General features: G+C 49.7%; 8 protein-coding genes, 1 long non-coding RNA gene and 2 pseudogenes across 115 annotated transcripts in view; 4 read left to right on the top strand and 7 right to left on the bottom strand.

The window, feature by feature from the left end:
* Positions 1 to 3,522: 3,522 nt before the first annotated feature.
* NR2E3 (nuclear receptor subfamily 2 group E member 3) lies at positions 3,523 to 9,316 on the top strand. The gene is made up of 8 exons (XM_051821800.3): positions 3,523 to 3,759; positions 4,054 to 4,180; positions 4,260 to 4,363; positions 4,448 to 4,666; positions 4,744 to 4,901; positions 5,342 to 5,588; positions 5,700 to 5,805; positions 8,158 to 9,316. Exons 1-8 carry the CDS (start codon positions 3,666 to 3,668, stop codon positions 8,288 to 8,290), a joined length of 1,188 nt encoding a protein of 395 aa, XP_051677760.2. The 5' UTR covers positions 3,523 to 3,665; the 3' UTR covers positions 8,291 to 9,316.
* Positions 9,317 to 11,976: 2,660 nt separating this feature from the next.
* Positions 11,977 to 293,548, bottom strand: MYO9A (myosin IXA). 36 transcript variants are annotated; one of them, XM_089310964.1, is made up of 45 exons: positions 292,802 to 292,936; positions 249,416 to 250,326; positions 242,018 to 242,112; positions 233,862 to 233,924; positions 227,778 to 227,877; positions 224,803 to 224,859; positions 212,271 to 212,371; positions 208,765 to 208,891; positions 196,898 to 196,987; positions 192,880 to 192,996; positions 183,359 to 183,493; positions 175,859 to 175,980; positions 172,069 to 172,210; positions 164,631 to 164,826; positions 158,023 to 158,142; positions 149,492 to 149,567; positions 129,664 to 129,807; positions 127,145 to 127,184; positions 110,207 to 110,329; positions 103,129 to 103,209; positions 101,074 to 101,184; positions 100,234 to 100,356; positions 97,856 to 98,005; positions 96,784 to 97,103; positions 94,280 to 95,887; positions 88,558 to 88,657; positions 87,978 to 88,047; positions 87,832 to 87,896; positions 77,425 to 77,537; positions 73,972 to 74,084; positions 70,006 to 70,229; positions 69,065 to 69,181; positions 66,398 to 66,586; positions 65,147 to 65,194; positions 51,713 to 51,824; positions 47,627 to 47,688; positions 43,021 to 43,213; positions 40,440 to 40,568; positions 39,616 to 39,721; positions 38,780 to 38,911; positions 37,974 to 38,097; positions 36,740 to 36,793; positions 18,167 to 18,369; positions 15,920 to 16,062; positions 11,977 to 14,283 (listed from the first exon to the last, which is right to left on the bottom strand). In XM_089310964.1, the coding sequence occupies exons 2-45, from the start codon at positions 250,253 to 250,255 to the stop codon at positions 13,844 to 13,846; spliced, it is 7,818 nt and encodes a 2,605-aa protein (XP_089167090.1). In that variant the 5' UTR covers positions 250,256 to 250,326; positions 292,802 to 292,936; the 3' UTR covers positions 11,977 to 13,843. The 36 variants fall into 36 exon arrangements, 32 of the variants coding, with proteins under 32 accessions (XP_089167090.1, XP_089167092.1, XP_051677728.3 ...); XM_089310966.1 differs by having other exon boundaries at positions 87,832 to 87,878; XM_051821768.3 differs by having other exon boundaries at positions 87,978 to 88,044.
* Positions 62,406 to 63,308, top strand: LOC108178328 (small ribosomal subunit protein eS26-like; annotated as a pseudogene).
* LOC149123236 (double-stranded RNA-binding protein Staufen homolog 2 pseudogene) lies at positions 160,161 to 161,838 on the bottom strand (annotated as a pseudogene).
* Positions 293,429 to 313,856, top strand: SENP8 (SUMO peptidase family member, NEDD8 specific). 4 transcript variants are annotated; one of them, XR_016218485.1, is made up of 3 exons: positions 293,429 to 293,567; positions 300,353 to 300,472; positions 302,310 to 302,650. XR_016218485.1 is itself a non-coding variant. In XM_070054751.2 (3 exons), the coding sequence occupies exon 3, from the start codon at positions 311,413 to 311,415 to the stop codon at positions 312,049 to 312,051; it is 639 nt and encodes a 212-aa protein (XP_069910852.1). In that variant the 5' UTR covers positions 293,429 to 293,567; positions 300,353 to 300,472; positions 311,394 to 311,412; the 3' UTR covers positions 312,052 to 313,856. The 4 variants fall into 4 exon arrangements, 3 of the variants coding, with proteins under 3 accessions (XP_069910852.1, XP_069910850.1, XP_069910851.1); XM_070054751.2 differs by lacking the exon at positions 302,310 to 302,650 and adding an exon at positions 311,394 to 313,856; XM_070054749.2 differs by lacking the exon at positions 302,310 to 302,650 and adding an exon at positions 311,337 to 313,856.
* A 16,149-nt stretch (positions 313,857 to 330,005) lies between these two features.
* Positions 330,006 to 360,542, bottom strand: GRAMD2A (GRAM domain containing 2A). Its single transcript, XM_089310954.1, has 12 exons — positions 360,168 to 360,542; positions 338,458 to 338,546; positions 337,826 to 338,009; positions 337,458 to 337,533; positions 336,884 to 336,987; positions 336,147 to 336,245; positions 335,876 to 335,947; positions 335,394 to 335,456; positions 334,062 to 334,206; positions 333,814 to 333,916; positions 332,229 to 332,333; positions 330,006 to 332,020 (listed from the first exon to the last, which is right to left on the bottom strand). The coding sequence occupies exons 3-12, from the start codon at positions 337,937 to 337,939 to the stop codon at positions 332,017 to 332,019; spliced, it is 885 nt and encodes a 294-aa protein (XP_089167080.1). The 5' UTR covers positions 337,940 to 338,009; positions 338,458 to 338,546; positions 360,168 to 360,542; the 3' UTR covers positions 330,006 to 332,016.
* A 129-nt stretch (positions 360,543 to 360,671) lies between these two features.
* PKM (pyruvate kinase M1/2) lies at positions 360,672 to 387,962 on the bottom strand. Of its 8 annotated transcripts, none has more exons than XM_089309086.1 (12): positions 380,723 to 382,378; positions 377,431 to 377,547; positions 374,708 to 374,889; positions 374,299 to 374,390; positions 369,215 to 369,346; positions 368,658 to 368,844; positions 367,815 to 368,085; positions 366,826 to 366,976; positions 366,594 to 366,746; positions 364,514 to 364,680; positions 361,964 to 362,145; positions 360,677 to 361,267 (listed from the first exon to the last, which is right to left on the bottom strand). In XM_089309086.1, the coding sequence occupies exons 1-12, from the start codon at positions 380,767 to 380,769 to the stop codon at positions 361,161 to 361,163; spliced, it is 1,788 nt and encodes a 595-aa protein (XP_089165212.1). In that variant the 5' UTR covers positions 380,770 to 382,378; the 3' UTR covers positions 360,677 to 361,160.
* On the top strand, positions 384,544 to 390,503 carry LOC138844766 (uncharacterized). Its single transcript, XR_016218480.1, has 3 exons — positions 384,544 to 384,683; positions 387,528 to 387,688; positions 389,983 to 390,503. It is a non-coding gene; the product is annotated as an uncharacterized LOC138844766 (long non-coding RNA).
* PARP6 (poly(ADP-ribose) polymerase family member 6) lies at positions 390,151 to 422,730 on the bottom strand. 50 transcript variants are annotated; one of them, XR_016218467.1, is made up of 25 exons: positions 422,574 to 422,730; positions 421,161 to 421,396; positions 414,787 to 414,973; positions 414,181 to 414,258; positions 413,527 to 413,621; positions 412,750 to 412,810; positions 412,431 to 412,521; positions 411,926 to 411,992; positions 408,989 to 409,138; positions 408,078 to 408,288; positions 407,509 to 407,562; positions 405,197 to 405,292; positions 404,594 to 404,686; positions 403,982 to 404,107; positions 403,115 to 403,180; positions 401,916 to 401,983; positions 401,066 to 401,174; positions 400,493 to 400,541; positions 400,189 to 400,301; positions 399,492 to 399,564; positions 398,779 to 398,848; positions 391,337 to 391,416; positions 390,961 to 391,024; positions 390,723 to 390,807; positions 390,151 to 390,523 (listed from the first exon to the last, which is right to left on the bottom strand). XR_016218467.1 is itself a non-coding variant. In XM_089310945.1 (25 exons), the coding sequence occupies exons 10-25, from the start codon at positions 409,126 to 409,128 to the stop codon at positions 390,421 to 390,423; spliced, it is 1,530 nt and encodes a 509-aa protein (XP_089167071.1). In that variant the 5' UTR covers positions 409,129 to 409,138; positions 411,926 to 411,992; positions 412,431 to 412,521; positions 412,750 to 412,810; positions 413,304 to 413,374; positions 413,527 to 413,621; positions 414,181 to 414,258; positions 414,787 to 414,973; positions 421,161 to 421,393; positions 422,574 to 422,730; the 3' UTR covers positions 390,151 to 390,420. The 50 variants fall into 50 exon arrangements, 35 of the variants coding, with proteins under 35 accessions (XP_089167071.1, XP_089167077.1, XP_089167072.1 ...); XR_016218468.1 differs by having other exon boundaries at positions 408,138 to 408,288; XM_089310945.1 differs by lacking the exon at positions 398,779 to 398,848 and adding an exon at positions 413,304 to 413,374 and having other exon boundaries at positions 421,161 to 421,393.
* A 7,998-nt stretch (positions 422,731 to 430,728) lies between these two features.
* Positions 430,729 to 464,660, bottom strand: CELF6 (CUGBP Elav-like family member 6). 11 transcript variants are annotated; one of them, XM_070054717.2, is made up of 13 exons: positions 464,212 to 464,648; positions 461,866 to 461,948; positions 451,247 to 451,295; positions 434,753 to 434,881; positions 434,588 to 434,667; positions 434,320 to 434,463; positions 434,105 to 434,237; positions 433,847 to 433,996; positions 433,684 to 433,743; positions 433,431 to 433,505; positions 433,206 to 433,349; positions 432,484 to 432,633; positions 430,729 to 431,923 (listed from the first exon to the last, which is right to left on the bottom strand). In XM_070054717.2, exons 1-12 carry the CDS (start codon positions 464,465 to 464,467, stop codon positions 432,506 to 432,508), a joined length of 1,431 nt encoding a protein of 476 aa, XP_069910818.1. In that variant the 5' UTR covers positions 464,468 to 464,648; the 3' UTR covers positions 430,729 to 431,923; positions 432,484 to 432,505. The 11 variants fall into 11 exon arrangements, with proteins under 11 accessions (XP_069910818.1, XP_051677749.1, XP_051677748.1 ...); XM_051821789.3 differs by having other exon boundaries at positions 430,729 to 431,927; positions 464,212 to 464,631; XM_051821788.3 differs by having other exon boundaries at positions 430,729 to 431,927; positions 433,431 to 433,508; positions 464,212 to 464,615.
* Positions 464,661 to 474,893: 10,233 nt separating this feature from the next.
* The window catches only part of HEXA (hexosaminidase subunit alpha), a 17,126-nt gene continuing 4,432 nt past the window's right edge, over positions 474,894 to 487,587 (bottom strand). The window contains exons 2-14 of one of the 3 annotated variants that reach the window (XM_089309547.1): positions 482,622 to 482,714; positions 481,963 to 482,028; positions 480,650 to 480,781; positions 480,168 to 480,278; positions 479,528 to 479,629; positions 479,067 to 479,199; positions 478,229 to 478,409; positions 477,488 to 477,574; positions 477,232 to 477,304; positions 476,664 to 476,847; positions 476,456 to 476,546; positions 475,605 to 475,709; positions 474,894 to 475,117 (exon numbers count right to left, since the gene is read on the bottom strand). In XM_089309547.1, coding sequence (XP_089165673.1) covers positions 475,054 to 475,117; positions 475,605 to 475,709; positions 476,456 to 476,546; positions 476,664 to 476,847; positions 477,232 to 477,304; positions 477,488 to 477,574; positions 478,229 to 478,409; positions 479,067 to 479,199; positions 479,528 to 479,629; positions 480,168 to 480,278; positions 480,650 to 480,781; positions 481,963 to 482,010 — 1,311 coding nt within the window. In that variant the 5' untranslated portion in view covers positions 482,011 to 482,028; positions 482,622 to 482,714 and the 3' untranslated portion in view covers positions 474,894 to 475,053. The remainder of the gene's footprint in view (positions 475,118 to 475,604; positions 475,710 to 476,455; positions 476,547 to 476,663; positions 476,848 to 477,231; positions 477,305 to 477,487; positions 477,575 to 478,228; positions 478,410 to 479,066; positions 479,200 to 479,527; positions 479,630 to 480,167; positions 480,279 to 480,649; positions 480,782 to 481,962; positions 482,029 to 482,621; positions 482,715 to 487,587) is intronic. The other 2 variants (XM_002717700.6, XM_017347918.4) reach the window with 2 other exon arrangements.

Genomic DNA, 487,587 nt, shown 5'->3' with positions numbered 1-487,587 from the left:
GCCGCCTCCCAGGTGTCACCAGCAGGAAGCAAATTGGCAGTGGAGCCAGACTGGCACCCACAGGTTCTGATCGGGGTGTGGGTGCCTCTGGCAGCACCTTGGTGCTGTCAAGTCTAAATTACCCATCTGTTCTGGAAGTGGGTAGCGTTTCAGTCTCCCAAAACACTCCTGACTCAGCTTTGGCCTCTTAGGACTCTCCGAAAAGGTGGGTAGAGTTTTCCTTATTGCCAAACTCAGCTCATACTCTCCTTGAAATGTCTGTCTTTGCTTTTGGTAACACTTCCTGTTCTGCCTGGCTTGTCCTTTCATTTTTTTTTAAAGATTTATTTGTTTTATTTACTTGAAAGGCAGAGTTGAAGAGACAGGAGGAGAGACAGAGATCTTTCATCTGTGATTCATTCCCCTAATGGCTGCAAGGTCCGGAGTTGGGCCAGACCAAAGCCAGGGTCTAGGAGCTTCTTCCAGGTCTCCCACATGGTGCAGGGGCCCGAGGACTTGGGCCATCTTCTACTGCTTTCCCAGGCCACAGCAGAGAGCTGGATCAGAAGTGGAGCAGCCAGAACATGAACCCAGAAGAAGCTCCTGGATCCTGGCCCCTGGCTTCTGTTCAGCTCAGCTCCAGCCATTGGGAGAGTGAACCAGCAGATGGAAGACTTCTCTCTCTCCTCTCTGCCTATAACTCTGCCTCTCAAATAAATAAATACTTTTTTAGAAAAGAAGGCACTGCTTTAAACACCTGCATCCCATATTGGAGTGCCTGGTTCAAGTTCTGGCTCCCGTTCTAACTCCAGTTTCCTGCTGATGTGCACCCTGGGGGCCTGCAGTTGGTGGCTTAAGGTGTCCCTGCCACCCATGTGAGACCCAAATGGAGTTGCAGGCTCCTGGCTGTTGTGGGCATTTGAGGGGTAAGCCAGCAAGTGGAAGATGGCTCGCTGTTCCCCTGCCTTTCAGATATAATAATCGTTTTTGAAAAGAAAGATAAACCCCAGAGGAAAGGTGTTCCCAGAACCCACTCTTGCGAATGGTGCCAACCACGCCAGGAGCCGCGGTGGTGGCAACAGAGCTGAGCCATCAGTCCAGCCAGCCCCAGCCCAGCATCCCAGGAAGGACTCCTGCTCCCTCTGGCAGGACCCTGGTGGCGGGGTGTCGCCGGCCCTGCACAGTGGGCAGGCCCAGAGGGAGCAGGTTCTGCAGGCTTTCCCCTCCCCTCCCCTCCCCCAACCCCAGCCTGCAGGGAGTCAGGGCAAGTTGCTGACCTGTCCCCCGGGGAATAACTGCATTAGTGATAAGGTGGCCTCTGCTGGCTTCGTCAGCACATTGGAGGCTTGGGGCTGAGTTAATCCTTTGGCGTCTGCCCCAGCAGCTGGTGATCACAGACTGGCTGCGGGCGGGGGAGGGGCCCCAGCACAGGGCGCAGCTCTGAGCTGCTGTGGATGGCCAGGCTCAAGGAGGAGGTGTGGGGAGTCCAGGAAGTACAGCAGGCAGCGGGCGATCAGGCAGGCCAGACACTGCAGGTGTCTTATATGTGTGTCTGTTTGCCAGTGTAAGTCTTGCACGCTCACTGGAGTGTCGGAAACAGAGCAAGATTAAAGTCCACGTGTTACCGGAGAAGCAAAGGGTCCTCTTCGCTCAAGAACGAATTCAGGCGTGAGACACAGAGTAGTGGCATGCAGAATAGCGAGGTTTATTAGGGTAGGAACATCCGTAAGAACGACGGGCACCTCTCCAGACAGGACCTGAGAGAGAGTGCGCAGTGCACATTTAGGCTGGGATTTTTTTAGGGGATGGGTCTTGCCTTCCCTCCTCCTCTCCTTCTCCTCCCCGAACAAAGGACTTGTTGGATGTAAATACAAAAAATTCCCTTCTGAGTTTTTCCCATTGAAATTACCAGACAGGGGAAGCCGGGGTGGCATCCCCTGCCTTCGAGGAAGGATGGTTATTGGGTAGAAGGGGCGGGACGCCTGGAAGGTCATCAGGACGTTTGAAGTGCAGGTACTGGGCTGCACCTGGAAGGTTATCGGGATGACTGTGAGACGCTGGACGCTGTAGGTGTCAATTCCTTAGGCCTTCGTCACACACACATGGCTCATTTCTGACTTCCTACCTAACACATGTAGTGCCGGGGAAGTCCCCTGCCCAGCTCAGCCGATACCGAAACCTCGTCCGTGCAGTCTCCTGGACTGAGGGAACCTAACCCAGGGTGAGGTTCAGCCTTCAAGAAGGCCAGAACAGGTGGGCTGGGTCGCCTGGAGGCCGTGAGCCCTGAACAGGCTGGGCAGGAACGGCAGGAGGGGCAGGCCCTTCCCCACGCAGCTGCCTGCAGGACTCCTTCCCGGTGCTGCTGCAAGAGGATCCCAGCCCTGGGTGCCACCCTGTTGATGAACCGGCCTCTTGCCCAGCTGAGGTGTCCTGAGCCTGCGGCCCCCCAACCCATGCCCCCGTCCTCGGGCACGAGCAAGGAAGGGGCTGGGCTCTGGACAGTGACCGCAGGAGCCATGGAGAGGCAGGCAGTGGTCAGGGGCTGGAGGGTGCCCTTGCAGCCGCACACTTGCTTGGTCGAGGGTCCTGAGTGCTTCCTGGTCGGGGGGGTGGGGGGGGCCTCAGCCTTGGCCTCTATCTGCCAAGTTCGGCTAAGCGGATCTCCCTGCACAGCCGCAAGCTGACTTCCCAAATCCCCAGTAGTGCTGCCCTGTCACAGGCAGGGTTAGCCCCACCCTCATCTCTCCCACCCCTGGGGCACATGATCCTTCCGGAATCTTCCAACTGCCCCGACCCCAGCTCACCCCAGCAGCAGCGTGGGTCTTCCTGGGATGCCTCTGAGCCCCAGTGGGACTGGGCTGCAGGGGGCGCTGTTTCCCGAGTCCTCTGTGTTCACCACCCTGGAGGTGGCAACAGCAGAGACAGCCACAGCGCTTGGAGATAGGTGCTCGGGCCTCCCTTGCCCTGGGGAGGGACTGACGCTCAGGAGCCAGGCCTGCGATGGCGCAGGGGATGCAGTCCAGGCCCCCTTCCTCCCTCCTTGCTCCCTGCCCACCTCTCCTGGGAGTTTTGTCCTCGGCCACCTCCTAGCTGTTCCCCTCCGCCCCTAACAGGCTGAAGGAGCAAGGCCTAGTGCCCCGATGGCTCCTCTGTGCCAGTGGTCAGGGGGGCTGCTTGCTTTCCAAGGGGCCCAAGAACCCCAGGCGTGGTCCCCAAGTAATCCCTTATCAAGCCACCCAGGACCCAGAGCAGGAGCACCCAGGCGCCCCTGCCCCCGCTGCAGCGCCGAGGGAGGCAAGCCTGGTGGCAGGGAGTGGACAGCGGCTGAGGAACAGGGCAGAAGGCCCCGGGCGTGGCGCAGCGGCTCGGCGGGACTGGCCGCTGCAGGGGCACCTTGGCATCAGCGCAGGTGTGGCCGGCTGATCCCCCGCAGAGACAGTAAAGATTAAGAGGATCATAAACTGCGTCCACACGGCTGCCCCGGGGGAAATCTCCTGGAGCCAGAGCCGTGAGGGGCCCTGGAACGTCAGGGAGGTGCCTGCATCCTGCCAGAGAGCCGGGGAGGGAGAGGGACAGGAGAGCCAGGGACGGGGAAAGGCAGAGGCGGAGAGGTTGGGGCAGAGGCTGGGCCTCCACTCAACCACCCAGGAGCCCCCGTCACTGCGCAGGGCCCGCCTGCAGCTCCGATGAGCTCCACCATGGCTGCAGCTGCACCTGCAGCTGTGGCTGCCTCCAGGAAGGAGTCTCCTGGCAGGTGGGGCCTGGGGGAGGATCCGACAGGTATGGCTTTGCCTGGAGGTGGGGTGTGGCGCCTTGGGAGCCGTAACAGACTGCATGGGGTGGGGCCTGGGCAGGTACACAGGGCAGCACAGGCCCCCTGGGACTGAAGGGCAGGAAGAACAGGTTGTTCTGTAGGAGTAGGAGCGGGAGGTGGAGGCACGCGGGCCTTGGGGGGGGGTGTGGGCTGGAGCGTGGATGCCAGGAGAGCCGCCCGTCCTGGGTCCTAAGGGGCGTGGGCTGGGGGCTGGGGGTGGGGTCAGCTGCCGGCGCCCAGCACTGCCCGCCCTGCCCCAGGCTCGGGGCCCTCGCTGCAGTGCCGTGTGTGCGGGGACAGCAGCAGCGGGAAGCACTACGGCATCTACGCCTGCAACGGCTGCAGCGGCTTCTTCAAGAGGAGCGTGAGGCGGAGGCTCATCTACAGGTGGGAGGGGCGCCGCAGTCCCGGGCTGGGGTGGGGTGGAGGGACAAGGGGCCGAGCCTGGGCTGGACCCTGCCCGCAGGTGCCAGGTGGGGGCTGGGATGTGCCCAGTGGACAAGGCTCATCGCAACCAGTGCCAGGCCTGCCGGCTGAAGAAGTGTCTGCAGGCGGGCATGAACCAGGACGGTGAGTGGGGGACCCACAGGGCGGGGGGGCATGACCAGGGTGGCCACGGTGCCCACTGGGGTGCCCTGACCCCCGCCTCCCCAGCCGTGCAGAATGAGCGCCAGCCACGCAGCACGGCCCAGGTCCGCCTGGACAGCATGGAGGCGGACAGCGAGGCTCGACCGGAGTCTCTGGCCGCACCCCCGGGGCCGGCGGGTCCCAGCCCCCGGGGCCACCCACCCTCTGCCGCCAGAGCCCTGGGCCACCACTTCATGGCAAGCCTCATCACGGCCGAGGCGTGTGCCAAGCTGGAGCCGGAGGACGGTGAGCTGAGGGCGGCAAGGCCTTGCGCCCCGTCACGGTGGGGTGGGCGCTGAGGTCACAGCCTCCTCCTCCAACAGCTGATGAGAACATTGACGTCACCAGCAATGACCCGGAGTTCCCCGCTTCCCCCTGCGGCCTGGACAGCATCCACGAGACGTCAGCACGCCTGCTGTTCATGGCCGTTAAGTGGGCCAAGAACCTGCCCGTGTTTTCCAACCTGCCCTTCCGCGATCAGGTGCGGGGTGTGGGCTGCAGCGCAGGTGCCACCGCAGTGGGGACGCACAGGCTCAGGGATGGTGGCCGTGGAGGGCAGCCGGCTCCAGGGCAAGGGCAGTGTGGGGTGCACACCTAGGGGCGATGCTAGCTGGGATCGGTGGGCTCCCTGAGCCCACCTCCTCCTCACCAGACGCTGGGGGGGGGGGGCAGGCTGTGCATTGCACAAGGGCCCCACCTCTGCGACTCCGCCCGGACCCTGACAAATCCACCGAGAGGCACAGTGCGGTGGGCGTGGGCTGAGTGGCTGGCTGGTGTCGGGCTGTGGCCAGGAGGACGTTTTTGGTGCCCAAGGTCAAACTCTCCGCTCGAGGGCACCCAGGAAGGTGCGGGGCAGGCGGGCTGCAGGCTGAGCGGAGGCCTGGGTGCGAGCCCTGACGCGCACGCCCTCTCTGAGCGCAGGTGATCCTTCTGGAGGAGGCCTGGAGTGAGCTCTTCCTGCTCGGGGCCATACAGTGGTCCCTGCCGCTGGACAGCTGCCCACTGCTGACCCCGCCCGAGGCCCCTGCCAGCGGCAGCGCTCAGGGCCGGCTCGTGCTGGCCAGCGTGGAGACGCGGACGCTGCAGGAAACCATCGCTCGATTCCGGGCGTTGGCGGTGGACCCCACGGAGTTCGCTTGCCTGAAGGCCCTGGTGCTCTTCAAACCAGGTGGCTTGCAGGGGAAGGACCAGGCGGCGCCCCTCCCCCACCCCCCAGGCGGGCGGGCGGCGCAGGCGGGCAGGCCGGGCCGGCGGGCTCTCACTGCGCCTCTCCTCGCAGAGGCGCGGGGCCTGAAGGACCCTGAGCACGTGGAGGCGCTGCAGGACCAGGCGCAGGTGATGCTGGGTCAGCACAGCAAAGCGCACCACCCCAGCCAGCCTGTGAGGTGAGCGCGCCCCTGCCCGCCGCTGCTCCCGCCAGCGCTCCAGCCAGGCACTGGCCTCACTGCGCAGCTGCCTTCTGGGGATGCCAATCCTGGGGGGGGGGGGGGGGCAGGGGGCAGAGCTGGGAGGGCTTTGCAGAGGCGGGGCTGGCTGTGGAGGAAGTGTGGGCCTCCGAGAGAAGCCACTGTCACCCACAAAGACAAGCCAGCACCATGTGCTCCCCGGACAGGCTCAGGGTGAGAGGGTGGAAGGTCATTCCAGAGAGGCAGCCAGGCCCAGCCTGGCAGCAGGCGGAGGGGAGCCACTGCAGGGTCCTGAGCCGCAGAGCACCCAAGCGGCACTGGCCCCTGCACAGAGCAGCTGGAGCACCCCTCCCCTGGTCCCTGGGGGGGGGGGGGGGAGATGGTGAGGGCAGGCACTGCACGAGCTGGGACGCGTTGGCCAGGGCGGGGTGTAGGAAGTTTCCATGGGGAACGGAGGGCTCAAGCCTCAGTGGCAGGGCAGGAGGGAGCAGCAGCGAGGCGTGCGAGGGGCAGGGTCGGAGGGCGTGCACTACACGGGCAGCAGTGCCCAAGCCAAGCAGCAGCTGTGGCTGGAGGGGTGGACGGCCCGGGCAGCCTCCGCAAGGTGGAGCGCTAGGCCTCCAGCAGGTGCCTGCTATGGTAGACCCAGCGCCTGTGTTCCTGGCCTCTCGGCCGCTGACCACCAGGGGTCACCCGCGAGTCTGACTTGAAACATGGAATGGACGGCTGAGACAGGGGTTTGTGATACCTGAGTCACTAGCTGTCAGGTTATTTATTTTTTTAAGATTAATTTTCTTTATTTGAAGGTCAGATACAGAGAGAGGGGTAGAGACAGAGAAGGAGAGAGGTCTTCCATCCACTGGTTCACTCCCCAAATGGCCACAATGGCTGTAGTTGAGCCAATCCAGAGACAGGAGCTTCTTCCGGGTCTGCCTCCTGGGTGCAGGGGCCCAAGGTCCTGAGCCGTCCTCTGCTGCTTTCCCAGGTGCATCAGCAGGGAGCGGGATCAGCAGTGGGGCCGCGGGGATTCGAACCAGCAGCCATTTGGGATGCGGCGCTGCAGGCCGGGGTTTTGACCTGTTGTGCCACAGCGCCCGCCCCAGCTGTCAGGTTTTAAGAACTGCAGTGCAAGGAAGAAATCCAGGTTGCATCACAGCCCAGCACACACAGACACCACGACCGGCTCCCACCAGATGATCAGATGATGCCTAGCCTTACTCTTCATCATCTACTCTGTTTCTGTTGTGTGTGAAAGGCAGAGTTAGAGAGAGAGAGAGAGAGAGAGAGAGAGAGAGAGAGAGAGAGAGAGAGAGAAGATCCTCTGTCTGCCGGTGCACTCCGCAAATGCCCACAACAGCCAGGGCTGAGGCAGGCTAAGCCGGGAAAGCCAGGAACTCCGTCTGTGTTTCCATTTGGGTAACAGGGACCAAGTACTTTGAGCCATCGCCTGCTGCCTCCCAGGTGTGCCCCAGCAGGGAGCTGGAACGAAGCTGGGAGTTAAATCCGGGCACTGGGATATGGGTGTCCCAGCGCCCTCCTTGCAAAGGGCTCTTATCTAAAGCTGTAGACAGCCACTGAAACTGTCCTTAACCTTCAGAACATTTTAGTACTGGCTGCTGTCATTCTACATGGCTTATAGATTATCTATAGAAATATATATACACACATGTATATAAATTCTCATGACACGTTCATACATGAACGTTCTTCCAAAAGTTTGTTAAAAGAGGAATTTAAAGGTGAGTCCAGAGAGGGGGTTGAGCTGCAGCAGGGTAAACGTTGTTCATGCCTGGGACACCCGCGTGCCGTATCGGAGAGCCAGAAAGCAGTCCCACCTCTGCTTCCATCGCCTCCCTGCTAGTGCACCCCGGGAGGCAGAGGTGACGGCGCAAGTGCTTAGGTCCCCATCACCCAAGTGGGAGACCCACAATGAGCTTTGGGCCCCTGGCTTCGACCCAGCCCGGACCTGGCTGTTGGGGGTACTTGAGGAATGAACTAGCGGATGGAAGCCTATGCATTGTTTTCCTAACGTTTTTCCCCAGACTCTTCGAAGACCCCCTAATATATGACTAATAGTAACATATCCGTCTGCAGGCTTAGAGCAAGTTTGAACTCCTCGCCTTGTAATCCTTAAACTTAACAGCCAACATCTGCTAGGCGTGGTTCTCATGGCCGGTGGCTGGAGGCCCGTGCCCAGCGTTGAGGCAGTCCCCGGAAGTTCCCCCGCTGGCCGGGCCCTCCTCCTCCTCCCAGGGCCGCCGTTCCGGGAGGCCCAGCCGGGGACCGGGCTCCGAGGCTGTCGGGAGCCTGATGGCGCCCTCTGCTGTGCAGGTTTGGGAAGCTGCTGCTCCTCCTGCCGTCCCTGCGGTTCCTCACTTCTGAGCGCGTGGAGCTCCTCTTCTTCCGCAAGACCATAGGCAACACCCCCATGGAGAAGCTCCTCTGTGACATGTTCAAGAACTAGCCGGAGGCTCGGGGACGTCCCCGCCACCCTTTCACCGAGCAAGTCCCCTCAGAGGCCCGCACACCCCGCAGAAGCATCCGCGCAGATACCGCGAGGATATTCCCATCAGCCCCTGGGCGCACCCTGGGAGAGCGGACACGTGCACCGCTGTAGACTCAGGATAACACTTGGTACCCGGACACACCTCACAGGCAGAAAAGTCGAATGCAGGGGGCCAGTGCCCCCAAATCCCAGAACAAGAGCTGAGAGTGGCGGCCGTGCGCATCACGGTCCCCTTTATCTCCCCCACCCCATGTGGGCGGTGGGCCCACAGATATCCTCATACAGACGCCCAGTGAGCCATGCGTGGTTTTGTTAGACTTCAGTCTTCTAAGAAACAACACAAAGGAGGCTCTCCTGCTGAGGGGCGTGGAAGGTTCTGTCAGCAGGTCAGGTTACGGGGGCTGCGGTTTGAGCTCCAGGCAAGATGGACGATCTGCAGGGTTCTGTGCGCCCCACCCCCACCCCGCCTTGTCGTCCTCGCGCTTCCCCGCCCCTTCACAGGGAAGGGGAGCACAGCGCCCTGCTCCCCAGCAGCCGGTGAAGGGGACCCCGTCGGAGAAGCCGAGGCTCAGACAGCCGTCCTTTGCAGAGACAGACCCCGTGGAGGTAGAAGATGATAGTTAGCATCTAGGGGCTGGCGCTGTGGCACATGGGTTAAGCCTGTGAAGCTGGCATCTCACATGAGCACCGGTTCAAGTCCCAGCTGCTCCACTTCCAATCCAGCTCCCTGCTAATGCGCCTGGGAGAGCAGCTGAAGATGGTCCACGTGCTGGGTCCTTGCCACCCAGCAAGGAGACCTGGATGGAGCTCCAGGCTCCTGGCTTCAGCCTGGCCCAGCCCCAGCCATTGTGGCCATTCGGGGAGTGGACCAGCAGATGGAAGACATCTCTTCCCCCACCCACCTGTGTGTGTGTGTGTGTGTGTGTGTATAACTCTCCCTTTCGAATAAATAATTTATTAGCAATTAGCAATTGCTAAAATATCTAGCAAGCAGTGAGCTAAGCGCTTAGTGTGCTTCGCTACTTAATCCTCAGCTCAGTTCTGGGGAAAGGAGCAACCATCCCCATTTATAGATGAAAAGCCCTGAGGCTGAGAGAGGCCACACACCTTGGGGGGACTCCGCCCTGTGTCCCGTCCCTCTGGTCCCACCCTCTCCCCACACAGCACAGACCGAACCGTTCTGCGTTTCCTGTCTTCGAAGAATGCTGGCAACCAAGGGAAAGGCACCACTGCGCAATCCCCAGGACCCCAGGCGCCCCCACATGCCCTGGCCCCCAACCCCGCCCCAGCCCGAACTGGAACTCCCCATGCTGCACACGGACCCCACCCGCCCCGGGAGAGACACAGCCGGGCCAGTGCCCAGACAGAGAGCACGGCGGCTGCTGCCCAGCCAAGCCCCTCTCGCCTGAGCACACACAGGCTCCCGAGAGCACCAGCCCGGCCTCCACGGCTCAGGCCATCCGAAGTCTGAGGCCACTGCACTGTCCAGTTCCCCCCGAACTTTTAGCCGAAAGTCCAAGCCTGAGCAAAGACGCCTCAGCAGGCGACGAGGCTGCAACAGGGCCAGGCGAGCGAGCCCTGCACCTGCCGCAGCCCGCAGCCCGCCAGCCGGCGCCTCTGGCGTCTCCGGGGCATCTTGGCGAATTCGCAGAGGCACACTGCTGCCTGTCCGCTGCCAGCCTGGCATTGAGCCCGTCTCAGCCTCTGCCCCGCTGGCTAAGGAAAGGCACCCACCTGCCACTGGGAAGGTGAGAGAGGAGACGCTACCTCTTCTGGAGCCAGCCGCAGCCCCGCTCCCTCTTCCTCAGCGCCGCAGCTGCTCCCAGGTCCTCTGGAGCGCTCGGGGCTCCTGACTGAGTTTGTGCGGGCTTCCACGCCTTCTCCGGAGGATCCTGGCCCGTGGCTCCCCCGCTCCTTCTGGTGCGTGTCAGCTCCGATTTCTACATTCAGTCCTCGCCTGCAAGTCTTCCTGACTCCTGCGGTCCAGCTGCCTTCCCGTGTCAGTCCGCCTGGCTGACACTCAATGGCAGGGACGTCGGCGAGCTCTTGGCTCTCAGGGACAGGTCACGGGCAGAACAGAAATGACAAACGAGGACGAAGTCCCGCACCTGCCACATGTGAGGGGACCCACAGGGCCTCCCCTGTGGATCTCTGCTTCTCCAAGGGCTGCTGCAGGGAGGACCTGCACGCGCTCGCGTCGCCTTCCCTGCCCGGGAGCCTTACCCGGTTAAACCAAGTCTCCACCGCTGGCAGCTCACATCCCAGTGCCTCGGGTTCAGCAGACTTCCAGCCGCTCCTGCCCCTGCTCTTGGCCAGGCTGGGGCTGGGTCCCGTCCTTGAAGCCCAGCGTGTAGTCCCCGCTGCCCTTGGGGCTGGGGCTCGAGGGAGCCAGGGCCAGAAAGCCAAGCTTGGATCTTTCATGCCCGGCCAGCTGCTTCTGTGCACGTCTGGGAGACAAAGCCACACCCCTCCTCCAACCCCCACCAGAACACGCATGGAGGTGACCGTGGGCCTGCTGACCGCGTCTCCGTGGGAGAGAATGCTCTCCTTGCACACTTCACAAGGATTTGTCCTTTCACAGCACGCACTCCTAACCAAATTTACACCAGCTTACTTATAAATCACTTTAAATCCATTAAAATCATGTACAAATCTGCGGTCCAGATTCTACCTTTCCCAGAGTAAATACTAAAGGTGCGACTCTGACCTGGGCCCAGAGTCCTGGCCACCAGCCCCGGGGCGGGGGAGGGCGGTGGAAGGCGGGGCCTTCTGCAGCCTCAGCCGAGTCTGCGCTGGCCATCAGCCTCTTCCTCCAAACCCAGCCTGCGAGGGAAAAGCGGCTGAAGGAGGCAGTGCTGAGCCCTCGCAGGCGCGGTGCGAGGTGGGACGTGGCTGCCGGCACGGAATGAGGCGTGAAGAAAGCTTCCTGGGAAACCTCTCAGCTCTGCACCCCCCTCAGGACCCCTTCTCCAGCTCACAAGTGCTGGGGACGGGAGCACCTTGTTAGTGCCAGTGAGAAGGCGCGGCCTCCAGGACTGGGATGGCCCACGTGGCAAGCTCCCCACCCCCCCCTGCAGGGCTGAGTGTCCTGGGTGTTTCCCAGCCCCGAGAGGCAACGTGATTTACATGGCACTAAGTACTCTGCAGACTGACCATGGCTCACCTCCCTGAAGCCTGCCTGGATTTGCTGCCAGCCTGCTTTCATCTGCGACACACAAACCCTTCTTTTCTTCTGCTACGTTTCCCACAATACATACGCAGCGTGGAGAGAGAACAGCTTTGTCAGGAGCAACCAGGGCTGGGGATGCGGCATGTGACGGCCGGGCCCTGAGTCTCTCAGGGTGGGCTACAAGTGTGGGGCTGCCCCCCTGCTGCTGGGAGACCAAAGAAAAGAAGGAATAGGAAGCCACAAACGGGACACGTATCGAGGTCAAAGATCTCAGCCCTAGGAGATCACAACGCAGCGTCACTTTGGGGGGACCTAAGTGACAACTGTTACCACAGGAAACAAGTTCTGGGGTCCCGGGTTCGCTGCACCTGCCACCCACAGGACAGCGGCCTGCTCTCCCTCAGAGGGGGCCCCACCTGCTGGACCCTTCCAGCGCTCTCCCACCTCCCAAATGACTGGAAGTCCACAAATCTACTGGAGAAAACATTAGCTTTTATTTAGTTTTTATCCAAATTCAGGTTTTAGGTCCCTGAGCAAAATTATAAAGTCTCTTAGCATCCATCACCTAGTTCCTATAAAGTGACCTATAGTGTAAGTAGTTTTAACTGCCGAAGCCCACACACATTTTACGAGGGAGGACTGGGTGCCAAGAGGTGTTCTCGGGCCAAAGCAAAGCATCCAGCAAGGGTGAGCCCTCTGTCCACGGTGCTTCAGCAACACTGTGGAGCGAGTGGGGAGTGACAGCGCCGGGCAGCACGTCACTGTCCCCGCAATCTGCCACAGCACAGCTCAGCTGGGGTCCCTCGCAGAGAGGCTTCCCACGCGAGGACTCCCCGGAACACCACGGCAGGACGGCAGGCGTCGGTGGGGCATGAACTCAGCACTGACCCGGTTACCATCACCATCTGGAGACCAGGGGGCTCACCTTGCCCAGGCCCAGCTGGCAGCCGCAGCCAGGAGAGCTGCCACCCAGAGGGGCTCCCAGAACCACCGAGCAGTGGCGAGAGGCTCGGTGCTGGGGCACAGCGGGGCTCTGCCTTAACAGAAGACAGGATTCCCCTAACTTGCAAACAGGCAAGTCGGGAAAGCGGAAAAACCAAAACTCGGGTGAGAGACGGCTCTGGCTCTGGCTGAGCAGTGCGTGTGGTGGTTAGACAGATGCATTTAGTAACTTTACAAATCAACATTTCCATGTACTTATCTCCAGGGTATCATGTTTCATTTTTCATAATCATAAATAGCAAAAAACATGTCCAATCCCACAAACGCTAAGATGCTTACAGCATTATTATGACTGAGGTGTATGGGGACCACCGGCGGTTACCAAGAATGGCCTTACTCCTCCTTCAACCCAGCCACAGCCCCCACCTGCGGGAAGAAAGTCCGTGAGGAAGGAGGGAAGCGCACGGTTAAAAAGAAATATGCATCCTATACACAGATATTTACAGTAAACTTCAGTCACAGAATATTAACAAAAATAGCTTCAAGTCGTCCTGGATTTCTTGTCTCGTCTACTTAATACTGCCGGTCTGAGGAAAGGAAGGCGGAAGTTAGAGGGGTCACATTAAAAACTCAGGGAGATATTTTGGCAGCTTTCTAACATTTGTTCATGCAGTGGTGTGCGTGACTGTTTGGGGACGTGACAGGAGGTCGCAGTCTGTGTGGACCTGTGGTGGGCGGGGCGTGGCTGCAGCTCGGTCTGCACAGAGGTAAAGTGGGGGTCAGGGCAGAAGCTTCCTGTGCTGGGACCCTGGGTCTCTGAGAGGCATCTGACGCTGGCCCAGGGAGCAGGGTGGAACGGGGCTGTCCGGGAGCTGAGCCAGCAGTGCTGGACACGCCAGCAGCACAGACAACACGTGTGCTCTCATCCTCACGCTCCAACGCCTCATGGACACACTGCATGTTCCTCCAGACTACACCACGGAGTGCTTTTCAAAAAAATCTTAAAATAGAGGGCTTACATATTATGTTTATAAACCTTGGGGAAAAATTAGATACACCCCAGCTCCTAACCATCCCAAAATATACCCAAAGGCTTTGCTTTCATGGTTGACAAAGGTGTCTACATTTTCATCCAATGTCAGAAGTCCGAGGGTCCCTCAGGCTCCGAGAGGGTGGAGGAGAGGAACGCACAGCCAACCCAGGGCCCAGGCTCAGGTGGCTCGCTTTAGTGTGGTCTCAAGTCACGCATAGCAGCCGCGGCTGGCTGGCACTGTTCCCAGCAGGCCTCGAGAGGCCTTCCCCTTTGTACAAGAGGTCGCAGCCAGGTGCTCGGGCAAGAGGCGGGGCTGCACGCAGGAGGGACTGCCGTGGATGCGCTGACAGGACACACGGCCACCAGGTCACACCATGAACTCGTGGTTTCCAAAGAGCGCTACCTGTGGTGTGGAGCTGCCGTCGGGGTCCCCAGGCTTCCTGCGCCCCTCTGGGGTCTCTTTGGTTTTCTGAGGTGAGTTTTTCACATTCTTCAACTTTTGTTTGCCCTTTTCAGGGTTGAAAGTGCCTCTGCTGATGAACTGAGGCCTGTCTTCCAGGGATCTGCTCGGGCCCGGCGCTCCTTCCAGGGCCTCTCCGGCGGGGGCAGCTCGGTAGAAGGGAGATTTGGAATAAATCTGAAACCGCTTTCTGGTCCCATGAGATGATGCGGTGGTGGACGGACAGGAAGGGGCCGAGCAGTCCGCTGAAGCCACAGAGGCCGGCTGCTTCCTGAGCGGCTTTCGCGACTTGCCTGAAGGGTCGAGCTTGCCGGAGGCCTTCAGGGAGCTAAGGGCGGAGCTTCTCTCTGAAGAAAAAAGACACCAGCGCTGTACCAGTCCCCTCCGAGGACACCAGCACTGGGCGACGCTTCCCTCTAAAGCAAATCATCGTGTCTGTTCACATAGCAGATGGACTGGCTGGGCCAGGATTTACAGGGCTCAGACGGACCGGCTTGGTGCAGGTGTCCCTGAGCAAACAGCCCACCACCCACTGCTGCAGGCACCACTTCAGAACTGGCGCCAAGGAAGTCTGGCGTTTGACAGTGTCACCAGGAGAGGCCATTTCAAAAATGACCAAGATATGTGGTGAGGTCTGTGTCTCCCTGGGGCATGGGCCAGTTTAAACTCCTTCCAGGGATGGCACTGTGGATGCCAGGTAAAGTCGCCACCTGCGATGCCAACATCCCATGTGGCACTGGTTCATGTCCTGGCTGCTCCGCTTCCAATCCAGCAGTGGAAGATGGCCCAGGCCCTGCACCCATGTGGGAAACTCAGAAGGAGTTCCAGGTTTCTGGCTTCAGCCTGGCCCAGCCCCCACCACTGTGGCCATTTGGGGAATGAACCAGCAGATGGAAGATGGAAGTCTGTCTGTCTATCTGTTTCTCTCTCTCTCTAACTCTTTCAAATAAATAAATAAATAAATAAATCTTTAAAAAAAAAAGAGCTTCCTTCTGTCTCTGGTCCCACCTCACAGTGGGTCCCATTCCTGCCACTACCCTCAGGAAGTGGTCCTAGGTCAGTTAGACAACATGTACTGTGGTTACAGGCTTTTCTCTGGAACAAGAGAAAATATGAAATTCCAAACAAAATAAAACTGCATTACACTAATTATCAGTCTGAAGAACATCTTAATCTGCGATTTCTCAGGACCTTGGCACCTTGTCAGGTAAGGTTAGCGCACTCCCAGAGGGGACCTTACTGCAGGATGTTTGGCCTAATGCTTAAGACACGCACAGCCAACCCAGGGCCCTGAGCTGTGGCACTGTAGGCTAAGCCTCCACATGCGGCACTGGCATCCCATAAAGGCACCAGTTCGAGTCCCAGCTGCCCCTTTTCCTATCCAGCTCTCTGCTATGGGCTGGGAAAGCAGTGGAAGATGGCCCAAGTGCTTGGGTCCCTGAGCTCACATGGGAGACCCGGAGGAAGCTCCTGGCTTCAGACTGGCCCAGCTCCAGCCGTTGCAGCCATTTGGGAAGTGAATCAGCGATGGAAGAACTGTCTCTCCCTCTCTCTGTCTGTAACTCTACCTCTGTCTATAACTCTACTCTACCTCTCAAATGAATAATCTTAAAAAAAGAGAAGAAGATGACACTGCTTGGGACACCCACATCCCACACTGGAATGCCTGGGTTCCACTCCTGCTCCACTCTCAATTCCAGCTTCCTGCCGATGTGCAGCGGTGATGGCTCAAGTACTTGGGTCCTTGCTACCTATGTGGGAAACTGGAGGGAGTTTCTGCCTCCTGTTTTTGACCTGGCCCAGCCCTAGCTGTCGTGGGCATTTGAGAAGCAAACAAGAGAATGGGAGCTCTCTGTCTTCCTCTCAAATGAATAAAATTCATAAATTTTAAAAAAGAAAAACAAGGAATCATGTCTTCACTTGGGAATCCTCATTCCTCCTTGCAAGACAAACCTGGAGGCTTCTGCCTGTTGCGTGGCTCACCTGGTTTCTCGGAGACAGCACCCTCGGCCTCCACGTTCAAATTCTCTGAGCTGTCGGCTGTCCCGACGGAAGCTTCGGACTCGAGGGTCTCATCATCAGAGGCACGGGGCTCCAGCACGAGCATCTCAAACGTCAACTCCTCCCTGCCAGGAACAACCGAGAAACCATCAGCACTTGAGAGCAAGTGAAGGCGGCAGTCACACAGTGGTGATGAGGGCCCACTTGCCAAAGTATGGGCAAAGGCTGAAGCCAAAGGACTGAAGACAAAACGACAGCAAATTTAGGACCAGTAGGGCAAAGACGGGGTGAAGACAGACACTGCAGCAGTGAGACCTTTATGTGGTGGAATGAGGTGAAAAGGTCATGCCAAGATGGCCGCTGAGGTGAAAAGGTCATGCCAAGATGGCCACTGACAACAGAAACTGCCTCGCAACAGGCCGTGATTGGATGGCTTCGGAAACCACGTGACAATAGAGGAACCCACATGACAACAGAGCCTGACTGACAGCAGGCCGTGATTGGATGGTTTCAGAAACTGCCTGGCAACAAGAGCCTGATTGGCAACAGCTTGTGATTGGATGGCTTTGGAAACTGCCTGGCAACAGGCTGTGATTGGTTGGGGCATAGACTGCCCCTTGACCGGATTGGCTGGTCTTGACTATATAAGCTGTTGTACTAACTGAAATAAACGAGTCTGCGGGCTGCTTGCCTCAAACCCACTTTCACCTGACTCCCGGGGTCTGTGTGATGACTCTGCGCCTCTTGCCCCCACTACGCTCCTCCTCTCAGGAACGAATCCACTGCAACATTATTGAGAAATCAACTGCAACATCTGGGGTAAAGTCAAGTCCAGGCTGGCGTCAGGAGGCACCTGCCTCCTCTAGACTCTGGCCTCATCACCCACAATGACGAGATTAAACCAGCTCATTTTTACGACCCCTTCCAGCCCCTGCACAGTTTTCTGTGGAGCTGGGCTCCCTGGAGGCTTCTGGACGAAGTCAAACGCTGCCTCATCTCTTCTGGTCTTTCCGCTGAGGCCACCTCCAGCTACACAATTCTCCACTCCTCAGCAGCTGCCCTGCATTTGCTGAGGTCCCTGGTACTTGGCTCCTGTCCTGCTTTCTCACTACTGCCTGACATCACCCCAACTGTTCAACTAACACCTCTGAAAAACTCGCTCCAGACCCTCCTGACACTGCGGTCCTTCTGCTGTTCCCACGCTTCGAACGAGACCCTCGGATGGGCAGGCCCTCCAGCATGTCCTCATTTCCTTGTGTGAGACCCAAGGGCCGTCTTCCCACGGCAGTCTCACCAAAACTCACTGCTGCCATCACCTGCCACAAGCCATAGCACCTGCACCTCTTGGCCTTGGCTCATGCTTTTCCCTCACTCTGCAAATTCCCTTCCCAGAGAACTCCTGTTCATCCTTCCACACCTCCAGAACCTCCGCAACAAAGCAGTTAGGAATTCTGTCCAGACCTCTCCCTGGCCAATGCACACACCTCTGCCTTTTGTTTTTCAAAGCCAAGCTCCAGCTGCATCCTTGCTTTCCTAAATGCCAATCAGTCTTGACAAACAAGAAGCACTTTAGAATCTCACGTCCCCCTGTAAGTTCAAACCCAGACTCCAGGAACTCATGAACAAAGGTCCCCTTAAGACTTTTAAAAATGTAATTAATTTATTTATCTGAGAGGCAGACAAACAGAGCTCCTAGCATCTGGCCCATTCCCCAAATGCCCACGACATCCAGGGCTGGTCCAAGGCTGAAGCCAGGAGCTGGGAACTCAATCTGGGTCTCCAACAAGTATGGCAAGGACCCAGTCATTTGAGCCATCACTGTTACCTTCCAGGGTCTGCATCAATAGGAAGCTGGAGTTGGGAGCTGGAGCCAACACACCCAGGACCTCTGATATGGGACCCAGGAGCCAACTGTTGCACCTGCCACCGCTGCCAGTCTTGAGAAAGATTCTGTCTTAGCCTGGGAATTGCCACTCTGCACCTGGCGGCTGGCCCCCAACCTGTGAGGACTCCACACCTCAGCAGGCCCTGACTCAGACTGCCACCCCGTGGAAACACATCCTCCTCCCACTCAGCCTGTCCTCCCTCCCCTGGCAGCAGGGAGCAGGACTCGACCTCCACGTCCCTACATGTGCGACACCCACGAGCCGTGGAACACACAGGAGGAAACCAAGGATGGAGGGAGGAAGTGAACAGTGACGGGCCTCTGCGTGCCTCCTGGACACTCACTTCTCCTTCTGCAGGCTCTCAATCTGCTCCGTCAGTACCCTCTCCTCCTGCTGCATGGCTGCCTGCTGCTGCTCGGTGAGCTCAGTGTCCAGGGCTGCCTCGCTGGTCAGCGGCTCCTCTGGGACGTCAGACACAGAAGGCAACCGAACCACCACGGGAGAGGATGGGCTCGGATGGTTTCCTCGACGGATACGTCCCTTTCCCTGCAGAAGACGACTCAGGTCAGAAAGTCAATCATTGGCTGCACACGTGTTTCACGTGGCCCAGGTAGGCTAACGCGCGCATGTCCGCCACACCAGGTGAATGGCAGGAGGCATGGGAACATTCTGTGAGGCCTAGGGAAGGCAGTCAGCCAGCCACCTGGGTGAAAACACACCTGGGTGAAAACGGACACTTCAGCCTAAGGGCTTGGTGTGTCCTGGTGTGTGTGTGTGTGTGTGTGTGTGTGTGTGTGTGTGGTTCTTCTTTTAATCTAAACTGATTTACATTCAAATTAAAACCAAAAACTCAGTTCTATAGGCCCAACAGCCACATTTCAAGTGCTTAGTCACCACTGGCCACTCATGGCTGCCACTCTGAACAGGGCAGACTCAGAACATCCAGCACCACAGGGAATTCTGTCGGACAACAGTGCTCAATGACCTTGACCTTGGGCTGAGGAAGAACATGCAGTATGTCCTGAGACTCTGTTCTGTGAGAATTTTCTCGAGAAAATTCTACTCTTGAGACTGGGGTTGAACAGAGGAATTGCACATGTGACTCAGCTTCTGATAGTGGCACACTGGGTTTCTGGATTAAATCTTCAACTAAGAACAAGACCAACACACAAAGATCATCACATGCTTGAAAGCTCTACAGGTCGGCCAGGCAGGCGAGGGAGAGGCTGGGCCCGCATCCTGTCCCAATCCAGATTTCAGAAGAGGCAGCCACAAGTCTGAGCGAGCTTTCGACAGACTACAGCTGAGGGTGGCACACTGCAGCCTGTGAGCCCAATCTAGCCTTGTTCCAGTTTTGCAAACGCGGCTTTCCTGGAACACACTCTGCTTGCTGCCCTTCCACAGCTGCTTTTGTAGAACAGCATGGCTGACGGCTGCAACACAGACTGAAGTATTTTACTCTCTGGTCAAAGAGTTTGCCAGCCGTGGGGTATAAAACTCAGTTGGAAGGCAGACCCACTGAAGGACGTGCGCTGCTGCCTGGCAAAGCCTCCACGCCTGGCACTGGGATCGAAGGCCTGCAACCTAGACATGAGAGCACACTGAAACTGCAGCAGTCCTGCAGATACCACACTCAGCCGCAAGCCATTGGGATGATCCGGAAAGCTGGGTTCAAATAATCCTCATTGCTAATGCCTTGGGACCTGGTAAAAGTTAAACATACTCCTTAGAGGAAAGTAATGTCTTCCCCAGGCCTCTAAATATTTTTACCAATAATTTTTTAAATACCACATCTGACACACAATCAAAGGTAACCCGGCACAAAAGAACAGAGACAATGTAAATAACAAGTACCACAACAAAAGAAAACGCGGCCTCACTGACTCAACACTGGCCACCCAGCAGACCTAAAATAAGCACACTCAAGGGGACGGGAAGACAAAACTGAACTGGAAAGTCAGGTCAGAAGAAAACAAAAGAATGGGAAGAATTCATGAAAGAAGGTGACAGAGAGGCCCCAAGGAAAACCAGGAGAGGAGACAGTGCGTTTAGAAGAAACAGTGAAGAGATGAGAAGGCATTTTTAAAGACCAGTAGAAGACACTGAGACACTGATGCAAGAAAGCCTATAGCTCCTGAGAAAGTCTGACGACCAAGGGCCAGAGAATTCCTAAAAAGGTCAGAAAAAGCAAACTCCCTGCAAGAACAACCACTAGACTGAACACCCAATTCTCAACAGAAATAATGGGGGCTGGAAACAAAGGGATGAAAAGCAGAAGTGATTGTCAATTCAGAATTCTGTGCATTAACAAAAATAACCCTCAGGAATGAAGGTGAAATAAAGACATTTCAGACAGACAAAGACAAGAATCTGACAGAAGCAGACTTGCACTAAAGAAATATTAAATGGAAGACAGGAAAAGACACAGATGCTTAGAGAAATAAAGGCAATAAAAATGGTATAAGTACGCACAAGTAAATACTGACCCCATAAAACAAAATGATGTGTTGGGTTTAATATACACAGATGATTAAAACACACAAAAAGAAGAATTAAGTCACATAATAGCTAACACATATGAAAGGCCTTGCATTATCTGGGAAACAGATATAAGTACCAATTAACAAACTTTGATAGGTCATAGATGTTGCTATTTTTAGGTTAACTACTAAAAACAATAGAGTGTAGAACTTCTAAACAGAAGAAAAAATGCAATCATAAAGTACTCAAAAGGCAAGAAAGAGAAAACCGTAACAGGGAAGACAAACAAAAATAACAGAATAGATTAAAAATCCAGATGTATTGGTGATAACACTAAATGTAGATAAATTAAATGTTTCCATTAAATTCTGAAGATTGTCAGAATGTGTTAAAAACAGAAAACGAGATGAATGACACAGCTGTTAAAACACCTCCTGGTGCCGGCCCTGGGGCATGGCAGGTAAAGCTACCACCTGCAATGCTGGCATACCATATGGGCTCCTGTTCAAGCCCTCCACTTCCAATCCAGCTCTCTTCTATGGCCTGGGAAAGCAGTAGAGGATGGCCCAAGTCTTTGGGCCCCTGCACCCATGTGGGAGACTCAGCCCAGCTCAGGCTGTTGCGTCCAAATGGGGAGTGACACAGCAGATAGAAGACCTCTCTCTCCCTGCCTTTCCTTCTCTCTCAGAAACTGACTTTCAAATAAATAAATAAATCTAAAAAAAAAAAAAAGCCTCCTGGGGGGGCTAGTGCTGTGGCATAGCTGGTAAAGATGCCACCTGCAGAGCTGGTATCCCATATGGATGCCATTTCAAATCCTAGATGCTCCACTTCTGATCCAGCTCTCTGCTGTGGCCTGGGATAGCAGTGGAAGATGGTCCAAGTCCCTGGGCCCCTGCACCCATGTGGGAGACCTGGAGAAAGCTCCTAGCTCTGGGCTTCAGATGGGCCCAGCTCTAGCCACTGAGGCCATTTGGGGAGTAAACCAGCAGAGGAAAGACCCCCCCCACCCCCCGCCGCCTCTGCCTCTCTGTAATTCTCCCTTTCAAATAAATAAATCTTTTTTTTTTTTTTTTAAGCCTCCTGAGATGCCTGCATCCCATTTCAGAGTGCCTGGGTTCAAGTCCCAGGTCCACTCTCAATTCCAGCTTCCTGGTAATGCGCACCCTGGGAAGCAGCAGGTGGTGGATCAGATAACTGGATCCCTGCTACCAACACAGGACACCTGGAAATGACTTCCTGGTTCCTGGCTTTGGCCTGGTGCAGCCCTGGTTATCAGTGGGCATTCGAGGAGTAAACTGACAGGAAATATCAGTCTTTGTCTCTCTCTGCCTTTCAAATAAAAACAAATAAACAAATATATGCTAAGTATTTATTTAAAATATAAAATATTATTAAATATTCATTTAGTTAGTTAGTTACAGAGAGGGAGAGGCAGAGAGACCTTCCACCTGCTGGTTCACTCTCCAGATGGCCGCAATGACCAGGGCTGAGCCAGGCTGAAGCCAGGAGCCAGGAGCTTCATCTGGGTCTCCCACATGGGTGCAGGGGCCCAAGGACTTGGACCATCTTCTGCTGATTTTCCCAGGCCGTAGCAGAGAGCTGGATGGGAAGTGCAGCAGCCGGGACTTCTGCGATGCAGAATGATGTGAGCTTAATCTGCTGCACAACAGTGATGGCCCCCAAACAAAAGGATATTTACAAGGGACACATATCACTTAAGAATCCAGAAAACATGGAAGTAGGGCCACAGCTGCGGCACAGCAGGTTAAGCTGCTGCCTGTGATGCCGGCATCTAACACGGGTGCCAGTTCGAGTCCCAGCTGCTCCATTTCCAACCTGGATCCCTGTCAATGTCACCCACAAAGGAGACTCAGATGAAGCTCCTAGCTCCTGGCCTCAGTCTGGCCTATTGGGAATGAACCAGTGGATGGAAGAGATAGCTCTCTCTACCCCCGCTCCCTTCCTACCTCTAACTCTGCCTTTCAATTAGATAAATAAATATTTTTTAAAAAATCTCTTCAGAAGGAGATCCAAGATGGTGGAACAGGAGGGAGCTTACTGCTAGTCTAGGAGAAGATGGTTTACAGAGGGTGTAGACACAGACAACTCAGGACCCCAGCAGCCGAGAGCCTCAGCATTAGCTCTGGAGAATGTGGTGAGACCAGACTGCAGTAGCCTAGGCCACTGGCAATAAGGTGTGGGAAAAGCCTAGCGTGAGTCCAGCTTGGAGCCCTAGGCAGCACAGCGTACCTGCCAAACTAGAGGAGGAAAAAAATGGGCATGTTTCTTTCCCAGACTACCCTGCACCACCATCCTGTAATAAGCTGAGAGAGGGCAGAGGTCACTGCAGACATATGTAACGGATGCACCAGCTAGTTTCCACACACCCAGCACCCAGCTAAGCAGAGAAGCCTGAGTCTGGCTGGGAGAACTGACAGGGGGCTGGGTGCTGCTGACTGTGGGAGGTTTCTGCGAAAACACTGTGGCTGTGTGGGAGAGTGCAAGGGTATGACTGGGATCTTAGGCAGTCACTATGGGAGGCTCCACACTTGGGGCTCCCTGATCCCCTGTGCGGGTCACTGCTGTGGGATCTGTACTTACTCTAAGGACGGTACCGATCCTTTGGTACTTGAGGCAGCGCAGATGAATATTATATCCACTGGGGCTAGTGCCCAGGCACTGGTCTCTGTTGAGGAGAGGAGGTGAGGGGGAGACTACACCAACAAACAGAACAAACCCTCTCTGATTAAAAAAAAAAAAAGAAGAAGAAGAAGAGATTCACCACGCCCAACCTGGGTGTCACCTTGGACACCCCCCTCACCCTGGAGCACTGAACAGAAATCCTTGGCCACACCCAACACATGCCAGCCTCTAGACGTTGGCTGAAAAATCATACACTCCACTAAGCCAAGGAGGCACAGTCCAAAGATAAAGCCATCACAGGGGAAAAACAAAGCAAAACAAAAAAGAAACCAATGAGGATCTGCACAAATGCCAGATAATAAATGCAGCAACTCAAGAAACAAGAATAAGGAAGACAACATGATGCCCCCCAAAGAACACAACACTTCAACACTAGAATGTAAAGATGAAGAGACTGAAGATGCCAGAAATGGAATTTAAAAAAAAATTCATAGTAGGATTACACAGAAGTCATCAGAAGCAAATCCATGGACTAATGAAATCTGTACATGACATGAAAGAAAACTTCTCCCATGAAATTGAGATCTTAGAGAGAAATCAAAGGAAATCTTGGAAATAGAAAATGCAATGGAAAGGCTTACAACAGAGTTGGTGAAGCAGAAGAAAGAATATCTGAGTTAGAAGACAAATCATGGAAATTTTATATTCAGATCAAAAAAAGAAAAAGAAATTATGAAACTAAAAAACAGTGTCAGAGATCTAAGGAATCTAACGACCCAACATACAGTTCTTAGGAGTTCCTAAATGTGTGGAAAGACAGAATGGATTAGAAGGCCTTTTTTTGAAATAATTACAGAAAACGTCCCTAATTTGGAGAAAGAAAGGGACACCCAAGTACAGGAAGTACACAGAACTCCTAATAGACATGACAGGAAAAGATCTTCACCACGACATACTGTAGTCAAACTCTCAAGAGTAAGACATAAAGACAACATTCTAAAATGTGCACAAGAGAAACGCTAGATTACTCTCAGAGGATCTCCAATTAGACCCACAGCTGACTTCTCATCAGAAACCCTACAGGCTAGGAGAAAATGGTAAGATATATTCCAAGTCTTAATATAAAAATACTGTCAACCCAGAATACTGTACCCTGCAAAGCTCTTATTTATGAATGAAGGTAAAATAACGACCTTTCCTAACAAACAGAAATTGAAAGAATTTGTCATCACCCGTCCAGCCTTACAAAAGAGGCTTATGGATGTGCTGCACACAGAAACATGGTCACCACTGCTAAAGAAGGGGAAGGCAGACAATCTCCCAGTAAAAGTATAAAGGAAATCCCAAGTAAATAATAGGAATATTTTTGGGAAAATGGCAGGCCAAAGTCATTACTTATCAATAGTCACCTTGAATGTAAATGGCCTAACTCTTCAGTTAAAAGACACAGACTGAGGGCTGGCACTGTGGCACAGCAGGTTAATGCCCTGGCCTGAAGCGCCGGCATCTCATATGGGTGCTGGTTCAAGACCCGGCTGCTTTACTTCTGATCCATCTCTCTGCTATGGCCTGGGAGAGCAGTGGAAGGTGGCTCAAGTCCTTGGGCCCTTGTACCCGCGTGGGAGACCCGGAGGAAGCTCCTGGCTCCTGGCTTTCGATTGGTACAGCTCCGGCCATTGTGGCCAACTGGGGAGTGAACCAGTGGAAGGAAGACCTTTCTCTCTGTCTCTTCCTTTCACTGTCTGTTACTCTATCTCTCAAATAAATAAATAATTTTTTTTAAAAAAAGGACACAGACTGGCTGAATGGATTAAAAAACAAAACCCATCTATTTGCTGCCTACAAGAAATACATCTCACCAACAAAGATGCACACAGACTGAAAGTGAAAGGTTGGAAAAGATATTCCATGCTAACAGAAACAAAAAAAGAGCTCATGTAGCCACCCTATTATCAGAAAAAATAGACTAATTCAAAGATGGCTAAAAGAGACAAAGAAGGGCACTACGTAATCAATTCAAAAGATGGAACTATTATAAATGTATATGCCTAATTACAGGGCACCTGGCTATTTAAAAGAAATGGTAACGGATCTAAAGGGAGACATAGACTCCAATACAATAGTACTGAGGGACTTCAACACCCCATCATCAATGGGCAGATGAACCAGACAGAAAATCAGCTAGGAAACAACAGAGTTAATCAACATTACCGACCAAATGGACCTAACAGTTATCTACAGAACTTTATATTCTACAGTTGCAGAACACATATTCTTCTCACCAGTGCAGGGAACTTTCTCTAGGATTGACCACATGCTAGGCCATAAAGCAAGTCTTAGCAAATTAAAAAAAAAAAAAATCGAAATCAAACCATGTATCTTCTCTGACCACAATGGAATGAAGCTGGAAATCAACGCAGGAATCTAGAGCATATGCAAACACATGAGACTGAACAACACGCTCATGAATGAACAGTGAGTGGGTCACAGAAGAAACGAAAAGAGAAGTCAAAACATTTCTAGAAACAAATGAAGATGACAATACAACATATGAAAACTTATGGGATACAAAAGAAATGGTGTTAAGAAGAAAGTTTATAGCAGTTGGTGCCTACATCAAGAATTATAAAAGCAACAAATAAATGAGCTATCAATGTACCTCAAGGACCTAGAAAAACAACAACGGACAAGACCCAAAACTAGTAGGAAAAAAGAAATAATTAAAATAAGAGAAGAAATGAACAAAATTGAAATAAACAACAACAAAAAATTACAAAAGATCAGCAAAACGAAGAGCTGGTTTTTTGAGAAAATAAACAAAATGGACACAGCATTGGCCCAACTAACCAAAAAAGGAGAGAGAAGACCCAAATCAATAAAATTAGAGATGAAAAAGGAAATGTAACAAGAGATACCACAAAAATAAAAAATAATAATCAGGAATTACTACCAGAAGCTGTAGTGGCACTAACTGGAAAACCTAGAAGAAATGGACAGATTCCTGGACATGTACAACATACCTAAATTGAGCCAAGAAGACACAGAAAACCTAAACAGACCAATAACTAAAATGGAAATTGAATCAGTAATAAAGACCCTCCAAACAAAAAAAAAGCCCAGGACTAGACGGCTTCACTGCTGAATTCTACCAGATATTTAAAGAAGAACTAACTCCAATTCTTCTTAAGCTATTCAAAACAATTGAAAAGGAGGGTATCCTCACAAATTCTAGGAAGTCAACATCACCTTAATTCCTAACCCTGAAAAAGAACAGAGAAAGAGAACTACAAACCAATTTCCCTGAGGAAGGGATTAATATAAAAACCTAAATCTATGACCTGATACCATTAAATTATTACAGAACATTGAGGAAACCCTGCAAGACATTGGCATGGGCAAAGAATTCTTGAAAAAGCCCCCAGAGGAATAGACAATCACAGCCCAAACTGACAAATGGGATCACACCGAATTGAGAAGCTTCTGTAGTGCAAGAGAAACAGTCAGCAAAGTGAAGAGGCAACCAACAGAATGGAAGAAATTATTTGCAAACCATGCAACTGATCAAGGATTAATAACCAGAATACAAATAAGATCAAGAAACTCAACAACAACAAAACAAACAACCCCATCAACAAACAGGCAAAGGACTTAAAAGATACTTTTGAAAAGAGGAAATCCAAATGGCCAAGACACATGTGAAAAAAATGTTCAGGATCACTAGCCATCAGAGAAATGCAAATCAAAACCACAATGAGGTTTCACCTCACCCCCATTAGATTGGCTTTCATACAGAAATCAACAAACAAAAAATGTCAGTGAGGATGTGGGGAAAAACATACCCTAGTCTACTGTTGGTGGGAACCCAAACTGGTAAAACCACTATGGAGGACAGTATGGAAACACCTCATAAATCTGAATATAGACCTACCAAACGACCCAGTAATTCCATGCCTGGGAATTTACCCAAGGAAAATGAAATCAGCCTATTATTATTTTTTGTTGACAGGCAGAGTGGACAGAGAGAGAGAGAGAGAGAGAGAGGTCTTCCTTTTCTGTTGGTTCACCCCCCAAATGGCTGCTACGGCCGGCGCACCGCGCTGATCTAAAGCCAGGAGCCAGGTGCTTCCTCCTGGTCTCCCAGGAGTGCAGGGCCCAAGCACTTGGGCCATCCTCCACTGCACTCCCAGGCCACAGCAGAGAGCTGGACTGGAAGAGGAGCAACTGGGACAGAACCAGTGCTCCAACCAGGACTAGAACCCGGTGTGCCGGTGCCGCAGGCAGAGGATTAGCCTATTGAGCCGCAGCGCTGGCTGAAATCAGCTTATTAAAGAGTTATATGCACCTCAATTTTTATTGCAGCTCTAGTCACAATAGCTAAGATATGGAATCAACCCAAATGTCCATCAACTGAAGAATGGGTAAAAACATTGTGGGATATGTACACCATGGAATACTACACAGCAATAAAATACAAAACAAGACAAAACAAAAAAATGAAATCTGGTCATTTGCAACAAAATGGATGAAACCTGAGAACATCATGCTAACTGAAATCAGCCACTCCCAAAGGGACGGATACCACATGTTCTCCCTGACCTGTGATAGCTAATAGAGCACCTAAAAGGCCATCTATGGAAATAAAATTGATACTCTGAGAAGCAATGACTTTTGAACAACCCTTGTCTCCACTGTTAAGGAACTTTTTTTCCCCCACACTGTTTGCTGAAGTCTACTTAACATAAAGTTAATCATGAGTATAAAGTTAACTGAAAATAGATCTTAGTAAAAAGTAAGAGTGGGAATAGAAGAGAGAGGAGGAAGAGAGATCACAGAGTGGATGGGAGGGCGAGTATGGTGGGAAGAATCACCATGTTCCTAAAGTTGTAATTATGAAATGTATAAAGTTTGTATTCCTTAAATAAAAAAATTTCTGGGCCAGTGCCACGGCTCAATAGGCTAGGCTAATCCTCCGCCTGCAGCGCCGGCACACCAAGTTCTAGTCCCAGTCAGGGTGCCAGATTCTGTCCCGGTTGCCCCTCTTCCAGCCCAGCTCTCTGCTGTGGGCAGGGAGTGCAGTGGAGGATGGCCCAAGTGCTTGGGCCCTGCACCCGCATGGGAGACCAGGAGAAGCACCTGGCTCCTGCCTTCAGATCAGCGTGGTGTGTCGGCCGCAGTGGCCATTGGAGGGTGAACCAATGGCAAAAGGAAGACCTTTCTCTCTGTCTCTCTCTCTCATTGTCCACTCTGCCTGTCAAAATAAATAAATAAATAAATAAATAGAAAGAAAATTTCTGGGGGAGGGGCCGGCGCCATGGCTCACTTGGTTAATCCTCCACCTTGCGGTGCCGGCATCCCATATGGGCGCCGGGTTCTAGTCCCGGTTGCTCCTCTTCCAGTCCAGCTCTCTGCTGTGGCCTGGGAAGGCAGTGGAGGATGGCCCAAGTGCTTGGCCACCTGCACCTGCATGGGAGAGCAGGAAGAAGTGCCTGGCTCCTGGCTTCGGGTGGGCGCAGCGCCGGCCGTAGCAGCCAGTTGGGGGGTGAACCAACAGAAGGAAGACCTTTCTCTCTGTCTCTCTCTCTCACTGTCTATAACTCTACCTGTCTAATAAAAAAATTAAAAATAAAAAAAAATTTCTGGGGGAAATTTTTTTTACATGTCTTCAAAGATTTAAACTAAAATACTGACAAAAAAGAAATCAACATAGCTATAATCAACACAAAGAGAACATGTACAATTAGGTACAGAACTGTACAAGGCATGGAATGACTGGGTCGTTTGGTAGTGATCTGACAAGACACTGGTACTTAACAACTACAGAACAGTATTTTTTTTTTAATAAATTTTGAAAGTTATTTGAGAGAGAGTCAGCCAGTGTTACCAACTTCTAGTTTACTCCCTGGATATGCACAATAGCTAGGACTGAGTTGGCCAAAGCTGGGAGATGGGAACTCAATTCGTGTCTCCCACATGGGTGGCAGTAACAGAATTACTTGAATCATCATCACCAGTGTTGCCCAGGGTCTGCCTCAGTAGGAAGCTGAAGTCAGGAGCCAGAGGCACTCCAATATGAGACACAGGTATCCCAATCAACACCTTCATTGCTAAGTCAAATAGCTGCCCCCAAATACTCATTTTATAGCACATAAGCAAGATAAAAAATTCCCAAGGATTGAAATAACTTACCTGATCACAAAAGTGATTTAGAACAAATGTTCTGACTGTGCAATTACAGAGGGAAAATTTAAAAATCCCCATATATTCATAAATTAAGAAGTCAACTTCTGGGGCTGGCACTGTGGCACAGCGAGTTATAGCCCCAGACTGAAGTGCCAGCATCCCATAGGGGTGCCAGTTCAAGTCCTGGCTGCTCCACTTCTGATCCAGCTCCCTGCTAGTGTGCCTGGGAAAGCAGCAGAAGATGACCCAAGTCCTTGGCCCCAGCACCCACAGACACAGAAGAAGTTCCTGGCTCCTGACTTCAGATCAGCTCAGTTCCGGCCATTGCAGCCATTTGGAGAGTGAACCAGCAGATGGAAGATCTCTCTCTCTCTCTCCTCTCTCTCCACCTCTCTCTGTAACTCTGTGTTTCAAATAAATAAAACAAAACTTAAAAAAAAAAAAAAAAAGACAACTTCTAAAAAACCCATGGTCAACAAAGACAGCACAGTGGGAATTAGAAAATGTTTTGAAATAAACAATAATATCAAAACCTGTGTGAGTTCTGTCTACCTTCAAGTCATACCGTAAAATACATACACATTAGAAAAGAGGAAAGGTTAAAAATGAAAGCAGTATTTATTTAAGCATTAGATAAAGAACAATAAAACAAACCCAAGGAAACAAAGAGTAAACAAACATTAGGAAAAATGATGAAAGCCAAACTGTAGCTTTTGGAAGACTAATAATAACTTACAACACTCTGCCGAGACTGATGAAGAAAAAGGGCAGTAGTCATGAGTGACCAAGGGCAAGGTGAAGAAGCAGACACTACTACAAATCCTGTAGACATGAAAAGGAAGACAGACTATTATGAACAAGAAATCTGAAATTTTAGAAAAGGTGGAGGAATTTCTACAGAAATCCAATACTATCAATGAAGGAATAAAATAAGTGTGAATACTATTAAAGCAATAATCAAACTCTTTCCAGAAAGAAAACTCAGCGCCTAGATTCCACTGGTCAACAAAAATAACATCCAGATTCTTCTACAAATTAAACAAAGAACAACCCCCAACTTGCCTTCAGAGGCTGGCAAAACCGTGACAACAAACACAGCCAATACTTGAAAAAGGAGGACTTCAGAGAAAGCGTCTAATCATGAACACAGGTGCGTAAAAGTCGAACAGTATACTACAAACTATGTAAGACATAAAAATACCTAAGCTGTTGGATTCATTATAGTAGTTAATGCTTTAATGTTATAAATTCACTCAGTGTCATATCAATAAAAAAGTCTCACATATACCTCAACATTCAGTACAGGCACTTCACAAATGTCAACATTGCGTCACAGTAATAGCTGTTAGAAAGCCAGGAACAGAGGGAAGGTGCTTATCCTCACAAGGTATCCACAAAAATCTCACAGCAAACTTCCACACTCGGTGGTGAAAGGTTTCACTTTAGGTTGGGAACATGCCAAGAATGCTCACTGTCACCTGTGGGGAGCAACTCGGACTAGACTAAGTTACTGGAATTAAGACTTATTCTATGCATCTGCTCTCCCACAATATGGCGCTGGGAGAGAAGAAAACAGCTTCTACACAGCTGCCTCCAGTTCAGCCAATAAACTGTGGGACTTGCTCCTGATTGGAGGAGAGCAGCGTACTCGGCGTGTGGGCAGCCGAGTTAGGATTGGCAGAGGAGCACTATAAAGGAGGAGAGAGACGGCATGCACCAGGAACATCTAAGGGGAACATCTAAGGGGAACATCTGTGCAGCCCCCGAGAGAGCCGGCCGGCGGTGTGCCGCTCCCCTGCGGAAGTGGGGAATGCGGCCAGGGGGAACCGCCCTTCCACGGAGGTGGAAGGGACAGTAGCCAACCCGGGAAGAACCAGCAGCAACCCCGGGGAGGGCCGAGCAGACGAAAGAACAGCGCAGGGTCCTGTGTCGTTCCTCCACGAAGAGGGGGAGCGACATAATGGTGCCGTGACTCGGATAGGAAACCTATGCAGGGTTTAGTGTCGTTCCTCCACGAAGAGGGGGAGCAACAGTCACCACTGCTACTCAACACTCCAGTTCCCATAATCAAAGAAATAAAAGAAAAACAAGTCAAACTATCATGATTTCTGAATGATGGGCATGTAGGAAATCCAAAGGAATTCACAGAAAACTTGTCAGCACAAATGAGCCCAGACAGGTCACCGAATGAACCAGGTGAAAACCCGACAGAGTTTGTGAACTCAAAAGGCTTCCATAGCCTTGGCAGCTCATTTCAAGAGCCTCGGGTGATTACTGACTTCATAAATAAGAGTGTCAATTGTTAAATCAACAACGGGAGTCACTGTGCACTTGCTCCCTACGTAGGACCTCTGTCCTTAATGAGCTGTACCATGAGAATTCATGGTAAAATTTGTCTTCAAACTGTACTTTATATTTGTGTGTCTATGTGGCTGCAAACAATTGAAACCTCTCCTTAGTAAAGAGTAAGTCTTCTGTATTTAAAGTCAATTGAAAATGAATCTTGGCCGGCGCCGCGGCTCACTAGGCTAATGCTCTGCCTTGCGGCGCCGGCACACCGGGCTCTAGTCCCGGTCGGGGCGCCGGATTCTGTCCCGGTTGCCCCTCTTCCAGGCCACCTCTCTGCTGTGGCCAGGGAGTGCAGTGGAGGATGGCCCAAGTGCTTGGGCCCTGCACCCCATGGGAGACCAGGAGAAGTACCTGGCTCCTGCCATTGGATCAGCGTGGTGCGCCGGCTGCAGCGCGCTGGCCGCGGCGGCCATTGGAGGGTGAACCAACGGCAAAGGAAGACCTTTCTCTCTGTCTCTCTCTCTCACTGTCCACTCTGCCTGTCAAAAAAATAAATAAAAAAAAAATAAAAAAATGAATCTTAATAGAAAATGGAACAGGAAAGGGAGTGGCAGGTGGTATGGGAGTGTGGGTGGGAGGGGGTGGAAGAAACACCATATCCCTAAAAGCTATACATATGACAATTTATATGCATTAAATAAAAACCTTAAAAAAAACCAGATGAGCAACAGAAAACAAGAATCTTAAAGTACTAATCATAATTACATTTAAAAATATGAAATACCTAGTATTAATTCAAACTGAAGATGTATGAAATCTGAACACTCAAAACATGCTCCACATGGATGTAGAGATATCTCATGTTCATGGATGGGAAAAACTGACCTTGTAAAAATGTCAATTCTCAGGGCCGGCATTTTGGCATAATGGGATAAGCTGCTGCCTACAATGTCAGCATCCAATATGGGTGCCAGTTTGTGTCTCAGATGCTCCACTCTGATCCAGCTCCCTGCTGTAATGGCCTGAGAAAGCAGTGAAAGATGCCACCCACACGGGAGACCCAGAAGAAGCTCTAGGATCCTGGCATCAACCTTGCCCAACCCTAGCCATTGTGGCAATTTGACCAGTGGATGGAAGCTCGCTCTCTCTCTCTCTCTCTCTCACTGTAACTCTGCCTTTCAAATAAATAAATCTTTAAAAAAGGTCAATTCTCCAAAAAGTAACCTATACACTTACTGTAACCCCAATAAAAATGCCAAGACAATTTTTAAGAGCCTGATTAATCACTTATATGGTACTATAAAGAGAGTAACCAGCTCTCTATGGAAAAGGCAGGATGCGGTGTGTCTCCCAGAAAGCGGTACTAACGGGATCACAGCAAGAGAGCTAACAAGCAAGCTGAGCGCCAGGAAACAGAGCCACACGTGCAAAGGCTCCTGACTCACAACTAACAGGGAACCTTTTACACGAAGGATGCTGGACAACTGTGTGCAAATGTAAAACCTCCCCATCTCTGTTATACCACATACAGAAACTGTCTTCAGTGGGACTCCATCTCTAAACAGAAAGACAAATCAATAAAGCCTTTCAAAGATAATAAAGATTACCTTTATAACCTTGGAAGAAAAAATCTTAAACATGACCCATAAAATATTAGTCTTAAAAAGAAAAACTTTCTCTTTAAAAATCAGCCTACATTAAAAGTCATCAAGACACTTTTAACAAAGTAAAAAGCAAAGCGCAGAATGTGTAAGAAGACATTCACAACACAAGTAACCAATAAAGGCCCTGTATCCAGAATTCACTAAGAACTTTTGCAGTTCTCAGACAGGAAGACAACCCAACCCAAAAAATGAGCTGGAGCTTCAAACTGACTTCACAAAAGAGAATAACCAAGGGTCAATATTTATATATTACACACATTAGAGTCACAGCACAGAAGCCAAATTAAAAAGCAAGGACACATCCATTAGAATGGCTGCTATTAAAGAATACTACGCTGCAAATGCTTGGGGTAGGTGCGATTACTTAGAAATTCTTTTTTTTTTTTTTTTTTTAAACAGGCAGAGTGGACAGTGAGAGAGAGAGAGACAGAGAGAAAGGTCTTCCTTTGCCGCTGGTTCACCCTCCAATGGCTGCCGCAGCCGGCGCGCTGCGGCCTGCACACCGCGCCGATCCTATGGCAGGAGCCAGCTACTTCTTCTGGTCTCCCATGGGGTGCAGGGCCCAAGTACTTGGGCCATCCTCCACTGCACTCCCGGGCCACAGCAGAGAGCTGGACTGGAAGAGGGGCAACCGGGACAGAATCCGGCGCCCCGACCGGGACTAGAGCCCGGTGTGCCGGCGCCGCAAGGTAGAGGATTAGCCTAGTGGGCCGCAGCGCCGGCCCACAAACTATCTTATTCATCTCTTTCACCACATGCTAATACTCTCAAATTTAGTCACCTAGTGACACTTTGGCTATTCTTTGTAAACACTTTGGCTATTCTTTGTAGACGTTAATATACTGTTCTACTCTCCACTTTTTCTAGGAATGATATTCTGACAGAAAAGCTTTAATTATCTGATTTGGATCCAAATCAAATAACTAAAGAAAGCAGTGCATATTAAGCTTCCCATGATGTAAATAAACATACTGGAAGTCAAATGCTTTAACATGGAGGATCTAAATGAACATACCCTATTTGAAGGAATGCTTAGTTGGGCCTACAACTCCCATTTCCTCCTAAGGTTTAAGGAGGTAAAAATGAAGGTAAGAAGATGCACCATCACACATCACAATGCGTAAGACCCAAGATGAGTACCTGATTTAAGTTCCCACAAAAGCTCATCACGTAGAAAGGAGTCAGGAAAGAATGGCAAGGCATGACTGATGGGCACAAAGAAATGCAACACTACAAGTCAAAGCCAGCTGAAGAAACAGCTCAGAAACAGGCTCCTGGAGGCGGCCAAAGAATGGCTGTTCCACCCTTAACAAAGCCGGTTACTGTGTAGAGAAGGACACATATTACTCTCAGGAAGGGAGGTCATGGTACTTTAGGAAAAACCAAAGAACGTGCACACACATAAACGGGCACTGTCCCAAGGGCTGACTATGGAAGGCAGAGGAACCGTGTGCCAACTACACAGAACTGTCTAACAAAAGCACACATCTCAGAATCCTCATGAAGAAACTTCTCCCCAAATACCCAAGACAGCATGTCACTTGTGAGAAGTCATAAAAACAAGAAGGCGGTGAACTAGAGGATTAAACTTGAGGAGTCTGCTCCTGGTAGAGAGGTCCTTAACCCAAGAGTTTTTGAGAAGAGAGGTTATTTTATTTTGTGTGGAATTGTATTAGGTATCCAAGCTTGTTCAACAGTCACATCCAAGGGCCTGCAGTCATGGCTGCCTAGATAATGAGGCGCAGAAGCCCATTCAATATGGCCAGTGTGTGCGCACATATATATGTTTATATCTTGCACATAAACAGGAGTGGTCTTCACCGAACACTTGTGTGCAATGTGCTGACACAGCAGTTCATATGGACTGTAATGCAGTGGTTCTCAAAGTGGAGGGATGTGGTCGTGTCCCCAAGACCATGTCAAAGGAACTGAAGTATCAAAACTATTTTCATAGTGGTAGTAAGATACTATTTGCCTTTTTTACTTGTTGCCATTTACGTTAATTATATAGAAGTCATTGTGGGTAAAACTGCTGGTAACACTACATCAGTCAAGGCAATGGAACCAAACTCCAGTCAGTCACGCTCATCTGCGCTATCATGCACTTACAGCTAAAAAGTCCGTTCTGCTCCACATCGCTGATCAAGTGTAAATCAATCACTGATGTCTAACCACCGACCTCACCAGCTGTTAGTGCCGGTGTGACAAAGCCGAAGCACGCACAAAGCACCTCTGCTTTCTCGGGAAAGAGTATTTGTGGAACTGCAGGAATGGTAAGCTGCTACAGTAATCGAATCTGGAGTGTGGGACACATTTTCTTTGAAGTTGTGTGAAGGGAACCTATTATTTGAAGTGAAACATTATTACATTTGCTGTCAGTGATAAAACTTCAAGCTTTCAAACAAATATTAGAATACTGAAAACATGTAATTGCCCTGTGGGCTTGAGAGCTTCCCACACAGTGTGAACGCCCCAGTCAGGGCTCAGTGAGGAGGGTAATGCAGGCTCATGTCAGCAGGGCAAGCAGATCGAGCACAGCTCTGTGGTGTGTGGTGCTTCCTGCCACAGAGCACTGCTGGGCGACCAGGGAGACCAACACTGCCACATGGGATGTTGCCTCATCACTCTTCTAGCATCAACACCAGGAGGAGACAAGATCAAGAGGGAAGGCAGACACATGACACACAGAAGCTATCCAACCACCCCCAAAGTTGTACAGTCCAGATTAATAAGGTTTAGTCTGCTGGCAAGAAGTGAGAAGAGCGCTGCATCAAACCTGTGGCTGAATTTTGACTATGAAGAGAAACATTTCCAAACCAGCAAACAGTGACAAGATGCTGTTAAGGCAGCTGATAACCAGTAGGAACAAGAAGTCTGACCTGGTGGAGTTGAGAGGTCACTATTAGACAAAAAGTAAAATCACTTTGTATTTATATTCCAACAAGGTCAAGTTCCACAATGAAATGGCTCCACATAGATGGACAGTCTCTGAAATCAGTTTCTGTGCAGATGGGGTTCTTAGCTTTCTATCTCTCTACTCCTTTTTTTTGTTAAACCAATGGAATTGAAGACAGGCACCAGCAAATGAAGTCCCAGCATGAGCTCTCCTGTGGTATTTAAGTCTAGAACCAAGTGTATTCATGTGATCACTGCTACTTGCTGCTCTGTCTGACAAATGCTAAGCAGATAAGAGCCACACTTCCACATCTGAAAAGACATCATCAGGCTGTAGACACGAATGAATGGACAAATAAGCATTACTAATGAAGGGAGATGCTCCAAGTGGTAATCGGTATTTCAAATAAAAAAGTGGAGGAGACTGCTGGCAACATAGCTGACAGAGCAGAAACTAATTTGATACCTTGATGCTTTCAACTTTCACCTTCTTAATGACTTAACCAAAGAAGAAATTCAAAAGGAGGCCTTTTTGACAAAGAGGGAAAAAAACAGTATATTTTAAACAGACATTGTACAGAGGAAAGAAAATGAAGAAGCTAAAGAAAGAGACTAAGAGAAGACTGGTCAAAAAGTGAGCCGGAGTGAGGCTGAACACGGAGGGTGGACAGGCATGAATGACAGACAGGGCAGACAATTCCTGGATGAATGGGAGACGATGATGCCGAGTGGCTGTGACACATTGCAATATTCATACATACCGAGACTGAACTGCGGGTAATGCTCATAAATCTAACTGCAATTAGTACAGGTTTCTGTGTTAGGAAGGGCATGGAAAGGAAAGCAGAAGGTTAGAGTGCACACGTCACAGCCCCATTAAAAGAGAAGGTTTCATCTTTCAATGGACTGAACATGTCCATCTTCCGTAGCATCAGAACACAGCACAGCTGGTCTACCTGCTTTAAGAGGTAGCTCTATAGTAAAGGGCCTCTCAGAACTGAGCCCCCAAAAATTCTCACTAAAGACAAGTTTTGCTTTTAAATGAAGTTTCTGTTTTCAGTTTTGGGGGGTAAACATATAGATAATATCACGTGATACATTTTATTTGATGCCTTTAACGTCTGTGCTCATTCCCATGTCCAGCCTACCTTTGGCAAGCCCTTATTCTGTGTTAGGCAGCTTCAACAGCAAGGGAGGAGGTGCAGCTATTTCAGCGCCAGCCCAGCAGGGGCTGTGAAGCAGGCTGGGCTCCTGGGAAGAAGGGCCCAGGGCTGGAGAGGCCGCTTCTCTTTACGAGCTCCTGGGGCCTGAAGCAGGTTTCACTGCAACAGTCTACTTCGATAACCAAGGAGAAGGGTAGCACGTGAGCAGAAATTACACTAGAGGGCACCAGGCAGTTACCCTTACCCCACTGATTATCAGCCAGTGAGACTGGAGTGATGTATATAGGTCATGGTTACAAAAGAAGACATTACATAAAAGTGAGCAAAAATGGAGGGAATGACTGTTTATGTAAGGCTTATCTCAACAGCCTATCATATATAAAAACCTTTATTTGATGATAGACTCATACACAGAATTCTATTTCCTTATGAATAAAATTATTTAGCTCAAATTCAGTTGCAAATGACTGAGTTCTCTCCTCTCCTGGCAGGATCAACACTAAACATCTTGACTAAAGGTGGGACAGGTGGAAGGAAATAAAAAACAAGTCCAGGAAAGGATAATGGGGCAGATTATTAAACCACTCACATTGTATCCAAATGCTTGATTTAAAAAATTCTGCACCTTTCATCACACATATTCTGCACACATCCCTAAACAGAGCTAACAGATCAAGCACGTGGCACCATGAGATTTGGTGATTTTTGTTGTTGTTGTTTTTCACTTGTTCCTTATGAAAAAGATTCTGAGAATTCCTATTTACATCACAAATGCACTCTTAAACCCAGAAAGGGACCCACTTCCCCCTGTGATTTCCCCTCTTTACCTTACCATGGATCTACGAATCAGTGACAGCCTGGTCTTTGCCTTATTCTCAGCAAATTCCAGGCTGCTGATGTCTTTGAGACGAGCCTTGTATTTATTCATTTGTTCCACAACAATCAGTTCCACACAGCTGAAACAGGAGGCAAGGGAGAGAACTGTTATGAACAGAAGAAAACCACACGGAGTGTAGCACCCACACAGTACTGTTCAGCTGAGTGTGGCAGACAGCTGAGGATGAATGGAAACCTCACTCTCTGAGTTCAGAGGAAAGGTTAGAATGGTGGTTTTCAACTACAGCTCTGCACCTGGGAAGCCACTGAGGAGTGGTGATAAGTCACACAGCCACACTACATTGCAGGATCAATTAAGTAAGGCTCTCTGGGGATGGGATCCGAGCACTGGTCTATTTTTAAAGTTCTTTTTGCAGTCAACATTAGGAAGGAAAGCAGAGCCCTGAGAGGAAAGATCTAGGTGAAAAACAGGAATCCTGAAGTATTCAGACCCAAGGACCACAGTGAGCATCAATTTAAGAAAATATCACACGTATGCAATTTGGTAAAAGAGAATTTAAAAATCTATTTGAAATCTCTAAGCAGCCTTAAAGAAAACTCAGATTTGAAAATCAGATCTTTTAAAGGTAAGGATGCTCAGTTGACCCCAATCTAAGCATTTTCATCTTCAGCCTAAGAATATGCAACAATGTCTAGCAATCACTGAAAGTGATGAAGTCGATCTCTATGCTTGATATGTGGATAAAGTGGCTACACCAACTCAGTAAAAAAGTCTCTGCAGAGATGGTGGGCTGGCCTTACGTGGTGGTCTTACTGATGTCCTGCACACTTTGCAGTGGATCTGTGGTGTCGGGACAGCGGAGAATGCAGGGTGCAAACACAATGGCCAAAGCATTAGCAGACATTCGATTTGTGTCCTCCTGTAGAGCAATCCTAGGAGACAAAACCAAAACAAGTGAAAGAGGGATAAAGATGGAGAAGAGCAGCCAGAAGAGTTGAGAGTGAGGACTGCAGGGCATTAGCTGTACAGGATGGAAGGGTATCCACATCAGTTTAAGGGAGCCACCGTAGACTTGCCCCCTTTCCCCAAAGTCCCTGGCTTGAGGGGCAGGCTGAGTCAGAGAGCTTACCAAGGGGACCTGACGCTCTGCTCCAGCCAACACCACTAGACAAACACGTCTAAGAATGCAGGGTAGATGCTGTGAGGCACGTCCAGACAATCATTTTAAGATATTTAACCAAAAACAAAGACTGCTTTCTTCCCAACTACTGCCGATATTTACACACAGAGGAAGAGGCTGCTAGCAAAGCATCTCTGCTGAGTCGGCTCCCGAGCACAATCCGATCCCACCACGCACGGCGCAGGTGTGTGCTCAGCTACACATTCTGGCTCAGGAGGCAGAGAGCAGGCAGAGCCACACAGTGCCACCACGAGGCCGAAGCTACCACGTGGCTCAAGCAAGGACACAGAGACGCAGTCCTGCTCCAATGAATCCTAACCGCCAGTCTGAAGCACTGACTTCATAAACAGAAGAAAGAGAAAACACAAACTGTCTCTGTCAGTTTTCCACATGCAGGAGCTACTCATTTACTTAAAACATCCACGAGGCACCATCACCCCTGCTCGTGGAAGTTACCTGACCAGGTGAAAGATGAGGCGCTCCAGTGTGTTGAGGTGAGTCCGAGAGAGCTGGTCGATCACAGAATACACCCCACGGATCGTCTCCTTCCTCTCCTGAAGGCCTGTGAACAGCAAGAGCAGCGTGAGACTGAGTACCCCTCCCAGGTGCCATCTTTCTCCTCCTGGAGAGAGCCAGGGAGCAGGGGAAGCTGGCTCTGGAGTCTGAGTGTTTCAGGAGAGGCAGCTGTACCTGCACAACAGGAAGACAGCAACCCACTGTTCCCATGGAGCTCCTCTGGCTCGAGTTCTGTGCTATAAGCAGTCTCCTCAGTTCTAATTTATGGCCCAGTCACCCCTGACTGCAGCAGGGGACAGAGACACTCTAGTTTCTCAGCCTTTCTGTGGCAGACAGATGTCCCACTACAATTAGCCAGCAGACAGACAATGTCTAAATCCTCCAGGCAGGCCTGTCTCACAGCCTACATAGCTGCAGCACTGAGAAAACACACACCAAAACTGGTCAAGCCAGCTCTACACACGGTTCTTGCCTAGACTCAGGATTTAAACCGTGTATCTCTTATTTGATCTTCTACTCCATTTAAAAACCCTAGTTGTCCAATCTCATCGTGACAAGCAATCATGTGACTTACTCAGAGAACTTCTAGAACACTACCATCTTAACGGTTGTAAAGTGTCAGCATTTTATTGACTGTGCACAGCTTCCCTTTGGATCTATAAGGCTGAATTCTTGGATGAGGGCTTAATCATCCACACTACAGATGGCAGGCATTTCGTCCCCAAACGTGAGCCTTCCCTGCAATCCAGAAAGCCTGTGCTCACCCATAGCTCGAAGAAATTCCTCGTAGAGTTCAAAAGTCATGAGTGGATTGGGCAAGTCCCGAAGCCATTGTTTGAATACACTTGCGATGACATGTATGTTATAGTCATCTAGGTTTACACTCTCCGCATCTGTTTAGAGAAGAGAATTAGAAAACAAAGATAAAACATGCAAACTTCACTTCAGAAACTACTCATTGAAAGAAGCCTTCATGTTTCTTAATCAAACTGACTGTGTTAACTCTTCCACATTCTAACTCCCCACTTTAGAACCATGTTACTATTACAGCAAATGTTTTCTAATTTTTTTGTGGCCTAAAGCACATGCAAAATAAAAGGTCATGTGTTTTGATGCTGAAGCACTGCTGAACTGCTATAAATGTTTCTTAGTACTTGCTCTCAGCTTCTGCCTTTACCTTGCTCTAGACTGGTCTGTAGATCACTTTGTGAGAAGTGCCTTAGAAGACAAGAGTAGGTGAGAGGGAGAGAGCACGTAAGTGGGGGTTGGGGTGCGGTAGGGGGAGGGGTAGTATTGTGATGCAATGGATTAAGCTGCCACTTGGGATGCCCACATCCCATATGGGCACTGGTTTGAGCCCTGAGTGCTCCAATTCTGATCCAGCTCTCTGCTAATGCACCTGGAAAAGTAGTGGAAGATGGTCCAAGTGCTTTGGCTCTGCCATCCATGTCCGTGGAAATCCAGATGGAACTCCAGCCTGGCCCAGCCCTGGCTGCTGTGGTCATCTGGGGAATATACCAGTAAATGGGAAATCTCTCTCTCTCTCTCTCTCTCTCTGTTTCTCTGTAACTCTGCCTTTTAAATAAAATAAATAAATTTAAAAGACAGAGAGACATACAAAGGATAAAATCCTAGAGACATTTTCTGAAAGTCAGGCTGCTTTAAGTCATCTTGTTCTTAAGAGATGAAAGGACAGCGACACGAAAACTCAGGAAACCTAACGGAGCATCTTTAACCTGTTTATTTTTTTGACAGGCAGAGTGGACAGTGAGAGAGAGACAGAGAGAAAGGTCTTCCTTTGCCGTTGGTTCACCCTCCAATGGCCGCCAAGGCCAGTGCGCTGCGGCCGGCGCACTGCGCTGATCCGAAGCCAGGAGCCAGGTGCTTCTCCTGGTCTCCCATGCAGGTGCAGGGCCCAAGCACTTGGGCCATCCTCCACTGCACTCCCTGGCCACAGCAGAGAGCTTGCCTGGGAGAGAGGCAACTAGGACAGAATCCGGCGCCCCGACCGGGACTAGAACCCGGTGTGCCGACACTGCAAGGCGGAGGATTAGCCTATCGAGCCACAGCGCCGGCCATAACTTGTTTCACTTACAAACTCCTGGAAGTTGCACAGCTTAGATTGGGAAATTGCCCTGGAATGACTCACTTGCTCTGCTCCAGTCCCTACAAACCAGAGCTGACTAGGTCTGTAGTTAGCAGAACCTCCTGCCTGAGGTCATCTTCTGTTACTTCAATGCTAATTCATTTCTCAGAGATCAGTTAATAGGAAATAGTATTCTGGGTAGGTTCTAGGCCATACAAATACTAGCTTTGTATCAAAGTTTGGTTCAAAAAAGGACTATTCCTTTCTGACAGTGGTAAACAGAAGAGGTTAAGAGTGAAACCAGAGCCGGCGCCGTGGCTCAATAGGCTAATCCTCCACCTTGCGGCGCCGGCACACCGGGTTCTAGTCCCGGTTGGGGCGCCGGATTCTGTCCCGGTTGCCCCTCTTCCAGGCCAGCTCTCTGCTATGGCCAGGGAGTGCAGTGGAGGATGGCCCAAGTGCTTGGGCCCTGCACCCCATGGGAGACCAGGAAAAGCACCTGGATCCTGGCTCCTGCCATCGGATCAGCGCGGTGCGCCGGCTGCAGCGGCGGCCATTGGAGGGTGATCCAACGGCAAAGGAAGACCTTTCTCTCTCTGTCTCTCTCTCTCACTGTCCACTCTGCCTGTCAAAAAAAAAAAAAAAAAAAAAAAAGAGTGAAACCAAAGTCAGCTCCCTGCATAGAAACTTCAAGACTGAGGCCAGTCTCCTATACAAACATGTGTTCAGTTCACTAAGTATCAGTTTAAGTCACTAGTCGGCAGCCAGAGTGCCAGGTGGGTCAGAAAACTAACAGCTTACACTGTGAATTCAGAAGATACGGGATTAAATGCCAGTTTGGTCACTTCGGGCAAGACTCGTAAGCCTTGGCCTACTTTCCTGTAAGGGGACAGTACTTTCCAGCTCATAGAAATGCTGTGAGGATTACTAAGAAGCCACCGGTACAGTGTTGTGCAGCATCTACAGCTCACTGATTCTCTGGATCTTGCATTTCCTTCTTTGTAAAGCAAGGGTATCAAGATCTTACTGGTCAGTACAAGATTAAAAGAGGTGTGTCACAATGTCTTCAACAATGACAAAATCATTACGTTTGCTGAACTGCCCACATAAAAACTAAAGAAGCTTCAGAAAGCCACGACATGGCAAACAAGCACCACTGACTATAGGTGAAGAATCAACTAGTAAGGAGAACGTGAAAAGCATGATGGGGCTTACGTTAACACAAGCACTTGCAGTTGATTCGCAGGACACTGTCTTACCTGTATCTAGACCTTGCCGAAGCTCCTTGATTTTATTAGTGGAACCAGACTTCCGGTAGATGCCTTCCGTGTACAGCCCGTGCATCTCAATGTAGTTTATAAGCTTCTCCACCACCAACGGAACAGCTCGGTCTTCACTGGTCAAACGCGACAGCTCAACCCCAAACTGACGCGATGACAGTTCTGGATCATACTAAATGGAACATAATTTTTGTTGCTGAATGCACTCAAATATCTTTATAAACATGTTTAACCAATTTTTTAGGAGGAATTTTTACTTCCATAAAGTTCCATGAGGACAGTGAGAAGATCTGGGGGAGAGGGGTGGTTTGGGGGATAGCGTCGTGGCGTAGCAAGTTAAGTCCCACCTAAAGCACCAGCATCCCGTATGGGGACTGGTTCAAGTCCCAGCTACTCCACTTCCATGCCAGTTCCCTCCTAATCCACCTGGGAAAGCAGCAGAGGGTGGCCTAGGTGCTTGGGCCCTTGCACTGAAGTGGGAGATCCAGCCTGGTCCAGCCCTGGCCACCAGGGCTATCTGGGGAGGGAATCAGCGGACAGAAGACCTCCCCTCTCCGTCTCTTTCTCTCTTTAACTCTGCCTTTCAAATAAATGAATCTTTAAAAAAGAACTAGGTGAGAAGGAGGGAATCATAATTAAATGAGCGTAACTGAGATACAGTTTCAATTTGCTCCAACTGGAAATCTGCCTCCCTCCCCCCCCCCCCCCCCCCCAGAGTAGAGCATGGAGGTAGTGGCTACACACCACCGCTTCCTTTCCTGCCAAAAATGGTCCCTGCAGGCGTTTGCAGCCACAGGTGGCACCAGTGCTACCTCAGCTTCCCAAACGCCAACCAGAGGAGAAGCGGAGTGAGTAAGGAGCTTTTATCCCACGTCTCATACAAAGCAGACCATCCGCAAAGCCACTGGTGGAAAAGCACCCAGGAAGCAAGTAACTGGCTGCAAAAGCTGCTTGCAAGAGTGCGCCCTCTACTGGAAGGGCGAAGAGAATGCATCAGAACATGCCCAAACTACGGCTGTCTGTGAAATAATGGACTTCCTTTTCAGTGTCAACTTCGAGAAACTGCTCAGGACTTCAGAACGCATCAGCACTTCCAGCGTGAAGTGACAGGTGTTTTGTGAGAAGCACATGAGGCCTATTTGGCTGTCCTCTTGTATAATTTTCTTTTTAAAGGTGAGTACTTCTTTAAAAATTTTATTTTACTTGAAAGGCAGAGTTACAGAGAGGAAGAGGGAGAGGGAGAAAGAGAGAGAGGAAAACATCTTCCATCTGCTGGTTCACTTCCCAAATGGGCCACAACGGCTGGAGCTGGGCCAGTCTGAAGCAGGATTCAGGAGCCTCCTCTGGGTCTCCCACGTAGGTGCAGGGGCCCAAGGACTCAGACCATCTTCCATGGCTTTCCCAGGCACACCAGCAGGGAGCTCGATTGCAAATGGGCAGCCAGGACTCAAAGCAGTGCCCATATGGGATGCTGGTGCTGCAGGCAACTTAACTTGCTACAGCCGCAGTCCCAGCCCCTGGTTAGCCTCTTTGAAGGCACCAAGCTATGAGCTTTCCATGCCAAACATGAAACAACTGTGCCAAAAATCATCCAGCTAGCATACCGCATACACGGAGAACATGCTTTAAGAAACTGCTTCAGGGGTTAGGGTTATGGCACAGCAGGTTAAGCTACAGCCTGCAACGCTGCCATCCCATATGGGCACCAGTTCAAGTTCCTGCTACTGCACTTCCAATCCAGCTCCCTGCCAGTGCACCAGAGAAGGCAGTGGAAGATGGCCCAAGTGTCTGAGACCATTGCCACCCACGTGGCAGACCCAGGCGAAACTCCTGGCGGTGAACCAGATGATGGAAGATCTCTCTCTCACTGTTAACTCCGCTTTTCAAAAAAAAAAAAAAAAATCCTTTAAAAAAATATAACCTACTAGAATGGGAAGTATTCCATTTTCAAAATTTCTTTCTCTTCTTTCTGAACATTAAATTTTTAAAACAATTTTACTTATTTATTTTCATTCCCCAAATGGACAGACACAACAGCCAGAGCTGAGTTGATTAAATACCAAGAGTTTCTTCCTGTTCTCCCATGTGGCTGCAGGGGCCCAAGCACTTAGGTCATCCTCTGCTACTTTCCCAGATATATTAACAGGGAGCTGGATCAGAAGACAAGCAGCCAAGGCCGGCGCCGCGGCTCACTAGGCTAGTCCTCCGCCTGCGGCGCCGGCACACCGGGTTCTAGTCCCGGTTGGGGCGCCGGATTCTGTCCCGGTTGCCCCTCTTCCAGGCCAGCTCTCTGCTGTGGCCCAGGAGTGCAGTGGAGGATGGCCCAAGTGCTTGGGCCCTGCACCTGCATGGGAGACCAGGAGAAGCACCTGGCTCCTGGCTTTGGATCAGTGCAGCGCACCGGCCGTAGCAGCCATTGGAGGGTGAACCGACGGAAAAGGAAGACCTTTCTCTCTGTCTCTCTCTCTCACTGTCCACTCTGCCTGTAAAAAAAAAAAAAAAAAAGGAAGAAGACGACAAGCAGCCAGGACTCAAACTGGCACCCATATGGGATGTTGGTGATGCAGGCAGTGGGCAGGCAGTGGCTTTATCCACTATACCACAGCACTGGCCTCACATTAGATGTGTTTTCTTTCCCTGGGTGTAAAAAAAAATACCTAAGTATATGATTGTGAGTGGAAAAACCAGTGACAGAAATCAGGTCTTGGCAGTTTTTTCATTTTCTTCTGTATGCATTTTTAATAAAAAATCTGGGGATGTAAAACATTAATGCAAATCAAAATTTGTCAGTGAACAAGTCTCAGCCATTTAATTTTATAACACAAACCTGTTAACTGTTTCTGGACAATGCCAGCATTTGGATTTTTCAAAAATAACTAAATTTCTTACTGACACTAACTACTAAGTAGCACTTGTATAATTTTCATCATACAGTAGAATCTGCAAATCTTAAAAAAAAAGTATTTGGGTCTTATTCTATCAACTAAGAGAAGCCACCAGATAATTTTTTTTTTAAAGATTTACTTATTTAATTTCCTTAAAAGGTAGAGTTACGGGGGGGGGGGGCGGAGAGGGAGAGAGGGAGAGAGGGAGAGAGGGAGAGAGGGAGAGAGAGAGGGAGGGAGGGAGGGAGGGAGGGAGAGAGAGAGAGAGAGAAAGAGAGATCTTCTCTTCACCGTTCACTCCCCAAGTGGTTGCAAGGGCCAGGGCTGGAACAGGCTGAAGCCAGGAGCCTGTGGCAAGGCTCCCAGGTCTGGGCCATCCTATGCTGCATTTCCTAGGTGCAACAGCAGGGAGCTGCACCTTAAGTGTGTGTGTGTGTGTGTGAGTGCACATGCACACTTGTATGTCTCCCTCTGTAACTCTTTCAAATAAATCTTTCTTTATTCAAGATTTATTTATTTATTTATTTATTTAAGAGGTAGAGTTACAGACAGAGAGAGGGAGAGGCAGAGAAAGATCTTCCATCCACTGGTTCACTCCCCTAATGGCTGCAATAGCCAGAGCTAGCCTGGTCTTTAGCCAGGAACAGGGAGCTTCTTCCAGGTATCCTACTTGAGTACAGGGGCCAAAGCACTTGGGCCATCTTCTACTGCTTTCCCAGGCCACAATAGAGAGCAAGATAGGAAATGGAGTAGCTGGGACACAAACCGATGCCCATATGGGATGCTGGCACTGCAGGTGCAAGCTTAACCCATTAAGCCACAGAGCTGGCCACTCAAATAAATCTTTTAAAAAATATTTACATTGTCAAGACATGAACTTGCTTAGGTTATTTTATATTTGCAACAGGAATACCACTTTTCTTTATCTTTTTTGTTTAAGATTTATTTATTTATTTGAAAGGCAGAATTACAGAGAAGCAGAGACAGGGAGGCCTTGTACCCGCTGGATTAATTCTGTTGTTTCTTTGCTGATTTTTTATTTGATTGGCTTGTCCGCTGGTCAAAATGGCGTGCGAAAGTCTCCCATTATTATTTATTGGAGCACATGTCTCCCTTTAGATCCACTAACATTTGTTTTAAATAGCTGAGTGACCTAGCACTGGGTGCACACATTTACTATAGTTTCATCTTCCTGCTGAACTGATTTCTTAATCATTACATAATGACCTTCTTTGTCTCTTAACAGTTTTTACTTTAAAGTCTGTTTGATGTGAGAATAGCTACTCCTATTTGTTTCTGATTTCCATTTGCAAGGGATATCTTTTTCCATCCTTTCATCAAGTTGTTTGTTTTTTAATTATAGCCTTCCACTTGAAGGGTAACTCCTTAAGGAAGACGTAAGTCTAAAGTTGTAAACCTCTGAAAGCAGTATTTTTTCAAACTGTACCTTGTATTAGTAGCTCATCTACAGTGAAGGTAAAATAGTTCCATGAAAATCAATTCAGTTATATATACACACCCTCCTATGTGTGTGTATGTGTGTCTGTTGGGTCATAATATAAAACATATTTCTTAATGTAGCTGTAGTCAAAAGCCTGAAAGTCATTGCCCTATAAAACCATCAAAGAGGACTTGACTTCCTTCCAAAGGACACAAAACACGAGGGCTGTTGTGGACTGCTGACAGTGACGTCTCCTCACCTTCTTAGAGCACTTGGCTGAGCTTTTCAGACAGCACTTCTTATGGCAGGCATATTTACACACTGAAAAACAGGCGAGAATGCAGGGCTTTTAGGACTCTGCATACCGAGGACAACAACTTACCAGATTTACAACTTTATTTCAGAAGTCAGTTTTCTCTTTAAATCTGAGACTGTTATAAAATCATATACGTCCTTTGTGCTGTGTTAACAACTAAAAAGGATTTAAACGTGAAAGTGAAATGAAAGAGCATATCTAAGATTTCCAGTCCTCATGCCCCTTCCTCCCTTGCCCAAACTCCAGCCAAGACTAAATTTATGACTTGGGTATCTTAGTGATTTCACAAATTAGTGTCCATATTCCCCCACATATATGTGTACATAAGCCACAAACACCCATTATGATGTATTCTTAGGGGTAAGGAAAGCATCCCGGCAAACACTCTTACTGAAATGGAAAGGAAAAACAACAACAGCCTAGCACATTCAGACACAGGAAAGGTCCAGAACAGAGCTCTGAAAAACCAGGAACACAAAGGGCATTGGTTGTGATCAGGTGATGAGATGGAGAAAAGGATTTCTCTTAGGGTGGCAGATAACGAGGTGGCAGCCCAGGGTGAGCGTGGAGGGGCACACAGTGAGGATTCCTGGCAGGCTGGCTGCCACTCCGCTAATGCAGGTCTGGTCCTGCAGGCCACCACCTCAACATCCTTTCCTCGGCTTCTAGAATCTAACTCTCAGGGGCCGGCTGTGTGGCATGGTAGCTTGATCCTCCACCTGAGGCACCCATCCCGCATGGATGCCGGCTCTAGTCCCGGCTGCTCCTTTTCCAGTCCAGCTCTCTGTTATGGCCTGGGAAAGCAGTGGAAGATGGCTCAGGTCCTTGGGCCCCTGCACCAGCATGGTAGACCAGAAGAAGCTCCTGGCTCCTGGCTTTGGATCGGCTCAGCTCCAGCCATCGCTGCCACCTGGGAGAGTTAACTGGTGGATGGAAGACCTTTCTCTCTGTCTCTCCCTCTTATTGTCTGTAACTCTACCTCTCAAATAAAAAAAGAAAATCCTGGCCGGCGCCGCGGCTCACTAGGTTAATCCTCCGCCTTGCGGCGCCGGCACACCGGGTTCTAGTCCCGGTCAGGGCGCCGGATTCTGTCCCGGTTGCCCCTCTTCCAGGCCAGCTCTCTGCTGTGGCCCGGGAGTGCAGTGGAAGATGGCCCAGGTGCTTGGGCCCTGCACCCCATGGGAGACCAGGAAAAGCACCTGCCTCCTGGCTCCTGGCATTGGATCAGCGCGGTGCGCCGGCCGCGGCGGCCATTGGAGGGTGAACCAACGGCAAAGGAAGACCTTTCTCTCTGTCTCTCTCTCTCACTGTCCACTCTGCCTGTCAAAAAAAAAAAAAAAAAAAAAAAAAGAAAAAGAAAAAGAAAAAAGAAAATCCTTAAAAAAAAAATCTAACTTTCAGAGTTTCAAAGCCAAGATCAAGTAGGGAGGACATGTCATTACATTGGTGAAATCACCAGGATAATTAACAAGAAAGTTAGTTAATCCTATTAATAAATCAAATCAAACCCACCTCAGTCAAAAAAGCAAATTCTTTAAAGATTCAGGTATAAGTAAAAGAAGAAACTACAAAAATTAGACTAACAATAAACAGTCAAGCGAAATTCAATTTACTTGCCATTTTTACTCTCATAATTTTTTAGGCCACTGGTAAAAAGATGAAAGGAAAATTGCTTTGAACAAAGAGCAAGTGAACACATCCAGGAATGGTGGTGACTTTGCTTATAGCCACATGACATCTACCCTTGTCATGACACTGGACCCAGATCTTCCTAAGATTTCCTGCAGTCATTTCTGGTCATCCATTAACAGCGATACCCCACAGAGTGACTTCAAACACCTAAGTGGATGTGCAGAGAAACTGGAACAGAAGCTAAAGGCCCACTGTAAGCAAGAACCAAGCTGCATTACAAACAGTTCCTACTTACACTTTACTTTAAAATGTATTTATTTATTTATTTGAGAGGCAGAGAGAAGGAAAGATAGACAGGGCTCCCATCTAGTTTATTTCTGAAGTGCCTGCAACATCCAGAACTGGACCGGTCAGAGCCAGGAGAGGGAACCCAATCCAGGTCTCTCCTGTAGACAGTGGAAACCCAATTATTTTAAGCTACCTGCTGCCCTCCCAGGGTGCATATTAACAGGAAGCTAGAGACTAGAGCCAGAGTTAGGATTTATTTTTTTTTTTTTAAGATTTATTTATTTGAAAGGCAGGATTACACAGAGAGAAGGAGAGGCAGAGAGAGAAGGAGAGGCAGAGAGAGAAGGAGAGGCAGAGAGAGAAGGAGAGGCAGAGAGAGAGAGAGAGAGAGAGAGAGAGAGAGAGAGAGAGAGAGAGAGGTCTTCCATTTCTGGTTCACTCTCCAATTGGCAGCAACGGCCAGAGCTGCGCCGATCAAAGCCAAAAGCCAGGAGCTTCCTCCACATCTCCCACATGGGTACAGGGGCCCAAGGACTTGGACCATGTTCTGCTGCTTTCCCAGGCTATAGCAGAGCTGGATTGGAAGTGGAGCAGCCGGCTCTTGAACCAGTGCCCATATGAGATGTCTGCACTGCAGATGGCGGCTTTAGCCACTACGCCACAGTGCCGGCCTCCAGAGTTAGTATTTAAATCCATGTACATCAATAAGGGAGGCAGGCATTCAAAGCAATGTCTTAAGTATTAAGGTAACTACACACAACCCTCAACTTACATTGTAGGATTTACATAATCTAGAAAAAATACCTTTTTGGCTATAGCATAAGACATCGTTCGTTCGTTCATTCGTTCGATTGATCAATCTATCTATCTAACCATTTGCCCAACAAAAATCTATTAAACTTATTCTGTACAAGAACTGTCCTAAGATCTGCAGGTACTTAAGTTTCCTGACGTTACAGAGCCTACACTGTAGTGGTACAGACCAACAAAAAAGCAAACAAATGAATGCTTAATGTAATTTTGGATGCTGGTAAGTGCTATAAAAATACTAAACTGAGTAAGAGGATGGAGAAACAGGGTCAGTAAGCATTGTAGAACAGTAAGGGAAGCATTTTTTTTTTAAATTTTATTTTTTGACAGGCAGAGTGGACAGTGAGAGAGAGAGAGAGAAAGGTCTTCCTTTGCCGTTGGTTCACCCTCCAATGGCCGCCGCGGCCGGCACGCTGCGGCCGGCGCACCGCGCTGATCCGATGGCAGGAGCCAGGAGCCAGGTGCTTTTCCTGGTCTCCCATGGGGTGCAGGGCCCAAGCACCTGGGCCATCCTCCACTGCACTCCCTGGCCACAGCAGAGAGCTGGCCTGGAAGAGGGGCAACCGGGACAGAATCCGGCGCCCCGACCGGGACTAGAACCCGGTGTGCCGGCGCCGCTAGGCGGAGGATTAGCCTAGTGAGCCGCAGCGCCGGCCCAGGAAAGCATTTTCCAAGGAAGCGACATAAGGTGGGGATGTGAAATCACAGTAAACTACGAGAGGGAAGATGGAGTGTGCTGCACATTTGACGTACTCAGTGATCAAGTAAAATCAAGACATCTGGTTTGGAGAGAGTACAGATGAAGGACAGTATTACGAGAGACAAAACTAAAGAATTGGGCATTGTGGGGCTGCTGTGGCACAGCAGGTTAACACCCTGGCCTGCAGTACCAACATCCCATAGGGGTACTGATGCGAATCCCGGCTGCTCCACTTCTGATCCAGCTCTCTGCTGTGGCCTGGGAAAGCCGTAGAAGATGGCCCAAGTCCTTGTCCCCTGCACCCGCGTGGCAGACCCGGAGGAAGCTCTTGGCTCCTGGCTTCACATCAGCTCAGCTCTGGCCGTTGCAGCCCATTGGGGAGTGAACCAGCAGATGGAAGACACCTCTCTCTCTCTCTCTCTCTCTCTGGCTCTACATCTCTCTTTAACTCTTTCAAATAAATAAAATAAACTTTTTTTTTTTAAAGAATTAGGCAGTGTGAATTATGCCTTCATGTTAAAGAAGTTGTAAGGCTACTCAGGGAAACGACAGAAATGTCAGATAGTTAAGCAAATACTTCCAAGGTCTCTTGTACTTACATTTACAAACAGAGGCTCGGTCCATTATCCATATCAAAGAAGAACAGTATTCACAGTATGTAGGGATGCTATACTGGGTGGCCTTGAAGATGTGACCATTGTGCTCCTCCACCTGAATGAAAAATTTCAGCCGTTTACATGCAAGCCAACACAGGAAACACTGCCCTAACATAGTCAGCCAGTGGGAAACACTTCAATCCCATGCAGAGTCTTCACTAGGCACTCATTACCAGGGGGAGAATTATGATATTCTGAGAACTTAACAAAAATAAAGTACATGGTCCCTGCTTTCAAAAAGCAACATGATCAACTAATATGTACTAAGCACGTAACAGCTGTCTCATGTAACTCTGAATCAGCACTCAAATCAAAATCAGTAGTTCTCAAATCTGCTTTTTACCCTTGGGAATTTTATATACTCTTGAAAATTAATGATGGAAGAATTTCTACATACATATCTAACCAATATTTACTGTAGTAGAAAATAAAACTGAAAATGATTCACAGAATTTGTTAATTCACTTAAAATTAATAACGTTAAACATATTACATATGAACAAAATGACATTTCAATGAAAACCAAATGTCTTTAAAGCAAAAAAAAAATTAGTGACAAAAGGGGTATTGTTTTACATCTGTGTTAATCCCTTTAATGTCTGATTTAGTAAGAGAAACTCAGGTTCTCATACCCACTTCTACATGCTGTCCCTCGCAGCATGCAGTTTAGTTTGAACACATGGAGAAAACCAGCTTCACAGAGAAGAAAAGTGGAAAATGGAGGAATATGTTAGTAGTTCAGAAACGATATCACACCAAAACTATACAGAAGGTAATTTAAATGCTAATTAAAATGTGAAATTAACACCCATACCAATGAACTAACTATTCATGCTCTGAGACATTAAAATCTATTATTGTAGACTTCATTAAAACATAAATTCTAAAGACATCATTGAGAAAAAAAATAAGTCATAGACTTGGAGAACATATTTGCAAATCATATATCTGATGAAGGACTTGTATGCAGAACATACAAAGAAATCTTATAATTCAACAATAAGCTCAATTCAAAGGATAGACAAATATTAAACAGCTCACCACAGAAGAAATACAAATGGCCAATATGTAAAGGAAAATACATTTTAAAATGTATCAAATTAACACAATGATGAGGTACCGCTTCACACCCACAGAACAGTGGCACCGAGAGAAAGGACCCCTGCACCTCAGACACTGCGTGGGACTGCAAAATGCTAAAGCCACTTAAGAAAAACAGTCTGGCAGTTTCTAAACATTTCATTTTTGTTTAAAGTTTACTTATTTATTAATTTACTTTCTTTTTTTTTTTTAATCTTTTATTTAATGAATATAAATTTCCAAAGTACGACTCATGTGTTACAATGGCTTCCCACCCCATACCGTCCCTCCCACCCACAACCCTCCCCTTTCCCACTCCCTCTCCCCTTCCATTCACATCAAGATTCATTTTCGATTATCTTAATATACAGAAGATCAGCTTAGTATACCTTAAGTAAGTATTTCAACAGTTTGCTCCCACACAGAAACATAAAGTGAAAAATAATAGATGATTTTTTTTAAATGATGATGAAATCAGATCAGACCTATTGTCATGTTTAATCCCAGTGAGAGTCAAGTTGGGAATTGATAATTTCTTTTTTTTTTTTTTTTTTTTACAGAAGATCAGTTTAGTGTACATTAAGCAAAGATTTCAGTCGTTTGCACCCCCATAGAAACACAAAGTGAAATATACTGTTTGAGTACTCGTTATAGCATTAAGCCTCAGTGTACAGCACGTTAAGGACAGAGATCCTACATGAGGAGTAAGTGCACAGTGACTCCTGTTGTTGACTTTACCAATTGACACTCCTGTTTATGGCATCAGTAATCTCCCTATGCTCCAGTCATGAGTTTCCAAGGCTATGGAAGCCCCTTGAGTTCTCCAACTCTTATCTTGTTTAGACACGGTCATAGTCAAAGTGGAGGTTCTCTCCTCCCTTCAGAGAAAGGCACCTCCCTCCTTGAAGACCTGTTCTTTCCACTGGGATCTCACTCACAGAGATCTTTTTGCCAGAGTGTCTTGGCTTTCCATGCCTGGAGAAACCCTTCAAGATATTGGCACAGGCAAAGAATTTCTGGAAAAGACCCGGGAGGCACAGACAGTCAAAGCCAAAATCAACTATTGGGATTGCATCAAATTGAGAAGTTTCTGTACTGCAAAAGAAACAGTCAGGAGAGTGAAGAGACAACCGACAGAATGGGAAAAAATATTTGCAAACTATGCAACAGATAAAGGGTTAATAACCAGAATCTACAAAGAGATCAAGAAACTCCACAAAAACAAAACCAACAACCCACTTAAGAGATGGGCCAAGGACCTCAATAGACATTTTTCAAAAGAGGAAATCCAAATGGCCAACAGGCACATGAAAAAATGTTCAAGGTCACTAGCAATCAGGGAAATGCAAATCAAAAGCACAATGAGGTTTCACCTCACCCCGGTTAGAATGGCTCACATTCAGAAATCTACCAACAACAGATGCTGGCGAGGATGTGGGGAAAAAGGGACACTAACCCACTGTTGGTGGGAATGCAAACTGGTCAAGCCACTATGGAAATCAGTCTGGAGATTCCTCAGAAACCTGAATATAACCCTACCGTTCGACCCAGCCATCCCACTCCTTGGAATTTACCCAAAGGAGTTTAAATTGATAAACAAAAAAGCGGTCTGCACCCTAATGTTTATTGCAGCACAATTCACAATAGCCAAGACCTGGAACCAACCTAAATGCCCATCAACAGTAGACTGGATAAAGAAATTATGGGATATGTATTCTTTAGAGTACTATACCGCAGTAAGAAACAACGAAATCCAGTCATTTGCAACAAAATGGAGGAATCTGGAACACATCATGCTGAGTGAAGTAAGCCAGTCCCAAAGGGACAAATACCATATGTTCTCCCTGATCGGTGACAACTGACTGAACACCAAAAAGGAAACCTCCTGAAGTGAAATGGACACTATGAGAAATGGTGACTTGATCAGCATAGCCCTGACTGCTAATGGACAACTTAATACATTATCCCTCATAGTATTTTTTTTTTTGTCTGTTCTACTTAATATGACTGGTTTAATTCTGTAATTATCACACAGTTATTCTTAAGTGTTGAAAATTAACTGAAATGTGATCCCTGTTAAACATAAGAGTGGGAATAAGAGAGGGAAGAGATGTATAATTTGGGGCATGCTCGGGCTGACTTGCCCCAATTGGTAGAGTTGGAAACATACCAGGGGATTCCAATTCAATCCCATCAAGGTGGCATGTGCCAATGCCATCTCACTACTCCAAGTGATCAATTTCAGTTCACAATTGATCATAATGAAAGGACTAAGAGTCAAAGGGAGCACATAAACAAGTCTAGTATCTGCTAACACCAACCGATAGAATAAATAAAGGGGAGAGTGATCCAACATGGGAAGTGAGATACTCAGCAGACTCATAGAATGGCGGATGTCCTAAATAGCACTCTGGCCTCAGAATCAGCCCTAAAGGCACTCGGATCTGGCTGAAAAGCCCATGAGAGTATTAATTTACTTTCATCTACCTGAAAGGCAGAGCAACAGAGAGAAAGAGAGATCTTCCATCCCCTGGTTCACTCCCCAAATGCCTGCACAGAAGGCGGCTATACCTGGCCAAAGCCAGGAGCCTTGAACTCCATCAGTCTCCCAGGTGGGAGGCAGGAACTCAATTACTGACCCATCATCCACTGCTTCCCAGGATGCATCAGCAGGAAGCTGGATAGGAAGTAGAACAGCTGGAACTAGAACCGGGGATCTGACATGGGTTGCCTGCATCACAAGCTGGCTTAACCAGGTGAGCACAGCTAGTTTCTGAATGTTTTAAACGCAGATAAACCATACTATCTAGAAACACCATCTGAGGTATATCCCCAAGAGAAATGAAAAACACTTCTCCAAAAAAACTTTACACACGTGTTCATGAATAAGCCTCAAAACCTACACACCGCATGATTCTGTTTACCTGACCTTCCAGAAAAGGGAAATTACAGCCACTCACAGGTGGTGACAGCACTGTCTGTAAACTGGTACCAAAAATGCTTTTGGGTGATGCAAATGTTCTACAAGTTGGATTGAGATAATGGGAAAATACGTACATTTAGGAAAAACCACTGAACAGTATACTTAAAAAGGATAAATTTATGTAAATTTATCTCAATAAAGCTGCTTTTGAAAAGCCACTCATACATGGAGTGAACATTTTACCTATGTATGATTTTACAGAGGTATACATTGATCATTTGGAAAATATTGGTTCTTGGAGCTGTACAGCTCTTCTGAATTTTTTTTTTTTTTTTTTTTGACAGGCAGAGTGGACAGTGAGTGAGAGTGAGTGAGAGAGAGAGAGAGAGAGAGAGAGAGAAAGGTCTTCCTTTGCCGTTGGTTCACCCTCCAATGGCCGCCGCGGCCAGTGCGCTACGGCCGGCGCACCGCGCTGATGCGATGGCAGGAGCCAGGTACTTCTCCTGGTCTCCCATGGGGTGCAGGGCCCAAGCATTTGGACCATCCTCCACTGCACTCCTGGGCCACAGCAGAGAGCTGGCCTGGAAGAGGGGCAACCGGGACAGAATCCGGCGCCCCGACCGGGACTAGAACCCGGTGTGCCGGCGCCGCAGGCGGAGGATTAGCCTAGTGAGCCGCGGCGCCGGCCAGCTCTTCTGAATATTGACACATTCATTATGAACCACCACAAAGTCACATTCCTTATCCTGCAATCCACCTCAACACAACACTCTTTATTGGTAATCTGTCATAACCAAAGTGGCAAACACAAGTTTTTCAAAACTTAAATTTTTGCTTAACCGCTTAAATTGAAAACACACTCAACTGTTTTGTTGAAACGATAGTGCCATATTATTCATTTTCAGAAAAAGTCTGCAAAATACTGAAATCTATATAAGTAGCGTAAGTAAAAATGGTATTTCTATGAAAAACAAGTGGCTGGAAACATGTCACAAAAACTTGGACACAAATTGACAGAACAGCCTTATTCAAAACACACAACAAGTTGAAACAACTCAAATGTCCTTCAACTTCATCTGGTCTGACCGTGCCAAGGCAACTCAAAATTCAATACATGTACAGTAGGCTAATTTTTAAGCAGACAATTTTGTATAGCCAACAAATGAAGCTATAAATATACAAATGGCCCTGGGCAGGAAAAAATTCCCCACTCCTGAATGAGTATGTTAAATGTGATATATTGTTTGACCATAAAAAGTGGGCCAGTCCTGTGGAAAAGGAGGTAAACCCATTGCCTGCAATGCCAGCATCCAATATGGGCGCAGGTTCATGTCCTGGCTGCTCTACTTCCAATCCAGCTCTCCACTATGGCCTGGGAAAGCAGAAGATGGCCCAAATCATTGGGCCTCTGCACCCACATGGGAGACCTGGACAAAACTCCTGGCTCCTGGCTTCAGATAAGCCCAACTTTGGTCATTCTGGCCATTTTGGGAGTGAACCAGTAGATGGAAGACTTTCTCTCTCTTTCTGCCTCTCAAATAAATAAAATCATGAAGGGGGAAAAAAAAGGAATGAAGCACTGACACAGGCTACAACATGGGGGAATCTTTAAAATGCTGTTCTACGTGAAAGGTAGTAGACACAAGAGGCCACGTGTTTTAAGAAATTTTTTCCATTTATCAATCTGAAATGTCCAGAATCAGCAACTCCAGAGACACAGAGAGATTACTGTTTTCAGGGCGCAGGGATAGGGAGAGTAGAGAAAGACCTTCCATCTACTGGTTCTCTCCACAAATGGCCACAAAAGCCAGTGTTGGGCCAGACTGAAGCCAGGATTCAGGAGCTCCTTCCAGGTCTCCCATGTGGTAACAGGGGTCCAAGCATTTGGGTCTTCTTCCGCTGCTTTCCCAGGTACCTTAGCAGGGAGCTCGATGCAAAGTGAAGCAGCCAGGATTCAAACTGGCACCCATGTGGGATGCCAGCACTGCAGACACAGACAGCAACTTCACCTTCTGTGCCACAGCATCAGCCCCTTGACTTTCTTTTCTGTCTCCCTCTTTAGCACTTAAAGGGCTCATCTGTGTAATCCAAGATAAACTCTTTTGTTAAGGTGAGTTAACAGCAACTCAGTTTTTACAAGGTTCCTTCACAATACCACCAAGATTATTGTGTGAATAAATAAACCAGGTGACAAGAACCTTTGGGCAGTGTGTGTGTTGGGGCAGGGTTACTTCTTTAGAATTCTGTCTAACGGCCGGCGCTGTGGCTCACTAGGCTAATCCTCCGCCTGCGGCCCTGGCACACGGGGTTCTAGTCCCGGTCGGGGCACTGGATTCTGTCCCGGTTGCTCCTCTTCCAGTCCAGCTCCCTGCTGTGGCCCGGGAGTGCAGTGGAGGATGGCCCAAGTGCTTGGGCCCCACACCCGCATGGGAGACCAGGAGAAGCACCTGGCTCCTGGCTTCGGATTGGCGTGGTGCACCGGCCGCAGTGCGCCGGCCATAGTGGCCACTGGGGGGTAAACCAATGGCAAAGGAAGACCTTTCTCTCTGTCTCTCTCTCTCACTGTCCACTCTGCCTATCAAAAAAATTAAAAAGAAAAGAAAAAGAATTCTGTCTACCACAGATTATAGAGAGACCTCCTTAGCAAATCATTCAATGATAAAAGTAAGGCAGAGTATTATATTACTATTTAGCACACTCCATTTAGTGTGAGAAAAGGTGTAACACAAGCACAGCACGTCCAATTTACTTATACAGGAATCCTCCCTCAGCTCTGTTTTCTTCTTTCCATGATTTCAGTCACCTATGCAGTTCAAAGATATTAAATGGAAAATTCCATAAACAAACAATTCTGACATTTTATATTATCTGCTATTCTTAGAAGTGTGATGAAATCTCCCATCATCCTAGCCAGTCTCACTTAAGAGATGAGTCGGCTTTTTTTGTCTGGCGTACCCACAGTGCACACAAGACCCATTCGTTGGTCGGATAACGGCCATTTCAATCATCACATCTAGCGTCATGTTATTGTAGGGCTTATGTTCAAATAACCCTATTCTACTTACCAATGAACCTCACACACAGAGTAGTGATACCGGCAATTTGGATATGCCAAAGAGAAGTCATAAAGTGCTTCCTAAAGTGAAAAGGTGAACGTTCTGAACCGAATACGGAAACAAAGGAAAAAAACCTGTATACTGAGGTTACTAGGGTTTACAGTAAGCAGTATAGCAGAGAAAGAGGCCTACATCCATCTCTGTATCCCACAGTAGAGAGCCTGGGATCAAGTCCCAGCTCTGCTTCAGACTCAGCTTCCTGCTGATGCACACCCTGGGAGGTGGCAGATGATGGCTCAAGTATCTGGGTTGCTGCCACCCATGTGGCAAACCCAGTGGAGCACCTGGCTTGGCCCAGTTCCAGCTACTACAGCCATCTGGGGAGTGAACCAGTGGATGCAAATTCAGTGTCTGTTTGTCTCTGTCACTCTGCCCTTCAAATAAACAAACAAACAAAAAAAAAAAAAAAAAAAACCTTCTGAAATGTATCTGGTAAGAAAAGAAACCTCTACCATGAAGGAAAAGGTAATCTGTGTTTTATCCACTGTCATACCCCAAACTATAAAAGTTATGACCACAATGAGAGACATGGGCTCAGTTAAGATGGAAAGAATATTAGTTTCATGGATCAAAGACATCAAGAGAGGAATGCTTGCCTAATCTGTAAGTTAAACCTTATCACAAGTTAGTAAAATGGCACAGTCTTATTGATGGTGCAATCTACACCTTGACACCATCCTAGGCTCTAGCCCCCACCACCATTCCTGGAAGCCAGGTGGCCATTAGGCCCAACCACAGGTGTCAAGCTCCACCCCCACCCTACTGGGATTCACTACTCCAACTTCCCTGCCTGCACCCCAACAAAAGTTTTAAAAGGACCTGTGCCTGAACACGTGGCTCTTTCTTTCTGTCTCCTCATCTTTCCTGCTCTCTTACACTCTCTCTTTTTCCTTCTTCACTCCTTCCCTCCAGTCTGTTGAGTTTCCCCAATAAATCTTTTCCCTTAAAAGAAAAACCCATCACAGATGTTTGTGTACAACAAAGAGCATACATAGGTCTGCACTACATGCATCACCCTCGGCTTTGGGCACCCACTGGGGTCTTTTCCTCATGGATACTTCCAGTGTGTGGAGGCAAAGCTACACTGAAAAGCCACATGAGAAACTAACAAAAACCTACCTAATCTACCTCCAGAGGATAAAGGGCGCAGGAATCAGATTTCTCAGTATATCTACTTTACAAAAAATTCAAACAATAAAAATTTATTATCTATTAGGAAAAAACAGTACATTTGTTTCTATCAGTGTGAACTCATAATTGTTATTCATTGGATCATAATATTTTACTCACTTACGTTGATGCTCAGATAATAACAAATTCAACAGTGTTCTTTTGTACTTAATAAACAAAATACTAATTAATAGTTGTAATTTTGCTAGTTTTTAAAATTCCCTTATAGAAATCAACTATAAAAAGACAGACAGACATGTATCTCCTAATACCAAATGTTGAAAACCATGAACTCTGTGGCATGCCTTGTAGATACTCCACTGCATCACCTTAATCTAATCATGAAGAACACGGCAAACTCAAATTAAGGGGGGCCGGCGCTGTGGTGTAGCGGATAAAGCCGCCTGCAGTGCCGGCATCCCAGATGGGTGCCGATTCAAGTCCTGGCTGCCCCACTTCTGATCCAGCTCCCTGCTATGGTCTGGGAAAGCAGTCGAAGATGGCCCAAAGCCTTGGGCCCCTGCACACACATGGGAGATCCAGAAGAAGCTCCTGGCTCCAGATGGGCGTAGCTCTGGCTGTTGCAGTCATTTGGGGAGTGAACCAACAGATGAAAGACCTGTCTCTCTGCCTCTCCTCTCTGTGTAACTCTGACTTTCAAATAAGTAAACAAATCTTTAAAATAAAAAAAAAACTCAAATTAAGGAACACTCCATTTTTCGGGGGGTGGGGAGCACGAACGCAGTCTCCTACTATCACAAATTATGTAGTCGCGTTTCCTACATGTGGGGAAATGGAACATTGTATTTTTAAGAATGGCCTATCAGTATTGCGGCACAGTGAGTTAAAGCCCCAGCCTGCAGTTCCCAGATCCCATATGGGTGCCGGTTTGAGAACTGGCTGCTTCTCTTGCAATCCAGCTCTCTGCTAAGGCCTGGGAAAGCAGCAGAAGATGGCCCAAGTCCTCGGCCGCTGCACCCACGTGGGAGACCCGGAGGAAGCTCCTGGCTCCTGGCTTCAGATCAACTCAGCTCTGGCCTCGTGGTCATTTGGGGAGTGAACCAGCGGATAGAAGACCTCTCTCTCTCTCTCTCTCTCTCTCTCTCTCTCTCTCTCTCTCTCTCCAGCTCTACATCTCTCTGTAACTGCCTTTCAAATAAATAAAAATAAATCTTTAAAAAAAAAAAGCCTATGTTCAACAATGCCAATGTCATAAAAACCTAGGATAGAGGAAAAATGTTCTAGATTAGAAAAGACTAAAAGGCCATGATAGCTAAATGCAATAAGGATCTTTTGTTATAAAGGCACAACACTGAGAAATCTAAATAAACCTAGCCTAAGGGATTCGAGTAATTCTCTTGCAACTCTGGTAATGCTGAAATTAGGTCAAAATGAAAAGGAGCAAAGGGCAGGAGAGAGGAGGAGAGGGGAGGAGAAGGAGGAAGAATAAAAAGAAAAAAAGAATTGATGTAGGTAGGGCAGTGAGATCCTGCTGCTAGAACAAGTCAGGGGAGACAGAACCCTTCCCAATCATCCACACATTCACTCACTCTTGTTCTTAAGACTTATTCTATTTACTTGAAAGGCAGAATTGCAGGGATCTTCCACCTGCTGGTTCACACTCCAAATGGCCACAACAGCTGGGGCCAGGGCGAAGCCAGGAGGCAGGAGCCTCTTCAGGATCTCCCACGCAAGTGCAAGGGTCCAAGGACTTGGGCCAACTTCTACTGTTTTCTCAAGTGCATTAGCAGGAGCTGGATCAGAAGTGGAGCAGCCGGGACTAGAACCACTGCCCATATGAGATTATGGCACTGCCAAGTCGCAGCTCGACCTGTGGGCTCTCTTTTCCTTTCTGATTTCTGCAAGTGTGTTGTGAGGATAGCTGGTTTGGTATAAGCTCCAGAGCTCAAGAGAAGCACAAGAGAGGAGCGTGATGAGAAGTTTCTATGGGACAAAAGGTACCACAGGGTGGGATGTCCCAGATGAATACACAGAACCGAACAAAGACACAGAAAGAACGATTCTCAGAGAGAACACTAATTATTTCTATTTAAGCTGGAGAATATATCTTTAATACATTTTAGAGTTTTGTCTATTATGGGTATATATGTACATATATTTGAGAAAATAAAAAGTGATTTGGGACTGATGTAAGGATAAATAGATCAATGAATAAAAATAGAGACTACAAAATTAATTGAAATGTAGTTAAAACTGGGTATACCATAAAAATGTATTTCAAACTAGAGGGAAAAAAGTTATCACAATAGTGTTCAGATAATTTATATGCTGTTGAAGAAATCAAGACAATCCCTACCTTACTCTTGGGACTAAAACAAATTTCAGAATGATTAAACACTTTTTAGAAGAAAAAATAATAGGGGCCAGCATTGTGGTGCAGTACGTTAATCCTTCACATAAGGCACTGGCATCCCATATGGGCGCTGGTTCTAGTCCCGGCTCCTCCTCTTCCAATCCAGCTCTTTGCTATGGCCTGGGAAAGCAGCAGAAGATGGTCCAAGTACTTAGGCCCCTGTACCTGCGTGGCAGACCCCCAACAAGGCTCATGGCTCCTGGCTTTGGATCAGCACAGCTCCAGCCATTGTGGCCATTTGGGGAGTGAACCAGCGGATGGAAGACCTTTCTATCTGTCTCTCCCTATCTCTGTATGTAGCTCTACCTCTCAAATAAATACATAAAATCTTAAAAAAGAAAAAATAATAAATGTACCAGGAAAAGAAATGGAAAGAAATAAATTGTAGCTTTTTCTTTCGGGTCCTCAGTTCCAAGATGACACAGAAAAAGAAGGATCAACAGCTATGCTAAAAAGGGCTGCAGCCACGTGTGGCCTTCTCACTGCACTAACTGCATTCACCGTGTGCCCAAGGACAAGGCCATTAAGAAGTCTGTCATTCTCAACACAGTGGAGGCTGCAGCCATCAGGGACATCTCCGAAGCCAGTGTTTTTGACGCGTGCGTGCTTCCCAGCTATATGTAAAGCTACATTATTGTGTCAGTTGTGCCATTCACAGCAAGCCAGTCAGAAATGGATCTCATGAAGCCCACAAGGACTGGACACCACCACCCCAATTTAGAGCTGCCACTGCTGCCCCACAGCCTCCACCAAAGCCCAGGTGAAGAGTGTAATCTTCAAGGGCTGAAGAAAAATTATTCTCTGGAAAAATAAAGTGGAAATTTAAGCTTTAAAAAAAGAAACTGTAATAATTATATAATAATTTGTCTAAGATAAACAGAAATCTCAGTAGCATAAAGACAAAGACTGCTGAAATAAAATTTCTACAATACATCAAATATATTCAAAGTAAATAATAATTGCACTAAAATCTCTAGAAAAGGAATAGGAATATGTACACACATAAATACTTTCAGCGGCACAGAGTCTGAAATAAGACAAAAAAAACCGGTAACAGTGGAAGAGGTTTACTGTATAAAGTATACCATTTCAGATTGTGTTTCCATGACTATTTCACTGAAAAAATTAGTTAAAAATCTTAAAAGATTATGGCAGCAAAACAGAGTTAAATCAAAAATTCCATTAATTCTGACTGGTAGTAATGCCTATATCAAACCACATAGCGGAAGACTATTAGGAGTCAATTTTTTCCTTAAAAAATAAAAAAAAATCCCTCTGTGTCTCTCCCCCTTTTTTTCTTTTAAGATTTATTTATTTATTTAAAAGGTAGAGTTACAGAGAGGCAGAGAGAGAGAGAGAGACAGAGAGACAGAGAGAGACAGAGAGGTGACAGAGAGGTCTTCCATCTACTGGTTCACTCCCCAAATGACCACAACGGCCAGAGCCAAGCTGATCTGAAGCCAGGAGCCAGGAGCTTCTTCCGGGTCTCCGGGGCGGGTACAGGGGCCCAAGCACTTGGTCCATATTCCATTGTTTTTCTAGGCCACATAGCTGAGAGTTGGATCAGAAGTGGAGCAATCAGGGGCCGCGCCGCAGCTCACTTGGCTAATCCTCCGCCTGTGGCGCCGGCACCCGGGGTTCTAGTCCTGGTTGGGGCGCCGGATTCTGTCCTGGTTGCACCTCTTCCAGGCCAGCTCTCTGCTGTGGCCCGGGAAGTACAGTGGAGGATGACCCAAGTGCTTGGGCCCTGCACCTGCATGGGAGACCAGGAGGAAGGACCTGGCTCCTGGCTTCGGATCGGCGCAGCACACCGGCCGTAGCAGCCATTTGGGTGGTGAACCAACAGAAGGAAGACCTTTCTCTATGTCTCTCTCTCTCTCACTGTCCACTCTGCCTGTCCAAAAAAAAAAAAAAAGAAGTGGAGCAATCAGGACACAAACCAGAGCCCATGTTGGGATGTTGGCACTGCAGACAATGGCTTTACCTGCTACGCCACAGTGCCGGCCCCTCTCCCTCTCTAATACTGCCTTTCAAATAAATAAAATAAATTAGGCCGGCGCAACAGCTAATCCTCCACCTGCGGCGCCAGCACACGGGGTTCTAGTCCCGGTTAGGGCACCAGATTCTGTCCCGGTTGCTCCTCTTCCAGTCCAGCTCTCTGCTGTGGCCCGGGAAGGCAGTGGAGGATGGCCCAAGTGCTTGGGCCCTGCACCAGCATGGGAGACCAGGAGAAGCACCTGGCTCCTGACTTTGGATCGGCACAGTGCACCGATTTATCAAAAATCAAGCAACAGAGATAGATAATATGAAATGGAAATAGGAACAAAGGTAAAACTTGTTCAAAACCCTTTGGAAATGTTTTATGAATTACAAGTACATATATCTGTAAAACCCTAAATACCCCCCATTTTCTTTACAGGGTGGGGGGTGGGGGAGTCCCTTTGTAGTTCCCTCCTGAGAAGGATGACTGATGCACACGTTTCCTGAGTTATAGAAACCTTCAGGAAGCCATTTTAGGGAGCCACACTGACAGCAACAGCAGCCACTGAATTCATTTGTCATTCTCAATTTTTGGAAAGACATAACTGATTACCTCTTAAGCATCTGATTACACCTATTCCTTAACTATATCCACAGAAATAATGTGTGATGTACTTTGGGCCACCAAGCTGAAAATTGCTTTCTCATACTAGAAAAGGCAGATTACAACTTACCAAATCAGTTTCTTTTTTCCTTCTTTTCTTCCTTTCTGTTTTTGGTACCTGGCAGAGTATAGAGAGTAACACAAAAATTGTGATAACAAAGACTAACACACTTGCTGAATTATCTGCTCAACAGGTAACCGGGCAGCTCTTTATTCTTTAACAGGAAATGTACAGTGAGAACAAGCAAATATGAGAAAAAATTTGGTAAAATACATGCTAATAAAATCAACAGACTAGAAGGATGGATACTTTAGAGATTATTTTTTAAACAGCCCTGACCAAAACTAATTAAAATGACTTTTATTTTAAGCATTAACTAAATGATGATTCATTTTAAAGATTTTTACTTCCTACATTTTGGCTCTAGAAAACTATCACAGAGGTAAATACCAAAGATACTGTTTGGGACATGGACAAACTCTCTTATATGTAACACTTCCTGATAACCACAACATGGAACAATCTAAACCATTCTTTAAAACTTATAAACAAATGTTGTATATGCCTGGTAATAATCTTCTGCATAAAATAGAGATCTTAAATTTAGATCTAGTACAGAACTTTTAAGGACTAGTTTCTGTTTGGCTACTTCAAAAGTGATCTAAGATGGTTTATAAATCTAAATATGTAAAAACTAGAATAAAAATAAAATGGAACATCATCAATACAAAGGACTGATGATGATCCTGATGCAAACAGGTACCTCACTACTGCATCTGCAATGATAAAATGAAACACACTAATGACTCTGTCTGAGCCTGCTGTCTCTCCATATGGATTCTCAATGGTTATGTAATGGAGCTGAAGTAAGAAGCAAAGAAAGTAACAAACACCTCATACCATTCTCAGAGCCAAAGAGGCCTGAAAAATAAGGGTTACTTAGTACAGTTACATAGATTTCCCAAAGTATACATTTTTCTAAAGACTAATTCAAAGGGAAATACAATCTGTGGGTCCTTGTATTAAGGCCACCAAATGACACAATGAGTCACACCTTTGACCACTGCTTTTCAAAAGGAAATTCCGGTGCTGATTTCTATTACAACTGAGGGTATAATATTATATTTTAATTTCATGGAGAACCATGTTCATTGCAGAGGGTTTAGGAAACATGGTCTGATGAACTGAACTTCTAAAACAGAATGGGGTCTGGAGGGCCTAAAGGAGAACTAGGCTGATGTGTTCACGATGATGTGTGTCAAACACCAGATGTCCCAAATAGATTCTTTAACAGGATCAATCAAAATATATGACCTTTACCTTTGTGGCTGTGCAATCCAAGGTCTTGAATTCATTCATATATTCATCTAAAAACACTTTGAAAGTATTGACCCAAACTCTCACTGGAGATTCACTCCAGTCACGCTGCTCCAGCCTCATGGTCTTCTCCAGAATCTGCTCAAACAGTGCGTGGAGGTCTTTGTACCGTATGCTTTTCCCGTCATCCATCTAATAAGCAGTAAAGAAGAAATGTAAGGTTTCATCAAGGTATTCTTTGCCTCTAGGATACAGGAGTCTGAGTCGACATAATATTGGGTGATATTCAGAATGAAGATTAGGATCCAGCTATGCCATATATATATATTTTTTGACAGGCAGAGTGGACAGTGAGAGAGAGAGACAGAGAGAAAGGTCTTCTTTTGCCGTTGGTTCACCCCACAATGGCCGCTGCGGCCGGCGCACCACGCTGATCCAGAGGCAGCAGCCAGGTGCTTATCCTGGTCTCCCATGCCGGTGCAGGGCCCAAGCACTTGGGCCATCCTCCACTGCCTTCCCGGGCCACAGCAGAGAGCTGGACTGGAAGAGGAGCAACGGAGACAGAATCCAGAGCCCCGACCGGGACTAGAACCCGGGGTGCCGAGCCTCAGACGGAGGATTAGCCTACTGCGCCGTGGCGCCGGCCCAGCTATGCTTTCTAATGAGTATTTATATAAATTCCCACTCTGGTATAAAGAGATGCAGTAAGTGTTTGTGCAAATTCTGGGAACTCCTCCTCCAAGTCGGGAATTTTAATTTTATATAGCTATAAAGATGATTTGCATCCCTCTTAATTACTAATCAACCCAGAAATAAACTTAATAAGGTAGTTCTATGCTAAAACTGAAAGAATACTTGAATCTTTGCCTTACAGCACATTCAGAAACCTTGAAAAAAAAACTTTTCAAAAGACTGACAATGGTCAGAGTAACGTCATATTACTTACAAAGGAATCCAAATGGAATTTTTAAAAATTTTTAAATGAAATCTGGAGTATTTATAAGAAAGAAAGCTCAAAAAGTACTATACATGTTTAGAATTTATTTCTTGCTTCAGATCTGAAGGGTGAACTTTTTTGATCCACGGTTAGCAAACCACTATTGAGCTCTGCTTCATTGTGCTGTCTCTCCCTACCTGAATTGGAGGACCCAGCACCTCTGAGTCCCTATCCAGAACTCCAGAGAGGAAGCACAGAAGACCGTGAAAAAGTTGGGCAGGATTCAAAACATGTGGACAACCTGTCCCCTCTCCAATCTAGCAGGCTGTTATAAGTGATGATTTCTATATTTTAGTCTCCAGATTATTATTCTCTCCCATTTCTTTCTTTCTTTTTTTTTTTTTTTTTTTTTTTTGGACAGGCAGAGTGGACAGTGAGAGAGAGAGAGACAGAGAGAAAGGTCTTCCTTTGCCGTTGGTTCACCCCACAATGGCCGCCGCGGCCGGCGCACCGCGCTGATCCAATGGCAGGAGCCAGGTACCATGGGGTGCAGGGCCCAAGCACTTGGGCCATCCTCCACTGCACTCCCTGGCCACAGCAGAGAGCTGGCCTGGAAGAGGAGCAAGCGGGACAGAATCCGGCGCCCCAACCGGGACTAGAACCCAGTGTGCCGGCGCCGCAGGTGGAGGATTAGCCTAGTGAGCCGCGGCGCCGGCCAATTCTCTCCCATTTGTAAACAAGAAAAGAATCTTATGTTAAGAAAGGTATAAATGTAGAGTATACACTAAAAAGTTTTCCACAATGAAATAAAGAAAAGATTGGGGGAAAAAATAGGAAATATTATTTTACAGAATGTAACAATTATAAGTACTAGCAATTATTCAACAGACCCAGGCAACAATTATTACATACTTTAGCATCAAAAAAGAAATTTTCTAAAACATAATGAGTATTATGTGAAAGTATGAGGTAAATCTCAAATTATATAAACTGATATGTATAAATTACTGATATTAAGCTACCCTAATTCCACTGGGGGAGAAAAAAACCCTGTGTATGAAGCTCCAAACATAGAGGAGATTTCCAAATTACACCTTAGCAATGGAGCTAAAAGGATTACAATAAGTCAAAAGACTAGGGAGCCCCTGAGTAAAACAGAATCACGAGACTGGCATTGTGAAGTAGCTGCAACGCTGGCATCCCACATGGGCACCAGGTCAAGTGTGGCTGCTCCACTTCCCATCCAGTTCCCTGCTAATTTGCCTGGGAGAGCAACAGAACATGACCCAAGTGCTTGGGCCCCTGAAACCACATGGGAGACCTGGAAGAAGCCCTTGGCTCCCGGCTTTAGACTGGCTGTTACAGACATTTGGGGAGTGAATCAGCAGGTGGAAGATATTTCTCTCTCTCTAGCTCTGCCTTTCAAATAAATAATACATAAATCTTTTTGAGAGAGAGAAGAAAGAAAGAGAGGGAGAGAGAGAGAGAGACTGTACCTAGAATATCTGAAGTCAGTACTATGAGAAACATAGCCATAAGGGGGAAAACTACTCAAGGAAACTCAGGGAGGCTATCAGCCTGAGCCTTCTGATGTGCTTTTCCTCAGCCACTCCCAAAACAAAATGAACTTAAGCAGTCTCTAGTTGAATGTGGCCTTTATGTTATATTTTTTACAGTAGTGTCAATTTTCACACACTGAATTACTGAGTATGTCCTAACATAGTACAACTTACCGCCAATGCAGACGAATAAAAGCTGAAAATATTCTGCCGAAATTCTTTCAGGGCTTTTTTAAACACAACATCCACCAGTGTATCCTTCTTGCTGTCTTCATTATCTAAGTCATTCATCTGGGAACCACAGAAAGAGTTTTTAGACACAATCAACAGTGGATACTTATCATCCCTTCAATTAAGAATTTAAAAAAACATTTTAACAATTTTTAAAAAATTGTCCTAAAAATGCAAGCCACAGATTATGAAGGAACCCAGGTAAAGTATAACTAGAGAGCCCAACTACTGGGACTGAGAGGTAATGTCACAAGCCACTCCTAACACTGCAGAATTCTGTAAGAGAACAGCCCCGAGTGTGCAGCAGACCTCACCTTCACACACAGAGCACAACCTACAACCACAGTGCAGTGGAAGGCAACAGTAAAGCCTGAATCTGAAATCCTGTCCACTCAGTCTGACTTTGTTTGCCCCTACTTTTGACCCTTTCTGCTAAGGAGCACACCCTCTTACTTGCTGAAGCGTATGTTAACCTTGATCTCTAGAGGGCACATACTGATATATACAATCATTCAGGAGCCAAAGCAGCCGGCGCCGTCGCTCAATAGGCTAATCCTCCGCCTTGCAGCGCCAGCACACCGGGTTCTAGTCCCGGTTGGGGCGCCGGATTCTGTCCCGGTTGCCCCTCTTCCAGGCCAGCTCTCTGCTGTGGCCCGGGAGTGCAGTGGAGGATGGCCCAAGTGCTTGGGCCCTGCACCCGCATGGGAGACCAGGGGAAGCACCTGGCTCCTGGCTTCGGATCAGCGCGATGCGCTGGCCGTGGCAGCCATTGGAGGGTGAACCAACGGCAAAAGGAAGACCCTTCTCTCTCTCTGTCCACTCTGCCAGTCAAAAAAAAAGGAGCCAAAGCTGCTCAAAGGCCTTGCTCAGCAACCAAAATGTACCTTTTTCAGAAGAAATTCATCCATGCTCTTTAAATCACTGGCACTTGCTATGATCTGAACAGAGTCATTTTGCCAGTGCACAGAGTCCAAAGCCACACTGCTGATCTTCACACTCCGCTTGCGCTTCGCCTTTGGAGAAGGTTCTTTGTTTTCTTTGAACTCCTTCCGGCAACTGCCAGGCAGTTCTGGGCTCAAAGGAGGTGTTGGATGATACTGAGGTAATTCTACAAATCACGACAGAGTACCCAAGAAGACAGATTTAGTAAAAACACTGATAATTTCCACATCCCTCTTCTTAAGTTCCTTTGGTCACTGAAGGACATACACGAGTATCAGAAAAGCAAACTAAGGTTAATGCCTGAGGGCAGGCAGGCACAAAACCCAGAGTGCACATTTGTGCAGAAAATGCATTTCAGAATAATCACCACTTCTGAACGAGAAAAGCTGTCATGTCTCCCAAGAAGCTGAGGTACAATACTGGAAACCTGGATGGAAGCGCCTTGTGGAACATCAACCTAGATCCTAAAAACCTCAGCCCCAGACAAACAAGGGAACGTGGCCACAGTGGCACATCAAATGCTGACTGCTAGCCCCGACATAGCTTTGCTACACTTATTTGAAAGAATGTCTAGCCAAATACAAGTCTGACAAATTAGCAGAGTTGTCATGGATGCTTCAGTAACCTCACGTGATGATCTGGTAACCTGTTAGGGGGTCAGTTAACTAAAATCGGTTTTCTTTAGTATTTTCTTACACATCTATCTCTCAAATAACTGTCTGAACAACTCACAGAATTCCTGAATGGACTAGCGGAGAATACAGCTGAGAAGTTACCAGTCTTTCTCTGCAATTTACACTGGAGAAATAGAGAATGCATGTAGTTCACAGTCACCTAGAATCAGATTTGCCAAAGCCAGTTGGCCTCTGCTCATTTCAAGTGTGCTTCCCTCCTCAACAGGTATGCGCCTCTGTCCTCTGTCCAAATGTATAGCCTCACTCAGCTAAACGAGTACTCTGATAATAAAGGAAAAAGCTAACCCCTTACATGCTCAATGTCACCTGAGGTAGGAATTGAGACAACGTCTCAGAAAAGACACTGGAATAAAGAACATAAAGATACAGAATGCAGGTGTATTCAAATCAGTGTCACTCGATTCTAATGCCATAATGTAACTTACATATATAAGTATGTAATTATTGTATTCAGCAAAGTCAGTGTCTTTCTTATAATGTTACTTAAGAAATTCCCTATAATCAAAGGACTGCCTTCATACATTTTTACCTAGATATAAATAAAAAGCTATAATCATGCTACACATGTGTCCTGATAAATGAAGGCTGCTTGTAAGTTTCCAACTGAAGAGCTTTACAGTTTGGGGAATTAGCAGTGAAGAACTATAGAAAATGAACAATTCAGACTGAAGCCTGTCGATCAACTTAGTCATCCAACAGCAAGGAATTTTACTTTGTTCTTTATTGGGTTTATCCTCATCAGTCTGTCAGCTCACAAGGCACAAAAACAGGGGTGTGAATACATCCTGACTCTGTGTCCCCTGGCACGCGGTGCTGACAATCACCCCTGCTCTGGCCTCTGTCCTGGAGGAAGCCAGGTCCCTATAGCTTCCCCCACACACGAGCAGCTCTTGCTTACTTGTCCTAACCGGGTCCTTTCTGTCTGCCCCTCGAGACACCAGCTTGCCTCTTGGGGTCTCATCCTCCTTTAGTCAGTGCTGGGATTTACCCATACATCACCACACAGCCCCTGGGAGATGCATTCCTGCTGCAGACAGCTGTCACATAGCACTGCAGACCTCCAGCATGCCTAAGGAAGGGCTTGGGAAGAAGACATAATCTTCTACTACTGGGATTACTGGAATCCTTGGAGAATTAGTCACTCCTGGCATTTAGAACAGTCAGTTTTCTCAACAGTTGAGCTAACTTTAAAATGTGTTATGATTCATGCCCCAAAAGTTAAAATAACCTCTTCATTGTAAAGTGCCAGCATTTGCTAGGTATGGACATGTAATAGGTATGTAATCTTGGGGCTGGCACTGTGGCATAGTGGGTAAAGCCTCTGTCTGCAGTGCCAGCATCCTATGTGTCTGTCGGTTTGAGTCCCAGCTGCTCCACTTTCGATCCAGCTCCCTGCTAATGCACCTAGGAAAGCAGTGGAAGATGGCCCAAGTCCTTGGGCCCCTACACCTGCTTGGGAGACCCAGATCAGCACAGCCTCAGCCGCTGCAGCCATCTGGGGAGTGAACAAGTGGATGGAGGACCTCTCTCTCTCTCTCTGTAACTCTGCCTTTCAAATAAATAAATCTTAAAAAAAAAAAAAAAGTCGGCCGGCACCGCGGCTCACTAGGCTAATCCTCCGCCTAACGGCGCCAGCACACTAGGTTCTAGTCCCGGTTGGGGCGCCGGATTCTGTCCCACTTGCCCTTCTTCCAGGCCAGCTCTCTGCTGTGGCCAGGGAGTGCAGTGGAGGATGGCCCAGGTGCTTGGGCCCTGCACCCCATGGGAGACCAGGAAAAGCACCTGGCTCCTGGCTCCTGCCATCGGATCAGCGTGGTGCGCCGGCCGCAGCACGCTGGCCGCGGCGGCCATTGGAGGGTGAACCAACGGCAAAGGAAGACTTTTCTCTCTGTCTCTCTCTCTCTCACTGTCCACTCTGCCTGTCAAAAAATTAAAAAAAAAAAAAAGTCATGTAATTCACTGCACAGCAGTGAAGAATGTGGAATAAGTAGATAGCCTGACCCAGATCTCAGCTCTTTGAGTTACTGCATGTGTATACATAAATATGCACATATATTCTGGGCCTTATTTCTCTCATCTAAAACTTGTGAATAGTAATCATACTAGCCATCAAAAAACTGTTGCGAGGATCAACTGAGTTAATACATAAGCTTTAGCCCAGTGCCTTCTGGTGGCAAGCATTCAAATACTAGCTGCTTTTTTTTTTTTTTTTTTTTTTTTTGACAGGCAGAGAGGACAATGAGAGAGACAGAGAGAAAGGTCTTCCTTTGCTGTTGGTTCACCCTCCAATGGCCACCGCGCCGGCATGCTGCGGCTGGCGCACCGCGCTGATCCGAAGCCAGGAGTCAGGTGCTTCTCCTGGTCTCCCATGGGGTGCAGGGCCCAAACACTTGGGCTATCCTCCACTGCACTCCCTGGCCACAGCAGAGAGCTGGCCTGGAAGAGGGGCAACCGGGATAGAATCCGGTGCCCCGACTAGGACTAGAACCTGGTGTGCCGGCGCCGCAATGGGGAGGATTAGCCTAGTGAGCCGCAGTGCCGGCTTATACTAGCTGCTCTTATTAATTATTACCAACAACACCATTCTGTTAGGTGAATGAATAATGGCCAAATTTTTACAGTTTAGAAAATTAAGGCTAAACTGAAGCTCACAGTTATTCTTGAGATTTTCACTGTTTTGTGCCACATTTTCTTAGAATTTTCATTATGGATAAAAATGTAACAATTTGGGGCCAGCACTGTGGCATAGCAAGTAAATCCACCACCTGCAGTGGCCAGCATCCCATATGGGCACCAGTTCAGGTCTCCGCTGCTCCACTTCTAATCTAGCTCCCTGCTAATGCACCTGGGAAAGCAGCAGAAGACAGCCCAAGTCCTTGGGCCCCTGCACCTACGTGGGAGACCCAGAAGAAGGTCCTGGCTCCTGGCTTCAGATTGGCCCAGCTCTGGCCATTACAGCCATTTAAGAAGTGAACCAGTGGATGGGAGACCTTTCTCTCTCTATTTCTACCTATCTCTGCAACTGTCTTTCAAGCAAACAAAACAAATCTTTTATATAAAAAAAAAGTAATCATTTTTAGTTAAGGAATGAGTTAGCAATCCTGGCCCTGTCCCATGAGAGGACCTAATCATTGTGAATATTTCAAGAATAGCAACCCTTCAGAAGGAACAAGTAGAAATTATGAAGATAGCTCCACCCTGGTTGGTTCCTACCGTCTGGACACAGATGTGAGGAGACATCCAACTGTGGGGCAGGCTTCACTCTGGCCATCTTCCTCTCCCCTGGTTTCCCTTTGGCCCAGAATCGCATCTTAGCTCTCTGAGGTCTGTTTGAAAAAATAAAGGTAAAAACTGAAAATCAGTTTGTCCTAGTGATGACATGTGTGTATCACTTCAGGCATTAGTATGTATGAGCTCATCTAAGCTTCCAGTTTAACTTCAATCACATTGCATTTTCAACCTCACATTTCAATTCCACTTGGCAGATAGACAGCTTCTTTGTCTTGAATACTGAAATAGTAAGATCCAAAAAGAAGCAGAATAATTTTGTAATATAAAATAGTTACAAAGCAGTGGAACTAGGATTCCAATTCGGGTTTTCTGATTCACAAACTTTAAATCTTTTCATTTTTGTCCCATCCAGTTTTGATTTAGTAGGTAAGTAATTGTAAGAAATCAGAGATAATCCTACTGCTCTAAAAAACATTGCTTTACATTTTTTGGTAATTTCCTTCAAATCTTAATCCCATTTTTCTATCACTGTAGTCATGATACAGGTATAATTTTAAATCTTTTCACTGACTAATACAATAAAAGTTTTAATGTAATTTATATTCATGAGTTATCCATGTTATTAATTAACAACAGCCACTACTTATTTGACCTCTCATTTCATTCAAGGCACAATGTTAATTGCTAATACAGAATTACTTTATTTAATTACAACAGCCTTTAACAAACTACCATGAATATTGTAGAAGTGAAAAACTAGAGACTTACACATGAGATAACTTTCTCAAGGTTACACAGCCAACAGTAACAAAGTCTCCTCACATAAACCTCACACAGCTTATATGCTATCTAAGTATTTGGAGGAAGTGCCCTGACACAGTGACAACAGCTCACACATACTGGTCATGCACAGTGAGTGTAGCTAACCCTCTACTAGTAGGCTTATTTGTATATTAATTTGTTCATGTGTAGGTTCATTCATTCAATCAAAAGTTACTTGAGGATCTACTAGGTGACAGGCACTGTTTTATATGTGTTAACCCTGATTTTCACAACCACCCTCGAGGAGGTATTATTACCCCACTTCACACGTGAGCAAACTGAGGCTCAGAGAGTGACAGAAGTGCAAGTTAGAATCAGCTCTATCTGCCTCTGAAGGCCATGTTGTTTTTACTTCTGTTTGTTTCTTTTTTAAAGCTTCTGTTAAGCTTACACACTCACTAATGTAACAAGAAACTGTTCTTCAAGGCTTCTTACAACCAACAGCATCCTTGTCCCTCTCAGTCCATGTTCTGCTCCCTGGAGCAATCCCTGTGAACTGATTTCACTGACTGCTCTGATATTCCACCTGCTTACAATGCTCTCCTTGTCATGACTACAGTGATTAAGCATGGTCACCCTCCTGTCCCACACTCAACACAACATGTGTCCCCAGGAGAATTATACTGTAAGTTTATGTAGGGATATATTCTGTATTTACTTTTATTATGTAAATAATATTCACAGCTGAAGCACGTTAATTGCCTACATGATGTCTTATTCTAGAGTTGTTTTTCCTTGGCTCACTCTTCTGCACATCACTCACGTCCAGCGCTTCCCATTTGTCTGTCTTCTTCCTATATTCACACCCATCAGGTGCTACTAACCCAGTTTCACCTTCTCGAAGAAGTCTCTCTCAGAGTCCTGTTAACCTGCTCCAATCCAGAGTGGTTTCACCACCATCACGGAGAGCCTTTGGCTTGATAATGACTTGTCTTCCAGGATGAGTCTGCTTTCACCACAGTGCTGGGCACTCAGTGGGCCCATCCAACCTAGAAACTCATGTCCTCAGTTCTGTGAAATTCAGCTGATGTACTTTATTAGCCATTTGCTCTTCTTCATTTCCTACATTCTATCTCACAAGACCTCTTACCACTGGGTCACTGAACCTCCTGAACTGAGCTTCTAGCTTTCTTATCTCTTCCACATCTTTGCTCAATTTTCTGAGATTATGTACTTAACGTTCCTTCTGTGCTGTTCTTTTATGCTATTATATTTTCAAAATATTTTAAAAGTTCTTTTTATTAGGAATTTTTGCCTTTTGTATGCCCTGTTTGGTTTTATGGACGCCACTGTATTATTCAAGTGTGCTGATAGTTGTATTGGTCTATCCTGAAGTTTTCCATGCCCTATTTATTGCTTCCAAGCTGTATTCTTCCTGTTAGCGCTGGTTTCTTCAGTATGAGGTATCTCTTCTGCATGTGGTGAACACGGTATCTGTCATGATGCAAACAGGGCAAAATCCAAGTAGCTTAGAAGCTCTAGCCTGCACCAGTGTGGGGCTTCCAAAGTGCAGACTTCCTTAGAGGGTTATCTGGCTGGCCAATTTTTCAAGGAGAGCCCGTAGTATTAGTATATTCAGATCTTTATCTGAGGGCTGGATAAAGGTACCAAAAACTCTCTGAACCATTTGTTTAGAGGGTATGGGAAATGTGGGTGCTCAGCAAAGGATGAAAACTAGGGGAATCTTAGCACTCACTCTGTCAACAGTCATTAAATCCCCTGTTCTACGGGCCCCAGCCATCAACTGCATCTGATAAGCTCTAAGCCCGGAGACACTCTGCTTATTTCTCTCCAAAGAATAAATGCCACATTTCTGCTAGACCGAAACAGTTGTCACCTGGATACTTCTTTCTCAGCTTTACCCAGCTGGTCTATGATAGGCTTTCTCCTATCTACTAAGGCATTTAAAATTTAAAGTCTACTTACTTTTTGCATTTCACAAATCTATTGCAATTGTCTCCATTTATGTTTTTATTTGTTTTGTAGGTATTATCACTTTCAACAATTTGAGAACAGAAAGTGAAAATTCGACATATATATTTAACCTGCTATCTGTGGCTGTGTGTTCATTCTACTACAGCTTGTTTCTTAGTAGCTGGGTTTCCTGGAATTACAGGTCAGTCATAAAGGGGACTCCAGCAGAGTTATGAATCACAAAGATTTCAGCATGACTTTCAAGTTTTCATGGAAGGAACACATGCTTACCTAACACAACAAGGGATTAAGACATTTATTTGAAAAATAAAAACTGTACAAGCTCTTTTAAAGAAAACAGAAATTCCCAGAAGTATTTTATAGTTCTGTCTCTGAAACAACTTAGCTCAGAATGGAATCCAAGTCCAAAGCCAGAACATATTTCAATCTCATCTGGTCTACTTTCTCTTCTTTTACAACAAAAGTCAAATAATAACTCAGAACCTCTCCCCAGTCACGCTGCTAAACTCAAAGGAACATACATCGCATTATGTAGATCTGCACTACTGTGTGCCTGTCAACAGTAAGTACTTATTTCTTGAAAAATTGATAAATGAATTTTAAAAACTCAGTATTCAATTGTAATCAGCTATTAAATAAAGTTATAACACCCCTATTGACTCTATGTACACTTTATACCTTATATCCGAATCTGAAGCTTTCTGTCTCACTGCCAACTTCGTAATCTCTCCTTGGGACATAGTCTTATGAAGCTTTGCTTGTTCATCAATTGCAGAAAATCTCTGTGATGTCTGTAATAATTGCATATGTGAAAGACTTTAAAACAAAGTAAATATATGATAGCACTGTAATTAAAACTTAGGTTATGGAATTATTTGAGAATTATAGCTGTTAAAAAATATAAAAATGCATTCATATTAATAAGAGACTCACTGAAATAACAAAACCTATGAAAATTCTATTGCCTTCCTAAGTAAACATTAAATAAGAACTTGGGTTCAACGTGAGTGCTCAACAGGAACCACCTTCATTTTCTGACAATTTAAGAATCTCAAGTGGGAAGGTGAGAAAATAGGCAAGACCATGTGAAGACAGACAAAAGACTGCAGGGTCTCAAAAATCTGGAACACTAAGCACCATCTTCCACATTCGCCTTTTTCAAGTCAGAAAGTAAAAATTACTTCTATGGTTTAACTTTCTATTAACAGGTTCTCATTATATCCAAAGACTTAAAGGACCTAGAACACACATAAAAAAAAAAAACAAAGAATCAAAGAATAAAAGATCATTATCATCACTAACAGTCTTAATTACAAGCAGTTTATCAGGCTATCAAACTAGGATCGGCATCACAACCAGCGAATCTTATTCTATTTGTTTATAATGTGCTCCTCTAAAGACAGTCTCTTTCTTAGCAGAGATTTCTTATAACCCATTCAAGTCATTTCCTAGTCTTTTATTTTTCTATACTTATAAAAATCCTTTCTTTAACTGTTTGGTCTGCTCTAATATAACCTTATCAACAGAAACAGACCATCTCCCGAGTTGTCAAAATGTAAAGAAGAGATTTCTGCTTCTGGCCAAGATGGAGTAACAGAGACCTGTGGTACCCTCTTGCCTAGAACAAAACAGACAACGTGATAGTAAACACCAGTTTTCACAACAAAGGACAAATATCTCTGGAAAAAGTGAGTCTTACACCTGCCCCAGGTTACCGTCTAAAGATAGATTCTAGGCTGTGACACAGAGAAACAAACCAGGTAGAATCTAGCTGACTCCCCAGGCTGAATACATGAAGCTCAAAGTCCAAAGTAAGAAAAGTGACAAAAAACCAAGAGACCAGAGAAGGGAGAAAAGCACAAAGAAAGGACTCTGAAGACCTCCACCAGGCCCCAGGAATTCGCTAGCCGAGCACTAAGGAACTTTCTTGGGCTGCCCTTCTTCTGGGCAAAAGCTTCCCGTGGGCTGGGAGAGCCTGCTGGGACTACTTGTCACTTTTCAGCCTGCAGGTAATTTGATGTTACTGTGCACTCTTCTGTCTCGTTTTCACACTGAAAATGAAGCTTCTCTGACAGTGATTTCAGACCATTCCTAAGCCTGAGGCTAGTTCTGCTCTTTTGCACAATGTTTCTTGGGCTGCCCTTCTGCTGTACAAAAGAAAACCGTCTGTGACATTACCAAGGAGCATGAGCGCACCCTCACGCCAGCAGAGGCAGCACCTTTCCCATCCCAGGAGCCTCTGACCCCTCCTCAGCAAGCGAAAAGCGCGTTCCAGGATCAGAGTAGGTTAGGCCACATGAACAGTGTCTCGTTCTTAAGGTCAGCTGATTCGGAACCCTAATGACAACCGCAAAATCCCTTCACACAGAACCTAGATCAATGTCTGAAAAATTTACTGAGGAAAGACGTTTTCAGTAGGGCCAGGAATCTTGTGTGCCATTTTAGAATTCTTCCCATAGAGTACATATTCATTACATCTGTATGAAGCTTCTGACACTGAATGGAAGGGGAAGGCTGGGTTGAAACATGAGAGAAGTTTTCAGGTTATAGAGATCTCAACAGGACAGGTTACATGGTTGTATACATATGTCAAAAACAGTCAAACTGGGGCCAGCACTGTGGCACAGCAGCTCAAAGCCCTGGCCTGCGGCTCCGGCACCCCGTATGGCTTTCAGTTCAAGTCCTGGCTGCTCCATTTCCAATCCAGCTCCCTGCTGATATGCCTGGGAAAGTAGCAGAGGATGGCCCAAGTATAATATACCTCAGTTACAAAACAATACTAATAAATCAGGGTCAGGTCAATACCACATGATTCCTTGAAATATCTTAACATTACCAAAGACAGAGATGTGGCTGCTAACATGATCCCACAGTATAGATTCACCAACTCACATGAAGTATTTTTCTCAAAAAACTAAATCCAAATTGACCCAAATATTCTCTTTAAACTGTCAACTGGTATGTCACTTTAAATGACAATACAGGATTACAACAGGCAAAATGCAGAAATGTGGGAAACAATTAAGAAATGATCATAGCTCCTCAACAAATAAATCACTAGAGGAGAAAAGGGGAGATGGGAAAATCATAGATTAGAAGTATTCTACACACACCTTCTAGGAAACTAATAATGGGTGCTGCCTAAATACAAACGCAGTGACATACTCTGCAGAAACAATACAAAGCCAGAAGAAAAGCAAAACTATAGGAAACGCTAACAAAAAAAAAAAAAACAGAAAGAATGCACAGTAACATCAAATTATCCGTAGTCTGAAAAATTACAAGTAGTCCCAGCGAGCTCTCACAGCCCCACTGGAAGCTTTTGCACAAAAAAAAGGCAGCCCAAGAAAAATTGTGCAAAAGAGCAAAACTAGCATCAGGCTTGGGAAGGGCCTAAAATCACTGTCACTGAAGGTTCATTGTAAGTGTAAAAACAGTAAAGATCACCAGACTGCAGGGAAAGGATTTAAATGTACATTACTGTAAAACACACATGCTGTAGTTTTAAAGGCATTGCTTCTAAGGGTGGAGGGAAGGCTGAAAAGGAAGGAAGAGGTGCCCCATGGAGACTGGGCAATGAAGAGCAAAAGAGCAGAAAGTGCAAACTGAGAAGCAAAAAACAGGAGGACACACACTGCTAATGGCCAGGGCAAAGCAGCGGAAGATGGCCCACATGGGAGACCTGGAAGAAGCTCCTGGCTCCTGGCTTTAGATTAGCCCAGATCTGGCCCTTGCAGTCATCCGGGGAGTGAGCCAGCAGATGGAAGACCTCTCTCTCTGCCTCTCTCCCTCTCTCTCTGTAACTCTGCCTCTCAAATAAATAAATAAAATTTTTTTAAAAAAGAGTGATGTATAAAGTAAGTAGTAAAGGGGTCGCAAGGAACATGGTAGAAATCAAAGACTGGCAAAAAATTTATCTGTAACTGGGTTCTCTAATCAGCAAAACAATGGAATTTTCAAAATTAATTCAAGAATACAATATCTAAAGAATTTTAAAGAAATAAAAGAGCAAAGAAAACATACAACATAAACACAGCAAATTTAATGTAACACGTAATAATTACATAAAATAATGAGACTAAATCTATCAATTAAAACAATTATGTAGGGGCTGTCGCTGTGGCACAGTGGGTAAAGCTGCCATCTGCAGTGCTGGCATCCCATATGGGCGCTGGTTCAAGTTCGGTTTGCTTCACTTCTGATCCCGCTCTCTGCTATGGCCTGGGAGAGCAGTGGAAGACAGCCCAAGTGTTAGGGCCCCTGCACCTGCGTGGGAGATCCAGAGGAAGCTTCTGGCTCCCGGCTTTGGACTGGTGCAGCTCCAGCCATTATGGTCATTTGGGGAGTAAACCAGCGGATGAAAGATTTCTCTCTCTCTCTGCCTCTCTGTAATTCTGCCTTTCAAGTAAATAAATTAATCTTAAAAAAAAAATTATGAGGGGCCTGTGCTGTGGCGTAGCGGGTAAAGCCTGTAGTGCTGGCATCCTATATGGGTGCTCATTCGAATCCCAGCTGTTCCACTTCCGATACAACTCTCTGCTATGGCCTGAGAAAGCAGTAGAAAATGGCCCAAGTCCTTGGGCCCCTGCACCGACGTGGGAGACCCAGAAGGAGCTCTTGCTCCTGGCTTCAGATTGGTGCAGCTCCAGCCGTTGCAGCCAACTGGGGAGTAAACCAATGGATGGAAGACCTCTCTCTCTCTCTCTCTCTCTCTCTCTCTCTCTGCCTTTCCTCCTATCTCTGTGTAACTCTGACTTTCAAATAAATAAATAAAAACAATTATGGATAAAACTCACTTATTAAATAAAAATTCTTTTCTTTTAATTCTTACAATTTTTTGAGAAGCAGAGAGACAGACAGCACCTCCCCCATCTGCTGCTTCATTCCCCAGATGCTCACAATGGCCAGAGCTGGGCAGTGAGGAGGTCAGGAGCAAAACTCCATCCAGGGCACCCAGGTGGTGCACAGAATCCATTCACCTGAGCCCTGGACTGGTGCCTCCTAGGGCCTGCACTGTCAGCGCTCGAGTCAGAGCCAGACCCAGGAAATGCACTGGGCACACCACTAAGCTGAAGGCCTGCTCCCAGAAAGAGTATTTCCAATTTGATTCAGAGCAGGACCCAGCTACACCAACAAAAACTCACACCTAAAACAAAGGGACCCAGAAAATCTTAAAATAAAAGGAAAAGCGTAAGTATTCCAAGTAAATGGAAATAACAAGAAAACAGTCTGTGATATTATTAAGTATAATTTAAGTAAAAAACATTAAATATGACAAAGGACACTTTTCAATGCTAACAAAGAATAAGAGAAGACTTTAGCACACCATTCTCAGAACAAGACAGATCACTGTACAAAAAATAATGACAGAGAAGACAGTGAATAAGGCAGAGATTATGGACATATAGTGCAATTTTACACCCTGAACAGAATATATCTTCATACCAAGTACACACAGCACAGTTGTAAAATCTGATCACATATGCAGCATTCATAAAAGTATCAGTAAAACTGATCAAATACAAGTATTCCTTAGTTAAATACAATAAAACGAGAAATTCACAGAAGAATTGAAAGATTCTCCCTCTGAAAATTCTAAAATATTTTACTAAGCAAATCTTGGGTAAAATAAATATACATATATGGGGGGAAGAAGAGAGGGGAGCAAGAGAGGAGGAGCAAGGGAAGAAGAGAGAGACTTAGATTAAAAGATCTAGAAAACAGATTGATAAAAACCTTATATATGAGAATCCATGAGATACATCTAAAGCAACAATCAGAGGAAAATTCATTGCCTTAAAAACTTACATCGATAAAAATAAATGAATGAAATTTCCAATTTAAAACCTAGCAAAACAAGAAAGCAAGCTGGGGGCTGGCGCCATGGTGCACTAGGTTAATCCTCTGCCTGCGGCGCCCACATCCCATATGGGCGCCGGTTCTAGTCCCAGTTGCTCCTCTTCCACTCCAGCTCTCTGCTTTGGCCTGGGAAGCAGTGGAGGATGGCCCAAGTCCTTGGGTCCCTGCATCCATGTGGGAGACCAGGAGGAAGCACCTGGCTCCTGGCTTCGGATTGGCGCAGCTCCGGCTGTTGCAGCCACTTGGGGAGTGAACCAACGGAAGGAAGACCTTTCTCTCTGTCTCTCTCTCTTACTCTGTCTGCAACTCTGACTTTCAAATAAATAAAATCTTAAAAAAAAAAAAAGTAAGCTGAACACAAGGATTATTATTGTTAAAAAGGATAAAAAATTAGAAATTATTTATTAGTAATAAAGATAAAAGTAGAAATCCATAGAGAATGAGAAAAAAATAGGTATAAAAATCAAAATTCTGATATTTTGGAAAAACTTAGCAAAATAGAGAAGTAACTATCAAAGAAAAATAAACATGAATCTATAAAATAAGAAAAGATGGAAATAATAATTTCAAGATAAATATTAAAATCATTAATAGAGTATCTTCTAGACATCTGGAAAATTTTAGAATTTAGATGAAATTCATAGTTTCAAAGAATACACTGCTTACCTAAATTGAACCCATTAAATAAAAAGCTTAAAGAAACCAATTTCCTCAGAAGAAACAGAGAAAATTATCAAGGAACTCTGTCACCACAAAGCACCAATCTCAGATGATTTCAAAGGAAAATTCTACCATATCATTCAAAAAGCAGGAAGTTAAAATGCTATGCCACGGTCCCTGACTTCTGAGGGGAATTAAATACACAGGGAAACACTCGTATCTATTCAACACCCTGGTTGCTGTACAGCCTGCTGACCAAGCCTCTTACATCATGAACTTTGCTCAACACAAAGGAGCTTTCTATCTGGCAAAACTAACCTCAAAATTAGCCATCTCAGGCCCTAAATCATATATTGGTTCCTGACTTCCCCCGTGGGACACAGTCAGTGCAGGCCTTCTCTTACTGTGTGCTAGTCTAACAAATAGCTTTTCCAGCCATTTCCGTGGAGTGGACAGTGGAGAGAAGGTCAAGACTGGAGAGTAGCTCAAAATGACGAAGACATACAGTGATGCAGGTTTTATTTTGTGCAGGGTGGTTAATGAGAAAATCAGTGTCACCATGCTGGAAGCAAAGAACACTGCATTTCTGGGGGCTGGCGCCATGGTGCACTAGGTTAATCCTCTGCCTGCGGCGCCCACATCCCATATGGGTGCCGGTTCTAGTCCCAGTTGTTCCTCTTCCACTCCAGCTCTCTGCTGTGGCCCGGGAAGCAGTGGAGGATGGCCCAAGTCCTTGGGTCCCCGCATCCATGTGGGAGACCAGGAGGAAGCACCTGGTTCCTGGCTTCGGATTGGCGCAGCTCCAGCCGTTGCAGCCATTTGGGGAGTGAACCAATGGAAGGAAGACCTTTCTCTCTGTCTCTCTGTCTCTGTCTCTGTCTCTTTCACTGTCTGTAACTCTGCCTGTCAAATAAATAAAATTAAATTAAAAATAAAAAAAAAAAAAAAAAGAACACTGCATTTCTAGAGAGCTGTCTGGGAGTCCTACCCAGACACACGACTCCTTGAGGCCTGGTGAGGCCAGGAGAGTCTACACAGAGGAAAGTACGGTGTTTCCTATGCTAATCCCACAAACAGGGACAGAAACCATCTGATTACCCACATACCAGCTACAAGACAAGAGTCTAGCACACTGTGGGGAAGCCATCAGAAAACACTGTTGAGGAGAACATGGCATTCTTAGCGGGTGCATGTCAACACAGACATGTCAGAACCAGGTGAGAGCCCACACAGACTAAACCGTTATCTGACAGGATTTGAAGTAGGAAGTTAAAAACAGCAACGTTACAGAGAAGTGTTACCATCCATCTGGCTCCTCTCCCTCGACTGAGCAATAACCAACTCAAGCTGTAACCCTTATCAAATCCCAGCAGGTAATTAATTTATAACTGTCTTTATCTGACTAGATCAGTTACTTTACAACTGGAAAGGTAAGATGTCCATTTATTTCAAGATTCAATGACACACTTCTTAGCAAGTATCAGTGACAGCATCATTTCCCCAGGAAAACAAAACAACCCACCACCAACAGCAAATCAAATGTCTAAAACTCTATTTGTCTAGAAAATCATCCGTTTAAAATCTAGAAAAAATACTTGGATTTTGAGAAAACAGTAGATTCCACTTAGAAAAAGAGTAAGCCTTTCATCTTCACAGTATGAGATAATGTTAGAACATGGCACATTTTCAACATAAACAGAGAAACACATTTTAAAATTGTTTCTACCCTCCCCAGCCCCAACCCCAATAAGCATCTATTAGCATATTCTAGAAAGCAAAGTTTCTTCACACAAGTGTCCACCAGAAACAAGCACAACACCTATCCTCCGGTAGCAAGTGCTGAAAGAGAAGGGCGGTGAGGCAGCCGCAGAGGGAACCAGACACTGTGGAGGGAGGCGCTCTACAACTACTGGCATGCAGTGACCGTCAAGCAGGAGAGCGAGGTGGCAACACTGGAGAGAGCCGAGTGTTCCCAGCAGAAAACCCGACTTCCAGTTCATTTCACTAGGAACTCCCAGTGTCAACGAAGACGACCACCAGAAGAACTAAGGGTTGTTACAAAGGAAACTCTCAGGAACAAAGAGCAATTACAAATGCTAAGCTCTGTCTCAAACAATAAATCCATGTACACTAAACGAAACAATGTTTTCCTTAAAATTACTTTGTTCCATTATGTAATTTCATATTTAACTACTAATCACCCAGCAGCAGGGCTTATTTCACTATAACTCAAATACAGGGCACCTTCAGAACGGAGTCATTTTATCCTACACTGAAGAGTTTGGCTCTATACTACATATATATATGAGTGTTTCCAATTTCTGCAATCCTATGGCTTCCTTTGTCTGTTCGGGAAACTTGTCCAGCCTTTGTCTGGGTCTGTTGTTTGCTTGTTCCTTCACAGAACAGCAATATTGTCACCAATATCATACCTCTCACAAAATGTAAAACAGTGGGAGTATTCTAGAAATTAGAAATTTTAAGTAACTCAGTCTTTGACATAACTCAAACAGTTTAAAATAATTCAAAGACAAAATATTTAATGAATCAGGATGGGTATTTCACACAGCAATTAAGATGCTGCTAGAAACACGTGCATCCTATACCAGAATACCTGGATTTGAGTCCCAACTCCACTTCTGATTCCAACTTCCTGCTGACATGTACCCTGAGAGACGGTCAAATGGTTGTGCCTCTAGCATCCATGCAGGAGATTCAGACTGAGCTCCCAGTTCCCAGCTTTACCCTGCTTCACCCCTGGCTTCTGAGGAGTGAACCAGCAGACAGGAAATCTCTGTCTCTGCCTGCTTCTCAAAAATTTAAACATTAAAACAATATATAGGGCCAGCACTGTGGTGCAACAGGTTAACGCCCTGGCTTGAAGTGCCGGCATCCCATATGGGTGCCAGTTCAAGACCCAGCTGCTCCAATTCCGATCCAGCTCTCTGCTATGGCCTGGGAAAGCAATAGAAGATGGCCCAAGTCCTTGGGCCCCTACACCCACGTGGAGGACCCAGAATAAACTCCTGGCTCCTGGCTTTGGATCAGCGCAGCTCAGACCATTGCAGCCAATTGGGGAGTGAGCCATCAGATGGAAGATCTCTCTCTCTCTCTCTGCCTCTCCTCTCTCTGTGTAACTCTTTCAAATAAATAAATAAAATCTTAAAATATATATATATATATATATATATAAAGGGAGAGAGATCTTTAAAGATTTTTTATTTATTTGAATGGCATAGTTAAAGGAGGAGAGACAGACACAGACACAGACACAGACACACACACAGACACACACACACACACACACACACACACACACACATCCTCCACCCGCTGGTTCACTCCCCAAATGGCCGAAACCAGGAGCCTGGAGCTTCTTCTTGGTCTCCCATGTGGATGTAGGGGCACAAGGACCTGGGCCATCCTCCACTGCTTTCCCAGGAGTATTAGCAGGGAGCTGGACTGGAAGTGGAGCAGCTGGGTCTCAAACTGACACCCATATGGGATGCAGGTATTGTAGGTGAGGCTTAACCTGCTATGCCACAACACTGGGCCCCAAAACAATATTTATTTTAATGAGTCAAATAAAGATTGTCCTGAATTCTTCTTCCATAATAAATAGACACTAAAGAATATCAAAGAGCCAACTTACAGTTACACATGTAAGATGTATTTCACTCAACTCCATCAGTGACAACATTTTAGTTGTATCATAGGTAAGAGAGTACTTCAAAAAGTTCACATAAAATGAAATTAAAAAACACGCTTATTTTTGTGTGAAAACTCTGAAATCCATTCATGGGTTCTCTGTAACACATTTTTCCACAAACCTTTTGAAGTACCCTCATTGAGGGTCCTTCTAATATGTATTTTCTAGGACAATTCTAAAATTAAACTTTTTGCCCTAATATATCCATAGATGTACTTTTCAAACTACAGATATATCTAATTTTGATGGAGATGATGATAAGGTTTTATTATCAGCCAAAATCAGTCCAGCTTTATACAAACATGACTCTCATGTTTTAATTTGTGACAAATAAACATTTATATTATATACAGCCTTATATTTGGCTGGCTTGAGAAAGGGAAATACATTTTACTCAGCAAATTTTTCAAAGTTCAGGTTTATTTTCTATTACTGAAAAACAGACACAGGAGCAAGTTGAAAGATCCACCTTCTCCCTCTCCCCCCCAAAAAAGTGAGGTAAAATGAATATCATTTTAGTTAGAAGCCACAGGATTACATTACCTGGGCCCTTATAGGAAAAAAAAAAAAAAGGACCTCTAGCCTACACTTTCTAAGAGAGAACACAGATGTGTTCACAGTAGTGCTACATTCAATAACCTTAATTTACGGGATGCATGATTTGACATAAACCGTTCAAAGTGCCCTTTATTTGAGTTCTAAAATATTTAGATTTAGATTTAGTTTTGGCATTCACCGAGGTTTCCCATGTACAAACCATTCCGTGGAAAGAAGCTGTGAGGTTAGCTTTAGATTAGCAAAGACTATTCCCATCAATTTGCTTGCTGTCTTATTTTCTTAGATTGCTGTAAAATTACCATTTCGGAGTCACTGTGAGAGGCCTGCCCCAGGCTGGATGCAGACCCTAGCTCAGAGTGAGAAGCTTGGTCAAGGGAGAGAAGGGGCTCAATAATGTCATCGAAATCATCTTCCTCTGTATCCCCCTCCCCATCGGCAAAAGTACCTCTAGTCAAGAAATCGGAGCGCGTCCGCGCCATTCGAGCTTTCTTTTTATGGGCCGGTCTGGCAACCTGCTTGACCAAATGATAAAACAAATAACACAACAAAGTTTTGTTTTGTCTTGTTTTTTTTGGGAGATGATGCCCATGAAAGACATCAGGGGTCTCACAAACGTCTTGACACCCCCACCCCCACCATGCCCTTTCCAGTGGCAGAAGTGACAGGAATGACACAAGAGTCCACGTACATTACTACGGACAAGAGATGAGAACGGAAGCTGAATGTACTCTACTCTGCTCCACAGCCAACAGTCAGACTTTGCTGCTAGGACAGGTCACAACACTCACTAGCATGAACTACCTCCTTTTCCCCAGTAACTTCTTTTTTCTATAAATCTAGTTTTCAGACACTACTCCCTGCCTGTAGTACACCTTCCTAAGTATAACAGCCTTGGCTCATGGCTTTTTTTTCTAGAACACTTGGTAGTAAGTGGGCAGATGAGGTGTTCTACCTACAAGAATAATTTCTAAAATATCATGCATCTATTTCACACAAAACATCCATCAAGAAGGTCCCATGCTTACCTCTCCTTGGCCAGGCCCAGTTAACTTCACAGGTTTCCAAGTTGGTTCCTCTTTCCTATGTACGTGAGGGTTTTCACTGTTTAAGGCTTCTCTGTTGACACTTCAGGTAAAACAAAAGGATTACACTTCAATTCCTAGCAAATGTTCTAGGGCAGCAGTCTCAAAGTATAGCATGAATAAAGTTTTTTTTTTTTTTAAAGACTGATTTATTTATTTGAAAGTCAGAGTTACAAAGAGAGAGAGGAGAGGCAGAATAGAGAGGCCTTCCATCCACTGGTTCACTCCCCAGTTGGCCACACTGGCCAGACCTGCGCCAATCCAAAGCCAGAAGCCAGGAGCTTCTTCCAGGTCTCCTACGCAGGTGCAGGGGCCCAAGCACCTGGGCCATCTTCTACTGCTTTCCCAGGCCATAGCAGAGAGCTGGATCAGAAGTGGAGCAGCTGGAACTAGAACCAGCGCCCATATGGGATGCTGGCGCTGCAAGCAGTGGCTTTACCCATTAGGCCACAACGCTGGCTCCATCAACCAAGTTCTAACAAGCGAGGTCAAATACTTCTTAAAAATTCTGTATATATTCCCAAATCTGTCAATTCTTAAAATTGTATATTAGAAAGCCAGCGCTATGGCATAGTGGTAAAGCGCCAGCCTCCCATAAGGGCACCAGTTTAAGTCCTGGCTGCTCCTCTTCAGATCCAGCTCTCTGCTATGGCTTGGGAAAGCAGAAGATGGCCCAAGTCCTTGGGCCCTGCACCCGTGTGGGAGACCCGGAAGAAGCTCCTAGCTTCTGGCTTCAGATCAGCATAGCTCCAGCCATTGTAGCCATCTGGGGAGTGAACCAGTGGATGGAAGAACTCTCTCTCTCTGTCTACCCCTATCTCTCTGTAACTCTGCCTCTCAAATAAATAAATAAATAAATAAATCTTTAAAAAAAGAAAAATAAACTGTTTGATTTCTTCCTGTTTACCAATTAATACTATTTTCAAGAATCTCTGTGATGACTGACCTCCTGGAGATCCTCCCTTAATCATCAGGTATATTTTACTCTGATGATGTGGTTCAAAATAGCAAAATTAGCTCAAAAATGGAAGTGGATTTAGTAATGAGAAAAGGAAAATACCGGATCCTCAAATCCTAACAAGATGAGTCTCAGAAGCGGCCTTTTCTTCCAATTGTTATAAAACAGCTAATAAGCAGGCCGGCGCCGTGGCTCAATAGGCTAATCCTCCGCCTTGTGGCGCCGGCACACCGGGTTCTAGTCCCGGTCAGGGCACCGGATTCTGTCCCGGTTGCTCCTCTTCCAGGCCAGCTCTCTGCTGTGGGCAGGAAGTGCAGTGGAGGATGGCCCAGGTGCTTGGGCCCTGCACCCCATGGGAGACCAGGAAAAGCACCTGGCTCCTGCCATCGGATCAGCACGGTGCGCCGGCCGCAGCGCGGCGGCCATTGGAGGGTGAACCAACGGCAAAGGAAGACCTTTCTCTCTGTCTCTCTCTCTCACTGTCCACTCTGTCAAAAAAAAAAAAAAAAAAAGAAAAGAAAAAAAAAATCTAGTAGGCAGCCATCCAGGAAGGAAGGACCTTACTAGTGCGGTAGCTCCGATTAGTTACAAAATTCTCTTCATGAATCTCTCTCTGTAGCGTTCCTTAACTATTTTAATTTAAAACTTGAGATTATATATAACAAAATCAGTAGCAGCAAGATAAAAGATTATTATCAGGGCCAGCATTGTGGCATAGCTGTAAAGCTGCCACTTGGAATGCCAGCATCCCGTATGAGCGCCAGTTCACGTTCCAGGTGCTCCACTTCTGATGCAGCTCTCTGCTAACAGCCTAGGAAAGCAGCAGAAGAGAGCCCAAGTGTTTGGTCCCCTGCACCCATGTGGGAGACCTGGAAGAAGATCCTGGCTCCTGGCTCTGGCCTGGCCCAGTCTGGCTACTGCGAACCAGTAGGTAGAAGAGCTCTCTCTCTCTCTCTCTCTGTAACTCTGACTTTCCAACAAATAAATCTTTTTAAAAAATTATTATCAAGCAAAAAGATGCCCCAAACCATACAGATGTTATGGGCTGGGGAAAATTTGATTTCATCTGAACAGCTAGATTATGTGACTGCTTTATCATTAAATTCTGTGAAGAAATGGATATTTGAACAAAAAAATCAGAATAGAAACTGCATTTTATAGCCCAGTTACCTGTATCAGAAATCATCTTTCATTGCTACAACAGGTCCCTACAGTATCTGCATGAATCGCCATTTTTCCTCAGCAACTTTCCTTTTCTAAATAGAATCTGGAATCCCAGACAGCACTCAGCCTGGAGCGCACGTTCCTAAGCATGACAGGGCTTCGCTCCTGGCTTTTACTTCGAGCACGAGAGCGTGAGATGCAGTGCTCTACCTGTAGCAATTGTAATTTACCAAGGCCAATCTCCCTTCAGCAGGGCGGCATGCTCCTTACACCCCAGCAGGACAGTGGCTCAAGGAAGATACTAACTTGTAATACTAGCTGGCAAATTACTCTTCCTCTCAGATTCTTACGTTTAGTTTTTATAAATCAAAGTCCAGGAGGTAGACGGAGTTATCTTGAACTTCACCCCCATGCAACAATCTTTAAAGAAACACAAATAGAGGGTGATCTCTGAGCTAAAGGCTGCTCAGAGAGTTCCCTTTCGTCCAGGGTAGGACAAGCCTGGCCTGGCAATCCAGCTTGTTCACAAGCATTCCTTGCTGGCCAGGAGAATCCCTCTTGCCACAGCTGAGCCTACTGACCTGTCTCCAAAGAAAGATACAGCAATTAATGGTACCTCTAATAACTTCAACAAACTTCAAAACTTATGACATTTTCCTTACTCTTTTCTATGATTTCTTTTTCATTCTCTCTCATAAAATAGATATAAAACAACTATGTACTTATCACCACTATGGTACAGATAGAACGTTAGTCTTGTGTCACTTCCTATTTAGGAAATAAAATGTTGACACTAATTATGAAATTCAAATTCTAGTCTACACTGTTTCTCTAAGTATGTGACCCTGATATGTCATTTCACCTCTGGGGCCCTAGTGACCCCACCTATAATATGTGGGAACTGGACTAGACAACTTGGAAGCACCAACATTTATGATTCTACAGAATGCTTATATATATATATATATATATATATATATATATTTTTTTTTTTTTTTGACAGGCAGAGTGGACAGTGAGAGAGAGAGACAGAGAGAAAGGTCTTCCTTTGCCGTTGGTTCACCCTCCAATGGCTGCCGCGCTGCGGCCGGCGCACCGCACTGATCCGATGGCAGGAGCTAGGAGCCAGGTGCTTTTCCTGGTCTCCCATGGGGTGCAGGGCCCAAGCACCTGGGCCATCCTCCACTGCACTCCCGGGCCACAGCAGAGAGCTGGCCTGGAAGAGGGGCAACCGGGACAGAATCCGGCGCCCCAACCGGGACTAGAACCCGGTGTGCCGGCGCCACAAGGCGGAGGATTAGCCTAGTGAGCCATGGCGCCGGCTGAATGCTTATATTTCTAGTATCACTTACATAACAGGACAACAGTTAAAGCACAAACTTTATCTGTAGGCTTTTACTTAAAGGATCTAATGTACAATAATTTTGAAGGTTTGTAGATCATAAGCAAGGTAAAGCAAACTTCTATTCTGGGAAAATAAAAAGGGAGTAATGCACAAGGATGACCAATGGTTTTTGGAATCTACAACTAGGTCTTTCACAAAACAGACTCATAGATCCAGTAACTGCTTTCCTGTATATCTGCATACACAACGCATATCACTAACTTAATCAGAATGAAGGGAATTGTGCTTAAGGTTGAATTTCTGGCCGGCGCCGCGGCTCACTTGGCTAATCCTCTGCCTGCGGCACCGGCACCCCAGGTTCTAGTCTCGGTTGGGGCACCAGTTCTGTCCTGGTTGCTCCTCTTCCAGTCCAGCTCTCTGCTGTGGCCCAGGAGGGCAGCGGAGGATGGCCCAAGTGCTTGGGTCTCTGCACCCCATGGGAGACCAGGAGAAAGCACCGGGCTCCTGGCTTTGGATTGGTGCAGTGCCGGCCATGGCGGCCATTAGAGGAGTGAACCAATAGAAGGAAGACCTTTCTCTCTGTTTCTCTAACTCTCTCTCTGTCTAACTTTGCTTGTCAAAATAAAAATAAAAATAAAATAAAATAAAATAAAAAAGGTTGAATTTCTGAGCAACCTCCAGGATAAAGGGCAGGAAGGGGACCTCAAGTCATCAGTAAGTTCAACTACATTTCTTACTATTGTAAAAACCTTCAATATAAAGACAAAATATCGACGGTCTCTTGCCTATGTTTGCAAAAGGCTTCCATTAAGTCTGTGCGCAATTTTAAAGCCTGAAATATGTAAATGCTCAGGCTATGAGGAGAAAAAATGCATCTTCATTGTTAATGTGAAATACAATTTTTTTTAGTCCAAAGAAAAAGCATATTAAATTTTATCAAATTTTCTTTTGTAAATCACTCCAAAAATGCTTTTCTGAGTCAAGCATCTGGCACAGCAGTTAAGATACCACTTGGAATACCCACACATAGGCACTCCATATTGGATGACTTTGTTCTTAGCTTCTTGCTAATGTGCACCCTGAGAGACAGCAGATCTTGGGTCTCCACTGCCCATACTGGATAGTGAGATGGAGTTCCCGGCTCCTGGCTATGGCCTGGCCCAACCCTGGCTATTGTAGGTATTTGGGGACTAAACTAGCAGATGGATCTCTGTGTGTCTCTCTGCCACTCAAATAAGATATGAAGATTTTAAAATGCTATTCTCTGACTACTACTAGTTTAAAAATATTTAAAAAATAGAAAGTCCACATTTATAAGGTATTTAAAGTAGTCCAACTCTTAGAAGGCAGAACGGTAGTTAACAGGGGTTGGAGAGAGGGCAAAAGACAGTTGTTCAATGGGTAGTTCTCAGACAGCTACTGGACAGCAACGAGCACACAGTTAATGCTTCTGTGGTCTGCACTTGAAGATAGCTAATTCAGGGGCTGGCATTGTGATACAGTGGGTTAAGCTGCTGCCTGAAATGCCATTAACCCATATGAGTACCAGTTCGAGTTTCAGCTGCTTCACTTCTGATCCAGCTCCCTGCTAATGTGCCTGGCTGGGAAAGCAACTGAAGGTGGCCCCAGTAACTTGGGCTCCTGTCACCCATGTGGGAGACTCTGATGAAGCTCCTGGCTTCAGCCTGGCCCGGCCCTGAGCACTGTAGCCATTTGGGGAATGAACCAGCAGATGGAGGCGCTCTCTCTCTCTCTCTGTCTATATATAAATCTGCCTTTCAAATAGATAAATAAATCTTTAAAAATAAAAGAGCTAATTTTGTACCTGTATGTTTATAACAGAAAAGTATAAAGAAAACAATAAAGAGCCACCAGCAGTGACGCAAGCAAGCTAGACGTGCCACCTCAGAGCTCTGAGACAACCAGCGCTTGCTGAAGGCCTCCCCTACTCAAAGGCACTCACGGCCCTTCATAAATGCTTGTTCAATAGCATGGGAAGGAATCAAACACTCTAGCATCTAGGCCTCGTCAACGATTCTTATGGTAAAATTGTAGCCGATTTCCAGTGGTGGGTAGAAACAATGAGGAGAAATGCCTAAGTTGAGGGGCATACACGCAGAAAGTGCAGCAGAGTCAGGCATCTTAATAAACTCAGCTGTTTCCATCCACACATGAAAGTAAACACACACTCCACTCACAGGGGCATATTCACACTGTCCTTCGGTGTAAAGAAAATGGCCCTGGCGGTTCCCTCTCTGGAAGGGTCATCAGACGTGTGGCCAGAAGACGGAGTCGGCCTAAGGTGCTCTCTTTTTGAAACGCGATTATTGGAGGGTTTACAGGCTATACTTTGTTGGGTGCCCATTCTGTCTGTCTGAGATGATTCCGTGACACCACCAGATTGGCACTGGGCTCCTTTTCTTTCAAAGAACAGAGTCACAGGTCTGTCCTTCGAGGCTAGGTGAGCAGAGCAACTGTCTTTTGGGGCAAGAGCTGTATCTTTTACAGTTACTGATGGGGATCCTCCTGCACCAGGTTCTCCCTTATTTGGGACATTTGGGATGAGTAGGGAGGACGGCCTCTCCGTTCTTTGCTTGGAAAGACAGAAAGACGGGGCCAGGAAGGACTCTCCAGTTCTTGGCTTCTCCAAGGTCTGGAAGGCTTTACGCTCCTTCTCTAGGATATTTGTCTGTTGGCGGATCTGCTCCATCATCTCTTTCTCATTCTGCTGCTGCAACTGCTTTTGCCTTTCTTCCTTCTCCGAGTTCAGCTTTTCTAACTTCTTAAGCACAGTACTGGCAGATTCTGTCTTCACAAAAGGAGTAATGTGCTCTTCTCCTGAGAAGCGATGCTTTTCAGCTTCCCTGCTGACGTCGAAAGGAAGAACTGTCCCCTGCGTGTCTTCACTTTTTAACACTTTGTTTCTTTGGGTGCTTGTGTCTACTTGGGAACTTGTTTTTAGTGGGTCTTGATGGGGAATATAAAAAAAAGTAGGCAGACTACTGGAAATAAACAGGTCTCTCGGCTGTGGCTTGCAGGTAACAGGTTCAGAGCGGCAGACCGGCTTCTCCTCCCCAGAGTCACCCTGCGAGGGCGCTGAGTCTACAGGCACTCCCTTGTGAAGAGACACACGGCTCAGCTCACTGGAGGTGCTGCGGGTGTAGTCCTGTGTGTCAGCTTTTGGACTGCTAGATACTGCAGGTGCTGGAATCTGCAGATCTCCTCCATCTACAATCACAGACTCTGGTTTGCCTTTCTGGGTTTCCTCACAGCTCAGAAGCTCCAAGCTTCCTTGAGAGCTTTCACTATCAGGTGTGCCCTGCAGAGAGGGCAGGCCTTCAGGCACCAACTCCGTAGACCACCTGCGCTCCTCGGAAGGAGACACACCTCCCAGAGAACGGACTTTCAGCAATTCCAGGCTAAATATAGCTTGCTCTAGTTCTCTCATTCTCCGACTCTCTCTTTTGGCCCGGCCTGCTTTCTTCTGATGCAGGTCCTCCAAGGACTTGGGCCGTTCTCTTACCACCACGTCTCCCTGCAAGTCCACACCACTCTGGCTTCTGGCTCTCTCCTGCCGCATGTTTGGGGACTCCCTGGAGCAGTCCACTGAGCCTTCACGGCGGGGGCGATTCCTCTCTACCACAGACTTACATTCCTCCATGGCTTTCACTCTGCTGTCAAAGGAGCAATCCTCCCAGCTGGAAGGGTCTGAGCCCTGAATTTCCAGAGCTCCATATGCCCTTGTGCTCACCAATCCAAGTTCTAGCTTTGCTTCTTTAAGTTTCTGCTCTTTTAACGCTTTGAATCTGTAGAAAAACAGAATGGGTCAGAAATGACTCTTGGTTGATACCGGAAAGGATGTGCGTACTGAGAACTCAGGGAACATGGAAAGGTACAAAATCTTCTACTCACAACATCCAAGTATTTCTTAAACAAACTTGATCACACATTTTAAATTCTCTTATTTCCATTAATCAGATGATACTTTCATTAAGTGTCTTATTCCTAACTGGGCATTCTAGTCAAAACATAAACTCCAAAGTAAAATTCTCATTTTAATAATATCTTTAAAGTAAGCGTTAAATATGAATTTAAAGTTTTTGAAGATATAAATAGTGGATATTATAAAAAAACTTAAAAAAAAGATTAAGCCTAACACAAATATAGTAAGAATTGTTAACACTTAGCAATTATAACCATAGACCATGTAGGTCTTCAATCCAATTTAACACAACACTTAACTTCTATTGTAGACAAGATATAGCAGGTTAAAAACTGATAGGAATATCGTAGTATAGCAAAGGAAACACATTATACATAATCAATTGTAAAACAAATCTTGGCCAGCGCCGCGGCTCAATAGGCTAATCCTGCACCTCGCAGTGCCTGCACACTGGGTTCTAGTTTCAGTCGGGACACCGGATTCTGTTCCGGTTGCCCCTCTTCCAGGCCAGCTCTCTGCTGTGGCCCGGGAGTGCAGTGGAGGATGGCCCAGGTGCTTGGGCCCTGCACCCGAATGGGAGACCGGGAGAAGCACCTGGCTCCCAGCTTCAGATCAGTGCAACGCGCCGGCCGCAGCAGCCATTGGAGGGTGAACCAACGGTAAAGGAAGACCTTTCTCTCTGTCTCTCTCTCTCACTGTCCACTCTGCCTGTCAAAAAAAAAAAAAAAAAAAAAAATCTTAAGGCACAGATGAGGTTACCTCTGCCTTGCTCTGAATCCTCTACATGTTGACTGCAGGAGGATAATTTTGCTCCTCTGCTCTTGGTACTGCTTGCTTTGCCTGTAACCTCTCCACCTCGCCTGTATGCACACAGCGGCCCTGTGTCTGCGTCTCCGGTGCTCCCTCCACCACTGCTGGATGACCACGGCTGCAGCTCGCAGCTCTAAGTAGCGCTGCCGCTCCGAATGCGCACGCCAGGAAGCCTGCAGACGAGCAGCCGCACTGGCCAAAGCCGCAGCATCTTCCAGCAAAGCTTCACCCCGCGCCTGCTTCTGAGTGAGGCAACTCCTCCAGAAACGCTGTGGGCAAGACACAAGAACAGAAACTGGCCATCATTCCTTATCCTACACTTTCACAGGAAAAGGAAAAAGGATTACATTTTTTATGCCATGATTAGAGGTTATATGGCTAAGTAGCTAAATGGGTGAAGACTAAACACAAGTTTTCCAGATACACTGGGTTCAAACAACCACTTTAAATAACATGAGTACAACCTTGATGGAACTAAGAATTTAAAATTTAGTGGTGCTTTCATGCTGCACAAGTTAATTTTAACAAATTATATACTATTCTCTTGCTACAATTTGCCCAAATAACATTAACAGGCATAAGGTAACAGAAAACTGTCTTGTACAAACAGAAAAGTCATATGGAGAACACCAATATCCACTGACATAGATCAGTGAGGGAGATAATAAAAGATATAAATATATAAATGTGAAATAAGGTGCCTATCATCCAAAATGGGTGCTTATCAACAACACCATGCACTGACTGACACATGACTCAGACAACTGATGAAAAGAACATCAACAAAGACAAAGGCACATGGCTCCTTTACCCTACTGCTCATGCCTCTCATGACACTGCAACTGCAAATTCAATTCTATCCCGGTTCAACACAATCAATATGAACAGCTCACCAGCACATGCCAGGCAGGCTGCTGAATGGCCACCTCTGTAGCTGTCAGTAATTAAGTGCTTCGCATGAGAACAGTCTGGTTCCTAGACAAAGGAGTCCACCTTGAACCAGGAAGTCTCTGCTTCTCACCTGGATAATGATGGATGCGTGTCTCAGGCGGAGGAAGTGCTGCCTACACAGCGAGGCCCGGAGCCAGCGCTGCAGAAGCACGATCCTGCGCAGCACCTCCTGGTGAAGCAGGTCTTGTAGGTGCTGTCGCTCCTGCTCCTTTAGGAAGACCTACCAGGAAGAAGGAAGACGAGGGATGCAGTTTAACAAAAAAAGCGGAATTTACTTCATGAGTCCTCGTTGTCATACGCTGTAGAGGCAAATTACAGTGGCAAAAGTATAAACCAAGAACTGGCAAATACTTCTATCAGTTTAGCCAACATAGTTATTCTCAAACTGAAAAGGAGACATTGGAATATGGAAAAGGACATAGGATGGTCAGCAAGAGTACAAAAATTCTAGTGCCAGAGATTACGCATTGCTCCCTTGGGACAATCACTGCCATAAGCAGTCAATGTACTCCTGCTCCTACTACATTTTCTTTCTTTCTTTTTTTTCTTTTTTTAACTTATTTGACAGGTAGAGTTAGACAGTGAGAGAGAGAGAGACAGAGAGAAAGGTCTTCCTTCTGTTGGTTTACCCCCCAAATGGCCGCTACAGCCAGCGCTGTGCCGATCCAAAGCCAGGAGCCAGGTGTTTCCTCCTGGTCTCCCATGCAGGTGCAGGGCCCAAGCACTTGGGCCATCCTCCACTGCCTTCCCGGGCCACAGCAGAGAGCTGGACTAGAAGAGGAGCAACCGGGACTAGAACCCAGCACCCATATAGGATTCTGGAGCCGCAGGCGGAGGATTAGCCAAGTGAGCCACGGCACCAGCTCCCTACTACATTTTTTTTTTTTTAAGACTTATTTATGTAAACATTTTGGGCCATGTTCTATTGCTTTTCCCAGGCCATTAGCTAGGAGCTGGATTGGAAGTGGAGCAGCCAGGACACAAACCAACGCCCAAATGGGATGCCAGTGTCATAGGCAGTGGCTTTACCCACTACACCACAATGTTGGTCCCAATATATTGTCCAATTTTTCCAGGGTTTTGAAGTGGGGGAAGAGTTGAGAACTACAGATCTTGAAGGCTGATATAACATTGGGCAAGCCAATGATAACATCTCTCTCTGAAATCCAGCATGCATCTTTTTCCCCAAAGTTATTACTCAAATAAAAATTATTTATTTACTCCTTCGTTCCACAAATAAATCCTCAGGGATATGGAAGAATACAAAGATAAACTGGAACTATCCCTTTGGAAATAATATTTTTACCCAAGAAGGAAAACAGTAATCCAGCAAGGGCAAGAGAGAGAAGATCCCTAGTGAGGACAAGGAGCTGGGAACAGTTACCAGGGCACACGCAGGAGAGGAGGGAACAATACATTTGCATAAAGAAGATAACAATGTGAAGCCACAACATGGAGGTTCATGAAACACAGAAAGAGGTTTGAATATATTTAGGAGGCTACCAGGACATTATTAGTGAGCAGGAGGCCAACAAAAAGAAAGAAGTATGTGAAGATGATTTTAATATTATTGAGGGAGCCTGGGACTAGAAGCAGGCCAGACTGGCTCCATCCTGCAGCTTCCTCCCATCATCTACACAGTAAATGACCCCCGGCATTCACAGTAACAAATGTATAACCACTACCTATGTTCCTTGGAGATAACGTGATAAAGACAAATATCTCTAGACTTGGTCTCTGTCTTACTAATCTGATTGTCCTCTTTGGAACTTCTCTTTTTCTTACTTAAATAAAACTATTCTTCTCTCACAGTTGTGTCTGGTCTTGTAAATCGTCCTTAACACCAGGACCCAAACTCAGAATCTTCTCACCAGGTTTCCCGTAACATAATGGATAGAAAAAGGGTAACAGATTGACAAATATAACAGAATAAAATGAGCAGACTTCACTGTAAGAGCAGCGCAGATGGAATAACTAAGGAATAAAGACAAAGTAGAAGCAGCAGACATGGAAAAACGGGGAGAAATGTGAAAATTATTTTTAAGGGTGGGAGGAGAGAAGAAACAAAATTTTGTAAAAAGATTAAAGAATAAGCCAAAAATGATTATACAGCTCCTAGTATGAGGCACGGGAAGGGTGACAGAAAAGGAAAGTAGCTGATAAACCAAGGGCAGCAGGAGAGCCCGGACTGCGCCACTCTGTGCCAGGTAACCTGGAGATCACCGGAGAACGTGTGCAGCTGAAATTTCAGTCAGAGCTAGAGCACTGGTCAGGAGTTCTGTGATCAACACTGACTGCATCATCAAATCAAAGCTCTGCTCGCATCAACATCCTTCTGATGTCTGATATCATTTCTATAAACCTCCTCATAAGAAAGATTAACATCATTCTCATTTAAGTTTAAAAACTGAAATTAATTTTGACAAAGGTTGTATATATTATATTTACCATGGTTTTTCCAACTTGATAATTATCTGGATTAAGATTTATTTTCCTGAAGAAATCCTGAATGTTAAATTTTGATGGATTAATATTTCGGGGAAGAAGCACGTGGAAGTGGCTCACAAAATCCTGAAAAATGAAACAAACCATTGCAAAATCGCATACAAACAAGTTCTTAAACTAATTACCTTTTCATTAATTTTTCTTATTCTTTTAAATAGGATGAAACCTGTGCTTATTAATTAAATATTATAAAAGGTTAGTTTGAAAAACATAAAAGGGGGGAGATGTTGACTTTGATATTATGTTATCAAAAAGGAAAAAGAAGGGTAGAAACTAACACCAAAAAAAGTTATTTAACAAAACCCTGAGAGGTCTGGCAGGGAGGAAACAAAAGCCAACATGGCAGCTGTCAGAGGCACGCCTGGGCTTGACACTGCCTTTCCCACCAACAGCACAGACTGGCCGGCTGCTGGGAGGCAGCACTGTTACTCTGCACCCACAGCAGCAGCTGAAAGGAACAGCCACGAGGCCTCACTGCAGCTTGCTACGAGACAGCTTTGGAGCATTCTGATTGAACTAATTCAATTACTGGAGAATTGCTGGTATTAGCAAACATTCTGCTCCATTGAGAACAGCCAAGAATGGCGTCCTATTACAACATACGCTTCATGAGGCTGCTATATTCAGTGGGAGAGAACCTTTCAACTCTGCATAGAAAAGGTGTTTCTGGAAAAGAATAATAGTGGGAAATAAAGAAGTAAGCCCCAAAGAAACAATAAACACGACATATGGGACTAATGTATGTGAAGTGCATATATTGAACTATTATTCTAAAAGCATAACCTGGAAAGAATATTTGCAGCTGTATCCTGACTGACGGATTCGGACTGTCTCCAACATCCCAGTGTATCGAAGCTGTCTGAGTACCAAGGCATCACTGAATCTTAAGGGCAACTAAAACAAAGAAAATGAAAAAAAGGATTACTTTCAAATAACAGATTTCCAAATTAATATGTCTTACAAGAATGGCTTAACTGAATTATCTAGGGACTGAAGGTTGTCTGCTTAGCTAGGGTGATGGGACAAGCTCACTTGCCAGGTGGTAGCTTCAGGGAAGTTCTGAACGCCCCAGCCTAGGGAGACAAGGGAAAGCCAGCAGCCTCTAGGCCTCTCTGCTTGTGAAGGGAAAGGACTCTGAGACACTCAAAAGGAGCAGGGTTGCCCTGAGAGCCACACAGCCCAGTCCCTACAAACCTGTAACAAGGTTAACCCGCTTGCACACAGAAGAATGGTCTACATGTTTGTATGTCATGATGATGCTATCTATACTCTCACTAAGGAACCATCTGTCCCACTCCTGCTGACGAGAACAAGGTGAGGTGTAATTCATTTCCCTGTTTCTGTTGGTGACACCAGCAGGAAACACTGAAAACCAAAACACTCCTGTAGGCCCTCAGCATGGGCTGCCTCCTGCTCCTCACAAGGCACGGACAGGGGACAGGCCAGTGGGGCGGTCACTGGAAACCTGTCTGCACGGCCCATCACTCCCAGCTGCCTCAGGAGGTCTCTTTTCAGGTACTCAAAAGAAACAGTATTTGGAGCCTATAATAAAAAAGTTTGCTTTTTTATAATAAAAGAAGTTTGCTTTCATGAACATTTGTTACCCTAAGATTAATAATTTCTCTTGTTTGAATGTATATTGTATCTCTTAAGGAAGTTGCTCAGTGTTTGTTTATGGGTTTTGTCCCTGTACTTTAGGGGGGAAGATAACTGTCAATATTTTGCATTCCTTTCTCTTTTTGTGACAGTTCCCCTAATTAAATTTTTTCAAAATAAAATACATGTGAACATTTGCCATCTTTATTTATAGTCATCACTGGAAAAAATAGTTCCCTACCTGGTCAACTAAAATATATTAGGAATTATGTTTAGCTTTCTTTTTTTTTTTTTTTTTTTTTAAGTTTTATTTTATTTATTTGAATGACAGAGTTACAGAGAGAGGTAGACATGGAGAGAGAGGTCTTCCATCCGTTGGTTCACTCCCCAGATGGCCACAACGGCCGGGGCTGCACCGATCGGAAGCCAGGAGCCAGGAGCTTCTTCCAGGTCTCCCACATGGGTGCAGGGACCCAAGGACTTGGGCCATCTTCTACTACTTTCCCAGGCCATAGCAGAGAGCTGGATCGGAAGAGGAGCAGCTGGGACTAGAACCGGCGCCTATATAGGATGCCGGTGCTTCAGGCCAGGGCTTTAAGCCGCTGCGCCACAGCGCCGGCCCCTTAGCTTTCTTAATTTTTGAGAAGCAGTCTACAACGCTATGTATAACCTTTGTGATCTTAGACAAAATACTTGAGCATTCTATGATTTAAGTATTTTCATCTGTGTAATAACATAACATACATATTGGACCAACCTCATAATTGTTTTGTAAAGTGCTTAATATATTCCTTCTTACACTAAGTGGGGAATGTTAACCATTCTTTTACAGTGACATAAGAAGAAAGTTTTCTTTACAGTTAAAGTGAGCCGTGGCTCACTAGGCTAATCCTCTGCTTTGCAGCGCTGGCACACTGGGTTCTAGTCCCGGTCGGGGCGCTGCCGGTTGCCCCTCTCCCAGGCCAGCTCTTTGCTGTGGCCCGGGAGTACAGTGGAGGATGGCCCAAGTCCTTGGGCCCTGCACCCCATGGGAGACCAGGAGAAGCACCTGGCTCCTGCCATCGGATCAGCGCGGTGCACCGGCCGCAGCGGCCATTGGAGGGTGAACCAACGGCAAAAGGAAGACCTTTCTCTCTCTCTCTCTCTCACTGTCCACTCTGCCTGTCCAAAAAAAAAAAAAAAAAGTACAGAATGAAAGAAGATCTTGTTGAACAACTTTGTGCGCTCGTTTGTAGGACATACCTTTTCAGCGTTAGAGCGAATACACTTTACAAAATACGGTTCTGCTTGACCAAGTGTCTCCATCAGTTTGCTTAAGGAGGCCTGCAATGCAAAGCATTGAATTAGCATATTCTCCCATTCAAAAGTGGCAACAAATGATTTATAAATATAAGTGATAATGTTGGCAAAACATGCAAAAACCTAGCACCAAACAGAGATTTGTTTCTACAAGGCCAATTGTGCATATTCCCATTATGCTTAATTAAAGCTGACAGCATAGCAACAGTAGATACTGCAGATGTATTTCTAAGGACACTGTGTATACAATAATTGCTTCCTATTTCTTTACATTAGACAATTTTACTCAAGCTCATACATCCTAGAACAACATTGAAACTTTCACTCTAACATCTTAGGACCCTGCTTCTATTCCCAAGAATGCTCTTTTGCACCTTCATTTATCCTGATGAGTCTGGCCAGACATTTATCAGTTTTTGACATTTTCAAAGAATCTGCTTTTTGGTTTCACTGATTTTTCCTTCGTATTCTTCTGTTGTCAATTTCACTGAATGCAGCTGCTTTCTTTATTCCTTTCTCCTTGTTTTGGGATCAGCAAATCATTGTTTCCTTCCTCTCGGACTTATGTATTTGAATGTCATATACTCTGGTAAGTGCTCCACGTTTTCACCACACTTGAATATTTCACATTTGTTGATCTCCTGGCTTCAGGGCAACATCAGTATTGCTTTCTAGTGGCTACTCTAGGGGTTGCACTATACAGACCTGTCAGTGCTTTACAACCTCAAGTAAAACAACAGACCAGTGTCTGTTGTCAGACACATTACATCAACATACAAACTTTTTACTTTCAAGTGTTCTGCTTTCTTTTTATCTTAAAGACTTTTTTATTGGAAAAAAGTTACAGAAAGAGAGAGAGAAAGAAAAAAAAAAGAGAGAGAGTTTTCCATCCATTGGTTCATTTCCCAAATGGCCCCAACAGCCAAGGCAGGGCCAGGCAGAAGCCAAGAGCCAGGAGCTTCTTCCAGATCTCCCACATGGGTGCAAGGGCCCAAGTATTTGGCCAGCTTTTGCTGCTTTCCAAGGCACATTAGCAGGGACTTGGATCAGAAGTGGAGCAGCTAGGACTCAAACCAGCAACCATGTGGGATGCTGACATCAGAGGCAGCAGCTTAGCCCGATATGCAACAACTCTGGCCCCTCTTGTTTCCTTTTTTCTTTTTTTTAATTTAATTTTATTTGACAGGTAGAGTTATAGACAGTGAGAGAGAGAGACAGAGAGCTAGGTCTTCATTCTGCTGGTTCACTCCCCAAATGGCCGCTACAGACGGCGCTGCGCCAATCCGAGTATTATTAATTAATTAATTAATACAGTTTGATAAATTTTTAAAAAATATTTATTTGAAAGGCACACTTATGGGGACAGGGGGTAGAATCTATCTTCAATTTATTTATTTGAATATTCAGAATAATATTTGAATATTCAGAATAAACTGTATATTTCTGTTTTAAAATTTTATTTCATGTATATTAGAATAACATTTATTAGAAAAAAAGAGGGGGCCAGCGCTATGGCTCACTTGGTTAATCCTTCGCCTGCGGCACTGACATCCCATATGGGTACTGGGTTCTAGTCCCGGTTGCTCCTGTTCCAGTCCAGCCCTCTGCTGTGGCCCAGGAGTGCAGTGGAGGATGGCCCAAGTCCTTGGGCTCTACACCCGCGTGGAAGACCAGGAGGAAGCACCTGGCTCCTGGCTTTGGATCAGCACAGCACCAGCTGTAGCGGCCATTTGGGGGGTGAACCAATGGAAAAAGGAAGACCTTTCTCTCTGACTCTCTCTCATTATCTAACTCTGTCAAAAAAAAATTCATCTGTAATGTTTCATGTATTCCTTCTTCAGATGCATTAAGGGATGAGGGGAATTCAAAAGTTCATAGAAATGGAATTAGAACGCAGGTTTATTTTGGTGCAAAAATTCTTGAAACTTGTGCATATGAAAGATCTTAAAAAATTTCGTTGAAAATTTCAGCACTGTGGCACAGCAATTCAGGCCACCACCTGGGACACCAGCATCGCACATAGGCACCGGTTCAAGTCCTAGCAGCTCCACTTCCAATCCAGCTTCCTGCTACTATGCCTTGAAAAACAGCAGCAGATGACCAAAGTGCTTGGGCCCCTACATCCATGTGGAAGACAAGGAGGGAGTGTCAGGCTACTGGTTTCAGCCTGGCCCAGCCATGGCCATTACAGCCATCTGGGGAGTGAACCAGTCGATGGATGAGCTCTCTCTTCTTCCCTCTCCCTCCCTGCCTCCTTTCTTCTCTCCTTCTCCCTCTCTCTCTGCAGTTCAACCTTTCAAATAAATAAATACGTTTGGCTGGCGCCGCGGCTCACTAGGCTAATCCTCCGCCTGCGTTGCAGACACACTGGGTTCTAGTCCTGGTCGGGGCGCCGGATTCTGTCCTGGTTGCCCCTCTTCCAGGCCAGCTCTCTGCTGTGGCCCGGGAAGGCAGTGGAGGATGGCCCAAGTGCTTGGGCCCTGCACCCGCATGGGAGACCAGGAGGAGGCTCCTGGCTCCTGGCCTCGGATCGGCGCAGCGCTCCGGCCGTAGTGGCCATTTGGAGAGTGAACCAACGGAAGGAAGACATTTCTCTCTGTCTCTCTCTCTCACTGTCTGTAAACTCTACCTGTCAAGTAAGAAAAAAAAAAAAAAGATTAAAAGAGAAAATTTATCCTTTATGTTTAGCTACATTTCTATCATCCTGACATCATCTCTTTTGTTGAGACACAGATTTTCTCGCACCATCCCTCTATGTGTAACATTTTTGATGCTGTAGAACCTCCTCTTATCTGAGAACGTCTCCTTCATGTTAAAGGACATACTACACACAGAACTCAGTCTCATGCAGCTAGCACTGTCTCCCCTGTCTGCTGATGGGAACTGCTGAGAAAGCTGCAGTCACTGAAGAGATCCTGCTCCCCTCACTGTCTTTATGGTCCTCCCCACAACCGACTTCAGCAATCTGCCATGACGAGCTTCACAGGGCTCTGATTCTTCTGTGTGAGATTCTCTGATATAAACACACTTATACGTAAAACATATACTTATTATCAAATCAGCACAAATATTTTGGTGCTATTTCTTCAAATGTATTCTTCAATAGCTTTTCTTTCTTCTCTTTGAGATGCCAACTACCACAAGTATACCACTTGATACACCTGGTAAATGACTCACAAGTTGCTGACATATTTTCATTTCTTTTTTCTTAGTTGTCTCTCTCTGGGCTTTACATTAAAAGTAAATATGAGGGACCGGCTCTGCAGTACAGTGGGCTAAGCCTAAACCTGCAGCGCCAGGCATCCCATACGGGTGCCAGTTCAAGTTCTAGCCGCTGCTCTTCAAACACAGCTCCCTGATAAGGCCTGGGAAAGCAGTGGAAGATGACCCAAATGCTTAGGTCCCTGCACCTATGTGGGAGTCCCAGAGGAAGCTCTTGGCTTCAGATCAGCCCAGCTCTGGCCATTGCAGCCATTTGGGGAGTGAACCAGCAGATGAAGACCTTCCTGTCTCTCCCTTTCTCATCTGTAACTCTACCTCTCAAATAAACAGAATCTTAAAAAAGTAAATACGAGCACAAATCACTGGTGAACTATCTAATAGATGTTAATCCCACATAGTTTATTTTTATTGCCATACATTACATCTTTAATCCTTTTTTTTTTTTTTAATTTGAAAGAATAACACAGAGAGAAAAGGAGAGGCAGAGAGAGAGAGCAAGAGGTCTTCCATCTGCTGGTTCATTCCCCAGAAGGCCGCAACAGCTGGAGCTGCACTGATCCAAAGCCAGGAGGTCCTGGTCTCCAGGTTTCCCACATGGGTGCAGGGGACCAAGGACTGGGGCCATCTTCCACTGCTTTCCCAGGCCATAGCAGAGAGCTGGATCGGACCTGGAGCAGTTGGGACTCAAACCGGTGCCCATATGGGATCCCGGCACTGCAGGCGGCGGCTTTACCCCCCATGCCACAGAGCCCGCCCAATGCTTTCATTTGTGATTAAGACACACATTCACAGGAAGGGCAGAGTCAGAAACACCTGGATCCCATCCAATCCTACCACCTGTAATTTCCTCATCTGTGTAGGAAGAGAAATAGTAGTTCTTTTTAAGATGTAATTAATTATTATTTGAAAGGCAGTTACAGAGAGGCAGAGAGAAAGAGTGCGGAGGTTGGGGGTGGTCTTCCATCCATTGAGTCACTCTTCAAATGGCCTCAATGGCTGGAGCTGCACCAATCTGAAGCCAGGAGCCAGGAGCTTATTCTGGATCTCCTACGTGGGTGCAGGGTCCCAAGCACTTGGGCCATCTTTCACTGCTTTCTCAGGCCATAGCAGAGGGCTGGATCAGAAGTGGAGCAGCCGGGACCTGAACCGGCACCCATATGGGATGCCAGCACTGCAGGTGGAGGCTATACATGCTAGGCCACAGCACCAGCCCCAGAGAGATAGTATTTATCTTGGAGAATGCTTGGTGGAAAACTTAGATAATACATATATGTAAATATTCAGAAGTCACATGGAAAATACAGAAAACTGGTCATTATCTCTGTGTGCTAGATGATTCTGTTTTGCTCATTTATATTTTCTAAATCAGATAGTAACTCTTTTACAATAATATGACAATCTATTAGAAAAATAAAGATGACCCTTTCTGAAAAATTAAATATGATATATGAGTATCACCATTTAAGGAATTCTTGAGTTTGGGGGAATTTTAAAGGTTATGAATGGTACTGTGATTATGACTAATGTTTACTATAGTAGATATATGATACTCTTCAGATTAAGGAATGATGCTGTTTTCTAAAGCACCTGTAATAATATCAAGGTAACCAAACAAAGGGCATGCAACAGCTTCAGGATCTTTCTCATCATAATCATCATACCAATGACTCTCTTACAGATACCTATCTTACCCTTCAATCAGAATCTGACTACCTACGGTGATCTGCTGATCAAGGGAGACTTTGTTAACTGTCAATGACCTAACAATTGTTTCAGGTCTGCATATTCATATTTATCTTGTGTATTATTAAGCTTTGATTCTGTTTTACACAGCCGTGTTTACCAATCAACAGTATTTTTTTCTGCTACAATCATTCATTTTTGAATTTTTAAGTATACAACATGAAGCTAGACTTCAAGGAATGTGATGACAGTACTAAGGCAAAGGCAGACCTGTCCAAGCACCATTTCTTATTCTTCTCACTTTACAATCAAATACCATTAACCCCTAAGATACTCCTATTATTAATTAAGAAGGATATTTTGAATTCATGGCAGAGATTTTGATATGGCCAGGCAGAGAGTGAGGAACAAAGGAGATGAGAGGCTTCCAGCGGTTTCTGTGCCTTAGCCTTGCACCACTAAAAAAAAACTCGAATCCTTCCATAATTCAGCACACCTGCTTTCTCATAATGTACCTGAGCCTCCTCCATCATGAAGAGGCCATGATGAACACATGTGTACTAAATTCACAAGCAGAAGCCATAAAACCTGCCCAGTGATCACCACATATGCTGACTCCCTTCCAAACTCTATCCTATTTGTATAATCAATTAAGGAACCACTCTCTACCCAATAAAGGGGACAACTGAATTGAGTGGCACACAATGAGACTGCCACATTCACATCTGAATGTGTACTACCTCTTTTATTTAAGTAAATCCTGTTCCCACTAGTGCACTTTATCTATGTCTCTGCTTTCAATCCCCCTCCTACGTGGAAACAACAGCTTGTAATAAATACAGCTGGAGAACCCCATCCGCACAAAAATTTCACCATACTCACCTGGCTCTTCTTTGAGCTTATTAACACAGCCTTCAAGGATTTAAGATTTTCTGTAGGTATATGGTAAGGATCATCGACAACAGAACAGCAATACTAGCCTACAGTTTGAAGGACTGTGCTTAAAACTCAAACAGGATCACATGCAATGACATGGTAGTAGATACTGCATGGTCACACATCCTGGCTTACAGTGAGCATTGAAAAGTGTGAGGGTAACTTCAAAAAGTTAATAAAAAATATAAACAAAGGTAGTTTTACTTTGGTGCAAAAATTGTTTGAAATCCAAGCAGTTTTCTTGTAATACTCATTTTTCCAGAAACTTTTTGAAGACCCTCATTATCTTGAAAATTTTTCTCAAAGTTACTTGGTTAAAGGACTAGATTTCTGTATATACAAAGTTAAAATTAATACACACCAAGAGCCTACCTACAATACCACCTATATAGGGCTAACAGCAACATGAGATTTAAGTAGGGAAAAACCAACAACACTATGCGGACTCTGACCATATCTGGGTAGCAGGCCTTAAAAAATAAATAAATAAACTTCAATTACTATCTGGACACTGAATCTGCGCAGCAGGGTTTCAAAGAAGATTTTGCAGGGGCCGGCACTGTGGCGTAGGGGTAAAGCCGCCGCCTGCAGTGCCGGAATCTCGTATGAGTGCCACTTTGAGTCCCAGCTGCTCCACTTCTGATCCAGCTCTCTACTATGGCCTAAGAAAGCAGCAGAAGATGGCCCAACTCCCGAGGCCCCCACACCCTTGTGGGAGACCAGGAAGAAGCTCCTGGCTCCTGGCTTCCAACTGGCACAGCTCCCGCTGTTGCAGCCAACTGGGGAGTGAACCAGTAGATGGAAGACCTCTCTCTCTGTCTCTGCCTCTCCTTCTCTGTCTCTGTGTAACTCTTTCAAAAAAAAAAATATTTTTAAAAAATAGATAAGGAAAAGATATTACTTATTTAAAAAGAAAGATTTTGCTTATATTATCCATTTTCTGCTCCCTTTCTCCTTCCAATGAAAACAATGAATCATTCTTCAGGAAATCCACTACTCAGAAATAATCTAGATGGAAAACAAAGGCAGCTGGCTTTTTCGCATGTCTGGTACTTCTCTCCAAACACGGTTTTAGTCATGTGCATTGTACTGCACTCGAGGCCCCTGGAGACTGATCTGGTCTCTCAATGACCAGCAGAAGAGATGCACGCTTGTCTGGCATAAGCATTCAGGGAATGACCTGGAACTGGGCGCTGATGCTCGGAGGCTTCTTCTTCTTGTGCAGATGCAGCAGGGACTTGGTTATGCGGTCCTGCAGAGTCAGACTTGTCAGGTGCTTCAGAGAGCTGACCTCCAACAAGTGCTGAGAAGAGAAAAAATAAATTCTTAACATTAACTAATTTAAAATGAGAAAAACAAAATGTCCAGCCCATTTTCATCACTTCCTCTCCACAAAACCCTTACTATTTCACATAACTGTGATGGACATGAAACACTGATATTCAACACACATTCTACTCTCCTTCTACCTTCCTTCAGAAGCCAGAAAGTTAAAACAAAGGGGCCTGCAGTGCCGGCATCCCATATGGGCACTGATTTGAGTCCTGGCTGCTCCACTTCAATTCCAGCTACCTGCAAATGTGCCTGGGGAAGCAGTGGGAAATGGCCCAAGTCTTTGGGCCCCTGAACCTGCCTGGGAGACCCTGATGAAACTTCTGGCTCCTGGCTTGGCTTTACAGCAGCCCAGCTCCAACTGTTTCAGCCATCTGGGGAGTGAACCAGCGGATGGAAGACTTCTCTCTAACTGTCTCTGTAACTCTTTCAAATAAATGAAATAAATCATTTTAGAAAAGGAAGGAAGGGAGGGAGGGAGGGAGAAAGCTAAAACAAAACATTTCCCAAACTTTTGCACCCAGAGTTCTTGATGTGACTTAAGTTCACCAATCAAATGTTTACATGTGAAATTCGGAAAGCCTAACTGAGGCAGAGGCTCCGGCTGCTGGTTTTGTTTTTCTGACACAAAGGCACACAAAGGCACTTTAGTTTTCTGCAGTCCCAGCTCCAGCCATTAGCTTTCATGAGTGCTCATATGCAGAATACAGGGCATTTCTGTTGCCACCACAGCTACAGCAAACACAGCTTGGCCCTGATATGCAAAGGCAGCTGTTAGTGAGCAACTAGGAGCTGAGAGACTGCCAGCAGTCTCTGGGCCACAGCCATGCACAGCCAAAACTGCACCCCAACATGGTTAACAGGCTTGGCACGTGCAGTCTACAGCATGTACCTGAGCCTCTCTTCCTGTCGCCACACAAAAGATGTCGTGCCAACCACATGTATGCTGCACCAGACGTGGAGACACCAAGATATCTTCCTGGAGATCACCACGTGCACTGAAGTCCCATCCAAACTCAGCCCCATTTGGTTATTCAATTAGGGCAGCAAGTTCTACCCTAACAGGGGTGGGAACCTTTTTTCTGCCAAGGGACATCAGGATACTTATAATGTCATTGTGGGGCACACAGAATTATCAACCTAAAAATCAGCCTGCTATATAGAGTTAGAGAATCGGGCCAGACCAAATGATTTCACTAACCTTATGTGCTCCATGGGCTAGACATTAACTCCCACGCAGGGATGACCCACTCTCTTCTCACGGAGAGCAGCTGCCTGTACTCAACACCTGTCTGAGTGTACTTTCCTTTTAAATAAGTCCTACCACCCTGCAGCTCTGCTGACATTCTGCTTTGAATTCTTGTCTGACTCCAAGACAGAGGACTCCATCCTCTACAACAGCCCTGGAGCAAACAGCTGCCGCAGCTTCTTGCAGAGCTCGGGACCCTCCCCCAGGTGCTCTGTGCTGGGAGAGCAGCTGCACCGGCAGCACCGCCCCTTTCTGTCCTCCCACTCCCACCTAGGTCAGGTCTGCAGTGCTGCTCTAGGCTCCAGCTGAGGCTTCCGAGGTACTGCAAGCATCTTTGAATGAGGTCCTACTGTACAGTGATTCCTGTTATCGCCAGTTGAATCCTAACTCAGAGACAATCAAGTAAAATCCCAGGACTCTAGAAGGATTGCCAGTAACACAGAAGCAACCACAGCACAGGGTCCAGCCACGTTCACCACAATGTGCTACTCTAAGTTAACCAAAAGACAGGAGAAAACACACAAAGCAACTAATATGTACAAAACAGGACAGTAAAAAGGTATTTAGGAGCTTTTTAAGGAAATCACAATTTTTCAAACTGTACTATATTTATGGCAATGAGTTTATAAATGCAACAAACATCTGTACAGATGTAAAACTGTATGTTATTTAACAAGAAGTCTTACAAAAACCAAAAGATTGTGTTAACATGACACATTAAGTCTAAAGATGCTAACAATATAAGAATTAAAAGAGTATAGCACATGTTTAAATTGGAACTAAGAAAATACTACTTCTAACAAATGACATAGGCTTATTATCTGTACATAAAAATAACTTTAAATAATCCTGAAAAGAATACATAATAAAAAAAAATTAGAATAGGATCTGACCGGAAATTCTCAAATGAAGTAAAAAAAAACTGCAAGGAGCATGACAACAATCATTCAATCTCACTTGTACTGTAACAGACATTCCCTTTCTTTTTTTTTTTTAACTTTTATTTAATGAATATAAATTTCCAAAGTACAGCTTATGGATTACAATGGCTTCCCCCCCATAACGTCCCTCCCACCCACAACCCTCCCCTTTCCCACTCCCTCTCCCCTTCCATTCACATCAAGATTCATTTTTGATTCTCTTTATATACAGATCAGTTTAACATACATTAAGTAAAGATTTCAACAGTTTGCTCCCACACAGAAACATAAAGTGAAAAATAATAGGTGATTTTTTAAATGATGATGAAATCAGATCAGACCTACAGACACTCCCTTTCAAAGAGAATTTTTTTTTTTTTTTTTTTTTTTTTTTTTTTTGACAGGCAGAGTGGACAGTGAGAGAGAGAGAGACAGAGAGAAAGGTCTTCCTTTGCCGTTGGTTCACCCTCCAATGGCCGCCGCGGCTGGCGCGCTGCGGCCGGCGCACCGCGCTGATCCGATGGCAGGAGCCAGGAGCCAGGTGCTTTTCCTGGTCTCCCATGGGGTGCAGGGCCCAAGCACCTGGGCCATCCTCCACTGCACTCCCTGGCCACAGCAGAGGGCTGGCCTGGAAGAGGGGCAACCGGGACAGAATCCGGCGCCCCGACCGGGACTAGAACCCGGTGTGCCGGCGCCGCTAGGCGGAGGATTAGCCTAGTGAGCCGCGGCGCCGGCCTCAAAGAGAATTTTTACATTTTGGACTCGAAATGCAATAAAGACTGACAAAAGCAAGGATTCAGGAGGATCTAGGGAAATAGGCATCCATGCTGATAGGTGCTGCTATTAAGAATGCAAGTTAATACCACCTTCTTTTTTTTTTTTTTTTTTTTTTTTTTTTGACAGGCAGAGTGGGCAGTGAGAGAGAGACAGAGAGAAAGGTCTTCCTTTGCCGTTGGTTCACCCTCCAATGGCCGCCACGGCTGCCGCGCTGCGGCCGGCACACCGCGCTGATCCGATGGCAGGAGCTAGGAGCCAGGTGCTTCTCCTGGTCTCCCATGGGGTGCAGGGCCCAAGCACCTGGGCCATCCTCCACTGCACTCCCGGGCCACAGCAGAGAGCTGGCCTGGAAGAGGGGCAACCGGGACAGAATCCGGCGCCCCAACCAGGACTAGAACCCGGTGTGCCGGCGCCGCAAGACGGAGGATTAGCCTAGTGAGCCGCAGCGCCGGCCACCTTCTTTTTTTTTTTTTTTAAGATTTATTTTATTTATTTGAAAGTCCGAGTTACACAGAGAGAGGAGAGGCAGAGAGAGAGAGGTCTTCCATCCGATGGGTTACTCCCTAAATGGCCGCAACGGCCAGAGCTGCGCTGATCCAAAGCCAGGAGCCAGGAGCCTCCTCCAGGTCTCCCATGCGGGTGCAGGGGCCCAAGAACTTCAACCATCCTCTACTGCTATCCCAGGCCATAGCAGAGAGCTGGATCAGAAGTGGAGCAGCCAGGACTAGAACCAGCGCCCATATGGGATGCCGGCACCTCAGGCCAGGGTTTTAACCCGCTGTGCCATAGCGCTGGTCCCAATACCACCTTCTTGACAATCATTTTCACTTCAAAGTGTTATTTCTAAAAAGATCACCAAATTGGCCGGCACCGCAGCTCAATAGGCTAATCCTCCACCTTGTGGCGCCAGCACACCGGGTTCTAGTCCCGGGCAGGGCGCCGGATTCTGTCCCGGTTGCCCCTCTTCCAGGCCAGCTCTCTGCTGTGGCCCGGGAGTGCAGTGGAGGATGGCCCAGGAGCTTGGGCCCTGCACCCCATGGGAGACCAGGAGAAGCACCTGGCTCCTGCCTTCGGATCAGCGCGGTGCACCGGCCGCGGCGGCCATTGGAGGGTGAACCAACGGCAAAAAGGAAGACCTTTCTCTCTGTCTCTCTCTGTCACTGTCCACTCTGTCAAAAAGAAAAAAAAGAAAAAAAGATTACCAAACAAGTTCTCTAAATTGTTAACAAGTTCTCTAAATTGTTTATGCCAATGTACTTCAAAAAATAGTGAAAAGTTGTGAATAAGAGAGATATGTAATGATATGAAATTCTTTAAGTATGTTTCATGCATACAACTAAATACTATACTGCTCAGGGCCAGTGCTGTGGCATAGCAGGTAGGGCTGCCGCCTACAGTGCTGGCATCCCATATGGGCACCGGTTTGAGTCCCAACTGCTCCAGTTCCGATCCAGCTCTCTGCTATTGCCTGGGAAAGCAGTTGAAGGTGGCCCAGGTCCCTGGGCCCCTTCACCCACATGGGAAGAACTGGAGGAAGCTCCTGGCTTCAGTCTGGCCCAGCCCTGGCTGTTGCAGCCATCTGGGGAGTGAGCTAGCGAATGGAAGACCTTTCTCTCTCTCTCTCTCTCTCTCTCTCTTTCTCTCTCTTTCTCTCTCTTTCTCTCTCTCTCTCTCTGCCTCTCCTTCTGTCTCTGTGTAACTCTGACTTTCAAATAAATAAATAAATCTTAAAAAAAAATACTATACTAACAGAGATACTGGAAAACACTTGCAAACACTAACACTAAAAAGAGCAATGCAACATAACATACACAAAGCAAGATGGACTCTGTTCATGAACTTTGGCAGGCTTCTACTATATTATTGCTGAATTTTCACAATACAGTTCATTGTACATTCATAAAAAATGTGTACATGTTGATCAAGATTAAAATACAATAATTTATAGTTATATTTATAGTTATATTTAAGTGAAAAACAAATCAGCACTGAAGCCACATGGCTTTTTACTCCCCTAAAGATTTAAGATACTACTGAAAAAAAGGTACTGGAAATAAAGTTTTCATTTTACAATCTGTGGCTATGCTATGGTAAAACTGATTACTAAATGTTTGTGTGAAAAAGCATCATATGAACTATGGAAATAACTGTTTAAATATCTTTGCCATGAAGGAGTCCATTATAAATATAAAAAATATAAAGCAAACAAAAGAACCAAACCTGCATTCATTCCTGACTCAGAGTCTTTCCAATTATTTCATTTGCTTGGAGTACAATTAGGCAGATTTTCACAAGTCTTGGTTTTGCCTGGAATTGAACCTGTAGCTTAAATGCAATTTTCTCAAAAAAGTTCTTGCTTCATGGGGCTGGCATGGTGGCATAACAACTAAAGCTGACACCTGCGATGCCAGCATCCTATATGGGCACCAGATCGAGACCTGCTGCTCTACTTCTGATCCAGCTCCCTGCTAATGCACCTGGGAAAGCTGCAGAGGATGGCCCAAGAGCTTGGGCCCTTTCACCTACATGGGAGACCCAGAAGAAGCTCCTTGCTCCTGACTCTGGATCTGTCCAGCTCCAGCCATTGCAGTCATGTGGGGAGTAAACTGACAGATGGAAGATCTCTCCATTTCTCTCCCTCTCAATTACATTTTCATTTATTTGTGCTTGTATATTGTCTTTTTTTTTTTTTAAAGAGTTTACTTGTGAGGCAGAGTTATAGAGAGTGGGACAGACAGACAGAAAGGCCTTCCATCTGCTGGTTCACTCCCCAAATGGCCTCAACGACAAGAGCTGGGCTGATCCCAAGCCAGGAGCCAGGAGTCTCTTCCGGTTCTCCCACAAGGGTGCAGGGGCCCAAGCACTTGGGCCATCCTCCACTGCTTTCCTAGGCCATAAACAAAGAGCTACATCAGAAGTGAAGCAGACAGGACATGAACCAGGGCCCATATGAGATGCCGGTGCTGCAGGCGGAGGCTTAGCCCACTACACCACAGCACCGGCCCCTACATACTGTGACCCAGCAAATAGAAGATCTCTCTCTCTCTCTCTCTCTCTCTCTCTCTCTCTCTCTCAAATAAATAAATCTTTTTTTTTAATTACCTAGGTTAAGATATTCTTAGTAGCAGTCTGAACCAAACATTTCTCATGTTGTTGAGGAGGTCTAAAATGGGTAACAAAACTAACTCCAGGTTATGAGCCTGAGGGGAAACACACTAATATCACGTTGGGCAGGAAGCTTCAGAGAAAGCAGGGCCCCTAAGCAGAAATGGCAGGGCAATGCAACTGTCACCAAAAGGATCGAACTCAAAAAACAGGTCATCTTAGAAAAGTGGATTTAACAGAAGTGACAGCTCCACGTAATGAGAGGAAATAAAAAGAATAATCAAAGCCAAGCTCTTGTCTTGTGGAAGGATGAGTCCGAGCCCAGGAAAGCAGCCTCCTCACTGCACGTGGGCAGCTCTCTACAACAAGCCGGGCTAACCTGTGACCCAAAAGGGAACCTCGACCATGCCCTCAGTGATGAGTGGGGACACAAGCTACAGGCTGGCTGCGGCTTCTGCCCAGGGCTTTGACAGAAATGCTCCTGACAACCAGGACTTGCCTGCAAGCAATCACCTCCTCCAGCTCCTTACGCAGCATGCGACATCCACTAAGTAGAACTCAGCAAAGGCTAAACGAATGACCTGGAGGTGTCTGGGCTTCCACTGTATGCTACAGAAATCCTCAAGATAGGAACACGTCTTAGCGTACACTATGCAAATAGAGGATATCTTTAATAAAAATTTAAATGAATTAAAGCAGTAATCATACATTTAAGATATGTATTTGATGAGGTATAAAGTTCAATAATCTGTACAATTCTTAATTCCTTTGTTCCAATGACCTTTTTACCGATAACTCCTTGACACAACGTAAACTGCACGTATTTAATGTGCTGTGCACAATATGCGTTCTGACACATATGTGAACACAGAGCTCTGAAGTTACAGTGCTGCAGGAGCTGTGGAAGCAGTGAGTGGGTGATCTGTTAGAAAGCCAGGCTGCCCTTTGTTGCCCACCTGCCCTTCCACTTTGCTGCCATGTTGTAATTCAGCATGAGGCCTTCACCACGCACAGCCACCTGATCATGGGCTTACACCATCTAGAAACGCGAGCTTAGAAAATGCTCTTCCTTCAAGAAGTCTCTAGGCTCCTGTTATGACAGCAGAAGAGGGACTGAGACAGACGCCATCACTGCAGCAGAAATAATGAACACACCCACCACCTCTTTGTGCCGCTTTGCAACTCCCACCTGCTGCTTCTTGGCAGTCTCTAATTTGCTTCCTGTCACTGCATTTTTAATGTTATTTTTAATTGGTAAATAATTACATATATTAAAATATAATTACAGTGAGACTTGCAATGCTGTATAATGATTCAGTCAGGCTAAATGATATATCCAAACACCTCATAAAACATTTCCTGTGGTTAAGAGCATTTTAAATCTACTTCTGAAGCAGCTTGGAAACACATTGAGACATTAATTACAGTTGGCACACTGCAATAGGGCACCTGACCTTGTCCATTCTGTGCACCTGATATCTTCCATCTCTTCACCAGCACCACCCCAACTCCCCAGTCTCCAGAAACTACCAGCACTCTACCCTCTGCAGCATCTCCAGATTCCATTCACAGGTTAGGTCACATTACCATGTTTGTCTTTCTGTGCCTGACTTCTTCACTAAGAGTAACAACTTTCAGGGCCAACGCTGTGGTGTAGTGCGTAAAGCCGCTGCCTGCAGTGCCGGCATCCCACATGGTCACCAGTTCGTGTCCCATCTGCTCCTCTTCCAATACAGCTCTCTGCTGTGGCCTGGGAAAGCAGCAGAAGATGGCCCGAGTCCTTGGGCCCCTGCACCCACGTGGGAGACCCAGAAGAAGCTCCTGGCTCCTGATTGGTGCAGCTCCAGCCGTTGGGGCCAACTGAGGAGTGAACCAGCAGTTGGAAGACCTCTCTCTCTCTCTGCCTTTCCTTCTCTGTGTAACTCTTTCAAGTAAAATAAATAAATATTTTCTTTTTGACAGGCAGAGTGGACAGTGAGAGAGAGAGAGAGAGAGAGAGAGAAAGGTCTTCCTTTGCCGTTGGTTCACCCCACAATGGCCGCTGCGGCCAGCGCACCGCACTGATCTGAAGGCAGGAGCCAGGTGCTTCTCCTGGTCTCCCATGGGGTGCAGGGCCCAAGGACTTGGGCCATCCTCCACCGCACTCCCCGGGCCACAGCAGAGAGCTGGCCTGGAAGAGGAGCAACCAGGACAGAATCCGGCGCCCCGCCCGGGACTAGAACCGGGTGTGCCGGCGCCGCAAGACAGAGGATTAGCCTAGTGAGCCGCGGCGCTGGCCAAAAATAAGTAAATCTTAAAAAACAACAACAACAAAAAAAAAAACTTTCAGGTCCCTCCATACTGCTGCAAATGTTAGACTCCCCTTCCTTTTTAAGGCTGAGTGGTAATACATTGCTCATATACACCAGAAATTCTTTATCCATCCATTCACTGATGGGCACTTCTGCTGTTTCTGTGTGTTGGCTACTGTGTACGATGCTGAAATGAACATGGGAGCACAGAGATCACTTGGATATACTAACTTCAACACTCATAGGTAACATTATTGTCTTAATAGTTTCATTTCCATTTTGGTTTTTAGAGGAACATCTATATTATTTTCCAAAATGGTTCTTGTAATTTCAACCCCACTGACATCATGAAAGAGTCTTTTTTCGTATCATCACCACTACTTTTTATCATCCCTTTTTGAAAACAGCCATACTAACAGGCATAATGAGGTTATTTCTCACTATGGGTTTCATTTGCATTTCCCTGAATAGCGGTATTTAGCATTTTTTCATATGTTTGGTTGGCCATTTATATGTCTTCTTTGTAGAAATGACTATTCAGACTCTTTTATTTTTTAAAATATGCATTCTACTCAAAGCAACCTACAGAGTTTATGCAGTCTGTGAAAAACCCAGTGCCATTTTTTGTAGAAATAAAAACTAAATCTTAAAATTTGTGTGACTCTGCAAAAGACCTCAAATAGCTAATGAAATGTTGAGCCAAAAAAAAAAATCATATTTCCTGATTTCTTATTTTCTTACTGAGTTCGGTTTCCTATTTGAGTACTGGACCCTTCATATAACATTTGTAAGCACTTTCTGCCAGTCTAAAAGGTTACCTCTTCATTCCGTTTTCTTTGCTGTACAGAAGTTTAACATGGTGCAATTCCATTTATTTTTGCTTTTGTGGCCTGTGTTTACGGGCTCATGACTAAGAAATCACTGCCCAAATTTAATGTCATGGAGCTTTTGTAGTTGATAGTTTCTGGTCTTTAGTTTGTCTTTAATTTCTTTCAATTGAATTTTGTATACCTGGTTAAAAAAAGGGTATAATTTCATTCTTTAAAATGTTGACACCTACCTTTTCACTGATCACTGAAGAGATTTTTTTATTAACCATTCTGTTTATTTAGCACCTTTGTAAATAATCAGTTGACGGTAAAAGTATGAACTTACTTCAGGATTCTCTATTCTGTTCCATTCGTAGATGTGTCTTTTATACTTTTAATGCCACTTCTATATTGTTTTGATTACTACAGCTTCCTAATATATTTTGAAATCAGGAAACATGATTTTTTTTTTTTGGCTCAACATTTCATTAGCTATTTGAGGTCTTTTGCAGAGTCACACAAATTTTAAGATTAGGTTTTTATTTCTACAAAAAATGGCACTGGGTTTTTCACAGACTGCATAAACTCTGTAGGTTGCTTTGAGTAGAATGCATATTTTAACAGTGTTAATTCTGCGAATCCATGAACTTCTGTTGTCAAAGCTAGTGTTTCATAACTTTCCTTATCAGACATTTCACATCCCTAAACTGTCTACTAAGTATTTTGTATTTTTATCCTGCTGTAAATTGGGCTGCTTACTTAATTTCTTTTTTGGATACTTTGTTATTTATCAAAATATTACTAATTTTTATGCTGATTTGGGACTGTCAAGCTTTACTGAAGTAACCAGTTCTAAAAGATTTATACTGGAATCTTTAGGATTTTCTATCTCAGATCGAGTTATCAGCAAAGTCAATTTTACTTGTTCCTTTCCAATTTGGATGCCTTTTCTTTCTTTTTCTTGCAGAGTTTCTCTTAAGTCTCTCAGCGCTAGTTGAGCAGAGGTGATAAAGGAGTCTTCCTTGCTTTATTCTTCATCTTAGAAGAGAAGCTTTCAACTTTTCAATGAAGAGTATGACGTTGGCTGTGGGCATGGAACACAATGGCCTTTACTGCACTGTATTCCTAATTTGTTGAGCTTTTTCTTTAGTATCATGAAAAAGTGTTGAATTTTATCCAATGTCTTTTATTAATGAATTGAGTTTTTTTGTCCTTCATTCTGTTACTATAGTGAATTACATTTATCAATTTCTATATGCTGAATCACCTTTGGATCCCAGGGATAAATACCATATCTGTGGATGATCCTTTTAATGTGCTGTTGGACAAGGTTAGATAGTAATATGATCAAGAATTTCCACATTTATGTTCCTCAGAGATATTGACATATAATTTTCTAGTAGCATCTTTGGCTTTGGTATCAGGGTAATGTTCACCTCATAAATCGAACATAAAAGTACTTTCTTCTCTTCAATTTTCTGGAAGAATCTGAGAGAGACAGATTATAGTTTTAAATGTCTGGTAGAATGCAGGCCTAAAGCCAGGCTGTCTTGAGCTGCTCTTTGATGGGAAATTTCCTGCTGACTCAATCCCCTTGTTCATAATGGATTGGTTCAAATTATTATTCAGTCTTGGTACATCGCGTTCCTGGGAACTTTTCCATTTCTTCGATGCTAACCCATTTGCTGGCATATGACTGTTCATCACAATCTCTTAAGATTTTCTGTGTTTCCACCTCTGATGTATGTCTCCTCTTTCATTTCTGGTTTTATTTCTGTGAATTTTCTCTATTTCTTTCATATTCTAGCTAAGGGTTTGCCTATTTTAACCTTTAAAAAATATATAGCCTTGTATACCTTTTCAATTAAATTTCTAGTCTGTTTCTTTTATTTCTGCACTAATTTTTGCTACTTCCTTCTTTCTTCTAACTCTGCGTTTGTTAGTCTATTTCTAGTTCTTTTATCACTTGAGATATAGCAATAGGTTGAGAGCTTTTTTTAAAAAAAAACTAAATGTTTATTATTTTAAATTTTCCTCTTCTGCTGCATTCTATGTTTTGGTATGCTTTCTTTACATTTTCATGTGTCTCAAGCCATTTTTTCATTTCCCTATTTTTAAAGATTTACTTTGGGGCCCACGCTGTGGCACAGCAGGTTAAAGCCCCACCCTGTAGCACCAGCATCCCATATGAGCACCAATTCAAGTCCTGGCTGCTCCTCTTCTGATCTAGCTCTCTGCTATGGCCTGGGAAAGTCCTTGGGCCCCTGCACCCGTGTGGGAGACCCAGAAGAAGTTCCTGGCTTCCGACCAGCTCCTGGTTTCGAATCAGCTCAGTTTTGAGCATTGCAGTCATTTTGGGGAGTGAACCAGCAGAATGGAAGACCTATCTCTCTCTCGCCCTATCCATCTCTGTAACTCTGTCTTTCAAATAAATAAAACAATTATTTTTAAAAAATAAAGATTTACTTATGTATTTTAAAGAGAGCGCGCGCACGCGACAGAGAGCGAGCCTTTCATCTGCTGGCTCATTCCCCAATGGCCGTGATGGCCAGAGCTAGGCCAGGCTGAAGCCAGGAGCTTCTTCAATGTCTCCCATGTGGATGCAGGGACTAAGCACTTGAGCCACCTTCTGCTGCTTTCCCAGGTGCATTAGCAGGGAGCTGCATCAGAAGTGGAGCAGCCACGACTCCAAGCGACGCCCATGTCACAATGGCACCACAGGCAGCGGCTTTACCAACTACACCACAAAGCACTGGCCCCTTTAAAGGTCCCCTTTAATTTCTTTTTTGATCTAGTATTTGATCAGGAGTATATTATGTAAATTCTACATATCAGTGAATTCTCTGATTTTTCCTAATACTGATTTCTAGTCTCATACCACAGTGGTCAGAAAAGAAACTTGATATAATTTCAGTGCTATGTCTTGTGACCTAAAATATCACCTATCTTGCCGAATGGCCCATGTATGCTTGAGAACAAGGTGTAGTCCGTTGCTGCTGGATGGACTGTTCTGCGTACATCTGTGAGGTCCACTGGGTTTATAAATTGGTTTAAGTCTAATGTCTCCTTATTGATTTTCTGCATGGATGGCCTGTCCATTCTTGAAAATTGGGTATTAAAATCTGCTACTATTAGCATATCACTGTCTCTCTCTCCCCTCGGGTATCTCAATATTTATAAAGAAGTATTTATTTATTTTGAAAGGCAAAGTGACAGAGAGAGGGAAAGACAGATCTTCCATCTGCTGGCTCACTTACCAAATGGCTTAAAAAGCCAGGTCTGAAGTCAGAAGCCAGGAACTACAACACAGTCTCTCTCATCATCCACTGCCTTCATCATCCACTGCCTTCATCACCCACTGCCTTCCTAGGTGCATTAGCAGGAAGCTGGAGCAGAACTGGAGCACCTGGGACTCAAACCAGCACTCTGATACTGGATGCCAGTGTTGTAAGCGGTGCCTTAATCCACTGTGTCACAACACTGCCCCAGATCTCCAAACATCTGCTTTATGTATTTAGCTGCTCCAACGTTGGCTGCATTTAAATGTGTTTCTTTTTTCTTTTTAAAGATTTATTTATTTATTTTAAAGTCAAAGTTACACAGAGAGAGGAGGAGAGACAGAGAAAGAGAGAGGTCTTCCATCCATTGTTTCACTCCCCAGTTGGCTGCAATGGCTGGAGCTGCGCTGATCCAAAGCCAGGAGCCAGGAGCTACCTCCTGGTCTTCCCACGAGGGTGAGGGGCCCAAGGATTTGGGCCATCTTCTACTGCATTCTCAGGCCATAGCATAGAGTTGGATCGGAAATGGAGCAGCTGGGACTCGAACTGGCACCCATATGGGATGCCGGCACGGCAGGCAGCGGCGACTTTACCCGCTATGCCACAGCGCTGGCCCCGGCTGTGTTTAAATTTACAACTGTTATATCCTCTCCATGATCTGACCCCCTTATCCTTATACAATATTGATCTTATCTATCATTTACAGATTTTTACTTCAAGTTTATTTTCTCTGATATTAACTACAGCCACCTCTGTTCTTTTGGTTTCCATCTGCATAAAGTAACTTTTTCAGTCCTTCACCTTCATCTCTCTGTATGTTCTTAAAAATGAAATCTCTGGTAGTCATCATATAATTATGGGACTTACTTTTCAATGCTTTGAGCCACTCTATACCTTTAGATTAGTTAATCCATTTGCTTTCAAGGAAAATACTGAATAAGTAAGCAGTTACTAGTGGTGCTATTTTGTTCGTTTTTACCAGCTGTTTTGTAGATACTTTGTCCCTTTCTTCACAGCTGGGTGGTTTTCTGTATTGGTATATATCAATCTGTAAATCTGTTATGTATGTACTAAACATTTATGCTTCGTGGCTTCCTGAGGATTTCATAAAATATAATAGTCATAACTGGCTCTGTTGCACAGGTAACAACCTCACTTTGTACACACAAAGTGCTTTCTCCTCCCACCCCTACTTTATGTTTTTCATGTTACATTTTATACCTTTTTTACATTTATCCCTTAACAAGTTATCTTAGCTACAGTTTACTGTAATCATTTTGTCTTTTAACCTTTGTACTACAGACATAACTGCTTTACAAACTGCCAGTTCAGGATTAGGGTAAGTGAATTTGACAACGTTACAAATGTTTTCACATCCCTCAGTAGCATCCTTTTCATTCTGCTTGAAGACATGCTTTTCGCATGTCACAAAAGGCAGCTCTACTGGCGTTGAACTCCTTCGTGGCTGTCTGATCTTCACCTTCCCTCCACTCTTCCTGGGCAGAGCACTCAGAGCTGGCAGTTTTCTTCTGGACAGCAAGATTTCCGGGGAGAACGCTGTTCATAATTTCAGAGGGACTTTGTAGATACAAAGTTCCTTTCCTCTCATGGAATCGTAACTGAGGCAGGTCTCAGTATAGGTCACTCTGAATTAAACCTATCTGGTGCCCTTTCTCTGATCTGGTTATCTATCTTCCCCCAGGCTTGGCAAGTCTTCTGTGAGTGTTACTTTGAAACTGGTTTCTGTTTCTTGCTCTTCTTCTGGAACATCAGTAATGCACAAGTTGTTGCGCATGGTGTCCCTTAAGCCCCTCAAGTTATCTCATTCTCTTTCCTTCTTGCTACTCTAGCTGGATGACTTCAGTCACCTGTCTTGAGTTCACAGATCCTTTTTTCTGCTTGATTTACTCTCCTATTGAAACTCTTTACTGTGGCCGATGCCGCGGCTCACTAGGCTAATCCTCTGCCTTTGGCACCGCCACCTGGGTTCTAGTCCCCGTCAGGGCGCCGGATTCTGTCCCGGTTGCTCCTCTTCCAGTCCAGCTCTCTGCTGTGGCCCGGTAGTGCAATGAAAGATAGCCCAAGTGCTTGGGCCCCTGCACCTGCATGGGAGACCAGGAGGAGGCACCTGGCTCCTGGCTTCAGATAGGTGCAGTGCGCCGGCCACAATGTGCCGGCCATAGTGGCCACTTGGGGGGTGAACCAACGGAAAAAGGAAGACCTTTCTCTCTGTCTCTCTCTCTCTCTGTCAAGAAAAAAAAAAAAAAAAAGAAAGAAACTCTTTACTGGATTTCTCAGTTTAGTTACTGAATTCTTTCATTCTAAAATTTCTTTTCATTTACCTATACCTTTCTGTTTAAGATTTGTTTGAAAGTCAGAGTTATAGACAGAGGGATGGACAGACAGATATTCCATCCACTGGTTCACTCCCCAGACAGCTGCAATAGCCAGGACTGGACCAGGAAGAAGCCAGAAGCCAGGAACTTCTTCCAGGTCTCCCACAATGGGCAGCAGGGGCCTAAACAGTTGGTCCATATACTGGTTTTCCCAGGTCATTAGCAGGGAGTGTGATCGGGTGTGAAGCATCTGGGATACAAACTGCGGACCACGTGGGCTGCTGGCACTGCAGTCAGCCCCTATTTACTTACACTTTTTTTCCTCTCTCTCTTCAAATGATTAGTTTATTTAATCATGGCTCTCCTGACCTTTGTGAGCATTTTTATGGCCTTTCTTTTAGAATTTGTTGCCAGATAACCCACAGGACCCATTTCATTAGGGTCAGTTTCTATACACTTACCTTGTTCTTTTATTTAGAAAATGTCACTCTGTTTTCTCATTTTCCTTAACTCACTCCCCCTCTCTGCACATAGATAAAACACAACGGCCTCCCCAGGTCCCGTCAGATTAACTGGATGGAGAAGGATCTCACTAATCAATCTGGCTATATAGTCTAAGGTATTTCTAAACTCTTCGTTTTTCTTAATTGCTAATTGCTTTTAGTGAACCTCAAGTTTTAGAAAAAGAGAAATGTCAATTTCGCTAGAGGCAGACTAGGTGTTAAATGTGCGTTTCAGTTCCTTCAATCCCCAGTGTGAAGCTGAGAGCACTCTGTGTACACTAAACCAGGGAGAGGCTCTGTGGCTAACGCCTGTTAGTCCAGACAGCACCGTCTCGTTCCACGGAGACAGCTGCTCAAAGTGATGTAATTCAGGACCACGTCAACTCCTGGAGGCTTTCCCTGAGAGGGGAGCTCAGGACAAATGCCTTCCAGGAAGAATCTACAGACATGGGTTTTCTCATGGGAGGAAACAGGGAGAAATGGGATCAGCAGTGCCTGAGATCCTGCTCATCTGCCTATCCGCTCTGAGACGCAGGCAAGGTCAAAGACGGATCCTTAAGCAGCTGCTGGAAAACCATGCAGAAAGGCCCCTCCAAGGAGGGGCTGGAAGGTGCATTTATCCACTTCTCTGTACTGATTCTCTGGAGTGCAGCATCTAAAAATGCCCGTGTGTGGTCACAGCCACCTCTTTGATCCGTGTTACTATATACCAGATTTCATACAGAGCACCGACTCAGTGTTGTGCAGTATTGTGAAATTCATTCGTGCTTTTGCACGGATCAGCAGCTGCTCCTCTCACTGATGAGTTAAGTATTCTATTATATGGACACCTCATTGCTTCTTGATCCATTTGCCTGGTGGTGGACATTTGGGTTGCTTCCAGTTTCTGCTATTACAAAGTTGATATGAACATTAAGAAAACAAAGCCACACACAAACACACATGAAAGCCAAAGTGCAGCTACATTAACAGAGGGCCAAGCCTGCAGTTACACTTCTTGAACATTTGTCTATGTTTGATTACTCAGGATTGTGACAAAATAAAGGATTCTGAATTTTACTTACATCAGTAAGTGAAATGCTAGAGCTACCATAACACAAGCAGCTGTAAGAGGTATACAGCTGCACACAACAGTAAGGCAAACGGCAAGGAGAAAAAGAGGCTGTGATTCTCACAGAAGAGAAAAAAAAGTGCAGAATGCATACATCATGTATACAGATAAGTTGCAAATTAACTCCTGAACCTAAGGAAATTACTAAATAAAAAGGTACACTTATACTAAGAAACCTTAAAAACAACTAGGAAATGGCAGTACCACAAATATCTGATTATTTAGCTTGACTATTGCATAAGACAGTGTTATTTCTAAACTAGACTCAACAAAGTACATACAATTAATTCTTAACTTGGATACAACCAATATATCATGTTTTTTTATGTATAAACATTGTTTGCATGGTAATATAAACTAATTATGTACTAGAGTATCCCTAGAAAAAGTTTTCTCATAATACTCACCTTTGGAAGAACAGGCTTGGACTTGAAATTTCTGCTCCTCCTACAAAGATAAGTCAGTCATCAGAGAAAAACTATAGAGATCAAAGACTTCAGGGTATCTGCAGACATGGCAGATTCTAAGAATGTAGGTCCTATGTGTGAAACACTCTGACTCAACCAAGCATCCTTGGGAGGAAAGGGTAAACAGAAAAGAGGAGGCAAGAGATGCCTGCCTTGTAACGCAGGTGTGGGCAGATTTCAGCCTGACGGACGAGCAACATTGTATACTCTGAGACACAACTTCATTTTCTTCTGTGTTAGTAGGGTTCTACTTTGTAATTTCTTTTTTATTTTATTTCAAAGGCAAACAGAGAGACAGATGGAGAGAAATCTTCCAACCATGTTTGACTCCCCAGATACCTGCAATAGCCCAGACTGGACCAGGCCACAATCTAGGTCTCCTAAGTGAGTAGCAGAGACCAGAGCCATTACTGCCTCACAGGGTGCACACCAGCAGGAAGCTGGAATCAGAAGCAGAGCTGGGACTCGAACCAAGAACTCTGATATAGGATGCCAGTGTTCCAAGCAGCAGCTTAACCACACACCAAACACTGGCTCCAGGTTTTGCTTTCTTATATAGATGTATTTCTGTCATTTCAAGACATTAAATGAGATGCCTAAATTTCCTAGATTTTTTAAAAGGTAATTTTAACCAAAACATAATCTTGTCTTTTGGAAATTAAAAACCTTTTTTGGTTCTTACTCATAATTCAGTATTATGCTTAAACCAAGTCGTTTTAACTTTGTTTTAACCTGTTTTTTATAACTTAAAAATAAAACTGGGCACAGGCATTGAGCACAGCAGTTAAGGCAATGCTTGGGATGCCCACATCCCATACCAGAGTGCGTGGCTGAGTCCTGCCTCTGCTTCTCATCTACCTGGTCCTACTAATGCACACCCTCAGAGGTAATAGATGATGTCTCAAGTACTTCGATCCCTATCATCCATGTAGGAGACCCAGACTGAACTCCCGGCTCCTGCCTTCCATCTCGCCGAGCAACCCCTGATATTTGGGCAGCACATCAATAAATCGAACACCTCTAACTCTCCATCTCTGCCTTTAAAATAAGATGAGGGGGCCAGCACTGTGGCTCAGTAGGTTAATCCTCTGCCTGCGGCACCAGCATCCCATATGGGCGCCACTTCATGTCCCTGCTGTTCATTGTCTGACCCAGCTCTCTGCTATGGTCAGGGAAACCACTGGAAGATGGCCCAAGTGATTGGGCCCCTGCACCCACATGGGAGACCTGAAAGAAACTCCTGGCTCCTGGCTTCGAATTGGCCAGCTTTGTTCATTGTGGCCATTTGGGGAGTGAACCAGCAGATGGAAGACCTTTCTCTCTGTCTCTCCCTCTCACTGTCTTTAACTCTCTCTCAAACAAATAAATAAAATATTTAAAAAAGATAAAATAAAATGAGGGGCCAGTGCCATGGTGTAGTAGGTAAAGCTGCCGCCTGCAGTGCCAGCATGCCACATGGGTGCTGGTTCGAGTCCTGGCTGCTCTTATTCCAATCCAGCTCTCTGCTATAGCCCAGGAAACCAACAGAAGATAGCCCAAGTCCTTGGGCTACTGCATCCATGTGGGAGACCCAGAAGAAGCTTCTGGCTCCTGGCTTCAGATCAGCACAACTCCAGCCGTTTTAGCTATCTGGGGAGTGAACCAACGGATGGAAGACCTCTCTCTCTTTCTCTCTCTCTCTCTCTCTCTCTGCCTCTGCCTCTCTGCCTTTCAAATAAATAAATACATCCTTAAAAAATAAATACATAAAATGAAAACAAACAAATAAAAGACAAGAAAGAAAGCCTAGTGCTTACAAATATGTTTTGTTAAGTCAGAAAGACCTAGGATAGAATTGCAGGCCTATCATCACCAAAATCTGTGATTTTTACCCTTCAAAGCCTTGGTTTCATTGTATGGCAATACAGAACAAGGAGGGCAAGAGCATTCATTTCTTAAAGTAGTTGTGAGGCCTCAGAGAGTTAATGTGCATTTCTGGCATGGCCTATATGAATTGAGCCAGCCAGCGCTATTAGGAAATGATTTAGACAGGGATTAAAGAATCCATCTAAATCACACCCCAGTCACTTGATCAAAAAAACATGCTTGCGTACTATCTGAAGTGTTTCACACTGTTAGTACACACACATGGTTACAGCATGCCTTCCAATCAGTGCTGTGCTCAGGGGACAAGCAGCCGAGGGTTGGTGAGCATCCTGTGCCAAGTGTATCACTGCATATGCTCCCATTCCCCCTCACAGTGATTCTCCCATCCAATCTGTTGCCAACATTAAAATACAACTGTAGTAAGGACTGAGAATCTTAAGATTAACCCCAAGAAATGACTAGATACTTCTGAGTCTTGTTTCAAATTTCTACCCATGAAAGTAACACTTCGCACCATCTCTCTTCTTCACTACTTCACCCAGGAATTTCATAGTGGACATAAAAGAGCAGCAACATTACTGATCAACACTGACGTGAGAATCCCATGGGCTCTCTCCAGAAGTTTGCTGCTGGCTGAATTCGCAAATACTCCATCTTTATCAAGCAAAGAAGTACTACTTGACAGTCTGCTCTGGCGAATCCCAGTTCTGACATTCCAGGTAATATCAAACGTATCACTGGAAATAAAAGAGTAGAATTTGCTTTAATTAATTAAGATATTTCTAATTAACAGACACTATACTGTTAAAGTACAATAGTACCTTAAATACTAACACTGAAATTTATTTTAAAAATGCAAAACAAGCACAAAATTACTTTCTCAAAATAGTTACCCATCAGATGGGTATATTTTTATTCATCCACAACTAAAATATGCATGGGATAAGCACATCAACATCTTTAAGTATATTATCATTCAATAATCAGTAAATAGTAAAATGTACTATGATATAATAGCTTTTCTCTGGTAGATTTTAGAACCTCCAAATGCTACCTCAGAAATTCATAACCCTAATAGGCCATCCCATCCTACAGAGTATCTGAAGGTCTCATTCGTACATGCATTCACCACTCATCCACTCAAGTTGCTACTGTGGGATGAGCACTATTCTAGGCACAAGAGATACAGAAATGAACAAAGCAGAGGCCAGTGTTGTGGTATAGCGGGTTAAGCTGCTGACTGCAATGCCCACACCCTACATGGGCAACAGTTGGAATCCCATTTGCTCCACTTCCAATCCACCTCCCTGCTAATGTGCCTGAGAAAGCGGCAGAAATGGCCCAAGTCCTTGGGCTCATGTACCCACATGTGGGACCCAGATGAAGTTCCTGGCTCCTGGCTTCGGCCTGGCCCAGAACTGGCCAATGCAGCCATTTGGGGAGTGAACCAGCAGATGAAAGATCTCTCTCTGTCGATCTGTCCCACCCCTCCGCCCCTCTTTCAAAAAATAAATAAATCCAAGAAAAAAAGAAATGAAAAAACATATAAAATTATCAATGACTGTAACACAGATTTGATGGAGGGCTATCCACATAAAGAGAGGAGATGAGACATACATCGGAAACTCTCTAAACATCCATGAAAACACTAGTAACATCTTTTAAAAGAATTAACCCTTAGGGACAAGAGACTGTACTAAGAAACAATAGCAATGCATGTTCATGAAATGCAAAGCATCTTGCTTTCTCGGGCTCTGACTGTTCTTCCTTTACTAAGGCCAGAGGATGAAAAAGAAGGTCCAGGACCGGGCAGCATCAAGCCCAAATGAGCACAGGCACGAGACACAGGAGGGAGGAAACCGGGAAACACAGGTCCTCAGCCCTCTTGTCCAGGCCGCTCCCAGAATGCTGGCATTAGATACTCTAGCCAGAAAGTTGCCGTATGTTTTTCTGGGAACTATGACCAACCCAAAAGGAAAAGATACTGTTACGCTGTATGAATGAACAACACCCATGCAAACTGATCAGAAGATCCCAACACTTTTCAGCACCTCAATTCTATGAACAGTCAACCAAGATTCACTGGACAACTATGAGAAATCCTAGCATGAAACATAGAGAGTGAAACAATCAAGGTGAACAATTTGACGGAAAAATGTCCAAAAAAGGGGGGGAAAGTTTTTAAAAACTATCATTAATATATAGAGAGCAGAGAAAAAAAATTCCACTCACAAATAAGAACAAGATGCTCCTAAAAATAAACATTCAGAAAGCAAAATAACAACAAGTTTCTAAAAAATAAAAGCACAGTAACACAAATGAAATGTGGTAGATGGACACATTTGTTTGTTTAAAAATACTTAGTTAGCATCTAGTACATGTCAGTTATTTGTCTAGCATACTAAATACAGCAAACAAGGTAAACACAGAATCCTTACAAGCACAGGGCTTTCAGTGAAGCAGAAGCAGATAAAAAATAAGCAGAAAATACATCAGATAATAGATGCTAAGGAGGAAAACAAGGAAAGAGGGAAAACAGTGCAAGGCTGCAAGGCTAGACACTGCCACATGAACGGTAATAAAGAAGGAGACAGAGAAGCAAATCAATCAACTATCTGGAGGAAAAGCAATGCCAGGTAGAGAAAAGCGAGCTCAAGTCCCTAAGCTAGGACTGTCATCGATGAATTTGAGCTACACTAAATGAGAAAGCAAAGCTGGGTAGGAGACCAAGTCAGGGAGGGAAAAGTACATTCTGTTGCACATGCCTTTTAGGGTAGCATAAGGAAGGTGGCTTTACCTAGCAATGAGACAGACACAGATTTCTGCACACAACACTGACATGACTCATCTCACATACTAAAATATCATTCTGGCTATTGTATTAAACACAGTTTGAAAGGCCAAGGACAAAACCACAGAGATTACTTTAAGAGGCTATTGCAATAATCCATGTAGGAGATAATCTCTCCCTGCAGTGTCATTATTAGCAGTGGTGACAGCACACACCTCATTTTAGGGTGGAGCTAATATGACTTGCTGATGGAGTGAATGAAGTGTACGAGAAAAAGATAATTGAGAATGAGGTCAAGTTGGGTTTTTTTTTAGCAGTAATAAAAGATTAAGAGATGAGGAAGTGAGAGAGAACCATTCTTATAAAGCAAATAAACCAAAAAGGGTCAAAGATCATAAATAAAGTATTACATAAATAAGACAGAGCAAATTCCCAAGCAATAGGACTGCTGGTGAAGATCCCACAGATGCTGGTTCCAGGTGTGGTGGGGTGGGGGCAGGCAGGGAAGGTACTACAAAGAAAGGCTCAAGAGCGGCATAAAGAGCTGCCATTAACAAGTGCAGCACAAACAGCATGCTTGCTGACAAAACACTTTCCAGAAAGATCACATAAAAAGTAAGGATGTGAGTTCTTGCCACTCCTATTCTTGCCAGGGAAATCAGGCAAGAAAAAGAAATAAAATATACCCAAACTAGAAAAGCATCATATTTATGTGTACATGACATAACCTAATACCTGGAAAAGTCTAGGAGTTCACAAAAAAGAACTATTAGAATAAATGAGTTCACCAAGTTATAGAAACAACTGCATTTTATAGAATATTAATGAATAATCTGAAAAGCAAAAGTTTTTACATTTGTTAATAGTATCAAATATAATGTATTACACAGAATAAACTAAAAATAACAAACACTTATACAGAGAAACTTGAAAATACTGGTAAAGGAAAATCTAAGTGGCAAAGCAGTTCATGTTGACAACAGGAAGACACATTGTTGTTGTTGTTTTTTTAAAGATTTATTTTATTTATTTGAAAGAGAGCTGCAGAGAGAGGTAGAGACACAGAGAGAGGTCTTCATCTGCTGGTTCGCTCTCCAGATGGCCACAACGGCAGAAGCTGTGCCGATCCGAAGTCAGGAGCTTCTTCCAAGTCTCCCATGCAGGTGCAGGGGCCCAAGGAGTTGGGCCACCTTCTACTGCTTTCTCAGGCTATAGCAGAGAGCTGGATCTGAAGAGGAGCAGCCGGGACTAGGACTGGCGCCTATACGGATGCCAGCACTTCAGGCCAGGGCTTCAACCCACTGCGCCACAGTGCCAGCCCTGACACATCATTGTTAAAATGGCAATGCCCCTTCAGCTGATCCACAGACTCCTCACAAAGCCTACCAAAACCACAGCTGCCTCCACTGCACAATCTCACAAGCTGACCCTACAATACACCCAGACATGCAAATGGCCCACAACAGATAACATGATTTTGAAAAAGAAAAAAGCTGCAAGAACGGCAGTTTGAATTTCTTGACTTACCACAAAGTTTCTGTAATTAGAATAACACAGTACTGACATGAGGAAAGACACATAGATCAATAAAATAGAATTCAGAGTCCAGAAATGAACATTTCAATTTATGGTCAACTGTGCTCCTGCAAAAGTGCCAGGACACGCCACCAGGGAAGGAACAATCTTTTCAACAAATGGTGCTGGGACAGCTGGACAGCCACAGGCAGAATGAGGCTGGAGCTCCAGCTCACATACACCATCAACTCAAAGTGAATGAGACATAACAATCTAACAGCCATAACAAGAGAACAGTTCAGGAGCCGCGGGACCTAGCCGCGGAAGCCGCAGGGTCTGCGCGCCAGTGCTCGAAGGGGAGTGCATGCCACACAGACAACAGTGGGGAGACTTGCGACGTCCAGGGCTCCGAGTCCACACATCGGTGCTGGAAGGGGAGGTGAGCTCAATAACCCGAGACATTGGTGAGGAAACGGGGGTCAGAATCTAGAGGGGGGCCGGAAAGTGCAGCAAACTCACTACCGGAAAGAAGGAAAAAAGCTTGGGGGTTTCTCTTTCCCCTAACCTTGCAAAGGTTGCAAGGCTGCAAGGCTTGAAGAATTCCAAAGAGACAAAGTGCAGGCCCCTCTCTGGATTTACATATCAACGGGGGAGAGCTAAGGAACTGAGTCACTACAATTCAGTAGCCTAGGCAACCCAGTGGGAGTCCAGAGGAGCCTAAACAGACTCTGTGGGTAGAAGCCAGAGACTGGAAGCTAAATACCATCAATTCTGCACAGCCATGCCGTGTGGTGTTACTTACCCCCTGAATAAACAAAATAAATAAATAAATAAAAGAGAGAGATTTACCACACATAACCTGAGGGTGTCACCTTTGCACACCCTTAACCAGGAAGAACCAAGCAGAGCTCTCAGGCCGCACCCATCTCAAGCCTCCAAGGCTCCTCCAACAGTAGGCAGTCCACTTAACACGGACATAGTATAAAATAAAAAAAAAATAAAAAATAAAAAAAACGCACAGGGACGAAAGAAGAATTAACTATGCCAAGTAACAAACACAGAAATCGAGGGAACAAGATCAACGATGACACTATGATGCCTCCAGATAAACAAAACACCCCAAACCAAGATTATGAAGATGATGAGATAGAAGAAATGCAAGATACAGATTTCAAAAAATTTATGATAAGAACATTTAGAAGTTTTCAAAAGCAAATCCTTGAACTACGGAAATCCTTATTGGACAAGATTGAAAATCTCTCCCGTGAAAATGAAATTTTAAGGAAGAATCAAAATGAAACTCAGAAACTAGTAGAACAGGAAAGTGTGATAGTGAAGAGAAATCAAAATGAAATGAAGAGCTCAATAGTTCAAATGACAAACACATTAGAGAGCCTTAAAAACAGAATGAGTGAAGCAGAAGAGAGAATATCGGACTTAGAAGATAGAGCACAGGAAAACATGCAGTCAAACCAAAGAAAAGAAGAGGAAATTAGAAATCTAAAAAATATTGTTGGGAATCTACAGGATACTATTAAAAAAACCAACATTTGAGTTCTAGGAGTTCCTGAAGGCATGGAGAGAGAGAAAGGATAGAAGGCCTTTTTAGTGAGATACTAGCAGAGAACTTTCCAGGTTTGGAGAAGGACAGAGACATCCAAGTACAGGAAGCTCATAGAACCCCCAATAAACATGACCAAAAGAGATCCTCACCACGACACGTGGTAATTAAACTTACCACAGTGAAACATAAAGAAAAGATCCTAAAATGTGCAAGAAACGTCAGATTACTCTCAGAGGATCTCCAATCAGACTCACAGCAGACTTCTCATCAGAAACACTACAGGCTAGGAGGGAATGGCGAGACATAGCACAAGTGCTAAGAGAGAAAAATTGCCAGCCCAGAATATTATATCCTGCCAAGCTCTCATTTGTGAATGAAGGTGAAATAAAGACCTTTCATAGCAAACAGAAATTGAAAGACTTTGTGGCCACTCGCCCGGCCCTGCAAAAGATACTTAAAGATGTGCTACACTCAGAAACACAGAAACACAGCCATCAATATGAAAGAAGGGAAAGGAAGAACACCTACCAGTAAAAGAGCATGGGAAGCTCAAAGCATATACTAGAAAATATTTCCGGGAAAATGGCAGGGCAAAGTCACTACGTATCAATAGTCACATTGAACATTAATGGTCTGAATTCTTCAGTTAAAAGACACCGTTTGGCTGACTGGCTCAAAGAACACAACCCAACTATTTGTTGCCTACAAGAAATACATCTCTCTAACAAAGAGGCATGCAGACTGAAAGTGAAAGGTTGGAAAAAGATATTCCATGCCAACAAAAACCAAAGAAAAGCAGGTGTAGCCATATTAATATCAGACAAAATAAACTTTAATACAAAAACTGTTAAGAGAGACAAAGAGGGACACTATATAATGATTAAGGGTTCAATTCAACAGGAAGATGTAACTATTATAAATGTATATGCACCTAATTACAGGGCACCGGTCTATTTAAAAGATATGTTAAGGGACTTAAAGGGAGATTTAGATTCCAATACAATAGTACTGGGGGACTTCAATACCCCACTCTCAGAAATAGATCATCCGGACAGAAGATCAACAAGGAAACAGCAGATTTAATTGACACTATTGCCCAAATGGATCTAACAGATATCTACAGAACTTTCAACCTTACATCTACAGACTTCACATTCTTCTCAGCAGTGCATGGAACCTTCTCTAGGATTGATCACATACTAGGCCATAAAGCAAGTCTCAGCAAATTTAAAAGAATTAGAATCATACCATGCAGCTTCTCAGACCACAGCGGAATGAAGCTGGAAATTAGCAACTCAGGAAACCCCAGAAAGTACGCAAACACATGGAGACTGAACAACATGCTCCTGAATGAACACTGGGTCATTTCAAGAAATCAAAAGAGAAATCAAAAACTTTCTGGAAGTAAATGAAGACAACAACACAACATATCAAAACTTATGGGATACAGCAAAAGCAGTATTGAGAGGCAAATTTATAGCAATAGGTGCCTATATCAAGAAATTGGAAAGGTACCAAATAAATGAGCTTTCAGCGCATCTCAAGGACCTAGAAAAACTGCAGCAAACCAAACCCAAATCTAGTAGGAGAAGAGAAATAATTAAAACCAGAGAAGAAATTAACAGGATTGAATCCAAAAAAAACACTACAAAAAATCAGCCAAGCGAGAAGCTGGTTTTTTGAAAAAATAAACAAAATTGACACCCCATTGGCCCAACTAACTAAAAAAAGAAGAGAAAAGACCCAAATCAATAAAATCAGAGATGAAAAAGGAAACGTAACAACAGACACCACAGAAATAAAAAGAATCATCAGAAATTACTACAAGGACCTGTATGCCAGCAAACAGGAAAACCTATCAGAAATGGATAGATTCCTGGACACACGCAATCTACCAAAATTGAACCATGAAGACATAGAAAACCTAAATAGACCCATAACTGAAACAGAAATTGAAACAGTAATTAAGGCCCTCCCAACAAAGAAAAGCCCAGGACCAGATGGATTCACTGCTGAATTCTACCAGACATTTAAAGAAGAACTAATCCCATTTCTTCTCAAACTATTCAGAACAATCAAAAAAGAGGGAATCCTCCCAAATTCTTTCTATGAAGCCAGCATCACCTTAATCCCTAAGCCAGAGAAAGATGCAGCACTGAAAGAAAATTACAGACCAATATCCCTGATGAACATAGATGCAAAAATCCTCAATAAAATTCTGGCCAATAGAGTACAACAACACATCAGGAAAATCATCCACCCAGACCAAGTGGGATTCATCCCTGGTATGCAGGGATGGTTCAACATTCGCAAATCAATCAATGTGATTCACCACATTAACAGACTGCAAAAGAAAAACCATATCATTATCTCAATTGATGCAGAGAAAGCATTTGATAAAATTCAACACCCTTTCATGATGAAAACTCTAAGCAAATTGGGCATACAAGGAACATTCCTCAATATAATCAAAGCAATTTATAAAAAACCCATGGCCAGCATCCTATTGAATGGGGAAAAGTTGGAAGCATTTCCACTGAGATCTGGCACCAGGCAGGGATGCCCACTCTCACCACTGCTATTTAACATAGTTCTGGAAGTTTTAGCCAGAGCCATCAGACAAGAAAAAGAAATCAAAGGAATACAAATTGAGAAGGAAGAAGTCAAACTATCCCTCTTTGCAGACGATATGATTCTGTACTTAGAGGATCCAAAGAACTCTACTAAGAGACTATTGGAACTCACAGAGGAGTTTGGCAAAGTGGCAGGATATAAAATCAATGCACAAAAATCAACAGCCTTTGTATACACAAGCAATGCCATGAATGAGAAAGAACTGCTAAGATCAATCCCATTCACAATAGCTACAAAAATAATCAAATACCTTGGAATAAACTTAACCAAGGACGTTAAAGATCTCTACGATGAGAATTACAAAACCTTAAAGAAAGAAATAGAAGAGGATACCAAAAAATGGAAAAATCTTCCATGCTCATGGATTGGAAGAATCAACATCATCAAAATGTCCATTCTCCCAAAAGCAATTTATAGATTCAATGCAATCCCAATCAAGATACCAAAGACATTCTTCTCAGATCTAGAAAAAATGATGCTGAAATTCATATGGAGGCAAAAGAGACCTCGAATAGCTAAAGCAATCTTGTACAACAAAAACAAAGCCGGAGGCATCACAAAACCAGATTTCAGGACATACTACAGGGCAGTGGTAATCAAAACAGCATGGTATTGGTACAGAAACAGATGGATAGACCAATGGAACAGAATTGAAACACCAGAAATCAACCCAAACATCTACAGCCAACTTATATTTGATCAAGGATCTAAAACCAATTCCTGGAGCAAGGACAGTCTATTCAATAAATGGTGCTGGGAAAACTGGATTTCCACGTGCAGAAGCATGAAGCAAGACCCCTACCTTACACCTTACACAAAAATCCACTCAACGTGGATTAAAGACCTAAATCTGCGTCCTGACACCATTAAGTTATTAGAGAACATTGGAGAAACCCTTCAAGATATTGGCACAGGCAAAGAATTTCTGGAAAAGACCCGGGAGGCACAGGCAGTCAAAGCCAAAATCAACTATTGGGATTGCATCAAATTGAGAAGTTTCTGTACTGCAAAAGAAACAGTCAGGAGAGTGAAGAGACAACCGACAGAATGGGAAAAAATATTTGCAAACTATGCAACAGATAAAGGGTTAATAACCAGAATCTACAAAGAGATCAAGAAACTCCACAAAAACAAAACCAACAACCCACTTAAGAGATGGGCCAAGGACCTCAATAGATATTTTTCAAAAGAGGAAATCCAAATGGCCAACAGGCACATGAAAAAATGTTCAAGGTCGCTAGCAATCAGGGAAATGCAAATCAAAACCACAATGAGGTTTCACCTCACCCCGGTTAGAATGGCTCACATTCAGAAATCTACCAACAACAGATGCTGGCGAGGATGTGGGGAAAAAGGGACACTAACCCACTGTTGGTGGGAATGCAAATTGGTCAAGCCACTATGGAAGTCAGTCTGGAGATTCCTCAGAAACCTGAATATAACCCTACCGTTCGACCCAGCCATCCCACTCCTTGGAATTTACCCAAAGGAGTTTAAATTGACAAACAAAAAAGCGGTCTGCACCCTAATGTTTATTGCAGCACAATTCACAATAGCCAAGACCTGGAACCAACCTAAATGCCCATCAACGGTAGACTGGATAAAGACATTATGGGATATGTACTCTTTAGAATACTATACCGCAGTAAGAAACAACGAAATCCAGTCATTTGCAACAAAATGGAGGAATCTGGAACACATCATGCTGAGTGAAGTAAGCCAGTCCCAAAGGGACAAATACCATATGTTCTCCCTGATCGGTGACAACTGACTGAACACCAAAAAGGAAACCTCCTGAAGTGAAATGGACACTATGAGAAATGGTGACTTGATCAGCATAGCCCTGACTGTTAATGAACAACTTAATACATTATTCCTCTTAGTATTTTTTTTTGTCTGTTCTACTTAATACTACTGGTTTAATTCTGTAATTATCACACAGTTTTCTTAAGTGTTGAAAATTAACTGAAATGTGATCCCTGTTAAATATAAGAGTGGGAATAAGAGAGGGAAGAGATGTACAATTTGGGACATGCTCAGGCTGACTTGCCCCAAATGGTAGAGTTAGAAACATACCAGGGGATTCCAATTCAATCCCATCAAGGTGGCACGTACCAAGGCCATCTCACTATTCCAAGTGATCAATTTCAGTTCACAATTGATCATAATGAAAGGACTAAGAGTCAAAGGGAGCACATAAACAAGTCTAGTATCTGCTAACACTAACCGATAGAATAAATAAAGGGGAGAGTGATCCAACATGGGAAGTGAGATACTCAGCAGACTCATAGAATGGCAGATGTCCTAAATAGCACTCTGGCCTCAGAATCAGCCCTAAAGGCATTCGGATCTGGCTGAAAAGCCCATGAGAGTATTTCAGGCATGGAAAGCCAAGACACTCTGGCAAAAAGATCTCTGTGAGTGAGATCCCAGTGGAAAGAACAGGTCTTCAAAGAAGGAGGTACCTTTCTCTGAAGGGAGGAGAGAACCTCCACTTTGACTATGACCTTGTCTAAACAAGATAAGAGTCGGAGAACTCAAGGGGCTTCCATAGCCTTGGAAACTCATGACTGGTGCATAGGGAGATTACTGATGCCATAAACAGGAGTGTCAATTTGTAAAGTCAACAACAGGAGTCACTGTGCACTTACTCCTCATGTAGGATCTCTGTCCTTAATGTGCTGTACATTGAGGCTTAATGCTATAACGAGTACTCAAACAGTATATTTCACTTTGTGTTTCTATGGGGGTGCAAACTGTTGAAATCTTTACTTAATGTATACTAAACTGATCTTCTGTAACAAAAAAAAAAAGAAAAGAAAAGAAATTATTAATTCCCAACTTGACTCTCACTGGGATTAAACATGACAATAGGTCTGATCTGATTTCATCATTTAAAAAAAATCATCTATTATTTTTCACTTTATGTTTCTGTGTGGGAGCAAACTGTTGAAATCCTTACTTAATGTATACTAAGCTGATCTTCTGTATATTAAGATAATCGAAAATGAATCTTGATGTGAATGAAGGGGAGAGGGAGTGGGAAAGGGGAGGGTTGTGGGTGGGAGGGACGGTATGGGGGGGAAGCCATTGTAACCCATGAGTCTTACTTTGGAAATTTATATTCATTAAATAAAAGTTAAAAAAAATAAAAATAATAAATAAAAAAAAAACAAGAGAACAGTTCAAAGAAAATACAGGGGGTAAATCTGTGTGTGGTGGCTCAGAAAAGATTTCTTAACTACAACAAGAAAAATATTTGCAAAAAAAAAAAAATGGGGGGTGGGAGTAATCAGAGTCTATCAAAATGAAAACTTTTGTATTTCAAACAAGACCATCAAGAAAAGTTCAAAGAGCACTATCAGACTGGGGGGGGGGGGGGGGGCAGGGGTTACTATTTTAAAACCACATATCCAGGGCCAATGCTGTGGCTACAGCTGCTCCACTTCTGATCCAGTGCCCCGCTAATGAACCTAGGAAAGCAGCAGCAGACATCCTGAGTACTTGGGCCCCTGCACCCAAATGACAGACCTGGATGAAGCTTCTGGCTCCTGCCTTTGGCCTGGACCAGTCCTGGCCATTGAGGACTTTTGGGGAGTGAACCAGCCAATGGAAGACTTCTCTCTCTCTCTCTCTCTCTCTCTCTCTCTCTGCCTCTGCCTCTCCGTAACTTCACTTCACTGTTCCAATAAATAAATAAATCTTAAAAAAAAAACCCACATATCCAATAATGAATACAGAATATATAAAGAGCTTTTAAAGATAACAATAACATAATTTTTAAAATATGCAAATAGCCGGCACCGTGGCTCAATAGGCTAATCCTCCGCCTTGCAGCGCCGGCACACCAGGTTCTAGTCCCGGTCAGGGCACCGGATTCTGTCCGGGTTGCCCCTCTTCCAGGCCAGCTCTCTGCTGTGGCCCGGGAGTGCAGTGGAGGATGGCCCAAGTGCTTGGGCCCTGCACCCCATGGGAGACCAGGAGGAGCACCTGGCTCCTGCCTTCAGATCGGCGCGGTGCACTGGCCGTGGCAGCCATTGGAGGGTGAACCAACGGCAAAAGGAAGACCTTTCTCTCTGTCTCTCTCTCTCTCACTGTCCACTCTGCCTGTCAAATATATATATATATATATATATATATATATATATATATATATATATGCAGATCACTCAGAAATAAAAGAAATGAAAAAATGTGCAATATCTGGATGGACAAAGCACTATGTTTAGTGAAAAAAAATTAACCTCAGAAAGTCAGATACCAGGGCCAGCATTGTGGCACAGGAGGTTAAGCTACTGTGGACAATGCTGGCATCCATACTGGAGTGCCAGTTCAAATCCCAGCCATTTTGCTTCCAATCCAGCTTCCTGGCAGCAGAAGAGGGCCCAAGTACTTGTAGGAAACCTGGATGGAGCCTGGCCCAGCCTTGGCTGCTGCAGCCACCTGGAGGAGTGAAACAGCAGAAGGAAGACCCCTCTCCTTCTCCCTCTGCAGCTCTGCCTTTCAAATAAACAGATCTTTAAAAAGCTACATACTATATGACTCTATTTCTGTAGCACTCTCACGAAAACTATAAAAATGGAAAGGAAAGTAGTGGCTGTCACAGAGCAGGACAGAACAGAGAAAAGTGAAGGGGAAACACAAACAGGAAGCAGGAATGACTTCTCTGGTGACAGTGAAAAGAAGTCACTATGAATGGAAAAAAGTTTCAAAAAACCACACAAAAATGCAAATTTTTAAGTGATAAGAACTGTATGTAGTCCAGCTAATGGCAATGTACTTTTTGGAGAGACTGAGAAGCCTGCTTTTGACAATGTACTACTAATACCTAAGGTGTCACTTAAGGTAAACTGAAGGACACATGGGATTCTGTCAACTATTTTCCCATTTATACTACTATGAGCTCCTGCTTTGGGGAGAAAAAGAAATAGATCTTTAAAAGTTCTTTTCTGGGGCCAGTGTGTGGTCAGCAGGTTAAGCTGCCACCAGACACAACAGGCACCCGTATGAGTCCCAGTTTGAAACCTGGCTAGTCAACTTCTGCTCCAGCTCCCTGTTAACACTCCTGGGAAAGCAGTGAAAGATAGTACAAGTATTGGGGTCCTTGCCACCCCTGTGGGAGATCAAGGTGTTCTAGACTCCTGGCTGCGGCCTAGCCCCGCTCCAGTCACTGTAGCCATTTGGGGAATGGACCAACCATGTGAGATCTCTGTCTCCCTCTAACTATGCCTTTCAAGTAAATCAGTAACTCTTTTAAAAATGTTACTTTTCCTTCAGTTTTTAAAAATCTAACGAGTGAGAAAAGAGAGAGAGATCAGTCTTCACCTGCTGATACATTCCCCTAAATATCCACTATAGCCAAGGCTGGGCCAATCCAGTCAGGAGCCAGGAAGCCCACCCAGGCCCACCCACTGTACCCTGCACCCCCAACCACGTGAACCATCACCTGCTGCTTCCATGTACACATCAGCAGGAGGCTGGACTGGAAACAAAGCCAGCATCTGAACCCAGACACTCTGGTAAGGAGATGCGGATGATCCAAGTGATGTCTTCAACTGCTGACCAAACGTATAAACATTCATCAGTTCTTACTTAAACTTTTGAATGCTCAGGTTAATACCTTTAAAATTCCATAATGCTTTTTTGTGTCTTCATTATCAAGTCTTTAATTTTATTTATTTGAGAGTCAGAGACAGAAAACTTCCATTTGCTGTCTGACTCCCCACGTGCCCACAACAGCCAGCGGTGTGCCACGCTGAAGCCAGGAGGCAGGACTACAGTTCAGGTCTCCCAAGTGCCTGGCAGTACTTCAGCCATCATCTGGTTCCTCCAGGGTCCACGTCAGCAGGAACAGGAGTCAGGGCTGGAGCCCAGGCATTCCAATACAGGAACGGGAGTCAGGGCTGGAACACAGGCATTCCAATACAGGAACGGGAGTCAGGGCTGGAACCCAGGCATTCCATTACAGGAATGGGAGTCAGGGCTGGAACCCAGGCATTCCAACATGGGATGCAGATGTCTCAGGCAGCAGCTTCACCATGGTGCCAAATGCTCACCTCATCAGGTTGTTTAGAATTAGAGATGGACAGACATCTTCCATCCACGGGGGTTAACTCTCCAAATGGCTGCAACTGCCACAGATGAGCTTGGCTGAAGCCAGGAGCTTCTTCCAGGTCTTTTAAAGGGGAGGCAGAGGCCCAAGTACTTGGACCATCTTCTGCTACAATCCCAGGCACATTAGCAGGAAGCTGGATCCAAGTAGAGCAGCTGGGACTTGAAACAGTGCCCACATGGGATGCTGGCATGGAAGGCAGCAGCTGAACTCACTACGCCACAATGTCGGCCATCTCTCCAAGCTGTTTTACATACTATCATATCATTTTAGTTCTAAAAGACGACCCTCAAATCCACTCATATTTATAAATCATCTAAACCACAATCATTTCTAAAATAACTCAAGTAACAAATTATTTCACTATAATTCTTCAAAACATAAAGATTTTTACTTTTGTTCTCGTTGCATTCTATGATACAATGTCTGGTACTAAGCAGTCCTTTGCCCCAATCAACAGAAAAAATCGAATTTAAACAGAAACAATGCTTTAGGCTGTGAATTTTTACTTGCATTAAAAAGAACTCAGGATCCACAACGTGCTGTCTTTCTGAGGTCTTTCTCAGTCCTCACTGACTGCCTATTAAGAATGAATATAGGCCGGCGCCGTGGCTCAACAGGCTAATCCTCCGCCTTGCGGCGCCGGCACACCGGGTTCTAGTCCCGGTCGGGGCGCCAGATTCTGTCCCGGTTGCCCCTCTTCCAGGCAAGCTCTCTGCTGTGGCCCGGGAGTGCAGTGGAGGATGGCCCAAGTGCTTGGGCCCTGTACCCCATGGGAGACCAGGATAAGTACCTGGCTCCTGCCTTCAGATCAGCGCAGTGTGGCGGCCATTGGAGGGTGAACCAATGGCAAGGGAAGACCTTTCTCTCTGTCTCTCTCTCTCTCACTGTCCACTTTGCCTGTCAAAAAAAAAAAAAAAAAAAAAAGAATGAATATAGGGGCCGCCGCCTACAGTGCCAGCATCCCATTTTGGCACCAGTTCCTCTCCCAGCTGCTCCACTTCCGATCCAGCTCTCTGCTATGGCCTGGGAAAGCAGTGGAAGATGGCCCAAGTCCCTGGGCCCCTGCAACCACATGGGAGACCTGGAGGAAGTTCCTGGCTCCTGGTTCCTGGCTCTGGATCAGCACAGCTTCCACCGTTGCGGCCATCTGGAGAGTGAATCAGCAGATTGAAGACCTCTCCCTCTCTCTCTGCCTCTCCTTCTCTCTCTGTGTAACTCTTTCAAGTAAAATAATAAAAAATAAATAAAGAAAGAAGAATGAATATAATACAAACTCCCAAAAAATGCTATAACCTAGAATTTTACATGATACTATTCTTGCTTGGCAAATTAGCATGATAGTATGACACCATTTAATTTTTTTTTTTTTTTTTTTTTTTTTTTTTGACAGGCAGAGTGGACAGTGAGAGAGAGAGACAGAGAGAAAGGTCTTCCTTTGCCATTGGTTCACCCTCCAATGGCCGCCGCACTGCAGCCGGCACACTGCGCTGATCCGAAGGCAGGAGCCAGGTGCTTCTTCCTGGTCTCCCATGGGGTGCAGGGCCCAAGCACTTGGGCCATCCTCCACTGCACTCCCGGGCCACAGCAGAGAGCTGGCCTGGAAGAGGGGCAACCGGGACAGAATCTGGTGCCCCTACCGGGACTAGAACCCAGTGTGCCGGCGCCGCAAGACGGAGGATTAGCCTAGTGAGCCACAGCGCCGCCCCGACACCATTTAATTTTAAAACCTTCAATATACTGCCACAGTGTTCAAGATTCACCATGCATTTGTCCACAACAAATCCTAAGACACACACTCCTGCCTCCTTCCAGGCTACAAGCTCGCAGAGGTATTTCTTCTTCACAGGTTGGTGTGCTTTATTCTTCACACATCCCACACTACAACTATTGCCGACATGAGCCTCTCCTGCCTGGAATGAACACACTGTGGCTCCGGAGACATTCTCCTGAAGCCCTGGTGTGCACCAAATCCCTGCCTCACAGTGTGTACATACACACAGGTCCTGTACCTCCTCAAAGAGCATACAGAGACATACATACAGTGTGCCAGTTTATAACCTCTTACCAAAAGTTGACTGCTCTCTCAATTTCAGTCAAAGTTCTTACTCTTGGGAGGAATACTAAACTGGCTACAAAGTTTTAGATTTACATGATCTTTTTACAAAGACTACGTCAAATCTTAGTCATAGATTCCCACTAAATGGGACATCTAACTCACAACTTCTTAGGGTAAGTATCAAGAATTTATAAAACTTTCATTTATTTCATTAATCCTACCAGCTGAGGAGACTTTTTTTATTTAAAAAAAGAATCCTTTATCATTTCATAAGAATTAGTGAATGTGATGGCGCTAAATGACTAGCTTCAGCACCTTTCTCACTGGGTACTTACTGCAAGCTCGCTTATAAACTGGTAAGGAAGTCACGATATACATAATAACAAAGGTAACCTGTGCATTTACTGGAAGTGTTTCCCTACATGCCAGTAATATGCAGCTGATAGCTCTGGAAAGTCAAGACAGTCCTCTTCACACTTTAAGAACATGCTGACAGAGCCAGTGAGGAAGCCAGTCTCCTGAGACTGCTTGGACTCAGAGTCACCAAGGAGGAGAACCCCACAAGAAGAACCAAAATGCTCCACTCAGTACACAGCATCCGACTGGATTTTATAAAAATCTATTATTCCGAGCTCACCCCTTCCTACAAATTTTCTATAATAATACACAAAATATATGCACCAATCCAAAAAAAAAATAGCCCTATGGAACTTGTTAGGATTACTGGCCAGGGACAGCGCTGTGGCTCACTTGGCTAATATTCCACCTGTGGCACCGGCACCGTGGGTTCTAGTCCCGGCTGCTCCTCTTCCAGCCCAGCTCTCTGCTGTGGCCCAGGAGTGCAGTGGAGGATGGCCCAAGTGCTTGGGCCCTGCACCCCATGGGAGACCAGGAGAAGCACCTGGCTCCTGGCTTTGGATCAGCGCAGCACCAGCCATAGCGGCCATTCGGGGGGTGAACCAATGGAAGGAACACCTTTCTCTCTTTCTCTCTCTCTCTCTAATGCTGCCTGCCCCCCCCCCCAAAAAAAAGATTACTGGCCAGGCTTTTCCTGATAACATTACATCAGTGTCATATATCTCTGCATTGTACATGAACGAAAAGATTAAGATGCTGTGGTAAAATTCTCTGTAAAATGGTTCCTCATAAATGAGCTTAAATATAGATCTTTCCAGATTCAGTTTATCATTCCATGAGGGCCTAAATCCAGCTGACAGGAGTGCCAAAAGAGTTACAGAGCATTGCTAACACAAAAAGAAAGAGAAAAAGCAAAACCAAAATGCAGTCACTTAAACTAAGCACCAGGAACTGCCCAGACCATCCGTCAGAACAGACATAGGTGGTGAGGCCTGATAAGGACTAGCGGGACATTACATCATAAGAAGAAGCCAACCAGCTAGCGACTGCATTACTTCACCCACACTACTGCACCACGACTGGTCACACCCAGACACCAACATCTGGTTGGTGACACCCTAAAAGGTGAGTTTATGATTGGTGACACACCAGGTCATCTTCATCGCCCACCTACCCCAGAGAGGGGACAAAAAGGCAAGCCTCACAACTGCTCTTCCTCCCCTCGGGGATCATGGCTCAGGGCCAGTGAAACTCTGCCTCAGTCTCCACTGACTGAAGCTCTGCTCACCACTCTGCTGGAGCCCACCTCGCCTGGACGTCCCAGCCGCTGCCGGAACTGACATCGGAGCCGGACCGGACCTCTCAGCAGGTGACCTCTCTGACCCTTCACCTTGCTTTTCACCTTGGAACTTCGCGCTTACTGCCCTGAGTGCCAGTCAATCCAAGACTCCTGCCTGTGACTGTTCTGAGATTCACCTCTGCGAGTAGTAACGGAGACTTTGGACTCTGGACTGTAACTTTTTCGTGACTGTGACAGGAACCCTGAGAACGCAGCATTCATATTACATCCTTAGCCTTGAGTGTTTAGATTGGTTATGCTTTTACGCTTTTATGCTTTGTATGTGATAAGTAGTGCTTGCAACAGCTAACCAAGGTAGTAAAAAAAAAAAAAAAACACAAAAAAGGCCATTTTAGGTATCTAAAACTGAAAAGACAAAGATAAACAGGTGAACTAGGAGTCAGGAGACTTATCACAAGTAAACTGCTTTGGGAAATGGGGCATGGCATAGTCGTCATTTTCCAAATTAAGAAAATGGGTTTCGGGGCCGGCGCCGTGGCTCACTAGGCTAATCCTCCGCCTAGCGGCGCCGGCACACCGGGTTCTAGTCCCGGTCGGGGCGCCGGATTCTGTCCCGGTTGCCCCTCTTCCAGGCAAGCTCTCTGCTGTGGCCCAGGAGTGCAGTGGAGGATGGCCCAGGTCCTGGGCCCTGCACCCCATGGGAGACCAGGAGAAGCACCTGGCTCCTGCCATCGGATCAGCGCAGTGCACCAGCCACAGCATGCCGGCCGCGGCGGCATTGGAGGGTGAACCAACGGCAAAAGGAAGACCTTTCTCTCTGTCTCTCTCTCTCACTGTCCACTCTGCCTGTCAAAAAAAATAAATAAATAAATAAATAAATAAATAAATATAAAAAACTTGAAAAATAAAAGAAAATGGGTTTCTTAAGTTACAGATCCCCAACCAGGGTGACAATGGGGCCACCAAGGAGAGGGTAAAGCTACACTGTCAAGATTCACAACTCCTGTTGTCTTGCTTTGTAAAACTTAACATGCAAATATGAAAGCAGATTTCATCATTAGCTAGGAATCACTGGTAAGAAAACAAAGGGCATACACTGAAGATGGCAAACAGTCCAGTACATCGACACTGGAAATGAACGTGTTGGGGCCCGGCTACGTGGGATTTGGCAGCTCCTACATATGGATTGAGTGAAACCACACTTCTTAATAAGCAAGAGTCATACCAAAGGTAGTGAGCAAACAAGTGACAACACAGAAAAGAAACGGAGACACACTCAACTGGAAAAAAGATCCATACAATTATAATTCTATTCTAACTACAGACCATCTGGACATCTAGGACACTAAGAGGCTCAGTTCTGCTAAAAGGTCTGTAAGGCAGACTCCAGAAATTCAAATTTATTTTGCTCATATAATTACAGTATTTATGAAATGATATGTGTAAAAGCAAATCTTCATTTGTTAATTCTGAAAATTTTACTTGCTTCCAAACTATACTACAAAAATTTTTTTTTTATCTTTTATTTAATGAGTATAAATTTCCAAAGTACGACTCATGGGTTACAATGGCTTCCCCCCCATACCGTCCCTCCCACCCACAACCCTCCCCTTTCCCACTCCCTCTCCCCTTCCATTCACATCAAGATTCATTTTCGATTATCTTAATATACAGAAGATCAGCTTTATACTACAAAATTTTAAAAGCTTTGGTAATGACACTCACCAAGAAAAAGGTATTATGTAAATTGAACTTTTATGTAGTCAAATTATTCAATTATTACTTATCAATATGATTGTTCCAAAGAAGAGCAGAATAAACCTTAAATTTTGCAAAACATGTAAAATCCAAGATCTCAGAATGTAAGCCAGATGAAGCTCCTACGTTCTATACTCATTTTATCCAAAGCAACCCTAGACACGTTTTGCTAATTCTAACCTATTCACTTGTTGCTATATCATTTAGAGAAGCTTTAAGAAATGGAAAACAAACCAAGCCTGACTTTCTTCAAACTTTTAAAGGCACACAAGTAATAGGAAAGTGAGGCACTTCTTTTACATTCCTGTCAACATAAAGAAAACACACTCACTGCTGGTTTTTTTCATTCAGAGCATTCATGCCCTGGAGATCAGAAAGAGGTGTTCTGGGACTTTTCCGGGTTATATCTACCAAGAGAAAAAAAAAAAAAAATTCAAATGAGTACTGAGAGAAATTACACATGAAACAAGTTTACTAAAACAATGAAATTAATGTATTTTCAATAGCAAATGTTTGTGAAATATGACAGAAACATCTAAATAACACGAACTAAGTCCCATAACTGTGTTTACAAATGCTCCCAATTAGAGAACTTAATAACAAACTCTTAATTCCTTTTTCGTTATTAAAGGTAATTTGTTGATTTGAAAGACAGAGCTACGGGGGTAGGAATGGCAGGGAGAGAGATGGACCAATCTTCCCTCTGCTGGTTCACCACCCAAATAGCCAGTACCAGGGCTGGGCTAGACAGAAGCCAGGACCCAGGAGCTTCATCTGGGTCTCCCACGTGGGTGCTGCTTTTCCAGCCATTAGCAGGGAGCTGGACTGGAAGTAGATTCGCTGGGACACAAACTGCTGCCCAGATGCGATGCCAGCATCATAGGCAGCAATTTAACCCACCTAAGCCACAATACCAGCCAAAGTATTTCTTCTTTCCTTTAAACAGTAACCTCAGGAAACATGAGTGAAACCAGGAAGACGGTCTAGAAGTAGACAAACACCTTTTTTATGTTCAAATCCCCCCCACATTTTACTAAGATCCCTTTGCATCATTTTTCAGCAATAAATTTACTGACAACATGGACTATAAACTTCAGAGATCAATCGACCTTAAAGAGAAAGGCACTGTTGGAGCTATTGTTAAGGCACAGCAGGTTAAGCTGCTGCTTGAGGGGCCAGCATCCCAGAGAGGCACTGGCTCATGTCTCAGCTGTTGCACTTCTGACCCAGATCCCTGCTAATGCAGCTGGGAAAGCAATGGAAGAGGGCCCAAGTGCAAGGACCCCTGCCACCCATGTGGGAGTCTAAGATGGAATTCCAGGCTCCTGGCTTTCACCTGGTCCATCCACAGCTGTTGTGGGCACTTGGGAGTGAACCATCAGATGGAAGATATCTTTCTATAATTCTCTCTCTCGAACTCTGCCTTGGAAGGAAAGAAGAGAAGGGAGGGAAGGAGGGAAGGAGGGAAGGAGAGAAGGAGGGAGGGAAGGAAGGAAGAATCAAAGATGACTTTTTCCTTAAGGACTATGAATATTTAAAACAGGGGATGGGCATTACAGCAAAGCAGGTTAAGCCACAGCTTGCAATGTCAGCACCCACACTGGAGCACTGGTTCATGTTTCAGATGCTCCACTTCTGATCCAGCTCTGATTGTGCACCTGGGAAAGCAGCAGAAAACAGCCCTGGAAAACACCCCAAGGACTTGGACCTCTGCCACCTACACGGGAGACAGGGATGGAGCTGGCCCAGCCCTAGCAGCTGCAGCCATTTAGGGAGCGAACCAGAAGATGGAAGATTTTTCGCTCTTTGTCACTCCCTCTTGCTGTCACTTATGCCTTTCAAATTAATCAAACAAATCTTAAAGATTTAAAGATATCATTTTCACAAACTGTAAGATAAAAACTTAAGTTTTGTAATGTAAGGCTGGCTCAAGTTTCTCAACATATATATCAAGCATTTAATGTAAAGAAAAATAGGAAGGAAAAAATCTCTTTAGCTGAGATGACATAATCTACAAAAATTCTAAGGAATCCAGAAAAATCTACTGAGACTAAAAAATGAGTTCAGCACAATTCCAAGAAACAAGATCATTCTGCAAAAATCAATGATATTTCTGTAAAATGACAATAAATACAAGAGTGAAATTAAGAAAATAACTCCATCAACAGCATCAAAAGAACAGGAATAAGTTTAACAAGAAGTTACAAGACATCGACAACCAAAAATAGAAAACATCCTTAAAAAAATTTATGGAAGAGCTAAATCAACAGAATGCCATCAACGTTCATGAATTGGAAAACTAAAAGAGCAATGCTCCTCACATTAATGTCATCTCTATTAAAATCCCAGATACCTATTTTGCAGAAACAAGCAGGCTGATCACAGCATTCCTATAAAAGGCAAGAGACCCAGGAGGGCCCAAACAACCTCGCAAAGAAGGTTGAAGCATTCACATTTCCTATACAAAACCAACTACAAAGATACCAACCACGCCAGTCAATGGAAAAGAAATGTCAGTCAGCAACAAAGCTTCACACTTCATGATCCATTTCTGTTAAGACTTCCAAGACACTCAGTGGAAAAAGAGAACCTTTTCCAACAAACACCATGTGAAAACTAACCACATGCAAAAGAACGAAGGTGGAGGACAGGTATTAGGAGCAGCCTGGTTCAAGTCCTGGCTACTACACTTCTAATCCAGCTCCCAGCTGATGCACACCCTGGGAGGTAGCAGCTGATGGCCCGAGTACTTGGATGCCTGCCACCAACATGGGAGACCCAGCCTGAGCTCTGGCAAATTTCAAAAAGAACAACGGAGCTCAGATTCAAAGGTACTACAAGTCACCAGCAGGGTAAACACAAGCAGAAATTGTGATCTAGAGACCCTGAAGTCAGACTGCTGACAAACAAAAATAGAGAAAAAGTCTGAATGCATCCAGAAAGGACAAAGGTAGATTCTATGTAGGGAAATGATAACAGGATGACATTTGAGTTACTCTTTACAAATAGTAAACGTCAAAAGAAAATGAAACTTCTCCCAAGTGCCAGAAGTTTAGCAACGCTTAATGATATTAACCGTATGAGAAATAATACATGAAACTCTGTGAAACAGCAACTCCACTCAGAAAAGTACTCAGCTGAGGAATGAACACAATGACACTGACAAGAATGTTTAGAGCACCAGGGTTCCTCACAACAGCTCTGACAGTACACTATTGTTAAATTCATTAAACATTTGTTGTATATACTAGCTTGTGGCAAAAATGGCATTAAAAGGTAATGTGCGGCCGGCGCCGTGGCTCAATAGGCTAATCCTCCACCTTGCGGCGCCGGCACACCGGGTTCTAGTCCCGGCCGGGGCACCGGATTCTGTCCCATTTGCCCCTCTTCCAGGCCAGCTCTCTGCTGTGGCCAGGGAGTGCAGTGGAGGATGGCCCAAGTCCTTGGGCCCTGCGCCCCATGGGAGACCAGGAGAAGCACCTGGTTCCTGCCATCAGATCAGCGAGGTGCGCCGGCAGCAGCGCGCCAGCCGTGGCGGCCATTGGAGGGTGAACCAACGGCAAAGGAAGACCTTTCTCTCTGTCTCTCTTTCTCACTGTCCACTCTGCCTGTCAAAAAAAAAAAAAAAAAAAGGTAATGCGCCTGTTCCATGAACTTTGTGAAGTCCTTTGTACAACTGCATATACATACACAATGAAATACAAATGAGCAGCAAATTACTGATAGTCAGAGTAACACAGCTGAATGTGAATGATCACGTTGCATCAAAGAGTAAAGCAAAAGCACACATACATAGAAAAGGTAAAATGAATTTATAGCATCAAATCTTAAAGGAGGTGGGAAATGTAGAAGAGAACAAGAACACATTTTCTGATATAACTTTTGGCTAATATTTTTATTTTTTAAAAAATATTTTATTTATTTGAGATAGAGTCATAAAGAGAGGGAGAGACAGAGAGAGAGGCCTTCCATATGCTGGTTCACTGTCCAGATGGCCACAGCGGACAAAGCTGGCCAATCCAAAGCCAGGAGCCCGGAACTCTTCCAGGTCTCCCACCGAGGCACAGGGGCCCAAGGACTTGGGCCATCTTCCTCTGCTGTCCCAGGCCACAGCAGAGAGCTGGATTGGAAGAGGAACAGCAGGGACGTGAAGTGGTGCTCACACAGGATGCTGGTGCCGCAGGAGGAAGCTCCGCCTAGGGCACCATGGCCAGCCCCGGCTCTTAACCTATTCTTCTCTTTTTTTTAAGATTTATATTTTCTTGAAAGGCATGGTTAATGAGAGAGAGAAGGAGAGACAGAGATCTTCCATCTGCTGGTTCACTCCTCAAATGGCCGCAGTGACTGGGTTGGGCTAGTCTGAAGCCAGGAGACAGAAGCTTCTTCAGGGTCTCCCATGTAGGTGCAGAGGCCAAAAGCACTTGGGCCATCCTCTGCTGCTTTCCCAGGCCATTAGCAGGGAGCTGGATCAGAAGAAGAGCAGCCAGGACACAAACCAGTGCCCATACAGGATGCTGGCACCAAGGGAATTACCTGCTACGCCACAGCACTGTCCCCATTAAGTACAAATCCTATGGAAATCCTTTAATTATTGAAAAATTTCACTTTCAAGTCATTTATATTAAATAGTAGTATTTGTTTCTGGCATTGTATTTCATGTTCTTCATCTATTTCAGATTCATCTATTTAAGATTTATTTATTTATGTATGCTAAACTGATCTTCTGTATATAAAGAGAAACAAAAATGAATCTTGATGTGAATGGAAGGGGAGAGGGAGTGGGAAAGGGGAGGGTTGCGGGTGGGAGGGACGTTAATGGGGGGGGAAGCCATTGTAATCCATAAGCTGTACTTTGGAAATTTATATTCATTAAATAAAAGTTTAAAAACAAACAAACAAACAAAAAAAAGATTTATTTATTTATTTGAAAGGTATAGTTACAGAGCAAGAAGGACAGAGTAAAAGAGAGCTCATCCATCTGCTGGTGCACTCCACAAACGGCCTGAAAGGCCAGGAACCAGGAGCTTCATCTGGGACTTGGGCCATCTCCCACTGCTCTCCCAGATGCTTTAGCAGGGAGCTAATGAGAAGTGGAGCTCATCAGAACAGAATCTGGGGCCCACACGGGATGTCACTGCTACAGGCAGCAGCTTAACCCACTGCACCACAACACTGGCCCCATATTTCACTCTTGAAACTCATTTTTTTCCCTTCTTAGCTTTCATTTTCTAAAGATTTCTTATGCTACTTTAAAGATATAATTACATAATTTGTTATTATAGTTATCCTTAAAGCACACATCAAGTTTATTTACCTGTTATAGTTTTTTAAACTTAATACATAACCATATTCTGCCAATCCAGGAGAAATGTAGCTGGCTGCTTTTCTCGAAATCTTCACCAATATACATGATAGCCGCCTCTTATACTTTTCTCTGTCCATGATTTTCAAACCATTTCATGGACCACTATTTTATATATTCTTAATTTTATGAAAAATACTCTTATCTACATGTCCATCTGTGACTTTATCAATGTTACCCGTGGGAGGGTTCATTCACCTTTCCCATTTAGCAATTCACTTCTTTTTTATTAAAGATTTATTTATTTATTTATTTTTAAAGTCAGAGTTACAGACACAGAGGAAGAGATCTTCCACCTGCTGGTTCACTTCCCAGATGGCCCCAACAGCAAGCGCTGGGCCAGGCTGAAGCCAGGATCTTCTTCAGGTCTCCCAGGTGGGCAGCAGAAGCTCAGGTACTTCGGTCATCATCTGCTGCTTTCCCAGGCCACAGCAGGGTCCGAAGTGGTGCAGCCAGGACTCAAACCAGCACCCACATGGGATTTTGGCAACATAAGCAGTGACTTTACCTCCTATGCCACAACACTGGCCCCAAAAAGGAATATCTAGAGCCAGCACTATGGCATAGTAGGTAAAGCTTCTGCCTTCAGTGCCGGCATCTGATATGGGCGCCAGTTCAAGTCCCGCCTGCTCCACTTCTGATCCAGCTCTCTGCTATGGCCTGGGTAGGCAGTAGAAGATGGCCCAAGTCCTTGGGCCCCTACACCCATGTTGGAGACTCAGAAAAAGCTCCTGGCTCCTGGCTTCAGGTCAGCACAGTTCCGGTCATTGCAGCCAGCTGGGGAATGAACCAGCAGATGGAAAAATCAATCTATCAATCTCTCTCTCTCTCTCTCTCTCTGCCTCTCCTTCTCTCTGTGTAACTCTGACTTTCAAATACATAAATAAATCTTAAAAAAAAAAAAAAAGGAATATGTGATAGACTAGCTGGTAGTGAGTTTTTTAAGAACAATCTCTCGGTCAGCGCCGCGGCTCATTAGGCTAATCCTCCGCCTTGCGGCGCCAGCACACAGGGTTCTAGTCCCGGTCGGGGCGCCGCATTCTGTCCCGGTTGCCCCTCTTCCAGGCCAGCTCTCTGCTGTGGCCCGGGAGTGCAGTGGAGGATGGCCCAAGTGCTTGGGCCCTGTACCCCATGGGAGACCAAGAGAAGCACCTGGCTCCTGCCATCGGATCAGCGCGGTGCGCTGGCCGCAGCGCGCCGGCCGCGGCGGCCATGGCGGCCATTGGAGGGTGAACCAATGACAAAGGAAGACCTTTCTCTCTGTTTCTCTCTCTCTCTCACTGTCCACTCTGCTTGTCAAAAAATTAAAAAAAAAAAAAAAAGAACAATCTCTCAAACTTGAATTTATCATTCTATATATTATGAAATTTTCTCATTGTTAATACTATAGAAGAGGCCGGCGCTGCAGCTCACTAGGCTTATCTTCCTCCTCTGGCGCCACGGCACCCCGGGTTCTAGTCCCGGTCGGGGCGCCAGTTCTGTCCCAGTTGCTCCTCTTCCAGTCCAGCTCTCTGCTGTGGCCCAGGAGTGCAGTGGAGGATGGCCCAAGTGCTTGGGCTCTGCACCTGCATGGGAGACCAGGAGGAGGCACCTGGCTCCTGGCTTCAGATCGGTGCAGCGCACAGGCCATAGCAGCCCTTTGTGGGGTGAACCAACATAAGGAAAACCTTTCTCTCTGTCTCTCTCTTTCTCACTGTCTAACTCTGCCTGTCAAAACAAAACAAAACAAAACAAAACAAAAAACTGTAGAAGAAAATGGAATAAACTACATAATGGAAAACGCCAACATGCAAAAACTAGAAATCCACACATAAACACAGTCTCTTCATTCGACCTGTGCTGCCATCAGTACTTTCCTATTCTGGACCCAAACCTGGTAATCAGGCCTGGGCTCGTCAGGCTGAGCCATGATAAAAACAAATCAAATGCCCCACTTGCAATCCTATTAAGACTTGAAAGAATGTAAGCTCCCCCCAAAAGATTTATGGATTGCTTTAAATAATGTCTCATGGATTAAAACATTTAGAATGTAAGTGGGTAATTAGAATGAGGACTTATAGGGGCCAGCATCATGGCGCAGTAGGTTAATCCTCCATCTGTGGTGCTGGCATCCCATATGGGTGCCGGTTCGAGACTTGGCTGCTCCACTTCCCATCAAGCTCTCTGCTATGGCCTGGGAAAGCAGTGTAGTATGGCCTAAGTGCTTGAGTTCTTGCACCCATGTAGGAGACCTAGAAGAAGCTCCTGCCTTCAGCCTGGCTCAGCCCTGCTGCAGCCATTTGGATAGTGAATCGGCAGATGGAATATCTCTCTCTCTCCCTCTCTCTGGAACTCTGCCTATTAACGAAATATAATAAACCTGTTTTAAAAAACAAACAGTAAGGATTAAGAACTATTAAAGATGTCTTTTCTAAATTAAATACTTACCTTTTTTCTACTGAAAATGAGAAAATATTTATAATACTATTTTTCAAAATGCATTACATTTTCATCATACCCAAGCAGCAAAATAAGAGAAACTGACAAAGCAACCCATAATACTTGCTTTTAGGAATTCTATTTATGTTCTCATTTCACATGGTAGCACACTAAAATTTCATGGTATTTCAACCAAAAAATTGTGAAATTAGCAAGCTAAAAGATCAGAATATTGTGCAAGTAATTTAGGTCCACTATAAAGAAATTGCTGAGTTAGGCCTTGAGTGTTCGGAAGAATCCATTTATTCTCTTAATAGCAGTAGCCCAGTAACTGTAATCTCACAACAGGCAAAAGAACCGATTTTCATGCAGAATGAGTATAACTATGAGCAAAGAAGGAAATGGAGACCAAGGGCATCTTTTTAAACCAATTTTATAAAAAGGCAGACAAAACAGGATGCATGCCATGATTCTATTATTCTTCCTTAAGACAAACCATCAATGTGGTGGGTTTGTTCCAACCAACACAGGAACTGAATGGAGCACTACAACCAAGTGGGTTTACTATTTGCTGATAAACAACACTGTTGGTGTTCAAAATTCAGTATAAGCTAAGCATAAAAATCAGAGGGTTTAGAAAGGGGTTTGGGGGAACTTTGTTGAGTGCTTGATTATGCTGATAATTTCATGGGCACTTACAAATGTGGAAACTTACCAAATTGTTCTCTTTGCATTCACTTTTATGTCAACCAGACATGAATAAGTTTTTGAAAAAAAAAATGATCAGAAAAAAATGTTCATTTTTACCCATGACTTGCTACTATAAAGGTGAAAATGGACACAAACTCAGTGACTGTAGCCAATTATAATCCACAACAATAATCACAGGCAGACAGGAAAGTCACCAAGTTAAGAGATCATGTTTTTACTTTAGTCTCAATGGCAATATCCTGACACAGAGCAAACGATTAGGGAGGCCATGTCACCCATCCAATCGGGGTCCCACCCTGTACAGAATGCGCCTGGTTTCCATTTCCCAGTGGATGCATGATGACAGAGTTTATCAGGATTTGCCGCCTTACTGTACTTCTCTTCCTTGCACCTCTGCAGAATCTCTAAGCTCCTCTGGTGGACTGGGTGTTGCAGAAAGCTAAAACTATCCATGCTTTTCAAAACTGTACATGGCGCTGTATCATCATGTCCTTAGGAAGCAAAAGAAAAACAAAAAAAGGAGAAAAGAAAGACATTATACGAGCCCAAACCAAGAGACTCAAAAGCAATGCTGCCAACTATCTTAACCATGTAGAAAATGCATCAAATAATAGAAGTTAAATATGAAAGATTTTTCCAATTAATCTGAGGAAATTATATGAAAATAAAAGGGAAAAGGAAAGGTCCTTTTTAGATATTCAAAATGTCCTTTTAAATAAAATGTTGAATATTAACACCATATTTACATTTTTTAAATTAAAATACTAGGGAAAAATTTTTTAAAAATCTGTATGATTGAAATTTTTAGATTTCTTTTTATGAGGTCTGATATATCATTAGCATATAGTTGGCAACACCACAAGGAATACTGATGGAACCCCAAAGAGAAATATGCACAAAACGATTTACCACAAGTTAAAAAATTCTTCCACAAATCCTGCAATTAACCACACTTGTAGGAATTCCAACAAGTGTGTCAATGACGTGTGAAGTATGAAAAAAAGCACTACAGAGCAGGAAAACCCAGCAGCAGCTCTGTACTTGTCGATCTGAACACAAAGCCAGAGCGTGCTCCTTACCACCACTTCCTAGGAAAGTGAGACAGAGACCAGCTGCCAGCAGGAAAGGAGAAAGACCAAATTCCCAGATCAGTGTGCCGAAGCTGTGTGTGAGCAGCTTTAGCAAGAAACACTGGGGCAAGCAGTCAGCATCACAAACAACAGCAAGGAATGGATGTAAAAGAGCAAACGAGGCTTCCAGGCCTGGGGGGGGCTGTGCAGCATTTACAGAGAGACGCCTCCACAGTGAGGCACAGGGTTCAAGTTTAAATAGATTTTCCTTTAAAACAAAAAAGTGCATAATTTAACAATACACAAATTGAGCAACACATAAACATGAAATAAAGTTCCACTACTACATTTTACTGTGTAATTAGGAATGAGATAAAAGAGAACAGCCTATGAAGAGTTCTTAAGTCAGAATCATTTTTCAGCGGTAACAACTTTCATTTCATGTTAATAGTGTAACTAAAAACACTAACTCCTAGCTGGCAATAGATTAGAGAGAATCAAGAGCTCTGTGAAGGGGAAAAAAACAACCAAACATGAAAAAAAACCTCCCGCAGGACACCTGATCTTCCTTCTTACTTTATACCCTAAACTTGTAAATGTTTTATAAATACATGACCACTCGACACAAGACAGATCTTCTGGAGAATTTCTAAAGGAAATCATAGTTTTTGGTCGTAAGGAGTAGGACTAAGATGGCAAAGGTGAAAATAGTGAAATCTGAGGAAGCAGCACATTCTCTCTACAGATAAGCGAGCTGCGGTTCATGCAGCCAGGTTCACAGGTTCACTTCAACACATCATCTTCAGGGCAACTAAGAAATCAGGATGCATATATTTCCCATGCTCCATAAACAAGTGCTGCTTTTTGTGATTTTTTGCAAAAGTAAATGAAAAATAAATAGTGGGAACAAAGTTTCCATCCCCAAATTCACATAAACAAATCAAAATATAAGCTAGTTTTAGACCACCCAGTGAAACAGAACCGTGGATACCACCTGAGACAGGCACTACTACCTAGGCAGTTCAAAACAGGACTCAAAAAAACAAATACACATCATTATGCCTTAAACAACTAGAAAGCATTTCATTACTGTTCAACATACCAAATTTAATGAAATCCTAAGTGAACAGATTTCTAGGACATGTACCTTAATGGTGTATCTGAATCATAAGTAGCAATAAAATAACAAAATCAAAACTGCTATGAAAGTAAAATCATCATTAGAGAAAATCTTAGTGTAAAAAGGGGGAGAAACAAGTGTGAAGTACTATCGCTAACCATCGGAAGACAGAATCTGTGCTTGTGGAGGACAGTGTGAAGAAAGATGCACCAGTTAAAAACCAACTGGAAGACTGGAAGATGTTCTTTAAAAAAGAGGCGGGAAATGGAGGACAGGCAGGCAGCAGAACTGCTGGACAGACTGGAAACGAGGTGCGCATGGACAGAGATGAAGAATTTAGGGCTAATGAATTGTTCTGTTTTTAACTCACGCCTGAAAGCCTTGAATCCTTCCTAAATATCCAGCTGTTTTGAAGGTGCACCACAGAACAAGCGGAAGTAGAACTTACTTTCAAAGCTACGGCTTTGCTGTAGGAGATGTTCCATTCATAAGGAGTTCCCTGGCAGTGGTAGCTGACCTATTATTCAATGTAGGAGAGAGAGCAAAGGGTCCAAAGCCGGGTTCATATCTTTGGGTGACAAACAGTCTAGCCTGGTTCCAGAGTTTACTTTGTGGTGGCTGGCTTCCATCTCTTGATAAAAACACGAGGAGACAAAATGAAGAATCCCTGTGGAGTTCTTCCTGGTGCTGGTGGTTCAGGAAACCCAGCCCCTGGGCCCCTCCATCCTTCACTTTCCCGTCGTGTCAAGTTGATCTTGGAGACCAGTGCTTTACAGCCAGGCTATCACAGCACTGCTTCTTCTTGTCTGTTTATTGGGTCCTGTTCCCGCAGCACCATCACTGCCTGCCTCAACCACATCACAGATTCCCAACATCAAGGCATTCATTGCCTTTTCTGAAAGCAAAGCACTACCTGGCTCCTTTTCCTTTCTGGCCTCTTGAATTTGGGCTAGGCAACTAATAGGGTTCATTCCTGGACTATATTCTGATCTGGCTTCCACCATCATTCTAGGGCCTTTTTTAAAAAAATAAATGTGACTGTTCTAACTACAGGGAGAGGTGGAAGTTTTTTAGGCTCCTGTATGACAGTGGTTGCAGCTTCTCGAGAGCTTGTTATTATCTCCCTCTCCTTCTGCAGAGAAATCTCTCAGGGACACCCACATAAAAGCTTTTCTAGTGCGGTGGCCCACTTTTTTAATAACCTCAAAACAGACGGGCATATCCAGCTTCAGAGCGATTTCAAACACTAAGCTGATCTCAGATTTATGTGCATCTTTGTCATCATCCATTCCCTTTCCAGGTGCAACATTCTGAGATGATTTTTCTGGAACCGGTTTGTTCTGCAGTGCTTGGAGGACTTCCATTGCAGCATTATGTCTAGCAGCTTGTCGAGTCTTTCCCTCACCAAAAAATTCAGTAATTGCTACAGCTGGCTGAAGACAGAAGATCTTAGGCACTGGGCAATGACACCTCTCACTGTACATGCCCAGAAAGTTTATGAGCTCTGCAACGTGGGAATGGCTTTGGATCTAATGGCCTGTAGATGGCAGGCTCTCCCCTTTCACAGCAAGCCCATTCAGGTCCACAGATGGAGATACATTGCCTGCGCTGTTGATAACATCACTTTGGGGATCACTTCTGGCCCAGTTTGGAAAGTGTAGATTCAGTAAGGCTTTATTAGCAACAGCTTTCTGGGCCTTCTTCATGCTACTGCCTGGATTCATGTCTGCTCACCACGCCCCAGCTGCACTGAGAACATCTTCCAGTATGAGCAGGCTCACCTTCAACCAGAAGTCTACACTGGGGTTGGACTCTACTGAAACCAGCTAACACATTTACCAGACACACTAGGGTTTTCATTTTGGAATCTGTCGTTTTACTTGGAGAGAAACTGATATTTTCTAGTTTCAGTATAAAAGTCTTGCAATTCTCCTCTAAATTTCTTCAGAAGTATTTTATTTCTGCTGAGAGTTCTTATACATAGAAAGGAATTCAATTCTGCTTTCACATGGTGCACTAATACTGTACAACTGACTTTTGCACACTCATCCCGTGGCCTGCAGTCTGCTGACCTCACCCAGTAGCTTTCACAGTTTTGTATGAACTCCATAGCCTATTCTACATACAATGTCACATCAGCTATGAACAAAACAGTTTGCTCCTTTCAAAGGTGGATATTTTGTATCTCTTTCCTTGTATAATTGCCCTGGCCAGAATCTTGGAGACAAGCTGAACACATGAAAGCAGACATCCTTGTGTCGGTCCTGGTCTTAGGGGAAAGCATACCTTTCACCATAAACTGACAAAGGCCTTGTATCACTAGTTCTTCACAGACTCCCATATCAGGGTGAAGTTCCCTTTCATTCCAGTTCTGTTTTGTGCTTTCATCAAGAATATGTCTTGGCTTCCGCCAAATTCATCTTTCAACATCTCTGAGGATGACCACGTAGTTTTTGTCTTTTATCTATCAATATGGTTCATTACAAGAGCTGATTTTCTCTTTTTAAATTTTCATTTATCTTTATTTAAGAGAAAGATCTGTCTGGTTTAAACCTATCTGCTGGTTAAATCTCCAAGGCCTGGCAAAAGGCCAAAGCCAAAAGCCAAGCATTTAATCCAGGTCTCTCAAGTTGGAGGCTGGAACCCAATTACCTGAGCCATCACCTGCTGCACCTTGAAGGTACTGATTTCTTTTAATATGTTTTTAATTCTGTCTAATGTACTTTGGTTTTGACTATTTAAAATTCCAGCTCTGTTAAGTTTCTCTAATACACTAATGAATCTTTCTGTGTTTTCCTGAATCTCACTGAGGTTCCCATGTTCTATTAAGATTTATTTAAGGGGGCAGCGCAGTGGCATAGAGGGTAAAGCCGCTGCCTGTGGTGCTGGCATCCCATATGGACATCAGTTTGAGGCCTAGGTGCTCCACTTCCAACCCAGCTCTCAGGTATGGCCTAGGAAAGCAGTAGCAGATGGCCCAAGTACTTGGGGCCCTGCACCCAGGTGGGAGACGAGATGGAAGCTCCTGACTCTTGGCTTCAGATTGTCCCAGCCCTGGCTGTTAACATTACTTGGGGAGTGATCCAGCGGATGGAAAACCTCTCTCTCTCTGCCTCTCTGTAACTCTGCCTTTCAAATAAATAAATAAAAATCTTTTAAATAAAAAATTATTTATTTGAAAGACAAAGTCACAAACAATGAGGGAGGGACACACAGATCTTCCATCCACTGCTTCACTCCCCAGATGGCCACAACAGCCAGGGCTGGGCCAGGACGAAGCCAGGAGCCAAGACTCCATCCGTGTTTCTCACATGGGTGGTAGAGGTCCCAGCACTTGGGGCATCATCTGCTGCCTTTCAGGTCATTAACAGGAAGCTGGATTGGAAGCAAAGCAGCTGGGACTCAAACAGGAACTTTGATATGGGATCCTAGCATTTCAAGCCATGGCTTAAGCCACAGTGACCTAACACTGGCTCCTCACTGGGTTCCTGAAAACAGCTACTGTAGGGGGTTAGTCTTATAGCACAAGTTAAGCCACCGGGTGTGGCACTGGCATCCTATTATCAGAATGCATGTTCAAGACCCTGCTACTCTGCTTCCAATCCAGCTACCCACTAATGGGGAAGGTAAAGGAAAATGGGCCAGGTCCTTGAGCCCCTGCACCCATGTGGGAGACCCAGAAGAGGCTCCTGCCTCCTGGCTCTGCATCGGCAAAACTCCAGTAGTTGCAGCCATCCGGGGAGTGAACCAGTGGTTGGAAGACCTCTCTCCCTCTCTCTGTATTTGGCTCTATGTAACTCTTCTGCCTTTCAAATAAGTAAATAAATCTTTAAATAAACAAATCTTTACCAAAACAACATCAGCAACAATTTTCGGGGCAGGTATCTGGCAAGAGGCTTTACCTGTAACTTGGGTTGCCTGCATCCCACATCAGAATGCCAGGTGTGAGTCCTGGTGACTCCAATCCCAATCCACCTTCCTAACAATGTGTATCCTAAGAGGCAGTAGACAATGGCTCAAGAACACGGGTCCCTCAAGTACTATGTTCCATGTAGGAGACACAGATGTAGTTCTGGGCTCCTGGCTTCATCCTGGTCCAGCCTGGCTGTTGTGGGAATTTCGGGAGTGAATAAGCAGATGGAAGATCTCTCTGTGGCAGTCTCTATGATTCTCTGCCTTTAAATAAAATTATTATTTCTCTTCAAAGAACAGCTATTTTAAATTCTGCAACTGAAAATTTACATGGATCAGTTGCTATATGATCCATTTCTGACACCTTATTTTTTCACTGGGTGAGGCCATGAAAGTTCTTGATGCTCTCTAGACTACAGCACACATAGCTGCTGATGGAAGGATCCGGAATGTTTCCCAGGCTTCCTAATTTGGGTTGTCTGTGCCTGCCTTCCTGACATCCCAAAATTTCCTTATTGTCTGTGACCTGAAGGCAGTTCTGCTTCACCAGCAGATGGCACTCACGCAGAGGCCGGGACGCCTGCTGGGGATGCAGTCTCTGTTTCACCTTTAGAGGGCGCCCCATCCAAATCCCTGCTACACACAAGAGGCTTTGCACTTACTCCTATCATCCTGTATTAATAAAAATGCATCAATACATACACAACACACATGGCACACATACATTGCTCATGTAACAACTTACCAGAACTAAAACATGATGCTAGCATACAGTAAGAGAAAAAGGTAAACATTATTATGACTTGACTCCTTGAGATGGAGTAGAGGTACAAAGTCAAAGATAAAGCATGGCGGAACGTGAGTAACTGCTGCTTACCAGTTTTCCTCTGGATGTGTCTTTTCCCAGCTTCCCTGAGTGCAACCACAGCTCTGAAAAAAGCTCGGAGAACTGCCCATCGGAAAACAGCAACAGGATCGATGCCAATCATCCCAGAGATAAATGCATTCTTACTGCTCCTCAGCAGAGCTACAATGTCCGGGCGCATGTGGTCTGTGTTTTTCTCCCGGAAATCCTACATGAAATGTAATAGTATTATTTTTGAAAAAACTATTAATGTTAAGAAGATGACCGTTGGATTTTTGAAGCACAGGGGCATAGGCAACAACTTGTCCAAATAAAGAATGGAAAGGGAGAGCAAACTAGATACCGCAACACACCAGGGAAGAACTGACGGTGATTGGGTCTATCGTTCCCTAAGATTTTATCTATTTAATTGAAAGGAACAGAGGACAGAGGGGTGGAAGGGGGAAGGGGGGAGGGGAGAGAAAGATGGGCAAGAGATCTTCCATCTGCTGGTTCACTCTCCGAAAGCCCGCAATAGCCGAGGCTGAGCCAGGCCAAATCCAGGAACCAGGAACTCCAACCATTTACGTCACAGGGGTGGGAGAGGGCCAAACACTTGGGCCATCACTAGCAGTATTCCAGGCACATTAGCAAGAAGGTAATCAGAAGCAGAGTACCCAGACTAGAAACAGGCACTCTGATATGGATGTGGGGGTCCCAAACCGTGGCTTAACCCACTGTGTCATAATGCTACTGGCTGACAGTGATTTAAATTAGGTCAGGAGTAGTAACAGGAAGTGAAAATAGTCATATCTGTGATATGTTTTAGGGGTAAAGGTAAAGGACGTGCTGATGAATTAGGGTGAGGTAACAGAACAAGGGAATCATTCTCTGGGTTAACACTCTGGGCTTGAGTAACAAGGTGGCTGGCAACGTCACATATTGACATGGTGGCCTCCAGAGAAAGAGAAGTATACGGACAGGAAATGAAGATTAAGGAATCAGCTTTGGGGCCGGCACTGTGACACAGTGGGAAAAGCCACAACCTGTGGCACCAGCATCCCGTATGGGCACCAATTTGAGTCCCAGCTACTCCACTTCTGATCCAGCTCCCTGGCTAGTGTGCTTGGGAAAGCAGCGGAAGACGGCCCAAGTTCTTCGGCCCCTTAACCCACATGGGAGACCTGTAAGAGGCTCCCACCTCCTGGCTTTGGATCAGCCCAGCTCTGGCAGTTGCAGCCATTTGGGGAGTGAAACAGTGGATGTGAGATCTCTCTCTCTAATTCTGTCTTTCAAATAAATAAATGAATCTTAAAAAAAGAAAGAAAGAAATCAGCTTCACTGGAGTAAATGTGAGATGGTGAGGATAATAACAGTAGGCAACATTTATTATAATCTCTTCCAAACATTTTACATGTATTAACTTTCTCTTTCTGAAGATTAATTCATTTAAAAGAATTTAAAAAAAGATATCTTCCATCTGCTAGTTCACTCCCCAAAATGGCCACAACAGCCAGGGCTGGGCCAGGCCAAAGCCAGGAGCTTCAGCCAGGTCTCCCACTTCGGTGCAGGGGGCCCAAGCACTTGGGCCATCCTCGGCTACTCTCCCAGGCAATTAGCAGGGAGCTGGTTTAGAATGAAACAGCCAGAACTTGAATCGGCACCTATATGGGATGCCAGCACTGCAAACGGTGGCTTAACTCGCTATGCCATAGTGTTGGCCCCTTGTCTCAATTTTATTTAACCCTCCTTAACAGCCTTTTGAGATAAATAGTATTCCCAGTTTATACATGAAGAAACTAAGTCACAGAGGTGCTAGCTATTGCACACTAGGTACAGGAGCAGCAGCTCAGACACACCCACTCACACCCACTGCACTACGTCTCTACACACACTTGAAGTGAGAAGATGGATCGAGTCTGCAGTCCAAGGGAAATTTCAGAAAAGTATTTGAATATTAACAGAAATGGACTGTTAAACTAGATATGATCACCTAGGGATTGTATGCAGGCAGAAACATCACCTTGCAAAGCACAGGGTGGAAGGGGACACAACACAAGACAATGGGCTTAAAGTTCCAGAGACAGGAGAGGAAAGCAAGGGGCTTACATGACAGGGACAAGGGTCGAGACTGCTCTGTGTTGTCAAGGTGGCTTTAAAAGTTCACAGGGATGTTATCATTCAATTGAATTTTGCTATCAACCTTCTGAAGATCCCTTACAAGGTTAAAATTACATTCATAGCAAACAACAGGATCAGAAGTGTAGTGATAGACTGTTCTGAGTGGAAGTGGCTTCACAAAACACCTCTGTGAGGACTTGTATGACATGTACACATGTGTGCACCTACCAGCTCCTCATGTAGGGAGGTCAGTGTGGACTCATCCCATCACCTGGAGGACTTTCCTCTCATCATTATACTTTGTTCCCCAGGAACAGAGATGGGGAACGTCCAGGCCATGGGCTGTAATAAACCCATGACATCATCTGGTTCAGCCCTGCCAAGGCAACCACAGGCAGGACTCAAAATCTGATAAATCTATACAGCAGGTTTACTTTTAAGTTGATAATTTTATACGGCCTGCAAACGATGTTATAAACGTCCAAGTGCCCCTTGGCAGAAAAAAGAAAAGATTTCCCAGCCTGCTCTAGAGCCAGGAGAAAGAAAAAACAAGCCAGGAGTCTTGGTCCTTGGCTTGTCTCTACACACCCTTAGAACACAAGGATGCACTACAGAAAGAAGTCTGTATAAGTACGAGGGGTCAGTGTTGACACCAGCATCCCACACTGGAGTCCTAGCTGGAGTCCTGGGTGTCCCACTTCCAATCCAGCCCCTGCTAATGTGCCAGGAAAGGCAATATTAAGATGGTCCAAGTGTTCGGGCCCCTGCCACCCATGTGAATGAAGTTCCTAGCTCCAACCTTTAGCCTGGCACAGCCCAAGTTGTGCAGCTATTTGAGGAGAGAAGCAGTAGAAAGAAGGTATCTCTGTGTCTCTCCATCTTTCTCTGATGCTCTGCCTTTCAAATCAATGGATGTTTTTTAAGAAACTAAGAGTCTTCAAATCCATAAATGTGCAAAATGTATATAACTTATTTTCTTCAGTTCTAACAATTATTCAGTAAAGCATATTCAATTATAAACTGTAACTTATTGATAAATAAAGAAATAAAGCAAAGGAGCATGTCCAAGGATCCAAGGATAACAACATCAGTAGATAGGGCTGGCACTGTAGCAGAGTAGGTTAAGCCTCTCCTGCTGCACCGACATCCCATGAGTACTGATTCAAATCCCAGCTGCTCCACTTCCGATCCAGCTCCCTGCTAATGGCCTCAGAAAAGCAGTGGAAGATGGCCCAAGTCCTTGGGCTCCTGCACGCACGGGGGAGACCCAGCAGAAGCTTCTGATTCCTGGGTTTGGATCGGCCAGTTCTGGTCGTTGCAGCCATTTCGCGAGTAAACCAGTGGACTTAAGTCCTCTCTCCCTCTCCCTCTCTCTATAACTCTGTCTCTCAAATAAATAAATTTTTTAAAAATAAATAAATACCAGTACAAAAACTGAAACCTTAATTTGACCTACTCTAAAAACCATCCTACACCTCAGTAATAACCACATTTTACAATCCAAGATTCTAGAACTCTTTCCCATGACGACTACCACGTGTTGACTGTGCCCAAAGACCTTCATCTGACAGATAAACTGGTCTTTGTCTTCGTATTTCTAGATTTGTAAGTACATTACAAACTGACTACAGCATTCTGAAGACTCTGGCTTCTCCTGGTTTCCATGAAAACATATGGTGTGGTTTTGACTTAACTTCTTGTACTGTCTTCATGGTTCCCACTGCTAGTTCATACTAGCAATTCAAACTGACTTTGATCTTGCATCACTAATCTTCTCATGCAATCCTCGTACATCAGGCATCACATTCATGATCATTGCTTTAAACACTGTCTATATACTGAACCTTGCATGTGTATTTCCAGCTCAGGTCTCTCTTGCTATTTCTGAGATCCATGTATACATCTTAAAAGTATCTCAAATTTCAAAGAAAATAGGACAGTGGTACTTAAACTTCCGGAAGTGCTTACCAGTGAAATATAAAGGTCTGAGAGTTCCTTTGTGAGGAAGTCTTATATTACGGATTGAAGTTATTGAACAGACAAAGTTTTCTGGTTTTCCTATTTTTCCTTGATAAGTTTTGGTAAAAATACGTTTTAATAAAATTTCTGCAGTTTTGTACATGTGATTAAATTTCATGATAAGATATATTCATAGCATCCTAACATCTCTGGAGTTTGCAGTGAAGTTCCCTTTTGCTTTCTGATATCAGTACTCAGTGAATCCTTCTCCCTGTCAGTCACGGTCTACCACCCTGTGTTCTGGATCAGCTTTCCAAGGGTTTGTTCCTGTCTTTAATCTGTCCGCTCCCAATAGCGCTCATTTCCAGTCTCATCTCTGTTACATCCTCACTCTAAGTCCTGTGGGTTTAATTTTCTTTTACTTTACTTTCTTCAGATAGAAGTTTAGCTAACTGCTTTTCACCCTTCCTTCCTTTGTAATATGTGCATTTAAAATTATTAATTTCCAGCCAGCGCCGTGGCTCAATAGGCTAATCCTCCGCCCTGCGGCACCGACACACCAGGTTCTAGTCCCGGTTGGGGCGCCGGATTCTGTCCCGGTTGCCCCTGTTCCAGGCCAGCTCTCTGCTGTGGCCCGGGAGTGCAGTGGAGGATGGCCCAAGTGCTTGGGCCCTGCACCCCATGGGACACCAGGAGAAGTACCTGGCTCCTGCCATCGGATAGGCGCGGTGCGCCGGCCTCAGCACACCGGCTGCGGCAGCCATTGGAGGGTGAACCAATGGCAAAGGAAGACCTTTCTCTCTGTCTCTCTTTCTCACTGTCCACTCTGCCTGTCAAAAAAAAAAAAATTATTAATTTCTCTCTAATCATTGCATTAACTGAATCCTATCAAATTTGATATGCTGTATTTCCATTGGCAGGTTTAAAATGTCATAATTTTAATCATTTATAACTAAAATAAATAGTTTAAAATATGATTTCTTATTTGCAGTTTTATTTGGGTTATTTAGAAGAGTTTTGCTGACTCATGAAACACTCGATGATTTTCCACTTCTTCTGAGATGTCAATTCAGCTGCGTAACAGTGGTGTTTCAGTATTTCTGTTCATACTGAGTTTTTATCTGCTTATTCCATTAGTTACTGAGAGGTGGGTGTTCAAAATCTCTCACAGTGATGGTGGACTGTCGAACTACTGCTGTCCTGCTGCTTTAGCTATCTTGAATCAAGGCCATTATCAACTCCTGGTAAAGAGGTCTCCTGTTTAGTGGCTCCTTCCACCATTACAAATCATCCTTCTCCTCTCTAGTGATACGTCTCCTGGTTTCATTACCCGCCTTTGATCCTCCCTGCATTCTTGTCCTTGCCACCCGATAGTAAGGATGAATACCAGAGACTAAGTGCAGACACTATATGATTTCATTATCTGAAATGGAGGATCTAGGTACACAAAAGGTGACAGGATGGCAGCTACCTCTGAGGAGAAATGAGCTGAGAAGAGGCGTGCAAGAAATCTGTGGCGTTTAGATTTACGTCTTTACGCACATCACAATATGCTCAAGTGTTTGTTTGGTTTTGCTTTTTAAAGTGCATTTTCACTTCCTGTTCTAACACCGAGTTCTCCCTGTTTTCTGTTTCAGAAAAGAGCACCTCCAATGTACCCATCAGCTCTAGGCAGAAGTCACTCACTTCTTTAGGATGTCGAGAACATCTGGATAGTTCCAAACAGATCTCACCGTGACCTGGCTCTCATCTCACCATCGCCACTGCCACACCTGAAGTCCCACTACCCTGAACTTTTCACCTCAACTCAAAAAAGCCACCTAATTATCTCCCGGGTTCCAGTCTCCCCCAGCTGTCCTTTCCCCTCAAAGCCATCAAGACAATCTTTTAAAAAGAGAAATCACATCATCTAATTAAGGCTTTTTCATGTTTTCTGTCTTTTAATAAAAACTCAACTCCTTTATCTTGGCATAGAAGCCCTGAAGAATTAACTCACTATCTACCCTCTGAATTAATTTTACGACCTTATCTCCTGTGCTAATTCATTTAATCTAGTAGCAATGACCTGTTTATAATTATTTCAACTTTTGCCCATCTCCTGAATTAAATATCCAACATCCAATTTCCTCAGCAAAATAACATTTACATCAGGTCATCTCTCAGAATTTAATTTTCTTTTTTTTTTTTTTTTTATTTATTTGATAGGTAGAGGTATAGACAGTGAGCGAGCGAGCCAGCAAGTGAGAGAGAGAAAGGTCCTCCTTCCATTGGTTCACTCCCCAAATGGCTGCCACGGACGGCGCTGCACCGATCCGAAGCCAGGAGCCAGGTGCTTCTCCTGGTCTCCCACATGGGTACAGGGGCCCAAGCACTTGGGCCATCCTCCACTGCCTTCCCGGGTCACAGCAGAAAGCCAGACTGGAAGAGGAACAACTGGGACTAGAACCCGGTGCCTATATGGGATGCCGGTGCGGTAAGCAGAGGATCAACCTACTGAGCCATGGCACCGGCCCCTTAAGTTTCTAACAGTTGTGCTCATAGATCCACAAATTCAAACGCAACAATTTTGCCAACAGAATTCAATTATTAACAGCATGTAGCTCATCTGTCTGTATTACACACACACACACACACACACACACACACACCCCTACAAATGTGAATACAGAGTCAAGAACGTGTCTGTCTAGTTTGTCACTAGAACATTCCAAACACCAAGCAGAATGAATGACACATGGTGTGTCTCCCAATCCCCATGTCTGAGCAAGCTCCTCAGTGAATGGATGAATACATGACAGGATATTCACCCAGAACCAGTTCCTACTGCTTCTCTCCTACTCTCAGGTCATCACCACACTGCCTGGGAACTTAAGTGCCTTAAAGGGCAGGCTCCAACATCAAGTGGTAGAAAGGTAGGCTCACCAATTACAAGGAAAAAATGGCAAAAAATATGACACTTTCTCTCCCCAAGAGTTATGAGTTTCAACACTTCCATTAGGAGTGCAAACTCACAGTTACCTAAAGGCACACGATGACATGAAGGCTTTGTTAGACCTTATGGGGACACAGAAGGCAACAATACAAGAAATCATGGGGATGAAGCAACGCGTGTGAGGCGCATTCATACAGATGCAATCTATGCCTTCTGACCTACACAGGCTATTAGAGTGGACTGACGTCAGGTGTATCTGCAGAAGGAAACCAACAGAAATGTTATCTGAGACAATAATGGGCTGAACAGCAGAATCCGAATTTGGTGCGATCCTCATATAAAATAGCTCCACATGTTACTGACCAAAGGCTGCCTCCACAACAGAGTAGACAGCCAGACACTGACACAGCCAGCAATATACCCTGCCCTGAAAGCAGACTCAGGGAAAAATTTACTGACCTTTACCCCATATTTCACTTTCCCAGCATAATGTTTTATGATGAAAGCAGGCTCCATTACTGCTGGAAATTCAATGTAAGAATTCTCTTCATGTTGATGCTTAAACTTGTCTAGCAATGTTTGATTTGTAGCCTGTGGAAAGCTAAATTCAAAAACAAACACAAGAAAGACAAAGTAGTTAGTACAGTTTTTTGAAAAGCATATTCAAATAAGTAACATTTTACATATCTAGCAGTTTACAAAGTTTTCACCTATACCATCTGATCTGATGCCAAAAGCTGAAAAGTGAGTAGGAAAGGCTTGGTATTCCACAAGAGATGAGAGATCTACAGCTGTGATCTGTCTACAGGCACACTCTGCAAGCAGCAACGCTGTGACACTAACTAAAGTCACTAGGCATAGAGCTTAGGTTGCTCTGTAAAAGCCAAAGGAATGTAAAATCCAATTCATATGGTCATTGGGGCCAAAAACTTCCAAAAAAGCAAATAACCTCTCAATTAACACAAATCCTTTAATCTACAGTCACTGTTCATTTTCCTATTTCTTCATGTATAAATAGGTACCAATTTTCTTAACTATACTAATGACTACATATGTAAGTGTTATTATTTTAAACATATATCTATCAATCTCTATTCACTGATGGTACTGACTTAAACATTTCATATCAGGAATGATAAAAATAATATGTAATCAGAACTAAATGCATAATAGCAAGTAAGGCAATAAAAGTTCCGAAAGGGAGAGGGGAGGAATCATGGTGGGGGTGGGGAGGAGGGGAGCACATTTAGCCTAACATTTAAGCCACCAAACAAGATGCCAGTCCCACACTGGTGGGCCTGATGCAATGTCCAGCTCCAGCTCCTGATTTCAATGAGTGCAGACCCTGGAAGGCAGTGGCGAAGGCTCAAGTGGTTGGGTTCCTACCACTTACATTATAGACCTGGGTTAAATACCTGACTTCTGGCTTTGTCCCTGGCTAGAGCTAAAGCAGGCACCTGGGGAGTAAACCAGCAGACAGGATAGGCGAATGTGTGTGTAAATACACACACCCATGCATACATCTGTCTCTTCACCTTTCAAATAAATTTTAAAAGTGTTTTTTAAATCATTGGTGGACAGAACTACTAAAAAAACTCACAGAGTACCAGGCGGCAATTATGAGCTAGATGTCAGGCTGAGTAGGAGTTTCAAATACAGGAAATACCACTGGCAGAACAAGCAGAAAGTACCTTTCAGGAAACGGTTTGGTTTAACAGTAGCTACATCAATGAGAAATAGTGGCAAGAGGCTGTACAGAAGCTGAGCATCAAACTGAATGCATGAAAATGTCTGCAAACTGACAAGAATAGTTCCTTAGAGAAGGCCCTTGGTGTCAGATAGGAAGAGCTTAGACTACCAGTTCTGCAAGTCACCTTGGGCAAGCAACTTATATTTTCAAATTATTTTCTGTAACTTACGTAAAATGAATACTAAGTACCATAGTGACAGCAAAAGTAATTAACAGTAGTAAAAATACCTAACAGTATTTAGCTTTCTACAGGGATCGTGTCATCAACATTTTTATGTCACTGACACTGGCATTTTCCTCACACCTTGCCCTCTTTTACCATTCAAATACCTATCCCTGCCTGAAAACCTCCACAAACAGCTTACTTCCAAACTGTAAACCTACTTTAGAATGGATTAACATTTCCTTTTCTTTTCTTTTTCTTTTTTTTTTTTTTCTTTTTTGACAGGCAGAGTTAGTGAGAGAGAGAGAGAGAAAGGTCTTCCTTCCGTTGGTTCACCCCCAAAATGGCCACTACAGCCGGCGCGCTTCGCTGATCCGAAGCCAGGAGCCAGGTGCTTTCTCCCAAGTGCAGGGCCCAAGCACTTGGGCCATCCTCCACTGCCTTTGAAATATTGTGTTTATTTATTTGAATGTCAGAGTAGAAAACAGAAAGGAAGAGTGAGAGATCTTGCATCTGCTAGTTCATCTCCAATAAACTAGGAGCCTGGAACTCCCTCTGGGCCTCCCACATGTGTCGCAGAAACCCAAGCACTTAGACCATCATCATCTGCTGCCTCCTAAGCACATCAGCAGGAATCTGGATCAGAAGTATGGAGTAATCAAGACACAAAATGGCACTCTGAGATGGGAGGCAGGCATTCCAGGTGGCAGCTTCATCCACAACACAACACACCCCAAAACACTTGCAGTTTAAACAGGGACAACAGCAACTGCCTCTACAATAGTTTCACAGCTTTACCAGCTTCAGTCTTCCCTTTTGTGAGAAATCACAGCATATTATCAACATGTATTTTCCTTCAGCAGGCTTTACCTTTGTGCCTCCTCTACTCAGAACACTCACGGGTCACCAAGGCAAAGACGAACTGACGCCAGGCCAAGGCCAAGGCACCTCTGCAAACTCACGTCTCCATATTCCAGGGCAGAATGCCTCACTTTAGGCAAGACGCTCACCTTGCTGTCTCTTGGTAAGGTGTATTTACCCTCTAACCCTCTGAGTAACAGAACAGCTTACCTTTTTCTCTTACTTTTGAGTGGAGAACTTTCAAAAGAAGTAGGATAGAGATGAGAACAGCCTTATTCCAAACCAGCAAAGATGAAAACAAAAGCTCTCCACAGGCCCTGTGTTCAACAAGCAGCTGGGAATATCTGTTATATCACCAGGCAGAGGGGCTCAGCACACAGGCCAGTGAGACATCACAGCTCAGGTCAAAGCTCTAATCTGGAATCTCCGGTTCATCAGCTACTACCTATGTGATCTTTGTCTTCAATTGCTTTATCATTTCATTTTGCTACTACACATTACCGCAAACAAAAGAACTGCTTATCTTTGCATTATCAACTGCAATGGCTCTCAACTCCCAACAGCAAAATCATCTGTGATTTTGAAGTTTCCCAAATATACACAAGTGAAGGATGCCAGCAAAGTTTAAAAACTACTGTACTTAACACTGTGTAAGAATTTTAAGTACAGCAGTACTTCCAGTCCAGTTCTTTGCTATGGCCTGGGAAAGCAGTGGAAGATGGCCCAACTCCTGGGGACTCTGCACCGACGTGGGAGACCTGGAAGAAGCTACTGGCTCCTGGCTTCAGATCAGCCCAGCTCCCATTTGGGGAGTGAACCAGCAGATGGAAGATATCTATCTCTCTCTCTCTCTCTCTCTCTGACTCTACATTACTCCGTAACTCTGTTTTTCAAATAAATAAGTAAATCATTTAAAAAAAAAAAAGAATAAAGGAATATACAACAAATTCAATTTCAAAATGTGTAGAAGAAATCTAGAAAAACTTACCAAGTTAAATGGTGAAGCCCACCCTATTTATCCAGGAAAAAAGAAAACTACATATAGACAAGTACCAGTTTACTTGACAATGTAAGGATAGGGATGATGGCACAGTGTGTTAAACCGCTGTCTGTAATGATGGTATTTCTTATAGGAGCAGTGGCTCAAGTCCCAGCTGCTCTGCTTCCAATCCAGCTCCCTACCAACCCACCCAGGAAAGCAGCAGCAGATGGCTCAAGTACTTGGGCCCCTGTCAACCACATGGAAAACTTAGGTGAATTCCTGGATCCCGGCTTCGGCCTGGCCTAGCCCCCACCACTATGACCCACTGGGGGAGTGAACCAGTGGGTGGAAGATCTCTGTCTCTTCCCCTCCCTCACTCTTTCAAATAAATTAAATAAAAATTTAAAAAAAAACAACAACGCAGAACAATGTTTAATCTGAAGATGACATGAAAAGCCCAAACAGCTAGTAAGAAATTCAGAATCATACTCACTTGCTTTCTTCATCCAAAAGATGCAGCAGTCCTGTTGGTTTTTTGCTAATGAGATTGATACAACAGCTATTATCAATATAATCTATATTATGCCAGCTGATTCCTTCCATTCTATATTCCTCCTAGGAAAACCAAATAATAAAATAATTTATTCATCTTGCAGAAAATATTAAGTATGCAATAACAAGGATTTTTAAAAGCTTTTATCAGACTTTAAAGAATGATCTAAGCTTTTTTAAAAAATATTTTTCACATATTTATTTAAGAGAGAGGGTGCGACAGAATGACACTGACCAACACAGAGCAAGCTTCCATCTGCTGGTCCACTCCCCAAATGCCTGCAACACCCTGGACTTGGTAGCCAGTAGCCTGGAACTCAATACCAATATCCCATGCAGGTAAAAGGAACTTAACTCTTGAGTCATAACTGCTGCCTCTCAGGGTCTGCATTATCAGGAAGCTAAAGTAAGGCGCCAGAGCCTGGGACTGAACCATGGCACTGTGAAGAGGAACAGAGGTACAGGGCAGGTAACGACTTGGGCCATCTTCCACTACTATCCCAGGCCAGAGCAGAGAGCTGGATCACAAGTGGAGTAGCCGGGACTTGAACCAACGTCCATATGGGGTGTCTGCACTGAAGGTAGCAGCTTTACCCGCTGTGCCACAGTGCCAGCCCTGGAGAGGTACATGCTCAGTGTTTTCCTTTTAATAATGATTTCACCAATAAGAAATCGTTATAGAAAAGCCATCTTTAAACAGTTAAAAGGGGTTGGCATTGTGCTTCAATGTCGCTCCCCCATTCGCGGAGGAACGACACTGGACCCTGCGCTGTTCTTTCTGTCCAGCCCTTCCCGGTTTGCTGCCGTTCCCCTACTTGCGGAGGAACGACGCCGGCCAGGGTTAGCTGCCAGCCCCCGGCCTCCGCAGAGGGGCAGCACCCCCCACCGCTTTCCCCGCTTTCGCGGAGGAGCGGCACACCGCCGGCCGGCTCTCAGGGGCTGCTCAGGGGCTGCTCCCAGATGTTCCTGGTGCATGTTGTCTCTCTCTTCCTTTATAGCCCTCTTCCACCAATCCATGCTCTGCTGCCCACACGCCGAGCACGCTGCTCTCCTCCAATCAGGAGCAGGATCAGCTCCTGCCACTTGTTAGTCAAATTGGCGAGGCAGCTGCGTAGAAGTTGTTTGCTCTCTCTCAGCGCCATATTGTGGGAGATCAGATGCATAGAATTAGTCCTAGTTCCAGTAATTTAGTCTAGTCTCAGTTGCTCCCCACAGTTCAACAGGTGAAGTCATCCCTTATCTGAATCATCCCCTATCTGAGGGCTGCTGTGAGTCCTGGCTGCTCTGTTCTAATCCACCTTTCTACGAATACGCTTGGTGAGGCAGCAGAAGACCAGGTATATATACCCTTAGCACATCTGGGTAACAATCTTATCCTGGGCCTTAAAGTGTGTTCAGAATTATTTGGTTTTTTCTATTGCACATAAAGTGTTCAGGCAGATTGAAATTCTCTTCTTTCAACACTGGTCAAATTCAGCAGTGGAGTGTCTTGGCTTGCAATGTTCCTTACTGAAAGATTTGTATTTACATGAACTATTTCTTTAATAATTATAGAATCAGATTTTTTCTTTCTTCTGTTAGTCCTGGCAAGTTCTTTTTTTCTTTCCATATCATTTGATAAGCCTGCTAATATGTCTAGGAAAGTAGCAGAAGATGGCTCAAGTGGTAGGGACCCTGCCACCCACGTGGGAGGCACGAATGGAATTCCTAACTCCTAGTTTGGGCCAGGACCAACCCAGGCCATTTTGGCCTCTGGGGAGTAAACCAGAAGATGAAAGATTTCTATCTTTCTCTGTCACTCTTTCAAATAAGCAAGTCAATCTTTAAAAAAGAATTCCACTATGGGAACAAATATATACTGCTGCTTTTATTTTTACTGAATTTTGCTTTATGTATTTTGAGTCTATGTTATCAGATATTTATAGATTTGGGAATATACATTTCCTATTGAACTGATCCTTCTAGCATTATGAGATAATATTTTTATCTCTAGTAATGCTTAAAGTGTGATATTAAAACAGCTACAAATACTCACTTATGGTTACATTTAACCAAATCTTTTTTTTTTAAAGATTTATTCATTTATTTGAGAGGCAGAGTTATAGACAGAGAGAGGGAGAGACCAAGAGAAAGATCTTCCATCCACTGGTTCACTCCCCAAATAGCTGCAACAGCTGGGGCTGGGCCAGTCTGTAGCCAGGAGCTTCCTCCAGGTCTCCCATGTGTGTGCAGGGGCCCAAGCAGTTGGATCATCTTCCGCTGCTTTCTCAGGTGCATTAGCAAGGAGCCAGATTGGAAGTGGAGCAGCCAAGTCATGAAGCGGCGGGCATATGGGATGCCAGCACTGCAGGCAGCTGGTTAACCTGCTACACAACCAGACTGGCCCCTCAATCTCTTCTGACTTAACTTTCTTCCTGAGCACCACACGTCTCTCAGCAGCAGCAGCCGTTTACTTCTGTATTATATCCAGTCTGGCAAACCCCAGGTTCTAGTTGGAGCAACTCATTTACAATGTTTGATTTGGGGGATTTTCTTGTGCATTTGAGAAAGAGGAAGGGAAGGAAAGAAACAATAAGAAAATGCTCTCAGGCAGGTGCTGTGGTATTGTAGGCTAAGCCTCCATTTGCAGCGCCGGCATCCCATATGGGCGCCGGGCATGTCCTGGCTGTTCCTCTTGCAATCCAGCTCTCTGCTATGGCCTAGGAAAGCAGTAGAAAATGGCCCAAGTGCTTGGGCCCCGGCACCCATCTGGGAGCCCCAGAGGAAACTCCAGCCATTGCAGCTGCAGCCATTTGGGGAGTGAATTAACAGATGGAAGACATTTCTCTCCTCTCCCTCTCTATCTTTACATCTCAAAGAAATAACATCTTTAAGAAATGCACTCATCCTCAAGGCAGGGATGGGCCAGGCCAGAGCTAGGAGTCCAGAACTCCTGGTCTCCCATATGGATGGCCAGAACTCAAATACCTGAGTCATCATTCCTGCCCCCAAAGTCTGCAACGGCAGGCAGCTGGGGTCAGGATCCAGGACCCAGGACTAGAACCAGGTACTCCAATGCGGATGAAGGCACCTCAGACCACCACAGGAAACACTCAACCTGATCCATTTATTTCTAATGCAATCATTGATATTTAAGGGATTAAATCAACCATCTATTTGCTACTTACCCTTTCTCAGCTTTCATTTTCTTCTGTCAGTTATTTCTATTTTACTTATACCCTATATTAATTTCAAAAGTTTTACATTCTTATACTACTTTGTGGATATCCTAGATACCATCACATATATCCCTGATTAATTATTAATTATATTATTAACAGCAATGTCTAACAAATAGTTTATAACTTAATTCATGTAAAGATCTTAGACTACATGAAGTTCCATTTACTCCCTGCCTAACTTATATGCTATTGTTTTTATGTAGTTTAGTTCTACCTAAACAATACACTATAAAAGTTATTTTCTCCCTTTGATTTAGTTCAGAGTCACTTAGATTCGCCCCTTCTTTGTAATTTTCATCACTCTTCATTCCTTCCTACATTCTGAGCTAGAATCAGGGATGTATTAGCTACTGACTAACAACAAGTTTTAGTTTAAAGGACAATAGCCCCTCATCTTCGGTCTTGCATTGCAGAAGTCATTTTAGCACCAGGATGAAGTCTTCTTCCAGTGGACATTGAATTTTCTCTAGGCAGTCGGTGCTAAGAACGCTAGAAATCCTATACTACTGGGGCTGGCACAGTGGCACAGGAGGTAAATCCGCCACCTCCGACGCCAGCATCCCATACCGGGCACCCACTCGAGCTCCAGCTGCTCCACTTCCAATCCAGCTTCCTGCTAACTTGCCTGGGAAAGCAGCAGAGCATTGCCCAAGCCCTTGCACCCCTGCACTCATGTGAGAGACTTGGAAGAAGCTCCTGGCTCCTGGCTTCTGACCACCTTAGCTCTGGCAGTTGAGGTCATTATTCTATCTCTGTGTCTCTTTCTCTCTCTGACTCTGCCTTTCAAATAAAGCAATAAACCAAGATATATATATATATATATATATATATATAGAGAGAGAGAGAGAGAGAGAGAGAGAGAGAGAGAAATTCTACACTACTTTAACCTGACGAGGGTTGAATGACGCACACTGGAAACATCCTTGCGATGCCTGTCCACTTGCAGTTTGCCCTTCCTCCTAACATGTAACCTTTTCAGAGTCTCAGCCTAAAGCCTACAGGAGAAGCCAGGAGCCTCTTCCTCCCTGGGGAGTCTGGAGAAAATCCTGCTCATGTCCTCAGCCCCTCAAGCCTATTTCTTTTAAAAGCAGCAATCCCCTGCCCACAGAGAGAAACACCTCTAGGAACAGAACAGCCCCCAAATGATGGGCCTAGTGAGCCGCGGCGCCGGCCCTTCCATGAACTTTTTAAAAGTGTCCTCTAACAGAAAGGCAAAGAAGGCTGGCGCAGCAGCTTACTTGACTAATCCTCCACCTGCGGCGCTGGCACCCCGGGGTTCTAGTCCCAGTTGCTCCTCTTCCAGGCCAGCTCTCTGCTGTGGCCCGGGAAGGCAGTGGAGTGGCCCAGGTGCTTGAGCCCTGTATCCGCATGGGAGACCAGGAGGAAGCACCTGGCTCCTGACTTTGGATCGGCGCAGCACACTGGCCGCAGCACACCAGCCTTGGCGGCCATCTGGGGGGGGGGGGGGTGTGAACCAATGTTAAAAGCAAGACCTTTCACTCTGTCTCTCTCTCTCTCCCTCTAACTCTGCCTGTCAAAAAAAAAAAAAAAAAAAAGAGAGAATGGCCAAGAAGTCAAGAAGTAAACGGTCTTTAAGCTTCCCTTAAATTACATCAAAGACACCCCACTGTACTGTGGTGTACCCGCCACCTGCTACACCAGCATCCCATATGGGCATCACTTCATGTCCTGGCTGCTCTATGGAGAGAGAGAGATCTTCCATCCCCTGGTTCACTCCCCAGTTGGCCGCAAGGCTGGAGCTGGAGCTGCGCCAATCCAAAGTCAGGAGCAAGGAGCCTCCTCCAGGTCTCCTGCAGGGGTATAGGGACCCAAGGACATGGGCCTTCTTCTACTGCTTTCACAGGCCACAGCACACGGTCGTATAGGAATCGAAGCAGCTGGGACTTGCGAACCAGCATCCATAGGGGATGCCAGCACTGCAGGCAGCGGCCTTACCCACTACGCCACAGCGCCAGCCCCAACTGGCTGCTCCCCTTCTAATCCAGCTCCCTGCTAATGCCTAGGAAACACAGAGGAAGCGGCCCAAGTGCTAGGACCCCAGCTTCCCACAAGGGAGACCCTGAAGAAGCTCCAGCCTCCTGCACTCAGCCTGGCTACTGCTGCCACCTGGGGAGTAAACCAGCAGGTGGATGATCTCTCTTGCTATCTCTTTTTCTCTTTCTCTTTCCCTTTCTCTCTCTCATCATAAGTTTGCCTTTCAATAAATATATAATCTTCAAGAAAAAAAAAGGTATACCCCACAGATCAGAAAACACGAGAATACTGAGATTTGAGTTAGAAAAAGATGGTATAATTTAGAATCTGAATCTTCTGATCCATAATCACATCAGACAGTCTAAAATTATGACATTCAAGGTCGCAAGCAAACCAAGACTGCCCACCCCAAGTAGTTACAAGCACATTCTTCAATGACCTATGAAGCTCTTTTCCATACAGCATGATTACAGCCTAGGCATTTCTTAGGGGTCTTTTATGTCTCACCTGGACTTCTAGAAAAGTTAAGAATAACTTCAGTTTATAATGAAAGAACAGCTTTCTCACTCTAAAAGCAGTCAACCTGTCTTCTGCTTCATGATACATGGGGCAGCTGCTGCTTTACTTCATAAAACACAGAATGCAGTCAACAACATGAACTCCCCCCATTCTCCAACACCTGTACCTATCTGCAAAGGAGAAGAGATAATAATTTAACATGGCATAAAAAGCCAAAGCCATAAAAACATGGCTTAAACATGACTTAAAAAGCCATGGACAGATGGCCAACACTGTGGCACAGTGGCTTAAAGCCCTGGCCTGAAGCTCCGGAATCCCAAATGGATGCTGGTCCTAGTCCCGGCTGCTCCTCTTCCAATCCAGCGCTCTGCTATGGCCTGGGAAAGCAGTAGAAGATGATGGCCCAAGTCCTTGAGCCCCTGCACCCACATGGGAAGACCTGGAGGAAACTCCTGGCTTCTAGCTTCGGATGGGAGCACCTCCAGCTGTTGCAGCCAATTGGGGAGTGAACCAGCAGATGGAAGACCTCTCTCTCTCTCTCTCTCTCTGCCTCTCCTCTCTCTGTGTGTAACACTGACTTTCAAATAAACAAATAAATCTTTAAAAAAAAAAAAAAAAGCCATGGACAGGATCAACAGACTTAGGTACCGTGTCCAGCTCAGCTTCTGGTTAAAAGCAAGAGTTACGGAACCTAAGTCTTAAATTTTTTAAACTGGCATTAGGCACCATCTGTAAAACTAGATAAAAACAGCACCTACTTGATAAATAGTTAATACTATAACAAAGGTTATTAACTTTCAGCAGTTACAGTGTAGCAACCAGCTAAAATGTTGTGTCTAGAACTTCAGCATTCATCAGAGCAGCCAGTACTAATTCAACTCTACTTCTGTGAACAACCGTGAACCTTTAAGCCACAGACAGTCCTGAAAGCTAAGACAGAGCAAGAGCCCCAGAACCCAGCATTTGACGATACAAAGTGCTCATTTTCCCCTCTTTATAGCCTTGCTAGCTGTTGTGCACTTTCGGGTCATTTTCCATTCTTCACCATTGCCCTTGGATTGAGCTGATGAACCCTGCCACTGCCGAGCTGATGAACCCTGCCACTGCCTATGTCCTCACATACAAAATGAAATTCTACCCCAAACAGTTACTGATTTCAAAGCTAGTTTGAAGTAAAAGCCTACATTTTGTTCAACTTCACCTTTATTCTAATAATTAGCGTGGAATCTTTTTGTTTAAACTGTGAACTGTGAGATTCTCACAAGAACTAAGTGGTTACCCATCTTAGTAGCTCCAACCTTTCTGCTTCTTTGTATCCACACGCTGCGGACTTCAGATTCTATTAATTAGCTATTCAGTCCCATCACAGAACTGAGACAAATGCAATCAAAGCAGCATACTTAGCATTACAGTTCCAAAGGCCACAGAAGCAATTAAAACAGTTAACACCAACAAATCCCCCCAAAACATCCATGCCATCGTTTCATTCCAAGGAGAACTTAAACAAGCACTTATTAGCAAATCTGTGTACTACCAAAGAACACTGCAGAGCATGGCTTAAAAACTCTGCCCTGATCTGCTATTTGCTTACAATGACATAACAAACATCATATCTACTAAAATACAAGACTGAAAACGCAGACTATGACTTTGACACAAAAGTGTGTGTGTGTACTGAGGCGAGGCAGGCATGCACAGGTACTCACTTGCTCCAATTTGAAGATGTGCTGATTAAAGTAGTGTTGTAAACGTTCATTAGCAAAATTAATACAGAACTGTTCAAAGCTATTATTTTCATAATCTTCAAATCCAAAAATATCAAGAACACCAATGGACAAAGTCTATAAAACAAGACAAAATTTTGGTTTAAAAATTACACCCAGATTTATTTAATACCTAATATCCAAAATATAATTAAGTTAAGAAAATGCACAATTTTTTACAGATTTATTTATTTACTTGAAAGGCAGAGAGGGAGAGACAGGAAAGAGATCTTCCATCCACTGGTTCCCTCCCCAAATGGCCACAACAGCCAGGGCTGCGCCAGGCTGAAACCAAGAGCCAGGAACTGCATCCTGGTTTCCATTGTAAGGACAGGGGTACAAGCACTTCAGCCATCTCTGCTGCCCTCCCAGGAGAGTTAGCAGGGAGCTGGCTAGGAAGTGGAATGCCTGTGTTACAAGCTAGGGCTCAAAACACTGCACCACAACACTTACCACCAAAACGCTCATTGCTACAGCCGTGGAGAGGGGATTATTTTGGGCCCCATTCAACCATTAGGTATCACAAATAAAAAGAATTTCAGCTCTCTTTTATTATAGAAATGTGCAAAGCAGGGCTGGTGGTCCATTGTCTTCAATTCAGGAATCCCTAGGCTCTGAGACAGCAAGGAAATAACATGCTTTGGGGTAGCCTGAGGCCACTTAAGTTAAAGATCAGAAGAGCTGGGTTATTCCTGTCTATGCCAAGAGTACTGTGGGATATCTCCTATTCTGACTTTAACATCCCAATAAATAGAATTCTGCTTTAGGACCCAGACTAAAAAGGGTATTTAGTCATTCTGAGCTAGGCTACAAACGAGATACCTGAACATGCAGTTTGTTAGTTTAAAATGCTTTAATCAGGGCCAGCGCTGTGGCCTAGTGCCTCAAGTCACCACCTGCAAGCTCCAGCACCCCATATGGGTGCCAGTTCGAACCCCAGATGCTCTGCTTCCGAGCCAGCGTGCCCTGATGTGCCTGGGGAATCAGCAGCAGGTGGCCCACATGCTTCAGCCCGAGCACCCACATGGGAGAGCCAAAAGAGCTCCCGGCTTCAGCCTGGCCCAGCCCCAGTTGTTGCAGCCATTCGGGGAGTGAACTAGCATATGGAAGAGCTCTTTATCTCTGTCTCTCCCTCTCTCTAACTCTGCCTTTCAAATAAATAAAATAAATGTTTAAATAAATAATATGTTTTAATTTTACTCTGAAAGAAATACGAGATTTAAAATGTTGGATAGCAGAAATGAAAGGAAGGAAGGAGAAGGGAGGAAGGGAAGGAAGTATTATTGGAATCATAGCTAGGAAATCTGTTCTTTGTGTATTAATAAATTTAAAAAGCAATTTAAAAACTTTAAAAAGTTGACTGTGTCTAAAAGGGATATATACTATTTAAAGAGAAAAAAAGCAGTCCCTTCCTCTTCCTTAAAGTCTGCTCCCAAAGCAAACAATACTCAAATCTTTTCACCTTTTTTTTTTTTAATTTATTTATTTACTTGAGAGGCAGAGTTAGAGAGAGAGAGAGAGACAGAGAGGTCTTTCATTCACTGGTTCACTCCCCAGATGGCTGCCAACGGCTGGAGCTGACCCAATCCAAAGCCGGGAGCCAGGAGCCCCTTCCGGGTGCAGGGGCCTGTGGACGTGGGCCATCTTCTACTGCTTTCCCAGGCCACGCCAGAGAGCCGGATCAGAAGAGAAGCAGCCGGGACATGAACCAGCGCCCATATGGGATGCCATATGCCATAGGCCTGGCTGCTCTTTTGGTCTTTTGATAGAATACAGATCAACTTTATTCTTCTATTTCTTCCTATGTTACTTCTAGGAATTTTCTTTCTAACACCTTACTATAGATGAAGGGAAACCTGATCTAATACCTACATATACACACTCTTCTTACCACACTACACCATCTCTGAAATGCACACTGGCACAATGAATGATAGTTTCTTCCTAAGTCTGTACTAAGATGATTTGCATGATAAGCCCTGTTGACTGAGTCTAAGTCTTTAAGAAGACAGGAAAATACTACAAGTCCATGTGAGGGGAGGGGCTGACCTGCCAAACGGGAAGCCTGTATCCCCAGTCGGAGTACCCTGGATCCAAGTCCCAGCTCTGCTCCCAATTCCAGCTTCCCGCTAGTGCATACACAGAGGGACAGCAGTGTGATGGGTTCTGGGTCCCTGTCACCTATATGGGCAATTGGGACTGAATTCCCAGTTCCTAGGTTTCTGGACGTTTAGGAAGTGAACCAGCAGATAGGAGATCTCCGTCTGTCTGTCTGGTGTTTGTCTCTCTGCTTCTCAAATAAAAGAAACAGTTAAAAAAAGTTTTTTAAGATTAAGTCAATTTGATAAGTTACCATCTTGAATATTTAAATTTAAATAATATAACACATAATAAATTATAATTTGTTTGATCACTGAGCGATTACTTAAAACATGAAAAATTAATATAAGATCAATTTATGACAAGAATGAATAACAAATCTGACATTTTAATTAGCCTCAAGAGACCAAATGTTCCATAAAGTCTGGTGAGAAGGTAAAACTGTATTAACAGTAGTAATGCTATGGGGCCAGCATTGTGTCATAGCAGGTAAAGATGCCACCTGCAAAGTGGGGATACCACACGGACACCAGTTTGTGTCCCAGCCGATCCATTTCCCACACAGCTCCCTGCTAAAGGCCTGGGAAAGCTGCAGAAGATGCCCCCAAGTGGTCAGGCCCCTGCACCTCACATGGGAGTCCTGGATGAAGTTTCAAACTCCCATCTTCAGCCTGCCCAGCTGGGCCGTTGCAGCACTTCGGAGAGTGAACCAGCAGATGTAAGATCAATCTCTCTCTCTCTCCTTCTGTGTCTTTCAAGTTAATAAATAAATCTTAAAAAAAAAAAAAAAAAAAAAAAAAAAAACTCATGCAGCTAAGTAACTAGTTACATACAAAATATATGTGATCCTGTACATCTCCAGAACAATCAAAGTAAGTAGCTAAAAAGAAGGAATGACAAAAAAATCAACAAAAACAGTACAAGGATACTTTTTGCTCACCTTTTATCACTGAACAGTACAGTAATAAAAGGGGACAGTGTCTCTTATCTGGTTAGGAGATACGAACACTGATCATTTCCAATGTGGGTAAGGGGTTGGGCAATTACATAAATTATTGTCAAAATTCAATCTTTTTGGGAAAGCAATTTAACTGCAACACCCATCAAATGTTTTATTTTTATTTCATTTTATTTGAGAGGTAGAGAAAAGAGAGAGAAAAACAGCGAGAGGAACAGAGTTCAATCTGCTGGTTCCCTCTCCAAGTGCCCCACCCAGTCCCGCTGGGACTGGACCAGGCTGAAGCCAGGAACTGGGGGCTCCATCCAGGTCTCCCACATGGGTAGCAGGGCCCCTAGCACTAGAGCCATCACCTACCGCCTCCCAAGGTCTGTATTAGCAGGAAGCTCGAGTCAGGAGCTGACGCCAGGCCTCACACCCAGGAACTCCAATGTGGAACATGTATGTGACCACAATGGTTTCTTAACCAGCAGGCCACACACTCACTGTACTACCAAGTCTTAAAACACACAAGTCCTTAAATCAGTCATTGCATTTTGAAGATTTTTCTCCTAGAAAAATGAGCACAAGTAAGAATTTTTTTTTTTTTTTCTGACAGGCAGAGTGGACAGTGAAAGAGAGAGACAACGGTCTTCCTTTTGCCATTGGTTCACCCTCCAATGGCCGCCACGGCTGGCGCGCTGTGGCCAGCGCACCACGCTGATCCGAAGCCAGGAGCCAGGTGCTTCTCCTGGTCTCCCATGGGGTGCAGGGCCCAAGGACTTGGGCCATCCTCCACTGCACTCCCGGGCCACAGCAGAGAGCTGGCCTGGAAGAGGGGCAACCGGGACAGAATCTGGCGCCCCGACCGGGACTAGAACCCGGTGTGCCGGCGCCACAATGGGGAGGATTAGCCTAGTGAGCCGCGGCGCCGGCCTACAAGTAAGAATATTTGCTGGGGGATGGAGCCGTGGCACAGAGTTAAACCACCACCTGAGATGCCAGGCACTCATAGGAGCACCAGTTTGGGTCCTGGCTGCTCCACTTGTCCAACTTCCTGCTCAAGTTTCTGGCAAAGCAGCAGAAAATGGCCCAAGTACTTGGGCTCCTGACACAGACACAGGAGACCCAGACAGAGTTCTGGGCTCCTGGCTTTGGCGTGGCCCAGCCAGCTCCAGCTGTTGCAGCCATCTGGGGAGTGAACCAGTGGATTTAAGATCTGTCTCTACCTCTCTGTCACTCTGCCCTTCAAATAAATAATAAACCCTAAAAAAAAGGGGGGGGGGGGTGGAACTGTGGTGCAGCAGATAAAAGCCCTGGCCAAAAGCGCTGGCATCCGATATGGGCGCCGGTTCTAGTCCCTGCTGTTCCTCTTCCCATCCAACTCTCTGCTATGGCCTGGGAAAGCAGTAGAAGATGGCCTAATTCCTTGGGCCCCTGCGTGGGAGACCCAGAAGAGGCTCCTGGCTCCTGCTCCAGATCAGCACAGCTCCAGCCGTTGTGACCATCTGGGGAGTGAACCAGTGGATGGAAGACCTCTCTCTCAATGTAAATCTTTCAAATAAAATAAATCTTAAAAAAAACACACATTAAAAAAAAAGAATATTTGTTACAGCACTGTTCATATCAAAAATGAAATATCTGAAAGATTAATTTATTTCTTTGAAAGTCAGAGTTACACAGAGAGAGGAGAGGCAGAGAGAGAGAGGTCTTCCAACTGATGGTTCACTCCCCAATGGGCTACAATGGCTGAAGCGGCACCAATCCGAAGCCAGGAGCCAGGACCTTCCTCCAGGTCTCCCACGTGGGTGCAGGGGCCCAAGGACTTGGGCCATCTTCTACTGCTTTCCCAAGCCATAGCAGAGAGTTGTATGAGAAGTAGAGCAGCCAGGTCTCAAACCGGCACCCATATGGGATGCCGGTGCTTCAGGCCAGGGCATTAACCTGCTGTGCCACAGCGCCGGCCCCCTGACTGGTTTTATTTTAATACATAATTGTTTGTCCTGATTCTGAAAGACATAATTTTCCTAAAAAATAAAGTGTAATAAACCATTTTAACTTACACACAAAATAGGTAAGTTTTATGGGAGTATTTATGGTACACAACATACTGTAAACCATAAAATTACTAAAAATAAGGCATACCATATGTACAGTAATACAGAACTTACTTCAAGAGATCTTAGGTAAACCAAGTTCAAGTTTGAGACAATACAGATACCATGATTGTATCCATATGTACACCACTGAAACATACATAACTTGAGCCAGGAGTCAAGTCCTAAGCAGGAGGCCAGATGCTTACCCTGGGGCTGTGGTTTAAGCCAGTCCTGACCCAACTTGTAGCCGATCAGAGACTGTAGCAGGAAAGAGACAGGCAACTCCACAGATGAACTTGGGTTGTGCCCTCCCCCTCCAAGTTCCTAAGAAAAGATGTAGCCAGAGCCCCCAGACTCTGGAAGGGTCCTGCCCCTCCAAAGGCATTGCTCCGTGGCAGGTCAGGCTCCTGCATCAGCCTCGGGATATCAGCTGCACCTGAAGCCTGGGGAGTCTGGCCTTCGCTCTGCCAAGAGGCGATTACAGAGAAAAAACAAAGACCTTCCCCTCCTTCAGAGCTGGCATAGGGTGAGTGAGAAGGTGTTCCAGGAACTGCGGACTTCAGGTCAAGACAGGGGGCTGGGAGTCCGGCAAGATGGCGGAATAGGAAGGGAGCACACGATAGTCGAGGAAGCGAAAGTTTAATAAAAGAGGAGATACTGCAGGTTCAAGGAAGAGTTGGGGAAGAAACAGCAGAGGAAACTCTTCTGGAACTAGTGATTCACAGTGGATCTGCATGGAGGGTACGGGAGCCCACGGCTCGGGACACCAGCTGCAGAATCTACGCACCAGCGCTGGAACGCGAGGTAAGCCGAAACCTCAGTAGACCGAGACACTGGCGGGGAAGCGGGAGGAGGAGCCTATAGGGAACGAGGCTTGAAGCCCCGTGGAGGAAAGTTCACCAGGCTAACTAGAGGAGAGAGGAAAAAAAAAAAAGGGACTGGTATGGACACAAGTCTCTCTCTCTCCGCTCACCTCTCAAAGTTGAGCAAGACAAAGAGCACACGCCATTTTGGACATACATAAAAGCTGAGCAACCTCAGGGCTGCGCCCGCCCTCATCCAAACAGTAAAACCTGACTCTGAGGGGGTGAAATTACAGGAGGTTAGGACCTAGTGAATGTCTAGAACTAATGAACAGAGACTGTGAAAAAAGACAGTGGGTGAGAGAATTCACAGAGTTCACATGAGTATTCTCCAGAGGCGCTACAATTCAGTAATCTTGGCAACCCGGTGGGAGACTGCAGGAGAATTTGAGCCCACACTGAGGGCAGAACAGATTCCCTGTGTGGTCCTTGGGAAAGAGTAGGCAATGTTATACCTACAGGAGCCAGAGATCCGGAAGCTGACTACCTTCAATTCTGCTCAGCTGTGCGGAATTACTTCCCTTCTGAATCAAAAGAGAGAGAGAGATTTACCACGCCTAACCTGGGTGTGTCACCTTTGGCACACCCCTAATCCTGAAGATCCAAACAGAGCTCTCTGGCCACACCCATCTCAAGCCTCTAAGGCTCCATCAAAAGCATACAGTCCACTTAATACACTCATAGTATAACAAGAAAAAACACCACAGAGAGGGAACAAGAATCCAAAGAGTATCTCCACAATGCCAAGCAACAAACGCAGAAACTGAGGAAACAAGAACAAGGAAGACATTATGACGCCCCCAAATGAACAAGACACCCCAAGCCAAGATTATGAAGATGATGAGATAGAAGAAATGCAAGATACGGAACTCAAAAAATTTATGATAAGAACATTTAGAAGTTTTCAAAAACAAATTCTTGAACTACAGAAATCCTTACTAGACAGGATAGAAAATCTCTCGTGAAAATGAAATCTTAAGGAGGAATCAAAATGAAACGCAGAAACTAGTTGAAGAGGAAAGTGTGACAGTGAAGAGAAATCAAAATGAAATGAAGAAGTTAATAGATCAAATGACAAACACATTAGAGAGCCTTAAAAACAGAGTCAGTGAAGCAGAAGAGAGAATATCGGACTTAGAAGACAGAGCACAGGAAAGGATACAGTCAAACCAAAGAAAAGAAGAGGAAATTAGAAATCTAAAAAATATTGTTGGGAATCTACAGGATACTATTAAAAAACCCAACATTCGAGTTCTAGGAGTTCCTGAAGGCATGGAGAGAGAGAAAGGATCAGAAGGCCTTTTTAGTGAGATACTAGCAGAGAACTTCCTGGGTTTGGAGAAGGACACAGACATCCTAGTACAGGAAGTCATAGAACTCCTAGTAAACATGACCAAAAGAGATCCTCACCACGACACATTGTAATCCAACTCACCACAGTGAAACATAAAGAAAAGATCCTAAAATGTGCAAGAGAGAAATGTCAGATTACTCTCAGAGGATCTCTAATTAGACTCACAGCAAACTTCTCATCCTACAGGCTAGGAGGGAATGGCAAGACATAGCCCAGGTACTAAGAGAAAAACTGCCAGCCCAGAATATTATATCCTGCAAAGCTCTCATTTGTGAATCAAGGTGAAATAAAGACCTTACATAGCAAACAGAAATTGAAAAAATTTGTCACCACTCGTCCAGCCCTGCAAAAGATGCTTAAAGATGTGCTACACACAGAAACACAGAAACACAGTCATCAATATGAAAGAAGGTAAAGGAAGGAAACCTCACAGCAAAAGATCACAGGAAGTGCAAAGCATATATTAGAAAATATCTTTGGGAAAATGGCAGGGCAAAGTTACCTCTTATCAATAGTCACATTGAACGTTAATGGCCTCAACTGTCCAGGTAAAAGACACAGATTGGCTGAATGAGTTAAGGAACAAAACCCATCTATTTGCTGCTTACAAGAAATACATCTTTCCAACAAAGATGCATGCAGACTGAAAGTGAAAGCTAGAAAAAGATATTCCATGCCAACAGAAATGAAAAAAGACAAAAATAACAGACAAAATAAACTTTAACACAAAAACTGTTAAGAGAGACAAAGAGGGGCACTATATAATGATTAAGGGATTAATTCAACAGGAAGATATGATTATAAATGTATATGCACCTAATTACAGGGCACCGGTCTATTTAAAAGATATGTTAAGGGACTTAAAGGGAGACTTAAGATTCCAATACAACAGTACTGGGGAACTTCAATACTCCACTCTCAGAAACAGAACAATCGGACAGAAGATCAACAAAGAAACAGATTTAAACGACACTATAGCCCAAATGGATCTAACAGATATCTACAGAACTTTTCATCCTACACATAAAGCATTTACATTCTTCTCAGCAGTACATGGAACCTTCTCTAGGATTGACCACATACTAGGCCATAAAGCAAGTCTCAGCAATTTCCAAAGAATTAGAATCATACCATGCAGCTTCTCAGACCATAAAGGAATGAAGTTGGAAATTAGCAACTCAGGAATCCCTAGAGCATATGCAAACATAGGGAGATTGAACAACATGCTCCTGAATGAACAATGGGTCATAGAAGAAATCAAAAGAGAAATCAAAAATTTTCTGGAAGTAAATGAGGATAACAGCACAACATATCAAAACTTATGGGATGCAGCAAAAGCAGTGTTAAGAGGAGAGTTCATAGCAATAGGTGCCTACATTAAGAAATTGGAAATGCACCAAATAAATGAGCTTTCAATGCATCTCAAGGATCTAGAAAAACTTCAGCAAACCAGACCCAAATCTAGTAGGAGAAGAGAAATAATTAAAACCAGAGAAGAAATCAATAGGATTGAATCCAAAAAAAGTTACAAAAAAAATCAGCCAAATGAGTAGCTAGTTTTTTGAAAAAATAAACAAAATTGACACCCCATTGGCCCAACTAACTAAAAAAAGAAAAAACCCAAATCAATAAAATCAGAGATGAAAAAGGAAACGTTAACAACAGACACCACAAAAATAAAAAGAATCATCAGAAATTACTACAAGGACTTGTATGCCAGCAAACAGGGAAACCTATCAGAAATGGATAGATTCCTGGACACATGCAACCTACCTAAATTGAACCAGGAAGACATAGAAAACCTAAACAGACCCATCACTGACACAGAAATTGAAACAGTAATAAAGGCCCTCCCAACATAGAAAAGCCCAGGACCAGATGGATTCACTGCTGAATTCTACCAGATATTTAAAGAACTAAAAAAAAAAGAAGAAGAAACATAAATAACTTAGGAAAAAAGGTTTGGAAAGACAGGCCTCTGAAAACAGCAATACAAAACATACAAAAAGGTGGTTCTAATTATATGATTTTATGTTTTAAAATTTCATGAACTGACCAGTTTATTGAAATGGTTTTCATGAAAATAATATTATAATCTAAGGCATCTTTACCTTGGTATTGTGCTCCAAATCTTTACTATTCAGAAGTGCATGGTTAATTCGAAAAACTATCCAGTCAAACAGGGCACTGTACAGAGATTTAGCCATGGAGTTCCTCACCGTCACAGCCTAAAATATAAGAAAAGCGTTAGGAGTGTAGCAGAACTAGCAATAATCTAAGTCACTGAAACTAATATGGTTTTCTCTCACTTAATACAGAAAATCTACTATCCTTGTTTAGAAAGTATTATTAATAAGTAATTATTAATAAGCTGAACTTGAAGTCTTCTGTCTGTACTCATAATTCAGTCCCACTTGGGGAATCTAACCTAAAATTGCCATAAACGGTATAAGAACAACAAAATCTAGGTCAGTTAGTTAAAATTATTTTAAACTGAATTATCTCCCCTAAGAAAGAAAGCACAATGGGAAGTTGACAAACAACCTTGCCAGCTAAAAGGGGAAAGACCACTCTACGCAGAGGAATAAATCCTCCAAAGGGAGTGGGGGGCATTAGTATCATTAGTATCCGTGGACTCCTAGTCCACTCTTAGAACACACAACCCTGCCACAATGTGCTCCTAGCTGTCTTCCGCCTGCCATCCATGTTCACTTCCACAACGATTCCATCCCTGTCGCTCCCCCATTCGCAGAGGAACGACACTAGACCCTGCACTGTTCTTTTGTCTGCTCGGCCCTCCCTGGGTTTGCTGCTGGTTCTTCCCGGGTTGGCTGCCGTCCCTCCACCTCCGTGGAGGGGCGGGCCCCCCTGCCACTTTCCCCACTTCCGCGGGGGAGCGGCACACCGCGGGCCGGCTCTCTCGGGGGCTGCACAGGTGTTCCTTCAGATAGATGTTCCTGGTGCATGTTGTCTCTCTCCTCCTTTATAGTCCTCTTCCACCAATCCCAACTCTGCTACCCACACGCCGAGTACACTGCTCTCTTCCAATCAGGAGCAGGATCAGCTCCTGCAGGTCATCACTCAAGTTGGCGAGAGACAGCTGCGTAGAAGTTGTTTACTCCCTTCTCAGTGCCATATTGTGGGAGAGCAGATGCATAGAATAAGTCTTAATTCCAGTAACTTAGTCTAGTCTGAGTTGCTCCCCACACATCCCCAGACACAGTAACAACTTTTCACTCCAAGGTATGAAATTCTTCCCCCTTCACTTCATGCTTTCTCCAGTTTACGGAAATTCTCTGTACTAACCACTTTTTCTCTAAGTCTGAAAATGTTCTAAAAAGCAAAGGCTATTAAAGAAAACCCACCATTTACAGAACACGTCAACTTACAAAGCAAGCATGCATGCTATGCAATTAAGCCCTAGCCCTTAGAAGATCACAGATCCTGCCAATGTATACATTCATCATCTGGGGTCTGACTTGGAAGCTTATATAACCAGGCAGGTATTTACATCCCTGTCCTGAGGGTAGAAGAAACGTGAGAAGGCCTTCCAATTCAACTTCTCTTTCTTTTTTTTAAAGATTAACTTTTTTATTTGAAAGGCAGAAGCAGAGAGAGAGAGAGGAGAAACAGAGAGTCTTCCATCCACTGGTTCACTACCCAAACAGCTGCAACAGCCGGGGCTAGGCCAGGCCAAAGCCAGGAGCCAAAAGCTTCGTTCGTCCAGGTCTCCCATGTGCATGCAGGGACCCAAGGATGTGGGCCATCTTCCACTCTTTCCCAGGCCAGGGCAGAGAGTGGGATTGGTTGTGGAGCAGCTGGAACTCAAACTGGCGCCCATATGGGATGCCAGCACTGCAGGCAGTGGGTTTACCATTTATGCCACAGTACTGACCTCCCAACTTCTCTTATGCTACTTGGATAACCATGGACAAGGTACTTAGAACTCAGAGGCTACGGCTTATGCATCTGTAAAATGGATGTAATACTGTGGCCGGTGCTGTGGTACAGCAGAAAAGCAGTGGAAAATGGTCCAAGTGCTTGGGTCCCTGCCCTATGTGGGAGATCCAGAAGAAGCTCCTGGCTCCTAGATTCATATCAGCCCAGCAATGGTTGTTGCAGCCATCTCAGGAGTGAAACAGAAAATGGAAGACCTCTCTTTGCCTCTGCCTCTGCCTTTCAAATAATAAATAAATCTTTTTTTAAATGGAGTTAATACTACAACCTAACTCACTGATGATAAATTCACTTCTGAATTTAAAGGAAAAATATTACACCTAAAGTCTCTAGACCAAAAAGTAATTACACACAAAGGAAAGACTCAAATCAAATTCTCAAGACCCAGCTACTCCTCTTCCAAATCAGCTCTCTGCTAATGCACCTGGGAAAGGAGTGGAGGATGGTCCAAGCACTTGAGCCCCTTTATCCAAGTGGGAGACCCGAAAAAAATTCATGGCTCCAGCCCCAGCCAACCGAGCCATCTGGGAAGTAAACCAGAAAATGGAACATCTCTGTCTTTCTGTAATTGTTTCAAATAAATTAGTAAATCTTAAAGAAAAAAAAAAAAAGGAAAGTGTCGCTCCCCCTCTTCGTGGAGGAACGACACAGGACCCTACACTGTTCTTTTGTCTGCTCGGCCCTTCCCGGGTTTGCTGCTGGTCCTTCCCGGGTTGGCTACCTTCCCTTCCACCTCCATGGAAGGGCGGTGCCCCCTGCCACTTTCCCCACTTCCGCGGGGGAGCGGCACACCGCCGGCCGGCTCTCTCGGGGGCTGCTCAGATGTTATTCGGATGTTCCCCTTAGATGTTCCTGGTGCATGTTGTCTCTCTCCTCCTTTATAGTCCTCTTCCACCAATCCCAACTCTGCTACCCACGCGCCGAGTATGCTGCTCTCCTCCAATCAGGAGCAGGATCAGCTCCTGCCGGTTACTGGTCGAACTGGAGGCAGCTGTGTAAAAGTTGTTTCCTCCTCTCCCAGCGCCATATTGTGGGAGAGCAGATGCATAGAATAAGTCTTAATTCCAGTAACTTAGTCTAGTCTGAGTTGCTCCCCACAGGAAAGTAGCTCTCAGAGTGGCGACTATACAATGTGACATCAGACACATGTACTTGGAGGCACAGGAGTGGGATAAATGGATCCGTGTGAGCCTAGAACACATGGTCTGCAGCTCACTCACCACTTCCCCACTCCAGTGTCTTCTACTACTCTAAGCTCACATGACCTTCATACAGTCACTAGCAAATGCTGTTCTCAGCACGTGAGAAACACACGCGTGGTATAATAACAGCAACAAATCCCAGCTGGCAGCTGCAGGTCACACATGGTGTGTAAACCCATGCAGCCAGGCGAGCTATCCGAGAAAAAACAAAGTGGAAGAGAAAAGACAGAGACTGCATCCTGGAGACCCTGCCTGTCAGTGGTCAAGAGAAGAACACACAGCAGAAAGACCTGCAGAGGCAGGGTCAGCGGTGACAAAGCCAGGACAGTACCATGTGCCAGAAGGTCACTGAAGGCATTGCCCCAGGAAGGACTCATCTCCCAGGTCAAGCACTGCTCACGTCTAGCTTCAACTACCCCCGATCCACCCCAGGAATAGCACAAGGCTTCTCAGTACTGAGGAGATCAAGGTCCTGTGAGGAAAGTTCAAGTCTATTGCTTAAAATCACGTTCAATTTCAAGTTTCCTAGTCTACAGAAAATTCTTGATCAAATTTCAACAGCCCAGAAAATATTTTGCTGTTGTTTTCATTTCATAAAGAGAAATACATCAGTGGGTTAACGCACTGGTCTGAAGCGCCGGCATCCCACATGGGCCCTGGTTCGTGTCGCGGCTGCTCCACTTCCAATGCTGCTCTCTGCTATGGCCTGGGATAGCAGTAGAAGATGGCCCAAGTCCTTGGGCCCCGGCACCCATGTGGGAGACCTGGAAGAAGCTCCTGGCTCCTGGCTTCAGATAGGCGCAGCTCTGGCCATTGTGGCCATCTGGGGAGTGAACCATTGGATGAAAGACCTCTGTCTCTCTCTGCCTCTCCTCTCTCTCTGTAACTCCAACTTTCAGAGAAATAAATAAATCTTCAAAAAAATACATCACAAACTTTTCAAAATTTATTTCATAGAAAATGTGCTCACCTCTGCCAACTTGTACGGCAAAATAAGCTTTTCTCCCACTGTCACTGTCTTCCGTGTAACTAATGCTTCAAACAGCATCTCTTCTTTAACCTGCAGAGCAGAAAAGTAATTCCTATAAGGAATATGTATGACAACAGGCAGAAACATTTTACTGAAAAATCAGTGTCGCTCCCCCTCTTCATGGAGGAACGACACTAAGTCCTGCCTAGGCTTCATATCCGAGTCACGGCACCATTATGTCGCTCCCCCTCTTCGTGGAGGAGCAACACAGGACCCTGCGCTGTTCTTTTCGTCTGCTCGGCCCTCCCCGGGTTTGCTGCTGGTTCTTCCCGGGTTGGCTACTATCCCTTCCACCTCCGTGGAAGGGCAGTTCCCCCTGGCCGCATTCCCCACTTCCGCAGGGGAGCGGCACACCGCCGGCCGGCTTTCTCTCGGGGGCTGCACGGGTTCCCTTAGATGTTCCCCATAGATGTTCCTCGTGCATGCCGTCTCTCTCCTCCTTTATAGTCCTCCTCCGCCAATCCCAACTCGGCTGAGTACGCTGCTCTCCAATCAGGAGCAAGTCCTACAGTTAATTGGTTGAACTGGAGGCAGCTGTGCGGAAGCTGTTTACTTCTCTCCCAGCGCCATATTGTGGGAGAGCAGATGCATAGAATAAGTCTTAATTCCAGTAACAGTCTAGTCCGGTTTGCTCCCCACAGATCCCCCTTTCTTTTTATTTTTGGCGTTGATACGCGCCTGTCTTCGGTGTCCCGCGGCACACACTCTGCTCTACTTGCTAGAGCTGCCACAGGCTCTTACAAGTCCTATCAATCAGGAAAACCGAATCCGGGTCCTCTCTTCGCCATTGTGAGGAGGTTTTTAGGCGCTGATGCGTGCCTGTGTTCGGTGCCCTGCAGCGCATGCTCTGCTCGAGCCTGCAGGGGCTTACAAGACCTATCAGGCAAACCGAATCCAAGCCTTCTCATTGCCTTATTGTGGGGGAGACTTATTAGTGTTGGTTCGTGCCTGTCTTCGGTGACCTGCGGCTAGCCGCCCAGGTGCTCATCGCCTCACTAATCGGGCAGACCGAATCCAAGCCTTCTAATTGGCATGTTGAGGGGAGGCCTTATTTTTCTCTATTTCTCTATCTCCGGGCATTCCTACCTCTCCCATTTCACTTCTATCTTCCAGCATTCCCATTTCTCTTTTACTTCACTTCCAAACTTCTGTTTCTCTTATCCCCGCAGCTTTCCGGCACCTCGCCCCGCCGGCGGGTTCCCGGCTCTGCGCCGCTTCAGCCCGCGCGCCTCTCTCATCTGCGCAGCTTCCCGGCTTTGCGCGGCTCGGCTTTGCGCGCTCCGCGGTCTCCACGCTTAACCCTTTCGCGTCTGAACCACGGCCTACGCCAGCGTTCCCTATCTATTCACGCCCCGTGCTCTCTCTGCACGCGGCGGCTTCCGCGAGTAACACAGCGTAGCTTGCGTCTCCGCCACTAGGATTCAATCTAAGTTCCCCGGGCTAGCCTGGCGAATTCAACCCAGCGTACGTCTCCGCCCCACGATTTGGCTTCCCGTCCTTTGCTCCCCGGGCTAATCAGACGGATCCCAATCTGGCTTACGTCTCAGCTTCTGGTTTCAACTTTTCGCCCCCTATTCCCGGGCTAACTTGAGAATCCCAAAGTGGCTTTCGTTTCCGCCTTGGCCTGCCCCCCGCGGCTTCAATTTCCCTAACATTTTTCTCTACCCGGTATGTTTCCCCAAGCTTTCCTCCAACGATATTCCTCCCTCATTTCTCCTGGCCTCTCCCCACAGTCCGCATCTGAGTCTGTTTGTTCTAGCTTTCACTTTCGCTTTCGACCTTAGAGATTTCTCCCAGCTTCCCCCCGTAGTCCGTATCCGAGTCTATGCCTAGGCTTTCAATAGCTTCTTCCGGCTCCTTTTTCGTCCGGCTTTTCCCTAGGCTGTTTGCTAGTCTCTCTCTCCGATATTTTCCCAGTTCTTCCCGTTTCTTCCCTCCTAGGTTTCCTATCCGTCCTAAGTTTCCTATCCGTCCTAGGTTTTCTATCCGAGTCAGGTTTCCTATCCGAGCTAGGTTTCCTATCCGAGTCACGTTTCTTCCCTCCTAAGTTTTCTATCCGTCCTAGGTTTCCTATCCGAGTCACGGCACCATTATGTCGCTCCCCCTCTTCATGGAGGAACGACACTAAGTCCTGCCTAGGCTTCATATCCGAGTCACGGCACCATTATGTCGCTCCCCCTCTTCGTGGAGGAGCAACACAGGACCCTGCGCTGTTCTTTTCGTCTGCTCGGCCCTCCCCGGGTTTGCTGCTGGTTCTTCCCGGGTTGGCTACTATCCCTTCCACCTCCGTGGAAGGGCAGTTCCCCCTGGCCGCATTCCCCACTTCCGCAGGGGAGCGGCACACCGCCGGCCGGCTTTCTCTCGGGGGCTGCACGGGTTCCCTTAGATGTTCCCCATAGATGTTCCTCGTGCATGCCGTCTCTCTCCTCCTTTATAGTCCTCCTCCGCCAATCCCAACTCGGCTGAGTACGCTGCTCTCCAATCAGGAGCAAGTCCTACAGTTAATTGGTTGAACTGGAGGCAGCTGTGCGGAAGCTGTTTACTTCTCTCCCAGCGCCATATTGTGGGAGAGCAGATGCATAGAATAAGTCTTAATTCCAGTAACAGTCTAGTCCGGTTTGCTCCCCACAATCAGACAAAAATATCATCAAACAGCAAATGTACAATTTTTAAAAAAAGGAAAACAAACAAAAACTACACTGGGAAACTTTAATATCAGCCAAAATATCAAAATCAGTAGGAGTCCCACTCAACACCAACAGGATCTCATGCAAAGCTGCAAGGAGAAAACAGAAAGTAACATAGGTCTTTAAAAAAAAAAAAAAAAAAAGTTTTATTTTTTTCTACTATTTCCCCAGGCCTACTGCACGGGCGGGCGGCAGGCACCTAACCACTTGAGTTGAAGTCAGGAATCGGAGCTGCTGGGAACCAAACCCAAGTACTCCAAGGAAGGAAATGGGCATTTGAGCCGCTGTCTTAACACTTAGTCCAAATACCTTCCAATTAGGTCTTTTTCAAATTAAAAAGCTTACTTTCTGATCACAATGGATAAATGAGCATCACTGTACAGAATATAAAAAATGAAAAACTGGAAAAAAATATTTTCAGACAACCAATCATAATCCAATAATCTTAACAAAAACCTAAAACGTGATAGCACTTCTCAAATTTCAGGAATTCCAGTGGGCACCTCTTTATGTTTCAGATGTGTAATTCTATTCCTGGATGTTGAACTTCAACAGAAAGCTCTTGGCTCTCTCTGTTCAGTTTCTCTGTCCAGCGGTAACTACTAGAATGAATTTGGCAAGAATCATGTCGGTTCCTGTTTTGTGCACTTTTACATATATTAAATGTATTTATAAACATTGTTATACTCACAAGTATATTGAACTTTTCCCCGATTGGTATATTGTTAGTATATATTTTACATCTAACTATGTTGATCCTTTAGATTAAGTTTACTTACTCTAATGGCTGCACAGCATCCCAGCATGTATACCCACTACACTGTTGAATCCACTCTTGTTGACACTATTTACAAGTACATTTACACTATTTACCATTTTCCACCACTGGAAAAATACAAATGAATAGTTATATATGAGTTCAAGAGTTTCTGAGAAGAACAAACCCAAAAATGGAATCTCTAGGATGTGGTATATACATTTTCTGCTGTAAGGATACTGGCAACCTCCTGTAAACAACTTTTATCACTTTGTCCTCTTGGCTGTAAAGAACAAAGAGTTCTTGTTTCTTCAAAGTCTGACTATACTGGGTGTTACCAGGCTTTTGGATTCTGCCAAACTTCTGAGCATGAAATTGTCAAACAAGAACATTTAAAGTATCCACCACGGGGTCGGTGATATGGTGTCTTAGGTTCGAGACCCAGCTGCTCCACTTCTGATCCAGCTTTCTGCTGATGCACCTGGGAAAGCAGCAGAGGATGGCCCAAGTCCTTGGGCCCCTGCGCCCCGGTGGGAGACCTGGAAAAAGCTCCTAGGTTTTGGCTTCGGATCGGCCCAGCTCCTGCTGTTGTGGCCATTAGGGGAGTAAACCAGCAAATGGAAGATCTCTTTCTCTCTCTCTCTCTGCCTCTGCCTCTCTGTGGTTCTGCATTACAAATGAATGAAAATCTTGAAAAACAATTTTTTTCTAATAAATCTATCGACCCACAGGGGTCTATGTTGTGGCATAATGTGTTAAGCCACGAACTGCAGTGTGGGTATCCCATATGGGAGCCAGTTCAAGTCACAGCTGCTGCACTTCTGATCAAGCTCCCTGCTAATGCACATGGGAAAGCAGTGGGAGATGGCTCAAGTCTTTGAGCCCCTGTACCTACAGGGGAGACTAAGAAGAAGCTCCCGACTCCGGGCTTCAGTCTGGCACAGCCCTGGCTCTTGCAGCCATTTGGGGAGTGAACCAGTGGATGGACAACTCACTTACTCTCTCCCTCTCCCCCCTTCTAACTCTGCCCTTCAAATAAATAAAATAAATCTCTTACAAAAAAGTATCCACACACAAACACAAAACATCAATAACATTTTATATACACAATCTAATATAGAAATACAGCAGCAAAAGTTTGATTACAAGGAGAGCCTAAAATAGAAAAGGAGAGAGGTGAGCATTATTACCACTAATTTATGACAGGCATAAACTTTTTTTGTTGTTGTTGTTCTTGTTGTTGTTGTTTTTGACAGGCAGAGTTAGACCGTGACAGAGAGAGAGACAAGGAGAAAGGTCTTCCTTCCACTGGTTCACCACCCCAAAATGGGTGCTACAGCCGGCGTGCTGTGCCAATCCGAAGGCAGGAGCCAGGTGCTTCTCCTGGTCCCCCATGCAGGTGCAGGGCCCAAGCACTTAGGCCATCCTCCACTGCCTTCCCGGGCCACAGCAGAGAGCTGGACTGGAAGAGGAGCAACCAGGATGAGAACCCGGCGCCCATATGGGATGCTGGTGCCACAGGCCGAGGATTAACCAAATATGCCATGGTGCCAGCAGGTCAATTAACTTTTAAACGCTGATTTTAAAACATACTGAATGGGGGAAAACATCAGGCACATGTAGGACCATAAAATGTGTGTACAGCTTCTTCAGAGCATCAGTGACTCAATGCTTACATTTTAAAAGCTGGCTATATTTGGGGCACATGACCTTCACAAATACACTAAAACTAAAAATGAACCACCATATTTAAATACAAACACTCAAGATTCCAGATACACTTAAATCCTTTGAAAAATAAAAATGTCACCACATAATACAAAAATGGCAAAAATGTATGATAAAAACCAAAGTACTATTGTGAGGCATGAATGTTTTTAGTTTATATCTATATTTTATTTATTTGAGAGGCAGGGAAAGAAAGAGAAACAGACAGTATCACTTCCTCAGATGCCCTACGTAGGCAGGGATGGAACAGGCTGCAGTCAGGGGCAGGGAATTCAACCTGCTTCCACCACACAGGTGGCAGAGACCCAAGGATGTAAGCCATCACCACCAACTCCAAGGCTGAGATTAGCAGGAAGCTGAAATCAGGAGCGGAGCCAGACTCACACTTGGCAGGTCCCCTGATATGGGACATACGTACCCAAGCAGCATCTTGAACATGAGGGCAAACACCCACCCCTATTGTGAGGCAGACATCTGCAATAACTCAAGGTCAACATCTCAGAATAAATGAGCTCAACAAAGTTCTTAGAAGAAACAAACAATGTGAGCTAGCAAGAGCAAGGAACAATGCTCACTTCCACAACCTTGAGGGGACAGTATCAACCGGTACAACCATTGTAGAGAATAATTTGTCCTTATCAATAAGGCTCAATACATACACATACTATAACCCCAAAATTCTACACCTTTGACTAACTCCTAGAATAATTCTCACACATGTTAGCAAGGTGCAATGCACAAAAATGCCTATCGCAGTTCAATGTAACACCGACAATATGAAAGAAGAATAGAAATGATAACCACTACATTCACAATGATGGTTTTACCTTTGGATAGCACAGGAAACACAGCGGGCTTCGGTTCATGCAATACCTCACTGAGTGGGGCTGTGAGTGCCTAAGTGTTTTTATATTGTGCTTTACATGGTATGCGTGTTAGAAACATTCCCTAACTTAGAGGAAAGCAAGAAAATAGAGTAAAACAGAAATAAATAATAAAATGGTAGAAATGATAAATCTACCATAAAAATTAAGGAACACGAACAGAAAGCTAACATGAAGAAAAATGGTAAAGAATCACACTAATACATCATTTACAGGGAGGGCAGTGTTGTGGCATAGTGGCTTAAGCCACCAGCTGTAGCACTGGCATCCATTTTTGTGGGTGGCAGCTCAAGTCCTGGCTGCTCCATTTCAGATCCAGCTCTCTGCTATGGCCAGGAGAGCAGTGGAGGATGGTAAAAGTGCTTTGGCCCCTGCACCCACATGGGAGACCCAGAAAAAGCTCCTGACTTCTGGCTTCAGCCTGGCCCAGACTGGGCACCTCTGGCCATTTAGGGAGTGAACCAGCAAGGAGAAGACCTCTCTCACTCTCTGTAACTCTGCCTTTCAAATATATGAAGTAAGTAAATAATTTACAAAGAACATCAATCAATAAATTTTAGGGGTCACTGTTGTGACTTAGCACCATTTGCAAAGCTGGCATCCCATTTTGGAGTGTCATAGTTCAAATCCCATCTACTCCACTGCCAATACAACTTTCTGCTAATGTGCTCAGGAAGGCAGTGGAAAAGGGTCAAACACCTGGATCCCTGCACTCCCATGGGGAACCAGGATGGTCCAGACTCAGCTGCTGAGGCCATTTGAGAAGTGAACCAGAGAATGGAAGATCTCTCTCTGTGTGTTTCTCCCTCTTTTCCTGTTATTCTGCCTTCAAATAAATAAACTCTTTTTTTTTTTTTTTTTTTTTTGACAGGCAGAGTGGACAGTGAGAGAGAGAGAGAGAGAGACAGAGAGAAAGGTCTTCCTTTGCCGTTGGTTCACCCTCCAATGGCCGCCGCGCTGCGGCCGGCACACCGCGCTGATCCGATGGCAGGAGCCAGGAGCCAGGTGCTTTTCCTGGTCTCCCATGCGGGTGCAGGGCCCAAGCACCTGGGCCATCCTCCACTGCACTCCCTGGCCACAGCAGAGGGCTGGCCTGGAAGAGGGGCAACCGGGACAGAATCCGGCGCCCCGACCGGGACTAGAACCCGGTGTGCCGGCGCCGCTAGGCGGAGGATTAGCCTAGTGAGCCGCTAAACTCTTTTATTTTTTAAGAGTTATTTTATTTATTTGAAAGACAGAGTTAGAGAGAGAGGCAGAGACACAGAGAGAGGTCTTCCATCCGCTGGTTCACTCCCCAGATGGCCGCGACAGCCGGAGCTGCGCCTATCCGAAGCTAGGAGCCAGGAGCTTCTTCCAGGTCTCCCACGTGGGTGCAGGCGCCCAAGGACTTGGGCCATCTTCTACTGCTATCCCAGGCCATAGCAAAGAGCTAGATCGGAAGAGAAGCAGCAGGGACTAGAACCAGCGCCCATTTGGGATGTCGGCACTTCAGGCAGGGGCTTTAACCCACTGCGCCACAGCGCCGACCCAAATGAACTCTTTTAAATAATAAATTTTAAACTTGTAATACATTATTTCCCAGAAAAAAAACACAAAGTATCAAAATAAATCAAGAATATTTGAAAACCCTAAAAAGTCAGTTAACCTGGAAGAACTGGAAAAGACACCAAATACCGTTGCTCATGAGGTTGTTCTCTCTCAAACTTGTAAAGAAAAGAAACACGTGACTCTCTGCTGATGACCTTTCTTCTAACTACAGAACAAAGGGAGAACAAAGGATGACCAACCACTCCAGTCCTCTGAAGGAGAGGGCTGAGCAAAACTGAACTCATAAAGATGGCACAGGCACACACACATGCACATGCGTACACAAACACAAACACACCCATCTTGTCTATTCCATTTGACAATCATTCTAAGAAAAATATTACTGAATTCTTAGCTATCTCCATCATTTTTAAAATATTCTTATTTTATACTGTATTAAAGAAAACAAGTGGCAATGGGTTCAATATCTAACTTGTAAGATCTCATAGTTACCTGAGAAACTGATACATGTATACTAAAAACAGATTCTTTACATTGTCTCAACAGATATCAAAAATACATAAACACATAAATCTGGCAAACACTGAAAAGTTTTCCGGAATGGTGAGGATTCTAAAATCTCACCACGCCGGCGCCGTGGCTCAATAGGCTAATCCTCCACCTAGCGGCGCTGGCACACCAGGTTCTAGTCCCGGTCAGGGTGCCGGATTCTGTCCCAGTTGCCCCTCTTCCAGGCCAGCTCTCTGCTGTGGCCCGGGAGTGCAGTGGAGGATGGCCCAGGTGCTTGGGCCCTGCACCCCATGGGAGACCAGGAGAAGCACCTGGCTACTACCTTCGGATCAGCGCAGTCCGCCAGCCGCAGCGCGCCAGCTGTGGTGGCCATTGGAGAGTGAACCAACGGCAAAAAGGAAGACCTTTCTCTCTGTCTCTCTCTCTCACTATCCACTCTGCCTGTCAAAAAAATAAATAAATAAAAATAAAAATAAATAAAATCTCACCACAAAATCAGCCTCCACAGTCACCACCAATTCATCTGCTAGAGCTTGTTCGTTCACCTCTCAAAATTTAACAAAAATCCATCACATGGGCTTTCACTGCCCCCTCAGTTAACAAAAAATACCTGGAAACATTAAATTAAAACACTACTTTTAAAATACTTGTTCTTCCAAACTAATCTGTAATTACCATTGAATTGAATCACCTTGGAAAAGAGGAAAACTAAATTAAATCTTAAAGGAAGAATTTAAACTGCAATTATACCAGTTATCGCAACTATCTTTGTATTTCATATCAACCAAAGCCTTAAGGTTACAATTGCTGTCAATCTGAAGGGACTAGAAGCAATGATTTTTTAAAATAACTTCTGGGGCCAGTGCTATGGCACAGCAGATTAATTCAGCACCAGCATACCATATGGACGCCTGTTCGAGTCCCAGCCACTCCACTTCCAATCCAGCTCTCTGCTATGTCCTGGGAAAGCAGTGGAGGGGGTCCAAGTCCTTGGGAGACTGGAAAAAAGCTCTTGGCTCTGGATCAACTCAGCTCTGGCTGTTGTGGTCATTTGGAGAGTGAATCAGTAGATGGAAGACCTCTCTCTCTACCTCTCTGTCTTTCTGGCTCTATCTCGTCTATAACTCTATCTTTCAAATAAATAAAATAAATCTTTAAAAAAAAAACTTCTGAGAACTAACTACAGGCAGGATATCTTCAGCCCCTGAACCTTCAAGCAATTTTCCTTCTATTTAACACTACATCTCCACCCTAGAAATAGATCATACTACATACAAGAAGGAATTTAATTTTTTTTATTATTTATTTTATTTATTGAAGACAAAGTGGGGAAAGAATAGACAGACAGATTATCAAAGAGACAAGAGGCCTCCCATCCACTGGTGAACTTCCTAAATGACCACAGCAGTCTGGCCGGGGCCAGGCTGCAGCTGGGAATAGAGAACACAACCTAGGTCTCCCACTCAAGCAGGGAGATTGATGTAACTGAATCATTGCCAGCTCACTCGGAAGATGTGTGATAGCAGGGAGCTTCAATCAGGAGCAGAGCCAGAACTCAACCCCAGGTGTTCCAATACAGGATGTAGGCTGCGGCACATGAGCATCTCAAGTGGTCAGATGCCCAGGAACGAATTCAAGAAGCTTGGATTTAAAAGGGAGATCTGCAATCAAATCAATTTGCTGGGGGCTGACGCTGCAGTGTAGCCGAAAAGCCTCCGCCTGCAGTACCGACATCCCATATGGGCACTGATTCTAGTCCCAGCTGCTCCACTTCTGATCCAGCTCTCTGCTGTGGCCTGGGAAAACAGTAGAAGATGGCCCAAGTGCTAGGGCCCCTGCACCCGCATGGGAACCCCAGAAGAAGCTCCTGGCTCCTGGCTTCAGATCAACACAGCTCCAGCAGTTGCAGCCAATTGGGGAGTGAACCAGTAATGAAAGACCTTTCTCTCTCTCTCTCTCTCTCTCTCTGCCTCTAACTCTCTGTAACTCCTTTCAAATGAATAAATAAATCTTTGAAAAAAAGAATAAAATAGAAAGCACATGATTCATAATTACTAAAAACTGGAAAAGTCAAAATGTCCTTCAATAAATCAATGTATAAACAAACTATACATCTACATGATGTACAGGGATAGAAAGAAAGAAATTAGCTATCAAGGCAAAAAAAAAAATCCAAACCAACAACCTGGGTACATATTTTTTTAAATGTATTTATTTGGGGGGCTGGCGTGGCACGGCAGGTTAAGCCATCACCTGCCATGTTGACATTCCATATGGAGCACTGAGTCAAGTCCAGCTGCTCTGCTTCCAATCCAGCTCCCTACTAATGTGCCTGAGAAAGCAGCAGGGAGGGCTCAAGTACTTGGGCCCCTACACACATGTGGAAGACCCAGATGGAGTCCTCGATTCCTGGCTTTGTTCTAGCCCAGCCCCAAATGTTTCAGCCCTTTGGGGAGTAAACCAGAAGACAGAAGATCTCTTTCTCTTTCTCTCTCTCTCTCTCTCTCTGTATCACTCTGCCTTTCCAATAAATAAAATAAATCAAAGGCAGAGAGTTAGAAAAAGACAGAGACAAAGACATCTCTCATCTGCTGCTTCACTCAACACATGGCGGCAGCAGCAGGCACTGCACCAGGCCAAAGTCAGGAACCAGGAACTCAATCCAGGTCTCTCCCATGAACAACAAGGGACCCAGGTACTCGAACCATGACCTCCCAGGATATGCATCAGCAAGAATCTGCAATCAGAAGTGGGCTGAAACTCACACCCAGGCACTCAATGAGGGATGCTGGTGTCTCAAGCAGGACCCTACCCACTGCGCCAAACACTTGCTCTGGGAGTAGCAGGGTAGGAGATGGAGACATTGACATCCCATTAACCTATGAAGAAAAAAGTATACTACCTTTTTTGTTTTATCTCACCCAAATACTTCATTTTCCAATGAAATGAACAAAATCTTAGTATGAGAAGTGCTAAGTAAGAAGGGAGAAAAATTAGTATGGGACCATAACATTACATAGTTTAACATAGGAAGACTCATCCTCTTCAAAAATGCGGAGAAGATGGATTCCTGGGGCATATGGAGGGCAGAGAGGGAAGCCCGGGTGTTTAAAGTGCCAGCACACTCACACCAGAGGGGGCAGTTATCAGGACACAGCTGGCCTTTGGCAAACACTATGAGAAAATAGTGTCTAATAAAATCAGGATAAGTTTAAAGGTAATAACCCTTTTATACCTTATAAAGTAGGTATGCAATAGAAAAAAAGAGGCATTACCCAGCAGTTGAAATGACAACTGATGGGGCCGGCACTGTGGTGGAGCAAGTAAAGCCACCACCTGCGGTGCTGGCATCCCATATGGGTGCCAGTTCGAGTCTGGCTGCTCCACTTCTAATCCAGCTCTCTGCTATGGCCTGGGAAAGCAGTGGAGGAAAGCCCAAATCCTTGGGTCCCTGCACCTGTGTGGGAGAGCTGGAAGAAGCTCCTTGCTCCTGGCTTCCGATTGGCACAACTCCGGCCATTGCAGCCAATTGGGGACTCAACCAGCAGAACCAAGACTTTCTCTCTCTCTCTCTCTCTCTCTCTCTCTCTGACTCTCCTTCTCTCTGTGTAACTCTGATTTTCAAATAAAATAAATAAATCTTAAAAAAAAAAAAAAAGAAAAAGAAATGACAACTAAGAATTTGTCACTCACTTCTAATAATTCTGAGACAACAGGCAGAACTTCAGGATTACAGATATCAATGGAGTCATCCCGGTATGTCTTCCTCTTGTAACAGATATTACCCAAATGCAGTATTGCTGAGAGAAGAGAGAAGATCCTGTGAAAATGAGACAACAAATTACAGCTTGCCCATCTGCATTCTCAGTTTATTTCATTCCAAAATCTCAGGTAATCAAATTAAGCATGCAGATCATAAATTTCAGAGAAACAAAACTATGGGAATGCTAATTATAATGAGAATTACTAGGTACTTCCTTCACATCAAGTACCACACAGTGCTTTACAACAGCTGACTTTCAGTATTGCATCACTTGCTGCAGAGCTGTCCAGGGCACTGGACTGCTACTATTTGAATCTGCTGTACTTCTAGAAAGTCCACACGCAGGGACCAGCAATGCAGAGTAGCAGACTAAGTCACCACCTGCGACAACAGCATCCCTACGGGCACTGATTTGTGTTCTGGCTGCTCCACTTCATCCAGCTCCCTGCTAAAACTGCAAGACCCAGATGAAGCTCCTGGCTTCCAACTGGCCATGGAGGCCTTGCCTTGTGGGGAGTGAGCCAGCAGATGAAAGATCTCTTTCGCTGTTTCTCCCTCTCTCTCACTGTAACTCTGACATTCAAATACATAAATAAATCTTCAAAACATTTTTAAATTAAATCAAAACATTCCTAGTAGTAGTAGTTTATGAGGCTGCTATATAATAATAATAATAATGTGACAATAATCAGCACATTACAAACAGATGACACAACATCTCTGGCAAGAACAAATGTCAGATAAGCAATTAATGCCCTATAAATCACATTAATAAAATTTTAAGATAGAAATAAGAATCCTAATTCTCAAGAAGTATATAATCTTCCATTAGGAGATAATAATAAGCAACTATACTAAAAAGATATTTAATATACAGAAGGCAAAGAAAAGCAAAATTTAAAAAAAATTTAAAAAGGTAGAAGATGGGGCCAGCATTGTGACGTAACAGTTTAAGCCACCACCTGGCAAAGCTAGGATCCCATATGGATTCTGGGTTGTGTCCTGGCTGCTCCATTTCCGATCCAACTCCCTGCTAATGGCCTGGGAAAAGCAGCAGAATACAGCCCAAGTGTCTGTACCCCTGCCACTCAAAAGAGGGGACCTAGATGAAGCTCCTGGCTGGGCCTAGGCCAGCCCTGGCCACTGCAGTCATCTGGGGAGTGAACCAGCAGATGGAACAGCCCCCACCCCAGTAATGCTGCCTTGCAAATAAATAAATGAATCTTTAAAAGGAAAAATAAAGGCAGAATATGAATAATAGAGCTTTAAAGAAAGCGGGCTTCAACGCACATTCCAAACATTAAGATGTTTACAAGGTTAATTAAGACCAATTCTGGGAAGCTGGTGCTGTGGCTCAGCGGGTTAAAGCAATGGGCTGCAGCACCAGCATCCCATATGGGCACCAGTTCAAGTCCTGGCTACTCTACTTCTGTTCCAACTCCCTGCTGATGGCCTGGGAAAGCAACATAAGATGGCCAGGAACTTAGTCCCCTGTGCCCATGTTGGAGACCCGGAAGAATTTCCTGGCTCCTGGCTCCAACTTGGCACAGTCCCGGCTGTTGCAGCAATCTGTGGAGTCAACTGGCAGCAGAAACATCTCTGTGTGTGTTTTGGTAGGTAGGTGGGTGGGTCAGTGTCTGTATGTGTCTGCCTCTTAAAAAAAAAAAAAACCTGATTCTTAGGCAGGTCTAACTTCAATAGACGAATGCTATGATTCATTAGTAGTGTTTATTGTGGTCATGTGGTGGTGTGAGAAGTAATATCCACAACATGCTCTCTATCAAAAATATTAACACTATCTCAGGGCCAGTGCTACGGCATAGCAGATTAAGCCTCTCTCTATAGTGCCAGCAACTGATATGGCTGCTGGTTCAAGCCCCAGCTGCTCTACTTCCAATCCAGCTCTGGGTTGAATGAGCCAGGGAAAGGAGCAGAGGACATGTCACCCAAGTGCCTGGGCCCCTGCCACCCACATAGGAGACCCGGAAGAAGCTCCTTCCTCCTGGCTTCGGGTCAGCCCAGCTCCAGCCATTGCAGCCATCTGGGAGTGAACCAGCAGATGGAAGACCTCTCTCTCTGCCTCTGCTTCTCTGTAACTCTGCCTTTCAAATAAATAAATATTTAAAAAGAAAAAAATCTGCTAACTGAAGAGTCAAACCAATGATATAAGCACAAACAAAATAGCAGAGCTGTTATTCTTACTCCTAGTATAAGCTCATCAATAAAAAGCTTAAAAACTCACATCACGATCAGATATGATACACTTATTAACACATTAACCACTAATTTCCCTCAAAAAAATTCTCCCCAGGGGACATCGTTGTGGAACAGTAGGAAAAGCTACTGTCTGCAATGCGGGCATCCAATAGGGGCAGTGGTTCAAATCCCAGCTGCTCTACTTACAATTCAGCTCCCTGCTCATGGCCTGGGAAAAGCAGCAGAAGACGCCCCAAGTGCTTGGACCCTGTGGGAAACCCAAATGCTTTGGGCTGGCCATGTGGGGAGTGAAGCAGCAAATCAAATTCTATCTCTCCCTTTCCTCCCTCTCTCTCTCTCTTTCACATAAATAAATAAATCTTTAAAAAAAAAACTGTTCTGAGATTGGGTGTTTGGAACACCAGTTAAGACACTACTTGGGGGCCAGCACTGTGATACAGTGGGTTAAAGCCCCAGCCTGCAGTGCTGGCATCCCATATGGGCGCCAGTTCAAGCCCCGGCTGCTCCACTTCCAATCCAGCTCTCTGCTATGGCCTGGGAAAGCAGTAGAAGATGTGCCAACTCCTTGGGCCCCTGCACCTGCGTGGGAGACCCAGAAGAAGCTCCCACCTCCTGGCTTTGGATCAGCTCAGCTTTGGCCATTATGGCCATGTGGGGAATGAACCCTTGGATGGAAGCTCGCTCGCTCGCTCACTCTGCCTCTCCTTCTCTCTCTGTGCAACTCTTTCAAATAGGTAAATAAATCTTTTTTTAAAAAAGTGTATAATGCATAAAAGAACTCAAAATGATGCTTCAGGTCACTGAGGTACTACATCAGGAATATCAGTTAGAAAACTGCTACAAGAACCTAGGGAGAGAAACAGTTCAAAGACATATCATGATGTGTCCTCCACTGGAGGCATAAGAACACTGCTTGGGATGCCTACATCCCACATCAGAGTGCCTGGTCCAAGTCGGATTCACTTCTGACCCAGTTTCCCACTAATGCACATCCTGGAGCAACTAATGATGGATTGAGCTCTTAGGTCTCTGTCACCCACATCAAGGATCCAGCCAGAGTTCTAGGTTCCTGGTGCTGACCCAGACCAGCCCTGGCTGTTGCAGGAATGTGGGCATTGAAGCAGTGAGCAGAAGAGATCTCTTTGTCTTTGTCTCTCCCTCTTGCTTCCTCTTCCTGACTTTTAAGTAAAATTTTAAGGAATATAATAAATAAACTCACTGTCTTCGCGTCTTGGGAAGAAATCCTACCATTTCCATGGCCAGCTGTAGGCGTTCAAAGTCATGCCTCAAATCTTCCCCCTCCACCGTGAAGCAATCCTGCTTATGTAAAATAAAACAGGGGAAAATCAAATTACCTCTGAAAGATGTGAAACATTCAGAGCTGCAGTACTTGAAGACATGTAAGCCTATGTATAAATGCAAATTAGAGCTGGTGGAATATGTGAACACACTCAAATTCATGAGACCTCCCTCACTTCATGACATAGTACAAAAACTCAACACATATGCACTGGAACACCAGAATTCTACCTTTTTTCACCCTCCTGCAATCACTAGGACAAAGATCTCAAAAGTGATTTAAGACCTAGCAGCACTTACAAAGTATGCTGATACCAAGTATGATTTTAATCTGTTCTTCAGAGTTTGGGAGATTCAAAGTATTTAAGAGTTTAAATTCACACATAAATGTCATTAATTCAACATATATTTACCAAGTATATACCACAAGCAATACACTGAAGTAGATCTTAGTGACACGAAAATAAATTTCTTTTATTTGGCAGAAAGAGTTAGACAGTGAGAGAGAGAGACAGAGAGAAAGGTCTTCCTTCCATTGGTTCACCCCCCAAATGGCCGCTATGGCCAGCACTGTGCCGATCCGAAGCCAGGAGCCAGGTGCTTCCTGCTGGTCTCCCATGCGGGTACAGGGACCCAAGCACTTGGGCCATCCTCCACTGCCCTCCCAAGCCACAGCGGAGAGCTAGACTGGAAGAGGAGCAACTAGGACTAGAACCCAGCACCCATATGGGATGCCAGCGCTGCAGACAGAGGATTAACCAAGTGAGCCACAGTGCCAGCCCCATAAAATAAATTTTAAAAGAGGCAAGAATTTACTTTAAAAGTTAATGAAAAACTAAAGTATAATTTTCCTTCAGATCAAAACTGTTTTAAATCCATGGCAGAGTTTTTTCATAATGTGTATTTTTTATCAACTTTTTGAAGACCTCTGGTATAAACAGTTCCAAATGAAATCATAAGATAACATGGGGACGGCACCAGGACTCACTAGGCTAATCCTCTGCCCTGTGGTGCCGGCATACCGGGTTCTAGTCCCGGGCGGGGCGCCGGATTCTGTCCCGGTTGCCCCTCTTCCAGGCCAGCTCTCTGCTATGACCAGGGAGTGCAGTGGAGGGCGGCCCAAGTGCTTGGGCCCTGCACCCCATGGGAGACCAGGAAAAGTACCTGGCTCCTGCCTTCAGATCAGCGTGGTGCGCCAGCTGCAGCGCACCGGCCGCGGCGGCCATTGGAGGGTGAACCAACGGCAAAGGAAGACCTTTCTCTCTGTCTCTCTCACTGTCCACTCTGCTTGTCAAAAAAAAAAAAAAGAAAAGAAAAAAGAAATCCTATCTTTGCACAAGATGGCCATAACTGGAAAACATTACACTTAGTAAAATAAGCCAATCCAAAAAAGACAAATACCATATGTTTTCCCTGATACAACAGAAATAACAGAATACTTGAAATGTAATATATCACAGGGAAATAGATATTTGGAGAATGGATTGTTCTTTACAGCCCTTGTCTCTTCTACTGAGAAACAAGCTTTTGTTTAGTTTTGTTTCATTTTGTTTTCTTTCTCTTCATACTATTTGCTGACCTCCTTTACTTCGAGTAGGGTTAAGTACATGATCTCTAAGTAAACTGTTAATAGATCACTGTAAAAATCAAGAATAGGAATCTGAATGGGGGGAGGGTTGGAATGTGGGCAGGAGGGAGGGGAAGCTCCATTTTGTTCCTAAATCTGTATATCTGAAATATATGAAACTTGTATACTTAAATAATTTTTTTTAATGACATGGGGAAAGAATAAATTACATGTGAAAGTAAAAGTCTGCAACTGGCTCTGTGGCAAAGCAGGTCAAGGTACTGCCTATGATGCTGGCATCCCATCTGTGTACCAGATCATGTCCTGGCCACCCCACTTCTAATCCAGCTCCCTGCTAATCCACCTGGGGAAGTAGCAGAAGATGACCCAGGAGCTTGGGCCCTGCATCTAACAACTATGTTCAGGATGGGCATTTCACCCAGCAGATAACATGCCAATTAAGTCGCCAGGTCCCGGGGCCAGCACTGAGGCGCAGCAGGTTTAAGCTGCAGCTTGCCGGCGCCGCGGCTCACTAGGCTAAGCCTCCGCCTTGCGGCGCCGGCACACCAGGTTCTAGTCCCGGTTGGGGCGCCGGATTCTGTCCCGGTTGCCCCTCTTCCAGGCCAGCTCTCTGCTGTGGCCAGGGAGTGCAGTGGAGGATGGCCCAAGTGCTTGGGCCCTGCACCCCATGGGAGACCAGGAGAAGCACCTGGCTCCTGCCTTCGGATCAGTGCGGTGTACCGGCCACAGCGCGCCGGCCGCGGCAGCCATTGGAGGGTGAACCAACGACAAAAGGAAGAGCTTTCGCTCTGTCTCTCTCTCACTGTCCACTCTGCCTGTCAAAAAAAAAAAATAAATAAAATAAAATAAAAAAAAAAAAAGCTGCAGCTTGAAGAGCTGGGCCCCTACACACACATGTGAGATACGGAAGAAGCTCCTGGCTCCTAGCTCCAAATCAACTCAGCTCCAGCTGCTGCGGCCATTTGAGGAGTGAACCAGCAGATACAGACCTCTCTCTCCCTGTCTCTACCTCTCTCTGTAACTCTTTCAAATAAATAACTTTCCTCTCTCTGTAACTCTTTCAAATAAATACCTTTAAAAAAATATATAAAAACCTTCAACATAGATAGTCCATGACACAGTAAAGAACAGTTATGCAGTACCAGATTAAAAGTAGATATTACTTTCTAAGTGTAACCCTTGCATTTCATTACAAAAACAGTCCAACAGTAACCCAGACAGTATCAAAATTTTCAAGAAAATACTTGAGTCAGTGAGTGCCTTCACTGGTTGTTCTCATTCCTCACACTAGTGAGTTTACTAGGTAATGCTTATTTTCCTGAAGAAACAACTCACTGGACACAGGAACCTTGACTATCTTATTCACATCAGATCACCAGTAAGTAAAGGCCAAGAACACAAGCAGTTACTGAAGAAAATAATCACTGAATTATTGAATAATGCATGAATACTGAATGGAATAACTCCTTTTTGAGAAATAAACAAAATTCTCATTTACCTTCATTAATTTTTACAAAAGTTTTGTTGAGTATCAATCATGTATAAAATAACTTTTTTAGGCTCTTAAGAATGAATTAATATACCTAGACACAGGGTTTAAAATTAAATATTAAATAGAATGCTGGTAACAGTATCTTTATTCCCTATATGAAAAGGTACAACACAGTTTGAAATTTAAATTCACTGGAAGAAAAGTTCTAAGAACATGTACTTAATTTTCTAAAAAAAAAAAAAAAAAAAAAAGTTAACAATTCCAAGACACGATTCACAGATATACCAGTGTCCTACTCAAAAAACTAATTTTAATATATTTCTCTTTTAACTATAGAATTTTTGGGGGGCCAGCGCCGCGGCTCACTTGGCTAGTCCTCCACCTGCGGCGCCAGCACACCAGGGGTTCTAGTCCCGGTTGGGACGCCAGTTCTGTCCCGGTTCCTCCTCTTCCAGTCCAGCTCTCTGCTGTGGCCCGGAAAGGCAGTACAGGATGGCCCAAGAGCTTGGGCCCTGCACCTGTTTGGGAGACCAGGAGGAGGCACCTGGCTCCTGGCTTCGCATTGGCGCGGCGTGCTGGCCATAGCGGCCATTTGGGGGGTGAACCAATGGAAGGAAGACCTTTCTCTCTGTCTCTCTCTCTCTCTCTAACTCTACCTGTCAAATAAGTTAAAAAAAAATTATAGAATTTTTTGAAAAGCACTTTTGTTTCTCTTTCTTCTGCCAAAATACAAACAGCTCATTCCTTTTATAATTGCGTAAACTTTTTTTTTTTTTTTTTTTTTTTTGGAAAGGCAGGGCTAGACAGTGAGAGAGAGACAAAGGTCCTCCCTCCGCTGGCTCACTCCCCAAATGGCCGGTGTGCTGTGCCAATCCAAGCCAGGAGCCAGGTGCTTCCTCCTGGTCTCCCATGCGGGTGCAGGGCCCAAGCACTTGGGCCATCCTCCACTGCACTCCCGGGCCACAGCAGAGAGCTAGACTGGAAGAAGAGCAGCCGGGACAGAATTAGCGCCCCAACCGGGACTAGAACCCGGGGTGACGGCATTGCAGGCGGAGGATTAGCCTAGTAAGCCGTGGCGCCAGCCGTGTAAACATTTTTCTATAAAAAACAGGTAGGGGGCAAAAATCTAGCTTCTACTGTACAAACCCAATTACACATCCAAGATTCCTCTGACAGTGTTCCTATCTGGCTCAAAAATGAGTGGCAACAATTACGGCTTATAAAATACTGGCAAAGTGGGACTGGGGCCGTGGCACACTGGGTTAATCCTCCGCCTGTGGCACCAGCATCCCATATGGGCGCCGGGTTCTAGTCCCAGTTGCTCCTCTTCCAGTCTAGCTCTCTGATGTGGCCTGGGAGGGCAGTGGAGGATGGCCCAAATGCTTGGGCCCTGCACCTGCATGGGAGACCAGGCAGAAGCACCTGGCTCCTGGCTTCGGATCGGCATAGCGCACCAGCCGTAGTGTTCATTTTGGGGGTGAACCAACGGAAGGAAGACCTTTTCTCTCTGTCTGTTTCTCACTGTCTATAACTCTGTCAAATTAAAAAAAATATATAAACTGGCAAAGCAAACTGAAAGAGGCACTGAAATTTAAATACACTGGTATTCGCTGCTACCATTATTAATCAAATGATCTGTAGAAATACGAAATAAGATTAGTAATCATCAAAACATAATTAATTTCTAAAATCTAACACTGATGACCTTAGCTGTTCAAAATGACAACTATAGAAGAAAATGCTACAAACAGATGAAATCTACCAAACCAGAAATGTTATTATCTCAACATGGTTTCCCTGCAAGTAGAGCCTGAACAGACCTAGATGCAAGTACACGTAGCACAGGAGCTTAGAAAGTAAAACAGGGAAGCAAAGGTGGACCCAACAGGGAACACTCGGAAGACAGGTGCCACAGTGGGTGACAGGAGTTCAACCCCAAGGATCTCTCTGGGAAACAATGTAACACCTAGAGAGGAAGCTGCAGGATCTATAAGGTATCTCCCCTTACTCATTACTTGAGGACATCGGAGATGGGGCAGGCAGTTTTTAATTCCTAATCTCTTCTGGAGAGCCCTGCAAGAGCATAAAACATTCCAGGGTTCTGGAAAAGCCTTCAGGCTGCAGGCTGCAGGCTTCAGCCAGAGAACAGAGAAGGGAAAGGTTCAAAGGACAAGCAGAGTCACAGGAACTGTTATCACCCCTCTATTCAAACCCTGCAGCTGACTGCTCTGTGGAACTCTGCCACTGCATACCCCCAAAGCACACCTACAGGGATCAGCTTTGTGGCACAGCGGGTTGACCAGTACTTGCAATGCAGGCATCCCATCCTGGAATGCCAGCTGAAGTGTCCACTGCACCATTTTTATCCAGCTACCTACTGTGCCTGGGAAGGCAGTGGAAGATGGCCCAAGTGCTTTGACTACAGCCACGTGGAGACCCACGAAGAAGACCCAGAGGTTGCTCCCAGCTCCAGGTTTTGCCATTGAGGCCACAAGAGTAAACCAGTGGATGGAAGATCTCTCCCAACAGCTCCACCACTCTGCCTTTCAAACAATAAATAACCTTTTTTTAAAAAAACATGTCCTTTGGGGCCAGTGCTGTGGCGCAGTGGGTTAACACCCTGGCCTGAAGCGCCAGCATCCCATATGGGCGCCGGTTCATGACCTGGGTGCTCCACTTCTGATCCAGCTCTCTACTATGGTCTGGGAAAGCAGTGGAAGATGGCTCAAGTCTTTGGGCCCCTGCACCCACGTGGGAGACCTGGAAGAAGCTCCTGGCTCCTGGCTTCAGAGAGGTTCAAGTTCCAGCCGTTGCAGCCAATTGTGGAGTGAACCATCAGATGGAAGACACCTACCTCCCTCCCTCCCTCTCTCTTTCTGCCTTTCCTCTCTCTCTGTGTAACTCTGCCTTTCAAATAAATAAATAATCTTTTTTTAAAATACTCTTTGACACTATCACTTTATTCCCCTTTGTATGGATGAAAAGAATGCCTAGCATGTGGTAGGGTGTGAGGAAGAGAAAAGGAGGAGAGCCAAAATAGGCATCTTCTTTTATGCTGTTGATACTTTCTTTTTAAAGACTTCCTTATTTATTTGAAAGTCAGAGTTACAGAGAAAATCAGAGAGAGTCAGAAGTCTTCCACCGGCTGGCTCACTCCTCAAATGGACGCAAAGCTTGAAGCCGGGCCAATCTGGAGCCAGGAGTTTCTTCCAGGGCTCTCACATGATTGCAGGAGCCCAAGCACTTGGCCATCCTCCACTGGTTTCCCAGGCACATCAGCAGGGAGCTGGATCAGAAGTGGAGCAGCCGGTTAGTATACCTATTGCCAAAGCAAGCGCTAGCATACCAGTTTGAACCACTGCTTAAGACATCCCCATCAGAGTGCTGGTTCCAGTACCAGCTAGTCAGCTTCTGATTCAGCTTCCCGTTACCGCATCCTAGGAGGCAGCGGGTGATGGCTCAAGTGCTCGGAGCCCCACCAACCATGTGGAGGCCCAGATGGAATTCCAGACTGCTGGCTTCTGCCTAGAGGTTGTGGGCATTCTGGGAGTGATCCAGCAGAGGGAAGACACTCTCTCTCACTCTCTGCCTTTCAAGTAGATGAAAATAAATACACATTTTAAAAAAAGCCATCTCTTAACAACATATAGTGTAGGATACAAATCAAAACAACTGGTTGGGGCAGGCACTGTGGCTCACCAGGTTAAGCCACCACCTGCAACACCAGCATCCCATATGAGCACTGGTCGAATTCCTGCTGCTCCACTCCCAACCCAGCTCTGTGAATGTGCCTAGAAAAGCAGCACAAGACGCTCCCAGTGCCTGTGCCATGCCACCCACATGGAAGACCCGGATGGAGTTCCAGGCTCCCAGTGCCTGTGCCCATGCCACCCACATGGAAGACCCGGATGGAGTCCCAGGCTCCCAGTGCCTGTGCCCATGCCACCCACATGGAAGACCCGGATGGAGTCCCAGGCTCCCAGTGCCTGTGCCATGCCACCCACATGGAAGACCCGGATGGAGTCCCAGGCTCCCAGTGCCTGTGCCCATGCCACCCACATGGAAGACCCGGATGGAGTCCCAGGCTCCCAGTGCCTGTGCCATGCCACCCACATGGAAGACCCGGATGGAGTCCCAGGCTCCCAGCGCCTGTGCCATGCCACCCACATGGAAGACCCGGATGGAGTCCCAGGCTCCCAGTGCCTGTGCCCATGCCACCCACATGGAAGACCTGGATGGAGTCCCAGGCTCCCAGTGCCTGTGCCATGCCACCCACATGGAAGACCCGGATGGAGTCCCAGGCTCCCAGTGCCTGTGCCATGCCACCCACATGGAAGACCCGGATGGAGTCCCAGGCTCCCAGTGCCTGTGCCATGCCACCCACATGGAAGACCCGGATGGAGTCCCAGGCTCCCAGTGCCTGTGCCCATACCACCCACATGGAAGACCCGGATGGAGTCCCAGGCTCCCAGCGCCTGTGCCCATGCCACCCACATGGAAGACCTGGATGGAGTTCCAGGCTCCTGGGTTCAGGATGGCCCAGAAGCCATTTGAGGAGAGAACCAGTGAATGGAAAGCATTTTTTTCTTTCTCCTCCTCTCCATCCCTCTCTGTAAGTTCTGCCTTTTAAATAAATAAAAAAATCTATTGAAAAACAAAAGTGGTTAGTAAAGATGCACAAGAATATAGATGTAGCTGGAATCCCAGTTACACTATTAATCAACTTTACCACCATAGAGCAATTTGCTTCTTTGTGAAAGGTAATCATATTGACTACAACCAAGGGTTTTTAGAAGAATCAAACACAATAAGGATGTTAAACGCTTTGTAAAAGGAAAAACATGGAGCAAAGAAGGCCAAGTCTCCACCTGTGATGCCAGCATCCCATATGGGCAACAGTCTGTGTTCCTCCTGCTCTGCTTTCTATGCAGCTCCCTGCTGAGGCACCTGGGAAAGAAGAGGAAGATGGCCCAAGCACTTGGTCCCCAGCACTCACAAGAGAGACCAGAAGGAAGTTCCTGGCTCCTGGCTTCAACCTGGCCCAGTCCTGGCCACTGTAGCCATTTGGGGAGTGCATCAATGGATGGAAGATATTCATTCTTCGTCTCTGTCTCTCTCTCTCTCTGTCTCTCCCTCTCACTCCATAACTTTGCCTTTCAAATAAATAAGTAGATGTTTAAAAGTAAATAAATATGGGGCTGGCACTGTGGCTTAGCAGATAAAGCTGCCGCTGTAGCGCCAGCATCCCATATGAGCGCCAGCTGCAGTCTCGCCTGCTCCACTTTCAATCCAGCTCTCTGCTGTGGCCTGGGAAAGCAGTGGAAGATGGCCCAAGTCCTTGGGCCCCTGCACCCATGAGGGAAACCAGGAAGAAGCTCCTAGCTCCTGGGTTCGGATAGGCACAGCTTTGGCCATTGCAGCCATCTGGGGAATGAATAGCAGACAGAATACATATCTCCCTCCCTCCCTCCCTCCCTCCCTCTCTCTCTCTCTCTCTCCTTCCCTCCCTACCTCCCTCTCTTAGCCTTTGCCAGTCAATCTGCCTTTGAAATAAACAGATCTTTTTTTTAAAAAGTAAACAAATAAATAAGTAGAATATTTTTAACTAGAGAATGGTGTGCAGCATGCAGAGGCCTCATAGTGGACCTGCAGAGAGTGAGGAATAAAGCCAGAAAGACGCTGTCTGAAAGAGTGATCACAAACTTACAAACGCAGAGCGTGTGGAAGTAGGAATCTTCGTGCTACAGAAGTATCAGAACACAGTGAATTGTTTCAAGAGATTCTGCTTGACTGTAGCAGGCCCACCTCACGGGAAAACATACACGCCTGCATCCCTATACAGGTAGCAGTGACCAAGGCTGGAGTATGGCTCAACTCCCTGTGCAGCACACACATGCAGGGCTATAAGACTACCGCTTACTGTAACAATGACCATCAAAGCCCTACTTGACAGCTGCACCCTGCAATTCAAGGCTTGGTTCAGATGAACAGAGAATGGCAGAGACAAACTTTATACCCTGATGGTAGTCACACCAGCTTTAAGGTACAATAATAGCAGACAACAGCCAATATATTACATCAGTATTCAATTCATTGTCAGAATTATCACTACTTGAAGATAGAAAACTGATATTTAGTGAATATCTTTTATGCATCAGTCACCATAAGAGTCACTTGATATGTATAACTTCATTAAATTCTCAAAACACAAAGAGGACATTATATATACCTGTATAGGCATAAAAACAATTTCAGGGGTTAGAAAATGAGCTCATGGCCAAAAACCCTGTAGATAACAGGACTGGCCAACCCACTACTGTCTCCCATCCCACGCTGCAGCTTGAAGGGAAATAAGTCTCCATACAATGGGCAACAACAGCTTCCGTATAGAAAGCAATTTCCTCAGTATAGGTCCCCCGAGACCTTTACAATATTCTATAAAATACAGCACCAACGGAATATTCCTCTCTGCCTGCAATGCTACACATATAACTAAAAAATTTCATAAAAAAAAAACAAAGCTTAATCTGTCAGGGAACATAGAAGGAGCACCCCATGGAACACTAATTCTCCTAGGTGTACTGTGAATTCAATGTCCATCTGCTCTCCACCCCTCACCTGGTGCAGAGTGAAAGATGGAAAGGGTGAGCTTTGCAGAATGGCAGAATGGCTACAACTCGTCTATTAAAATGTACCAGAGGGGCCACTGCCAAAGATGACAGCACCCCATATGAGCACTGGTTCAAATCCTGGCTACGCCATTTCTGATCCAGTTCCCTGCTAATGTGCCTGGGAAAGCAGTGGAAGATGGCCCAAGTACTTGGGCCCCTGCTACCCAAAATATCAGAGACGCAAATGGAGTTCCTGGCTCCTACCTCTGGCCTTGTCAAGCTCCAGTCTTTGCAGCCATTTGAGAAATAAACCACAGCATACAAGATCTTTCTTTCTCCCTCTAATACTGCCTTTCAAATAAATAAATAAAGCTGGAAAAAAATTATTGGCATCAATTGAAATGCCCATTTATTTTCCAAAATTTCAATTCTGAAACAAAAAACCACTCGATTTATTATGAAAAGATAATGCAACTAAACTTTGTGTTTTTTTTTTAATTTTTGTCTTTTTTTGTTTATTTTTTTGAAAGGCAGAGTGAACAGTGAGAGAGAGAAAGAGACAGAGAGAAAGGTCTTCCTTCCGTTGGTTCACCACAATGGCCGCTGTGGCCAGCGCACTGCGCTGATCCGAAGCCAGAAGCCAGGTGCTTATCCTGGTCTCCCATGCGGGTGCAGGGCCCAAGGACTTGGGCTATCTTCCACTGCACTCCCGGGCCACAGCAGAGAGCTGGCCAGGAAGAGGGGCAACCAGGACAGAATCCGGTGCCCTGACCGAGACTAGAACCTGGTGTGCCGGTGCCGCAGGCGGAGGATTAGCCTATTGAGCCGTGGCGCCGGTCTAAACTTTGTTTTAAAGGAAAAACATACACATACCCGATTCCTACTAAACTCAGATAAGCTAGATTTACAATTAGTGGAGTTTATAATCACAAGCAGTGGAAATTAAAAACAGTTTGTGGCCAGCACCGCGGCTCACTAGGCTAATCCTCCGCCTTGCGGCGCCGGCACACCGGGTTCTAGTCCCAGTCGGAGTGCTAGATTCTGTCCCGGTTGCCCCTCTTCCAGGCCAGCTCTCTGCTGTGGCCAGGGAGTGCAGTAGAGGATGGCCCAAGTCCTTGGGCCCTGCACCCCATGGGAGACCAGGATAAGTACCTGGCTCCTGCCATCAGATCAGCGTGGTGCGCCGGCCGCAGCGCGCTGGCCGCAGCAGCCATTGGAGGGTGAACCAACGGCAAAAGGAAGACCTTTCTCTCTCCCTCTCTCTCTCTCTCTCTCCCCCACTGTCCACTCTGCCTGTCAAAAAATAAAAAAAAAAAAACAAAAAAAAAAAAAAACAAAAAAAAAAAACACAGTTTTTTAAAGCAGGAATGAATGAAGACATATAATGTTTCCAGAAACATTATCTAATGATTAATTCATTAGTTAATTACTAAGTATAGGTATCTGTGCGTATTCAGCCTTCTACATCTGACCTTCACTGAACGCTAAAGGAAAAATGTGTTTTTGTTTTTTGGTTTTCTTTAAGATTCATTTATTTATTTGAAAGCAGAGGCCGGCACCACGGCTCAATAGGCTAATCCTCTGCCTTGCAGCGCCGGGACATGGGGTTCTAGTCCCGGTCAGGGCACCGGATTCTGTCCCGGTTGCCCCTCTTCCAGGCCAGCTCTCTGCTATGGCCCGGGAACGCAGTGGAGGATGGCCCAAGTGCTTGGGCCCTGCACCCGCATGGGAGACCAGGAGAAGCACCTGGCTCCTGCCATCGGATCAGCGCGATGCGCCAGCCGCAGCGCGCCAGCCGCGGTGGCCATTGGAGGGTGAACCAACGGCAAAAGGAAGACCTTTCTCTCTGTCTCTCTCTCACTGTCCACTCTGCCTCTCAAAAAAAAAAAAAAAAAAAAAGAAAAGAAAAAGAAAAGAAAGCAGAGTTATACACAGAGAGGAAGAGGAGGAGGAGGAGAGAGAGAGAGGGGAGGGAAGGGAGGGAAGGGAGGGAGGAAGGGAAGGAGAGAGGGAGGGAAGGAGAGAGGGAGGGAGGGAGAGCAATAGCTGGAGCTCAGCCCATCCAAGGCTAGGAGCCAGGAGCTTCTTCTAGGTCTCCCACTTGGGCCATCATCCCTTGGTCCCCCAAGCACATTAGAAGGCAGCTGGATTGGAAGTGAAGCAGCCAGGACTTGAACCAGTAGCCATATGGGATGACAGCATGACATGAGGAGGCTTAACCTGCTATACCACAATTCCAGCCCCATTGTGTTTTTTTCTTTTAAGATTTATTTATTTGTTTGAAAGGCAGAGTTACATAAAAGGAGAGGCAAAGTTAGATAGAGATCTTCCATCTGCTGGTTCACTCCCCAGATGGCTCCAACAGGCTGAAACCAGGAGCCAGGAGCTTCTTGCAGGTCTGCCACATTGGTGCAGGGGCCCAAGTACTTGGACCATCATCCTCTGTTTCCCCAGGCACATTAGCTGGGAACTGGATCAGAAATGGAACAGTCAGGACTGGAAACAGCACTCTGATGTGAGACACTGGCATAACAAGTGGCAGCTAAAACCCCTGAGCACAACACTGTCCCCAAGTGGATTGGTTTTTAGTCCACAAACCACACACATACAAATCACAGAAAAAAATTAAACACTGCTTTATCTTCTTTTCTAGAAGTCTTTGTATTTCAGTGATTTTCATTCTAAGTCATAAAAGAGACAAAAATGAGCAGCGTGAGGGCCCACTAACAGGAACACAGAGTATTTAAGTTCTTGTACTGACCGGCTCAGAGTCATAGCAATAATCATCCCAGCTCTGTCTGAGGGGTTTCTTTGTTATCTGAAAGTAAGGCAGATTAGTTAGGTGAGGTGATGGTTACTAAACTTCAGTTAGCACGGCTGTTATGCAAAAAATGTTATTAAGCATAGCAACATGAAACAAGAAACAACAGTTAACATTCAGATTCTTTTTTAAAAATATTTATTTAGTTAGTTAGTTAGAGAGAGAGAAAGGAAGTCAGATGGAAAGAGAGAGAGAGAGAGATCTTCTGTCTACTGGTTCACTCCCCAAATGACTGCAATGGCCGGAGCTGGGCCAATCCAAAGTAAGGAGCCAGGAACTTCTTCCAGGTCTCTCATGTGGGTGCAAGTGCCCAAGGACTTGGGCCATCTTCCACTGCTTTCCCAGGCACGTTAGCAGGGAGCTGAGTCAGGAGAGGAGCAGCCAGGACTGGAACCGGTACCCACGTGGGATGCCGGCATCACAGACAGCAGCTTAACCTATTGCGTGACAGCCCTGACCCAACATTCAGACTCTGCCCAACCCATACACCCCAGTTTCAGTATACAACTGGCACTTGTATAAATGGAAAATCCCATATCCTATCAATGCTAATATTGGGACAAGACTATATTATACCTAGTAATTACAAAAATATCCAGACAACCAAACTCCAAATTTCTCTACTATTACCAACTATCAGTTGATTCTTGGGTGATATTACTTCATAGAAAAAAAAAAAAAGAAAATATCAGGGACCAGCACTGTGGCACAGTGGGTTAAACTGCTGCCTGTGACCATGGCGCCCCATACAGGCACAGTTGTTCAAGTCCTAGCTGATCTGTTTTCCATTCAGTTTCCTGCTAATGCTCCTGAGAAAGCAGTGAAGCATGGCCCAAGTGCTTGGGCCCCAGCCACACGTGTGGGAGACCCAGATGGAGTTCCTGGCTCCTGGCTTCAGCCTGGCACAGCCCAGGCAGATGAGGCCTTCTAAGGAGTGAACAATAGATGGAAGATATGTCTCTCTCTTTCTGTCTCTCCCACTCTTTTATCCATTTCTCTGTCATTCTGCCTTTCAAATAAATAAATATTTTAATCATCTAAATATAATGCAAGTAGTTTAAATGGGAGTGAAAATTAATAAGCTGAATTAATTTTTTTAATCTATTAAATTCTGTACAGTAAAAATTTACAGAAAGTGTAAATATGAATGACTAAAATTCTTGATACACACAGTATTTCAACACATTTGTGAAAAATGGAATTAAAAGAAAAGCTTATTTTGGTGCAAAAAAATTTTAAATCCATGCATCATTTTTTTTATAATATTTTTCATTAACCTTTTGAAGACTCCTCATAGGCATGGATTTCTAAATTTTCATAGAGGTTAGTGCTGTGGCATAGCAGGTAAAGCTACCTATAGGCAACAGTTCAAGTCCCAGCTGCTCCACATCCAATCCAGTTCTCCGCTAATAAGCCTGGGATAGCAGGGGAAGATGGCTCAAGTACCTGGGCCCCCAGTACCCATGTCAGACACCTGGAAGAAGCTCCTGGCTTCGATCTAGCTCAGCTCCAGCCATTGGAGCCATCTGGGGAGTAAACCAGCAGATGGAAGATCTCTCTCTCTCTCTCTCTCTCTCTCGATCTCTCTAACTCTGACCTTCAAATAAATGAATATATCTTTAAAAAATAATAAGTAAATATTCTTGCTCCAAAATAAACTTTTCTTTTTATTCCATTTTCAATGAACTTTTGGAAGTACTATCACTAATACAAAGGCAGGTTACTTTATATTAATAGGGTCAAAATTAAAAAATAAATAGCAGGCCAATGTGTCATAGGTTAAACCTGTGCCTGTGATGCCAGTATCCCATGTGAGCACCATTTTGTGTCCCAGCTACTCCATTTCCAATCCAGCTCCAGGCTAATGGCCTGAGAGAGCAGTGGATGATGGCCCAAGGGCCTGGGCCTCTTGACACACATAAGAGAGACCTGGAAGAAGCTCCTGGCTTCAGTCTGGCGCAGCAAAGCCACTGCTGCCATTTGGGAAGTGAATCAGCAGGTAAGTGATCTCTCTCTCTTTCTCTCTCTCTCTGTAACTCTTTCAAATAAATAAATAAATGGTTTTTAAAAAGGAAAGAAATAGCACACTATGTATCTTGGAAAAAAGCCTAAGAACTTTTAAAACCCTAAATACACACTCAAATCTTTGAGTCATCAAAGTGTCAATTAATTACAAAATCTCTGTAAGGATTTCCAGACATTACATCTTCAAACAATTTTTAAAAAGGAGATAGATCTGTTATTTAAGCAGTACCTCATACCAGTTCCATTACTATTGACTTCACAATTCTTGTGAATATGGGTAACAATAAAACTAGACAACATCACTTCATGAGAAGTTGTGGATTACTCCTGCCTGTGGAAGCTCAGGAGTAAATGCCGCGTTCTGAAGAAAGATCCAAGTTTTCTGAGCCATTTGCCTTTGACGAACTTCATGCTGCATATTTGAAAGGACTGTCAATTATATTATATAGTCATGCTCTAGGTCAACATAATAATATCAGGCAGAGGTGTGCATGCCAGACTTCAAAACATGTAAAACAAGCTTCCAAGTACTCCCTTACAGAGAAAAGCACTAATCATCAGGAACACTTGTCACCCCAGGAGTGGGGAAGGCAAATCACTCTGGAAAGCATAAATCATTGTTCTAACACTGAAGTTTGAATAAACAGCTAATAATTTTCTTAAAGAAAATTACAAAATACAAAAAACAAAACATATATAAACTAATATTTTGATATGATGATGATGATACTAATTTTTATATTTAAAAGTTGTACCACAGAAATTTTTAGATTGCATGTGTGAAAGTGCTAGTTAATACCTACCACTAGATATGGGAAACAAAGTACTAGTGAAAAAGTGAAAGTTGAACAGCGCCCTACATTTCAGAATGCCATGAACTCCCTTCTCACCTGATTGAGATAGTGATACTCTTCTGGCTGTTTAAGGTGGAATGCTAACCTCTCTTCTTCACTTGCGCCTGCCAGGAGGTAATAGAATACATGGTAGTTCCTGTTGGAAATGAAAGATAGCTTTATAATGAGCATGAATTATGGTTATCATTTAACAGTAAAATGCATCAGCTTTGTTTCATTTTCTTAAGAAAAACATGGTAAGTTCAGTAAGTATTCCTACAAAAAAAATGACCTTTTTTAGATGTGGAACACACAGAAAAGGATAAAGTCAACAAAACAGCAATGTTAAGACCTCTGAAAAACCTCTCGTCCATAGCACCAAGGGAAACCTGGCAAATTTACCAAAAGTAACTTTTTTTAAAATTGTAGAAATCAGCCAAAAGCTTGCAGTCATCCAAAGAGTTAAGTTTACTCAAGAAAAACAGCTGGGGCCGGCACTGTGGCATAGCAAGAAAAGGCACCGCCTGCAGTGCTGGCATCCCATGTGGACGCCAGTTCGAGTCCCGGCTGCTTCACTTCTGACCCAGTTCTCTGCTATAGCCTGGTAAAGCAGTGGAAGATGGCCCAAGCCCTTGGACCCCTGCACCTGTGGAGAGACCAGGAAGAAGCTCCTGGCCCAGGCTTCAGATGGGCCCAGCTCTGGCCGTTGAGGCCATTTGGGGAGTGAACCAGTGGATAGGAGATCTCCCTCTCTCCCTCTGCCTCTGTGTCTCCAATAAGTAAATGAATCTTTAAAAAAAAAAAAAGAAAAAGAAAAGAGAAAAACAGCAGAATCTTTTGCAGCATTTTATTTGTCCTACTCTATGCCCAGCTCATCAACTCCACAGGTGCCCTCGACACCAATGGTCTACAATGGTGGACACCAGAAAATGGGCAGCCACCAGAAGGGGCAGAACAGGCTGAGAGATTGAACAGAGCCTCAGTCCGTAAGACGTACCATTACCTCACCGTCTGCTGATCCCCTGAAAGAAACTATATTTAAGACTGACTTTACATGACCTGATTCAAAGTTCCCATGATGCAAAAATCTCCCACAGATACATCTGTAGCACGCTCCAGCTGTATGAAGCATTGGGTAGAATCAAGGCAAGTCACAAGCTAATCAAAAAGCTTAAAAGCTTTAAAAAGCGTATATGTTGAACTGTTTACTTAGTGTAGGACTTATCTTACATGTGTAAAGTTAGTTGAAAATAAATCTTAGTAAAAAATAAGAATAGGAATAGAAGAGGGAGGAGGAAGAAGGATGGGAGTGCAGGTGGGAGGCAGGATAGGGTGGGAGAAATCACTACGTTCCTAAATTTGTGTTTATGAAATGCATGAAGTTTGTATACCTTAAATAGAATTTTTTAAAAATTTAACTGACAAAAAATTAAAAAATTTAAAAAACAAATAAATAAATCTTAAAAAAAAAAAAAAAGGCACAGTCCAATATACACAGGGTCCCATGACAAAGTCTGGGGAATCTTACTGTTTCTAAGTACTTACAGAAATCTCTGTGCAATTGTCATCTGACAACTAAGTTAAACAAGCAGATATCTGACTGCCCCACACTCAAAAAAAGTATAGAAGTTTTTGCAAAATTAGTTCAGGAAGTCAGAAAACAACCAAACAGCAGGGATAAACAATAACTACAAGCCCTGGGAGGATGAGAACTCTTCTCTATGGTTGTCACATAATGTTACTTTAAATATTCAAATTATCAACAACAAAAATAAAAGTTACAGGCATGCAAGGAAAACAGAAAATACAGCCCATAGCAGGGAGAAACACAATCACAGTAACTGTCTCTGAGAAACCCAGATTAGATTTCACTAGACAAGGTTTGAATCAGCTCATTAAATATGACCAGACAACTAGAAGAATCATTTCTATTTAGTAAGCTAAAGAAAAGTATGAGAATTAGGTCACATCAAACAGTAACGATTAATAAGTATACAGAAGCTGTAAGAAAATGAGAAGAAATTCTGAAGTTGTGGCCCATTGGGTTAAGATGTCACTTGGGATACCCACATCCCATCTGAGTACCAGTTCCAGCTCCAGCTACTTCACTACCAATCTGGCTCCCTGATGTTGCACTTGGATAGGCAGCAGGTAACGGTCCATGTGTTTGGGAGACTGCAGCAGAGTTCCTGGCTCCTGGCTTCACTCTAGCCCAATCCAAGCTGGCCAGCTCTTGCAGCCACTTGAGGAGGGAACCAGCAAGTGGAATCAATCTCCCTCACTCCCTCTGTATGTGCACGTATGTATGTATGTGTGGGCTTGTCTTTAAAAAAATAAATTTTTTGTATAAAAGATTTGAAATGAAACAGCAGATCTGAGTAGGCACTGAACCTGAAATAAGAATCCACGGAACTTGAGGACAAGTCAACTGAAACCACCCAGCCTAAGGAACACGAAGAAAAACCAATGAGGAAAAATGGACAGAGTCACAGCGACCTGTATATACATAATGAGTGTCAGGAGAGGAAAGAATGAGAAAGAAAAAATATTTTAAACATAGTTGCCAAAAACTCCCCCAAAGCTGTGGAACACACCTGCATGTCCAAGACACTGAACAAACTCCAAGAAGGATAACAAACCTTCCAAACAACTATTCCAACTACTTTGAAATTGGAAAACTAACACAGTCTTCCCAAATCTACAAATACATGGAAATGAAACAACATACTAGTAAGTAACCAATGAGCTAAAGACGAAATCACAAGAGAATTACAAAACACTCTGGAGATGTACAAAAACAAAAATAGAAGGTCAGGGCCTAGCAAGTGAAACCACCGCCTGCAGTGCCAGCATCCCATATGGGCGCCGGTTCTAGTCCCGGCTGCTCCTCTTCCAATCCAGCTCCCTGCTATCGCCTAGGAAAGCAGTGGAAGATGGCCCAAGTCCTTGGGCCCCTGCACCCACGTGGGAGACCTGCAATAAGCTCCTGGCTATGGATTGGCACAACTCCAGCCACTGCAGCCATCTGGGGAGCGAACCAACGGAAGGAAGACCTCTCTCTCTCTCCACCTCTCCTTATTTCTCTGTATAATTCTGCCTTTCCAATAAATAAATAAATTTTTTTTTAAAAAATCGAAGGTCATCCCTCTGTACCTACTGGAGACTGGTTCTAGGGAAACCACCCCATACCATCACTAGTGGTAGAATCCACTCGTCTCTTCTGTAAAATGGCATATAATTTTGCACATTACCTATGCACATCCTTTAAATTATTTCTAGGTTCCCTCTAACACTTGGCATAACATAAATACCATGTAAACAGTTACTGACAAGGAGGAAAAACCTACACATGTTCAGTACAAATGTAATTTTTTCTTCCCAAACACTTTCAACTGCCAGTTGGCTGCTGAATCCCCAGATGCAGAACCCATGGACACAGGGGGCCACCTGTGTATCAAAACACGGAAACAGCTGAAGCAGTGCTTAGAGGAACTTTTATCCATAAACTTCTATTTGAAAAGAAATCTGTAAACTAACCACTTACCTTAAATAACTTTCTGGCAATAAATTAGATAATCTAGATAAAACAGACAAATCTGACTAAAGAAGAAATTCAAAGTCTAAACAGATCTGTGACAATCACAGTTGGCATTAGTAATCAAAACACTTGACACAAATAAACACCCAGAATAAAGTGGCTTTGCCACTGAGTTCTACCAAACATTTAAAAACAATTAACTCTTGGCCAGCACCGCGGCTCACTAGGCTAATCCTCCGCCTTGAGGCACCGGCACACCGGGTTCTAGTCCCGGTTGTCCCTCTTCCAGGCCAGCTCTCTGCTGTGGCCAGGAGTGCAGTGGAGGATGGCCCAAGTACTTGGGCCCTGCACCCCATGGGACACCAGGATAAGTACCTGGCTCCTGCCATCAGATCAGCGTGGTGAGCTGGCCGCAGCATGACGGCCGCAGCGTGCCGGTGCGGCGGCCATAGAAGGGTGAACCAACGGCAAAGGAAGACCTTTCTCTCTGTCTCTCTCTCTCACTGTCCACTCTGCCTGTCAAAAATAAAATAAATAAATAAATAAAATAAAAACAATTAACTCAATCCTGTACAAATTTTTCCAAAAATGTATAGGGAGAAAAAATGTACATCTCATCCTATGACTCAATAAAGAATGACCTAGATAACAAAACAAGACAAATACATCACAAAAAAAACCCTTACAGTAATATTTGAGTACAGAGAGAAAAATCCTCAATAAAATACTGGCAAACCAAATCCCACATATAATAAGGATTATATGTACACACATTTGTAAATCAAGTCCATCAAAGTGACAGAAAATCAATTTGTAAACTGGATTTTCACCACCCATATATTGTCCAAAACTCAGAAAATAAGGCTTACTATCCCCACCACATCATTAAAATGTGTTAGAAAAAGTTACCGGCCACCGCCGTGGCTAACTTGACTAATCCTATGCCTGAGGCGCAGGCACCCAGAGTTCTAGTCCCAGTTGGGGCTCCGGATTCTGTCCCGGTTGTCCCTCTTCCAGGCCAGCTCTCTGCTGTGGCCAGGGAGTGCAGTGGAGGATGGCCCAAGTGCTTGGGCCCTGCACCCAAGCACTTGGTGAACACATGGGAGACCAGGAGAAGCACCTGGCTCCTGGATTCGGATCGGCGCAGCGTGCCGGCCGCAGAACGCTAGCCATAGCGGCCATTTTGGGGATGAACCAACGGAAAAGGAAGACCTTTCTCTCTGTCTCTCTCTGTCTAACTCTGTCAAAAAAAAGAAAGAAAAGAAAAAGTTACCAACACCCTCTGTTAGCTGCATTTGTTTTTTTTGTTTGTTTGTTTTTATTTTTTATTTTATTTTATTTTTTTTGGACAGGCAGAGTGGACAGTGAGAGAGAGAGACAGAGAGAAAGGTCTTCCTTTTTGCCGTTGGTTCACCCTCCAATGACCGCCACAGCCAGAGCACCGCACTGATCTGAAGCCAGGAGCCAGGTGCTTCTCCTGGTCTCCCATGGGGTACAGGGCCCAAGCACTTGGGCCATCCTCCACTGCACTCCCAGGCCACAGCAGAGAGCTGGCCTGGAAGAGAGGCAACCAGGACAGAATCCGGCACCCCGAATGGGACTAGAACCTGGTGTGCTGGCGCTGCAGGCGGAGGATTAGCCTAGTGAGCCACAGTGCCGGCCTGTTAGGTGCATTTGTAAGTCCTGCAAGTCTTATTGCAGGGAGCTTTTATTACGGAGCTTTTTTAAATTATTATAGTTTATTTTTCTTAATTACAGAGCTTTTATTAGGATTTTAACATGTTTCATATAATCCTCTGAACTGCAGAATGGTCTTCATTCTGTGGGACAGGAAAAAAGAAGAAGCAGGTATCTAAAATGTGAACGCAGGTCTCTGTAACTTTAACCTCCAGTTCAGCTTTATTATGTCTCACTACAGCATACGGCACGTTATACACCTCTCTGACACTTGGCGTCTTCATGTGAAGAGTATTACAAGGATCTTCTCTACAGTCCCATATACCTGGGTAATACAACGGGATTAAACTTGTACTGGGGGCTGGCGCTGTGCCTGCAATGCCAGCATCTCATATGTGCACCGGTTTGAATGCACCGGTTTTGGCCTGGGAAAGCAGTAGAAGATGGCCCAAGTCCTTGGGCCCCTGCACCCATGTGGGAGACCAGGAAAGGGCTCCTGGCTCCTGTTTTCAGATCACCACACCTCCAGCTGTTGCGGCCAACTGGGGAGTGAACCAGCAGATGGAAGACCTCTCTCTGTTACTCTGTCTTTCAAAAATTAAAATAACTCTTAAAAAAAAAGTTTTATTGCAAACTGTCCTCAAGTTAGACAAAGAACACCAAGAAACGAATGAAAGATCCAAAGCACGCTGCTTAGCAACAAGGGGCCACCTGAGTTCTGACAACGGGCACCCATCTAAAACCGGGCAATCTGCACCTTGGCAGCCTCTGAGAAAATGTTCTACCCACAGAAGAAACAGCAATGATGCATAAAGCAATGTATGTTGCAAACCAAACTAAAAATCTTAAATTTTAAAAATATACAAAGAGCCTACATGTAAATCTGCATGATAAGTGTATAAAATTATATGAATAAAAACATGTACCGTTCATTATGCTCTTGGTAAACGAGTCTGGACTTCTCCAGTAGGTATTTTTCAACATAGGCACTAGAAGAAAAATAAAATTGGTTGATATAAATAATAAAGTTTAGTATGAGACAGAAAAGTATTTATCTAGAGATGATGCAAAAGCATAAAGAGTACTAATCCTGATCATTTCAGTATGTTTATTATTGCTAATTTTATTGTGGATGTTGTCAGTCTCATTCATGCTAAATTCATAAAGTCACAAATCTTTGTTTTCAATAAAGCAAAAAAGAAAGTCAGAAGTTCAAAACATAGCACACAAGGCCTTCCATGTCAGAGACCCTCCATTCTCCACAGGCCACACACCAGCACACATACTCCCGACATGGCACTCTGGCACGACTTCTGAAACAATGCTCAACGATACACGTTGTTCCTTTATATATTCAGTGCCAATAACATTCAAAGATACATGTTTTTCCTTTATATATTCACTGCCATCGCCAGATCCTGAAATTTACTCACTTTTAATTTACTGGTTTAGTCGACAAGCGTTCATTTACTGGGCACCGTACTAAGACCAAGCAGTGTGGAAAAGGATACACTGCCTGACCTCAAAGGCCTTGCATATTGGTAGAGGAAATCCGTAAGCCAGCAGTGACTGAGTGGGCAAGGCTTAGCACAGAACTGTGACCAGAACATAAGAGAAGCACCAAGAGAGAACCCGAGATTCAGTCCAAGAAGGAAACAGCTGTGAGCAAGAACTCCCATGGATGCTGAATACACAGCACACAGCAAACATTCATTAATATTACCTGGTACGTAAGGGACTGACTAAAAGAGTCTGAACCTGAAGGATTTACCAAAGGTCGCAAGGAGAACTGCCTTCAGATAAAGAAGTGGAGGGGAGCACAAATATCAACTTCAGGGAAAACAGTTCACTATGGCTAGAGAATGAGATGTGCAGGAGTAATCCTTAAGAAAAGCTACTAATACACTATGGGCCTGAAAAATGGACACCATCTTGACAGTGAAGAGGAACCACAACACCAACTGTATTTCTGGTGTTTTATTCTCCTTACCCAGACTGTACCCTTCACGTCTTCAGTACCTCTTACCCAATCAGGAGCAATCAGCTAGGATGCATCTGAAATCCAACAGCACGACGCTGCTCAATACAGATCACTCAACCCAGCCCTCTCTGAGGTCAGTGTCTGACTACTGAGCCGCACTCTTCCCAGCCCCTGGCTGCCACCGGCCCCAGCCAAGGCAGTCTGTTCTCCCAGGCACGCCCCTCCACCCCGACTGCAAGCTCCTGTTCTTCCCTCACCCTCACTCCCCAGCTACCCCCACTCTGCCCAGTGGATTTCAGTCCTTCATTAAAATAAAGCTGCAGTGTGCCTCCTGTGCCATCCGCTGCCACCACCACCACCAGTAATTAAAACTGTTAACTTCTTCTGAATTATCATGATCACCTTCAGTGTAAATGACCAAAACAGGCTCTCAACTGTCTAAAATGAGAGAAAGGGAACACACATTGACTAATATGTTAAATTCTCACAACCATCCTGCATAGCAGGTAATGTTGCCCCTATTTCACAAGTGTAAAAACTGATGCTCAGGGGGCGGGCACTGGGGCATAGTAGGTTAAACAGCCACCTGCGGTGCTGGCATCCCACACGGGCATTGGTTCAAGTCCCAGCTACAACACTTCCCATGCAGCTCCCTGCTGATGGCCTGGGAAAGAAGTAGAAGAGGGCCCAAGTTCCTGGAACCCTGTATCCACATGGGAGACCTGGAGGAAGCTCCTGGCTCCTGGCTTAGGATCAGCCCAGCTGCAGCCATTGTGACCATTTGGGGAATGAACCAGCAGAAAAGAAAGCAGTGGAGGATGGACCTCTACACACATGCGGGAGATCCAAAAGTTCATGGCTCCTGGCTCCTGGCTTCAGCCTGGCCCAGCTCCAGACACTGCAGCCATTTGGGCAGTGAAGCAGCAGATGCAAGACCTCTTTCCCTATATCTCTGTAACTCTGCCTTTCAAATAAAAAAATAAATCTTTTTTTAAAAATTTAAAAGAGAAGTATATCAGCACAGAAAAAGAAAAAAGGGGTAGGTAAAGCAAATTCAATGTAATCATTGAATCTGACTGGAAGTTCTTACAATATTTACTCTATTTTATATATATTTGAGACAGTTTTTTATAATAAAAACTTTTTTTAAAACATTCACATATTAGAAAGCAGAATTAAAAGAAAATGGAGGGGCCAGTGCTGTGGCATAATAGGTTGATCCTCCGCCTGTAGCGCCAGCATCCCATACAGGTGCCAGTTCTAATCCCAGCTGCTTTTCCTCAATCCAGCTTTCTGCTCTGGCCTGGGAAAGCAGTGGAAGGTGGACCAAGGACATGGACAAAATGGCCAGGGCAGCTCCAGGTAAAAGCCAGGAGCCTAGAAGTCATCTGGGTTTCCCACATGGATAGCTGGGGCCCAATCATTTGGGCCATCTTCCGCTGCTTTCCCAGGTACATCAGCAGGGAGCTGGATCAGAAGTGGAGCAGCGGGGACATGAGTCGGTGCTCATATGGGATGATGGTGCTACAGGTGGCAGCTAACCCCACTGTACCACAATGTTGGGCCCAGTAAAGCCTTTTTAGATTGTGTTTTGCAGTGCTAAAGATAACTACAAACATTAGAGCTTTATTCATAATTTGTCATCAACTAACCACTATGACTATGCTCCCTAGTCACTGAACAAACCTCCTCAATACACAAAGTCTATCATGATTCCACTCATTTGCTAGTGACGGTTTCTCAATTGATAACGTGATTTCCTACTTGTTTTGCTTGGAAATTTGCAAAACCCAACATAAAAGCCATCTCTTGATGTGAATTTCTCCAAACACATACTTCAATATTTACATGGCTCATTTACTGTAATCATGTTATATGAATATTTGTCTTCCCAAAGAGACTGAGAACATGTATATATCTTAAATCCTTAACACTTAAGACACTGTCTGGTACTCAAAATGAACTCTTTTAATTTTTGTTAATAAACTGATAAAATGAACACATTAAAAATGTTTAATATAAGGACAGGTGTTGTGATGCATTGGATTAAGTCACCACAGGGGATACCCACACCCCACATCACAATTCCAGATACTCTGCTTCTGACCCAGCTCCCTGCTAACGCCCTGGAAAGTCGCCGATGATGACTCAAGTACCCGACGCCCTGACACTGATGGAGCTCCTGGCTCCGAGCTTGCGTCTGACTGCTGTGGGCATTTGGGTAGGGATCCAGCCAATGGGAGATCTCTCTCTCAGCCTTTCAAATAAATAAATGAATAAATATTCTTATTATTTAATATTTTAATAAAAATTATTTTTAAAATATTTGGGTGTATACATATTCATCTGTGACCTTAATTAATAAAGAAAATTTTTGTTCAATGACATAAGAAAAAGCTTAACAATTTTTTAAAAGATTTATTTATTTATTTGAAAGTCAGTTATATGGAGACAGAATCAGGTGGGGAGAGAGAGAGAGATATCTTCCATCTGCTGGTTCATTCCCCAATTGGCCTCAACCATCGGAGCCGAACTGATCCAAAGCCAGGAGTCAAGAGCGTCCTCCGCTACACCACAGTGCCAGCCCTGAAAAATTTTTAACATTTTAGGTAGTCTTTTGCTTTTCTTTTTTTTAACAGGTTTTGGCTTAGGTAGTAGAGTGTAGGAATACAGTTCAGGTCAAAATTTTAAAATTTAAATGCAGGTGTAAAGTAGTAAGACTTAAGCATAATCAAACTGGCATTTAAAAAAATTACAGATGGGGGCCGGCACTGTAGCATAGTAGGCAAAGCGTTCCCTGCAGTGCCAGCATGCTGCAGCCATTTAAGGAATGAACCAGTGGATGAAGATCTAGGTCTTTGTCTCTTTCTCTGTCAAATAAATAAATAAATCTTAAGAAAAAAAAAACTACAGATCAATATCAACTAATACAGTCAAAAAATCATGAGCTAAAAGTAGCAGGCAGAACACAACCAATTTCTTTTAAAAAATTATTTTATTTATTTGAAAGAGAGTTACAGGGAAATGGGGAGGGAGGGAAGGAGGGAGGGAGGGAGGGAGGGAGGGAGGGAGAGAGAGGTCGGTCTTCCATTTCACTGGCTCACGAGAGAGAGAGAGAGAGAGAGAGACAGACAGACAGACAGACAGAGGTCTTCCACTTCACTGGCTCACTCCCCAGATGACTGCAACAGGTAGAGCTGAGCTGATCCAAAGCCAGGAGCCAGGAGCTTCTTCCAGGTCTCCCACGCAGGTGCAGGGACCCAAAGATTTGGGCCATCTTCTACTGCTTTCCCATAGCAGAGAGGTGGATCAGAAGTGGAGTAGCCGAGTCTCGAACCAGTGCCCATATGGGATGTTGGCACTGCAGGCTGGGGCTTTAATCCACTGCACCACTGCGCTGGCCACTCACAACCAAATTTTTTTTTTTTTGACAGGCAGAGTGGACAGTGAGAGAGAGAGACAGAGAAAGGTCTTCCTTTTGCCGTTGGTTCACCCTCCAATGGCCGCTGTGGCTGGCGCGCTGCGCCGGCGCACCGCACTGATCCGATAGCAGGAGCCAGGTGCTTTTCCTGGTCTCCCATGGGGTGCAGGGCCCAAGCACCTGGGCCATCCTCCACTGCACTCCCTGGCCACAGCAGAGAGCTGGCTTGGAAGAGGGGCAACCGGGACAGAATCCGGCGCCCCAACCGGGACTAGAACCCGGTGTGCCGGTGCCGCAAGGCGGAGGATTAGCCTACTGAGCTGCGGCACCAGCCCACAACCGATTTTAATAAGTATGCGTATTAGGTTGGTGCGGTGGCTCAATAGGGTAATCCTCCGCCTGCGGCGCCAGCACCCCAGGTTCTAGTCTCGGTCGGGGCACCGGATTCTGTCCCGGTTGCTCCTCTTCCAGTCCAGCTCTATGCTGTGGCCCGGGAGTACAGTGGAGGCTGCGCCGGAATGGGAGACCAGGAGAAGCACCTGGCTCCTGCCTTCGGATCAGTGCAGTGCGCCAGCCGCAGCGGCCACTGAGAGGTAAACCAACGGAAAAGGAAGACCTTTCTCTCTGTCCACTCTGCCTGTCCAAAAAAAAAAAAAAAAAAAAAACAAAGTATGCGTATTATGTCTATCTAGGTGTATGCATGTTTGTACTGACCAGCTGAGGTTCTTTCCAGGAATGCAAAATGGTTGAATCCTGGGAGAAGAAGAAACAACCACAACACTAATAAACACCTGGATGGAGCACGTATTTATCTCCAGACACCAGAGAGGCCTTTGATAAAACTCAGTACCCTCGACTAACACACACACTCACGCAAACGAAACCTGAGCATTTGGCCTGCTGGTGAAGAGCCTGGTTCAGATGCCCACATCCCCTACTGCGGCGTCTGGGTTTAATACTTGGCTCCAGCTCTGGAGCCCTCCCGCCAGTGCAGACCCTGGGAGGCAGTGGGGAAGGCTCAAGTGACCGGGTTCCTGAAACCCATGCCTGGGTTGAGTTACCAGCTCACAGCCCAAGCAAGGCCCAAAACCAACCATTCTGGCGCTGTGGCATGGTAGGCTAAGCCTCTGCCTGTGGCACTGGTATCCCATATGGGCACCAGTTTGTATCTCAGCTGTTCCTCTTGTGATCCAGCTCTCTATGGCCTGGGAAAACAGTGGAAGATGGTCCAAGTCTTTGAGCCTCTGCACCTGCACAAGGCTCTTGGCTACTGGTTTCAGACTGGTTCAGCTCCGCTCCACCCACTGCAGCCATTTGGGGAGTAAACGAGTGGATGGAAGACCTTTCTCTGTTTCTCCTACTCTGTGTAACTCTACCTCTCACATATATAAATAAACACACACACACACACACACACACACACGCCAGTCATTACAGGCATTTTGGGAGTAAACCAGTGGATGGGAACTCTCTCTAATATCCCCATCTTTCTGTTTCTCCCTCTCTTAATCTCTCCTCTCTTTCTCTGTTTTCTCTGTCTCTCACTCTCCTCTCTTTCTCTGTTTTCTCTGTCTCTCACTCTTAATAAAAAGGAAATAAAACATTTTTAAAATAAAATAAAATTCCTAAAGTTGTATGAGGTTTGCATTCCTTAAATAAAAATTGGGAAAAAAATAAATAAGATGCTTAAATGGTTAACTTGATAGAAGATCCCAAAGCCAGTATTTTACTTAGCAGAGAATATTGTCACAAGAAAATAAGACAAGATAGAAAATAGTAAGATGGGCTAGTGCTGTGATGTAGTGGTTAAAGCCTCCACCTGCAGTGCCAGCTGCTCCACGTCCAATCCAGCTCTCTGCTCTGGCCTGGGAAAGCAGTGGAAGACAGTCCAAGTGCTTGGGCCCCTGCACCCAGTGGAAGACCTAGAAGAAGCTCCTGGCTTCAGATCGGTGCTGCTCTGACCATTGAGGCCACCTGGGGAGTGAATCAGTAGATAGAAGACCTCTCTCTTTCTCTCTCTCCCTGCCTCTGCCTCTCTGTAATTCTGCCTTTCAAATAAAACAAATAAATCTTTTTAAAAAATAAATAAAACTTAATAAAAAAAGAAAATAATCAGAAGACAAAACTGAAAAAAACATAAAACTGTTTTTTCAGATGTATCTATGAGAAGCAATAAAAGAACTAACACGAACAACAAGATAATTTAGTAAGGATATAAAATATCAAAAATCTATAGCTTTAATATAAAACTAGAAAATATAAATATAAACAATGCATAATTAGAAAATATTATACAAGAAAATCATGTAATAAAAAGACATTAAAATACTTAATAAACTCAACAAGAAACACCAAAAATTAAGATATTCTAAAGGTGCCAATTTTTTCCAAATTACTATGCAAATTTAACGTTAATCCAATAAGAGCAAAGCCAAGGAAAAACATGGAGCTAAGGGAAAGACTAATCTGAAAAAGCTACCTATAGTATGTAATTCCAACCATGCAACAATCTGTAAAAGATAAAACCATGGAGATCATGAAAAGATTACTAGTTGTGGGGCCGGCACTGTGGCGTAGCCAGTAAAACCACCGCCTGCAGTGCCTGACATCCCAAATGGGCGTCAGTTCAAGACCCAGTGTTCCACTGCCAATCCAGCTCTCTGCTGTGTCCTGGGAGAGCAGTAGAAGATGGCCCATATCCTTGGGTCACTGCACCAATGTGGGAGACCTGTAAGAAGCTCCTGGCTCCTGGCTCCTGGTCAGTGCAGCTCTGGCCGTTGCGGCCAACTGGGGAATGAATCCGCAGATGGAAGACACCTCTCTCTCTCTCTCTCTCTTTCTGACTTTCCTTCTCTTTCTGTATCACTGACATTCAAATAAATAAGTAAATCTTTTAAAAAATCATTAAAAATGATTACCAGTTAGTAGGGACACACAAGATTTTGAGGAAGTGAGATTATTCTGTGCTGACCTGTAACAGTGACTACAGGTCTTTTACGTTAAGTGTCAAAATTCTCAGGATGGACAACACTGAGTGACCATGAAGGCAAATCATGGGCTTTAGAGGTAATAAGAATGTATCAGCAGTGGAGTACCAACTAGAAGAAACACTAATGCATGTTTGTTAACAGGAGACATTGAGAGGGGAGTATGCAGACACAAAGGCATGTCTGGGGCCCTGTGCAGTTACTACGTATGTCTGCTGAGAACCTAAAAACACTCTAAGAAGCAAAGTCTACCAATTTCTTTAAAAAGCTATAAAGGACATTGCTGGCACAACCAGAGGACTCTGACCGCAGACTGAAAAATAAGACTTATTCATGTAAAAAAATTAAATTTCTTGAATACAGTAATAGTGATATGGCGAAGTAGAAAAATGTGGTTGTTTTGGGAACTACAGTAATGGGGTGGGTCAAACTATATATAGTTTAACTTATCTGAAAACAATTCAAATGAATGCATGCAAAACATAAAGAGCAAATTAATAACAATAAATTTAGGGTAAAGGTGTATGAGTATTACTTTTGTGAGTTTTGACTTTTTCAAAAGAAGTTCAAAATAATTTTAATGCAAATATCAATGTCACTATCCTCATTAAAGAGTCAATGAACAGCCCACAGTTTATAAAGGGGTAATAATAATCATAAAAACATAACACTACCATTAAGTAATGTACTTACCCAAGTACTGTGCCTGTTTCCTGGTAATTGACTTGAATAAACTTGCCAAAGCGACTTGAATTGTTATTATGAGCTGTCTTCGCATTTCCAAAGGCCTGTCAAAATAAACAACTGTAGTAAGTTTTATTTAAAAGATAAATCTATATTTTTTAACTGCTATTTAGGTCACTTCAAAGAGACATGATGCCGAAGAAAGTGGAAAGACAATCCACTCTAAATTCAAACTTGTAGTCCTTGTTCAGGTAAAATTAAAGAAATGAAGTAACTGAGTGCTCTTAAAGTTCAGATTTCTCTTTCTCATTTCAGGGCCAGTAAAACTTCTTAATACAGTTGCATTTTCTAAACATCTTACCTCTTTAAAACAAACCATACTTACTACAAAAGAGTAACAATCACAAGCTCCCACAATTATTACCCAAGATAAGTGTACCATGAAAGTAATACTGCCCAGCAATGTGAACTAATGACACTAGTATCAACACCGATTAATATAAACATTTTCTAAGCAGTAGAAGCCAAAAACAGGCTACACATTATATAATCCATTTATATGAAAAAAACAAAAAGCAACAGTAACTGGAAGCAGATCAGAGGAATTCTAGGAATGGGCTGGGACGGAAAACTGTCTACAAAGAGGCACGGGTTGGGATGGGGGCGGTCTTGGAATAGCAGATAAAGCCACCTCCTGCAAAACCTGTATCCCGTATGGGCGCCAGCTGGAGTCCTGGCTGCTCCACTTCCAATTCAGCTCCCTGCTAATGGCTTGGGAAAAGAAGCAGAAGATGACTCAAGTGTTTGAGCCCCTGCCACCCATGTGGAAGACCAGGATGAAGCTCCTGGCTTCAGCCTGGCTCAGCCCTGGCAATAAATCTTTTAAACATACATACACACACACACAGGGGCACAGGGGTATTGAAGATATCCTACGCCTTGATTGTTTCATGGTGGTGACATGGGCATCAAAACTTGCCAAGGGGCCAGTGCGGTGGCATAGTGGGTAAAGTCACCACCTGTGACTCCTGTATCCCATATAGGCACCAGTTCGAGACCCCACTGCTCCACTTCTGATCCAGTTCCCTGAGAAAGCATCACAAGATGGCCCAAGTGCTTGGGCCCCCACACCCAGGGGGAAGACTCAGAATAAGCCCCTGGCTCCTGTTCCCTGGCTTCAGCCTGGCAGAGCCTTGGCTGTTGCAGCCACTTGGGGAGTGAACCCGCAGATGGAAAGTATCTCTTTCTCTCTCTCTAATTCTGCCTTCCAAATAAATAAATAAATCTTTTAAAAAAACTCATCAAGATACATTTTAAATGTATACATTTTATTGTATGTTATAACAATAAAATTTATTAAATGTAAATGTAAAAAACAAGGCAGGCTAAACCATTCACCTCCTATTTGAAGAAACAAGGCTAGAAAACAGAGACAATTCACTGCAGGGCATGTCCACTAACTCTAAAAGAATAAGCCAGGTACTTAAGATCTAAATGCAAAGTCACATGTGTGCTAAAGTGTAACTCTGCAGAGCACACAGGCGCACACAAACACACACAACACAGGTGAGGAGGTAAAATCACATCTCCCACAGTTCTCAAAGTGTGGTCAAGACCACAAGGAACAGCATCACCTGAAAATCTGCAAGAAACACAAGTTCTTATGTTCCTCAAGAACAACTGAATCAGAGTATCTGAGGAAAAGGTCTACACAACACCTTCCTATGTCTAATGTGAGCTCAAGTTTGAGAACCACTATTCTACTTAGTATGCACGCAATTACATTCCTGTGCAACTACATTTTCATCAGTATTAAGAATGAAATTATTGGGGCTGGCATTGTGGCACAACAGGTTAAAACCACGGCCTGCAGAGCTGGCATCCCATATGGGCTACAGTTCAAGTCCCAGCTGCTCCACTTCTGATCCAGCTCCCTGCTAATGCACCTGGGAAAGCAGCAGAGGATGGCCCAAGTGTTTGGGCTCCAGTACCCACATGGGAGACCCAGGATAATCTCCTGGCTCCAGGCTTCAGCCTAGACCAGCCCTGGCTGTTGCGGCCATCTGGAGCGTGAACCAGCATATGGAAGACCTCTCTGTCTCCCTGTCTCTCTCCAACTGTGCCTTTCAAATAAATAAAATAATCTTTTTAAATAAATAAAATATTTTAAAAAAAGAATAGTAAATTAATGAAAATCTCAAGAAACACCCCTCACAAAGCCTTGATTCCACTGTATTTAAGTAGTGATTGGAAGAGCCCAGGCTTTCAACCACCACCCAACCATCTGTGACTGCTATACAGAGTGTAGCCTTGGTGAGGCTTGAACAGCACAGTTTACTCCACTCTGCCTTTTCCCTCTCTACCACACGAAATTCTGAAAACTTAACACAGCAAAGAATCATAAAATGTTGCAATTTAAATTTCATCAAAGAAATACTCACTTAAATGTCGAATGTTTGTATTTTAGCAAAATAAATACATAAGCTTAGAGATAAGACATGGGTGTGTAATGAACTACTCCTATTTCCATACTGAAAGATGGATATACAGCAGGCAAGAGTAACAACAGAGGTGCTTACCACACTGAACATACAAACTGTTTTATTTAAATCTCTTGAAAAAAGATCATTCAAAGTGAGGTCCATAAAAATGGCAGAGTAAGGAGCTCTGAAGACTCCCCCGTTCATAGAAGAAACAAGAACACTGACCAAAAAATTGTCAAAGTCAACAATTTAAGAATTCAAAATTAACCAAAAGCTTCTAACAATCCTTAGGCAGGGGATTTAATCAAGAAAAACAGCTTGAGGCAGGCACGGCGGCACAGCAGGTAAAACGGTCATATGGGAATGCAGTTCTAGTCCCGGCTCCTTCACTTCTGGATCCAGCTTCCTACAAATGCATCCTGGAAAGCAGCAGATGATGGCCCACTTACTTGGGCACCTGCCATCCATGTGGCAGACCCCAATGGAGTTCCAGGCTCTTGGCCTTGGCCTGGCCCAGACCAGCCTGTGGACAGGCATTTGGGAAGTGACCAGCCGACAGAAGATTGATATCAACTAAAAGGAAAAATTCACTAGAGAGGCTCAAACTAAGACATGAAAAAGTAGAAGAATCAGCAATTGATCAAAAAGAAAATCCACAGGAAAATGAGAAAATAATCCGAGATGAATGAAAACAAAGACACACCATACAAAGTACGCACAGAACAGAGTAAGGAAAATCTCAGAACTCAATAGCTGCATGAGACTCTATTAGAAAGATTCCAAATAATAAACTAAACTGCCACTGTAAGAAAACAGAAAACACAAATGTAAAAACAACCAGAAGAAATACGGAGGGGAAGTAAATAGACAAGAAAAACCAATAAATAAAATAAAACCAAAACACAGGGGAAATAAATAGACATAAAGACAATTAATAAAATCAAAGTTGGTTCTTGGACAGTATCAGTAACAAGGCAAACTTTTAGGAACAGAGAACAAACAAAATGAACAAAATACTCAAATAATAAATTCAGGGAAAAAATGTAACACATAATATTAAGACAAAAGAATGAAAACTATATAATCATTTTACATGCAGAAAAAGCATGTAAAATCCTTTCATGACAGAAATACTCAACTAGCTGTGAATCATATGGAACTTTCTCTACCTGATTAAAGACATCTATTAACAACAAACTTAATAGTGAAAAAAATGAAAGGTTTCCCTCTATAATAAAAAAGAACACTTGAATGTCTGCTGTGCCCAATTCTATTCAATTAATGTCTTTGACTTTCTAGTCAGGACAATTAGAAATAAAAAGAAAAAGGGAACCCAGGTCTCCTACGTGGGTGACAGGGATCTAAGCACACAGTCCACCCTCCACTGCTTGCCCTGGCACATTAGTAGGGAGCTGGATCAGAGGTAGACCAGCCAGGACTTGAATGGTCACTCTGATAGGGATGCTGTTGTTTCAGATGGCAAGTCAGCTCCTGCACCATCATGCTGGCCCTTTGCCTTCGTTTTTAAATGACACCTTTTTAAAAAGTTGTTAAACTTTAAAAAAAAAATCATACAATAAAATTCTGTGAATTTTAAAACATAAATCTGTGTAACCTTCACTACCATATAAACTCCTCATGATAATCCTTGTCTTCATACTCTGATCTGCCCTACTTCCATACGTTGTGGCTATCACTTGCTTGTTCTCTACTGTTGTTCCTTCCTGTTTGAGAATGTCATAAAAATGGAATCATGTGTTTGCAAAGTTTTGAGGCTGATCTTTCCTTATTTAAAAGTTTTTCTTTGTGATTTATCCAGGTTGTTTTTTTAAGGAAACACAATAAAGCTTTTTTTATTTCAAAAAATACCGCAAATTGAAGATTTATTAATTTGAAAGGCAGACACAGAAAGAGATGGAGAGGGGGAGAGAGGGGGGAGGGAGGGAGGGAGTGAATGAGGGAGATCTTTCATCTGCTGAAAGGAAAAGTAAAACTTTCAATTCATAAATGACAGAGTCTTGTAGAAGAAAATGCTAAGAAATACTAGTGGACTTCAGGGGCCGGCGCTGTGGCATAGCAGGTAAAGCCACCGCCTGCAGTGCCCATATGTGCACCTGTTCAAGTCCTGCTGCTCCATTTCCAATCCAGCTCTCCGCTATGGCCTAGGAAAGCAGTGGAAGATGGCTCAAGACCTTGGGCCCCTTCACCCGCATGGGAGACCCGGAAGAGGCTCCTGGCTTCGAATCAGCACAGCTCTGCTGTTGCGGCTAACTAAGGAGTGAACCAGCAGATGGAAGACTTCTCTCTCTCTCTCTGCCTCTCCTTCTCTGTGTAACTCTTTCAAATAAAGCAATTAATCTTTAAAAAAAAAAAAAGAAAAAGAAAAAGAAAGAATTAAGCAACTTCAAAAACTCTGCAGAGAAACAGAATTAAAAGATAAGTTTACTTTGGGGCCAAAAAAACACAATAATTTGACATCCATGCAGGGTTTTTTCATAATATGCATCTTCCACGAATGTTTCAAAGCATCATTGGACACAAAAAAAACTATTTGAGAGGTAGCCATTTGAGGGTTAAGACGCCCCTGGGTACAGCTCCCAGCTCCAGCTCCTGACAGGCTTTCTGCTAAGCAGAGTCTGACAGGCAGTGTTGATAACTCAAGTAATCAGGTTCCTGCCACTCATGTGGAAGACCTGGATTCAGCCTGGCCCAGTCAAGGCCACTGTGGGCATCTGGGGAAGGGAACAGCTGAGGGGAGATCTCTCTGCCTCACACTCTCATTATTAATCTGCCTCTCAGATAAATAAATAATTTTCGAAAATATTCAAAAATTATCTGAGCAAATAAACTCAACAAGTGGGGAAAAAAGCAATATAAATCCATTATATTTGTATCTACTAGCAATAAAACAAGCAGCATTTTAAAAATTCCATCAACAGTAGCATCAAAAAGAACTGAAATACAAGGACTGGTATCATGGCTCCTCCGTTTAACTTCTACCTGGGATGTCCAAAACCCATGAGAGTGTCACTTCAAATTTCAGCTACTTTTTTTTTTTTTTTTGAGATTATTTATTTGAAATAAATCAGAGTTCCAGACAGAGAGAGAGAGACCAAGAGACAACATCCATTGGGTCACTTCCCAGATGGTCACAATGGCCAGCTCTGGGCCAGGACAAAGCCAAGAGTCAGGTGCTTTCTCCAGGTTTTCCATGTTGGCAGCAGGGGCCCAAGCACTTGGGCCATCTTCCACTGCCTTTCCCAAAATCCTTGCTTCCAATCTGGCTCCCTGCTAACGCGCCTGGGAAAGCAGAAGATGGTCCAAGTCCTTGGACCGCTGCACCAGAGACCCAGAAGAAGCTCTCGGCTTCAATCTGTCCCAGCCATGGCCACTGTAACCATTTGGGGACTGAACTGTGGATGGCAGATTCTCTCTCTGAGTGTCTCCTCTTGCATAACTCTGCCTTTCAAAATAAATAATCCTGAAAAATAAAAAATGAATTCTCATATACTTACCACTTTTTGTGGTCTTTGAAAGAACATTTCAAAATCTACTCAGAAAATTCCCAAGTATATAATACATTACCATAGTCACCATGAGGAAAATAGGTCTCTCAAGCTTACTCCTCCCATCTAACTGAAAGTGTGTGTGTCTCTGGCCACTCTCCCAACCTCCAGCTTTTGGTCATCACCAATTTATAATCTGTTTCTATATGTCTGATTTTTTTTAGATTCCACATATTAAGTGAAATCATATGGTATCTGCCTTTATGCATTCTCTGTCCTTACAACACTTGATAGTACTTTTAAAACCATCTAAAACTAAACATTTTTCTCAATTCCAAGAATATTTTCCCCAGTCACTTCTTTTTTTTTTTTTTTTTTTTTTTTTTTTTTTTTTTTTTTGACAGGCAGAGTGGACAGTGAGAGAGAGACAGAGAGAAAGGTCTTCCTTTTTGCCACTGGTTCACCCTCCAATGGCCACCACAGCCGGCACGCTGCAGCCGGCCGCACCGCAGCGGGCACACCGCGCTGATCCGATGGCAGGAGCCAGGTGCTTCTCCTGGTCTCCCATGGGGTGCAGGGCCCAAGTACTTGGGCCTTCCTCCACTGCACTCCCTGGCCATAGCAGAGAGCTGGCCTGGAAGAGGGGCAACCGGGACAGAATCCGGCACCCCGACCGGGACTAGAACCCGGTGTGCCGGCGCCGCAAGGCAGAGGATTAGCCTATTGAGCCACAGCACCGGCCCCAAAAGGCATCTTAACCACTTCACAAAAACACCTGCCCCTGCTTCTCCCTTCATAAGGGGACAGATATGACTCTACTCATTTTTTTTTTTTTTTTTTTTTTTTTTGACAGGCAGAGTGGACAGTGAGAGAGAGAGAGACAGAGAGAAAGGTCTTCCTTTTTGCCGTTGGTTCACCCTCCAATGGCCGCCGTGGCCAGCGCGCTGCGGCCGGCGCACCGCGCTGATCCAATGGCAGGAGCCAGGAGCCAGGTGCTTTTCCTGGTCTCCCATGGGGTGCAGGGCCCAAGCACCTGGGCCATCCTCCACTGCACTCCCGGGCCACAGCAGAGGGCTGGCCTGGAAGAGGGGCAACCGGGACAGAATCCGGCGCCCCGACCGGGACTAGAACCCGGTGTGCCGGCACCGCTAGGCGGAGGATTAGCCTAGTGAGCTGCGGCGCCGGCCCATTTATTTCTTTGTAACACTAATGATCCAAAGACAAAGACCCTCTTTAAAAAAAAAAATACTATTATCATACTCTTCAATCTTCACACTACCTTTTTGGTTTTCCCATCTTTTAGGTCCCTAAAAATTTTAGTTTTACTAAAAATTATGTCTATATTTCCATTTCAATTTCTCCCATATACCAAAAATTTTGTAAAGATAAGTTTAACAATAATATTTCTATACTCTTACCTCCAGCACTGGTCCGGCTCCAAGAATAATTTGTTCTACCCCACTGGCAAAACCTTTCTGACTTAGAGCAGTCAGATGGTGAATAAGAAAGTTCGTGCTTTGAGTCTTCCCAGAACCACTCTCTCCGGAAATGACAATGCACTGGTTTCTCCGGCGCTGGAGCATGGCGTGGTAAGCTACATCCGCCACGGCATAAATGTGCGGCTCAAGCTTGCCCAACTGGTGGTTATCGTACATTTTGACATACTTGGGGTTATAAATAGGAAGAAACTTGAATGGGTTAATAACTATTAGAATACTGCCAACATAGGTATAAATTTTTTCTTGTTTAAAGCGATTTCGTAGATTTTCTAAGAGAGTTTTCTCATTCAAATCAGGTAAACTACACAAGTCATCAAATTCTTTCTGTTGTGGCTGAGGAAGAAAACCCCGCTCCATCATCCTGCGCCGCTCCTCTGTCACCCGCAGCCATGACTGCAGGCTACCGTAGTGGATAGACCCATCGAGGTTTTTCTCTCTCAGAAGGAAACGGTAGTCCTCGCCACTCAGGCGATTTTCCAGAGCCATGCGAGGCCACAGCAGCATTCGCTGCACTGGACAGTCTGTTGGGTTGAGTATCCATTCTTCTCCCCCAAATTCCTTTACCTCGGCCAGCACGTAACATTTTGTTTTGTCAAGACGAAGTCTGTCTATAAGACAGTCGATCACCTCGGCAGCTGTGGAGCTTTTCCTAGCCGGGACTGGACAGTAGATGGTCCCTTCTGAAATGGTCCCGGGATAGACCCGTAACGTGTGCTCACTATCCTCCAGGCGTCGCCTCCCTCCATCACTCACGCTCATATTGGACCCTGTCCCATCAGCACGGGCGGTGTGTCTCCAGAACTCTGCAGACCATCTTCTCAGCACACGAGCTGCAACAGGAAAGAGGTGGATATTCAGCACCCACGGGACGCACTGCTTTCCAATGCTCAGGAAAGAAAGTAGACATGCTGATTACATCTTTTAGAACACAAACTCCTAACTCTTGCAATAGGAACAGTCTTGAAAACTGTCTCACTGAGACTACATAATATTAAGTTTTACTGTCCAAATCAAGGAGCTTTCCAAAATAACTCACCAAAAAAATATATTTCTTTTTATTTATTTTTTTTTTACAGGTAGAGTGGACAGTGAGAGAGAGACAGAGAGACAGAGAGAAAGGTCTTCCTTTTCCATTGGTTCACCCCACAATGGCCGCTGCGGCTGGCACACCACGCTGATCCAGAGACAGCAGCCAGGTGCTTTTCCTGGTCTCCCATGGGGTGCAGGGCCCAAGCACTTGGGCCATCCTCCACTGCCTTCCCAGGCCACAGCAGAGAGCTGGACTGGAAGAGGGGCAACCGGGACAGAACTAGAACCCGGTGGCCTGGCGCCTCAGGTGGAAGATTAGCCAAGTGAGCTGCGGAGCCGGCCATCATTCTCATATTTCTAAGCACTTCAGAAGTTCAGTTCATCTTCACAATGCCTCCCTGAGGGTGGTTTTTATCACCGTTATCTTCATGTTACAAATGAGAAGACAAGTGCAGAAAGATTACATAACTTGCCCAAAGTCATAACTGGAATGCGATAAGGTTGAGATGGGAAGCAAGCAATCTAGTCTGGCCCACAACATAAACCCACTGAACCATTTGGAGTAGCCTTGCCAAGGCAACCACAGGTGGGACTCAAAATTCAATAAATTTACAGCAAGCTAATTTTTAACCCAGTAATTTTGTATGGCCTGCAACTGGTATTATGAGTATCTTAAATGGCCCTTGGTAGAAAAAAGATTCCCCACTCGTGAAATACCATTGTTTCCTGGTAGACAGCAGATGGCCCAAGTGCTTTGGGCCCCTGCCACTCATGTAAGAGACCTGGATGGAGTTTCTGGATCCTGGCTTTGGCCTGGCCCAGCCCCAGCTGTTACAGCTATTTGGGGAGTAAAACGAAAGACACAAGATCTCTTTCTCACTCTCTTTCAAAAAAAAAAAAAAATCTTAAAAAAAAAAAGTTTTCCTACATGTCTTCAAAGGCCTAAACTTTATTTTGTTTGTTTTTTGAAGGCCTCACCTTTCAAGATGCTTTAAGACAGGGCTCTTAATTTCTTTTACTCCAACTCTGATTATCAATTGAAGCAGTACCACACTGAATCCTCTGCTCCTTCCCCATGAATTTCAAATGCCCCTTTGTCAATTTTCCAAGCTCTGCGTTCTGTTCCACTGATCTATTTGTCCATCCATACTTCTGTTAATTTTGTATTTTCCTGAACATCAGATGGCTTCATGTTTTGAGAACTGAAATTAACAGTTGTACTTTATTTATTGTTTGAAAGGCAGAGAGATGACAGAGAGAGACAGGCAAAGAGACAAAGATCTTCTATCTGCTGGTTCACTCCCCAGATGCCCACAACAGCTGGACCAGGCCGAACCTAGCAGCCCAAAACTCCACCCAGATGGAGTGGCAGAAATCCAAGTACTTGACCCTTTACCTGCTACCTCCCAGCATGCACACTGGCAGTAAACAGAATCAGAAGCAGAACCAGGAACTTGAACCCAGGCACTCCAATATGGAACGTGGGCTTACCAAGCAGCATCTTAATCAGTGCACCAATGGCAGCTTCCCTGTGTACTTTTAATGGGACATCGTTTTGTTTTTCATACAAACACCAAAAATGCACTGTTCACTAATTTTTAAAAACAAACACATTAGGGCCAGCACTGTGGCGTAGCAGGTAAAACCGCGGCCTGCAGCATCAGCATCCCATGTGGACACCGGTTTGAGTCCTGGCTGCTCCACTTCCAATGCAGCTCCCTGCAAACACACCTGGGAAAGGAGCAAGGGATGGCCCAAATCCTTGGGCCTCTGCACCCATGAGGGAAATCCTGGTGAAGCTCCTGGCTCCAGGCCTTTGCGGCCATTTGGGGAGTAAACCAGGGGATGGAAGACTTCTCTCTCCCTGCCTCTTCCTCTGACTCTTACAAATAAATAAATCTTTTTTAAAAAACATTCATCATAATCGTTCCTTTAAAATTAATAATTTTAATATTAATATTAAACAGTGTTCAAATTTCTCCAGTTATAGCTATTCTGGTCAAAGCAGGAGAATCTGCTCTGCAGTAACAATGAGGATGTTCCCTGGATAGTAGTAGGTTCCTCAGTGTAAAGCCACATTTGTGGCCTCCTAAATCCCGACATACACAGCTTCATACAAGCTGTGGCCTCAGACAGTAGTCAGCAGAAGCCTCACAATCAGGATGCTGTGGCCTATACCACTGCAGAAGATGACCTAGTTAACTACAATCCAATCCCTACAGCTGAATAACATGACAACCCTAGAACTAAATTCAGAATCCTGGCCTACGGTTTTCAATCATAAGCCCTAGCCCTAACTGCCTCCAAAGGCAAACCTGCGGCTGCTTTACCTGCAGGCCCCTAGCAATATCCCACTCATGGCATTACATTCTGTTCTCTTTCCAGAACAAAGACATTCATCTTCTTTTAAGCCCTACTCCTGTCAATTTGGTATTTTTTTTCTTCCTGTTATTTTATCAATCGTTTGATGTTTGAAGAAAGGTTGCCTCAAATTATCAAAAACCCATCTTGATGGCATGCCCATCCTCACTAAGTCTCTTGAAAAATCTACATTTGTAATTCCCAAGGGTAAGCACTGATAACAATCCTTTGGGGAATCTTTTTTTTTAAGATTTTTATTTTTATTTATTGGAGAGGTAGATTTATAGCAGTGAGAGAGAGAGACAGAATGAAAGGTCTTCCATCCACTGGTTCTCTCCCCAAATGGCCACAATGGTTGGTGCTGGGCCAATCTGAAGCCAGGAGCTTTTTCCGGGTCTCCCACGTGGGTGCAGAGGCCCAAGCGCTCAGGCCATCTTCTTCTTCTATTTTTTTTTTTTTTTTTAAAGACAGAGAGGTCTTCCATCCACTGGTTCAACTCTCCAGATGGCTGCAATGGCTGGAGCTGTGCTGATCCGAAGCCAGGAGCTTCTTCCAGGTCTCCCACGCGGGTGCAGGGGCCGAAGGACTTGGACCATCTTTTACTGCTATCCCAGGCCACAGCAGAGAGCTGGATCAGAAGAGGAGCAGCTGGGACAAGAACCAGCACCCATATGGGATGCTGGTGCTTCAGGCCAGGGCGTTAACCCACTATGCCACAGTGCCGGCCTGCAGGCCATCTTCTACTGCTATCCCAGGCCATAGCAGAGATCCAGATCGGAAGTGGAGTAGCCCAAACTTGAACTGGTGGCGCCCATATGGGATGCCAGCACTGTGCCATGGCGCCAGCCCCTAGTGAATCTTTTAAAAACCTACATTTCCAGGCCCAGTAATAATTCTGAGTCAGGAAAATCTAGGCCATTTCTGTTACTACTCATCCAGAGATACCATCTGGGAATCACTATATCACCAAGTGCTCGGGAACCGCTCTCTACCTCCTACTATTCTTCCCGCGTTGAAAGCTACTGGCAGGGTTCTTTGAGATAGTCACCAATTACCACAGAGTTGTCCAATCAAAATCTGCATCTTGTCCTCATGTCAACATCCCACACGCACAGCACCTAATGAAGGCAGCCACCTTCTAGATCTTGAAACTGCTCTCCCAGGACGGTTACTTCTCTTTCAATCTCCCTGATAGGTTTACTCCTTTCCCAACTCTCTAAAGAGAGCCACAACACCATTCTACAAATAAAAATACTACTCTCTATAGTTTTCAATACAGTGTTCTTCTATGTGGTTGATTTTTATTTAAGATTTTTTTTTTTTTAATTCGAGAGGTAGAACTACAGACAGACAAATGGAGAGAGAGAAAAAAAGGTCTTCCATCCGCTGGTTCACTCCCTAAATGGCCACAACGTCCAGTGCTGGGCTGATCTAAAGCCAGGAACCAGGAGCTTCCTCCAGGTCTCCCACACGGGTGCAGGGGCCCAAACTTGGCCATCCTCCATTGCCTTCCCAGGCCCTAGGCAGAGAGCTAGATCAGAAGAGAAGGGGCCGGCACTGTGGAATAGCAGGTTAAAAGCCCAGCCTGCAACGACAGCATCCCATATGGGCGCTGGTTCAAGTCCCAGCTGCTCCTCTTCCGATGCAGCTCTCTGCTATGGTCTGGGAATGCAGTAGAAGATGGCCCAAGTCCTTGGGCTCCTGCACCAACATGGGAGACCCAGAAGAAGCTCCAGGCTTCTGGCTTCGCATCAGCTCAGCTCTGGCTGTTGCGGTTATTTGGGGAGTGAATCAGCAGAATGGAAGACCTCTCTCTCTCTCTCTCTCTTCTTCTCTCTCCCTCCCTCTCTCTCTCTGCCTCTCCTTCTCTCTGTGTAACTCTGACTTTCAAATAAATAACTCTTAAAAAAAAAAAAAAAAAGAGGAGGAGCAGCTGGGACACAAACTGACACCCATATTGGATGCAGAGGACACAGGCAGAGGCTTAGCCCACTACCCCACAGTGCCAGCCCCTATTATGGTTGATTCCATTGTCCCATCTCCTAAGTACAGCTTACTCCTTCACCTGATATCTTTGGGTGCTGTCTGCACTACACTGTCAGAACTGAGTGGTTCCGACAAAGACCATACGATCCTGAGTCCAAAATTCTACCATCCAGCCTTTCGCAGAAAAGACTGCCAAACTCCATTTTAAGATAGCCAGTAAAAAAAAAAAGTGCAACATTACTACATTTTTAATACCATTAGTTGAACTTAAAAGAAAGGAAAAACAGAGAGGAAAGTCAGAACAAGGGAACAAATGGAAAACTGAATGTATCAGTAACTGCAGTAAATGTAAATGCTCCAGTTCAAAGACTAAAATGTCAAAGCAAATTATTAAAATCCAATTACATACCACTTTCAACAAGCACACATCAGCAACATGAGGATACAGAATCCAAAAGTAAAAAAGGAGGGGGAAATACACCATGTAAATACCAGCCAAAACAAAGTTGGTATCATCAAAGTATCAAGCAAAACAGAAAAAAGAAAAGCTGAATTAAGTATCTCTTAAGTCCCTTTTAGGTTTTGGGGTTCGATTTGTTTTCATTGTTTCTGAAAGGCAGAGAGCAGGACAGAAAGAGATTCTGTCTGCTGGTTCACTCCCCACATGCCCGCAAGGACCAAAGCTGGGCCAGGCTAAGACCAGAAGCACAGGAACTCCATCTGAGTCTCGCACAGAGCGGCAGGGACTCAGCACGTCAGCCAGCATCTGCTGCCTCCAGCGATGCACACTAGCAGGAAGCTAGACCGGCAAAGCAGACAGAATTCAAACCAGGCACTCCAATATCGGATGTGAGCACCCCAAAAGGTACCTTATCTGCTGGGCCAAATGCCCAACTCTCTTAAGTTCCTTTTAGCTGCTACATACTATTTTCTAGGTATAGGTCTAAGATGAGTCTTGAAGAGAAGTAGAGAACAGAAAAAAGGCCATAAAGAGTTAAGAAAAGAGGCAGTGGACACACAGTGAAGATGCCACCTGGGACACTTGCATCCTACACTGAAGTGCCAGAGTCTCTGCTCCTAATTCCAGCTTCCCACCAGTTCAAACACTGGGAGGCACCAGAAGATGGCTCAAGTAGGGGGGTCCCTGCCATCCACATGGGAGTTCTGAATTGACTTCTCAGCTTCCAGCTTCAGCCTGGCCCAGCCCTGGCTTTTGCAGTATTTAGAGAGTGAACAAGCAAATGGAAGATCTGTTTCTCAGTCTCTCTCTTGCTCTCAAATAAATAAGAAAAAAAAATTTTAAAGAAATTAAGGGAGAATAGATAAAGCAGCAAATAAGTAGACAGACCAGCAGAATGGCTATCATCCAAAAATCAAAAAACAGTAAATGCCAGTGAGGGCATGGAAAATATGGTATCCTAATACAACTTTGGTGGAATGTAAACTAGTACAACTATTATGGAAGACAGCATGAAGATCCCTCAGAAATCTGAGTATAAATCTACCAAATGAATCAGCCATCCCACTCCTGGGAATTTACACAAGGAAATTAAATCAGCATGTGAAGGAGTTACCTATGCATCCATGTTCACTGCAGCTCAATGCAGGATAGCAAACCAGATGTCCACCAACTGACGAATGGATAAACAAAGTGTGGTATATAAACCTGACGGAATATTACTCGGCCACAAAAAGAATGAAACCCTGACTTTTGCAACCAAGTAGCTGTAGCTGCATACCATAATTCTTAAATAAACCAGTCTCCAAAAGACAAGTATCATGTTTTCTCTGACACCTGGTAGTAAAATACAATGTATAACAATGAAACTACCATGTTATGGCTTGATTATTGCTTATAGTCCTTGTCTATATCCTGTGTAACAGTGTCCTTCTACTTCTTGTTTAATACTGTGGTTTCCGGTGCGTTAGGCCTGTGATTGTAAAGTAAACTGAGGCCGGCGCCGCGGCTCAATAGGCTAATCCTCCACATGCGGCGCCGGCACACGGGGTTCTAGTCCCAGTCAGGGTGCCAGCTTCTGTCCCGGTTGCCCCTCTTCCTGTCCAGCTCTCTGCTATGGCCTGGGAGTGCAGTGGAGGATAGTCCAAGTACTTGGGCCCTGCACCCCATGGGAGACCAGGAGAAGCACCTGGCTCCTGCCTTCGGATCAGCGCGGTGAGCCAGCCAGAGCGCGCTGGCCGCCCAGCCATTGGAGGGTGAACCAACGGTAAAAGGAAGACCTTTTTCTCTCTCTCTCTCACTGTCCACTCTGCCTGTCAAAAAATAAAAAATTAAAAATTAAAAGAAATAAAAAGTAATCTGAAAGTATGCAAAAATTAAAGGGAATGGGGCCAGCGTTGTGGCATAGCAGGTAAAGCCACTGCCTGCAGTGCTGGCATCCTGTATGGGCACCGGTTCAAGACCTGGCTGCTCCATCTCCAATCAGCTCTCCGCTTTGGCCTGGAAAGGCAGCAGAAGATGGCCCAAGCCCTTAAACCCCTGCACCAGCGTGGGAGACCACAGGGCACTCTTGGCTCCTGGCGTCAGACTGGCACAGCTCCGGCCATTGCGGACAATTGGGGAGTGACTCAGCAGATGGAAGACCTCACTCTCTCTGCCTCTCCTTCTCTCTTTGTATAACTCTGACTTTCAAATACAGAAATCTTAAAAAAAAAAAAAAAGGGGGGGGGGGGAGGGAACAGAAAGGAGCTCAAGAGATTCAAGGACGGGAGGAAGATTGAAGGAGGGAGGGAAGTAACGCTACCTTAGAAATCTACGAAACACATGAAATCTCTTCTCTTTACATTTATAAAACTTTTTTAAATTTAAGGAGCCAGAACTGTGGTGTAGTGGGTAAAGCTGATGCTTGTAGTGCTGGCATCCCATACGGGCACCAGTTCGAGTCACGACTGCTCTACTTCTGATCCAGCTCTCTGCTATGGCCTGGGAAAGCAGAAGATGGCCCAAGTCTTTGGTCCCCTGCACCCACGTGGGAGACCTGGAAGCAGCTCCTGGCTCCTGGCTTCAGACTGGCACAGCTCCTGCTGTTGCGGCCATTTGGGGAGTGAACCAGATGACTCTTCCTTCCTCCCTCTCTCCCTCCCTCTCTCTTTCTCTTTCCCTCCCTCCCTCCTTGTAACTCTGCCTTTCAAAACAAGTAAATTTTTTTAAAAAAATTTAATTTAAAATAAAAAAAAAACTTCAGTCCCTACCACCCACCCAAGGAGACCAAGACAGAGTTCCCAGCTCCTGGCTTCAGCCTGGCCAGCCTAAGCCATCGTGGGCATCTGGACAGTGAACCTGCAGACAAGTGCTCTCTCCCGCTCTGGAGACAGAAGCTTGCTCATTCATCCTCTCTTCCTCTCCCTCTCAAATAAATAAAACAAACATTTTTTAAAAAGTATAACTGTGGCCAGCGCCGTGGCTCACTAGGCTAATCCTCCGCCTTGCGGCGCCGGCACACCGGGTTCTAGTCCCGGTCGGAGCACCGGATTCTGTCCCGGTTGCCCCTCTTCCAGGCCAGCTCTCTGCTGTGGCCTGGGAGTGCAGTGGAGGATGGCCCAAGTGCTTGGGCCCTGCACCCCATGGGAGACCAGGATAAGTACCTGGCTCCTTCCATCGGATCAGCGTGGTGCGCCGGCCGCAGCGCGCTGGCTGCGGCGGCCATTGGAGGGTGAACCAACGGCTCCAAAGGAAGACCTCTCTCTCTGTCTCTCTCTCTCACTGTCCACTCTGCCTGTCAAAAAAAAATAAAAAAATAACTATAAAATTTAAAAATAAAGTACAACTGAGGGGCCAGCCCTATGGCATAGCAGGTAAAGCTGCTGCCTGCAGTGCCGGCATCCCATATGGGTGCCAGTTCCGAGTCTCGGCTGCTCCACTTCCAATCCAGCTCTCTACTATGGCCTGGGAAAGCAGCAGAAGATGGCCCAAGTCCTTGGGCCCCTGTACCCGCATGGGAAGCCTGGAAGAAGCTCCTGGCTCCTGGCTTCAGACTGGCACAGCTCCAGCCATTGAGGCCATCTAGGGAGTGAATCAGCAAATGGAAGACTTCTCTCTCTCTCTGCCTCTCTGTAACTCTGCTTTTCAAATAAATAAATAAATCTTTAAAAAAAAAAAAAAGTAACTGAGTAAACTTCTGGATATCTTTCACTACCTTGGTATTTGTTATCATAACTTGAGAAAAAAATAGATTTAAATAAGGAAATTATCACATTCAAATTCACATCAAAACTGAAAAATGGGATTTGAATAATGAGATGCTTAATGTTAACCAGGCAGAAATGTGGAAAGGGGTTTTCAATACTGAATGAAAAACATCCAGAAAATTGTATGTAAACGTATACACACATAAGATAATTGACAAAAACACCGGTCTTTTGATAAATCTTCAATGTTCTTTTTACAGCTTACACCAAAAATTTGAAGTATATTACCTCATTTGAGTTGGACAGCAATTCTCTAAGATGGGGAATAAAGTATTATCTTTCAAATCAGAACTTTAAGGCCTAAAGAGCCTTATCATGAAGATAAAGATATGGTAATGATGGCATTTCAAGTCAACAGGGAAAAAACTCAATAAATGATGGGGGAAAACTCATAATTTCAACACAAAAGAAGAATAAAATAATGCATACAAAGAATTAAGTATCTAAGAGGTACTTATATAGCAATGAAACATTATTGTATTTTTACAAGAAAATTTAATATTCTTTTGATTCCTCTCCTAATGCAGTTTCTACAAAAGTATACAAAGAAAGGGAAATAATGTGGTAAGAGAGCTGCTGTGGCCTGTAGGGTGTGGTCCAGGACAGGCCATCTTATGATGTGATTCACTGGACTGAGTTAGAAAGGCCTAATTATAGAGGAAAACTGTGGTGAAGAAGGAAAACAGAGTGGCCTTGAATTAGAAGTTCAGTTAAAAGACTAAAAAAAAAAAGAAAGAAAAGAAACAAAACGAAGGATTTTAATGCAATGTTCTATTTATTAGTAAAATTTAATTTTCAAGAAATATACATTAATACTTTGTTCAGATCTATTTGAAAGGCACAGGGGCAGCCAGACAGACACAGGGAGAGCTCTTCTATCTGCTGGCCTCCCTCTCCAGATGGCTGCAATGACCAGGTTTGGTCCACGCCAAAGGCAGCAGCCTGGCGCTCCATCGGGTCTCAGATACAGCTGGAAGGGCCCAAGTCATCATCCACTATTTTCCCACGCAACAGCCAGGGCTGCACAGATGGAAACCAAGAGCTCAGCCAGGTCTTCCACATGGGTATCACGGACTCAACTGCTTGAGACATCACCAGCTGCCACCCAGTGTACACGCACAGCAGCAGCAACCCAGAACCTAGACTTGAACCCAAGCACTATGATGTAGGACACAGGCATCCAAAGTGGCATCTTTATCTTTTTTTTTTTTTTTTTTTTTAAACAGGCAGAGTTAGAGAGAGAGACACAGTGAAAGGTCTTCCTTCCGTTGGTTCAGCCCCAAAATGGCTGCTACGGCTGGCATGTTGCACCAATCCAAAGCCAAGAGCCAGGTGCTTCCTCCTGGTCTCCCATGAGGGTGCAGGGCCCAAGCACTTGGGCCATCCTCCACTGTACTTCCGGGCCACAGCAGAGAGCTGGACTGGAAGAGGAGCAACCGGGACAGAATCGGCATCCCAACCAGAACTAGAACCCAGGGTGCCCATGCCGCAGGCCGGGGATAAGCCTAGTGAGCCGCAGCACCGGCTATCTCTTTCTTTTTTTTTTTTTTTTTTAAGATTTATTTATTGGCCAGTGCCGTGGCTCACTAGGCTAATCCTCTGCCTTGCGGCGCCAGCACACCGGGTTCTAGTCCCAGTCATGGCGCCAGATTCTGTCCCGGTTGCCCCTTTTCCTGTCCAGCTCTCTGCTGTGGCCCGGGAGTGCAGTGGAGGATGGTCCAGGTCCTTGGGCCCTGCACCTGCATGGGAGATCAGGAGGAAGCACCTGGCTCCTGGCTTCGGATTAGCGTGGTACGCCAGCCACGGTGCGCCGGTCGCAGCGGCCATTGGGGGGGTGAACCAACAGAAAAGGAAGACCTTTCTCTCTCTCTCACTGTCACTCTGCCTGTCCAAAAAAAAAAAAAAAAAAAAAAAGAAGAAGAAGAAGAAAAAGAGAAAGATTTATTTATTTATTTGAAATGGAGAGTTACAGAGAAAGAAAGAGGGAGAGGGAGAGGGACAGAGATGTTCCATCCACTGGTTCACTCCCAAATGGTTGCCAACAGCCAGAGCTGGGGCAATCTGAAGCCAGGAGCTTCTTCTGGGTCTCCCATGTGGGTGGAGGGGCCCAAGGAGTTGGGCCATCCTCTGCTGCTTTCCCAAGCACATTAGCAGGGAACCAGATTAGAAGTGGAGCAGCCATGACTCGAACCAGCACCCATATGGGATGCCAGAGCTACAGGCAGAGGCTTTACCCGGTATGCCACAGCACGAAGCCCCCAAGTGGCATCTTTTTTAAGATTTATTTATTTGAAGGGCAGAATTACAGAGAGGCAGAGAGGCAGAGAGAGAGAGAGAGAGAGATATCGTTCATCTGCTGGCCCATTCCTGAAGCCAGGAGCCAGAAGATAGAGGAGTTTCCGCTGGGTCCCCTACGCGGGTGCAGGGGCCCAAGCACTTGGGCCATTCTCCACTGCTCTCCCAGGCTTATAGCAGAGCTGGATTGGAAGTGGAGCAGCCGGGACCTGAACCAGTGCCAATATGGGATGCTGGCACTAGAGGCAGCAGCTTTATCAACTACGCCACAGCGCCGCCCCCCACCCCAAACTGGCATCTTATAACCACTGTGTCCCTGATGTCCTCATGTAAAACAAAGGTGTCACTGCATTTCTGCAATGAAGACAAGAAGGCCTTTTAAGTTAGCTGGATCAAGTGGAAAAATTCAGGCATTGTGACACTGCAGGTTAAGCCACCACTCGAGATGCATGGCATCCATCCCATCTCAGAGCACAGGTTAGAATCCCAGCTTCTCCACTTCCTGTCAGCTTCCTCTCACTATTGCATCTAGGAATGCAGCGGATGATGACCCAAGGATGCAGGGCTGGTGATATTAAGAGGGGACTAGGAGATATAGAGAGGTCATAAGGATTAGCCTTGCTTCTAAACTCCAAAATTGTTCACCTAATTGCTTGGTGCATATTTGGTAGTCTCCCTTGTAGTCTTGGTTAGAGAATATTTCTTGTGCTGTGCACAATTTTTGGTATCTAACAGAAACTCAAAAAAAATTTTTTAAAAGTTTAAGTAGGTGAAACTTTATAACAAAGGGTTGTACATCGTAATACCTTCATTAATAGAATCAACAAGAGATCTCTAGATAAAGGATATTTATACCTCATTACATAATTTGAGTAAACCAGTTATCAGGTACCTGAAGCAGACAAGAAAACAGGGAGAGGCTGACAGAAACATATATAACTTGGGAACAGCGCTGTAGCACAGTAGGCTAGGCCTCCACCTGCGGCGCTAGTATTCCATTTGGGCGCCAGTTTGTGTCCCAGATGCTCCTCTTCCAACCCAGCTTTCTGCCTGTGGCCAGGGAAGGCAGCAAAAGATGGCCCAAGTGCTTGGGCCCCTGCACACACATAGGAGACCCAGAAGGAGCTTCTAGCTCCCGGCTTCGGATCATCTTGGCTCGAGCTGTTGTGGCCATTTAGGGAATGAACCAGCATTTGGAAGATCTCTCTAACTCTTCCTCTCAAATAAGTATTTTTAAAAAATGAAAGAAACATATATAACTTACACTCAGAAGGAGAAATGGGAGCAAAGCAAGACAAAATGATTCCTTTTTCTGATTTAATTTACAGGTTCATAAATTTGTATCCCTCAAGTTTCTTTCAGGATAACTCTCATTTCACCAACCCTTCTCTTAACCTGGAATAAGACTGAGATCGGCAGGAGGAGGAGCTCCCCTCTATGGTCGGTCCACTTGTGGCCTCCACATGTCTGCAAACTTCAGGTTTCTCATTGACAAAACACATACCCTCAACATAAATAAAATGCACACTGCAATGCTGAGACAGCATCATGCTCCACATTCTGAAAGAGTTACAGAGGGAGACACAGAGCGACAGATCTTCCACTCCCTGGTTCACTCCCCCAAATGACCTCAACAGGAGGGGCTGGGTCAGACTGAAGTCAGGAACCTGGAATTCCTTCTGGGTCTCCCAAAGGGGTGACAGGGGCCCAAGCACTTGTGTCATTTTCCACTAAGGATTCCCAGGCACATTAGGAGGGAGCTGGAATGGTGGCAGAGCAGCCAGGACTTGAATAAGCACATAACAGCAGCTTCACCCACACTGCACCATGCCACCAGCCCTTATTCCCCATATTCTTAAACTGTGCACCAAGAATACAACATTTACTAGAATTTAGCCTAGGTGTGTCTCCCAACCCTACTACTTTTGTTCATGGAACACAAGCTTCCATGATGTGCCACTTTCTAGGTACTTAGTGGTTTTTCAGTTGTGCATACACTTCACCTGAGGTGTTGCACAAGGATACTTTATCAACATAAACGTGAATCCTTACCATGAACCAATCATCATGTGAGTAGGTATGCGCACAGACCACCCCTTCCTGTCCACTGTATGAGAAGTCTCACAGAGTCCCAAGTCATTGGCCAATACATTTTTAATTATCCTGATTTTCTGGTCTTTATGTTTTAACTTATTTATTTATTTATTCCAGAGGCAGAGACAGTCACACAGGCAGAATGCTCCTATCTGCTGGTTCACTCCCTGCTCCAAATGCCTACAAAGGCCAACTGTAAAAGGCTGGGGCTGCAGCCAGGAGCCAGAACCCAACCAAGTGAGTGGCAAGAACTCAACTACTTGAGTCATCATATTCCCAGGGTCTGCATAAGCAAGAAACTGGAATCAAAAGCCAGTGCTGGGAATTGAACTGCAGTACTCCAATGTGGGACGTAAGCATCTTAATTGCCAGGCTTTTTAAAAGCACACTGTTGACATCTTAACAATGTTCATAATGTTCTTTTATTAACTATTTTTGCTCGGTTTCTTCATTCTAGACAATGAACATTCAAAGACTCTTCAACAAATAAGCATTCTAAAGGTAGAAAAAAAAAACTCATGGAAACAAATGAGCAAATAATTTTAGATAGCCCTAATTTCTTCTTCAGTAAAGGGCCAGATATTATGTATTTTAAGCTTGAGGGTTGAGTAAAGACTCAGTCACGTACTCAGGTTTTTTGTTTGTGGTTTGTTATACAACCCTTTAAAAACGTAAAAAATATTTTTAGCTTTCAGACAGCCCAAAACTAGGCCACCTGCCGGATTTGGACACAGGCAGTAGTTTGCTATCATTATGCTCCAGAGCTTAGGTATGCTATTTTAGTTATCAGAAGCACTCAGTGAAGCTTCTCAGAGGCGCTGAAAGGATCTGTAGGAGCCAATCCTGCAAACACATGAGAGAGAAGCTCCAAGCTAACAGGGGCAGGCAGGGTACAATGTCTAAAGCAGGAACTAACTTGGCAGAGGCGAAGCTAATGTGGCTGAAGCCAAATATTCAAGGAGGAAAATGATGAAAGATGAGGTCAGAGGTAGGGAGGGGTCAGACTACACAGTACTTTGCAAACTGGAATCTAAATGTGATAGAGATCCTCTAGACTTTTTTATTAAACAGGGAATGATATAACCTCGTTTATGTTTTTAAAAGATCACTCCAACAACCTGAAAAAAAAAATAGATTAAAAGAGGTAGGGAGGAAAGAGAAGTAGAGAAACCAGCTAGAAGTGGCTGTAGCCCAGGCTAAAGACAGTGACCGTTGCAGCTTAGCAGCACTGCTGACAGAATGAAGATGGGCGGAGTGGGTATGTATTCTGGACATACCAATGGATTAGGGTTAAGAACAAGCACAGCACCTAGATTTGTCTAGCCAGAAGCAACGTGGTAAATACTGAAATGGGTAAGACTGCAAGAGAAACAGGTTTGTGTACGTTCACTGAGAGGTGCTGATTTGTTGTTTCTAAGAGGGAAAGAGGTAAGTATTTAGCAAAGCAGTTAAGCAGCACCTGGAATGCCCATATCTCCTATCAGAATACCTGGTATAAGTCCCAGTCACTCCACTTCCCATCCAGCTACCTGCTCGCACGCCTGGGAAAGTAGGAGATGGCACCAGCCTCTGCCACCCATGTGGGAGATGTGATGGAGTCTGGGCCCCTTGCTTTGGCCTGGACCAGCCCCAGCCAATGCAGCTATTTGAGTCAATCAGCAAATGGAATATTTCTCAATCTCTCTCTCTCTCTCTCTCTTTCTCTTCATCCCTTTCTTCTCTCCATCCTCCCTTCCTCTTTCGCTATCACTCTGCAGTTCAAATAAATAAATGTTTTTAAAAAAAAAAAAAAAAAGGAAGAGAGAGAGTCATCCAAGAAGCCCACATGATGGTTAAGCCACAGCCTGCAGTATTGGCATCCCATATGGTCACCCAGTTCAAGTCCTGGCTGCTCCACTTCTGATCCAGCTCCCTGCTAACGTGCCTGGGAAAACAGCTGAGGGATAGCCCAAGCACTTAGGCCACTGCACCCAAATGCGAGACCCAGAAGAAGCTCTTGGCTCCTGGCTTTGGCCTGGCCCAGTCGCAGTCGTTGCAGAATCTAGGGGAGTGAACCAGCAGATGGAAGATCTCTCCTTCTCTTTTGCTATAACTCCTCCTTTCAAATAAATAAATCTTAACAAAAAAAAAAAAAAAAAAAGTGGGACCAGAGCTGCGGCATAGCAGATAAAGCCACCGCCTTCAGTGCTGGCATCCCATATGGGCGCTGGTTCAAGTCCTGCCTGCTCCACTTTCGATCCAGCTCTCTGCTATGGCCTGGGCAAGCAGTAAAAGATGGCCCAAGTCCTTGGGCCCCTGCACCTGCATGGGAAGACCTGGAGGAAGCTCCTGGCTCCTGGCCTCGGATTGGTGCAGCTCCAGCTGTTGCGGCCAATTAGAGAATGAACCAACCAGCAGATGGAAGACTTCTCCTCTCTCTGAGTAACTCTTTCAAATAAATAAATCTTTAAAAAAGAAAAGAAAAAGAAAAAAAATGACTCAATATGTCTTTGGCCACACTATCAAAACTATCTATACAACAGTGAATGGAAACACTGTGTAAGTAAGCAGATACACAACCTGGCACAAATGAGAAAAGAGATCATGCATGTCTGATAACCCACAGTGCATGGATAGCATATTAAGCAATCAACCAAATACACTCACATACGGAGACTGCACACAGAGAACAGACACCCTAGCTAAGCCCTGGTAGCGCCAACATACAGTGGTCAAGCAAATAAAGGAGTCAAAATTAGAGCAGTAATGACTTAAAAATGCATAGTTTTAACACTACTAGGAGCAGGAATAAAGGTTAACTCTTTTTTTTTTTTTTTTTTTTTTTTTTTTTTTTTTAAAGTCAGGCAGAGTGGACAGTGAGAGAGAGAGAGAGAGAGAGAAAGGTCTTCCTTTGCCGTGGGTTCACCCTCCAATGGCCGCCGCGGCCTGCGCGCTGCGGCCGGCGCACCGCGCTGATCCGATGGCAGGAGCCAGGAGCCAGGTGCTTCTCCTGGTCTCCCATGGGGTGCAGGGCCCAAGCACCTGGGCCATCCTCCACTGCACTCCCGGGCCACAGCAGAGGGCTGGCCTGGAAGAGGGGCAACCGGGACAGAATCCGGCGCCCCGACCGGGACTAGAACCCGGTGTGCCGGCGCCGCTAGGCGGAGGATTAGCCTAGTGAGCCGCGGCGCCGGCCAAGGTTAACTCTTAAGAGTACATATTGTAGGCCGGCGCCGCGGCTCACTAGGCTAATCCTCCGCCTTGCGGCGCTGGCACACCGGGTTCTAGTCCCGGTCGGGGCGCCGGATTCTGTCCCGGTTGCCCCTCTTCCAGGCCAGCTCTCTGCTGTGGCCCGGGAGTGCAGTGGAGGATGGCCCAGGTCCTTGGGCCCTGCACCCCATAGGAGACCAGGAGAAGCACCTGGCTCCTGCCATCGGATCGGCGCGGTGCGCCGGCTGTGGCGGCCATTGGAGGGTGAACCAACGGCAAAGGAGGACCTTTCTCTCTGTCCCTCTCTCTCTCACTGTCCACTCTGCCTGTAAAAAAAAAAAAAAAGAGTACATATTGTGTGCCAAGCTACTCATTTGAGTCATCAAATCTTCGAACTTATCTAAGCACTGTTACCCCAATTTTCAAATGACGAAAATGAGCAACAGAGCTGATGACACACCTAAGCAGAGTAAAACCACCAGGCAAATGAAGGGTCATGAAAGACAGACACTGTATTCTAAGATGCAGCAAGGGAAGTCAGGTACAGACAGAGAAATCATCTATGGATTTACAGACATGAAAATCATCTATGACTGTCCTGTACTCAATTTTAAATTGTGTTTGGTTGAGTTTAATCACATTTTTCAATGTCTTCATGCAGCTAATGTTAGTGTGAGAGGTAAGTAACTTAACATATAAAAGTAACTTAAAAACAGCTTCTGGTACAGGGTAAGCAGCATGTAAGTTTGATAAGAACTATTATTATCATTATTACTGACTATTCTCTCGTCTCCTTAAGACATCTTCCCTTTTAGAATCATTCATGGGAGTTGGTGCTGTGGCAAAGTGGATAAAGTCACCACCTACATTGCTGGCATCCCTTATGGGTGCCAGTTCAAGTCCTGGCTGCTCTACTTCCAATCCCACTCTATGCTATGGCCTGGGAAGGCAGTGGAGGATGGCCCAAGTCCTTGGGCCCCTGCACCCACATGGCAGACCTGGAAGAAGCTCCTAGTTCCTGGCTTCAGATCAGATCAGCTGCAGAGTGAATCAATGGATGGACGATTTCTCTCTCTCTCTGCCTCTGCCCCTCTGTAACTCTGCCTTTCAAATAAATAAATAAATCTTTAAAAAAAATATCATAGTAATTTATTCTTATGGTTTTGTTCTCTAACAGTATGAATATTTAAGACTTTGGAGACATAATAAACCATTTATTCGCAAAAACTAAGAAAAGATCATATGATAAGAACTATACCAAGATCAACAACTCGCAACTCTCCCCAAGATGAAAATCACTTATGGGGCTCCTTTAAGAAGGCTGAATTAGGCCGGCGCCGCGGCTCACTAGGCTAATCCTCCACCTTGTGGCGTCGGCACACCAGGTTCTAGTCCCGGTCGGGGCGCCAGATTCTGTCCCGGTTGCCCCTCTTCCAGGCCAGCTCTCTGCTGTGGCCAGGGAGTGCAGTGGAGGATGGCCCAAGTGCTTGGGCCCTGCACCCCATGGGAGACCAGGAAAAGCACCTGGCTCCTGCCATTGCATCAGCGCAGTGCGCCAGCCATAGCGCGCCGGCCGCGGCAGCCATTGGAGGGTGAACAACGGCAAAAAGGAAGACCTTTCTCTCTGTATCTCTCTCTCACTGTCCACTCTGCCTGTCACAAAAAAAAAAAAAAAAAGAAGGCCGGCGCCGCGGCTCACTAGGCTAATCCTCCGCCTAGCGGCGCCGGCACACCGGGTTCTAGTCCCGGTTGGGGCGCCGGATTCTGTCCCGGTTGCCCCTCTTCCAGGCCAGCTCTCTGCTGTGGCCAGGGAGTGCAGTGGAGGATGGCCCAGGTGCTTGGGCCCTGCACCCCATGGGAGACCAGGAAAAGCACCTGGCTCCTGGCTCCTGCCATCGGATCAGCGTGGTGCGCCAGCCGCGGCGGCCATTGGAGGGTGAACCAACGGCAAAGGAAGACCTTTCTCTCTCTCTCTCTCTCTCACTGTCCACTCTGCCTGTCAAAAAAAAGAAGGAAGGAAGGAAGGAAGGAAGGAAGGAAGGAAGGGAGGGAGGGAGGGAGGGAGGGAGGGAGGGAGGGAAAAAGAAAATAAACTTAAAAAAAAAAAAAAGGCGGCGGCTGAATTAGGGGCCATTGCTGTGGCATAACAGGTAAAAGCTGCTGCCTTCAGTGCTGGCATCCCATATGGGCACTGGTTCAAGTCCCAGCTGTTCCACTTCCGATCCAGCTCTCTGCCGTGGCCTGGGAAAGCAGAAGATGATGGCCCAAGTCCTTGAGCCCCTGCACCCATGTGGGAGGCCCCGAAGAAGCTCCTGGCTTCGGACTGGCGCAGCTCCAGCCGTTGCAGCCAACTGGGGAGTGAACTAGCAGATGGAAGACTCTCTCTCTCTCTGCCTCTCCTCCTCTAACTCTGACTTTCAAGTAAATAAATAAATCTTAAAAAAAAAAAAAAAGACTTAATTGGGGCCAGCATTATGGCATAGTGGGTAAAGTTGCTGACTACAATACCTACATCCCATATGGGTAACAGTTTGAGTATCAGCTGCTCCTCTTCAGGTGTAGCTAATGTGCTAAAGTGAGAAAGCAGAAAATGGTCCAGGTCCCTGGGCCTCTGGCACCCACAAGGAAAACCCAGAAGAAGCTCCTGGCCATTTGGGGAGTGAACTCGTGGATGGAAGAGAGGATCTATCTCTCTATCTCTCTCTATCTCTCTCTCTCTCCCTTTCCTCCCTCCCTTCCTGTAACTCTGTCTTTCAAATAAATAATAATCATCATCATCGTCATCATAATGTAGAAGGCGGCTGAATTGAAAAGACTGCCTATCGTAAAATATAAAAAAATCAAAACCAAATGATAGATTCTGCAACAGCCATTATGTCTAGGCCTCAGTAAATCTGTGTCATTAGAGCAAACATTTCACTTTTATTCACATCTCAAGGGAATCTAACTTAAAGTAAGAACTTAAAAAATGGGGCCAATGCTGTGGCACAGCAGGTTAACACCCTAGCCTGAAGCACCAGCATCCCATATGGGTGCCGGTTCTAGCCCCAGCTGCTCCTCTTCCATTCCAGCTCTCTGCTATGGCCTAGGAAAGCAGTAGACGATGGCCCATGTCCTTGGGTCCCTGCACTCACGTGGGAGCCCCAGAAGAAGCTCCTGCCTTCAGATTAGCACAGCTCCAGCCATTGTGGCCATCTGGGGAGTGAAGCAGTGGATGGAAGACCTCTCTCTATCTCTCCTCTCTGTGTAACTCTGACTTTCAAATAAATAAATAAATCTTAAAAAAAAAAAGTAGCTATGTGACCTGAGACAAGTTATTTAAATTTAAATATGCTGGTATTTAATCATGATCTAGTTTTAGGGTCAGCAAAGTTTTTCACTAAAGGACCATACAGTAACTATTTTAGATTTTCTGGTGTAGTTTACATGGTCTCTGACTCAACACCTCTGTTCTGCTCTTGTGGCATGAAAGTAACTATGCACACAAACTTACCCTCAAGTCACCTGCCTTTAACTCATAAAAGCTAAAATCTACAAAAGAAACTGTAAAGCAGATCTGAGTAGGCATTCCTGTGCTACAGTAACCAAACGTAATTATGCTCCCTAGAGTCTATATCATCACCAATGAAAGCGAGAAGAAAAGCAATACTTACGTCATCTTAGCATGCTAAGAAATTTGTTCATGTAAGGACTTAGACCAGCCATATTCATTGCGGCCATTTGGGGAATGAACCAGCATGTAAAAGATCTCTCGCTCCCTCTTTCTCTGTCACTGTCTTTCAAATAAACAAATAAATCTTTAAAGAAGAAAAATAAATAAATAAAATGAAATCAGAGTTCTTCCTGTTAGAAAATACAACGTCGGGGCTGGCACTGTCACATAGAAGGCTAAGCCTCCTCCTGCAGCGCTGGCATCCCATACAGGTGCCAGTTCGGGTCCTGACTACGCCTCTTCGAATCCAGCTCTCTACTTATAGCTTGGGAAAGCAGTGGAAGATATCTCAAGTGCCTCAGCACATGCACCCATATGGGAGACCTGGAAGAAGCTCCTGCCTCTTGGCTTTGGATCATCTTGGCTCTGGCCATTGGGGCTGTTTGGGGAGTGAACCAGCGGATGGAAGACCTTTCTGTCTCTCCCTCTCTCCATCTCTTAACTCTGTTTCTCAAGTTAATAAATGGAATGGCGGGTAAAGACACTGCCTGTAGTGCCCGCATCCCATATGGGTGCCAGTTCAAGATCCAGCTGCTCCACTTCCAATCTAGCTCTCTGCTAAGGCCTGGGAAAGCAGTAGAAGATGGTCCAAGTGTCTGGGCCCCTGTACCTGAGTGGGAGACCTGGAGGAGGCTCCTGGCTCCTGGCTTCAGATTGGCCCAGCTTCAGCTGTTGCAGCCATCTGGAAAATGAACCAGTGGATGGAAGATTGCTCACTCTCTCTGCCTCTACCTCTCTGTAACTCTGACTTTCAAATAAATAATTAATGGGCTGGTGCCGAGGCTCACTTGGCTAATCCTCCACCTGTGGCACCGGCACACTGGGTTCTATTCTCAGTTGGGGCGCAGTTCTGTCCCGGTTGCTTTTCTTCCAGTCCAGCTCTCTGCTGTGGCCCGGGAAGGTGGTGGAGGATGGCCCAAGTGCTTGGGCACTGCACCCGCATGGGAGACCAGGAGGAAACACCTGGCTCCTGGCTTCGGATTAGCACAGCGCGCCAGCTGTAGTGGCCATTTGGGGGGTAAACCAATGGAAGGAAGACCTCTCTCACTGTCTAACTCTGCCTGACAAAAATAAAAAAATAAATAATAAATAATAAATGAATCTTTAAAAAAAACAGAGAGAGGGCCAGCGCCGCAGCTCAACAGGCTAATCCTCCACCTGTGGCACCGGTACACCGGATTCTAGTCCCAGTCGGGGCGCCGGATTCTGTCTCGGTTGCCCCTCTTCCAGGCCAGCTCTCTGCTGTGGCCAGGGAGTGCAGTGGAGGATGGCCCAAGTGCTTGGGCCCTGCACCCGCATTGGAGACCAGGAAGAAGCACCTGGTTCCTGGCTTCGGATCAGGGTGACGCGCTGGCCGCAGCGCACCAGTCGCAGCAGCCATTGGAGGGTGAACCAACAGAAAAGGAAGACCTTTCTCTCTGTCTCTCTCTCACTGTCCACTCTGCCTGTCAAAAAAATAAATAAATAAAAATTAAAAAAAAAAGAGAGGGTCACATGAAACACTACCACTGTAAGTAACAGTCATTTAAAAATGACTAAAAGGTGGATGAAATACGAAACTAGTATTTTAAAAGCCACCAGGGAACAGAAAATACACAATACTCAACTCCAGCAAGGATGAGCCCTTAAAAAAAGATTTATTTGAAAGTCAGAGTAAAAGATAGATCTTCCATCTACTGGTTCACTTCCCAGATAGCAACAACAGCCAGTGCTGGGTCAAGCCAAAACCAGGAGCTTCTTTTAGGATTCCTACACGTGTAGCAGGGGCCCAATTTTGTGTGTAATCTTCCACTGCTTTTCCCAGGCATTAGCACGAGCTGGACTGGAAGTAGAGTGGCCAGGAGGTGAACCAGTGCCCATGAGTGATGCTGGCACCGCAGGGAGTAGCCACAGCAGCAGCCCCAGGACAAGCCGTTACTAAGTAAACCGGCACAGGACCATTTTGAACTCTAAGGTTGGGGCTAAGAGGTGAATAACTGTACAGACACAACCAAATCCAGAGGAGCCCTGAAATAAAGCTATTCAACACTTCCCAAGAAGCCTTCCCCACACAGCTAATCTACGGGCAGTCTAGGAAGACCAAGAGAGAACTTTTACAGAGTGAAAAGCTTAATTTTAGGGCTGTATGGTAGACACTGAATCCACCCTCAAAACACCTGAAACCAAAATTAACTGCAGTTGTGACCCATCTCAAGTACAACTCAACTTCCACATCAGAACACTCTAGCTCCCAGCCCTTTTGGTCTCTGAGAAATTAGCATGATTCTTTCCAGACTAAGCAGTTAGGAATTCAGTCACTCTTCTTTTTACACATCATATTCACATACACAACAATTAGGGAGTATTCAAAGAATCATGAAAAGGTAATATGGACAAGAGAAAAAAGTCAATGCAAATCCACAGATGGCTCAGACTGGAATGAACAGACAGTAAGTTTTTAATATCTGCCTGAACTTTAATGAGACATTTTAGTACCTGCCCATACAACATTTCCATGTTGTCTTAACTAGGCTTATCTTACACATATCGCTGATATACCATGGAGTGACGGACACCTAAGACATAGAAACTCAACAACTCTCAAGAGGATAAACAGACTGATCTCCTGAGTCTACTCTGATGTTATTTAAAATCTTTACAGGATAATGACTTAAATGATTTTTTATATCACAGTACAGTTTTTGAGTAAGTTTTTTCAAATCAACACATAGTAACTGTACATATCTGTGGGGTGAAATGTGGGATTTCAATATATATACACTGTATGAAATGAACAGATCAGGGTAAACAGCAGTATCTATCACCTCAGCAATACCAGGGCCTTCAAAAAGTTTGTGGAAAAATGGAATTAAAAGATAATGCACATTTTCCATGAACCTTTTGAAGTCCCCTCATTTACTTGAGATTCAACTAGACCTTATACAAATATGAGCTTATATACAATACTCACATATACAATGCATACAATCCAAGAGAAAGAGAAATAGTGATTTAATACACTTAGAAAAGTAGAACTTCAAAACAGAGCCAAATGGAAATACCCAAAACAAAAAAATATTTGAAATGAAAACGTCACCCTAATAGGCTTAAAAACAGACAAGACACAGAAAAGATCAATGAATTCTGAAAGATTAAGAGAAATTATCCAGAGGCAGTGTGATCCAGCTTCCTGCTACTGTGACCAGGAAAGTAGCAATTAATGGCCTGAGTACCTGGGCCCTTCCCACTGACATGAGAGACACCCACCTAGAGTTTCCACCTCCTGACTTCAGCCTGCCCACCTTCAGGTATTATAGGCATTTGGGAAGGGGGAGTAAACCAGCAGATGGGAAGATATGCATTCACTCAATTCTCTTTCATTCTCTCTCTCTCTCTCTCTCTCTCTCTCTCATCAGCATCTCATTCTGGAATATCAGTTTGAGACCCAGCTACTCTGCTTCTGATTCAGCTTCTTGCTATGTCTGGGAAGACTAGGGATGATGGCCCAGGTACTTGGACCCATGTTGGACATAGTTGCTGGCTCTTGGCCCAGTCCTGGCTGTTGTGGTCATTTGAAAAGTGAACCAGTGGATGGAAAATCTCTTTTTCTGTCTCTCCAACTTAAAAAGAAATCTTTGAAAATAAACAAATTTTCAGACAAACGCAGAGAGATTCTATCAGCAGCAGACATACAATTCAAGAAATAATACTGAAGGAATTTCTTCAAACTGAAAGAAAATAATCTCCTATAGAAGTCTGAATCAGAAGGAAGCACTGAAGATTATCAGAAAATACTAAGAACATAGCAGCCACATTCACTCCTACCGCTTCTATTCACTACTACATTGGAGCAAACAGCCAATGCCATGAAGCAAAAAATGAAGACATAAACACTGGATGGAGGAATTAACTATACCTTTATTCTCGGAGAGCATGTGTTTTTTGTTTTTGCTGTAATCATTTTTAAGACATATTTATTTATTTGAAAGTCAAGAGTCAGAGAGATAGAGGTATCGTCTACCTGCTGATTCATTCCCCAGAAGGATGCAATGGCCAGGGCTGGGCTAGGCCAAAGCCAAGAGCCAGCAGCTTCTTCCAGGTCTCCCTGGGCCCAAACATTTGAGCCATCTTCCACTGAAGTCAGAAAGTTCAAAGTCAAGTACAAGGTCACCATACACAAATCAAGTATATTTCTAAATACTGCATGAAAAGATAAAAAAAAAATGAAATTTTAAGTGCAATGTTATTTAAAATAGAATCAAAAAATAAGAGAAAGGCATTTGTTACAGCAGTTACAAAGCCATTTGGGACGTCCACGTCCCAATTAGGAGTACCTGGGTTCAAGTCCCAAGTCCACTTCCGATTCCAGCTTTCTGCTAACGCACACCCTGGGAGGTAGCAGGTGGCAGATCAAGTACGTGGGTCCCTGGGGACATCACTGTGACACAGTGGGTTAAGCTGCCACCTGCTTCGACAGCATCCCATATCAGAGTGGCAATTTCAGTCCCAGCTAACCTGTTTCCAATCCAGTTTGCTCCTAATGTCACTGGGAAGGCAGCAGATAACGGTTCAAGTGCTTGAGCCCCTGCCACCCATTTGGGAGACCCAGATGGAATCCTGGCCCACGGCTTTGGCCTGGCCCAGTGCCAACCTTTGCTGCCATTTGAGGAATGAACCAATGCATGAAAGATCTCCAACTCTGTCACTCTGCCTTTCAGTAAATAAAATAAACCTTTAAAAAAAATAATAAAATGAAAGCACTTTGATCCCTGCTACACATGTGAGAGACCTGGATTGAATTCCTAGCTCTCAGCTTCCCCTTGCAGAAGCCCACCTGTTTTGGCATTTGGGGAGTAAACCACTGAACAAATGTCCTGTCTTTGGCTCTCTTGACTATCTGCCTTTCAAATAATAAATTTTTAAAAACATAGCAATGGGGGCCCAGCGCCGAGGATCACTTGGTTAATCCTCTGCCTGCAGCACCAGCATCCCATATGGATGCTGGGATCTAGTCCCAGCTGCTCCTCTTCCGGTCTAGCTCTCTGCTGTGGCCCGGGAGGGCAGTGGAAGATGGCCCAAGTGCTTGGGCCCCTGTACCCGCATGGGAGACTTGGAAGAGGCACCTGGCTCCTGGCTTTGGATCGGCACAGCGCTCCGGTCGTAATAGCCATTTGGGGAGTGAACCAACGAAGGGAAGACCTTTCTCTCTCTCTCTCTCTCACTGTATATAACTCTACCTGTTAAATTAAAAAAAAAAAAATAGCAATAAAATTAACAAAAAAGATGCAAAATACCCCTAAACTGCAAGCTATGAAGCTGCTGAAAGACATTAGGACATCTCAATAAATGTAGAAATATATCATTTTCAAAACTAGGAAGACTAAGTATTATTAAGATGCATAGTTTCCCCAAATCAATCTATAGATTCAACACAATCTTTATCAAACCCCCAGCAAAATTACTCTGTGGATATTGACAAACTTATTATAAGGTTTATATGCAAAGCTAAAAGACCCAGAATAACCAAATCAATACAAGAGAACTTCAAAAAAGCTCATGGAAAATTAACCTAAAAGATAAGTTTATTTTGCTGCAAGAAAAATTTGAAATCCATGCATAATTTCTTCATAATACACAATTATCATAAACTCATTGAAGACCCATCATATTAAAGGGATCAGAAACTAGAAGATTTCAAACTCACTATGTAACCATAGTAATCAAGACAGACAGTACGGGCAGAACAATACACAACTAGATCAATAGAACAGAAAACAGTACAGAAAGACACCTACACAAACACTGCAAGCTGATCTTTGACAAATAAACCAAGACAAGTCGATAAAGAAAGGACAATCTTTTCAAGGTGCTAAGCAATAGATATCGACATGAAAAAAATAAATTTCTGGCTGGCAACGGTAGCATGGCAGGTTAAGGCACAGTTTGTGATGCCAGCATCCCACACTGCAGCTCTGGTTCAAGTCCCAGATGCCCCGCTTCTGACCCAGCTCCCTGCTAATGTACCTGGGAGGCAGCAGAAGACAGCCCAAGTATTTGCCACCCATGTGGGTGACACCTAGATGTAATCCCTGGCTCATGGCTTTAGCCTGGTCTAGACTTGGCTATAACAACTACCTGAGGAGTGAATCAGCAGATGGAACATCCATCTCCCTGTCCTCTGCCATTCAAACAAATAAATCACTAAAAAAAATTCAATCTAAACACGGACCTTAGATCATTCACAAAAATGAACTCAAAATGTATCACAGCAGCAGGCAATATACGCCCACATTCCATGTCAGAGTGCCTGGTTTGAGTCCGGGCTATGATTCAATTCCAATCCAGGTTCCCACTGGTGTGCCTTACAGGCAGCAGATGATGGTCCAGGTGCTAGAATCTGTCATCAATGTAGCAGACTCAGATGGAATTCTTGGCTCCTAGTTTCAGCCTGGCCCAGCCCTGGTTGTTGCACATATGTAGGCAATGAATCGCAGGTGGAACATCTCTATCCATCTGTCTCTGTCCCTCTGTTTCTGTTTCTCTCCCTCTCTCTCAAGTGAATAAATATCTCTTTTTGAAAAAGGCATCACAGATCTACGCGTACAATGCAAACTATAAAACTCCTAGAAGATAATAGCATAGAGAAAAATCTAGGTTAGGCTTGGCAGTAACTTTTTATATAACAACAAAAACACAAACCATAAGAGAGATAACTGATAAATTAGACTTCATTAAAATTAAAAACTTCTGCTCTGCAAAAGATACTGTTAAGAGAATGAAAAGACAAGCCACAGACTCAGAAAATCTCTTGCAAAATACATACATGATAATATATATGCTAAATTGATCTTCTGTATATAAAGATAATTGAAAATGAATCTTTATGTGAATGGAATGGGAGAGGGAGCGGGAGATGGAAGGGTTGTGGGTGGGAAGGAAGTTATGGGGGGGAAAAGACACTGTAATCCAAAAGCTTTACTTTCGAAATTTATATTTATTAAATAAAAGTTTAAAAAAGATACTGGAAAAATGGAAAAAAATAATTCTTGACTCAGGAATTTTTTTCCAAGAGATCTTTTTCTTTTAGCCTTTTAAATTTTAGATATTAATGGGAATGGCAAAAAAGAACTACCCAAAGTATTTGATTTAAAGTTTACTCCTAGGTTTCCAAAGAAAGCATTAAGTGTTGGACTAAATTTCAAAAAAAAAAAAAAAAATACATACATGATAAAGGACTAGTTTTTTTTGTTTTTTTTTTTTTTTTAAAGATTTATTTATTTATCTGCAAGAGTTACAGAGAGGAGAGGCAGAGAGAGGTCTTTCATCCGCTGGTTCACTCCTCAATTGGTCACAGCAACGGAACTGCACCAATCCAAAGCCAGGAGCCAGGAGCTGGGAACTTCTTCCCACATGGGTGCAGGGCCCCAAGGACTTGGGCCATCTTCCACTGCTCTCCCAGGCCACAGCAGAGAGCTGGATCAGAAGTAGAGCAGCCAGGTCTCGAACTAGTGCCCATATGGGATGCCAGCACTGCAAGCAGTGGCTTTACCGGCTACCCCACAGCAATGGCCCCAAGGACTGGTTTGCAAAATATACAAAAAAAACCTTAAAACTAAACAATAAACAATCCAATTAAATGGGCAAAATGGAAGAAAGATCTGAACCAACATTCCATCAATGATACACAGATGGCAAATAAGCATATTAACAGAAACTAAAATCATACACCACTGGGGAATTTAAAATTAAACAATTAGAAAGTACTTCATATCTATTAGATTAGCAAAATTCTAAAACAATGAAAACACCAAATGAGAATGTAGAACAAGAACTCTCATTCACTACTGGTAGAAATGCAGAATTGTAGAGCCACTGGAAGGCAGTTTGGCAACAAAAGAAAGCATGTGTTTACCATATAATCCAGTACTGCACATCTTGGTATTTCCCAGATGCGCTGAAAACACGTCCACACAAAAATATGCACATGGATGGCTACGACACATTTATTCACAACTGCAAAAGGTTTAAAGCAATCATATGTTCTTCAAAAAGTTGTACTGGGACAGGCATATAGTGGCTGAAACACTGTTCGGGGTACCCATCTACCATATCAGAGTGCCTGGGTTCTAGTCCTGGCTCCACACTTGACTCCAGCTTCTTGATGATGCACGCCCTGGGAGGCAGCAGGTGATCCCTTATGTAGTTAAGTCCTACCACCCATGTGGGAGACAGAAATTGAGTTCCCCACTCTCAGCTTCAGCCCAGCCCAGTCCCAGCTGTTGCAATCATGTGGTAAGTTAATCAGAAGATAGAACTGTATGAGTGTATGGACTCTCTATGCCTTTCAAATAAGTGTTTTAAAAATAAATAAGGGGGCCAGTGCCGCGGCTCAATAGGCTAATCCTCCGCCTGCAGCACCAGCACTCTGGGTTCTAGTCCCAGTTGGGGCACTGGATTCTGTCCCGATTACTCCTCTTCCAGTCCAGCTCTCTGCTGTGGCCCGGGAGTGCAGTGGAGGATGGCCCAGGTCCTTGGGCCCTGCACTTGCATGGGAGACCAGGAGGAAGCACCTGGCTCCTGGCTTCGGATCGGCACAGCGCGCCAGCCACAACACGCCGGCCGTAGCGGCCACTTGAGAGGTGAACATACGGAAAAAGGAAGACCTTTCTCTCTGTCTCTCTCTAACTCTGCCTATCAAAAATAAATAAATAAAATAAAATAAATAAATAATAAGGGGCCGACACTGTGGTGCAGCAAGTTAAAAACCTGACCTGAAGCACCAGCATCAAATATGGGCACCGGTTAAAGACCCAGCTGCTCTACTTCCAATCCAGCTCTCTGCTATGGCCTGGGAAAGCAATAGAAGATGGCCCAAGTCCTTGGGGCCCTGCACCCACTTGGGAAACCCAGAAGAAGTCCTGGCTCCTGGCTTCAGATCGGCACAACTTCGGCCACTGCAGCCAACTGGGGAGTGAACCAGCGGATGGAAGACCTCTCTCTCTCTTTCTCTCTGTAACTCTTTCAAATAAAAGGGGGGAGGGAGGGAGGGAGGAAGTGCTTGGGCCCTGCCACCCACGTGGGAGACCTGAATGGAGTTCCCAGCTCCTGAACCAGCCTGGCTCAGCCCTAGCCTTTGCAGCCATTTGGGGAGTGCATCAGTATATGGAAAATACTTCTACCTGTACCTGTACCTCACCTTACTCTACCTCTACCTCTATCTCTATCTCTACCTCCCCCTACCCCTACCTCTCTCTCTCTCCCCCCCCATGTCTGTCTGCCTCACCCTCGCTCTCTTGCTTTGCCTTTCAAGTAGGTGAATACAAACCAAACATTATAAAAAAAAAAAAAAAAAAAGAAAGAAAGAAAAAGAAAAAAGAAAAAAAAAAAAAAAACAATCTGGGACCAGTGTTGTGGTATAGCAGGTTAAGCTGCCACCTGCAATGCCAGCATCCCATATGGGCACTGGATAGGAGTCCCCACTGCACAACTTCTGACCCAGCTCCTTGCTAACGTCCCTAGGAAAGCAGCAGAAGATGGCGTAAGTGCTTGGGCCCCCGCACCTCCATGGGCTTTGGCCTGGCACAGCCCTGGCTGATGCAGCCATTGAGGAGTGAATCTGTGAACCAGTGGATGTAAGATTTCTCCCTCTGTCTCCCTCCCTCCCTCTGTAACTCTGCCTTTCAAATAAATATAAATCTTAAAAAAAAAAAAAAAAAACTTGGGCTCTCATAATAAACATTCATTTTTATATGACATAGTGATATTCATAGAAACTACTAATATAAACAAGGTTGTCTGTCCTTTCCTATTACCAGATTGTTTTACTTTTAGCTTATAAACAAGCTTTTTGTGTTGTCAGCTAACAACCCATGTTGTCCCTCTGTTCTAATTTGCTGTTTCTAATCTATGGGGCCTTGAAAACCAAATACTTGAATTGCCAAAAAAACACTAAATAGTCTCCAAATGAAGGTCTGGGAAACTCTCATAAAAGTACAGAAATGTTAAATATGTATTTTCACAAAATTTCCATTAACCATTTAGAGGCTGTGCATGTGCGTGTATATGTATATGTTTATGTGTATGTAGTATAATTTTGAGGAAAAGCAAGGGTTTTATAGTCACACAGTCAAGAGTTGACAGCCTGCTGTTAGCCCTTACGAGCTTTATAATCCAGGATAAATAACAAACTGTCTTCCCTAAATGTTTGCTTTCTTATTAAAAGAAACTACCATCATCACAAGTGCTATACGATCAAATGTGACACTGATATAAGAAGGTATGGTTGACAAAAAGTAGGTTAACAATTAAAAAGCCAACTTTATTTAAAAAGAAAAAAACCAGATTTACTTATATAATATTTGAAAACCAGAGAGAGAAAGAGATTGGTTGATTGATTTCATTCACTGGTTCACTCCCCAAATGCCCACAACAGCCAGGGCTGGGCCAGGCTGAAACCAGGAGCCTAGATCTCCATCCAGGACTCCCACATGGGTGGCAGGGGCCAAGCACTTGAGTCATCATCTAAGGCCTTCCCAAGTGCATTAGCAGGGAGCTGGATCAGAAGCAAAGCAGTCGGGACTCAAACTGGCATTCAGTTATGAGATGCCAGTTAACCCACTATGCCACAGTAGTGGCCTCTAAAAAGCCAACTTTCAGGCTAGCACTGTGGTGTAGCAGATTAAGCATCCACTTGCAATGCCAGCATCCCATATGTGCACCAGTTTGAGTTCCTGCTGCTGGACTTCTGATGCAGCTTCCTGCTAATGGCCAGAGAAAAGCAGTGGAAAACAGCCCAACCGTTTGGACCCCTGCACCCACATGGCAGATTTAGAAGAAACTCCGGGCTTCAGCCTACCCCAGTGTTGGCAACTGCAGCCATGATGGGAGTGAACCAACATTTGGAAGATTTCTCTCTGACTTTCAAAATAAATACATAAATCTTTTAAAAATTAAAAAATAATAAAATCATATAAAATGCATGGTATGATTCCATTCAGAGCAAACACAGGAAAACTATACTACTTAGGATGTAAACCCTGAGCTTTACAATTATGGAGAAATTCAAGAAAATGACGGTCACAAAGATCGGGAAAATAGTTCCTTCCACGTGAGGATATACAGACATGAGAAAGGTGAAGCAGAAAGAAGGTACTCTAGTTTGCAGGCCTGCACAAGGACAACACAAATACTCCAAAATTTTCCTTAAACTGTATATATTTTATGCAATTCCATGTGTATATAAATAAAACGGAAAAACAACAACTGCAAATTACTATTATGGCAATAATTTACTACAATAAGACAACATAAATCTGGTATAAGTGTACATTTAAAAAGCTATCATGGGGCCAGTGCTGTGGCATAGGTGGTAAAGCTGCCACCTGCAGTGCCAGCATCCCATATGGGCACCGGTTCTAGTCCCAGCAGCTCTACTTCCAATGCAGCTCTCTGTAATGGCCTGAGAGGGCAGCGGAGGGCCCAAGTCCTTCCGCATGGAAGACCCAGAAGAAGCTCCTGGCTCTGGATCGGCCCAGCTCCAGCCACTGCGGCCATCTAGCGAGTGAACCAGCGGATGGAAGACTCCTCTCTGTGTGCTTCTGCCTCTGTCTCTGCCTCTGCCTCTCTGTAACTTTACCTTTCAAATAAATAAATCTTTTAAAAAATAAAAAAAAGAAGGAAAAACACACAAGACAGCACATTTTTAGAACTAATGCTTCATGGAGGCAGGAAACACAGGAAGAACGAGTAAGCAAATCATGTCCTGTTCCTGCTGACCCAGGTTCCAGAAAAACTGGAGCAGGTTAACAGTCAGTCACGCTGACGCCTGGCACTCAGAGGCAGGGAAAGCATACCTGCATGCCAAAATCTATCTACTTCTGAAATTCTCTCCACAACAAAGTCAAATCTGATTATAAGGCTCTCTGACAAATCAACTTCTTAATTATTTAGAGAAGAAACTTTACTTTCAGTAAATTTAATTAGTACATATTATGCACTTATACATAGTTCAGAAGATTAAACACAAATACACATCAGAACCAAACTCACTGAATGAGACTGTGGGACAGTCATATAATAGAACATTATGTCTCCATAAAGACAAATAAGAACTTTATGGACTGTTCTACAGAATATATTCAGTGGAGATTTTAAATAAGTACAAACAGTACATAGCCGGCGCCGTGGCTCAATAGGCTAATCCTCCACCTTGCGGCGCCGGCACACCGGGTTCTAGTCCCGGTTGGGGCGCCGGATTCTGTCCCGGTTGCCCCTCTTCCAGGCCAGCTCTCTGCTGTGGCCAGGGAGTGCAGTGGAGGATGGCCCAGGTGCTTGGGCCCTGCACCCCATGGGAGACCAGGAAAAGCACCTGGATCCTGGCTCCTGCCAGGATCAGCGCGGTGCGCCGGCTGCAGCGGCGGCCATTGGAGGGTGAACCAGCGGCAAAGGAAGACCTTTCTCTCTCTGTCTCTCTCTCTCACTGTCCACTCTGCCTGTCAAAAAAAAAAAAAAAAAAAAAAAAACAGTACATGCTGCCTTTGGTTTATGAAAGAAGAATGCACACATGTATCAACGTTAATCAAAACCAAGGCTCTCATTGCTAAAGAGGTAAAAACTTAACAAACCAAAAATAGTAATAATAAAAAAAGTAGAAACAAAATTGAATGTTAAATCTAAATCAAAATGATGAATACGACACCACGCTCTCCCCACCTGACAGGGTGGGAAACAGCAGCAGCCCTACCTAGTCTAGGCACTGGCCTCTGAACACAGGCTCCACTCGGAGGAAAGCTCCTCACAGAAACTGCCGACAGCAACTCCAAGGCTGGAAAAGTCCATGATGAGCCAAGACAGCATGGAGACAAAAATCACATAAAGACTAATGTGCTCAGGCAAGAGAAATCAGCAGTCTGCTTGAAGAGATTCCTACTGACCTTCCTTAAAACTCTCTGGGAGGCCGGCACCGCAGCTCACTAGGCTAATCCTCTGCCTTGCGGCGCCAGCACACCAGGTTCTAGTCCCTGTCGGGGGCCGGATTCTGTCCCAGTTGCCCCTCTTCCAGGCCAGCTCTCTGCTGTGGCCAGGGAGTGCAGTGGAGGATGGCCCAGGTGCTTGGGCCCTGCACCCCATGGGAGACCAGGAGAAGCACCTGGCTCCTGCCTTCGGATCAGCACGGTGTGCCGGCCGCGGCGGCCATTGGAGGGTGAACCAACAGCAAGGGAGGACTTTTGTCTCTCTCTCTCACTGTCCACTCTGCCTGTCAAAAAAAAAAAAAAAAAAAAAAAAAAAAAAAAAAAAGACTCTCTGGGAATCAAGTTAAAGCCCTAGCCTGAAGCACTGGCATCCCATATGGGCACCGGTTCTAGTCCCAGCTGTTCCTCTTCCGATCCAGCTCTCTGCTGTGGCCTGGGAAAGCAGTAGAAGATGGCCCAGGTCCTTGGGCCCCTGCACCCACGTGGGAGACCTGGAAGAAGCTTCTGACTCTTGGCTTCAGATTGAGACAGCTCAGGCCGTTGTGGCCATCTGGGGAGTGAACCAGCGGATGGAAGACCTCTCTCTCTGTCTCTACCTCTCTAAATCTATCTTTCAAATAAATATAATAAATCTTTTTTAAAAAGTATTGTAATTGTAATAAGTAAAAATCCATGAGATCACTAGAAAAGCACATTTGCCCCTTTGGCAGATAACGTAAAATTAGAAAGGGGTTAACCATTACTTCACCCTTTGTGGCAGGAACTGCCGTTCTCTTCCACTTGACAAAGGTTATAAAAGCCCCATTAATAAATGCAGAATGACAGCTAATAAATATAGAAAGATTAGAGAATTAGAAAAATCACCAATTTTCATCACATCTCATATGAGAGTGCCAATTCCAGTCTCGACCATTCCACTCTTGATTTAGTTCCTTATTAATGCACCTGGGAAGGCAGCAGAGGATGACCCAAGGACCCGGGTCCCTAACATATGTGGGCGAACCAAATGGAGTTCCAGACTCCTGGCTTTAGCCTGGCCCAGCCACAGCCATTGTGTCCATTTGTGTCTCATTCTGTCTTTCCCTCTCTGTGTGTAACTTCACCTTTCAAATAAATAAATCTTATTTTTTAAAAAAGACAATATTTCACAAAAAAAAAATCACCATTTGCAACCTTCAATTAAGTTAGTAAGCATCAAAAAAAGAATACTAAAGTTAGTAGAACACTGAGGAATACAATATTTGTATGGTACCAAAATTCTTACACTTGATCATAGGAGGAAAATTGTATTTTTACAATAGAAGAGCAAACAGCAACTTCAACCTCATCAAACACAAATCACTAACAGTGGGACATCTGACATTATGCATCCTCCATAGTACACAAGATGATATACAGTATCACCTGAAACTTTTCTACATGAATCTAATCAAGCCTTTAAAATGTAACTTCAGTGTTGACACTGTGGCATAGCTGGTAAAGCCACCACCTGCAGTGTCAGCATCCCATAGGGACGCCGGTTCAAGTCCCAGCTGCTCCACTTCCAATCCAGCTCTGTGCTATGGCCTGGGAAAGCAGAAGATGGCCCAAGTGCTTGGGCCCCTGTACCCATGTGGGAGACCTAGAGGGCTTCCTGCTCCTGGCTTCAGATGGGCCTGGCTCTAGCCATTGCACCCATTTGAGGAATAAACCAGCAGATGGAAGACCTCTCTCTCTCTCTTTCTCTCTCTCTCTCTCTCTCTCTCTGTCTCCCTCTCTTCTGTCTCTCTTCTCTGTCTGTCTCTCTGTCTATACCTCTCTCTATAACTCCTTCTTTCAAATAAATAAATCTTTAAAAAATTAAAGTATAGGCCGGCGCCGCGGCTCACTAGGCTAATCCTCTGCCTAGCAGCGCCGGCACACCGGGTTCTAGTCCCGGTTGGGGCGCCGGATTCTGTCCCGGTTGCCCCTCTTCCAGGCCAGCTCTCTGCTGTGGCCAGGGAGTGCAGTGGAGGATGGCCCAGGTGCTTGGGCCCTGCACCCCATGGGAGACCAGGAAAAGCACCTGGCTCCTGGCTCCTGCCATCGGATCAGCGCGGTGCGCCAGCCGCGGCGGCCATTGGAGGGTGAACCAACGGCAAAGGAAGACCTTTCTCTCTGTCTCTCTCTCTCACTGTCCACTCTGCCTGTCAAAAAAAAAAAAAAAATTAAAGCATAAACTGCGTATTAAGTATTATTAAGGAATCATTGTTGTTTCTTAGGTGTTGATTATAGCACACTTGCAATGTGAAGAATGTCTCATTTCTGGAGCAGTCATTCAGCCTATCAGTCAAGAGCCACTTAAGATGCCCACATGCCTTGTCTGGGGCCAGCACTGTGGCACACTGGGTAAAGCCGCCACCTGCAACACCAGCATCACCAGTGACCCCACATTTCATTTTCAATGAGTAGTTCTTTAGCATGGGCACCGGTTTGAGTCCTGGCTGCTCCACTTCCCATCCAGCTCCCTGATAATGTGCCTGGGAAAACAGTGGAGGGTCCTTGGATCCCTGCACTCACGTGGAAGACCCAGATGAAGCTCCTATTCTTTTCCTATTATTTCAACTTTTTAGCATATTTTAAGTCATCATAAAAAAGTTGGCAAGGGGGATAAGCAGGGAAGTAAAAGGAGATAGATTTACAAAAGAAAGCAAATATGATCTAGAGATCCTTTATAAACACATCTATACAATCACCTCAAGTCCTTACATGAAAAAAAGGTCCAGTGATTACTCAGCCTACTATCACCTGATCAATAAAAGTAAACAGATTTCAAACAAATACTTACACACTATGAACAGCAAGAGTACTACAATCTGTCAATGATTTAAGGAATGTTTGTCACTGGCAAACAGAACACATTTTGCTATGATACCTCACACTGAATCAAAATACATTCTAACATCCATTAATCTTATCTACTAAGATACCAAGAAAAGCATTTCTTTGAAGTATTTTGAACTGAGAAATATAATCACACTTGAAACACAGACACATTATCTTGATATCAACTTGTATGAGCAACAAACTGATTAGTCATTTACTCTAAAAGTCACACAATGAAATTCTTAGTCTTGTATTCAAACATAACAAGAAGGAAGACTTATTGAGTACTACGGGCTTCGTGCTTTAACGCCACAATAATCTTGTGAGGAGCTCAGAAATGTGAAGTGATGTGCACATGAGTGACAGCTCCTAGGTGATGAGGATGGAACTCAAATTCAAGTCTGCTAAATTTCAGGTTTGAAAGTCCATATTCTGGGGCCGACATTGTGGCACAGCCAGTAAAGCCACCACCTGCAGTACCAGCATCCCATAAGGGCGCCGGTTCAAGTCCCAGCTGCTCCACTTGGGAGATTCGGATAAAGCTCCTGGCTTCAATCTGGCCTAGCTGTGGCCATTGCAGCCATTTGGGGAGCAAACCAGTAGATGGAAGACTTCTCTCTGCCTCTGCCTCTGCCTCTCTGAAACTTCGCCTTTCAATCATATCAATAAACCTTATTTTAAAAGGGGGGGGGGGGGTGGAGGAGGGGTCTGAACCTATGATATTACATTTAAAAAAAGAAAGTCTGTATTCTTTCCACTTAATGGACTTAAGATTAACAGAAAGAAAGGTCTTTCTAAGGAAAAGATAGGTTTAAAAAAATTCATATTCAAAGAACTACAATATCTTAAAGTTTAAGGAAAACCAAAAATGAGAGCTACTTCTAAAACTAATGATAGCTGTATAAAAAGAAGCAACTTTTAGCAAGCCAGCTGTCCTCACTGTACATGTAAAATTACACCCCAGCTGCCCGCTGGATGACCCCACTACCAAAAAATGCTAGTAACGTAATTCACACTGAAATTCAGGAGCCAGCACCACTTGCAAAGTGCCCTGCATGTCTCCTCTACCTACCCCAGTATGTTCACCACACCAAACTAACAGGTCATCTTCAGCAAAAGCATTTCAATCTACTGAAATATTCAACTTACAAATAAGGAAACTTTCCCAAATATATGCACCACACAACTAAATATTAGAACACTAGCATTAAATGATTTTTAACCTAACTACTTCATAAAAACACACCAAAACTGTTTCTATAAATTAGGTGCGTGTTTTCTATAAGATCAAAATTCCAGTAACTATGATTCTCATATGTTTGAAGATAACACAAAAGCTAAGTCAAGAAACCTGCATGCTAAAGAGCTACTTATTTAAAATTAAATCTGGGGTCAGCATGTGGCACAGCAGATTAAGCTGCCACTTAGGATCCCAGCACCCAGGCATCAGATACTGGAGTGCCAGTTCAAGTTCCAGCTGTCCCGTTTCCAATCCAGCTTCCTATGTGGCTGAGAAGGTGGCGGATGATGGCCCAAGTGCTTGGGCCCCTGCCGTTCATGTGGGAGACAGGATGGAGTTCCTGGCTCCTGAATGCAGCCTGGCCCCACCCTGGCTGTTGCAGCCATTGGAGAGTAAACCTACAAATGGAAGGTCCATCTCTGCCTATGTAAGCTGGCTTTACTAAGAAGGAATAATACAGCTTGTAGAGTTCTAGCAATATTTTGTATCTTGATAAGGGTGTTGGTACATTTGTATGTTCATTTGTTGAAAGTCTACTGAGCATATTTTTGACCTGTGTCTTTTTGCAAACCATATGAAAATATACATGCCAAACTTAATGACAGTTCAAGTTCAGATTTTGACTTTTTGATGGTGTGAAAGCAATGTGCACTCAGTAGACACTGCAATTGTATTTGAATTGTGATCCTTTCCCACACTAGTGACAGGCAGTAACACACTTCCTCTTGGTACTGAGCAGCAGCAGCAGCCACAGCTCCCAGTCAGCCAGTCACAAGGGGAAAGAACCAGCACCCTCCAGGGTTTACTGTGCTGCTGGCCTAGGAGGTTTGGCAGGCCAGACACATTAAATGCACTTTCAACTTAGAGTATTTCCAATGTATGACATGTTTATCCAGACATAATCCCATCATAGGTCATAGACAAAGCTTTATCTTCAAAAATCCTCAATCTAAAAATCTTTATTACTAACAGTACTGATACCCATCTCTGTTACCAAAGAAAGAGCCTTAAGGAAAAAAAACAGACAAGTAATTAAGTAATTTCACCAGAGAGCTATGAAGGACTATGCACTACAGAAAGGGTACTTGACGTAAGAGGAAGCCTAAATCCACTAAGAGTAGATTAAAGAATTTAAAGAAAAATCAACATAAATTAGTATAGCCACTATGGAAAACAGTATGGAAGGTCCTTTAAAAACTAGAAGTAGAACTGCCATTTGATCCATTAATCACACTACTAAGTATTTATCCAAAAGATGTGAAATCATCCACAACGTACCTACAACTATTAAGTTCACTGCAGAACTATTTACAATAGCCAAGATATGGACTCAACCAAGGTGTCCATCAACAGGTGAATGGATCAAGAAAATGCATTATATATTTACAATGTATTATTCAGCCATAAAAAATATATAAAATGCTGTTATTTGCAACAAAATGGATAGAACTGGAGAATAATCATGTTAAGTAAGCCAGACGCAGAAAGACAAATACTGCATGTTCTCCCTTACATATGAAAGCAGAAAAAAATAAACAAATCTGAACACAGAATAGTGATTACTATACTAGGGGTGGAGGGAATTTGTAACAAGTACCTAATCAGACTGAGATCAAAGAAAGCAGTTCCTAGTACTACACAGGACAGGGAGGTGACTGTAGTTCACTATAATCTCGTATGTATTTTACTAACAAATAAAGAAAAGAGTTCTAAGCTTAAATCATAAAGTAACATCAAAAGAGAAATGCTGATTAACCTAACAGGATCAGTGCATACTGTATATCTGTACTGAAATGTCACTGTAATTATAACTAAAAATATGTACATTAATAAAAAATTCAAAACAAAGAATTTAAAGGAGAGAGAACAGAAGGAAAAACTAGAGTCAAATCACAAATGAGGGACCAGTGCTGTAGCACAGCAGGTAAAGCCGCCACCTGCAGTGCCTACAACCCACATGAGCACTGGTTCAGGTGCCGGCTGTCCAATTCCTGGAGGAAGCTCCTGGCTTCAAATGGGCCCAGCTCCAGCAGTTACAGCCATTTAGGTAGTGAAACCAGAGGATGAAGTGCTCTCTCAATCTCTCGCTCTGCCTGTCTCTAACAATGCCCTTCATATAAATAAACAAATATTTTTTAAAAATCGTGAATGAGTTCTATACATGCCTTGCTGCAACCTGAACTTTACCCTGAAAACAGTAACAAAGTACTGATGCTCTTTCCACTGGAAAGGACAAGACTTGATTTGAATTTGTCCTACAGAAGTCATTACGGTGCCTGACACGCTCACAACCCCACTCTGTGGGAAGATAGCTTATACAGTGCCCCATACTTTCCACGGTTATGATCCTGCCCTTCATCCGTATGTCCCCATAAACAGACAACTAAGTGGGCAGATGCTCAAGTACACAAGCTTGCTGGTAGCCAATGAGAACAAGAACCAACCCAAAGAAATTGTTTCTTGGGACTTGAAACCAGAAATTCCTAGGAAGAAGAAAGTTAGCACAAGGAGCCGAGGCTGAAGACAGCAGCCAGTAGGCAACAGGTTAATATAGGAGTGACACAGTGCTTACAAGGAGCAGAAAGTAGGAACTGAAGCCGTTAAGATGGGAGGAGTTGAGTGGAGAGAAAGAGCCCAACAGAAACAGTAGCTAAGACAATAACCCAGCACTACAGTGAAGTCTTGTCTTCAGCTGCTGCTAGCTCTATTAGGTTCCTTTTCTTCTTGAAATCCTGGGTTCCCTTGTGCATGTCTCCTTTCTTATTTTTAATTTAAAAAAAGATTATTTATTTGAAAGTCAGAGTCACACAGAGAGAGGCAGAGAGGGGAGGGGGGAGGGGGGAGGGGAACAGGAGGGGGGAGGGGGGAGGGAGGGAGGGAGGGGAAGGTTTTCCATCCACTGGTTCACTCCCCAGTTGGCCGCAAAGGCCGGAGCTAAGCTGATCCAAAGCCAGGAGCCAGGAGTTTCTTCCGGGTCTCCCATGCTGGTGCAGGGACCCAAGGACTTGGGCCATCCTCTACTGTTTTCCCAGGTCATAGCAGAGAGCTGGATCAGAAGTGGAGTAGCCGGAGCTTGAAGCAGCACCCATATGGGATGCCAGCACTGCAGGCAGCAGCTTTACCCGCTATGCCATAGCGCCAGCCCCTTCTTTCTTTATTTATTTATCTATCTATCTATCTATTTATTCATTAGAGAGGTAGAGCCCCAGGTAGGTCTTCCAACATCTGGTTTACTCCCCAAATGGTCACTACGGCTGGAGCTAAGCCAATCTGAAGTCAGGAGCCAGGAGCTTCTTCCCGGTCTCCCACATGGGAGCAGGGGCCCAAGTACTCAGGCCATCTTCTGCTCTCCCAGGCCACTAGCAGAGAGCTGGATGGGAAGAGGAGCAGCTGAGACACTGACTGGCACCCATACGGGATGCCAGCGCCACAGACGGAGGCTTAGCCCACTGTGCCACAGCACTGGCCCATGCATGTCTTCTAACAAGCACTCCACCCCACCACTTACACTCACTTGAGAAGCACCTCCTAGCACACTGACTGCGGCAGCAACTCACTGAGTACACACCTGGCCGCAACAAAACAAGAGGCAAGACGACTACTTAGAAAGTATTAGAGAACAGTAGACATTTTGGGTTACAACTAGGCAGAGCTAACAAACAGTAATAAGAAATGATCTGAAACTTGGTAGAAAGAACATGCAAGATTGGGACCAGCGGATGTCAGCTGTGAGGTAGACAGGAGCAGGCACTGGGGTGCAGCAGGTTAGAGGACACCCACATCCCTATCAGAGTGCCAGTTTGGTCCCAGCTACTCTGCTTCTGATCCAGCTTCCCACTTATGCATCATGGGAGGCAGGAGATGATGGGCCACGGGCTTGGGTCCTGCAACCCACATGGAACCCCTAGGAGACCCAGACTGAGTTCCAGGCTCCTGGCTTCCTTTGAAGGCAGCTCTGCCTGTTGCAGACATTTGGGAAGTGAACCAATGAACAGAAGATTTTGCTCTCTGTCACTCTGCCTTTCAAGAAGATGGAAATAAACCTTTTTTTTTTTTTTTAAGAAAGATAATTTTGGTAAAAAAAAAATTTTAACCGAGCCATGGTTTGTTCATAATACGCATTTTCCAAGAAGTTTCTGAAGATTGCTCATATTGCTATTGAATGACCTTTAAGGTCTAATAATTACTAAATTTAAAAAGCAAGCTTTATGTAAAGTAGACAGTAGCTATAGTTGTGTGTGGTGTTTGCTCTTCAGAGCACAAATGTATAAGACAGTAAACGTGGGAGCATTCCAGGAGCCACACGTGAGACGCTGGAAAGAGTGGTACCCTGATTAGAGAGAGAAAATGGGTGGCGGGAGAAGCAGAAACTTTCTACTGTTCTGAACCTTTCGACTTTCACACTAAGTACGTTTAGTTACTACCTATAATTTCAATTACGACTGTCTCCCTCCTCTGCCACACACACACACACACACACACACACACACAAAATGCAAAAAATCAGAAGTACTAACAAAGAACTCTTTATCCTTCACCGATGCCAACGTTCGCCGGCACTGATCGCCTGATGCGACAGCTCGTCTCCTTCGTGACAGCTCAGCTCCAACACGCACTTCGCCCACCACGCCGCCGCTACCGGGAAGCCCGCCACGCGCGCTGCGCGGCCGTGGAACCTGCTCCCGGCAGCAGAAACGCCTCATTCAGCCACCACCCTCAGGAAGTACGGGGAGCTGCGAACCTGAACTTCTCTACCAAATTCAAAAAACAGCAAATCCCCCCACCCACCCCCCACCCCCCAAAAAAATCGTGTCCTTCTTACTGCACCGCGCACAATCGCTCTAGCCATCCACGGTGCACTGGGACACTCGATCCAGCCCGAAGCCTCTGAAACGTCAGAGCTGGGTGCGCTCGCGCCGCGCGGAGCCCTAGGCTGGCAGCCGCCCCGCGACGCCCCGCGACGCCCTCCCGGCCTCCAGCCCGGAGCCCGCTGCCGGCCTCCGCCAACCGCCACCCCCATCCCGGCCCGGCGGGACGCGCTCCGCTCGCGCGCGACGTCTGCCCAGGGCTGCCCGGCCAGGCCCTTCCGAGGGGGCCGGCTCCACCGGGCCCACAGCGAGCGCCGCGCCCGGGCTGGCCGGGAGCCCGGGCGGAGAAGCCGCGGGGCCGCCCGCGAGCCCGAGGGCCCGCCCCGCGGCCGGGGGTCGCCGCCCCGGGCTCCGCAGCGGGGGATGCGCCGGCGCCCGGAGGCTCCGGGAGACGTCCCCGCGTCCCGCCAGAGCGCGGCGCGAGCCGGAGGGCCCTCGGGGACCCCGGCCGGGGGCGGCCCCGCGGGAGCCCCGCAGCGAGCCCGGGACGCGGCCGGGCGGCAGGGCCGCGGGCGCCGGGGCGGGTCTTACCTCGGCTCCGCCGCGGCGGCGGCCGCCTCAGCCCCCCGCTCGTCGACGGAAGCCGCCGCCCGCCGCGGCCCCCGGGGTCGAGCCGGAGGCGACGGCAGAGGCCGGGGCCGCCGAGGGCCGGACGGTTCCGGGAGGGTGGGCCCAGCCGCCTCAGGGTCCGGGAGAGCGGCCGCCGCGCATCCCCCGCCCTGTCAGACAGACCCCGCCCGGCTGGGCAGGCACATCCCCCGCCGCACCCGCCCAGACAGCGCGCGTGGACGCTGCCCCGACCGGGGCCGCCTCGGCCGCCGCCGCCCCCACGCCCCGGGCGCGGAACTCCGCAGTCGCAGCCAACGGCCGCGGCGTCACGCTCCGCGCGCCCCCCGGCCGCTCCGACCCGCGCGCCCCCGGCCCGGCGCACGCGGCCCCGCCCCGCCGACTCCCCGGCCGCAGGCGAGCAGGCGCGCGCGCACTCACCTCCCACGCCCCCTGCCGCCCGCCGGGCCGCCCCGCCCGGCCCCGCCCCCGCACGTGACGCCGCCGGAGCGTGAGGAGCGCGCTTGCGCCGGCACGCCCCCTTTGTCTCCGCCCCGGGCGGCCCCGCCCAGACTTTTTTGCTTCCTCACCTTACGGCAGAGCTGGGAACTGCGCCTTAGGTTCTGCCTTTACTGAAGAGGAATGTCGCAAAGCCGGGCAGGAAAACTCTGGGTTTGCGACCGTAGTGCTCGCTTTCCGGCGCACATTGAGGGCGCCTGAAGCCTGGTTGGGGTGGTGAGGCCCGAGGCAGGTAAGAAGCCGCCTCCCCGCTTGAGTCTGTCTGGGTTCGCCCCCGCAATGGGTTGCCTGGCCGCCTGGCCGCCGGCGCAGACTCTGGCGTACCCGTGCCCCCTCCTCATTCTGGCGCTGGACTCAGCGCCGCCCCTCGCCCGCCCCCAGCGCCCGCCCCTGCCCCCCGAGTCCCCGCCCCGGACCTCCCTTTCCATTCATTCCTTAGACTTTCCGCCGAGCGGTCTTTTACTCCGTGGGTTCCGTGAAGTCAGGGCCGCTTCCGCTTTTTGGGACGCGAGGGGGGCCCCGCAGCGGCGGCACCAGGAAAGGCGAGGGGTGCCGGCCCTTGGTGACGAGCGTGGACGCGGGGAAGCCCCCTCGGGGTCCGCGCCCCAGCACCCGCAGGTGCACACTCCGCGTCGCCCTCTCACGCACCAGTCCAAAGCGTGAGAAAGACGGCCCCAGAACGTCTCAAAGATGAGAGTCTGAGGCGTGAAAGGTCCCAGGTGCAGAAAGGCGGGCGATTCCGAGGGTCAAGGAGGCCAGCGGATAGGATCGGAGCGCTCGTGGCACGTGGGCGGCTTTCAAAATAAATAAATAAACAGTGCTGCTGTCCTGCCCTGGGCCAGGTGAACGGACGCCGGCGGGTTTTCCAAGCTCCCTGGATGACTCCGATGCCAGGGAGCCGGCTCGGGGACACGGGGACGGGGGAGGGCGGAGGTCGTTGGTTGGGGCAGGAATGAGAAGCTGAGCAGAAGGCTGAGCCTCCCGGCGCCCTGCATGGCAGCCTTGATGAGGTGCACCTGGTGACTGCTCCGGCAGAGCGCTCCGGGCGGTCAAGGCCAGACCTCGAGATCCCGGGAGTGGGCACACACTGCGCCTCCCCGCTTCGGAATCTGTCTTCTCTTGGCTCCTCCGTCCCTGAAGACAGGAGGGAGATGTAACAAGGTTTCGAATACAGCCCTACGGGGATCTTTAAATGAGGAAGCATTGGCAGGCAGAAATGAGCTGTAGAAGGTAAAAACCCAAAGGAGTGCTTAGCCGCTGTTAACTAGGGTTAGTCCCAAAACCTGTCTCTCTGCCTCCAGATAAGAGACTGTCATGGTGTTGGCTTGGCTGTGGCTCGCACAGCGTGGGGTGGAGAGGTGGGGCAGAGATGGAGACGATAGCGTGGGTGGAGCAGATCGGGAGGAGCCTTGGAGTCCATGCTGCAAGAATTTAGATTATGCCCTATAAGCAATTAATAAGTATAGATTACAAATCTTCTTAACTTCGTTCGAACCAAGGCCCTCTCGTAGTCTGGCATAGGTACCCAATCTCAGAAAAATATCTCTCTCAGTGTATAACATAAAAGACATAGAACTAGAGAGGAAACCAATGTTTTTTTAAAGTTATTAAAATACTAAAATGAAAGTATGACATAGTTATATATGGACTTCTTTATCCATTAAGTAACACCTGGTAGCAGGTCTAGTTACATAATAAAAAGTAATTACATAACAAAGTGAAACTGAATATAAATTATGTTTTGCGATACCTGTAGTAACTTTAATGGCATATGAAAGTATCAGATTTCTGTTGGTGACACAGACATAGGGACTGCCAATACTTTCATAATTTACTGCCTCTAGTAATTGAAGAAATCGCTAACTTTGCACAAGAGAAAAATCAAGACGCAGCTTTTTCCCCAGAGCAAGTTCATGGACCCTGAAATAGCCGCATTCTGGTCCACAGCCTGATGGGTTTAGGCAAGAGTGTGGCAGACCAAATCTTTGGTTCAGAAAGGTGACAGAGGCTGGTGCGGCGGCTTAATAGGCTAATCCTCCGCCTGCGGTGCCGGCACCCCGGGTTCTAGTCCCAGTCAGGGCACCGGATTCTGTTCCGGTTGCCCCTCTTCCAGGCCAGCTCTCTGCTGTGGCCCGGGAAGGCAGTGGAGGATGGCCCAAGTCCTTGGGCCCTGCACCCCATGGGAGACCAGGAGAAGCACCTGGCTCCTGGCACAGTGCGCCGGCCACAGCTGCCAGGGTGGGGTGAACCAACGGAAAAAGGAAGACCTTTCTCTCTGTCTCTCTCTCTCACTGTCCACTCTACCTGTCAAAAAAAAAAAAAAAAAAAAGATGACAGAGCAATGTCCCCTGTTCCCTTCCGTCTCCAGTTGTGGCGGGAAGAGAGCTGGCTTTTTTTCCCCTGCTGTTCTTTATGGCTGGAGCAGCAAGAACCTGCCATGCTTGAATAGCCAGGGCGACGGGGGAAGTGACCTGTGGCTGTGTATGTGCTGGAGGGGGGGTCTGGTTAGGGAAAATGGAGGAACAGAGAAGTTTCCATTGGTGCAGATGTTGAGGTCCATGCATACAAGACTTAGCAGAAATTCAAGGAAACACGGATTATGAAAACTGCATGGATTTCTAATTTAACACTTCTAATTGATTTGAGAGACACAGAGAGATTTCCCATCCACTAGTTTACTCCCCTAAATGCCCACAACAGCCAAAGCCCGGCCAGGCAAAAACGTGGAGCCTGGAACTTAGTCCAGGTCTTGCACATCAATGGCAGGGTCCCAAGAACTGGAGCTGTCGCCTGCTGCTTCCCAGGGTGTGTGTGACAGGAAGCTGACATCAGGAGGAGAGTGAACCCAGACACTCACATCCCAAGAGGTGTCCTAACTGCTGTGCTCACCCACAACATAGATGTGTTTTAATTCTGTTTTCCATGAACTTCCCCAAAGTGCCCTCATGTGTAGGAGCAGTACTAAGAAATCAGGAAAAGGAGGTTTGGGCTGCTTTTGTGGGAGTCACTGGATAGCAAGCTGTTACTTGTCCTTCAGTGGAACAATGGGAAGATGTTAAAAGTTTTGCAGCAGAGCATTGTGATTAGCGTTCTGGTTGGAAAACTAATATAGAATAATGGATGGCTAAGAAGACAGGAATGGGCCGGCGCCGCGGCTCACTAGGCTAATCCTCCGCCTTGCGGCGCCGGCCCACCGGGTTCTAGTCCCGGTTGAGGCGCCGGATTCTGTCCCGGTTGCCCCTCTTCCAGGCCAGCTCTCTGCTGTGGCCAGGGAGTGCAGTGGAGGATGGCCCAGGTGCTTGGGCCCTGCACCCCATGGGAGACCAGGAAAAGCACCTGGCTCCTGGCTCCTGCCATCAGATCAGCGCGGTGCGCCGGCCGCAGCACGCCGGCCGCGGCGGCCATTGGAGGGTGAACCAACGGCAAAAGGAAGACCTTTCTCTCTGTCTCTCTCTCTCACTGTCCACTCTGCCTGTCAAAAAAAAAAAAGACAGGAATGAGTATACTACAGCAATAAGTAAATAGGGGCCAGCGCTTTGGCATAGTGGGTAAAGCCAGGAGCCAGGAGCTTCTTCCGGGGCTCTCATGCAGGTGCAGGGGCCCAAGGACTTGGGCCATCTTCCACTGCTTTCCCAGGCCAAATCAGAGAGCTGGATCAGAAGAGGAGCAACCAGGACTTAAACCAGCCTCCAGGTGGGATGCTGGCACTACAGGCAGCGGCTTCACTCGCTACACCGCAGCACCAGCCCCCTAAAAAAATATTTTTTAAAAAAGTAAACAAATTTCTCTTTAAAAAGAGATGAACATTGAGATATTCTCTAGTCTGCTGAATTACTTTTTTCTCTCCAGCATACTGAGCAGTCTAAGGAAACGTAGACTGAAATAATTACACACCTTTCAAGGATACACATCTCAGGGTGGGAATCAATTAGCTTTTTATGTGGGCAAGAAGCTGACTCTTTTGTGTAGTGATACTGTCAGTACACGGGTACCTTACAAAGTTTGTGAAATAATGGGATTAGATTAGCGATAGGTGTCTTGTGCAGTAGGTTAAGCTGCTGCCTGCAACGCCCACATCCCCCCTCCTGCTGCTGCACCTTGAGAAGCAGCGTATGGTGGCTCCAGTGTCCACATGGGACTCCCCACGGAGTCTTGGGCTCCTGGCTTCGACCTGGCCCAGTCCTGTCCATTACAGGCATTTGGGGAGTAAACCAGCAAATGAAAGATCTCTTTCTCTCTTCATCACTCTGCCTTTCACATAGATGAAAAATCTTATTAAGAAAAATAAATGGGGCCAGCGCTGTGGTGCAGCAGGTTAAAGCCCTGGCCTAAAGTGCTGGCATCCCATATGGGCGCTGGTTCTAGTCCCTGCTGCTCCTCTTCCAATCCAGCTCTCTGCTGTGGCCTGGGATAGCAGTAGAAGATGGCCCAAGTCCTTGGGCCCCTGCACCCACTTGGGAGACCTGGAAGGGGCTCCTGGCTCCTGGCCTCGGATCAGCACAGCTCAGGCTGTTGTAGCCATCTGGGGAGTGAACCAGCCGATGGAAGACCTCTCTCTCTATCTCTACCTCTCTCTGTAACTCTGTCTTTCAAATAAATAAAATAAATCTTAAAAAAAAAATAGACATTTATTTTAAAGGCAGGGCAACAGAGAGAGACAGAGATTGCACATTCGCTGGTTCACTCACCAAACAGCCTCAACAGCCAGGGCTGGTCCAGGCCAAAAGTAGGAGCCAGACATTCCAGCCTCATCTCCCCATGGGTGGCAGAGACCCAAGTATTTGAGCCACCTTCTGCTGCTCTTCCAGTCACATCAGCAGGAAGCTGGATCAGAAGCAGAGCAGCCGGGACCCAAACTGGCAGTCCTATATGGGATGTCCCCATTGCAAGCAGTGGCTTAACCTGCTGCACCACAGCACTGGCCCCAATAAACATTTTTTTTTTTAAAGTTTATTTTGCTGCAAAATAAAAACTTGGCATCCACACATAGTTTCTTCATAATATACATTTTCTATCATAAACTAAAGACTCCCCGTACTTCTGATAAAGCATTGGCTTTATCCCACTTATGGTTTCACAGATGTTGTTAAGGCCTTCTTTGCCAATCCCTTAAAACTGTTGAGTGAGTCAAACTCATCATCAAACAAAGGTGAGCCACCTCCAATACTGATCAATAGCAGACTATATAAAAATGTATTGTTCTAATCAAAGCTAGAATCCAGATTATGTGCTTTTTACACAGATCATTGAAAAATTTAATTTGGTGTTTGTATTACTAATCCAAATGAATGATACACAGTTATTGGACATCCAGAACCAATTCTCCCCTCGCTGCCTTCCTCACCAAGACTGTCCTGTGCTAGCTTTCTGTCCAGCAGACAGCTAGCGTAGTTCGATGCAGACGGAAAACTCGGGTTCATGCAGAGCTCCAGCTCCACTGTGTGTCCCTTTCTACAGGCAAGGGGGAGCAGGAGGATCTGAAAACAGGGGCGGCAGGGCTTTCATTACTTACAGGAAATCTCTAAGAGTTCCCTTCTCTGGCTTCAGGTCAGCGGCTCCCTCTTCCACAGTTATCTTTTAAGAAGCTCTAGGTCACAGTACTGACACCAGAGAAATCTGTCTCAGTTATATCTGTTTTCTAGTGTTTTCATTTTTCTCATTCATTTGAAAGGCAGAGCGTAGACAGAGATCGTCCATCTGCTGCTTTGCTCCCCAAATGTCTGCAACAGCAGGGGCTGGGCCAGGCCATAGCCGGGAGCCTGGAACTCCCTCTGGGTTTCCCATGTGGGTAACAGGGACCCAACTACTGCGCCATCACCTACGGCCTCCTGAGATGTGTCTGCAGGAAGCTGAGTCGGAGGCAGAGCAGCGAGGCTCTGTGCAGGCGTCCTGAGCAGCGGCCTGACCTGCTGCACCACAGCCCCCACTCTGCAGCGGCTGTTTGAGCGTCTGTGTGACAGGTTCAAACCCTGGGCCTGCCCTCTCTGATGCCTGAACAAAAGCTCTCAGTGATGTGGTCCGTTAAATCCCTGGGACAGGAGCTTAAGGATTTCCAACCTTAGTTGGCTCTGATTCTCAGTGCTGTGGTCACAGCAGCCAGGCACTTCACATCAGCAACTGAAACAGTTGTTGCTTGAAATGTTCGTCCTCCTCTAAGATCATGTAATTCAGATTTGATCATTAACTCGAAAGTATTCCTTTTTGTCCCTGAGATTTATTTATTTATATAGCAGAGCAACAGGGAGAGGGAAAGAGAAAGGTATCTTTTGTCCACTGGTTCGCTTTCCATGTGGCTGCCAAAGCCAGAAGCCAGGCACTGCGTCCTAGTCTGCCACTGGGTGTTAGGTGCCCATGCTCCGCTGCCTCCCAGTGTATTAGAAGGAAGCCTGGTCAGAAGCTGAGTAGCCAGGACTCATTGCAATATGGGATTGCAGGTGTCCCAAGCGACAGCTTTACCCACTGCACCACAATGCCAGTCCCAAAACAGTACTCTTGTGAATTTACATTTAAATGCACATAGCTGTGGTGGGTATTGTGGTCGTGGTGCAACAGGTTAAACCACTGCCCACGATGCCCACGTCCCATGTCACAGGGTCCTGTTTGAATCCTGGATGCTGTGCTTCTGAACCGGCTCCGTGCTAATTCACTTGAGAAACAGAGGATGACGGCCCAAGTACTTGAGTTCCTGCCACCCATGTGGGAGACCTGGATGGAGTTCCTGAGTCCTGGCTTCAGTCTGATGTGGCCCGGGCTGTTATTAGCATTTGGGGAGTGAACCAGTGGATGAAAGGTCTCTCACTCTAACTTCCAAATAAATAAATAAATATTAGAAGACAAATTGCCAAGGCAGAAAGCTGTATGTCCCACAGACCCTGTTTTCCTGTCATCAAATTAAGTAAAGCATAAACTTACTCATTTATTAGATACTTTTTTACCTCTTCCTGTGTGCCAGGCACAATTTTGAAACCTATTAGTTAACTATTTGTGATGACAGTTTATCTCTCAACCATCTTCTAGGCTTTGAAATCGACAGAGCAAGTAAGAATAAAAGATGGTGGCTTTTTCAGATCACTTCAAACAGTGTGGTTGCGTGTAACCATCATGGACTACCGAACAGAGTGAAATTGATCTCATCAGGTGGGTTATGTCTATAGCTTGGCCATACTTTGTGACTGTATGTACTAAAATAAAATTCTGCCCACCCCCTTATGAAATATCATCTCACTGAGACCTTACTAATTCGAATGGCCTCCCTCCACACAGCCCTCAGTTCTAATCATTTCAGAGTTTCCAACTGTGTAAAGTCCTTTCTCATAAAATGAAAGACATTTCCAGAAAAAAAAATCAGTACATGAAAAATGTGCTATATGCCAAGTTTATAAGCAAACAACTGATGCCATTGTACAAAGAAGCCTTGAAGAAAAATTGGTAGAGTGGGAATCAAAATTTTCATGGCCAGTGGCGTCCTAGCCACTGACAGCCCAGCCCCCTGGCAGAGCAGTGGTGGAGACCCTTGGTGTTCCAGGAAACCCTGAGGGCTACCTGGGCCACCTCCCTGCCCCGAGCAGGACCAAGTGGGATCTGTGGCGGTCGAGGTGCCAAGCACATCACACCACTTTGTCCACTTTGAGAGCTCAATTCCTCTATTTGTTTTTTTTATTTTTTTTTTTTATTTTTTTATTTTTTATTTTTTTGACAGGCAGAGTGGACAGTGAGAGAGAGAGAGAGAAAGGTCTTCCTTTGCCGTTGGTTCACCCTCCAATGGCCGCCGCGGCCGGCGCGCTGCGGCCGGCGCACCGCGCTGATCCGATGGCAGGAGCCAGGAGTCAGGTGCTTTTCCTGGTCTCCCATGGGGTGCAGGGCCCAAGCACCTGGGCCATCCTCCACTGCACTCCCTGGCCACAGCAGAGGGCTGGCCTGGAAGAGGGGCAACCGGGACAGAATCCGGCGCCCCGACCGGGACTAGAACCCGGTGTGCCGGCGCCGCTAGGCGGAGGATTAGCCTAGTGAGCCGCGGCGCCGGCCTCAATTCCTCTATTTGTAAAATACTGATATTAGAGGAAGGCTCTTTAAACTTGTAAATTGTAAAATTAAGAACATTTCCTATGTTTAGAACAATTTTGTGTTTTTAGGAGTTTTTGTAAAATATTTCACTTCCATAATTTGCTCCACAAAAACAAGCATTTATTAATATATACTTTACCATCCACACAAAAATTAATACAGCTCATCAGGCAAACTGTTCAAGGGTAAGATCTAATCTCTGCCCAAAACAGTTCTCTAAATCCTGATGACAACTTTTATATTATTCACAGTTTACACATTACAAGCATTCCCAGTAGTTTATTCCTAGCGTGAAAAGGAAACACTTAATCGGGGGAAACTGAACCTGAGAACACAGCCTTGGACTTCCTTCCTGAAAGCACTCCTGCTTCTGTGCTGTGAAACGGAGCTCGGGCTCGGGTGTGATCCCTGAGAAAGGCAGGTGGACTCACACCAGCAGCTGGACACCATCTTCTAGTTTTACTGGACACTAAAGTATACTGAATTCTTCATGTTTGGTGGTTTATGAAAAAGAGATTAGACCTACTCTGTTATTCCTAGAGGGCAGAAGTAAGATATGTAAGCTAAAGACATATATATTTTAAGTCAGTATAAAAGTGAGAGGTGCTACCTCTTATTTTTCCCAACATGGAAACATTTTTACTGGCTGTGTGTTCATTATAAAAAGAAAGGGCAGGGAGGCAACACTGTGGTGTAGTAGTTAAGCCTCCACCTCGATGGACTTCAGATTGGTGCAGCTCCGGCCATTGCAGCCATCTGGGGAGTGAATCAGCCGATGGAAGACCTTTCTCTCTGTCTCTCCCTCTCTCTGTAACTCTGTCTTTTAAATAAATAAAATAAATCTTAAAAAAAATTAGATTGTCTTTGGGTTATTGAGTTGTGAGGTTTTGGTTTTTGTTTGTTTTTTTAGGATTTACGTATTTATTCGAATGGCAGAGTTACAGAGAGCAGAGGCAGAACAAGGTCTTCATCCGCTGGTTCACTCTCCAAATGGTCGCTACAGCCAAAGCTGGGCCAATCCAAAACCAGGAGCCAGGAGCTTCTTCCCAGTCTCCCGTGCAGGTGCAGGGGCCCAATGGCTTGGGCCATCCTCCGCTGCTTTCGTATTGCTTTCAGAAGTGGAGCAGCCGGGGTTCAAACCGGCGCCCATAAGGGATGCCAGTGCCGCAGGCCAGGGTTTTAACCCACTATGCCACAGCGCCAACCCCAACAAAACATTATTAATCCTATTAAAAATGTTGTTGCATATCATTGATTATTTTGGAGTCCTTTTATCATACACAAATTTTTACATAACTGTCCTTTTCACAGTATATCATAAACATTTTCTGTGTCAGTAAGTTTACATTTAATGACTGAGTGTCATTCCATTGTGTGAAAACTCTGTTATTTAAATTTACTAGTTTTTTTTTTTTTTTTTTTAACTCCAGGGTGTTACCAGTTTTTCTGTAACAGGTATTGCTGTGGTGAGCATCCTTGTTAAGTTTTTGCACACATCTTTAGTGTTTCCCTTAAGATAAGTTTCTGGAAGTGTAACCCCTAAATATGTACATCTCTTTTTTTTTTATGATTTATTAGAGAGGCAGAGTTACAGACAGGGAGTGACAGAGAGAGTGGTCTTCCATGCTGGTTCACTCTCCAGATGGCTGCAATGGCAGAGCTGAGCCCATCCAAAGCCAGGAGCCAGGAGCTTCTTCCAGGTCTCCCACTTGGGTGCAGGGGCCCAAGCACTTGAGCCATCCCTTGCTTTCCCAGGCCACAGCAGAGGGAGCTGGAGGGGAAGTGGAGCAGTCAGAACTCAAACCAGCGCACCTATGGGCTGCCCATGTCACAGGCAGCAGCTTAACCCGTTGAGGTACAACAGTAGCGGTTAACTTAAGCTTTAATTAAAACTAAATTCTCAGTTCCTCCAGCATATTGCAAGTACTGCACAGCCACGTGTGCCTGAGGCCACTGTACTGAGCACGGCAGGGCACAAGCATTTCCGTCCTTAGGGAAAGTCCCACTGGACAAGGGCTGTAGGAACATAGTGTCCGGTGGACCACACCAAAAATACTGGGATAATCCATAGCTTCTCATCTTCACTTGTCATGGCGCCATCACCAGATTTAAACGTAATAGTGCATGAATTTGTTTGTGCTGTTCTGCTGACCTATCTGTCCCTCAGCTCCAGTGCCACGCAGCTAGCTGTGAGTCAGGCCTTCTCCCTGGGAAGAGGAATGAAGAATTCTTCCGTGGAGTAGGAGGTTACACTGGATGGGACAGTGAGAGCCCTGATGCTGCGGAGACTTGAGTTAGGGTGTCTCTGCAGAACCTGATTTATGTTGAGGTCCACACCCCTTTCTTCTGCAGTTGTTTCTTGAGTACCTGCTGACAAGCCCTGCTTGGGCCCTGTGGTCCGCATGGCAAACAAGCCAGTCAAGGCCCTTCATTCTCTTGTTTTCACAGAGCTTACGTTTTTGCAAGGGAGGCAGGGCAGAGGGCAGAGGGAGAAAGTTAACCAGCAAGCACATAAATGAAATTATCAGTCATGAGTGCTATGCAAAAAGCTGAAACTAGAGCGATACGAAGTGACTAAGTGGCCTATATTTTGGCCAGTCAGAGGGGACTTGTGCAGAGAAGTGGCGTTTCAACAGACCTCCCCAGGGAGGATCCAGGCAGAGCCAGTCACCAGCCATCAGGAGGAAAAGCATGGCACGCGAGACCATGAAAGGAGAGTCTGCAGGGCCAGCGCTGTGGCACAGCAGGTTAAAGCCCAGGCCTGCAGCACCGGCACCCCATGGGGATGCAGGTTTGAGTCCCGGCTGCTCCACTTGCAATCTAGCTCTCTGCTAGTGTGCCTGGGAAGGCAGCAGAGGGTGGCCCAAGTACTTGGACCCCTGCACCCACATGGCTTAAATATTTTAATCAATAACAACGTATTTTACTTGTTAAAATAGTCCCAGTCATTGCAGCCATTTGGGGAATAACCAGCAGATGGAAAACCTCTCTCTCTGTCTCTCCCTCTCTCTCTAACTCTGCTTTTCAAATAAATAAAACAAATCTTAAAAAAAAAGAAAAGTGTGGCTGGGACGTGGTGGACAAGGGGGAAAGTCAAAGAGAGAAGTGGGACTGCAGAAGGAGCTGGAGCCGTGTTAGGTAGGGCGTTGTACCTGCAGGAGGATTGCTTCCCCTCCCACCCCGCCACATGGTAGGGCGTTGTACCTGCAGGAGGATTGCTTCCCCTCCCACCCCGCCACATGGTAGGGCGTTGTACCTGCAGGAGGATTCCCCCCCCCCCCCCCCGTATGGTAGCTGCTAGAGGGTTTTAAGCAGGAGACAGGCATGACCTCACAGAGCTTTAACCCTGACCTTGTGGCTGCGTGGAGAATACAGTGGAGGAGTCAGCAATGAATGTGAGGAGGCTTGTTAGGCAGAGGAAGCAGACATTGATTGGACTGAGGGCGGAGTGGTGAGGAGGAGAAGCGCCGGACGTACCCCGAACACTGCGGCTGTACAATCAGGAGGGCTTGTTATCCACTGGCTGGGAGACAGGAGAGAAAAGAAACAGAAACCCCTGGTGCGATGTGTCTGCACAAGCACCCGGTTCACTTTCCAACCTGATAGCACAGGCAGAACTGGCACAAATAAGCACCCATGTATCCAAGTCGGTAGATTCGCTCTAGTAAATGTCTTCTGTGCACTTCTAATCCACCAAAGCACACGTGTGTGCTCATGCCGCCTTTAGCTATTTGGGAGTCAGGTTCCTCAGACTTGGGGGGTCCGGGAGGGGCTGTGGATGGTGATTGGACCACAGGCCAGAGTACCTGACCCAGCAGAGCAGAGTGGGCAGAGCTGAGAAAGCTGCCTGTCAGTGGGAGAGATCTGTGGGATCGCACTCTGTTTTAATTCATGCTCATTTTGGATTTTGTGCTGCAGCATGTGGTGTTTAGGTTAATAAGTGAAATACTTTGTTACTGACTGAAATGTTTAGGTCAGGAGACAAGCTTCCCCAGCAGCTGGTGAGGGGAAGCTCCAGGGAGAAGCACTGTGACTGGAGGGGCCTGCTCTGAGTCTGTCTGTGCCGGGACTCCTGCTGGCTCCGGGCTGCAGGATTGTGAGAGTTTGTGGTTTCTCACAACTTGAAACAGCAGCCCCAGGGGCCGAGAAGGGAGCCACACTCAGAAACTACCAACTTTTACCACTTTCACTTATAATGGCTGCACTTTGTAATTTTCTAAAGATAAAACTGGGGGACCAGCGTTGTAGCTTAGCAGGTAAAGCCACCACCTGCAGCACCGGCATCCCTTTTGGGCACCAGTTCAAGTCCTGGCTGCTCCACTTCCAAACCAGCTCCCTACTAACGCGCCTGGAAAAGCAGTAGAAGATGTCCCAAGTGATTGGGCCCCTGCACCCATGTGAGAGACCCAGATGAAGCTCCTGGCTCCTGGCTTCAGCCCGGCCCAGCCCTAGCCATTGCAGCCATTTGGGGAGTGAACCAGCAGATGGAAAATCTCTCTCTCCATCTCTCCCTCTTTCTCCATAATGCTGCCATTCAAATAAAATTTTTTTTAACTTGACAGACAGAGTTAGACAGTGAGAGAGAGAGAGACAGAGAGAAAGGTCTCCCCTCCGTTGGTTCACTCCCCAAATGGCCGCCATGGCCAGCACTGTGCCGATCCGAAGCCAGGAGCCAGGTGCCTCCTCCTGGTCTCCCATACAGGTGTAGGGCCCAAGCACTTGGGCCATCCTCCACTGCCCTCCTGGGCCACAGCAGAGAGCCAGACTGGAAGAGGAGCAACCGGGACAGAACCGGCGCCCATATGGGATGCCAGCACTGCAGGCAGAGGATTAACCTAGTGAGGCACGGCACAGCCCAAAATAAATCTTTTTTTTATAAAAAATGAATAACTCTTCCATTTTTCTTTTTTATTTTATCCAACTAATACATTGGAATTGTCCATTTATATAATTTTTTAAAGTTTTTTTGAAAGGTAGAGTGACACAGAGGGAAGGAGAGAGAGAGAGAGAGAGAGAGAGAGAGAGAGAGATCGAGATCGAGATCTTCCATCTGCTGGTTCATTTCCCAAATGGCCACAACAGCCGGGGTTGAAGCAAACTGAAGCCAGGAGCATAGAACCCCATCTGGGTCTCCCATATGGGTGGCAGGAGCACGAGTACTGGGGCCATCATCTGCTGCCTCCCAGGGTGCTTGTTGGCAGGAAGCTGAATGGGATGTGAAGTCAGTATTGAAACCTGGGCACTGTGATGGGATGTAGGCACCCTCACCAGGGCATCAACCACTGTGTGCTATACGTTTTAAAAATCAAAACAACACAGAAACTTCCTGAAGGCTATCTTGGCCCTGGCTCAGGACCCTCCACACCAGGTGACATGACTGACACACACCCAGGAACTCTTCTCCTGGGAGCTCCTCTCTCGCAGGTTTGCCTGTGAAGGGGTGGGCCCGATTGCAGCGGGCAGCGTGGAGAGCAGGTCTCCAGGGGGCCACCGCACATTTGCAGAGAGAGTTGCCAGGCACACCCACAGTCATTCCCTGTGTCTTCATGTTCACCTCACTCACACTCCCAGGCTGCCGTCACTGGGCTGCTGCTGGCCTGTTTGCCGGCAGGCTCGACCCCGTGGGCCACTGTAAGAAACAAGCCTCAGAGTGCATCTGTCCTTGGGAGACGGCGGGACACCTGCCCTGACCGTACACCCTGGAGAAAAAACTGGCCTCCAAGAATGCTCTTCCCTCTCTAGCACTTGCTTGCTTTCACCTGGTGGATGTTGTGAATGTTTAACTTATCACCCTCTGGTTAGCTGCCAAAAAGCTTAGAGCCAGATTTGTGGCTCACCCATGACAAATGTGCGCTATGCCTCGTTAACCTCAGTCCTGGCTCCGGCTGATGTCTCCGCTCTAGTTATTCTTGCTTAAGGAAATGTTAACTCATGCCGTTGTTCACCTATTTTTTTCCCATAAGCAAGCAGTCTTAGGTTGTTTCCACAGTAGTTCAGATTGTGATTAGTGCGTCCATACAATCATCTTGGGCGCCTCTTAGTTACTTCATTGACTTGACCTTTTGTCCTTAAGGTAGATACAAAGATGATATAGATGAAAACAGGTTATTCAGAGTTTTGATGACATGAAAAGGGTTATGACACAAAGTTTTATTGTCTTTTTTATTATTTCTTTCTTTTTTTTTTTTTTAATTTATTTGAGAGGCAGGTCCACAGAGAGAGAGGTCTTAACATCCGTTGGTTCACTCCCTAAATGGCCACAATGGTCAGAGCCGGGCAATCCAAAGCCAGAAGCCAGGAGTCTCCTCCGGGTACCCTACGTGGGTGCAGAGACCAGACCACCTGGGCTGTCCTCCACTGCCCACCACCCCCCTCCAGGCCATCAGCAGAGAGCTGGATCAGAAGAGGAGCAGCCAGGACAGGAACTAGTGACCACACAGGATGTCAGTGCCGCAGGCGGAGACCCAGCCCACTGTGCCACAGCACCAGCCCTTATTTCATTTGTTTCAAAAGCAGAGTTAGGACAGATCTTCTGTCTGCTGGTTCACTCCCCAAATGGCCACAATGGCTAGGGCTGGGTGGACTGAATCCAGGAGCCAGGAACATCTTCCAGGTCTCCCACATGGGTGCAGGGGCCCAAGCACTTGGGCCATCTGCTGCTGCTTTCCCAGGGGCATTAGCAGGACTGGATAGGACTGGAACCAGCACCCATATGGGATGTTGGCATTGCAGGTGGCAGCTTAACCGCTATACCACATTCCAGCCCGTGGTTTAAAATTTTTGATTCACTCATTCGAGAGAGAGAGAGAGAGCGAGATGTCCCTCCTGTGTGTGTGGCAGGGACCCAACTACTTGAGCCTCCCAGAGTGTGCATTAACAGGAAACACAAGTCAGGAGTGGAGATGAAACTGTAACCCAGGCTCTCTGACATGGGATGTGGGCTTCCCAATTGGTGTCTTGATCACCAGGCCAAATGCCCACCCCATGCTGTTTTAATAGTGCACCCAAGTGGTGAAATAGCCGGTCTGCTGGCCGGAGTTGATGAAATTGATGCCGTCGTCCCAACCCTGCCTTTGCAGCAGCGTTGCTGGTTTCTCACAGTTGAGCTCTGCTTCTCACTCTGTGCTCTGCAGGTGGCCTTTTGTTGCTGTGTGGGGCTCAGGAAGTGCTACCTACAGTCAGTGTACAGCACTCGGCTCCGAGCCTTCCGTGGATCATACCGTCTGTGGCCATCAGCCTTTCTGTCCCAGAGGTGTCCTTCCTGGTGAGCTTGAGGCTGTCAGCCCTCATGCAAGAAGCCTTACCTGGGGCGGCGCTGTGGCATGGAAGGTTCCTCTGCCTGCAGGGCTGGCATCCCATGTGGGCGCCGGTTCTAGTCCTGGCTGCTGCTCTTCCAATCCTCCTCCCTGCTAATGTGCCCAGGAAGGCAGCGGAGGGTAGCCCGAGGCCTTGTGCTCCTGCACCCACGTGGAAGACCCAGAGGAAGCTCCTGGCTCCTGGCTTGGGCCTGGCCCAGCTGGGGCCACTGGGGGCATTTGGAGAGTGAAACGCAGATAGAGGATCTCTCTCCTTCTCTTTCTGTGTCTCTGCCTTTCAAATACATAACTAAATCTTAAAAGAAGAAGGAGAAGAAGGAGCAGTAGCAGCAGCCTTACCTGGCTTCTGCTCCCAGTTAGTGTCTTTGGACAAGATAATATGAATAGATGTTTATTTACATTTGCTTTAATTGGCTTGGAGCTCTGTCTGGATTTTCTGATTACCATAATAATATCTAACTGATAACTCTCATTTGTACAATTTTAACTTTTGTAAACATTTGTATCTATTTATTTGAAAGGCAGAGAGAGAGAAAGAGATGTTCCATCCACTGGTTCAGTCCCCAAATGGTCTCAACTGCCAGGTCTGGGCCAGGCCAAAGTCAGGAGCCAGGAACTCCATCCTGGTGTCCCACATAGGCAGCAGGGGCCTGGGTACATGGGCCATCCTCTACTGCCTTCCCAGCAGGGAAGCTGAATCAGAAGCAGATAAACCAGGACTCAAACCTGGCACTCAGATATGGGATGCCTACATTGCATGCAGCAGTAGCTTAAACTAAGCCACAACACTTGCCCCTTTAAACACTTTTAGTAAAATAAACTTCAAATAAACTTACTTCGCCTTTACTACAACTCTCTTAAGTTAAAGTAGGTAGGTGCCCTTTTTACAGATATTATCTGTAAAACACAGAAAAATAATTTCAGTGACTGCTGAAAATTATATTAGCAAATCAGTCGTAAAAACTAGAGCTAGGAGGCTGGCATTCAGCATTGCAGAATCCCATATGGATGCCAATTCATGTCTCAGCTGTTTCACCTCCAGTCCAGCTCCTGCTAATACCCTGGGAAAAGCAGCAGAAGGTGGCCCACGTGGTTAGACCCCTGCCACCCACATGGGAGACCTGGAGAAGCTCCTCTTGAGGAGCAAACCGCAGATGTAAGATTCGCTCTCTCCCTCTGTGTCTGTCCCCCACCTGTAACTACTTTTCAAATAAATAATAAATAAATCTTTAAAAAAAAAAAAAAAGCAAACCAGGATTGGGGGCTGGCATTGTGGCATAGCAGGTTAAGCTAACATCTGTAATGCTGCATCCCATGTGAGCACCAGTTGGAGTCCTGGCTGCTCCACTTCCAATCCAGCTCCCTGCTAATGCATCTGGGAAGGCAGCAAAAGATGGCTGGAGTACTTGGGCCCCTGCACCCACATGGGAGACCTAAAGCAGTTCCTGGAACTTGGTTTCAGCTTGGCCCAGCCCTGATCATTGTGGCCATTTGGAGAGTGAACCAGCAGTTGGAAGATTTCTCTCTCTCTCTCTCTCTCTCTCTTTTTCACTGCCTTTCAAGTCAATAAATAAATGTTTAAAGAAAAAAGAGAGAGGGAGGAAGATAATATCATAATGTTCTTAGAATTGTATCTACAAACTATATTGAATAGGATCTGTTAAAACCTAATTTAAATTAAAAAAAAGAAAGAAACCTAGGGATAGACCCAGATCTCTTGATTCTTATGCCATACTGCCTTTAAAAAGTCCAAAATAATTTCCAGCATACATTATAAACATCACAGAGTCTTTACCCTTTAACGTTGAGGATGAGAAATGAGCAGACGTGTTGTTCACTGTGCATGTGAGTGGGCAGACGCAGGAAGGAATTTCATCTGTATCACTCCCAAGATTTTCTATTCTTGAAATCACAGTTCCTTTTAACTATGATTCTCCTCACTGTCATTTTCCATTATGTAAGGAGGAAGTCATGTTTTATCTTATCTCTTAAAAATTAATGTTGAAATGGAAACTATTTCCCTTGATAATTAGTAACTTTTTCTCCAGACTCTGAATTCATATTTGGTATAAAAACAATTTCCTATTATTATTCATTAAGGAACCAAATATATGGTCAATGCTAAGGTGTTTGGTAAAACATCAGCTATAATTTATACCAATCTGTGTGTTTAAAGAGGGAATCAGTCCAGCTATTAAGACATCTGTGTCCCATATTGGAGTCCCTGGGCTTTGATCTGGGCTCCAGCAGATCCTGGGAGGCGTATTGGCTCAAGTAACTGGGTCCCTGCCACCCACACGGGGGAGTCTGCATTGAGTTCTCAGCTCAGGTCTTCAGCCCCAGTCCAGCCCCAGCCACTGTGGGCATTCGAGTAGTAAAGCAGCAACTGGGAGCTCGTTCTCTCTCTCTCTCACTCTCTCTGTCTCTCCACCTCTCAAATAAATAAGTTCAAAAAACTTTAAAGAGGAAATTAAAAATGCATGCTTACTGTCTACATGGAAAATTTCCAAAATTTTTCTAATTGTTTGCCTACAACACATCAGCTAAAGTCTCTTGAGTGTTTACGCTTAGCCAGGCATTGTTGCCAAACTGTTTCTAACTGCATCTCATCTCGACCACAGCCCGAATCTCAGCAAGGTGCCGCACTGAGCCGTAAGTAACTTCTGCCTCTCCTTCAGCTGCTGAGGTCAGGGCAGGATGGACCCCGTAGTGCTGAGCTACATGGACAGCCTGCTGCGGCAGTCAGACGTGTCACTGCTGGACCCCCCAAGCTGGCTCAACGACCACGTTATTGGATTCGCCTTCGAGTACTTTGCCAACTGTCAGTTCCGTGACTGCTCCGACCACGTCTCCTTCATCAGCCCTGAAGTCACCCAGTTCATCAAGTGCACCAGCGACCCAGCCGAGGTCGCCTTGTTCCTGGAACCCCTGGGCCTCCCCAACAAAAGGGTTGTGTTCTTAGCCATCAACGATAACTCCAACCAGGCAGCGGGGGGAACCCACTGGAGCTTGTTGGTTTATCTCCAAGATAAAAATAGCTTTCTGCATTATGATTCCCACAGCAGGAGCAACTCAGTCCACGCAAAGCAGGTGGCGGAGAAACTGCAGGCTTTCTTAGGCAGACACGGAGACAGCCCGGCCTTTGTGGAGGAGAAAGCCCCCGCCCAGCAGAACAGCTACGACTGTGGGATGTATGTGATATGTAATGCTGAGGCCTTGTGCCACGGCTTCTTTGGCCAGCAGCCAGAGCCTCTGCTGCAGCTGCTCACCCCCACATACATCACAAAGAAGAGGGCGGAATGGAAAGAGCTCATCGCCAGACTTGCTAAAAATTAGCTCATGACGAGTATCTGTGACAGGAGCCTCCTCCTCCTGCCTCCCCCGTGTGTCAGACGGCTGCAGTCTCCATGCCTGAGGGAGGAGGCCCGGCGGGGGCACCGTGACCTCTTCCTGCCGGAGAGTGGGCATCCCCCGCTTATCTGATGGAGGTTTTACTTAAACCTGACTTGAGAGCAGTATGTGCTGTGAGTTATGCACCAGAACCTTAACACCAGCTTATCTTAGCATTTATTACACACAAAGTGCAAGGAAAACTTTTCTTACTGGTATAAAATTAATCCCTGAGGTCTCCCTTACCTACATGGGCTTATCCAAAAAAAAGGCAGTGATCTGTAAAACAAATCAGGAATACATGAAGTCTGGAGGAGTGAGAGAAGAAAGCCATTTGGAAGAGCCAAAAAGCTGTTGCACCACAGCCTGCGTAATTTACAAACTCCACTGGCCAGAAGCAGATCACAGCCTGACCTCCGACCTCTGACCTCACCCCAGACCAGATATTACAAGAGTCAGTGATCAGGTCTGTGATCTCTTCCATTCACCGCGCAAAGGCTTTCCCTTTGCAAATATTTGATAAAAACGGTGTTGGCCCATCTCCCTCTGTCTGGTTCCTGGAATGCTTTAAGGACACACGGGAGGTCTTGAATAACTGCATACAATGAATGGCTGTGGTGGCCTCTCAGTGTGCTCAGCGCCTGGCCGACCGGCCCCCCCTCGTTGCTGGCCCCAGCCCTGGCTGTGGGCCACGCACGCTCCCTCCTGACGTCGAGTCCTCTGGCTCTAAAATTCATAGCTGGTAACTTCCCAGGTGTGCCTGTCGTTTCAAACACTCGCTGGTAGTTACAGTTTTTCCTCTCAATCCTTAACCTGGCACAGCTGTTCTCGGTTCAGTCACGGTGGTTTCAGGACTATTAGTGCATCTGAAACTCGGACATGATTTGTTTTTGAAATACAAAAGAAGAAAAGGGACCTTTCTCAACCCTTTCACTTAATTCAGAATGCAGAGTGTGATTTTTAAACTGGAATCCTGAGTGAAAACTCCGCCCCCTCCCCGCAGCACGGATGTGGTTTTGTAGTTAGTGCAGATCATTCACAATCACATGATAAATTGGGCATACACATCAATTCTGTTCCCAATGAGAATTAGATTACGGTACGTAGGAGACTTGAAAACCAAAGATTAGCTTCAGCCGGGAAACTTGCTCCAGCTACCTCCCCATCTCAGCCCTGCCCCCAGCCCCCAGCCCAGAGTAACCTCACCACCTCATGAGGCCAAGGCCGTAACTCAGTTCCTTTTAGCCACGAAGGGGAACACAGTACTGGTGAGTACAGGTTCCGTAGCAGGCCTGAGTGAACCGGAGTTGAAACTGGAAGTCAAAGAGAAAGCCCAGAAGTTTCCATTTCAGCCCACTGGCTTGGGAAAAAGGGAACCCAGGAGCAGGTGTTTGCCTTCGCTCGTAAGATTCCAGCATACCGGGCTGGGCGTTTGTGCTGCCAGTAAAACCACGGCTTGCAACACAGACACCACATATCACAGTGTCGGTTCAAGTCTGCCTGTTCTAGCGCTCTGCTAATGTGCCTGGGAAGGCAGATGATGCTGGCCTAAGTGCTTGGGCCACTGACACCCACATGGGAGACCAGAATGGAGTTCCTGGCTCCTGGCTTCAGGTTGGCCTGGCCCTAACTGTTGTGGCCATTCGGAGAGTGAGCTAGCAGATGGAGGATTCTCTCTCTCTCTCTCTCTCTCTCTCTCTCTGCCTTTCAAATACATGAAAACAAATAAATGCCTTTTCTAAGTAACAGAATTTAAGGTTGGTTTGTCTGTTAGTATTTCACCAGATACTGTAATAGCGCGGGAGGGGTGCACTTGCTTGTACAGCATTGTTACATGATACAAAATAGGAAGACCTTTTTGCTGGCATTGTGTTCCCTCCTCTCCTAGAGGCAAAAGGATGCAGGAAACCAGGTTCAGCTTCAAAGTCTGTAGTTGTTACGCAGGAGTATTGTGCAAGTACTAAAAGCAGATCACGCAGCACTGCTTCCAGATGTCCTGTTGTGTTGCCCTGTAGGTGCACCTCAACTCGTCCCACCTGTGTGTGATTAAGGCAGGTCACCTGTTAATCCCCACTGTAGATGGTGGCAAAAGGACAGATACCTGTGGGTTTTCTATTTATGCGTCAGTTTCCGCCCTTGGCTAGTCTCTGTGGGCATTCACAAGCACTGGTCCTAACCAGAGCAGAAAAATGTAACGGTTACGAGAGGGTTATCTTCCTGATAGAAGAAGCCTTATGATTTTGACTGCACTCTCATTTTTATGATACACATATTGACCGTATGTTTAAATAAGCACTCCACCGAAATGGCAAAGTAGAATTTCTCAGTCCCACAGTTCTTAGAATGAAAACGAAGGGTTTTTTTCTAACATCACTTAGAAAAGGAAGAATAGTTAGGGAAATTTACACGCCGTGGCGTTGGAAAGAGCACAGCTGCTTTCATCAGATCCTGGCTCTACGAGTCGCAGGCTCACAGCCTCAGCTGCAGAGTGCAGCTAGGCCTCTGAGACGGACACCATACGGATTAAGGAGCAAAGGGAAGCAAATCACAGGCCCGAAAATAGACCTGCTTCCCCTCTCTCCCACCACGTTCCATTTTAAGACCAACAGCAAATCCAGAAACGCGGTTTCATGTTGCCGTGCAGCTGAACAGCCGTGTGAGAGCAGGCCTGGGGAGTAGGGTACCGTTAGGTTCAAAGGGACACAGGAGGATGGCGAAGGGCCACAGCTGGCCTTTGTGTCACTGCCTCGCGGGTGCTGCATGACACGCGCCACCATACACGCTGCTACATATCTAAAGTGCCTTGTCCGCTGCGTTTAGCTCCCGTTTTTCCTGTCCCCATTTCCTTGTTAAATTAATCAGAAATGCAGAGATGCTGGTCACAAGGCCGCCAGCTCCATCTCATGGCCTTTCCTGCTGTTCCCTGCTGCCTCCCTGGAAGTGGCGGTGAGGATTACCTGTTTGAGCATTTCCAGTGTTTCCCCACCTCACAGAGAGCTGGCGTGGCAGAAGCCAGCAGTGAGAAGCCCGTGGTCATCTGAGCCGCCAGGCGGCAGGACCGGGAGGGCAGCGGCTCTGTTGTCTCTGGGTCACGTTTGCATGAGCTCCTCACGGCCACCTGCTGACCTGAGGAACTCTGAGAGCCCTGCACAGCACCTCCTGTGTGAGCTCCCCTTTCGTGGTCCGGGAACCCAGCCAGAGGGAGTGCAGCGAGAACAGCAGCCTGGGGAACCTCAAAGAAAGGCACGGCCTAAGGGAACCTTGTCAGTACTGGGACTAAGCAGAGGGCAGGCTTGCACAAAGGTGGGAAAATGGTTGCTACGTTCCAAATGAGGCTAAAGTTCCAACGAGGAAAAATCAAGCAATAAATGAGCCGAAATGTCCTTTCCTAGACAAAGGGTGTGGTGGCCACCTCCCGGGCCAGCGGCAGGGAACAGCTGTCATCACTGAAAACTATCACGCAGTTCCTGTTAAAATAAGGTGCCGGTGCCGCGGCTCACTAGGCTAATCCTCCACTTTGCGGCACCAGCACACCGGGTTCTAGTCCCGGTCGGGGCGCCGGATTCTGTCCCGGTTGCCCCTCTTCCAGGCCAGCTCTCTGCTGTGGCCCGGGAGTGCAGTGGAGGACAGCCCAAGTGCTTGGGCCCTGCACCCCATGGGAGACCAGGAGAAGCACCTGGCTCCTGCCATCGGATCAGCACGGTGCACCAGCCACAGCACGCCGGCTGCGGCGGCCATTGGAGGGTGAACCAACGGCAAAGGAAGACCTTTCTCTCTGTCTCTCTCTCTCACTGTCCACTCTGCCTGTAAAAATAAATAAATAAATAAAAAGACAAGATAAGGGCTGCCTCTGGGGTCTCTTTTTTCCATGTGCAACACCGAGCAAACTGAACGAGCTGAGACAGGCTTTCCCAGCAGGCTCTGCTGCTGGCCAGCTCACACCTGCCCATCCACCTGCTGCCTCGGTCCCCTCCCTTCAACCTGCAGAGCCCAGGCTGCCTCCTTCACAGAGAAAAGAGAAGCCACCGGGCATGAAAGCCAACTTCCGGGATGCCAGCTCCATCAACCTTCAAAGTGTGCACACTCGTCTCTGACCTCCTCCACTCCTGTCACAGAGACCCTGAGCTAAGGCTGAGCCCTGCTTGGTGACAGGGATCCTGAGCAAGGAGCTCCTTTGTGCACACACACACACACACACACACACACCGCTACCCTGTCTCCACTGGCTCCTTCCCATCATCACTGAAATCTGTAAAACCTCCCAGCCTCAGAATAAACGGAAGCATGAGCCCACGTCTCTGTTGGTGCTGATGTTTTGCCTTCTCCTCTTTGTGCCCAGGTCTAAAGTGTCTATGGTCAGGGTCACCAGCCGGCACCTCCCTCCCACTCCTCGGCCTGCTTTAATCTGGATTCTGCCCCATGCCCCACTCCTCAAAAAGCTCTCCAATCACTAATCATTCTGATTAGGCCTCTTAGCAACATTAAATCCTCCTCTGGGGGCTGGCATTGTGGCACATTGTGGCACAGCAGGTTAAAGCAGGTACTTGAAATATCAGCATCCCATGTGAGCGCCAGTTCCAGTCCCAGCTGCTCCACTTCTGATCCAACTCCCTGCAAATGCGCCCGGGGAGGCAGCAGAAGATGGCCCAAGTGCTTGGGACCCTGCACCCAGCTGGGAGACCCAGATAGTGCTTCAGACTCCTGGCTTCAGACTAGACCAGCCACAGGCATTGCTGCCGTTTGGGGAGTGAATCAGTGGATAGGAGATCTCTCCTTCTGTCTCTCCCTGTCTGTCTCTTTCTCTCTCTCTCACTCTGCCTGTCAAATAAATATTTTTTTAAAAAATTGGGGGGGGAGTGCTTGACATTTAGCCTACTAGTTAAGACTCCCGTGTCCCATATCAGAGTACCTGGGTTCATCTGCTGACTCTTGACTTCAGCTTCCTGCTAATGCAGACCCTGCGAAGCTGTTGAGTCCCTGTCACTCCCAGCTCCTGGCTTCAGCTCAGTCCAGCCCTGGCCCAGCCCCAGCCCCAGCCCCAGCCCCAACCATCGTGGGTATTTGGGGAGCAAACCAGCAGTTGGGATCTCTCTCTGTCTCTGCCTCTCAAATAAGTCTTTTTTTTTTTTTTAATATTTATTTATTTGAAAGGCAGTTACGCAGAGGCAGAGAGAGAGAGAGAGAGAGAGAGAGAGAGAGAGAGAGAAAGGGAGGTCTTCCATCTGCTGGTTCACCGCTAAAATGGCTGCAACAGCTGGAGCTGGGCCAGTCTGAAGCCAGGAGCCAGGAGCTTCTTCCAGACTCCCAGGCCTGTGCAGGGGCCCAAGGACTTGGGCCATCTTCTACTGCTTTCCCAGGCCACAGCAGAGCTGGATCAGTAGTGGCGTAGCCAGGACTCAAACCAGCACCCATACAGGATGCCGGCCCTGCGGCTTTACCTGCTACCCCACGGTGCCGGCTCAAATAAGTCTTTTTTTTTTTTTTTTTTTTTTTTTTTTTTTTTTTTTTGACAGGCAGAGTGGACAGTGACAGAGAGAGACAGAGAAAGGTCTTCCTTTGCTGTTGGTTCACACGCCAATGGCTGCCGCGGCTGGTGTGTTGCGGCCAGCGCCCCGTGCTGATCTGATGGCAGGAGCCAGGTACTTCTCCTGGTCTCCCATGGGGTGCAGGGCCCAAGCACCTGGGCCATCCTCCACTGCACTCCCTGGCCACAGCAGAGAGCTGGCCTGGAAGAGGGGCAACCGGGACAGAATCCAGCGCCCCGACCGGGACTAGAACCCGGTGTGCCGGTGCCACAAGGCAGAGGATTAGCCTGGTGAGCCGCGGCGCCGTCCACGTTGCTTCTTAACGCCTAAGAACTGTCGTCCTTTCCATGTACCCGAGTCAGACAGTTCTGGTGCCTGATCCTCATTCCCGTTAAACATAAGAGCCCCAGACGGCCAAGACCAAGCTGATTTGTTCACCGCTGGATCCTTGCTGTTGGGCGCAGTGCCTGGCTCAGAGACACTAACTGGTTGAAGGAATACATGACAATAAGAAGCTTTTTATAAAGCAAACAAACAGCCCATCAGCCTTCCATGGCATAGCAGAAATAGAAAATGTCCCATTAGGGGCCAGCATTGTGGCACAACAGGTGTCGCTGCTGCCTGTGATGCCAGAATCCCATAAGAGCACCAGTTCAAGTCTCCGCTGCTCCACTTCCAGTCCAGCTCCCCGCTAATACACCTGGAAAGGCAGCGAAAGATGGCCTAAGTGCTCAGGCCCCTGCCAGCCACGTGGGAGACCCAGAGGGAGTTCTGGGCTCCTGGCTTCAGCCTGGCCCAGTCCCAGCTATTGTGGCCATTTGGGGAGTGAGCCAGTGGATGGAAGATCTGTCTTTCTCTCTGTCTCGTCTTCTCTGTCTGGAAGTCTGCCTTTCAAATAAGTAAAATGCATCTTTACCCAAAATTTGCCCCCCAATAATCCATGGAACCTTCATTCTTGCATAAGAGCAAACCGGGGGAGGGAGGTGATGAACTTAAGCAACCCGACTGAAAACGAGGAACTCGACCCCCACGTCTCTCCGACCTAAGCCACTGATCTCGTTGGGACCTCCCATTTTGCATCGCTGGAACCCGCACGTAAGCACTATCTTAATTCTGCCTTGGACAAACAGCGCGCTCAATCATGGTGAACTTGTGGCGTGCAAGGGTAACCGAGGTTTGCGTCAAGTTAGCAGGTTTCGGTTTCCTGGGGCAGTTCCCCCTGGTGAGCCTCTTGGTTGGTTCTGGTCTGAGGTCGTTAGGATTAGCAACGCTGCAAACACTTCCTAAATCAGTGTTTTATTTCACATGTTCTCCTTGAGGAATAATAAAGGGGAATTAAAGCATCCAAGCACGTGAGCAACTTACATCCCTTCCTACAGACAGCCAGAGAGCTGTCGAAAAGGGAGGATCGGCAAACAGCGCCGCTGGACTTGGAGCAGATAAACCCATGTCTCATCCCATACGGCCAACAACGGGCCTTGGGGTTGTTCACTTTGGTCTCTTGCAGCCTGCCAGAGACTGTAAGGGTCTGACATGAATTTTCCCATTCACAGTCACCATCAACCTGTACGCGTTGTTCTCAGGCCTCCTTCAGAGCCAGGAAACACAGGCTCGGCATGGCCAAGCGAAGGAAACTGAAGAGGCCTCAGTGAAGAGGCTCCCAGGACCGCGCTCCTCGCCACAGCTCTGGTTGTGGTCAGTGGCTGCGTATTTTTCTATTTCGAATAAAAGCTGAGGGGCCAGTGTTGTGGCACAGTGGGTGAAGCCCCTGCCTGTGAGGCCAGCATGGGAAGGCAGCAGGTGATGGCCAGGTACCTGGGCCCCTGCCACCCATGTGCAAAACCCAGATGGAGTTCTAGACTTCTGGCTTCAGCCTGGCCAAGCCCCAGCCACAGCCATTGCAGCCACTTGGGGAATGAACTAGATGATAGAAGATCTCTCTCTCTCTCTCTCTCTCTCTCTCTGTAACTCTGCCTTTCAAATAACAAATACATCTTTAAAAATAAATAAATAAAACAAAAACGAGACCTAGCCTTTCTGATATCTGGGAGTGTGGCAAAGTTAATTCCTAGAGAGGTTGCTGTTGAGTTGAAGTAGACGTGGAGCTGGGCCTTTCTGGTTAAGGGGGGGGGGGGTCAACTCCCTGGGGTTAGCCTGTGCAGGCCAGGAAGAAACAAGGGAGACTGAGTTCTAGGGCAGGAGGTCAGCGAGGAGAACCAGCTGCCCACTCCAGCACAAGGCTCAGGAGATGCGTTTCACTGTCTCGTGAATTGCCATGAGCAACCATCTATGCATTGAATTTGATGTTTTCTGCTCTGTGGTGCAGCCTTGCACTCACTCTAAACCTCTCCTGCAGTGTAGACACATCCACCTCCTGGTGGTGGATCCCTGGAAGGAAGGAAGCAGGAGGCTTTGGGCGAGGCCAAAGAGAAGGGGCGGGGGCGCACCCAGAGGCCCAGATGCTACCTTGGATACCCTGGGAGAAAGTGGGGGTCTTGGGACTTCCCACAGTGGTGCGAAATGGCCTCAGGCCTTTTTTTATTTAGTTAGTTAGTAAATTTATTTAAGAGGCAGGCAGAGAGAACTCCCATCTACTGGTTCACTCCCCATATGCCCCCAACATGCCCCTGTCAGGGCCAAAGCCAAGAGACAGGACGCAGTCAGGGACCTAAGTACTGCTAAGTACTGCTAAGTACTCTGCTGCCTCCCGCGGAGGGCATGAGCCGGAAGCTGGGGTCAGGAACGGGGGCTTGTGTTACACCCGGACTCCAAGATGGGTCATGGGCACCTCAGCCGCCAGGACCAATTCCTACTCCTCGGGATGTTTTTTTTGAGAGAATGACTTCTAGAAACTAGTTTGGGGCTGTCCAGGTTGGGAACTTCTGGGTCACACTCAAGAGAGAGAATTTTGGCTGAACCACAGGGAAGTAAACCTGAATCCTTAGCGGCTCTTTGGGCAGTCTCTGCCTCACCGGAGAGCTGGTGGCCGGCTTCCCGGCGCCAGGCGCTGCGGGCTTTCCCCCTTCCACACCAGGCTCGGCCCAGGGTCCCTGCCGTCCCCCCTCGGCCTTAGGACCTTGATGCGCTCATCTCATCCCAGGCTCTATTTTTCATTCTATTTTTTAAAAATAGATTTGTTTATTTGAAAGGCAGAGTTACACAGAGACAGAGGCAGAGAGAGAGGTCTTCCATCTGCTGGTTTACTCCCCAAATGGCCACAACGGCTGGGGCTGGGCCAGACTGAAGCCAGGAGCTTTATCCAGGTCTCCCACATGGGCGCAGGGACCCAAGGACTTACATCGTCTTCTGCTGCTTTCCCAGGCGCATTATCAAGGAGCTTGGATAGGAAGGTGGAGCATCTGGGACTCAAACTAGTGCCCATATGGGACACCGGCATTGTAGGCAGCAGCTTAACCAGCTAAGCCACAGCACCAGCCCATATTTAAATATATACATATATATATATATTTCTCTCTGTCTCTCTCACTGTCTAACTCTGTTTATCAAATTACACACACACACACACATATATATATATATATATATTTCAAAAAATATAGAGAGCTGGATCGGAAGAGGAGCAGCCGGGACTAGAACCAGCACCCACGTGGGATGCCAGCGCCCCAGGCCAGGGCGTTAACCAACTGTGCCACAGCACCAGCCCCTCCCCAAATGGTCTCAATGGCCAGTTGGGCCAGGCCAAAGCTAGGCACCTAGAACTCCATCTTGGTCTCCCACATGGGTAACAGGGTCCCAAGTACTGGGGCCAGAAGCCAGAAGTCCAGAGCTCCATCCAGGTCTCCCACATGACTGGCAGGGACCCAAGCACTTGAGCCGTCCTCTGCTGCCTTCCCAGGTGCCTTAGCAGGGAGCTGGATCAGAAGCAGAGCAGTCAGGATTTGAACTGGCACTCCATTATGGGATGGCAGCACTGTAGGTGGCAGCCTAATGGGCTATGCCACAAAGCTGGCCCCTAGTCTCAGGATTGTAAACACCATCCTGGGGCTGGCCTTGTGGCACAGAAGGTTAAACCACCACCTACAATGCCAGCATCCCATGTGGACATCAGTTCAAGTCCTGACTATTCCATTTCCAACCCAGCTCCCTGCTATTGAGCCTGGGAAAGCAGCAGAAGATGGCCCAGGTGCTTGGGTCCCTGCCAGTCATGTGGGAGACCTGGATGGAGCTCCAGGCTCTGGATGGAGTCCAAGCAGAGAATTGGATGAAGTGAGAGGGAGAGCGCTTCAGGGAGACCATCCAAGGTGGGGTGGAGCCTGGCTCCGGCTCGGGGGAGCAAGGACGCGGCCACAGGCAGGACCAGCGCATGGAGATGAGACGGGGGTGGCACAGGGAGTCAGAGACACACAGTGAGGCCCATGGCTTTGGCTCCTGATGCAGTGGGGCGCAGAGGCTCTGCTCTGGATGGAGCTCCAGGCTCCTGGCTTTGGCCAGGGCCAGCCCCAGCCATTGTGGCCATTTGGAGAGTGAACGAGCGGAGGGAAGATCTTTTCTTTCTGTCTTCCTTCCTCCCTCCCTGTCTCTCTGTAACTCTGCCTTTCAAATAAATCAATAAACCGTTTTTAAAAAATACCATCATCCTACGTTGACAGCTCCCTAACCTCTCTCTTGACCCTACATAGCCGCCTGCCCACCTGAAATCCCCCCAAGTCTGACACCCATCCCACAGCTGTCCTGCCCTCTCCAGAACTGCACCCCTCCAGGCTGTCTCCAGCTGCACCCTTTCATAGCCAGAGCGGGAGCCTCGGTCACAGCTCCCTAGTGCTCCACGCTGTGCCCTTCAGAACACCACGGAGTGGGCCACCTCCTGCATCTCCACTTCTAGCGCCCTGGTCAGAGCCGCCTGTGTCTTCCCTGGGTGACCACGAGTTTCTCGGCTCATCTCCCTGCACCCAGCTTGCCCTCCCTCGCAGCCCTTGTAACACCTGCATCGTAAGAGGTGATTATTCACCCCTCTGCACCCCATTTCACCAGGAGTCAAAGCCATGGGCCTCACCCTGTGTCTCCAAGACTCCCTGTGCCCCACCCCCACCCCTCGTCTCATCCCCATGCCCTGGTCCTGCCTGTGCTGCGTCCTTGCTCCCCCGAGCCGGAGCCAGGCTCCACCCCACCTTGGATGGTCTCCCTGAAGCGCTCTCCCTCTCATTTGGTCCAAGTCTCTGCTTAAACATCAGCTCAGCTAGCCTCGCCCTGACTGCCCCCTGCAAAGTGCAATCCCCCCAGGCACCCCCTCTCCTCACCCGCTGCATCGGCCCCCTGCCCAGCTCCCCTCCCTCCCTCTGAGGACACAGCAGTGCCCCTGAGGGCACACCTCCATCTGCTTCCTAGCACACTTCAGAACACTCATGGAAGATGAGCACCGGGAAGAAACACGCCTGGACTTCAAAAACATCTCGTACCCAAGTAAACGTAACTGCATCTTGCACAAACTTTTTGAAGTCTCCTCACATATCCCAAGCACACAGCATAGTGCCTGCCCCATAGTGGGCACTCAGTGATAATTATTTGAATAAAAATCTGTCACTCCTGGGGCTGGCACTGTCGTATAGCGGGTAAAGTCGCTGCCTGCAGTGCCGGCATCCCATATGGATACCAGTTCGAGTCCCTGCTGCTCTACTTTTGATCCATCTCTCTGCTATGGCCTGGGAAAGCAGAAGAAGATGGCCCAAGTCCTTGGACCCCTGCACCTATGTGGGAGACCTGGAAGAAGCTCCTGGCTCCTGGCTTCAGATTGGCACAGCTCTGGCCAATGAGGCCATCTGGATGGAGGACCTCTCTCCAGTCTCTGCCTCTGCCTCTGCCTCTGTAACTCTATCTTTCAAATAAATAAATCTTTAAAAAAAGAAAAAAAAAAAAACTGTGACTCCTGCCAGCAGAGTGAGAATGCAAGTTCACCATTTACAAAGCACAGGAACCAGCGAACGGTCTCTTAAAGGGCCAGGCAGGAAACACAGGAGGCTTGTGAAACTCCTTGACCCTGTGTGGCCCGGCGCTCAGGGCAGCCAGAGACACAGAAACAGGGCTTGCAGTGTCCCCAGCATCCCCGGCCCCCAGCCTACCTGCACCCACACCTGCCTGAGACAGAGACCCAGGCTCCTAATTCAGACCTCATCCCCAGCAGGCCAGGTTATACCCTTTCCCTCCACCGACTGTGAGACAAAATTCTGCAGGATGAACACAATCCCGGGAGCGTTACAGATGAGCGACGGGGCCTTCCTCCCAGCCACCCTGAGCAAGCTGGGAGTGGGGGCGGAAACCTGAGGAACTCGGAGCACACCATAGCTTTGCAGCATCTTCCAGAGGCTTCCAGCGTACAGAACGCCACGCCCCTGAGGCTGTCATTCGTGCCCAGGAGTTCTTTGGCACTGACAACCAGCGATTTCAGTTCCATCAGCTATTTTCAAAGTCCATAGACTGACACAGCCGGTTATGAAAACACCTGAGTCCTAGGCCCTAATTCCCTGACACCTAAACCCAGGACCCTCAACCAAGGGCAGTTTTGCTTTCAAGAGGCACTTGGCAATGGGCTGGCCACATTTGTGGGTGTCACAGCCAGGGGCAGGGGGTGCACTTGGCATCAGGTAGACAGAGACCAATGGTGTGGCTAAGCATCTTCAAACACACTGGGAAATCCTATCACAAAGAATATCATGGTTGGGGTCGGTGGAGCAGGCAGCACTGTGGCATAGTGGGTAAAGCCGCCGCCTACAGTGCCAGCATCCCATACAGGTGCTGGTTCAAGTCCCAGCTGCTCTACTTGCAATCCAGCTCTCTGTTATGGCCTGGGAAAGCAGCAGCAGATGACCACAGTCCTTGAGCCCCTGCACCTGTGCCCAGCTCCAGCCACTGCGGCCATTTGGGGAGTGAACCACCTCATGGAAGACTCTCTCTCTCTCTCTCTCTCTCTCTCTCTCCCCCTTTCAAATAAATAAATAAATATAAAAAAAAGAACAGCACTGAGGTTGGAAATCTGTGGTCCAGATTATTCTATGGTACTTACATTTTTTTTTAGATTTATTTTATTTATTTGAAAGACAGAGTTAGAGAGGTAGAGACAGAGACAGTGGTCTTCCATCTGCTGGTTCACGCCCTAGATGGCCACAACGGCCAGAGCTGCGCCAATCTGAAGCCAGGAGCCAGGAGCTTCTTCCAGGTCTCCCACACAGGTGCAGGGGCCCAAGGACTTGGGCCATCTTCCACTGCTATCCTAGACCACAGCAGAGAGCTAGATCGGAAGAGAAGCAGCCAGGACTAGAATCGGTGCCCATATGGATGCCAGTGCTTCAGGCCAGGGCTTTAACCTGCTGCGCCACAGCGCCAGCCCCAGGTATTTAGATTTTTAAAGTAAGATCTATTTGAAAAGCAGAGTTAGAGAGGAAGACACACACTGAGAGAGAGAGAGAGAGAGAGAGAGGGAGGGAGAGAGAGAGAGAGAGGGAGAGAGAGGGATCTTTCATCTGTTGGTCCACTCCTCAGAGGGCTGCTAGAAGCCTGGAGCTCCGTCTGGGTCTCCCACATGGGTAGCAGGGGCCCGAGCACTTGGTGCCTTCCCAGGTGAATTAGCAGGGAGTTGGATAGACAGTGGAGCATCCAGGACTCAACCATAATGCCACCCCCTTTAACTTTTTATGCACTTGTTTATTGCCATTTTATTTGAAAGGTGACAGAAAGAGAGAGAGAGGGAGAGAGAGAGAGACAGCAAGAGAGAGAGAGAGCGCTCCCATCTGCTAGTTCACTCTCCAGATGCCCCGAAGTCAGGAGCCTGGAACTGCACCCACGTCCTGCCCCTGTGAGTGGCCGGGGCCCAACCACCTGAGCATCACTGCTAAGCTCCGGCAGCCCCACCCAGCTAGAAGGATGGATCTCCCCTCTGGGACTGGCCTTGGAAACCATGGGGATTTGGCTGCTCCCCCCACCACCACCACCACCCTACCTCCTCCCCGCCTCCTACCCCATCCAGATCTTACTCATTCTGCAAAGCCCAGGCGCCCTGAGGCCGCCTGCCCGGGCCTTGCACACGCGCGCCAGTGCCTCCCCTCCCCCGCCACACCCACAGCTGTTCCTTGCAGCCTGCATAAGCTCCATCTCAGTGTCCACCGCGTAGAGCGGGGGCGGGGGGGGGGGTGGCGCATCGCTGTGTGGATTCAGGCGAGGCCGTGCGTGCGGGCGCTGAGGTCACTCGGGCCCAGGGAGGACCTCCGGGCGCTGTTCAGACGCAGGGGTGACAGCGCGCACCCGTCAGACTAGCCTGGCTCAGAAAAACTTCCATCAGAAACCCGACGCCCATGAGCACCCTTCATGCTACGCTGAACGCCGGGCGCAGCGGGTGTCACATTTTCCCCAAGCGGTGCCCAAGCCAGCCTCTGTGCAGTGAGCGAGTTAATGAACAGCTTGTGAGGAGCGCTGCCCACTCGGGCCCGCGCGGGCCCACGCGGAGGGCTGCCAGCGGCCCAAGCTGCCATCACGCCCTCTCCCGTGTTCCGTAAGCGCCTCTGCTCTCCGCTGCTGCAGCTCGCGGCACGGGGGGCGGCTGCCGCGAGGACCCGGCCCTCCCCCAGCAGACAGCGAGCCTTGTCTCCCTCCTGGAAGGGCGAGGGAGGGGGCATGGCATTCCGAGCAGCCCGCGGCTGGCCTCGGGCCAGAACCGAGTGGCAAACAAGAAGGAGCCCATTCCAGGAAGGCGCGGAGCCATGCCAGCCCGCCCAGCCCGGGCGCCCAGCGGGCGGGATCCTCCCTGGGAGGCGGGCACAGGGGAAGAAGTCAGCTTGCTCTTATCCGCTTTCACAGTTGCAGACGCCTCTGCCTCCCAGCGGACAAAACCTGTGTGACCCTGACGGTTTCACCTCCCTGCCTCGGGGCCCAGCCTGCCCACTCCAGATAAATACGAGAAGGGGGGAGCATTTCTGGGGACGAACGCCTGGGCTGCTGCGCCCATGAACACAGCTCCCCTGCCTGGCTCTGCACCTGAGCCCCCCCAGCCAGACAAATGCACACGTGTGTGCACAGATGAGCACGCACCTGTAGGCACAGGTGCACACGGCATACAACACACATGTGTGCACACACCACACGCACGCGGTGTGATGCGTGTGCATGCAGGCAGATGTGCACACACGTGCACACGAGTCCACATGCACCCACACAGGTACCACGGTGCGCACACACATGCACATGATGCACCCACACGTACGCATGCGCACACACTGCACGCACATGCATGCAATGCACTGCACACATACACTGGTGTGCACACAAGGCAGAGCAGAGCTGTGTTAGCGTCACACACAGTGACACAGTCACGCACACATGTAATGTGCACGCCGGCGTGAACACGATGCGCCCACACGCACGCAAACACAAGGCACATAGGTCCACGCGCACGGACGGCGCTGCTCACAGACACGCGGCAGGAGTGCCCCTGTGTCCGTGGGCCCTGGGCAGCCCATCCCCAGGCCAAAGCGTCCTATAGGCTCTCCTTGCGAGCTCTCGCGGTGTCCCCAGACCGCGACGGGGGGCGAGGACCAGGGCGCGGGGGCTCTCCTGCTCGGGGACACGCCGGTGCGCTGGACCCGGCACGGGCCCGGAACCACTTCTCCCCGCCGCGGCCGCCGGGGCCCTGCGGGTGCAGGAGAGCGGGCTCTGTGACTCACCCGGGGCCCGGGGGCTCCGTGCAGGGCTCTGCTGCCCCCTGGCGGGCCACTGCCACCTCGTCCTGCTCGCGGTCTCCGGGCTGACCGCCGCCCTCCACGCCAGGGCCGGCCTCCCTGCTCTGGGCCCCTCCGGCGGGCAGGGCTCCCGCTGCCGTGGGAGGAGAGCGGCCGCGGTTTCCGGCTCCCGGACTCTCCGGTGGAGCCGCGGCTCCTGAGCCCATGGTTCCGGACGCCGGGCCCCCAGCCCGGGGCCTCCCCACCGGGAGGAGGCCTGGGTGTGGTCCCCAGCTCCCCAGGTTTTTCATTCCTCCACTTAAGGACTGTGCAGGGGGCACTGGCGGCCCCGGGCCCTCGGGACTGAGTCTGCAGGACCCCGGCCACGCTGCGTCCAGGTGTTCGTTTTTTAGGGAAAGCAGGCACTTGGCTTCCGCAGCCACCGAGCTGCCCCACCAGCCCCCAGCAGGTCAGCCCAGACCCCCACCTCTCTCTCTCCTGTTGACACCGGTGATAAAATTCACAGCACAGAACACTGACCGCGGGTTCAGGTGTAGCAATGCAAGCGTGTCAAGTCCAAGACCGCACCTTGCAGACAGAGCTTCTCTCTGTGCCCACCCAACAACTCACCGCCCCCTCCCCTGCCGCCGGCAGCCGCCTCCATGAATTTGCTGCTCCAGGTCCCTGCCCTGCTTTCCTGTTCCTTCACCCAGTCGGATCGGCCTCGCTTCTCCAGGCGGAAGGCCACTGCCTCGCAGAGAGACCCACTTTGTTTATACAAACCATGGACGCCACTATGCACAGGGGTCCTCGTTCATCTCCACGACTCTGCTGTTGACTCTTTGGGGTACATACCCAGAAGGGCAAGTGCTCAACCATACGGTAATTCCATTTTTACGTTCAGAAAAATCTTTGAGAGGCAAAGAGGGAGATGGTGTTTCCATCTTCTAGGTCACTCCCCAAATGCCCACCACAACGGCCAGGCCAAAGCCAGCAGCCAGGAAGTCAGTCCAGGTCTCCCACAAGAGTGGCAGGGACCAAGCTACTCAAACCATCACCTGGTGCCTCCCAAGGCTGGAATAGGGAGCAGAGCTAGGACTTGAACCCACTGATACGGGATGCAGGTGTCCCACGGAGTGAGTGGCTTAGCTGCTAAGCTAAAGCCCTGTCCCTGTCTTTAATTTCTGAGTCACTGTACGATTTTCCATGGCGATCGCACCAGGTCGCACGTCCACCAGTACTGCCCAGGGTTCCAGGGTTCCATGACTCGGCACCTCACTAGCGCCCCCGGCTTCCGCCACCCTAACTGCGGTTGTGACTTGCATTTCCCTGGCGATGAGCGGCTGGCATGGGATGAGCGAGCATCCTCCGCTGTTAGAGAAGGGTCTATTCACACCCTTAGCCTGCCTGGTTGTCGGACGCTGTGTTTTGGGGTTGACCCCTCCAGCCGCTTTCCACGTCCCTCTCCGCCCCGGGGCCCGTGCCTTGGAACCCTGGGGAGGCCACTGCTCCTGGACAGATGCCCACGCTGTGCCGCCTGCCGCAGCAGCGGACCTTCCCCCAGGAATGCTCTTTCCCAGGCGCGCCTTACGCGTCACCCCGAGAGCGCTCCAACAGCCTTCTCCCGGTGCGGCACCTGCGCCACAGTGAAGCCGCAGCTTTGGATGGCCGCGTCCCTTATCGAGCGCCTGGGTTCAGATCCTGGCCCCTCTGCTGCTGATCCAGCTCCCTGCCAAAGCTCACCCTGGAAGGCAGCCGGTGATGGTTCAAGTACTTGGGTCCCAAGCCAACCCCCCCACCCCAACATGGGAGACCTGGACTGATTCCAAATAAAGTGAAAAAGAAAATTTAAAGCCACGTCCCTTTTACCTCACATCACCGTTCCTCTCCTTCATGGAATTTAATCAGAGCCTGGAATTATGTTTACGTATTCACTCTGAAGTCAACGTTCACCTGGGTAAGTGCAGCACTTTGGGGACACAAGATGTTGGGTCTAGCGGTAGCTCTGAACACACATATTTATGGGAAAAAAAATGAATCACTGCTAGCTGGGGACTTTGGAGAGGGAGAGGACAGGGAATAGGACCCAAACTGGAATATTTATTTATTTGAGAGGCATAGAGACAGCGAAAGCGAGGCAGAGTTCCTGTCGGCCTGTTCACTCCACAAATGCCCACCATGGCTGAATCAAAGGCAGGGAGCCTGGAACTCAATCTGGCTTTCCCAGGTGGGTGTGGCAGGGACCCAGCCACTGGCGTCCCCCAGGGCCTGTATTAGCAGGAAGCTGGAGTCAGGAGCTGGAGTCAGAGCTAGCACTCTGACGTGAGGCACGGGCATCTCAACCATCAGGCCAAATGCCCCCTCCCTCCAAAAAAAAAAAAAAAGTGGGATTTAACCTTTCTCGCTAGGCTTAATGTCACAGGAAAAGTCACAGGGGGTTTTGGCTTAGAATTTCACACACTAATTCCCGCGTCTGAAGCATAGTGCACAATGCTATGGGAGTCAGAGACGCTACTCTGCAGGCCTGGGGTCGAGTCAGCTCAGCCACAGGCCCCGGAGGTCGGCAGAGCAGCCGGGGTTCTGGGAATGACGTGGGCCCTCTGTCCCATCAGTACCAAGCAAGGGTGGAAACCGACTTCCCATTCCACAGGACACGAGAAAATCCTGCGGGTTTGGTTGTTTGTTTTTTATTTTTTTGTCTTTTCATTTGAACACATTTTCAACAGCTGACGCCACAGTGGGCCAACCCAAGAGTTGCTAAGCCCAACTCTGGGTGCCTCAAGGGAGCACCGGCCAAGGTAAGCAGGTCCCATAAGCACCCCTCACTCGTGAATCAGAGTGACAAAGGCACAGGGGCCTCAGGGGACCAGGCCGGGGCACAAGAGGGAGAAACAGAGAGGGCCAGGCCCACACCAGCCAAGCCCCGGGCCTAAGCAGGCCTCCAATGCTACCTCCTCCACCGCACGCTTCTGAGCCTCCCCGGGGCTGGCGTATGGCAGGAAACCAGGCTGCCAGCACCCCGGCAGAGCCACGCACGACCCGGCCCGGCCCGGCCCCTCCCGGCCTCTGCGCAGCCTGGCAAGGCCCAGAGAATGGACCTGTTCCCCCTGCCTTTCCAGAACCCAGGGAGTGGAAGCGCCGGGGCAGGATTCTTCCCCTGAAGATTCCATGGAAGGGGGCTGGTTCCAAACACAGCGCGGCCTTTATCTGGGGCGGCACAGTGAGGCCTGAACCTGAGTTTCGGCTGAGACCAACAATCGTGTGCCAGCCACGTGCACAGCCAGGCTTGGCGCTGAGCCCTGAAGCCAGGACAGTGACAGGGAAGCATGATATCACCAAGGCCCCGGGGTTCGTCACAAGCAGAACAGATAGTCCCGGCTCTGCAGTGGACAGTCTGCACCTGAACTTCGGCCCCTGATTAACCTCTTGGTGTCCACGGAGAGGAAGCCTGTGGTATTTCCAACACCACCCGTGGCACAGCCGGTGACTTTCCCTGATACCTCTGACCTCCTGTGATGGCCCTTCCAGACCGTCCTGTCCCCGCGGGTGTCAGGTAGCCCCTCGGCCAGGTTGCTTCGCCGCACCAGGCCCACCTGGGACACCGGCACTTTCGTCACGTCACCGAGAGCCTCCCCACACCTGACAATGCCTGCAGGTGGCATGCATGAACTTGGCCCTGCAGTCCCCAGCCCAGCCGCCAGGGGTGTCAGCAGGGAGAGTACAGCAAGACCTCAGCTCAACACCCACCCCTTCCTGTCGCCCCCTCCCAGGCCTGGGACACCCTGGAAACGTGTGGGACCATGGGGGACGGGGAGACCCAGTGCCACCGTGCTTCTCCAGGGCCTCCCGTCTCGCCAGAAAGTGGCAGCTAGGACTTCTACGCTGGGCTGTCCATCTCTTCACAGTCCAGCCACCGTCCCCTGTGTGGGCAGTCTCTCCCTCACCACAGAGTGACACAGTTCCTCTCGGCCAGTGCCCCACGCCTGGCTCCCCGCACGGCTCTGTAGCAGGGACTCCCAGGGCCTAGAGAGCCCGCAAGTCCCACCAGCACAGCCCGCTGTGGAGTGGCCGCGTGACAGAGCTGCATTCCACACACAGAGTGTGGCCGCCGGCCCTGGAATGGCTCCCAAGGCGCAACTTGGATTCTTTCGCACTGAAGTGGCTGCTGAAGCTTTGTGCGCAGAATTCCTCAACTCGTTCCAAAACTCTGGCTTTGCATTGGAGCCCCAAAACTTGCAGGAGCCACCACCTTGTAACAGGTGCTTCAGCTCGCTCGCTGAGGGGGCGTGGGGGAGGGCGTCTAGAATGTCCTCAGACTCCATCAGCCCAGCCGCAGCGTGAGCCGAAGGGATAGCACCCGGAATGTTGTTCTTTTTTAAGGCAGAGAGAGAGAGAGAGAGAGAGAGAGAGAGAGAGAGAGAGAGGTCTTCCACCAGCTGGTTCACTCCCCACACGGCTGCAACAGTCAGAGCTGGACCGATCCGAAGCCAGGAGCAGGAGCTTCTTCTGGGTCTCCCACATGGGTTCAGAGACCCAAGCACTCAGGACATCTGCTGCTGCTTTCCCAGGCCATAGCAGGGAGCTGGATCAGAAGTGGAGCAGCCAGGACTTGAACTGGTGCCCATACAGGATGTCGGCATCACAGCTTAACCTGCTACACCACAATGCAGGTCCCATGGAATGTTCTTCTTGGAGAAGGAGTGGGGACGATGGGCAAGCAGCTGTCACCTGCACACAGCAAAGATGCCTGGATCAAGAACGGGCCCCGAAGGACACATGGACACGGGCGTGAGGCTGGGGAAGACTTTCCGCCCGGGAGACTGGGCCCCACCCCCGCTGAGAGCCAGCGAGCCGGCTCAGGACGGGGTCAAGTGCAGCCAGGCCCCGACCCTGACCTCCACCCACACCCAAGGGCAGCAGGAGCCCAGGGCCTCACCTGTGCCCCGGGACTGGGCCCTCCCAAGTGAAGGTGCACAACTGCTGCTCCAGCCGCGAGATGCGGACGGCCAGGTAGGACGAGGCCAGGACCAGGAAGCAGATCCTAGGGAGAGGGAAGGGCAGGGCTCAGCCTTCCGTCCAGAAAAAGGGTGACTGAAGGCACCAGCGCCAACCCTGGGGACCGACAGCAACGTCCAGGCCCGGACACCTTTCTTCCCAGGGGCATCCTCACAGCCCAGCAGTCCTGGGTGCTCCGGCAGAGCCCGGACAGCCACAGCTGTCCCCACTTCCTCTGTTCCCAAAGGTGGAAGGCCCACTGTCCCTGCAGGTGTTGAAACTGAGTCACAAGCCAGCTGACCCAGAGCAGGTGGGACGCAGAGGGGAAGGGGGTGGGCTGGCTGTTCCTGTTACTTCCCGCCACGCTCACTGCCCTGGCCAGTGCCTGGACCGTCCCCAGGGAGCCAGGGGTTCTAGAAAAGGCCCTCGTGGTGGGCAGCCAGGAGGCCACGATCATCCCTGGGCAGGCTTTCCCCCAGCCAACGGTCGGCCACTCCCTGGTGTCCCCATTCGGAGCAGCGGCTCCTCCTCCTCTCAGCAGTTCCCTCGTCAGCCCCTCCCCACAGCATAGCCTCACCCTGAATTAATTTCAGGAATAAAACTGGACGGGACCAGCGCTGTGGCATAGTAGGTAAACCCTTTGCCTGCAGCACCAGCAGTGGCCGCTCCACTTCTGAGCCAGCTCTCTGCTGTGGCCTGGGAAAGCAGCTGAAGATGGACCAAGGGCTTGGGCCCCTGCACCCGTGTTGGAGACCTGGACGATGTTCCTGGCTCCTGGATCCAGTCCACCCAGCCCTGGCCATTGTGGCCATTTGGGGAGTGAACCAGCAGATGGAAGACCTCTCTCTGTGTCTCTCCCACTCTATGTAACTGCTTCTCAAATAAATAAATAAATCTTATAAAGAATAAAAATGGAGGAGGTAGGCAGTTAAGATATTACTTGGGATGTCTGCATCCCATATCCGAACGCCTGGGTTCAGATCCTGGCTCCGCTTCTGATCCAGTTTCCTGCTATCGCATACCCTGGAAGGCAGCAGGTGATGGCTTAGGAACTCGAGCACCCGCCACCCACACAGGAGTCCTGGATGCTCCTGACTCCTGGCTTTGGCCTGCCCCAGCCCCAGCCCTGCAGGTATTTGGGGAGTGAACCAGCAGATGAAGATTCTCTGTCTCTCTCAGTTTCTCTCCTTTCACCGCTTCTCTGTCTCTCTACTGCCTTTCAAATAAAATGAAAATAAAGTATTCTTAAAAATAACAAAAACTGGGGCCAGAGCTGTGGCATAGTAGGCTAAGCCCATGCCAGCATTCTATATGGACGCCAGTTCAAGTCCCAGCTGCTCCACTTCCCATCCAGCTCCCTGCTAATGTGCCTGGGAAAGCAGCGGAGGATAGCCCAACTGTTTGGGCCCCTGTACCCATGTGGGAGACCCGGATGAAGCCCCTGACCATGACCTCCCCTGGTCCAGGGCCCTTTCCAAACCCCTGGACACGGGGTGGGCTGCCCTCCTCCCCACAGCGCCACCTACAGCACGAAGACGACCTTGAGGAGCCGTGAATCCCAGAGCCTCAGCTCAGGGCTGCTCTTGGGGGGCTCCCACTGCAGTGGGTCCTCCGCGGTGGCCACAGCCTCTGCCAGAAAAAAACAGTAGGCACCTGCTTAGGTAGCCAGGACCCCCACCCCTGCCAGGGCCAGGCCCCCCTCCGCCATTGTCTGAAGCTGCTCGGCTTTGACATTTCATCTCGTGGGAAGTCAGCCAAGTCCCCGTGGGCTCACCAGACCCCGGAGGCTTCCTGGAGGGGAAGGGGCTGTCTGTGGAGTCTGTGGGCGCCCGAGGGACACACGGGATGTTATCTGGGAGAGACAGGGACCTGGAGGCAGGGCACACGTTCCTCCACTTCATCTCGGGGATGCGAACCTCCTGCCGAAAAGACGGGGGACACTGATGGCCACCCCTCCCCCCTCCCGCCCACACCCAGGGGACCAAAGCAGGTGGAGGGGTTGCCATGGCAACCAAATGCCTCTCCTCAGCAGGGACCACACCGGCCCCTCTGTCTTGGAAGACGGTGGGATCTCAGATGTGAGCCAAACCAGGCGCCCCCGCGCTCCCAGCCCAAGAAGGCTTGGCACAGCAGGGCTGCGGCAGGGTAAGTTAGGGCTCCTCGTAGTCCCCACTGCAATTCAGGTCAGCGGCTCACTGACCTGGGCAGGGCACTCAGACCCCACCAACAAAAACGGGAACATCACCTTCCATCTGCTACATGCTAATGAGCACACCGCATGCCTGGTGACACACTTGACAGTCACCAAGGGACACTTCAATCACCCAGCCTGTGCCTGCCCCAGAAACCTGGCTCAGCAGTGACCCCGCTCAAGGGACACCCAGATCCCATATCACAGTGCCTGGGTTTTCAGTCCCAACATCGCATTCCAGCTTCCTGATAATGTGCCAGAGAGACAGCAAGCGAGGGCCCAGGTACTTGGATCCTCCCACTCACAAGGGACAGAGGCCCTGGGAGACCTGGTTGGAGTTCCTGGCTCCTGGTTTCAGCCTGGTCCAGCCCTGGCTATTGTTGGCATTTGAGGAATGGCCCAGCCGATGCAGGAAAAAAAAAAAAAAAAAAAAAAAAAAAAAAAAAAAAAACCTCCCTCTTTTTCTTTCTCTTTCACATAAATAAATTTTTTTTTTTTTTAAAGAAACTGATCTGTGGGTACCCAGGGCCCCGGCCGCCACAGGAAACTGCTGGAACCTTAGCAAATTGTGGCCACGTCTGGCCAGGTTCCACAGGGACGGCCTCCGGCTCCTCCCAGGGACATCTCTATCCCCAGAGGGCACCCTCTCCCTAGCAGACGGGTGCTGGCCTTGCATCTACACGGCGGCGGGACCCGACCTGGCCAGTGCTCCGTGGGCTCAGCTCCCCTGCTTCTCGGAAGGCCAGCAAATCTGCCGAGGACCTGGTTGCTCTGCAGGGTAGGGAGCCCGGCAGAGCTGGGGGACCCCCTGGCATGGCACGGCACAGGCTGTTTGGCCTGGTGACCCCGCTGCACGCTGCGCGCCCCTCCGGGGGGGCCCTGACACAGGGCTGTGCCCCCGGGCTCTGCTCTCACCAGAGGCTCACACCTGGGCTCCTCTGGGCACTTCCGCACACTCAGAGTCTTCTTGCTACAAGGCTGAGCAGGGGAGGAAACGGGCAGGGTCAGGCACGGAAGGCACCAGCATCCCCCCACCCAGGAAAGGGCTTCACCTCCATGCAGCCACTGCGTCCGTGACACCCAGCGCCCAGAGTCTGCGGGAGCCCTACTTAACACCGGAGCAGAGGGGTAAACCCCACGTGACTGCCCCTCTGCCTCCCCAGAGGCCGGGGCCACAGCAAAGCTGCCCCATGCTCCTATCTGTGCAGACAGATACCCATGGGGACCACAAAGGCCCTTGGCCACACCAAGACACAAGCCCAGGCACACAGCTCCACCCACGCCTGCTCCTTGGACTGGACACATCACCCCCCACCCCCACCCCCACCCCCACCCCCATAGCCCTGCCCAGGACCTGGATCCGGGCCTGGCCTGACTCCTGCCCCTGAGCTCCGCACCTGCAGGTGCGTGCAGACCCTCCTGAGCAGGTCGTACACGCTGTCCCGGGAGAGCAGGGACACGAAGACGTACTGTACGTGGAAGGAGACGGGCGGTGACAGCGGTCCGTGAGGATAAGCAAGACCCCCGGCCAGGAGCCCTCCGCCGGCTGCCCCACAGCCCGAGCTGCCCCTGGAGAGCCATGTGGCGGGCAGAAGGGAAGACCCAGGAGTGGGCCGGGGCAGGCTGGGGAGCGGGGCTGGGCGGGGACCCGGCTGGAGACTCACAGACCTTCTGGCTGGTGCTGGTGGTGATGGCCAGGCCGTTGGGAAGCAGCCGCGCCATCTTGTGCTTCTTGATGATTTGCACCGACAGCACTGGAATGACCACCTGAGAGGGAGGCGCACGCTCGTTCAGGCCTCCCCCGTGCGCCACGGCACCTGCTCTGCAGCAGCCTGACCCCAGGCACGGGGCACCGGAACACCACCCTCCCCTTACCCCACCTTGCCCAGCCAGCACCTCACTGCAGGGCGCTCGGTGAGGTCAGACCCTCGTAGCTACGAGGCCATCTGGCAAATCCCAAGCCCTAGTGACGGGGCTCCCCGGCCACCTCCCGCGTGCGACATTCCCTCCAATGCCCGAGGCCTAGTTTGCTATTCTTTTTTTAAAGATTGATTTATTTATTTGAAAGGCAGCATGACAAGGAGAGACAAAGAGCTCTTCTACCCACTGGTTCATTCCCTAAATGGCTGCAAAAGCCAGGGCTGGGCCAGGCTGAAGCCAGGAGCCAGGAACTCCATCCAGGTCTCCCATGAGGGTGGCAGGGGCCCAAGGACTTGGGCCACTTTCTACTGCCTTCCCAGGCCACACTAGCGGAAGCGGGCTGGGAACGCGCTGTCTCGGGACGCCAGTGCCAGGGCCCCCGAGGCCTTTCCAAGACACTTGCAGGAGCGTCTGAGCAGTTCAGGCCACGTGCTAGGTCTCTGCCTTCTAGAAGGGGCGGGGGCAGCCCTCCCCCTCGTGCCTACCTTGATGTCCTTGCCGAAGAGGCTGGCGTGGAAGCAGAGCCAGTTGGGAGAGATGTAGAGCCGGCCCTGGAGCAGGAGGTCTCTCTGGAGGGCGCAGGAGCACACTGGGAGAACAGCAGGGGAAAGGCAAGGTTGACCAGAAGCCCCAGAGCCCAGGAGCCCAGAGTCCAGCTCAGCCTGGCTGCTTCCTCCCTCCCCAAACAGTCTGCTCCCCTGGGCTCTGAGAGCGTCTCAGCAGGAGCCAGACTCCTCCCCCCCCCCCCCCCCCCGCCCTCCAGGCCCCCCAGGCCGCGCAGGTCCCTGCGGGAATGTCAATCCTGGATTCTCGGCTCCAGGAGAAGCCTCCATCCTACCCGCCTGGAGAGAGGGCCCTGGCTGGCCAGCTGCCCCCTGCGTACGCTCAGTGAGGGCCTGAGCCGGAGACAAGGAGACAGCAAGGAGCAGAGCAGGCATGAGGGCTGGGCGCCTGCACGCCTGCAGGGACCTTCACAATCCGGCCCCGGCTCTCCCTTCTGGAGAAGCAGCGGGGCAGCCAGGCCCCAGCACCCTGGCTGCCGCTCCAGCCACAGCTCACCTTTGAGCACCGTCTCCTCGGCGGGGATGTCCTTGAACAGCTTGTGGTACTGCTGGTTCGACTTACTCAGCAGGGCCTGCAAACACATGCCGGCTGGTGGGAGAATCCCTGGGAGCCCCGTGGGCCCTCTCTCATACCAGGAAGGGATACCGGGGAGGCCTAGAGATTCCGCCTGCAGATACCAGGAGCCAAATTCCAAGCACATAAGTCCTGAGAGCAGCCTGTGACTGGAGGGGACCCCCTACTCTGCTCCCCCCACCACCGCACAGATGGGTCTGGGTGACCAAGCAGACGAATGTCACCGAGCCCGGGTGCAGGCAAAAAACCAGGCCCTCGGGGGGGGGGGGGAGCCAGCCCTGCACACTTACCCCTGCCCGGCCACACTTCTTTATCTCTCCGCCCTTGGAGCCCTCTGGCCAGTGCAGGCTGCAAGTGGACGCTGCATTCCAGGGACAGGCGGCCCCGGAGCCCTGCCCACGCATCCTCCGTGCCCACTCTGCCTGGGTCTCGGGCCAGCAGCTCTGCGCAGGGACTGGAGACTCCAGCCCCTCTCTAGGAACACAGCAAAATGAGAAGGGCATGGGCTGCCAGGCTGAGGAGTCGCACACCCCTGGACGTCTGGGACTCACTCCAGTGTCTGGCTCAGGGCCAGGCAGAGGGGCAAGCAGTGCAGGTGCAGGGCCCAGCCTGGGGGCGGGGTGGGGGTGGGGAGCCGGGGGTCCAGGAAGAACTTGCTGCCTTGCGGCTGGGCGCAGAGGTGTGCACGGAGTAGCTGAGCACAGCTGCCGGAGGCTGGCCAGGTGGGAACACAGGGGTGGCGCTCAAATGCAAACCCTGTGGGCAGGAGGAAGCTCGGACCCGAGAAGGCTGTGCTCTGCCGGGTTCAAGCACCTTGGCCGGCCCTGCAAGGTCTCAGCCTGGGGCGCCCTTCCTAGCGGTCTCCTGCTGGGGGCTCCCCACCCCCCAAGCTGTCTGCACCTCTGAGCCCGAGGGGTCTCACCCGGCTGGAGATTCCGGCACTCGATCTGCTTTCCTTAGCAGGACACAGGGCTCCCCAGAGAGGCCGTCTTTCCGGGCATGAGCTGTTTGCTAGGGAGAAGCAGATGCACTGCTGGAAGGGAGTGTCCGGGGAAGTCGGGGCAGCTGCCTCTGTCCGGGCCCCACCCCCACACAGCCTGGCTCCGACTTTCAGGGTTGGGAAGCAGCAGCAGAGGTTCTGGGGGGCGCTGAGGAGCGGCCGGCAGCCTCAGGCACTCTCAGCCTCCTTTCCTGGAAGCTGAACTTCAGTTTGCACCTGGCCCAGTAGGAAACTCACTCACAACAGCCCCGGGGCCAGAGTCCGCCAGCTGGGAACCCAGGCGGGGTGGGCCTCCAGCCCTGCCCTGGAGAAGCCCCACGGGAGGGCAGGACCAGGCACCTGCTCACGACTGCGAGGGAAGGTTTCAGAGGTGCCCGGCAGCATTTCTGTAAACCCTTGGGTTCTGGGAAGGGACGTGGGCCGGGCAGCTTCATCCAGCTGAGCAGTGGGGGAGGGAGGGCCCGCAGGTGGCCACAGAAAGCCAAAGCATCTGAAAAATGTCCGAGGGAAAGGGCCGTGAGTCCCTTCACTCCTGCTCTGCCAAGGCTCGGGCTCTACGGAGCTGCAGCAGCCGGGCCCTCAGCCGATCTGGAGCCGGCACGTCGCCTGCAAGGCCGCAATCAGCTGTGACCAGGAAGTCCCATCTGTCCCCAGGCTCTGCCAGGCCCGGCACAGTACCTTACAAATGAGCAAACGGAGGCCACCAAGGGACAGGCCGTGCCGTGCTCCACAGAGAAAGCCAGGGCACCCCACCCACACGACCGGCACAGCCATGTCCCTGTGGCCAGGGGCCTTTAACCCGGGCCTCACGGAGGGCTCTGACACTCAGCAGCAGACAGGCATGGGGACCGTGGTCCCTGACACTGCCTCTCCAGGGACATCAGGGCGTGCACGCACCCTGAGGGTGCTCGCACAGGGTCAAAGTTAGCACCTCGCAATGTGCTTATCAGAACCTGTCATGTGACTGCGCTTACTGGGTCTCACGGGGATGGTGGCACCACTGACCCCACCCTTGGATCCTCAGTTCATTGGCCGGAGTGATAACTTCCACATGCCTTTTTTTTTTTTTTTTTTTTTTTTTTTGACAGGCAGAGTGGACAGTGAGAGAGAGAGAGAGAGAGAAAGGTCTTCCTTTTGCCGTTGGTTCACCCTCCAATGGCCGCCGCGGCCGGCGCGCTGCGGCCGGCGCACCGCGCTGATCCGATGGCAGGAGCCAGGAGCCAGGTGCTTTTCCTGGTCTCCCATGGGGTGCAGGGCCCAAGCACCTGGGCCATCCTCCACTGCCCTCCCTGGCCACAGCAGAGAGCTGGCCTGGAAGAGGGGCAACCGGGACAGAATCCGGCGCCCCAACCGGGACTAGAACCCGGTGTGCCGGCGCCGCTAGGCGGAGGATTAGCCTAGTGAGCCGCGGCGCCAGCCAACATGCCTTTTTTTTTCCCCTTTTTTATGCTCATTATAGAAAGTGAGAAATATATATATATATATATGCTCACAATCACCCATAAGAAAAACAATTCCTTAATGATCACCAAATGGGGCTGGCATTGTGCCACAGTGGGTTACATATTTAACAAGTAAATAAATAAATAAGTCACCCAAAGAAAAGGTTTCTGCATAAAATACATATGTGGATCATGTGGCACATAATTTTTAGACCTCATTTTTTAAATTCGATTTTTATTAAATTTTATTTTTTAAATTTTGATTTGAAAGGCGGAGAGACAGAGGAAGAGAGATCTTCTGCTCACTAGTTCCCTCCCCAAGCACCCGCAATAACCAGAGCTGGACCAGGCTGAAGCAAGGAGCCTGGCACCCCACCCAGGTCTCCCACGCGGGCGGCAGGGACCCAAGTCCTTGAGCCGTCAGTGCACCTCCCATGGAGTGCGTCAGCAGGAAGCTGGAGTCAGGAGCGGAAAGCAGACACAGATACTGGAAGCAGGCAAGCCTGGGGGTCACTTAAGTGCTGAGCCAAATGCCGCCCCGTGGCCTACACCTGTTGCTCCACGAGCTTCCAGGGCAGTTTTCCAGGTCACTGTCGACGCCAGGGACCAATTCCTCAGAAGTGAACTTAGCCTGAGAACGCAGGGGCCACACCAGTCACCTGGCGTCACCGTCACCTCTGCTGCTCCACACCTCTCACCTGTGCAGTGATCAAGAGGGAGAAGGCAGGATGGTGGGAGGGAGGGAAAGAGAAAGAGAAGGAGAGAGAGACTCGCCCATCCACTAGTTCATTCCCCAAGTGGCTCTAACAGCCAGGGCTGGGCCAGGCAGAAGCCAGAGAGCCTGCAGCTCCACCCAGGTCTCCCATGCCCAAGCTCTTGGGCATCTCCTGCTCCCTGCCCAGGTACATTGGCAGGGAACTGGATCAGAAGTGGAGCAACTGGGACTCGAACCAGCACTCAGCTGGGATGCTGGCACTGCAGGCCACAGCGTAACCCACTGTGCCACCATGCTGACACTATGCTGTTTGTTTTTTTTTTAAGATTTATTTTATTTACTTGAAAGACAGAGTTACAGAGAGAGAGAGAGAGGTCTTCCTTTTGTTGGTTCACTCCCCAGATGGCCGCAACAGCTGGAGCTGCGCCGATCCAAAGCCAGGAGCTTCTTCCTGGTCTCCCACATGGGTGCAGGGGCCCAAGGACTTGGGCCATCTTCTACTGCTTTCCCAGGCCATAGCAGAGACCTGGATCGGAAGTGGAGCAGCCGGGACTAGAACTGGTGCCCATACGGGATGCCGGCGCTGCAGGCCAGTGCTTTAACCCGCTGTGCCACAGTGCCAGCCTCCCAATGCTGTTTTCATTTGTAGTGCTGCTTCCCGGTAGGCTGGATTTTTTTCCCTGCAAATATATACTAACCTTTGGAATTTCACCTGTGGATCACCTATATGACTCTCATATACATTCTTTGTTGGAAATATTAATCTTTTTTTTTTTTTTGGACAGGCAGAGTTAGACAGTGAGAGAGAGACAGAAAGGTCTCTGTGTGCTGTCTCTGATCACGCTGTGCCGAGAAGCCAGGTGCTTCTCCTGGTCTCCCATGGGGTGCAGGGCCCAAGCACCTGGGCCATCCTCCACTGCACTTCCAGGCCACAGCAGAGAGCTGGCCTGGAAGAGGGGCAACCGGGACAGAATCCAGCGCCCCGACCAGGACTAGAACTCGGGGTACCGGCGCCACAGGCGGAGGATTAGCCAAGTGAGCCGCGGCACCAGCCGGAAATATTCATCTTTAGTTTAGCACCTTTACAAACATCGTCCCTAGCTGGTCATTTGCCTCTTGTCTGTGGTGTCTTTCCTGTCTATGCACCAGTGATTGTGGGCCAGGTCCCACCCACCTCGCCCACCTTCTGTTTCTCCCTTGGTCTGTGTCCTTTCACTGGGAGGGGGCAGCACGGCCGTTGCTTGGGGAACCAGGATCCCATATCAGAGCGCTGCTTCAAGTCCAACTCCCTGCTGCTACGCCTGGGAAGCAGTGGATAATGGCTCAGACACTTGGGCCTCGCCTCCCATGTGGGAGACCCGGATGGAGCTCCAGGCTATGGCCCTGGCCCAGACCTGCTGGTTGCTGTGGGCGTTTGGAAAATAAACCAGCAGATGAAGGTTCTCTCCCTCTCTCTTTTTCTCACTATGCCTCTCTGACACTGGCTTTTAAATAAATAAATCTTTTTTGGAAAAAAGTTCATGGACTGGCACTGTGGCTTAGCAGGTAAAGCCGCTGCCTGTAGTGCCGGCATCCCACGTGGGCACCAGTTCGAATCATGGCTTCTCCACTTCCGATGTAGCTCTCTGATGTGGCCTGGGAAAGCAGTAGAAGATGGCCCAAGTCCTTGGGCCCCGGAACCCGTGTGGGAGACCCAGAAGAGGCTCCTGGCTCCTGGCTTTGGATTGTCGCAGCTCCAGCCATTGCAGCCAACTGGAGAATGAACCAGCAGATGGAAGACCCCTCTCTCTCTTTCTTCCTCTCCTTCTCTCTCTGTGCAACTCTGACTTTCAAATAAATAAATAAATCTTTAAAAAATATAAAATAAATCTTTAAAAAATGAATTTATTTTGGTACCAAAACTTCATGAAAAATGTGTATTAAGAAAAAACAAGGGCCTGGCCTGGCAGCACCGCCTATCACAAGGGCACTGGTTCGAGTCCCAGCTGCTCCACTTCTGATCCAGCTCTCTGCTGTGGCCTGGGAAAGTAGCAGAGGATGGCCCAAGTCCTTGGACCCCTGCATCCACATGCAAGACCAGGAAGAAGCTCCTGGCTCTAGCCTGGCCAACTCCTGGCCATTGAAACCATTCGGGGAGTGAACCAGTGAATGAAGATTTTTCTCTGTGTGCCCCCCTCTCTCTGAAACCGTATTTTTCTTTTATCTTCTCTTTCTCTTTCTTTTTTTCTTTTTTTTTTTCTTTTTTGAAAGGCAGAGTGGACAGTGAGAGAGAAAGAGACATAGAGAAAGGTATTTCTTTGCCATTGGTTCACCCTCCAATGGCCGCTGTGGCCGGTGCGCTTCGGCCGGCACACCGTGCTGATCCGATGGCAGGAGCCAGGTGCTTCTCCTGGTCTCCCATGGGGTGCAGGGCCCAAGAACTTGGGCCATCCTCCACTGCACTCCCAGGCCACAGCAGAGAGCTGGACTGGAAGAGGGGCAACCAGGACAGAATCCAGCACCCTGACTGGGACTAGAACCGGGTGTACCGGCGCCACAGGTGGAGGATTAGCCTAGTGAGCCGTGGCACCGGCCTTCTCTTTCTTTTTTTAAGATTTGTTTATTTATTTGACAGGCAGAGTTACAGACAGTGGGAGAAACAGTGGGAGAGAGAGAGAGAGATCTTCTATCTTCTCTCCCCAAATGGTCACAACGGCCAGAGCTGGGCTGATCTGAAGCCAGGAGTTAGGAGCTTCATCTGGGTCTCCCACGTGGGTGCAGGGGCCCAAGCACTTGGGCCATCTTCTGCTGCTTTCTGAGGCCATTAGCAGGACACGACCCAGCGCCCACATGGGACGCCAGCGTCGCAGGTGGAGGCTTAGCCTACTACACCACAGCACCAGCCCCTGTAGCTGTCATTCACAAAACAGAGAACCCCCGAGGAACTGCCCAGGCCATCAGGGGTATGCACATCCAAAAAGCCACCGAGTGTGTGAGACATCGCATGACAGAAGCCACGTGTGCCACTCCGCCCTCACGAGGGTGCAGCTGGGGGGTGTGCCGAGGCCGAGCAGGGGGTGGCCTCAGGGTCAGTGGCCCAGAAAGAGTGTGGAGTTTCTGCTGCGTGAGCTTAAAACTGCAGAGAGCGCCGCTCAGCTGAAGGATCCGGTGTAGACCCTCTGCTCACTGAGTATCTCCGCGTGAACAAAGCCCCTGGATGGGCCGCCGTCCCCATAGGGCCCGTGGTCGCATGACCCCAGGCATGAGCTCCCCGTGCCACGAGGACGTGATCCTCACTGAAAATAAATCCAAGTTGGGGGCCGGCGCTGTGGCCTCCATATGAGCGCTGGTTCAAGTCTCAACTGCTCCACTTCCAATCCAGCTCTCCGCTATGGCCTGGGAAAGCAGTGGAAGATGGTCCAAGTGCTTGGGCCCCTGCACCCGTGTGGGAGACCTAGAAGAAGCCCCCGGCTCCTGGCTTCAGATCAGCCCAGCTCTGACCATTGTAGCAATTTGGGGAGTGAACTAGCAAACAGAAGCTCTCTCTCTCTGTAAATCTGCCTCTCTAATAAATAAATAAATCTTAAAAATAAATAAATGCAAATTAAAAGAATACAAAATAAGTAAAAGCAACTCCTGTCCATGTGATCAGCAGGGCGGTGACAGAACTTTCCAGCCCTTCCCATCATGCCCTGGGATGGAGACCCCGCCTGTCATAGAGATGGCTTTCGACACCATCTTCCATTTCAGACCCTCCACTGAGTCCTCCCCTCTCCTCCCTGCAATGTCTGCTCAGAAGGAAGGCAAAGAAATGGGAGCAGGCAGTGGGAGGAGCCCAGGTGGGTCTTCGCCTGTGGAGCCAGGAAGAGGGGTTCACCTGGTGCCTCCAGCCCGGGAGGCAGCCCCTGTCCGTCCCCGCCCCCTGCAGCCAGCTGCTTAGGCCCTGTGTACCGAGAACCCCGCAGGCTCCCATCCGCTGCCCGGAGCCATCTAGACTGCGGGGTTACTCTCAGGGCCCTGAGTCCAGGGCCACAAAAGCAGACCTTCTGCAGCGAGTGGGATGGAGAGCGGTGGGAGGTGGGGGTGTGGCTGGATTTTTTGCACATCAGGTGCCAGAGACCCGAAAGCTCCCGGGACGCAGCCCTCCCTTGCTGAGCTGCTCTGCAGGCGGGAGAGCCGCCAAGAGAGGCCAGGCAGGTGCTGTGGAGGTGGGGCACTGCCCTCCTTCAGGAGGGCACAGGTACCCACTTGGAGCCTCCTGTGGGAAGGGGCAGCCCACATGGCAGGTGTGTGGGACAGGGAGACAGAGAGAGGCAGAGAGCCCAGAAAGCCAGCGGGGCCTGACTGCTCTGCAAGGCCTCCCCCAGACTCAGAACACCCAGACAGGCTGCAATCCTCCCTGGGCTCAGACCCCGCCACCCACAGCAGCTGCCCAGGAGCTGCCCAGGAGCCCGCATCACGCTCAGTCTGCTCCCTTCTGAGCAACACCCGCTCAGCACACCCACACGCCCAGATCAGCTGCGCTGAGAGCTCAACCCACCGCTGCCCACCCCACACCCAGGAGATCCTTCAGGGCCCAAGAGCCCCTGGGCGGCTGACCCAGGAGACCATCTGCTCTGCCACGCGAGCCCAGGCTGCCCCGGGCTGTTTCCCGGACACAGCCGTGCCCTCCCTCGACGGCCCCTCCCAGCAGGGCCGGGACCAGACCCTGCCGCTCTCCCGCTAACTGTCCTACACCCGACCATCCCATTGCTCCCTCCCAACCTTCCTGCTGCTCCCCCCAGCTACCACCCGCCACCCGCTCCTGTGCAGCTCCAGACCTGGTCTGCTCACTCGCCCTGGACCCCCCCACCCCGACGCGTACCTGCTCAGGACTCCTCAAGCCTCAGCTGGGAGTGGCACCTCCCCTGTGACGCCTTCCCTGCTTTCACCAGCACAGCTGCCCTCTCTGGGGTGCACACTGGCCAGCACTCACTGCCTCTGAGCGCACACTGCCTCCCCCAGCTGGCTCCCAGGTCCGAGGGGGCGCGGCTGGCCCGGCTCTGCGTCCCGGCTCACAGCTGAAGGAAAGCAGGAGACAGACCAGAGAGAGAGAGGGGTGATGACAACCCAAAGGGGGGAGGAGAGGTGAGGAAGAGGAAGAGGCAGGGCTGCCGGTCACCCGCAGTGGGCCCTTCCCGGCAGGAGCCCAGGCGAGCAGCACCAGGCACTCACCCAGCACAGCTGACGGCTCACAGGGGCCCTGCGTGGGAGGCAGAGCAAATGGCAGAGGGCAGGGTGGGAGGGGGATCTGGGCGCCGGCCCAGGCTGGGCCCCTCCCGTCCCTGCTGCAGCGTCCACTCAGCCGCCCTCCCCTGGCCATCCACGCCTAGGCAGCACCCGCGGCTCACCCAGCCCTTCCCAGCCAGAGGGCGGGCCTCCCCCAGGGCGTGCGCCAGCCTCGGGCGCTGTGGCTGAAGCCTCAGCAAGGGCCTGGCAGCCTGCGTGGCCACGGGCGGGGTGGGAGGTGCCACGTGCTCCACGCTGACTCCTCCAGGACTCCTGAGATGAGGGCATCCCCCAGGTCCTGCTGTCCACAGCTGGCAGGACACAGGGGCCCAGTGAGCCCCAGCACAGCGGCCGGAGCCCACAGAAGATGCAGGCCAGCAGCAGGCCCCTGCGAGGACAAGCCGAGGAGCCCCAGCAGCAGCCACCCCCCATCCTGGGCAGAACTGGGAAGACTCCTGCTCCCGCTGCAGCCCCAAGTGCCCAGGCCCCCGCCAGCCCTGCCTCCGCCCGCGCAGCCCGCTGCCCACCTCCCCTCCCTGGAGAAAGGGCCCTCTGCTGTGCCCTACCAGCACCTGCCGGGTGCACACTGCAGTCACCTGCAGAGCTTGTTGAAGGAACAAAGCATGAGGGGCTCCATCGGAATCTTGGGGGACGCTTTAGGAGTCCAGTACCAGGGCCCCGCCACCCACACGGGACACCTGGGTGGAGTTCCCAGCTCCAGCCATTGCAGGCATTTGGGGAGCAAACCAACAGATGCGCGCTCCACCCGCCTGCCTCTCAAATCAAGAAAAGGAAGGCGGGGGGGAGGGGGACACTGGCCTTCTGACCAGCAGGGTGGGTGGGGCCGCCGTCTGTGACCCTAGCACCCATCCCATCCCATCCGCTCTGCTGCTGACCCGGCTCCTGCTAATGCACCTGGGAAAATAGCAGTGGATGGCCCAAGCGCTAGGGCCCTGCTGCCCACGGGGGAGACGTGGACGGCGATCCAGGCTCCTGGCTTTCGCCTGGCCCTGCCCTGCCATTGTGGCCATTTAGGGGAATGAACCAGCAGATGGAAGATCTCTCCCTCTGTGTCTCCCCCACCCCTCTTTCTGCCTTAAAAAAATAAATAAATCTTTTAAAAAATAAGAAAAAAGGGCTGGCACTGTGGCACTGGGGGTAAAGCGGCTGCCTGCAGCCCTGGCATCCCATATGGGCGCCAATTTGATTCCTGGCTGCTCCACTTCTGATGCAGCACCCTGCTATGGCCTTGGAGAAGCAGTGGAGAACGGCTCAAGTCCTTGGGCCCCTGCACCCACATGCGAGACCTGGGAGAAGCTCCTGGCTTCTGGCTTTGGCCTGGCCTGGCCCGGCCCCAGTCATTGCTGCCATTTGGGGAGTGAACCTGCAGATGGAAGACATCTCTCTCTCTCTCTCTCTCTCTCACTCTCTCTTTCTCTCTCTCTTTCTGTAGCTCTGACTTTCAAATCAAAGTAAAATTTTAAAAAATAAGGAAAGAGAAGAAAAAAAAACGAAGTGCACAGAGAGCTCATTTATCTGTTTCACACACCTCCTTTCCTTCCAGCCACACCGCCCAGGTCCCGGGACAGCCACCGTGCAGGTCTCCAGCTGTGCGGCCACTCTACCTCCCCGGGCGTGCCCTGCTCACACCCTCCGCATCCGTCCCGTGCCCGCTCTGGCTCAGGAATGAGCTGGGGGGACTGCCCACGTGAGCGTGACTGGAAGCTGTGCGCTTTCCCGGCGTTCAGGTGCCGCCTGAGTTTACTCAAGGCACTGTTGCTGGGCCTCTTACATAACTGCTAAGAAGATGCCAGCGCCCGTCGTGGGTAAGCACTCGGGATCACGAGGTGGGTGTGTGTCCAGGGCAGGGCTGGGAAAGAAGAACCCTGGCCCTCCTTTCTTTTCGCCCTGGGGAAAGAGGACCCTCCTCTGCCCCTCCTGGGACCCGGCAAGCAGGGGAGTCCCAGTGTTAATACAGGTCTTCCCCTACCAGGGCCACAGAGCCCACGCCTTAGGTGGTACAGTGGAGGGACAAGGCCAGCCTTCCACAAGCCACAGGCGGCTTGAACGCACCGAGTTCTTCCCGGGAGCACCCACGTCTGGGGGCCGCGGTCCTGACACCGCCTGCCAGGGGCCAGCTACGTGGGGAGGCAGAGGCAGGTGCACAGCAGACGCGCTGGCACTGTGATGGAGGGATGCTGCCTTCTGCAGACACACTTCCCTTCTCTCTCGTCCTCCCTCGGGGCCAGGACAACCGCTCCACTCTCCCCGCTGCGGACTCAGGTGGCGACAACAGACCCCTGAGCCAGCCAGGATGCTGTCCACACTGGAAAGCCGGCCTGCAACTAGCTCCCAGAGTTCCAGACCTCTCTTTATTTGAAGGTCAGCGCTATGGCATAGTAGGCTAAGCCTTCACCTGCTGCGCCGGCATCCTATGTAGGCGCCGGTTCAAGTCCCGGCTGCTCCTCTTCTGATCCAGCTTCCTGTTATGGCCTGGGAAAGCAGTGGAAGATGGCCCGAGCACATGGGCCCCCTCTCAAACCCTAGTCTACCTCCTACCCCAGGCTCTGGCTGGAGCCGTGTGCAAGGTTCTGTGTGCATGCCCCCCCCCTTCCCTGCGCCCCGATCTCGCCACGCAGGCCCAAGCTCTCTCACCAAGGCACTCAGTCAGGTGCTCAGCTGTTCCTGTGGGGGCGGGCACTGTTGCTGCGCGGCCATTCCCAGCTCTGCCTGGGCCCCCCTCCGGCTAAGCACTCCTTCCCCAGCTCTGCCTGGGCCCCTCTCCGGCTAAGCACTCCTCCCCAGGATGGGGTCCCCTTGCTCTTGCCACCCCTCCCTCACCTCCCTGACCTGCGGCCTGGCCTGTAGCTCCACAGTGACCAGGCCCCACCCTCCCTCCGCCCTAACCTCTGCCTTAGCTGCGCCTGGCTCCCCACTGGACATGCCTTTTTTTTTTCCAATACTTGAGAGGTAGACAGATCTCCCCTGCACTGGCTCACTCCTGCCCTCGCCTGCCTCCAGGGGCAGGAAGCTGGCATCAGCGGCCCAGCCTCCAGGAAGAACCGCTGCCCCTAGACCAGGCTCCCTCCTCTCGCCTCAGGCCTTGCACAGTGCGTGGTGCGCATGCTCACCAATCGCCCTGCAGCTGCAGGGTCCTTTTGGAGGCAGCCAGCCCTGAAGCGAGAGCAGCCAGGTCTACCCCAGCCACCCTCCTCTGAACTTGCTGCTCTCCGTGCAGAGCATGAGAGAGACCAGGCCCCGTGGTCCCGCCCACTGAGCCCCCCATCCCGCCGCATGGCTCCGCCCACTGAGCCCCGCCTGCCACCAGCCCCTTGCAGGGTCCCTGGAGGTGCCTCTCCCAGGGGAAGTGGAGCTGGGGTCTCCTGGCCGCCGCTGCCCCATCTACGCTCGCCTGCATGAGCCACTCCTGGCGGCAGGCGAGGCCCTTGGCGCACGGAGGAGGGGGCTCAGTGACTGCCCCGGCCCCTGGGGACCCCTCCCGGCTCTCCTCCCTGCAGCCAGGGCCTCCCAGCCGGCCCGGCCCAGAGCTCCAAGCCGGCAAGCTGCAGACGGAGCCGCGCCGCCGGAGCCGCAGGCCTTCCCGCCCGCCGGGGGCTGCCAGGCCCCGCAGACACTTGGCTCCGCAGGGTGCGCGCCTGCGGCCGGCCGCGCCCGTCTGCCCGCCCGGCTGGCGGCGTCCCCCGGGCGAGCCGGCACCCACATCTGGCTGCACAGCACCGCTCGGCGGGCCTCCTCGGGGGCCGGGCCACCTCCGGACAAGAAGCCGGCCATTCAGGTCTCCAAACAGACTTGGCCTTCACCGCGAAACAGGGCAGCCCTGTGCGGCTGGGGGCCACCCTGCTGAGGCCGGCAGCCAGCGGACCACAAGTCCCCTCTGTGCTTACGGGGTAAACCCCGCCCCGGCGCCCCAGGACGCCCCACCTCAGAACACCTCCGGCTTTGTAGACACTCCAGGGTCCTCCCAGGTCCTGAAGGAGCCTTGGGGGAGGGGCAGAAGACAGGGGTGCAGGCCTGGACTTAAGGAAAGCCCAGCTCCTACCCCTCCTGGGCCTCAGTACTCCTTCCGGAAAGGGGCAGGCACAGTGGGGAAAGTGAGGCCGGGAATGGGGTGAACTGTCAATGAGCGCTGGCCCTGCATGGCCAGAAGCGAACCCCGCCCTGGAGAGGCTGCCCCAGACACAGCGCAGGCTCCCTTGACTCTGCACCTGCCTTCTGCAAAAGCCCCCCCGCCCCCCGCCAACTACTGTGCATAGACAAGTGCTGCGTGGTGAGACCCCAGCTGCCCTTGGCACTGCCTGCAGGGAGAGGCAGACCCGGGGGTGAAGGAACCGTCCTGGGGTCCCTGGAGGACCCCCGCAGACAGAAGGCACAGGTAGGGGTGAGTGGTGAGGCACGGAAGGCTGGCAGGACCCGTGTGTCCCTGCGAGGGTCTTGTCACCTGGAAGGCAGAGCCACGGGGTGCTTAGCCTGGCTATGCGACACAGTCCACATCAGAGGACCTCTCCCCTGGCGCCAGCTTCCTGCTAATGCAGACCCCGGGAGGCAACGGTGATGGCTCAAGTCGCTGGGTCCCTGCCACCCTGGGTGAGAGACGTGGATTGAGCTCCCAGCTCCGAGCTCCCACTTGGCCCAGGCTTGGCCACTGCAGGCATTTTGGGAATGGACAGGCAGATGGGAGCTGTGTGTGTGTGTGTATCTCTGGCTGTCTGCCTCTCAAATAAATAAAAGCAATAGGGATCCAGTAAAGAAACTTAAAAAAAGATGTATTTATTTGAAAGGCAGTTACAGAGAGACCTTCCATCCACTGATTCACTCCCCAAATGGCCACAAATGGCCAGGAATGGGCCAGGCCACACCAGGAGCCTGGAACTCCATCCAGGTCTCCCACATGGTGGCAGCTGGGCCATTTTCTGCTGCTTTCCCAAGCACATCAGCAGGAAGCTGGATCGGAAGTGGAGCAGTCGGGACTCGAACCAGTGTTCATATGGGATGACGGCGCCACAGGCAGCTGCTCCATCCACTGCACCGCAATGCCGGCCTCCCAACAAAGGACTTTAAACGGTAACTGGACCGTCAGCTTTGTGTGTGGAAAAGATGGCTGGGACACACAGATTTGCTTCCAAGTGAAAGCTGGGAGTGGGGTGGGGGTCTGCAGGATGAGCACTGAGGAACGGGGGTTGTGGTCCGTGTGGAAGATGACAGCGGCACGTGGTTCACTTTACAATTCTCCCATCCTCCTGCATGTCCCATGTTCCCCTGGGAGACGGGTCAGTTAGGAGGCCGCGGCCCAGCACAGGGTCAACGCTGCGGACTTGGTGGCAGTGGTGACCGAGGGCCAGGGAGGGGCCCAGGACATTCGTATCCCAACAGAATGACCTGACCTGGAGACTGGTCAGCTGTGGGGCAAGAGGGAGAGCAGGTCGAGAGTGCGGGGGGTGGCCTTGCCGAGCCCTGCCGGGGAAGCAGGGCCAGCAAGCTGGTTTGCAGGAACGGGTCACGGTCCAGTCTTACACACGCGCAGGACGGCGAAGCAGAGATGGCAGCCACCCTCAGGTAAGACAAAGGAGCTCAGCAGAAAGGTAAGGGGCGCAGGTTAACTTCCGACTGCCAGCCTCTGGCCCGGCGGTCAGCACGCCCAGGCCGCACACTGAGTGTCAGCTCAGCTCCTGCTGCATCCTGGAGGCAGCGGTGATGGGCCGAGTACTCGGGTCCCTGCCACCCTCAGGGGACACTTGGACGCGTTCCCGGTTCCCGGCTTCGGCCCCAGCCTGGTCCTGGCTATTGCAGCCGCCGCCTGGGGAGTGAATCAGCAGATGGGGAGTTCTCTCTGTCTCTGTGTCTCTCTCTGCCTCTCAAAAAAAAAAAAAAAAAAAAAAAAAAAAGCACATGGAAAATAAAAGGAAAGAAAATGAAAGACAACCCAAGGAGTGACAGAAGTATTTGCAAACATGTCTGTTAAGGGACTAGAATCCAAAATACAGAGAACTCTGCCGACGATGAGGACATCGTGTCCTGGGAATCACCCCAGTCACAAAAGGACAAAAGTGGTAGGGGTAGGTGTCCCCTTACACCGAAACAGAAAGGAGGAAGGTGGTGGCCAGGGGCAGCGGGAGCGGGAATGGGGAGTAGTTGTTTAATGAGTGTACAATTTCAGGCTTGCAAAATCAAGAAGTTCTGGAAATTGGTTGCACAACAGTGAACATATTAATGCTCCTGCACTGCACCTTAACAAGCAGTAGGATGGGCAACTGTGTCACGGATTTATCAAACCCCAATTGAAAAAAAAATTGGGGTCGGTGTGGCGCAGTGGGTTGAGCCTCCAGCTACAATGCCAGCAACCCACAGGGGCGCCAGTTGGAGTCTCGGCTTCCAATGCAGCTCCCTGTTAATGCACCTGGGGAAGCAGCCAAACATGGTCCACGTATCTGGGCCCCTGCCACCTGTGGGGGAGACGTCGATGGAGTTCCAGGATCCTGGCTGCGGCCTGGTCCAGCTCTGGCTGTTATGGCCATCTGGGAGGTGAACCAGCAAATGGAAGGCTGTGTGTGTGTATCTCCCTCCTCTCTGTCTGTAACTCTGCCTTTAAAAAAATTAAAACCAATCTTTTGATTTAAAAAAAATGGACAGGGACAGGCATTTCCTAGCTTAGCTGTTAAAAGACCCCCGTGACCCCCACCAAAGGGCCTGGTTTCAGTATCCTGCCTCCCAATTCCAGCTCCCTGGTAACACACACCCTGAGATGCAGCAGGTAGTGGCTCAAGTACTGGGTCCCTGCCAGCCACGAGGGAGACATGGGTGGAGTTCCGACTCCCAGCTTTGCCCTGGCCCAGCTCCAGCTGTTGCACACACCTGGGGAGTGAACCAGTGGACACAAGATCTCTCTCTTTGCCTCTCAACTAAACAAATTTTAATGGGCAGATGTTTAAATTAACATTTCTCCAAGGGTGATATTAAATGACCAGCAACACATTTAAGACTCTCGACATTTTGTGCGTCACCAGGGAAACGTAAACCACACCCACCAGGGCCTGTGACCGCACACCCACAGAAGCAATAGCAGGTGTTGGCGAGGTGGGTGCACCGGAAGTGCTGCAGCTGCCATGGAGACCAGCTCGGGGCTGCGCCAGGGGTTCGAGGCCCTCAGAGTGTCGGCACACAGCTGTGCAAAGAGGAGCAGGTGCACAGGCTCCGTGGGAGCTGAGGGGCCCAGAGCTAAGGCCGGGAGCCACTGGAGTCGCCTGCTGCTGGGTCCCTGCGGGCGCTGACTCAGCGGCACTCGCCGCCTGCACAGGACCCGCGGGCGGCCAGCGGCAGCCCCAGTGCCAGGGCCCCAGACACAAAGACCAAGCGGCCAGGGGGCTTCCTCCAGAGCCCCAGGTACACCTGCTCTGCCCTGAGATGGCTCAGTAGTGTCCTGTGTCCTGGCCAGAGCACAAAGGAGAAAAATTTAAGGGCTTTGGGGTCAGACTGCGCATAGGCTGAGCCTCCCCGGGGGCGCAGCCGCCACCATGCGCAAGGAGGTGGCATGCGCACTGTGAATGGATGTTCCCACCGGCACCGCCTGAAAACCCAGCTTCCCCCCAGGCCTGCGACACAGGGTCAGACAATAAATTTGGGAGAATGGCTGCACCCACGCCCAACAACCATGTAAATACACTCAGGAATAAATTTTACAAATGTACAAAATCTACCAGAAGACAAATATTCTATGTGACCTGAAAGAAACAGAGACATAAACCCTGTTTTTGAGTGTGAACTTGAAAAAATAGGTTTCAAAGAAGCAATTTGGGGGCTGGCACAGGTAAAGCCACTGCCTGCAGTGCTGGCATCCCACATGGGCACCGGTGGAGACCTGGCTGTTCTACCTCAGATCCAGCTCTCTGCTATGGCCTGGGAAAGCAGTGGAAGATGGCCCAAGTCCTCGGGCCCCTGCACCCACATGGGAGACCTGGAAGAAGCTCCTGGCTTCTGGATTCAGCCTGGGCCAGCCCCAGCTATGGTGGCCATCTGGGGAGTAAACCAGAGGAGGATCTCTATCTATCTATCTCTCTCTCTCTCTCTCTCTCTCTCTCTCTCTCTCTCTCTCCTTCCCTCCCTCCCTCCCTCCCTCCCTCCCTCCCTCCCTCCCTCTCTGTAACTTGGCCTTCCAAATACATAAAAATACATCTTTTTTTTTTTTAAAAAAAAAAAAAGCAGCAACTTTTCCACCAGTTATTTTGCAATCGTACCTGAGATGGAGCAGGTGTGTGTAGGAGCGTGTGTGCTCCATGAATCAGCTCTGGGCTTAGCCCATGGGCAGAAGAGCCAGAAAAATTTGAAAAAGACAAATAATGCAAGATATCGGGTATCAGAACAAACCTCCAGGCAGAGCAATTAAGTGGAGAGGAATGTACTGGCTCAGGAGGGATCAACAGATCAGGGGAACATCAGAGGGAAGACTGAAAACAAGGTTTCAAGCAAGGAAACCGAAAATGAAACATCTAACAAACAGTGCCGGGCTCCGGCTATGTCTCCCCATTCCCCACGGTATATTCCCCCTAGATGAACCATCTAAGTATTTTCTAAGTCTATAAAGAACTAAAGAAAACAGAGAAGAATATTTTTAAGTTATTTGTAAGGTTTTTCTAAGTAAGATATAAAATCCAGTTATAAAAGACATAAAAGATTTCACTGCATGAAAATAAAAAAATGGAAAACTTCTGTACATCAAAATTTAAACGGACAGGGATTGATATTCTTTTTTGTGTTTTTTTTTTTTTTTTTTTTTTGACAGGCAGAGTGGACAGTGAGAAAGAGACAGAGAGAAAGGTCTTCCTTTTGCCATTGGTTCACCCCACCCTGGCAGCTGCTGCCTGCACACCATGCTGATCTGAAGCCAAGAGCCAGGTGCTTCTCCTGGTCTCCCATGGGGTGCAGGGCCCAAGCACTTGGGCCATCCTCCACTGCACTCCCTGGCCACAGCAGAGAGCTGGACTGGAAGAGGAGCAACCGGGACAGAATCCGGCACCCTGACCGGGACTAGAACCCGGTGTGCCGGCGCCGCAAGGGAGAGGATTAGCCTAGTGAGCCGCGGCGCCGGCTGTGTTTATTCATTTTTATTTATTTGAGTCAGAGTGACAGAGGAAGAGAGAGTGAGAGAGAGGGGGAGAGAGAGAGAGCGAGTGCGAATGCAGGCAAGCGAGCTTACTTCCACTGGTTCATTCCCCAAATGCCCGCAAGAGCAGGGGCTGGGCCAGGCTGAAGCCAGGAACAGCAAACAAAGTAACTGAGCCACTACCTGCTGCCTCCCAGGTGCATCTGCAGGGCAAGACTTGGCTTCAGGCCCTCCAGTAAGGGATGCGGGTATCCCAAGCGGCAGCTTAACCTGCTGTCAGAATGCCCACTCTAGATTGGTATTCTTCACATATAAAGAGCTCGGTTGCCCCTCTTCCAGTCCAGCTCTCTGCTGTGGCCAGGGAGTGCAGTGGAGGATGGCCCAAGTGCTTGGGCCCTGCACCCCATGGGAGACCAGGAGAAGCACCTGGCTCCTGCCTTCGGATCAGCACAGTGCGCCGGCCACAGTGCACCAGCCATGGCGGCCATTGGAGGGTGAATCAACGGCAAAAGGAAGACCTTTCTCTCTGTCTCTCTCTCACTGTCCACTCTGCCTGTCAAAAAAAAAAAAAAAAAAGAACAAGGGAACAGAAAAGTAAGTGAAGTAAATGAAGGGAGAAGCTCTTGGTGCAGCAGTTAAGCCTGCTTAGGGTGCCCACCTCCCATGCCTGCTTTTCTGTCTCCGCCCTAGCTTCCTGCTAACGCACACCCTGGGGGTGCAGGCCTCTGGGGAGTGACTATCTGGAGGCACGGTCTCTGTCCTCTCTCTCTCTGCCTTACACATAACATGTTTTTAGAAAAAAGAAAAATGAGTCAAGAATATGAATAAGCGACTCACACACACACACACACACACACACACAGAAGTATCTGTCTTACTTCTTATTGGTAAAGACTTAGAAAATGATAATGCTGGGGATCACCAAGGATGTGGGAAACAGGCCTTCCTCACACCTGCGATGAGAGGTGTGATACCAGCTTTTCCGTATCTACGAAGAGCCCCAAGAAATGCAAATCCTGGGGTCCGGCACTGTGGTGCAGCAGGTTAAGCCACTGCCTGCGATGCTGGCATCCCATACAGGCACCAGTTCGAGTGCTGCTCTGCTCCGATCCAGCTCTCTGCTAATGCACCTGGGAAAGCAGTGGGAGATGGCCCTGCACCCACATGGGAGACCTAAAAGAAACTGCTGGCTCCTGGCTGTGGCCTGGCCCAACCCTGGCTGTTGTGGCTGTTTGGGGAGTGAGTCAGCAGATGGAAGACCTCTCCCTCTCTGTCTCTCTCTGTAATTCTATCTTTCAAATAAATAAAGAGGGGCTGGCACCATGGTGTAGCAAGTAAAGCTGCCGCCTGCAGTGCCGGCATCCCTTGTGGACGATGGTTCGAATCCTGGCTGCTCTACTTCCCATCCAGCTCTCTGCTGTGGCCTGGGAAAGTAGTGGAAGATGGCCCAAGTCCTTAGGACCCTGCACCCACGTGGGAGGCCCGGAAGAAGCTCCTGGCTCCTAGCATTGGATTGGCTCAACTCCACTGTGGCTGTTTGGGGAGCGAACCAGCGGATGGAAGATTTCTCTCTCTCTGTAGCTCTGCCTTTCAAACAAATAAATAATCTTAAAAAAAAAAAAAAGACTTCAGATAAATAAATCCTAAAAAAATAAGAAATGCAGATCCTTCAACAACTCTGAAGAAATTGTGAGGAAATAGACTAAAAATGCACTTTCATACAAATAGCAATTACCAGGGAAAAAGTGGAAATACTAAAGTAGGATTTAATCAATACCATGGATTCGTATGCTACACTGACAGAGAGTGTTCCATGTGTTGGTATGGAGAAAAGTCCAGAATGTTCCATTTAAGTGAAAAGTAGGCACAGATAAGTAAGATAAAATCTACTTATTAAACATCTGTACCTACAGGTGCACATCAACCAACAGTGAGGATATGTGGGTGGGGAATTATGGGATGGCTTTCACTCTTTCTATACTTGTCATTTTGTTTATCTTACTCTAACAGACGTGATACTTTTTTTAAAAAAATATTTATTTTGTTTTTCTTTGAAAGAGTTACAGAGAGACAGAGAGGTCTTCCATCCGCTGGTTCACTCCCCAATTGGCCGCAACGGCCAGAGCTGCGCCGATCTGAAACCAGGAGCCAGGAGCTTCTTCCGGGTCTCCCACGAGGGTGCAGGAGCCCAAGCACTTGGTCCATCGTCTACTGCTTTCTCAGGCCACAGAAGAGAGCTGGAATGGAAGAGGAGCCGCCGGGACTAGAACCGCCGCCCATATGGGATGCCCGTGCTTCAGGCCAGGGAGTTAACCCACAGGGTCAGCCCCAGATGTAATACTTTAAAAAAAAAAAAAAAGCAATAAGGCTATTTTAAAGTAAAGTAGAAATGATGCTGCATTTTTTACTCACTGGATTTCAGACACTGGTTAGTTCAGTAACATCCAGTGCTGTCAGCATTTGGGGATGGGGGAAGGGGAGTCTCCCTGCCCAGGACACATGGCGGCATTGGGAATTCTACACCCAGGCGCAGACACACAGTAACAATCACCCACAGGAAACCACTGCGCACAAACTCCAGTGTATCCTGAGAATGTTCACTGAAATGTTAGTAGAAGATGGAAAATGTAGTTTTATAAAAGTCCATCCAGCTGGTGCCGCGGCTCACTAGGCTAATCCTCCGCCTTGCGGCGCCGGCACACCGGGTTCTAGTCCCGTTTTGGGCGCCGGATTCTGTCCCGGTTGCTCCTCTTCCAGGCCAGCTCTCTGCTGTGGCCCAGGAAGGCAGTGGGAGGATGGCCCAGGTGCTTGGGTCCCTGCACCTGCATGGGAGACCAAGAGGAGACACCTGGCTCCTGGGATAGCAGTAGAAGGTGGCCCAAGTGCTTCGTCCCTGCACCCGCGTGGGAGATCCAGAAGAAGCTCCTGGCTTCGGATCGGCCCAGCTCCGGTCATTGCAGCCATCTGGGGAGTGAACCAGCGGATAGAAGACCTCCCTCTCTCTCTCTCTGCCTCTCTAACTCTGCCTTTCAAATAAACAAAATATTACACACTGAAACATTTGTCTCAAAAGAGACAGAAGCCAGGAGAAAGGGAGAAGACACATGCGGTCTTTCAAAAAGTTGGTGGAAGATTCACATCGTGAACAAATTATGCAGGAAAATCTTTTTGCACCAAAATAAACATTTTAATTCCATTTCCCCACACTCTTTGAAGCCTTCTTGTAAACAGAAACCAGCAGGACCCCCCGCCTGCTCATGGCTGGTGCTCAGACACAGGTACGTGCTTGAAATTCTCCAGCATAGAAAGCCAGCACTCGCTGGGTTATCAGAAAGTGAAATTTCCGGGTCTTTCTTTGAAATCCAAAACATTTTGGAATAGCATCGCGTGTGGCCTGAGAGGTGAAGAGCCAGTTCTGCAGAATCCGCTTCATTCTAACACCGACTAGAAATACCTAAATTGTGTCCGAGAAAGCAATTCTGGCCAGTGGTCTCAGGCATTTGCCTGGGCACTGCCCATGGCGCTGCTGTCCACCCCAAGGCAGAGAATAAAAAGATGCTCGCCGGGTAAGCGCAGTGGGATCCTGGCATTTAAGGTCCCCTTGCCGTGGAGGACCCCGTGCCAGCAGGGAGGACGCGCAGTTGGTTTGACTTCAGCTAACTCTTTAGGAGCGCGCACGCACACACAGCCAAAAACGAATGTCTGTGTAAATGACAGGCAGGGGGATTCCCAACACCACGGAGCAAACGTCATTCAGGACAAGAATCCAACGTGAGTCTGGCTCCCAGCGGCTGTAATCTCTTCAGACCCTAACGATGACCCAGTGGCTGCAAACTCCTCCTCCCTTCTGGAATGTGTACTCGGGGGCAGGGCATGCTAAGGAAGCTGCTCCCAGGGGCTGCAGCGCTCCCGCCTCCCTCTGCTACATTATAAACAGCTGGGGATTAATCAAGACCTCAAAGGTCGGCCACAGCAGGGAGGGCAGGACAGGCCTGTAGCCCAGGTGCACAGCAGTGCAGGCCTGGTGGGCTGTTTACTTCGGGAACTTCAGGTAGTTCGCAGGAAACGGAATTAAAAGCTATGTTTACTTGGAGGCAAAAAAAAAAATTTTTTTTTGAAATGCATGCATATGAGTTGGCTGGGGGTGGGGGATGTGCCTTCTAGAAAAAGCGTGCCAAGGATTTCAATGTTTTGCCCCCAGAGAAACTTGGAGAAGCCGTCTCACACCTGCAGCAGAGGCGGCTGTGGAACTGGCGGTGGGGTGGGCCTTGCTCCCCAGGAAAAGAATGAAGCCCATCATCTCCTGGTGTGGTGTGCAGACAGCCTGCCAGGGCCCACAGGCCGGGGCGGCACGGTTCAGGGTCCTCCCGGATCCCAAACCCGCCTAGCCCCGGGCTCCCGCGGGGCTCGGGACGGCAGGGGGCGTCGCCGGGGAGGCTGGGTGGAGCCAGCCCCGCGGGCACCGGGCGCCCGCAGCTCCTTCCAGGCCGAGTCAGCGAGTGCGCCTCTCCGATCCGCGCTAAGCCCTAGGACTTCCCTGGGACGCAGCACCGCGGCACGGATGGGCCTGCGCTGCGCTCCCTGTGCCACTTATAAAATTCTTCCAAGGGGTCGCTGGGAGGAGGACTCGGATTTGGCCCCAAGAGGGTCCCCTGAAAGCCCAGCGGCTGCGTCCGGAGGCCCCGCGCTCTCCCCGGACCACGTCTTTGCTCTCAAGAGAGCCGGTCGTTAGAGGTGCCCGAAAGAAACGACCCTGGCAATTCCGCGACGCGGGGCGGACCCCAGCTTGAAATGCGGCGTGGGCCCCACGCAGAACTTACAGCCCCACCCACTAGCTCCGCTTTCCTCCCAAAGAATCCCACCCTGGGGGGCCGGAGCCACAGTTCCTCGTGTCACCTGCAATGCCACCTCCCGCCTACCCTGCGCTCTCCCGGGCTGCGGGACCCGCCCCGGCGCACTGGCGCCCCTCCGGGCCCGCGGGCCGCCCCTAGCCGGCAGGTGCCGCCAAGCCCCGCGCCACTCGGCCTGGACCTCCCGCCCCAGGACGCCCGCGGCGCGGGTCTGGCCCCGGAGCCCGCCTCGCGTCCCCAGCTCTGCCCAGCGAGCCCCTTACCTGGCCGCCTCGGCTTGGGGCAGCTATCGCGACGCCGCCACCGGAGAGCCCCGGAGTGCGCGGGACCCAGCGCGCTGCCCGCCCCCGAAGCCCATTGGCCGGCCCCGCCCCGACGACCCAGGTGGGTCCACAGGCGCGCACGTTCCGCACACCCGAGGGGCTGGGCCTGGGTGTGCGCCGCTCGCCCAGCACCGCGAGGGCCTCGCACCCGCCTTGCGTCCCAGCCCTGGAGCTCGGGGCTCCTCGCAGGCGCCGATGGGCTTCCCGCTTATTCCCTTTCCTCCAGACCCCAGGGCTGGGACCGTGGTAGTCCGCGCGACGTCTCGGCCACAGCTCAAGGCCCACGGGGAACACAGAGCTGCTGACTGGCGGGCACGGTGAGAACTAAGCCCCAGGCCCCATTCCCCAGCCCCGTGGCTCCCACTTGTGGCCAGGCTGCAGGCGCTGGTCCCCCTCCCTGCCCGCCCCGCCCCGCCCCACCCCACCCCACCCCACAGAGAGGAGGCAGGTGTTCAGCCGCTGTTTATTGACACAAGGCAGGCTCCGGACAGCAGGCCTAGGCCTCGCTCGTGGGCTAGGTGGAGGTGGAGGTGGAGTGTTTGTTGGCGGCCACAGCTGAGTGGGGTGGGGAACACAGGTGAGCACAACACACAGCGTGGAGTGGGAGGCCCAGGGGGCCAGATCCGCGTCTGCCTCAACTGGACGCGCCGCCTCCCTTGAGGCCCAGCTCTGGCTGGAAGCTCTACACGCGGAGGGCAGGCCTTCCCCCACGTAAGCTAGGGAGGGGCCCTCCGGGCCTGCCCTGCTCCGGGCCTGCGTGAGCCCCGCTAGGGGCGCCGGCTCGGAACAAACACGTTTGGTGGGAGCCGCCTTCCCGGCGTCCCAGCCCACCGGTGCCACACTACAGCCCGAGGGAGCACTACAAGCGTTGCTGGCCTAACAGATGGGTTGGGGGAAGGAACGGGACGGGGCTGGAGGAGCGGCTGCGGGCTGTCACGGCACGGGCACCACGCGCATGGTGTTGGTGAAGCCAGAGCCAGGGCGCCATCCGGTGAGCACAATGACCACATCTCCCTTCTTGAAGAAACCGCGGGCCTTGCCTGCAGGAGAGAAGCTGGTGAGGGACTTCCACCCTCCACAAGGTGGCGCCAGCCTCACAGCGGGGACAAAGTGGGCAGGGACTTGGACACGACCTAAGACTGCCTAAGGTCAGAGCCAGCTGCTCCTCTCCTCTCCCAACACCCGGGCAGCGGGGCCAACAGCGTGGTGCAGCAGGGTAAGCTGCCACTCCACGCCGGCATCCCCTGTCCAGGCTGCTCCTGCTTCCTACCAACGAGCCAGGGAAGGCATCCTAAGGTGGCCCAAATGCCTTTGCCTCTGCCATCCATGGGGGGGACCCGGATGGAGCTCTGGGCCCGACTCTGGCCTTCTGGCTGTTGCGCCTATTTGAGGACTGAACCAGTGGATGCAAGATCTTTGCCTCCCTCCCTCCCCCTCAGGCACTCTGCCCTTCAAATAAATGACATAAACCTTAACCCCCAGAGCACTGCCACAGAACGAGGCGTTTTACTGTGGCTGCGAGCTATGGCACCCCTCCCCTCCCGGGCGCTGCTCAGGACTGGCAAGCAGTGGGATTCAGGGAACATCCCCAGTGGGGACCAGGGGTGCTCAGCTAGGTCTCTTGGCCTCTCTGGTCTTGGGGTTCCCCCCGTTATGTTCCCCAGGCTTCAGGGTCCCAGAAGCCAGTAGCCAGGTATCCTGCCCCTCAGGTCTCTAGTCTTGCTCCCAGCACGCACCGACATTCATGGCCAAGTTCACCCGGAGGTCGACATCCTCAGCCCAGGCCTCCTGGACCGGATCCTTACACACCACCGGGAAGATCCCACGGTACAGGTGGGCCTGGCGGGCGGTCTGGTGGTTCCGTGTCACGGCAATGATGGGGGCGCGCGGGCGGTACCGGGCCACTTGGTGAGCAGACCTGGGACAGGAGACAAGCAGGACGACCATTAAGCAGTGTCCCTGGAGCCCCCCCCCCCCCCCGGGCCTTTGGCAATAGCTCACCCCCTAATCCAACTCACTACGCCAGCCTGAAGCTCTGGCCACTTCCACACCTGCTCTCTGGTGCCTCTGAGGGCAGGGAGCCGCCCCATCTCATCCACTGACCCCACGTGGCCAGGGCTGGCAGCTGCCTTGCCACACCCTGGACTTTTCCACTATGGCAGAGGGAGTCCTGCTCCCTCCACCTGGCAGCCCTAGTGCAGGGCCTCGTCTTGGGGCCGGCAGAAGCACAGCGGAGCAGCGTGTGGCCCACAGCCTGACTGCAGAGCCGCAGCACAGCTGCCAGACCCTGGGCCCAGCAACACACGGACCCTCCACTGCCGGGCTCGTCCACCCAAGCGGCCCCAGCAACTGGGCTCCAGATCTCAGACAAACTTGAAGATCCGGAGGCATCTTAAGAATTCCCAAAGGGCCAGTGCTGTGGCATAGCAGGTGAAGCCGCCACATACAGTGCCGACATCCCATAAGGGTACTGCCTGAGTCTCGGCTGCTCCACTTCCGATCCAGCTCTCTGCTGTGGCCTGGGGAAGCAGTGGAAGACGCCCCAAGTCCTTGGGCCCCTGCACCCACGTGGGAGACCCAGAAGCTCCTGGCTTTGAACTGGCACAGCTCTGGCCATTGTGGCCAATTGGGGAGTGAACCAGCCGATGGAAGACCTCTCTCTCTCTGCTTCTTTCTCTGTGTAACTCTTTCAAATAAATAAATAAATCTTAAAAAAAAAAAAAAAAATTCCCGGGGGGGCCAGCATTGTGGCATAGGGACATGGGCATCCCACACGGGCACGGCTTCAGCCTGGCCCAGCCCTGGCCGCTGCAGCCATTCGGGGCGTGAACCGGGGAAGACCTGTCTCCCTTTCTCCAACTCTGCCTTTCAAATAAGTAAAAAAGATTTTTTAACCAAAGATTAACTCCTAAGATTGTGTAGATTCAGGTAAGGGCTTCGTGATGAGAGAAAGGTGGGCATGGGGGCAGCTCCGCCTGTCAGGGGACCCTGGAGGTGGGGACTCTGCTGAGCCCTGTGCCAGGGGCCCTGCAGGAGCTGGGGAGGGGCCCGCGAAGGAGCAGGCCCCGGGAGCAAGCTGCGAAGACAGAACAGGTGCCAGGAACAGGCTTGGCCTTCAGGGGAGGCAGCTGCTGGGGTCAGAGCTGTGAAATCTCAGAAGACTGCCGCTAAGAATAGTGCAGAGCTAAGCCGGCCGTTCTACAAAGGTCAGCCCGAAAGCCCAAGAGTGGGCGTCGCAGACCTCTCCTGGTCGCACACGGCAGCCCAGCTACAGCCCCTCCTCCCCACCCGCTGTCTCCCAGGGCCACAGGGGAGGGAGGGTAACTCAGGCCAAGTCCAACCCCGGCACCACAGCCCCACAAAATGAGGGGAAAGGGGGGGTGACCTTCCTGGGCCCAGAACCCACTGGTGTGTCTGGCAGAGATGGGAACAGCATTCAGATTTTCCAGACTAAGTTTGCAAAGAGGTCCTAAGAACCAGAAAAGGCAACCCTGCTTCTGTTTCCAAGGAGCAGCTTTTAAAGAACAAGTATGTGTCGTCAGCCCTACCCCTTACGCAGCGAGTCCACAACCCGGCTCCGCTCACTGCTGGTCCTGGCCCGGGGGCCTGGGAGCATCCTTCCCTGCCAGGGTGCAGGTGGTGGGCAGAGGGGCTTACCTTGGCTCAGCACCATCTGCGCACTGCGCCAGGACCGCTCCCAGGCCCCTCCTGCAGGGGTGTCCCGCAGCAGGGCACTGCCAGGCGCTCGCTGGCGCCTCCTACCTGCCAGACTTGGTCAGCACGATTATGGCCCCACTGCAGCACTTGAAGGAGGCCTCCACGGCACCCACGGCGGCGGCTTCTGTGGGGTCGCTGGTAATGGGCGCCAGGCGGCGGAGCTCCTCAAATAATTGCAAGTGGTAGATGGCAGCCTCTGCCTCACGGGCAATCTAGGGGAGCAACATCCGTCCAGGGGGACGAGAGGGGACAGAGCTTCGTCAGAGCTTCGTCAGAGGGGAGGGGATGAGTCTACAGACAGCGGGTGGGGGACACGGCCCAGCAAGGCCAACACGAGCCTGAGGGCTGCAGCCCGGGAGCAGCAGAGCCAGACTCCCCGAGGGCGTTCCTCCACCGGCTGCCCGAGACGCCGCTGCCTACCGAGGCAGAGCCTCCGGTCCTGCCCTGTCCTGACCACCCTGGCTGTCTTCCTGCAGCTGAGCAGAGGCTCTGGGCCCAGGCCGCGCATCCTGGAGCAGCTGGCGCAAGAGGCAGGGTCCCCTGCAGCGTTACCTGGCCTCGGGCCCTACCTGCCAGACTCCGTCAGAACTATCAAAGCTGCCGCTAAACACTTATAGGAAGCCTCCACGCTGCCCATGGCCATGGCCTCCATGAGGTCTGTGGAGTGACTGGAGGCTCGCGCAAGTTCTTCGAACAGCTTGCGGTGGAACATGGCTGCCTCAGCCTCGCGAGCTATCTGTAAGGGTTAGGGGAGAGGGCAAGGAAGAGAGGAGGAGGAGGAGACAGGGAAGACAAGACACGGAAAGACAGAACGGGGGATTAATCAGGGAGGAAGGCACCCCGGGTTAATCGGGTCGTCAGGCAGAGGCAGAGGGTCCAGGTCCAGCCAGCTGTGGGGCATGGAGAATTTCACACCTCACCCTCCGATACCGGGGCTGGGAGTGGAGGGAAGCCAGTATGGCCGCGGGCTCTAGCGCCGTGGCATGGGGACCTGCCCAGGCTGGACCTGACCACGCTGCCTCGTGACACAGATTTCGGGAAGGAGCAGGCCCCTCCTCACTTGGCTGTCTGGGTGTTTGTGCCACATGGAGGCTGCTTGGCTTGAGGCACAAGGGTGCTCTCCCCAGTGCCCGCCGTGGAAACAGACAACAGGGCTGGGAGGCAGGCGTCAGCAGCCAAGGCCACGCAGGAGAGCTGGCAGCACAGGCCAGCTCGCGAGGGCCGCCCTGAACAGCCATGTGAAGAGACACCCATGGGAGCATGCGGGGACGTCACAGGACGCTTGATTAACAGCTACTGATTAAAACAGGCGCGAGAGAGCTGAGTTACCACAGACCACCAGCTCAGGTGAGACTGAGAATCAGAAAGCGAGTGGAAGCGTTCGAGATTACAATGCAGTTCCCAGTGGCTTAGTCATCAACGGGCGAGGAAGGGTCAGCAGCACCGCCCCATTCATTTCATCTCCGAGCGGAAGCAGACGCGGGGAGCACCGCCGAGTTAACGATGGAATGAGTGCATGCAGCCCGAGGGACAGGGACAGGGACAGGAGCCAGGGCCATACCTGGTGCGGCCTAGCCCTGAGTTACGGGTCAGTGCATCAGTCCGAGCACGGACACTGAGAGGCGGCTGCCGGCTAGTGGCCTGCACCACCTGCAGGGCAGCCACATCCTGGCCCAGAGCCTGCAACGCCCTAAGCTGTCTGTCCATGGGAAAGACCAGTTAAGGGAAAGAGGCACAGAATTCAGAACCCAGAACCAACTCTGGGACCCAGAGCCTCGTTCTAAGTCCTACTGGGCAGGGGAACCGCAGGGAGAAGGCCGGCTTTGGGTCAGTGTCCTGGGAGTTCTTGTCCCACAGCCCTGGTGATGCTGGGAGCTGTCAGGATTACATCAGTGTACCAGGGACTTATCAGAACTAAAGCCAGCAGTCGTAGATCTCATCTAATCCAGCTTACAGACGAGGTCCTGAGAGAGCGGAGACTTCGCCCAGAGACACTTTCTGTAGTCCGTGTGCTTCAGACAAGGTCATCACCCTCCCGCTTGAGCTTACCACAGCACACAGACAGAGGGGCGTCAGAGACCACAGGGAGCCACTCTCCAGGTGACTGGGGCTCAAGGTGCACCAAGCCCGAGCGGCCTTGACAACCAGCCCTGGGCTCCCACCTACAGAAGAGGTCAGGCGGCTATGGCCCAGCCCCAGACTCCTGCAGATGACTCCAGTGTGAGGACCACCGGGGCTGGCCACCTTCCCAAGCCCCTCTGGGTCGTCTGGACTAAGTGAGGCAGCTGCACCCCCACAGCACAGAAGCCGGTCCCGCTGCAGGCACCATGCAAGGCCGGCTCACAGGCAGCTTGCTGGGTGCACACAGGCCCCGCAGGGAGTCCAGTCAAAGCCAAACAGAGCAGCTGGGGGCAGGAGCCCTGGTGTCTTCCAGATCAGGCCAAAGGTGCTGAAGCCCCTGGACCTCTGAGGAGGGCGACAGGCATCTGCTGAGGGCAGCAGTACCCCAGGACTCAGGCGAAGGACTCGGAAGCTGGGGTGACTTCTCCGGACAGGAGCTGGGAGGCGGGGCAGAAGGGGCGCCCCACGCCCAGCACATGCCTCACTCGTGCAGTGAGGCTCCGCGGAAGCGGGGCCCTGGGCACTCACCAGGTGCTGCATGCGGACGGCCTCCAGCGGGTAGTCGCCCTTGGCCGTCTCTCCAGACAGCATGATGCAGTCGGCTCCATCCAGGACCGCGTTGGCCACGTCACTGCCCTCGGCGCGGGTGGGGCGGGGCTTCTTGATCATGCTCTCCAGCATCTGGGAGGGGCAGAGCACGGGTGAGACCCTGCTGGACTGGGGGTGCACAGGGACGGGGTCCCCAGGGAGGGCCACATGCCTGCGTGGCACAGATGACAGGCTTCCCAGCACGGTTGCATCGCCCAATTATCATCTTCTGGGCAAGGAAGACCTTCTCTGCAGGAATCTCAATGCCAAGATCACCACGAGCCACCATGATCCCGTCGCTGGCCTCCAGGATCTCATCAAACCTGACAGAGGGGGCAGGGACGAAACAGAAGTCATATTCCACAGGGGTCCCAAGTATGGTGACAGACAGGAAGCCCCGGCCACGACCCCTAACTCGGAGGGCCCGACACAGCACAGATGCGTGCACGTGGCCAGGCTCCCGGCTCCTGGGCCTCGACACCTTCTGGGATGCCCCGCCCCGCCTCTCCACCTGACCCTGTGAGGCCCTCAAGTGCTCCAGTCAGCATTTCCCAGGAAGGGCACCGACGCTGCTGGCTGCTTCCCACCCCAAGGTCGGCGGCCTCATCTAGCCAAGGACACCACAGGCATGCCCCGGGGAGGCAAGAGGGCACGCGCATCACCGGCCCGAGCCAGCAGCCCGGCCCATCAGGACAGCAAAGGCAGAGAGCCGAGCTCATGTGGTAGGAAGGACGCCCAGGCAGAGCCGGAGACGGCCAGAACACCAGGCTGTGGGGCCCCAGGGCTGCTGCCGCCCTGCCCCTCACGAGCTACTGCTCTAGGAGGGGCCAGCTGGCCACACTGAGACGGCGGAGGTGGTCAGGCTGGGCTGGGGCAGCCTGGGGACCTGAAGAAGACCCCCAGGCTTCCCTCTGGGGGCGAGTGGCTCATCGCCAGGCCAGCCCTTCTGAGGGAAGACCAAGACCCCGACCCCGCGCTTCCCCACGGCCGCCGGTCAGGAAACGGTGCCAGCCCCCATCCTGTGGGCGGAGGCCTGCTCTCTCTGGTGTGGGTCCCCCGGCCACGGAGCAACGTCAGACCGCCTGCACAGCCTTCCGCTGCAGCGTGCTGCCCAGCGAGCAGGCGCGAGGCGGGCTGGCCGGCTGGCGTCCGGGGACTCACCTGCGCACCCCCTCGTGGTTCTCAATTTTGCTGATGATCTTGATGTTCTTCCCTTTCTCTCCCAGGATCTTCCTGACCTCATGGACGTCAGCCGCCTTGCGGATGAAAGAGGCAAACACCATGTCCACGTCCTGCTCCACGCCGAACTTCAGATCCTGGATGTCCTTCTCGGACACGGCAGGCAGGTCCACCGCAGCCCCGGGGAGGTTCACGCCCTTCTTGCTGCCCAAGAAGCCACCGTTCTCCACCTCCGTCACCAGGAAGTCAGGACCTGTGGGCACAGCGAGCAGGGGATGCAGAGCCGCCAGGGCCCATCCCCCAGGGGACAGGGGAGCAGCAAGCAGCAGGTGCCTCCCTCCCCGCGGAGGACCAGGGAAGCACACCTGGGGGCCGGGGCCACGCAAACAAGCCCAACCGCCGCCCACAGCCTGTCTGCCAGCGCTCCCTCACTCGTTTGGGTGAGTGCCGTGGTGCAGGTTAGGCCGCCACTTGGGACGCCTACATCCCATAGTGGAGCGCCTCGTTCAGCTGCTGATCCGGCTCCCTGCTGACACAGCTGGAGGCACAGCTGATGGCCCATCCACGAAGGAGACCTGGCTCCTGCCTTTGGTCCTGGATGCCGTGGGCACCCGGGGAGTGAACTAGCAGACAGAAAATCTGTCTTCCCCTTTCTGTCAATCTACCTCTCAAATAAACAGAGCTCACCATACCACCATCTCTCCGCCAGACAACCAAGCTTCCTACCTCCCTACCTTCCACGAGCCCCGCAAGTCGGGAGGCCGGAGGAGCTCTCTGCCTTTGCTGTCCTGAGGCCGGGGTGCTGCTCAGGCTGGCGATACACACCTTTCTGCTTCACCTGCAGGGAGATGAGGCCATCGTCCACGTAGACCTTGCTGCCCACGTCCACCACCTTGCAAATGTTCTTGTAGTCCAGCCACAGGATGTTCTCGTCGCACTTCTCCATGTAGGCGTTGTCCAGCGTGATCTTGAGCGTGGCTCCCTTCTTCAGCTCCACCTCCGCCGTGCCGCTCTGGACAGGAGAGTGAGCGAGAGTCCAGCTGGCAGCCAGCGCCCCCGCCTCCCCAGCACAATGTCTGAATCTCAGAGGAATCACAAAGCTTGGCCCTTGGTGAACAGATGCCCTTCTCTAACTTAGCACATCCGAGGAAACAGCCAAAGACAAAGGCCAACACGTTCTGTTGCGTTACTTAAAGACGGCCAAGACACACAAAGAAACTGCTTCTCAAAGCCAGAAGTCAGTTTTTAGACTAAAAAAAAAAAGATCCTTTTGTGGTACCATGGAATCCACATTTACACTTGACCTGAATTCTAAAACATGGCAGCACCCAGGCAAACACCACAGACACGCCCTGGGCTCCCCGTGTCCCAAGGATACTCACGCCCTTGATGAGCCCCGTTCGGATCTCGGGTCCCTTAGTGTCCAGAGCCACCGCGACGGGCCGGTAGAGGATGGGGTCTGAGGCAAAGCTTTCCGTGGCTGTGCGCACGTTCTTGATGGTCTCCGCATGGTACTGGGGGAGGGAGAAGAGGACAAGTGTCCTCCCACGCTCGGGCCAGCTGGCATCCCTGGGGCTGGGAGCCAAAGCTGCATCGCCCACCTCGGCCGCCGTCCGCCCGAGCACCCGCAGCCTCTCCGCACCTCCACCACGGCACGCACTCAGCAGAGGCCACTGCCGTCCAGAACCACACAAGCAGCAGCACCTTCGGGCTGTGCTCTTTCCCCTAAGACAACTAACAGGGCAAGACGACTGGGGCAGAAGAACCAGGGCAGGTGTGGGTGAGACCGCCGGGCAATCAGCGCAGAGCCTGACAGAGGTGGCCAGGCGAGGGCCCTCTCCCACGGATTCCAACCACAGTTCCAACACCAGGTTGTGGACTTCACCTGAAAGCTCAGGTAGGTCATGAGAGCTGGCTGCACCCTCCCTTCCCAGGGTGTGGCCTGAGAGGAGAGGAGCAGGCCAAGGTGCTCTCAGGCCCCTCTCCGCACCAACTGCCCTGGCAGCACATCCTGGCTCCCGTCTCTCTCCAAAGCCCTTTCTCCCTCACTTGCCAGTACTGTTCAATCAAAAAGGCAGTCAAAGCCGAGATAAGATGTCAAAAGGGCTCCCAGATAGGGTAATCAATACGGCACTGCTGATAACAGCGCACCTCGCTCAGCACTTCATGGGCTTGGCCTTTAACCACCACTGTCTGGGCAACAGCAGCTGCCAGCAGGCCTGGGACGCTGGAAGGTACCAGGAGCCAGAGCCGTCTCCAGGGACGACACTGCCCAAAGCTGTCTGACCACCATGAGCTTCTAACTCAGGCACTCTCTGCAAGGAGCGACCACTGGCTCCACTTTCTATTCCACAGAGGTTCTACATTCTTCGTATTGCTGGTTTGCAATAGAAATCATTTACTTATAATTAATTTATTTTCACTTTTTATTTCAAAGGCAGAGAGAGAGATTATCTTGCAGCTGCTGGGTTCACTCCCCAAATGCCTGCAATTGTCAGGAGCCTACAACTCCATCCAGGTCTCCCGCATGGGTCGCCTCCCAGGATATGCACTAACAATAAACAGTTGGAAGCAGAGAAGCTGGGACTTGAACAATGCACTTAGATATGAGATGTGGACATTCCAAGGAGCAACTTAACCTCTGAACCAGACACCCAGTCTGGAGATAGTTCTGGTGTGGTGTTTTTTTTTTTTTTTTTTTTTTTTTTTTGTAAAAAAGGAACGGATTGGCCGGCGCCACAGCTCACTAGGCTAATCCTCTGCCTGTGGCACCGGCACCCTGAGTTCTAGTCCCGGTTGGGGCGCCGAGTTCTAGTCCTGGTTGCTCCTCTTCCTGTCCAGCTCTCTGCTGTGGCCCAGGAGGGCAGTGGAGGATGGCCCAAGTTCTTGGGCCCTGTACCCGCATGGGAGACCAGGAGAAGCACCTGGCTCCTGGCTTCAGATTGGGGCAGCACGCCAGCCACAGCAGCCAATTTGGAGGTGAACCAATGGAAAAGAAAGACCTTTCTCTGTCTCTCTCTCTAACTCTGCCGGTAAAGAAAGAAAGAGAGAGAGGCAGGGAGGGAGGGAGGGGTGCTGAATATTACCAAATACCTTTTGTTCTGAGGACTAAAATAACATGAAACTCAGAAGAGTCAAGCACACAGGAATTATTTAATAACTCTATGTTCCCACAATAAAATTTACTTGGCCACCAGTCAAGAAATTCCTTTAACAGAGGAGAGGGAGTGGGAGATCTTTCATCATTGGTTCACTCCCCAAGTGGCTCCAATGGCTAGGGCTGGTCCAGGCTGAAGCCAGGAACCTCACTCTATCCTGGGTCTCTATGTGGGTGACCAGGACCCAAGTACTGAGGCCATTACTCCCAGGCACACCAGCAGGAAACTGGATCAGAAGTGGGGCCAGGGGCTGGCGCTGCGGTGCAGTGGGTTAAATTTCTGGCCTGCAGTGTTAGAATCCCCTATGGGCACTGGTTCGAGTCCCAGCTGCTCTACTTCAGATCCAGCTCTCTGCTGGTGCATCTGGGAAAGCAGTGAAGATGGCCCAAGTGCTTGGGCCCCTGCACCCACGTGGGAGACCCGGAAGCTCCTGGCTCCCAGCTTGGGATCAGCTCAGCTCCAGCCACTGTGGCCATCTGGAGAGTGAACCAGCAGATGAAAGACTCCTCTCTTCTTCTGCCTCTACCTCTCTCTGTAACTCTTTCAAACAAATAAAATAAATCTTTAAAAATAAATAAAGAAAAAAGTAGAGCCAGTGAGACCCAAACCAGTGCTCTGATATGAGGTGTCTGGGTCCCAGTGGAGGCTTAAGCCTCTGCGCCACAATTCCCTCCCCATCCTCGTATTCTTTTTTTTTTTTTTTTCTTGACAGGCAGAGCGGACAGTGAGAGAGAGAGAGAGAGAAAGGTCTTCCTTTGCCGTTGGTTCACCCTCCAATGGCCGCCGCGGCCGATGCGCTGTGGCCAGCGCACCGCGCTGATCCGATGGCAGGAGCCAGGTGCTTCTCCTGGTCTCCCATGCAGGTGCAGGGCCCAAGCATTTGGGCCATCCTCCACTGCACTCCCTGGCCACAGCAGAGAGCTGGCCTGGAAGAGGGGCAACCGGGACAGGATCCGGCGCCCCAACCGGGACTAGAACCCGGTGTGCCGCCACCGCAAGGTGGAGGATTAGCCCAGTGAGCCGCAGCGCCGGCCCCCATCCTCGTATTCTTGACCAGGCCTTCCTGAGATTTCTGATTTACTGTTTCCCACAAAGAATCAGATCTCAGCTTAATTTTTCAATCTTCTATTTCATCAAGCCATGGTCTTACAAATTCTTTTTCTTTAACTTTTTTTTAAAGATTTATTTATTGCCGGTGCCACGGCTTCTGGTTCTAGAACGAGTTTTGAAGCTCTCCTGATCATCACACTCTATACTGATCTTGATTTCCATGAAAAAAAGTCAGGGCTGAGTGTGGCACAGCAGTCAAGAATCCACTGAAGACACGCCTGAGTCCCAGGTGCACTTCCGATCCAGCCTCCTGACAACACAGTGCATGGACAGAGCAGGTGATGGTTCAAGTGCCTGGGTCCCTGCCTGCCTTGTACAGAGACCCAGAGTGAGTTCCGGACTCCCAGCTCTGGCCTGGTTCAGCTCCAGCTGCTATGGACATTTGGGAAGATCAGAGATGTCGCTCTGCCTCTACCTTTCAAACAATTCTAAAAAATTATGTCAGGTCATGTGTCTGTAAAATTTCTACTTTTATGGAACTTGAAGTTTTTTGGTGAGTGACAGAAAATACTTTTTGCAACTCAAAGTATATAAACATGCCATTTTTGGTCTTGGGGATGTAAAATCTTATGTCATAAACATTCTAAATGGTTGACAGGGTGCTGGCTGGGGTGGGGCTGGGCTGCTTATTATCTGCGGAGTGGTGCCCACCCCACCATTACTGCTGCCCTGTGGAAGGCTCTAAATTTAGATTATGTCAGAGTCAGTTCTGGCCAGCCTGGCGTTGTGGAACTGCATGTTCAGCAAGCACAGATGGTCCACATGAGCTGCCAGGGCGGGGGCTAGGGACACGGTCAGAGCTGCCAGAGACAAGGTGTAGGACTGAGCACTGGAGACAGCACCTGGGATGTGTGCATCCCATACCGGAGGGCCTGGGGTTGAGTCCTGGTTCTCGTCACGCTTGGATGGCAGCAGGTGACGGGGCTCAAGTGTGCGGGCCCCTGCCACCCATGCGGGAGACCTGAACCGAGTCCTGCCTCCTGGCTGCTGCAGGCATTTGGAGAATAAATCAGTGGGAAAATCTGTTTGTTTTTCAAATAGAATTAAATAAATTAAAAAAAAAAAAAAAACAAAACAAAACAAAAACAAAAAACAACACAAAAGCCCAGACACAGAAGCAGCCGTGCCTCTGTCAGGTGAGGAGGGGGAAGGCGGTCACGTCAGTCCACACCTCAGCACCTCAGGCCCGCTTCCCAGATGCTGACCCTGGAAGCTCACCTGGGCCTGACCCTAAACCACCAGAGGCACTGCGCTTCTTTCCTTTTTCATCCCACTTTTAATCTGGGAATGAGAATCAGAAGCACAGACCCACGCCCTCGTGCGACAGGTGCAGCCCTTGCCATTTCCGAGCGGGGCGGTGTTGTTTTACTGGTGGAGGGAGCGCGCAGCGGCTGAAAGGTCAGCGCCTCCAAATCTATTTCTGCTCCTCACCCGCACGCAGGGCCCACGGCAGACTCCGGCAGCAGGGGTCAAAGGTGAACTGATCCTCACTGCTGCCTTGGCCCTCTGGGCAGGGTGACACACGCAGCAATTCCTGGTGAGAGCCCAGGATGCGCCTCAGGCTGCCCGAGGTGCCTGCTGGCCCTGGCTGGGCCCCAGAGTTAGGGGCTGCAGCATTTACCATGGAGAGTCAAGTCTCATGTTTCCAGAAAGCAAGAATTCACCCCGCGGTTTGCACTGCCCGAGGGCTTATTTTTAGTCCAAACTTAACACCAGCTTCCAAATGCCAGAGAGTGACCCTCACCACTGACCTCAGAGGAGGAAAGGACAGAGGGCAAGAGAGGGCAACGTCAGCCTGCCCATTACTCCTCTACCAATGCCGAAATGAAGCCCCACGACTGCGGCCCCTCAGGGAACCCCAGCACCCTCAGAGCGCCGCTTCCTGCCACGGCCAACAGCTCCAGCGCAAACACTCGCCGGCTGGTTTTCTGTCCGTGCAGCAGAACCTCTGGAGAGGGCGAGGCTGGGGGCACAGTGCTGACGGGCGGGGCACTCGCCTGCCAGAGTGGAAACCTCTGGGCGCCTGCCCAGCTCTCTGCAGCCTGAACTGGGCCAGAACCAAGCTGCAGAGAGCTCAGGGCAGGAGCCTAGGGCTGGGACACCCAGACTGGAATCTGTGGAGCCCACCCTAAGTGAACAAGGCACTCCTCCCTGTCGCCTACAGCCGCCCCCGCGGCCAATGTGCAGCCGAGGCTCACCTCGTGAGTTCCGTGGGAGAAGTTCATGCGCGCCACGTTCATCCCAGACTTGATCATCTCCTTCAGCGTCTCCACCGATCGGGAGGCAGGGCCTGTTACATATTGCGGCACAGCGTCAGTGACTCAAAGAAACGCTTCCTCGGTTTCCTCCCCCAAATAACGCAAGTCTTTCAGAGAGCACACTCACGGCCGTCGATGTGCTAGCCTGCTTTCTTGATTTAGGGGAACACCTCTCCCCACGCCCTGCACAGGTCTGTAGCCCCCTACAGTCAGGAAAGCCCAGGTTAAGAGCTTGGCCAGCCCTCTGCCCATCTTGGTGGCATAGGCCTAGGCCTCTGAGCTGGGGACGCTCACCCCCAGCAGAACGCACAATGCGCGCTCCTTCCCGGACTCGGTCCCCGAGGCTCACCGATGGTACAGATGATGCCCGTGTTGCGGGCCGTGATGGGCGCGGAGTCGATGTCCAGCCGGCACATGTGCTCCAGGAATGTGTCCGCCATGGCTGCGTGCAGCTGCTGCGTCTGGATGAAGGCAGACCCGGCTTCACTGTGGGACTTCGACATGGCTTCTGAGGTTGTGGGTCCCGGGAGACTGGAGGCAGAGACAGGACTGATCAGAGGCTGACACACCGCCTGGAGCAGGAGGCCGTCTCCTGCTGACACATTACCTTAAAGAGCACGCTGGTCACATGAGCACTCCTCAAAATGGGCAAAGGGCTCATGTGAACCTAAGCAACCAGGAAAGACCTCAGCAAACAAAGTCTCCTCTCCAGTGCGGGGACTTCCCAGGGACCCACCGCCAGCAGGGCTCTGCCACACCACGCTTGCCGGCATTCTCACCAGCCCACCCACGAGAGGATGCTGTCACCGACCTTCCTCCACTACACAAGTAGCTGACTCCTGGCCTGCTACAGAGGAATTCTAGATCTTTGCAGGAGAAGCTGTGTCTCTGGCACAGGGCATCCACAGGCTTCTAAACACTCCTGCCCCACAGCCAAAGTGATGCCCTGGCTGCGGAGACTGACACCGTCTGCCTAGCCGTCCTCCTAGGTTGTGACTAACCCAGAGCACCACCTGTGTCTGTTGCTCTACTCACACTGGGCCTGAGAACAGCCCTGAGCCCACTGTTGGCCAGCAACAACAAAACCAGGCCCTGAACAGGAAGCAGAAGTCCAGTGGGAAAACTAGACACACAATCTCCCTCCCAGGAGTCTGTACCCAGAAAAACCACATCTACTTTTGGTCAGAGGAATTTAGGACATGCAAAGCAATTCATATACAAGTAAGGATAACCACGATGGCACAGATGTGGTTCTAAAGTTATATTAACAGGATGGGTGCAACACAGCAAATGATGTTTTCCCCGAATGATGCTGGATGCGCCATCTCAACTCCGTTTGCAAGTTTGACCTCATGAGATAAAGACCATCGTTCCAGGCAATTAACCAGCCCAGGCCACAACCCTTCGCTGCACTTCACTACTGACTTCCAGCTAAACTCACTCAGCCACTTGGCTGGTTCAGGGACAAAGACTCGGGAGAAGCTCCTGGGCAGTAACAGCTATCATGTAACGATGTGAACTCAGACCCAGGCTGCTCCTTCTACACCCTGGAGCTTAAAGGCGTCAACCTGGGCTCAGAAACAGGTCCCTCTTCAGCCTGCCCTTCTGCTAAACCTCAGGCCCCCAAATCAAGGCATCCCGTGTACAAGGGCACATAAAAAAGTTCACAGAAAATGGCATTACAGTTTGCTTTAGGACAAGAGCCCTCTGAAGCCCGGGGTGGGCCTGTGCTCCAGCAGCGGGGCTGCTGCCTGCACCCCACACCGCGGCACCAGGTTTGAGACCAGCCACTCTGCGCCTGCGCCTTCTTCCTGCAAATGAGCACCCCAGATGGCTGCAGATGATGGCTGAGGGGCTTGGGTCCCTGCCACCATACAGGAAAGGGAGCACGCAGGTGGAAGCTCTCTCTCTCTGCCTTTCAAATAAAAATCAGATTTTGAAAGTCATGCAGTTTTTCCTAACAGGCATTTCCTGTGAACTTTTCAAAGGCCCTTGGTAAAGGATCCTCATCGGTGTCTTCCACCCTCTCTGGCCCTGTGGGCTCTCTGGGTGGCTCCCTGGATAGAGCATGCAGCTAGGGCCGCCTGTGCCAGCTCCAAGGCCTGGTGAAGGCGCAGAGCCGTGGGACTGGGCGTCAGGGCTATGGTCTCAACTACAGAGCCTGCAGCTGCAAAAACGGGGCTGGAGAGCACCAGCTGACCACGCCAGGCGGCAGAGGCCCTGTTCCCTTCAGTGTGCGCTACCTAACTCAGCAACGCACCACAAGGCACCGTCCGAGCATGTCAGTCCTCTCCTCCTAGGTCTTGCAATCAGTGTTAAGTAAGCTTTCAGTCTAACAGCTGCACCTCTGCTTCCCTTTTCCCAAACCTGAGAGCCTCTGCACTGGCCACAGATGCCGAGCAGCCAGGGTCCCTCTGCCTGCACTCACGGTTGAGGCATGGTGTGCACAGCTCCAGAGCTCCCACAGGGGAACGAGGGCTGCTGGGAAAGGTGAAAGGAACGCTAAAGACTGCACATCAGCCCTGCCGAGTGCAGGGGCCTTACTGCGGCCTCCGAAGGGAAGCGTCACCCGGTCCCAAGACTGTATTGTGGACTAAGAAATGAATGAGTGGGCTGAAGTAACTAAATCACCCTTTGTAAAAATCGTCAGGTGGGGCAGATGTGGTGATGTGGTTAACGCACTGCGTGGGACACCTGGATCCTGTATCAGAGCGCCTGGGTTCAGGGCCTGGCCCTGCCTCCAATCCAGCTTCCTGCTAATGTGCACTCTGGATGTCAGCAAGTACTTGGGTCCCTGACAGCCACATAAGAGCCCCAGATGGAGTTCCAGGCTCTTGGCTTCTGCCTGGCCCAGTCCTGGCTGTCACAGGCATTTGGGTGAGTGAACCAGCAAACAGGAACTCTTTCTGTGTGAGAAAGTGTGTGTGTGTGTGTGTGTGTGTGTGTGTGTTGCCATTCTGCTTCTGAATAATGAAACTTTTTTTAAAGATCATGAGCTGATTCTTCGTAGACCCGAAACACGAGGATTTCCTTGCAAAGAGCCGGCGAGGACCACTGATTATCAGGTCATACCTTTGCTCCTCTGGACTTGGGCTTCCGGTGACATAATGCTCTTTTTTTGGCTCAGAGTGGCTCCTTGGCCCCACTTGCAAAGATCGCTCAGAGCTGAATAAGGTTTGCCCTGGAGAGCTGCGCAGGGATTAAGGCAGAAGCTGAGTGTGACTACAGCTCTTCTGAGTGAAGAGCTACCTTCATAACCAGGTGCCGAGGCGGCAGCTGCTCCCAGATTCAGCTATGCTACAGAGAAAAACAGAAAACTCCCAAGAAAACGCAGAGAAACGGTTAACAGAAAATTCTCAGGCACCCTCTGTGGCGCTCTATGTCTCCTCCCTTAAAACTCAAGCTCTGCCTCCCACTGAGCCCCTTTCATCCGTGATTTATCAACACTCCCCGGCACATTCTGCGAGAACCCAGCCAGTCCTTTCTTGGGGTCAAGGGGATTCCAAAGTAAACATCCGTAAGAGGATGGGAGGACAGAACCTCACATTCTAGTAGCACCTATCTGCGTGGAAGGGCCCCATAGTTTCTTCTCTTTTCAGCGAATCTGCTGATAGGAAATACCTTCACAGCAGGAGGACTCATGGGACAGTTCCATGCCCAAATCCCGCAGATTTTGTTTCCTGTAGTCTGTTCTGGGGCCTCACAGGGAAGCCTCTGTGACAAGGGTGCCTGCCTCTGGCACCCAGGGTGCCACCAGCAGACCACGACATTGGCCTCAAGCATAAACCCCGTTTCACCACCTTGAATTCAACTCAAAGCCAACAGAATCCTATTTTTTTTTTTTTTTTTGCCAGTAAACAAAAAATGATGAGTGAAAATGTGTGGCATTATTCAGTAGACTTACACAGCAAGCAGTCAAGAACAGCTTGCTATGGCCAGCACTGTGGTGCAGTGAAGCGACCACCTGCAATCCTACAGAGTCCTGGCTGCTCTGCTTCCCATCCAGCTCCCTGCTGATGCACCTGGGAAAGCAGAGGAGGTTGGCTCAAGTGCTCGGGCCCCTGCTCCCCATGTGGGAGACCTGGGTGGAGGTCCTGGCTCCTGACTTCAGTCTGGCCCAGACTTGGTTGCTAACCAGTAGCTGAAAGCTGTTTCTGTTACTTTACCTTTCAAATAAATACATCAATAAATGGTTTGCTTTTCAAGCAGGTCTACCCAGTCTTCTGCATTTTCTTTACAGCCCCCTCCCAGGCCCGGGACCAGTGAAACCCATCCCCAGGTCACCAATTAGTTTCTCCTCCCCACAGGCTCTGCCCTGGAGCCTCCAGGCAGGGAGGCTGTGTCCAAGGTCCTGGGCAAAAAGCTCTTCTCTCCAGCACAAGCTGCCCATCCCACCAACCATGCAGCTGCAGCTGTGCGTGAAACACCCTCAGGACACTCCCAGCCTTCGCTGCTCAGGGCAGGCCTCTGGGGAGGGCCCCTGTCCTCACACCAGCCCCCTGGACGTTGCCTGCCAGGACCTCCATCCATGCACCCTCCTGCTGGGGAGGCACAGACATGCAGAGCCGACCTCCAGCCAGCCGTGGAAGCCTGGCGAGTGCCCCGCACAGGAGCCTTGTTCAGGAGCCTGAGCCCCTGCAGCAGGGTCCTCCTCAGAGCCATCAGCCAGGGCCTGAGCTGGGCTGACGGATGGCAGCAGGCACAAGTGTAACTCAGCTCCAAGTGCCCTTATGCTGGCCTTTCCTCTCCCGTCTCAGATGGCTCCCCGCTCTTTATATAACTAGTTTCCTTTGTGCCAGACACAATTCGGCCATTCCTCAGAACTGATGCTTCACGTCTTAGAGCCAGCCAGCCCGACAGGCTGTGCCGGGAAAGACCCACGCTTCACCACACCAAGCCCATCTCACAAAGACCCCGATCATTCTGCCCTACTAAGCCAGGCCGGCCCGTACATCTGCCGCAGCTCTGTGTGCGAGCTATGCTGATCGGCCTCCTCGCAACCCGGACCAACCCAACAACGATGGCACCTGCCACCCACTTGCTCCTTCCAGCACCCTGGCAGGCGCCCAGGATTCTGTTCCAGACCAGCATGCTGCCTCTCGATTCTCAGCTCCCGGGAACCCCATGTTCCATCAGGAAGCCTGTGCCTCAACATGCGGGCATTCCAGCGGCTCCCTAGGAGGCCCCCACCAGCAGCAGAGCCCAGGCAGGCTCTGGCTCCTGTGACACACAGCGGGGGGCGAGGCTGCCGGGCGCTGCTGGAGGCTAAGGAGATCTGGGTGGGAAGCAGCACCCAAGCAGGAAGCAGTCTGCTGTTATCAGGCTAGGCAGAACACAATGAGCCATCTTGTAAGTCCCAAGCAGAACTCCCCTGCTTAAAAAAGAAAATATTCTCCTCCTCTTATTTATTCAGGGATATAATCAGGTGACTTCACCCTTATCAGCAGGAGCCTAAGATCCTGTTTCAAGCCAGAGTGTGGGGCAGAGCACAAATGCTGAGCCGGGTAGGGGCCACCCCAGAGACCGCTCGCTCAGGGCAGGGAATGCTAAGCCCGAGAGCCCTGGATGTCCTGATTCCAGCATGCGGAGAAGCTCTGCTGCCTGGGGTCTGGCACCTCTTCCCAAGGCTTAGCTAACTGGCAGTGCTCTGTGGACAAGACACGTACACTCTGGAAACCGCCAGGCACCTGGCACCCCGATTTAGAGTCAGGTACAACCTGGGGTGACGATGGCCTCAGCAAGGTGAGACTGGCATCCAGCAGTCGTCACCTGTGCCCCAGCTGGAGGCAAAGGCGGGAAGGCAGAACCAGCTTCCCACACACCCTGGCCTGGTCACTGCCACTGCTTCCCGGCGGCACACTCAACAGCACACGGCTGTTTGCTTTCTGTATTTCCACCACCCACAACTGGCCGTTAGCATCAGGCCCCATTTCCTTTAGACTTTGTGGAAACAGCAGGAATGAGTTTAACACAGTTCACCCTCCCTCCATGCCCAGGCTCATCCAACCCGGCCTCCACCTCCCAAGCGGATTCTGACACGCAACCACAGTCCTGAATGCTGTACCCCTCCAGCTCACTGCAGAGTGTGTACAGTGTATCTAGTCCCATCCTGAGTGCAGGCCTCTGCGGCTCTCAGCGCCCAGGTCAGGAGCACACTGTATCACTCGGTGACTATTTCACACTGTATCACTCGGTAACTATCTCCCTCCGCACTGAGATGCACCCAGCTGGCACACAGACCAGCTACCTCCCTTCAGCTCCTCCGCCAGTGCACTGGTGCCATCTCCCGTGCCGTGCCCATCCACCCTCCTGCACGCGTATGCGTATGAACCCCGGGAATCCCTGGGGCCTGAGGTTTCTTTACTTCTCTTTCACTAAATATTGCTGACTCGTTCTCCAAAGTGCGTTCATTGAGTCACAGCCAAGCAGCCAGTACCGGGAGTTTCCGCCTCGCCACTCGGCACTGTCAGAACTTCACAATGCCTGCCTGGCCGGCCGGCAAGGCTTTGTTAGTCTGCTCTCCACAGTTAACAACCAGAGAGGGGCCCCCAGGCTTGGTGAACACGGTGTGCCTCCCCCATGCTCTGCAGGGCCATTTGTGTCTGCAAGGGACAGGGCGCTCTTCAGAGAACCTTTCGGATTGCAGAGGTCAGCAGCAGCTAAGTTGGTCCTCACGGAAATGCTGTGACCAGCAACCTCACCGCCCCAGTCCAGCTGGTCTTGGCCTCTGCCTCACCAAACACTGCTCGCTGGCATCAGGAAAGAGCAGCTCAGAGAGCGCTCCAGGAGCTTTGCCGGTGGGTCTCAGAGGCCACCGGCGGTACTGCAGCTCTGCTCTCCCTCCTACGTGCCGACCGGCACACACCACTGCAGGGGCGGGGCCTCCCTGCACCATTTGGTGGCCCCGCCAGCCCCTCACACTCCTGAGCTGAGCAGTCGCTTCCGGGAAGCCAAGAGACCCAGCCAGGGCTGCACATCCCCGTCCACCCCGCTCATTCTCCCTAGAACAGCTTCTTTAACAAAGCCCCAGACAGAAACAATCACAGCCAAGGACCCCAGGAAGGGCGGGGCTTTGTACAATGTGTCCTCACACGCGCAGTCGCTTAGCTGTCTCCACTGGACAGAACGGATGCTTTGAGACTGGGGGCTCTGCAAGCCGGCCTACCAAACTGGAAAGTCCCGACCGGCTCGGCTGCGGGGTAACTGCTCAGAGCGCCAGGGGTCCTTGCGGCGGCCCAGTTAGCTGGGGTTTGATTGAGAAACAGAGTTAATGTCAAATGAGTCATCTTCCTCCACCTTGATCTCAGTCTTAGCTCCTGGCCAAAAGTGACACATCCTGACCTGCCTTCCTGCACAGTAACGAGAGTCTGTGAAGGGACAGCATTTTCCTACCTCCCTGGCCACGGCCACTTCCTCATCTCTTCCATTGCCTCAACATTAAGAAACAGAACGGTTTTTCCTGTGCCTCTGCGTGTTGATGTCACAACTCCTGTAAGATGCGGTCTGCAGGCAGAGCCAAGAATCTGCCAAGTCACGGGGGATGTCTGTGCAGTTCTTCAAAGAGCTAACGCTCCGTAAGAAGCTCCTACAGCAACACCTCCAAGGAGCGCTGTGCACTTCTGCTCAGGTCCCGCAACGCAGACAGGAGTTCACAGAGACTCTACACGGACTCCCGTGGGAGAAGCTTCCAGGCCCACCACAGAAGGCTCTGCACTGCAGAGGGTGGCCCCACCCGGCCCCAGAGCCTGAAGAGCTGCACTGACCACCCTCCCTGGGGAAACGCCAGCCGCCTCACCACGTGACTCACTGAGAGGGGACAGGGGACTTCCACAGCCAAGTGTGCCCACTCACCCACGGAAGCGAATTCTCTCAAACGCAACTAAGCTGAAGGGCTGACTCATCTCCCCCACACAGCCCCTCCAGCCCCTCCAGACCCCGGACGGCTGACATTGTCCTCCCCCGCGGAGCAGCGCCCCAGGCCACCAGAGGGCAAATTATTTGGTAACAATGCTGCCTGCCTCCTGCCCTGCCGCGGTACCCAGCAGCGCGGAGCAAGTCCTAGACCGCCAGGGGAGCAGTCAGGGACAAGGGCAGGGCTGACCCGCCCTCCGCGCCGGCCTTTGTCTGCAGGCCCGCGTTCTCAGGAGACCAGGGCGCAGTTACCGGCGCGGTCGCCAGGGCCCCGGGCCCCAGGGGCTCTGAGAGCCGCCGCAGGAAGGTGGCCCGGGAGCGCCCGCGTGGGGACGGCGCGGAGAGGCTGGCTTCCGGGGGTCGGGGCGTGCTCCATCGCGAATCAGGGAACCGCGCTCGGGGACCGTCAGAGGCCTCGCCTTGTAACCCCCACGAGGAAAGCGGTACAGCCGGCCTGCACGGGGCAGCCGGAGGGAACGGAGGGGCTGCGCAGCCGCCCGGGCTCCCGAGGCCGCCCCGCCGCCAGGCTGGCTCAGGGCGGCGGGAGAACCCCCGGAGCCCCCGGCTGCCCGAGCAGGCCTGGGACGGCGGACACCCTGCGGACAGAGCCGCTCTCCGGCTCCGCACCTGCGGCCCTGCCGGCTCCCCCCGCAGCGGGGTCCGCCGCGGGACCGAGGGCACGCGCAGATCCGCGGCCTCCGCCTCCCACGACCCCGCGGAGCTGCGGGGAGCCACGTGCGCCGCAGCCCCACGACCACCAAGTGGCGGGATGCGGACGTGACCAGAACCGCGAGGGGGAGGGGGCGACCCCGGATCGGGGGAGGGGGATGCGGACGTGACCAGAACCGCGAGGGGGAGGGGGGACCCCGGATCGGGGGAGGGGGCGACCCCGGATCGGAGGAGGGGGATGCGGACGTGACCAGAACCGGGAGGGGGAGGGGGGACCCCGGATCGGGGGAGGGGGATGCGGACGTGACCAGAACCGCGAGGGGGAGGGGGGACCCCGGATCGGGGGAGGGGGCGACCCCGGATCGGAGGAGGGGGATGCGGACGTGACCAGAACCGGGAGGGGGAGGGGGGACCCCGGATCGGGGGAGGGGGATGCGGACGTGACCAGAACCGGGAGGGGGAGGGGGGACCCCGGATCGGGGGAGGGGGATGCGGACGTGACCAGAACCGGGAGGGGGAGGGGGGACCCCGGATCGGGAGAGGGGGATGCGGACGTGACCAGAACCGGGAGGGGGAGGGGGGACCCCGGATCGGGAGAGGGGGATGCGGACGTGACCAGAACCAGGAGGGGGAGGGGACTACAGGCGGGATGGGGCGATGGGACCTGAAAGATGGGGGTGGAGGGCGGGAGCGGGACCGGGGAGGGGGGACCGGGGAGGGGGCTGCGGACGTGACCTGAACGGAGGGATGGGGAGGGGCCCGAACGACGGGACGGAGGAAGAGGGTCTAACAGAACCGGGCCGAGAACCCAGAACCGAGGGGGCCGAGTGGATGTGCCCAGGACCGCAGGGGAGCGGGCCCGGGGGTGCGGCGGGAGCGAGAACGGAACCGGGCCGCAGCGCGGGGACACGCCTGCCTCCCCTCCAACCCTGGGAGAGCGCCCTAGATGCCCAGCACCCTGCACCGCCCGCGCGGGAGCCCGCGGTGGGCAGCAGGCGGCCCCGGCCAGGGCCTCGCACCGCTCACCTCAGGCCGACTCGAGAGCTGCGCGTGCACTCCGACGGCTCGCTCGCGCCTCTACGCCGAGCTCGGCGCCGCAGTCTCAAGGTGATCCCCTGGCAGATCCCTCCGCCGCCCGGCTGGCCAATCCGGGCCCGGCCTCCGCGCCCCGGCCGGGCCGGGCCCCGCCCCCGTGCCGCTGGCGCAGCAGCTGTGGGGTGAGGGCCGGCGGCCTTCGGGAGGGGCACTACATTCCGCGGCGGAAGGACACACACAAGGATACAGGATCCAGGCCCCGTCCCCGGAAGGCCCCGCCCCCGGCAGGCCCCGCCCCCGCAGACCCCCGGGCGCCCGAGCCACCTGTCGCTCGCTGTGCTCGCAGTCTCCCTAAATGCAGCTCTGGGGCCTCGGCCCTGCCGGCAGGGCCGGGCTGGAGGGAGACTCGGTGGAGGGGCGCTGGGCGGCCCGCCGGGCGGGGGTCCCGGGTTTACATCGCTGTCGTGGGCGCCTCTGCTGCTTTGGTTTCCCCGCTCGGAGCCCCGGGCGATGCTGAGAGCCGTTTATCAGACTGACAGCTGTTCGCCTGGCCCGCTGCAGCCCAGTCTGGAGAGCAAAGCGTGAGCCTTCTCCTAGGTTCCTTTTCTTCCTTTTCCCGGAACCAGAGACCAGTGGGTGTGACTCAATCTGGGCCTCCCTCCTCTTCCTGTTAGCGCAGATAAGCTGGGAGCAGACAGCGCAACCTTCCCGTAAGTGCGCTTGCAGTGAACCCCAAAAATCTTGATAATCTGTGAGCATCAGGTACAGTAGGACACGCACGCTGGGTCACCGAGGTGGTGGGAGGAGCCAGTTCCGCCTTGGGAGCCCCCAGTGCAATCCCCACTGTGGCCCCTGGGCTGAGGACCGGCTGGGGTGGCGGCGGAAGTTCTAAAATTCGAGACGTGTTCCCAGGATCGAGATGCACTTTTTCAAACTGGAGAACTGGTGGCGCTGGTCGCCAGCTGGCTGTCATAAAGAGGCTTGTTGGTGAGACCCTGTGGCAGAGGCTGGCTGGCGTATCCACAGGGGGCTGCACTGTGGTGCAGAGGGCAAAGCTGTGAGTGCAGATTCGAGTCCCGGCTGCTCCGCTTCCCATCCCGCTCTCTGCTAATGCGCCTGGGAGAGCGGCAGACCCCGATGGAGTTCCAAGCTCCTGGGTTATGCCTGGCCCAAGTTTTAGCTGTTGAACCAGAGGATGGAAGACATCTCTCTGCGCGCCCCACTTCCACCCCCATAACTCTGCCTTTCAAATAAATAAATCTTTAGAAAAAAGAATGCTTGTCACATTAGTTTGTGCTAGGAAGCACGTAGGAGAAAGCTGCACCCCTCCATGCCTCCTAGCTCACGCCTGTGGCCTCAGCCTGTCATTCAACACGAGTACTCTGAGGCCCATTGCTCCTTACAGTGGGTGGGGTCTGATCAGACTGGGCGTGAGTGAGGCCAGCACCAACAGACAGCAGCCAGGGCCCAGAACACGCGTCTGGATTTTTTTTTAAGATTTTATTTATTTATTTGAGAGGTAGTTACAGAGAGAGGGAGAGACAAAGGTCTTCCTGGGACCCCAGGACATGTGTGGTGCTGGGGAGCGGACATGGTGACAGGCTTGATGACCGGGTATGTGGCCACTCATGCCAGCCCGAAGCAGCAGTTACTGCTCTGTTGGGACACAGCCTGCAGGGTCAGGGTCAAAGCCTCTGTCTGCCCTCTCTAGACCCTCACTCTGTCTTTCTTTAGACCCCTGAAGTCGCTCGCGCCCTGCCGGGGTGCCAGACACTTCCTGGAAGGGAGGACAAGCTGGCCTTTTGGAATTGGGGGCAAACGGAAAACACGTGTCCTGAGCTAGGTGAGGAAGGCCCAGGACAGACCTGGGCCAGCAAGGCCATTCTAGGGGAAGGAACTGAGCAGACACTCAAGGCTTTCTGATCGGAACTGTGTGTCTGCACTCCTCCCTGCCGAGGACACGCCAGATCAGCACTTAGGACAAGTTCTGGGTCATTCTAACGGAAGTGCCACCCCTGCCAAGGTGACCTCCACAATCCCTCTGCAGCCAGAACCACTTCAGCTCTTGGAACGAAGCCTCCTTAGGGTGGCCTAAATCAGGGGCAGCCAGAGCTCAGGCCCCCTGAGGTGCAGGGTGCAACTGTAAGCAGCCGGGGTGGGGGGGGGTATGGGCTTGAGCACCTTCCATCCCACGGACGGCAGCGACAGCAACACCCAGCACTGGGTCGCGTGCCCCTCCCTGGGGAGTCCTGCAACTGCAGCTCACAGTGGCTGCCTCCCTGGCACCATACTCCCAGCCCTGCGCATGGGCTGCTGTTTGTCCTGACCCGTGTATCCCAGAAAACACAGCTGGGACCAAGGGCACTTGAGGTCATCCTCCCCTAGGTAAGACACTTGAAGGGTGTGACCTCCTCCACTGTGGGAAACACGTAGCGTGCTAGCTAGCTCCTGAGCTAACCGAAGCCTCCTTCCTAGGGAAGGGAGTCCGAGGGAACGCTGGGACCCACAGAGCCCCCTCAGTGGTCCTGGGAGGTGAGGCATCCCCAAACCTCCATCTCAGGACCTGTGCTGCGAGAAGCTGGCAAGTGACCCAGCAGTGACTCAGCACCGACTCTCCCTCCCTCTTCCCACTGCCCAGACCGAAGCAGAGCCACGCGGCTCCTCCCCAGTGGATGCCACATCCTCACCACACACTGAGTCACAGCCACACCCTGCCTGGATGGAAAGTTACCAGGAGAGGGGGAGGTTCGACTCCAGATTTTTGAGTTTTCCCTGCAGAAACCATAGCACCTCCTCTGCAGCTGGAAACAACTGAGAACCGCTCTCTACCTGAGCGGGTCTGAATGAAACCCAGGCTTGTGAACGGGAGGCAGGCAGCCCGTGGGGGCCTGTGCGCGGGCCCCCCACGCCGCCTCCAGGTTGTGGGAGGATTCCTTTCCAGACTCTGGGCCCCACCCAGCAAGACTCCCTGCAAGGAAGGCATTTGTGAGATTTAGAGGTTTCACCTCATCAAAGTTTTGAATTTTAGGACATGATTTTCTGACGCTTTCACAGTCCTGCGCTTCTCTGCAGAACGCTATGAAATGGTGTCCAATTACATTACAGTTTTATCAACACAGACTATTATGCATATGCTTTTATTTAAAAAAAAAAAAAAAGCTTATCTGAAAGGCAGAGTGAGACGCAGAGAGTGAGGAGCTCTACTACCCACTGGTTCACTCCCCAAAGAGACCCAACAGCGAAGAGCACCCTCCTGGCCTCCCACGAGGGAGGTAGGGACCTAGGCACGCACTTGGGCCATCATCCACTGCTTCCCAAGTGCATCAGCGGGAAGACGGATCAGCAGTGGAGCAAGCAGGACTGGATACCAGGATACCAGCATCACAGGTGGCGGCTTACCCTGCTGTGCCACAGTGCCGGCCCCGCATGTGCTGTCTTTAAAGTGACCCCCCCCCCCCCAAGGCTGGTTCAGCTGAGCTTCCCCAGGAATGCGCACTATTCTCTGCTTCTCTGCTTCCTGTCCCATCACTTGCTGGTATTTGCTCACATGTCAGATGCCCCTGGTGAAGTTTAACAGATGCTTACAACGAAGGAAAGACCTGTGACCGTGTGTGACCGCGGGCACGACGCCGTTCGCTCATCATCCGCAGGCAGAGGAGCCATCTGAGAACCTGGAGCACGCACAGCGGTGCAGACCAGACTTGGACAAATCCGGGTAAACCCCCAGCATTCCACTAACCAGCCTGGAGACTGCAGATGCATTATTTGCCATCTCTAGAGGAAACCTGTAAGATCTGAGAGGCTAAGCTGCACGGGGCAGAGCATTAGTGCTGGCGCCAGGAACAGGGTCGGTGCCTGCAGTGAGCAAGGACTTAGCCAGTGCTCGCACGATGCCCAGTACCCACCCAGAAGGCTTACAGACCTGGTCAGCTGCAGAGCTCCTCCCAGGAGGCAGCGATTCCCACTGGAGTAGGCCTGTGGCAAGGTCATTCACATAGCAGAGGTATTTCTCCTGGACTGGAAACCAGAACCGGGCTAGAGAGCTGAGGACCAGTCTTAAAAAGGAATTAAGAAACAGTTCCCGGGTGGGCTCAGGAAGGGCCGGCCTCGTTCCAGCAGCCTCTGAATGACACCGCAGGGTCAGGTACCCAGGCGAGCGCGCACCCCTCACATGGTAGGACAAGGTAATTAGCATTAGCTTTGTAGATCAAGAAGCTGTCAGGGGCCAGTGTTGTAGCACGGCAGGGTAAAACATCCCTGGCTACCCCCTACCCATCCACCTGGGAAAGCAGAGGAAGATGGCCTAGTGCTTGGACTCCTGCCACCCATGTGGGAGACCAGGATGAAGTTCCTGGCTCCTTGTTTTGGTCCCGCTGAGCCACGGCCATTGCACCCGTTTGGCAAGTGGACCAGTAGATGGAAGATCTTTCCCCTCTCTCTCAAATAAACAAACTTAAAAAAAAAAAAAAAGCTGTTAGCACAATTAAAAACATGTATCCATAAAAAGTCTCAATGCTTCTTTGTGTTTATATTCCTGTTTTCCTTCACTAATATTTTGTAACATATTTTGGACTCTCAACCTGCCTCAGCTATGCTTTGAACGTGAGGGCTGGAAGACATGGAACCCGGCCTCAAAGGCCAGCAGAATGCTGTGACAGGAATTACAAGGGGATGAAGAAGCTAAGTTCCCCGAAACAACTGCTTCCTCAAACAGCTGGCGTCCTTTCCCGCACTGGCGATCTTGGAGAATTCGGGCTTCATTTCACTGAGAGAAATGGCATTCCTTTAGGAGGTCTTTTTAACTTTTTGCTGTGCTTTTAAAGATTTATTTATTTATTTGAAAGGCAGAGTTACAGAGGGGAGAGAGAGAGGTCTTCCATCTGCTGGTTCACTCCCCCCAGATGGCCCCAACAGCCAGGACTGGGAGAGGAGTCAGGCCAGAGTCAGAGCTTCATTCAGGTCTCCCACATGGGTGCAGGAGCCCAAGTACTTGGGCCCTCTTCTGCTTTTTTTCCAGGCCACAGCAGGGAGCTGGATCAGAGTACAGCAGCCAGGACACAAGCCAGCACCCATATGGGATGCCAGCACTGCAGGTGGCAGCTTTACCTGCACCACTCAGCAACAATTCCCAATCTTACTTATTTTTATTTATTTGAAAGGCAGAGCAAAAGAGCGAGTGAGCGAGCTTCCATCTACTGGTTCACTCCTCAAACGCCTGCAAGAGCCAGGGCTCAGTCAGGAGCCTGGAACTTGGCCCAGGTCTCCCGTGTGGGCAGCAGGGACCCAAGTACGTGAGCCATCCCCTGTTGCCTCCAAGGGTACACATTAGCAGGAGGCTGGAAGGGAAGCTAAAGGGAGACCTGAGCCCAGGCAACTGATATGGGATGCTGGCATCCTAACTGCTGCGCCACGGTACCCATCCTTAGGGTATTTTACAGGAGTGGGGAATGTCCAGCCCACGGGCCACATAAGGCCCTCACAATCATTTGGTCTGGCCCTGCTAGGGCAACCGCAGGCAGAACTCGAAATCCAACAAGTCCAGAGCCGGCACTGTGGCGCAGCAGGTTACAGCAGGTTAAGTCCTCTCTCTCTGCCTTTAAAATAAATACTTAAAAAAAAAATGTTCAGGTATGTTGTAACATGTATCAGAATTAACTTCCTTTAAAAAATACCCAGTAAGTCCACGGCAGGCTAATTTCTGTGTGGCCTGCGAGCGATGCTGTAAGTGTCCACGTGGCTCTTCACAGAGAAAAGGTTTCCCCAGCCCTGCTTTACAGACTAAGTTAGAGACCAACCCCGTTTCCTGCACATGCCGCCTCACTTAGCTCAGGGACACAGCTGGGCAGAGGACAAGGCAGGGAGTCAGCCTGAGACCCACGGCGGGGGTGAGCAGGCAGGGCCTGGCAGGCAGCAGCAGGCCCCCAGGGGACGCAGGTCTCGGATTTTCAATCTTCACTAAGGCACTAACGGTATTCTTTTCCTCCCTTTGCTTCCGCTGCATAACCCCAGTTTCCCTCCTTTAACCCACTGTGAAGATGCGGACAGATCTGGAGAAGCCGACACGAAATGGACTCAGTTTGTCTCCACGGCACACACACAGTCCCTCAGCTACTCCCACCCTCCGTGGGGGCCGGGGGTAGGTGCTGGGCCAAGGCTAGTCAGACCACAGGGATCATGTCCAGTCCACAGCACCTTCCATTTTATTGGTTTATTTACAAACAGGGGGAAGTCAAGTGGGGAAGCCGGGGGTTGGAGTCGGTCGGGGCCATCCAGGCGTGGAGTGGGTCCTGGGTGGGTCTCCACCACGGTGGCCGCCTCTTCTGTCCTTGCCCTGCCCCTGCGTGACGGCCCCTTGATTCTTCAGGGCAGCCTCACCGGCTGCTCCTGAGCCCTTTCATCAGGGCAGACGGGGCCAGGGGCCGGGGGTGGAGGAGGGCTGCAGCCCCCTCAGTTTGTGTAAACCTGAGTTCCGATCACACGCATGATTTCCTTCTGTATCTTGGGGTCCTGAGTATTAATGTTGGCATCGCCCACCTGCCCATCCTCGTATCTGCCAAAGACAGTGCGAGTGAGCACGAGGGGGGAGCAGCACAGCCGTGTTACCCCACGTCAGAGCCCTGGCCCAACACCCCCCGAGGGATCTGCTCAGCCCAGCCTCCAGGCAGTCTGCGCACCACCCCACTCTCAGATGACAGAAACGGGCTTTCCCAGGAGCCCCCCACGCCGGCACCCTCACTCCTGAGGCTTACACGAAGAAGAACCGTGTGCAGACATGGTCGGACACAGGGCACACCCAGATGTTCCCGTGCTTCTGGAGGTCCTTGGATGTAATCACTGGGAGAGAGAGGCCACGCGTCATGGGCAGAATGCTTAAGGCAGAGTCCAGGCGGGGAGGGACTACCCCACCAGGGGCCGAACACAGGCCAAAGGTGCATCAGAAACAAAGTTTGGGGACCCCAGAAAACAGAGACCCAGCGGGCCACCTACCTTCACAAAGTGCTATGCAGTTTAGATTCCGACTCTGCAGGAACCTTGACTGAATGGATCGGGTCTACAAGAGAAGGAGGCCAAGGAGAGAGGAGCCAGGCCAATGGGGGTCAGTGGGTGGGGACTGGAGCGGGGTCAGGGCATCCTGAGCTCCCAGCCACCCCACAAAATTCTGCTCTCCCGCTATCAGCCAGAGGGACCTAGGCTTCATCTTCACATTTTCATGCCACGCAGCCCGTCTTCACTGCAGGGCTGAGGGCACACAGGCTGCCTCCCAGTGCTCGCCAGCACCCATACTACCGTGCCCACCCACTTCTCAGACTGAACGAGTCCCAGGAAGGGCCTGCCTCAGAGAGAGCAAGGCCTGCGGTGGTACCTGGGGGATGGTGTTCATCCTGTTGTATCTCTGGACCAGCTCATCCTTGGAAGGCATCCTGTGCTGTCCTTTTCCCATTCCTGTCACAGAACAACAAACTCAGTTCATCCACGCAGTCCTCTCCTGGTGTGATGGAAGTGCCCACTGTGTGCCAGGCCCTGAGCTGCAGGCCAGGCGACATGGCCATGGGCACAGAGTCTGGGGGAGACCACTGGCCAGGAAGGAGGACGGCCAGCAGAGCACGTGGGGGTGTGCTGCAGCTTAGGGAGCAGAGTGTGAGCCGTGGGAAGGGAGCGCCTCACCCAGGGTTTCAAGTGGGGGAGTTTCCTGGGCAGAAGCAGCAGAGACGGAGGGCCTGAAGGACAGACAGTCTGTGCCCAAGTCAGTACAGAGAACAGCCAGCAGCAGAGGCGTGGCGAGAGGTGACGTGAAAAGGGAGGCCAGGCTCAGACCGAGTGGCCTTGTAGGCCACGTGCAGGCAACCGGAGTTTGTTCCAGAACAGCAGGGACCCCACCCAACCAGAAGGGTCCTAATGTGGGGGAGGACCCCCGAGGGCAGCACACGAACAGCTCAGCGTCAATGCCAGGCTGACAGTGAGGCTGGTGCAGGGGAAGCCAGAGGGGCCATCACACCTGCTGCCGTGTGAAACTCTGAGGGGGACAGGAGAAAGCACGGCGCTCCCGGGCTGAGCCCTCCACGAGCGGGTACAGCACGGACAGCTCGGGAATGCCTCCTGCAGGAAGTCGTCCCGACTGCACGCCCAAGCGCCATCTCCTCTGCTTCCCACGGGGTCCAGCCTCAGAAGCCCCTCCCCATACCACCCCCTCAGCCTTCGCTTCTCTGACAAGAAACAGTGCTGGCCCCCACTGCTGGATCTTTCTGGCCTCGAACATGGGACTTCAGTCTCTCTACTGACATTTTTTTAAATTTCTATTCATTTATTTTGATTTATCTGAAAGGCACAGACAGTGAGAGCTCTTCCATCTATGGTTCATTCTCCAAATGCCCACAACAGCCGAGTGTGGCCCAGGCCAAAAGCAGGAGCTAGAACTCCACCTGGCTCTCCCTCGTGGGTGGCAGGGACCCAACTATTTGAGCCATCAAGCGCGGCCTCAGGCTGCACATCAGCAAGGAGCTGCAGGCAGAAGTGGAGCTGGGACTGCAACCCAGGCACGTGGATACGGCACGTGGGCGTCCCAAGCAGCGTCGTAACCGCTGCACCAAACGCCCACCCATCTGAACTCAGCTTTCTCACGGGCACAGTCGTGGCTAGGGATGAGGGACAGACTGTCTCAGCGTGACAGCGACCAGCACGCAGGCAGAGCAGACAGACATGATGCCCCCCATAGCCCCAGGCAGGGCCCTGCTCTTCCTTCAGCTTCAGTCTGCTGACAGCCATGGGGTAGCTGTGAGGGTGCTATCAGCTCACTGCCCAGGCTGCGCTCACGCTGCAGTCTCAGGACAGACTCGTGGCAGGGCGACGTCCTCCTCCTACAGGCCAGACGCTGCCGCCCGTGTCCACGCTCTCCAGCAGCCTTAGCAAGGCTCCGCTGCCCAGTACCTCAGCGACTGCCCACCCAGGTGCCTTTCCAGAGGCGGCAGACAAGAGTGAAAAGAGGGATCTGAATTCTGGGATGGGGCTGCAAGCTGGCCCTGGAGGACACAATCCTGCCACACGCTGTCCTGTCCAAACTGTGTCCCGAGACCAGGCCCTGAGAACTTAGGGGCCACGACAGTCTCTGGATACTGTGCGTCCAGAGCCTGCACAAGACCAAACAAATACACAGGGCTCCCACATTTCAACACTGCGGCCAAGTCACTGGCAGCTCCACCCCTCAAACATTTACCTGACCCCCGCCCCTAGAGGGTACCCAAGGCCACATGACATGTGCCCTGAGGGAGAGGGCAGAACACCCGAGAGGGCCAGGGTGGGAGCAAACCACACTTCCCACTTGCTGCTGGGGAGACTCACTCAGCCACAGGGCCCCCAGGGACCCGGTCATTCAAGCCAAGCCTGCCCTGTCAGTCCAGTAGAGTGATAAGAACAGGGGCTGAGGAGGTAGGAGACCTGCATTCCTGTCCTAGCCCTGCTTCTCACGACAGTGGGGCCCTGGAGTCACTGAGTCTCCCCATCAGCACGCTGTGGGTAAGCAGTACAGGCAGGACTTGAGCACCTGTGACTCCCATAGGAAAGCCCTGTGGAGGTTCGTATCTATCAACCACCTCCTCAGAAGGCAGAAGCCCGGTGTCACACGATGCTGCTATGTGCTCAGCAAAGTGCGGCAGACAGACGAGAAGCCAACAGAAATTCCTGGCTCTTCTGGTTAACTGAAGACATTCAGGAGCTCAGTGGTAGACAGGCCTGGGAGACGGCAGAGGAGGAAAGGGAAAAAAAGGGAGAAAATAGGAAGGAAGAATCCTGAGGCACCAAAAGCCAGCCGTGAGAACTGAACCTAAGGAACGTGCAGGCTAGGGCAGAGACAAAACGAGGAGTCCAGAGCGACAGCAAGAGGCCAGACAAGAGCCCCACCCCCACCTCGGAACCCAGGCCCATGGAATGAGATCCATTCACACACTCAGCAAGAATGTCCTCATTCTCTGGGGATTAATAACCTTTGCTTTGTGATGCGTTATCTTTTTTTAACGTTATCTTTTAATAGCACAATAAATACCCAGAAACTCAACCCAAGAACTGAGACACTGGAACTGGCACTGTGGTACAGTAGGTCGCGATGCCGCCTTATGCCAGCATACCGTTTGGATGCCGGTTCGAGTCCTGACACTCCACTTCTGCTCCAGCTCCTTACTTTTGTGCCTGGGAAATCACCAGGAGGCGGCCCAAGTGCTTGGGGCCCTGTCACCTACGTGGGAGACCCAGATAGAGCTCCAGGCTCCTGGCTTTAGTCTGCCCCAATTCAAGCTACTGTAGTAATCTGAGGAGTGCATCAGTGCATGGAAGGTCCTTCTGTCTCTGTTACTCTACCTGTCAAATCAATCATTCTAAAAATTTAAAAATAAAAAGACATGATTTAAGACTCATGTGTGGGTCCTGGCACTGTGGTGTAGCAGGTCAAGCTGCCACCTGGAGTGCTGGCATCCCATATGGGTGCCGGTTCACGTCCCAGATGCTCTACTTCCAATCCAGCTCTTTGCTATGGCCTGGGAAAGCAGCAGAGAATGGCCCAAGTCCTTGAGCCCCTGCATCCACGTGGGAGACCCGGAGGAAGCTCCTGGCTCCTGGCTTTGGATCAGCACAGCTCCAGCCATTACAGCCAACTGGGGAGTGAACCAATGGATGGAAGACTTCTCTCTCTCTCTTTCTCTCTCTCTCTCTTTCTCTCTGCCTCTCCTTCTCTCTGTGTAACTTTCAAATAAATAAATAAATCTTAAAAAAAAAAAAAACAGACTCATGTGTGGGGCCAGCATTGTGGTACAGAAGGTTAAGCTGCCACCTATGGTACCAGCACCCTGTATCTTAGTGCTGGTTCAAGTTCTGGCTGCTCCACTTTTTTTTTTTTTTAAAGATTTATCCATTTATTTGAAAGAGTTAAACAGAGAGAGAAGGAGAGGCAGAGCGAGATCTTCCACCTGCTGGTTCTCTCCCTAGTTGGCCACAATGGCCGGAGCTGCACCGATCTGAAGCCAGGAGCCAAGAGCCTCTTCCGGGTCTCCCGTATGGATGCGTGGGCCCAAGGACTTGGGTCATCTTCTACTGCTTTCCCAGGCCATAGCAGAGAGCTGGGTCAGAAGTAGAGCAGCTGGGACTCGAACTGGCACCCACATGGGAAGCCGGCACTGCAGGCAGCCCCAGCTGTTCTACTTCTGACCCAGCTCCCCACTCATACAACTGAAAAACAGCAGAAGATGGCCCAAATACTTGGATTCCTGCCATCCACTTCAGGGACCCAGATGCAGTTCTAGGCTCCTGGCTTTGGACTGCTCGGCTTTGGACCATTTGAGGAGTGAACCAACAGATGGAATCTCTCTGACTCTTGCCATCTCCATCTCCCTATCTGTAACTCAGCCTACCAAATACATAAAATCTTAAAGAAAAAAAAAATCAATTGAAAAGGTATCTGAACTTGATGGATTTTGTGTGCGTAAAAATTAAATTATTTCAGTTTCTCTTCTATTTTATAGTGAACCAGGTTTTTCTTGAGTCAGTTTCATATATTTCTAGGTATTTATTTTGTTAAAGTTTTTAAAATTAACATAAGGTTTACATAACTCTTTCACTGTTTTTAAAGACTGATTTATTTGAAAGGCAGAATGGGGGGCCAACATTGTGGCACTGCCACCTGCACTGTCAGCATGCCATATGGGCAATGGTTTCACTCCCAGTTGGCTCTACTTCCGCTCTAGCTCCCTTCTAATTCACCTGGGAAAGCAGCACATGATGGCCCAAGTGCTTGGACCACTGCCACCCACATGGGAGACCCAGATGGAGTTCCAGACTCCTGGCTTTGGCCTGGTGCAGCTATGGCCATTGTGGCCATTTAGCAGAGATAGAAAAGTTCTCAGTCTCTCTCTCTCTCTCTATAACTCTGCCTTCCAAACAAACAAAACTTAAAAAAGAAAGAAAAAAAAAAAAAAAAAGGCAGAGTAGACAGAGAACAGCCAGGGCTAGGCCGTGCCACAGCCAGAAGCCAAGAACTTTATCTAGGTCTCCCATGTGGGTGGTAAGGACCCAAATAACTGAGCCATCACTTGCTGCTTCCCAGAGTATGCAGTAACAGGAAGCTTGATCAGAAGTGGGAGAGCCAGAACTAACCAGGGACTCCCATGTGGGATGTGGACCTAAGCGGTCAAAGCAGCGCCTTAACCTACTATGTCGCAACGGCCACCCCTCTTCAGGGACATGTGTTTGGTGCAGAGGCTTGGGCGCTGCTCAAGACACCCAAGTCCAGCACAGGAAAGCCTGGGTTCAGGTCCTGGCTCCACTCTCCATTCCAGCTTCCTGCTGGTGTATGCCCTGGACACACGATGGCTCAGGTGCTTGGTTCCCTGCCACCACATGAGAGACCAGGCTGAGTTCCTAGCTCCTGGCTTCAGCCTGGCCCAGCCCTGGCTACCTTGGTGATTCAGGAAGTGACCCAGTAAATGGGAGATCTCTCTGGCTTTCAAATAAATAAATTTTAAGTAATAATAGCTTTAAAAAATTCTATGTATATGTACTTATATTGCCTTTTTTCACATTATTTAATAATGCCCTTTTTAATCTCCATGTAACCAAAATTTATCTATTTTGTTAGTCTGTTAAAAGAAAGATGCTCTGGGGGATGGAGCTGTGACATAGCAGGTAAAGCCACCAGCTGCAGTGCCGCATCCCATGTGGGCACAGGTTCAAGTCCCAGCTGCTCCACTTCTGATCCAGTTCTCTGCTGTAGCCCGGGAAAGCAGTGGAAGATGGCCCGAGTCCTTGGGCCCTGCACCCACGAAGGGAGACCCGGAGGAAGCACCTGACTCCTGGCTTTGGATTGGTCCAGCTCCGGCTGTTGCAGCCATTTGGGGAGTGAAGCAGCAGATGGAAGCCTCCCCCCCCCACCCCCCCCCACCCCCCGCCTCTCTGTAGTTCTGCCTTTAAAATAAATAAATGAATCTTTAAGAAAAAAAAAAAAAGAAAGAAAGAATGCTGTTCTGGACGTTTTGGTCTTATCTACTGCACGTGCTTGTATTTCTTTGACTGTGGTTCCAACTTAAATTACCTCCTTGCTTCTACTTTGGTTTATCGTGTTGTTAGAGCTTTTCTAGCCCCAGGGTTCTGGCCCTAATTTGCCTTATGTTTCCAACAATTACAGTAAGCGCAAAACACGAACAATCTGCAAAGGCTCCAGCGTGACTGCCTTGGCGTGGCAGCCGGCATCGACGTGGTGCTGGCCCCTGCACGCAGACGACACACAGCAGGAGAGCCGCGACCCTGAAAGCGCTCCAGGAACGGTGCCTGGTCCGGCTCGACAAAGCTGTACTTATCTCCTGACTAGAACCTGGACTTCATTCTGCTTTCTCTGTGGAATACAATGCTCCTCTTGTACTCTGTGACTAATGTAACAGTGTATTATAGTAGTGTATGATTAAAAATTTAAAAAGCAGTTGACAAAAGACTTGCATGTTATAGCAGGTTAGGCTTCTGCTTACAATGCCAGTATCCCATGTGAGTGTCAGTGCAAGTCCCAGCTACTCTGCTTCTGATCTAGGTGTTTTTTTTTTTTTTTTGGACAGGCAGAGTTAGGCAGTGAGAGAGAAAGATCTTCCTTCTGTTGGTTCACCCAAAATGGCCTCTCCGGCTGGCGCTGCGCCGATCTGAAGCCAGGAGCCAGGTGCTTCCTCCTGCTCTCCATGCGGGTACAGGGGCCCAAGCACCTGGGCCATCCTCCACTGCTTTCCCAGGCCACAGCAGAGAGCTGGACTGGAAACGGAGCAACTGGGACTAGAACCCATAGGGGATGCCGGCGCCGCAGGCGGAGGATTAACCAAGTGAACCACGGCGCCGGCCCCCCAGCTTTTTTTTTTTTTTTTTTTGACAGGACAGAGAGAGAGAGAGAGAGAGACAGAGACAGAGAGAAAGGTCTTCCTTTGCCATTGGTTCACCGTCCAATGGCCGCCGCACCATGCTGATCCGAAGCCAGGAGCCAGGTGCTTCTCCTGGTCTCCCATGGGGTGCAGGGCCCAAGCACTTGGGCCATCCTCCACTGCACTCCTGGGCCACAGCAGAGAGCTGGCCTGGAAGAGGGGCAACCGAGGACTAGAACCTGGTGTGCTGGCGCCGCAGGCGGAGGATTAGCCTATTGAGCCGCGGCACCGGCTTCCCCAGCTCTTTCTTAATACCCCTGGGAAGGCAGCAGGAGATGGCTCAAAGGCTTGGGCCCTTGTGGAGTGACGCCCACGTGGGAGACTCAGATGGTGTTCCAGCCTCCCAGCTTCAGTCTGGACAAGCTCTAAACACAGGATGGACAATCTGTCTCTCCCTATCACTCTGCCTTTAAAATAAATGAATAAATCTTAAAAAATGAAATAGAAAGTGGTTCAGAGAGAATAACATTTAGAAATAAAAGCCAAGGAGCGGCCTCAGACCTCCAAGTGCATTCACACACAACCGCATGAGTGCCTTCCTGCACACACACATGATCTGTGACTACCAACCCCTAAGTGTGGCCTACACAAAGCCCTGTTTACTTCTTGGTTATCTCTTAACCCATTCTCAGGGCTCAGCCTGCAACAAATACAACCGGCATTTTTAGCAATGGCTGACCTTACCTTACAAAGAATCTAAATTTCTAATGAGAAGAAGTAGAGAGACACAGACCACGTATCTATGACTGGGGAGAAGGCTGACATATACTGAGGGTCCGTGATGGCAGGGTGGGGGTGGGGCAGACAGCACAGATCACGTGTTCACAAATGGAAGCCATGTCACAGTCGAGGTGGCCGCACAGTGTCTTACCTGAGTATCCAAAGGAAATACTGGAGATGGGGCTCAGGTAGATGCCTTTGCCATAGGCTGCTCCGTGCAGCTTGCGGGAAACAGCGGGAGGAGCACATGAGCCGGGGTCCTCCCGGGCCCTGCTGGGCATCCGCAGGCTCGTCCACTCTCTGGCCCTCCACCTACCGCGCTCAGCTAACTCTAGGCGCCTACTCTTCACGGCTGACTGGCTGCACAAGTACAGTCAAGTTACCCACTGGCCTGTGGAATCCCAGACACCGGTGCCTGGAGAGCAGGGAGCGGCAGAGCCACAGACTCAGACCCTCAACCCTGGACTCCTGTCCTGGGCCTTGATAAACACACAGGCTCCAAAAAGGCAAGTGTGGACCAGGGAGCCAGAAGGAAGGACAGCTGTTCCCTGGGTTCCCTCAGGGGAGGAAGCAGGCCTGCCTCAGCTACTCTGGCGGCCGCACAGACCGACGTGTGCTAACAGGTCAGTTCACAGCGGCTGCACTCAGCAATTTCACGCTCCTGCCAACAGTCCACTCCCATTCCCAAAACCACCAAAGACACAGCCTGAGGTCCAACACAACAGCCGCATTCATTCCGTGTACAGCTTCAGCTTCCTCTCTAGGGCCACCCCCAGACAGGCGAGGCTTGAGGACACAGGCCACGGCAGCCGAGCACGCAAGTGGGCAGGGAAGGGGCAGGAGGGCAAAGGGGCGCAGCCTCACCTGCAGTTTGGTGTAGGATGCGTTGACCAGCCCATTGCGCAGGATTGAGTGCCAGTTCTCGATGTGGGACCCACTGCAAGGCAGGGCACAATACTTCATGGTGTGAGGTCCCCGGGAACAGAGACCGCTATTCCCACCCTCCTCACCCACCCAGTACACGGAGATGGGCACAGACACACGTGGTGACGCACACGGATTTGGTCACAGGCACACATGCCATGTGTTCACTTAAACCCTGCATCTCTGCTTCCAGTCCCATCCTCTCCCGTTCTCCACCCAATTCTGGCTTCCGTCTACCCCTGATATCTCAAGGCCAGCAAACCCATCTCAACACCTGTCGCTATCGCAAGTGCGTCTTCCAGTGCTAAGGACAGGGCAGGACCACCCTCTGCTACCTACGGGAACCCCTGCTCCCCGGCTCTTCCCTCCCCCCTCCAGGCATCGCTGCAGACTTCCTCTCAAAGCAGGTTTCCAGTCCACCTTCTCCCATCTGTTCCTCCAGCTTTACTTTCAACGAGCAAATCTCGGAAATCCTTTCTCTTCAACTGCACCCTAAAGAGCTCGCGAATACAGACAGGCCGTGTCGCATGTGCCTTGTTATCCCGTGGCTGCAGCTCATTCCCACCAACCCACACCTGTATCACAACATCCCCCCGCTCAGGGGCCCTCCCCACCAGGCACCCTCCACCCTCCTCACTGGAAGGCAAAGGTGCTGCCGTAGAGCTTCTTGGCGGTCCGGAACCGAGCCTCCTTGGCGGGAGGGCTGCTCAGCAGGAGGAACTGGTGTGAGGTGTGCATGAACTTCAGCTGCTGCCCGGGTGGGGGGGTCAGGAAAGCAGAGCAGAAACGGAGATCAGGGAGGGAAGGGTTGAGGGCAGTGACCCCACACAAGGGAAACCCGCTTAGCCCTGAGGACTACGTTGAGGGACAGAAGCAGGCAGACGGCACGCCCTGCCCCTCTCCAAAAACGCAAAGGGCGTGGCGGGAGGAGGGGCACTTACCCTGCTGAGAGGTAGTTTGACAATGTGTGACCTGTTGCTGGAGATGATCCTGGGAAGAGACAGGAAGCGTGTGGTTACCCTCAACAAGCAGCGAACGCTGGGCAGTCTGAACTCTGTGAAAGGACACCCCTTGTGGGTGACAGCGGCGCATAAACACATAAAAGGGGAGCTACTGATCAGAGAGCAGCTAGTCACTGGGGAATCAAACAGCAGTAAAAAAGGGAGCTGGTGTCTGCTGTACCCGCTAACACTCCCACGCCCCTATTGGAACGCCAGGGATCGAGTCCTGGCTCCACTTCCAAACCCGCTTCTTGCTAATTCACACACACCCTGGGATGACTCAAGTACACGTGGAATTAAGATCTGGACTGAGTATTGGGCTCCTGGCTTCAGCATGGCCCAGCCCCAGCTGTTATGAGCATTTGGGGACCGACCCAGTGGATGGAAGAGCTAAGTCTCTGCCTTTCAAATAAATTAAAAAAACAAACAACAAAGATACAAAACACTGAGGACTCAGCAAAACAGCACTATCTCTGAGGGAGGACACTCTGTCTCTGTGTCTCGCCTACGCACCTGTGATGCTGCCTGGATGGCCTGTGCCCAGCCACTCCTTTGGAAAAGAGGGAGGAAACAGTGGCACTGAGGAAGTCCTAACGTCAAAGGCCGAAGAGGAGGACTGACCCTGGCACGGTGGGTTAAGACACAGCTTGCGATGCCAGGATCCCAGGTCACAGTGCTGCTCCTCACCCTATCCAGCTTCCTGCTAACGCACCTCAGGAAGCAGTGCAAGGTGGCCCCGTGCTTGGGCCCCTGCCACCCACATGGGAGACCCAGACAGAGTTCCAGGCTCCTGGCTTCGGACCGGCCCATGCCCGGCCACTGAGGCCACTGGGGAGCAAACCAGTGGAAGGAAGTTCTCTAATTCTGCTTTTCAAATAAATAAATAATAAATCTTAAAAAAAAGAAAGAAATGAAAAATGCCAAACTCTTACATGCAAGGGACACTCAAAAACTACCAGTGACAACTCTGGTCCAAACCACGCAGTGCATTCCCGAGACTGCCGGGGGCAGATTTCAGAGTTTTCATCAAGGTAGTGCACCTGCTAATTAGTGCCACTGAGCTGCTCCACAAGGGACCCCTCTCAAAACATCACATTGTACACAATAAACACAAAATTTTTATTTGTCAATTCAAAGAATAAGAAGAGACAGAGCACCTAACAAGAACATGAGACACCACGTCAGAGTCTGTGTGCTCGAGGGATCGGAGTCCTGTCCAGGCAGGCTGGATCGAGGGACACCAAGACAAAGCAGCCACCCTGGACACAGCCTCAGGGAGGATGCCTTACAGGACAGCGAGGCTCACGTCCACCCTCCCTCTCCCTCAGCCTGGCCCCGGAGGGACGAGTCAGCCCACCCATACCACTGCAGGAGAGGGTGGGCCAGCGGGTCCAGCTTGTCCATCTGCTTCTTGATCTCCAGATACGAGCCCTGCAATACAAGGGCCCCGAGATGATGTCCTGGGCGAGTGGGAGGCGCCTGCCTTCTGCAGTCTGACCCTCAGGGCCCAGGGCAAGGCAGACACCAAAGACCACACAGGGGAAAGAGGCGTTGGGGTTCCCAGCCCCCAGGCTGCCCCAGTCAAGTTAGGAAGTCTCCTAAGTAACTAAACGTGAAAACGAAGACGCTGACAAAACTATACACAGGTGGGCGTCCGGCACCTTATGCAATTTTCACAGCCCTGCAAGTATACCACAGATCAACACAACCACGGTCCCAGAAAGACCAGGCTGAGGGGCTGTGGTCAACTCTGCAGGAAGCAGGCATGCTAGGTGCTGACGTGCACTACTATGCAGCCACCTGTCACCCTGAGTACAAACGAATGTCTGATCATGCAGGGATCACGCAGGGACAGAGCTGGGGAAGGCAGGGGAGGGACAGCCTTGGGTCAAAGGGTGATCCCTGCTCCATGTGGCTGCCCCACCCCTAGAAAGACAGAAGACGCATGCCCTGGGTCTAGTTCCTTATCTCCAAGCTCCTCTTCACCCTAACAACCTCACTTCTCTAATTCCCTAAGAAGTACGGGAAAACATTAAATACAAACAACTGTGAAGGAATTAACGGCAAAGGTAAGGACTGAGGCAGGCAGGAGTGAAGGGAGTAACGGGCGGGCGTTGCAGCACAGGCAGCTAAGCTGCTGCAAGGGACGCTGCATCCCGTACTGGGGTGCCACTTGGAACCCTAGATACTCTGCTTCCAATCCAGCTTCCTGGTAATGCTCCTAGGAGCCAGCAGGTGAAGGATCAAGTGCTTGGGCCGCCGTCACCCACATGGGAGACCTGGGTGGCGTTCTGGGCTCCTGGCTCTGGCCTGGCCCAGCTCTGGTTGTGGGCACTTGTGGAGGTGGAAGACTGAGCTCCTCCCTCTGCCTTTCAAGTAGATGAAAGTAAAGAAAAATCAATAAAGAGGAGCACCTGCTAACAGACAGAACAAGAATTGGGAAGGGTCAAGAGGAACACTAAGCAAAGTCCAGGGGCTCGAAGCAGGCCCTCTGAATCTCCCTATTCACATGAGTTACAAGCAAACAGGTCCACAGAGCAAGGGGACAGACGGGCAGAGTACCTGCGTCATCTCCCGGATGGACATCACGCTGTCCAGAGCTTTCTGAAGTCGCTCGTAATTCTTCTTCTGCGAGGAGTCAGCGGGAAGAGAACAGACAGATGAAGGAAAGTGGGGGAGAGTAAGACATGCGGAAGAGGGCCAGACATGCAGAAGCCTACACCCACGCAGACGCAGACGGGGCAGCAGGTCCCACAGGACAGTTCTCTCTGACCAGGGAAGAGCAAGTGGCCTAACTTCCTGGAGCATTAGCGCCCTGTTTGCAAATGAAAACAGCAACTCCTCCCCCCCCAGCATGAGCTCGTGAACAGCCCAGTGCAGTGCCGGACCAGCGCTGACAGCAAAGGGAAGCACCATGCGAGGGGCTTGCGAAGGCTTATTCTTTGCACCGTCTGGACAGGCCACAGGATGCCCAACCATGTGGTCAGGCGTTATTTCTGGTGTGTCCGTGAGTGTGTACTGTCTGGGGTCAGTCCTGGAGTCAGGATCCCTGCAAACGGCAGGGCGCGCTCCCCATCTCCTGAACACTGCCCTGAACCAAGAGGCTGGCCCCACTGCTCGTGTGCCCTCCTGGTGCCCAGCAACCTCTAGGCACAGGAAGGAATGCCTCACGACAAACCCACCTCTCTCTGGGAAACTCAAGCACATTACTTCACACACACGGTCTCTCCTTCTTTCAACAACCCACGTTTGCAGATGAGGAAATCGAAGCTGAGAAAGGTGGACAGAGTTGCCTAATGCCATTCAACTCAGCAGCAGCAGGACCTCGGACGCATTCCAGGTTATGCACGCCAGCAAAACAGCCCATGGCCCCCATTATCTCTCACCATTTTATTCCTTGGTCCTGACTTTCTTCCCAAGCAACTATACCTTGGGGTTAAAGGCCAGAGTCTTGGGATCAGTGGGGTCCACCACAGAGGGGTAAGGCTCAAAGATGATGCTCTTCCTGGGGGACTCCAAAGCTGCCCTGCACATAGCCACCAGCAGGTCCACCACCTGTGGGGAGCAGACGGGGAGGGCAGCACGTGACCACTCTCGGATCTGGCAATCACACAGTGTCCGGCGCTTCACCCTGCTGTTCTTTTTAAAGGGAGATGCCTGTGGCCTTTTATTAGAAAATACAAGATTATAAAAATTCAAGAAACACCTAATGATTAAAGATCACTCCTGCCCCCAAACACATCCTCCTCACTGGTGAGTGCTAAGTCTGATGTCTTTGCCATGGAGACAGCTATTCTCTCCATGGGCAATCTTACTACACACACTGCTGTGTTCGTCACAGATCTCCTACCTGTAAACAATGAGTGCCTAGTCTTTTCAGGGCGCCCTGACTGAAGAGGCCTATTTTTGTTTTCCAAACAATACTATGGCCAGCAAGCTTACCCAGGGAAGCGACTGTACAGGCCGAACTCTGACGAGTGGCATCGCTGGGCCCCTGCCCTTCTTGAGCCCAATCCACAGCCAGTGCGCCCTCTTTCGTACCTCTGCTCCTGTGGCCACCTCCTCTGCAGCTCCAGACATGACGCCCAGCGTGTAGAAGGAGAAGACACACAGCTCCCGAGTGCAGACAGCTGGCTAAACGGACACATTAGACAGACAGATGGTGGGCGTGTGGGCTGAGCAGTAAGCAGGTGTGGGGAGACAGGGCCAATCCTGACCTTGCACAACTGCAGAACAGAAGATGAACTGGGAGATTACCTGGGACCCCCTCTCTCAGGAGAACACCATCCCAAAGCCAAGCCTGAATTCACACGCCTCACTGCTCCACGTGGGAGCTAACTCTGCCTCTGCACGGACACCTCTGCGGCTTCCTGTGCACTCAGATGAGTTCCACACTGCTCGTGCTGCTCCTCCACACCGAGCATACAGGCCTTGCAGCCCTGGATGGCAGTGTCTTATCTAGTCACCTTGGCCAGTGTTTAATCCCTATGCTTAAATGCTGCATGGGGGCTAAATCCTCAAAAGTATCCTCCTATCTTTGTCTCTCCAGAGACCTGCCAAGATCTGCTGTTTCCTGAGAAACACTGCTTGCAGACTCTCGGGCAGGAGGGACAGACCCGGGAAGGCGGCCACGGGCAGGCGCACCTTGAGCATGGAGCCGTTCTGGAAGACGTGCTGCTCGTCGCACACCACGCAGTACTCGTTCAGCGTTGGGATCCTCTGCTCCGCGTACTTCATGATCTGCCAGAGAACACAGCCCGCATCTCTGGCAAGTGCACGCGCAGACCCAGGAAGGAACTGGAAATCCTTCTCCAGCTGCTGCCTCTCCCCTGCCCTGTCTACTCTTGGACCCTGCGTTAAGCGTGATGGCCGGACTGCAGAGGTGGTGTAGGCAGTCAAAGACCAGCCTGGTGCATGAGTTAGAAGAGCTGGGTTAGCATCCTACCTCTACTACTTGGCATCAGATACCAGATACTTCAAAAGGTACAAGGAAAATGAAATCAAGAGTTTATTTTGGAACCGACTTTTAAAATGCGTGCACACAGTCTTCAAAAAGCTCAGAGGGGTGGAGTTGTGGCACAGCAGGTTAAGCCACCAGTTGGGATGTCAGAGTCCCCAACAGAGTGCCAGTTCAAGCCCTGGCACCTCTACCTCTGATCCAGCTTTATGCTAATGCAACCTGGGGGGCAGTAGAAGATGGCTTAAGCGCTTGGGTCCTTGTCACCCATCCGGAAGACAAGGATGGATTCCTGGCTCATGGCTTTCGCCTGGCCCAAGTCTGACTGTTGTAGGCATTTGGGGAGTGAACCAGCAGATGGACGCTCACTCGCTCTCTCTCTTTCAAGTAGATGAAAATGAATTTCAAAAAAAGCTCATAGATAATATATATTATAAAAAACTATGATAGATCTCAAATGTTTTGTGCCACAATAAGTTTTTTTGTTTTTGGTAGTGATCCATTCATTTGAGGCAGAGTTACAGAAAGAAGAGGAGAGACAGAGAACTTCTATCCCCAAATGGCCCCAATGGCCAGAGATGGGCTGATTCAAAGCCAGGAGCTTCTTCCAGGTCTCCCATGTGAATACAGTGCTTGGGCCATCCTCCATTGCCTTCCCAGGTGTCGCTCCCCCGCTTCGTGGAGGAACGACACAGGACCCTGCGCTGTTCTTTCGTCTGCTCGGCCCTCCCCGGGTTTGCTGCTGGTTCTTCCCGGGTTGGCTACTATCCCTTCCACCTCCGTGGAAGGGCAGTTCCCCCTGGCCACATTCCCCACTTCCGCAGGGGAGCGGCACTCCGCCGGCCGGCTTTCTCGGGGGCTGCACAGGTGTTCCTTCAGCTAGATGTTCCCCTTAGATGTTCCCAGTGCGTGCCGTCTCTCTCCTCCTTTATAGTCCGCCTCTGCCAGTCCCAACTCGGCTGCCCACACGCCGAGTACGCTGCTCTCCTCCAATCAGGAGCAAGTCCTACAGTTTATTGGTTGAACTGGAGGCAGCTGTGCAGAAGCTGTTTACTTCTCTCCCAGCGCCATATTGTGGGAGAGCAGATGCATAGAATAAGTCTTAATTCCAGTAACTCAGTCTAGTCCGGATTGCTCCCCACACCAGGCCATCAGCAGGGCACCAGATCAGAAGTGGAGCAGCCAGGACACAAACCAGTGCCCACATGGGATGTTAGCTCTGCAGGCGGAGGCTTAACCTACTACGCCACAGCATTAGCCCCACAAAATAAACTTCTTCTAATTTCATTTTTCCAATCACAGTTTTTTTTATAGCTTTTTAATTAATTTATTTAAAAAGCTGAGTGACAGAAAGGTCTTTCACTGATTGGTTCACTCCCCAAATGGCCCCAACAGGCCAGGCTGGGTCAGACCAAAACCAGGAGCCCTGAAACTTCCTCTGGGTCTCCCACGTGAGTGGCAGCAGCCCAGCACTTGGACCATCTGCTGCTGCTTTCCCAGGCGCATTAGCAGGGGGCTGGACTGAAGTGGAGCACCCAAGACTTAAACCGGTCCTCATATGAGATGCGCTTAATGTCTGTGCCACAGTGCAGGCCATGGCACCTGAGTCTTAAAACACAGACAAGAAGGGTCACTGAGGGACAGCTGTTTGGTACAGCAGCTATGATGCCACTCAGAACGCCCACATCTCATGTTCCAGCCCCTACTCCACTTTAGATCCAGCTTCCTGCTGATGCACACCCTAGGAGGCAGCAGGAGATGGCTCAAGTACCTGGCTCCTTGTCACCCTCCAGGGACACTCAGAATGAGCCCCAGGCTCTGGCCTTTGGCCTGGCCCAGCACTGACCATTGCGGTAATTTGAGGAGTAAACAGCGGATGTGAGATGTCTGTCTCTCTGCCTTTACAATAAGTAAAATAAATCTTTAAGAAAAAAACTGAGAAGCTGGGAGACAGATGTTAGGGGATCTGGTGGGTGGGACTGAGTGAAGAGCTGATTACCTGCACGAGAAATCCGTACTCCAGCGTGGGAATGTTCTTGCAGTGACCACTGACCTGGTGAGAGTGCAAGGACAATCCGTGAAGCTCCTGCGAGGCGGGCCCGGTCCCCTAGACAGCCCTCCCTCACGCTGAGCCCCCAGGTTCTCCTGAAGCAGCTCGGCCCTGCCTGCGCAGATCAGGCTGAGTGACTGCAAAGCTGGAGACCTTCACGCTCGTGCCATTCTGGAGAGGTGCTCACCTGTCCTTGACCCTCTGCAGAGTAGAGGGGCTGGGTTGTGACCACCCAGTCCTAACCATCCTAGTAAGACACACGTGCCTCCTCCAGGAGTGCCAACCTCCAGACTCCGCTTCCCGGCCAGCTACAGAGATGCTCGCCAGACAGTCTAGACTAAGTCTGCAGCCACAAGAACTGTCCCATCCTACCACAGGTGGCGTGTGCCCAGGTCTGCTTTCTCATGCCTGGACAACTACACTGAGGCTGGCCAACCCCTCCCCATTTTCAGCAGCTAAACTCTCACATTTCCACTCCCACCCCCACGCCCAAGTCAAACCCTCCCCAGCCCATGTACCAAAGGAGAGGTCCGCGCTGGGGGAGGGAGGCCCACGTGCTGGGGGCACAGGAGACCTGCCTGGGGGCTGGGAGGGTAGCCGAACACCTCCACTTTGGGGTTCTTCATGGTGCAGGAGATGGAGCGGTTCATGAGGCGCCCAACCCGAAGCTCTGGCACACCCAGCTTGCCCTTCAGCACGGAGTCCTGTATGATAGGGAAGCTGGGGGACCTGAGGGGGGACAGGAAGAAGGACCGAGATGCTAGGAGGCACCTGGAGAAAGGTGAGGCCCGGGCCCAAAGTTCCAAGTCAAAGACGAATGCACCCCTCCAGATCTTAAACACTGTCTAAACAGGGAGATCACGTGTGTGAAATGACTGCGTGTTCTTCAGCTAGGGACACGGAGGGCAGGCAGGGCCCCAGTCACCATGGCAGGCAGAGAGGGGCTGATGGCTTGGAGCAGGTGCCAGTTTCACGTACTCTGTGGGTGTGTCGGTGAGATTAAGTGCTGTCTGACTGCCAAAGACGGCTTGTGGGGACCTATAAACCAGAGCTTCTGCCTGCCTTTGGGAAGATTAGAAGACCTTGGGGTGGAGGGGAGGATAGAGACTTGGGGTCAAAGAGCAGAACCATAACTACTCCTGGAACCTATGTAATAAACCAGTGCGCCCTGTGTACTAGCCACGGAGCTAGTGCGTGTTCTCAACTCTGCTCCCTGCAGATGGCAGCAAGGACGGGAGCCAAGAAAGACTGGGAAGACCAACCTACTTTTCCCCAGACGCAACACGCTGGCAGTGAGTGCCAGGCGAAGAAGGAAGTGTGGCCACTGGGTCAGGAATGGGGGGCGAGGGACCCAAGGGGGACAGTGCCGTGTGAGTGGTGTTACCAAAGAGAATCTAGTGTGAGGACAGAAAGATTCGGGAGCACTTACTTGGGGATGGGTGAGAAGATGCTGAGGCCAGCTCGGAACTTCTTGATGGTGCCACTCGCCTTGAACCAACTGTGCCTCTTCTCCTGCTGGGTCTTCAGGAAATCATTGCTCAGATGCTTCCACTGCTGGGATGTGAACATGCCCAGGATCCTGCGGGACCAGGAGAACGGGCTCAGGCACGAGCGGGCAGAGGAGCAGCAACCACGGAGCGGGCAACTCAGGTAGAATCAGACCCAGGGACTGCGAGGCTAGCTGGGCCGGGGCTGTGTGAAGACCTCCTGGATAGGACCTCAGGGCAGGGGGACGCCTTGCAGCCCTCTGCCCTGCGAACAGTGAAGATGAGGTCTACGGCACTCACACTGCCAGGCAAAAAATTCATCCCCAAATTCATGGTCTTGCCCCTGCCAGATCTGTCGGTCCCTCCTGTGAGCTGACCAGGCCTGTCTGGCACTGCTGCAGGCTGTCACTCCACACCCGCACGTCCTCCAAGCTCCTCTCTTCCTACCGGACCGAGGAAGCCAACGGGGAGCAGCTCCCCGCAGAACCCAGGTCCGCTTCCAGCCTTCTCTGGGGACAAGGCTCCTGTTAGAGAGCAGGTTCCTTGTGCTCCAGGCTCAGCCCTTTCTTGCCTCTGCAGGGACGTGGAGCTCTCGCTAACCCCCTTTCCTGTCAGTCCTTTCCAAAATTCTACACAAAATTTCACCTCCTGCACCTCGGTCCAGCCCCCTGCCCTGCTTCCCCTCTACCTCGCCCAAGCCTCTCCTGGCACACCTACTGCTTCCACCTGTGGCTCACCACTCATTCTTCACCTTTCTGTCCTCTGGCTTCCACTTGGAGCGCAAACCCAGCAGAAACTGCCAGGCCTCCTCTTCCTGTCTCCCCTGGCCTCTGGCCCTCCTCGCTGGGGACCATCGCTGATCCTCAAGGACACCCCTCCCTGTCGAAGCCTCACTATTTCTCTTCTTGTGCTTACGTTCTGGCCTCCTGGATTCGGGGGTGGGAGGTGTGGTGGGTGATGGTGGTGGTACAAAGGGTCTTCTGTCCTCAACCCTATTTCTTCTTCACTCTCTCATGCGCTCCTATTTTACTGGTTGCAATTCCCAGCCACCACTGATGCATGTCTTCAACCTAATCTCTCCCGAGAGCACCCAGACAACAAATGTTCAGAGTATCCACTCGCATATCCTGTTACTTTAGACAACACGTCTAAAACGGAGCCAATTATCCTCATTCCACAAACCCACCCATCCTCCATGCCTGTTGAAATTGGTGGCATCACAATCGACCCAGACATCCAGGCTGGCAACGTAGTAATTATTTTCCACTATTCCTAATGGCTAGACTCAATAACCCCAAACAAGACTGTAAGTATCACTGATTCTATACCTCACAAATCTAACTCACCTCTCACCTCCATTCACTTCAGTCTGGTCCCTCATCATCTCATGCCTAGGCTATGAGCTCTGGTCTTTTGACTCATCCCCTCCTACCCAATTTGTACAAATGGTTTTTCTAAACCCAAATCTGGGACAGACACTGTGGTGCAGCTAGAGCAGGCATCACGGTGCAGCAGGCTAAGCCACTGCTCGAGGCACCCACATCCGACATCGGAGTGCCAGTTCGAGTCTCGGCACCTCCGATTCCAACCCAGCTTCTTGCTAATGCACACCCTGGGAGGCAGCAGAGGATGGCTCGAGTTCTCGGGCTCCTCCCTCTCACGGGAAACCCATGTGGAGCTCCTGGCTTCTGCAGTCAGCCTGGCCCGGCCTGGCTGTCACAGGCATTTGGGGGAGTAAAGCAGCAGACGGAACCTCTCTGTCTCTCTTCCACTCCTGTTCTGCCTTTCAAGTAGATAAAAAATGCATATTACTCTAAAAAATTAAACTAAATTTCACCGTATCTTTTCTTTGCTTATAATCCTTCAATCATTCCAAACCCAAGATCCTCTCTGGCTGAGCCTCTCCCTGCTTCTCTGGCTTTGGTTCTGACCACTCTTGCCCCCATTTTCTTTTTAAAGATTTTGTTTATTTATTTGAGAGGTAGATTTACAGACAATGCAAAGAAGAGACAGAGAGAAGGGTCTTCCATCTGCTGGTTCACTCCCCAAATGGTTGCAATGGCCAGGGCTGAGCTAATCCAAAGCCAGGAGTTTCTTCCCGGTCTCCCACGTGGGTGCAGGGGCCCAAGGACTTGGGCCAACCTCTACTGCTTTCCCAGGCCACAGCAGAGAGCTGGATCAGAAAAGGAGCAGCTGGCACTAAACCGGCGCCCATATGAGATGCTGACACGACAGGAAGACAACTAACCTACTGTGCCACAGCACTGGCCCCCTGCCCGCATTTTGTAAGCAAGATTTGGCTACCTGGAGCTCCTACACACGCACTCTGTCAGCCGAGGCTCCTGAGACTGAGTCTGTCTACACACTCATCCGCCCTTGGAAACCATGCATCACCTCGCCTGCTCTCTTCCCTTCACAGTCCTCCACCTGCCGTGGAACCCAGCACTCCTTCCTCTGTGTTCTTCCCAAACCTCACAGACAACTGCACTACAACACACACCCACCGGGCTCCATCTGGAGCTGCACTGGGGGCAGAGACCGGCCTTCACTTTTTACTTTGCACACCACACACGGAGCCTAGTGCCCACACATTCAATCACTTGCCTCTGTTGGGGCCCAGCGAGCCCCCCTCTGAGGAAACGTGAATCGCCTGACTCCGCCTCCCCTTCCCCCAGGAAGGCTCAAGGTCTGACTCCCAAGCCCTACAGTCTCCCCTCCATAAGGCCGTAAACTGCAGTCCTCACATTTATTTTAGCTTTTCCTGGGCGTGGCTCAGAGACATCTGTGGGAAGAAACCTCCCACCCATGGTTCTGCCTGTCTGTCCACACACATCTGTCCTCCCTCATTCATCCATGCCACAAACAACCAGAGTTCTTACTTTTTCAACTGAAGACCCAGCCCAAACCCTTCCTTATTCGATGGCTGGAAAACCTCAATCGATGGCTCTGCAAAGAGAAGAGAAAGTTCCAAGTACATACACACCTCTGTCTTCCCAAGTCCAATGCCGCACTTCAGTGGAACAGCTTCCTTAGATCGAGAACAGTGGCTGTGAGGTACTCCTCACACTAAGAGGTGGAGGAGGGGAATGGCTGAGGCAAGGCAGATTCGGAAAGCTGTCTGCCAATTGCAAACTCTCTCAGCAGGAAGCTGAGAGCAGAGAGAGGACTAAATGGTGTCTGGGGACAGAGAAAACAATTTCATGAAAGAGGCAGGCATTCAGCAGGTGGAGGTAACTACACACAGACGCCACAGACAGGAGACTCAACAGCCCCTACCAATGGCCGGCAGAGTGAGTCCAAGGACCCTGTTCCTACTTTTTCTCCACCTCAGTTAACTTAGGATTTTGGATTAGATCACACTCAGAGAGCACCACTTGTCTTCACCTGGTCCATCAAGGTACTGGGAAAGGGAGAATCGCAGCCTCAATACAATGGGTTCTGTCCGGAGGACCTTCCAGGCCGTGGAGACTTCCTCCTAGAATACAGGAAGTAGTCCCCAGTTTACAACAGAGAGGAATGGACCTGAAGCTTCCCCCAGATGACACACGTGTGTGCGTGTGACACTTCACGCCACTATGATGGTCTAGGACACACAGACGGAGGGTATGTGCTCCAAAAACAGCACCCGGGGACAAGACTCCTGGCCTGCATCTCCAACCCACTGGTCCAGTGGGCCACGCTGCCAAGGGCCAGCAGCACTTACATCGAGGAAGCTGGCGTTGATGTGGAGGTCAATGTCCACGTCATCGATGGTCCCATATTCTCTACAGAGGCAGAGGGGCCACGTGAGAGTCATGCAGGGAGGAAGAAAGCACCAGAGACTGAGACGGAGGCAGGGGCAGAGCTCGGCCCCGGGACGCGGGACAGGGGAGGGTGGAAGGCAGCTCTGTGTCCAGGGTCCCAGCTGCAGCTGCAGGCAGCTTACCCAAGAGCAGGTCCTTCTCCAGGCCAGGGGCCCTCCTACCTCTGTGCACAAGGACGAAAGCCCTGCATCTAATTTTGCCCCTCCCCGTGTGGTTGAGCTGAGAGCATTCTTTCTCAAAAGCTCCTGTCCGACTTCCCCCTCCCCTGAATTCTTCCTCACAAGCAGCGTAACCCTGCCAACAGCCCCTGAACCTGCTAGACCACTACCCTACAGCCCACCCACCCCAGCCTGGGAGGGAGGGGCTGCTCTCCACCTTCTCCGGTAGTGAGACCCTCTCCCAGTTTTGAATACACCTGTGCTGGCTGTGAGTTTGTGGTCTGCCTCTTCTTTACCTTGTTTTGCCTCTTCGTTTTTGGTCTTACGTCGTTACAACCTCAATGTGAAATTATCGGCCTACAGAAGTCTAGGATAGGAAAGGACTTCTAAGAAAGTGGCCTCAATTCCCTCCTTGCTCCTGTCTGCCAAGCTGAAGTATTGCAACCAAATTCTATCACTGACTTCCTAACTTCTCCTTCCAGGACACAAGGAAACACGCAGAGAGCAGCGGGCTGTCACCTGATGGACACCGAGTTCTCACTGTAGAGCTCCTTCACGGCTTCAATGTCTGCATCCAGCTGCGGGTGTCGGTACAGGTCAGCTGCACAGCTCCCCTGGGATGGCAGAATTGGTAGAGAACAGAGAGGAGATGAAGATTCAAAGAATGGGAAGAGACAAACCAGAACAGGAGAAATGCAAAAGCAGCAATACGGGGAGGTGAGAGCCACTTCTAGGAAGGGTTCTGTGTGGGGCGCCCTGGTGAGGAGTCCACCACAGACAAGCCTCCCTCCCGCTACCTGAGCAGACCACGGTGGCCTTGGCGCGGCCGTTCTCCCACTCAGGGTCCTGATGAGGATGCTCAGGGACACGTCCTATGAGAACTCGCATCACGTGCTAACTCAGACTGGGCCTCCACTGGGGCACTTCCACTCAGGCCTGAGCCCCACAGAGCGACGCTGTTACATGATCCCTCACTAAGCAATCTTTGGAGAGGTGGCCCCAATAAACAAAAGGAGGAGCCACAAGACCATGACTCTAATCAAGAACTCGAGGGCAGCTTCCACGTAGAGGACGAGATTCACTCTGGGCCAGGCCTTAGCTGACAGCACCAAGGCTCCATCTCGTCTCAGCTCTGCTCTAGAACCGCCCAGACGGCGGCACACACAGCCTCACCTGAACTCCATAGAGAAACTCTTCTGACTCATTGTCGCCCTCCGAGTCGTCATCATTCCAGAACTGGCCTTTGATGTCCTAGTGATGAGAGTTAAGGACACAGTCTGTCGGGCACCTGTCACCCCCCAGGATGGGGTGGGGTCAAACAAGCTCCCACAGAGGATGGGTAAAGGTCTTGGGATAGACTGACGAGGCCATACTCCCTGCAGACCCCTTCACTGCCACCTTGGGCGTTTCAATCTCCTGACCCCGCCCAGGCGCACGGCAGAACTGCGGGCGGACTCCTTAGGCCTTCCTGTGGAGCCGAGGCTGTGGCAGCCGGCAGGGAAGGATGCCGGAGACCTCCCTGTGCAGGGTCATTCTAAGCGCCTCTGGGCTCTGGTACACGCTGCCTCTGCCAGGACCGCCACCTACGAAGGCTTCCACGTACACCCTGCTTCTCTTGTCTCACCACAACTCTTCCCCTTCCTTCAAGAAAGCCCATGAGCCCAGGGCCCACCCCTGAAGCAATACTGTTCCCATGCCTCTTCCTCCTTTCACTTCAAATGGCCACACTACCTCTCCAAGGCTAGAAGGCAAAATGCCAGGAAAAAACTTGGTTCTCACCATTGGGTCAGTGGGTCACACACACTCCCAGGTCAGTGCTCGGCAGCACCCCTCCATGCCACCAGTCGAAGCCAGGCCAACAAGATGGGCATTTAGGAAGCCACAGAGCGGGACGAGGCGTGATGTTAGGGGCAACTGGAGATCTGGAGATGGCGGGCTATGTGGCTGAGTGTAACCAATCACTGTCCTGTGGAGAGTAGACAACATCTGGTTTCTTCACAGCCGGGTGGTGTCCACACAGGCTCTCACAGTGATGCACACACTTCTACTACAGTCACACACATCACAGCCGGGTGGTGTCCACACAGGCTCTCACAGTGATGCACACACTTCTACTACAGTCACACACATCACAGCCGGGTGGTGTCCACACAGGCTCTCACAGTTATGTACACACTTTACTACAGCCACACACATCACAGCCGGGTGGTGTCCACACAGGCTCTCACAGTGATGCACACACTTCTACTACAGCCACACACATCACAGCCGGGTGGTGTCCACACAGGCTCTCACAGTGATGCACACACTTTACTACAGCCACACATCACAGCCGGGTGGTGTCCACACAGGCTCTCACAGTGATGCACACACTTCTACTACAGTCACACACATCACAGCAGGGTGATGTCCACACAGGCTCTCACAGTGATGCACACACTTCTACTACAGTCACACACATCACAGCAGGGTGATGTCCACACAGGCTCTCACAGTGATGCACACACTTCTACTACAGCCACACACATCACAGCAGGGTGGTGTCCACACAGGCTCTCACAGTGATGCACACACTTCTACTACAGCCACACACATCACAGCAGGGTGATGTCCACACAGGCTCTCACAGTGATGCACACACTTCTACTACAGTCACACACATCACAGCCGGGTGATGTCCACACAGGCTCTCACAGTGATGCACACACTTCTACTACAGTCACACACATCACAGCCGGGTGGTGTCCACACAGGCTCTCACGGTGATGCACACACTTCTACTACAGCCACACACATCACAGCCGGGTGATGTCCACACAGGCTCTCACAGTGATGCACACACTTCTACTACAGCCACACACATCACAGCTGGGTGATGTCCACACAGGCTCTCACAGTGATGCACACACTTCTACTACAGCCACACACATCACAGCTGGGTGATGTCCACACAGGCTCTCACGGTGATGCACACACTTCTACTACAGCCACACACATCACAGCCGGGTGGTGTCCACACAGGCTCTCACAGTTATGTACACACTTTACTACAGCCACACATCACAGCCGGGTGGTGTCCACACAGGCTCTCACAGTGATGCACACACTTCTACTACAGCCACACACATCACAGCTGGGTGATGTCCACACAGGCTCTCACAGTGATGCACACACTTCTACTACAGCCACACACATCACAGCCAGGTGATGTCCACACAGGCTCTCACAGTGATGCACACACTTCTACTACAGCCACACACATCACAGCTGGGTGATGTCCACACAGGCTCTCACAGTGATGCACACACTTCTACTACAGTCACACACATCACAGCCGGGTGGTGTCCACACAGGCTCTCACAGTGATGCACACACTTCTACTACAGTCACACACATCACAGCTGGGTGATGTCCACACAGGCTCTCACAGTGATGCACACACTTCTACTACAGTCACACACATCACAGCCGGGTGATGTCCACACAGGCTCTCACAGTGATGCACACACTTCTACTACAGCCACACACATCACAGCTGGGTGATGTCCACACAGGCTCTCACAGTGATGCACACACTTCTACTACAGCCACACACATCACAGCTGGGTGATGTCCACACAGGCTCTCACAGTGATGCACACACTTCTACTACAGTCACACACATCACAGCCGGGTGATGTCCACACAGGCTCTCACAGTGATGCACACACTTCTACTACAGTCACACACATCACAGCCGGGTGGTGTCCACACAGGCTCTCACAGTTATGTACACACTTTACTACAGCCACACATCACAGCCGGGTGGTGTCCACACAGGCTCTCACAGTGATGCACACACTTCTACTACAGCCACACACATCACAGCAGGGTGATGTCCACACAGGCTCTCACAGTGATGCACACACTTCTACTACAGCCACACACATCACAGCTGGGTGATGTCCACACAGGCTCTCACAGTGATGCACACACTTCTACTACAGCCACACACATCACAGCCAGGTGATGTCCACACAGGCTCTCACAGTGATGCACACACTTCTACTACAGCCACACACATCACAGCTGGGTGATGTCCACACAGGCTCTCACAGTGATGCACACACTTCTACTACAGTCACACACATCACAGCCGGGTGATGTCCACACAGGCTCTCACAGTGATGCACACACTTCTACTACAGTCACACACATCACAGCCGGGTGGTGTCCACACAGGCTCTCACAGTGATGCACACACTTCTACTACAGCCACACACATCACAGCCGGGTGATGTCCACACAGGCTCTCACAGTGATGCACACACTTCTACTACAGTCACACACATCACAGCCGGGTGATGTCCACACAGGCTCTCACAGTGATGCACACACTTCTACTACAGTCACACACATCACAGCCGGGTGGTGTCCACACAGGCTCTCACAGTTATGTACACACTTTACTACAGCCACACATCACAGCCGGGTGGTGTCCACACAGGCTCTCACAGTGATGCACACACTTCTACTACAGCCACACACATCACAGCTGGGTGATGTCCACACAGGCTCTCACAGTGATGCACACACTTCTACTACAGCCACACACATCACAGCCAGGTGATGTCCACACAGGCTCTCACAGTGATGCACACACTTCTACTACAGCCACACACATCACAGCTGGGTGATGTCCACACAGGCTCTCACAGTGATGCACACACTTCTACTACAGTCACACACATCACAGCCGGGTGGTGTCCACACAGGCTCTCACAGTGATGCACACACTTCTACTACAGTCACACACATCACAGCTGGGTGATGTCCACACAGGCTCTCACAGTGATGCACACACTTCTACTACAGTCACACACATCACAGCCGGGTGATGTCCACACAGGCTCTCACAGTGATGCACACACTTCTACTACAGCCACACACATCACAGCTGGGTGATGTCCACACAGGCTCTCACAGTGATGCACACACTTCTACTACAGCCACACACATCACAGCTGGGTGATGTCCACACAGGCTCTCACAGTGATGCACACACTTCTACTACAGTCACACACATCACAGCCGGGTGATGTCCACACAGGCTCTCACAGTGATGCACACACTTCTACTACAGTCACACACATCACAGCCGGGTGGTGTCCACACAGGCTCTCACAGTTATGTACACACTTTACTACAGCCACACATCACAGCCGGGTGGTGTCCACACAGGCTCTCACAGTGATGCACACACTTCTACTACAGCCACACACATCACAGCAGGGTGATGTCCACACAGGCTCTCACAGTGATGCACACACTTCTACTACAGCCACACACATCACAGCAGGGTGGTGTCCACACAGGCTCTCACAGTGATGCACACACTTTACTACAGTCACACACATCACAGCTGGGTGGTATCCACACAGGCTCTCACAGTGATGCACACACTTTTACTACAGTCACATCACAGCTGGGTGGTGTCCACACAGGCCCTCACAGTGATGCACACACTTTTACTACAGTCACACACATCACAGCTGGGTGTTGTCCACACAGGCCCTCACAGTGATGCACACACTTTTACTACAGTCACACACATCACAGCTGGGTGTTGTCCACACAGGCCCTCACAGTGATGCACACACTTTTACTACAGTCACACACATCACAGCTGGGTGGTGTCCACACAGTGATGCATACACTTTTACTACACAATATACACATCATAGCTGGGTTATGTCCACACAGGCACAATGATGGTTTCACTTTTACTACACAGTCACACACGTCACAGCTGGGTGGTGTTCACACAGGCACACACAGTGATAAATATACTTTTACTACAGTCACATACATCATAGCTGGGTGGTGTCCACCCAGAAACACACAGTGATAGATATACTTTTACTACAGAGTCACACACATCATAGCTGGGTGTGTCCACACAGGCACTCACAATATTGGATTCACTTATCTACACAGTCACACACATCACAGTTGGTTGGCATATATCCAGGCACACAAAGTGATGCACATGCTTTCCTATAGTCACATACCTCGTAGCCAGGCAGTGTACACTCAGGCACTCACCATGATGCACACACCTTCACTACACTCACACATTTCATAGCTGGGTGGTGTCACTCACAAGGATGCAAACACTTCTACTACAGTTACTCACATCATATCTGGGTGATATACACATAGACACAATGAAGCACACACTTTTACTATAGTTACACACATCACTGCTGGGTGGTAGACACACAGGCACTCACCATGATGCACACACTTTTACTACACAGTCACACATTTCATAGCTGGGTGGTGTACACACAGGCACTCACCATGATGCACACACTTTTACTACAGAGTTACAAACACCACAGCTGTGCTATGCACACACAGGCACAATGCTGAATACACTTTACAATACAGTTACACACACAGTAGCTGGGTGGGGTATACACAGGCACACACAACTTTGGGTTCACTCTTCTACACAGCTATATGGATGCTGGTACGTAAAGAGACATACTTGCATGCACTATATCACACCTGCACATGCAGTTCTTCAACGAACCACAACAGCACATCACAAGTGTAAGATACTGCCACTTCATTCCAGCTCGACGGCTGGGATTAAACAAGCCCCCGCTCTAGTTCATCACTGTGCAACAATCATGCAGCCAAACACAATGATCTGCTACTCCGTTCATTCTGGAACATTCTTCACAGGAGCAACCTCAACCACAGTGAAGAACTAAAATTCTTTCTGGCCTTTTTACTTGTTATTTCCCTATACTGAGCCGTTATCTGTTTTTAACACAGATATTACTAGAAGCCATTATGTGACAATCATGGCGACTTAAGTCTCTGACAACACGCAGTGTCCTCTAGTAGACGTGGTCTGAACTGTCATGGCCAGCGATGCCCTGGAGTCATCCTGGAATCTCCCCCTCCAATAAATGCTCAGAAAAACACTAACCCCGGCCCTTCCAGCTTCCCTGTGTGCTTCTACTCTTGGGGCCCCCAAATCTATACTGGCAACTTTTTGCCCCACTGTAGTTTCCACAGGTGGCAGGGTGGGGTGCATCAAACTACGCGGGCCTTCAAGGCAGGGGCTGGCAAAGCTCCCAGAGAGCAAGCTTGCCAAGTTTTCTGCTGCTCTCCAGATCAGCAGGTCACAAGTGTGGCTGCTTACCTCCAACACCTGGGCAGCTTTTCTCACACACACCGGCAAACAACCCCATCCTGGGACCCGTGGGCTCAACTTCATGGAGATGGAGCCTAAGATTTCAATTAGCTAGAAGCTCGCCAGCTGACTCTACTGTAAAGCCAAAATTAACAACCAGAGCCCCAGCCTTCCTGGCCCTGCACAGCAATCAAGCCTAACCCACTCCAAGCTCAGACGGAAGAGCTCACGGTCTCTAACACAGTCCTAGTGCCCTTAGCTTTCTAGATCAGGGGTTCTCAGTTAGAGGACTTCCACTTGACAGCAAAAGCAGGGAACAGCTGAGGTTCCAAGCAACTGAGACTCGCTTTAAAACACTAACTGGCTCCCCCTCCACCCAAACAAGGGGGGGCAGATTAAATTAAACAGGGCAAAATGTTGCTACCAAAGGAGTGGCGTGACATGTAAATGAGGGTTTCCTCACAATCCTAATGTTTGTAATTGGGACAAACTCACAATAAAAAGTTAAAAAAAAAAAAAAAAAAAAAACAAAACAGAAGCTACTCTTGCAGGGGCTCTTCCTAGAACGTATTACCGGGGGATCACCAGTGGCTCCACGCCTTAAACACACCTCGCACGCTCTGCCGGATCTCTGGCCTGCCCCTGCCCCTTCCCGGGTGGGAACACTCTCCCGCAGCTCGGCCACACCCCGCGCACCTCTCCCGCAGCTTGGCCACACCACGCGCACCCACGCTAGCTCCTCCTCCCACCCGCCTTGACTACTCCCACGGGGGGGCCACCGCATTCCCACTCACGGTTCACCTTCCGGCACAACGGAAGCTCCGTGGTGGCAGGACTCTGACACTTTGCACGGTCTCTAGTCTCAGCCCCTTGGCTGGACACCAAAGCTTCCGCACCAGCGCCTACATGCTGTCACACAGACACAACCAGGCCAGGCTGGTCTGTCAACGCAGACTTCATTCACCTCCGAGAGCAGCTGAGAAACAGCACACGCAGACCTCGGGGTCGGGCTTGTGAGACAAACACGCGGGTGCTGACCCGGTCGGCCGACCCCGGAGGAGTGAAGAGGGAGGCACGAATGTCCGCCGCGTGGCTTGGGGCCAGCTAGGCCGGGAGTTCCAGCAATGTCAAGGTCTCTGACTCCGCAGAGGTCAACAGACACTTAGCATCTGTCCAAGGGCTGTTGTTGCTTGGTCCCTGCTGCCATCACAAGGAGAGAAAAGCGAGTTCAGAGGGAGGTTTTCCCGTCCGGGAACAGACAGTTGAGATCACCCGTTGTTTCAAATGTCCTGGGGAAAGGGGCCTGCCTTCCCTACTCCCAGCGCGCTTTCCTGACGTGGGTGGGGACCTCCTCTCCGCCAAGGGCCATCGGGATACTTACAACGTCATGCACTGGTCATGCAAAATTATCTAAGTTAGCCTGCTTTAGATTTACTGAACGTCAAGTGCCTTGGCAGGGCCACACCACATGATCTCCTGAGCCATACACACGGCCCGGCTGCACATCCCCGCGCTGGCCAGCACTGGGGAAAGGCGGGCAAATTCAGAGAATCACAGACATTTTAAAGAAAAAGCCAAGGGAGGGCTGGCCGGAAGCTCTCACGTTGTGTATGCTAGACTGGGCCTAGGGAGGTTGGCACCGAGGGGCACTTGGGAGGCCCTGGCTCGGTCACCTCCCCGGGACGGGGTTCTAACTTTGGAGGGAGCTGTCAGTGATCTAAGCAGCAAAGACCTAGGTGGTTGCTCCCGATGAGGCAAAGAGGGTACGCTTTTGAGAAGCGGGGCCGGAGCGCCCAGAGCCGCTGGCATGAGGCTCAGCGTCTCGCGGGACGCCTGATGAGTTTCCCCTGGGAGGGGGATTAAAAAAAAAAAAAAAAAGACCGAATGCAAATAAGCCTCGAGTGCGGATCGCAAAGGTCTCGCCCTCGGCCCACGGCCGCTCCTCGCTGTGACACCTGCCGTGCGAAGCAGCCCGCGAGCTCCACGTTAAACTGAGGGCGGACTCCCAGCCGCGCGGTCCTGGGCCAAGGACGCGGCCCGCGGCCCGCGGCCCGCGGCCCGCGGCCCCCGGCCCCCGGCCCCCGGCCCCGAGCTCGGAGTCGCGGAGGCAAAGGGCGGGCCCGAGGCCGCTCCCCCCGGGACTCCTCCGGAGACCCCGCTGACTCCTGCACCTGCCGCCCGGGGAAGCGGCGGCGCCTATCCGCGGGCCAGCCTGGCAGGGCCCCTCGCGCCGTCCGCCCGCCCGCCCGGGCCAAGCCCTCCCTGGAAGCGCCTCGGCCCAGGCAGCGCGGCCCCGCACCCTTCCCGCGGCCCGGCCGCCCCGCCCCGCCCCGTCCCCGCGGCGGCCGCCCCGCAGGCCTGCGTCGCGAGTACTCACGGCGACCCCGGGCCGCGCGCGGCCGCCGCCGAGGGGACGAGCGGCCCGGGACGCCCCGCGGGGGCGGAGCGGCAGGCCGAGGGGCGGGGGCCGGGCGGGCGGGCGAGGGCGCGCACCCCACGCCTGGCGCTCCGTCACGGGCGCGCTGCGCCACTCTGCGCACGCGCGCGCGGCCCCCCGTGGCCACGTGGGCGGCTCCGGACCAATCCCCGTGCGGCCTGTGCCCGGGCGCGCCTCTGCCTGCGACCGCAGCCCTGGCGCGCCTGCGCGGTGGTGGTTGGTTGGGAGGGGCGCGGAGCTTGGGGTGACGCCTGCGCCGTGGGTCGAGAAAGAAGAGGGGCTCTGGGCTGGGGGTGGGCCGCGGGGAGGCACTCGGAGAGAGAGAGTATGAGCACTTGGCGCCCCGTGTGGCGGGGAGGAGTGAGCAGGGACGGCGACGCTCTGCGGACCCCAGGGGCCTCGGATTTTCGGAGTCAGACACTTCGGGGCCTTCTCCCCCCGCCCCCCGCCACGCCACGCCCTTTGAATTGTATTATTTATTCGGAGAGAGAAACAGATCTCCTGTCCGCTGGTTCACTCTCCAAACCCTTACTGGCTGGAGCTGGGCCACGCCAGCGCCAGAGCCAGGAGCTCCGGGCATCCCACGTGGATGGCGGGGACCCAGGCACTGGAGCCGCCACCTGCTGCCCCCGCGTGCTCGCGGGCCACGTCGGAAGCCGGACGCGGGCTCTTCCGGGTCTTGTAATCCTGGCACTCGTCTGATTTGCTCCTGTAGTTGCTGCCTGTATGGGGACAGCACTTTGGTCTTCAGGCCAAGTCGGTTCAGAGCTTGCTCATTTTTTTCAGCCTTAAATGAACACTTTGCGAATCCTAACTTTCTCCTTTTGGGAGACAATGGTCCCTATCTCACGGGGCTGGTGGGTGCGGATAAAATGACATCTTTCTTTTCCTTTGCAAACTCTGATGAACAAAAGCAGGCTGAGTGAGCCTGTGACTGACCCAAGTGTCTGTTTGAACAGATGCCTGCTTGTGAGTTCCAGGAACTGGCCGTGAGTCACCTGGCCCCCCACCCCCACGCCAGCCTGCCCGAGATTTGAAGGTATTGGGACAGATAAGCACGGGCTCTGGGCTTCTGCTCTCTAGGCTCTGCTGATAATAAAACCCTGGGTACTTTGCCTCTTTCAAATCCCAGCCAAAATCATGTTTTGTGGCTTCTCAGCGGTTCAGACTGTCCCTGCTATGTCTACCTGTTGGTAACGTAAGCCATCCAGCAAGCTTCCCAGGGAACTCTGTGGTCAGGCCCAAGCTGCCCTCAGCACCTGGCTCAGCAGCCCGGCTTCCTTTAAAAGTCCCAAATTGTCCTCACCGGGCAGGGCTTAGTTCTTGAGACTCGAGTTTGTTGTCCTTATCTGTGATAGACTAAACTTCCTCTTTCCTTTATCTTCAAACTTTGAGTTATGACTAAGCACTGGCGGCAGGGACCAAGCTTTCAGTAACTGCGGTAGCAGCTTGAACCCTGTGAAATTGTCATTTTTGTAGGATATAAATAAATAGCTGCACTTTCATACGCTGCAAACTGATACGCACAAAGTAACCACCAAAGCCCCTGGCAGTGGGAAGCACAGGCAGTCCAGATGTTTGGAACTGGCGGTGGTACAGAAGTGCCACGCGCTGAGTAGGAACCATACTTTGAATTTGGATCTTTCCCTGGCTAGTGTCACGCAGCTCCCGGTCGGCCACACGGTCGCGAAGGCTGACAACAAGCCATCTACAGTGCACTGTGTTGATAAGCAGGGTGTTCGGTACCGTGTTTGGAGGCACAGTATTTTCAGCTTACGATGGGCCGTTGGGACAGAACCTCGCTGTGAGTGGAGGAGCATCTGTGTGCTATGTGGAAGCTGTAACGTACTCGCTGTGGCTATTAACCCGAGACAAGGCCAGAGCTGGTTCACCATCCCAGCCTTCCAGTTCCCACGTGGCCCTGCTGGCCGTCAGCACTGACGGAAGCCTTCTCTTAGAGCGGCTCTCCTCCCGCCTCCTTTTTTTCAGCCGGGCATGGCCCCCACAAGGAAGGAGCTGCCTCTGAGTGACACGAGCGCATGTCACGTCTGTCCCTCCTGGGCTGGCTTGTTGAGTGTGTGTTCACATTTGCACTCCGGCAGCCTCTTGCTTCTGACTCCTTCCTGCTTAGGAGCCCGGATCTGTTCCCCTTGCTGCATGGCCAGGGCCAGGAGGCAGCCTGAGCGTGGGTCTGTTAAACCCACCACCTACAAGAACCGAAAAAGTGGGGCTGCAGGCTGTCCCAGGGTGCGGGAGTTCAGAGGAGCTGGGCTGCTCCCTAAAACGGCTCGCCCCCTGGGGCCCATCACACCCTGGGAGCGCGCACACCCAACAGCACTCTGGATAAGCAGAGGGAGTGCATCCCAGAGAATGAGGCTGGACTCCACTGTTCCCTAACTTTCCAGGATTCCTCCTCCTCCCGGCCACTCCCACTGCCTGCACGTCACCTGCCTCATGGGCCCTCATGTCTTCCTGGCCTCCCTGTTTTTCCTGCCCAGCCCAGATCCTCAGGTCAGTCAGCTTAATCCCGTTTTGATTAACATGTGTTCCCTTGCTCTTTAAAGATGACGCTCCTGGGGGCTGGCTCTGCGGCATAGCAAGTCAACCTGCCACTTGTAGTGCCAGCATCCCATGTGGGTGCCAGAGTGGGTGATTCCTTGATCCTGGTTTAGGATGGGAGTGGATGGCCGGGGCTGCGGCTCACTAGGCTAATCCTCCGCCTTGCGGCGCCAGCACACCGGGTTCTAGTCCCGGTCGGGGCGCCGGATTCTGTCCCGGTGCTGTGGCCAGGGAGTGCAGTGGAGGATGGCCCAGGTGCTTGGGCCCTGCACCCCATGGGAGACCAGGAGAAGTACCTGGCTCCTGCCATCGGATCAGCGTGATGCACCGGCCACAGCGCGCCGGCGCAGCAGCCATTGGAGGGTGAACCAATGGCAAAGGAAGACCTTTCTCTCTGTCTCTCTCTCTCACTGTCCACTCTGCCTGTCAAAAAAAAAAAAAAAAAAAAAAAGGATGGGAGTGGAGAGGGTGACTTAGCTGGAATGGTCCAGAAGTATGAATTTTTTTGAAAGATTTATTTTATTTATTGAAAGCTAGAGTTACAGAGAGAGAGAGAGAGCGCTTCCATCTGCTGGTTCACTCCCCAAAAGGCGGCAATGCCTGGGCTGGTCCAGGCTTAAGCCAGGAGTCCAAAACTCCATCTGGGTCTCCCATGTGGGTGCAGGGGCCCAAGCACTTGGGTCATCCTCTGCTGCTTTCCCAGGTGCATTAGCCGAGAGCTAGATCGGAAGTGGAGCAAACCGGTACCCATATGCAATGCGGGCATCACAGGCAGTGGCCTTACCCGCTGCACCACAGCGCTGACCCCCTTCATGGCATGTTTAACAGACTCCTTCTTCCTCATTTGTATTCACTACTTGAATATAGCATCGGCACAGGGCACACACACTTCTAGTGTCTCTTCCAGTGGCCTCACCAGTGCCTATCTGGGGTTGCTCCCTGTGTTACAAGTACCCAGAGCCCACCTTCCACGATAAATGGCAGCAGGCTGGGTCTTTGCTTCCTCAGCTCACGGGCAGGTAAGACAGTCCCCAGAAATGTCGATTGCAGAATAAGTGATTCAGAGAAATCCTTGCAGACCAAGGAGCATTCATCCTGTGGCGCTGGGCACAGCAGGGCCAGCTTCATCCTGCGCCTAGGGCTCTCACTGTGTGTGTGCTGTGGGTACGGGAGTGAGTAGTGGTGGGCACTGGTGAGTACTGGGGTGGGCACTGGTGTGGCCCTGACCAGTAGGATCACCTCAGGTGTGGCTTTGGGACGCTCAGGGCATCACTCTCTTGCCCTCAGTGCTCCGTGATGCTAACAGGATGTGAGATGGAAGGTGCCGGCTCCCCTCTCCCTGCCACCTGGAGAAGTGTGTGTGATACATGAGGACAGAGCAAGGCAGAGCCTGAGAAACAGAGGGAGAGATGCTGACGGCCATTGTGTGAGGCCCTGAAGTGCATCCCCCCGGGCTCAGTGTCACTGCGCCCCTCTCAGTGCCCTGCCCGCTCCACTGGCTTGTGTGGAGCCCTTCCCTCCCCCTGCACGTGCCCCAGGCTTGCTGCAGAACTGGAGCGGAGGGAGCACCCAGCAGGCCCCAGAATGTGGAGCTGGTGGAACTGCAGGAAATGGGGGCCGCAGGGACCTGATTAACCTTGGCCAGGAAGGTGAAATTCCTGTCCCATGGCAGCTGGCAAAAGGATCGCCTGTTTTTTCCCAAGTCAGCCATGCGCCCATCAAAGCTGGAGCTCTCAGGGCGCCCTGGAGAACCCCTCTGGCTTCTTGGTAAGGCCTGCAGGTCCGCCTCCCTCTGCTGGCAGAATCAGAGCCAGACCCAGCCTTGTCCAGAGCTGCCTTCGCCAGCAGCCCGGGCTGCCGTGGGTCAGGGAGTCCTGCATCTTGTGGATGATGAAAACCCAATCAGAGGTGGCATTTGGCCCACCAGTTAGGAGGCCCACAGCCCACGTCACAGTATCTGAGTCCAATGCCTGGTCCCTGCTGCTGACTCCAGCTTCTTGCTAATGCAGGTTCTAGGAGGCAATGGGTGATGGCTCAACCTGCTAAGCCACAATGCCAGCCCCTAAATCTTCAATGTGCCGGAAGAAGGAGGTACCTATTGTGTCTTTTTTTTTTTTTTTTTTTTTTTAAGATTTGTTTATTTATTTGAAACTCAGAGTCTCAGCTGCTCTGCTTCGGATCCAGCTCCCTGCTACTGAGCCTGGGAAAGCAGTGGAAGATGGCCCAAGTGCTTGGGCCCCTGCACCCACGTGGGAGACCCAGATGGAGTTCCAGACTCCTGGCTTCAGCCTGGACCAGTCCTGGCCATTACAGTCACCGGGGGAGTACATCAGTGGATGGAAGGTCCCCCCCCCACCTCTGTTGGAGCAGCCCCTCCACTCCCATGCCTGTGGTGGCAATGCCCCAGAGCAGGTCGTGGGAGCTGACTGTCCCATCAACCATGCAGGGCAAGGACCCAGCTAAGGGCTGAGGGGTGCACCTTGGCCAACAGAAAACCACAGATAGAGGGGAACACGTGGGTGGGCTCCCTCCCACACTTCCTCCATGGACTGCTCCAAGATGTGGCATCTCCTTGTGAACACCAGGCGCTTACAAGCAGGCAATGGAGCTCCTGGGAAGCAGTGTCTGACCCAGGGAGGCATCGTCTTTGCTGCCTCCGCCGCCTCTCCCTCCGGCTCCTGGGTTCTCCCTCCAGCAAAGAGCCAGCATCTTACCCCATGCTCACAGAAGGCTGCCCTCAGGAGTGCCTGGCTTCAGGCTCAGCCCCTGTCCTGACACTGATTCCCAATGGGTAGAAAAGGGGCTTAGGGACAGATGACTATTTTTTTTTCCTCATTCTAATGCACAGAATTCAACCCAGACTACTGCTTCCCAGTGCCTGGTCCAAGGTCACTGGGCTTGGCCATTTATGGACCCCTCCCAACCTGCGTCTTCTGCTGAGCACCTGAGACCTCGCTCAGCAGCCTGTTTGCTTTCTGGATGTCTGGGCTTTCGGGCAGCTGGCACGTGGGAGGGCAGAGCCTGCAAGTTCAAAGTCCCCCACAGAGTTGGCCAAAGGCTTCCGCCAGCCCAGGCTGCTGCAGGGTGGCAGCTGCTGTAGGGTGGCAGCTGCTGTACTAGCTGTGTCCAAAGCCGGGACTAGGGAGAGAAAGAGTGGCCCTCTGCTTGTGCCTGGCCACCTCTTTGCAGAGCGCTGTTGGCAGGTTGCAGCCTGGAAGGTCAGCTGCATGGTCAGTCTTGGCTGTGAGCTCCCAGAGCCTTCCTGGGTTTTTCCCCCAAAGAGCACAGAGCTATGTAACTATGTAGCACAGAGCTATGTAACCGTGCACATCTTCTGGCAGTGGGGAGGCCAGAGGCCAGGGCCAGCCCCCCAGTCCCTACTGAGCAGGGCTCTGGTGACAGAGATGTGTGTCAGGCAGGTGCGGCCACACCAGCGGATGCCCAGAGACTACAACCAGAGCAGGGGAGGGTGGAGGGGCATCTGCTCTGCACACCCACAGCCTGTCTTGTTTTCGCAGGGTCTCCCGTGTTCTGCTCCACTGAGGTAGGGGGCAGGGCCAGGGTTGCTTCCCAGACCAGAAGTCATGAGGACCATCTCTTTTCTCTCTACATCCAGGAAACCCAGGTTGCATCCAAGGAGAGAAATTCTTTCCAGGGGCCCTGATGGAGGCCGAAGAGTCTAACCACAGAAAGATCTCTCCCTTTCTGTCACTCTTTCAAATAAATCTTTTTTTTTTTTAAAGGATTTATTTATTAATTTAAAAGTCACAGTAACAGAGGGAGAGGCAGAGAGAGAAAAAGAGGTCTTCCATTTGCTGGTTTATTCCCCAAATGGTTCTAAGGGCCCAGGTTGGGCCAAGAGCTCCATCTGGGTCTCCTACGTGAGTGCAGGAGCCCAAGCACTTGGGCCATCTTCCACTGCTTTCCCAGGCACATTCGCAGGGAGCTGGATTGGAAGTGGAGCAGCCAGGACTCGAACTGGTGCCCACATAGAATGCTGGTAGCTGGCGTTGGCTTTATCAGCTATGCACAGCACCAGCCCCAGTACATCTTTTTTTACAGGGTGCAGTATAGAGGACACGTACTGGCAACCTACACCATCTATCTCCTCCTCTGGGAGCCTGTTTCTCTTCCCGCCACAGCCCTGCTGGAGTTGTCATTGTGGAGGCCCATCCTCAAGGTGTGCCTGTGTCCAGAGTTCATCAATGTCCTCTAGGATTCTGGAGCTAGAATTAGTGAGGCCAACACAGAGAAGGAAGCAGAGCCAAGAGATGGAGACATCGCCATTTGAACCCCCAGATCCAGCCATGCCTGAAGGCACATCCATCCTTGATTTGTTGGCGATGTAAACCAAGTTTCCTATTGACTTACACTTGTTTAAGCTGGGTTCCTGGCACTTGCCAACAGAAAAACCTCATACTAACACATGAACACACAGACACACAAACACCACTTGGGCGGAGCTCATCACACATTTCTCAGGTCTCCTGTGATCTCGCTATGGGTCAGCAAATGTGTTGTCTAGGGGATGTGCTCTGAGGTTCCCATACAGACTCTGTCTCATTTCCTTTCGTTTATGACCACCCTTTAAAAATGGAAAAACCATTCCTGGTCTGTAGGTCACACACAGGCCAGCTTCGGTCCCCAGGCCACAGTTTGCCAGTCCCAAGGGAGACCATGCCAACCCGCTCCACGGTTCTGGGGTCTCACGGGCTGCTGGTCCTTAGCCCACACCCTGAAGGACAGAGCGATACAGTTTAAGTGTAACCCTGCTGGTTGCACGTCTTGCGTGACTCAGCCATGAGTTGGGGGTAGAGGCAGGAATGGACAGTTTCATGGCACACCGCAGGCATGGAGTAAATGGTCAGGATCACTTCTTGGCGCTAAAAGCAAGTTCTCAACAGCGGAACGCCCAGATGTCCCGCCTCCTCCTCAGAGGCCCGTCTGCTCTTCACTGCCCCTCAGGAAGCCCTCCTCTGACCGCCCCCCACAAGGGGTCTGCACCAGGGCCCACTGTGCATGCTGGCACACACCTGTGTCCCACCCCCACGCCCACTGCACACCGGCCAGCCTTTCTCCTCAAAACGGGTCTAGGCCCCAGCCCCTGGAGCTGGGGGTCTTGGGGCCTCCGGCTGAGTGTCTGTTTATAGCCCTGGATCCGTGTCCGGGGGACAGCCTCTGGGCCAGCACTGGTTCTGCTCTCGGTTGGAAACTCTGTGTTGTACCTTGAGCCTTACCTGGCTGCGGCATTGCTGGATCTGTTAGTTTTCATTCCCATTCCAGCCAAAAATGAGCCGAAGACAGAACAAGTGGGAACAGGTTTTCTTAGCAACTGTCGCGAGGGAGAGCCCTCGAAGCCCACCCCAGCCCCTACCGTGTGACCCGAGGCCTGATCTGGGCTGCCGCCACACTCGGGGGCAGGGGAAGTGTGTGCAAGGCCCTGCAGGCCCAGGCGAAGCTCACCAAGGCAAGGTGAGCCACGGCGTTCGGAGCCGTCCTCGGCCCAACCATCTCACAGAAGCAGGCAGCAAGCACCTCCACTGACCAGCTTTATATGGCACCCACTGTATACAACGGACAGACAAAGACGACAGACAGCACACACCACTGCGAAGCTGAACACGGCCCACCGTCTGGAAGCGCCCTGGAGCAGCACAAGTGAGACACTCTTGCATAGGAAAGGTGTACTTTGTTAGAGGAACGAAGCAGGATTTTGGCGAACATCTGCGTCCCTCCCGGCTCCGGGGAAAGAGGATCCTGTCCTGCAGCTTCTCCTTTGGGAATCTCCCCTTCTCAGGGGCACCCCCATGGCCGTGGCTGCGGCCTGAACCCACTTTAACAGGTGGGCAAACTCTGCGACAGAAGGTGGCCTGGGACCAGGGGACACTGGGGCTGGCTCACAGGGGAGGGGCAGCAGGAGGTATCTGGGCTCAGCCAAAGGAAGGGCCTCTTGTCCATGTGCACTGGGGGTGGGGCCCAGACTCCCCCTCCTCGCCTGGGCCAGCAGCGGCTGCGCAGGACAGGCCGCCAGGAGGGCAAGGCAGTTTGCTGCTGCTGCTGCTGCTGCTGCGTCTGCTGCCTCTCATGGTGCCTCCTGGGTTCTCTTCCAAGGCGGCCTCTGAGTTTGGAGGCTGGGAGCGGGGGTGGGAGGTAATGGGGGGCTAGGGGGAGGGTTGCTGCTTCCCAAACTCTCTCCTGCTGCGCATCTGAGCCTAGAGCCCCAGGGGCTAGCTTATATTTAAAGGGAGGGATGCCACACGGAGCACCCTTCCCAGCCTCCCTCTGCCTGGGCCGGCTCAGGGGGCTTCACCCTGTCTCCTAGGGATACTTAAAGGCAGCTTTTATGAGACGCTATAGTGTCTTTCTTGTTTCTCTTGTGTGTGTTTTTTTTAATATATATATAATTTTTTTCTTAGAAAAAAAAAAGCAATAGTCCTTTGGTCCCTAAACTCTAAGGAATGATATGGTTTTGAGAGAATTAAGTCTGGGCTTCCCTCGCAGAGAAGCCCTCGGCACCCCCACGGCCTCTGCTGGCTCCCAGTCAGTCCGCTGCCGGCCCGGTGCCGGGACAGCCTGGCCGCTACACCCTGCGCACAGCAACCCACGGTCGGAAACGGGCCTGGGCGGGGCCCCAGCCGCAGTCGATCCGCTTCTGCCCGCAGCTGCTCGTCCGGGAAGGGCGGCTCCCGCATCGGCGTGCGTTTCCTTCCTTTCCTCTCACTCTTCCGTTTCTGTCTTTGGGTATTAATTGGTAAGGACAGCAGGAGGGAAGAAAAGCGAAAATCACCCTGGAGGGGAAGGCACACCCTGGAGGCGGCTGGACCTCTCTCCCCAAGTAGAAGCAAGGCCAAGGCAATGGCCCTGTCCCGTGAAGCCAGACCCTGGGTCCTGGGCGGAACACCCCGGCGTGGGCAGCTCCAAGCAGGCAGGGCCGTGGGGACCTGACGTCGCAATGGCCTCCTTGGACCCACAGCCCTGCCAGAAGCCTCAAGCTTGTCATCCCTGCCCGGCCCCTGCGGCCAGTGCTCATCCGGCTTCCCCAGCGCACCTGCTTCTCTCCCCCACATCCGCGCGCACCACCCTCATCTCAGCCCCTGTGTCCATTCCCCCTTTGCTTAAACTGCTCCATGGTTCTCGGCCACTCTTGGGATGAAGTCCAGACTTGGCCTCTCAGACCCTTCCAACCACCCGTGGTCCCCCCTCTGTCCTCGCCCTTCTCAGAAGAGCCAAAAGGGCCACCCAGCCAGGAGGGCCTCGCCACCCCGTCCCGGCTGGCCGCGCTGGGCCGTACCTCTCTGGGCGGGGCGGCGAGGTCAGTAAGGCCGGCTGGCGTCCTTGGGCCTCTTCAGCTGCACCTTGAGCCTCTTCATGCCGATCTGGAAGCCGTTCATGGCCTGGATGGCGGTCTGGGCGCTGGCCGGGTTGTCGAAACTCACGAACCCTGGGGATGCCGGCAGAGGCCTGAGCCAGGAGCTCCACCTGGCAGGGCACCTTCTCAGACGAGCCCCTCTTCTCCCAGCCACTCAGGCCAGCTCCACTGAGCCCAAGAGCTTCCGTCATCTGTGCACAGTCACAGACACATCACAAATACACACACGGACCCACTCACACACACACAGACACTATCACACACACAGACACAATCATACATACACGCTCACACAGATCCACTCACAGACACAACCACACGCAAATGCACACTTACACAGACTCACTGACACACAGAGACCCCCCAACACACTCACAGACACAACCATACATACACACACACTCTTACATGGGCAGACGGGCCACGCTTCCTAAAGGCATGGTTCTGGAAGGAAGGAGCAGCCGGGGAGGGCCGGGCGTCAGCCAGGTGCTTGCCTGGCGCCAGCAGGCCGCCTCCCCCACAGCTCCCATCTGCTCCTCAGAACTGCAGCTGCCGGCGGAGGGGTCTCTGGTCCGCTGCCTGGCCCTGGCCAGGTGAACCTGCCCCCAGGGAGACTTGCTCTCGCGGAGCAAGGGAGCGCTCACCGAAACACTTGCTCTGGTTGGTGGCTCGGTCCACAAAGACTTTGGCAGAGACGACCGCTCCGAAGGGCAGGAAGGTCTGGATGAGCTCTGCGTCACCAAACTCCTGAGGCAGGTGATAGATGAAGAGGTTACAGCCTTCGGGGCCTGCAGGGACAGCCGCGGGCTGGTTCAGGGCCGACGCTGGGTCCAGCCCCAGCGGCCCTGCTCTCCAGCCCCGCCCCTCACCTTCTCTTTGCTGCTGGGGCAGGGCTGTAGGCTGCTGCAGGGCGGTGCTCACCGCGGCGCAGGACGACGGATAGGCTGCTGGGGACAGAGGCCACGCCCGCGCTAGGCCCCAGCTGCCCGGCCGGCCACCTCGGGCCAGGCCAGCCCCATCCGCCCTAACCCTCGCCCCGGGGGCGGGAAGGGAAAGGCTGCTCCTTGGAGCAGAGTCCGTCCCGCACAGCCCCCTCGCCACCCCGGCCACGCGCAGCGGAACCTGCGTAGTGGTGCATCCCGGCGTAGGCCTGCTGCACGGGGTCCGCGCCGGGGCTCGGGGCTGGAGAGAGAGCGCGCGAGGCCCCGGTGAGGCACAGGGGGTGCGGCCCCTTCCCGGCGAGGCGGGGCCCTGGTTCCCCCCACCCCTCGGCGGGGGCGCCCACCTGGGTAAGGGGAGAGTCCGTTACTGTAGAGCGCATCGGAGCCTGGCTGCCCGTTCGTCGCGGGGCTTAGGGGGCCGAATCCATTGACCCCAATGGGCGCTGGAAGACCAGCGAGCGGGCCAGGACCACCGCCCGGCGGCGAGCTGGCGGCTGGCGGCAGGAGGGGCCGGAGGGTCAGGCCACCGCCCTGGCCTCCTGCCCCGGCGGCGCGGCGCAGTATCCACCAACCCGCCCCCGCCCCGCCCCGCCCCGCCCTACCTGCCGCGGGCAGCAGCGGCGCGGCCACCAGGCTGAAGGCTGCCACGTGCTGCATCTGGGCCGCCACCGCGGCCACCGGGCCTAGGCCCGGGCCCTGGGCCGCCGCCAGCAGGGCCGCCTGGTGCTGCAGGATCTTTGGGAAAGAAGAAGGTTGGGCGTGGAGGGCCCAGAAGGGGGCCCCGGCCCCCGCCCCCAACCCGGCTGGCAGCACCCACCGCCGTGGTGTAGGCACCGCAGGCCCCGAGCGGCAGGGGTGCGGCGTGCAGGGCACCCAGCTGCCCGGCCATCTGCTGCATACGCCGCAGCGCGCGCTCGCGGTCCGTGTCCGCCAGCTTCACTACCAGGCTGGAAGAGGCACCCTGGGCAGGTGGGGAGGTGGCGGTGAGCGCGGGGCCCACTGCCCACCCCCCCAGCCCCACCCCCGCGGCCTGACCCTTGGCCCCGCCCTCACCGCCATGGCCTGACCCTTGGCCCCGCCCTCACCGCCATGGTCCGGCTGCCGTGCAGGCCCTGGATGGCCGCCTGCGCTTCCCCTTGGCTCCCGAACTTCACGAAGGCACAGCCTGGGGAGCGGGACAGAGGGGTCGCGGCTCAGGCCACAGGGGCCAGAGTCAAGCGGCCCAGCGTGACGGGGTCAGCACGGGTCACCTTTGCTGGTGCCGTCCGGGCTCCGCAGGACGGTGCACTCTTCGATGTGGCCGAAGGGCTGGAACAGGCGCCTGACGTCCTCCTCGCCCTGCTGCTTGCCCAGCATCCCCACGAACAGCTTTCGGTCCTCTGGGGGACAGAGCCAGGACTCAGGGCAGCCCCAAAGCCTGCCCAGCTGCCCCAGAGTAGCCAGAGGGGAGCTCTGGAAGGGGCCTGCCACCCCGGGGTGGGGTGCCTTCTGTTCTCAGGGTCTGCGGAAGCTCTTTCCCATGCTCTCAGGGCCATTAAGGGAGCAGGTGCTTAGAGCAGGACTTGGTGCTCAGCCTGGAGGCACCAGATAGACAGCACCCTCCCGGCTCAGGTGGAGTTTAAAAAAGAAAGTCCAGGATGAGCCTCACGGTGCTGAGCGCTAAGCTGCTGCCTGGGATGCCCGATGCAGTCCCCCTGCTCTGCCTCCCGTCCAGCTTCCTGCTCCCGTGCATCCAGGTGGAAGACGGCCCGAGGACTTGAGCCCCTCCGCCCCCATGGGAAACCTGGATGGGGCTCCTGGCTCTGACTTCAGCCTGGCCCAGCCCCTGGCAGTTGGGGCCATTTGGACAGTGAACCAGTGGGTGGAAGATCTCTCTTTCTCGTGCACTGTCACTCCAGTAGATGAAAATAACCATCAACAAACAAACAAAAACCCAGAACAGTCCTCCCATCCTCCTGCCTCTCGCAGACATGGAACAGCCGGCTGGTGAGTGCCCCCTGCCGCAGCAAAGCCACCGCGGACGCCTCTCCCGAGGGCACAGGGAGTCAGGAAGCTCGGGCTCCGAGCCTCCAACAGTCAGCAGTTCCCCCACTCCACTGGCTGAGCCCCTGACTCCTCACCCCCAGCTCCTCTGCCCCTCCCCTCCCCAACGTCCTGCCCTGTGTTGCTTCCTCCCGGACTTCCCCCATCCTCCTGCCTAAGGGTTCATGCCAGGGGGAACAGGTTCCGCCTGCAGCCCTGCGTGGCCACCTGACAAGAGTGCTCAGGTCTACAGCAGGGAGCTGCATCGAGGCCGGTGTCCCTGCAGACTGCACGAGAGCTGGGCTGGGAGCCGGGGCCACAGCCAGCCCAGCAAGGCGGCCTTAGGAGCGCCGCTCTGCACCAGGGTTCTCTCTGCATCCCGGCTGGGGCTTGACCTCCCAGGGGGTGCTGCTCCTTGGGGGAGGGGGTGGGCGGGACCCTGCTTCAGAGCACACCCATCCCCCATGCCTTGGACAGGCGACAGAGTTAGCAGTGGAGGGATTCCCCACAAGGCTGTGTGTGTGCCCACATCATCAGGCAGGGTGGGGTTCAGGCTGTGCCGCCCCGGGTGGGGGGTGTGGATCTGATCCGTCTGCATGCTAGGTCTGTGTGGGGGCAGAGCTGCAGTTCGAGGGAGCGGGTGGCTGGTGTTTCTGCCTCTGTCCGGAGAGCCCAGCAGCCCCAAGAAGGGGCCAGCCGGGTGTGGGATGAGCACAAGCCTGGAGGTGGTGTTCTCCTGAGCCTCTCTCGGCCCTGCTGTGACACATGGCTGGCTTCCCAACCTTGTGAGCAAGTGGTGGCACACGCTGCTCTAACACAAGCCTTAGGATGCGGCTCCCATGCTGAGAGCAAAGCAGAATGGCTCCTGTTGAAGACAGAGAGGGGCGGGGCTGGAGCCCCCCCCCCGCTCTGCCTAGAGAGCAGCCCAGGGAAGCCCTGTGCCCTGGGATGCAGAGGGCAGCGCGCCAGGCAGTGTGTGAGGAGGGCCCTGACATCACTTGTTTAGGAACCTGAGAAAACGGGAAGGCGCTTTCCTGACTTGACCAGCGAGCTGCTGCTGGCTTTGCCTTGACGCTGGTAGGCCTCATCCAGTCTGGAAGTCGGGCTCCAGCCGTGAGTCACATACAGACTCATCAGTGTGCCCACAGGGACTGGAGAGGACCAGAGGGGACCTCACGGTGCCCCGAGTTACAGGGAAGCCCTGCAAGGTGTGATGGCGCCCAGCCCTGGCAGCCCCAAGCAGGAAGAGTGAGATGGCAGGCTAGGGCAGGTCGGCACGGATGGCGGTGTCTGTCCTCCACCTGCTCTTCCTCCCACGGCTCTTTTCTGCCGATGGAAGTCAGCTCAGGCTCATGCATGGCTCGTAGAATTCTCGGGCAGAAGGTCCTGAGTCAAGAATCTCTCAAAGCATGTCAAGGGCACCGGCCCCAGGGTTGTAGACTCCTGGGAGGTGGGGAATTTTGAAGATCAGATGAACGCCCATGATGGGCTGGCTCTGTGCTGCCTGTTTGCTGGCGATGGCCGTGAACCTGGCCTTGTTTTTGCCACTCTGCAGGGACCTTGTCGGTGTGTGATGGGAGGATGGGCTGGGTCACAGTGATGCTGGGTCTCAGGTGACCCAGATGCGGTGGAAGAAGTTTCCCAAGAAACCCGGTCAAAGAGAAGGACAAGCTGGGGCCCTGGGAGAGATCTCCAAATCCATCACCCTGAAGATTCTGTGAGACGGTGGTGGTCCATAGCGCAGACAATTCAGCCTCCTCTAGGGCAAACCCCACCAGGTTGGTAAGAAAAGGATGCCCACAGAGGCAAGTCAAAATGTCTGAAGAAGAACATCCCATTAGGGATGCTAACGGGACAGGTTCCCTAGGGAGACGGGGGCATCCACATGAGGTGGTCAGCCTTCCTGGGCCGGGAGGCACCGGCACGGCAGCATCCGTCCATGAGGAGCTGAGCGCCCACAGTGTTCACTGCGCGTCCCTGTGGCCAACTTTATTTGAAAGTCAGAGTTATACAGAGAGAGAAGGAAAGGCAGAGAGAGAGGTCTTCCATCCACTGGTTCACTCCCTAAATGTCCGCATCAGCCACAGCTGTGCCGATCCGAAGCCAAGAGCTTCTTCTGGGTCTCCCACGTGGGTGCAGGGGCCCGAGGACTTCGGCCATCTTCTACTGCTTTCCCAGGCCACAGCAGAGGGCCGGATCAGAAGAGGAGCAGCTGGGACTCGAACTGGTGCCCATATGGGATGCCAGCACTACAAGCAGTGGCTTTACCTGCTATGCCACATCGCCGGCCCCTCTGTCTCTCTGTCTCTCTTTCAAGTAAAATGAAAATAAATTTAAAAATTTCAAAAGTCAGTGCTCAAAAAACAAGACACCTTTCTGTATACTAACAATGAGCAATCTGAAAGGAAAATTAAGTAAAAATTCTATTTACAATAGCACACAAAAGAATAAAAGCTTAACCAAAGAAGTGACAAACTTGCACACTGAAAGCTACAAAATGGTGTGGAAAGAAATTAAAAAAGACACAAATAAATGGAAAAAGACATCCTATGTCCTTACAATCAAAAGTGAGTTACAGGCCAGCGCTGCAGCTCACTAGGCTAATCCTCCGCCTGTGGCGCCGGCACCCCGGGTTCTAGTCCTGGTTGGGGTGCCGGTTCTGTCCCGGTTGCCCCTCTTCCAGGCCAGCTCTCTGCTGTGGCCAGGGAGTGCAGTGGAGGATGGCCCAAGTGCTTGGGCCCTGCACCCCATGGGAGACCAGGAGGAAGCACCTGGCTCCTGGCTTGGGATTGGCGCAGCATGCTGGCTGCAGTGCACCGGCCGTGGCAGCCATTTGTTGGTGAACCAACAGAAAAACGAAGACCTTTCTCTCTATCTCTCTCTCTCACTGTCCACTCTGCCTGTCAAAAAATAAAAATAAAAGTGAGCTGCAGATTTACAGCAACTCTATCATCCCTATCGAAGTTTCGGTGATACTCTGCAGAGACAGAAAATTCCACCCTAAAATGTACGTGGAATCTCAGTGGATCCTGACTAGACTCCTCCCCATTTTTTTTTTTTTTTTTTTTTTTAGGAAAAAGAAGAACTCTTTAGCTTCAAAACTTATAAAACAACAATAACCACAACTTGGAACTGGCACAACCTGGAAAGGCAGATGGATAGACCAATGACACAAAGGCGACATGGACGCCCTCCAACGTGGTCAAACACTTTCTGGCCAGGGTGCGAAGACCATTCGACGGGGGAAAGGACAATGTCTTCAATAAACTGGGTGAGAAAACCTGGATTTCCACATGCAAAGGAATGAGGTTAGGGCCTCCTTTTACCCCCAAATCAACGGAAAATGGATGAGTTCTAAATGTAAGAGCTAATACCGCAGAGCTCTTAGCAGAAGAAAACGTTGGATTTGGCCATAGTTTCTGGGATACGACGTGAGAAGTGCAGGTAGCAAAAGAATAGATGAAATTGGACCACATTAAACCAGAAAGCTTCTGTGCGTCCAAGAACACTATCAGTTATGGAGAGAGGGCGGATGGGAGCAGAGAGTGCATTTGCGCACAACCTGATAAGGGGCCCGTATCGGATGCTGTGAAGGACTCCTGCAACTCAACAAACAGCATCAACAAAAACTGACCGACACAGGGCAAAGGACCTGAACAGACGTTTCTTCAGGGAGGAAACACAGACAGGCAGTGAGCGAACGCAAAGATGCTCGGAGTTGCCAGTCACCAGGGAAACGCCAAGCAGAACCAGGAGGCGCCACCTCAGGCCCCCCGACAGGGCTGATGAGGCCGCGGAGCAACTGGAGCCCTGTGCGCACCGCTCAGGGGAGTGTGGATGGTGTGGCCACCACGGCAGACGGCACGGCGGTCCCTCAAAGCAGAGGGTGGGCACTTGGCGTAGTAGTTAAGATGCCACACCCCACGTCGGAGTGCCCGGCTTTGAGCCCCACCTCCACTTCTGATTCTAGCCATCTGTTAAGGCGCACCCTGGGAGGCAGCAGGTGATGGCTCAAGAAGTGGGGTCCCTGCCACTGGGAGACCGGATGGAGTGCCAGGGTCCCTATTGTAGCCTGGCCTAGCTCTGGCTGTGGTTGGCACTTGAAGAGTGAGCCAGTCTCTCTTTCTATATCTCTTCAGAATAAATACAAATAAATACACATTTTTAAAAATTAAGAATGGGGGCAGGCATTGTGGTACAGCAGGTGAAGTCCTTGCATGGGATACCCACATCCCGTATCAGAGCACTGGTTTGAATCCTGCCTGCTCTGCTTTCAGTCCAGCTCCCTGCTGATACACATGGGGAGGCAGCAGAAGACGACACAAGTGCTTGGGCCTCTGCCACCCATGTGGGAGACCCAGTGGAGTTCCAGGCTCTGGGTTTCAGCTAGGTCCGAGACAGGCTGTTGTGGGCATTTGGGGAGTGAACCAGAAGGTAGAAGATTTCTCTCTCTCCCTCTCTTTCTTTTTTTCTTATTTTTTAAAAACAGACCTTTTTTTAAGATTTATTTATTTATTTGAAAGTCAGAGTTATACAGAGAGGAGGGGCAGAGAGAGAGAAAGGTCTTCCATCTGATGGTTCACTCCCTAAATGGCCACAACGGCCGGAGCTGTGCTGATCCGAAGCCAGGAGCCAGGAGCTTCTTCCAGGTCTCCAAGCAGGTGCAGGGGCCCAAGGACTTGGGCCATCTTCTACTGCTTTCCCAGGCCATAGCAGAGAGCTGGATCGGAAATGGAGCAGCTGGGACTCGAACCGGTGCTCATATGGAATGCTGGCACTTCAGACGAAGGCATTAACCTGCTGCGCCACAGCACTGGCCTCTCTCTCTCTCTCTCTCTCTCTCTCTCTCTCTCTTGCTCTGCCTTTCAGGTAGATGAAAAATAAATAAGCATAAAAATTAATCTGGAATTACCAAATGATCCAGCAATAATGTTTCTGGGTATATAATGCAAAGCATTGAAAATGTCGGGGATGGGCCGGCGCCGCGGCTCGCTAGGCTAATCCTCCGCCTTGCGGCTCCGGCACACCGGGTTCTAGTCCCGGTCGGGGCGCCGGATTCTGTCCCAGTTGCCCCTCTTCCAGGCCAGCTCTCTGCTGTGGCCAGGGAGTACAGTGGAGGATGGCCCAAGTCCTTGGGCCCTGTACCCCATGGGAGACCAGGAGAAGCACCTGGCTCCTGCCATCGGATCAGTGCGGTGCGCCGGCCGCAGCACGCTGGCCGCGGCGGCCATTGGAGGGTGAACCAATGGCAAAGGAAGACCTTTGTCTCTGTCTCTCTCTCTCTCACTGTCCACTCTGCCTGTCAAAAAAAAAGTGGGGGTAGTACCTTAAAATTTTATTTTTTTAATTGACAATGTTACATCTTTGTAGTATATACTGTGTGATTTTTAAAGATTTGTTTATTTATTTGAAAAGTGGAATTATAGAGAGGGAGACTCAGAGAGAGAGAGAGAGAGAGGTCTTCCATCTACTGGTTCATTCCCCAAATGGCCACAATGGCTGGGTTGGGCCAGGCAGAAGCCAGAAGCCAGAAGCTTCTTCCAGGTCTCCCACATGGGTGCAGGGGGCCCAAGGACTTGAGCCATCTTCTACTGCTTTCCCAGGTGCATCAGCAGGAAGCTGGATGGCAAGTGGAGCAGCCGGGACTGGAACTGGCCCCCATATGGGATGCCAGCTCAGCACATAACTTCATCTGCTATGCCACAATGCCAGCCCCTAATGTTTGACATTTTGATGTATTATTTATATATATGTATATATTGAGCAATGATTCAGTTATGTTATGAGGTGATTGAGTTAGGATTGTTAATGTGGCCATCATCTCGCCTACTTAAGATTTTTTTATGAAAGAAAGAAATTCCATTATTTATTTATGTATTTGAAAGGCACACACAGAGAGTCCTTCCATCCATTCATTTGCTCCCTAAATGCCCACAACAGCTGAGGTTGGGCCAGGCTGAAAGCAGGAGCTGAGAACTCCATCTGGGTCTCCCGTGCGGGTGGCAGGGATCCAAGTACTTGGGCCATTATATGCTGCCTCCTAAGGTCAACATGTGCAGGAAGCTGGAATCAGAAGCAGAGTTTGGATTCGAACCCAAGCACTCTACCATGGGATGCAGGTATCCCAAACAGTGCCTTAACCACTGCGCCAGTTTTGAAATGTAGAATACAGCCGGCGCCGCGGCTCACTAGGCTAATCCTCCGCCTTGCGGCGCCGGCACACCGGGTTCTAGTCCCAGTCGGGGCGCCGGATTCTGTCCCAGTTGCCCCTCTTCCAGGCCAGCTCTCTGCTGTGGCCCAGGAGTTCAGTGGAGGATGGCCCAAGTGCTTGGGCCCTGCACCCACATGGGAGACCAGGATAAGTACCTGGTTCCTGCCTTCGGATCAGTGCGGTGCGCTGGCCGCCCAGGCTGTTGTGGCCATCGGGGGAGTGAACCAGGAGATGGAAGATCTCGCACTTTCTCTTTCTCTCTCTCTCTCTCCACCTCCTCCCTGTCATTCTGCCTTTCACATTAATAAATACAGATTAAAAAATTTTTTTGCACCAACATAAACCCATCTTTTAACTGCATTCCACAACGGCAAAGGAAGACCTTTCTCTGTCTCTCTCTCTCACTGTCCACTCTGCCTGTCAAAATAAATAAATAAATAAATAAATAAATAAATAAAAATGAAATGTAGAATACATTATTAACAACCATGGTCGCCATGCTGTAGAGTAGGTCACTGGAAGATAGCCCTCCTGTTTAACTGAAATGTTGTGTTTTTCACCCACATCTCCCCTTTCCTGTTCCTGCTCCCCACAGCTTGTTAGCCATCAAACTACCCTCTGCTTCTCCGAGTCGCACTTTCTAAGATTCCCCACGTGAGGCAGATCTGCGGAGTGTGTCTCCTGTGCCTGGGAAAGCAGGGTCTTACAGAGAGGTTCGTGCGCCATGTTCACAGCAGCTCCCACGATAAGGTGGAAACACTCAAATGTCCACGGAGAGATGAGTGAATCAGCAAAACGCAGCTCAATGAGGCGTCTCCAGGAGGTTCAGGGAGTGGTGGGCATTTGGCCAGCCCATTTTTCCTTTTTATTCAAGATTCGTTTATTTATTTGAAAGTCGGAGTTGCAGAGAGAGAGGAGGAGACAGAGACAGGGAGAGAGAGAAAGAGAGACAGAGACAATCTTTCACCTGCTGGTTCACTCCCCAGGTAGCTGCAACGGCCAGGGCTGAGTCAGGCTGAAGCCAGGAGCCAGCAGCTTCATCCGGGTCTCCTACATGGGCAGCAGGGGCCCAAGCACTTGGCCATCTTCTGTTGCTTTTCCCAGGCTATCAGCAGGGAGCTGGATTGGAAAATGGAGCAGCCAGGACTCAAGCCAGCGCCCCTATGGGATGCTGGCCCGCAGGTGGCGGCTTTACCTGCTACACCACAGCACTGGCCCCTTGGCCAGGCCACTAAGACACCAGTTAAGATGGCTGCACCCCCCACGGAAGTGCCTGGGTTCGACTCTGTCCTCTCAATCCAGCTCCCTGAAAATGCAAACTCTGGGAGGCAGCAGGGATGAGTCAAGTGAATGGGTCCCTGTCACGCACGTGGGAGACCTGGATAGTGGGCTGGGGACCTGGCTCCAGGCTGGCCCAGCCCTGGCTATTGCAAGCACTTGGCGAGTGAAACACTGTCTTTCAAATAAATAAATAAATGTTTTAAAAAGTTCTTGAAAAAATGCAGATTATGAAAAAACTGTTATGTGGGTATCAAACTTTTTTGTATCAAAATAAACTTATCTTTTTAAATGTTTATTTTTCAATTACATGAAAGGCAGAGCAACAGAGAGAATACGAGTGAGAGAGGTCTTTCATCTACTGGTTCGCTCCCCAAATGTCCCCAGTGGTTGGGGCTGGGCTAGGCTGAAGCCAGCAGCCCCAACTCCTGCGAGGTCTCCTGCGTAGGTGGCAGGGCCGGTACAGGAGCCAGCGCCTGCTGCCTCTCAGGAGGCATTAGCAGGAAGCAGGGGGGGCAGAGGAGCTGGGACTGTGATACGGGGTGGGGAGGGCAGAGGAGCTGGGACTGTGACACGGGGTGGGGGCAGAGGAGCTGGGACTGTGACACGGGATGGGGGCAGAGGAGCTGGGACTGTGACACGGGGTGGGGGCAGAGGAGCTGGCACTGTGACACGGATGGAGGCAGAGGAGCTGGCACTGTGACACGGATGGAGGCAGAGGAGCTGGCACTGTGACACGGGGTGGGGGCAGAGGAGCTGGCACTGTGACACGGGGTGGAGGCAGAGGAGCTGGGACTGTGATACGGGGTGGGGGCAGAGGAGCTGGGACTGTGACACGGGGTGGGGGCAGAGGAGCTGGCACTGTGACACGGGTGGGGGCAGAGGAGCTGGGACTGTGACACGGGGTGGGGCAGAGGAGCTGGGACTGTGACACAGGGTGGGGGCAGAGGAGCTGGGACTGTGGCACGGGATGGGGGCAGAGGAGCTGGGACTGTGACACGGGATGGGGGCAGAGGAGCTGGGACTGTGACACGGATGGAGGCAGAGGAGCTGGGACTGTGACACGGATGGAGGCAGAGGAGCTGGCACTGTGACACAGATGGAGGCAGAGGAGCTGGCACTGTGACACGGGGTGGGGGAGCTGGCACTGTGACACGGATGGAAGCAGAGGAGCTGGGACTGTGACATGGGATGGAGGCAGAGGAGCTGGCACTGTGACACGGGGTGGAGGTGTCGCAAGCGGCAGCTTAACCTGTCGCTCCACGACATCTTCCCCTAAACCTGTCTTTTTTTTTTTTTTTTAGCTTTTTGGGGGCCAGAGTTGCAGTGCAGCGGTTAAGCCATTGTTTGCAGCACTGCGGGGATCCTTATCAGAGTGGAGTCCTGGCTGTCACTTCTAATCCAGCCCCCTGCTAATGCACATGGGGGAGCAGTGAGGAGGCCCCAAGCGCCAGGGCCACTGCCACCATGTGGGAGACCTGGCTGGAGCTCGGGGTTCCTTTAGCCCAGGCTGTTGTGGCCATCGGGGGAGTGAACCAGGAGATGGGAGATCTCGCGCTCTCTCTTTCTCTCTCTCTCTCTCCACCGCCTCCCTGTCATTCTGCCCTTCACATTAATAAATACAGCTTAAAAATTTTTTTGCACCAACATAAACCCATCTTTTAACTGCATTCCACAAACTTGTGGAAGTAACTATGTTTTATAAAACTGAAAGTTCTACCTCAAAATTCAACTTCAACTCAAAGAGGAATCGTTAAAAATTGCATGAAGCAGAATCCTAGAAAGATTTTGGAAAATATGGCTCATACATTTGTTTATTGCTTAAGCCCCAGGCTGACGGCTAAGCAAACCCTCGCAAATTCGCCCCCACAGGGTAGTGACAGGAGGGCTGCTATAAAGGAGGCTAAGATACCACCTGTGTCCTGTATCAGAGCTCAATCCCCAGCCCTGGCTCCTGACTCCAGCTTCCTGATAATGCTCACTCTGGGAGGCAGCCACGACAGATCAAGTGATTGGCCCCTGCCTGGGCTCCTGGCTTTGGCCTGGCCATTGTGGGTGTTTGGAGAGTCGGTCAGCAGAAGGGAGCACCCTCTCTCTCTCAAACAAATAAATCAAAGTTTTAAGGAAAGAGATGCCTCACTTTCAAAATGTATTTAAAAAGTCTCTGAAAGTGTTTAGGATTTGAAAGTTTAAAAAAAAAAGAAAGAAAACTCGAGGGGAAAGTGTGCAAAGACTGAGCACTCAACCCATTTCTGAGCCTTGGGCATCATGGAGGCAAACACTGGCTGAGCAAAACACGCAGCCACGCTGGGAGGACCAGCACCGCGACTGTGAATTTCCTGAGTCTGTAAGGGGGGGGAGGGGGGGACACAGGAGCTCAGTGACTGTGAATTTCCTGAGTCTGTGGGGGGGGGGTACACAGCTCAGTGACTGTGAATTTCCTGAGTCTGTAGGGGGGGTACACAGGAGCTCAGTGACTGTGAATTTCCTGAGTCTGTGGGGGGGGGGGTACACAGCTCAGTGACTGTGAATTTCCTGAGTCTGTAGGGGGGGGTACACAGGAGCTCAGTGACTGTGAATTTCCTGAGTCTGTAGGGGGGGGGGTACACAGGAGCTCAGTGACTGAATTTCCTGAGTCTGTGGGGTGGTACACAGGAGCTCAGTGACTGTGAATTTCCTGAGTCTGTAGGGGGGGGTACACAGGAGCTCAGTGACTGTGAATTTCCTGAGTCTGTGGGGGGGGTACACAGGAGCTCAGTGACTGTGAATTTCCTGAGTCTGTGGGGGGGGTACACAGGAGCTCAGTGACTGTGAATTTCCTGAGTCTGTAGGGGGGGGTACACAGGAGCCCAGTGACTGTGAATTTCCTGAGTCTGTAGCGGGGAGGGGGGTACACAGGAGCTCAGTGACTGTGAATTTCCTGAGTCTGTGGGGGGGGGTACACAGGAGCTCAGTGACTGTGAATTTCCTGAGTCTGTGGGGGGGTACACAGCTCAGTGACTGAATTCCCTGAGTCTGTGGGGGGGGTACACAGCTCAGTGACTGAATTCCCTGAGTCTGTGGGGGGGGTACACAGCTCAGTGACTGTGAATTTCCTGAGTCTGTGGGGGGGGGGTACACAGGAGCTCAGTGACTGTGAATTTCCTGAGTCTGTGGGGGGGGTACACAGCTCAGTGACTGTGAATTTCCTGAGTCTGTAGCGGGGGAGGGGAGACAGAGTACACAGGAGCTCAGTGACTGTGAAGATTTTTCCTGGTGACTGAAAATCACTTTTCCTGTAACACTGACACTTGTGGTTTCACGTACTCTGAGTGCTTCCAAATCAGAGATAACGTAAGTTATCAACCCGAGTGCCAGGCTGAAGAACAGGCAACACAGACAGGCGGAGCTGCCCGTGTCCTCACCTGGGTCCTCACCTCCGACTTCAGGCGAGGGGTGGGCGGCACTTTGCCCGTGTCGGGGGCCTGGGTCCTCACCTCGGACTTCAGGGGATGTACATGCCACTTGGGCTTCTTTTCGCCAGGCAAATACTTCAAGGGCTGAGCGAAGTCCCTGGCCCTACGTCAGCTCAACGCAGCTTCCAGTGCCTGTGGAGTGCAGCAGCCCAGCCTCGCTTAGGAAAATGAGATGCATTTTCCTCTCATGGGAACTGTGTGATTGCCATGGATGCAGAATGTGGGCGTGGCACCTGGAGCTGTGAACACGTCTGGTGTGTGTGGCCGTGGGGGTCGCTGGCTCCCGGCCCCGGTGGCAGGGCCGCACTGCCCCCACTAGGGTGGGCCTGCAGGCACTGACCTCCCAGAGTCACAGACCTTCCAGAAGCAAAGTGACACACTGCCTGTGTTGGCTGCTGCAGCCACGGGGCCGTGTGTTCACTGACGAGAAGGAAGAACGCTCCTGCTCTGGGACACTGGCAGCAGAATTCAAGAGGTAGAACAGAAAATCACTCTTGGTGTTAAAATGCTCGTGTGTGCATGAGACTGGTCTTTGGTGGCAGGTGGCAAAACATGGCAAACTCTGGACCTGAAAGAGCTGGTCAGGTGCTCACAGCGCTGGTCTGCTTTAAATAATTGGGGGCCAGTGTCATGGCGCAGAGGGTTAAGTCACTGCCTGCAATGCCAGCATCCCATGTGGACACTGGTTTGAGTCTGAGCTGCTCCACTTCCTGCCCAGCTCCCTGCTAATGAGCCTGGGAAGGCAGTGGGAGATGGCCCAAGTGCCTGGGTCCTTGCCACGCATGTGGGAGACCTGGATGGAGCCCCTGGCTCCTGGCTTCAACCTGGATCAGCCCTGGCTGTAGCAGACATTTAGAGAGATGAACCAGCCAATGGAAGATCTCTCTCTCTGTTTCTCCCTGTCTAACTCTGCTTTTCAAAAAGCCTTAGAAGAGAGAGAATTGAATAACATTTAATACAATGAATACATTTAAGGTTACCTAGCCTGGGCTCCTGTAGTATTGAGCTGGTGACTCCTGCTTTCTGGAGAGAAAAATCAGACAAGCCCCTCCGGGAGAAAACGGTGGAGTTCTAGAAGATGACGTTTGCCTCCATGGCCCTTGCATTATTAGCAGTATCCTGACAGATATAGAAACTACTATTAACCAACCATCAACGATGGGATTTGATTTCAGGAATAAAAACATGCGCACTCAGTGACTCAAACATATCAGGACAGGTGTGATTATTCCCTGAAACTGAGGGGTGTACAGTCACAAAGGCAAGACTTCAGCGGGACACCTGTGCCATACTGGATGTATGAACATGTTACATTTCAAAAGCAAAATCTAATACTATGTTTAAAAGCCAAGTTTCTAGTGCATTGGGTTGTGTTCAAATTCAGCAGAGAGGTACTGGTATTGTGGTGTAGTAGATAAAGTCATTGCCTGAAACACCAGTATCCCCTATGCACACCAGGTCATGTCCTGGCTGCTCCACTTCCTTTTTTTTTTTTTTAAAGATTCATTTATTTATTTGAAAGTCAGAGTTACACAGAGAGAGAAGGAGAGGCAGAGAAAGAGAGAGAGAGAGAGAGAGAGAGAGAGAGGTCTTTCATCTGTTGGTTCACTCCCCAAATGGCCGCAATGGCTGGAGCTGTGCCGATCTGAACCCAGGAGCCAGGAGCTTCCTCTGGGTCTCCCACGTGGGTGCAGGGGCTCAAGGACTTGGGCCATCTTCTGCTTTCCCAGGCTGTCGCTCCCCCTCTTCGTGGAGGAACGACACTAAACCCTGCCTAGGCTTCATATCCGAGTCACGGCACCATTATGTCGCTCCCCGTCTTCGTGGAGGAACGACACAGGACCCTGCGCTGTTCTTTTGTCTGCTCGGCCCTCCCCGGGTTTGCTGCTGGTTCTTCCCGGGTTGGCTACCGTCCCTTCCACCTCCGTGGAAGGGCAGTTCCCCCTGCCACTTTCCCCACTTTCGCGGGGGAGCGGCACACCGCCGGCCGGCTCTCTCGGGGGCTGCACAGGTGCTCCTCCAGATAGATGTTCCTTCAGATGTTCCTGTCTGCATGTTGTCTCTCTCCTCCTTTATAGTCCTCTTCCACCAATCCCAACTCTGCTACCCACACGCCGAACACGCTGCTCTCCTCCAATCAGGAGCAGGTCCTACAGTTTATTGGTTGAACTGGAGGCAGCTGTGTAGAAGTTGTTACTCCCTTCTCAGCGCCATATTGTGGGAGAGCAGATGCATAGAATAAGTCTTAATTCCAGTAACTTAGTCTAGTCCGAGTTGCTCCCAGTTGCTCCCCACACCAGGCTATAGCAGAGAGCTGGATCAGAAGTGGGGCTGCTCCAATTCCGATCCAGCTCCCTGCTAATGTACCTGGGAAAGCAGTGGAAGACAGCTCAAGTGTTTGGCCCCCTGCACCCACATGGATGGAGCTCCTGGCTTTGGTTGGTCCAGCCCTGGCCATTGCAGCCATTTGGGGAGTGAACCAGAGGATGTAAGATTGATCTCTCTCCCTCTCCTTCTCCTTCTCCCTCCCTCCCTCCCTCTCTCTCTCTCTGTCTCTCTCCCTCTCTCCCTCTCTCTCTCTGTGACCATGCCTTTCAAATAAATACATCTATACATTTTTTTAAAAAAAGAAGAGCTATGTATTATCATTGATTAGTAACAAGATTATCTAACAGGGGCTGGCACTGTTAAATCTGGTTAAATCTCCGTTCTGTGGTGCCAGCATCCCATATGGGTGCCGGTTCACGTCCCAGCTGCTCCACTTCTGATCCAGCTCTCTGCTGTGGCCTGGGAAAGCAATGGAAGATGCCCAAGACCTTGGGCCCCTGCACCTGAGTGGGAGACCCGGAAGAAGCTCCCAGCTCCTGGCTTCGGACTGGCCCAGCTCCAACCATTGCAGCCACTTGGAGAGTGAACCAGCAGATGGAGACCTCTCCCTCTCCCAGGATTCTTCCTGGCACATAGAGGCACTCTGCTCACCGAGGGTCACCTGTGGCCAAGAAAGACCTGCGTAATGCGGGGCTGTTCAACCTGGGGATTGAGCTGCTAACTCTTCCCAGCTGTAGCCCCCTTTCCTGCTCTCACCAGCTGCTCTCCGTCTGAAAGGGTGCACGGGTAGGACACCACATGTACAGACTTGTCAGTGATACGACACCTGCCAAACTCGTATGGGAAAGGGGAGGACAATGATAAAACTTGGGCTGAAGCCATGAGGCCCGGACAGCAGCTTTACTGGCCTGCAGGCCTCCTGTGTGCAGCCACCTGCAGGCTGGCGAGGTCCACACCGCAGGCACGCCCCAGCGCCGGGCACTTAGTTTGCGAGCCAAGACTTCGAGCTGCGCCACGTTCTGTTGGGCTCTGGAGCTGGGGAACGCGTTGTTCCCTGTGCCTGAGAAACCCGCTCCTTCTTGCCCCTTTTCTACCTGACTACTTCCTGCTCACCCCTGAGCTCTCACCTTAAATACTGTGACTTCTGGGAGCCCACTTGACAAGGCTGGGTGCACCTGGCTCGTGTCCCCTGGACGCTCCCTTGGAGAGTGCTGAGCACGCTGGACTGTGACCCGTGGAGCACTCGTCCACATCCTTTCTTCACTGGCCCAGCTCTGCCTGGCTCACATCTGCACTCCTCAGGTGGAGTAAGTTACCCAAAGACGTTGGCTGCATGGCTGAACACACGACAGCCCAGCCTGCCTCTTTCTAAGCTCATCGTGTGCTCTCAGCCACGGGACCGGCCCCTGTTTGCGTGCAGGGGTCAGAGAAGGCCAGCCATGGCCCCGCGGCCCAGTGGAGCTTCCCAAGCAGCAGAGGTTCTGAGGACATGGGGACCGGGAGCTTGTACGCAGCCTGGAACATCTCAAAACCCTGCCTGCCCAGAACCAGCTGGGAAAGGAGGGTGCGGATGCGCCAAGGAGGAGGAGCTTGGAAATCTCTCTCCCAGACAAGGTGGGGATGATGGCATCTGACCAGACAGCGAGAACCAGAGTCCAACAAGGATGAGGACAGAGTGTTCCTGGAGGACGACCTCCACGGGGGACCACGAAGCCGCCTGCCCTCCTGGGCACTGAGCAGGGAATTGCGCACAGAATTGGGCGGGGCCAGGAAACATCTCCACCAACTAGGTGCCCTTGCTTCTCTGATCCTGGGCAGCAGCTTCAACTTAACCAAGCCAAGGGCGATCCTGGATGAGCCAGGGAGAGAATCTGACCCAAGGGAGCGAGTCAGGAGCAACAGGGAGGGCTACAGGCAGGTGCGTGCAGTGTGTGAGACCCACGTGAGACAAGAGCTGACACAAGCAGCCAGCACTGCCTCTCCAGCGCAGAGCTGGCCGGGGCCGCGGGCGCTCTGCCTGTTCCCGACCCGCAAACTGGGCTGGAACACTTGCAAACACTCCCCGCGCTCCCCAGAGCCCTGTTCCTTATGAAGTCTGCTGTACCCGCCTCATCAATTACCAGGAAGGAATGAATGCAACTCAACCCAGAACAAAGGAAAAGAATAACCCCGCCGATTCTCCACCTGAGGACACAGCAGCAGCCACCATCGGGGCAGGTGGGGCAGCTCTCCCTCCTCTGCCCCCCCAGCCCTGCCTCCTGGGGCAGGTGGGGCAGCTCCTCCTCCTCCACCCCCCCAGCCCCGCCTCCTGGGAGTCTGGGCCGCCGAGCCCTATCCCGCCTCAGCCTGAGCTGTGACTGGGGCTGGGCAGCTCCTGGCCCTCTGTGTCCCCCTGACCAGGGAGGACTCAGTGCGGGGACAGCCCGAGGTTCGTCGGACAAGGAAGTTACCTCCTCGGCCTTCACTGGCAGCGGGCTTCACCTGGATCGGACGGTTCATCTGAAAGACATGAGGCCGACACCCCGCTCAGCGTCCAGCAGCGTCCAGCGCCACCGCCCGGTCCCGGTCCCGCGCACCACCCCCACTTCCTGGGACCTGAGCCCCTGCCCCTCCGCACTCCAAACGGCAAGGCAGGGTGGCGTGGGCGGCCCAAGAGGTCCTCCTGCTGGGCTCTGGGCAGGGACCCCATGAGGCCCGTCTCCCCCTGGCTCCTGGGTTTACTCAAAGGCTTTGAGGGAAAGGAGTTGGATGGGAGGGCAGACTTGCTACCACAGCTTAGGGTTTGTGTCTGAAACTGAAGACACAGAGGCGTGCTGTTTGGATGAGAAACCTGGGAACCAGTCAGGGCCGCCCCCCACAGCGCTGTGCCTGACAGCTGTGTGACGGCGGCCGAGCCCACACCCAGGCGCCTGCACCCGTCTCCACACACGCCCCCACCCTTCCCCGGGCATCCGTGAGGATGCTCTGCCCACCCTGCTTGGAAGGTGGCCCCCGCACCCACAGCCTCAGCCCCATCTGCACGGGGATGACTCAGCTCTGCGTCTCCAGCCATGTCCTCCCTCCTGGCTGCAGACCCTTGTTCTCGCTGCCTGCTGGACACCCCATTAGCAGCTCTGGCTGGCACGTCCACTCTACACAACCGGACCAGAGCTCATGTTTGAACTGGTCCTCCCAGTCACCCCAGCGCGTCCTGGTCAGCAGCTCCACTTCTCCCTCCTCCCCACCCTGGGGTCCCGACCAGGTTCACCCTTTAGTTCAAGGGTTCCCCGGTCAGGGCTGGTGAGAATCGCCTGGGTACCACGGGGAAGCCACATCAGATGCTTAGGTTGGGGCTATAACGTGGAGGCGCTCCTAGGTGACTGTAACAGCCCCCCAGTGCCCTCCCCCCACCCTGGGTGGATTCAGGATGAACCCCATCTCACCTTCCTCTCATGGGTGTGGTGGGGAGCACATGAGGTAATGGGGACGCAAAGGTAAACTGCCAGGAGCTGGGTGCGTGGGGAGTAAGGAGGCACTGACGGGGGAGGAGAGCACACCGGCCTCCCCGGCCACGGAGGAAGGGGCACTGCTGCCCACCTGGCCTGAGCAGCTGACGGGGTGACCCCCGCCCCTCAGGAAACGCACTGCTTCTGCGCCAATCAGGGACCACTCCATCCCCTACCAGTGCGCTAGTTGCCGAGACAACAGGCAGCTTCCTGTTACCATAGCCACAAGTGCTACCCAGTAACCATGGTAACGCCCTGGCAGTCACAGTTGAGCAATTTCCTCTGGATCAGATTTGGGGTGGGAGGGTTTGGGGAGGACATATCTTAAAAAAAAAAAAAAAAGGAAGGGAGAACAGGCCAAGCCTGAACCAGCACAATGCCCCTCCCACCCAGGCTGGGCCACACCCACTGCTGGTGGTGTGGCAGGCTGTGGATGGGGGCTACGGCACCCCCAGGACTTGTGCTGAATATGGAAGACACGACAGATAGATGACAAGCAGAGTGAGCTGGACAGGTCTGGGCTGGCCTGGGCAGGGACCAGGACAGAACCCGTCCCTGGGCATGGTCACCTGTGATCACGGAGTGGAGACCGAGAGACAAAGCCACGGGAAGCAGAGACTCAGGGAGTGGAAGAGAAACACAGCGAGGCAGCAGTGGGGAGAGAAAGCGAGAGACAGACTTAGAAAGGTGCAGGAAAGAGGGTGATGGCAGGACATGGGAGGCAGTGGGTGCAGGAGAGGCCGGGAGGAGCCCGACTGGGGAGAGGGAGAAGGGAGAGGGCCGCACGGGCAGCGGCGAGGTGAGCGAGACCATCATTATTTTATTAGTTCTTAAATAGAGCCTGAGAATGAGTCTCTGGAGCCAGGAGTGACAGGCACATCTGACAGCAGCAGTTTCCATGGCAGCGGCCTCCTGCTGGGTCTCCTGGAAGCTGGTGCTCCTGGTGCCTGGAGTCGACCCCCTTCCACCTCCCACCCACTGCACCCACCTCTGGTGGACAGAGGCACCCAGTGGCACACACACACACACACACACACACACACCTGGGCCTGGCCGGGCCTGGGCCTCAAGGCTGATGGCCTCGGCCTCCTGGACTCTGTGATGAGCCGGGGGCTGGGCCTCGCAGGGAGATGGCGAGAGACTGGAGAGGCCCAGGCTCCCAGACACCAGGTGGTGAGCGGCCCCCGCGCCACGCCCCTCTCCAGTCACTTTCCACACATCGTCTCTACGTCCTTCCAACAGCACGGTCATCCTGCTGCCCCCACTTTACAGACAGAGAAGTGGAAGCTGAGGGAGGTGAGCTCACTTGTCTAAGGCCACGTGGCAGGCCAGTGGCCAAGGGCGTGACTCCCAGACTTCTAACACTGAAACACAGACAAGGGGGCAGGGAGGGGCCAGGATGAGCTAGGGGGAGGTGCCCAGCAAGTGGACAGGCTGACGCAGGAAGCCAAGGGGGACCTCGGCCCCTGAGTATTGGGGCCATTGAGAGAGGTGGGGCTGGCAGCTGAGCACTGTGGTAGGCTGGGGCTGTGGACTTAAGTCCAGGCTCTATCCCTGGAAACTTCTTTAAGGCTCGGAGGCTCAGTATCCACAGTGTTTTGTAAAACAAGCAATCAGCCGGCGCCGCAGCTCACTAGGCTAATCCTCCGCCTGCGGCGCCGGCACACCGGGTTCTAGTCCCAGTCGGGGCGCCGGATTCTGTCCCAGTTGCTCCTCTTCCAGGCCAGCCCTCTGCTGTGGCCCGGGAGTGCAGTGGAGGATGGCCCAAGTGCTTGGGGCCTGCACCCCATGGGAGACCAGGAGAAGTACCTGGCTCCTGCCATCGGATCAGCGCGGTGCGCCGGCCGTGGCGGCCATTGGAGGGTGAACCAACGGCAAAAGGAAGACCTTTCTCTCTGTCTCTCTCTCTCACTGTCCACTCTGCCTGTCAAAAAATAAAAATAAAAAAACCAAAAACAAGCAATCATAAGCTGACCTTCCCGGGTTGTGGTGAAAATGACAATGGCTACAGCCTAGCAGGTGCACCAGACCCATAAGCTCCGTCTTTGCTGTTTGTTTTATAGAAGGATGTGGAACTGAAGGGAGGGCAGGGGCTATCAGGGAGCAGCTGTGCAAGCCACACCACAGAATCTCGACTTTGTTGCTTTTCCAAAGTCATGGGTTTAAGGGACGAAGGAGCCAGTCAGTTCTGTTTGATGAGGGATCCAGTGAGTTGTCACCGTGCTGGGTGAGGACTGGAGAGGAGACAGGAAGACCCCAACACAGGCAGGTAGTGAGGGTGACATGGTCCCGGGCAGAAGGGAGTGGACAGAGGCTGTGCTGGGAGGAATTAACTGGGCCAAGTTCTACCAGGCGGTGAGAGGATGGTGGCCGATTTTCAGGTGTATAGTATGGGAGCTGGGGAAGGGGCGGTGGGAGTGGAGGAACCCACGGGGGTGAGGACAGAGCAGAGCGCCCAGCTCTGCACCTCAGCCCAGCAGGGCAGGGCCCTGGGCTCATTCAGGAGGACTCCTAGGGTTTGGACAGGCCCCGTGCGGCTCGGGGAGAAAGTGCCCACACAGGTAGCTGGGCTAGCCTGGCCCTGCCTCGTCCTCCCACCGCCAGGGGGCGGATGTGAGTGGGCCAAGCGAATCAGAGGCTCAGGACTTGTGGGAATTCAGGTGAGCACCTGTTCTCTTGAGAGTTTCTCAGGTGGAGCCCAGGCCGGTAGGAGAGGCGAGCACCACCTGCTGCAGGCAATGCAGGGGGATGCCTGGCGGCCCCTCCGACCCGGTGGGCAGAAGGGAAAGCAGACCCCACCCCAACTCCTGCTTCGGTCGTCTGAAACACTGCCTTCAGTCTTAGCATTGCCTCCTCCCTGCTCTGTCCCAGTGCCAACGACTCCAGGAAAGGAGACCTCCTCAGAATGGCCAAGAGACTGTCGGCAGGGCTGGGAGAGGCGGCACGAGGGGCAGAGAGAAGGCAGTGGCACCGGGGCTGGTGCTGTGGCACAGCGGGTTGAGTTGCCACCTGCAATGCTGGCGGCCCATACGAGTGCCGGTTTAAGTCCCGGCTGCTCTATTTCTGGTACAGCTCCCAGCTAAGGCGCCTGGGAAGCAGCGGAGGATGGCCCAAGGGCTTGGGCCTCTGCCACCCACGTGGGAGACCAGGATGGGGTTCTAGGCTCCTGGTTTTGGCCTGGCCCAGGGTTGGCCATTGTGGCCATTTGGGGACAGATCTCTCTCTTCCTCCTTCTCCCACTCCATCTCCCTCTATAACTCTGCCTTTCAAATAAATTAATTAAAAAAAAAAAAGGCAACATCATCATTGCTGTGCCTACGTCCCCCTCCTCTATTCGATCCAGCCAAGCCCCACTGCTTCTGGGATCTGCACGAACACCTCCAAGTAGCTCTTGTCCTCCTTCCCTGCCCTGGCCTGCCCTGGCCAGCTCTGGCCAGCACCATCGCTCACCTGCCCCCAAGCAGCACAGTCCCGAGGGCTCACCCTGCCTGCAAGGCCTCCTCCCCGCGTGGTCTCTTCCAACCAGCCCCCTCCCCTTCCCTGCTTCCTTGAGCCCCCGCCTCCCCCAACGCAAGCCTCCCAAATGGCCAAAACTGCTGGGTCTCGCTGGCCCTGCTCCCACCACACACAGCCCTCTCTGCTCCCGGCGGCCCAGCCATGCCTGTGGACGCCTTCCCTGCCAGCTCTCCCACTCCAGAGCTTCAGAAGTGGACTTCAGGGGCTGGCGCTGTGGTGCAGCGGGTAAAGCCACCACCTGCAGCGCCAGCCTCCCGTATGAGCACTGGTTCAAGTCCTGGCTACTCCACTTGCAATCCAGCTCCCTGCTAACGCGCCTGGAAAGCAGCGGAGCATGGTCCAAGTGCTTGGGCCCCTGCACCCACGTGGGAGACTCAGATGAAGCTCCTGGCTCCTGGCTGTGGCCTGGACTTCTAGACCCTCAGATACGAGGAAACATGACCGTGACTCACTCCCGTCCTCTCCCTCCTGCTCCTCATGCTGTTCCAAGTCCCACACACAAACCCCAGGGAGGTACAGAGGGTGCTTCGGTGCTGACTCGCGCTGAGCGCTGAGCAGAACACCCGGTGCCTTTGTGTGAACCACAGAAGGGCGCCCCCCTGACCTGGGGGTGAATCGCACAGAGCTCGCCCTTCCCCTGGGCTGCCACAGGCCCGCCATAGCATCCTCGGCTTGGTCCAGCGAGCAGTTGCCCTTCAGCCGCCACTTGCCCTCCGCCTGGGAGCCGCTGTGTGCGTGCACCACCTGCAAAGCCAATGCAGCCCGTCTCCCCCGACTGCGACGGGGCAGGCTTCCTGCGGAAGGGAGGCCGGGAGCAGGGAGACAGGCAGAGGGCAGCCTCACCTCCAGGGGGGTTCTGGAACCTGCAGTGAGGCTGGAAGGAGCTGCGGCCTCACGGGGCAGAGACCGGGGCAGGGGGGGTGGGTAAAAAGAGCAGGAGAAGAGGTCCGGGGGGTGGGGGCACAAAGGCTGAGGCTCAGAGGAAGTCCTGTAGGGAGCTGAACGTTGACAGGTGACAGAGGGGGGTGGGGAGGAGGTCACAGTCCCAGCAGACCCCAGGAGATGTCCCCTGGGGTCCTGGCTGTGCCCTTCCAGGCTGAGCCAGGCTTTCCTGGTCCTGAGGGGACAACCTTGCTGATTCCACCGAGTCCCGGTGAAGTCTTGTCTCTGCTTCTCCAGCAGGGGGCAGCTGTGCCCAGGGCCTGCAGAGGTGGGCATCACCCTGGCTTAGCGCTGGGGGGCTGAGGCTGGGTGCCCCGGCAGGAGCAAAGACCGACGGCACAGACATCACTGGGGCTGGCCGACGCGGCCATCCATTTTCATTTAGGAGACTAATTAAATATTAATTTTTCACTTTGTTAAGTTGGAGGGTGGACAAAGCCGGTCCTGGTCGCACCAAGGAAGCCGGGCGTCGCTGGGGCCTGCGGGGGAAGGCAAGGAGGGGCGAGGGCCCTGGTGGTGCCCTCCAGGTGCCCTGGACCTGAAGACCTTTGCTGACTCCAGGCTGGCTCAGGCCACTGTGCAGTGTTCTCGTGAAGGGCCCTGGGGCTGGCTAACAGGGCCCAAAGCTGCGCGACGCCGCCTCCCCTTCTGTGAAGTGGGGGTGCCGGGGTGACCTCTGCTCCCCAGACTGGGATGGTTTGGAGCGTACGCAGTGCCAGCAACAGAGGATTTGATCGGCATTAGGCACTGGTACTAGGTGTCACCTCGCTCCCCCCACCCCAGACATTCTCCCAGTGCTCGGGGGCTTCTCCACCCTCCTCTCAGGTGCCCTCACTTCATGGGGCCCCCCGGCCCCTCATCCACTGTGGCCCTGTGGCTTGTGGAGGGAGGATGGCTTCCTCCCAGAGTTCATCTTGGCTGGTGCAGGGCCTCCCCAGGATACAGTGCGGGCCCCTCAGCCTTGTGCTCAAAGCCCCCTCTACAGACACTCTCCCCACGGAGCCCCCGGCCTTCCCATCTGTGCCTCCACTGTGCTGTCTGCCTGCCTCGGTGTTCTGGGTGCTGTCTGCCTGTCTCGGTGTTCTGGGTGCTGTCTGCCTGCCTCGCTGTTCTGGGTGCTGTCTGCCTGTCTCACTGTTCTGGGTGCTGCCTGCCTGTCTCGGTGTTCTGGGTGCTGCCTGCCTGCCTCGGTGGTCTGGGTGCTGCCTGCCTGCCTCGGTGGTCTGGGTGCTGTCTGCCTGTCTCGGTGTTCTGGGTGCTGCCTGCCTGTCTCGGTGTTCTGGGTGCTGCCTGCCTGCCTCGGTGTTCTGGGTGCTGCCTGCCTGCCTCGGTGTTCTGGGTGCTGCCTGCCTGCCTCGGTGTTCTGGGTGCTGTCTGCCTGTCTCGGTGTTCTGGGTGCTGCCTGCCTGCCTCGGTGGTCTGGGTGCTGCCTGCCTGCCTCGCTGTTCTGGGTGCTGCCTGCCTGTCTCGGTGTTCTGGGTGCTGCCTGCCTGCCTCGGTGTTCTGGGTGCTGTCTGCCTGCCTCGCTGTTCTGGGTGCTGCCTGCCTGCCTCGGTGTTCTGGGTGCTGTCTGCCTGTCTCGGTGGTCTGGGTGCTGTCTGCCTGCCTCGGTGGTCTGGGTGCTGTCTGCCTGTCTCGCTGTTCTGGGTGCTGTCTGCCTGTCTCGGTGGTCTGGGTGCTGTCTGCCTGCCTCGGTGGTCTGGGTGCTGCCTGCCTGCCTCGGTGTTCTGGGTGCTGTCTGCCTGCCTCGCTGTTTCGGCTCCCGTGGTTAGGTGGATGCTGACCCTCCTCTCCCACCGCCCTGTTCCCACGACCGCTGATGCCACTGCCATCGCCACCACCGGCTACCCCGCACCGAGGGCCTGTGCTCTGCCAGGAATGTGTGCTGTGCGCCTGACACGACTGAGCTCCTTCAGTCTTTCCAACAACCTGAGTCCAGCTTCACAGACTGATCTTGGAGGTAAAGACCCACCCCAGGCCACACAGCTAGCGAGTGGCAGGGCCTGGATGGTCGCCCGGGATTGCCTGACTCATGGCCTGCACGCAGAGGCCGACAGTGGCCATGAGTTGGTGGCGCCTGGCACTGAGCCCCGCCCCGTTCAGTTTCTTTGACTGCATTAAGGCTGGACAGCTCCCAGCATCCCACTGCTGGACAGCTCCGAGCCGGAATGGGCGTCCGCTCCTCGTACTCGTGGTCCTGCTCCTGTCTCCTGGGGACGCCCAGCAGCCCACCCAGCCGCAACTCTACTGCGCTCTTACGCTGCACCAGACGCTGCTGGGCTCCCACCAGTTCATTCTCCCCTGTTCAGGCAGCCGGGTGTTGGTTTAACCCGCTCCTCACAGATGGTGGAACTGGCTCCACGGTCTACAGTAGCCCCAGTGTAGACAGTGCACCATGCGTATCCTCTCTGCATATTCTTTAAAACATATATAGAAACTTGGGCACTTTGCTGACTATTTTCTAAACTTTCAAAAGCAGTTTGTGAAACCTAATATTTATTTGTATGTTAACATTTTTCCAATTGATTCCCTATGTAGACTTAATTATAAAACTTGAATACTTCCAGACTTAATCCACTTATAAATAACATATTTCTTCAGACTAGCTTCTTAAAACACTGGCCTCTGTGAGGTATGTACTGTGCAATAACGGATTCATTTTCTGAGAGCTTGAAGCAACCAGTGATTTTCCCTGCACTGCTGTTTGTTAGTGTCACTTCCAAGAAGAAAACTGTTCTGTTGTACAAATTCCTCTGACTTCTTGGGGAGGTTACTAATAGCAGTAGGATAGACTTATATGAGGTTACCTGTAACTACTTAGTGTTCTTACACTGTAAACCTTGTTACTTTTTCCAAGACAAATGTAATTTTATTATAGCTTATGTAGTATTTTTGTTCTGGAAAAATGTGCCTTATGTTAAACACTATGTACCTTTTGCATTGTCCAGACTTCTTTATTCTAAGAACATGTTTCTTCTACTGTGTTGTAGACTAAATAGTAGAATTTCATCAAAATAATAGGGCCTATGACTTGAATGGATAGAATTGAATAAGCTGGTTTTGTTTTTGTCAAAATGGAAGTAATTTAGATTTGTTCTCCTTATACATAAATGCATACATGGTTTTAATTCAAGTTTTAACCAATGAAAACTGTTTTTTTTTTTTTAAGGAAAGTGGTTTCCTATTTGGTTTTGTATGTGTTAAATAAATGTGTAAAATAACTAAATGTTATTGGAATTCTTCTTTTAGCATTTATGATTTCCAACTATTGTTTCTTTTTGTGTGACACTTTAATCAAAAGTGGTTGAGATGTTAACAGTGTCTTTGAAAGAATATCTAAAAGGGCCAGCACCGCGGCTCACTAGGCTAATCCTCCGCCTTGCGGCGCCATCACACCGGGTTCTAGTCCCAGTCGGGGCGCTGGATTCTGTCCCGGTTGCCCCTTTTCCAGGCCAGCTCTCTGCTGTGGCCAGGGAGTGCAGTGGAGGATGCCCAAGTGCTTGGGCCCTGCACCCCATGGGAGACCAGGAGAAGCACCTGGCTCCTGCCATTGGATCAGTGTGGTGCGCCGGCCGCAGCGCGCTGGCCGCAGCGGCCATTGGAGGGTGAACCAACGGCAAAGGAAGACCTTTCTCTCTGTCTCTCTCTCTCACTGTCCACTCTGCCTGTCAAAAAAAAAAAAAAAGAATATCTAAAAGGTTTATAAATGTTTGAAATACCACTCAAAGGCTGATTTCTAAAAAAAAAAAAAAAAAAAAAAAAAAAAACCTGTGTCCAGACACAGAGCTGCAAATGATATGATATGTCTGGGGTTCAAATGCCAGTCTAGGGGTCGGCTCTGTGGCAGAGTGGGTAAAGCTGCCACTTGCAGAACCGGAATCCCATATGGGCGCCAGTTCAAGTCCTGGCTTCTCCACTTCTGATCCAGCTCTCTGCTGTAGCCTGGGAAAGCAGTAGAAGATGGCCCAAGTCCTTGGGCCCCTGCACCCACATGGAAGACCCAGAAGAAGTTCCTGGCTTTGGCCTGGCTCAGCCCTGGCCGTCGTCAGCCATATGGGGAGTGAACCAGTGGATGGAAGATCTCTCTCTCTCTCTCTCTCTCTCTCTCTCTCTCTCTCTCTCTCTGCCTCTCTGTAACTCTGCCTTTTAAATAAATAAATAAATAATTTTTAAAAATCCAAGTCTGATAGTCCAGCACCAGAACCCTTAAACTATTACGCACTGACACCTCCCTGTGAATTCTCACTAAATATTCCCAGTCCCCTCAACCACCCCCAGGACAAACTCTGCGTCACAAATCCATCCTGCTCTCCTTCCTGCAGGCTCACAAGCGGACGCAGCCGGCACATCCATCCAAGCAGCTCCCTTGTTCCAGACACATCCCTCCATCCAAGCAGCTCCCTTGTTCCAGACACATCCCTCCATCCAAGCAGCACCCTTGTTCCAGACACATCCCTCCATCCAAGCAGCACCCTTGTTCCAGACACATCCCTCCTTGGACAAGAAAAGGAGGCTTTGAAGCATGACTCGCTCTCGACAAACCCATGCTGGCTCCTAGCAACCACCTCTGCCCACCTCCTGGGCGGGAGACTTCGCTCTGTCCAGCGGTCACCCACACCACTGCTGCCTCTGGTTCGGGCAGCCCACAGGATCACGTGTCCTGAACTTCAGCCGGGTGTGTGGAGGTGGAGGGCAGAGCGCCCTGTGAGTCAGGGACTGCTGGGAGAACCATTGCAGGAAGAGGGCCAGAGGGAAGTGTCACTGAGGACCCCAGGGCTGGGGAAGATGGGTCAGACATGCGACAGGGCCTCTGCCGGACGTAACTGGACACCCGCTCACCCCAGCCACCAAGAGCTCCAGAGGGCATGCCCTCAGCCAAGGAGAGCGATCAGGCTCAGCCCACGGCACTGGCATCTCTCCTCCAGGAGAGGCGGAACAACTAGCCAAGGGTCTTGAGCCCATTTCCCTGAGCCAGGTGGTCCCGGGCATCGGAGGCCCCTCTCCTGGAGGGATGGCTCTGCTTCTCATTCTTGGTCCACCCAGCCCCTCACTGCTGTGGCATGCATAGGGGGCCCGAGTCCCAGCCTGAGGGGACCCCCCTCCGAACCTGAACCCAGTACACTTACCCCTGGCAGGGTCTTCTGCTCGTGCAGCGCGCTCTGGGCCTTGAGAGCAGAGTCCCGGGCGCAGTAGGTGAGGAAGGCACAGCCTGAGGAGGAAGAGGCTGGCTCAGGGGGGTCGGGGGCAGTTCCAGAGACCTCCAAACACTATTCTAGGGGAGACGCCATTGAGTGGACAAACCTCAGTCCACTGCCTCCAAGGAGACTTCCCTGCCTCCCACATTCTCATGTGCCTCGGGACCCGACCCAGGGTGCCTCTCACTGGTCCTGGCCTGGTGCCCAGGGGACACACGTGGCCAGGCCCAGGCCAATGCCCTCCCAGCCAGCCGTCAGTCCTGCTGGGGTTAAACCTCCCTGGGCGGCTTTGCCTTCTCGTTAATACAGCCTCCCCTGCTGCCTTCCCAGTCTCCCAGGATCGGCCTCCGGTCCTCTCCCAACGGTTTCAGATGGAAAAGAAGGGCTGAGGGCCAAGCCGGGGACCCCACAGCTCCCGCCTCCCATCTCCCTGCCCAGTGTCTGAATCTGGGGAGTAGGCTGATGGCAGGCGTGGGGGAGGACACTGGTTTCAGGGCTTCCTGTGGGTAGGAGCTCAGGGGTCCCCTGACCCTAACAGCGCTCCCAGGGCTTCGACCTAGAGCCTCTGAAAGGACTACCATGCCCCAGCAGAAAATGAGGCAGGGAGGGAGCCTGGGCTCAGCCAGAGTCAGGCCCAGCTCTCGCCTGGCGAATGCCCAAGAAGACATCGAGGCCTCTGGAACGAGACCGCTGAGCTCTCGAGAGCCGGGTAACAAGAAGGATGGTGCCCAGGTCGGGCAGGGGAAGGGCCTGGGTCAGGACTCCCATGAGCTGGGGCTGCCGGACCCGGGGAATCGGGCCTTCAGTGGCCACGTGGGCCTGGCTGGATTCGGACCTTTTCCTAAGGGCCATGGAGAACCACTGGAGGGTTTTGAGCAGGACGGCTGTGTTTTCAAACAGCCTCAGAGTGTGGGGTGGGGGGAAGGGCCCTGGGGAGGGGAACGCGGTTGTGGGAACCCACAGGGCGCTCAGTGCAGCCTCGCTGAGTCCCCGGGCAGACTGGTTTTCTGGTGTCTTCTATGCTCCTGCCCTCTGAGGAGGGTGTGTGTGCCCTCTGCTGAGTTAAGGGGTCCAAATTCGCATCACATCCACATGGAAACGGACCCTGGACAGTGAGCCGGGGACGGGGCAGGGGGATTCCTCACCCCCAGGCCGGGTTGTTTTCAAAGCAAGAGGGCTGCCTCCCTCCATGCCCAGCCATCACAAGGGAAGTAACATCACGCCAGCTTTCAGAGGTCACGGCTGCTGGGGAGGGGATGTCGGCCTGGGACCCTCCACGGCTGTCCGGCAAGGGAACACGGCCTTGGAGAGTGGCTGGCTGGGATATCAACCACCAAACACCTGACTGCTTACGTCCCTGCTACCAAGTCATCTTGTGTGACGTCAGAGCCGGGCGGGGGCCTGTCTGAAGGCGCCCTTCGTGGAGCTCCCAGGATAGGGGGTGGGAACACAGGAAGAGGACAGGATGAATGGGAGCTGAGCAGGGAGACAGGGCGGAGGGACCGGCTCAGGGACTGAGCGAGCGGCGTGAGAACGGAGGGTTTCCGACACACTTCTGTACTGCACAGCTGCCAGCAGAGACTAGCTGTGCACTTAATCCTAACGGAGCGTGCACACGGTGAGAAAGTTACAGATGGAAGGGCTGGCTAACAGGTCGACAGCTGGAAGGAGTCAGTGGTGTGGTCTCTCCGAGCCCCTTTAACACAGCCCAACCCCGGAGGGTTCCAGCCCTTGCAAACGGGAGTTGGGGCGGGGTGGGGGGGCAAGTTGTGGCTGTCGACACCCCAACTCCCAGCGGCCAGTTAGCCAGGCTCCTTTGGGGAAGATCACGGAGGAGGCATGAGCATGGGCCACCAAAAATCCCAAACCACAGCGCGGCAGGGGGCGAGATCAGGTTGTCTCCCCTCGGGTCCTCTCCCTTCCCTGCCCACACAACACACGTGACCCCGGCTTACTCCAGCCCGGCGCGCCTGTAAACAAGCGCCTGCCCCTGCCTGCTTCGTCCACAGCAGGGAAGGGGTGTGGCCCGCGCCCGCCCCACCCTGGGGGGGCTCCTCTCCCTGGGGAGGGGCACAGGAGGAAGAGGAGGGGTCAGGCGGGAGGAGATGGGCTCCACCTGGGGTGGGGGGCCCGGGGCAGGGACCCAGCGGGCGACAGGGCGGAGGTCGCGGCCCGGCGGGGGGCAGCGGAGTGGCAGCGCGGGGGCCGAGGCTCCTGGGGGCACGCTGGACTTGGGGGGGTCGGCCGGCACGTGGGGCGGGGAGGCCCGGGGCGCACCTTTGTGGAGGCCGGTGAGCCGGTCCTTGAGCACCGTGAGCTCGTAGATGCGGCCGAACTCCTCGAACAGCGGCTTCAGGTCCTGCTCGTCCAGGCCGCGGGGGATCTGCCCCACGAACAGCTTGATGGCGTCGTGGTCCTTCATGGGCACGGCGGGAGCCGGGCTCCGCGCGCCCGCGCCGCTGTCCGCGGTGCTGAAGCCCAGGCGCGGGCCGGGGCCGGCGGGCGGCGCAGAGCCCCCTGGCGCCGCGGCCATGTCCCCGTCCCGCCCGCCGCCCGCGCCCGCGCCCCGCCCTGGACCCGCGCGCGAGGCCGGGCAGGGGGCGGGGCCGCGGCGCGGCCGGGCTGCAGGGGCGGGGCCGCGGCGCGGAGGGGCGGGGCCGGGCGGGGCGGCGGCCGGGACGCCGGGGCCCCTGGCCGGGGTTGCGGCGCGCGCGCGGTGCTCGCTGGACCCCCGCCCGAGCTTGTCCCCGGGCCGAGCCCCCCGACCTCAGCCCCCAGCCCCGCGCTCACTGACGTCAGGCAGCCGACCGCCGGTCTACGCAAGCGATTTGCATAATGAGGGAGCAGCGGCCAATCAGAGGGGGCTCGGCCGCGGCGGGAGGAGCGGCGGGGCTCACGCGCTCCCGGTCGCCATGGCAACCGACCTGCGGCCGCGTCCCGGGCGGCGCGCGAGTCCCGGGGTGCGGGGTTTGGGGGCGCGTGCGGGGCGTGGCGGGGTGTGCGGGGCCGAGCGGGTTCGGCCACACAGGGTTCCGGCAGCGGGGCGTGTCCGCCGGCCAGTGGGAGCGGACCTCGCCCGCCGGGGCTCCTCCGGCCTCTTCCTCTCCCCGAGCCTCCCGCACCTTCGCCCCGCCAGTCCCCGCCGGGCATGGACCCCTCCTCGGACGGCGGGGGCTGCCCGGAGCGCGAATGCGGGGCCGGCGGGAGGTGAGCCTGGGGCCCCGGACTTCGTCAACACGGGCGTTCGCCTCGAGCCCCGTCCACGCACGCTCGCAACGGCCCGCGCGGAAAGCACACGCCAAGGTGTGCTTGCAACATGCCCGGAAGTTGTCAGGGGTCAGGCCCTTGGCACCTGCCTGTCTCCGCGTTCTCGGGATGGTCCAGTGACGTCTGGACACAGTGGCAGTAAAGATGATTTTTACATCATATATTCCGTCAAGTTTTCTCTGGCTGCTTTCAGAGAAGTTGCTGTTGTACTGCTTGTAATGCAGGGGCGGAGGTGAGGGAGTGTGGCTTTATTGTCTAAAAACACAAACTCTTGTCCCTGGACGGTTCCAAGAAACTGCTCGGGAGCAGCCATGTGCAAGTTCAGGAACGCGGAGATTTTTAAAAAAGTTCTCTCCCTCAGGGAGAAGTTATTCCATGTTATTGGTTGATTACCGAGTGGCCTACAAGGACATGCACTTTTTTTTTTTTTTAAGATTTATTTATTTGAAAGACTTACACAGAGAGAAGACAGGGAGACACACACAAACACACACACACACACACAGGTGGGGGGGGGAGGGCTTCCATCTGCTGGTTCACTCCCCAATTGGCTGCACCGATTGGAGCTGTGCTGATCCAAAGCCAGGAGCCAGGAGCTTCTTCCAGATCTCCCACGCAGGTGCAGGGGCCCAAGGACTTGGGCCATCTTCTACTGCTACCCCAGGCCATAACAGAGAGCTGGATCGGAAATGGAGCAGCTGGGATTCGAACCGGTGCCCACAGGGGATGCCGGCGCCTCAGGCGGTGGCTTTACCTGCTGTGCCACAGCACTGGCCCCAGACATTCACGGTCACTCAGCGCCGTGCGTTCCTGAGACTCCCTCTTTGATCCACAGATTATTTCACAGGTGTGTCTGTTAGCTCCAAGCCTCTGGGGATTTCGTGTTGTCTGCTGTCCACTGCAGTCGGGACACACTGTGTGATGTTTTGTCACCCTCAGCGTGCTCTATTTCAGTCAATGTTTTGTGCTATTTTAAAATTTGTTTACTTACTTATTTGAAAGGCTGAGTGACAGTGAGGGGGAGGGAGGGAGAGAGAGCTTCTGCTGGCTCCCTCACTAGATGCCCACAACAGCCAAGGCTGGGCCAGGCTGAAGCCGGGAGCTGGGAAGTCCATCTGAGTCTCCCAGGTGGGTGACAGGGATCCAAGATTGAGCTTGCCTCCAGGTCACAGTAGCAGGAAGCTAGAGTTGCTGGAACTGTAACCAGCACTCTGATGTGGGATGGGGAATCCCAAGTGGCAGGTTAAGACTGTCATGGGGCCGGCGCTGTGGCGTGGCGGGTAAAGCCGTCTCTGCAGTGCCGGCATCCCATATGGGCACCGGTTCAAGTCCCAGCTGCTCCACTTCCTATCCAGCTCTCTGCTATGGCCGGGAAAGTAGAAGACGGCCCAAGTCTCACCTGTGTGGGAGACCCGGAAGAAGCTCCTGGTTCCTGGCTTCGGATCGGCACAGCTCCGGCCGTTGCCGCCAACTAGGGAGTGAACCAGTGGAAGGAAGACCTCTCTCTGCCTCTCCTTCTCTTTCTGTGTAACTGTGACTTTAAAATAAATAAATAAATCTTCAAAAGAAAAAAAAAAAAAGAGAGAGAGAGAGAGAGAGAGAGAGACTGCCACAATGCCCACGTGGGAAGCGCTTCATTCTGGTCTAGGTAGCACCTGAATTCTGTTCCGTAAGCATCTCTTGCATCCTGTTGGTTGATGGTGATGTTGGGTTCTCCTGTAGATCTGCTGATTTTATTTCTAATTGTTTTGTCACCTGCTAAGACAGAAGTGTTGAAGTCTCAAGTATTGCTGTAAATCTGTCTGTTTCTCTTCTCAGCCCCGCAGTTTCTGCAGCTCTGCTGTTGGGATGAGTACTCTTAAAACTGGGTGCTGTGGTCCTTTTAATTACGCAGTTCCTCTAACTTCTTGCAATACTTTACCTGAGAGCCACACAGCCACGTGTACTTTCCTTTCACTGATGATGCAGAGTATATCTTTTTCTATTCTTTTTCTTTCAACCTGCCAAGTTATATTTAAAGTGCCTTTCTTGTAGACAGTTTACAGCTGGGCCATTAGAAAAATTGACCCTACCAATCTTTGTCTTAGTTGGTGCATTTAGACCATTTACATTTAGTGTATTACTGATATGTTGACCAGTTAAATTTTATTGTTGTTTTCTGTTCAGTTCTATTTTCTTTTTCCTGCCTTCCTATGTATAACTTGCTCCTTTTTCTAGGTATATTTTACATACATTTCACAGTCTACTGGTATCAACATCTTATCAGTTAGATTGAAGTGTGGAAAGCTTAGCTACCTCTAAGTTCCTTTGGTCTGCCCCATTTTAGAATATAATCGTATTAAATATCACTCTGCACGCTTTGAAAACTCATCAGACAATGTTATGTAAACACCACTAGAAAACTCCAGAAGAGCAGGTAAATCTATTGTATTTACCTATACATTTCTCCTTTCTATTGTTCTTTCCTCCTTCCTGATAGTTTAGGATACATTTTGTCATTTCCTTTTCATTTGAAGAAATTCCTTTGGTCATTTATTCTAGAATCGTTCTATTCTTGACAGGTTTAAGTTTTTCTTCACCAGAAAATATCTTGATTTTTTCCTTTATTCTCGAATGATTCTTTTGTTGGTTACTGAGTTTTAGTTTGATAATTATTTCCTTTTTGCACCTGAAAAATTTACCACCTCTTTCTGGACTCCATAGTCTCTGATGAGAAATCTGCTGCTGTTGAATTGTTTTTTCCCCCTTAGATGTGCAATTAAGATGCTGTTTCTTTCTTGAGTCTTTTTAGTTGTTTTTCAGAAGCTTGATTATTAGGGGTCCAGATGTGGGTCTCTTTGTCCTTATCCTGTTTGTGGCTAACTGCTTCTTTAATCTGTGTTTGTTTGTTGTTTGTTTTTGGGTTTTTTTTTTTTTTTTTTTTTTTTTTTTGCTAAAATTGGATAATTTTCAGCTGTTTTTCTTCAGATACTTTTACAGCCTCATCCTCTTTCTTCTGCTTCTCCGGCATAGGATGACAGAAATGTTAGGTCTTTAGTTATAATACTCAGGCCCCTGAGTCTCTGCTTGCTTTTTTAATTTACAGGGGCAGGGAGTGGGGAGGAGAATGCACACCTATTTGCTGGTTCACTCCCCAAATGCCTGCAATAGCTGGGACTTGGCCAAACTTGGGAGCCAGAGACTCGATCCAGGACTCCCATGTGAGCGGTAAAGAATACAATTATCTGAGTCATGACCACGCTTCTCAGGGTCTGTGTTAGCGAGACACTGAGTCAGAAGCTGCAGAGAAGTACCAAACCCAGGTACTCCAATAGCAGAAGGAAGCATTTTTTCCCTAAGATTTATTTGAAAGGCAGGGCTCTGGGTTGAGGGGCAGAGAAAGAGGTCTTTCATCTGCTGCCTCACTCCCCAAATGGTGGCAATGACTGGGACTGGGCCAGGCCGAAGCCAGGAGCCAGGAGCTTCTTCCAGGTCGCCCACGTGGGTGCAGGGGCCCAAGGACTTGTGCCATTCTCTGCTGCTTCCCCAGGCACACTAGCAGGGAGCTGGATCACAAGTGGAGCAGCTGGGACTTGAACCGGTGCTCATATGGAGTGCTGGCCCTACAGGCAGCAGTTTAACCTGCAACACCTGCATGCATCTTAATTGCTAGGTTAAATGCATGCCACGCTGTTCAGTGTCCAACCCCACACTCTGTTCATTTTTTTAAGGTGTTCGTGCTCAGGTTAGGTAAGTCTTATTGTTCCATCTTCAGGTTCACCGATTGCTTCCTCTACCATCTCCATTCTAATGCTCAGCCTGTCTACTGAGTTTTCCATTTTGGCTGTTATGTGTCTCAGTTCTAAAATTTCGATTTGGCTTTTACTGGTGCTATTTCTTTGCTGAGTTTATTTTTTTCTCACTGGTATATTTTCTGATGGCTACCTTAAAAGCCTGGATAATTCCAACACCTGTGTCACATCCCCACTTATGTCCACTGACTGCCTTTTCTTGTAAAGTTTTCCTGGTTCTTAGTATTTATATTTACTTATCTACTTGAGAGGAAGAGAGAGAGAGAGAATGACAGAGCGTACTCTCATCTGCTGATTCACTTCCCAAATTTCTGAAATGGTCAGGACTGGGCCAAGGAAAAGCCAGGAGCTGGAACTCCACCCAGGTCTCCCATGTGGAAGGCAGGAACCCACCTACTTGAGTCATCTCTTGCTGGCTCCTAGGGCATGCACCCAAGCTGGACTTGGTGCAGAAGCCAGGAGTTGAACTCAAGCACTCTGAGGTGGGCGACTTACCAGTGTTGTAGCCACTAAATGCCTGCCATTGCTGAGTGAGTTGTTTCCTGAGCAGCTGGGCATTTTACGAGACTCCAGACCTCCTCTGAGCCCACACGAATGGGAGACAGCGACCCTCCCCTATTATCGCCAGGTGGAGATGGGAAATAAGGCTTCCCACGGAGTCTCTACCGACATCAGCCTGGAGGGGAGGGGTGGTGGCCCCATTACTGCTGCCTGAGAATGGGAGTTTCATCTGTAACCCCTGCATCAGGGAGGCAGAGGAGTCCCAGTAGCTTCCACTGAGCCCACATGGAGAAGCAGGGGGTGAAATCCTAGCTCCTCTTTGGTCTTCAATCCTCTCCCACCTGTTACCTCTTAGAAAAGGTACTAACTTTTAATCTTGTCTCGGGCTGATCATATTTGATTATAATTCGCATTGTCATCTGTACTCTTTCACTTTGGACTTGGCAGGCGAGTCTGTGATCAACATTTTATCACTCATGACAGACATGGAAAGGGAGTGGACTGCCAAGATTGACTGGAAAGAGGAGAGCTCACTGTTCATAGATCAGTGTGACTGTTCCCTGGGAACTGAACAGTGACAGTGAGAGCTACCCCGAAACAAGGACAGGGATGCACAGTGGAACCAGAAGCAATGGGCTGCACTGAGCAAGAGACTTTTTTTCTTAAATAAAGATCTTTTAATTCCATTCTGTGAACTTCACTTTTTAAAAAAATATTTATTTTAAAGGCAAAGTTACGGAGAAGGAGAGAGTGAGAGAGGGGGAGAAGGGAAGAGAGGGAGAGAGGAGGGGAGAGGGAGAGGGAGAGGGAGAGGGAGAGAGATCGTTCCATCTTCTGGTTTATTCCCCAAATGGCCGCAACAGCCAGGGTTGGGCAGATCTGAAGCCAGGGGCCAGGAGCCAGGAGCTTCTTCCAGGTCTCCCACGTGGATGCAGGGGCCCAGGTCTGCTTTCCCAGGCCATAGCAGAGAGTTGGATCGGAAGTGGAGCAGCTGGGACCCTAACTGGTGCCCATATGGGATGCCGGCACTGCAGGCAGATGCTTGACCTACCGTGCCACAGAGCCAGTTCCCCCCCTCCTTTTTTTTTTTCAACTGAGAAAGTGAGATCGAGAGAGAACTCTCAACCACTGGTTCACTCCCCAAATGCCCACAATGGTCAAGACTAGTCCAGGCTGAAGCCAGGAACTGGAAGCTCAATCCAGGTCTCCTACACGGGTGGCAGGGACCCAACGACTTAAGTCACCTTTGCTGTCTCCCACCGTTGCTAGAATTGGGAGCAGAGCGGAGTTAAACACAGGCACTCAGCTACAGGATGCACATCTCAGGTGGTGTCTTAAGCACTAGGCCTGCCGCTGTCACCGTTGCCCTGAACCAGGAAGTAACAGGTGCAGATACTGGGGAACACTCGGCCTTCGCCTGGGGCAGTTCCTCACGATGAGAGGGCAGCTTGTGTCCAAGGAGGGAGGCTGGGAGCAGGTGGGGAGCTGGGGACACAGCTGGGGACACTGCCAGTCACAGCGGGGCTGCGATGCTTGCGTAGCAGCCAGCCAGCAGAGTGACTGGGGTGCTGGCCTGCAGCCAGGGTGACACATTTCAGGGCTGATAACCAGGAGGTGCAAGAATACATAAGATTTTTGGTAGCCCCTGGACAGGTTTTGCCTGAAGGCAGGGCAGAGTTCCTCAAAGCAGGAGCCTTCCCAGCAGGGCCCAAGGGAGTGGATGGGTGGCTAGTATGGGGATTTCTGGGCCAGAAAAAAGGCAACAGTGGCTTCTGGTGTGTCTCCTCTGGTGTGGTTCACCTTATCCGTGGTTCAGTCTCAAGGTGCCAAATAAGCAGGTTGTAGATGCTCATAATCTATTTGGGCTACATTGAAAATGACCGAATGGATGAAAATTTGAGTCTGCTGCCAGTGGGCTTTTGAGCTCCTGGTCTCGAGCCTGCTCTGGTGAACACCTGCGGCTCCTCTGTGCGGCGCTCAGCCCAGGCAGCAGGTGGGAGTCCTCCCAGGCATGCACGGGTCTCTTCCCCCAGGAGCTGCAAACGCTTTCCTTTTAGAACAGGGCTGTAGTGCAGGTCCAGTCGTGCCCTGACCGCTGCTGCGGTCTTGTTCTGCACACACAGGTTACCTTTTTCATCTGTCTCCCCCATGACTGTCTCCAAATCTCCTTTGTATCTTTCTTCAGAAGTCCTTTAAAACTATCCCCCCCACCTTGTCTTGTTTTAAAGTATCATCCATTATTTCCTCTTTAAATGCCATTTCTAAAATAACTTTTCTTTTATTCTAATTCCTTTTTGAGATCTCAATTTTTTTCTATTTATTTGACAGAGTGAGAGAGAGACAGAGAGAAAGGTCTTCCTTCCATTGGTTCACACCCCCAAATGGCTGCCACAGCTGGCGCTGCACCAATCCGAAGCCAGGAGCTAGGTGCTTCCTCCTGGTCTCCCATGCGGGTGCAGGGGCCCAAGGACCTGGGCCATCCTCTACTGCACTCCCAGGCCACAGCAGAGAGCTGGACCAGAAGAGGTACAACCAGGACTAGAACCGGCGCCCATATGGGATGCCGGCGCCACAGGCGGAGGATCAACCAAGAGAGCCACGGCACTGGCCCTGCTCTCAATCTTTTGAGCTACACTTGGATTACCACCTGCTGTCTCCCAGGAGCACTAACAGGAAGCTGGGGAGTATCTGGGACTGAAACCAGCTCTCTGATATGGGATGTGGATGCCCCAAGTAGTGACTTAACCTGCTGTGTCACAACACCAGCCCCGACTTAAATCTTCCACACCTGCTTCCTTGTCTACCAGGTGAGGGTAACACTGACAGGTGTTATCACAGACTTATTTGTTCCCTGGGTCTCCAATCCGATTTCTGGCCCGGAGTCTAGATAAGCCATCCCTCCAGGCCACCCTTCTTATGAAGATGCTTGATCCCGATGCCCCCCACCCCTCCCCCACCCCCTCCCCCACGCCTCTGCTAAAGGGTGAGCCACCAAGAACTCCTCCACCCTTCTCATGAAGATGCTTGATCCCGATGCCCCCCCACCCCCCCACCCCGCCTCTGCTAAACGGTGAGCCACCAAGAACTAACAGTGAGGAAGTTCAGTGCCAGACTCCAGGAGAAACGAGACTGGGAATGAGTTCTGGCGAGGGGTCACTGTGGGGGGAGGAAGGGCTCAGGACTGGGTGGGGGCATGCACAAGGCTTCAGCTCTTCAAGACAACACAGAAGCAAGTGAGGAGATAGACAGGTGACACTGCCCCCCATCTCGCTCTACACGCATCTGTTGGTTCACAACATTTAAGATCACTTTAGTATTTACTGTGGTGGGGAGGACACAGCATGATGCAATCAGAAAGCGGTAATCACCATGGGGGGAGAAAACCACAAGCCAAGTTCACGACATCTCAAACACCTGACTGGAGAAACACACAGGGACTGTTTCAAATGGATTTTCCTACACCACCAGTGAGACTGGAGGTTTACAGAGAGAACAAAGACAAAAACGTTCAACAAGTAAATATATATGTACATATTTTAAAGTTATTTGAAAGACAGAGGGAGGGAGGGAGGGAGGGAGGGAAGAAGGGAGGGGGAGAACCTTCCAGCTGCTGGTTCACTCCCCAAATGCCCACAACAGCTGCAGCTGGGCCAGGCCAGGTGGCGGGGACCCAAGTACTCCTGCAGTCACAGCTCCATGAGCTGCACTGCGGGAGCACCCCAGCCCCTCAGGACGCACAGTGCCCCGGGGACAGCAGAGGGCCCTGGCAGGAATGGTCTGCCAGTCTCCATCTGCCCGGTTACTTCTGTCCCAGCTAAGCGCAGCACTGCAGAGGGACTTGCCTGCCCCCTGGTGGCGCAAAGAACACAGGCCGGGTCTGAGCATTCACAGCCCAAGTGAGGGCAGGTGAGCGATGGCCACCAGCCCCGGCCTCTACCTGTCAGCAATCCAGATCTGAAGCTGATGTGTACGTAGACACCCTCACAGTACTGGCGTGGCTGGGGAACAGCACACCCTGACACAGAAGGTTTTGAATGTTTAACGTCTGAAAATAAAAAATTACAGACAGGCATTCGGGTGTAGCAGGTTAGGGCACTTCCTGCAATGCTGGCATCCCATGTGGGCACTGGTTCAAGTTCCGGCTGCTCCACTTCTGATCCAGCTCCCTGCTAATGTGCCTGAGCCTGATAAAGCAGCAGAGGATGACCTAACTGCTTGAGTCCCTGCACCTGTGTGGGAGACCCAGCAGACTCACCCAGCTCCTGGCTTCAGCCTGGCCCAGCCCTGGCTGTTGTGGCCATCTGGGGAGTGAACCAGGGGATGGAAGACCTGCCTCTCCCTCTGTAACTCTGCCTTTCAAATAGTCTTTTTTTTTTTTTTTTTTTTTTAGAAAAAAGAAAAAAAAGCCACAGGAACAAGCAATCACAATACTAACTACTGCAGTGCCAAGTGCTTTCTGGTTTCTTCAACTTAGCGTCTGCTTTTAGCTTAACCAAACAAGGTCCACATCATGACCAGGAAGGGCAGGGTCAGCTGACGCTAGCAGACCCACAGGGACTCACCTGCCTCCGCCCCTTAGGCTTAGAGGTACAGGGCAGCCTCCCTGGTGGGCACAGCTCAGAGGTCAGAGCCCTGGGCTGGCCTGGGCAGAAACCCCAAGAGAACTGTGCTGGCAGAGGCGCCCACCCTGCCCCTATAGCGACAGTGCAAGGCGGCTGGATGCTGGGCTCAGTAGAGCCCAGGGCAGCAGACCGCAGGCTGAAGGGCTATGTCTGGGGACCACGCTTTGCCCAGATCCTTCTTGGCTCCAGCTCCCCCAAGCTTCTGCAGGGGGCTTGGGCCAGACCAGGGCTTAGCTAGGGCCAGACCAGGGGGCTTCAATACCCAACCCAAGAAACCCACAGGGCAGCCGCGCAGTCCCTCCTGCACAGGACCTGGGGCGAGGCGCGTCGTCCTCAACAAAACTTGGCCCGGGCACTAAGACCCTTTCCTGGAGCCACAGCGGCAGCCTTGTCTTGTCCCCAGGGGCTCTGCCCACCCTTGAAAATGGTGTGTGGACAGGGCAGGACAGGACGAGCAGGGCCCCCGAGGGACGCGGCCAAGACCACGAGGACGGTGCTGGTGTGAGACCAGGGCAGCCCCTGCGGGCCTTGCTGCTGCCTCTGACCCCTCAGGCTCCCGGGCGTCCCCTTCCTGGATGGGCCTTGACGGCCCTGCAGGAGTGCAGGGAGCAGGCCGGGCATGGAGTGCACTCCTCTGGGCAGAGTCACCCCCAGCCTAAGCTGCAGGCTTCATCCCCAACCCTCAAGCCCTGAGATACGCCTGCCCCCACCCACAGAGCTCCTAGCTGTCCCCTGGAACGCAAGTCACAGGTTTGAAAACATCGGTAACACAGGTGCATGACAGGAAAATGCCACATCCCTCTTTATTGAATGCTAGCGCCAGCACTGGCCCCCTTCTCTCCGGGCACTGGGGCTCGTGGGCAGGGGGCTCCGTGCCCAGCTGGGATGCAGCGGAAGCTCCTAAGGCCAGCACCCTCCACGGTGCTGGGGCTGCTGGCTCAGGTCGGCTCAAACTCTTGTTCACAGTAGCCTACGTTGAGGGGCTGGGCCTGGACCCCTCGTCTGCAAGAGGTGAAGGAACCACGGATGAGCCCTGGAGGCTCCAGTTGCACCCTGCCCAGCTGTCGAGTCATTGCACCAACTATCCAGGGAGCCCACCTCCCGAGCCTCACTTGGGGCAGGGCCAGGCAGCAGGCTCCACTTGATTTTGCTCCAGGGAGACCCAGGAACTTGGGGGAACACCTCCCTGCTTCTACCCGGTGTGCCTGTGCCCCAGCCCCAAACGCCTCGGTGGGGATGCCCGAGGGGAGAGTTGACAGGGTTCAACCCCTGCTTCTGATTGGCTCTGGCTGAGGGCCTCAACTCTGTGGACCTCAGCCACCTGTTCCTAAAGTGTGAATGAACCGCGCCTAAGAGATGGGCCCGGCAGCCTGCGCCCCGAAGCTGGCCTCTTGGAGAGCTAGCTGTCACGGCGACACGGCGACGCCCCGCCTCGCCATTAGGTGCACACCTGGGTCTGCCCTCCACCCGGGCCCCACGGCCTGCTCACCTCAGCAACTCACAGCGGAAGTGTGACAACCGCTGGAAGGCAAATTCCGTGTCTGTCATCAGCTCACTGCTCCACAGCCTCTCGGCTACAGCACCCGCTCTGGGCCTGGAGGGACAGGAAGGGCACCCGCTGGACACACACAGGTCACTGCCTCTTTAGGCTCTGGATGGACTCAGAGCCAAGGGATGTGACCGACACCTTGCTCAGGGCCACAGCGTGGCTGGGTGGCTCCCAGGAGTCTGGGGCTTGGCTCCATCTTCGTTCAAAGGTGGACCGGGACCCCTTCCTTCCCTCTCTCTCTATCCCATGGAAACAAGATCAACTGCGGGGGCTGGCGCTGTGGTATAGTGGTTGGGGCTGTCTCCTGCAGTGCCCGCAGCCCACGTGGGTGCGTTTGAGTCCTGGCTGCTCTACTTCTGATGCAGCTCTCTGCTGTGGCCTGGGAAGGCAATGGAGGACGGCCCAAGTCCTTGGACCCCTGCGTCCACGTGGCAGACACAGAAGAAGCTCCTGGCTCCTGGCTTTAGATCAGCACAGCTCCAGCTGCTGCGGCCATTCGGGGAGTGAAAGAGCCGACGAAGACCCCCTTCCTCTGCCTCTCTGTAACTCTGCCTTTCAAATACATAAATGAATCTTTCTTAAAAGGGGAGGGGGGTAAACTATGCTGATTAAGTGGTACTGAAAACGCAGCTGTGTAGCCCAGGCTGGGTGAGACTCCCGCGGGAACAGCAGGGGCGCCACCGCGTGGGAGCCGTGGACTGGCCTAGCAATCCCTGCCCTCAACACCTCTGGGCTGCGGAGGGACAGAGGCTGTCGTGTGGCCAGCGGGCATTCCCTGCAGTGCCTCTTACCAGAGCCTGGGGACCAGGTTTGTGCTGTCCACGTACTCTCCCCACATGCAGGCCTCTCCACCGATCACCAGGGCCTTCTGCTCCGGCGTACCTGTGGGCCCAGGTACCAGAGGCTGGCGGGGTGACCCCAGGGCTCCCCCTCCACACTCCTCCCAACGAGGTCCCAACCCCCACCAAGTGCCAGCCCAGCCGGGGCTCCCCGCTTCACCCTGAAATGCCAGGGGCTCCACTGTGTAGAAGTTCTTCCAGTCAGGGCCGTAGGAGATGCGGTTCAGGTACCAGGGGGCGGAGAGCAGGGCCCGGAAGCTGGCGTTGGTGATCAGCTCCAGCTCTTTCATGTAGGGCACGGGAGTCTCTTCCCGCCACACCTGGATGATGGTGTCTGGCCGAACCTGCCGCCAGAGCACGTCACGAGAGCACTGGGGGCCCAGTTCCCACGCAGCAGCCAAGGGCTGTCTCCCAGGCCCCAGTGGGCCCTGACAGCGAGCTCCCACGGCACTGCAGGGGCCACAGGCCCTGAGGGTGCTCCCCGCCATCCCAGTGCCCCGGCTCCGCGGCACTGCCTGTCCACAGAGGCACACCGGCCGGGCTGGGACGAGGGGCCTGCTCCCACACACCTGGAGAACCGGGCTGCAAGCCAAGTCTGAGAAGCCTCAGAACACTGGAGGGTTCCCAGCGAGGGAGACAGAGGCTGTGGCCCCCAAACCCAGAGCTCAGTCCGGCCTTTCTGGAGGGGAAGGGAGATGGCCCAGTGCTCTGCCGAGGCCCGCGCTCACCTTCACTTTGTTGTCAAACACTTCCTGCCACACCACGTAGCCTCGGCCGTAATCGGAGACGATGTCCAGCAGCCTGCGGGTGAGGGGCGCTCAGCTCGGGTGGGCGCTCACTCGGTCCACGGCGCCGCTCCTTTGCGGCCAAGCCTGCCCGGGGGACCCTTGCTGCTTGAATGGTGTCTCCTCCAGGGTTGGGAATGGACCCCTCGGCACCCGCCCGAGAGCGGTGGGGACCCCGCCCAGCCCGGCCCCTCCTCACGTCTGGATGTAGAAGGACTCAAGCTGCTTGAAGTCGCTGCCGAAGCCCTTCTTTTTCATGAAGTCCTGGATGTCCGGGTTGGACTTCCTGAGGCACAGGGGGCAGTCACTCTTCCGGGGTCCTGCATGTTAGCCGCCTGCCCCCCCTCCCACCTCAAACGCCAACAGGAAGGTGGGGCAGGGCAGGTGTGGCTGGCAGATGCCAGGTGAGGGGCTGCAGGGCAGGCTGGGAAAGTGCATGGCAGCGGGGAGACACCACGTGATGGGGCCCCGGTGCAGGACAGGAAAGTGTGTGGTGATCCTCTCTGGACCACAGCATGCAGAGCCCCGGCCTCCCTGGGCCGTCCACCACTGCTGCGGACCCCACCCCACAGAGTCACTTCCACGGCTCCCTTCGTCGACCCTGCGGGAGCCCCTTGCCCCTTCCATGGCCGTGAGATCCGGGCCTGGGCTTTCCAGTGAACCCCGAGGGCACCTTGGCACAGGCGTCTCCAGTGCTTCACCCTCAAGCCCCACCCCGGGAACTACTCTCCTCTACAGCTGATGCCCAGAGCTGACTTTTCCATAAACATCCCAAGGATTCCAAAGAGGAGGGAGCGAGAGGCTGCCATACCAGCCCAGTAAAAACCAGGGGGAGCCTGTCAGAGGGGACGGAGGCAGGCTGAGACGCGAGCCCACGGTAGCCCCCGGGGTCCTGCTCCGCCCCCCGACCCCGGTGCTGGCCAGGTCAAAGGGCTCGTACCAGCAGGAGAAGTCAACTTCGTCTCCGCCAAGGTGAAGATAGAAATCCGGGAAAACAGAGCTGACCTCCAGGAAGAACATGCTCATGAACTCGTAGGTGTTGTTGAGGATGGGGTTCACAGGCCCGAAAGAGCCTGAGGGCTGGGCCCCAGAGTAGCAAGGAGTCAGCAATCCAGGGATGCCTGGGCCAACAGGGAACCACATGGGACAGTGTCATGGGTCTGCGTGTGCAGGCATGAGCCTCATGGTGACATGATCTTGGCACCAATATCACACGTACACGGGGTCATGGGCACTGGTCATCACCACCATCTGGCCGCAATCCAAGAAACGTAACCACACCCACCACCACAGACAAGGCTCGGTGCATACCCCGTGCTTCCTGCAGGGGTCGCCCTTGCTCCAAAAGCAGATCTCACACTGCCTTCAGGCAGAAAAGCAGAGGGCAGCCTGATCTCTCTCCTCTTGGTTGCAGGGGGTGGGAGGGTGGGTGGGTTCCCACATTTCCCAAGGGGCCTTTCCCTCGGCCCAGAGTCTCCCTCTTGGAGCTCAGGCCACACAAAACCACTTCATGTTTCCACGAGGCTGGCTGCCTCTCTCAGCCCCGGACCCAGCCGTGGGGCTTAGTGGGGTGCGGGGTGGGGGTCTGACTGGACTCTCAGATCCCTGAGCTGCACTCCAGGACACCCACGTAGAGCGCACGCTCAGCTCAGGGTAGAGCATGGCCGCTCCACACTTGGTAGGTGCAGGAAGGCGAGGGCGGAGCAAACTCTTCAGAGCCACGGCCCAAAGCCCACGCTTCGGTGAGGGGCCCCTGCCGGCCACTGGCACTGCCTCACCTGGTCCCCAGGACAGAGTGTGGCCGGGAGTGTCAAACTCTGCCAGCACACGGATTCCCCGGAGCCGCGCGTACTCGATGACTTCCTTCACGTCTTGCGCTGTGTAGATGTGAGTGACAGGGTTGTAGGAGCCCTGCAAGGCACGAGACACCCTCAGGCCCTCCTGTCCCCAGGGCTCAGGCCATGGAACTTGACCACGACCACCCACCTGCCAAAGCATGGGACTGCCAGTGAGGCAGGCACTTTGCCCATGTGACAGAACCTAAGCACAGAGGAAGTGAGGCCAGGATACCAGTCACCCAGCAAAGCAACGGCAAAGTCTGGACCGGAGGCCTCGTGTCTTGTTTCCAAGCCAGTGTCCCTCCCCTCAGTCAGTGGGCCTGCCTCAGACAGGCTGGCCACGGTGACAGCCACCGCCCTTGCCAGCCGGGGCCCCCCACGTGGGCAGAATGCACACCAACCTTTCTGGTGAGCTCGGGGAAGGTGGCGCTCTCGTACGGGAAGGAAGGGTCATCGACCAGGTGCCAGTGGAAGACGTTGAATTTGTTGTATGCCATGACATCCTGTGGGTCAGAGTACACTAGGAAGCCGGCGGCCTCTTCGGGGTTGGCCTCGGAAAGCCGGGCCTCACTGGTAGGAAGCGGCGGCCATCACCGTGTCCTGGAGTCTCCCATACACCCAGGTAACCTGGGACCAACACTGCCCCAGCCCTGGCCACCTGTGCGGCTCAGCTGACTGCTGGTATAGACAGTGAGGCCAGCTGGGAGCTTAGGCCCTCGAGAGGCAGAAACCTCAGAAGCCAAGGCAGTGCAAATGCACACTCAGCCCCAGCTGCACATCCAACTCGGCAGAGGCTCTGAACACCTCTCTCCTCCGACCTTGTCCTAACCAAACCTCTGCACCTGCCCAAGAGACCAGACTGTCTCGGTCCACTGTAGCCACGGGGGTAGATTTAAATCCCTCGTTACTTTCTGAGTCTTACAGCAGGTCACCTACATCCTCCCAGGAACTCCCCGAGCTCCATATGTTATTCTAAGTCTTTAGGGCAGGGACCCCTTCTTCTACCACCCAGAACACCTGCAGGCCCCAGGGCCCAGGTACCAGAGTGTCCAGGATGCTGGAGAGCGGCAGGTAATGGCGAGATGTGTCCAGAAGCAAGCCCCGGTGCGGGAAGCGGGGGAAGTCATCGATCTCTGTCTTGTTGATGTAGAACTGTGTGGAATAATCACAGGCCACGCTGGGACCCACGCAGCTGAGGGACGCTCATCCACGATCCTTGGAGGACCGCCCGTGACATCCCCCAGGGTGCCAAGCTCCCTGAACACCGCATTCAACAGCCACAAGCAGTCACGTGCCAGCAGCGGTCCCCACGCCCTGCTCAGCCTACCACCTCTGCACCTGACGGACAACACGTTTGTCTCTTCAAAGCAGCGGCGGCTCCACACAGAGCGCATGTCCCAAACCGTCTTCCACCCCTCTCCTCGCATGCCAGCTGGGGGCTGTCACAAGCCCCGGGACCCTGTCCAAGGGTCTAGGAGAAAGACCCAGGTTACAAAGGTGCTTCTTGGAGAGCCCTCACTCACCGTGCCCTCGGCTGATCTCCAGACAAGCTGGCTGAAGGTCTCCAGACCTGCAGAGAAGCGGTGCCTCAGCGAGCAGGGGCGGGGCAGGCTGAGCCACAACACAGCAGCGAGCACGGGAAGCTGGCAGCCACTCTGGCAGGCGGCAGTGTTTTAGGGCCTGCTGCCAGCAGTCAAGGCCCACATACCTGTCTGTGCTTCCCAAGTCCTGAACTCCTGAGAAGCCTAAGAATGCCCAGGTGTGTTAAGAAGACAGGTGCAGGGACAAGGCAGCCAACAGGGCTGTGGCTCCACAGACAGAACTCATCAGGAGCGACAGAGCCATACTAGGCAGTCCCCAGCTCCCGGACCCTCCACCTCTCCCAAACACGACCTCGAGAAGCCACTGGAAGCGTGAATTTCCAAGGAGCCTGGATTCACAATGATAAGGAGTTGCCACCTTCCTCTCCGAGCTGGAGAAGGGACTGGCTCCAGTGAGCTGAAGCAGGGGTGCGGCAGCAGTGGCCAGAGGGACCCTGCAGGGCACCCACGCACAGGCGGGCCGAGTCCAGAGCACGGTGTGTTCCCAGCAGCTGAGCTCTGCTTGCAGAAACCCTGAAGACGCCAGCGCCTGTGGCACACCCGCGTGCCTCCCTCACGCGGACTCTGACAGCCTGTCGTCTGCCACCATCAGAGGCACAGGCGGGTCTGTTGCCGCTGCACAGCACGGGGGCGCGCAGTGGGGAGACAGGCAGGGGGAGCAGAAGTCGCCTCCCAGCAGAGGGATGCCTGGGCAGCAGAGGCTCCCGTTCTTTTAAGACCTGTACCAGGGCCGGTGCTGTGGCGCAGCGAATGAAGCCGCCGCCGCAGTGCCAGCATCCTCTATGGGTGCCGGTTTGAGATCTGGCTGCTGTTTCTGATCCAGCTCTCTGCTATTGCCTGGGAAAGCAGTGGAAGATGACCCAAGTGCTTGGGCCCCTGCACCTACGTGGGAGACCCAGAAGAAGCTCCTGGCTTCGGATTGGCTCAGCTCTGGCCGTCGCAGCCAATTGGGGAGTGAACCAGAGGATGGAAGACCTTTCTCTCTGTCTCTCCCTCTCACTGTCTATAACTCTATGTCTAAAATAAATTTGAAAAATCTTAAAAAAAAGACCCTTTCCAATTATGTGTGTCGTCGTGTGACAGCTGAACTGGCCCCTCCTCCACTGCCTCTCCCTGCTGGCTTGCTCCAGCATCAGCTGAGTCCAGGATAGCCGGGGGGTGTCCTCGGGGGCGGGATTCACTTGGTCTCATGAGGCTGCCCCCCAGGTGGGTCTCCACTGCCCCCCACCGGTTACCTCGGAGTGCTCCCCAGACGCTCTCAGAGACGAGCAAACACTGGTCATCGTTTATGGTCAGAGTGTCTGAAATGGCAGAAACAGCCCACGCGGTAAGGTTCTCCTCCGCAGGTTACAGACCAAAAGCGAAACATCAGAGCAGGACAGCTGTCGGCTGGACAGGCCTGGGGCTGCGTGGGGGGTGGTCACCATGGCAGCTCTGGGGGCCCTGGAGGAGGCTGGCTTCCCCACGAGACCCCAGCAGCCTGGGGCTGAAGGCGATGGGGACACGGACAGGTAAGGACAGAACTCTCCCAACAGCACCCCAGGCACCCCCACCCCTCGGCTCTAGGAGTGTGAGGACGAGGCCAAGGCCTGACCGCTCATTCTGGAAGCCGAGAAGCCCCAAACGCGGCTGCTCAGGGCAGGCAGGAGGCAGCCTTGGGACTCAGGGGCGGCTGCGCCTCCGTGTAAAAGCCCAACCTCCTCCTCCCTCACAGCAGGGTCTCTCGAGGAAAACCAGTGAAGTGTGACTGCGAAGCAGCCAACGTTCCCAGCGCCCGCGGGACGCGGAACGGCCGGCGTGACAGGCCGGTCAGCACGCGCTGCCATCCTCGGTCCGCCAGGGCGTGAGGGTCGGGAACAGCTCCACGCAAGCGCTGGCCCCCAGCGGTACTCACAGTTCTCCACCGACTCCAAGGTAGGAAACTGGTCACACCCCGGCAAGACCACAGACACAACCAGCATGTTCTTCTCAGACGTGTGCCACTTTCCTGCAAGGATAGGGGAACTGGTGTGTCTGAGGTGCCTGTCGTCAAAGGGAGGGGAGGGGAGGGACTCGCCCTGGGCACAGCCCCTGCTCACCACCCAGTCCCTGCCCCACCCAGGCAGGAACCATCTGGGCGGGGCGGCTGGGGAGCCTTGTCCCAGGCGCAGGCTGTGGACCGGCCCCCCTGCTGCAAACGGCGCCAGTGGCTGCTCAGTGCACAGGCAGCCTCCCGCCCAGTTCTAACATCTCTTCCAGCACGAGGTTCTCCTGACGAAAGGGCAGTTCTGTGCTCTGGAGCACACCCAGAATGCTGCTCCCCGGGGGTCCAGGCCTTCCACGTGTCAGAGCCCGGAGCCAACGTCCGCAGACGGAGTGCTGGTGGGAGCTGGGGCCGCACCACGGAGGCCCCGGCGCAGGCACTAGACCCTGTCCCAGCGGCTCCCTTCCCTCCTCTTCCCAGGCAGGCCCTCCACTAAGGAGCATGCTCCGACACACTAACTTGGCCTGGAGACCCCCCTCCATTCCCCCACCCTCCAACCTGCTCCGCTCTGCGGCCTTCAGAGTGGTTCTGAACCTACTGTCCACCTGTTCTTCCCCGGAGCTGCGAGCATCCCACAAATATTGTGTTGGAGCACGTGGAACAACCGAGTTGGGGATGGGACAGCCGGCAGGGCCACGGAGGGCGCAATCAGAACCAGACCGGAATCCCGTTGTCACCCAAGCGGAAGCACACCTTCCAGACGGCCTGGGTGCCCCACACAGGCGTGCACAGTTAACACCTGCACCATGCCTAAACCCGCAGGGGAGGGCACGGGGGCAACTCCAGGCCAGAGGCTGCGGGGTCACCCCAGCTCCCCAAGCAGACAGGCACGGGGCGGAGCCCCCTCAGACCACACCCACACTACCTGCCGGCCCCACTCCCAGGGCAACACCACGGAGCCCCTGCGCAGCTCGCCACGCCACCCACAGGAAGGCACGAGCCCTGGGCAGCTGCCAAACAAGGAGCAATCACAAGGAATCCACAGGCAACGGCCTCAGCCCGGTCCTGACCACACGGGGGAGGGGCTGCACCAACACCAGGCTGACTTCGGGAACCCCACGTAGAGCCGGGAAAACACCTGGTGGCTTTGTTGTTGCCTCCCCAGACTCCAAGCAACACCAGGCACCCTTCCAGAACGATGCCGAGGTAAGGGCTCCTCTTCCGGCACCGCCCACCCTCCCTGCCCTGCCCACACCGCGGAGAACTGTTCCCAGTGCTCTTGGGAAGGGCCGGGGTCTGGCTGCGGAGGAGACACAGGCTCGGCTGCCGTGTCACCAAGCTCCGAGAGGCAAGACTGCGAGATGGCGAAACAGGACGCGCACCAGCCATGTCAAGTTTATCTGAAAGGCAGAGACAGAGATCGTCCATCCAGAGTCACTGCCAGATGCCCAGCTGGGAGCTGGGAACTCAATGCTGGTCTCCCACGTGGCGGCAGGGACCCAGCTACTTGAGCCACCACCAGCAGCCTCCCGGGGAAGCTGCAACTGAGACCCAGGCACTTCCTTGTGGGGGTTCAGTGTCCCAGGCAGCCTGTTAACTGCTGCCCAATCCTCCATCCGCCCGCCACCCCCCACATCATTTCGAAACTGTAGACAGAGTGTGGCCACTGCAGCTACTCTGCAGGAAACGGGCAGGGCAGGCACAGCTGCCTGGAAACACAACACCCAGACACACCCCAGGCCCTGAGAACTGGGTGTGCCCCAGCCCTGGCCTGCAGGCTGGCAGTGAATTCGGAGGCCTCAGGTGCTGAGTGGTGCCCAGAAGGCTGGGCAGCGGTGGGCGGTGGCGGGCTGGGAGGTCAGCAAGGGGAGTTCTGGCCCTGCCGCCACGCCGAGCCCAGGCCTCCCCACAGTCCCGGGCCCATTCTGCCAGCCCAGCCTCCTGCTGCAAACGCTCCCCTCCCCTCCCCGTTCTCATGCAAACCTGGAGGCTTCTTTGGGGTCACTGAAAAGTTTGTATCTTTTTATTTTTCAGATAAAAAAAAAGTTAGCACAGGCTGGCTGAATATCACAGACGGTACAGAAACATTTTCAACAACAACAAAAACACAAAGATACACTTCCACAGGCCCCTCAGGGAAGAGGAGTTACAATCCCTCTGCGGGTCTTCTGCACTTGCACTCACGCCCTTTGAGCATGAATTGCCATCAGACAGGGAAACCGAGGACAAGGCGTGCCTCTCACCACCCAAGTCACCACCCAAGTCCCACTGCTGGACTTGCTGCACACCCACACCTTCTCTCCCCGGCACAGTGGAGCATCAGCCACACAGCTGTGCCCACCTCTCTCTAGGGCAACGAAGACTGCTGGATGTGTATGCCCCAAGTCGCAGGTGTTTGTTCCGGAAGGGAGGGCCTTCCCTGCTGCACTGGGGGGCCTGGAAACTGAAGCCCTGACCCCGGGCGCTCCATAACCGCTCCCTCCACTACCCTGCTGCTCCCGGAACCAAGACATTCCCATCACACCAACGTGCTTGGTTCTCCGAATCCTTGCAGAGTAGAGAAAACACACAGCGCTGGTGATACAGTGGCTGTGGTTTGGTTTATGGACAGGAAAGTCAACCCAGTCTTTGACTGGGCCCCAGGTGTCTATCCGGCCCCTGCAGGCCTGGGCAGTGGGTTCCCATGCCCACTGGGCTCCCCCTTCCAGCTTCACAGCCGTGGTATTCAGGGTCTCCTCTCCTCAGATGCAGCCTGACCAGTCCCTGAGGTCATGCACTTCCTGCCCGCTTCTTCACTCTGGCCTGGGTGTGCTGAGCACTCACTGTGCATCAGACGCTGTGCTGGGCCAGGGCAGTTACAACGAGAAGTAAGGGGCAGCACTGTGGACAGTGTGTCAACCCACGACTTGTCATGCTGGCATCCCATATCTGAGTGCCAGTTCAAGTCCCGGCTGCTCCACATCTGATGCTCCTGGCTAATGCGTCTGGGAAAGCAGCAGAACCTAAGTACCCAAGTACTTAGGTCATGGTCACCCACATGGGAGGCCCAGATGGAGTACCTGGGTTCTGGCTTTGGCCTGTCCCAACCTAGGCTGTTGTGGCCATTTGGGGAGTGACCCAGCAGACAGAACTAACTCACTCTCTCTCTCCCCCTCACGCTGACTTACTTTCTTTCTTTCTTTTTTTTTTTTTTTGACAGGCAGAGTGGACAGTGAGAGAGAGAGAGAGAAAGGTCTTTCTTTTGCCGTTGGTTCACCCTCCAATGGCCGCCGCACCGTGCTGATCCGAAGGCAGGAGTCAGGTACTTCTCCTGGTCTCCCATGGGGTGCAGGGCCCAAGCACTTGGGCCATCCTCCACTGCACTCCCGGGCCACAGCAGAGGGCTGGCCTGGAAGAGGGGCAACCGGGACAGAATCCGGCGCCCCGACCGGGACTAGAACCCGGTGTGCCGGCGCCGCAAGGCGGAGGATTAGCCTAGTGAGCTGCGGCGCCGGCCTCACGCTGACTTTCAAACAAGTAAAATACTCTTTAGAAAAAAGGAAAATAAGCCCCGCTTCCTGCTGTGGAGGAGCCCGCAGTCTAGTGGGACAAACACAAGCAATCACAGCCGGTGAGGCGAGGGCTACGGTGGACACCACAGCTGCCTCCAGAGACGAAGGCAGGCTCACCCCGAGGAGGCCTCGGCACGCCAGGAACCTGACCTAGTGTCCGCCGAGCGACTGTGAGGGAAAGGTACTGCAGCCAGGGACAAGGCCACCTGGTCAAGCTTCTTGTCCGAAGGGGACTCTGGGAACCCAGCAGCCCTGAGCTGGGGCCTGTCCCTCCCAGGCACTGCTGAATTCAGGCTGGACTACAGCGCCTCCTCCACAGGTCCAGAGATCAGCACCTGCTCTGAAGCGCACTCTTTCCATCTGCCCACAAACCTGGGATGCTCTCTCCTCACTCCCAGCCCATCTTCTTTTGTAAAAGCCAGTGTGGGGGGTAAAGCCACTGCCTCCAGTGCTGGCATTCCATATGGGCTCCAGTTCAAGTCCTGGCTGCTCCTCCTCTGATCCAGCTCTCTGTTATGACCTGGGAAAGCAGTAGAAGAGGGCCCAGGTGCTTGGGCCCCTGCACCTGCGTAGAAGACCTGGAAGAAGCTCCTGGCTGCTGGCTTCGAATAGGCCCAGCTCCAGCCATTGTGGCCATTTGGGGAGTAAACCAGCAAATGGAAGACCTCTCCCCCCCCCCCCCCCCGCCCCGTAATTCTACCTCTCAAATAAATAAGTAAAAATCCACGGTTAAAAGCTTTTTTCCTCCTACATTTGACACCTGATCTGTCACTCCCATCCTCACTGCTACTAGAAAGGGAACATTCCCCAGTACCTCCAGATTCCAACAGGTAACTTACGTAACTTAATTAATGTTTTACACGTGTTTTACAAATACATAGATGTTTTAATATTTAAACAATATAGGGATTTTTAAAAAAGATTATTTATTTGAAAGACAAAGTTACAGAAAGGCAGAGGCAGAGGCAGAGGCAGAGAGAGAGAGAGAGAGAGAGAGGTCTTCCATCTGCGGATTCACTCCCCAAATGGCCAGAGCTGGGCCAATCTGAAATCAGGAGCTTCTTCTGGGTCTCCCACTTGGGCCATCTTCTACTGCTTTCCCAGGCCATAGCAGAGAGCTGGATTGGAAGTGGAGCAGCCAGGACTTGAAACGGCGCCCATATGGGATGCCGGCACTGCAGGCACCAGCTTTTACCCACTACTCCAAAGCACCGGCCCCAGTATGGGATCTTAATACGTTTTAGTTTGGTACTTGTCTCTACTTACTAAAATGATCTACAGATCTTTTAATGTGGATCTACAGAGAGCCACATCATCATTTTCAGTGTTGATCAGAATCCCCTCGG

This window comes from Oryctolagus cuniculus, chromosome 12 (assembly GCF_051225735.1).
Source record: "Oryctolagus cuniculus isolate XC-2025 breed Fujian yellow rabbit chromosome 12, ASM5122573v1, whole genome shotgun sequence".
Taxonomy (NCBI): Eukaryota; Metazoa; Chordata; class Mammalia; order Lagomorpha; family Leporidae; genus Oryctolagus; species Oryctolagus cuniculus.
This window is presented reverse-complemented; position numbering and strand designations above follow the sequence as displayed.

Bases quoted from the DNA above. Each gene is read 5' to 3' on its own strand.
- PARP6 (XM_089310932.1), bottom strand. The intron at 408,289-408,988 runs GTAAGTGCTCCC...GTCCCCCCTCAG, and splicing joins ATCTTCTCACCCATCCCCAA to GTCCCCCAGCTTCCCTATCA. The intron at 390,524-390,722 runs GTAAGCCTCAGG...TGTCTTTGGCAG, and splicing joins TGCACACGGTTCTTCTTCGT to ATACGAGGATGGGCAGGTGG.
- NR2E3 (XM_051821800.3), top strand. From the start codon at position 3,666: ATGAGCTCCACCATGGCTGCAGCTGCACCTGCAGCTGTGGCTGCCTCC. The intron at 4,181-4,259 runs GTGGGAGGGGCG...CCCTGCCCGCAG, and splicing joins AGGCGGAGGCTCATCTACAG to GTGCCAGGTGGGGGCTGGGA. The intron at 5,589-5,699 runs GTGGCTTGCAGG...CTCTCCTCGCAG, and splicing joins CCTGGTGCTCTTCAAACCAG to AGGCGCGGGGCCTGAAGGAC.
- PKM (XM_089309084.1), bottom strand. From the start codon at position 379,020: ATGGCTCTGAGGAGGACCCTGCTGCAGGGGCTCAGGCTCCTGAACAAG. The intron at 377,548-378,928 runs GTCGGCTCTGCA...ATCCCTGCGCAG, and splicing joins GCTTCCACGGCTGGCTGGAG to CTCTCCAGGGCAAACCTTAT. The intron at 374,391-374,707 runs GTGAGCCTCGGG...AATATGTAACAG, and splicing joins GGGCATCATCTGTACCATCG to GCCCTGCCTCCCGATCGGTG.
- GRAMD2A (XM_089310954.1), bottom strand. From the start codon at position 337,939: ATGCGTGGGCAGGGCTCCGGGGCCGCCTGTCCCTGGAATGCAGCGTCC. The intron at 334,207-335,393 runs GTGAGAGCAGAG...TCTTTTCGGCAG, and splicing joins AGCCCAGGTGTGAGCCTCTG to GAGGTTCGCATCCCCGAGAT. The intron at 332,334-333,813 runs GTAGGTGGCGCT...CCCTCTCCCTAG, and splicing joins CTCAAGGTCGTCTTCGTGCT to GATCTGCTTCCTGGTCCTGG.
- CELF6 (XM_051821787.3), bottom strand. From the start codon at position 464,467: ATGGCCGCGGCGCCAGGGGGCTCTGCGCCGCCCGCCGGCCCCGGCCCG. The intron at 461,949-464,211 runs GTGCGCCCCGGG...CTTCCTCCTCAG, and splicing joins GCTCACCGGCCTCCACAAAG to GCTGTGCCTTCCTCACCTAC. The intron at 434,238-434,319 runs GTGGGTGCTGCC...TCTTTCCCAAAG, and splicing joins GCGGTGCCTACACCACGGCG to ATCCTGCAGCACCAGGCGGC.
- MYO9A (XM_089310956.1), bottom strand. From the start codon at position 250,255: ATGAGCGTGAGTGATGGAGGGAGGCGACGCCTGGAGGATAGTGAGCAC. The intron at 212,372-224,802 runs GTCAGTACAAGA...ATTTTACATAAG, and splicing joins ATTGCTATGACTCTGAGCCG to CAGGATTGCTTCACGGTGGA. The intron at 164,827-172,068 runs GTCAGTAAATTT...CATTTCATGTAG, and splicing joins AAGTGAAATATGGGGTAAAG to GATTTCCGGGAGAAAAACAC.
- SENP8 (XM_070054751.2), top strand. From the start codon at position 311,413: ATGGACCCCGTAGTGCTGAGCTACATGGACAGCCTGCTGCGGCAGTCA.